This window comes from Carcharhinus amblyrhynchos, chromosome 4, assembly GCF_965287045.1.
Source record: "Carcharhinus amblyrhynchos chromosome 4, sCarAmb.v2.hapA, whole genome shotgun sequence".
Lineage (NCBI taxonomy): Eukaryota > Metazoa > Chordata > Chondrichthyes > Carcharhiniformes > Carcharhinidae > Carcharhinus > Carcharhinus amblyrhynchos.
In genome coordinates this window covers 55,035,473-55,612,188 of record NC_137327.1, presented here as the reverse complement: position 1 = coordinate 55,612,188, position 576,716 = coordinate 55,035,473, and the positions used below count along the sequence as shown (strand labels likewise).

Genomic DNA, 576,716 nt, shown 5'->3' with positions numbered 1-576,716 from the left:
AGAGAAACTGAGTCCACTTGTGAGGGAATCCAAAACCTGAGGATAGAAACATACAACAGATATAAATATATCCAGTCGAGAATTCATGAGAAGCTTCTATCCATAGTAAGTGGTAAGAATATGGAAAACACTAGAAATAGGGATCATTCAGGGGAATGGTGTAGACACATTTAAGAGAGAAGCATGAAACGCAGATGAGGCAGACGGAAATATGTTGGTCGGGATAAATGAAGAGAGGGAGAGATGCATAAATGCCAGCATATATCAATTGGGCCGAATTGTCTGTATTTGCTGTAGACTCAGTGCAATTGTATGTAATGTAAAAGAGGACATATTGGAAATGCTCAATGGGCAAATCATCTTCTGTCAAAAGAAACAATAAGTTAACCCCTCAATTAGAACACTTTGTCATAGAATTTGTACAGTGGGGAAGGTGGTTATTTGGCCCATTGAGCCTGTACTGACACAATCCTACCTATCTCCATAACCCCACATCTTTACTCTGCTAGTCCCCTGACACTAAGGGACAATTTAGCACGGCTAATTAACCTAACCCGCACATTTTTGGAGTGGGGAGGAAACCAGAGCACTCGGAGGAAAGCCATGCCAACACAGGTAGATGAGGACAGTGCAGTTGATGTTGCCTACATGGCCTTTGACAAGGTACCGTATGGTAGGTTGTTGCATAAGGTTAAATCTCATGGGATCCAGGGTAATGTATCCAATTGGATACAAAATTAGTTTGATGACAGAAGACAGACTGTAGCTGTAGAGGGTTGTTTTTCAAATTGGAGGCCTGTGACCAGTGGTGTGCCTTAGGATGAGTGCTGGGTCCACTGTAATTTATCATTTATATTAATGATTTGGATGACAATTTAAGAGGCATGGATAGTGAGTTTGTAGATGACACTAGGATTGGTGGCATAATGGCACAGTGAAGAAGATTATCTAGGATTGCAACAGGATCTTGATCAGTTACACTATTGGGTTGATGTATGGCAGGATGGAGCTTAATTTAGATAAATGTGAGCTGATGCATTTCAGTAGATCAAATCAGGGCATGACTTTCTCAGTTAATGGCAGAGTTATGGAACAAAGAGATCTAGGAGTACAAGTATATAGCTCCTAGAAAGTGGAGTCACAGGTGGACAGGGTGTTGATGTCGGCATTCGGTGTGCTTGCTTTCATTGATCAGAATATTAAATACAGGAGTTGGGACATCTCAGTGAAGTTGTACAAGACATTAGTAAGGCCACACTTGGAATACTGTGTATAGTTCGGATCACCCTATTATAGAAAGGATATTATTAAATTAGAAAGAGTGCAGAAAAGATTTACTAGGATTCTACCAGGACTTGATGGTTTGAGTTATAAGGAGAGGCTGGATAGACTGGGACTTTTTACCCCTAGAGCGCAGGGGGCTCAGAGGTGATCTTATAGACGTCTATAAAATAATGAGGGGGATAGACAGTCAACATATTTTCCAAAATGTAGGGAAGTCTAAAGCTCGAGGGCAAAGGATTATGGTGAAAGGGGAGAGATATGAAAGGGTCCAGAGGGGAAATATTTTCACTCAAATGGTGGTGAGCATCTGGAATAAGCTATTTGAGGTAATAGTAGAGCCAGATACAATTTGGTGTTTTAAAAAGTATTTAGACATTTACATGGGTAAGATAGGTAAGAGAGATATGGGCCAAATGTGGGCAATTGGGACTAGCTTAGTGGTAAAAACTACGTGGCATGGACAAGTTGGCCCAAAGGGCCTGTTTCCATGCTATCAACCTCTGTGAGTAAGTTTGATTGAGGATGTGGCTCTAACAGGTTAGGTGGATTGGTATTGTTAAATAGCCCTTCAGAGTCCCAGGATGTATGGGTAAGCGGGAATAACAGGGTAAAAACATGGGATTATGGGGATAGGGCCTAGGTAAACTGCCCTGTTGAAGAGTCAGTGCAGACTTGATGGACCGGATAGTCTTTTGCACTGTAGGGATTCTATGCCCTGGAAAATAAAGACAATGTTAACGGAACAGAAGAAGTGCAGGAAACAGGTTTAGAAAGAGAATAAGGTCTGGGCAATGAAGATAAGAGGTTAGGTAATGCATTACGTTCCGCAGATAGGGAATGAATAATGGGGTGGGAGGTGGGGGGGTGGTGATTGGCTGGGCGAGTTCCTGAGGTGGGGAAGATCACAGTCAAGACTAAATCTAACTAAATATGAGAATTTTACATTTGAGACATGAGGGTTTGGGGAACAATTGTAGGTCAGCCAGATTAAGAATAAATGTTGTACAAGACTTGGCGCAAGAAATAATATTTATGCAAACTGGAAGTCAGCAGGGTGGAAGAAGTCAGCCAGGAATACCTTGGTGTAATTGTCACTGTATATAGTGGTGCAGCCCATTTCATATCTCTCCAGATTTGTATTTCTGTAATGGAAATACAAATCTGTTCCAGCTCCGAGGATTGGGATGGGGTGACGGCAGACAATATTACAGGAGCAATAGAAGACAGTCTTTGCAATGAAGAGGGTGTGTAGTCATCAGCACAGAGAATTTCATTTGTGAACTTCTCCAGGATCGCTATAGTGGGATGGAAACCTGAACAAGCAAAATATTGTAGACAAAATGCGTATAAAACAGAAGCAATGTGGGAATATAAACATGCTGTTTGAGCAAGGAAGAAGATTGATACATTGTTTTCCATTTAAATGTTTCACAATTTCCCTGCCTGTATATCTGCATGTCTGTTTACATATGGGTGCATGTTTACATATATGAACAAGTTTGTATATGTGTGTGAATGCTTATTGGAGTATCTGTGTGTATATGAGCTTGCGAATATATTCCTAGTCACACACCATTCTGATTTCAAAATATATCGCTGTTCCACTACCGCTGGGTCAAAATCATGGCATTCCCTTCCTAACAGCACTGTGGGAGTACCTACAAATCAGTGACTGTAGCAGTTCAAGAAGGCAGCTCACCAACATCTTCTGAAGGACAACTAGGAATGGGCAATAAATGCTGATCTGGCCAATGATGCAAACACGCTGTAAATGAATAAAAAATTATAGCAGTGGTTACTCTTCATTGGCTGAAAAATGTTTTGGGGCATCCTGAAGTCATCCAAGTTGCTCCAAAAATGTAAGTCTTTCCATTCATAAGCATTGCTGAAAAAGAAATATGCTGTTCAAGCTTTTTGTCTTTAACTTGCCAGGACAGATTCAAAAGAATATCACATCTCAACTTATATCATCAGCAATTCTAAAGTTTTGTACGACAAAGTGACTATTCATGAGTGCGTGTGAATGTTTATTTGTACCTGTGTTTCTGTGCATGCACGTGCTTATTTGTAAATGTGTATTGTGTGTGCTTATATGAATTTGTGTACATGTATATAACCCATCCCACGTCCTGTGAATTCATCACTCCATACTTGCTGATCAACATTGCCTTCTGGTGCTACAGCACCATTCGTTTAAAATTCCCAACCTAGCCTTCAAAAACCTCCAGGAGCTTGAGTCTACTTTAGTTGTAGCCTCTGCTCCATCTCCAATTTTCATCACTCTGCCATTGGCAGACAATATCAACAAAACAGAGGAGATTGTTATCAACTTCAGGAAGCGTACCTGAGAACATGCCCCTGTCTACATCAACGGGGATGGATCAAGAGTTTCAAGTTTTGAGATGTCCAGATCACCAACAACCTGTCCTGGTCCCCCCATGCTGACGCTATAGTTAAGAAAGCCCACCAACGCCTCGACTTCCTCAGAAGACTAAGGAAATTTGGCATGTCTGCTACAAAACTCACCAACTTTTACACATGCACCGTGGAAAGCATTCTTTCTGGTTGTATCACATCTTGCTGGCTCCTGCTCTGCCCAAGATGCACGGAACTACAAAAAGTCATGAATGCAGCCCAATCCATCATGCAAACCGGCCTCCCATCCATTGACTCTGTCTACATTTCCCACTGCCTCGGCAAAGCAACCAGCATAATTAAGGACTCCACACACTCCGGACATTCTCTTTTCCACCTTCTTCCATCGGGAAGAAAATACAAAAGTCTGAAGTCACGTACCAATGTGACTCAAGAAGTTTCTTCCCTGCTGCTTTCAGAATTTTGAATGGACTTACCTTGCATTAAGTTAATCTTTCTCTACACCCTAGCTATGAATGTAACACTACATTCTGCACTCTTTCCTTTCCTTTTCTATGAACAGTATGCTTTGTCTACACAGCGCGCATGAAACAATACTTTTCACTGCATATTAATACATGTGACAATAATAAATCAAATCAAAATCAAAATTGGTGGTCATGCCAGCTGCAAAGGGCCTAAGTTCTGGAATTCCATCCCCAAAGCTTCTCTCTGTTGTCCTTTAAAGTCTTGATGTGGAGATGCTGGCACTGGACTGGGGTAAACACAGTAAGAAGTCTCACAACACCAGGTTAGAGCCCAACCAGGTTATTTGTTAGTAAACCCACAAGCTTTTGGAAACGCTGTTCCTTCACCAGGTGTGTGGAAAGTTCTGATCAGAGAAGGGCATTTAAAGGCACACACAGTTTACAGAATACTGATTAGAATGCAAGACTTTACAGCTAAACTGCTATTCAAGTCTTAAAGGTGCAGGCAATGTGAGTGGAGATAGCATTAAGCATAGGTTAAAGAGATGTGTATTGTCTCCAGACAGGTCAGTGAGATGTTGCAAGTTCAGGCAAGTCATGGGGGTTACAGATAGTGCGACATGAACCCAAGATCCAGTTTGAGGCCATCCTCATGTGTGTGGAACTAGGTCATCAGCCACTGCTCAGCGACTCTGCGCTGTGGTGTGTCGTGAAGGCTGCCTTGGAGAATGCTTACCTGAAGATCAGAAGCCGAATGCTCGTGGCTGTTGAAGTGTTCGCCAACAGGAAGGGAACAGTCTTGTCCGGTGATTGTCGAGCGATGTTCATTCATCCATTGTCGTCGCGTCATCAGGCAAGACTGTTCCCTTCCTGTGGGCGAACACTTCAGCAGTCACGGGCATTCGGCTTCTGATCTTCGGGTAAGCGTTCTCCAAGGCAAACTTCGTGACACAGGACAGTGCAGTCGCTGAGCAGAGACTGATGACCAAGTTCCGTACACATGTGAATGGCCGCAACCCGGATCTTGGATTCATGCCGCACTATCTCTAACCCCCATGACTCGCCTGAACTTGCAAATCTCACTTACTGTCCTGCCTGGATACAGTACACACCTCTTTAACCTATGCTTAATGCTATCTCTATTCACATTGTCTGCATCTTTAAGACTTGAATAGCAGTTTAGCTGTAAAGACCCGCATTCTAATCAGTATTCTGTAAACTGTATGTGCCTTTATACGCCCTTCTCTGATCAGAACTTTCCACACTCCTGACAAAGGAACAGCGTTTCCGAAAGCTTGTGGATTTACTATCAAATAAACTGGTTGGACTTTAACCTGGTGTTGTGAGACTTCTTACTCCCTTTAAAGTCTGCGAGTCACCAACGTTGCTCAGTCTTAAAACGTGTTTGATAATGTTCTTGTGATAATTTACTATGTTGAAGGCACATTATAAATATCACTTGTTCTATGTGTGTGACTGTGTGGGTGGTCTTTATGTGTGAGTTTAACTCCTATTTCCATTTGTTAGACTTTGTAAATTCTTCCTATTTATAATTTGTTCAATTCTGATGAAGACTACAAAGACATAGATTTCGGTTTGTAATGCACGATTGCTGTTGCTCGAGTGAGAATCTTTGCAACTTGTCTCTGTAAAATGTGTCTTCTTATAGCTGATTTCTTCAGTCAGCTCATTAGATACCACAACGTGCACTGGTAGGTAAAGCTAATGGGAAATTGCAAGAACTGCACAGCGATTCTGCTCATGGTATAATGGAAACACTTGTGGTCAGACGCTGCGCCCATCTTGGGACCTGCAAGTTGCACAATGTCTGTGTTACTCACTCAAAGTTGAGATGAAGAATAACTTAAGACATTAATTTGAAACCTTGCATCTCTCAACAAAACATTTGTAAATATGTTTTGCGATCCCCAGCGTGCTGATTCTGAAAACTGAAATGTGAACCAAAAATCTTGAAATCAGCTTGAATGTTAAAATATAGTTAATTTTAGAGAAATGTCGCTGTTTTTCTGAGAATATTCCAGAACTAGCTTTGCGTACAGCCTGCTTTATTTTCAGCTATAATCGATAATAACATTGTGGCAAAGTTTGCAGATGATACAAATTTAGGTGGAGATACAGGTAGTATTCAAGAGACAGAGAGACTGCTGAAAGACTTGGACAGGTTAGGAGAGTAGACAAAGAAATGGCGAACAGAATACAATGTGGGAAAGTGTGAGGTTATGCACCTTGGTAGAAAGAACAGAGGCATAGACTATTTTCTAAATGGGAAAAGCATTCAGGATTCAGAAGCGCAGAGGGACTTGGGAATCCTAGTTCAGGATTCTCATAAGGTTAACTTGCAGGTTGAGTTGATAATTAGGAAGGCAAATGTAATGTTAGCACTCATTTCAAGAGGACTGGAATACAAATGCAGGGACACATTGCTGGGGCTTTATAAGACTCTGGTCAGGTCACGTTTGAAATATTGTGAGCAATTTTGGTCCCTGTATCTAAGGAAGGATGTGTTGACTTTGGAGATGGTCCAGAGGAGGTTCATGAGTTTGATCCTGGGAATGAAAGTCTTGATGTATCAGAAGCATTTGCGCACTCTGGTCTGTACTCAATGAAGTTTAGAAAGGTGAAGGGGAATCTCATTGAAAATAATAGAATACTGAAAGGCCTGGATAGGATGGATGTGGAGAAGATGTTTCCATTAGTAGGAAAAACTAGGGTCCAAAGGCACAGTCTCAGAATAAAGGGACAACCCTTTACAACAAAGATGAGGAGGAATTTCTTCAGTCAGAGGATGGTGAATCCGTGGAATATATTGCCACAGAAAGCTTTGGAGGCCAGCTTATTGAGTTTATTTAAGACAGAGAAGATAAGTTCTTGATTGTTAATGGAATCAAAGTTTGGGGGGAAAGGCGGGAGAATAGGGTTGTGAAACATATCAGTCATGATCAAATGATAGCGCAGACTCGACGGACTGAATGGCCTAATTCTGCTCCCATATCCTGTGGTCTTTATGGTCTACAGGCCATGTTTGCAAAATCTAAACCAAACATCTTCTGTTAGATGTGATTTTGTGACTTGGCAATACTTGCTGAACAATTGTGGCTGTGCTATATATACAAACAACCAAATAAAGTAATTAGTCAAGTTAGTAACATGGCTGTTTTACACATACTACTTATAACCTCCGTTCAAATTCAGGGCCAGGTTCTCTGCAAACAAAATGAACATGCTCTGCATCTTTCTGAATTGCCTGGAAGCTTGCAGCACCTATAGTACCCAGTTGCTTTCTTCATGGCAATATTTTCGCCAGTAAAAAGTCTTTCAACACCAGGTTTTAGTCCAACCAATTTATTTGATAGTAAACGCACAAGCTTTCGGGGTTAGTCCCTTCGTCAGGTGAATGGAGAGTTCTGGCCTCAGACAGAGCATATAAAGCACAGACTGTTTAGAGATTACTGATTAGAATGCGAATCTTTACACCTAACCTGCTGTTCAAGACCTGAAGTGGCTGACAATGTGAGTGGAAGGAGCGCTGATCACAGGTTACAGAGATGTGTATTGTCTCCAGACAGTACAGTAAGTGAGGTTTTGCAAACCCAGGCAAGTTACGGGGGTTACAGATAGTGCGACATGAACCCAAGGTCCCTGTTGAGACCGTCCTCGTGTGTGCGGAACTTGGCTATCAGTCTCTGTTCAGCGACTCTGCGTTGTCGTGTGTCGTGAAGGCCGCCTTGGAGAATGCTTACCCGAAGGTCAGAGGCTGAATGCCCGTGATCACTGAAGTGTTCGCCAACAGGAAGGGAACAGTCTTGCCTGGTGATTGTCGAGCGATGTTCATTCATCCGTTGTCGTAGCGTCTGCATGGTCTCCCCAATGTACCATGCTTCGGGACATCCTTTCTTGCAACGTATCAGGTAGACAATGTTGGCCGAGTTGGCATTCTAATCAGTAATCTCTAAACAGTCTGTGCTTTATATGCTCTGTCTGAGGCCAGAACTCTCCATTCACCTGACGAAGGGACTAACCCCGAAAGCTTGTGCGTTTACTATCAAATAAATCGGTTGGACTAAAACCTGGTGTTGTCAGACTTTTTACTGTGTTTACGCCAGTCCAACGCCGGCATACCCACATCATGAATATTTTGGCCAATCAGAGTTGACTTGTAAAGCAGTCTCCTGTGGCATAATTTTTTCTGTTGGTTTGAAATATGATATTCTTGCATTTTGCCTGATCAGTACAAAAGAAAAAGCTTCAACAACATCTCTTTTTAGTACTATAGATATATCTGATCTAATCCTTCACAGTGCAGCAAAATGCCCAGCCGTTTACTAACAACAATTCTAGTTAAATTGGTGGAGTTTGTTTTCCACATCAAGTCCATTAGAAAAATATGCATCGCGTACAGAGGCTGCGTGATCATAATTTTCCGGCTGTTCTCGCCCTGCGGCAGATAGGAAGGAGAATTTGGCACTGAACCAAATCTTTGATCGCTGCAACGGATCAGGGAATCCGCAGGTGCGACTGGCACCTTCAAGAAAAGAAAGCAAGTCTATACAAGCCTTGTATACAAGCTATACAAATCTCCCAGAGCGTTTTAACTAATGATGTACATTTCAAAATGCAGTCACTGTTTTTGGAAATAGACAACAATTTGAGCAAAGCAGAGTCCCCCAAACAACACAGATAAATAAGAGATATTTTCCGGCATTCATGCCAGCGGGATTCTCTGGTTTTGCTGCAGTTAATGGCGTTTGGCTGAGCGCCACATTTTCCGCCTTCACTTGCAGGAGCAAAGGCCAAAAAAGTCAGGCCAATTACTTTTAAGGGACAAATGGTAAATATTGCATGGAAGTCTGCTCTTATTCCAATTGTCTTTCGGCATTATTTACATGCACCGGTGGAGAATGAGGGACTCTTGTTCTAACGTCTCTTCCAAAATAGTGCATCAGTGCTGCTAGAATTTGTGTTGATCTTATTGGAGTGGGAATAGAGCCCATCACCTTTGGCGCATGGAGAAAGTGTTGAAGTTAAAATTTATTTATTAGTGTCACAAGTAGGCTTACATTAACACTGCAATCAAATTACTGTGAAAATCCCCTTGTCGCCACACTCCGGCGCCTGTTTGGTTACACTGAGAGAGAATTTAGCATGGTCAATGCACCTAACCTGAGCATCTTTGGACTGTGGCAAGAAATGGGAGCACCCGGAGGAAATCCACGCAGACACAGGGAGAACATGGAAACTCCACAGACAGCGATCCAAGCCAAGAATTGAAGTACTACTAATGAACTCAGGTTGACACGTTTGTTTACCATCATCAAATAAATCCAAATGCCATCTCTCTCTAAGAGACTCAGCATTGTTATGTAGAGCTGATTGAAAGATTCTATGCGCTACTTTAAAGCTAGCTGGCAAAAAAATACTCCAACTAACTTGTTAACTCCACATAAATTACTGACCCCATTACCTTTCTCATGCTTGCTGCTTTCTCGAAGCTTCCGCTCACCACCACTCTCATCTCTTATCGCCTTTCCTGACCCATCTGCTCACCACCTCTCTTGAACTTCCCACTTGCTGAAACTCCCACTCGCCACTTCCCTCTCCCAAACTTCCCGCTCGCTGCCCTAACCTTCCCATGAGCTGCTTCCCTCTCACCCCCTCCCATTCACCGCTTCCCTCCTCTGATTCTCCCATTCACTGCCTCTATAGGGGCGAAAGAGCGCGACTCTTGTTCCAGTGTCATTTCACATTACATGGATAAGGCCATATGATTCAATCTGCAGGAGTACATCAGTCTCTCTGTGACTCCTGACTTCTTCCACAGAAGCCGGGACTTCTGAATTCCATTTCGAACATTTGATATTTACTTTCATGTTTCCAACATTCATCAATTTTGTTTTCATGATTCTAGATCTGTTCAATTAAAAATTTTAGTCTGTGACACGTTCTTATGGTTTACTCACCACTGCAGGCGCTTCTAATGGAAAGTGTCATGCAGCATTTTTAGAATCCCTACAATCCGGTAGAAGGCCGTTTTGCCCATCGAATCGGCACCGAATCTCCGACAAAGCATTTTGCCAAACACCCCCGTCCCCATCTCTGTAACACCACACAATCACCCTAAATTTCACACTTGGGGCACTAAGGACCAGTCCACCTAAACTTTGAACTGTGAGAGGAAACTGGAGCACCTGGAGGAAACCCACGCAGACATCGAGAGAATGTGCAAACTTCACACAGTCACCCAAGGCTGAAATCGAGCCCGGGTCCCTGGCGCTGTGAGGCAGAGGTGGATGAGTTAGTAGAAGCGCTGTGCCACCGTGTCGCCGTTTTCTTCCCTTTGAAAAATTCAGGAGCAGTCACGAGAAGGATCACAAACAATTATGACATTCTTGAGCTTGGCGTTCTGGAGTTGTTTCAATGTTGACCATCATGATTCTTTTTTATTAATTTCAGTTATTCCTTGTAAATCCCCGCGGGATAATAGGTTCCTCTATAGGCGTGGAGAGCTGGGCAAATATTGGATTCAGTAAGGGAGGACAGTTGAGGCGGACAATTATTCTTCATTAATCAATCTGTTACAACGAGTTCCCTCTTTCAAAACAGACTGGAGTAAATAGAAATACTATCTATTCCATTTCGCTATCATATGTTTCACGGCAAGATTGAATTTGCATTCACTGTCACCGAATAACAGAAGTAATTGTATGGCTAACCCGCATCTAATTAGCTCAGATGTCAGCTCATTTACATTTATATTTACTAAAGATCTGTCACATTTGCTGCCCTCCGTAAATATAGAACTATGAGGAGAAACTGAGATAATCGCATTTTACTGATTGCAGAGAGAAAGGAGATTTCAATGAAAGTAAAGATCTCGGGGTGAATATGCGATATTTGAAGGTTTCGGAACAAATGAGGAAGCTGCTGAGAACACGGGACTTCTTTAACAGAGAGAAGAATGCAGTAAGGAAGCTATTTTAAACCTTCATAAACCACCAGTTCAGCCTGAGTTGGACAACTCTGCTCAAGCTTGAAGGATGTCGGGGATTTAGAAAGGGCGCAGGTTTGTTGAAAATTTGCCAAAGTTGGGGATTGGGATTAGTTGGAAAAGCCGGAGAAGCTATGGTCGTTTTCCTGAGAGTCCAGAAGGTTAAAACGAGGCTGCATTGCGACCTTTAAGTTATGAACAATTTTGAAAAATAAGTAAGAAGTGTTCCCAGTAACACAAACATCGGGAAATAGAACACAAATTTAAGGTGATTGGCAAAACGACCAGAGGTTTCGGGTGTACAGATGGAAGTTAGTTACAGTCTAGTCACATCCTGTTCTTACCAAGCCTACAGCTGCAATGGGCGGCAGCGAGGAACAGGATTCCTGGTTGAATTTCTCCCCTGATCCAAATCAACGAAATCGACAAAAGAGCGGATTTGAAAACTGCAACCCATCACAAACTCAACGTTGCGAATAATCGGCCTTACTTTTATTGAGATGTCTTTCCCCTTTGCAACCAGCTTGACGAGGGTTGATTTAGTTTTCTTCTCCTGGCAATTCCATCTGCGGAAATCACCCAACACACCGCAAAAATTCCTTCCTTCCGAATAAAGTTATATTCGACTCGAAATTTTAACTGGTTTGCTCCCTCTGCAGGTACTGAGAAGCCTGCTGAGTTGTTTACAGCGCTTTCTGGGTTTCTTTTTCCAGGCTTCTGGTATCCGTGGTATTTTGCTATTGTTATTCCCACGACAGTCACTTGTTGCGCATTAGATCTGCTGCACTGTAAAATGGAAACATGTAGATATAGGGCTAAGATTTCATGTCTGGCTCTATGAGGTTAAACGTGGCCTCAACAACTTTGGAATTGATGTAATAAGTCTCACAATACCAGGCTAACGTCCAGCAGGCTTATTTGGTATCACGAGCTTTCGGAGCGCTGTTCCTTCATCAGGTGAATGGAGTGCAACTAATATAGAGAGATTGTTAATCTGAATGGTTGTTCCAATGATTCTGCTACAAGTCAGATAGCTGGAGGTTGCTTGAGGTCCCGATCGCACTCAGTTCAAAGTACTCAGGTCTAAATATTTGCAGACTTTGTGCTCCTACAGGAAGCAGGATATTTCAGGTGAAGTGCTGGAAGGCCGCCCGCAGCGGGCATCATTATTTTCAGGATTAAGTGAAGAATCAAAGTCTGGTATTAACAAAAAAAATCGGGGACGAAGTGTTCCAAAAGTGGCTGCAAAAAATTGACCTTTAAGTGATAGCCTTCCGGCGGCAGTTACGACGTCAGCTTCTACCGCGACCTCCCGCTCGCCCCCCCCGCCACCCCCCGGCCCCCCAACCCCAATGTAAACGAATACAATACGCTGTTTCATTCATGTGATCTTTCATGTCATGGTCACACGTTTCGTATATTTAACGATGAAGTCTCTTACTTACGCAAACCTTCGTAGATAGCATTGTCATTTGCAGTAAGTAGCCAACGAAACGCAACATGTCGATACATGTTCACTACATGGCTCTTCTGGGCGTGTTTTGGCCAGGTACATTTAGTTATTAGATGCTACCGGTTTCACAATAACAAATCCTAACTTAAAAGACTCTAAAGCTGTTACCCACTGTAAAATTGGACACTGCTTCTCTAATTCGATAACTTGTTTTTATAATTTACTTCTCTCATTTATTGTTCTTTATCTGTTATATCACCGCCTTTATTTCCTGACAGCCGCCAGAGTAACTTGGAACAAAGTGGTTCAGATCCCTGAATACTTGGATGTGAGCAGAGGCGCGAATGCTTCCATGCTCTGCACATTTCCCTTATTTCAAGATGTGCCCGATGTTCGTTGGTGGAGACATGGAGAGCAATCCTTTATCGAACCAGACAGCAGAAAGCGATTTGTTGCGGACAAGGGAAGTAGTTCGCTTGAATTGCTGAATGTGACTTTTGCAGATTCCGGAATGTATTATTGTAAAGTGAAATATCTAGAAAAATCTAATGAAAATGGAACCGGCACCCAGCTTACTGTGTACGGTAAGTGTGATTGTAAACGGGAGGATTTCAGCTCAGCGCCATATGTGCAAATTGATTTTTTTAACACTGGAGGAAAAGCTGGTTTTAACGAATTCTTTTTACAGAGCACTAGACTGTCTTCCACTGACCTCGATGCATAGTGGATATTTTCATTTTGAAATTAAGCAATGCAAATACACGAAATAACCTCAAACAGGTCAGTTCTCTCTGTGGAGGGAAGCAAAGTTAACCTTTCCTGTTGATGATGAAATGATCCGAAACGTTAACTCAGTTTCTCTACACAGATGTTGCCCGAACTCTGAACATTCCCGATATTTTCTGTTTGTATTTCAAATGTCCAGCCTCTGCAGGATTTTGCATTGATGTTGTAATGGAATGTCAGGGTCTGGTTCTTTCTCGCTACAATGGTGTCACAACTGAACAATGTAAGCAATCTTAATACCTCCCAGGTCAAATCATTTACAAAACTTCAAAGATCATTTAATTTACATCAAAGAGAAAGGAATATTGGCGGCGTGCGGAGCGAGAACTGCACGGAGTAACACATCACCCCCGCCTTCCTCCGCAAAGGTGATTGCAAGAAGATTTTGAGGAAAGTAAGAGCGGTTATTCATGGCATTTCAGGTTGTTGAGGGCCGTTTCGAAATGCGCGCTCTGCCGAGTTAGTTGATCTAACCAGGAAGCGAAAATCAATCGGGATCCCTACACTCATTTCTCGCGATTTAAGCTGAACAACATGGTAACAATAACAGGGACTAGACTGTAATCACGTTCCACTCAAAGATCAGAATCCTTGCGTTCTTTTGCCAAACACATTCTGGTTGCCGACCCTTGTGTCACTGAGAACACTTCCTGCTTACTGACTTTATCAAAATTGGCCTCCTCTTAAAACAATCAGATCGAAAGAGAACAACCGTAGCTTCTTCAGTCTCTGTACATAACCTAAGTCCCTTGACTCTGATAAATCTCCAACAAATCTTTTCTGAACCCTTACTCTCAGTGCCTTCATAATAAATGCAGGTGAAAATTCCCCCAGTACTGCAACAAGTATTTCCGAAATCAGATTCCTTTTCCGCCCATTCTCGAAATTGCAGATGTAACACTTTCTTTACGTCATTGCATTAAATTTGCGACGGCACGATTTTTGCTAAGAATGAATTAAGTCGGACAAATGGAGTTAAGCTAGAGATCAGGCAGAATCATAGAATACCTACAGTATTTGGCCCATCGAATCTGCACCGACAACAATCGCACAGAGGCCCCATCCCCCTAACCTTACGTGTTCATCCTGCTAACGTTAAGGAGCAATTTAGCATGGCCAATCCATCGAATCAGCACATGTTTGGACTGTGGGAGGGAACCGGAGGATTGGGAGGAAACCCACGCAGATAAGGGGAGAACGTGCAAACTCCACACCGACCCGAGGCCGGAATTGAACCCGGCTCCCTAGCGTCGTGAGATAGCAGTGCTAATCACTATCACCAAGGTTGCCAGAGCACAATGAGTCGGGCTGAATGGGCCCCTGTTCCTAGGATAAAGATTTATAAGTTGTAGTTGTGTCCATTAGTAACTTGTTTGAAATTCCAAGGTCTTTCCATAATGGAATCCTACAACCCACTGAGAAGGAGGGTTTTGATCTTTCCAACCCCGGGTCGTGGACTTCACAGGACAGTTCAAGTGCCCGATGCCCTTGTTTGAACTTCTGGGGTGCGCCAACTGGACTTTCTATGATGCATTCACAACTGGTAAAGAGGGGAATGGATACCATCGAACATTTCTATAAACCTGGTGTATGTAATTCATTACTTCTGTGTACAGTCCCCATGAACAGAAGGATGTTGAGGTAGAAGACCAACAGAGTGGACAGATAGATAGAGCGGTTCAAATCAGAAAATTGTAACTTTGGACTGTTCGAAGCAGAATCTTCTCCAGACAAAATGCGCTCAGCAGATCGAGTAAAATTGCAGAAGGGCAAACTACCCAGTCAAATAAAAGCAAAATACTGCGGATGCTGGAAATCTGAAATGAAAACTCAGTCAAACCAGCTGAGTTTACCCAACATGGCCTGTTTTTATCTCTGGAATTAATTCCTGGGTGTTGTGATCTGCATAGAGATATATAATCATCAAAAATTATCCTGGCTTGCAAAATATTCCAACATTCGCATCCTGCCCCCAGAAAGATGTTTTGGTGAAAGATGCACGATCTAAAACCTCGACCACCGACATTGAAATGTTGTGTAATCAATGGTAACTCACAGGTTTTAATCTATACATATAACTATATCTTGCCTGGAGCCAATTTAGATATCGGAGGTATTTTGATTTCACGCATCTTAACCTTAATCAGTCAAACAAAATACGTTTGGAAACATTAAATATTGGAAGTGCGTCATTTTTCAAACGAATACACAACGTTTAATACCTCAATGATTCTTACAGAAAAACCCGAGTAGAACCCAATGTTCTTGCCGACTGGTTGGTGCTCCCTGTCTGATATATTCGGACCGGAATCTGAATCGAGGTCACTGCTGCCAAACATAATACCGCGCCAGGATCTGCCGCTTTAATTCCGTAAGAAGTCTCACAACACCACGTTAAAGCCCAACAGGTTTATTTGGCAAATATTTATTTATCTGGCAAATAATCATTTATTTGGCAAATAAACCTGTTGGACTTTAGCCTGGTGTTGTGAGAGTTCTTACTGTTTTTACCCCACTGCAACGCCGGCATCTCCACATCATGGCTTTAATTCCGAGCATTGACACTTTCCTCCCCGATTGTAACCATTTCTGGGAGAATGATCCACTTGCAAAATATCCGGCAATTTTGCTGAGCGTCGTATAACATTATATAAAATAAACGCACGCCCGAAGTTTAAAAAACGCGAAAGCACGATAACTATTATCACAGTATGAGTATAAAAGCGTATCGAGGTTCGGCAATTGAGAATTTACTCTTTTCAATTCAAAAATGATTTTTCTCCCTGTTAAAAGTTCCTCCAACACCACTGAAAATCATTCCGAATGACAAGAATTCAGCGACTTCTCTAAGATTCGAGTGTAAAACGGCTGCATTTTACCCGGAGGATTTAAAAATCTCCTGGCTAAGAGATGGTGTGGACATTCTGGCCGGAATAGAAACTGTGAGAAACGAGACAGTGGATGGTCTTTTTGAGGTCGCCAGTTACTTGGAAGATGGGCAGCCTCTCCGGAATAGAGTCGTTTATACATGTCTGGCATCTCATATCTCCCTTCAGGGGCCCGCCAGTGTCAGTTACATTGTCAATCAAGGTAAGATTCCAAACATTCACAGAAACGAGCGGGGGTAAAGACTCCGATTTATGTTATTTATTATTAATGTAGCTGACAGCTGTTCAAACTCGAATTTACAGGGTTATTGTGGACTTTATTTGATCTCAATGTCACATCAATGGTAACGAATTAAAATGATCAAGACAGTTTGTAGCTGGAGGAGGGAGAACATTTTCCTGAAACGGGAGATTGCCGGGGCTAGAAAAGTGTTGCTATGAAGAGAGTTTGGATAGGCTGAGATTATTTTCCTTGGAAAAAAGTCAGAGAAGTGACTTCATGGAGGTGTACACAATTATGAGGGGAAGAGATAGAATGGACAGGATGAAATCGTTTCCCTTCACGGAGAATTCTAGAAACAGGGGTTATAGATTTAATGTAAGTGGCAGAAGGTGTGGAGAAGACACGAGGAATACCTTTTTTTACACAAAGGGTGGTGGGTGTCTGGAATTCGCTGCCTGAATTGGTGGAGGCAGAGATTCTAAACACTTTTTTTTAAAGTACCTGGATCTGCACCTTAAGGAAGCCACAGGGCTGTGGGCCGGAACGCGGGAAGGTGAGATTAGAAAGGGCACCTGGTTTCCACGAGCTGGTATAGACAAGATGAGCCGAGTGGCCTCCTTCTGTGCTTTAACTTTTCTATGGTTCTATGGTTGATGTGCTTATTTCTCGTCAAATTGTTGCCAAGTGAAATAAACGTACACATAAAAATGATCAGTTTTAGGAGTCACTTCTACATCCTAAATATTAGATATGGATGTATGATAAAATCGTTATCTCCGCACAGTGCCTTCCGCTGTCTGAATCCAACTCCCGCTCTGAGTATCCCCGCCTTTCCAACTCTCTCATTTTCGACGCTCCCTGAATTCTACCTCCAGCTGTCATAATATTATTTACGTAGTTTGATTGTGTTTGATAACGCTGCGTTTGGGCATTTTGGAATGTTAAATGCAAGCTGTTCTTGTTACCTACTAAGAGCTGCAGTAGGTGTTCCCTGGTTGTCAGTGCTGAAGAGTGAAAAACTTTGCTATTCTTTGTAGCCGGTGCGCGTCAGTTTGGTGTGGCACAAATGTAAGTCCCTTTACTCTGACCGAAAAGCCCTCACGCCTAGAGAGGAATTTCCTCCGCCTTTATAGATTAGTTTCCTCCATAAATTGCGTTACTGTTGTTTGGGACAAGTTATAATCCTTATATCGCTCCTGCCTATAAAAGTAAAAGTGTCGGTCCCCGCACAGAGTAAATGGACACGATTTCATGAAAGACAACTTTGTACCGCGCCCTCCCGTGCTAGACCCATAATTGTTTATAAATCTCGCTGTGTTCTATAATTTTTTATTTCAATCATTTGTTTATCTTGTTGATATTTCAGAAATCAACCTTCCGCACATTTTCGGATGTGCAGGTGGCGTATTGGCTTTTGTACTGCTGATAATTATTTTGACGCGACTGAAATTGAAAGCTTCAGCTGGTAAGAAGTTTTCTTATTTCACCGCAAACTTTTATTTTGTTAAACTGTTAAGACATAAATGGCGGGTGAATAGTGCTTCATTATAGGGAATAAAGCGCACCCTGCCGCATCTTTAAAGAACAAAATTGATGCCTCAAGAGCGTTATGTGATTGAGAGTTGAATATGGCAACGCAAATTAATTTTGAAATGCAAATATTCAATTTTCCCATTCGAACTGTTTCTTCAATTTGTACACCTTCTTAACGTTCCACATTTTTTAAAAAACATCAGGACCTTGCAGTGTAAACACTCTTAAGTAATTTCCCGCGACAATGTAAAATGGCTAATATGGAACTGGCAGACTGTTTTACGTCTCCCTCTGGTCGTATTTCAATTGTAATTTAGCGATTCTCTTATCACATGTTTATCATTATCACACTAAAGGCAGTGTGCTCCATTCGGGGTAGATCACAATGGAATGTTCCAATTTTCAAGGCTCCTTCCTTTTGGCAGTAAAAGTGTTCAGAACGGAAAGCATGTTTTTGATTTTGCTTACATTCAGAAAGTTACTCAAGCCCAATTTCTTCTTTTCTCAAGGTGTTAAAAGAAATTCCGTGGAAGCCGGTCAGAGTGATGAGACGGTAAGAAAACAATGTTTTTTATGCTCCAAAAAGAGGGAATAGGGAGGAATGGAAATAAATATTTCAAAAACCCGGTAAGTAGTTCATTCGTTTTTTTAAATCTTACAAAAGAATGAAAGGTTGATATTAATCAAAAGTCATGATGTTGAGATGCCGGCGTTGGACTGGGATTGAACTCGCACACATCTGACGAAGGAACAGCCAGTTCCGAAAGCTAGTGGCGTTTGCTACAAATAAACCTGTTGGACTTTAACCTGGTGTTGTGAGACTTCTTACTGTATTAATCAAAAGGACAGAGGATGTTAGCGCCGGTGGGACATTGTAACTAAAAGAAATGGCAGAAGAACTTAATTAACTAAACCATAATGTCAGTACCAGGGCACAATCATGCACCCGCCAGCCCCCGTGGCGCCCATCGACCTGAAATGTGTCAGCAGACATAGCCTGCTCCCTTTCCAAATCCAGCTTGCTGTGAACGTAGCCGCAGTGAAGGGGCAGACGACCAACTCGACTGCCAGTTGCCTGGATCTCTTAACGGCCAACTTGGCCAGGTCCAAGAGGCAGTCCTCTTCCCTCTCCCTGCCCACCCACCTCTGCATGGGTGAATATTAGAAGCATAGAACTGAAGTGCATCGAAAGAAATAAGGAGCAGCCCCTAAAAGAGGTTATTATCTCTCTGCCACTTAGTTGAGATAATTATTCAATTAGCCCAATTCCCCACTCATTACATATTATCCTTCATTTTTGTTTATTCAAGGGAATCTGCGTCTGTCCCCCCACCCTCATTTTTTTCAGGAAGTGTTTTCCAGACAACAACGCTCATCTACCTCTGATGATTTTGATGATCGGAAGTCTCTGTCTCTTGGACATTGAACCAACCACGATTGAAAACACTCTCTCCTGATTTACTCGTCAAAATCTCTCCCAATTTTGAACACACTTTCTTGTGAGGAGAACAATAATAGGTTCTCTAGTCTCCCCAACGTGAGTTCCTCCCCCCAGTACGATTCTATTAAATCTCCTCGACAACTGCTTCCAAGCCTTGCATCCTTCTGTTACAATCCCAGGTGATGTTGCTACTGGAAGGGAAGGTCCCAGAATAGACCCTCACTCACAAGACCGTAACTTTTATATTTTGTTGTAGAAAACATGGATGAACTGAGTCACAGGACTGTCAATTAGCTTTTAACAACAGGCAATCTTAAGGATAGCACAGGTTACAAAATATATCTTTGGCTAGAATATTCTCAATAAATACACAATCTTTGTAACGCAACAGGCTAACTGTGGTCAGATAACATCCACCCTGAAATCCAGTGGCAGATGCCACCCAATCGAACTTCTATGTTTTTTTCCTAAAATCTCCCAGATGCTTATTATGCTGTGAGCCAACTAACATCGCTGGACTCCAGCATTCACACGAGTGTTTTTAGACTCCACTCTCGGAAAGTAAGTAGCCTCACAACACCAGGCTAAAGCCCAACAGATTTATTTGGTAGCATGAGCTTTCAGAAAGCTGCGCCTTCATCAGTAAAGATTCACCTGAATTGGGGCAGTTCTCCAAAAGCTCTGCAAGCTCATGCTACCCTACCCCAATGCTGGCAATTCCACATCATCACTCTCAAAAAGGCATGCCTCAAAATCTTCTTTCAAACAATGTTTTCCCTCAACTGTTTCCAGAAAAGATTCACTTCCAGGATTTCCAACTATCCTTTCAGTAACTCATTTGTCTTGAATAGCCACGCACTTTCAAGTTTTCCACACAATCTCTCAGGGATCGAACCTCCAATTGCTTCACAATTGTTTCATCTATTGCTTCAAAGGCTGCAACAAGATATCACCAGCCCTATGATTACTTCAGGCCTTTGGTTTCTCACTAAGCAACATTACTCGGTCTGTACTTTTCAGCTCTGTCCTTAACTCCAATTGTTCAGTTTCTTTCAGTCTTGTTCTCAAAACTTCAGTTTCCTGCAACCTCTCTTTTCATTCTCTACTTTCTTGAACTAACTGTTTTTTAGTTTCTGGGGCTTGCATTCTTGCCTATTAATTCACTGTCTTGTTTCTGGCGGAGCTGAGTGAGCTGCTGTCTCTCTCGCTGCTAAGATCTATCTGCCATGGGTTCAGTTAAATTAAAAACCCAAGGGCTTTTTCCCTAAAGATGGCCTAGCTGCTAAACAAAAGCTCAATCTTTCTCCAAGCTCTTACTTACTTTTCATACTGTAAACTCCCGAAGCACAATAGAAACAGATTAAAATGTAACAAACACACCCCCACACCCCATACATGTGTGCACCTTTGTTTAACAAGAACCTAATCGGAGTTTTATTCTTTCTTACACAGAAACATTAAATTAAATTCACATAAATCTTTACCTTATTTCTAATATCCAACAATACAGACTGAGGTCACTTGAACCTACCCCTGCTTTCTAACACTCCCAACAATGTTGTTCCCAGAATGGGGCATGATACACCAATGAGAATGTACTAGTCATTTATGTTTGAGCATCAATTCCTACTTTTTTGCCCACATGCTTTTATTATTAAGGGTGGCACAGTGGTGAGCACTGCTGACTTATAGCATCAGGGACCTGGGATCGATTCCAGCCTTGGATGAATGTGTGGAGCTTTCACATTCTCCCCCTGCCTGTGTGGGTTTCTTCTGGCTGGTCCAGTCACCTCCCACAGCCCAAAGATGTGCTTGTTAGGAAAATTGGCCTTGCTAAATTATCTCTTAGTATCCGAAAACATGTAGGTTAGGGGAAATAGTGAGGTAAATGTGTAGGGTGATGGGGATAGGGTGTGGGATGGGCCTGAGATAGATGCTATGTTGAGAGTCAGTGTACATAGAACATAGAACATAGAACATTACAGCGCAGAACAGGCCCTTCGGCCCACGATGTTGCGCCGACCAGTTTTTTAAAAAAAAAACACTGACCCACTAATCTAAACCAATCCCTTTTCGTCCATAAACCTATCCACAGATCTGTTAAACGCCCCCAAACTAGGCGCATTTACAACTGCAGCAGGCAGGGCATTCCAGTCCCTCACCACCCTCTGGGTAAAGAACCAACCCCTGACATCCGTCCTATAACTACCCCCCCCCTAATTTAAAGCCATGCCCCCTCGTGCTAGCTTTCTCCATCCAAGGAAAAAGGCTATCACTATCCACCCTATCTAAACCTCTAATCATCTTATACGTTTCAATAAGATCCCCTCTTAGCCTCCTTCTTTCCAGCGAAAACAACCCCAAATCCCTCAGTCTCTCCTCATAGGACCTCCCCTCCATACCAGGCAACATCCTGGTAAACCTCCTCTGCACCCTCTCCAAAGCCTCCACGTCCTTCCTATAATGTGGGGACCAGAACTGCACACAGTACTCCAAGTGCGGCCGCACCAGAGTTGTGTACAGTTGCAACATGACGCTGCGACTCCTAAATTCAATCCCCCTACCAATAAACGCCAAGACACCGTATGCCTTCTTAACAACCTTATCTACTTGATTCCCAACTTTCAGGGATCTATGTACACATACACCTAGATCCCTCTGCTCCTCCACACTGTTCAAAGTCCTCCCGTTAGCCCTATACTCAACACATCTGTTACTCCTACCGAAATGAATTACCTCACACTTCTCCGCATTAAACTCCATCCACCACCTCGCGGCCCAGCTCTGCAACCCGTCTAAGTCACCCTGCAAACTATGACACCCTTCCTCACAATCTACCACACCTCCGACTTTGGTGTCATCAGCAAACTTACTAATCCACCCAACTATACCCTCATCCAGATCATTAATAAAAATTACAAACAGCAGTGGCCCCAAAACAGATCCCTGAGGCACACCACTCGTAACCGAACTCCATGACGAATATTTACCATCAACCACCACCCTCTGTCTAGCCAATTCCTGATCCAAGTACCTAGATTACCCCCAATCCCATACATCTGCATTTTCTGCAGAAGCCTACCATGGTGAACCTTATCAAACGCCTTACTAAAATCCATATATACCACGTCAACTGCCTTACCCCTATCCACCTCTTTGGTCACTTTCTCACTTTGTAGACCTGATGGACTGAATGGCCTCTTTCTACACTGTAGGGATGCTATGATTTATAAGGGCAAGATAAATATTAATATTTATTGTGACATATTCTTCCAACTGATAACATTTTCATAATTCAAATTGTTTCAAAAACAGGAGGTTCCTGCAGCAATTCACCAATGATTCTGGACAGTACCTTGCAAACCCACGACCACTTCCATTTGGAAGGACAAAGGCAGTAGATACATGGGAGCAGCACCACCTACAATTTCTCTTCCAAGGCACTTACCGTCTTGACTTGGAAATATATTGCTGCTGTTCCTTCACAGTTGGTTGGTCAAAACCCTGGAATTCCCTCCCTTATGGCATTGTGGGTCAACCCACAGCACATCGACTGCAGTGATTAAAGAACGTGGCTCACCACTGCCTTCTCAAGGGCAATAAATGCTGGCCAGCCAGTGACATCAATATCCCACAAATGAATTTTTAAAATCTACCATTTGCTGACCATCCCTATTTGTCCTTGAGAAATTGCTGATAAGCTGCGTTCTTGAACTGCTGCAGTTCCTGAGGTGCACCCACAGTGCTGTTAGCAAAGGAATCACAAGATTTCAACCCAAGGTTAGTGAAGGACTGGCATGTATTTCTAAGTCAGGATGATAAGTGACTTGGAGGGGAACTTACAGGTGTTGGTGTTTGCAGGTATCAGTCAACGTCATCCTTCTGGACAGTAGTGGCCGTGTGTTAAGAAGGTTCTGCCTTTGGAACCTCAGTGTGCACCTGCAATGCATCTTGCAGATTGATACCCTTTCCCAAACAATCAGTTGGGCTGCTCTGTCCTGAATGGTGTCCAGCTTGTTCAATGTTTTTGGAGCTACATTTATCCAGGCAGATGGAAAGTATTCCATCACACTGCTGACTTTTGCCTTATAGGTGGTGGACAGGATTTGGGTAGTCAGGAAGTGAGTTACTCGCCACAGGATTCTTAACTTTTATCTTGCTGTAATAGTGACAGTATTTTTATAGCTAGTCCACTTCAGTTTCTGGTCAATGGATATTGATAGTTTGGGATTCAGTGACGGTAATGTCATTAAATATCAAGGGGCAATGGACCATCTCTTGTTGGAAATGGTCATTACCTGGCACTTGTGTGTCAAGAATATTACTTGTCACTTGTTTACCAAACCTGGATGCTGTCTGGGTCCTGCTGCATTTGTCCATGGACTGCTTCAGTATGTTCGGAGTTGCAAATAGTGCTGATCATTGTGCAGTCAAACCCATATTTGATTGAATGAGTGTCATTGATGAAGCAGCTGAAGGTGATTGGGCCTAGGCCACTACCTTGAGAAAGTCCTGCAATTATGTACTAGGGCTGAGATGATCAATCTCCATCTTCAGTCATGCCACATAAGGACTCTTGCATGAGGAGAGAATAACTAGGTTAGGATTGTTTTCACTGGAGTTCAGATGAATGGGGGGGGGGGCGGATTTCAGAGACTTATAAAATTCTAGCAGGATTAGACAGGATAGATGCAGGGAGTTGGGAGGGGTGGTGGGAATCCAGAATCAGGGTTCACAGCCTGAGGATTGAGGGTAGACCATTTAGGAGAGAGAAGAGGAGATATTTCTTCACCCGAAGAGTGGTGAGCCTGTGAATTTCATTACCACAAGAATCAGTTGATGCCAAAATACAATGTATTCAAGAGGCGGCTAGATAAAGCACTTGAGGCCAATGAGATTAAAGGTTTAGGAGGAGAAAGCAGGATTAGGCTATTGAGCTGGACAATCAGCTATGATTGTGATGAATGGGGTAGCAGACTCCAAGGGCCAAATGGTCTCCTCCTATCTTCAATGTAGTAATGAACAGTAGAATATCATTTAAACTATTTAAATGGAATGAAACAACAAATGCCACTCCACCACATTTCTCAAAGACAAAAGATGCAGAATTTCTTCTTAGAGAATAAACAGGAAAGTGGAGTTGAGACCCCAATCAAATCAGCCATTAACCTATTGAATGGTGGAACATGCCAATAGGTCAAATGGACTAGTTTTACTCCTATTCCTTACATTGTTATGTGCTTTTATCCCCACCTCAGCTGTCTTAGCCGATTCAGATTGGCTGCAGGTACCCGAATTGTTCTGCACACTACAACTCTGGGTTAGACAGTGGAATCGGAGACTTCTACTGAGGGATGGAATGTGCAGAAATAAATGTCATATTAAGTAAAAGGAGATAATTGAGACAGGGGAAGGAAATGATTTGATTGTATTATTCATAGGATAGTTATTAGTGATGTTCAAGATCATCTCAATTGTAAATACGGGTAAATAATTTGTGAAATATAGGATAAAAGCAGTGGCTAGTGTGTAATGGTACCCTAATGTTATCAGTTGCCATCTACATACTTACATTCTCAGACTCAGTTCCAAATGATAGATGCACCTCTACCAATACTCCATTTTTGTTTCCTCTCTGCAGGTTCAACAAGGACCAAGTAAGGAAACTGTTGCCTATGCCAGTCTAAATTTGAAACATGACAATGGATCCTCCAAACGGAGACATGCGACAGAGCACACTATCTATTCCCAGGTAGGACAGAGAGTCTAGGGTCAATTAATATCCAAACTATGTTCATTCAAGATCAACACTCTTATTATCACAATCATTACTGAAACTGCACAGGGCGGTTTGACTTTAGGACTCATTTTATCCTGTCCAATAAAGCACCAGCATATCTCCAACTGATTTAGTTGGAAAAAGCAATCAGAGGCAATATAAAAAGGGCACTGGACTCTGTTTCCTTATTGGGGCTGGCTATGATGATTGTTCTAAACCACAAAATAAGAAACTCACCTAACAACGTCCCTGTCAAAACCAGCACCTGGAAAATGCAAACCGATACATATAGTGAAGAGCTTTGTATATTTCCAGATATAGCTCAGATCATTAATTGAACCACCCTCATTGGACGTGGGGTTAAGAACAGTTTGGAGATAGGTTTGTGGGCTGCCAGGGATTGAGGGAAACAGAGACCAATAATTTCAAAAGGAAATTGGATGGCCATTTTTCTTTAGCATAAGAGAAAAGGGGACTAAATTGCTCCAAAGAGAATTCTTTAAACTTGATGGGCTGTGTTTTTATCAACTGTGACTTTAAATGAGAGAAAACTTCATGACATTCTTTTTAAAAATCTAGTTGCCTCAAGTAATGAGCTGATGAGTTAACAGGTATCAAATATTGCTTTCACAGACTAAACAAAGCGGAGGTAACAAGCTGACTTACACCACTCTGCAGCTCGCTGACTTCAAGAAAACATCAAAATCAAAACAGCAAGACAAGCATGTAGAGTATGCAGAAGTAAACGTGACAGAGAGAGAGAAGTTGAAAATCTAAAAACAACCCAAAATTGAGTTTTTTATAGATGTAGACCCAGGTATTTGATTCCTCAACTCTGCCTCAAGGCAGATCTAATCTATACCACTCTGACCTCACAGCCAGGAAGCAGGTCTCAATCCATTCCAGTCTGGGGGTTAATGCAACTGTTGGCACCAATCTGATAGACCAGCTATTTCAACCTCCAAGGAGTCAGTTGCTCTAGTAACACACCATTATGTTGTACCCTGAGTGGTTAGTGATGGTAGAGGCTTCAATTAATTTCCATCACATGACTGGCTATGTCATGGAAATTTCTACTGTTCTTACTGTCTACCGTTGTTGTACATTAAGGATTCACAAGTTACTCAACTTATTTAGCAACATTCCTTGACCAACCTTTCTTGACCAGCAACTCCTGGAGTCAGACTTGAACCCAGAGCTTCTGCCTCAGAAGCAGGTACCCACTGTGCCACAAGACCTTCTGATATTTGTTCGTCAACCATACAGTTTCATTTATTGCAATTAAAGTACAGAATAATAGTGAGAATCCACAAAGCCAAGGTGGTAAAACAGGACAATTGGTGACTTATCCAATGGAACACGTCTAATATCAGGTGCTTTTCCATACCAAGAGGCTTTACAAATATTTTATTTCTTTGGGTAGCATGTTATAAATTTGCTCAAGTTTGAAACGATATCAAGCAAGTCATACAGATTTTGTAAGGTCAGTTTATGATAGTTCTTAAAATTGAATTTCCATGGTTTGAGATCAGATTTGGAGATTCCTTATGGAACGTCAGGTGCCAATCAATTCAACTTTAATAAAACAAATGTGTTTACCAGTTTTCTTTTTAAAATTTGTTCTGTTTGAGGCAACAGCAAACGTGTTGTAATCACCAACCATGTGGCATAGGATAACAGGAAATTCAATGCACCACCATTCTGCAAAATTCAAACTGTTTAATAGGACCCAAGAATAAGTTATCCAGTTTCAACAGAGGGACAGATAAGCCTGCGACAACATAATCCTACCTTTTAAAAAAGGAGAAAACATAACTAGTCTAGTCAGAATACTTTATAGGCAGCAACTACTAAAAAATTGCTTCATTTTTGTGCTGCTCCCAGGGAAGTACAGTTCAGTTAATCAATCCCAAAAATCCAGCAGGATCAAGGAAACAATTTAGCTAACAGACACCAACTATGCTGTCATAGAATTCCTACAGTGCAGGAGGTGTCCAATCACAATCCCACCCAAGACCTATCCCATAACCCTACTAACCCCCTGACACTATGGGGCAATTTAGTATGTTCAACCTAACCAGCACATCTTTGGAGTGTGAAAGGAAACCAGAGCATCTGGAAGAAACCCACGTAGATATTGTGAGAATGTGCAAACTCCACACAGTGACCCATGCCAGGAATCACACGTAGTTTCCTGGCACAGACTGCTAACCAATGCAGTTTTCATTGCAGTGATATAAAATGTGCCAGCTGGCTAAACACATTAGTGAACCTTGTGCATAAACATTGTAAATCAACTAATTCCTATGGGTCAGAAGATTCAGGAACCGTGGTCAGGTTCCATAACTAAGAATAGAGGGATTGTATATACAGATTATGAAATTCCACAGAGCTACTTTGCTGAAAATGGAGATCAGTTTTATATTCTTATTTGGTGGTTAGAGGGTGGAAAGGTGATAAGAAACAGGAGCCAAGAAGATGGAGATGGAGTGAAACCACAAAAAGTATAACCAACTGCTTATTTCTTTTAAGTTATCAAAGCTCCAGCAAAACCAGTGATAGTCTTATCAAATGCCAGCAGGACTATATAAAGTCAAGTGCTGCACACTAAAGTAATATTTTTTTGAAATCACTTCCACTGGTGATGTACCCATTCTTACTTTACTATCCTTACAGTTCTCTCCTGGCACCAACCAATTTTAAAGCAAAACATTGTATAAACAGCAACATTTTCAGTGCAGTTTAATTATATAGGATTACATCAATCCGACTAACAGCACTATTAATTGCATCCCGCATCTGCCAAAGGTAATGTTCTGGCATTCCATTCTGCCAGTGTGATGTGCAACACCATGGACACACAGCTTCAAGACAGGCAAGATACTATTTTCAAGTGTGGACAATACAGGCAAGAACTCATTTATCACCAAGGTTACAGTGGGCCTTGAACTACTACAGTCAATAATGATTCTAAAATTCCCATATTCTAACTTCCAGATTCCTTGCTAAGAAGAAATTCAACATCTTTTCCATACAAAATTAGTAATAAATGAACTGTTGTCCCACCAACTGGAAGCACAAAACCCCTAGACCTGCATTTGGTTTATTACCATTCAGAATTACATTTTTTTAAAAACAGCCCAGGCTAACGTCAATACTTTAGTGCAGTTCAAATTGATTTATAGTTTGAAGACTCAATGTGTTTTTTTTTCAGAAAAGTTTAAACAGCCTTATGACTGCCTGCAATCTGGCATTTACTGTACTTCCCACTGATTCTGAGTGTTGCAATTTTCTGAAGATTAAAATACTTCACACAATTTAAATCATACTCAGCAGACACTGGGGCAAATTGGACAGGCCCACAAACCAGCAGCAGTCAGGTCATTTACACACCTTAAATCACATGGAATGAGCAGAAAACATTATTTTGTGTAAAACAGATAAAAGTTAAAATCTCAACCCATGAGTCCCAGATCTGATCATAAACAAGACTAAATATGTATGAGATTTGAGTTGGACAGCAAGAGGAGCAGTGAAACACTTTCTATCACAGAACTCAAAGCCACAAAATCCATTCAGTGAATTGCCAATCCTACTAGATTGAGTGCGACATCCAATTACAAAGTCAAAAGGATCAGGGTGAAATCTCTCTATACAATTAAAACCCTCAGAAAAGTTATTTTTATCCATTTAATAAAGTAGAAAATGCAACAATTACACAAGCAGAAAGAAACATTTTAAAAAAATGTGCAAGTTAGTTCTTTGTCTTCATTTATTGTAGAGTTGAACAGAAGGACCAGCCAAGTCATGGCAGGTGCTACAAAATGCCACTGGTTGGATTTGAAGAACTGATCAAGTCCGTGGCTGATAGAAGCCATTGTCAATGTTCAGGGAAACTGGATTCTGATGGCCAACATGATATTGTCTGAGATATTCATAAACTTCACATAAATAAAATTAAACCTAGAATTCAAAAGAGATACATTGAAAAGTGTAAACATTTACTGTAAAGAAATTGATTTTCTCTTAAATATGAACAATGCAATTAATTACAAGGGCATTAATTAAATCATTTCAAGAAAGTTGCATTAGTTTTCAGGCTACCAAATTGTTTGCACTCGAGCAGCTGATGTAACCCACATTGGAATCCCCCAGAATCAGTTATACTATGCTAATAGGGATGGTTTTAAAGTGTCAACAAATTCTTTGCAGAAAATGAGTCACAGGAACAAAGGATGGTGGGGACAGATGCCCTTTACTAAAAGGGGTCCTCTCCCTCAGCTCATGTAAACATCCCAACTTTTGATAAGGACAGCATTCAGGAGGGAAAAAAATGATTGATACACACTGCTTATGTGAAAATTGGCCACCAACTAGATATTGAAGAGCTATTCCCAAAATTGTGAATTGCCACAGGTTGCTGGACAAAGTACATCACTTCATTTGTGAAAGGTCAAATTCCCATGAGATTTTTATATTAACAATTCATTAACTGACCACAAAATTAAACCTAATAATTTTTGATCACACAAGTACCCCTTTAATGGACTTTTCCCCACAATCTAATCTTTATATCCTGTTCAGATTGGACACAGCCCATCCCCTATTTCTCAATCCTTATTTCTCATAAGATGCACTTTACCTTGTTGTTTGTGAGTCTCAGAAACCCCCTCGTTCTATTAACTACTGGCAGCTGCAGCAATTTACAAAGCCAAAATTTTCACTTGAAGGTCCAATTAACCATTCACACAAGACACAATGGGCTGAATTTGCTAAGGCAGGGTTTCTACTGGAAGATTCTGGATGATCTAAGAAGGGGTTTCCAAATCAGAATGTCTCTTCAGTTTCACACTATTTCAAGGACATGGCCCTTCATAGAAATTTAAACAAATAGCGTGGGGCATGAGAGAGAATGCCCTGTATTCGGAGTACAGTCGTAGGTCTGCCATGACATCACTGAATAGTGGAATAGGTTTACAGGGTTAATTAACCTACTCATTTCCCTAATGTAAGTAGGGCAAAGAAAGAAGAGTTTAATTAGCTGAAATACACAATTAGCTTGTAAATAAGGCAATCATGTTGACAAAAAAGCATGCAACATGTTGTCACAATATTCCGTGTAGATCCCCAGTAGGACCCACTCTCTGCGTCTTACTTTTAAGATGCAAGGATCCAAATACATCAGTATAGATCAGATTCAAAATTGGTACATTTATTGTCTGCAGTTAAGGCAACTGCCATAAAAGCCAGTGCAAAAATAATAAAACAAATTAGTGCTGATCCCCCTCCTGAGCCTTTCCCTCTAAGTTTAAGCAACCTATAGATCTGAATGAAGTAGTGTGCAAGAATTATATTCCTTTATTACCTGCTCAAAAGCTGACGAAGACTGGAGATGATGGGTCCGTAAACTGCAGCATTGTCATAAAGCTCAAATGAGGGTGCAGCAACCAGATTGTAATTCTTTGGCACTGTAAACAGAGCTTTAATCCAACACAGATCATTAGACACAGCAGAAACAAAGCTGTCTCACAAATACAGAAATGGCATCTATTAAAATAGCTATCCTCCTTGTTTAGCTAGTAAACAAAGTAGCCTAAACTTGGTAGGAAAACAGCAAGTTCAGAATCATGGGCAGATCATAGAACACTTACAGCGCAGGAGACCATTTGAGTCTGCATCAACTCACCGAAAGAGCATCTTATTCAGGCCTATTCTCATAACTGTGCCTTTACCATGGCTAATCCACCCCAACCTATTGCAGCACCTGGAGGAAACCCACAGGCGTGGGGAGATTGTGCAAATTCCACAAATAGAACCCAAGGCCAGAATTGAAACTTGTCCCTGGCACTGTGGCAGCAGTGCTGGCCATTGTGCTGTATCATCCAACTCAATCCCACCTTTCCCCATACTCTTTGATCACCTTTGTCCAAGAATTACTCTAACTTCTTGAGAACAAAATGCTTTGGCCTCAATTGCTTTGTGATATTAAATGCCACAGGCCTGCCTCTCTGCATGAAGAAATTACTCCTCATTTCAGTCTTAAAAAAGATTTACCTCACAGCTTTGGACTATGATCCCTGGTTCTGGACTCACCCCTCCATCAGGTCCTGCAAGAATTTTATAGATTTATGAGATTGCCCTCTCATTCTTCTCAACTCCAGCAAATATAATCCTACCCAGCTCAACTGCTCCTCGGACATCAGTCCCACCATCCCAGGAATCAGCCTGGTAAACCTTTGCAGCATTCCCTGTACAGCAAGAATGTCCTTCCTCAGACCAGGAGACCAAAACTGCACACAACATTCCAGTTGTGGCCTCACCAAGGCCCTGTATAATTGCAGCAAGACATTCCAGCTCCTGTACTCAAATCCTCTCACTAAGGCCAGCATACCATTTCCTTTCTTTCAGTGACAGTCTTCGGAGGACATCCAGATCTCATTGCACATTCCTCCTTCTCAATTTACTGCCTGATAATAACCTGCCTTCCCGTTTTTGCTACCAAAGGGGATAACTTCACATTTATTCACAATATACGGCTTCTGCCAAACATTTGCCCACCTCATTCAGCTTATCCAAATAATAATGATGAAGCATTCTACATTTTCAGCTCATCCTCCCATCTAGCTTTGTCTCATTTGTAAATGTGGAGATATTGTATTTGGCTCCATCTAAATTCATTAATATATAATTGTGACTCGTTAGGTCTTGCACTGATCCCTGTGGTACCATATGAGTCACCACCTGCCATTTAGAAAGAGATCTATTTCAACTGTCTGCTAATGAGTTTCCTATCCATCTCAATACACTTAACTGCAATCTCATATAATTAACTATCATAAGCTTTCTGAAAATGGAAATAAACCACATCCACTGGCTCCCCATCATCAACTCTACTAGTTACATGCTCAAAGAATTCCAAGTGTTTTGTCAAGCATCCTTTCCCTCATAAATCCACGCTGTCCAATTCTGTCCCTGTTTTCCAAGTATTCTTATTTTTACCTGGACAATCAGACTCGAATTTTTCCCCTCTACTGACATCAGGCTTTCTCTCATCATGCATGGTGGCAGTACTTAGCATGGCTGCCTCACAGCAGCAGGGACCTGGGTTGGGTCACTGACTGTGCAGAGTCTGCACAGGTTTCCTCCAGGAGTTCCAGTTTCCTCCCATAGTCCAAAAAACTTGTTAGTTTTGTTGGTCATGCTAAGTTCTTCCTCAGTGTAATGTTACAGTATAACGGTATCACACAGATCAGTGCTAGGACACCAACTATTCACAATGTATATTAATGAATTTAGATGAAGCCAAATACAACATCTCCAAATTTGCAGATGAGACGAAGCGGAATGGGAGGATGAGCTGAGAGGGTTGTAGAATGCTTCATCAGTGAACAGGAACCAGTTTGTGGCAACTAGGGGATTTTCACAGTAACTTCACTGTTATTGTAACACTGATAAGCAAACTTAAAAATCTGTCTTTGGGTACCATGCTTTAAGAGGACATTGACGACCACAGATCTCAACATTCATCTGGCTCAAGGGGTGTAGATCATCTTCATTCATCTGATTTGAAAGGCTGTTTAAAAATATAGTTTTGTTTATCTCACTTTTATTACCTGCATTCCCCATTGCAAAGCTTCTCAATCATGCTTTTATTACGTGCCCAGGATATTCCAACAGCCTCTTCCTCATTTTGGGCAGCAGAGTTCTTTTGGTCTCATTTAAACCAGCACCTCTTCATTGTCCAACATAGCCAGAGATCTTCATTATTCATCTGAAAAAAACAACTCTACAGTGCAATACTGATGGTCCAACATGCACTCCTTATGACATTTATGTTATAGTATGCCAGGATTCTCAGCTTTGTTTTCATGGCTAATTTGGAGTTTTGAAATGCATCTTCAATCATTACATCCTTTGTCTTATTTCTTGGTTGCACTGATTTTCTTTTTGGACATTGCTAAACATTTTTACAATTTATGCTTGGCCCTTCTCACTTTCACTGAACTCAATCCAAAATCTTTCAGTTTCTCTTCAGAGCCAGCAGAAGAACAGGATCATTGGTGCATAATAATGTTGTAACTGCCAACTAATTTCAGCAAGTCAAGAATATTTTCACTTTATAAACCAAATAAAAAAAAGGGAAGAAAACATTTTTGCCTGACTCCTCTTTAATCTTTGCAAAAATCACTTGAATTGTTCTCCACTGTTGTGGCTGCAGCTTTTCCCATTAAAGATTTATCACCAAGATCTTTGAGGCTAAGGTCACGAGACTCTAGCATGCTCGTCAATTCTTCACATTTCACCTTAAAAGCATCTTTCTATAATGAAAAAAAAACACGTGAATACACCTTTTTGCATCTCTATGGCTCTTTCAGAAAGTTAACATCTCTGCTTCCTCTATTTTCTACAAAATCACACAAATGCTGAAATTTCGGGCTTTAATCTTGATTTTGGCCCTATGCATCCAATATGAAGTCCTTTGAAAGGCTAGTCATGGCACAAATCAATTCCAGCCTCTCAGATTACCTGGATCCATGATAGTTTGCCTACCACCACAACAGGTCCACAGCAGACACTATCTCCCTGGTGCTGCACTCAACCCTGGGATACCTAAACAACAAGGACACTTATGCCAGACTCCTAGTAATTGGCTACAGCTGAGCCTTCAACATCATTATTCCCACGAAACTCATCTCCAAACTCCAGCCTAGGCTTCAGTATCTCTTTCTGCAACTGGATCCTGAACTTCCTAACTCAGAGACCACAATTAGTAACAATAGGCAACACCAAGTTCTTTGAGGTGCTAACTAAGTGTGTAGATGAAGGTAGAGCAGTTGATGTCGTATACATGGATTTTAGTTAGGCGTTTGGTAATGTTCCCTTTGGAAGGCTCATGAAGAAAGTAAGGGGGTGTGGGATAGAAGGAAATTTGGTCGATTGGATAAGTAACTGACTATCTCATAGAAGACACAGGGTGATGGTAGATGGAAAATTTTCAGACTGGATGCCAGTTACCAGCAGTATACCACAGGGATCAGGACTGGGTCCTCTGCTATTTGTGATTTTTATCAATGACTTGGAAGAGGGGGGTTGAAAGATGGGTCAGTAAATCTGCTGATGATACCAAGATTGGTGGAGTACTGGATGAGGTGGAGGGCTCTTCTAGGCTGCAAGGAGATATTGATAGGATGCAGAACTGGGCTGAAAAGTGGTAGATGGAATTTAACCCTGATAAGTGTGAAGTGATTAATTTTAGTAGGACAAACTTGAATTCGGATTACATGGTCAACGGCAGGGTTCTGAGGAATGTGGATGAACCGAGAATCATGGGGTTCATATCCACAGATCTCGGAAGGTTGCCACTCAAGTGGATAGGGCCGTGAGGGAGGCATATAGTGTGTTATCGCTTATTAACAGGGGGTTTGAGTTTAAGAGCTGTAGGGTTATGCTGCAGCTATAGAAGACCTTGGTGAGACCACATTTGGAATATTGTGTGCAGTTCTAGTCACCTCATTATAAGAAGGATGTGGAAGCATTGGAGAGAGTGCAAAGATTTACCAGGATGCTGTCTGATTTGGAAAGTAGGTCTTATGAGGAAAGATTGAGAGAGCCGGTGCTTTTCTCTTTAGAGCGGAGAAGGATGAGAGGTGACGTAAGAGGTTTATAAGATGAGGGGGCTAGATAGAGTCGACGTTCAGAGACCGTTTCCTCAGGTGGATGTAGATATTACTAGGGGGCATAACTAAGGTTCATGGTGGGAGATAGGAGGGATGTCTGAGATAGGTTCTTTACCCAGTGGTTGGGGTGTGGATTGGTGTGATAGTGGAGTCAGACACTTTAGGAACTTGCAAGTAGTTATTAAACAGGCACATGGAGCACACCAGAATGATAGGGAGTGGAATAGCTTGGTTTTGGACAAAGCTCGACATGACAAATCGAGGGCCAAGGGGCCTGTACTGAACTATGTTTCATGTACCACCTCCTCCATGATCACCCTCACTGGTGCCCCTACCCCTATGACCAGATGGCCAAATTCCCCTCTAATTCGATTTTCAAGTTTGCTGACAACCATCCTACTGGATCAGATCTCTAACAATGGTGAGACAACGTACAAGAATGAGATAGAGAATCTGGTGAACTTGTTCGGCAACAATAATCTCTCCCTAAATGCCAACAAAACAAAGAAGATTGTCATTGACTTCAGGAAGAGTAAAGAACATGCCCATTTACATCAACAAGGACGAAGTAGGAAGTTTAGGTGTCCAGGTCACCAACCTGTCCTGGTACCCCCACACTGACACTGTAGTTACGAAAGCCCAAAGCCTCTACTTCCTCAGGGGACTAAGGAAAGTTCGAATGTCAGCTATGACTCTTACCAACTTTTACAGATGCATTCTGATTGTATCACAGCTTCATAAGGTTCCTGCTCTGCCCAAAACAGCAAGAGACTACAGAAGGTTGTGAATGTAGCCTAGTCCATCCACAAACCAGCTTCCCATCCATTGGCTCTGTCTACACTTCCAGTGCCTCGGAAAGCAGCCAGCATAACCAAGGGCCCTATGACCCCACTGATACTCTCTTCCACCTCCTTCCGTCAGGAAAAAGATGCACAAATCTGAAGTCACCTACCAACCGATTCAAGAACAGCTTCTTCCCTGCTGCTGTCAGAATTTTGAATGGACTTACATTGCACTAAGTTGATCTTTTTCTACATCCTAGTTATGACTATGTATAAGTTGCGCAGCTTCTTATTTCAATCATTTGTTCCTGTAGATAGTGCTGTCAAACTTCCGTTCATTTTCGGATGTGCAGGCGGCGCATTGGCTATTTTACTGTTCATAATTATTTTGACGAGGCTCAAATTAAAGGCATCAGCTGGTAAGTACCTTTAACATTTCGCTGCCTATTTTTATTTTCTCATGCGCGGTTACGCTGTTAAAATACACAGGTTCATTATGGAGGAATAAAGAGCACTTTGCAAAATCATTAAAGAATGAAGTTGATATCACACGAGTGTTATGTGATTGAGACTTGAAAATGGCAACGTAAAGCGGATTTTGAAAACTTGAAATTGTCGAAGTGTTATCGATTCCCTATCACATCCTTCGCGCCATTGTACAAAGACTTCAGTAGACCTTCTGTACCCGCGGGTTACTGCGGGTATTGAGAAGGTAATGCACAGTATACTGCGGTTGATGCTGCTCCACAACTTCAGCATTCAGGTTTCCTTAATTTATACAAATTTGTTTAGCTTTCAGTTGCTCGTGTCTTCTTTCTCTTTTAGACGATAATAGAAATTTAGTGGAAGCAGCTCAGAGAGAAGAACAGGTAGGGTGGCAATGCCTTATTTTACATTACAAAAACGTGGCGTGAGGGGGTGGGGATGAATGGGGGCGGCAGTGAGAAGGAAATTCTATATTCAGCCGGGAAGATACCAATTGGTATTAAAATAATCATAAAATTTTTTGGTATGGAAAGAAAGTAGCTGTGCCGTCTCTTTGAAATCGGTGCCCAGCGAGTTCCACTCCCATGCGCTTTACCTACGACCGACATTTTTTAAACGTTTCTCCAATCACCTTTCTGAAAGTTTCTACTCAATATGCTTCCGCCACTCATTCAGCCAGGGCACTGCAGATTACAACAGCAAGTTGCAGAAAAATCTTTATCTTCCCCAATTATCAAAATCTGAATCCCCTGGTTAGCGAGCAAAACTAACCAGAATAACAGTTTTGCCTGGTTTGTTCGAACTTAACCTCTGAGAATTCTTTCCCTGCTGAAAGGAGAACAATGATAGATTCTTTAGTTTCCCACAGATCACTGAACATTCCAGTAAATCTCCTCTCCAAACCTTGACATCTTTCCCAAATTGCAGGTCCCGGAGTGGCACACGATTTCCAGTTGAGGCCTGGCTACTTTGAAAGTATTGCTTGTTTCTACACTCCATTCCTTTTTGTTAAGAACCAGATAACTATTTACCTTTACAACAACTATATACTGTTGATTTCCTTTTAGAAACTTAAATTTATTTCAAATTAATGAAATTTCCAGATGTCCAGGTGCTTAATGTGGACATTATTCCCACAGGTAGTCAGACAGGGAAGGTCCCAGGTTTTGGTGTATTGGTTAAGCGAGACTGGAACACTGCTACTGGTACCTTAATTGGTCTGAAACTCTCCAGAGTGCATAGCGGCGCATGGAAGTCAATGGGGGGGGGGGGGGGGGGAGGCGGAGGGAGAGGAGTGACGCTAGGAGTATGAGTTTGCAATGGTCTGGGCTGTTGATTTCCACCCTGGGATGGAAGTTTCTGGAAGTGAAAGGAAGACAAGCACAGACATCTTGACTAATAGGTTGCAATAAGAAGACAATGGTTGCTCCAACGAGGTGGCGGGGGGGGGGCGGTTGGAGGTAATTGGGAAATTAAAAATGTGTATTATTAATTATATAATTATTAGTGGTGTTCCAAGTAGTGACAATTTTAAATGCAGATAAATTTATCAGGCGCTCTGGGTTCCATATTGAGAACATTAGCCAGAAACTGAACTAAACCAGCCATATGTCTGCATGGCAGCAAATCCAGTACAAATATAAAACGGAGAGGAAAAGATTCTGTAACTACATAAAAAGGGAGAGAGTAGCTAAAGACAACATTGGTTCCTTAGAGGACGAGCCTGGGGAATTAATAATGGGGAACACGGAACTGGTAGTAGCGCAAAATCAATGTTTTGTCCCTGTTTTCACAGTGGAGGAGGGTAGAGCCATGCTAATATTAACAGGTAATGCGGTGATGGTTCAAAGGGAGGAATTTAAAATAATCACCTTCACTAGAGAAAAAGTACTGAGCAAACTATTGTGATTAAAGGCAGGCAATTCTCCAGGGTATGATGACTTACATCTGAAAGGGAGTGATAGTGGAGGCATTGGTTTGAAATCCCAAAATTCCCTGGATTCTGGAGAAGTTCCAGAAGATTAGGTGGATAGGCCATGCTCCATTGTCCCTAGGTGCCCCAGGATGCATAGTTTAGGGGGATTAGCATGGCTAATACGTGGGATTACAGGAATAGGAATGGGGGTGAACCAGGATAAGATGCTCTGTCAGAAACTTGGTGCAAAATTGATGAATCAAATGGCCTTCTTCTCCAATGTAGGGATAGTGGGAGATTGGGAAAAGGCTAATGTTCTAAAATGTGGAAATATAAACAGTAGAAAACTATAAACAAGTTAGTTTAACGTCTGTCATTGGAAAATTGCTGGAATCCATTATTAAGGAAGTAGTAAAGGGACATTTGGAAAATCAAAACGCAATCCATCAGAGTCAGCCTGTTTTTAAGAAGGGTAAATCATGTTTAACTAACTGTTCGAAGATGTAATAAGTGGAGATTGTTATAGGAGATTCTATAGGTATAGTATATCTGGACTTTCAGAATGAATTTGATAAGATGCCACACAAAAGGTTAACACAGACGGTAAAATGGGGTTGGGGGAATATATTAGTTTGGATAGGGGATTCATTAACCAACAGAAACATAGAGTGAGAACAATGAGTCTTTTTCTGTTTGGCAAGCTGTAACTGGTAGTGTGTCACATGGTTTGCTTCCTCCGATGAATGGTTATGGGGAACGGGTAGGAAGGTGCAGATGAGGCTGAAATGAGATCAACCATGATCGTATTGAATGGCAGAGCAGGCTCGAGTTGCTAACTTCCCTATTCCTACTCCTAATTATTTTCTTATGTTTATTATATTCTCACATAAACATTGTAGCTACAAGAGCAGGTCAGAGGCTAAGAATCTAGCAGCGAATATCTCACCTCCTGATTCCCCAAAGCAGTTGTACAATCTACAAGGCACAAGAGAGGAGTGTGACGGAATACTTTCCACTCGACTGGATGACAGCAGTTCCACAACACTCAAGAAGCTCAACACCATCCAAGACAAAGGGGGCATTTGATTGGCAACCCACCCACAAGAAAACTTCCTCCACCACCGACATACAGTGGCAGCAGTGTATAAAAACAACAAAGAACAAAATCAGCCCGGGAAACAGGCCCTTCGGCACAACGAGCCCGTGCCACCATCTCAACACCACCAGTTCCCCTCTCCACCCACGACCCCTGTCTAATGTTTTATGGCCATCTAGATTGAGGGAATCTGATTTAGGGACAATTTATTCCTGCCAATCAGCCTAACAGCACATCTTTGGGGCATGGGAGGAAACCGGAGCACCCGGAGAAAACCCACGCAAGCACGGGGAGAATGTGCAAACTCCCACAGACACCGGCCCAAATCCATGTGTCTGCACAGCAATCAGCAACAGTCACTGAGCTGTCGTCTTGCCCAGTATCTTGTCCAGTTTAGGCACACACTAATGACATGAAGCACTAGGCCAATCTTGAACAACCAAGAGCAGCCCCAGTACGACCCATCGCGTCTATGCCCCTCATTGGACACGAGATGGACCGACTTAAAACCTGTGAATGAAAAGAGAAAAAACATATACCATCTGCAAGATACATCGCGGGAACTCATTAAGGCTTCTTAATCAGCACCTTCCAAACTCACGACCACTGTCATCTAAAAGGACAAGGCAAGCAGATATAAGGCCCAAAAGTAAAATACTGTGGATGCTGGAATCTGAGACAAAAACAGAAAATGCTGGAAATCTCAGCAGGTCTGACAGCATCAGTGGAAACAGAATAGAGCCAACGGTCTCCTCAGATGCTGTCTGACCTACTGAGATTTTCCAGTGTTTTCTGATTTTGTTTCAGATTCTAGCATTGCAATATTTTGTTTTTATCTTAATGTTTACTTCACTGACACTTATCTTCCAGGAATGCCTATCTGAAGAAGTCCTGCTTTTCTTTCTGACTGATCTCTCTCTCCAGCAGCACCAACTCGCTCTATCTCAAAGCTGCCAGATATATAGCAACACCACATTGAACTTCCACTCTGAACCATTGAAAACCCTGCCTTGGAAAAGTATCGCAGTTCCTTCACTGTCGCTGAGTCAGAATCCTAGAAGTACTTCCCTAAAAACACATAAGAACATAGGAACATAAGAAATAGGAGCAGGAGTAGGCCATCTAGCCCTTCGAGCCTGCCCCGCCATTCAATAAGATCATGGCTGATCTGTCGTGGCTCAGTTCCACTTTCCCGCCCTCTCCCCATAACCCTTAATCCCTTCACTTATCAAAAACCCATCGACCCGCGTCTTAAAAATATTTAGCGAGGTAGCCTCCACCACTTCAACGGGCAGAGAATTCCAGAAATTCACCACCCTTTGAGTGAAGTTCCTCCTCAACTCCGTTCTAAACCGTCCCCCCCCCACTTTATCTTGAGGCTGTGCCCCCTAGTCCTACTGACCTTTCTGAGCGGGAAGAGTCTCTCCACCTCTATCCTATCCATCCCATTCATCATCTTATATGTGTCAATGAGTTCTCCCCTCATTCTTCTAAACTCTAACGAGTACAAGCCCAGTTTATTCAGCCACTCCTCATACCTCAACCCCCTCAACACCAGGGACGCACATACCCCACACCGGTTCAAGGGCAATTATTGACTGTCAATATACGTTAGCTTAGCCAGCGAAGCCAACATCCCTTGAACTGATTAAACAAATACTCTCCACCCTATTGTTTCGACATTGGATACAATAGTCGAAAAGGGAGAGAGTGCACTTGCAACCTAGTTTTATCGTTTACTGTCTGCATGTTTACATTGACAGAATTAATTAGAATTGACGGTAGCTGGTTATAGAGATAGACTCGTCGCTTTCAATATTTTGTGTCTTATTTTTACAGGTTAGACAAAGGCCAAGTGAGAACATTGCCGCCTACGCTACTCTGAGCCTGCGAGAAGAAAAAGGATCCTCCAAACCGAGACACAAGAAAGAGCACACCATCTATTCTCAAGTAGGACTGAGGGATTGAGGTGAAAGATACTCAAACTAGATGGTCAGCACCGCTGCCTCACAGCGCCAGATACCCGGGTTCAGTCGGATAACTATCTCTGTGGAGTTGTACATTCATATTCTCCCCATGTTGGCGTAGGTTTTCTCCGGGTACTCTGGATTCCTCCTACACTCCAGAGATGTGCAAGTTAAGTGAATTACCCCTTAATGTCAGCGGATTAGGTGGATTTAAGGGGATAGAACCTGGGTGGGATTGTGGTGGGTGCAGGCTCTACAGGCCGAATGGCACTGTATGGATTCTATGATATGCCCATACGGAACGGAGTCAATATTGATTAATTGGTCAGAATCTGAGCGGATTGGCGAAAGGTTTGACTTTATGGGACAGATTTCAACAAGTCCTTATTAATCGGCATTTCTCTTATTGACTTGATTGGAAATAGCAATCGGGAGAGATGCAAATCGGGCTGCGGGCTCGTGGTCGGTTTTACACAAAAATCAGAGTCAATATTATCGACGTTTCTTTTTCGGGTCTGCCCGGAATAATGCTTGTCCCAAACTACTAGAAATTCACCAACTACATGTGGAAAATATCTATTTTACAGATAAAACACGGCACTGACATCAGCCTGGCCTATGCCACAATCAGAATTGACACCAGGAAAAAGGCAAACCACAGACAGAGGGAGGAAAGTATTATATATTCCCAGGTAGATCTTTAGTCATCTACTGTAATGGCATCAATATTATGTAATATGAGATGTAGGAAATGGGAAGGTTCTTGCTTAATCTGCTAACTGTGCTCTGTCGGCTGATTTCAAACAAGTTCGTCATTTTTGCCTCATGTCCCAGAGATCGGGAGATTAGTGGGAATGGCGGTAAGGCGATTGAAAAATGTGAGCTACAGCCTTCCCCCGTGGGGTAAGCAGGGCACTGCGGTTGTCGGTGTTCAGACAATTGGGCCTTAAATCAATGTTGTGTAATATCAGCTTTCCCAACAGTTTTAACAGAGCAGCATGGAATTACTTTTCTCTATTTTATTCAAATAATTAATCTGTTTTCTTCAATGAGCTATATTAACAGACGAATTCATTTTAATGAAAGTTCAAATGGAATTTCAGCAAGATTTGGGGGAGGGCTGCAGAGAAGGGAAAGGAAGCCGGTCCAAAATCTGATTACAATCTGAAATTGGAACTAATGAAAGGAAATTCCGTAAGTCTTTCGATAAATTGTCAACTGTCTCAATAATGATTGGACGATGGATTTACGGTGATATTAAATATTACTTTCACAGACTAAACAAAGAGGTGGAGATAACAAGCTAACTTATGCCGCCTTGCAGCTTGCTGATTCCAAGGACCCATCAAAACTTAAACAAAACAAACGCGCATGGTCTGCTGAAGTGAACGTGACAAAGAAAGAAAGAAGTTGAGAATCTAAATTGCAGGTGTGAGATATTTCTGAGTGCAGGATCAGACTGTTCGATTATAATCCTTAAAATGCATCCATTACTGTTCACATTGATTGCAGCCAGGCTAACTAACTATCCAGAACATCACAACTGGCAGAATTGCTCGCTGGACTGTTATAGAACCAATCCAATATCGGGTGCTTTCCGTGACCAAGGCAAGATTTCCAAAACCAGTTTGAGGTTGTCGACAAGTTGAAAATCTTCCGGATTTCAAATGTGCAGGATGATCTTCTTGTGATATTAGCAACTAATTGGCATCGACATTTTGTAATGTCAACTTGTGATCGTTCTTAAAATGCAGCGTGCATGGTTTATATCATACAATTTCACGAGGAGTCGCTTGAACTTCAAGAAAGTGTCAATCGGTTCAACTTTTTAAAAATGAGTATTTCCATTGTGTAACAAATTTAATAGTTGCCTTTCAAAGTCCATTGTCACCGAGTGACTGCCTGAGGTGACAGCAATACTTTGCTGTAAATACGATGTGAATCACGGTCTTTTCGGTCACAGGATAGAGAGGGATGAGGAAGGCATCTGCGCCCGGACCTCCATAAAATGCACTGAAGCTGCTTCCAAAATTATTTTTTAAAGTAGCCCATTTCCATCAGAGAGACAGACAAGCTAATCTGCACATGGACACAGGTTCTACTGTTAGGGAGGAAAGATCACTAGGACACACAGAAACATAGAAGATAGGAGCAAGAGGAAGCCGTTTGGCCCTTCGAGTCTGCTCCGCAATTCATTACGATCATGGCTGATCATCCAACTCAATAGCCTAATCCTGTTTTTTCCCCATAACTTTGTTCCCATTCGTCCTGTGAGTGCCACAGAAATATAGACCAGAGGCTGATCCAATAAATTATTTTCAATTACTTTTAATGTAATGTGGTATTCAGAATTAACTTGGAAAATGAAATATGCGGCCCATATGTTTGTATCAAATCTGTACTAGATGAGATGGAATGAGCTGGAGAGAACAGTATAGGCAGTCCCACTGTAATGCAGAAGGAATTGATTCCTTGCCACTCCAAGGGAACATAGCTCAGACTGAGACAAATCCTGGAGATCCAACAGGAAAAATGAGATAGCACAGGCATTCTGGCTGATGTCCAACTGCCTGTGATTCAGGGCTGTGCAGTTTTCACTGTGGCGTTGTAATATGTGCTAGTTGGTTGAGTCCAAAAAGGTTTAGGCTGCAGAAAGGTAAGATTACTAATACCAATAGACTGAGGGTCTTTCTATAGAGTTCAAGCACAAAGCTATCATGCATTTGTGAGAAATACACAATAAATGGTGGAAAATATTGATTTTGACATTCCAGAAGGCTACAACCATCAATTCCCTGCTACAGATTTAGCAGGCTAGTTATGGGGCAGCAAGTGGCAACAGGAAGAGAACGTGTAAGCAGCCATTTATACATTCTTTCTCGGCTGCCGAAGTTACCAGACACCTACGGTTCGCCCCTGCATATATTCAGTTTCTGATTCCCCTGGCGGGTGGGACGGTAAAATTCCAACCTAACCTCGTCCAGCTAGCGTGAAAATAGGAGAGTTGCAAACCCTTTTTTGGGGCGAGTTTATACTTCCAAAGTTATGCACAATGTGTATGATGGATTGGGCCAGACTGTTTTTAGCCACTACAGGCTATGGACAGGAGTAAACGCGCCAACCAGCCTAATTAGGAAGCAAAGGGTCCGATTGCACATGCACAGATCTCTGTGTCTGCATATATGCAATTCCAACAGCAGAGGCCTGATAGCGCCAGGCATCAACACAGCACCACCCGCCACATCCACCAACACAATCACAGAGGCCCATGGTCAATCACAAGTCCCACACTGTCTGAAAATAAAGCCCCCACCTCGCCGCCTAGACTGATTCCACTCCCGCTGGTCACATGCAGAACAGCAGCGGCCCTCCCATTCCTCCCCCCTCACCAATCACAAAACACTGCCAGTGCGGCCCCCTGTCCCCCAACACCAATCGCATGCAGACTGTGCAGCGGGCCTCCTTCCCACCCCCACTGATTACAGCTTCAGAGCAGCAGTGGGCTTCACCATCATAGCTTTAGAATATACAACAGGGCCCCGCTCTCTGCCTGATATGCCCCCAGTCTGACCCCACCCCTCCAGGCCCCACCCTACTGGCCCCGTCTCCTTCAGGCCCCGCCCCCAGGGCCCTTCAGGACCCATCCCCTTCAGGTGTTGCCACCAAATGCCCTGTCCCACAGTCCCCGCCCACCATGGGGCCAGTCTACTCAGGGTCTACCACAAAGGCCCCACTTCTTCATGTCCGGTTCACCATGGGCTGCGCCCCCTTGGTGCCCAATGGGCATTTCCAATGTCCCAGGCATCAATGTGCAGAGTAAACCGGTAAAATCTCAGCCCCTGTTCTCCACAGAGTGCCGCAGGGAAAGTCATGCTTGTAACTAGGGGACGGGGCCTATTCCCACCTGAGAGTATGGCAGCAAAGTGCTCAGCGGACTACTGCGTATGCACCAATCTGTCAGTGGGGAGGTTAGAGTACGGATATTAGCCTCTCCCAAACACAAGCCTTCCCAATCCCTCCGCCCCAATTGATAGCCAACCAGTCCGGCCCCCGAGGCCAGCCCCGATCCTTCCCCCATGGCCAGCCCAGATCGCTGCCTCATCCCTTCCCCATCAATCCCATTGCACAGTGACACTGTGTTTCCAACCACCACCACCACTCACCCCACCAGTAGTTTCCGCCTTTCCAGTGTTTCCCTTCTCCTGTGGCCCCATCTCCTCGGCATCGCATTGTGCCCAATGGGCAGTGCCAGGGTGCCAAGCCAGCAATGCCCAAGAGGCATCCCCTCCTCTGACCTCCAGGGGGTGCCTGTATGGCTTCATCCCCATCAGCAGGGTGAACATGCCCCTTTCCCATTGGTGGGGAGCAGTTATAAACCCCACTGGTGGGAAACTCTCCCGGCACTGGGGAAGACTCTAGTACGCCCTGAGTCAACCATCCAGGGCCCGCTAATCATACTGAAATTGAAATCAATATGCTCATCAGCCCAACATCTAATTCCAGCATGGAGGAGATTATACCAAAAACGGGTCTGGGAGATTCGTGATGGGCCAGACACGGTGGGTTAGGAGAATCCCGATTTATGTTTTACCACATTGTGCTGGCAAAATGAAGTGCAGTATCGCAAGATGTACAACATCAAAAAGGGTCAGAGTTCTAAATCTCTGAGTGTAGACAGTAGAGCAAGACATTGTTTTTAGTATGTGGATTGAGTGGGCACAGCTATATTTGTCATCAAGAAGATTACAGTGCACATTCTCCTTGAATTGCTGCGTCCATGATGATTCTAGCAGTCCTATTGTCTAACTCATCACAGGGACAATTCTCCCAGACCGTTGCACTGCTTGTGTAGCCCAGGCAGGGAGACATCAGTGGGAAGTCTATAGTGGGACTTCTGGCTGGTGCCTGGCTGATCATAAGTCTCCATGGCAATATCTTTGAAAGTAACCAGCCATGTGTTGCAAATTGGTGTAAGACTGATTACCATGTTGATGTTCCAATTTCAGTCTGATTACCAAACCCAGAACGGTATTTTCCGGGCTCGTTAGTGTCTCCCCCCCACCCCGCCCCGTATCTGGAGACGTTGCCATTGTCTGTGACCATATGCAGCAAGACCTTGAAAATATTCAGGTTTTCGTTGATATGTGGCAAGTAACATTCATATCACAGAACTGCCAGAAAATGAACACATCAAACAAGGGAGAACAAACCATCTCCCCTTCACATTTAGACACATTACCTTGGGGTTACCATTGACTGGTAATTTGATTGGACGAGCCTTTGGTTACAAGGACAGGATAGAAACTGGGAATTTTGCAATGAGCAACTCACATTCAGGCTCCTCAAAGCATTCCTGCCATCATCTAATCACAACTCAGGAGTGAGATGGACTAACCTGGATGAATGTTACTCCAGCAACTCTCAAGGGCTCCACACAATCCAGGACAAAACATCACATTTCATCAATTCTCTATCCACCACTATCTTAGATTTCACTCTCTCCACTCCCAATGTGCAGTGTCATCAGTGCGTGCCATATACCAGATGCAGCAAGACTCCTTCAACAAATTTCAATCACTAGAAGAATAAGGATAGCAAACACATGGGGAACAATCTTACCTTCTTGTCATGCTGATCACAGGGTAGGATGAACTGGTAAGATTGCGCAAGAGATAAAAGATTGGGTTCACTCCCGATTACTCGCCATTTGCGATTTTACCAGGCCCGGATGCCCAGCATGATAAGTCTTGCACCTTAAAGGGGCATGAGGCTACTTTCAATATTTAAATCTATTTAAACAGCATCAACAGAGACGTGACATGATGACCTCACTGGTAGGAGTAAAAGCTATTGAGGCCTCCTGAGAGGTCGAGGGCAGAAGGGGTCAATGCCAAGGAGGCGGGGCCTGAGGGGGTTGGTTATTGAGTCGGAAGAGGGCCATGATGGGGCCAAGGCCGAAGGGGAGTTGGGGAAGGGAAACTGCGCACTCTGCAAAGGGGTTTGGCTGGGAGGTGAAGCTGTGCACTTTGCAAGAGCCAACGGCGGGGGAGGAAGCTGCCCACTCTGCAACGGCGATCAGCCAGACCAGGGCCGAGGTCTCAGAAGGCAATCAGCTTGGCAGGAAGGGTAGACGGTGGTGTTTTGGTCAGCATCATTTGGACAATGGGGGTTGCCGATTGGCCAGGGAGGCCAGCAATATCTGGAGGGGGATTTGCTTGACAGGTCTCTCTTCCACAGAACCGAGAGATCTGTCTATGAACAATTGCACCCTCTGGTGGAAGCAGACGACTTTCAAGTGTGCCCAGGATCTGCTCCCTCCCCAGCTGGCAAGAAAAATATTGTGCATTTTCTTTGTACAAAGTGATGTAAGGTTGCATTTTTAAACTCGCCCAAAAAACGGATCTGGAAGTCTCCCATTTTCTTGATTATTTGGCACTAAAAAATTTTTTCGTAAGGTCGCCCCCATGTTAACATTGCCAGCTACAGGTCTTCCTCCAAGACATACGGCATCCTGATCTGGAACTAAATCACCAGATCCTCACTTCAGCTGGATTAAAATCTTGGTCCTCTCTTCCTTACAGCGCTGTGGGTGCATCTACACCACATGGACTGCAGCAGTTCTCAAGGGCAACCAGACATGTCATCTTGCCAGCGGCCCTCACAGTACAGGAGTTTTCTTTTACTTTTTGTCTTTAACAATTTCCACCCATGATTTTATGAATACATATCAACTGGAATTGAAGATCTGCCGAAAGCTTTATGACTGCCTACAATTTGACATTTACTGTAGTACTCACTAATTCTGAACATTTCAATTCTCTGCAGATTAAAATTGCTCCCATACAATTTAAATTGAACTCAGCAGACATGGCAGCAAATTGGACAGGCCCATAAACCAGCAGTATGTAAGCAACAGCCAGATAATTTGCATGTCTCAATGACATGGCATGAAACATAGAAAGCATTTGTGTTTAGTGCAAGCGAGAAGGAGTTAGCATGTGAACCAATAGCCAAGTGTCAATGTTGAGAGCTGATCGTAAACCATGTCAAAAGTATAGGAGACTAGAGCTGGCCTAGAAAATTACTGTTCCAAAGACCAGAGAAAGATATGTTTCATGTTTCCACCACGCAAATCAAAGCAGCAAAATCCAACAGTTAATTATCCATAAAACTAGGTTTTTACAGCTACAATCAATAACAACTTGGAACTCTAAATAAAAGGGCAAAATACAATGAAATGCACAAATTTCAATCAAAAGCTTCAACAATAATGATGCCTTTCTCCACATAATAAAGCATCAAAAGCAAACAATTAGACACAAACAAGAGGAAACACTTTTTAAAAGAAAATACACTTTTTCTCTTTATATGATGGTGTGGAGTTTATCTGGCCATCAATCAAGTCAGGGAAGGTGCTACAAGATGCCAATGGATTTTGAATGGATTTTGTTTACAAGTTGATTATTGGCTGTGGCTGTCAGTTTGAAGATTTTCAGGGAACCTGGACCTACATGGCCAACATAATGTTGTGTTAGAGATGTCAATAACGTTCAGTTATGTGCAAAATTGCAACTAAGGATTTAAGAAAAACTAGGAAGCCCTAGATACATTGAAAAATGAAAACATTACCTAGAACATTAAATAAATATGATTTTTCATTAATGTGTGAACCATGAGGATGAAGTTGTTTAAAACTGCAATGCATTTTGGACTTGAGGTTAATCATTGTCATAAAATCATAGAAGCCTACAGTGCAGATGTCCTTCTGCCCCATCGAGTCTGCACCGACCACAATCCCACCCAGGCCCTACTCCATATCCCTGCACATTTACCCACTAATCCTTCTAACCTATGCATCCCAGGACACGAAGGGGCAATTTTAGCATGGCCAATCAACCTAATCCGCACATCTTTGGACTGTGGGAGGAACCGGAGCACCCGGAGGAAACCCACGCAGACACGAGGAGAATGGGCAAACTCCACACAGACAGTGTCCGGAGCCGGGAATCAAACCCAGGACCCTGAAGCTGTGAAGCAGCACTATGAAGCACCACTGTGCTACCACGCCGCCCATTGTTTGCAAAGCAGCAAACCTGACCTTAACTGGAATACTCCCCAGGGTCAATTACATCTTCCTTATAGAATTGGTATCAAAGCTCTTGACCAGAAATAAATTGCTAGGCCCAGCAATAAAATCATTAAACAAAATGTGCTTGGGATAGGGATTCTGTGATGGAGGTTCTGCACCAATTAATTACTGTTTTCAGTCCTTTTCCTTGATAAAGCTGTTGCATTTGCAGATTAATTGCTCATTACATTCACAACAGCAAGTTGGGCCTCATAATTGTTCATAGTGCAAGCACACTTTTATTGACAGGGTAATTGGTAATGTTTGAATACCTTCGCCTTGTATATTGCTATAGATATGAACTGCAAACAGAACAAAGGCAATAGTGCTTCTGAGGCTTTGGTCCATAACAGAGCAAAGTGTATGTGAACCAATGACATTTAGAGATCGAGAAATAGATGAAGGGCTGAAAAAGATGGAGAATTAGAATAGGCAAATTAGAAAGGGAAATAGAAATTAGATGAAAAACAATTTAAAATATAACTTGAAAAGCCATGAATTCAATGCCTAAAGAAACGAGACTGCATGTTTTTAATTAATCACTTTAACTGGCTTGAACTTCCGAACTCGAACCTTTCATCTCTGGAATCAACCTAGTGTACCTTCTCCAACCTGCCCAGTGCAAGTATATCCTCCTTAAATAAGGAGGCCAAAACTATATGGTGTCTTCTGGTGTTATCTCGCCAATGTCATTGCAGTTGTAGTCATCCCTGCTTATTACTCCAACCCTTGCAATAAAGGGCAATATTCCAAGCATTCCTAAGCACTCGGTCTAACTGCATATTAATACTTTGTAATTCACATATAATATTACCCAGATCCCTCTGTGCTCTGTAATTTCTGTTCATGTAAATAATATCCTGCTTTCCTATTCCTTCTACTGAAGTGGATAGCCTCATATTTCCTCACATTATGTTATATCTTCCAAATTTTAGCCCACTCATCTAAATATCGTACAATGTTGCAGACTCTTTTCATGCCCTCTTCACAATTGCTTTCCTATCTATCTTTATGTTGCCAGCAAAATTAGCGGCAATACATTCTGTTCTTTTATCCATTTAGTTAACACAGAGAGCAAATATTTGAGGCCCCAGCAACAATCCTTTTGGCATTCAGATAGTTCAGTTTCAGCCTGAATATTTCTGATTTATTCATACTATCTGTTTCCTGTTAGTTAGTCAATCCTCTATCCATGTTAATTAATTAACATCAAGACTTTGAACTCCCATCTTGTACAGTAATTTTTGATGTGTCAACTTATCAAATCCCTTTTGGAATTCCAAATACACTCCATTAATTAGTTCCCATTTATCCAACCTGCTTGTTACACCTCAAAGTTTGTCAAACATTATTTTCTTCTACAAAATAATGTTGTCTCTGCTTGATTGTACCATGAGTTTATGGATGCTCTACTACTATTTCTTTATTGATGCACTCCAGCATTTTACACAAGGATATTTTGGCCTTGGAGGGAGTGCAGAGGAGGTTTACTAGGCTAATGCCAGAGTTGAGGGGGTTGAGCTATGAGGAGAGGCTGAATAAACTAGGCTTGTACTCGTTAGAGTTTAGAAGAATGAGGGGAGATCTCATTGAGACGTATAAGATGATGAATGGGATGGATAGGATAGAGGTGGACAGACTCTTCCCGCTCAGAAAGGACAGTAGGACTAGGGGGCACAGCCTCAAGATAAAGGGGGGGCGGTTTAGAACGGAGTTGAGGAAGAACTTCTTCACTCAAAGGGTGGTGAATCTCTGGAATTCTCTGCCTGTTGAAGTGGTGGCGGCTGCCTCGCTAAATATTTTTAAGAAGAGGGTTGATGGGTTTTTGATAAGAGAGGGGATTAAGGGTTATGGGGAGAGGGCGGGAATGTGGAACTGAGCCACGACAGATCAGCCATGATCTTATTGAATGGCGGGGCAGGCTCGAAGGGGCAGATGGCCTACTCCTGCTCCTATTTCTTATGTTCTTATGTTCTTATGTAAGTGCTCAGCCAATTGGTTCATGTTTTTCTGCTCTCCATCTCTCTCCTTTTTTGAATATCATAGAATCCACACAGTTCGGAAGGAAGCCTTTCAATCCATTATGCCTGCACTGACAACAATCTCACCCATTCCCTATCCCCATAACTCCATATATTTACCCTCTCAATAAGGGTCAATTTAGCATGGCTGATCAAACTAAGCTGCCCATATTTGGACTGTGGGAAGAAACCAGGGCACCGAGAGGAAACCCACGCAGACATAAGGAGAATGCGCTAACTCCACACAGAATCACGTGAGACCAGAATTGAACCTGGGTCCCTAGCACTGTGAGGTAGCAATGCTAACCACTGTGCTACCATGCCATCCCATCCACTTGGGTTTCTGTAGAATCTAATGAATTTTGGAAGGTTCTAAATAATGCTTCAGCTATTGACTACAGCTGCTCCATTTAGAACACTAGCAATGCAAGCAATCAAATAGAGTCTTGGCAACATTTATTATCATTAATTTACCTTGTATTTTTTTCTCTGGTGATAATGATTGCATTGATTTTCTCACTCCTTTCTGCCTCTTGATTTTTATCTATTCTTTGGAAGTTTTTCATGTCAAGTACAAGGTACTTGTTCAAAATTCCTGCCACTTCCTTGTTTCCAATTACTAGTTCTGCAATGTTACCCTGTAAGGGACCAAAATTTACTTTAGCTACTTTTGTCCCTTTCATGTAGAATCTTTTACTGCCTACTCTTATATTTCTTGTTCATTTACCATCATATTTTAATTTCTCCTTTTTAATTTATCCATTACTGTTCTCTACAATTTTCACAAATACCACCACTAATTCTTGCAGAATAGCATGCTTTTTACTTCAATTTAATACCAACATTAACTTAATTTGTCGCACAGGGAATAGTTACACTCCTCTGAGACTCATCATTCCGCAAAGGAATATATATATATGGTGAGAATTATGAAATATCTACTTAAATGTTTGCTTTGCTTGCCCACCAGCTTAACTTTTAAAATAGTTCCCTCGTGACTTCCTCTTCATACCTATATAATTGCTTTTATTTAAGTTTAAGCCACTTGCTTCAGACCAAATTTTCACAATCTAAAGCCAAATTCAAAATTCTTCATGTTCGGATGACTCTTTCCTAGAAAATATTTACAATGAGGCCATCAATAAATTCCATCTCATCACATGTGATCAACTTTAAAATAGTGTGTTCCCTGATTGGTCCAAGAATGTATTGTTCTAAGAAACAATCACAAATGCACTTTATGAACTTGACCATAAAACTGCAATTGTCAATTAAATTTGTTCAAACTATAAGATGATTAAGATCACCCATGATTATTGCAGTACCTTTCCTGCAAACCTCAATTAGTTGTTGATGTATACTCTGTCCTACAGTGTAGCTACTGTCAGGAGGCCTATAATTTATTCACAGTTGACCATGAATAGATTATGACAGATTGCAATTTCTTCACTCCATCCAGACTGGTTCTATATCTTCAGCTTCTGAGCCAACATGATTTCTCACAAAATTTAACTAATGATTTCTCACAACTGTACAAATCCGGAACCATAGGCTGCAATTCTCCCATCGCAGCCCACAACTTTTCTGTTGGGTCGCAGTGAGAGATGCGTGTCATTGTCATTGAACAAGAATTTGTGCCTGCGCCAGGAATGCATGCACATCTCCCACAGCCTCCGAACAGTCGCTGATCAGACCATGCTGGAAACCGGCGGGAAGGCAGGTAAGTAATTTAAATCTTCTTTAATTATGTTTTAAATATGTTTATTAGTTCATTACCAGGACCTTTCAGGCCCCCATTGAATCTCCCATCCCACCAGGAATACTTCATTCCGATGGGGTTCAGACCAGCTCCCACGTTCAGGGAACTAGCGAGAGACCCTGCTGGAATGAAGGGGAAACCTGAGGCCCCTCAGTGGGTCAGACGCCAATGGGATGGCATCACCCCACCTCATTTTCCTTTTTCCCTTTTCTGTAAATATGAAACCTCCTGAATGTTCCTGGCCTGGGTCAACTTGCAACGATGGGGACGAACATAAGAACATAAGAAATAGGTGCAGGAGTAGGCTGTCTAGCCCTTCGAGCCTGCCCCGCCATTCAATAAGATCATGGCTGATCTGAAGTGGATCAGTTCCACTTTCCTGCCTTCTCGCCATAACCTTTAATTCCCTTGTCAATCAAAAACCTATCTACCTGTGACTTAAATATATTCAACGAGGTAGCCTCCACCACTTCAATGGGCAAAGAATTCCAGAGATTCACCACCCTTTGAGTGACAAAGTTCCTCCTCAACTCTGTTCTAAACTGTCCCCTCCCCCCCCCCCCTTATTTTGAGACTGTGCCCTCGAGTTCTGGTTTCCTTTCTAAGCGGAAAGAATCTCTCTACCTCTACCCTATCTAGCCCCTTCATTATCTTGTAAGTCTCTATGAGATCCCCCTTCAGCCTTCTAAACTCCAACGAGTACAGGCCCAGTCTATTTAATCTCTCCTCATAAGCTGACCCCTTCATCTCCGGTATCAGCCTGGTGAACCTTCACTGTACTCCCTCCAAGGCCAATATACCCTTATGCAAATAAGGGGACCAAAACTGCACACACTACTCCAGTTTCAGCCTCACCAGTGCCTTGTACAGTTGCAGGAAGACCTCCCTGCTTTTATATTCTATCCCCCTCACGATAAAGGCCAACATTCCATTTGCCTTCTTGATCACCTGCTGCAGCTGCAAACTGAGTTTTTGCGATTCGGGCACAAGGACCCCCAGGTCCCTCTGCACTGTAGCATGTTGCAACTTTTCACCCTTTAAATAATATTCCTTCCTACTATTATTTCTACCAAAGTGGATAACCTCACATTTGCTAACATTATACTCCATCTCGCCCACTCACTTAGCCTATCCAGATCTCTCTGCAGACATTCCACGTCCTCCACGCAATTCACTTTTCGACTCATCTTCGTGTCATCAGCAAATTTTGTTACCCTACACTCAGCCCCCTCCTCCAGATTGTCAATGTATACAGTAAACAGTTGAGGCCCCAGCACCGATCCCTGAGGCACTCCATTAGGCACCAACTGCCAACCAGAAAAGCACCCATTGATTCCAACTCTCTGCTTCCTGTTAGATAACCAATCCTCAATCCACGCTAACACTTTACCCCCAACTCTGTGTACCCTAACTTTCTGCAGCAACCTTTTCTGAGGCACCTTATCGAACACCTTCTGGAAATCTAAAAACACCACATCCATCGGTTCCCCTCTGTCTACCGCACTAGTCACATCTTCATAAAAATCCAGTAAATTCATCAAACACGACTTCCCCTTCACGAATCTGTGCTGTGTCTGTTTAATCAAACCGTTCTTTTCCAAGTGTCCTGTTATTTCTTCTTTGATGATGGATTCTAGCATTTCTCCAACTACGGATGTTAAGCTAACCGGCCTGTAGTTCCCTGCCTTTTGTCTGCTATCTTTTTTAACAGCGGTGTAACAGTAGCTGTTTTCCAATCCATTGGCACTTCTCCAGAGTCCAGCGAATTTTGAGAAATAATTACTAAGGCATCTGCTATTACTTCTGCCATTTCTTTCAGAACCCTGGGTTGCATTCCATCTGGTCCCAGGGACTTGTCTACCTTCAGTCCCGTTAGTCAATCAAGCACTACCTCTCTAGTTACAGTAATTGTATTAAGGACCTCATCTCCTACCAACCCTCTATCTTTAATATTCAGTCAGCTAATTGTGTCCTCCGTGAAGACCAACACAAAAAATTTATTTAAAGACTCAGCCATTTCCTCGTTTCCCACCATTAAATCCCCCCTCTCGTCCTCCAAGGGTCCAACATTCACTCTAGGCAGTCTCTTCTTCTTTATGTATTTGTAAAAACTTTTACTTTTTTTTATATTTAGAGCTAATTTAGCTTCATACTCTATCTTTCCTTTCTTTATTGCTTTCTTAGTCATTTTTTGTTGTTTTTTAAATCTTTCCCCATCTTCTAATTCCCCACTATTTTTAGCTGCTCTGTACACATCGGTTTTTAATTTAATACTCTCCTTTATTTCCAAAAGTGCTGAATTGCTGGGAAAACTGTTCTAAATCCCGACTGTTTTGTCAGTTCAGCTTCTCACCCGAATCTCCACACTCTGTGCCCTGCAGAAGTTCCAGTCATGAATCTCATTCAAAACCCAGGGGTGGGCGGGGCCTATTCATGCCAGAGTTTGACCATTCTGTAACTCTGCGCATGTGCAGTTGTCCCAATCTGTCAGATTCCCCATTTGCCGGACAGCCCAATCGTTGGCCAGCCCAGTGCTGCCCCTCCTGCTCCCCACAGCCTGATCGTGCTCCCACAACAATTCCTGGGCCACTCCTGACCTCCCCCCCAGACTCCTGAAGTGCGCAGATACAGAGACCACCTCGCTCCCAAACAGTGGTGATCCCCTCAGCCCCCTCACCATGGCAGACCTCATCCCCCAACGCTCACCGAAGGCAGCCCCCCCCCCCCTTGAGGAGACCACTCCCCTCCAGCCCACCCCAATCACCGCCCCCCCCCTCCATCCCAGAGCGATACGGTCTCCAGAGTGGCAGCAGGACACCTACCCCCACTGATCACCCCTCAGCCCTGCCCACAATAAGCCCCTCTCTGTTGGCACTGCCCGATGCTCAATTAGCAGTGCTAAGGTACCCCCTGGGGAACATGCTGGCACTGCCAGTGTGCCCATGCCCAGAAGGCACCATCCACTGCCGTCCAACCCACTGGGGAGCCCCAGGTGCCCACCCCCCTTCATTCCAGCAGGGCATCCCGCTAGTTCCCTGAACGTGGGAACTGGCCTGAACCCTGCCGGAATGAAGTATTCCTGGCGGAATGGGAGATTCAATCGGGAGCTGAAAGGTCCTGATAATGAACTGATAAACATATTTAAACATAATAAAAAAAAGATTTAAATTACTTACCTGACTTCCCGCTGGTTTCCTGCATAGTCTGATCAGTGACTGTTCACCAGCTCTGGGAGATGTGCATGTGTTCCTGGCGCATGCGCAAATCCCTGTTCAATGGCGATGACATGCATCTTAATATAAAAAAGGATAGCAAGAGTTTTTATAAATACATAAAAAGGAAGAGGCTGGCTAGGGTGAACGTTGGGCCCTTAGAGGATGAGAGGGGGGGCATAGTGGTAGGGGATGGGGAAATGGCTGAGGCCCTGAATAACTTCTTTGTTTCGGTCTTCACGGAGGAGGACGTGAATAATTTGCCGGGTGTTAGCGAGGGAAAGATGGTAGGAGTGGAGGGCCTGAATGACATTATTGTTACTAGAGAGGCGGTGTTCGACAGACTGGAGGGGCTGATTGTGGACAAGTCCCCAGGACCGGATGGAATGCATCCAAGAGTTCTGAAGGAAATGGCGGAGGTGACAGTGGATGCCTTGGTGATTATTTTCCAAACGTCGCTGGATTCCGGGGAAGTGCTGAAAGATTGGAAAACAGCTAATGTTACGCCGTTGTTTAAGAAGGGTGGCAGGCAAAAGGCAGGGAATTATAGGCCGGTCAGTTTAACGTCTGTTGTAGGAAAAATGTTAGAATCCGTGATCAAGGAGAAAATAGCTATGCATCTTGAGGAAAATTGTTTGGTAGAGTAGACGCAGCACGGTTTCGTTAAGGGGAAGTCGTGCCTGACAAATTTATTGGAGTTCTATGAGGATGTGTCTAGGGCGGTGGATAGAGGAGAGTCGGTGGATCTGGTCTTTCTTGATTTTCAGAAGGCGTTTGACAAGGTGCCTCACAAGAGGTTATTGCAGAAGGTCAGGGGGCATGGAGTTGGGGGTAGGGTGTTAGCGTGGATAGAGGACTGGCTGTCAAATAGGAGGCAGAGAGTGGGGGTCAATGGGTGCGATTCGGATTGGCGGTTGGTGACTAGTGGAGTGTCCCAGGGGTTGGTGCTGGGGCCTCAGCTAGTCACCGTTTATATAGATGATCTGGAGGAGGGAACCGAGTGTATGGTGTCGAAATTTGCTGATGACACCAAGATTGGTGGAAAGGCAAATTGTGCGGAGGGTGTGGAGAGTCTGCAGAAGGATCTAGATAGGCTGGGCGAATGGGCCAGGAACTGGCAAATGGAATTTAATGTTGGCAAATGTGAGCTTGTCCACTTTGGTAGGAATAATGGTAGGAAGGACTATTACTTACGTGGCGAAAAACTGCAGCATGCGACGGTGCAGAGGGACCTCGGGGTTCTTGTGCATGAGTCGCAAAATCCCAGCCTGCAGGTGCAGCAGGTGGTCAAGAAGGCAAATGGGATGCTGGCCTTCATAGCGAGGGGGATTGAATATAAAAGTAGGGAGGTCTTGCTGCAGCTGTATAGGGCATTGGTGAGGCCGCAGCTGGAGTACTGTGTGCAGTTTTAGTCGCCGCACTTACGCAAGGATATTTTGGCCTTGGAGGGAGTGCAGAGGAGGTTTACTAGGCTGATTCCGGAGTTGAGGGTGTTGAACTATGAGGTTCAATAACTAGGCTTGTACTCGTTAGAGTTTAGAAGAATGAGGGGAGATCTCATTGAGACATATAAGATGTTGAATGGGATGGATAGGATAGAGGTGGGGAGGCTCTTCCTGCTCAGAAAGGACAGTAGGACTAGAGGACACAGCTTCAGGATAAAGGGGGAGCAGTTTAGAATGGAGTTGAGGAGGAACTTCTTCACTCAAAGGTTGGTGAATCTCTGGAATTCTCTGCCCGTTGAAGTGGTGGAGGCTGCCTCGCTCAATATTTTTAAGACGCAGGTTGATAGGTTTTTGATAGGCAAGGGGATTAAGGGTTATGGGGAGAGGGCAGGAATGTGGAACTGAGCCACGACAGATCAGCCATGATCTTATTGAATGGCGGGGCAGGCTCGAAGGGCCAGATGGCCTACTCCTGCTCCTATTTCTTATGTTCTTATCTCTCACTACAACCCAACAGAAAAGTTGTGGGCCACGATGGGAGAATCACAGCCTATGTTTCCATAAAGACAATCATGTAGTATCAATTTGTTTCTACTTGTGCTGTCACTTCATCTACCTTGAAATGAATCTTACATGCATTCAGATAAAATTCACTTAGAGACATATAATAAAATGTTTGAAGCACAAAAAAGGACCTTTTGCCTGTCATGTCCATGCCAGCTGTTTGCAAGAGCAACTCTCCTAGTCCCACTTCATGCATTTTTCCCCGTAGCCCTACATCTTCTCTCGCCAGATGATTGTCCAATTCTCCTTTGGAAACCACAATTGAATCAAATTTTGTTCTTGTACCATGGTTCCTACTCTACTCCCATTTGCTGGTGCACTGTTGTATTGGTACGCTCTGTCCCTTCATGTCACATTTCATGATGGACTGGGAGAGTTTACTGAAAGGAAAGACATTGGACAGATTATGGCAAGCGTTTAAGAAACAAATAGGTGAACCCCAGAAACTGTTTATACCTATCTGGCCAAAAGTGGTAAGGGGACTGTGGCCAAACTATGCCCTACAAGGGAAATTAGAGATTGTATTAGATTCAAGAAAAAAGCATACAAATTGGTAAGAAAAAGAAATAGGCCTGTTGATTAGGCGCAGTTTAAAATTCAGCAAAAGAAGACCGAGGGATTCATTAATGAGGGGAAAATAGAGTGTGGAAGTAAGCTAGTGAGGAACATAAAAACTGACTGTAAAAGTTTCTACAGATATGTAGAGAGAAAAAGATTGTAAAAATGAACGTAGGGCCCTCACAGTCAGAAACAGGAGAATTCATAACAGGAACAAAGAACTGGTCAGGGAATTAATACTTTGCTTCAATCTCCACAAAGGAAAACGTGAATAATGTACCAGAAGTTCGTAGAGAAACAAGTTTCAGTCAGGAATTGAAGGAAATCAGCAATAGTAGAGATGGCTTTGGGGAAATTGATGAGATCGAAGGTGGATAAATCTTCAGGGCCTGATGATCTTCATCCCAGTGTGCTTAAGGAATTATCCATGGAAATAGTAGATCCATTGGTGGTTATTTTCCAAAATTCTTTGGACTCTACACTGGCTCCTACAGATTGGAGGGTAGCTAATATAAGCCCAATATTCAAAAAGGAAGGTAGAGAGAAAACAGTGAACTATAGACAGGGAGCCAAACATTAGTACTGGGGAAATTGCTCGAGTCCTTCATCAAGGATTTAATAACTCAGCATTTGGAAGGTAGTGGTATAATCAGACTAAGTCAGCTTGGATGTATACAGGAGAAATCATGCTTAAAGAGTCTATTAGAATTCTTTTCTCAGAGTTCTCTGAGTAACAGCAATCTAAAAGTACTCATTGGCTCTTTACACAAACAGTGCTTGACACAGGCACCCAAAGCAAGGCCTTTACTTACTTGTGAACAAGGAGAACTCCCTCCACCCAACATGGAATGGCCAGAGCAGTTCTGAGTTCACAAAGGAAAAGCTCAGCAGTTATAGTCAATTACAGCAAATCAGGACCATAGATTTTTCACATCTTTCATTGACATACATATTTGCCAATTAAATCCTGGCTTTTCACCCATTCTCATTTCATGAAACATTGACTTTCGTTAATCATTCATTTGCATAGCATATCCTCATATCTTGCCTTTGGTATTTGTTATGGGAAAAAAATCTGGTCTTGCTCACCTTCTGATGAGGGCCAAACAAGGAAAATGTTATGGGGCCTATGAAAAAATAGCACAGACTGACTCCCTTTGAAGGTCAGCCAGCTGATAAACATTTTCCATTCGTGTACAAAAAAACATAAAACTTTAACTTGAACACTTTAACTTTCATACAATTTAACTTTCAAACCATGAAACTTCAATCTGAACATCTTAACTTCCACACTTTGAAGGTTTAACTAGTAGAGTTGATCGAGGAGAACCAGTGGATGTGGCTTATTTAGACTTTCAGAAGGCTTTTGACAAGGTCTCACACAACAGACTACTATGTAAAGTTAAAGTACATGGGATTGTAGGCAATATCTTGCAATGGATTGAAAGCTGGTTAGCAGACAGGAAGCAAGGAGTTGGAATAAATGTGTCTTTTTCTGCTTGGCATATGGTGACTAGTGGACTACTGCAGGGATCTCTGCTAGGACTCCAGCTGTTCATATTATGTATTAATGATTTGGAAGAGGGAACTAAATGTACTGTCTCCAAACTTGCAGATGACGCAAAGTTGGGTGGGAGGCTGAGCTGTGAGGAGGATGCAGAGATGTTTCCGCGTGATTTGGACAGGTTGAGTTTATGGGTATATGCATGGTAGATGCAGTATAATGTGAATAAATGTGAGATTATCCACTTTGGTAGCAATAATAGGAAGACAGATTAATAGTCAAATGAGTGTAAATTGAGTGAAGTGGATACACGAGACATTGGTGTTCTCATACATCAATAACTGAAAGTATGTGTGCAGGTACAGCAGGCCGTAAAAAAGGCAATGACATGTTGGCCTTCATAGCGAGAGGATTCAGTATTGGAATAGGGATGTTTAACTGCAATTGTACAGGACTTTGGTGAGGCCACACCTGGAGTATTGTGTGCAGTTCTGGTATCCCTATCTAAGGAAGGATGCTCTTGTTATAGAGGGAGTACAATGAAGAGTTAACAGTCTGATTCCTGGGATGGTCGGTCTAATATATCAGGAGAAACTAAGTTGGTTAGGATTACATTCACTGAAGTTTAGAGTGCGAGAGGATATCTTCTAGAAACTTATAAAATTCTAACAGGGTTTGATAGGGTAGATTCAGAAAGAATGTTCACAATAATGGGGAGCCCAGAACCAGGAGGCATCGTTTGAGGAAAAGGGGGGAGGAGAAAATTTTAATGCAGAGAGTGGTGAATGTGTGGAATTCATTATCACAGAAAATAGTTGCGCCCAAAAGTTTGACTCCAAGAAGAAAGTAAATATAGCTCTTGAAGCTGAAGGGATCAAGGGATATGGGGGCAAGGGGGATCAGTATATTGAATTTGATGATTAGCCATGATCATTATGAATGGCAGAACAGGCTCGAAGGGCCAAATGACCTACTTCTGCTTCCAGTTTCTATGTTTTGATGTTTTTATTCTGGTTATCAGACATGCCCCTTCACAAGAGCCAAAACAAATAATCTGATTTTTAAAAACGTTGATGGTTGGATCAAAATATATTTTTAAAAAATTACATTTGCACCTGACTTTGATCCATGTATGGAAACAACCAGGTGGTGAAAGATGACAAAGAGAATTGTTCAAGACATTGGCTGCAGAATTTAATGACTTAATAGTTCACTTGCTTATTGATTAACCATTTATATCATAGTTAGTTCACAGGAGAAATAAGTTTGTAATTAGCAATGTGTCAAGGAGTTGTGATAAAATAAAAGTTAAGGAATCTAATAATTCAAAATATGTTCTGGTGGAGCATGATTAAAAGGGAGCAAAATATATTTAAATGAGAATTGGTTCGGAAGACATGTTGACTGAACTGAAATAACTCAGGTTTTGGATATGAAGATTAGCCAAGTAATACTGTCAACAGATATTTACCGACAGGAAGTGGATAACAATGGGGCATAGAATTTCAAGTGTTAAAATACAAATGATAAAAGATCAAAAAAGAAGATCAGGCTGAATGGCAAACTTTATTTTTAAAAGGGTGTGCATATGTAAGAAGCGTCATTGAGATGGACCTCGAAGACAGGTAATACAAATAAGAAAAGACAAAAGGAAAAAGTGATACATCAATGACAGAGTTTATCCTATTCACAAAACTGATCGAACATCACAGCCACACACAGCAGGAAGTTGTGTTCATCCCCACAACAGAAGTGCCCGAGGAAGCATCTTTCAACAGCCAGTTTGTCTCTATTCTAAGCCAGAAGTAACCCCACAAGAAATATATGTGCTGGATGTGGTAACTATTGCTAGATTTTGCTTACAGTTTCAAAGTTATGGGATGTTACTTAGAGTGGTTTAGCCATAACATTGGGAAAATCGAGAAATTTGAAGGTGGATCAGTTAAAAGGCACTGTGATTGGCTATTAATGTAGCTAAGTGTTTGGTGTTTTTAGTTGTCTTTTTGTTGTGTATGTTACTGTTTAATAAACATTTATTTTGATTGTTACAATAAGACTAATGTATTCTACTCTGATTTTCACACCTTTCCGCGCATTAGAGTAAATTGCAAAAAGCAGTTAGCACCCAGCATTCCAGGATTCCTTTTTGGGATTTGGAATTTCCTAGCAATCTGCAACAACTGGGTCCTTAACAGATGGAATAAATTCTGCTGACTTTAGCTCGAGCCTGAAGGCCCGAGCATTCAATCCAAGGCTGCCGTTGTAACTGCAAAGCCTGCAAGCTGTGCATTCAGAAAAGAAGGTTTAGCTGATTCACCTGGAGTGATTGTTATCTTACAAGCTGCAGTCCAGATAGTTTTTTAAAAAGGGCATTTTCATTCTTGGTCACAAACGATGTTCCAAACATATTGCCCATTTAATAAGCCACTTACAACCAATTTGCCCTTTAAGCACTTTTGCCCTTCAAAATGGTTTTCCATTTCAATAACAATTCCTCCACAAGGGACAACCACTTAGGGAGCACTTTTGAGTTACAATATGATGTGGATACTGGAAATCTGAAAGTAAAACAGGAAATGTTCTCTTGGTTGCATCACATATTTTACTGGTTCAAGGGATATGGCAAAACAGGCATTAATTATCCATCCCTAATTTCCCTTGAGAAGATGATAGTGAGCTGCTTCTTAAATCATTGCAGTCCATATGATGAAGGAACGCCTGAAGAATGTTCCGGGGGTGAAGGTGGGAGGGTGTTCCAGGAGTTTAGCCCAGGGACAGAGACAAAATGGTGATATGGTCTCAGGTCAAGATGTTGTGTCACTCAGAAAGGTACGCACAGGTCTGGAATTCCCATGCATCTGCTGCTCTTGTTCTCCAGGTGGTCAAGATATAGGGTTTGGAATTGATCATGATGTCCATGCAGACTTGGTGAGTTTCCCATTGCATTGTGTAGATGCTTTTGCTCTTAGGGCAAATGGTAGAGGAAGCGAATGTGTGAAGTGATGGACGGGGTGCCAATCAAATGGACAACTTTGTCCTTGACAGTGTCCAGCCTCTGGAACCACATTCATCCAGTCAAGCCCCATCATACAATTAAGTTGTGTATAGTAGATAATACAGAGGATTTGGGATGTCAGGTGGTAAGTTACTTGCCATAGAATTCCCAGCCTCTCATCTGTTCATGTAACCACAGTATTTGCAGGGATGAGTCAATTAGTATTCTTGTCAATAGCAATCCACAATAGTTAGAGTTGGGGTTTGCTTTACTGGTGGTGGCAGGGGGAGGGGGATATTATGCCACGGTATAGCCCTTGAAACTCAGGAATGATGGGTTGATTCTCTTGGTTTGGAAATGATTATTGCCTTGCACGAGGTGTGGCGCAAATGTCACTTGCCCCTTATGAAGCAAAGCCCACAGGTTTTACTGTTCTTGTCTCATATAGACAAGTATTGCTTCAGTGCCTGAGGAGTTGTTAATGATTTTGTACGTAGTGCAATCATCAGCAAAACTCCCCACTCTACACATGATGTCACTGACCTCTGACCTATTCTCGTCTGAACCCACAAAATCCGAACTATTGGATGTCATTTGTTGCCTGCATTCAGTCAACTTGAATTGTCCGGAATGCTTCAGATGTATTCTGATCCTGGGGACTGCACCGCCACAGATGTCTATTTCCGTATTTGTATTGGCTTTCTGATGGTTGTTGGGGGATTTCACAATTAGCCAAATCCTCTCCACTTAAAGTTGCACTCAAGCGAACAAACATCGCCTGGTACTGCATCTCACTGCACTTTCAAGAGGAGTCAATGAAAGACCCAGTAGGATAACGAAGAACTCTTGAACGACTAAGAAGTGAAAGACAAATCTTCCAAACAAAAGATGTGAAGAAGCCCTCTATTTCTTCACTGTGATTTTCAAAGAATTTGACCATAAGGTCAGTATACTGTCGGGAAGGAGAATTGGGAAGGAACCAGCTCAAAGATCCTCGTGCCCCTTGAGTTGCAAGTTCTAGATGTTTCAGGGATCAACTATACAAAACATACTTGGTAAAATATCAATGAGTTAGCGAAGAGTGCATGAATAAGACAACTGCATAGGGCTTTGCATCTCGTATCAGTATCGAGCCAGCCTCTGAGTAAGGTTACCGATTTACAATACATCTATTTAAGTTTACAACTTGTTATTGTAAAAGATTATGCATTTGTTAAAGGTAAATGAATAAATACGTCAATTAGACAGACTGGATTACATCTGCAGAATCAACCTAGTACACTGAGCAAATGGATTCCTACGCTGTATGGTCATCAGATTCTGTAACAGGATAAACTATGATCCAGTAACCAAAGGACCAAATTCAAGAAAATGGTCAAAAGAGCAAGATCAGAAGGGGAAAGAAAGTATTTTCCGAGCTAAAATGCTACGATCCGAAATTCCCTATCTGGAAGAAGCAATAATAATTTTATTATTGGGAATAGGATACACACTTAAAAATTTAGAAATCCAGAGGTTTGGGAAAAGACCAATGGTGAGATCAATTGTGTAAATTCTTTCAAAGAACCAACATAGGCAACATGGGCCAAATGACTTCTCTCTATGCTCTATAGCCCAGTGATTCTGCTATACTTATTTATGTCTGTTACTTCACAGGGAGAATGTGCAAATTCCCGCAGACACTGTGTGCTAAATTATAGGCTACTGAAATAACACAGTAATCAATATTTAAAAATCAAAATCACTTTCCTTCCCTCCCAAATTCGCCCCATTCATCCGAGGATTGACTCGATGGTGTGTAAATTCTGTCCATCCTCCTCAGCGACTTTCCTGGAAAAACAGCATGAAAATTGGACCTGGGGTCCAAACAGTGAAGGACGGTCGGAATGTATGAAGCACCTTAAAAATATACGGCATTAACCCCGTAGAAGTGGCTCCTCTTCCTGTTCAGATCCGAATTTGTAAATTACAAATGTTCACTTCTTTTTCGGAAACTCTTGTTCATTTGTCCTGTTTCATAATCCAGTAACTTTTTTGAGAACCATATTAGCATCTGAAGTTGTTCTTTTATTACATTGATGAAGTATTAGTCCGAATGTGAACTGTTTCAGCAGGCAGTAATTTGATTTTTTTTTAATCAATATTTGTATTAAATGGTCACGACTCTGATAAGTTCTGATCCAGTGTATTCCTGGTATTCTCGCTGGATGTAATGATATTAACGGCCTTATGTCTCTACTGTTCTTGGTTTGCAGGCGCTCCCAATGTCTTTGTCCTCTACTGTCGCTCGGTATTAAGTGAGTCTATTGGTAATAATGGTGCTGATAGTCATCCTTGGGCAGTATTTCAAGCTGTAACAGTGCCAAAGGCAAGACACGCGTTTATCACCAGCGCGCACATCGCTTTTCAATTCATACCTTTACAATAGGCATGCAAATTCACATTAATAGATAGGACATTAAAATGAATGTTCTTTGAAGGTGAACATTTGGACCACAATTGAGAATAATGAGATATTCCGGAGCAATATCCGGTGTACAATTCCGACAATTATTACTCCAGCCCAGCAACAAATTGCGGGAAACAGCGACCTCCTCTGGTCAATCTGGGTTAGCAGTGTTGTGAAGATATTTGGAGGATGCTCCCTGTTCTTGGGGAAAAGAAGTGTTTGTTAAGGTATGTAAGATTTCGCTAGAAAGAGCTGCTAGATATTTTTCTTCAGTTATTAACGAGTAAAATACCAACGGCCTCGATAACTGGGAGGGATTCGTAATTTTTTAAACCGAATTTGGCATAGCCGTTTGCAGACAACTTGTGAAGTGTGGCCATTGCCGTGATAAGGAAACGTGTGCACAACAAACACCCCAAAACTTTATTTTTTGAGATGTTGATTGAGTGATGAAGTTGATCAGGTCACTGGGAGTAACTGTTCTGCTCTTCACCAAACTATGGCATGACGTCTTTAACGGTCGCCCACGAAGAAGGCAGATGGGGCCGAGGTTTAACGTCGCATTGTGGAGACAGCACCTCCGACAATGCAGCACTCGCTCTGCGCTGCACTGGAATGTCAATCTAAATTCTGGGTGGCCAGGTCCCGGAGTACGGCTTGAAAACACACCTTTCTCAGGTGTTACTAAGTGAATAATAACCAACACTCGAATCATTGTAAATAAGTGAAAAAATGGAAGCTGAAGGGAGACCCGATCGAGGTCATTGAAATTATGAACAGCGTTAATAGGTTTGATGTAGAGAAAATGAGTCCACTTATGAGGGAATCCGAAACCTGAGGATAGAAACATACAACAGATATAAATATATCCAATCGAGAATTCATGAGAAGCTTCTGTACATCGTAAATGGTAAGAATATGGAACACACTAGATAGAGGGATCATTCAGTGGAATGGTGTAGATACATTTAAGAGGGAAGCCTGAAACGCAGATGAGGCAGACGGAAATATGTTGGTCGGGATAAATGAAGAGAGGGAGAGATACATAAATGCCAGCATATATCAATTAGGCCGAATCGTCTGTGCTGTAGACTCAGTGCAATTGTATGTAATGTGAAAGAGAACATATTGGAAATGCTCAATGGGCAAATCACCATCTGTCAAAAGAAACAATAAGTTAACCCCTCAATCAGAACACTTTGTCATAGAATGTGTCGAGTGGAAAAGGAGGCTATTTGGCCCATTGAGCCTGCACCGACACAATGCTGCCTATCTCCATAACCCCACATCTTTACTCTGCTCGTCCCCTGAACTAATTAAGGGACAATTTAGCATGGCCAATTAACCTAACCCGCACATCTTTGGAGTTGGGAGGAAACCGGAGCACTCGGAGGAAAGCCACGCAGACACAGGGAAATGTGCAAACTCCGCCCCGACAGCGATCCAAGGCTGGAATTGAACCCAGGGCCCTGGCGCTGTGGGGCAGCAGCGGTAACCACTGTGCCACCATGCCACACCCACAGTATTAGCCAAAATCACAAGAGAGAGTGCAGTGACATCATCACAACACCACCAGACCTGAAAAGTAGAGGAAATCACACCTCTTATATTTATTTACATGCGTTTGAATTAGAAATGTGTACTAATGAATTTCCAAAAGATCTACCCAAAAGGAATAATGCACCCAGGCAAAGGTATATTAGAAGGAGGAAAGCTAGAGAGAGGGCAAAATGTTACCACCTCTTGGGAAATAAGGAAAGGCTGTTGACAGTTAATGAGGGATCACTTTGGTACTAATTATATTCGTTTTAAGATAGCTAAGGAGAATATTAGGTCTGGCCCAAAAGCTAAAATACTAAATTGGAGCAAGATCAATTTCCATAACATTAGATAAGATTAGACAGAAAGTTGATTGGGGGAGTCTGTTGGCAGGCAGAGGGATAGCTGGTAAGTGGAAGGCTTTCAAAACTGCGTTATGCAGGGTTCAGGGTAAGCACGTTCTCTTAGAGTGAAGGGCAAGGCTGATAGAAATAGGGAACCGTGGGTGACTTGGGATATGGAGGCCGTGGTCAACAAGAAGAAGGGGGCACATGACATGCATAGACAGCTGGGACCAAGTGGATCCCTTGAAGAATATAGAGGGTGTAGGGGTAGAATTAAGGGAGAAATCAGGAGGGCAGAAAAGGGGACATGAATTTGCTTAGCAGATAAGGCAAAGGAGAATTGAAAGACCTTCTACAAATAAATATACAAAGGGCAAAAGACTAACTAAGGAGAGAATAGGACCTCTTAAGGATCAAAAAGATCATCTATGTGCTGATCCACAAGAGATGGGTGAGATCCTAAATTAATATTTCTCATTGGTATTTAAAGTTGAGAAAGGCATGGATTTTAAGAAACTTGGGGAAATAGTGATGGCCTGAGGAGTACACATATTTCAGAGAAAGAGGAAGTCTTAAAGCACATCAAGGTAGATAAATCCCCATGACCCGATGAAATGTATCCCAAGGAGGAGGCTAGAGAGGAAGTTGCAGGTCCCTAGCAGAGATATTTGAATCATCGACAGCCATGGGTGAGGTGCCTGAAGATTGGAGGTGGCAAATGTGCCTTTCTTTAAGAAGAGATGCAGGGAAAAGCCTGGGAGCCACAGACAGGTGAGCCGAACAACTGTAATGGGTAAGTTGTTAAAGGGTATTCTGAGGGATAGGGCCTACAGGCATCTCAAGAGGCAAGGACTGATTAGGGACAGCAAGCATAGCTTTGTGAGTGAAAAACCTTCTCATGAATTTGATTGAGTGTTGTGAAGGGATAACCAAGAAGGTAGATGAGGACAGTGCAGCTCATGTTGCCTACATGGACTTTGACAAGGTACCGCTTGGTAGATTGTTGCATAAGGTTAAATCTCACGGGATCCAGGGTAAGGTAGCCAATTGGACACAAAATTAGCTTGATGACAGAAGACAGACGGTGGCTGTAGAGAGTTGTTTTTCAAACTGGAGGCCTGTGATCAGTGGTGTGCCTCAGGGATCACTGCCGGATCCACTGTAATTTATGATTTATATTAATGATTTGGATGAGGATTTAAGAGGCATGGATAGTAAGTTTACGGATGACACTAAGATTGGTGGCATAGTGGCACAGTGAGAAGGATTGCAACAGGATCTTGAACAGTTACACTAGTGAGCCAATGTATGGCAGGATGGAGCTTTATTTAGATAAATGTGAGCTGATGCATTTTGGTAGATCAAATCAGGGCATAACTATCTCAGAGTACAAGTACTCTGTACTCTGTAGAGAGCACAGAGCACAGGAGGCTCAGAGGTGATCTTATAGCTGTCTATAAAATAATGAGGGACATTATTTTAATAGTCAACATATTTTCCGAAATGTAGGGGAGTCTAAACCTGGAGGACATAGGTTTAAGGTGAGAGGGGAGAGATACAAAAGGATCCAGAGGGGAACTCTTTTCACTCAGACGGTGTGAGCATCTGGAATGAGCTATTAGAGGTAATAGTAGAAGCAGATATAATTTTGACTTTTAAAAAGCATTTAGACAGTTACATGGGTAAGATAGGTAAGAGAGATATGGGCCAAATGTGGACAATTGGGACTAGCTTAGTTGTAAAAACTGGATGGCATGGACAAGTTGGCCTGAAGGGCCTGTTTCCATGCTATCAACCTCTGAGACTAAGTTTGATTGAAGATGTGGCTGTAACAGGTTAGGTGGATTGGACATGTTAAATAGCCCTTCAGAGTCCCAGGATGTCTGGGTAAGCAGGAATAGCTGGGTAAAAACATGGGATTATGGAGATAGGGACTAGGTAAACTCCTCTGTTGAAGAGTCAACGCAGACTTGATGGGCCAAATAGTCTTTTGCACTGTAGGGATTCTACACCTTGGAAAATAAAGACAATGTTAAAGGAACAGAAGAAGTGCAGGAAACAGATTTAGAAAGAGAATAAGGTCTGGGCAATGAAGGTAAAAGTTTAGGTAATGCATTACGTTCTGCAGATAGGGAATGAATAATAGGATGGGGGGGTGGTGTGATTGGCTGGGTGAGTTCCTGAGGTGGGGAAGATCACAGTCAAGACTAAATCTAACTAAATATGAGAATTTTACATTTGAGGCACGAGGGTTTGGGGAACAATTATAGGTCAGCCAGAATAAGAATAAAGGTTGTACAAGACGTGGCGCAAGAACTCATATTGGCAGCAGAGTTATGAATGAGCTAAAGTTTATGCAAACTGGAAGTCAGCAGGGTCAAAGAAGTCGGCCAGGAATACACTGGTGTAATTGTCACTGTGTATAGTGGTGCAAGCGGGTGGACAGTCCATTTCATATCTCTCCAGATTTGTATTTCCATAATGTAATTTAACTCGGCATGGCTAACTGTTCCAGCTCGGAGGATTGAGATGGGGTGACGACAGATAATGTTATAGGGGTAATAGAAGACAGTCTTTGCAATGAAGAGGGTGTGTAGTCATCAGCACAGAGAATTTCATTTGTGAACTTGTCCAGGGTCGCTATGGTGAGGTGGAAACCTGAACGAGCAAAATATTGTAGATGAAATGTGTATAAAACAGAAGGAATGTGGAAATATAAACATGCTGTTTGAGCAAGGAAGAAGATTGATCCATTGTTTTCCATTCAAGTGTTTCACAATTTCCCTGCCTGTATATCTGCATGTATGCCTACATATGGGTGTATGTTTGCATATATGAACATGTTTCTATATGTGTGTGAATGCTTATTGGAGTATCTGTGTGTATATGAGGTTGCGAATATATTCCTAGTCACACACCATTCTGATTTCAAAATATATCGCTGTTCCACTACCGCTGGGTCAAAATCATGGAACTCCCTTCCTAACAGCACTGTGGGAGTACCTACAAATCAGTGACTGTAGCAGTTCAAGAAGGCAGCTCACCACCATCTTCTGAAGGACAACTAGGAATGGGCAATAAATGCTGATCTGGTCATTGATGCAAACATGCTGTAAATGATTAAAAAATTATAGCAGTGGCTACTCTTCATTGGCTGAAAAATGTTTTGGGGCATCCTGAAGTGATGCAAGTTGCTCCAGAAATATAAGTCTTTCCATTCATGAGCATTGCTGAAAAAGAAATATGCTGTTCAAGCTTTTTGTCTTTAACTTACCAGGACAGATTGAAAAGAATATTACATCTCAACTTATATCATCAGCAATACTAAAGTTTTGTGCTGCAAAGTGACTATTCATAAGCGTGTGTGAATGTCTATGTGTACCTGTGTTTCTGCACATGCATGTGCTTATATGTGAATGTGTATTGTGTGTGCTTATATGAATTTGTGTACATGTGTATAACTCATCCCACGTCCTGTTAATTCATCACTCCATACTTGCTGATCAACATTGCCTTCTGGTGCTACAGCACCATTAATTTAAAATTTCCATCCTAGCTTTCAAAAACCTCCAGGGGCTTGAGTCTACTTCAGTTGTAGCCTTCGCTCCATCTCCAGTTTCATCAGTCTGCCACTGGCAGACAATATCAACAAAACAAATGAGATTGTTATCGACTTCAGGAAGCGTAAAGGAGAACATGCCCCTGTCTACATCAACAGGGATGAAGTAGAAAGGGTCAAGAGGTTCACATTTTTATGTGTCCAGATGACCAACAATCAGTCCTGGTGCCCCCATGCTGACACTATAGTTAAGAAAGCCCACCAACGCCTCGACTTCTTCAGAAAACTAAGGAAATTTGGCATGTCAGCTACAACTCTCACCAACTTCTACAGATGCACCACAGAAAGCATTCTTTCTGGTTGTATCACATCTTGGCTGCTCCTGCTCTCCCCAAGATGCACAGAACTACAAAAAGTCATGAATGTAGTCCAATCCGTCATGCAAACCAGCCTCGCATCCATCGACTCTGTTGCTGCCTTGGCAAAGCAACCAGCATAATTAAAGAGCCCACACACTCCGGACATTCTCTTTTCCACCTTTTTCCATCGGGAAGAAAATACAAAAGTCTGAGGTCACGTACCAACGTGACTCAAGAACAGTTTCTTCCCTGCTGCTTTCAGACTTTTGAATGGACTTACTTTGCATTAAGTTAATCTTTCTCTACACCCTAGCTATGAATGTAACACTACATTCTGCACTCTTTCATTTCCTTTTCGATGAATGGTATGTTTTGCCTGCATAGTGCACAAGAAACAATAGTTTTCACTGTATGTTAATACATGTGACAATAATAAATCAAATCAAAATCAAAATTGGCGGTCATGCCAGCTGCAAAGGGCCTAAGTTCTGGAATCCCATCCCCAAAGCTTCTCTCTGTCTTCCTTTAAAGTCTTGGTGTGGAGATGCTACTTCATGTCGGTGTGTGTGCTTGATCCTGGACCGGTAGACGGGCGCCGCAACAGCTCAGTGACTAGCACTGCTGGCTGTGCAGACAAATGGATTTGGGCCTGTGTCTGTGGGAGTTTGCGCATTCTCCCTGTGGTTGCGTGGGTTTCCTCCGGGCGCTCCGGTTTCCTCCCACACCCCAAAGATGTGCTCTTAGGCTAATTGGTTTTTACCAAATTGACACTATTTCTTCCCTGAATCTGACTGAGTAGGGTTCCATTCGTAGACATGCAGGGTAGAATAGGTGTAGGGTGATGCGGCGGCGCGGGCTCGTTGGGCCGAAGGGCCTGTTTCCCATGCTGGGTTGTTCTTTGTTCTTTGTTCTTTGTTCTATGCTGGCGTTGGACTGGGGTAAACACAGTAAGAAGTCTCATAACACCAGTTTGAAGTCCAACCAGGTTATTTGATAGTAAACCCACATGCTTTCGGAAACACTGTTCCTTCATCAGGTGTGTGGAAAATTCTGATCAGAGAAGGGCATATAAAGGCAGACACAGTTTAGAGGATACTGAGTAGAATGAAAGTCTTTACAGCTAACCTACTGTTCAAGTCTTAAAGATGCAGACAATGTGAGTGGAGATAGCACTAAGCATAGGTATTGTCTCCAGACAGGACAGTAAGTGAGATGTTGCAAGTTCTAGCAAGTCATGGGGGTTACAGATAGTGTGACATTAACCCAAAATCGGGGTTGAGGCCATCCTCATGTGTGCAGAAATTGGTCTCTGCTCAGTGACTCTGCGCTATCGTGTGTCATGAAGGCCACCTTGGAGAACACATACCCGAAGGTCAGAGGCCGAATGCCCATGACCACTGAAGTGTTTGCCAACAGGAAGGGAGCAGTCTTGCCTGATGACACTACGACAATGGATGAATGAACATCACTCCACAATCACCAGGCAAGGCGGTTCCCTTCCTGTTGGCGTACACTTCAGCGGTCACGGGCATTCGGCCTCTGATCTTCGGGTAAGCATTCCCCAAGGCGGCCTGCGCGACACATGAAAGTGCAGAGTTGCTGAGCAGAAACTGATGACCAAGTTCCGCACACATGAGTTTGGCCTCAACCAGGATCTTGGGTTCATGCCACACTATCTGTAACCCCCATGACATGCCTGAACTTGCAACATCTCACTCACTGTCCTGTCTGGAAACAATACACATCTCTTTAACCTAGGCTTAATGCTATCTTCACTCGTATTATCTGCATCTTTAAGGCTTGAATAGCAGATTAGCTGTAAAGACTTGCATTCTAATCAGTATTCTGTAAACTGTGTCTGCCTTTATATGCCATTCTCTGCTCAGTATTTCCATACACCTGACGAAGGAACAGCATTTCCGAAAGCTTGTGGGTTTGCTATCAAATAAACTGGTTGGACTTTAACCTGGTGTTTTGAGACTTCTTACTTCCTTTAAAGTCTGCCAGTCACCAACATTGCTCAGTATTAAAACGTGTTTGATAATGTTCTTGTGATAATTCACAAGAACTACATTGAAGATACATTATAAATACCACTTGTTCTATGTGTGTGACTGTATGGGTGTTCTTTATGTGTGAGTTTAACTCCTATTTCCATTTCTTATCCTTTATAAGTTCTTCCTATTTGTCATTTGTTCAATTCTGCTTTTAGATTTCAGTTTGTAATGCGCGATTGCTGTTGCTGGAGTGAGAACCTTTGCAACCTGTCTATATAAAATGTCTCTTCTTATAGCTGATATCTTCAGTCAGCTCATTATATACCACAACGTGCACTGATAGCTAGAGCTAATGGGAAATTGCAAGAACTGCACAGCGATTCTGCTCATGGTATAATGGAAACACTTGTGGTTAGATGCAACTCCCATCTTAGGACCTGCAAGTTGCACAATGCCTGTGTTACTCATTCAAAGTTAAGATGAAGAATAATTTAAGACATTAATTTGAAACCTCGCACCTCTCAACAAAACACTTGTAAATATGTTTTGCAATCCCCGGCGTGCGGATTCTGAAAACTGAAATGCGAACCAAAAATCTTGAAATCAGCTTGAATGTTAAAATATCATTAAGTTTAGTGAAATGTCACTGTTTTCCTGAGAACATTCCAGAACTAGCTTTGCATGCAGCCTGCTTTATTTTCAGCTATAATCGATAATAACATTGTGGCAAAGTTTGCAGATGATACAAATTTAGGTGGAGATACAGGTAGTATTGATAAGCCAGAGAGGCTGCAGAAAGACTTGGACAGGTTAGGAGAGTAGACAAAGAAATGGCAAACGGAATACAATGTGGGAACGTGTGAGGTTATGCACCTTGGTAAAAAGAATAGAGGCATAGATTATTTTCTAAATGGGGAAAGCATTCAGGATTCAGAAGTGCAAAGGGACTTGGGAATCGCAGTTCAGGACTCTCACAAGGTTAACTTGCAGGTTGAGTTGATAATTAGGAGGGCAAATGTAATGTTAGCATTCATTTCAAGAGGACTGAAATACAAAATCAAGGATGAACTGCTGAGGCTATATAAGAATCTGGTCAGGCCACATTTGAAATATTGTGACCAATTTTGGACCGTGTATCTGAGGAAGGGTGTGTTCACCTTAGTGATGGTCCAGAGGAGGTTCATGAGGATGATCCTGGGAATGAAAGGCTTGATGTTTGAGGAGCATTTCAGCACTCTGATCTGCGCTCGAAGAAGTTTAGAAGGAATCTTATTGAAACTTATAGAATACTGAAAGGCCTGGATAGGTTGGATGTGGAGGAGATGTTTCCATTAGTAGGAAAGACTAGGATCCAAAGGCACAGCCTCGGAATAAAGGGACAACCCTTTAGAACAAAGATGAGGAGGAATTTCTTCAGTCAGAGGATGGCGAATCTGTGGAATTAATTCTCACAGAAAGCTGTGGAGGCCAGCTTATTGAGTTTAAGACAGAGAAGATAAGTTCTTGATTGTTAATGGGATCAAATGTTGGGGGGAAAGGCGGGAGAATAGGGTTGTGAAACATATCAGCCATGATCAAATGATAGACCAGACTTGACAGACTGAATGGCCTAATTCTGTTCCTATAAACAACAGTCTTTATGGTCTCCAGGCCATGTTTGCAAAATCTAAACCAAACATCTACTGTTAGATGTGATTTTATGACTTGGCAATACTTGCTGAACAATTGTGGCTGTGCTATATATACTAACAACCAATTATAGTAATTAGTCAAGTTAGTAACATGGCTGTTTTACTCATGCTACTTATAACCTCCGTTCAAATTCAGGGGTCGGTTCTCTGCAAACAAAACGAACACGCTCTGCATCATTCTGAATTGCCTGGAAGCATGCAGCACCTCCACTTCCCTATTGCGTTCTTCATGGCAATACTTTGGCCAATCAGAGTTGACTTGTAAAGCAATCTCCTGTGGCATAATTTTTTTTTGTTGGTTTGAAATATGATGTTCTTGCATTTTACCTGATCAGTACAAGAGAAAAAGCTTCAACAACATACCCCTTTTTAGTAGTATAGATATATCTGATCTAATCCTTCACAGTGCAACAAAATGCCCAACTGTTTACTTACAACAACTCCAGTTAAGTTGGTGGCGTTTGTTTTGCACATCAAGACCATTAGAAAAATATGTATCGCATACAGAGGCTGCGTGATCATAATTTTCCGGCTGTTCTCGCCCTGCGGAAGATGGGACGGAGAATTTGGCACTGAGCCAAATCTTTGTTCGCTGCAGCGGACCAGGGAATCTGCAGGTGCGACTGGCATTCAAGAAAATAAAGCAAGTCTATACAAGCCTTGTATACAAGCTATACAAATCTCCCAGAGCGTTTTAACTAATGATGTACATTTCAAAATGCAGTCACTGTTTTTGGAAATAGACAACAATTTGAGCAAAGCAGAGTCCCCCAAACAACACAGATAAATAAGAGATATTTTCCGGCATTCATGCCAGCGGGATTCTCCGGTTTTGCTGCAGGTAATGGCATTTGGCTGAGCGCCACATTTTCCGCATTCACTTGCAGGAGCAAGGGCCGACAAAGTCCTGCCATTTACTTTTAAGCGACAAAAGAAAGTATTGCATGGAAGGAGAACTCATCTGCTCGTATTCCAATTGTCTGTTGGGATTATTTACATTCACCGCTGGAGACTGGGGCAGTCTTGTTCTAACATCTCTTCCAAAATAGAACATCATCTGTCACGCAATTCTTCATCAGTGTTGCTCGAATTTGTGTTGACCTTATTGGAGTGGGAATAGAGCCCATCACCTTTGACACATAGAGAAAGTGTTGAAGTTAAAGTTTATTTATTAGTGTCACAATAGTCTTACATTAACACTTGAATCAAATTACTGTGAAAATCCCCCTGTCACCACACTCCCGCGCCTGTGTGGGTCACTGAGAGAGAATTTAGCATGGCCAATGCACCTAACTGAACAAGTTTGGACTGTGACAGGAAACGGGAGGACCCGGAGGAAACCCACGCAGACACAGGGAGAACGTGAAAACTCCACAGACAGCGATCCAAGCCAGGAATTGAAGTACTACCAATGAGCTAAGATTGACATGTTTGTTTACCATCATCAATTAAATCCGAATGCCATCTCTCTCTAATAGACTCAGCATTGTTATATAGAGCTAATTGAAAGATTCTATGCGTTGCCTTCAACCTAGCTGTCAGAAAAATACTCCAACTAACTTGTTAACTCCACATAACTTACTGACCCCATTACTTTTCTCATGCTTGCTGTTTTCTCAAAGCTTCTGCTCACCGCCACTTTCATCTTTCGTCGCCTTTCCCGACCCATCTGCTCACCACCTCTCTTAAACTTCCCACTTGCTGAAACTCCCACTCGCCACTTCCCTCTCCCAAACTTCCCGCTGGCCGTTTCGCTGTCCTGACCTTCCCATTAGCTGCTTCCATCTCATCCCCTCCCACCCACCACTTCCCTCCTCCGATTCTCCTACTCACTGCCCTTGTCACAGAGCTGAAGAGCGCGACTCTTGTTCCAATGTCATTTCACATTACATGGACAAGGCCATATGATTGAATCTTCAGGATTACATCACTCTCTCTGTGACTCCTGACTTTTTCCATAGAAACCGGGACCTCTTTATTCCATTTCGAATATTTGATATTTAATTTCATGTTTCCAACATTCATCAGTTTTGCTATCATGATTCTAGATCTTCTGTTCAATGAAAGATTATTGGTCTGTGACATATTCTTATAATTTACTCACCAGTGCAGGCGCTTCTAATGGAAAATGTCATGCAGCATTTTTAGAATCCCTACAGTCCGGTAGAAGGCCATTTTGCCCATCAAGTCGGCACCGAATCTCCGTCAGAGCAGTTTACCAAACACCCTCTCTCCCCATCTCTGTTACCCCACAATCACCCTAAATTACACATTTGGGGCACTAAGGGCCAGTCCACCTAAACTTTGAACTGTGAGAGGAAACTGGAGCCCCTGGAGGAAACCCACGCAGACATCGAGAGAATGTGCAAACTTCACACAGTCACCTAAGGCTGAAATCGAACCCGGGTCCCTGGCGCTGTGAGGCAGAGGTGGATGAGTTAGTAGAGGCGCTGTGCCACCGTGTCGCCGTTTTCTTCCCTTTGAAAAATTCAGGAGCAGTCACGAGAAGGATCACAAACAATTATGACATTCTTGAGCTTGGCGTTCTGGAGTTGTTTCAATGTTGACCATCATGATTCTTTTTTATTAATTTCAGTTATTCCTTGTAAATCCCCGCGGGATAATAGGTTCCTCTATAGGGGTGAAGAGCTGGGCAAATATTGGATTCAGTAAGGGAGGACAGTTGAGGCGGACAATTATTCTTCATTAATCAAGCTGTTACAACGAGTTCCCTCTTTCAAAACAGACTGGAGTAAATAGAAATACTATCTATTCCATTTCGCTATCATACGTTTCACGGCAAGATTGAATTTGCATTCACTGTCACCGAATAACAGAAGTAATTGTATGGCTAACCCGCATCTAATTAGCTCAGATGTCAGCTCATTTACATTTATATTTACTAAAGATCTGTCACCTTTGCTGCCCTCCGTAAATATAGAACTATGAGGAGAAACTGAGATAATCGCATTTTACTGATTGCAGAGAGAAAGGAGATTTCAATGAAAGTAAAGACCTCGGGGTGAATATGCGATATTTGAAGGTTTCGGAACAAATGAGGAAGCTGCTGAGAACACGGGACTTCTTTAACAGAGAGAAGAATGCAGTAAGGAAGCTATTTTAAACCTTCATAAACCACAAGTTTAGCCTGAGTTGGACAACTCTGCTCGTCGGGGATTTAGAAATGGCGCAGATTTGTTGAAGATTTGCCAAAGTTGGGGACTGGGATTAGGAGGAGAGACCGGAGAAGCTATGGTCGTTCTCCTTAGAGTCCAGAAGGTTAAAACGAAGCTGCATGGCGACCATAAAGTTTTGAACAATTTTGATAAAATAAGTAAGAAGTGATGTCAGTAACACAAACATCGAGAAATAGAAGACAGGTTTAAGGTGATTGGCAAAATAACCAGAGGTTTCCGATATACAGATGGAAGTTAGTTACAGTCTAGTCTCATCCTGTTCTTACCAAGCCTGCAGCTGCAATGGGCGGCAGCGAGGAACAGGATTCCTGGCTGATTTTCTCCCCGATTCAGATCAAGGAACTCGACAAAAGAGCGGATTTGAAAACTGCAACCCATCACAAACTCAATGTTGCGAATAATCGGCCTTATTTTTATTGAGGTGTCTTTTCCCTTTGCAACCAGCTTGACGAGGATTGATTTAGTTTTCGTCTCCTGGTGATTCCACCTGCGGAAATCACCCAACACACGGCAAAACTTCCTTCCTTCCGAATAAAGTTATATTCGACTCGAAATTTTAACTGGTTTGCTCCCTCTGCAGATACTGAGAAGCCTGCTGAGTTGTTTACAGCGCTTTCTGGGTTTCTTTTTCCAGGTTTCTGGTATCCGTGGTATTTCGCTATTGTTATTCCCACGACAGTCACTTGTTGCGCATCAGATCTGCTGGACTGTAAAATGGAAACATATAGATAAAGGGCTAAAATTTCATGTCTGGCTTCGTGAGGTTAAACTTGGCCTCAACAACTTTGGAATTAATATAAGTCTCACAACATCAGGTTAAAGTCCAGCGGGTTTATTTGGTATCACGAGTTTTCGGAGCGTTGCTCCTTCGTCAGGTGAGTGGAGTGCAACTAATATAGGGAGATTGTTAATCTGAATGGTTGTTCCAATGATTCTGCTACAAGTCAGATAGCTGGAGGTTGCTTGAGGTCCCAATCGCACTCAGTTCAAAGTACTCAGGTCTAAATATTTGCAGGCTTTGTGCTCCTACAGGAAGAAGAATATCTCAGATGAAGTGCTGGAAGGCCGCCCGCAGTGGGCATCATCATTTTCAGGATTAAGTGAAGAATCAAAGTCTGGTATTGACAAAGAAAATTGGGGACGAAGTGTTCCGAAAGTGGCTGCAAAAAATTGATCTTTAAGTGATAGCCTTTCGGCGGCAGTTAGGAGGTCAGCTTCTACTCCCCTCCCCCTCCCCACCCCGTCCCTCCCCCGCAATGTCAACGAATACAATACGCTGTTTCAATCATGTGATCTTTCATGTCATGGTCACACGTTTCGTATATTTAACGATGAAATCTATTACTTAGCAAAGCATCGTAAATAGCATTGTCATTTGCAGTAAGTAGCCAACGAAATGCAACATGTCGATACAAGTTGCAGTTCACTACATGGCTCTTCTGGGCGTGTTTTGGCCAGGTACATTTCGTTATTAGATGCTGCCGGTTTTACAATGGCAGGTCCTAATTTAAAAGACGCTACAGTTGTTACCCACTATAAAATTGGACACTGTACTTCTCCAATTCGATTGCTTGTTTTTATAATTTACTTCTCTCAGTTATTTTTCTTTATCTGTTACATCACCGCCTTTGTTACTTTCCTGACAGACGCCGGAGTAACTTGGAACAAAGTGGTTCAGTCCCCTAAATACTTGAAGGTGAGCAGAGGCGAGGATGCTTCCATACTCTGCACATTTCCCAGAGATCAACATGTGCCCGATGTTCGTTGGTGGAGACGTGGAGAGCAATCCTTTCTCGAACCAGACAGCAGGAAGCAATTTGTTGCGAACAGGGGAAGTAGATCGCTTGAATTGCTGAATGTGACTTTTGCAGATTCCGGAGTGTATTATTGTAAAGTAAAATATCCAGAAAAATCTATTGAAACTGGAACTGGCACCCAGCTTACTGTGTACGGTAAGTGTAATTGTAAACGGGAGGATTTCAGCTCAGCGCCATATATGCAATTTGATCCTTTTTATCACTAGTGGAAAAGCTGGTTTTAACGAATTCTTTTTACAGAACACTAGATTGTCTTCCACTGACCTCGATGCATAGTGGACATTTTCATTTTGAAATTGAGCATTGGAAATACACGAAATAATCTCATCAGGTCAGTTCTCTCTGTGGAGGGAAACAAAGTTAACCTTTCATGTCGATGATGAAATGATCCGAAACGTTAACTCAGTTTCTCCACACAGATGTTGCCCGACCTCTGAACATTCCCGATATTTTCGGTTTGTATTTCAAATGTCCAGCCTCTGCAGGATTTTGCATTGATGTTGTAATGGAATGTCAGGATCTGGTTCTTTCTCGCCACAATGGTGTCACAATCGATCAATGTAAGCAATCTTAACACCTCCCAGGTCAAATCTTTTACAAAACTTCAAAGATCATTTAATTTACATCAAAGAGGAAGGAATATTGGCGGCGTGCGAGGCGGGAACTGCACGGAGTAACACATCAGCCCCCCCTCCCTCGCCCTACCCCCACTTTCCACCGCACCCACCGCCCCCCCGCCCCGCCCTTTCCCCGCAAAGGTGATTGCAAGAAGAAGAGCGGTTATTCACGGCATTTCAGGTTGTTGAGGGCCGTTTCGAAATGCGCTCTCTGCCGAGTTCGTTGATCGAACCAGGAAGCGAAAATCAGTCGGGATCCCTACACTCACTGCTCGCGATTTAAGCTGAACAACATGGTAACAATAACAGGGACTGGACTGTAATCACGTTCCACTCAAAGATCAGAATCCTTACGTTCTTTTGCCAAACACATTCTGGTTGCCGACTGTTGTGTCACTGAGACACTTTTTGCTTACTGACTTTATCAAAATTGGCCTCCTCTTAAAACCATCAGGTCTAAAGAGAACAACCGTAGCTCATTCAGTCTCTGCACATAACCTAAGTCCTTTGACTCTGATAAATCTCCAACAAATCTTTTCTGAACCCTCACTCTCAGTACCTTCATGATAAATGCAGGTGGAAATTCCCCGAGTACGAAATCAGATTCCTTTTCCGCCCGCTGTTCGAAATTGCAGATGTAACACTTTCTTTATGTCATTGCCTTGAATTTGCGACGGCACGATTTTTGCTAAGAATGAATTAAGTCGGACAAATGGAGTTAAGTTAGAGATCAGGCAGAATCATAGAATACCCACAGTATTTGGCCCATCGAACCTGCACCGGCAACAACCGCACCCAGGCCCCGTCCCCCTAACCCTACGCGTTTACCCTGCTAAACCACCTAACGTTAAGGGACGATTTAGCATGGCCAATCCATCTAATCAACACATCTTTGGAGTGTGGGAGGAAATCGGAGCACTGGGAGGAAACCCACGCAGACAAGGGGAGAACGTGCAAACTCCACACCGACCCGAGGCCGGAATTGAACCCGGTTCCCTAGCTTCGTGAGATAGCAGTGCTAATCACTATCACCAAGGTTGGGCAGAGCACAATGAGTCGGGCTGAATGGCCCCCTGTTCCTAGGATAACTGTTTATATGTTTGTAGTTGTGTCCATTAGTAACTTGTTTGAAATTCCAAGGTCTTTCCAAAATGGAATCCTATAATCCACTGAGAAGGGGGGTTTTGATCTTTCCCTCTGTGCTGGATTCCATTCCGGGTCCTGGACTTTACAGGACAGTTAAAGTGCCCGATGCCCTTGCTTGAACCTCTGGGGTACGCTAATTGGGCTTTCTATGACGCACTCACAACTGTTAAAGTGGAGAATGGGTACCACCGAACATTTCTATAAACCTGGTGTATGTAATTCATTACTTCTGTGTACAGTCCCCATGAACAGAAGGAAATTAAGGTAGAAGATTGATAGAGTGGACAGATAGATAGAGGGGTTCACATCAGAAAATTGTAACTTTGGACTGTTCGAAGCAGAATCTTCTCCAGACAAAATGCGTTCAGCAGATCGAGTAAAATTGCAGCAGGGCAAACGATCCCGTCAAATAACATAAGAACATAACAACATAAGAAATAGGAGCAGGAGTAGGCCATCCAGCCCTTCGAGCCTGCCCCGCCATTCAATAAGATCATGGCTGATCTGTTGCTGCCCAGTTCCACTTTCCCGCCCTCTCCCCATAACCCTTAATCCCCTCTCCTATCAAAAACCCATCAACCCGCATCTTAAAAATATTTAGCGAGGCAGCCTCCACCACTTCAACGGGCAGAGAATTCCAGAGATTCACCACCCTTTGAGTGAAGAAGTTCCTCCTCAACTCCGTTCTAAACCGCCCCCCTTTTATCTTGAGGCTGTGCCCCCTAGTCCTACTGTCTTTTTTGAGCGGGAAGAGTCTTTCCACCTCTATCCTATCCATCCCATTCATCATCTTATACGTCTCAATGAGATCTCCCCTCATTCTTCTAAACTCTAACGAGTACAAGCCTAGTTTATTCAGCCTCTCCTCATAGCTCAACCCCCTCAACTCCGGTATCAGCCTAGTAAACCTCCTCTGCACTCCCTCCAAGGCCAAAATATCTTTGTGCAGGTGCGGCGCCCAAAACTGCACACAGTACTCCAGCTGCGGCCTCACCAATGCCCTATACAGCTGCAGCAAGACCTCCCTACTTTTATATTCAATCCCCCTCGCTATGAAGGCCAGCATCCCATTCGCCTTCCTGACCACCTGCTGCACCTGCAAGCTGGGTTTTTGCGACTCATGCACAAGGACCCCGAGGTCCCTCTGCACCGTCGCCTGTTGCAGTTTTTCGCCCCGTAAGTAATAGTCCTTCCTACCATTCTTCCTACCAAAGTGGACCACCTCACACTTGCCAACATTAAATTCCATTTGCCATTTCCTGGCCCATTCGCCCAGCCTATCTAGATCCTTCTGTAGACTCTCCAACCCTCCGCACAATTTGCCGTTCCCCCAATCTTGGTGTCATCAGCAAATTTCGACACTCACACTCGGTTCCCTCCTCCAGATCATCTATATAAATGGTAAAAAGCTGAGGCCCCAGCACCGACCCCTGGGGCACTCCACTAGTCACCATCCGCCAATCCGAATAGCACCCGTTGACCCCCACTCTCTGCCTCCTATTTGACAACCAATCCTCTATCCACGCTAACACCCTACCCCCAACTCCATGTCCCTCGACCTTCTGCAATAACCTCTTGTGAGGCACTTTGTCAAACGCCTTCTGAAAATCTAGAAAGACCACATCCACCGGCTCTCCTCTATCCACCGCCCTAGACACATCCTCATAGAACTCCAGTAAATTTGTCAGACACGACTTCCCTTTAATGAAACCGTGCTGCGTCTGCTCTATCAAGCAATTCCCTTCAAGATGCCTCGCAATTTCCTTCTTAATGACAGATTCTAACATTTTACCTACCACAGACGTTAAACTAACCGGCCTATAATTCCCCGCCTTTTGCCTGGCACCCTTCTTAAACAACGTAAAAGCAAAATACTGCGGATGCTGGAAATCTGAAATGAAAACTCAGTCAAACCAGCTGAGTTTACCCAACATGGCCTGTTTTTATCTCTGGAATTAATTCTTGGGTGTTGTGATCTGCATAGCGATATATAATTATCAAAAATTATCCGGGCTTGCAAAATACTCCATCATTCGCATTCCGCCCCCAGGAAGATGTTTTGGTGAAAGATGCACGGTCCGAAACCTCAACCACGGGCATTGAAATGTTGTGTAATCACTGGTAGCTCACAGATTTTAATCTATACATATAACTGTATCTTGTCTGGAGCCATTTTAAATATCGGAGGTATTTTGATTTCACGCATCTTAACATTAATCAGTAAAACAAAATACGTTTGGAAACATTAAATATTTGAAGTGGGTCATTTTTCAAACGAATACACAACGTTTAGTACCACAATGATTCTTACAGAAAAACCCGAGTAGAACTCAATTTTCGTGCCGACTGCTTGGTGCTCCCTGTCTGATATATTCGGACCGGAATCTGAATCGAGGTCACTGCTGCCAAACACAATCCCGCGCCAGGATCTGCTGCTTTAATTCCGTAAGAAATCTCACAACACCACGTTAAAGCCCAGTAAGTTATTTTGGCAAATATTCATTTATTTGGCAAATAATCATTTATTTGGCAAATAAACCTGTTGGGCTTTAACCTGGTGTTGTGAGACTTCTTACTGTGTTTACCCCAGTCCAACGCTGGCATCTCCACATTATGGCTTTAATTGCGAGCAGTGACACTTCCTTCCCTGATTGTAACCATTTCTGGGAGAATGATCCGCTTGCAAAACATCGGCAATTTTGCTGAGCGTCGTATAACATTATAGAAAATAAATGCATGCCCCAAGTTTAAAAGACGCGACAGCGCCATAAGTATTATCTGAGTATAAAAGCGTATCGAGTTTCGGCAATTGAGAATTTACTCTTTTCAATTCAAAAATGATTTTTCCCCCTGTTAAAAGTTCCTCCAACACCACTGAAAATCGTTCCGATTGACAAGAATTCAACGACTTCTCTAAGATTCGAGTGCAAAACGGCTGCATTTTACCCGGAGGATTTAAAAATCTCCTGGCAAAGAGATGGTGTGGACATTCTGGCCGGAATAGAAACTGTGAGAAACGAGACAGTGGATGGTCTTTTTGAAGTCTCCAGTTATTTGAAAGATGGGCAGCCTCTCCAGAAGACAGTCGTTTATACATGTCTGGCATCTCATATCTCCCTTAAGGTGCCCGCCAATGTCAGCTACACTGTCAATCAAGGTAAGATTCCAAACATTTACAGAAACGAGCGGGGGTAGAGACTCAGATTTGTGTTATTTATTATTAATGTAGCTGGCAGCTGTTCAAACTCGAATTTGCAGGGTTATTGTGGACTTTATTTGATCTCAATGTCACAGCAATGGTAACGAATTAAAATGATTAAGACAGTTTGTAGCTGGAGGAGGGAGAACATTTTCCTGAAACGGGAGATTGCCAGGGCTAGAAAAGTGTTGCTATGAAGAGAGATTGGATAGGCTGAGATTATTTTCCTTGGAAAAAAGAAGTCAGAGAAGTGACTTGATGGAGGTGTACACAATTATGAGGGGAAGAAATAGAATGGACAGGATGAAATCGTTTCCCTTCACGGAGAATTCTAGAAACAGGGGTTATAGGTTTAATGTAAGTGGCAGAAGGTGTAGAGAAGGCACGAGGAACATCACTTTTTTACACAAGGGTGGTGGGTGTCTGGAATTCGCTGCCTGAGTTGGTGGAGGCAAAAACCCTAAACTCTTTTTTTAGAGTACCTGGATCTGCAGCTTAAGAAAGCCACAGGGCTAAGGGCCGGACGCAGGAAGGTGAAATTAGAAAGGCCACCTCGTGTCCACGAGCTGGCATGGACAAGATGAGCCGAGTGGCCTCCTTCTGTGCTTTAAATTTCCTATGGTTCCATGGTTTATGCGCTTATTTCTCGTCAAATTCTTGCCAAGTGAAATAAACGTACACATAAAAATGATCAGTTTTAGTAGTCACTTCTACATCCTGAATATTTGATTTGGATGTATGATAAAATCGTTATCTCCGCACAGTGCCTTCCGCTGTCTGAATCCAACTCCCGCTCTGAGTATCCCCGCCTTTCCAACTCTCATTTTCGACGCTCCCTCAACTCTACCTCCAGCTGTCATAATATTATTTATGTGGTTTGATTCTGTTTGATAACGCTGCGTTTGGGCATTTTGGAATGTTAAGTGCAAGCTGTTCTTGTTACCTACTAAGAGCTGCAGTAGGTATCCTCTGGTTGACAGTGCTGAAGAGTGAAAAACTTTGCTATTCTTTGTAGCCGGTGCGCGTCGGTTTGGTGTGGCACAAATGTAAGTCCCTTTATTTTGACCGAAAAGCCCTCACGCCTCGAGAGGAATTTCCTGCGCCTTTATAGATTAGTTTCCTCTATAAATTGCGTTACTGTCGTTTGGGACACGTCATAATCCTTTTATCGCTACTGCCTATAAAAATAAAAGTGTCGGTCCCCACACAGAGTAAATGGACACAATTTCAGGAAAGACAACTTTGTACCGCGCCCTCCCGTGCTAGACCCAAAATTGTGTATAAATCTCGCTGTGTTCGAAAGTTTCTTCTTTCAATCATTTGTTGACCTTGTAGATATTTCAGAAATCCAATTTCCGCTCATTTTCGGATGTGCAGGCGGCGCATTGGCTGTTGTTCTGTTGATAATTATTTTGACGAGACTCAAATTAAAAGCTTCAGCTGGTAAGAAGTTTTCTTATTTCACCGCAAACTTTTATTTTGTTAAACTGTTAAGATATAAATGGCGGGTGAATAGTGCTTCATTATAGGGAATAAAGAACACCCTGCTGCATCTCTAAAGAATGAAGTTGATGCCTCAAGAGCATTATATGATTGAGAGTTGAATATGGCAACGGAAATCTATTTTGAAATGCAAATATTCAATTATCCCATTCGAACTGTTTATTCAATTTGTACACCTTCTTAACGTTCCGCATTTTTTAAAATATCAGGACCTTGTAGTGTAAACACGCTTAAGTAACTTCCTGCGACAATGTAAAATGGCTGATATGGAACTGGCAGACTGTTTTACGTCTCCCTCCGGTCGTATTTCAATTGTAATTTAGCGATTCTCTTATCACATGTTTATCATTATCACGCTAAAGGCAGTGTGCTCCATTGGGGGTAGATCACAATGGAATGTTCCAATTTTCAAGGCTCCTTCCTTTTGGCAGGAAAAGTGTTCAGAACGGAAAGCATGTTTTTGATTTTGCTTACATTCAGAAAGTTACTCAGGCTCAATTTCTTCTTTTCTCAAGGTGTTAAAAGAAATTTCGTGGAAGCCGGCCAGAGTGATGAGGTGGTAAGAGGACAATGTGTTTTATACTCCAAAAAGAGGGAGTAGGGAGGAATAGAAATAAATATTGCAATCAATCCGATAAGTAGTTAATTCATTTTTGTAATCTTACAAAAGAATGAAAGGTTGATATTAATCAAAAGTCATGACGTGGAGATGCCGGCGTTGGACTGGGATTGAACTCCCACCACCTGATGAAGGAACAGCCAGTTCCGAAAGCTAGTGGTGTTTGCATCAAATAAACCTGGTGTTGTGAGACTTCTTACTGTATTAATCAAAAGGACAGAGGATGATAGCGCCGGTGGGACATTGTAACTAAAACAAATGGCAAAAGAACTCAATTAACTAAACCATAATGTCAGTACCAGGGCACAATCATGCACCCCCAACCCCCATCGCGACCTCAAAGAATGTGTCAGTAGACATTGCCTGCTCCCCTTCCAAATCCAGCTTGCTGTGAACGTAGCCGCAGTGAACAGGCAGACGACCAACTCGACTGCTGGCTGCCTGGACCTCTTAACGGCCAACTTCGCCAGGTCCAAGGGGCAGTCCTCCTCCTTCCCCCTGCCCATCCAACTCTGCATGGGTGAAGATTAGGAGCATAAAACTGAAGTGCATCGAAAGAAAGAAGGAGCAGCTCCTAAAAGAGGCTATTCTCTCTGTGCCACTTAGTTGAGGTAATTATTCAATTAGCCCAATTCCCCACTCATTACATATGATCCTTCATTTTTGTTTATTCAAGGGAATCTGCGCCTGCTCCCCCGTTCCCACCCACCGCACCCCCCCCCCCCCCAACACCGCCCCCACTTTTTCAGGAAGTGTATTCCAGACAACAACGCTCATCTACCTCTGATGATCTTGGTGATCCGAAGTCTGTTTCTTGAACATTGAACCAACCACGACTGAAAACATTCTCTCCTTATTTTCTCGCCAAAATCTCTCCCAATTTTAAACACACTTTCTCTTTCTGAGGAGAACAACAATAGGTTCTCTAGTCTCCCCAACATAAGTCCCTCCCTCCAGGACGATTCTAGTAAATCTCCTCGACAACTGCTCCCAAGCCTTGCATCCTTCTGTTACAATCCCAGTTGATGTTGCTGCTGGAAGTGAAGGTCCCAGAATCGACCCTCATTCAAAAGAACGTAACTTTTACATTTTATTTTAGAAAACGTGGATGAACTGAGTCACAGGACTGTCAATTAGCTTTTAACAACAGAAAATCTTAAGGATGGCACAGGTTACAAAACACATCTTAGGCTAGAATATTCTCAATAAATACACAATCCTTGTTATGCAACAGGCTAACTGTGGTCAGGTAACACCCACTCTGAAATCCAGTGGCAGATGCCACCCAGTCGAACTTCTATGTTTTTTTCCCTCAAATCTCCCAGATGCTTATGACGCTGTGAGCCAACTAACATCGCTGGACACCAGCAGTCACACGAGTCACTCTCAGAAAGTAAATAGTCTCACAACACCAGGTTGAAGTTATTTGGTAGCATGAGCTTTCAGAACGCTGCTCCTTCATCGGGAGAGACTCACCTGATGAAGCAGCAGTGCTCTAAAAGCTCCACAAGCTCCTGCTACCAAGTTAACCTGTTGGACTTTCACCTGGTGTTTTGAGACTACTTACTGTGTCTACCCTTGTCCAATGCTGGCAACTCCACATCATCACTCTAAAAGGCATGCCTTAAAATCTTCTTTCAAACAATGCTTTCCCTCAACTGTTTCCAGAAAGGATTCAATTCCAGGATTTCCAACTATCCTTTCAGTAACTCATTTGTCTTGAATAGCCACGCGCTTTCGAGTTTTCCACACAATCTCTCAGGGATCGAACCACCAATTGCTTCACAATTGTTTCACCTATTGCTTCGCAGGCTGCAACAAGATATCACCAACCCTATGATTACTTCAGACCTTTGGTTTCTCACTCAGCAAAATTACTAGGAATGTACTTTTCAGCTCTGTCCTTAGCTTCAATAAATAGTGCAATTGTTCAGTTTCTTTCAGTCTTATTCTCAAAACTTCAGTTTCCTGCAACCTCTCTTCGTTCTTTGGTTTCTGGAACTAACTGTTTTTTTAGTTTCTGGACACGCATTCTTACCTATTACTTCACTATCTTGTTTCTGGCAAGCTGAGTGAGCTGCTGTCTCTTTTGCTGCTAAGATCTATCTGCCATGGATTCAGTTAAATTAAAAACACAAGGGCTTTTTCCCTAAAGATGGCCGAGTTGCTAAACAAAAACTCTGTCTGGATGGGTACAGCTCCAACAACATTCAAGAAGCTTGACATCCATCACTGCACCACTGACGCTCAGTAGCAGCATTGTGTATTATCTACAAGATGCACTGTAGCAATTCACCAATGATTCTTTTTCACACCTTCCAAACCCAAGACCACTTTCATCTAGAAGGACAAAGGCAGCAGATACATGGGCGCACCACCACCTACAAGTTCTCCTCCAAGGCATTTACTGTCCTGACTTGGAAATATATTGCTGCTGTTCCTTCACAGTTGGTTGGTCAAAACCCTGGAATTCCCTCCCTTATGGCATTGTGGGTCAACCCACAGCACACGGACTGCAGTGAATAAAGAACATGGCTTACTGCTGCCATCTCAAGGGCAACTAGGGATGAGCAATAAATGCTGGCCAGCCAGCGACACCCATGTCCCACAAATGATTTTTTTTAAAACTACCATTTGCTGACCATCACTATTTGTCCTTGAGAAGGTGGTGATAAGCTGCCTTCTTGAACTGCTGCAGTTCCTGAGGTGCACCCACAGTGCTGTTAGCTTAGGAATCACAGGATTTTGACCCAAAGGTCAGTGAAAGACTGGCATGTATTTCTAAGTCAGGATGATAAGTGACTTGGAGTGGAACTTACAGGTAGTGGTGTTTGCAGGTATCAGCTCATCTTATCTTTCTGGACAGTAGCGGCTGTGTGTTTGGAAGATTCTGCCTTTGGAACCTCAGTGTGCACCTGCAATGCATCTTGCAGATTGACACCCTTTCTCAAACAATCAGTTGGGCTGCTTTGTCCTGAATGGTGTCCAGCTTCTTCAGTGTTTTTGGAGCTGCATTTATCCAGGCAAATGGAAAGTATTCCATCACACTCCTGACTTTTGCCTTGTAGATGTGGACGGGATTTGGGTAGTCAGGAAGTGAGTTACCCACCACAGAATTCTTAACTTTTACCTTGCTCTAGTAGTGACAGTATTTTTATGGCTAGTCCAGTTCAGTTTCTGGTCAATGGATATTGATAGTGTGGGATTCAGTGACGGTAATGTCATTAAATATCAAGGAGCAATGGACCTTCTCTTGTTGGAAATGGTCATTACCTGGCACTTGTGCAGCATGAATATTATTTGCCACTTGTTAGCCAAAACCTGGATGCTGTCTGGGTCCTGCTGCATTTGTGCATGGACTGCTTCAGGATGTTAGGAGTTGCAAATAGTGCTGAAATTGTGCAGTCAAACCAATATTTGATTGAGTGAGTGTTATTGATGTAGCAGCTGAAGGTGATTGGGCCTCGGCCACTATCTTGAGAAAGTCCTGCAATGATGTACTCGGGCTGAGATGATTAATCTCCACCTTCATTTGTGCCACATAAGGACTGATGCATGAGGAGAGATTAACTAGGTTAGGATTGTTTTCACTGGAGTTCAGATGAATGGCAGGGAGGTGGAATCTCAGAGATTTATAAAACTCTAGCAGGATTAGACAGGATAGGCGCAGGGAAGATGTTCCTGATGTGGTGGGGGGAGGATAATCCAGAATCACGGGTCACAGTCTGAGGATTCAGGGTAGACCATTTAGGAGAGGGATGAGGAGACATTTCTTCACCCAAAGAGTGGTGAGCCGGTGGAATTCATTACCACAGGAATCAGTTGATGCCAAAACACAATATATTCAAGAGGCGGCTAGATAAAGCACTTGGGGTGAATGAGATTAAAGGTTTAGGAGAAGAAAGCAGAATTAGGCTATTGAGCTGGATCATCAGCTATGATTTTGATGAATGGGGTAGCAGGCTCCATGGGCTAAATGGCCTCCTCCTATCTTCTATGTAGTATTGAACATTAGAATATCATTTAAACTATTTAAATGGAGTGGGACAACAAATGCCACTCCACCACATTTCTCAAAGACAAAGATGAGGAATTCCTTCTTAGAGGATAAACAGGAAAGTGGAGTTGAGACCCCAATCAAATCAGCCATTAACCTATTAAATGGTGAAGCATGTCAAGAGGTCAAATGGACTAGTTTTACTCTTATTCCTTACATTGTTATGTGCTTTTATCCCCAGCTCTGGTATCTTTGCTGATTCAGATTGGCTGCAGGTACCTGAATTGTTCTGCACACTACACCTCTGGGTTAGGCAGTGGAATCGGAGATTTCTACTGAGGGATGGAATGTGCAGAAATAAGAGGTCAAATTTAGTAAAAGGAGATAATTGAGAAAGGGGGAGGAAATGATTTGTTTGTATTATTCATAGGATAGTTATTAGTGATATTCAAGATCTCTCAATTGTAAAGAAGGGTAAATAATTTGTGACATATTGGATAAAAATCAGTGGCTCATGTGTAATGGTACCCTAATGTTATCAGTGGCCATCTACAGATTTTCAGATTCAGTTCCAAATGATAGATGGCTCTCTACAAATATTCCATTTTTTTTCCTCTCTGTAGGTTCAACAAGGACCAAATAAGGAAACTGTTGCCTATGCCAGTCTAAATTTGAAACATGACAATGGATCCTCCAAACGGAAACATGAGACAGGCCACACCATCTATTCCCAGGTAAAGCAGAGGGACTGGGGCCAATTAATATCCAAACTTTTTTCATTCAAGATCAACACTCTTATTATCACAATCATTACTGAAACTGCACAGGGTGGTTTGACTTTAGGATTCATTTTATTCTGTCCAATTAAGCACCAGCATATCTCCAACTGATTTAGTTGGAAAAGGCAATCAGAGGCAATATAAAAAGGGCACTAGACTCTGTTTCCTTTTTGAAGCTGGCTATGATGATTGTTCTAAACCACAAAATAAGAAACTCACCTAACAATGCCCTGTCAAAACCAGCACCAGGAAAAATGCAAACCCATACAGATAGACAAAAGCATTGTATGTTTCCAGATACAGCTCAGATCATTAAATGTAAATATCGCTAAATAATTTGAGAAAATTATTGTTTAGTGGTACTACACTGAGCTGCAGTGATTGGGAATGCCCCACATTTAAATCAACCAACTGACAGTGTTGGCTGATCTCAGCTAGCATTCATATTTGCCTCATGACCCAGAGATTTGGAGGGAGGGGTGGGAAAGAGGGGAGAGGAAGCCAGTGGGTAAATAGGACCTTGGAACCTTGCCCCAGGGGCTAGGTAGATCAGATAGGTTAGGAGGGCACATGCAAAATTCAGTCTTAAGCCCCAGTTGTAACACTAGCATTTCAAATATTCTTTGATGGGTTGCAATAACTGGCGATCAAGTATTAGAACAATAACAGTGTATGGAATACTCTACGCAGCATGGTGTGTCTACCTGCACTCCTGCCACATGACCCCATATGTAGCCATATCACAGCATCCAAGTTACCACCAGTCTGCAAGTATTAAATTCATTTGTCTGCTATTTTAATTGAAGTATGCATCTGCTATCTTAAATTGGTTATAATAGCAGAGGAACGTGATGATTGAAACATAATACCAACACGATTTGGGGGAGGACTTTGAAGAAGAGAGAGACCCAAAATAAAACCAATACAAACAATTGTCAATGATACCAAACTTTGAGGAGCTAACAAAGGATGAGTTTTAATGGGCTGCATCAAGACACAAACTAGCAGAATAGGCAGATAAGTGGCAAAATGCAATCTAAAAACACAGGGTGCTGGACTTTGGCAGAAGGGATAGGGATAAACATCATAGATGTACTGGCACTGTTCTAAAGAGTGTGCAGAACTGGGAGCTGGGAGTCGATGTGTATCAATCTTTGAAGGTTGTAGTGCAGGACCTCGTAAGAGAGTAGTTAGTAAAACATGAAAAGTAGTTTGTGTAGGTTAGGTTTACTAAAGACACAGGATTATAGGATAGAGGTAGTGGGCCTAGATAATCAGTGCACACTTAGATGGATTCCATGGTTCTAATATTAAAGCTTTATAAAGTTTTGGTTAGGCCACAGATTTTGCAGCCTGCTCAGGTCAGCACACATTAGTATGAGTGGGCCCTACAGAGGAAATGTAAAATGGTTCTAGGCATGGAAAAGCTAGTGTTTCTTTCCTGGAAGAAAAGATTCATTGAGGTGTTCCCATTAGCTGATGGTACAAGAATGAGGTTTTTGGGCAAGGGATGTGGGGGAGGGGTGGTTGTTAAGAACAGGTTGGAGATTGGTTTGTGGGCTGCCAGGGATAAAGGGAAACAGAGACCAATAATTTCAAAAGGAAATTGGATGGCCACTTTTATTTCGGATAAGAGAAAAGGGGACTAAATTGCTCTAAAGAGAGCTCGTTAAACTTGATGGGCTGTGTGTTCTTGTTAACTGAGACTTGAAATGAAAGAAAACTTCATTGCAGCCTTTTTAAAAACCTAGTTGCGTCAAGTAATGAGCTGATGAGTTAACAGGTATTAAATATTGTTTTCACAGACTAAACAAAGTGGAGATAACAAGCTGACTTACGCCACTCTGCAGCTCACTGACTTCAAGAAAACATCAAAATGTAAACAACAAGACAAACATGTAGAGTATGCAGAAGTAAACATGACAAAGAGAGAGAAGTTGAAAATCTAAAAGTAACTCAAAATTGAGCTTTTTATCGATGTAGACCCAGGTATTTGATTCCTCAATTCTGCCTGAAGGCAGATCTAACCTATAGCACTCTGATCTCACAGCAAGCAAGCAGGTCCCAATCCACTCCAGCCGGGGGATTAATCCAACTGTTGGTACCAGTCTGATAGACACCAGCTATTTCAACCTCCAAGGAGTCAGTTGCTCTAGTAACACACCATTATGTTGTACCCTGAGTGGGTAGTGATGGGAGAGGCTTCAATTAATTTCCATCACATGGCTGACCATTTGGATGGAAATTTCTCCTGTTCTTACTGTCTACCATTGTTGTTCATTAAGGATTCACAAGTTACTCAACTTATTTAGCAACATTCCTTGACCAACCTTTCTTGACCAGCAACTCCTGGAATCAGACTTGAACCCAGAGCTTCTGCCTCATAAGCAGGTACCCACTGTGCCATAAGACCTTCTGATATTTGTCCATTAACCATACAGTTTCATTTATTGCAATTAAATTACATAATAATGGTGAGAATCCACATACCCAAGATGGTAAAACAGGACAATTGATCACTTATCCAATGGAACAAGTCTAATATCAGGTGCTTTTCCATACCAAGAAGGCTTTGCAAATATTTTATTTCTTTGGGTAGCATGTTATAAATTTGCTCAAGTTTGAAACGATATCAAGCAAGTCATTCAGATTTTGTAATGTCAGTTTATGATGGTTCTTAAAATTGAATTTCCATGGTTTGAGATCAGATTTGGAGATTCCTTATGGAGCATTAGGTGCCAATCAATTCAACTTTAATAAAACAAGTATTTGTGTTTAACAGTTTTCTTTTTAAAATTTGTTCTGTTTGAGACAACAGCAAACGTGTTGTAATCACCAACCATGTGGCATAGGATAATGGGAACTTCAATGCACCACCATTCCGCAAAATTCAAACTGTTTAGTAGAACTGTTTAATTGTTACGAGAGAGGCAGTGCTCGACAGACTGGAGGGACTGATTGTGGACAAGTCCCCAGGACCGGATGGAATGCATCCAAGGGTACTGAAAGAAATGGCGGAGGTGATAGTGGATGCCTTGGTGATTATTTTCCAAACATTGCTGGATTCCGGGGAAGTGCCGGAAGATTGGAAAACGGCTAATGTTACGCCGTTGTTTAAGAAGGATGGCAGGCAAAAGGCAAGGAATTATAAGAACATAAGAAATAAGAACATAAGAAATAGGAGCAGGAGTAGGCCATCTAGCCCTTCGAGCCTGCCCCACATTAGGCCGGTTAGTTTAACGTCTGTTGTAGGTAAAATGTTAGAATCCGTGATCAAGGAGAAAATAGCGAGGCACCTTGAGCAGAATTGTTTGATAGAGCAGACGCAGCATGGTTTCGTTAAGGGGAAGTCGTGTCTGACGAATTTATTGGAGTTCTATGAGGATGTGTCTAGGGCGGTGGATAGAGGAGAGCCGGTGGATGTGGTGTTTCTTGATTTTCAGAAGGCGTTTGATAAGGTGCCTCACAAGAGATTATTACAGAAGGTCAGGGGGCATGGAGTTGGGGGTAGGGTGTTAGCGTGGATAGAGGATTGGCTGTCAAATAGGAGGCAGAGAGTGGGTGTCAATGGGTGCTATTCGGATTGGTGGTTGGTGACTAGTGGAGTGCCCCAGGGGTCGGTTCTGGGGCCTCAGCTATTTACCATTTATATAGATGATCTGGAGGAGGGAACCGAATGTATGGTGTCGAAATTTGCTGATGACACCAAGATTGGTGGAGCAGCAAATTGTGCGGAGGGTGTGGACAGTCTGCAGAAGGATCTAGATAGGCTGGGTGAATGGGCCAGGAACTGGCAAATGGAATTTAATGTTGGCAAATGTGAGGTTGTCCACTTTGGTAGGAATAATGGTAGGAAGGACTATTACTTACATGGCGAAAAACTGCAGCATGCGATGGTGCAGAGGGACCTCAGGGTCCTTGTGCATGAGTCGCAAAAACCCAGCCTACAGGTGCAGCAGGTGGTCAGGAAGGCAAATTGGATGCTGGCCTTCATAGTAAGGGGGATTGAATATAAAAGTAGGGAGGCCTTGTTGCAACTGTATAGGCCACTGGTGAGGCCGCAGCTGGAGTACTGTGTGCAGTTTTGGTCGCCGCACTTATGCAAGGATATTTTGGCCTTGGAGGGAGTGCAGACGAGGTTTACTAGGCTGATACCGGAGTTGAGGGGGTTGAACTATGAGGAGAGGCTGAATAAACTAGGCTTGTACTCGTTAGAGTTTAGAAGAATGAGGGGAGATCTCATTGAGACCTATAAGATGATGAATGGGATGGATAGGATAGAGGTGGAGAGGCTCTTTCCGCTCAGAAAGGACAGTAGGACTAGAGGGCACAGCCTCAAGATAAAGGGGGGGTGGTTTAGAACGGAGTTGAGGAGGAACTTCTTCACTCAAAGGGTGGTGAATCTCTGGAATTCTCTGCCCATTGAAGTGGTGGAGGCTGCCTCGCTAAATATATTTAAGATGCGGGTTGATAGGTTTTTGATAGGCAAGGGGATTAAGGTTTATGGGGAGAGGGCGGGAATGTGGAACTGAGACACGACAGATCACCCATGGTCTTATTGAATGGTGGGGCAGGCTCAGGGGCTAGATGGCCTACTCCTGCTCCTATTTCTTATGTTCTTATGTAACCCAAGAATAATTTATCCAGTTTCAAGAGAGGGACAGATAAGCCTATTGCCTGCAACAACATAATCCTACCTTTTAAAAAAGGAGAAAACATAACTAGTCTAGTCAGAATACTTTATAGACAGCAACTACTAAAAAATTGCTTCATTTTTGTGCTGCTCCCAGGGAAGTACAGTTCAGTTAGTCAACCCCAAAGATCCAACAGGATCAAGGAAACAATTTAGCTAACAGACACCAACTGTGCTGTCATAGAATTCCTGCAGAACATTAGCCAAAAACTGAACTAGACCAGCCATATGTCTGCATCGCAGCAAATCCAGTGCAAATATAACATGGAGATGAAATGATTCTGTAACTACATAAAAAGGAAGAGAGTAGCTAAAGACAATGTTGATTCCTTAGAGGACAAGACTGAGGGATTAATAATGGAGAATACGGAAATGGTAGTAACACTAAATCAATATTTTGTTTCGGTTTTCACAGTGCAGGAGGCTAGAGCCACATCATTATTAACAGGTAATGCGGAGATGGTTCAAAAGAAGGAATTTAAAATAATCACCTTCACTAGAGAAAACGTACTGAGTGAACTATTGTGATTAAAGGCAGACAATTCTCCAGGGCATGATGACTTACATCTTAAAGGGAGTGACAGCAGAGATAGTGGAAGCATTGGTTTGAAGTTCCAAAATTCCCTGGATTCTGGAAAAGTTCCAGTGGATTAGGTGAATAGGGCATGCTACATTTTCCCTAGGTGTCCCAGGATGTGTAGTTTAGGGGGATTAGCATGGTAAATACATGGGGTTACGGGAATAGGAATGGGGGTGGGCCAGGATAAGATGCTCTGTCAGAAACTTGGTGCAAAATCGATGGACCAAATGGCCTTCTTCTCCAATATAGGGATTGTAGGAGATTGGGAAAAGGCTAATGTAACACCTCTGTACAAAAATGTAGAAATATAAACAGTAGAAAACTATAAACCAGTTAGTTTAACGTCTGTCATTGGAAAATTATTGAAATCCATTATTAAGAAAGTAGTTAGGGGACATTTGGGAAATCGAAACTCAATCCATCAGAGTCAGCATGTTTTTAAGAAGACTAAATCATGTTTAACTAACTCTTGAAAGATGAGATTGCTAAGGGAGGTTCTGTAAATATAGTATATCTGGACTTTCAGAATGCATTTGATAAGATGCCACACAAAAGATTAATACAGTTGGTAAAATGGGGTTAGGGGTAATATATTAGTTTGGATCGAGGATTCACTAAACAACAGAAAAACAGAGAGTGAGAACAATGGGCCTTTTTCTGTTTGGCAAGCTGTAACTGGTAGTGTGTCACATGGTTTGCTCCCTCTGATAAATGGTTATGGGGAATGGGTAGGAAGGTGCAGATGAGTGCAGAGGAGGTTTACTAGGCTGATGCCGGAGTTGAGGGGGTTGAGCTATGCGGAGAGGCTGAATAAACTAGGCTTGTACTCGTTAGAGTTTAGAAGAATGAGGGGCGATCTCATTGAGACGTATAAGATGATGAATGGGATGGGTAGGATAGAGGTGGAGAGACTCTTCCCGCTCAGAAAGGACAGTAGGACTAGGGGGCACAGCCTCAAGATAAAGGGGGTGCGGTTTAGAATGGAGTTGAGGAAGAACTTCTTCACTCAAAGGGTGGTGAATCTCTGGAATTCTCTGCCCGTTGAAGTGGTGGAGGCTACCTCGCTAAATATTTTTAAGACGCGGGTTGATGGGTTTTTGATAAGAGAGGGAATTAAGGGTTATGGGGAGAGGGCGGGAATGTGGAACTGAGCCACGACAGATCAGCCATGATCTTATTGAATGGCGGGGCAGGCTTGAAGGGCCAGATGGCCTACTCCTGCTCCTATTTCTTATGTTCTTATGTTCTTATGAGGCTGAAATGAGATCAGCCATGATCACATTGAATGTCAGAGTTGCTAAATTGACTATTCCTGTTCCTCGTTGTTACATTCTTATGTTTATTACATTTTTACATAAACATTGCAGCTACAAGAGCAGGTTAGCGGCTAAGAATCTAGCAGCAAGTATCTCACCTCCTGACTCCCCAAAGCAGGTGCACAATCTACAAGGCACAAGTGAGGAGTGTGATGGAATACTTTTCACTTGCCTGAATGAGAGCATTTCAACAACACTCAAGAAGCTCAACACCATCCAGGACAAAGCGGGCGTTTGATTGGCAACCCACCCAGAAAGAAAACTTCCTCCACCACTGACACACAGTGGCAGCAGTGTATACCATCTGCAAGATACAATGCGGGAACTCATTAAGGCTTCATAGACAGCACCTTCCAAACTCACGACCACTGTCATCTAAAAGGACAAGGGCAGCGGATATTCGGCCCAAAAGCTAAAAGTAAAATACTGTGGCTGCTGGAATCTGAGACAAAAACAGAAAATGCTGGAAATCTCAGCAGGTCTGACAGCATCAGTGGAAACAGAATAGAGCCAACGTTCTATTCACTCTTCTCAGATGCTGTCAGACCTACTGAGATTTTCCAGTCTTTTCTGATTTTGTTTCAGATTCCAACATTGCAATATTTTGTTTTTATCTTAATGTTTACTTCACTGACACTTATCTTCCAGGAATGCCTATCTGAAGAAGTTCTGCTTTTCTTTCCGACTGATCTCGCTTTCCAGCAGCACCAACTCGCCTTATCTCAAAGCTGCCAGATATATAGGAACACCACGTTGAAGTTCTCCTCTAAACCATTGAAAACCCTGGCTTGGAGAAATTTCGCAGTTCCTTCACTGTCATTGAGTCAGAATCCTAGAAGTACTTCCCTAAAAACACCAGGGACGCACTACCCCACACCGACTGGAGCGGTTCAAAGGCAATTATCGACTGTCAATATATGTTAGCTTAGCCAGCGAAGCCAACATCCCTTGCACTGATTACACAAATACTCTCCACCCTATTGGTTCGACATTGGATACAACAGTCGAGAAGGGAGAGAGTGCACTTCCAAGCTAGTTTTATCTTTTACTGTCTGCATATTTACATTGACAGAATTAATTAGAATTGACAGTAGCTGGCTATAGAGACAGACTCGCCGCTTTCAATATTTTGTGTCTTATTTTTACAGGTTAGACAAAGGCCAGGTGAGAACATTGCCGCCTGCGCTACTCTGAGCCTGTGAGAAGAAAAGGGCCCCTCCAAACCGAGACACAAGAAAGAGCACACCATCTATTCCGAGGTAGGACTGACGGATTGAGGTGAAAGATACTCAAACTGGATGGTCAGCACCGCTGCCTCACAGCGCCAAGTACCCGGGTTCAATCGGGTAACTGTCTATGTGGAGTTTGTACGTTCATGTTCTCCCCACGTTGGCGTAGGTTTCCTCCGGGTACTCTGGTTTTCTCCTACAATCCAGAGATGTGCAGGTTAAGTGAATTACCGGGGATTAGGTGGATTTAAGAGGATAGAACCTGGGTGGGATTGTGGTGGGTGCAGACTCTATAGGCCGAATGGCACTGTATGGATTCTATGATATGACCATACATGACAATATATTGATTAATTGTTCAAAATCTGAGGGGATTGGGGAAAGTTTTGTCCTTATGGGACAGATTTCAACAAGTCCTTATCAATTGACATTTCTCCTACTGACTTGGTTGGAAATAGCAATCTGGAGAGATGCAAATCGGGATGCGGGTTTAACACAAAAATCAGTCAATATTATCCACTTTTCTTTTTCGGGTCTGCCTGGAATAGTACTTGTCCCAAACTACGAAACAAGAAATTCATCAACTACATGTGGAAAATATCTATTTTACAGATAAAACACGACACTGACAATAGCCTGGCCTATGCCACAGTCAAAATTGACACCAGGAAAAAGGAAAACCCCAGGCAGAGGGAGGAAAGTATTATATATTCCCAGGTAGATCTTTAGTCATTTACTGTAATGGCATCAATATTATGTGATACGACACTGAGATGTAGGAAATGGGAACGTTCTTGCTTAATCTGCCAACTGTGCTCTGTCGGCTGATGGCAAACAATTTCGTCATTTTTGCCTCATGTCCCAGAGATCGGGAGATTAGTGGGAATGGCGTTAAGGCGCGGCTGTCGGTGTTCAGACAATTGGGCCTTAAATTAATCTTGTGTACTGTCAGCTTTCCTAACAGCTTTAACAGAGCAGCATGGAATTACTTTTTCTATTTTAGTCAAATAATTAATCTGCTTTCTTCAATGAGCTATATTAACAGGCGAACTCATTTTACGTGGAAGTTCAAATGGAATTTCAACAAGATTTGGAGGAGGGCTGCAGAGAAGGGAAAGGAAGCCGGTCCAAAATCCGATTACAATCTGAAATTGGAACTAATGAAAGGAAATTCCACAAGTCTTTCGTTAAAATGTCAACTGTCTCAATAATGATTGGACGATGGATTTACGGTGATATTAAATATTACTTTCACAGACTAAACAAAGAGGTGGAGATAACAAGCTAACTTATGCCGCCTTGCAGCTTGCTGATTCCAAGGACCCATCAAAACTTAAACAAAACAAACGCGCATTGTATGCTGAAGTGAACGTGACAAAGAAAGAAAGAAGTTGAGAATCTAAATTGCAGGTGTGAGATATTTATGAGTGCAGGATCAGACTGTTCGATTATAAACCTTAAAATGCATCCATTACTGTTTACATTGATTGTAGCCAGGCTAACTAACTATCCAGAACATCACAACTGGCAGAATTGCTCGCTGAACTATTATAGAACCAATCCAATATCAGGTGCTTTCCGTGACCAGGGCAAGATTTCCAAAACCAGTTTGAGATTGTCGACAAGTTGAAAATCTTCCAGATTTCAAATGTGCAGGATGATCTTCTTGTGATATTAGCAACTAATTGGCATCGACATTTTGTAATGTCAACTTGTGATCATTCTTAAAATGGAGCGTGCACGGTTTGTATCATACAATTTCACGAGGGGTCGCTTGAACTTCAAGAAAGTGTCAACTTTTTAAAAATGAGTATTAATTTCCATTGTGTAACAAAATTAACAGTTGCCTTTCAAAGTCCCTTGTCACCGAGTGACTGCTTGAGGTGACAGTAATCATTCGCAATAAATACTATCTGAATCACGGTCTTTTCGGTCACAGGATAGAGAGGGATGAGGAAAGCCTCTGCACCCGAAACTCCATAAAATGCACTGAAGCTGCTTCCAAAATTATTCTTTAAAGTAGCCCATTTCTATCAGAGAGACAGACAAGCTAATCTGCACAGGGACACAGGTTCTACTGTTAGGGAGGAAACATAAGAACATAAGAACATAAGAACATAAGAAATAGGAGCAGGAGTAGGCCATCTGGCCCTTCGAGCCTGCCCCGCCATTCAATAAGATCATGGCTGATCTGTCGTGGCTCAGTTCCACTTTCCCGCCCTCTCCCCATAACCCTTAATCCCCTCTCTTATCAAAAACCCATCAACCCGCTTCTTAAAAATATTTAGCGAGGCAGCCTCCACCACTTCAACGGGCAGAGAATTCCAGAGATTCACCACCCTTTGAGTGAAAAAGTTCCTCCTCAACTCCGTTCTGAACCGCCCCCCCTTTATCTTGAGGCTGTGCCCCCTAGTCCTACTGTCTTTTTTGAGCGGGAAGAGTCTTTCCACCTCTATCCTATCCATCCCATTCATCATCTTATACTCAGAAACATAGAAGATAGGAGCAAGAGGAAGCCATTTGGCCCTTCCAGTCTGCTCCGCCATTCACTACGATCATGGCTGATCATCCAACTCAATAGCCTAATCCTGTTTTTCCCCATAACTTTATTCCCATTTGCCCTGAGTGCCACAGAAATATAGACCAGAGGCTGATCCAATAAATTATGTTCAATTACATTTAATTTATTATGGTATTCAAAATTAACTTGGAAAATGAAATATGCGGCCCACATGTTTGTATCAAATCTGTACTAGATGAGATGGAATGAGCTGGAGAGAACAGTACAGGCAGTCCCACTGTAATGTAGAAGAAATTGATTCCTTGCCACTCCAAGGGAACATAGCTCAGACAGAGACAAATCCTGGAGATCCAACAGGAAAAATGAGATAGCACAGGTATTGTGGCTGATGTCAATCTGATTCAGGATTGTGCAGTCTTCACTGTTGTGCTGTAATATGTGCCAGTTGGCTGAGTCCAGTAAGGTTTAGGCTGCAGAAAGGTAAGATTACTAATACCAATAGACTGAGGGTCTTTCTATAGAGTTCAAGCACAAAACTATCATGCATTTGTGAGAAATGCACAATAAATGGTGGAAAATATTGATTTTCAAATTCCAGTAGGCTACAACCATCAATTCCCTGCTACGAATTTAGCAGGCTAGTTATGGAGCAGCAAGTGGCAACAGGAAGAGAAGGTGTAAGCAGCCATTTATACATTCTTTTTCAGTTGCTGAAGTTGCCAGACACCAATGGTTCGCCCCTGCATGTACTCAGTTTCTGATTCCCCTGGCAGGTGGGACGGTAAAATTCCAACCTAACCCCATCCAGCTGGTGTGAAAATAGAAGAGTTGCAAATCCCTTTTTGGGGCGAGTTTTTACTCCCAATGTTATGCACAATGTGCATGATAAAATGGGCCAGACTGTTTCTAGCGACTACAGGCTATGGGCAGGAATAAATTTGCCAACCAGCCTAATCAGGAAGCCAAGGGAGCTATTGCACATGCACAGACCTCTGTGTCTACATATACGCAATTCCAACAGCAGAGGCCTAACAGCCACAGAACTGCCAGGCATCAACACAGCACTACCTGTCACACCCACCAACACAATCACAGAGGCCCATGGTCAACCACAAGTCCCACACTGCCTGAAAATACAGACCCCGCCTCACTGCCTAGACCAATTCCACTCCTGCTGGTCGCATGTAGAATGGCAGCGGCCCTCCCATTCCTCCCCCTGCATCAATTACAAAACACTGCCAGTGCGGCCCCCTGTCCCCCATCACCAATCGCATGCAGACTGTGCAGAAGCCCTCCTTCCCGCCCCCACTGATTACAGCTTCAGACCAGCAGTGGGCTTCACCATCATAACTTCAGAATACACAGCAGGGCCCCACTCTCTCCCTGATATGCCCCCAGGTTGACCCCACCCCTCCAGGCCCCACCCTACTGGCATCATCTCCTTCAGGCCCTACCTCCTTCAGGTGTTGGCACCAAATGAACCGCCCCGCAGTCTCCGCACACCATGGGGCCAGTCCACTCAGGGCCTACCACAAAGGTCTCACCTCTTCATGTCCCGGTCACCATGGGCTGTGCTCCCTTGGTGCCCAATGGGAATTGCCAATGTCCCAGGCATCAATGTGCAGACCAAACCGGTAAAATCTCAGCCCCTGTTCTCCACAGAGTGCCGCAGGGAAATTCATGCTTGTAACTAGGGGCCGGGGCCGATTCCCACCTGAGAGTATGGCAGCAAAGTGTTCGGCGGACTATTGCGTATGCACCAATATGTCAGAGGGGAGATTAGTGCATGGGCACCGGCCGCTCCCAATCACAGGTCTTCCCGATCCCCTCACACCAATTGCTAGCCTACCAGTCCGGCCCCCTAGACCATCCCCGATACTTCCCACATGACCAGCCTTGATCGCTGCCTCATCTCTCCCCCATTAATCCCATTGCAGAGTGGCACCATCACCCCTCACCCCACCAGTAAGTTCCGCCTTTCCAGTGTGTCCCTCCTCCTCTGGCCACACCTCTTTGGCATCGCATCATGCCCAATGGGCACTGCCAGAATGCCAAGCCAGCAATACCCAAGGGGCATCTCCTCCCCTGACCTCCAGGGGGTGCCTCTATGGCTTCATCCCCATCAGCAGGGTGAGCACGCCTCTTTCCCAATGGTGGGGAGCATTATAAACCCCGCTGGTGGGAAACTCTCCCAACACTGGGGAAGAATCTAATACGCCCTGTGTCAACCATTCTGGGTCCGCCAATCATACTGAAATTGAAATCAATATGCTCATCAGCCCCATATCTATTTCCATCATGGAGGAGATTATACCTAAAAAGGGCCTGGGAGGTTCGTGATGGGCCAGACACAGTCGGCTAGGAGAATTCCGATTTATTTTCTATCACATTGTACTGGCAAAATGAAGTGCAGCACCACAAGATGTACAACATCAAAAAGGGTCAGAGTTCTAAATCTCTGAGTGTACAGAGTAGAGCAAAACATTCTTTTTAGTATGTGGATTGAATGGGCAAAGCTATATTTGTCATCAAGAAGATTACTGTGCACATTCTCCTTGAATTGCTGTGTACATGATGATTCTAGCAGTCCTATTGTCTAACTCTTTACAGGGGCAATTCTCCCAGACCGTTGCACTGCTTGAGTAGCCCAGGCAGGGAGACATCAGTGGGAAGCCTCTCGTGGGACTTCTGACTGGTGCCTGGCTGATCATAAGTCTCCAAGGCAATATTTTTGAATGTAACCAGCCATATGCTGGAAATTGATGCAAGGCTGATTACCATGTTGAAGTTCCAATTTCAATATGATTACCAAACCCAGAACGGTATTTTCTGGGCTCGTTAGTGTCTCCCCCCCATACCTGGAGAGGTTGTCATTGTCTGTGTCCATATGCAGCAAGACCTGGAAAATATTCAGGTTTGTGTTGATATGTGGCAAGTAACATTCATATCACAGAAGTGCCAGAAAATGAACGCATCAAACAAGGGATAACACACCACTTTTCCTTACCATTTAGAGATATTACCTAGGGGTTATCATTGACCGGAAACTTAATTGGACGAGCCATATAACAATGTGGTTACAAGATCAGGATAGAAACTGGGAATTTTGCAATAAGCAACTCTCTTTCAAGCTCCCCAAAGCCTTCCTACCATCATCTCATCACAATGCAGGAGTGAGATGGACTAACCTGGATGAATGTTACTCCAACAAAGGGGTCCACACAATTCAAGGCAAAACATTACACTTCTTCAATTCTCTATCCACCGCTATCTTAGATTTCATTCTCTCCACTACCAATAATACAGTGTCATCAGTGTGTGCCATATACCAGATGCAGTAAGACTCCTTCAACAAATTTCAATCACTAGACAGATAAGGATAGAAAACACATGGGGAACAATCTTACCTTCTTGTCATGCTGATCACAGGGTAGGATGAACTGGTAAGATTATGTTAGTAATGAAAGATTGGGTCTCCCAATTTCTCACCATTCGCGATTTTACCAGGCCCAGATGTCCAGCATAATCAGCCTTGCACCTTAAAGGGGTATGAGGCTAATTTCAATATTTATGTCTATTTTAAATGGCATCAACAGGGACTTGACATGATGGTCTCACTGGTGGGGCCCCCTGGGAGGTCCAGTGCAGACGGGGTCAATGCCAAAGAGGCAGGGCCTGAGGGGGTGGGGCATAGAGAAGGAAGAGGGCCATGATGAGGCCAAGGCAGAAGGGGAGTTGGGGGGGTGGAATTTGCGCATTCTGCAATAGGGATTGTCTGGGGAGGAAGCTGCTCACTCTGCAACGGCGATCAGCCAGACCAGGACCAAGGTCTCAGGAGGTAATCAGCTGGGCAGGAAGGGTAGGCAGTGGTGTTTTGGTCAACATCATTTGCGCAATGGGGTCGCTGATTGGCCAGGGAGGCCAGCAATATCTGAAGGGGGAGTTGCTTGACAGATCTCTCTTCCACAGAACCAAGAGGTCTGTCCATGCACAATTGCAGCCTCTGGGGGAAGCAGACGGCTTTCATGTGAGCCTAGAATCCAACCCCTCTCCTACTGGCAAGAAACAGATTGTGCATTTTCTCTGCACAAAGTGATGTAAGGTTACATTTTTAAACTCGCCCAAAAAACAGATCTAAAAGTCTCCCTTTTCTTGATCAATTGGCACTAAAACTTTTTTGGTAAGGTCGCTCCCATGTTAACATTGCCAGCTGCAGGTCTTCCTCCAAGACATACGGCATCCTGATCTGGAACTAAATCACCAGTCCCTCACTTTAGCTGGATTAAAATCTTGGCCCTCTCTTCCTAACACCACTGTGGGTGCAACTACACCACATGGATTGCAGCAGTTCTCAATGGCAACCAGACATGTCATCTTGCCAGCGGCCCTCACAGTACAGGAGTTTTCTTTTACTTTTTATCTTTAACAATTTCCACCCATGGTTTTATGAATACATATCAACTGGAATTGAAGATCTGCCTAAAGCCTTATGACTGCCTACAATCTGACATTTACTGTAGTACTCACTAATTCTGAACATTTCAATTCCCTGCAGCTTAAAATTGCTCCCATACAATTTAAATTGAACTCAGCAGACATTGCAGCAAATTGGACAGGCCCATAAACCAGCAGTATCTAAGCAAAAGCCAGGTAATTTGCATGTCTCAATGACATGATATGAAGCATAGAAAGCATTCGTGTTTAGTGTCAGCAGGAAAGAGCATGTGAACCAATAGCCAAGTGTCAATGTTGAGTGTTGATCGTAAACCATGTCAAAAGTATAGGAGACTAGAGCTGGCCTAGAAAATTAGTGTTCCAAAGACCAGAAAAAGATATATTTCATGTTTCCACCACACAAATCAAAGCAGCAAAATCCAGCAGTTAATTATCCATAAATCTAGGGTTTTACAGCTACAACCAATAACAACTTGGAACTCAAAATAAACAGGGCAAAATACAATGAAATGCACAAATTTCAATTAAAACCTTCAAAAATAATGATGCTTTTTTCCACATGATAAAGCAGAAAAAACAAACAATTATACACGAACAAGGAGAAGTTTCTTCTTTAAAGAAAATACACTTTTTGTCTTTATATGATGGTGTGGAGTTTAACTAGGCACCAATCAAGTCAGGGCAGGTGCTATAAAATGCCAATGGATTTTGTTTACGAATTGATTTTGGGCTGTGACTGATTGATGTCGGTTTGAAGATTTTCAGGGAACCTGGACCTACATGGCCAATGTAATGTTGTGTCAGAGATGTCAAAAATGTTCAGTTATTAACAAAGTTGAAACTAAGGATTTAAGAAGAAATAGGAAGCCCAAGATACATTGAAAAATGAGAACATTGCTCAGAACATTAAATAAATATGATTTTTCATTAAAGTGTGAACCATGCATTTGAACACAAATGTGTTAAAGGATGAAGTTGTTTAAAACTGCAATGTATTTTGGACTTGAGGTTAATCATTGTATGCAAAGCAGCAAACCTGACCTGAACAGGAATACCCCACAGAGTCAGTTACACCTTCCTTTTCGAATTGGTATTAAAGTACTTGACCAGAAATAAATTGGCTCAGCAATAAAATCATTAAACAAAATGTCCTTGGGATAGGGATCCTGTGATGGAGGATTTGCACCAATTAGTCACTAATTTCAGTCCTTTTCCTTGATAAAGCTGTTGCATTTGCAGATTAATTGCTCATTAAACTCACAACAGTAAGTTGGGCCTCATAATTGCTCATAGTGCAAGCATACTTTTATTGACATGATAATTGGTAATAGCTGAATAGTTTTGCCTTGTATATCGTTATAGATATGAATTGAAAACAGAACAAAGACAATAGGGTTTCTGAGGCTTTGGTTCATAACACAGCAAAGTGTATGTGAACCAATGACATTTAGAAATTGAGAAATAAGTGAAGGGTTGAAAAAGATGGAGAATTAGAATTGGCAAATTAGAAAGGGAAATAGAAATTAGATGCAAAAAAAATTTAAAATATAACTTTAACAATCATGAATTCAATGCCTAAAGAAATGAGACTTCATGTTTTTAATTAATCACTTTAACTGGCTCAATCTTTCTAAGTTGAACCTTTCACCCCTGGAATCAACCTAGTGTACCTTCTCCAACCTGCCCAGTGCAAGAATATCCTCCTTAGATAAGAAGGCCAAAACTATGTGGTGTCTTCTAGTGTTATCTCGCCAATGTCATTGTCATTGTAGTCATCCCTACTTATTATTCCAATCCTTGCAATAAAGGGCAATATTCCAAGCATTCCTAGGCACTTGGTCTAACTGCATATAAGTCCTTTGTAATTCACATATAATATGACCCAGATCCCTCTGTGCTCTGTAATTTCTGTCCATGTAAATAATATCCTGTTTTTCTATTCTTTCTACCAAAGTGGATAGCCTCATATTTCCTCACATATTATATCTGCCAATTTTTAGCCTACTCATCTAAACTATCATACAATTTTGCAGACTCTTTTCATGTCCTCTTCACAATTGCTTTCTTATATATCTTTATGATACCAGTAAAATTAGCAGCAATATATTCTGTTCTTTCATCCATTTAGTTAACACAGAGAGCAAATATTTGAGGCCCCAGCAACAATCTTTTTGGCATTCAGTTAGTTCACTTCCAGCCTGAATATTTCTGATTTATTCATAATTTCTGTTTCCTGTTAGTCAATCCTCCATCCGTGTTAATTAATTAACATCAGGACTTTGGGCTCTCAACTTGTACAGTAATTTTTGATGTGTCAACTTATCAAATCCTTTTTGGAATTCCAAATACACTCCATCAATTAGTTCCCATTTATCCGACCTGGTTGTTACACCTCAAAGTTTGTCAAACATTATTTTCTTCTATGAAATAATGTTGTCTCTGCTTGGTTGTACCATGAGTTATGAATGCTTTACTACTACTTCTTTATTGATGCATTCCAGCATTATTCCAATGCAAAGTGCTCAGCCAATTGGTTCATGTTTTTCTGCTCTCCATCTCTCTCCTTTTTTGAATATCATACAATCCCCAAAGCTCAGAAGGAAGCCTTTCAATCCATTATGTCTGCACTGACAACAGTCTCACCCATGCCCTATCCCCATAACTCCATTTATTTACCCTCTCAATAAGGGTCAATTTAACATGGTTGATCAAACTAAGCTGCCTATATTTGGACTGTGGGAAGAAACCAGGGCACCCAGAGGGGACCCCACAGACGTAGGGAGAATGTGTTAACTCCACAGTCACCCGAGACCAGAATTGAACTGGGTCCCTGGTGCTGTGAGGCAACAATGCTAACCACTGTGCTACTGTGCTGTCCCATTCACTTGGGTTTCTGTAGAATCTAATGAATTTTGGAAGGTTCTAAATAATGCTTCAGCTATTCACTACAGCTGCTCCATTTAGAACACTAGCAATGCAAGCAATCAAATCGAGTCTTGGCAACATTTATTCTCATTAGTTTACCTTGTATTTTTTTCTCTGGTGATAATGATTGCATTGATTTTTTTCCTTCCTTTCTGCCTCTTGATTTTTATATAGTCTTCGGAAGTTTTTCATATCATCTACTATGAAGACAGATACAAGGTACTTCTTCAAAGTTGCTGCCACTTCCTTTTTCCAATTACTAGTTCTGCCATGTTACCCTGTAAGGGACCAAAATTTACTTTAGCTACTCTTTTCCCTTTCATGTATAATCTTTTACTGCGTATTCTTATATTTCTTGTTCATTTACAAGAACAATGTTTTAATTTCTCCTTTTTTAATTTATCCATTGCTGTTCTCTACAATTTTCACAAATATCACTACTAATTCTTGCTGAATGGCATGCTTTTTGCTTCAATTTAATACCATCATTAACTTACTTTGTTGCACAGGGAATGGTTACACTTCTCTGAGACTCATCATTCCACAAAGGAATATGTATGTACGTGATGAGAATTATGAAATATCTACTAAAATGTCTCCTTTGCTGTCCCACTAGCTTAACTTTTAAAATAGTTCCCTTGTGACTTATCTTCATACCTATATAATTGCTTTTATTTAAGTTTAAGCCACCAGCTTCAGACCAAATTTTCACAATCTAAAGCCAAATTCAAAATTCTACATGTTAGGATAACTCTTTCCAAGAAAATATTTACCACAAGGCCATCAATAAATTCCATCTCATCAGCTTTAAAAATGTATTGTTCTTAGAAACAACCACAAATGCACTTTATGAACTTGACCATAAAACTACAATTGTCAATTTAATTTGCCCAAACTATAAGATGATTAAGGTCACCCATGATCATTGCAGTACCTTTCTTGCAAACCTAAATTATTTGTTGATGTATACTCTGTCCTACAGTGTAGGTACTGTCAGGAGGCATATAATTTATTCACAGTTGACAGTATATAGATTATGACAGATTGCAATTTCTTTGCTCCATCCAGACTGGTTCTATATCTTCAGCTTCTGTGCCAAAATGACTTCTCACAACATTTAACGAATGATTTCTCACAACTGTACTAATCCTGAAACATAGGCTGCAATTCTCCTATCGCGGCCTGCAACTTTTCTGTTGGGTCGCAGTGAGAGATGCGTGTCATCGTCATTGAACAGGCATTTGTGCATGCGCCAGGAACACATGCACATCTCCCAGAGCCTTCAAACAGTCGCTGATCAGACCATGCTGAAAACCGACAGGAAGGCAAGTAGATAGTTTAAATCTTTTGTTATTATGTTTTAAATATGTTTATTAGTTCATTATCAGGACTTTTCACATCCCAATTGAATCTCCCATCCCACCAGGAATACTTCACTCCGGTGGGGTTCAGACCAGCTCCCACATTCAGGGAACTAGCGGGTGACCCTGCTGGAATGAAGGGGGCATCTGGGGCTACCCAGTGGGTCGGACAGCAGTGACCTGGGTCAACTTGCAACTATGGGGACGATTCTCCAAAACTGCTGAATTGGTGGGAAAACTGTCCTAAATCCCAACTGTTTTGTCAGTTCAGTTTCTCACCCAAATCTCCGCACTCTGTGCACTGTGGAAGTTCCAGTCGTGAATCTCATTAAAAACCCGGGGGTGGGCGGGGCCTATTCATGCCAGAGTTTGACCATTCTGGAACTCTGCACATGCACAGTTGTCCCAATCTGCCAGACTCCCCATTTGCTGGGCAGCCCAATCACTGGCCAGCCCTGTGCTGCCCCTCCTGCCCCCCACAGCCTGATCATGGTCCCCACAACAATTCCCAGGCTAGCCCTGACTGCCCACCCCCCATCCTGGAGTGCGCCAATACACAGACCACCCCCTCTCAAACAGTGGTGATCCCCTCAGCCCCCTCACCATGGCAGACCCCACCCCCCCAATCCTCACCAAAGGCAGGCCCTCCCCAAGGAGATCACCCCCCTCCAGACCACCCAAATCACTGCACTCCCTCCATCCCAGACCTATACTGTCAGCAGAGTGGCAGCAGGACACCTTCCCCCACCGATCACCCCTGAGCCCTGCCCACAATAAGCTCCTCTCCATTGGCACTGGCTGATGCCCAATTAGCAGTGCCAAGGTGCTCCCTGGGGAACACGCTGGCACTGCCAGTGTGCCCATGCCCAGGGAGCACCACCTCACTGCCGTCCAACCCACTGGGGAGCCCCAGGTGCCCCCTTCATTCCAGCAGGGTCTCCTGCTAATTCCCCAAATGTGGGAGCTAGTCTGAACCCTGCTGGAATGAAATATTTCTGGCAGAATGGGAGATTCAATCGGGATCTGAAAGGTCCTGATTATGAACTAATAAACATATTTAAAACATAACAAAAAAAAATTTTAATTACTTACCTGCCTTCCCGCCAATTTCCAGCATGGTCTGACCGGCGGCTGTTCGCCGGCTCTGTGAGATGTGCATGTGTTCCTAGCGCATTCGCAAATCCCTGTTCAATGACGACGACACGCATCTCTCACTGCAACCCAACAGAAAAGTTGTGGGCCGCAATGGGAGAATCACAGCCTATGCTTCCATAAAGACAACCATGAAATATCAATTTGTTTCTACTTGTGCTGTCACTTCATCTACCTTGAAATGAATTTTGCATGCATTCAGATAACATTCACTTAGAGTCATATAATAAAATGTTTGCAGCACAAAAAAAGGCCTTTTGCCTGTCATGTCCATGCCAAACGTTTGCAAGGGCAACTCTCCTAGTCCCACTTCATGCACTTTTCCCCGTAGCCCTACATTTTCTCTCACCAGATAATTGTCCAATTCTCCTTTGGAAACCACAATTATATCAAATTTTGTCCTTGTACCATGTTTCCTACTCTGCTCCCATTTGCTGGTGCTGTGTTATATTGATACGCTCTGTCCCTTCATGTCACATTCCATGATGGACATTACTGAAAGGAAAGAAACATTACTGGAAGAAAAGACAGTTAACAGACAATGGCAGGCATTAAAGAAATGAATAGGTGAACCCCAGAAGCTGATTATTCCTATGTGGCGCAAGAGTGGTAAGGGGACTGTGGCTAAACCACGGCTTTCAAGGGAAATTAGAGATAGTATTAGATTCAAGGAAGAAGCATACAAATTGACAAGAAAAAACAATAGGCCTGTTGATTGGGCGCAATTTAAAATTCAGCAAAAGAGGACCAAGGGGTTGATTAATGAGGGGAAAATAGAGTATAGAAGTAAGCTAGTGTGGAACATAAAAACTGACTGTAAAAGTTTCTACAGATATGTAGAGAGAAAATGATTGGTAAAAATGAATGTAGGCCCCTTACAGTCAGAAACAGGGGAATTCATAACGGGATTAAAGAAGTGGTCAAGGAATTAATACTTTGCTTCAATCTCCACAAAGGAAAACGTGAATAATGTACCGGAAGTTCTGAGAGAAACAAGTTTTGGTCAGGAATTGAAGGAAATCAGCAATAGTAGAGAAATGGCTTTGGAGAAATTGATGAGATCGAAGGTGGATAAATCTTCAGGGCCTGATGATCTTCATCTCAGTGTGCTTTAGGAATTATCCATGGAAATAGTAGATCCATTGGTGGTTATTTTCCAAAATTCTTTGAACTCTACACTGTTCCTACAGATTGGAGGGTAGCTAATATAAGCCCAATATTCAAAAAGGAAGGTAGAGAGAAAACAGTGAACTATAGATAGTGAGCCAAACATTAGTACTGGGGAAATTGCTCGAGTCCTTCATCAAGGATTTAACAACTCAGCATTTGGAAGGTAGTGGTATAATCAGATTAAGTCAGCTTGGATGTACACAGGAGAAATCATGCTTAAAGAGTCTATTAGAATTCTTTTCTCAGAGCTCTCTGAGTAACAGCAATCTAAAGGTACTCAATTGGCTCTTTACACAAACAGTGCTGGACAAATGCACCCAGTGTAAGGTCTTTAATTACTTGTGCACAAGGAGAACTCCCTCCACCCAGAGCAGTTCTGAGTTCACAAAGAAACAGCTCTGCAGTTATAGTCAATTACAGCAAATCAGGACCAGAGATTTTTCACATCTTTCATTACAGGCATATTTGCCAATTAAATCCTGGCTTTTCACCCTTTCTCATTTGATGAAACATTGACTTTTGTTAACCATTCATCTGCATAGCATATCCTCATGCTTTTGGTATTTGTTATGGAAAAAAATTTGGTCTTGCTCACCTTCTGGTGAGGGCCAAAAAAGGAAAATGTTCTGGGGCCTATGAAAAAATAGCACAGACTGACTCCCTTTGAAGGTCAGTCAGCTGATAAACATTTTCCACTACTGTACAGAGAAAGCATAAAACTTTAATTTGAACACTTTAACTTTCATACAATTTAACTTTCAAACTATGAAACTTCAATCTGAACATTTTAACTTCCACACTTTGAGGGTTTAACTAGTAGAGATGACCGAGGAGAACCAGTGGGTGTGGTTTATTTAGACTTTCAGTAGGCTTTCGACAAGGTCTCACACAACAGATTACTATGTAAAGTTAAAGTACACGGGATTGTAGGCAATGTCTTGCGATGGATCGAAAGCTGGTTAGCAGATAGGAAGCAAGGAGTTGGAATAAATGTGTCTTTTTCTGATTGGCATAAGGTGACTAGTGGACTACTGCAGGGATCTCTGCTAGGACTCCAGCTGTTCATGTTATATATTAATAATTTGGAAGAGGGAACTAAATGCACTGTCTCCAAATTTGCAGATGACCCAAAGTTGTATAGGAAGGTGAGCTGTGAGAAGGATGCAGAGATGTTTCTGCTTGATTTGGACAGGTTGAGTTTATGGGTATATACATGGTAGATGCAGTATAATGTGAATAAATGTGAGGTTATCCACTTTGGTAGCAATAATAGGAAGACAGGTGACGAATGAAATGGTGTAAATTGACTGAAGTGGATACTTGAGAGCTTGGTGTTCTCAAACATCAATCACTGAAAGTATGTGTGCAGGTACAGCAGGCCGTAAAAAAGGCAATGGCATGTTGGCCTTCATAGCGAGAGGATTGAGTACTGGAATAGGGATGTTTAACTGCAATTGTACAGGACTTTGGTGAGGCCACACCTGGAGTGTTGTATGCAGCTCTGGTAACCCTATCTAAAGAACGATGCTCTTGTTATAGAGGGAGTAAAACAGAAGTTCACCAGGCTGATTCCTGGGATGGCAGGTCTAATGTATCAGGAGAAATTAAGTTGGTTAGGATTACATTCATTGAAGTTTAGAAGAGTGAGATGTTATCTTCTAGAAACTTATAAAATTCTAACAGGGTTTGACAGGATAGATTCAGAAAGAATGTTCACAATAATGGGGGAGCCCAGAACCAGGAGGCATAGTTTGAGGAAAAGGGTAAACCTTTCAGAACAGGGGTGAGGAGAAAATTCTTAGCCAGAGAATGGTGAATGTGTGGAATTCATTCTCACAGAAAGTAGTTGAGGCCAAAACTTTGACTTCAAGAAGAAATTAGATATAGCTCTTGGGGCTAAAGGAATCAAGGGATATGGGGGCAAGGGGGATCAGTGTATTGAATTTGATGATTAGCCATGATCATTATGAATGGTAGAACAGGCTCTAAGGGCCAAATGGCCTACTCCTGATGCTCCACATCAACTTTATCCATGCCTTTTATCACCTTGTATACCTCAATTTGATCTCCCCTCATTCTTCTAAATGCCAGATAGTATAGGCCTAAACTGTTCAATCTCTCTTCATACAGCAAACCTCTCATCTCTGGAATCAATCTAGTGAACCTCTTAATGTCAATTAAACAAAACTCTTTGCTTTTAAACCAACCACTGCATTAAGGTCAGTTGTAGTTAAATAATTTGGGGTTCACTACATCTATATATTAAAAATACATGTAAGAAGGATAAAGCAAAACCTCCTTGTGATTTGTAACATTTGAAGACTTCAAAGCAACTGATTGATTCTTTCTTTCCAAACATGGGCATGAATCCAGCCAGACGGCTGAGAAGAAAATCTTTTCATTTTTGACTTAGTTAAATGCAAGCAACAGAGACAAAAGATCCATTCATTTAACATTATGATTTTACCTCTATCTCTTCTTCCTAAAGCAGTTTGTTTTAATCAAATTGACTGAGCAACTTTTTAAAAAACAGAAACTTTCAAACAATTCCTTGAATCTTGCTGACAGCTGTATTTTAACTTTTGTTAGGATGCAGTGTTTCACCATCTAAACTTTTGAGTGTTTGTGCTCTTGCTTATTTTTTTGTTGCTTTGTTCAATTCAATGCTCCCTTAATGGCCAATGCCTGGCACTTATATAGCCACTTGCCAAAAGCCGAAGTCTTGTTCAAGTCTTCCCAATTGCAGACACAAATTTCTCCAGTACCGGAGGAGTTGTGGAGAGGGAAAAATAGTGTTAATGGTGATTTGATGGCTTTCATTGCTGCTGGAAGATGTAACAAATGAATAGCATTTAAGGTAATATAGAGCCAGGCAAAGTAGACAAAACTTGAAACTGTGAAATTAATTAATGTTTGCATGACTGGATAGCCACAGTGAAAGATTCTGATTCAGTGGGCAGAATTATACGATCTCATCTGGCCCGTTTTGCAGAGGGGAAAATGTTAAAAAACTGGGAATGGTGCCTGTTTCCCTGCCCATTCCAATTTTCCAAGAAGAAAAAATTGGCATGATTAGAACCCCGCCCAAAACAGTTGAAATCCCAATTTGCTTTTTTTTTGTATTCCCAATAATACACCTAGTGAGCTTCATGCCCAATCCTCCCTGCTCACCTGCCTTTACAACCTCATTCACTGCAGCTGGATCGGACAGGCAAATACCAAGTATAAAAGTCACACGCTGGTGCTTGAGCAGAGGGTGAGTCTCTGCTTTTAAACTGCTTGGTGGTGCTTTGGGGAGTTGTTTCACGGCAGCAGCCATGTTGCATTTTGGGTTGGAGGGCCCACAATGGTGTGGGGGCTCCAACTTCGGCTTCTCAGGATGGACCTTGGGTCTTGGCGCAGACTCTAGGTCCTAATGGTAACAGCAGCAAACACTTGCTGGTGGGGGATGGGCTGGAAACTCTCTGAAGTGGCACTGCTGCAACCTCAGGACTTGTCAAGCAGCACTGTCTGTGGCCACGACTGCATGGGTTCTGGGAGTGTGTTTGTGATTGGTGGGGGGGGGTGAGATTTGTTGCTTTCCTGAGGGGCTGCGGAGCCTGTGTTACTTGGGGTCTGTGGGGGGTATGGGGAGTACTTGTTGCTGGGCTGACACAAGCAGAGTTCTTCAACCTCTCCATCTGTCTCTCCCCTTCCCCAAATCCCAGTCCCCGCTCTACTCTTCAGATCGAGATGGTTTTTGCAGCGCAACCCATTGATCTTTCTGTTCTTTTGGTTGCTGCAGGAGCTGAGAAGGAGCACGAGGCTAAATTACAGGCACAGGAGGCCCAGGCCTTGCCACTTGCAGTAGTGGGAGATAGCTGCAGGAGGTGACCGCCATTCATCCTGGGGAGGGGGCAGGGGCAAGAGAAGGAGGGAATGGAGATCATGGCAGTTCCACCTTAGGTGCCCTTTGAGCAAGTATTGGACATCATGTGCCGCTGAGGCTTTGAGATAGTGCAACACCTGTGCTATTTGTCACTCCTGGTGGCTGTGAATGGCCTTAAACTTTTACACCGCCAGTGGAGACCTTTGTGGCATTTCCCAATCATCCACCCACAAGTGAGTGAAGGTGGTTATGGATGCCCTATATACCCGGGCTGGCCAGTATATTAAATTTTACCAGGTCCTGCAGAGTCTGTGGCCATCGTGAGGATGCCAAATGTGCAGGGGGATGACTGCACCCACATTGCCCTCAAAGCCCTGGTGAGAAATCCAGGAAGATTCATGAATGGAATTATTGAAATGTACAGTTGGTGTGTGACAATCAAGTGAACATCATGCTCATCTGTGCCAGACACCCTGACAGTTTTATGTCATGATTTATATTGTCTATATATGATTTATATTGAGAAGTTCTGATGTCCCAGAGGTCTTTGAGGAGAAACCCACGATGCAGGAATGGCTCATGGGGTTCATGGATACCTGCTTGGATCTTGGCTGATGCCAATGCAGAGTCCTGAGACTGATGAGCAGCTGTATAGGGCATTGGTGAGGCCGCAGCTGGAGTACTGTGTGCAGTTTTGGGCGCCGCACCTGCGCAAGGATATTTTGGCCCTGGAGGGAGTGCAGAGGAGGTTTACTAGGCTGATACCGGAGTTGAGGGGGTTGAGCTATGAGGAGAGGCTGAATAAACTAGGCTTGTACTCGTTAAAGTTTAGAAGAATGAGGGGAGATCTCATTGAGACGTATAAGATGATGAATGGGATGGATAGGATAGAGGTGGAGAGACTCTTCCCGCTCAAAAAAGACAGTAGGACTAGGGGGCACAGCCTCAAGATAAAGGGGAGGCGGTTTAGAACGGAGTTGAGGAGGAACTTCTTCACTCAAAGGGTGGTGAATCTCTGGAATTCTCTGCCCGTTGAAGTGGTGGAGGCTGCCTCGCTAAATATTTTTAAGAAGCGGGTTGATGGGTTCTTGATAAGAGAGGGGATTAAGGGTTATGGGGAGAGGGCGGGAAAGTGGAACTGAGCCACAACAGATCAGCCATGATCTTATTGAATGGCGGGGCAGGCTCGAAGGGCTAGATGGCCTACTCCTGCTCCTATTTCTTATGTTCTTATGTTCTTATGAGAAAACTCAATATAATAAGGCCCACATTCTCACCTATTCAATAGTGGAGCAGTGCATAGGGCTCCTTAAAATACAGTTCATGTGTATGGACTGCTCTTGTGGGGCCCTCCAATACAGCCCACCTAATATCATCCTGCATTGTGGTCATTGCTGTGCCCTACATAGCAACAAGGAGACCTTTTGGAGGTGGAAGGTGTGAAAGCCGACCAGCTGGGCATCATTGGGCAGGAGGCCACGCAGCAAGAGGAGGATGACGACACTACCCAGGTGCTAAAGGGCTGGTAGCAGCAAGGGTCATTAATGGCCCGCATCCCCTCCTTTCCCATAAGCTCTAGTGCCTGTTTCTCAAAGGGTGTGAGGACTGAATCTTGGGCACATCACCCTCTCCTGGCGATTATGGGCATTCTTCTCCTGGGAGGACAGAAGGAGACATGTAAAATCTGATGGCATGAGTATCAGGATATCAGGGGATGGCATTCAGAGGACAAGGGTTGTGAAACTCTTGGGAGGGAGGAGGAATGTGCTTGGGGGCAATCAGGGGCTGGAAGTAAGCTGGGTGTGAGTGGTCTTGGGACATTTTTGAGGGGAATATGTTGGATGAGTTAAACACCCACCCTTTCTGCCTGGATTAGGTCATTCAGCTTTTTGTGGAATTGCTTCCCAGTTCTCCAGGCCAGTGCCCTCGCACTAACGCAGGCTGCCATCACTTCCCAGACTGCATTTCCACTCCCTTCCTTTGGAACAGTATCGTGCTGGGGAGAAAGAGAGTATGCCACCTTGCCTCCACTGCCTCCAGCAACCTGACCAGATTTGCTTCAGAAAAATGGGGAGCTGTTGTCCTGGAGGCCATTTCTTCTTGCACTGTCTGCTCATTCTTGGGGGATTTTTAATGGAGCTTTCTCTTTTTAGGGCAGATCAGCTACAGGCAATTTGGGAAAGTCTTGCACCAGTTGGAGCACTCCAGTGAGTTTAATACAGTTTGCCTTGTTACCATGGAAGGAAAACCAAGTGCTCTGTGAGCACTTACAAATGTGCTCACAGAGGTTGGGCGGGGGGGGGTGAGGGGGGGGGCGGGGGCTGGTGGCGGGGAGGGGAGCGGTGGCAAATGTGCGATTTGTGGCTCTGATGATCGCAGTAAGGGAGAGAGAGGGTCGTGACAGTCAGCCGTTGGGGCTGAGTGGGGTGATGAGGAATCATGTGCAAGGAGGTCCAACAGGGATTGGAGGGGTAAGGGTGTCAGTAACATTGGGGCCGTGGTCCCTGACGTCCATAATGGGGAGAAAGAGGTTGTATCTGGCCTGGGGATGTTCTGCCAGGTGAGCTGCATTTTTTTTTGCTTTTTCTGTGCATGCACAGTTTGTGGCTCCAACCTGAGCGCAGGCTGTCTGGTGAAATAAGCCCTGTCCACTGCCTCTAGTGGCTAGATACAGTCTAGCCTACTTTTTCAAAGACCCAGTGCATAAGAATGCGCGTGATAATCACTCAAAAAATGGTTCAGGAATGCTCCAATTTTCAAGCTAGCTGGACACTTAGAAATATTCTCATAAAACTCTGCCCAGCATTATGAATGTTTGGTTATACTTCCTGTGGTACAAATTATATGCCTGTCCATCTTTCAAGTTCACTTCAGCAAGGTGTTCGATAAGATCCCCCATGCAAGATTTATTGAGAAAGTGAAGGGGCATGGGATCCAAGGGGACGTTGCTTTGTGGATCCAGAACTGGCTTGCTCACAGAAGGCAGAGAGTGGTTGTAGATGGGTCTTTTTCTGCATGGAGGTCGGTCACCAGTGGAGTGCCCCAGGGATCTGTCCTGGGACCCTTGCTGTTTGTGATTTTTATAAATGGTATGGATAAGGAAGTGGAGGGATGGGTTGGTCAGTTTGCCAATGACACAAAGTTTGGAGGTGTTGTGGATAGTTTGGAGGGATGTCAGAAGTTGCAGCATGACATAGATAGGATGCAAGATTGGGCAGAGAAGTGGCAGATGGACTTCAACCTGGATAAACGTGTGGTGGTACATTTTGGCAGGTCAAATGGGATGAAGGAATATAATATTAAGGGTAAGACTCTTAGCAGTGTGGAAGGTCAGAAGGATCTTGGGGTCTGGGTTCATAGGACTCTCAAATCAGCTTCGCAGGTAGAGGATGTGGTTAAGAAGGCATATGGTGTACTGGCCTGCAACAATCAAGGAATTGAGTTTAGGAGTCGGGAGATAATGCTGCAGCTTTATAAAGCCCTGGTCAGACCCCACTTGGACTATTGTGCTCAGTTCTAGTCATCTCATTACAGGAAGGATGTGGAAGCCATTGAAAGGGTGCAGAGGAGATTTGCAAGGATGTTGCCTGGATTGGGTGGTATGCTTTATGAGGATAGGTTGAGGGAGCTCAGTCTTTTCTCCTTGGAGAGACAAAGGATGAGAGATGACCTGATAGAGGTGTATAAGATGTTGAGGGGTATAAATCGGGTGGATTCTCAGAGGCTTTTTCCCAAGGCTGAAATGGCTGCCACAAGAGAACACAGGTTTCGGGTGCTGGGGAGTAGGTATAGAAGGGATGTCAGGGGTAAGTTTTTCACTCACAGGATGGTGGATGAGTGGAATCTGCTGCCATTGGTGCTGGTGTAGGCAAATTCAATAGGGTCTTTTAAGAGACTTCTGGATGAATACATGGGATTTAATAGGATTGAGGGTTATAGATAAGCCTAGTAGGTAGAGATATGATTGGTGCAACTTGTGGACCGAAGGGCCTGTTGTGCTCTAGTTTTTCTATGCTCTATGTTCTAAAAGCTGTCTGTGCCTCTTTCACTCAATTTGCTCCGGGGGGTTGAAGGCTGGTGTGATGCTTAATCCAGAAAGACCTACTTGAGACAAAGGTAGACATGTAGTGAAGTTGTCTGACAGTCAGTCACTGCACCGTGCACTGCTCCTCACTTCCAACATGAAGGACAAAAAAAAAGAAGGCTGAAATATCTTTTATGAAGGCTGTCATTCCTAATTTCATCTATTGCAGCCAATTGTATTTATGTCATGGCATCTGTGCCAATGAATACTCAATTCTGTAAATGAGTTAACCATGGAAAACCGCAAACTTCTCCTGACAACTGTTTCACTGGCTTGAGGAAGTTTGCAGGTTATTTTGAAACTTACTGAACTTGCTTGTCCACTATTCTACAACAATTAAGTTTAACAAAATTTAAAAGCCATCACAATAATTGACACAACTTGAATCAAGAATGAAATCTCAACTATAAAACTAAAAACTGATCACTATTGTAAATACCCATCTGATTCACGAGTGGTCTTTAGGGGAAGAAATCTGCCACGCTTACCCAGGGTGTCACGGTGTTTAATATTTCTACCTCAGGGACCCAGGGTTTCAGATTCAATTCTGGCCTCTGGTGACTGTCTGTGTGGAGTTTGTAAGTTCTCCCTATGTCTGCGTGGATTTCCTCTCACACTCCAAAGATGTGCAGGGTAGGTTTATTGGCCATGCTAAATTACCCATTGTCAGGGGATTAACTGGGTAAATATTAAGTAACTGGTGAGATTATAGGGATAGGGTGTGAGTGGGATTGTTGTCGCTGCAGGCTCAATGGGCCAAATGGCCTCCCTTTGTACTGGAGGGATTCTATGATTCTGTGAACTGGCCTACATGTGACCCCAAACCCACAGCGCTGTGGTTGATTCTTAGAAAGAATCATAGAAACTTTACAGTACAGAAAGAGACTATTTGGCCCATCAAGTCGGCACCAACTACAATCCCACACAGGCCCTACCCCCATATCCACCCATTAATCCCTCTAACCTATGCATCTCACGACACTAAGGACAATTTTTTTAGCATGGCCAATCAACCTAACAGGCACATCTTTGGACTGTGGAAGGAAACCGGAGCACCCGGAGGAAACCCAAGCAGACACAAGGAGAATATACAAACTCCATACAGGCAGTGACCCAAACCGGGAATTGAACCCAGGTCCCTGGACCTGTGAAGCAGCAGTGCTAACCACTGTGCTACCATGCCACCTTGCAAGCCACTAAGCCTAAGGGCAATTAGGGATGGGCAAGAAATGCTGGCCTAGCCAACAATGCCCACATCCCATGAAAACATTAAAAAAGCAAATATAAACTTAGAAATCTTATCTTTCTTATCTGTATTTTCCATTCCTCCTTCCCATGTAACATGCTGCCTATGGGTGCCAGCAATAACTCTTGAGATGTAAACATAGTCAAGGAGTGTCTGTCCCATTAATGGTGAAGCCTCAGCTGATTCAAATCTGAACTCAACTACCTAAAGCCTCTGAGCTGCAGCAAACTCCACTTCAGGTAGAAAAGCAGCACTCCCAATCTGGATAATCAAGATCAACTTAACCTCAACTTGAGGTGATGTTGTGCTCCTTACTGTTTGGTCTTTGGGCACTGCCTTTCCTAATGTCACTGGAACAACCCATTAAAAGGAAGAACTCACTCAGGGTCAGCAATAAAACTGATTATTGTAAAGACTATCAAATATTTGTTTATGTTCAGGATGCAAATTACTTTAAAAATAGTACTCCGACTAAGTTTTACCACAATTTAGCTATAGGGGAAGTTGACTGATGCTGCTCCTAGCAGAAATCATACTCAAAGGGAAAATGAACAGAGTAATCTTGCTGTTGAACTATATCCATCATGAACTCCACTCGAGAGCTATATACTAGGAGCGCAGGATTACTGAACATATCTGTATGTATCTGAAGACAGATTAATCAGAACAATATTTAATGATGTCATGGTGCCCTCAATTATGTCATAATACTGAGAAAATAATCTTGCTTGGTGGCCTCACCAATATGGTAGGCATGCCAATCATGTGATTTCTTTCCATACTAATTAAAACATTGGCCAAGTAATGTAAGGAAAGAAAGCATCAGCACCATTCAATTTATATGTTTCAGTTTGCTTTTCATGTGATTGATAAATCAGATCCTGTTTGAGTGTCTTTTTCTGTACAAGATTATAACACCATCATATCAGCTCAGGCACTAGATGGAAATGGAGATACAATTTTTCATCTTTTGAATTCTCTACCCCAGAAGCTTCAGTCATTCAAAACTAAGCTTGATGGATTCCTTCAGTGCTTAAAAAAATGTAAGGATATGATCAGTGTCAGATTTAGACTTGGTGAGGCCCTAAGCTATATAAAGCTTGGAGGCCCCTTGTTAAAAAGTTACACCAAAAAGTCTTACAAAGGCGCGTACCAAAACAGGACCTTGGGTCACCACAAAAATTTGAAAACATAATTATGCATTTTAATTATTTAATAGCAAGGTATTTAAAGTGAAAAATACAAATTATTTTCAAATGAATGCACCCAATGATTACATATTTATCATTTGGCTGGCTTGATCTGTGTCATAGATTATAGTATAGTATATTCTGGAAACGAGGCCAGATTTAATTTTTTCACTTGGTCTTCAAGCTGGTGCTTTCTTTTTCTTTTCTGGTATCCACTTTTAAATGTTGTCTTCATTGTAAACCTTCTGAAATTTTGTGAGGCCCCTGTGGATTGGGAGGCCCTAAACTGTAGCTTGTTCAGTTTATGCCTAAATCTGGCACTGCATGAGTGTGGAGCTGAATGTAGAGTGATAACCATCATATTCTTGAGTGATAAAGCAGATTTGAAGGATCTTAGGGCCTACTCTTGCTCCTATATCTAGTATTCTTATTATGTTGACCAAGGGTAAAGACTTTTAAGTAGATTTGTGTACTACTTCCAAGTACACAATAGTGACTTCCAACTTTCTGACAAGTATTAAAATATGTAGAGGATCCACCATGCGCTGGTTATGTATTAAAATGACAATAGCGAAAGAAAGACACAAAATGGATGAAAGTCATCTTTAACTAGGTGTAAAAGAGGTGGCAGCTGAATGTCTACCAACATTATATCCCATCCGATTTATCAGCGGGTGTGTGGCAAGCAGTTGATACTATCGCACGTTTTACACGCGCCACAAAGTTGAATATCAAGCCAGAATTGCAGGAGCACAGAGGCCTCAAGGCTTGTGGGTGGGAAGATAGAGTTGAATGAGGACTGGCAAGATGAAAAATTTTAATCCAAGGCATTCCCAGAGCAGTGACTCATATCCAGCAGCACAGTGGTTAGAACTGCTACCTCACATCACCAGTGACCTTCATTCGATTCCAGCCTTGGGTTGCATTAGTACATTCTCCCTGTGTCTCTGTGGGCTTTCTCCGGGCGCTCGTTTCCTCCCCCACACCAAAGATGTGCAAGTTAAGTGGATTAACCATGCTAAATGATCAGTGAAAAATATCAAGCTCCAAAATAATTGTTTTCCCCCCAACCATTCACCACCCCCAATCCTAGAAGTGCACCCGATATTATACTAGATATTTTCCCAACCCGAATACTCAACCCCATACGCTCTCAAATAAGATACAAAAATTAAGCAAAGAAACTCTCTCTAAAAGGATTCACATATTCCCCATATCCACACTATCCGGCCTTCCAGTATTCTGTGAGTTACAGTGTGAGCTCCCATCGTCCTTCTAAATTCCATCGAATACAGAGGTAGAGCCCTCAAACGCTCGTCATTCGTCAAGCTTTTCATTCTCGTAAACCTCCTTTGGACCCTCTCCAGGCCAGCGCATCCTTCCTTAGATACGGGCTGAAAATTGCTCCCAAATAATGCTCCAAATGTGATATGACCAAAGCCTTACAAAGCCTCAACAGTACATCCATGCTTTTGTATTAATTTTGTATGAAACAAGTGGAGCAAGAAGATTTCTAGTACTTCTATAAGACCTGAACAGCAACAGGGAGCCAACAGTACTGTTTTGTCGTAGTCACTAGCCAGTAATCCACATGAGAGAATACGCATTACTAGATTTTAAAATATAAACAATATCCATCTAGTTTTTCTTCTAGCATGTTGGTTTAGCAGGGTTAGTAGCGTTTTAAGATGACGCGTTAGTTTGATAGAATTTGTGTCCGTGTCTTAACGTTCGCGATTAGTATTAGGGGTTGGGCGAGTGGTTGGAGTTAGGGTTAGAGTTTCGGGTTAGACTCCGCGATTTTCACGGCCATTGTCACAAGAAGCGTCTTTATAAATCTGATCTGAAGAAATGCATGGGTTTACTCAAACCACATCACTGCACGTGATGTCACCAGCCTCTGACATATTTCTCCTCTGGCCTTTTATAAAATCACTCAGTCCGAACGACCTGTTGTCCTTTGCTTGATTGCATTCATTCATTCACCTTCCGTTGTCTGACATGCTTCCATGTATACTGACCCTGGGGATTGCTTACATAGGTACCTTAATATTTAGTAGATAGAACAAATATTTGGATAGTGACATTTGATCAATTGATTTATCTCCATTTATGGTTTTTTATTGGTCTTTTTAATTTCGTTTCTATATTAGTTTATCTGTGCAATGAGATGTTTATTTTTTGTGTTTATATTGGCTTTCTGACAGTTGTTGGGAATTCCACAATCGCCCAAAACCCGCCACTCAAAATTGCTCTCAGCGGAACAAACATTACTTTCTATTGCACACTCCCACTCTTCCAAGAGGAATCAGACGTCATGGTTCACTGGTGGCGACATGATGAGGACGAGTTTTCGGACGATGGAGAATCGAGCAACAGACAATATAAGCTTTTGAAAAGAGGGAGAGCCGTCCTCCTTGTGAATGTGAGCTTCAAAGATTCTGGCCGCTATTACTGCCCCGTGTACTGTGGGGGAAGAATGATTGGGAATGGAACCGGCTCGGAGCTCCATGTGTTGGGTGAGTTCCTGAGGCTGATGGTGCCGGTGTCCGTTGTGCGGTGGATATTTGCTAAAATACCAAAGAGGTGGGGAAGGGTGTGGGAATGGAATACCTGTCCACTTTTGTGTTTCGAGCGTCAACCTCAAGATACTCGAAGGGTGAGATCGTCGATTTACAGAGAGGCGTTTCTACATGTGTTCTGTGCATTGTGGCCAATTATACTACTTCCCTGCAGAATACAGAGGAGAAGATATTCTTCTCTCAGTGGCAATGTGTAGAACCTGACTTTGTGGGGTGGTGCAGAACAGTTGACAGCAACTTGGCGATTACAACTTCAGTGAAAGATTAAGTCAGAGCTCTGACGAAGGGTTATCCTGACTCGAAACGTTGGCTCTATTCTCTCTCTACAGATAATGTCAGACCTGCTGAGATTTTCCAGCATTTTCTGTTCGTGTTGATGCACACAAAGTCGATGCGTGCTAGATATGGCCTGATATTTGGATGAAATATTTCCTCTCGTTGTTTCTGTTCAAATATTTGTTGACCAAGTTCCCACAATTTTGTAGGAAGCATCAACCGTAGCGAATTTCCGCTGCGGAAGAGCATTAGACGGGTCACTCCAATTCAGTCAGAATTGGCGTGAAAGTTTGTTCTCGAGATAGTAAAGTCTTTCTCTTGGAGCAACGTTATGATTTCAGAAGCACAATGACTTTTACAAATAGACTTACAATATCACCGTTTATTACGGTTCCTCTCAACACTTACACGGGGGAATTCTCTCGCTCAACTCCTCTAACCTCGGCCTCGAGGTTTCTCTTGTGCCCATGCGGCTCTTCTAGCGAAAGTTCTGGCGTGTCCAGGAAGACAACGATGATTGGAAAAGAATAGAGTATATGAAAGTATTGCAATTAACTATTAGAACTAAAATAAGCCTCATCTGTTCTGACCGGAATGTCTAAATAGCTGAAGGGGGGGCAGAATTGGTACGACGTTGGGCGTATTTTCAGAAACACTGATGCGAACAGAATATATTGGCTGATTTAAAGAGGACTGGATAAATATGCCAGTGTTACTAACTGGATTATTGTGGCAGAACAGAAACCAGAATATTGAGCTAGATGCATTCCTCCATCGTTGTAAAGTGGCTTGACCCGAAAGCCAGACAAACATAATTCGCTAACCTGAATTCGCAGATTTAAGCCAATTGCCAAAAGGATAAGGGGGAGAAGAGAAATTGTATTGCGCGGCAGATTCTATGGTTTCAAAGTCATTAGCTGGAAGCAAGGTGAGTACATAATAATTCTCAAGGGGAAGTTGGATATAGACTTAAAGTGGAAGCTTTGGTCAGATGAAGGTTCACTGGAGTGGGCCTAACTGTTTCATGGAGCTCACACAGATACGATGGCCAGAATAGCTTCTTTCTGCATTTCTTGGCTCTCTGACCATATACATTACCACTTTTTTAAATGTTCCCATTAAGGACGCCAGGTAATTTCTAGCTTCACGTTTAATATTTTAAAACATTCCAATGAAATATGAAAGCCCCGTCTTAAATTCGTGTTCTGAATAGAAATATTGTAAAAATTAACATTTCAATCAATAAAGAATGTTCTTTTTCCTCCCAAGTTCAGCCCACTCTTCTGACAATCAGCTTGGTTGAGTTCAAAATCCGTCCATCTACTCCCCCGATTCTACTGTGTAAAACAACTAAGTTTTACCCCAGAGATCTCAATGTGACTTGGTATAAGGACGACGCAAAAATTGAAATTGGGATCAATACTACCAAAGAGCGAAGCAAGGTGGGAACGTATGAAGTTTTCAGCACTCTTAAAGTTATGGGGCCAACCCGCAGCAGAGAGAATTACAGCTGCCAAGTGTCTCATGTTTCTCTTCAAACTCCAGCTAAAGTAAATTATAACTTGGAAGGTACCGTTCATTCATTCAATTCAGGAAAGTTATCCCGTTTGTCGTTTTGCCTAAGATACAAACACGTTGATAAACACTTTAACATTTGACCAATTCATCTTTTACGATGAGGGTTCATTGTTCAGATTGTGGATTGTTTCATGTTGGCATTTTATTTTGAATATTTAAAAAAAGAGATTTACATGATTATATGATCCCATCAGTCTCTGGGTTTTCTTGCTGGTTGAATTGAACTTAACACCCCTGGATCTTACATTTTCGGTAGTCTTTTGCAGGTGCTGCTGAAGTCACAATTTTCTTGTTGCTGTTTCGACATTTAGCGGTTTTATTGATAATAATGGCGCTCGTGGTCATCGTTGGGAATTATTTTAAACTGAGGTACTGTCAAAGGTGAGATACACCATTAGTACCAGAAGTCATTGTCGTTTTGCAAAGAAAACACTGATGTAAGCCAGCAAATAACTCTGCATCAATCCAAAGGCAGTGAACGTTAATCTTCTTTGAAGGTGAATATTTGGGCCACGGTTTGCAAACTGGAAGTAATAGAATATTATCCCGGGACAATAGCCGGTATAGAGTTCCCTCGAATATATCTCCAAGCTAACGATGCCTCGCAAAGGCAACGAACTCCTCAGATTAGCCTTGGTTAGCGTAGATGTATTTGGAAGATATCTATGTTCTGGAGAAATAGGGGAAACAGTTTAAAAAGTATCTTGTTTGAGGCGGAAATAAGGAGGAATTTCATACTTTAGGGACTTTGGTCTTTGTAACTCTTCTACAGAAACCAGCGGAGGTTGGGTCATTGAATATGTTCAAGGCTGAATTAAACACATTTTTGATGAAAAGGGAGTCAAAAGTTATGACGGGTTGGAGTGGTTGGGAGATGGGTGGGTGGCAGGAAAGTGGAGCTAAGGCCACAATCAAATCACCTTTATCTTAATAAAGGTGGAGCAACTCGATGAACCGAATAGCCTACGCCTGCTTCAATTTTCAAATAATTCTATAGGTGCTTTAAAATAAACCATTTAAGATTTTATCAGATACAACAGAGGTAAATTATCCCAGTAATTAAAGGAAAGTTCGTTTTGGAGTTAATTACTTGTTTCAAAACAAATTCAAAATGAAAAAAATGCATCTATGCACCGACTTTAATGATCACTTAAAATCTGAAAACCAATGAAGTAGTTTTGAAGAGTAGTCTCTGTTGCAGTTTAGGAAACACGGCAGCCAACTTGCCCAGAGCGAATCCCCACAAACAACAACATGATCATAGCCAGGGGATCTGTTTTCCTGGTTTAGACGGAGGGTTAAATATTAGCCAGGACACCAGAGATTGATGTCCTGCTCTTCTAAATTGTGCTCTTTTAAACAATTTTTTCCATCTCGGCTTAATATGTCATCTTTAAAGACATCAGCTCCGACTGCAGAGTACACACTCAGCGATCAGTTTTGATTTTGGTTCTCAAGGTGTTTGTGTTTCTTGTTTTAAAAAACACAATAACTGATAGCCTTGTTGTCAAATGTATGTGGAAAGTGGCGAGATCTTACATTCCATACTTGGGCTACGCTAAAAGATCAGCGGGTAGGGCAGTAGGATCCCATTATTTTTTCTTATCCAGTTAGGATGAAATCAGCCGCGTCAAACACCTTGCTTAAATAGTTGGTGACTCCTCTTCATGTGTGGAGCTCAGGCGAGTGTGAGGCAGTGATGTTTCTTCCACCTGAGAGCAAACCCTGTCCACACTCAGAGATAGAAATTAGTTTTGCACAGTATCAAGTTTCGGGATATAAACAAATCGGTGGCTCGTTTTAAATTCGGTCGGATTGACTCTTTTTCATTGAAAGAAAGTGGGAAAGCAAATCAAGCGAAATTCAAAAACAATTCACTATCGCGAGCGTTGCACCATCGCCCAGGATGAATTCATATCTCTTACAGTTTAGACTTATCATTCAAAATTGCTCTGTTAGGTGAGATATCAGAGTGCGGACTTGGAAGGGAAACTTATCAGCACATTTGGAAGCGGATGGGTAAATTGGCGGGGGTTAGGAGTTTACAATAATCAATGGAACTAATCGATATTTCAATCCACTGCTAGTATCAAATGTTATGCTTCTTTAGCAGGTCACACAGGAAACAACTGTCCGGAACATGACAAACTGTGATGAAAATTACCACAAGAAAATTGCGAAATCGGTTTTCTCTGCGGGGTATGGCTCTGAAACCTTGCTTTGTGATGGGGGTCGATCTGGACGTTGTGCGGTAGCGTGATAGACAACTCGCAGCACCTTTTACATCTCTCCGAAGTTTTATTTCAATGGGATTGGGATTATAGTTTAATGGGAATAAAAATTGAGGAGGAATATAAAACGTGTTGTTAATCACTGTCATTCACCTTACACTATCTCATGAAGTCAGATCTAAACATTGTTTTCAGTATTACCAGGTATCCAGATAGAATAATTGTAATGCTTCACTGACTGTATCACAACTATTATCATTTTGATTTTTATCGAGATACGATCGTTCCTTTGTGCAGGAGTTTGTAGCCGAACTTCAAAATATTCCTTTAGTAAAATGTCCATCGTACTTGAATTGATTTTTTTAAAGCTAACGTGTGATGCCTGTCCACTCTTATATCCCGTCTCATTGCTGCAGATCCGGTGCGCTATCTTATAGACCTTTTGTAATGTCACAAGGCCAATATCTACTTCCTTTTTCTCCTGAAAGGAAAACGGTAAAATCAGTTTATTGTGAATATTATTTTATAAATGAACTTCTAATGATACAGTTGGAGGTACGAGAAATTTGGAGTCCAGCTATGTTTAAATCAGGATCTATGGTGCTCAATATATCTGTAAGGGCATTGCTAGCTAAAAATGATGCGAGGTTGCATCATTTTCTGATAGTTATATTGAAATTTTTCCATCCTTTTGTTTCGTGTAATATAGTTTATTTTCCTGTTTTAATAAACGTATCATTCGTTGTTTTAATTCGAATTATAGAGTCCCCACAGTGCCAAAGGAGGCCATTTGGCCCATCGAGTCTGCACCGACCACAATTCCAGGCAGGCCCTATTCCCGTAACTCCACCCTTTTACCCTACTAATTCTCCTGACACTGAATTGACCCTGACACGGGTTAATTTAGCATGGCCAATCTACCTAACCTGCACATCTTTGGACTGTGAAAGGAAACCGGAGCACCCAGTGGAAACCCACGCAGACACGGGGAGAATGTGCAGACTCCACACAGACAGTGACTGGGGGCAGCAGTCCTCATCACTGTGCCACCATGACGCCCAAAAATCAAGCCACCTACGGTGCCAGCATTCGAACCCGGATCTCCGGAACATTAGCTGAGTTTCAGGACTAATAGTGCAGCGATAACACCACTAGGCCATTGCCTTCCCTTAATCTTGTGAATGTGTTCAACATCTGACCTCCACATTTTAATGAAAAGAAAACGAAGTTAGGATGCATCAAGCAGGTTCCATTCTGGGATCTGACGTGTCAAGCATTAACAGCAGTTGGGATCGTAGTAAAATATCGAATATTCGATATGGAACAGCAACCCCACGTCCTCACGTACTCATTTTCACATCCTAGATTGCAAACTCCACAATGAAGGCATTGAGAGATGCCTTCTTGGTTTTGCGATTCATTGTGCACATGCGCCACCACGTCAAAATAAATGTAGGGAGTTTCCCCCAACTGTGTGACGGAAGTTGTCCAGTACACTTTCAGAATTCAATAATCTAAAGTTACTTGACCATTAAGGATACACTTTGATATGAAGTCCAATATACGTGTAGACATGTCCAATGAATAAGATTGATAGCGGTGTATACATTGTAGTTCATGCAATGTGATCAATGGTGATCAATGTTGCCATTTGACTATTGGATTCTTACACATTTCTATGTTGAAAAATGTTCTGTCTCACTTCTGAAAGTCTGGCATGGATGTTGAAATGATATTCTTTTCTTTTGGATTTTAACTCGGTTAAGAAGAAAAAAATGTAACGTTAACTTGGTATTTAAGGAATCTGTAGCATTGCCGAGCTGACTGGCGACAGCAGAATTGGGATTGTGGTTAATACTAAGGAAGAAAATTCCAGTAAAATTGCAGAATGCCTGTGTAATCGGTAACTGTAGTTCAATATAGTTAAATGTGAGGTCATGTATTTCGATAGGAAGATTAAACTGACCACATCTCACTCTCAACCGTTCCCGACCGTGAGGATGTCTGTTTCTGTAGTTAATTATTCCTGGAACAGATCCATAATCTGTCGCCAGGGGCTCATAACTTGAAGGGTATTACACCACATCAAGTATAGCGACAGTTATGCAAACTAGGGAGCAATTTAGCATAGCAGGTCTACCTAAACCCGCATGTCTGGGACTGTTGAAGGAAACGAAGCACCCAGCTAAAACCCAGGCCAAGCGTGCAAACTCCACATAGACAGACCCCAGATTAGAATCGAATCCGGGTCCTTAATGCTGGGAGGCAGTAGTGCTGACCACTGCACCACCATGCTGCAACCGGGCCAACTATTGCGCGAGTGGCAAGTCTAAATGGGGGTAAAATGCAAAATAATCTCACGCTATAAATCACAGATCAGTAAAAGTATTAATGCAGGCTAACACATGCATTGGAGATAGTGCCTCAGTGAATACAAATAAAAAGAGAGGTAGTATTAAATATTTATGAAATAAAAACAGGTAGTGTTGGGGGGAAAGTCAACAAGAATGATAGCGTCTGTGGAGAGAGAAACAGGAATAACGATTCAAGTCCAAAATTATATTTCCCAAGCAGACTTCATTAAACTTGCATGAACCAGAACAATAATTATTGTGACTACAACAGCATGTCACAGTTAATGGAAAGTAACTCAGGACCTGACTTTCCAAAGCCAGCCCACCATCTACAAGGCACAAGTCAGGAGTATGATTTGCCTGAATGAATGCAACTCCAATAACATTCAAGAAACTTGACAGCTTGAAGGACAATGCAGCCCATTTGATTGGTACCCCATCCAACACCTTCAGCATTTATTCTCTCCACCAATGATCATGACCACAGTGTATATCACCTACCAGATGCACTGCAGCAACTCACCAAAGCTCTTTCAACAGCATCTTCCAAATTCTTGGTCTCTCCCATCTTGAAAGACAAGAGCAGCAGATGTGTGGGAAAATCATGAGCTGTAGGTCATCCTCAAAACCACACATCATCCTGACTTTGAAAGATAACTGTGCTCCTTCACCATCACTGGATCAAAATCCTGTAGTTTCCACGTTAACAGTACTGTGGGTGCACATACACCACATAGACTGCAGCGGTTCAAGAAGGCAATTCTACTCACCACCACCTTCTCAAGGGAAATTAGACATGGACAATAAAAATGCTGGCCTAACCAGCAATACCGTGAATTTCTATTTTAAAAACCTTGCTTAGATCATACTTGAAGTGATGTGTGAGAGTTTCAGGTATCCATATTACAAAAGAGATACAGAAAAAAATGTGCAAAGCACTCAAAAAGGACAACACCAGAAGCGAAAATGTAAACATATCAGGAACAATTGAACACTCTAAGACTCACAAAGGTCTGATTGAGATTTTAGAAATTAGTAAAGGGCGGACTGAGATAAAATGTTCCTAATTGTGAAGGAGAGCAAAACTAGAGGATAAAAGATAAGCAAGTTATTAAAAACATACAAAAGCGAATTCAAGAATTTAAACCAATTAATTACAAGAATGTGGTGAGTGCAAAAAAGGAGTAGTGGAGATGAATTGCATTGAAAGGGAAACTTTGAGTGAAACAAATAAAAAGCTTACTGATATAGCTAATGAAAAGTTGCAGAATGGGGCTCAGCAGAGTATTGTAGGTACTGTATTGTAGGTAAAAGATACCTCTGAGACCAATTGAGAGTCAAAGTACAGGAAGTTTATTCAAAAGCTTTTGGGAGATACACCTGATACCTAACAGCAGTTTCCCAGGCTTCGCTCCAAGCACAAATTAAAAGCACATATTTATACAACCCTCCCCCCCCCCCATCACGTACGCATCTTCTCGTTCTCAGCAGGTTCCCATGCTGTGGGTTGTCCTCCATCGTGGAAACATGGCTGCCTCGGTGTTTCTTAATTCAAGGCCGCAATTGTCAGTGGTGTGATTAGCCCTTAGCTAACATACAGGCCGGCAAAACAAGTTAAGATTAACAGGGCCGGTGTAACAATTTTATGTTCATAAGTTGTACAACATGTAATATGTTGGTACGTGACACATTAGCAGTACATAACGAATATACATGAATATATATATGAATATATATTTATGGCATGCAAACTTCACTATGTTAGGCAAAAGTTCACAATATTAAAGACACAAACATAGATACGAGCTGGGTCAGCTACATTTCTGAACAGGCTGTCATGAACTTGTGTACAACAGCAAGGACAGCTGCAGTCTTACTGCCTGGAACATATGAAAACAAGTCTTGCATCTGTCTGGGATACATGAAAACAAGTCGAAAACAAGTCTTACAATACTTTTTTACCAATCTCCAAGTATTACAAAGTTCATTAACCCATTCCCTACTGCACTTCCCCATGTTGGTCACAGGCCATTCAGTCATGGCCCCATGACCAATTTAGAACCAACATATTACCGGCATATGGGCCTAACTCCTTTGTCAGGAGGTCTGCCCCCTCGGCCTGTACATTTGCACCCAGTATGACTCGGGATGTTACTGTTTTACAACAGGTGTTCAATAATGTCAGACAAACACAAAAGCAATAATAATTACAATTAATACAATTAATACATGCATCAGGTAAGAAGCCCACAACCCAAACCATCGCCTCAGCCAGTCCAGGGGGTTATAATCATGATATTGGTTCCCTTCATCTTGTATTGTCTTGGCTACTTGTTTGATATGATCTGCCAAGCGAGTTATATTCTCCGAAGCATCTGGAATATACATACAACATTCGGAGCCAACTATAGCACACGTTCCTCCTTGGGAGGCTAGCACATAATCAAGAGCCAATCGGTCCTGTAAGGCAATGGTCCAGAGAGCTACAACCTCTGCTGATATCTCAGAGATGGCTACGCTTACCTCCTTGAACCCATCTTTAGTCTGTTTTGCAATTCTTTCTGTGGTTGAGGCTGTATGTATAAGTTCCTGCTCTGCCTTTGCTTTCCTGTAAAATGGGTATGCTAGCATGAGGAATTGCTCTGTCCCACTAATGGCTTGCTTGGTCTTGAGTAAGTGTATCTCAGGGTGGTTCCATAAGTCGGCATAATGGTATGACATGTGTTAGATAACATGAACCCAACCAGTCCCACGAAAGCCAAGGGTAGGCATTGTTTCCACAGACAAAATAGATGTCCTTATAGGCAGTCATGCTGCTCACATAAGCAGAGGAGAAACTAACTGAGACATTGGCTGTGGGGCAGTTGATTGTGACCTGTTGCACCAGAGCCTGGGCACTACTGGTTACATTAATCTGCTAAATACAGTGGCTGTGACCAACAGGTATGGAACCATTTCTTACCAGGCAGATAGAACCTCTGTTGATTTTTCACAACAAAGTGGGGTGGAGAGTCTGATCTATTATAGCTAGGCTGGTAACAGGTCCAAGGTCATGAGAAACAGCAGGAGAATCATTGTATTACTTAATTATAACCCGTGCGACCGTTGTACAATGGTCCAAAGGTCTGCGCATAACCTCTCACGATCCCGGTCGCCTGTGCTCGTGCGCAACGTCGCATGAACCCGATCGTTCGCACGCAACTTCCTGCGAGCCTGATCAGCTTGCTTGGAAGTCAGCCGTCTCTGTGAATTGAGCACATTACATATTTTCAATTGATGCCAGCATACTCTTTCAATTGAGTCCAGTGTTTCCAGACACCTCTGCCTTGCATATCTATGCAGGCATAGGTGTCACCACTGATGATAACCTCCTATAGGCATTCCATTTGGGGGCAAACCCAGGTTTTCTGGGTAATGTCTTTACCATTACCTTGCTGCCCGCCGGGGGTACATCAGGGGTCTGTTCTAGTTCAATTTGCTCATCACTGGTTAATTGGTTTTCCATTACTGTCTTTTGCATACCCTTCAGTTGGGCACTTAACTCTAAAACATATCCTCTAATTCTATCTTGTAGAGGGCCTACATCTGTCCCCCCGGTAATAATGGATTTGGGCAGTTGCATACCCCTTCCAGCCATTAACTCATAAGAGATTAATCCAGTTTGTGGTAGCTCTTAGCCTCACTAGTATAGTGGGCAATATCTCTGTTCACACTTTTTTCCCATGTCTGTATGGCTTTAGCCAATGCATTATACATTTGATTACATATCCCCCTTCCAAAGCCAGCTTAATGTGAATCAAATAACACTTTGCACTGGCTTTTTGACTGCAGCTGGACATCCATTCATTTGTAAGTAATCCCATCAAAAGACATCGCTTTCCCCATTAAAATCACATGCCATACAGCATCTTTACATGATATACTCTTACATTATATCTAATTTGATCATTTGTTTGACCACATTTGAAAGTGTGATGTTTAAACAGAAATGATCCTTCTATAGAAGATTTTCTCATGAGGTAAATAGTAGTGTTTTGTGGTCACAGATGTCAATTGTTTATGCAGTCAGATGCAGTTTGTACCCAGCCCTTCAAAAACACAGATAACTAAAAAGTTGTAATGAGCTATCTGTTGTGTCCAGCCAAATGCTGCAAGATTTTTGAGTCTAGCTGCATAGTCAGCCTCCAAGTCTTTCTCTATCTCTCCCTCCTAAGTAATCCGATTTCACTTCCTGTCACGTTAATGAAATTGGTTAAGGCTTTTCAGGATTTGATTTTATTCTCGGACCTATATGGCAGTGCGATACTCTGTAATAAAAATAATCATGCAACAGTTGTATCATACCACTTTACATGTCAAAACCGTGATATCCAAACCCTTTCAATTTAAGTTGTTTCTATTTTTAAACTGAGTTAAGTTTGCAGTTCAAGGCAAACCTTGAACAAGAGATGGCACATGAAATTCCAATGGCTGTACATAATTATCAGACATTCGTAGATCACAGTATGCTGCAGACTTCACTGACTTGATATACTTTAAACTGAGTCATAGGCAGTATATTTATTATTCCATTATTATTATTATTTATTATTACAAAATCATTCCTTTGTTCCTACTTTTCTACCTTTCCACAAAGTTACTTATTAAAGTTACTCTTCTCTTAACTTCTCAATTAATTCTCGCATAATTTCTACTTCAAGACAAAGGAAAAAGCGCATGGTTGCATCTAAGGTCTGCATCCTTATTTAAACTTCCTGTGGCAGGGTTCTCTTTTCTAACCCTCTAATCTGTGATTCCAATGTTTTAATTCTCTCCTTGTCATCAGCCCATTTTTTACCTGAGACTGAGATCTATTCAATTAATCCAGTCAACTGTTGAAATAAGAGAATTCCAATTTTCTTAGTTCTGTCCTTTTTTCCCCTTTCCAACTATTTCCATTGCTGGTCTAGTGGGTGAGATGTATCCCATCCCCCTTTCCTCATCTGTTTAATTAATTTGTCCGTCTCCATCATATATTCAATTATCAGCGATCCCGGGGTCCCCACTGTCCTTGTCCCGCCATACACTGATAAGTTTATACTCACCACCTGGAGTCTTCTGTTCTCCTTTCTCGCTCTCTCACTCATAAGTCACTCTTATCAGAGTCTGGTGATACCTGTCAGGGGTGATCAGTGCCCTCTGTACCATCACTTACACTCGTGAGCTTACACCCTTAAGCTCACACTATTAAGCTGGCTTTTCCTTCTACTCTGGCGGACACTCAGACAGTCTCTTTCTTACATCTGAACATCACACCCCAGGTATCTTTGTCCAACCTCCACACCCATTTCAATATCCTGACCTTCGCGTGGGCGGGGTGGGGGGGGGTGGTGGCAAATACCCCTCTTAACAACTAGTCCAAGGCTGGGTGTAAAGATAGATGCCTCCTTGTCCATATGTGTTCAGTTCAGACTTCTCACACACTCTCACACTCTTTCATCACAGATAAGCACCTACTGCACCTACTGTACTTTGACCAACTCCCTTGAGTTTGGTGATCTATTCCAGAATTCCAGTTGTGGCCATTCAATCAGACCCATACACAGATCCCGGGTTTCAGCACCATTTGTTGTAGGTAAAAGATACCTCTGAGACCATTTGTGAATCAAAGTACGGCAAGTTTATTCAAAAGCTTTTGGAAGATACACCTGATACCTAACAGCTGTTCCCCAGGCTTCTCTCCAAACACAAATTAAGAGCACATATTTACACTCCTCCCACCTCCCCCCCCCCCCAGTCACGTACGCATCTTCTCATTCTCAGCAGGTTCCCATGCTACGGGTTGTCCTCCATCGTGGGAACATGGCTGCCTCGGCATTCTTTCATGGCTATCTCAAGGCTGCAATTGTCGGTGGTGTGATTAGCCCTTAGCTAACATACAGGCCAGCAAAACAAGTTAAAATTAACAGGGCCGGCGTAACAATTTTATGTTCATAAGTTGTATAACATATACTATGTTGGTACATGACACATTAGCAGTACATAATGAATATATATGAATATATATATGAATATGCATTTATGGCATGCCAGCTTCACGAGCTGGGTCAACTACATTTCTGAACGGGCTGACATGAACTTGTGTACAACAGCAAGGACAGCTGCAGTCTTATTGTCTGGGACACACGAAAACAAGTCTTGCATCTGTCTGGGATACATGAAAACAAGTTGAAACAAGTCTTACAACACTTTTTTACCAATCTCCAAGTATTACAATGTTCATTAACCCATTCCCTGCTGCAAGACCAAAAATGTCAATAAACATAGAAACAAAAAAAATTGAAGCAGAAGTAGGCCAAAGCCACTTTGAGCCTGCTCCGCCATTCATTTTGATCATGGCTGATCATCGAATTCAATATCCTGATCCCCATTCCTCCCATATCCCTTGATGCCTTCAGCCCCAAGAGCTGTATCTAATCTCTTCTTGAAATCAGGTAATGTTTTGGCCTCAAAACATTTTGTGGTAATGAATTCCATACATTCACCACACTCTGGATGAAAATATTTCTGCTGACCTTAGTTCTAAATGGTTTACTCCTGATCCTCAAACTATGACCCCGAGCTCTAGATTCCCCTAACACTGGGGACATTCTTTCTGAATCTACCCTGTCTAAACCCATTACAATTTTACAAGTTTCTATGTGATCCCTTCTCACTCTTCTAAACCCCAATGAATATAATCCTAATCAAATAAGTTTCTCATATGTTAGACGTGCCATCCCCGAAATCAGCCTGGTAACTCTTCATGTACTCCCTTTATAGCAAAGACTTCCTTCTTCAGGTAAGGACACCAAAACTGCACACAATACTCCACATGTGGTCTCACCAATGCCCTATACAATTGCAGCAAAACATCCCTACTCATCGTTGTTGCAGAGCGCGTAGTATTTGTCTCTTTGCTAGCCCATCCCAAGTTATTCCTGCAATACTTTACAAGCACATGTTCAGGCACCTTTCGCTATGAAGGCCAACATACCATTTGCCTTCCTGCCTGCTGCACCTGCATGCTTACTTTCAGTGACTGATGCACAAGGGCTCCAAGATACAATTGAGTATCTACCTCTCTCAATTTACATCCATTCAAATAATAATCTGTCTTCCTATTATACTACCTCATATTTATCCACATTATACTGCATCTGCCATGCAGTTGCCTACACACTCGCCCTCTCCAAATTACACTGAAGCATCCTCTTCACAGCTCACCCTCCCATCTAACTTTGTATCATCTGCAAATTTGGAGATAATTTGACTCTCCCAATCTACATGCAGATTAAAGTCAGTAGAGACCACTTGGGCCAAATGGTCCACCCTCTGAGTTGTACTCTATATGTGATTTTATGTAATGTGAAACAGAACACACAGGAAATATTCAGGCCATAATCTTACTATTGCACCTCACCAGTCAATGAATGAGACAACGTGTCAGATCAAAGAGAGCTGAGACATCAGGTTCACATCCAGTTCCTCACACCTCGCGATCTTATCTGTTGTGGATATTGCACAAGATCAGCCTTGTGCCTGAAAAGGCAAGAGGCTGATTGTAATATCTAAATTTAATGCAACATAGAATTGTCTGGCTCATTTACCTCTGTGATCTTGCAGGGATCACATATGGTCCCCATCAATGGAGGGCCTCGCCTGTAGGACCGAAGACCATTGATATCTCACTGGGGGGCTGCCCCTTGGTCACAGTCAGCCTTGCACAGTTAGCCTAGCACACTGGCACTGCCCACTAGGCATGTCGCACTGCCAGACTGGCACACTGGCATAACCCATCGGGTTCCAGCAGTACCAAGGGGCCTGAGGGGACAGGACCTATGGGAGGGGGAGGCCTGGGGAGGAGGGATGTTCATCGGCGGACATTCCCCCTGCCCCCGGCATTCCAGTCTCTAATGTGGAGTTCTAGCTTTCCCACCCTCGACCTCCCCTCTGCCTTCCCCTTCTGCCTTTTTTTTAAATTGGTGGTATCGATGGGCCTTTTATTTGGATTTTTTAAGGTGCCTGGACATGTGCGTTTAAAGTATTGCAGGAATAACTCGGGATAGGCTGGCAAAGAGATAAATACTACGCGCTCTGCAACAAGGATCGAGGGAAACACGCTGGAACTGTGCAACAACGATCAGACGGGAGACACTTTGAAACAACGATCGATGGGAGAGACACGCTACAGCTCTGCAGCTGCAACTGGGGTAGGAAGGACACGCTGCCGCTTTTCAGCAGCAATCGGTTGTAGAGACGTGCTCCTGCGACGCAACAGCGATCATGGGGGACACGCTGTTACTTTCCAGCCGGCGATTGGCCGGTTCGTGTGTGGGGGGACGGGGGGAGAGCCGGCCGTGGAGCTCTACGATAGGCCCACGCAGGGAGGATTAGACGGTTAATGTTGGGGCTGCTGACGATTGGTCCGGACTGAGGGCAATCAGTTCGCGCAGGAGGGGAATTGGCCAATCAGCCTCTCTATAACGGGGGTGGGGGTTGGGTGGCGGGTGTGGAATGAGCCATGTAGGCCAGCAATGCTCGGGGAGGCAGTGAACGAGATCTGAACATACTCAATTGCGCCCTCTGCTGCTCTCTACCGCCTTCGACGAGTGTAGGCTCCACTCTCACCCTCTGATGAGGAAGAACAGGTTTGGCTTCATTATTTTTGATAGCGCGAGGTAAGATTACAAATTTAATTTGCCCAAAAAATGACGTAAATTTCTCTTGTTCTTACGCTCATCTTCCACTTAGATTTTTTTCGGTAAGATCACCTACGCCCTCCCCCCCCCACCCCCACGCACGTGTCTCCATCAACATCAGTCAAATGAAAAGATAGGTTAATGGTTCAGTCCTAAGACTGTTCGCAGACTGAAAAGTAAAGTTGAAGTTACAGATGAAAACTTACATTTGCATAATGGGCAGCACGGTGGCACAGTGGCTGGCACTGCTGCCTCACAGCTTGGATCACTGCCTGAGTGGAGTTTGCATGTTCTCCCCATGTCTGCGTGGGTTTCCTCCGCGTGCTCTGTTTTCCTCCTACAGTCTGAGAGACCTGCTGGTTAGGTGCATTGGCCAGAACAAATGTCGTAATGTGGCGACTAGGGGAATTTCACAGTAATTTCATTGCAGTGTTAATGTAAGCCTTACTTGTGACTAATAAACTTTAGTTTACTCTTACTTTATAACTCCTTTCAAGCAGACGGAAGTGTTTTCCAAAAGTCTAACTGAAAAGAAAAATGCACTCAGTCAAAGAAAGATGTATTTTCTTTTATTCTTTCAGAAGAGATGAGCATTGCTGTTTAGACCAGTAATTATTGTCCATGGCTAATTGTTCTTGAAAAGATAATGGCTAGTAGATTTCTTGAACTTCGGTAGCCCATGTGGAAAATGCACGTTTGATCAAAGGGGTGGCTATCAAGGACAATCATAATTGAGGAGAGGGGATGGCAAAGCAGTGAGGTTAAGAGAGAATTTTGGAGCATGTTGGCTAAGCAATAGTGGACTCAGCTGCATAATGTATTATATTTCACAGATAAGAAAATGAAGAAATTTGTGAGCAGTTAGCTGGGCACGTTGCCAAGAGAGGGAAGGACAAGGTATTTATTGCACGAATTTAAATTATGATGAGAATTAAAAATTCCAGGCACTGAGGTTCAATGTAGGTCAGCCAGGTTTGGGATGAAGGCAGATCGGAGTTTGGTTTGTGATAAGATATGGGCAGCAGAGTTTTGGATGAGCAGAAGCAGTTTGTAAGTTCAAGTTTGGTAGGATGGGGGAGATAGCAAGGAACACCTTGGTTTAATTCATTAGGTCACTATGAGATGCAGAGGTGTAAATGGGTTGGCAATCTCTTTTACATTTTTCTGTATTTTTCACATACATTAACTCCCATTGATCAATGATGCGCCAACATTAGTAGGCTTAACTGTCTTAGTTGCAAGGGGTTAAGATGGGATGAGGATGGGGTGGTTAGCACTGCTGCCTCACAGCGCCAGGGACCCGGGTTCATTTCTGACTTGGGTGATGCTGTGTGTGGCACCTCTATGTCCTTTTTGTCTACATGGGATTTCTCTCAGTGCTCAGGTTTCCTCATAGTCAAAAGATGTGCAAGTTAAGTTGATTAGCCATGCTAAATTGCTTCAAGATGTGTGGATTATAGGGATTAATCAGGTAAGTATATGGGTTACAGTGATAGGGCCTACATATGATACCCTGTCAGAGTTGATGCTGACTCAATGGGCCGAGTGTCCTCCTTTCACACTGTTGAATTCTGTGATATTCCAAAGGTAGAAGTGGGCAGGTAGGCAGTCTGTGTAATGATGGGGGCCAGGGTTACCTTCACCTTGTGAAACTGTATTCCATAGATCAAAGGGAGGAGAGAGGATAAAATAGGTGTGTGTGTGTGTGTGTGTGTGTTTCCTGCATTCCAACAGTGGCTACACTTCATTAGCTGTAAATATTATGGGGATGTTAGAGATTGTGAAAATATAAATGGAAGCCTTCCCTTACTTGTGAATGTGTGTGAATGCCAAACCTGGCGTATCCCCCTACTTTATCTCTATAAGGTGTACGAACTTCCTTCCTCCAAGAATACACCCAATCTCCTTTTGAAATTATTGTTCATTTTCATTTCCAGCACTTTTGTGTATAGCAAGTTGCAGGCAATTACCATTCACTGTACAATAAAGCTCTTCCTTAGATGCTCCAGCATCTCTTTCCCAAAATCTTCATCTATGCCCTCAGTCTTTGTTCTGTCAACTAATCAACACAACTTTGTTTAATCTATTTGATCTATACCTATCATACCTTGTATACCTGTATCCAATCTCCCTTCCATTTCCAATTCTCCAAGAAAAACAATTGCAGCTTATCTAGCCTAACATTGTAGCTAAAATTCTGCATCCTTGGGATCATTCTAATCAATGTCCTCTGCATCCTCACAAGGATTAGAGATCCTTCTAAGTGTATGGTGACAGGAACTGAATGCAATACTCTAATTCTCACCCAACCAGACTGTTAAAACCTTCCAGAATGGCCTCTTTGCTTTTGTAATCAAAAGCTCTATTTATGAAACCCAAAATCCCATATACTCTGCATACTATTCTCTAAATATGTCCTGCATAGGAAACTCCAAGTATTTCTGTCACTGCTTAATCTTCAGAACTTAATCATAAAGTCAATGTTGGCTTTTTCTATCTTTTTCTGGCATCACCTCACACCTCGGCATTAAATTCTTTCTGCCTCTAGTTGGCCCACTCATCTTGACCATCTATGCCCTGTTGTATGAGTTTTGTATTATTCCCATAGTCTACCAAGCCTACAATGTTGAAACTTAATTTTACGTTTCAATATCCTAGTATACATACAAATATAAACAATGTATTATTTTTCCTTAAGGCAGCTTTCTAGCTAGGCTAATTAATGATCCTCATATTCCATAAACATAAATCTCCGAAGCCAACCTTTCACATGGTAATTTGTCACATACTTTCTTAAATTCTACACAAGAAATTGTCATCACATTCCCTTCATGAACCAGCTCTGTTATTCATCAGAAATTTTCAATTAGGTTAGTCAAGCATGATCTGCCTTTTACATATCCATTTGGATCTCTTAACTGCGCCAAGTGCCTGTTAAATTTTCATTGATTATTATTTCTAACACGTTATCCACTTCTAATGTTAACTGGCCAGCCATCAGTTCCTAGTCAGACCCTTATTCACTTTCTTGAATAAGGATGTCATGTCTTCTACTCAGCAATTTTTTGGCTTCTTCCCTGTGTCTGGGAAAGTTTCAAGATTGGCAAGGCCTTCTGCTATCTTTATTTCTACTTCCTTCAGCAATGTGGAGGACAAGTTATCTAGACTAAGCAACCTTAGCGTCAACAGCATTTGCAGTACATTCTACCAATGAGTTTTCACACCCTTAATTCCCTCTACCATCTTCACTTCTATTGAGGTTTTGTCAATATTTTGTTCTTTTTAAACATGGGGCAAAATATTCATTAAGTATAGCACCACAGTTCTAAGCACACATCACTCTAATAGGCCTTGAATAGGCCCCATACGGTCTCTTACTATCTGCTTGCTCTTTACCGGCCAATATAAGACCTTTGAGGGCTGTTTCCTGATAGCTAACATTCAATGTTTATACTCTCGCTGTGTCAGTCTTATTTTCCTTTTCACTTGCCCTCTCAATTTATTGACGTGTTTTGTGTATACGGAACTCTTTCGTGGCTGTTGATAATCGCCTGGGATTGAGCATTTCAGCTATAAGGGGAGACTCGATAGGCTTAGTTTTCCTAAGAGCAGAAAAGACTGAAGGAGGTTATCATTGAGGTGTGTAAGATTATGATGGGTATGTGCAGGGTGAATAGGAAGCAGCTTTCCCCCTTGGTTGATGGGTCAATCATGAGGGGACACAGTTTTAGTGTAAGCAGCAGGAAATTCAGATTGGATTTGAGAAAAAAAAATCGTGCCGAGGGTAGTGGAATGCAGGGAGATAATCTAACCCTAACTTTACAACCTTTAAAAAGCATTTGGATGAGTACTTGAAACATAATATTCTGGTATATGGGACAAGGGCTGAAAAATAGGATTCGCGCAACTTCAGTGGTAACTTTTGTCGGCGCAGACTTGATGGGCCGAACGGCCTTTTTGCGCTGTGTCTGTGTATTTGTGTCTGTATGTGCTTAAGTATACCTATGTGTATGCCTGTTTGTGTACGTGCAGATCAGGTGCTGATACCCATTGAACTATCGCCTGATGACCGTTGATCTGATCCGCCAATGCATTTATTTTAACATTTTCATCCGTGTTTTCAAATGCCGCCAGGATCTTGCTCCTCCTCCGATTTTGGCCCTTTATCTATCTCCAATTTTGATCGCTCGGTCTTGCCTTAGCTGCGTGATTTACAAACTATGACTCTAGAATTCCATCCCAAAACTATCCAACTCTTTCTCCTCCTTTAAATCTGACCTCTTTGACCAAGCTATTGGCTGCCTGTATCTCACATTGCTTAGTGTTAGAATGTGTTCGGTAATGTTCCCTGTAAAGCGCCCATGTACGCCTTACTTGTTTGAAGGGTATGTGGTTGTGTGTTATTGTTGAGGGTGTGTGTATTTGTCTTTTATGCATGCGTTTGCCTCCCCTTCCACGTGTTCTGTTCCTTTTTAAATACTTATTTGTAACGTGTTGCATTCTGATGAAGGCCTTTCGCCACAGAAACCCCTATTTTAAATGTTGGTTCTGACGTGCGATTGCTGTTTTTCAAGCGTAAACGTTTGCAACTTCTATAAAAATACATTTAATCTTGTAGTTGATTTCCTTATTTAGCTATGCATTGCACTCACGGAGAGAATAGAACTGCACGGCGATTCTACCACTGGCATAATGGAAACACTTGCGGTTAGAGGTTGCGCTAATCTCAGGCCATGCAAGTCTCACAGTACCTGCTGTTTTCCGTTTGGTGGTCTGAATTTGAGAAATTTTGCTTAAATGTCGTATCTGTCATCCAAACATTTCCATAGACGTTCTGCGAATTCTATGTTTAGCAACTTCGCGCATGCTGATTCTGAAGAATTAAGCAATCACCCCGATATCATTAGTGTCAGTGTTCTGTCCGAAGGCAGATCCTTGACTCATTAATCGCTGGTTTTGCCATTGTAACAGAATATGGAAAGTGAGTCGCTTGCCATCTCTTCCCACTTTCAATGGCGAAGACTCAGCCGTTTCGACCAAGAATCACAATATTGGGCTCAACACTTCGACTCATTGTTGCTCGCTGCGCAGATGCAATCGAGCCTGCTGAGTTTTTTCAGCCCTTCTGGTCTTAAAGTATCAAGTTTATTTCAGCCAGAAACCTAATCGAGCCCACGCTGTTGGTGTTATTTTGAACTACACACTAGCTCGCTGGCCAACTGAGTTAACGAGCCTCATCAGCTAATAGAGTGCAGTATGAAATTAACTAGAAATGTGCATTTTTTTTTCTGAACACGCTGTACAATCAATCATTTGACTTGTTTTCACAGCAATCACTGTAAAAATGACAAGGTCCGAAGAAATATCTCGCTCTGTGCAGTCCTCCCAACGTGAAATAGATTGAATTAAGTGAGGGTTTGTTTTGGGGAAACGGACGAGTATACCCAGCTGTTCTCGAGTTATCATTCAGAAAGCTCACATTGTGCATATTGTGGTCCAATGTTTTGGATTATATTTCTCAAAAGAAGGATGGTCTTGTTATGGCAGAATTTAGTATAGTGAATTCATAAAAGAAACAAACGTTTTTTTAACCGCATTTCGCGACCCCTTGAGGCCTCAAAGCGCTTTACAGCCAATTTTCGACATGTCATCATTGTAATATATGAAACGTATTAACAATGCCGCACACAACAAAGACCCACAAACAGAAACATTATAAAAAATAGATGATCTATTGTAGTGACAAATTATTTTTTTCCCTCTCAAATTCTTCACCACCTGGATTTTTCTCCTCTTTTCTTCAGGTTTTTCTTTAAATGTCGTTTTTTTTGAGTCACACATTTTTTTAAAAAAACAAACAATAATAAAATGTCTCCTCACCGGGACTCTTGATGTTGTTTGAAGGACACAAGCAACATGTTTATATTCAGGTTCATTGAGCTTCTTAAAACCACGTTGTTATTGTAAGCACATTCCCACACGCGTGGTAGGCAGGACACAAATAATATGATGCAGAGTCGTATGATGAGGAACCCGTCTCTCCTTTTCATGCACACAGTTATCTTCTGTAAAATAAGGCAGACAACGGGTAATTATCAATGCCCTCATGTACCTCATGCATACGAAATGGAGCAGGCCGTTCAGCCAATCGATCCTGTTCCGCCATTCGACAAGTTGACCAGATTGTGTTTCGAATTCCACATTCTCATCTATATTTGATTCCCTTGCCTAACAAGAATATATCTATCTCTACCTTAAAAATATCCGAATGGCCCACAAATATATTCAATGACCCGCACACTACTTCCTCTTTATTGATTGGGACTCACTTTGTGCTAGGAGCGAGAATGAGGCAAAGTTTGTAAGGAGTATCCAGGAGGGCTTCTTGAAACAACATGTAGTTTGTCCATCTAGGGAAGGAGCTGTACGAGACCTAGTATTGGGGAATGAGCCCGGCCAACTGGTCGATATTTTGATAGGGAAGCAGTTCGGGAACAGTGCCCACAATTCAGTAAGCTTTAAGTACTGATGGATAAAGATAAATGCAGTCTTTGAGTGAATGAGCTAAATTGGAGGAAGGCTAATTGCAACAATATTAGGCAGGAACTAAAGAATGTAGATTAGGGGCAGATGTTTGAGGGCAAATCAACAGCTTGTAAGTGGCAGGCTTTCAAGTGTAAGTTGATAGGAATTCAGGGCCAACACATTTGGACAAGTTTGGCAAGTTTTGGGATATATTGTGAGCCTAGTCAAAGGGAAAAAGCAAGCATTTGTCAAGGCTAGAAGGTTGGGAACACATGAAGCAAATGGGGAATACAAGGAAAGTAGAAGGAGTAAGAAGTAAGGAGAGTTAAAGGGGGTCACAAAAAATTATTTGCCAGCAAGATTAAGGAGAATCCCAAGGCTTTTTATCATATATATATATAGAGAGAGAGAGAGCAAGAGGGTAGCCAGGAAGAGGTTTGGCCCACTCAAGGATAGCCGAGGGAATCTATGCGTGGAGCCAGAGGAAATGGGTGAGATACAAATTAGTACTTTGCATCAGTATTAAACAAAGGATAGTTTGGATCATGTTGAGATCAAAAAGTAGGAAGTATTGGGGTTCTTCAGAAACGTTAAAGTAGGCAAGTCCCCAGGGTCTGAAGGGATATATCGCAGAATACTGAGAGAGGCAAGGGAGGAAATTGCTGGGGCCTTGAGAGAAATCTTTATACCCTCACTGACTGCAGGGGAGATCATGATGTGAAGATGCCAGCATTGGACTGGGGTAACACAATAAGAACTCTCACCACACCAGGTTAAAGTCCAACAGGTTTAGTTGGTAGCACAAGCTTTTGGAGCACTGCCCTTTCAACAGGTGAGTGCCGTGAGTCCTGATGAAGGGGCAATGCTCCAAAAGCTTGTGGCTTGTGCTACCTAATAAACTGTTGGACTTTAACCTGGTATTGGAAGACTTCTTGCTGTACAGGCGAGGTCCCAGAGGATTACAGAATAAGCAATGTTTTTCCTTTGTTTAAGAAGGGTAGCAAGGATAATACAGTAATGACAGGCCAGTGAGCCTTACATCAGTCACAGGGAAATTATTGGAGAGGATTCTTTGATACAGGATTTACTGCCGCTGGATATAAGTGGATGTATTAGTGAGCGACAACGTGGCTTTGTGAAGGGGAGGTTGTGTCTCACGAATTTGATCGAGTTTTTTGAGGAAGTGATGAAGATGATTGATGAGAGTAGGGCAGTGGGTGTTGTCTACATGGACTTCAGTAAGGCTTTTGACAAGGTCCCTCATGGTAGAGTGGTGAAGAGGATCAGAGGTGAGCTGGCAAGGCGAATGCAGAACTGGCTTGGTCATAGAAGTCGTGATGTGGAGATGCCAGCGTTGGACTGGGGTAAACACAGTAAGAAGTCTGACAACACCAGGTTTAAGTCCAACCAATTTATTTGATAGTAAACTCACAAGCTTTCGAGGTTTGCCTCTTCATCAGGTGAATGGAGAGTTCTGACCTCAGACAGAGCATATTACAGCATAGACAGTTTACAGATTACTGATTAGAATGCAAGTCTTTACAACTGACCTGCTATTCAAGTCTTAAAGAGGCTAACAATGTGAGTGGAAAGAGCATTGAGCACAGGTTAAAGAGATGTGAATCGTCTCCAGACAGTACAGAAAGTGAGGTTTTGCAAACCCAGGCAAGTCATGGGGGTTACAGATAGTGTGACATGAACCCAAGATCCCTGTTGAGACCGTCCTCATATGTGTGGAACTTGGCTATCAGTCTCTGCTCAGCGATTCTGTGCTGTCGTGTGTTGTGAAGGCCGCCTTGGAGAACGCTTACCCAAAGGTCAGAGGCCAAATGCCCACGACCACTGAAGTGTTCACCAACAGGAAGGGAACAGTCTTGCCTGGTGATTGTCGAGCGATGTTCATTCATCCATTGTCATAGCGTCTGCATGGTCTCCCCAATGTACCATGCTTCGGGACATCCTTTCTTGCAGCTTATCAGGTAGACACCTTTGGCTGAATTGCAAGAGTATGTACCGTGTACCTGGTGGATGGTATTCTCACAGATGATGATATCATCCATGTCAATGATTCGGCACGTCTTGCAGAGGTTGCTGAGGCAGGGCTGTGTGGTATTGTGGTCACTGTTCTCCTGAAGGCTGGGCGATTTGCTGCGAACAATGGTCCGTTTGAGGTTGTGCAGTTGTCTGAAGGCAAGAAGTGGGGGTGTGGGGATGGCCCTGATGAGATGTTCATCTTCATCAATGATATGTTGAAGACTCCGGAGAAGATGTCATAGCTTCTCCGCTCCGGGGAAGTACTGGATGACGAAGGGTACTCTGTCCACCATGTCCCGTGTTTGTCTTCTGAGGAGGTTGGTGCGGTTTTTCGCTGTGGTGCATCGGAACTGTTGATCGATGAGTCGAGTGCCATATCCTGTTCTTATGAGGGCATCTTTCAGTGTCTGGAGGTGTCTGTCACAATCCTCCTCATCTGAGCAAATCCTGTGTATACGGAGGGCTTGTCCGCAGGGGATGGCTTCTTTAACATGTTTAGGGTGGAAGCTGGAGAAGTGGAGCATTGTGAGGTTGTCTGGGGGCTTGCAGTACAGTGAGGTGCTGAGGTGACTGTCCTTGATGGAGATGCGTGTGTCCAAGAATGCAACACATTCTGGAGAATAGTACATGGTGAGTCTGATGGTGGGGTGGAACTTGTTGACATCATCATATAGTTGTTTCAGTGATTGTTCACCATGAGGCTAAAGGAAGAAAATGTCATCGATGTATCTAGTGTATACCATCAGTTGAAGATCCTGTGCAGAGAAGAGGTCTTGTTCGAACCTGTGCATGAAGATGTTGGCATATTGAGGTGCCAATTTGGTCCCCATGGCTGTTCTGTGTGTCTGGGTGAAAAACTGGTTGTTGAAGGTGAAGACATTGTGGTCCAGGATAAAGCGGATGAGTTGTAAAATTGCATCTGGAAACTGGCAGTTGTAGGCATTGGGTACTGAGGCAGTTGCAGCAATGCGATCATCATGGGGGATGTTGGTATGGAGCACCGAGACATCCATTGTGATGAGGAGTGTCCCTGGTTCGACTGCTCCATGTGTGCTGAGTTTCCATAGGAAGTCCATAGTGTCACAACAAAAGCTGGGGGTTCTTTGTACGATGGGTTTCAGGATGCTCTCGACATAGCCAGAGAGGTTCTCCGGAGTCTTCAACATATCATTGATGAAGACGAACATCTCGCCAGGGCCATCCCCACACCCCCACTTCTTGCCTTCAGACAACCAAGCAACCTCAAACCGACCATTGTTCACAGCAAACTACCCAACCTTCAGGAGAACAGTGACCACAATACCACACAACCCTGCCACAGCAACCTCTGCAAGACATGCCAAATCATCGACATGGATGCCATCATCACACATGAGAATACCATCCACCAGGTACACGGTACATACTCTTGCAATTCGGCCAACATTGTCTACCTAAGACACTGCAAGGAAGGATGTCCCGAAGCATAGTACATTGGGGAGACCATGCAGACGCTATGACAACAGATGAGTGAACATCGCTCGTCAATCACCAGGCAAGACTGTTCCCTTCCTGTTGGCAAACTCTTCAGCAGTCACGGGCATTCGGCCTCTGACCTTCGGGTAAGCATTCTCCAAGGAGTCTTTCACGACACACGACAATGCAGAGTCGCTGAGCAGAGACTGATAGCCAAGTTCTGCACACTTGAGGACAGTCTCAACAGGAATCATGGGTTCATGTCGCACTATCTGTAACCCCCATGACTTGCCTGGTTTTGCAAAACCTCACTTGCTGTACTGTCTGGAGACAATACACATCTGTTTAACTTGTGCTCAATGCTCCTTCCACTCACATTGTTAGCCTCTTTAAGACTTGAATAGCAGGTCAGTTGTAAAGATTCGCATTCTAATCAGTAATCTGTGAGCTGTCTGTGCTGTAATATGCTCTGTCTGAGGTCAGAACTCTCCATTCACCTGACGAAGAGGCAAATCTCGAAAGCTTGTGAGTTTACTATCAAATAAATTGGTTGGACTTCAACCTGGTTTTGTCAGACTTCTTACTTGGTCATAGAAGATAGAGGGTAGCAGTGGAAGGGTGTTTCTGAATGGAGGGCTCTGAGAAGTGGCATTCCTCAGGGATCAGTGCTGGGACCTTTGCTGGTTGTAATATATATATAAATGATTTGGAGGAAAACGTAACTGCTTTGATTAGTAAGTTTGCAGATGACACAAAAGGTTGTTGGATTGTGGAAAGCAATGAGGACCATCAGAGGATACAGCAGGATATAGATCGGTTGGACATTTGGGCAGTGAGGTTTCACAAGGTACCTCACAAGAGGTTATTGCAGAAGGTAAGGGGGCATGGAGTTGGGCGTGGGGTGTTAGCGTGGATAGATTGGTTGTCAAATAGGAGGCAGAGAGTGGGGGTTAATGGGTGCTATTCGGATTGGCGGTTGGTGACTAGTGGAGTGCCCCAGGGGTCGGTGCTGGGGCCTCAGCTATTTACCATTTATATAGATGATCTGGAGGAGGGAACCGAGTGTATGGTGTCGAAATTTGCTGATGACACCAAGATTGGTGGAACGTCAAATTACGCGGAGGGTGTGGAGAGTCTGCAGAAGGATCTAGATAGGCTGGGCGAATGGGCCAGGAACTGGCAAATGGAATTTAATGTTGGCAAGTGCGAGGTGGTCCACTTTGGCGGGAATAATGGTAGGAAGGACTATTACTTACGGGGCGAAAAACTGCAGCAGGCGACGGTGCAGAGGGACCTCGGGGTCCTTGTGCATGAGTCGCAAAAACCCAGCCTGCAGGTGCAGCAGGTGGTCAGGAAGGCGAATGGGATGCTGGCCTTCATAGCGAGGGGGATTGAATATAAAAGTAGGGAGGTCTTGCTGCAGCTGTATAGGGCATTGGTGAGGCCGCAGCTGGAGTACTGTGTGCAGTTTTGGTCGCCGTACTTACGCAAGGATATTTTGGCCTTGGAGGGAGTGCAGAGGAGGTTTACTAGGCTGATACCGGAGTTGAGGGGGTTGAGCTATGAGGAGAGGCTGAATAGACTAGGCTTGTACTCATTAGAGTTTAGAAGAATGAGGGGAGATCTCATTGAGACGTATAAGATGATGAATGGGATGGATAGGATAGAGGTGGAGAGGCTCTTCCTGCTCAGAAAGGACAGTAGGACTAGGGGGCACAGCCTCAAGATAAAAGCGGGGCGGTTTAGAATGGAGTTGAGGAGGAACTTCTTCACTCAAAGGGTGGTGAATCTCTGGAATTCTCTGCCCGTTGAGGTGGTGGAGGCTGCCTCGCTAAATATATTTAAGACGCGGGTCGATAGGTTTTTAATAAGCGAGGGGATTAAGGGTTATGGGGAGAGGGCGGGAATGTGGAACTGAGACACGACAGATCAGCCATGATCTTATTGAATGGCGGGGCAGGCTCGAAGGGCTGGATGGCCTACTCCTGCTCCTAATTCTTATGTTCTTATGTAGGTGGCAGGTGGAGTTCAATCCAGACAATTGTGAGGTAATGTATTTTGGAAAGTCTAATACAGATGGGAAACACACAATAAATGGCAGAACCCTGAAGAGTATTGATAGGCAGAGGGATCTGGATATACGGTACATAGGTCATTGAAAGTGGCATTGCAGGTGGATAAGGTAGTCAAGAAGGCAAATGGCAAGCTTGGCTCCATAGGCCAGGGCATTGAGTTTAAAAATTGGCAAGTCACGTTGCAGCTTCATAGAACCTCAGTTAGGCCGCACTTGGAATATAGTGTTCAATTCTGGTCGCCACACTACCAGAAGGATGTGTAGGCTTTGGAGACGGTACAGAAACGATTTACCAGAATGTTACGTGGTATGGAGGGCATTAATTATGAGGTAAGATTGGAGAAATTTGGTTTGATCTCACTGGAACCACAGAGGTTGAGGGGGCAACCTGATGGAAGTCTACAAGATTATGAATAGCGTGGACAGAGTTGATAGAAGCTTTTTCCCAGGTGGAAGAGTCAATTACTAGAGGGCATAGGTTTAACGTGTCTGGGGCAGAGTTTAAAGGAGATGTACAAGGCAAGTTTTTTACACCGAGGGTGGTGGGTGCCTGGAACTCACTCCCGGGGAGGTATTGGAAGCAGATACGAGAGTGACTTTTAAGAGGATCTTGACAAATTCATGAATAGGGTAGAAATAGAGGGATATGATCCCCGGTATACAAGTGGGTTTTATTTCAGTTGAGCATGTGTGGTCCTTGCAGGCTTGGAGGCCCAAAGGGCCTGTTCCTATGTTGTAATTTTCTTTGTTCTTTGTTTTTGATCCCACTACCACCTCCTTCTCAGGCAGGGAGTTCCAAAGTTGCACAACTCTCTGAGAGAGAAAAAAAACTAATCACTGACCTGAAAGGGCGACCCCTAATTTCAAAACAGTGCCCCCTAGTCCTGAACTCGTCCAAATGAGAAAGCAATCTCTAATCCCAGCAGTGGAACGTCCATCCATTTTTTGGAATCCAGTGGAGCCTGGGCTCTGGGTTTACATTAGAAGTGTGAGTTTTATTTTCATTGTGAGAAAAGCTTATTGCTGACTGCTGTGGTATCAACCACGAGCCTTTGACTGAACCATCATAATGTGTTTAACAAACATTTGATTCACTAACTTCCCAGAATGCTTGAAAATTCCAAATTCTCATCATTTTTTTCTTTTTTTTTCAGCTATGCCTCCGTGATGAAAGAAAGAACGACCTGCATTCATATGAAACACTACACTGTATCGTTTCTGAAATGTCCCGATGTGCTTCACATTAATTGCTTTTGAAATAGACCAACTTGGAAACACATTTTCTAATCGCAAGATCCCATTAATAGCACTAGAAAAATAAGAAACAACTCGTATAACAACTCCTCAGAGCCTTCACAACCATAAAGCACTTTTGAAGAGTTTTCAGCTGTTGTAATCTAGAGGAAGATGACAGACAATTAGCAGAACGAAAGGTCACATAAAAAGCAATGTGATAATCAGCAATTAGTAATGCTGGTTGGGAGGAATAATGCTAGCCAGGACAATGGGAGAACTCTATGGCAATCCACCTGACGGGATGCAAAGATCCGTGGTTTGTTGGGCCTTTGTAAAAAGAACACCTGCAGCAATACAGGGCTTGAACAGTACATGGGGAATAAGGCTTTTCAGGAGTGGCAGTAACGCTGCAAAATGAACTCTAAAGTATCAAAATAGTCACTTAAATGAAAATGAAATATAAAACTTTTTATCGATGATTGTTGTGATCCATTTCCATATCCTATTACTACTTTGAACATCTAATATTAAATTAGCCTCTCAAGTTGTATCTGAGCCGAGTTACACACTGTGGAAGACTTAAGGACATAACAATGCAGCGGAAAGAAAGATAACATTGAGTTTATTCCAAGGGTTCAAACACACCTCCATCAGTTATAGCTACTATCACACACTGTCTTCAATAAACAATTCAGTGCTTCTTATAGATAGGTTTCAAGCTACAGCGAGGATGGTAAGATGTGTTGCACATCAAATTTATTGAAAAATACCCATTACACATGTAAGATTTGAAGAAAAGAACATTTATATCGCACCTTTCTTCACCATGGGACCTCACAAAGTGTTTTACAGCCAGTGAAGTAAATGTTGAAGTATAGATACTGTTGTAGGAAATGATCCACAGCTTGTGCACAGCAGAGTCCTGCAAAGTACTGATATTCACCAGGTTTATTTCAGTGATGTTGGGTGGGGTTTAAATATTAGCTGTGAAATCAAGAACTTCCTACTCTTCCTCCAGATACCCTAGGAACATAGCAAAAACAGCTTTTAAATAAACGTTACTCAACATTCACTTTTGAATTAATTGACATCTTCACTATGAAACAAACATTTTATTCTGGGCTAGGTGATTGAAAGAAGCACAGCTCATGGAAATGCAATGATATTTGCAAACATGCCCCCAAACTACTGATAGAAGTAATTTTAATTCTCCACCTTGCTCACAAGTTGACCTGTAGGTGAGCAACCTGCTGCATATGTTCCATTGAAAATTCAATGTAAGCTGCAGGAACAGAGTCTCATTTATAGATTAGGAACTTTATGACCTTCCGGGCTTAACATTCATCAGTTTTGGTAGGAATAACAGACAAATGGACTATTATTTAAATGGTAAAAAAATTGCAGCATGCTGCTGTGCAGAGGGATCTGGGTGTCCTTGTGCAGGAATCACAAGGAGTTGGTTTGCAGCTGCAGCAGGTAACTAAGAAGGCAAATGGAACTTTGTCCTCCATTGCTAGAGGGATGGAGTTTTAAAAACAGCAAGGTTATGTTGCAGCTGGTGAGGTCACACCTGGAGTACTGTGTACAGTTTTGGTCTCCTTACTTGAGAAAGGATATAGTGGCAATGGAGGGGCTGCACAGGAGATTCATTTGATTGATTCCAGAGTTGAGAGGGTTGGCTTATGAGGAGAGACTGAGTAGACTGGGGCTATACTCATTGGAATTCAGAAGAACGAGGGGAGATCCTTTAGAAACATGTAAGATTATAAAGGAAATAGATAAGCCAGAAGCAGGAAAGTTGTTTCCACTGGTGGGTGAAACTAGAATGAGGAGGCATAGTCTCAAAATAAGGGGAAGCAGATTTAGGACTGAGTTGAGGAGGAATTTCTTCACACAAAAGGTTGTGAATCTGTGTAATTCCCTGCCATGTGAAGCAGTTGAGGCTATCTCATGGAATGTTTTTAAGACAAGACTAGATACATTTTTGAACAGTAAAGGAATTAAGGGTTATGGTGAGCGGGCAGGTAAGTGGAGCTGAGTCCACAAAAAGATCAGCCATGATCTTATTGAATGGCAGAGCAGGCTCAAGGGGCCAGATGGCCTACTCCTGCTCCTAGTTCTTAAGTCGTTATGTTCTTTATTTAATGGTGAAGAAGGCACCAATATTCCTCGACGAGGTTAACAAGCTAAATTTGCCACTAAGCCACGTTGAATAGTCGGGCATTAGCGACAGTTACAGAAAAAGGAGATCTAGGGGTACATGTTCATAGCTCCTTGAAAGTGGAGTCACAGGTGACGAAAGCATTTGGCATGCTTGGTTTCACTGGTCAGAACATGGAATACAGGAGTTAGGACGTCTTGTAGAAGTTGTACAACACATTGGTAAGGCCACACTTGGAATACTATCTGCAATTCTGGTCATCCTATTATAGAAAGGATATTATTGAACTAGAAAGAATGCAGAAAAGATTTACTAGGTTGCTACTGGGACTTGATGGTTTGAGTTATAAGGAAAGACTGGATAGACTGGGACTTTTTTTCTGGAGTGTAGGAGGCTGAGGGGTGACCTTATAGAGGTCTATAAAATAATGAGAGGCACAGATCAGCTAAGTAGTCGATATCTTTTCCCAAAAGTAGGGGAGTCTTAAACTGAAGGGCATAGGTTTAAGGTGAGAAGGGAGAGATACAAAAGGGTCCAGAGGGGTAATTATTTCACACAGAGGGTGGTGAGTGTCTGGAACAAGCTGCCAGAGGCAGTAGTAGAGGCGGGTACAATTTTGTCTTTTAAAAAACATTTAGAGTTATGTGGGTATGATGGGTATAGAAGGATGTGGACCAAATGCGGGCATTGGGACAAGCTTTGGGGCTTTAAAAAAAAGGGCGGCATGGGCAAGGTGGGCCGAAGGGCCTGTTTCCATGCTGTAAACCTCTATGACCCTATGACCCTATGAACAATTTCAAATACTGATCTCCCATTTTGTTCCTTTTCTTTGCATATTTCGGAGTTTCCTGTTTTCGGACAGCACCTTCAGGCACATCATCCGTCTTATTGTTTATTTTTCTTGTCCCCTATGGCACTATGCGATTAACTCGCCCGTCTTTCAGTCTCTCCTGAGATCCACTCCACACTCCCTTTGCTCAAAGCATATTACATTGTAACCGTTTTCCAAGTTCTGTTGAAAGATCACAGTCATGAAACGTTACTGATTCTCTCTCCAGAGATGCTTCCTGACCTGCAGAGCATTTCCAGCCTTTCCTGTCTTTATTTCAGATTGTCAGCACCCGCATGTTTTGCTCTTGTAACATTTGCGAGCAGTCGGCAAATGTCACATGGTGGAATGTCAGGTATGAGATGTTAGGTTAGCTATAGTCTTACTGAATGGCAGAACATGCTGAAAGAGCTAAATGGCCGAATTTGTTCTGATGTTATTAAGCATCACACGAGTGACGTCGCAAGATCAAGTCAGCATGAACCCACCAAAATAGACCCGCCAACTGTAATGTGATGCATTTTTTCTACCGACATTATAAGGTCAATATTTTATATTTAATTTGATGTTCCCAACATTTAATCTCATCAGCCCCAAAGCACTATTGCATGGGAAATCATTGAAGTCTAGTCTGTTATTGTTACTTTCACTGCTGTCGAACCTGCTGGAAAATTTCCTAATGGAAACTGTTATGCAGTTTTGTTCTTCCCCCGACGAATTTCAGTAGCAGTGGCGGGAAACATCACAAACAACTGTGACGTTCATTTGCGCCTGTGCGGGGAGATTGGCCCATGCCCCAGTGATGTCCATCGTGAACTCCTTCAGAAATTGTTCACTGTAAGTCGCTGCGTAAATAGGACTTTCGTACTTAGTGATAAAGAGCTAGTCAATTACTAGGAGTCAATAAGAGAGGACAGTTCAGATGGGCATTATTCTTCATCAATCAATGTCACCATAGCATTGTGAGGACGTTTTAGTCGTATAATTGTCACCAATGTATCCCTAATTAGTTCTTGTGTTAGATCACTTAATTTTATGCCCACGACCAATATTTGCCACTTTTCCTAACCGAGCTAAAGATGGAACTCTGAGGCTTGCCATAATCTTCTGAAGAGGACAATTAGGGATGGGCAACACTCTTGGCCTTGCAAGCGATCCTCACAACCCATGAAAAAACGAAAGGGAGAGAAGAACTCACATTTTATTGATCTCCAAGATGATGGCGATGTCAGTGAAAGTAGTGGTCTGGGGCGCATGGACAATATCTTGAAAGTGATAGGACAAACAAGGCATGTAGCATACAGCAAGCAAGTTGTACTAAAACTTTAAAAATCGCTAGCTCAACCTCAGTCTGGAGTGTTCCGTTCAGATCTGAAGGTTGTAAAGAACTTCAACAGATACAGCACAGATTTACTGGAATGATATAAGGACTGAGGAGCGTTAGCTAATCCTCAGATAAGTTGTTGGAGGACAGGCCGCGCCTGCGTCTGGGTGTTGAAAAATGCGTTACCCTCCGAGTTGCAGAAACAGCATTGCTCTCCGGATGGAAATCTTTCGGCCGGCAGTTAGGAAGGGACCTCCTACTTCCCAGACTCTATTACACAATTACAACGGGGACCAATGCGTCGTTTTGGTCATGTGATACCCCATGTAATGATTTCTCCGTTTCATATATTTATCTAATTTCCTGCCCAAACCATTCAGGATATCTCCTCCTGAACAGAAATTATCCGTATAATTTTTTGTTCACTTGACAACGTGTCGATGAGAGTTACAATTCAGTACATGGCTCTTCTGAGCCTGGTTTGGCTAGGTAGCCTGAGTTCTTACTTTCGTTACTAGCCGTTTTAGAACAGCTTAAATTGTATTTTACGTCTACAACTGTATGCATTGTAAAAATAGATGCTGTCCTTCTCCAATGTGACTGCTGATGACTTTTTTTTATTTTCCTCTGTTAAGTTATTTTTCTTTCTAGTTATCACCGTTCTTTACTGTTCGTTTTATAGCCGCTAAAGTAACTTGGAGCAAAGTGGATCAGTTCCCTAAACACTTGACGGTTGCCAGGGGTGACAATGTTTCCATGTTCTGCACATTTCCCATGCTTGAAAGCGATCCTGAAGTTTCTTGGTGGAAACGGGGTGAGGAATCTGTTCTGGAACCAGACAACAGAAAGAAAATTTATCTAAAGAAAGGCAGTAGTTCATTTGAAGTTCTGAATGCGAGTGTTGCAGACTCCGGAATGTATCACTGTTCAGTAAAACATCAACATAACAAGATTGGGGATGGAAGTGGTTCCCGGCTCACTGTGTGCGGTAAGTGTCAAACTACCGGGGAAAGGGTACTTTTTAGCTATGTGTGATAATAACGGCGCCAAAGTGCGGCACTGGGGACAATTTTGTACAAAAGCAAAATGTTTCATATGCTTGGAACCTGAAATAAAAACAGAAAACAAGTCATTGAACATCTGTGGACAGAGTCAAGGCTTCAGATCTACGACCTTTGATTGAAACAATTTTAACACCGCGTAAATTAACTAATTTCTGCAACATTATTGACCATCTTATTCGTCCCAAAAGGTGCCTCTTGTATCCATTCAGGCGAAAACTTGCCTACTTACAGTCATGAGTATTCCATACATAAAGTAACTTGTCAGCCCCTGCTCAAAATTGCAATCGAATAATCGAGTTGTACTAAATTTGCAATGCACATCAAGGGAAATAAATCGTGGGTTTCAAGAGAATCGAACTAAGTCGGACAAATGGACCAGACATGATTTAAAGGAGTGGCAGAGTAAGCTAGTGGGGCCGAATGGGCCCCTGTTTCTATATCCGCAGTTTGTATTTTGCACCTGTGTCCATTAATTATTTGATTGAAATTCCGAACTCTTTCCACAATGGGATTCTACAAACCAGTAAGAGGGGATATGTTGATCTTGCTCTCAATGCTGGATTCCACCCTAGACCCTGCAGGACAGTTAAGGTGCCCAAGGCCCTTGTTTGTACCTCTGGGGTACACCAAAAGGACTTTCTCTGATTCACTCACAACCGGTAAAGTGGATATCATCGAACATTTCTATGAACGTCTGAGGTCCCGTATTTGTAATTTCCATGCACACTCGACATGTGCAGAAGGAAGTTGAGGCAGGAGTCCGAGAGAACACTGACTTCTTTCTGGCCAGAGGGAATTCTGTAGCGTTTCGTATGTACCTAAAGCAGATCAAATTGGGAAAATAATGGAGGAATTCTGAGGCTTTGTTGGGAATCAAGACTAACATAATTCTAAAAGTTAATAATGCGTGTGAATTACGAATTGCTGTTACTACAATGTCGGCAAAGTAGAATTCTAAACAAAATATATTAAGGAGATTGATTATAACATGCAAATCTGTGTAAACCTAATGAGGGAATTTACTTCCAGTTAAACAGTGACTGTAGAACGAGCGGACACAATTTCACAGCAGTAAATATTAAATGTAGGATTGATATGAGAGGAAATTCTCCAAGCAAAGCGTGTTCAATAGACCAAATGAAATTATAGAAGGGCAAATACCGTGGAATTGTATAAAACATGCATTCTGAGTAAAGATTTTTTTATTTGTCTTCACTCTGCATGGATGTTGTGATCTACACACCCATGAAGAGTTAACAATGAAGCCCTTTCCTGATTAAAAATTTGCTTTCGCCGTCGAACGCCCCCATGGGAACAGTTTCTTTTGTGGATGCTAGAAGATCGGAAACACCTTCCATAGAAATGTTTAATAAAAGCATGGATTTTTATATATAAATAAAGTAATATGTTGCCTGGAATCTTTACAGACATTGGGCATACTTTTTCAAAATTAATTTGCGGAAAATTGACTGGACTAGCACTTATTGCCCATCCTCGTTACCCTTAAGAAGGCAGTGGTGAACTGCCTTTTTGAACTGGTGCAGTCCTTGGTGTACATATATTTACAAGTCAGGATGGTGAGTGACTTGGAGGGGAACCTCCTTGGCTCTTGTCCTCCTAGACGGTGGTCGTTATGGCTTGGAAGGCGCTGGTTAAGAAAGTTAAGGCTCATGGGATACAAGGAGAGGTGGCTAAATGGGTAGAGAACTGGCTTGGCCACAGGAGACAGAGGGTAGCAGTCAAAGGGTCTTTTTCCGGCTGCAGATCTGTGACCAGTGGTGTTCCGCAAGGCGCTGTTCTGGGACCCCTGCTATTTGTGATATATATAAATGATTTGGAAGAAGGTGTAACTGGTGTTATCAGCAAGTTTGCAGATGACACGAAGATGGCTGGACTTGCTGATAGCTATGAACATGGTGAAACAATACAGCAGGATATAGATAGGCTGGGAAATTGGGCGGAGAAATGGCAGATGGAATTTAATGCAGATAAATGTGAGGTGATGCATTTTGGAAGAACTAATGTAGGGGGGTGCTATACAATAAATGGCAGGACCATCAAGAGTATAGAAACACAGAGGGACCTAGTTGTGCCAGTCCACAAATCCCTGAAGGTGGCAGCACAGGTGGAGAAGGTGGTGAAGAAGGCATACGGTATGCTTGCCTTTATAGGACGGCGTATAGAGTATAAAAGCTGGAGTCTGATGTTGCAGCTGTATAGAACGCTGGTTAGGCCACATTTGAAGTACTGCATCCAATTCTGGTCGCCGCACTACCCGAAGGACGTGGAGGCTTTAGAGAAGGTTCAGCAGGATGTTGCCTGGTATGGAGGGTCTTAGCTATGAGAAGATATTGGGTAGACTGGGGTTGTTCTCCCTGGAAAGGTGGAGAATGACGAGAGACCTAATAGAGGTGTACAAAATTATGAAGGGTATAGATAGGGTGAATAGTGGGAAGCTTTTTCCCAGGTCTGTGGTAACGGTCACGAGGGGTCACAGGCTCAAGGTGAGAGGGGCGAGGTATAACTCCGATATCAGAGGGATGGTTTTTAGGCAGAGGGTCGCGGGGGCCTGGAATGCGCTGCCAAGAAGGGTGGTGGAGGCAGACGCGCTGGCATCGTTTAAGAATTACCCGGATTGTCACATGAACAGCCTGGGAATGGAGGGATACAAACGAGTGGTCTAGTTGGACCAGTGCGCGGCACTGGCTTTGAGGGCCGAAGGGCTTGTTTCCCGTGCTGTACTGTTCTTTGTTCTCTGCTGCCTAAGGAACCTTAAGTTCCTGCAGTGCCTCTTATACATTTCAGTTACGCATATGTTCTCAATATCGATTGTTAAAATAAAATATGTTTCACAATACATGAAATATTCGGACAATTGATTTTTAATAAGATTATTACGTTTATTACGACCACGACTCTTGCAGAAAAATGTGAGAGAATTCCGTGGATCGTGCCTGGTTCACCATAGATTCGAACAAGGAATCTCATTCAGGGTCTCTGCTGCAAAAACTAGTCTCATCCCAGGAGCTGCGTTTCCATTCAGAACAGTGACAGGTGCTTTATCAATTGTCACCAAGTCTGGGCGATTCATCCTCACAGATTGCAATACATCCGAACAATTTGCTGAGCGCGGCGAAAAAATTTTTGAAATAAATGCAGACAGGAGTTCATTTTTAAAAAAAACGATAGCACGGACAATTATTCTGACGTTAGGAATGTAACATCATAATGGAAGTTGATGAATTAGAATGTGCTCAATTAATTGTCCTTATATTTCTCTATTAAAGTTCCCCCAACTCCCCTGAAACTCATTCAGGTCGAAGGGATTTCAGCGACTTCTCTGAGATTGGAGTGTAAAACGGCTGCTTTTTACCCGGAGGATTTAAAAATCTCCTGGCGAAGAGATGGTGTGGAAATTCTGGCCGGAATAGAAACTGTGAGAAACAAGACAGTGGATGGTCTTTTTGAGGTCACCAGTTCTTTGGAAGAGGAACAGCCTGTCCCGAGCCGAATAGTTTATACATGTCTGGCATCTCATATCTCCCTTAAGGTGCCCGCCAGTGTCAGCTATATCGCCATTCAAGGTAAGATTTAAAACATTTACAGCAGTGAACGGGGGAAATGCTCCAACCTGTAGTTATTTATTGGACATGTAGCTGGGCAGCTGTTCAAACTTGAAACTATAGGGTGAATGTGGACCTTATTCAATCTCAATGTCACATCAACGGGAATTAATTTAAATAATCAAGTTGGTTTGGAACCAGAGGAAGGAGAATATTTGCTTGAAAAGATCTGGGTCGGCAGGTTGATGTGAGAACTGTTTAAGACTGAAAGCTCATTCCGCGCCAAATTCTTGCCAAATGACACAGATAAATAGATCGGTTCTTAAAGATTAAATTTTATATCATGCAATTATAGCATTTCAATTCAATATATGTGAGTCATTGTTATCATCACGGTGACACAATAGTTAGCACTGCTGCCTTAAAGCGCCAGAACCCATGTTCAATTCCAGCCTTTGGTGACTGTGTGGAGTTTGAACATTCTCCCAGTGTCTGCTTTGGTTTCCTCCGGGTGCTCCGGTTTCCACCCAAAAAGATGTGCGGGTTAGGTTGATTGGCCAAGTTAAATTGATCCTTAGTGTCAAGTGGATTAGCAGGGTAAATATGTGTGACTGCGGGGATAGGGCCTGGATGTCATTGTTGTCGGTGCAAACACGATGAGCCAAATGGCCTCCTTCTGCTTGGGATTTAAAATATAAAATAAAATAATTTGTTCTCAGCAGTCTACATCCTACACTCGGAGACCTCCCTCCTCTCCAGCTCTGGCTCCTTTAAGACTGTTCTTGAACCCCATCGCCACCTCTCCTGCTCTCACTTGATGTGAGTCGGTATTTAGTTCTGTTTGATAATGCTCCGTGAAATATCTTTCGAAGTCTTACTTCGTTGAAGACTCTGTATAAATGCAAATTTCATCTGGAGTACACATCTGGAGTTTTGTCTTCTTACTTAAGAAAGGATCAGAAGCAATTTCATTGCACTGATTCCTGGAACAAACATGTTATCTTATGAGGGAAGATGGGGGAGGTTGGGCATATATCTATGGAGTTTAGAAGAATGGGGGTGATCTATCCAGAACATAATCCTGAGGAAACCTGACAGGATGGTTGCTGAGAAAATGGTTCTTCTTGTAAGAGCTAATGTTAGGGGACACTCTTTAACATTAAGAGACCTCCCATTTAAAATGGGGAGAATTTTTTCTCTCTCTCAAGACGTGGTCAGTCTATGGCATTCTCTTCCCCAGAAAGTTGTGTTGCGAGGTCATTGAATATTTTTAAGTTTGAGTTAGATAGATTTTTGATTGACAAGGGAGTTAAAAGTTATAGGAGATAAAGAGGAAATTAGAGTTGAGGCCACAATCGGATCAGCCAAATAGAGAAACTGGGTCGCAGGGCAGAATGGTCTCCTCCTGCTCCTGATTTGTATGGAAGTTGCTTTTGCTATCTCCCAAAAACAACGTGCTCTGGTAAGGCTGGGGATGGTTGCTTGAAGAATGAAAGCCTTTGCCACTTTTTGTGACATTGCGCAGCAGTCTGGTGTAGCGCGTCAAGGTGAAAGAAATGTACATTCCCTCACTCTTACCAATGAGAAGCTTACTGCGCTGTTATGGAATGAAACGAGTTTCCTCCATAAATTGCATTACTAATGTGCAGTTTATGTAATTTCGTAAATGTTGTGGTCCTTGTTCAGCTACAACACACAAGTGAAAGCGGTTGAGATCCACTGACAGTAGGAGCGATTATTCTCAGTGACACATTTGCCCGTGTATATGAGTTGCGCAGTTTCTCATTTCAATCATTTGTTCCTGTAGATGGTAGCAACCTTCCGCTCATTTTCGGATGTGCAGGCGGCGCATTGGCTATTTTACTGTTGATAATTATTTTGACGAGGATCAAATTAAAGGCATCAGCTGGTAAGTACCTTTAACATTTCGCTGCATATTTTTACTTTTTCATGCGGGGTTACGCTGTTAAAAACATAGATTCATTATAGAGGAATAAAGAGCACTTTGCAAAATCGTTAAAGAATGAAGGTGATATCACACGAGTGTTATGTGATTGAGATTTGAAAATGGCAACGTAAAGCGGATTTTGAAAACTTGAAATTGTCGAAGTGTTATCGATTCCCTATCACATCCTTCGCACCATTGTACAAAGACTTGAGTAGACCTTGTGTACCGCGGGTTACTGCGGGTGATGAGATGGTAATGCACAGTATACTGCGGTTGATGCTGCTCAACAACTTCAGCATTCAGGTTTCCTTAATTTATACAAATTTGTTTAGCGTCAAAAGCATGATACTGGTTTCGCTTATGCACTGATTCAGTTGCTCATGTCTACTTTCTCTTTTAGACGACAGTAGAAATTCAGTGGAAGCAGCTTAGAGAGAAGAACAGGTAGGGTGGGAATGCCTTATTTTATATTACAAAAACGTGGCGTGAGGGGATGGGAATGAATGCGGGGGGCGGCAGTGGGAAGGAAATTCTATATTCAGCCGGGAAGTTACCAATTAGTTTTAAAACAACCATAAAATTTTGTAGTATGGAAAGAAAGTAGCTGTGCCTCCTCTTTGAAATAAGTGAAATAAGTGCCCAGCGAGTTCCACTCCCATGCGCTTTATCTACAACGGACATTTTTTTACACGTTTCTCCAATCCCCTTTCTGGAAGTTTCTATTCAATACGCTTCCGCTATTCAGTCAGGCAGGGCATTGCAGATTACAACAGCAAGTTGCAGAAAAATCCTTATCTTCCCCAATTATCAAAATCCGAATCCCCTGGTTAGCGAGCAAACCACCCAGAGTAACAGTTTTGCCTCGTTTGCTCGAACGAAACTTCTGAGAATTCTTTCCCTGCTGCAAGGAGAACAATGATAGATTCTTTAGTTTCCCACACATCACTGAAGTCCCTCAGCCCTGGTAACATTCCAGTAAATCTCTCCAAATCTTGACATCCTTCCCAAATTGTAGGTCCCGGAGTGGCACACGATTTCCAGTTGAGGCCTGGCTGGTTTGAAAGTATTGTTTGTTTCTACACTCTATTCCTTTATGTTAAGAACCAGGTAACTATTTACCTTTACAACAATTATATCCCGTTGATTCCCCCTTAAAAACTTAAACTTATTTCAAAATAAGGAAATTTCCAGATGTCCAGGTGCTTAATGCAGACATTATTCGCACTGGTAGACAGACCAGGCAGGTACAAGGTTTTGGTGTATTAGCTAAGCCAGACTGGAACACTGCTACTGGTACCTTAATTGGCCTGAAACCTCTCCAGAGTGCATAGTGGTGCATGGAAGTTGAGTAAGGGAGGCAGAGAGAGAGGAGTGACACTAGGAGTGAGGGTTTGCCAGGGTTCAGGCTGTTGATTTCCACCCTGGGATAGAAGTTTCTGGAAGTGAAAGGAAGACAAACTCAGGCATCACAGTCAATTCTTCTGATAGGTTGCAATAAGAAGACAATGGTTGCTCCAATGAGGTGGCGGGGAGGGTGCAGTTGGAGGTAACTGGGAAATTAAAAATGTGTATTATTAATTATATCATTATTAGTGGTGTTCCAAATAGTGACAATTTTAAATGCAGATAAATTTATCTAGCGCTCTGGGTTCCATATTTAGAACATTAGCTAGAAACTGAACTAGACCAGCCATTTGCATGGCAGCAAATCCACTGCAAATATAAAACAGAGAGGAAAAGATTCTGTAACCACATAAAAAGGAAGAGAGTAGCTAAAGACAATGTTGATTCCTTAGAGGAAGAGACTGGGGAATTAATAATGGGGAACCTGGAAATGGTAGTGGCATTAAATCAATATTTTATCCCGGTTTTCACAGTGAAGGAGGCTAGAGCTATATTAATATTAACAGGTAATGTGGTGATGGTTCAAAAGGAAGAATTTAAAATAATTGCCTTCACTAGAGAAAAAGTACTGAGCGAACTATTGGGATTAAAGGCAGACAATTCTCCAGGCCTTGATGACTTACATCTTAAAGGGAGTGACAGCAGAGATAGTGGAGGCATTGGTTTGAAATCCCAAAATTCTCTGGATTCTGGAAAAGTTCCAGTAGATTAGGTGGATGGGCCATGCTACATTGTCCCCGGGTGTCCCAAGATATGTAGTTTAGGAGGATTAGCATGGTAAATAAATGGGGTTACGGGAGTAGGAATGGGGGTGGGCCAGGATAAGATGTTCTATCAGAGACTTGGTGCAAAATCGATGGACCAAAGGCCTTCTTCTCCAATATAGGGATTGTAGGAGATTGGGAAATGGCTAATGTGACACCTCTGTTCAAAAATGTAGAAATATAAATAGTAGAAAACTATAAACCAGTTAGTTTAACGTCTGTCATTGGAAAATTGCTGGAATTCATTATTAAGAAAGTAGTAAAGGGACATTTGGAAAATCAAAACGCAATCCATCAGAGTCAGCATGTTTCTTAAGAAGGATAAATCATGTTTAACTAACTGTTCGAAGATGTAACAAGTGGATGAGAGAGATTCTATAGCTATAGTGTATCTGGACTTTCAGAATGCATTTGATAAGATGCCACACCAAAGGTTAATATAGAGGGTAAAATGGGGTTAAGGGTAATATATTAGCATGGATAGAGGATTCACTAACTAACAGAAAACAGAGAATGAGAACAATGGGTCTTTTTCTGTTTGGCAAGCTGTAACTAGTAGTGTGTCACATGGTTTGCTCCCTCTGATGAATGGTTATGGGGAATGGGTAGAAAGGTGCAGATGAGGCTGAAATGAGATCAGCCATGATCGTATTGAATGGCAGAGCAGGCTAGAGATGCTAAATTGCCTATTCCTGCTCCTAGTTGTTATGTTCTTATGTTTATTATATTCTTACATAAACATTGCAATTGCAAGAGCAGGTTAGAAGCTAAGAATCTAGCAATGAGTATCTCACTTACTAACTCCCCAAAGCAGGTGCACAACCTACAAGGCACAAGTGAGGAGTGTGATGGAATACTTTTCACTTGCGTGGATGAGAGCAGTTCCACAACACTCAAGAAGCTCGACAACATCCAAGGCAAAGGGGGCATTTCATTGGCAACCCATGAACAAAGAAAACTTCCTCCACCACCGACACACAGTGGCAGCAGCGTATACCATTTGCAAGATACATTGCGGGAACTCATTAAGGCTTCGTAGACAGCACCTTCCAAACTCACGACCAGTGTCATCTAGAAGGACAAGGGCAACAGATATACGGCCCTAAAGCTAAAAGTATAATACTGCAGATGCTGGAATCTGAAACAAAAACAGGAAATGCTGGAAATCTCAGCAGGTCTGACAGCATCAGTGGAAACAGAATAGAGCCAACGTTCTATTCACTCTCCACAGATGCTATCAGACCTACTGAGATTTTCCAGTGTTTTCTGATTTTGTTTCAGATTCCAACATTGCAATATTTTGTTTTTATCTTAATGTTTACTTCACTGACACTTATCTTCCGGGAATGCCTATCTGAAGAAGGTCTGCTTTTCTTTCCGACTGATCTTTCTTTCCAGCAGCACCAACTCGCCCTATCTCAAAGCTGCCAGATACATAGGAACACCACGTTGAAGTTCTCCTCTGAGCCATTGAAAACCCTGGCTTGGAAAAATATCGCAGTTCCTTCACTGTCGCTGAGTCAGAATCCTAGAAGTACTTCCCTAAAAACACCAGGGACGCACGTACCCTACACCGACTGGAGCGGTTCAAGGGTAATTATCGACTGTCAATATATGTTAGCTCAGCCAGCGAAGCCAATACCCCTTGAACTGATTAAACAAATACTCTCCACCCTATTGGTTCGATATTGGATACAACAGTCGAGAAGGGAGAGAGTGCACTTGCAACCTAGTTTTATCGTTTACTGTCTGCATATTTACATTGGCAGAATGAATTAGAATTGACAGCAGCTGGCTATAGGGGCAGACACACCGCTTTCAAATTTTATGTCTTGTTTTTACAGGTTAAACAAAGGCCAGGTGAGAATATTGCTGCCTACGCTACTCTGAACCTGAGAGAAGAAAAAGGATCCAGCGTGCATGGTTTATATCATACAATTTCACGACGAGTCGCTTGAATTTCAAGAAAGTGTCAATCGGTTCAACTTTTTAAATATGAGTATTAATTTCCATCGTGTAATAAATTTAACAGTTGCCTTTCAAAGTCTGTTGTCACCAAGTGACTGCCTGAGGTGACAGTAATCATTCGCTGTAAACACTATCTGAATCACGGTCTTTTCGGTCACAGGATAGAGAGGGATGAGGAAAGCCTCTGCGCCCGAAACTTCATAAAATGCACTGAAACTGCTTCCAAAATTATTCTTTAAAGTAGCCCATTTCCATCAGAGAGACAGACAAGCTAATCTGCACAGGGACACAGGTTCTACTGTTAGGGAGGAAAGATCACTAGAATACACAGAAACAAAGAAGATAGGAGCAAGAGGAAGCCACTTGGCCCTTCGAGTTTGCTCCGCCGTTCACTACGATCATGACTGATCATCCAACTCAATAGCCTAATCCTGTTTTTCCCCATAACTTTGTTCCCATTCTCCCCGAGTACTACAGAAATATAAACCAGAGGCTGATCCAATAAATTATTTTCAATTACATTTAATTTATTATGGTATTCAAAATTAACTTGGAAAATGAAATATGCGGCCCATATGTTTGTATCAAATCTGTACTAGATGAGATGGAATGAGCTGGAGAGAACAGTAGAGACAGTCTCACTGTAATATAGAAGAAATTGATTCCTTGCCACTCCAAGGGAACATAGCTCAGACAGAGACAAATCCTGGAGATCCAAAAGGAAAAATGGGATAGCACAGTTATTCTGGCTGATGTCCATCTGCCTGTGATTCAGGGTTGTGCAGTTTTCACTGTGGTGTTGTAATATGTGCCAGTTGGCTGAGTCCAGTAAGATTTAGGCTGCAGACAGGTAAGATCACTAATACCAATAGAGTGAGGGTCTTTCTGTAGAGTTCAAGCACAAAACTATCATGCATTTGTGAGACATCCACAATAAGTGGTGGAAAATATTGATTTTGGCATTCCAGAAAGCTACAACCATTAATTCCCTGCTACAAATTTAGCAGGCTAGTTATGAGGCAGCAAGTGGCAACAGGAAGAGAAGGTGTAAGCAGCCATTTATACATTCTTTTTGGGTTGCCGAAGTTGCCAGACACCAATGGTTCACCCCTGCATATATTCCCCTGGCGAGTGGGAGGGTAAAATTCCAACCTAACCCCGTCCAGCTAGTGTGAAAATAGGAGAGTTGCAAATTCCTTTTTGGGGCGAGTTTTTACTCCCAATGTTATGCACAGCATGTATGATAAAATGGGCCAGACTGTTTCTAGGTACTACAGGCTATGGGCAGGACTAAACACGCCAACCAGCCTAATCAGGAAGCTGAGGGAGCTATTGCACATGCACAGATCTCTGTCTGCATATACACAATTCCAACAGCAGAGGCCTGACAGCCACAGAGGATGGCCAGGCATCAACACAGCACCACATGCCACACCTTCCCAACACAATCACAGAGGCCCATGGTCAATCACAAGTCCCACACTGTCTGAAAATAAAGCCCCCCATCTTGCCGCCTGGACCAATTCCACTCCCGCTGGTCGTATGTAGAATGGCAGCGGCCCTCCCATTCCTCCCCCCCTCACCAATCACAAAACACTTCCAGTGCGGCCCCCTGTCCCCCATCACCAGTCGCGTGCATACTGTGCAGCGGCCCTCCTTCCCACCCCCACTGATCACAGCTTCAGAGCAGCAGTGGGCTTCACCATCATAGCTTTAGAGTACACAGCAGGGCCCCGCTCTCTCCCTGATATGCCCCCAGTCTGACCCCACCCCTCTAGCCCCCACCCTACTGGCCCTGTTGCCTTCAGACCCCACCCCCAGGGCCCTTCAGGACCCATCCCCTTCAGGTGTTGCCACCAAATGCCCCACCCTGCAGTCCCTGCCCACTCAGGACCTACCACAAAGGTCCCACCTCTTCATGTCTCACTAACCGTGGGCTGCACCCCTTTGGTGCCCCGTGGGCATTGCCAATGTCCCAGGCATCAATGTGCAGAGCAAACCGGTAAAATCTTAGCCCCTGTTCTCCACAGAGTGCCGCAGGGAAATTCATGCTTGTAACTAGGGGACGGGGCCTATTCCCGCCTGAGAGTATGGCAGCAAAGTGCTCAGCGGACCACTGCATATGCACCAATCTGTCAGTGGGGAGATTAGTGCATGGGCCAGTCCAGCCCCCTAGGCCATCCCCGATCCTTTCCCCATGGCCAGCCCCGTTCACTGCGTCATCCCTCCCCCATTAATCCCATTGCAGAGCGGCACCATCACCACTCACCCCACCAGTAGGTTCCACCTTTCCAGTGTATCCCTCCTCCTCTGGCCCCACCTCCTTGGCATCGCATCATGCCCAATGGGCAGTGGCAGAGTGCCAGGCTGGCAATGCTCAAGGGGCATCCCGTCCCTTGACCTCCCGGGGGGGTCATCTATGGCTTCATACTCACCAGCAGGATGAGCACGCCTCTTTCCCATTGGTGGGGAGCATTATAAACCCCACTGGTGGGAAACTCTCCCAGCACTGGGGAAGACTCTAGTACGCCCTGCGTCAAACATCCTGGGCCCACTAATCATACTGAAATTGAAATCAATATGCTCATCAGCCCCATATCTATTTCCATCATGGAGGAGATTATACCAAAAAAGGGCCTGGGAGATTCGTGATGGGCCAGACACAGTGGGTTAGGAGAATCCCGATTTATGTTTTACCGCATTGTGCTGGCAAAATGAAGTGCAGTATCACAAGATGTACAACATCAAAAAGGGTCAGAGTTCTAAATCTCTGAGTGTAGAGAGTAGAGCAAGACATTCTTTTTAGTATGTGGATTGAGTGGGCAAAGCGATATTTGTCATCAAGAAGATTACAGTGCACATTCTCCTTGAATTGCTGTGCCCATGATGATTCTAGCACTCCTATTGTCTAACTCATCACAGGGGCAATTCTCCCAGACCGTTGCACTGCTTGAGTAGCCCAGGCAGGGAGACATCAGTGGGAAGCCTATAGTGAGACTTCTGACTCATGCCTGGCTGATCATAAGTCTCCAAGGCAATATTTTTGAACGTAATCAGCCATGTGCAGGAAATTGGTGCAAAACTGATTACAATGTTGAAGTTCCAACTTCAGTATGATTACCAAACCCAGAACGGTATTTTCTGGGCTTGTTAGTGTCTCCCCGCCATACCTGGAGAGGTTGTCATTGTCTGTGTCCATATGCAGCAAGACCTGGAAAATATTCAGGTTTGTGTTGAAATGTGGCAAGTAACATTCATATCACAGAAGTGCCAGAAAATGAACACGTCAAACGAGGGATAACACACCACCTCCCCTTGACATTTAGAGATGTTACCTAGGGGTTATCATTGACTGGAAACTTAACTGCATGAGCAATAAAATACTGTGATTTCAAGAACATGATATTAACTGGGAATTTTGCAATGAGCAACTCACTTTCAGGCTTCTCAAAGCCTTCCTGCCATCATCTCATCACAACTCAGGAGTGAGATGGACTAACCTGGATGAATATTACTCCAGCAACTCTCAAGGGGTCCACACAATCCAGGAAAAAACATCACATTTCATTAATTCTCTATTCACCGCTATTTTAGATTTCATTCTCTCCACTACCAATGTACAGTGTCATCAGTGTGTGCCTTTTTTTTGGTTTACTTTATTCCAATCCAGTCAAATCAAAGCCAATCCAGAGTCCCAACAAGTTGGGACATTCCCAATCCAAGCTGACAAGAGAGGGCTCTCACCTCCTGCCTTGAGCTTGATCTACATGATCCAAGCTGATTGGAGTAGGTGTAGCTTCTCCTCCAAGGCTTGATCTAATTTGCATCTTAGCCAAAAGGCCGAGATACCACTTTAGAAAATTGCTTCAAATGAAGCTGAAATGCAACCCAATGACTTCAACCAAGCGTAGTATGTAGGATACTACGCTTGATCTTAGCCAAAAGGCCAAGAAGAAGAACAGATACTACACTTAATTTAGCCAAAAGACCAAGACACAATGCAGTAACTCTCCTTCAACAAATTTCAATCACTGGAAGAATAAGGATAGCAAACACATGGGGAACAATCTTACCTTCTTGTCATGCTGATCACAGGGTAGGATGAACAGGTAAGATTCCGCAAGAGATAAAAGATTGGGTTCACTCCTGATTTCTCTCCATTTGCGATTTTACCAGGCCCGGATCCCCAGCATGATCAGCCTTGCACCTTAGAGGGGCATGAGGCTAATTTCAATATTTAAACCTATTTTAAATAGCATCAATAGGGACTTGATATGATGGCCTCACTGGTGGGACCAAAAGCTATTGAGGCCCCCTGGGAGGTCGAGAGCAGAGGGAGTCAATGCCAAGGAGGCGGGGCCTAAGGGGGTGGGGCATAGAGTAGGAAGAGGGCCATGATGGCGCCCAGGCCGAAAGAGAGTTGGGGGAGGGAAACTGCACACTCTTTAATGGGGGTTGGCTGTGAGGGGAAGCTGAACACTCTGGAAGAGCAAGCAGCTGGGGAGGAAGCTGCCCACTCTGCAACGGCGATCAGCCAGACCAGGGCCGAGGTCTCAGAAGGCAATCAGCTTGGCTGGGAGGGTAGGCGGTGGTGTTTTGGTCAGCATCATTTGGACAATGGGGGTTGCCAATTGGCCAGGGAGGCCAGCAATATCTGGAGGGGGAGTTGCTTGACAGATCTCTCTCCCACAGAACCGAGAGATCTGTCCATGCACAATTTCACCCTCTGGTGGAAGCAGACGACTTTCAAGTGAGCCTGGAACCCACCCCTCCCCTACTGGCAAGAAACAGATTGTGCATTTTCTTTTCACAAGGTGATGTAAGTTTGCATTTTTAAACTCGCCCAAAAAATGGATCTGAAAGTCTCCCATTTTCTTTATCATTTGACATTAAAAAAATTTTTGGTAAGGTCGCTCCCATGTTAACATTACCAGCTGCAGGTCTCCCTCCAAGACATACGGCATCCTGATCTGGAACTAAATCACCAGTCCCTCATTTCAGCTGGATTAAAATCTCAGTGCTCTCTTCCGAACAGTGCTGTGGGTGCAAATGCACCACATGGATTGCAGCAGTTCTCAAGGGCAACCCAACATGTTATCTTGCCAGCGGCACTCACAGTACAGGAGTTTTCTTTTACTTTTTATCTTTAACAATTTCCACCCATCGTTTTATGAATACATATCAACTGGAATTGAAGATCTGCCTAAAGCCTTATGACTGCCTAAATTTGACATTTACTGTAGTACTCAGTAATTCTGAACATTTCAATTCTCTGCAGATTATAATTGTTCCCACACAAATTAACTCAGCAGACATGACAGCAAATTGGACAGGCCCATAAACCAACAATATATAAGCAACAGCCAGATAATTTGCATGCCTCAATGACATGGTGTGAAGCATAGAAAGCATTTGTGTTTAGTGTAAGCAGGAAAGAGTTAGCATGTGAACCAGTAGCCAAGTGTCAATGTTGAGAGCTGATCATAAACCATGTCAAAAGTATAGGAGACCAGAATTGGCCTAGAAAATTAGTGTTCCAAAGACCAGAAAAAGATATATTTCATGTTTCCACCACACAAATCAAAGCAGCAAAATCCAGCAGTCAATTATCCATAAAACTAGGTTTTTACAGCTAAAACCAATAACAACTTGGAACTCAAAATAAACAGGGCAAAATACAATGAAATGCACAAATTTCAATCAAAACCTTCAAAAATAATGATACTTTTCTCCACATAATAAAACAGAAAAAGCAAACAATCATACACGAACAAGAAGAAACTTTTTTTTAAAGAAAATACACTTTTTGTCTTTATATGATGGTGTGGAATTTAACTGGGCACCAATCAAGTCAGGGAAGGTGCTATAAGATGCCAATGGATTTTGTTTACGAATTGATTATTGGCTGTGGCTGTCAGTTTGAAGATTTTCAGGGAATCTGGACCTACATGGCCAACATAATGTTGTGTCAGAGATGTCAATAATGTTCACTTATAAACAAAATTGAAACTAAGTTTTTCAGAAGGACTAGGAAGCCCTAGATACATTGAAAAATGAGAACGTTGCTCAGAACATTAAATAAATATGATTTTTCATTAAAGCGCATGCATTTGAACACAAATGCATTAAAGGATAAAGCTGTTTAAAACTTCAATGCATATTTAGGACTTGAGGCTAATCATTGTACGCAAGGCAGCAAACCTGACCTGAACTGGAGTACCCCCCCAAAGTCAGTTACACCTTCCATATAGAATTGGTATTAAAGTTCTTGACCAGAAATAAATTGCTAGGCCCAGCAATAAAATCATTAAACAAAATGTACTTGGGATAGGGATTCTGTGATGGAGGTTTTGCACCAATTAGTCACTACTTTCAGTCCTTTTCCTTATAAAACTGTTGCATTTGCAGATTAATTGCTCATTAAACTCACAACAGCAAGTTGGGCCTCATAATTGTTCATAGTGCAAGCACACTTTTATTGACATGGTAATTGGTAATGGCTGAATGCCTTTGCCTTCTATATTGCTATAGATATGAACTGGAAACAAACAAAGGCAATAGGGCTTCTGAGGCTTTGGTTCATAACAGGGCAAAGTGTATGTGAACCAATGACATTTAGAGATTGAGAAATAGATGAAGGGCTGAAAAAGATGGAGAATTAGAATTGGCAAATTAAGAAGGGAAATAGAAATTAAATGAAAAACAATTTAAAATATAACTTTAACAATCATTAATTCAATGCCGAAAGAAAGGAGAATGCATGTTTTTAATTAATCACTTTAACTGGCTCGAACTTCCTAAGTCGCACCTTTCACACCTGGAATCAACCTAGTGTACCTTCTCCAACCTGCCCAGTGCAAGGATATCTTCCTTAAATAGGGAGGCCAAAACTGTATGGTGTCTTCTAGTGTTAACTCGCCAATGTCCTTGCAGTTGTAGCCATTCCTGCTTATTACTCCAACCCTTGCAATAAAGGGCAATATTCCAAGCATTCCTAAGCACTTGGTCTAACTGCATATTAATACTTTGTAATTCACGTATAGTATTACCCAGATCCCTCTGTGCTCTGTAATTTCTGTCCATGTAAATAATATGCTATTTTTCTATCTACCGAAGTGGATAGCCTCATATTTTCTCACGTTATATTATATCTTCCAAATTTTAGCCCACTCATCTAAACTATCGTACTATTTTACGACTCTGTTCATGTCTTCTTCACGATTGCTTTCCTATCTATCTTTATGTTATCAGCAAAATTAGCAGCAATATATTCTGTTTTTCATCCATTTAGTTAACACAGAGAGCAAATATTTGAGGTCCCAGCAACAATCCTTATGGCATTCGGTTAGTTCGTTTCCAGCCTGAATATTTCTGATTTATTCATAATTTATGTTTCCTGTTAGTCAATCCTTTGTCCATGTTAATGAATTAACATCAAGACTTTGAGCTCTTGTGCAGTAACTTTTGATGTGCCAACTTATCAAAACCCTTTTGGAATTCCAAATATACTCCATCAATTAGTTCCCATTTATCTGACCTGCTTGTTACACCTCAAAGTTTGTCAAAAAGTTTCTTTTACAAAATAATGTTGTCTCTGCTTAATTGTACCATGAATTTATGAATACTCTATTACTACTTCTTTATTGATGCATTCCAGCATTATTCCAATGGCAAGTGCTCAGCCAATTGGTTCATGTTTTTCTGCTCTCCATCTCTCTCCTTTTTTGAATATCACAGAATCCACACAGTACACATGGAATTCTTTCAACCCATTCTGCCTGCACTGACAACAGTCTCACCATGCCCTATCCCCATAACTCCATGTATTTACCCTGTCAATGAAGGGGAATTTAGCATGGCTGATCAAACTAAGCTGACCATATTTGGACTGTGGGAAGAAACCAGGGCACCTAGAGGAAACCCACGCAGACAAAGGGAGAATGTGCTAACTCTACACAGAGTTACCCAAAGCCGGAACTGAACCTGGGTCCCTGGTGCTGTGAAGCAGCAATGCTAACCACTGTGCTACTGTGCCATCCCATTCACTTGGGCGTCTGTAGAATCTAATGAATTTTGGAAGGTTCTAAATAATGCTTCAGCTATTGACTACAGCTGCTCCATTTAGAACACTAGCAATGCAGGCAATCAAATAGAGTCTTGGCAAGACTTATTCTCATTATTCTACCTTGTATTTTTTTTCTCTGGTGATAATGATTGCATTGATTTTCTCCCTCCTTTCTGCCTCTTGATTTTTATCTATTCTTTGGAAGTTTTTCATGTCATGTACTATGAAGACACATACAAGGTAGTTGTTCAAAGTTACTGCCACTTCCTTGTTTCCAATTATTAGTTTGGCCATGTTACCCTGTAAGGGACCAGAATTTACTTTAGCTATTCTTTTCCCTTTCATGTAAAATCTTTTCCTCCCTATTCTCATATTCCTTGTTCATTTACCATCATATTTTAATTTCTCCTTTTTAATTTATCCATTACCGTTCTCTACAATTTTCACAAATATCACCACTAATTCTTGCAGAATAGCATACGTTTTGCTTCAATTTAATACCATCATTAACTTATTTTGTTGCACAGGAATGGTTACACTTGTCTGAGACTCATCATTCCGCAAAGGAATATGTATATATGTGATGAGAATTATGAAATATCTACTAAAATGTCTCCTTTGCTGTCCCACCAGCTTAACTCTTAAAATAGTTCCCTTGTGGCTGCATCTTCATACCTATTTAATTGCTTTTACTTAAGTTTAAACCACTAGCTTCAGACCAAATTTTCAGAATCTAAAGCCAAATTCGAAATTCTACATGTTAGGATAACTCATTCCTAGAAAATATTTACAACGAGGCCATCAATATATTCCATCTCATCACATATCATCAGCTTTCAAATAGTGCGTTCCCTGATTGGTGCAAGAATGTATTGTTCTAAGAAACACTCACAAATGCACTGTATCAACTTGACCATAAAACTACAGTTGTCAATTTAATTTGTTCAAACTATAAGATGATTAAGATCACAGATGATCATTGCAGTACCTTTCTTGCAAACCTCAAATATTTGTTGATGTATACTCTGTCCTACAGTGTAGGTACTGTCAGGAGGCCTATAATCTATTCACACCAGTGACAGATTGCAATTTCTTCACTCCATCCAGACTGGTTCTATATGTTCATCTTCTGAGCCAACATGATTTCTCACAAAATTTAACTAATGATTTCTCACAACTGTCCTAATCCGGAAACAAAGGCTGTGATTCTCCCATTGTGGCCCACAACTTTTCTGTTGGGTCACAGTGAGAGATGCGTGTCATTGTCATTGAACAGGGATTTGTGCATGCGCCACGAACACATGCACATCTCCCAGAACCGATGAACAGTCACTGATCAGACCATGCTGGAAACCGACAGGAAGGCAGGTAAGTAACTTTTGTTATTATGTTGTAAATATGTTTATTAGTTCATTATCCGGACCTTTCAGGTCCCGATTGAATCTCCCATCCCACCAGGTATACTTCATTCTGGTGGGTTCAGACCAGCTCCCACATTCGGGGAACTAGCGGAAAACCCTGCTGGAATGAAAGGGGGCAGCTGTAGCTCCACAGTGGGTTGGACAGCAGTGCGGTGGCATCACCCCACCTCATTTTCCTTTTTTCCTTTTCTGTCACAATATGAAATCTCCTGAATGTTCCAGGCCTGGGTCAACTTGCAACTATGGGGCCAATTCTCCCAAAAGTGCTGAATTGGTGGGAAAACTGTCCTAAATCCCAACTGTTTTGTCAGTTCAGTTTCTCACCCGAATCTCCGCACTCTGTGCACTGCAGAAGTTCCAGTTGTGAATCTCATTAAAAACCTGGGGGTGGGCGGGGCCTATTCATGCCAGAGTTTGACCATTCTGGAACTCTGCGCATGCACAGTTGTCCCAATCCATCAGACTCCCCATTTGCTGGACAGTCCGATCGCTGGCCAGCCCAGTGCTGCCCCGCCTGCCCCCCACAGCCTGATCATGCTCCCACAACAATTCCCGGGCAAGCCTTGACCTGCGCCCTCCCCCCCATCATCCCCACTGGATCCTGGAGTAGGCTGATTCACCAACCATCCCCCTCCCAAACAGTGGTGATCCCTTCAGCTGCCTCACCTTGGCATACCCCACACCCCATCCCCCACCAGAGACAGCCCCCCCCCCCCCCCCCCCCCCCCCCCAGGAGACCTCCCTCCAGCCCATTGGCATCCCCCTCCAGCACACCCCAATCATTGCCCTCCCTCCATCCCAGACTGATACTGTCTGCAGAGTGGCAGCTGGACACTTACTCCCACTGATCACCTCGAGCCCTGCCCACAATAAGCGCCTCCCCATTGGCACTGCCTGGTGCCCCATTAGCAGTGCCAATACACCCCCGGGGAACATGCTGGCACTGCCAGTGTGCCCATGCCCAGGGGGCACCACCCCACTGCCGTCCAACCCATTGGGGAGCCCCAGGTGCCCCCCCCCACCCTTCATTCCAGCAGGGTCTCCCACTAGATCCCTAAACGTGGGAGCTGGCCTGAACCCCACTGGAATGAAGTATTCCTGGCGGGATGGGAGATTCAATCGGGAGCTGAAAGGTCCTGATAATGAACTAACAAACATATTTAAACATAATAAAAAAAAGATTTAAATTACTTACCTGCCTTCCCGCTGGTTTCCAGCATGGTCTGATCAGTGACTTTTTGCCAGCTCTGGGAGATGTGCATGTGTTCCTGGCGCATGCGCAAATCCCTGTTCAATGGCGATGACACACATCTCTCAATGCAACCCAACAGAAAAGTTGTGGGCCACGATGGGAGAATCACAGCCTATGTTTCCATAAAGACAACCATGTAATATTTATTTGTTTCTACTTGTGCTGTCACTTCATCGACCTTGAAATGAATCTTGCATGCATTCAGATAACATCCACTTAGAGTCATATAATAAAATGTTTGAAGCACAAGAAAGGGCCTTTTGCTTGTCATGTCCATGCCAGTTGTTTGCAAGGGCAAAGTCTCCTAGTCCCACTTCATGCACTTTTCTCCGTAGCCCTACGTTTTCTCTCGCCAGATAATTGTCCAATTCTCCTTTGGAAACCACAATTGTATCAAATTTTGTCCTTGTACCATGTTTCCTACTTTGCTCCCATTTGCTGGTGCAGTGTTATATTGATACGCTCTGAACCTTCATGTCACATTCCATGATAGACTGGGAAACATTACTGAAGGGAAAGACAGTGAACAGATTATGGCAGGCATTTAAGAAACGAGTAGGTGAAAGTGTTTATTCCTATCTGATGCAAGAGTGGTAAGGGAACTGTGGCCAAACCATGCTTACAAGGGAAATTAGAGATAGTATTAGATTCAAGAAAAAAGCATACAAATTGGCAAGAAAAAGCAATAGACCTGTCGATAGGGCACAGTTTAAAATTCAGCAAAAGAGGACCAAGGATTGATTAACGAGTGGAAAATAGAGTATGGAAGTAAGCTAGTGAGGAACATAAAAATTGATTGTAAAAGTTTCTACAGATATGTAGAGAGAAAAAGGTTGTAAAAACGAATGTAGTCCCCTTACAGTCAGAAACAGCAGAACTCATAAGGGAACAAAGAAGTGGTCAAGGAATTAATACTTTGCTTCAATCTTCATGTTGGCCTTCATAGCGAGAGGATTCAATATTGGAATAGGGATGTTTAACTACAATTCTACAGGACTTTGGTGAGGCCACACCTGGAGTAATGTGTACAGTTCTGGTATCCCTATCTAAGGAAGGATGCTCTTGTTGTAGAGGGAGTACAACAAAGGTTTATCAGGCTGATTCCTGGGATGGCAGGTCTAACGTATGAGGAGAAACTAAGTTGGTTAGGATTACATTCACTGAAGTTTAGAAGTGCGAGAGAATATCTTCTAGAAACTTATAAAATTCTAACACGGTTTGACAGGGTAGATTCAGAAAGAGTGTTCACAGTAATTAGGGAGCCCAGAACTAGTAGGCATAGTTTGAGGAAAAGGGTAAACCTTTCAGAACAGGGGTGAGGAGAAAATTCTGATCCAGAGAGTGGTGAATGTGTGGAATTCATTCTCACAGAAAATAGTTGAGGCCAAAACTTTGACTTCAAGAAGAAATTAGATATAGCTCTTGGGGCTAAAGGGATCAAGGGAAACGGGGGCAAGAGGGATCAGTAAATGGAATTTGATGATTAACAATGATCATATGAGTGGCAGAACAGACTCTAAGGGCCAAATGGCCTACACCTGCTTCCAGTTTCTATGTTTTGATGTTTCTATTCTGGTTATCAGACATGCCCCTTCACAAGAGCCAAAACAAATAATTTGATTTTAAAAAACGTTAATGGTTGGATCAAAATATAGTTTAAAAAATCACATTTGCACCTGGCTTTGATCCATGTATGGGAACAACCAGGTGATGAAAAATGACAAAGAGAATTGTTCAAGACATTAGCTGCAGAATTTAATGACTTAATAGTTCACTTGCTTATTGTTTAACCATTTATATCATAGTTAGTTCACAGGAGAAATAAGCTTGTAGTCAGTAATGTGTCAAGGAGTTGTGATAAAATAAAATTAAGGAATCTAATAATTCAAAACATGTTCTGGTGGAGCACGATTATAAGCGAGCAAATTATATTTAAATGAGAATTGGTTAGGAAGACATGTTGACTGAGCTAAGTAACAGAGGTTTTGGATATGAAGATTAGCCAAGTAATACTGTCAACAGATATTTACCAACAGGAGGTGGATAACAATGGTGCATAGAATTTCAAGTGTTAAAACAAAAATGGCAAAAGATCAAAAAAGAAGAGGGCGAATGGCAAACTTTATTTTTAAAAGGGTGAGCACATGTAAGAAGTGTCATTGAGACGGACCTCGAAGACAGGTAATACAAATAAGAAAAGATTAAAAAGAAAAAGTGATACATCAGTGACAGAGTTTATCCTCTTCAGAAAACTGGTTGAACATCACAGCCGCACACAGCAGGAAGTTGTGTTCATCCCCAAAGCAGAAGTGCCCGAGGAAGCATCTTTCAATGGCCAGTTTGTCTCTATTCTAAGCCAGAAGTAACCCCACAAGAAATATATGTGCTGGATGTAGTAACTATTGCTAGATTTTGCTTATAGTTTAAAAGTTATGCAATGTTATTCAGAGTGGTTTAGCCGTAACATAAGGAAAATAGAGAAATTTGAAGATAGATCAGTTAAAAGGCACTGTGATTGGCTATTAATGTAGCTAAGTGTTTGGTGTTTTCAGTTGTCTTTTTGTTGTGTATATTACTGTTTAATAAACAATTATTTTGATTGTTACAATAAGACTGATGTATTCTACTCTGATTTTCACACTCTTCCGCACATTAGAGTAATTTGCAAAAAACAGTTAGCAGCCAGCATTCCAGGTTTGCCTTCTGGGATTTGGAATATCTTAGCAATTTCTATCAACTGGGTTCTTAACAGATGGAATAAATTATGCTGACATTAGCTAACAGCCTGGAAGCCCAAGCATTCATTCCAAGGCTGCCATTGTAAATGCAAAGCCTGCAAGCTGTGCATTCAGAGAAGAAAGTTTAGCTGATTCACCTGGAGTGATTGTTATCTTACAAGCTGCAGTACAGATAGTTTTTTAAGAAAGGGCATTTTCATTCTTGGTCACAAATGATGTTCCAAACATATTGCCCATTTAATAAGCCACTTACAACCAATTTGCCCTTTAAGCACTTTTGCCCCTCAAACTTAGTGTTTTCCATTCCAATAACAATTCCTCCACAAGGGACAACCACTCAGGAAGCACTTTTGAGTTATAATATGATGTGGATACTGGAAATCTGAAAGTAAAACAGGAAATGTTCTATTGGTTGCATCACATATTTTACTGGTTCAAGAGATATGGCAAAACAGGCAATAATTATCCATCCCTAATTTCCCTTGAGAAGATGATAGTGAGCTGTTTCTTAAATCATTGCAATCCATATGATGAAGGAACATCTGAAGTGTGTTCTGGGGGTGATGATGGGAGGGTGTTCCAGGAGTTTAGCCCAGGGACAGAGACAGAATGGTGAGATGGTCTCAGGTCAAGATGTTGTGTCACTCAGAAAGGGACATACGGGTCTGGAATTCCCATGCATCTGCTGCTCTTGTTCTCCAGGTGGTCAAGGTATAGGGTTTGGAATTGATCGTGACGTTCGTGCAGACTTGGCGAGTTGTCCCATTGCATTGTGTAGATGCTTTTGTTTTTAGGACAAATGGTAGAGGAAGCAAATGTGTGAAGTGATGGATGGGGTGCCAATCAAACGGACAACTTTGTCCTTGATAGTGTCCAGCCTCTGGAACCACATTCATCCAGCCAACCTCCATCATACAATTAAGTTGTGTATAGTAGATAATACAGAAGGTTTGGGATGTCAGGTGGTGAGGTACTTGCCACAGAATTCCCAGCCTCTCATCTGTTCATGTAACCACGGTATTTGCAGGGATGAGTCAATTAGTATTCTTGTCAATAGCAATCCACAATAGTTAGAGTTGGGGTTGCTTTACTGGTAGTGGCAGGGGGAGGGGGATATTAGGCCACGGTATAGCCCTTGAAACTCAGGAATGATGGGTTGATTCTCTCGGTTTGGAAATGATTATTGCCTTGCACGAGATTGGCGCAAATGTCACTTGCCTCTTATTAAGCAAAGCCCAAAGGTTTTACTGTTCTTGTCTCATATAGACAAGTATTGCTTCAGTGCCTGAGGAGTTGTTAATGACTTTGTACGTAGTGCAATCATCAGCAAAACTCCCCACTCTACACATGATGTCACTGATCTCTGACCTATTCTCGTCTGAACCCACAAAATCCGAACTATTGGATGTCATTTGTTACTTGCATTCAGTCAACTTGAATTGTCCGGAATGCTTCAAATGTATTCTGATTCTGGGGATTGCACTGCCACAGATGTCTATTTCCGTATTTATATTGGCTTTCTGATGGTTGTTGGGGGATTTCACAATTAGCCAAATCCTCTCCACTTAAAGTTGCACTCAAGCGAACAAACATCGCCTGGTACTGCATCTTCCTGCACTTTCAAGAGGAATCAATGAAAGACCCAGTAGAATAACGAAGAACTCTTGGACGACTAAGAAGCGAAAGACAAATCTTGCAAACAAGAAGTCTGGAGAAGCCTTCTATTTTTTCACTGTGATTTTCAAAGAATCTGACCATAAGGTCAGTATACTGTCGGGAAGGAGAATTGGGAAGGAACCAGCTCAAGGATCCTCGGGCCCCTTGAGTTGCAAGTTCTGGATGTTTCAGGGATCAACTATACAAAACATACTTGGTAAAATATCAACGAGTTAGTGAAGAGTGCGGGAATGAGACAACTGCATAGGGTTTTGCGTCTATTATCAGTATACAGCCAGCCTTGGAGTCAGATTACCGACTTACAAACATCTATTTAAGTTTACAACTTGTTATTGCAAAAGATTACCCATATTTCTTAAAGGTGAATGAATAAATAGGTCAATTAGACAAACTGGATTACATCTGCAGAATCAACCTAGCACACTGAGCAAATGGATTCCTACGCTGTATGGTTATCAGATTCTCTGACGGGATAACCTATGATTCAGTAACCAAAGGACCAAATTCAAGAAAATAGTCAGAAGAGCAAGATCGGAAGGGGAAAAAATGTTTTCCGAGCTAAAATGCTACGATCCGGAATTCCCTATCTGGAAGAAGCAATAATAATTTTATTATTGGGAATAGGATACATACTTAAAAATTTAGAAATCCAGAGCTTTGGAGAAGGACCAATGATGAATCCAATTATATAATTCTTTCAAAGAACCAACACAGGCAACGTGGGCCGAATGACTTCTCTCAATTCTCTATAGCCCAGTGATTCTACTATACATATTTATGTCTGTTACGTCTCTTTCTCTGCTCAAGGGCCCATATAATTTCTAACTCCATGATAAATAATGTTTGAAAACGAAGAAATTTAAAAAGATCCAATGAAGCACAATGTTAAATGCTCTGTCCTAAACATGTGTGCTAAATTATAGGCTACTGAAATAAAATAATAATCAATATTTAAAAAACAAAATCATTTCCCTTCTCTCCCAAATTCGCCCCATTCATCCGAGGATTGACTCGATGGTGTGTAAATTCTGTCCATTCTCCGCAGCGACTTTCCTGGAAAAACAGCATGAAAATTGGACCTGGGGTCAATACTACTGAATAGTGAAGGACGGTCGGAATGTATGAAGGACCTTAAAAAGCTACGGCATTAACCCCGCAGAAGTGGCTCCTCTTCTTGCTCCGATCCGAATTTGTAAATTACAAATGTTCACTTCTTTTTCAGAAACTCCTGTTCATTTGTCCTGTTTCATAACCCAGTAACATTTTTTAGAACTTTATTAGCAATTGAAGTTGTTGTATTCTTTTATTACATTGATGAAGTATTAGTCCGAATGTGAACTGTTTCAGCAGGCAGTAATTTGAATTTTTTAAAATCAGTATTTGTATTAAATGGTCACTCTACTGATAAGGTCGGATCCAGTGTATTCCTGGTACTCTCGCTGGATGCAATGATATTAACGGCCTTATGCCTCTACTGTTCTTGGTTTGCAGGCGCTCCCAATGTCGCCCTCTAATAGCGCTCGGTATTAAGTGAGTCTATTGGTAATGATGGTGCTGATAGTCATCCTTGGGCAGTATTTCAAGCTGTAACAGTGCCAAAGGCAAGACACACGTCGATCACCAGCGCGCACATCGCTTTTCAATTCATACCTTTACAATAGGCGTGCAAATTCACATTAACAGATGGGAGATTAAAATGAATGTTCTTTGAAGGTGAACATTTGGACCACAATTGAGAGTAATGAGATATTCCGGAGCAATATCCCGTGCACAATTCCGACAATTATTACTCCAGCCCAGCAACAATTTGCAGGAAACAGCGACCTCCTCTGGTCAATCTGGGTTAGCAGTGTTGTGAAGATATTTGGAGGATGCTCCCTGTTCTTGGGGGAGAGAAGTGTTTGTTAAGGTATGTAAGATTTCGCTAGAAAGAGCTGCTAGATATTTTTTCAGTTATTAACAAGTACCAACGATCTCGATTACTGGGAGGGATTCGTAAGGTTTTAAACCGAATTTGGCATAGCCGTTTGCAGACAACTTGTGAAGTGTGGCCATTGCCGTGATAAGGAAACGTGTGCACAACAAACACCCCAAAACTTTATTTTTTGAGATGTTGATTGAGTGATGAAGTTGATCAGGTGACTGGGAGTAACTGTTCTGCTCTTCACCAAACTATGGCATGACGTCTTTAACGGTCACCCACGAAGAAGGCAGATGGGGCCGAGGTTTAACGTCGCATTGTGGAGACAGCACCTCCGACAATGCAGCACTCGCTCTGCGCTGCACTGGAATGTCAATCTAGATTCTTGGTGGCCAGGTCCCGGAGTACGGCTTGAAAGCACAACTTTCTCAGGCAGGAGTGAGTGTTACTAAGTGAATAATAACCAACACTCGAATCATTGTAAATGAGTGAAGAAATGGAAGCTGAAGGGAGACCCGATCGAGGTCATTGAAATTATGAACAGCGTTAATAGGTTTGATGTAGGCAAACTGAGTCCACTTGTGAGGGAATCCGAAACCTGAGGATAGAAACATACAACAGATGTAAATATATCTCGAGAATTCATGAGAAGCTTCTATACGTTGTAAATGGTAAGAATATGGAACACACTAGATATAAGGATCATTCAGTGGAATGGTGTAGACACATTTAAGAGAGAAGCCTGAAACGCAGATGAGGCAGACGGAAATATGTTGGTCGGGATAAATGAAGAGAGGGAGAGATGCATAAATGCCAGCATATATCAACTCGGCCGAATAGTCTGTATCTGCTGTAGACTCAGTGCAATTGTATGTAATGTAAAAGACAACATACTGGAGATGCTCAATGGGCAAATCACCATCCGTCAAACGAAACAATAAATTAACCTCTCAATCAGAACACTTTGTCATAGAATCTGTACAGTGGAGAAGGTGGCTATTTGGCCCATTGAGCCTGCACCAACACAATCCTACCTATCTCCATAACCCCACATCTTTACTCTGCTGGTCCCCTGACATTAAGGGGCAATTTAGCATGGCCAATTAACCTAACCCGCACATCTTTGGAGTGAGGAGGAAACCGGAGCACTCGGAGGAAAGCTACGCAGACACAGGGAAATGGACAAACTCCACACTGATAGTGATCCAAGGCTGGAATTGAACCCACGTCCCTGGCGCTGTGGGGCAGCAGTGCTAATTACTGTGCCACCATGCCACCCCCATAGTATTGGCCAAGATGACAATAGAGCATACAGTGACACCATCACAACACCACCAGATCTGGAAAAGTAGAGGAAATCTTATATTTATATGCAAGCATTTAAATTAGAAATATGTACTAAAGAGTTTCCTAAAGATCTAACCAAAAAGAATAATGCACCCAGTCAAAGGAAGGGAAGATAGAGAGGGGGCAAAATATGACCTCCTCTTGGGAAATAAGGAAAGTCTGGTGACAGAAATGTTAATGAGAGATCACTTTGGTCCTAATTATATTAGTTTTAAGATAACTAAGGAGAATAATAGGCTTGGCACAAAAGTTAAAATTCTGAATTGGGGGAAGGCCAATTTCCATGACATTAGACAGGAACTTTGAAAAGTTGATTGGAGGAGTCTGTTGGTAGGTAAAGGGATAGCTGGTAAGTGGAAGGCTTTCAAAAATGTGTTAACCAGGGTTCAGGGTAAGCACATTCTCTTAGAGTGAAGGGCAAGGCTGGTAGAAGTAGGGAACTCTGGGTGACTTGGGATATGGAAGTCCCTGGTCAACAAGAAGAAGGAGGCACATGACATGCATAGACAGCTGGGACCAAGTGGATCCCTTGAAGAGTATAGAGGGTATAGGGGTAGAATTAAGAGAGAAATCAGGAGAGCAAAAAGGGGACATGAGGTTGCTTTGCAGATAAGGCAAAGGAGAGTCCAAAGATCTTCTACAAATAAACACACAAAGGGCAAAAGACTAACTAAAGAGAGAGTAGGATCTCTTAAGGATCAAAAAGGTCATCTATGTACGGATCCACAAGAGATGGGTGAGATCCTAAATTACTATTTCTCATTGGTATTTACTGTTGAGAAAGGCATGGATTTTAAGAAACTTGGGGAATAGTGATGGCCTGAGGAGTATACATATTTCAGAGAAAGAGGTGCTGGAAGTCTTAAAGAACATCAAGGCAGATAAATCCCCATGACCCGATGAAATGTATCCCAGGGAGGAGGCTAGAGAGAAAGTTGCAGGTCCCTAGCAGAGATATTTGAATCATCAACAGCCATGGGTGAGGTGCCTGAAGATTGGAGGTGGCAAATGTTGTGCCTTTGTTTAAGAAGAGGTGCAGGGAAAAGCCTGGGAGCCACAGACAGGTGAGCCGACCAGCTGTAATGGGTAAGTTGTTAAAAGGTATTCTGAGGGGTAGGATCTACAGGCATTTAGAGAGGAAAGGACTAATTAGGGACAGCAAGCAAGGCTTTGTGAGTGGGAAATCATGTCTCATGAATTTGATTGAGTGTTGTGAAGGGATAACCAAGAAGGTAGATGAGGACAGTGCAGTTGATGTTGCCTACATGGACTTTTACAAGGTACCACTTGGTAGATTGTTGCATAAGGTTAAATCTCATGTGATCCAGGGTAAGGTAGCCAATTGGATACAAAATTAGCTTGATGACAGAAGACAGGCAGTGACTGTAGAGGGTTTTCAAACTGGAGGCCTGTGACCAGTGGTGTGCCTCAGGGATCAGTGCTGGGTCCACTGTAATTTATCATTTATATTAATGTCTGGAACTTAAGAGGCATAGATAGTAAGTTTGTAGATGACACTACAATTGGTGACATAATGGCACAGTGAAGAAGATTATCTAGGATTGCAACAGGACCTTGATCAGTTACACTAGTGGGCCGATGTGTGGCAGGATGGAGCTTAATTTAGATAAATGTGAGCTGATGCATTTCGGTAGATCAAGTTAGGGCATGACTTCCTCAGTTAATGGTGGGGCACTGGGGAGAGTTATGGAAGGAACAAGGAAATCTAGGAGTACAGGTATATAGCTCCTAGAAAGTGGAGTCACAGGTTGACAGGGTGCTGATGTAGGCATTCGACGTGCTTGGTTTCATTGGTCAGAACATTAAATATAGGAGTTGGGACATCTCATTGATGTTGTCCAAGACATTGGTAAGGCCACACTTGGAATACTGTGTATAGTTCTGGTCACCCTATTATAGAAAGGATATTATTAGACTGGAAAAAGTGCAGAAAAGATTTACTAAGATGCTATGGGGACTTGATGGTTTGAGTTATAAGGAGAGGTTGGATAGACTGGGACTTTTTACCCCTAGAGCGCAAGGGGCTCAGGGATGATCTCATAGATGTCTATAAAATAACGAGGAGCACAGATAGTCAACATATTTTCCAAGATGTAGGGGAGTCTAAAGCTAGAGGACATAGGTTTAAAGTGAGAGGGGAGAGATACAAAAGGGTCCAGAGGGGAAATCTTTTCGCTCAGAGGGTGGTGAGCATCTGGAATGAGCTATTAGAGGTAATAGTAGAGGCGGATACAAATTTGTATTTTGAAAAGCATTTAGACAGTTACATGGGTAAGATAGATAAGAGAGATATGGGCCAAATGTGGGCAATTGGGACTAGCTAAGTGGTAAAAAAAAACTGCACGGCATGGACACGTTGGCCCAAAGGGCCTGTTTCCATGCTATCAAGCTCTGTGAGTAAGTTTGATTGAAGATGTGGCTCTAACAGGTTAGGTGGATTGGCCATGTTAAATAGCCCTTCAGAGCCCCAGGATGTGTGGGTAAGTGGGAATAGCAGGGTAAAAACATGGGATTATGGGACTAGGAATGGGCAATAAATGCTGATCTGGCCAATGATGCAAATACCGTGTAAATGAATAAAACATAACAGTGGCTACTCTTCATTGGCTGAAAAATGTTTTGGGGCAATCTGAACTCATCCTGCCTTGGAGAACGCTTACCCAAAGATCAGAGGCCGAATCAGAGGCTGAAGTGTTCGCCAAGAGGAAGGGAACAGTCTTACCTGATGATGCTACAACAACGGATGAATGAACATCGCTCGACAATCACCAGGCAAGATTGTTCCCTTCCTGTTGGAGAACACTTCAGTGGTCATGGGCATTCGGCCTCTGATAAGGCCTTGGGTAAGCATTCTCCAAGGCGGCCTTCAAGACATACAACAGTGCAGAGTCGCTGAGCAGAGACTGATGGCCAAGTTCTGCACACATGAGGATGGCCTCAACATGGATCTTGGGTTCATGTCACACTATCTGTAACCCCCATGACTTGCCTGAACTTGCAACATCTCACATACTGTCCTGTCTGGAGACAGTACACATCTCTTTAACCTATGCTTAGTGCTATCTCCACTCACATTGTCTGCATCTTTAAGACTTGAATAACAGGTTAGCTGTAGACTCGCATTCTAATCAGTATTCTGTAAACTGTATGTGCCTTTATATGCCCTTCTCTGATCAGAACTTTCTACCCATCTGACGAAGGAACAGCGTTTCCAAAAGCTTGTGGGTTTACTATCAAATAACTGGTTGGACTTTAACCTGGTGTTTTGAGACTTCTAACTTCCTCTAAAGTCTGCCAGTCACCAACATTGCTCAGTATTAAAACGTGTTTGATAATGTTCTTGTGTTAATTTACTACCTTGAAGGTGCATTATAAATATCACTTGTTCTACGTGTGTGACTGTGTGGGTGGTCTTTATGTGTGAGTTTAACTCCTATTTCCATTTGCTATCCTTTGTAAGTTCTTCCTATTTATAATTTGTTTAATTCTGATGGTGACTACAAAGACATCAATTTTAGATTTTGGCTTGTAATGCGCAATTGCTGTTGCTCAAGTGAGAATTTTTGTAACTTGTCTGTATAACATGTCTTTTCTTATAGCTGATTTCTTCAGTCAGGTAATTATATACCACAACATGCACTGGTAGGTAAAGCTAATAGGAAATTGCAAGAACTGCACAGCAATTCTGCTCATGGTATAATGGAAACACTTGTGGTTAGACACTGCGCCCATTTTAGGACCTGCAAGTTGCACAATGCCTGTGTTACTCATTCAAAGTTGAGATGAAGAATGATTTGAGACATTGATTTGAAACGTCGCGTCTCTCAACAAAACATTTGTAAATATGTTTTGCAATCCCCGGTGTGCTGATTCTGAAAACTGAAATATGAACCAAAAATCTTGAAATCAGCTTATATGTTAAAATATGGTTAATTTTAGAGAAATGTTGTTTTTCTGAGAACATTCCAGAACTAGCCTTGCGTACTGCCTGCTTTATTTTCAACTATAAGGGATAATAAAATTGTGGTAAAGCTTGCAGATGATACAAATTTAGATGAAGATACAGGTAGTATTGAGGAGACAGAGAGGCTGTAGAAAGACTTGGACAGGTTAGGAGAATAAACAAAGAAATAGCAAACGGAATACAATGTGGGAAAGTGTGAGGTTATGCACCTTGGTAGAAAGAATAGAGTCATAGACTATTTTCTAAATGGGGAAAGTATTCAGGAATCAGAAGCACAAGGGACTTGGGAATCGTAGTTCAGGATTCTCATAAGGTTAACTTGCAGGTTGAGTTAATAATTGGGAAGGCAAGTGTAATGTTAGCATTCATTTCAAGAGGACTGGAATACAAAAGCAGGGGTGCACTGCTGGGGCTTTCTAAGACTCTAGTCAGACCACATTTGAAATATTGTGAGTAACTCTGGGCCCTGTATCTAAGGAAGGATGTGTTGATCTTGGAGATGGTCCAGAGGAGGTTCATGAGGATGATCCTGGGAATGAAAGGCTTGATGTATGAGGAGCATTTGAGCACTCTGGTCTGTACTCAATGAAGTTTAGAAGGATGAAGGGGAATCCCATTGAAACTTATAGAAAACTGATAGGCCTGGATAGGATGGATGTGGAAAAGATGTTTCCATTAGTAGGAAAGACTGGGATCCAAAGGCACAGCCTCAGAATAAAGGAACAAAGATGAGGAGGCATTTCTTCAGTCAGAGGATGGTGAATCTGTGGAATATATTGCCACAGAAAGCTGTGGAGGCCAGCTCATTGAGTTTATTTAAGACAGAGAAGATAAGCTCTTGATTGTAAGTGGGACCAAAAGTTGGGGGGAAAGGCGGGAGAATGGGGTTGTGAAACATATCAGCCATGATCAAATGATAGACCAGACTTGACGGACTGAATGGCCTAATTCTGCTCCATATCCTGTGGTCTTTATGGTCTACAGGCCATGTTTGCAAAATCTAAACCAAACATCTACTGTTAGATGTGACTTTTTGACTTGGCAATACTTGCTGAACAATTGTGGCTGTGCTATATATACTAACAACCAAAAAAAGTAATTAGCCAAGTTAGTAACATGGCTGTTTTACACATGCTACTTATAATCTCCGTTCAAATTCAGGGACCGGTTCTCTGCAAACAAAATGAACACGCTCTGCATCTTTCTGAATTTCCTGGAAGCTTGCAGCACCTATAGTTCCCAGTTGTTTTCTTTATGACAATACTTTGGCCAATCAGAGATGACTTCTAAAGCAATCTCCTGTGGCATAATTTTTTCTGCTGGTTTGAAATAGGATATTCTTGCATTTTGCCTGATCAGTACAAGAGAAAAAGCTTCAACAACATATCCCTTTTTAGTAGTATAGATATATCTGATCTAATCCTTCACAGTGCAGTAAAATGCCCAACCGGTTACTTACAACAACTCCAGTTAAATTGGTGGAGTTTGTTTTGCATATCAAGACCAATGGAAAAATATGCATCGCATACAGAGGCTGCGTGATCATAATTTTCCGGCTGTTCGCGTCCTGTGGATGATAGGACGAAGAATTTGGCACTGAGCCAAATCTTTGTTCGCTGCAGCGGATCAGGGAATCCACAGGCGCGACTGGCATTAAAGAAAAGAAAGCAAGTCTGTACAAGCCTTGTATACAAGCTATACAAATCTCCCAGAGCGTTTTAACTAATGATGTACATTTCAAAATGCAGTCACTGTTTTTGGACATAGACAACAATTTGTGCAAAGCAGGGGTCCCCCAAACAACACAGATAAATAAGAGATATTTTCCGGCATTCATGCCAGCGGAATTCTCTGGTTTTGCTGCAATTAATGGCTGAGCGCCACATTTTCCGCCTTCACTTGCAGGAGCAAGGGCCGAAAAAGTCTGGCCATTTACTTTTAAGGGATAAATGATAAATATTGTATGGAAGTCTGCTCTTATTCCAATTGTCTGTTGGGATTATTTACATTCACCGCTGGAGAATGAGGGAGTCTTGTTCTAACATCTCTTCCAAAATAGAACATCATCTGTCACGCAGTTCTTCATCAGTGCTGCTAGAATTTGTGTTGATCTTATTGGAGTGGGAATAGAGCCCATCACCTTTGGCACATGGAGAAAGTGTTAAAGTTAAAGTTTATTTATTAGTGTCACAAGGAGGCTTACATTAACACTGCAAACAAATTACTGTGAAAATCCCCTTGTCACCACTTCGGCGCCTGTTTGGTTACACTGAGAGAGAATTTAGCATGGTCAATGCACCTAATCTGAACATCTCTGGACTGTGGCAGGAAACGGGAGCACCCGGAGGAAACCCACGCAGACACAGAGAGAACGTGGAAACTCCACAGACCGTGACCCAAGCCAGGAATCGAAGTACTACTAATGAGCTCAGGTTGACACATTTGTTTACCATTATCAATTAAATCTAAATGCCATCTCTCTCTAAGAGACTCAGCATTGTTATATGGAGCTGATTGAAAGATTCTATGTGCTGCTTTAAACCTAGCTGGCAGAAAAATACTCCAACTAACTTGTTAACGCCACATAACTTACTGACCCCATTATTTTTCTCATGCTTGCTGCTTTCTCAAAGCTTCTGCTCACCGCCACTTTCATCTTTTGTCGCCTTTCCCGACCCATCTGCGCACCACCTCTTAAACTTCCCACTTGCTGAAACTCCCACTCGCCAAGTCCCTCTCCCAAACTTCCCGCTCGCCGTTTCGCTGTCCTGACCTTCCCATTAGCTGCTTCCCTCTCACCCCCTCCCATTCACCACTTCCCTCCTCCGATTCTCCTACTCACTGCCCTTCTCACAGAGCGAACGAGAGCGATTCTTGCTCCAATGTCATTTCACGTTACATGGACAAGGCCATGTGATTGAATCTTTAGGAGTACATCAGTCTCTCAGTGACTCCTAACTTTTTCCACAGAAGCAGGGACCTCTTTATTTCACTTCGAATATTTGATATTTAATTTCATGCTTCCAACATTCATCAGTTTTGTTTTCATGATTCTAGATCTTCTGTTCAATGAGAAATTATTGGTCTGTGACATAATCTTAAGGTTTACTCACCACTGCAGGCGCTTCTAATGGAAAATGTCATGCAGCATTTTTAGAATCCCTACAGTCCGGTAGAAGGCCATTTTGCCCATCAAGTCAGCACCGAATCTCCGACAGAGCAGTTTACCAAACACCCTCCCTCCCCATCTCTGTAACCCCGCACAATCCCCCTGAATTACACACTTGGGGCACTAAGGGCCAGTCCATCTAAACTTTGAACTGTGAGAGGAAACTGGAGCCCCTGGAGGAAACCCACGCAGACATCGAGAGAATGTGCAAACTTCACACAGTCACCCAAGGCTGAAATTGAACCCGGGTCCCTGGCGCTGTGAGGCAGAGGTGGATGAGTTAGTAGAGGCGCTGTGTCACCGTGCCGCCGCTTTCTTCCCTTTGAAAAATTCAGGAGCAGTCACGAGAAGGATCACAAACAATTATGACATTCTTAAGCATGGCGTTCTGGAGCTGTTTCAATGTTGACCATCATGATTTTTTTTTATTTTAGTTGTTCCTTGTAAATCCCCGCGGGATAGCAGGTTCCTCTATAGGGGCGAAGCGTTGGGCAAATATTGGATTCAGTAAGGGAGGACAGTTGGGGCGGACAATTATTCTTCACTAATCAAGCTGCTATCAAGAGTTCCCTCCTTCAGAACACACCGGAGTAATTAGAAATACTATCTATTCCATTTCGCTATCATTTGTCTCACGGCAAGATTGAATTTGCATTCACTGTTACCAAATAACAGAAGTAATTGTATGGCTAACCCACATCTAATTAGCTCAGATGTCAGCTCACTTACATTTATATTTACTGAAGATCTGTCACCTTTGCTATCCTCTGTAAATATAGAACTATGAGGAGAAACTGAGATAATCGCATTTCACTGATTGCAGAGAGAAAGGAGATTTCAATGAAAGTAAAGATCTCGGGGTGAATATGCGATATTTGAAGGTTTCGGAACAAATGAGGAAGCTGCTGAGAACACGGGACTTCTCTAACAGAGAGAAGAATGCAGTAAGGAAGCTATCCTAAACCTTCATAAAACACCAGTTCAGCCTGAGCTGGACAACTCTGCTCAAGTTTGAAGGATGTCGGGGATTTAGAAAGGGCGCAGATTTGTTGAAGATTTGCCAAAGTTGGGGACTGGGATTAGGAGGAGAGACCAGAGAAGCTATGGTCGTTTTCCTTAGAGTCCAGAAGGTTAAAACGAGGCTGCATAGCGACCTTAAAGTTATGAACAATTTTGATAAAGTAAGAAGTGTTCCCTGTAACACAAACATCGGGAAATAGAAAACAGATTTATGGTGATTGGCAAAAGAACCAGAGGTTTCGGGTATACAGATGGAAGTTAGTTACAGTCTAGTCTCATCCTGTTCGTACCAAGCCTGCAGATGCAATGGGCGGCAGCGAGGAACAGGATTCCTGGTTGAATTCCTCCCCTGATTCAGATCAACTAAGTCGACAAAAGAGCGGATTTGAAAACTGCAACCCATCACAAACTGAATGTCGCAAATAATCGGCCTTACTTTTATTGAGATGTCCTTTCCCTTTGCAACCAGCTTGACGAGGGTCGATTTAGTTTTCGTCTCCTGGCAATTCCATCTGCGGAAATCACCCGACACACGGCAAAAATTCCTTCCTTCGAATAAAGTTATATTCGACTCGAAATTTTAACTGGTTTGCTCCCTCTGCAGATACTGAGAAGCCTGCTGAGTTGTTTACAGCGCTTTCTGGGTTTCTTTTTCCAGGTTTCTGGTATCCGTGGTATTTTGCTATTGTTATTCCCACGACAGTCACTTGTTGCGCATCAGATCTGCGGGACTGTAAAATGGAAACATGTAGATATAGGGCTAAGATTTCATGTCTGGCTCTATGAGGTTAAACTTGGCCTCAACAACTTTGGAATTAATATATTAAGTCTCATAACACCAGATTTAAGTCCAGCAAGTTTATTTGGTATCACGAGCTTTCGGAGCGCTGCTCCTTCATCGGGTGAGTGGAGTGCAACTAATATAGAGAGATTGTTAATCTGAATGGTTATTCCAGTGATTCTGCTACAAGTCAGATAGCTGGAGGTTGCTTGAGGTCCCGATCGCACTCAGTTCAAAGTACTCAGGTTTAAATATTTGCAGACTTTGTGCTCCTGCAGGAAGAAGAATATCTCAGATGAAGTGCTGGAAGGCCGCCCGCGACGGGCATCATTATTTTCAGGATTAAGCGAAGAATCAAAGTCTGGTATTGACAAAGAAAATCGGGAACGAAGTGCTCCGAAAGAGGCAGCAAAAAATTGATCTTTAAGTGATAGCCTTCCGGCGGCAGTTAAGAGGTTAGCTTCTACGGCGACCTTCCTCCCCCGTCCCCCCTCCTCCCAATGTAAACGAACACAATACGCTGTTTCAATCATGTGATCTTTCATGTCATGGTCACACGTTTCGTATATTTAACGATGAGATCTATTACCCACGCAATCATCGTAGATAGTATTGTCATTTGCAGTAAGTAGCCAAGGAAATGCAACATGTCGATACAAGTTGCAGTTCACTACATGGCTCTTCTGGGCGTGTTTTGGCCAGGTACATTTCGTTATTAGATGCTGCCGATTTTACAATGGCAGGTCCTAATTTAAAAGACCATACAGCTGTTACCCACTGTAAAATTGGATACTGTGCTTCTCAAATTCGATTACTTGTTTTTGTAATTTACTTCTCTCGGTTATTTTTCTTTATCTGTTATATCACCGCCTTTGTTATTTCCTGACAGCCGCCGGAGTAACTTGGAACAAAGTGGTTCAGATCCCTAAATACTTGAAGGTGAGCAGAGGCGCGAATGCTTCCATACTCTGCACATTTCCCTTATTTCCAGGTGTGCCTGATGTTCGTTGGTGGAGACGTGGAGAGCAATCCTTTCTCGAACCAGACAGCAGAAAGCGATTTGATGTGAACAAGGGAAGTAGTTCGCTTGAATTGCTGAATGTGACTTTTGCAGATTCCGGAGTGTATTATTGTAAAGTAAAATATCTAGAAAAATCGAATCAAACTGGAACTGGCACCCAGCTTACTGTGTACGGTAAGTGTAATTGTAAACGGGAGGATTTCAGCTCAGCGCCATATATGCAATTTGATCCTTTCTATCACTAGTGGAAAAGCTGGTTTTAACGAATTCTTTTTACAGAATACTAGATTGTCTTCCACTGACCTCGATGCATAGTGGATATTTTCATTTTGAAATTAAGCATTGGAAATACACGAAATAATCTCATCAGGTCAGTTCTCTCTGTGGAGGGAAACAAAGTTAACCTTTCATGTCGATGATGAAATGATCCGAAACGTTAACTCAGTTTCTCTACACAGACGTTGCCTGAACTCTGAACATTCCCGATATTTTCGGTTTGTATTTCAAATGTCCAGCCTCTGCAGGATTTTGCATTGATGTTGTAATGGAATGTCAGGGTCTGGTTCTTTCTCGCTACAATGGTGTCACAATTGAACAATGTAAGCAATCTTAACACCTCCCAGGTCAAATATTTTACAAAACTTCAAAGATCATTCAATTTACATCAAAGAGGAAGGGATATTGGCGGCGTGCGAGGCGAGAACTGCACGGAGTAACACAGCACACCTCCCCCCCCCCCCCGCCCTACCCCCCAACCCCACCTTCCCGCCCCCCCCTTTTCCCGCAAAGGTGATTGCAAGAAGATTTCGAGGAAAGTAAGAGCGGTTATTCACGGCATTTCAGTTTGTTGAGGGCCGTTTCGAAATGCGCTCGCTGCCGAATTAGTTGATCTCACCAGGAAGCGAAAATCAATCGGGATTTTCACTGCTCGCGATTTAAGCTGAAAAACATGGTAATAATAACAGGGACTAGACTGTAATTACGTTCCACTCAAAGATCAGAATCCTTACGTTCTTTTGCCAAACACATTCTGGTTGCCGACCCTTGGGTCACTGAGAACACTTCCTGCTTACTGACTTTATCAAAATTGGCCTCCTCTTAAAACAATCAGATCTAAAGAGAACAACCGTAGCTTCTTCAGTCTCTGCACATAACCTAAGTCCCTTGACTCTGATAAATCTCCAACAAATCTTTTCTGAACCCTCACTCTCAGTACCTTCATGATAAATACAGATGAAAATTCCCCGAGTACAGCAACAAGTATTTCCAAAATCAGATTCCTTTTCCGCCCATTCTCGAAATTGCCGATGTAACACTTTCTTTACGTCATTGTCTTAATCAGGCAGAATCATAGAATGCCTACAGTATTTGGCCCATCGAACCTGCACCGACAACAACCGCACCCAGGCCCCGTCCCCCTAACCCTACGCGTTTACCCTGCTAAACCACCTAACGTTAAGGAACGATTTAGCATGGCCAATCCATCTAATCAGCACATCTTTGGAGTGTGGGAGGAAATCGGAGCACTGGGAGGAAACCCACGCAGACAAGGGGAGAACGTGCAAACTCCACACCGACCCGAGGCCGGAATTGAACCCGGCTCCCTAGCTTCGTGAGATAGCAGTGCTAATCACTATCACCAAGGTTGGCAGAGCACAATGAGTCGGGCTGAATGGAGCCCTGTTCCTAGGATAACAGTTTATATGTTTGTAGTTGTGTCCATTAGTAACTTGTTTGAAATTCCAAGGTATTTCCACAATGGAATCCTACAATCCACTGAGAAGGAGGGTTTTGATCTTTTCCTCAATGCTGAATTCCACCCCGGATCCCGGACTTTACAGGACAGTTAAAGTGCCCGATGCCTTTGCTTGAACCTCTGGGGTACGCTAACTGGGCTTTCTATGATGCACTCACAACTGTTAAAGTGGAGAATGGATACCACCGAACATTTCTATAAACCTGGTGTATGTAATTCATTACTTCTGTGTACAGTCCCCATGAACAGAAGGATGTTGAGGTAGAAGACCGATAGAGTGGACAGATAGATAGAGCGGTTCACATCAGAAAATTGTAACTTTGGACTGTTCGAAGCAGAATCTTCTCCAGACAAAATGTGTTCAGCAGATCGAGTAAAATTGCAGAAGGGCAAACGATCCCGTCAAATAAAAACAAAATACTGCGGATGCTGGAAATCTGAAATGAAAACTCAGTCAAACCAGCTGAGTTTACCCAACATGGCCTGTTTTTATCTCTGGAATTAATTCCTGGGTGTTGTGATCTGCATAGCGATATATAATTATCAAAAATTATCCTGGCTTGCAAAATACTCCATCATTCGCATCCCGCCCCCAGAAAGATGTTTTGGTGAAAGATGCACGGTCTGAAACCTCAACCACGGGCATTGAAATGTTGTGTAATCAATGGTAACTCACAGGTTTTAATCTATACATGTAACTATATCTTGTCTGGAGCCAGTTTAGATGTCGGAGGTATTTTGATTTCACTCATCTTAACGTTAATCAGTAAAACAAAATACGTTTGGAAACATTAAATATTTGAAGTGGGTCATTTTTCAAACGAATACACAACGTTTAATACCTCAATGATTCTTACAGAAAAACCCGAGTAGAACCCAATGTTCTTGCCGACTGGTTGGTGCTCCCTGTCTGATATATTCGGTAAAAAGTCTGACAACACCAGGTTTCAGTTCAACCGATTTATTTGATAATAGACTCACAAGCTTTCGGGTTAGCCCCTTCGTCAGGTGAATGGAGAGTTCTGGCCTCAGACAGAACATATAAAGCACAGACAGTTTACAGATTACTGATTAGAATGCGAATCCTTACACCTAACCTGCTGTTCAAGACCTGAAGTGGCTGACAATGTGAGTGGAAGGAGCACTGATCACAGGTTACAGAGATGTGTATTGTCTCCAGACAGTACAGTAAGTGAGGTTTTGCAAACCCAGGCAAGTCACGGGGGTTACAGATAGTGCGACATGAACCCAAGATCCCTGTTGAGACCGTCCTCATGTGTGCGGTTAGGTGTAAGGATTCGCATTCTAATCAGTAATCTCTAAACTGTCTGCGCTTTATATGCTTTGTCTGAGGCCAGAACTCTCCATTCGCCTGACGAAGGGACTAACCCGAAAGCTTGTGAGTCTATTATCAAATAAATCGGTTGGAGTAAAACCTAGTGTTGTCAGACTTTTTACTGTGTTTACGCCAGTCCAACACCGGCATACCCACATCATGATATATTCGGACCAGAATCTGAATGGAGGTCACTGCTGCCAAACACAATCCCGCGCCAGGATCTGCGGCTTTAATTCCGTAAGAAATCTCACAACACCACGTTAAAGCCCAACAGGTTTATTTGGCAAATATTCATTTATTTGGCAAATATTCATTTATTTGGCAAATAAACCTGTTGGACCTTAACCTGGTGTTGTGAGACTTCTTACTGTGTTTACCCCAGTCCAACGCCGGCATCTCCACATCATGGCTGTAATTGCGAGCAGTAACACTTCCTTCCCTGATTGTAACCATGTCTGGGAGAATGATCCGCTTGCAAAACATCGGCAATTTTGCTGAGCGTCGTATAACATTATATAAAATAAATGCACGCCCGAAGTTTAAAAGACGCGACAGCACGGCAAGTATTATCACGGTATGAGTATAAAAGCGTATCGAGTTTCGGCAATTGAGAATTTACTCTTTTCAATTCAAAAATGATTTTTCCCCCTGTTAAAAGTTCCTCCAACACCACTGAAAATCGTTCCGATTGACAAGAATTCAACGACTTCTCTAAGATTCGAGTGCAAAACGGCTGCATTTTACCCGGAGGATTTAAAAATCTCCTGGCAAAGAGATGGTGTGGACATTCTGGCCGGAATAGAAACTGTGAGAAACGAGACAGTGGATGGTCTTTTTGAGGTCTCCAGTTATTTGGAAGATGCGCAGCCTCTCCAAAAGAGAGTCGTTTATACATGTCTGGCATCTCATATCTCCCTTAAGGAGCCCGCCAGTGTCAGGTACACTGTCAATCAAGGTAAGATTCCAAACATTCACAGGAACGAGCGGGGGTAAAGACTCAGATTTGTGTTATTTATTATTAATGTAGCTGGCAGCTGTTCAAACTCGAATTTACAGGGTTATTGTGGACTTTATTTAATCTCAATGTCATATCAATGGTAACGAATTAAAATGATTAAGACAGTTTGTAGCTGGAGGAGGGAGAACATTTTCCTGAAACGGGAGATTGCCAGGGCTAGAAAAGTGTTGCTGTGAAGAGAGATTGGATAGGCTGAGATTATTTTCCTTGGAAAAAAAAAGTCAGAGAAGTGACTTGATAGAGGTGTACACAATTATGAGGGGAAGAGATGGAATGGACAGGATGAAATCGTTTCCCTTCACGAAGAATTCTAGAAACAGGGGTCATAGATTTAATGTAAGTGGCAGAAGGTGTAGAGAAGACACGAGGAATATCTTTTTTTACACAAAGGGTGGTGGCTGTCTGGAATTCGCTGCCTGAGTTGGTGGAGGCAGAGACCCTAAACATTTTTTTTAAAAAAAGTACCTGGATCTGCACCTTAAGGAAGCCACAGGGCTATGGGCCGGAACGCAGGAAGGTGAGATTAGAAAGGGCACCTCGTGTCCACGAGCTGGCATGGACAAGATGAGCCGAGTGGCCTCCTTTTGTGCTTTAACTTTCCTATCGTTCTATGGTTTATGCGCTTATTTCTCGTCAAATTCTTACCAAGTGAAATAAACGTACACATAAAAATGATCAGTTTCAGTAGTCCCTTTTATATCCTGAATATTTGATTTGGATGTATGGTAAAATCGTTATCTCCGCCCAGCGCCTTCCGCTGTCTAAATCCAACTCCCGCTCTGAGTATCCCCGCCTTTCCAACTCTCATTTTCGACGCTCCCTGAACTCTACCTCCAGCTGTCATAATATTATTTATGTGGTTTGATTGTGTTTGATAACGCTGCGTTTGGGAATTTTGGAATGTTAAGTGCAAGCTGTTCTTGTTACCTACTAAGAGCTGCAGTAGGTGTTCCCTGGTTGTCAGTGCTGAAGAGTGAAAAACTTTGCTATCCTTTGTAGCCGGTGCGCGTCGGTTTGGTGTGGCACAAATGTAAGTCCCTTTACTCTGACCGAAAAGCCCTCACGCCTCGAGAGGAATTTCCTGCGCCTTTATGGGTTAGTTTCCTCTATAAATCGCGTTACTGTTGTTTGGGACACGTTATAATCCTTTTATCGCTACTGCTTATAAAAGTAAAAGTGTCGGTCCCCACACAGAGTAAATGGACACAATTTCAGGAAAGACAACTTTGTACCGCGCCCTCCCGTGCTAGACCCAAAATTGTGTATAAATCTCGCTGTGTTCGAAAGTTTCTTCTTTCAATCATTTGTTGATCTTGTAGATATTTCAGGAATCCAATTTCCGCTCATTTTCGGATGTGCAGGCGGCGCATTGGCTGCTGTACTGTTGATAATTATTTTGACGAGACTCAAATTAAAAGCTTCAGCTGGTAAGAAGTTTTCTTATTTCACCGCAAACTTTTATTTTGTTATGCCCAGTTAAACTGTTAAGATATAAATGGCAGGTGAATAGTGCTTCATTATGGGGAATAAAGCGCACCCTGCTGCATCTTTAAAGAACGAAGTTGATGCCTCAAGAGCGTTATATGATTGAGAGTTGAATATGGCAACGCAAATCAATTTTGAAATGCACATATTTAATTTTCTCATCCAAACAGTTTATTTAATTTATGCACCTTCTTAACCTTCCACATTTTTTAAAATATCAGGACTTTGTAGTGTAAACACTCTTAAGTAATTTCCCGCGACAATGTAAAATGGCTGATATGGAACTGGCAGACTGTTTTACGTCTCCCTCTGGTCGTATTTCAATTGTAATTTAGCGATTCTCTTATCACATGTTTATCATTATCACACTAAAGGCAGTGTGCTCCATTGGGAGTAGATCACAATGGAATGTTCCAATTTTCAAGGCTCCTTCCTTTTGGCAGTAAAAGTGTTCAGAATGGAAAGCATGTTTTTGATTTTGCTTACATTCAGAAAGTTACTCAAGCTCAATTTCTTCTTTTCTCAAGGTGTTAAAAGAAATTCCGTGGAAGCCGGTCAGAGTGATGAGACGGTAAGAAGACAATGTTTTTATACTCCAAAAAGAGGGAATAAGGAGGAATAGAAATAAATATTGCAATCAATCCGATAAGTAGTTAGTTCATTTTTTTAATCTTACAAAAGAATGAAAGGTTGATATTAATCAAAAGTCATGATGTGCAGATACCGGCATTGGACAGGGGTTGAACTCTCACCTACCTGATGAAGGAACAGCCAGTTCCGAAGCTAGTGAATTTTGCTACAAATAAACCTGTTGGACTTTAACCTGGTGTTGTGAGACTTCTTACTGTATTATCAAAAGGACAGAGGATGATAGCGCCAGTGGGACATTGTAACTAAAACAAATGGCAAAAGAGCTTAATTAACTAAACCATAATGTCAGTACCAGGGCACAATCATGCATCCCCCAGCCCCTGTGGCGCCCATCGACCTGAAATGGGTCAGTAGACGCAGCCTGCTGGGGCCTCAGCTTTTTACCATTTATATAGATGATCTGGAGGAGGGAACCGAGTGTAGAGTGTCGAAATTTGCTGATGACACCAAGATTGGGGGAACGGCAAATTGTGCAGAGGGTGTGGAGAGTCTACAGAAGGATCTAGATAGGATGGGCGAATGGGCCAGGAAATGGCAAATGGAATTTAATGTTGGCAAGTGTGAGGTGGTCCACTTTGGTAGGAATAATGGTAGGAAGGACTATTACTTACGGGGCGAAAAACTGCAGCAGGCGACGGTGCAGAGGGACCTCGGGGTCCTTGTGCATGAGTCGCAAAAACCCAGCTTGCAGGTGCAGCAGGTGGTCAGGAAGGCGGATGGGATGTTGGCCTTCATAGCGAGGGGGATTGAATATAAAAGTAGGGAGGTCTTGCTGCAGCTGTATAGGGCATTGGTGAGGCCGCAGCTGGAGTACTGTGTGCAGTTTTGGGCGCCGCACCTGCGCAAAGATGTTTTGGCCTTGGAGGGAGTGCAGAGGAGGTTTACTAGGCTGATACCAGAGTTGAGGGGGTTGAGCTATGAGGAGAGGCTGAATAAACTGGGCTTGTACTCGTTAGAGTTTAGAAGAATGAGGGGAGATCTCATTGAGACGTATAAGATGATGAATGGGATGGATAGGATAGAGGTGGAAAGACTCTTCCCGCTCAAAAAAGACAGTAGGACTAGGGGGCACAGCCTCAAGATAAAAGGGGGGCGGTTTAGAACGGAGTTGAGGAGGAACTTCTTCACTCAAAGGGTGGTGAATCTCTGGAATTCTCTGCCCGTTGAAGTGGTGGAGGCTACCTCGCTAAATATTTTTAAGACGCGGGTTGATGGGTTTTTGATAAGAGAGGGGATTAAGGGTTATGGGGAGAGGGCGGGAAAGTGGAACTGAGCAGCGACAGATCAGCCATGATCTTATTGAATGGCGGGGCAGGCTCGAAGGGCTGGATGGCCTACTCCTGCTCCTATTTCTTATGTTCTTATGTTCTTCCAAATCCACCTTGCTCTTAACGTAGCCGCAGTGAATGGGCAGATGACTAACTCAACTGCAGGCTGCCTGGACCTCTTAACGGCAAATTTGCCACGTCCAAGAGGCAGTCCTCCTTCTTCCCCCTGCCCACCCACCTCTGCACGGGTGAAGATTAGGAGCATTGAACTGAAGTGCATCAAAAGAAATAAGGAGCAGTCCCTAAAGGAGGCTATTCTCTCCGTGCCACTTAGTTGAGATAATTATTCAATTAGCCCAATTCCCCACTCATTACATATTATCCTTCATTTTTGTTTGTTCAAAGGAATCTGTGCCTGCCCCCCTCCCCCGTCACTCCTCCAGGAAGTGTATTCCAGACAACAATGCTCATCTACCTCTGATGATTTTGATGCTCCGGAGTCACTGTCTGTTGGACATTGAACCAACACAATTGAAAACACTGACTCCTTATTTACTCGTCAAAATCTCTCCCAATTTTGAACACACTTTCTCTCTTTCTGTGTTACGAGGAGAACAATAATAGGTTCTCTAGTCTCTCCAACATGAGTCCCGCCCTCCAGTATGATTCTAGTAAATCTCCTCGACAACTGCTCCCAAGCCTTGCATCCTTCTGTTACAATCCCAGTTGATATTGCTACTGGAAGGGAAGGTCCCAGAATAGACCCTCACTCAAAAGACAATAATTTTTACATTTTATTTTAGAAAACGTGGATGAACTGAGTCACAGGACTGTCGATTAGCTTTTAACAACAGAAAATCTTAAGGATGACACAGGTTACAAAATACATCTTAGGCTAGAATATTCTCAATAAATACACAATCCTTGTAACGCAACAGGCTAACTGTGGTCAGATAACACCCACTCTGAAATCCAGTGGCAGATGCCACCCAATCAAACTTCTATGTTTTTTTCCTAAAATCTCCCAGACGCTTATTACGCTGTGAGCCAACTAACATCGCTGGACTCCAGCATTCACACGAGTGTTTTTAGAATCCACTCTTGGAAAGTAAATAGTCTCTCAACAATAGGTTAAAGTTTGGTAGCATGAGCTTTCAGAACACTGCTCCTTCATCAGGACAGACTCACCTGATGAAGGGGCAGTGCTCCAAAAGCTCCACAAGCTCTGCTACCAAGTAAACCGATTGGACTTTAACCTGGTGTTGTGAGACTACTTACTGTGTCTACCCTTGTCAAATGCCGGCAACTCCACATCATCACTCTCAAAAAGGCATGCCTTAAAATCTTCTTTCAAACAATGCTTTCCCTCAACTGCTTCCAGAAAGGATTCAATTCCAGGATTTCCAACTATCCTTTCAGTAACTCATTTGTCTTGAACAGCCACGCACTTTCGAGTTTTCCATACAATTTCTCAGGGATCGAACCACCAATTGCTTCACAATTGTTTCATCTATTGCTTCAAAGGCTGCAACAAGATATCACCAATCCTATGATTACTTCAGACATTTGATTTCCCACTAAGCAACATTACTCGGTCTGTACTTTTCAGCTCTGTCCTTAACTTCAATAAATAGTACAGTTTCTTTCAGTCTTGTTCTCAAAACTTCAGTTTCCTGCAACCTCTCTTTCATTCTCTGGTTTCTAGAACTAACTGTTTTTTAGTTTCTGGGACTTGCATTCTTGCTTATCACTTCACTGTTTTGTTTCTGGCAGAGCTGAGTGAGCTGCTGTCTCTCTCGCTGCTAAGATCTATCTGCCATGTGTTCAGTTAAATTAAAAACCCAAGGGCTTTTTCTCCAAAGATGGCCTAGCTGCTAAACAAAAGCTCAATCTCTCTCCAAGCTCTTGCTTACTTTTCATACTGTAAACTCTCTAAGCACAATAGAAACAGTTTAAAATGAAACCAACACCTCCCCCCCCACCCTATACATGTATGAACCTTGTTTAACAAGAATCTAATCAGAGTTTTATGCTTTCTTACACAGAAACATTAAATTAAACTCACATAAATCCATACCTTATTTCTAATATCCAACAATACAGACTGAGATCACTTGAACCTACCCCTGCTTTCTAACGCTCCCAACAATGTTGTTCCCAGAATGGGGCATGATACACCAATGAGAACTTACTAGTCATTCATGTTTTAGCATCAATTCCTTCTTTTTTGTCCCCATGTTTTTATTATTAAGGGTGGCACAGTGGCGAGCACTGTTGTCTTATAGCACTAAGGACCTGGAATCAATTCCAGCCTTGGGTGAATGCGTGGAGCTTGCACATTCTCCCCTTGTCTGTGTGGATTTCTTCTGGGTGGTCCAGTTACCTCCTCCAGTCCAAAGATGTGCTGGTTAGGTGAATTGGCCATGCTAACTTATCTCTTCGTATCCCAAAACATGTAGGTTAGGGGGATTAGTGAGGTAAATGTGTAGGGTTATGGGGATAGGGTTTGCGATGGGCTTGAGAAAGATGCTATGTTGAGATTCAGTGTAGACTTGATGGGCTGAATGGCCTCTTTGTACACTGTAGGGATTCTAAAATTTTTAAGGACAAGATAAATATTAGTATTTATTGCGACATATTCTTCCAACTGATAACATTTTCATAACTCAAATTGTTCCAAAAATAGGAGGTTCCTATATGCCCAGGTGCTTGGTTAACACATTTTGTATCATTTTCAGAGGTATTAGGAAGGTGCCTGGTGCTGAGAGTTGAAAAAAAGAACAAGGCAATAGGGCAGGTTAAAGATATGAGTAATGATAGCCACAATTTGACAGGAGCAGAGCACACAAACATAAAAGTGCAGGAACAAATATGGTCAGAGTAGAGAAATGTAGTAAAAAGAAATGATTGTGTTTGCTTGCAGCCAACATGCTAAATTAATTGATGGTACTAAGAAGTGGGTTGCAAAGCAAGTTCTGAGCAGGACACAAAATCTGCAAAGGGACATTAATGGGTTAAGTGAGTGGTTCAAAATTTGGTATAATGTGGGAAAATGTGAGGTTATCCTCTTTTAATTCATCACCAATAAAAAACACTGCCTCTTGATATTCACTGGTGTTACCATCACTGAATTCCCCACTCTCAACATCCTTGGAATGATCATTGACCAGAAACTCAAGTGGACCCACCATATAAACACCGTGGCTACAAGAGCAGGTCAAAGGCTAGGAATACTGTGGCAAGTAACTCATCTCCTGACTTCCCAAAAACTATTCACCATCTACAAGGCATAAGTCAGTAATGTGATGGAATACTGATTTTTTTCAATTGCATTGCTGGTTCGCGGGTTTTTTTTTGCATTTTGAGCTTTCCGTAGCGGGTCCTAGGTGCAAGGGCAGTTCAGAAGGGAGCGCGGGAGTACAAAACAGGTACTCACCCGAGGATCAGTCTCATTGTTCTCCAGAGCAGTGTACTGGTGGCTGGTGAGTCTAAACTGTGAGTATACTGATTTTTTTCAATTGCATTGCTGGTTCGCGGGTTTTTTTGCATTTTGAGCTTTCCATAGCGGGTCCTAGGCGCAAGGGCAGTTGGGAAGGGAGCGCGGGAGTACAAAAAGAAGGCCGCAGTAGACAGCGGGCAGCAGAGTGAGGCGGGTGCTGAGTGGGTACTGCAAGGGCTTTGGCTCACAGGGCTTAGGCGAGAGCAGGCTTAGGCAAGGTGAGATACTGGTCAAATTTTTCTAACTGTGTCCATAAGTTTAAGGGTGGTCAAATAAATGGCAGGGTCCGTGGGGAGGCATGTCAGCTGTGTAAGGTGCAATATGTGGGAGTTCCTGGATACACAGCATCTCCAGAGAGTCCACATCTGCACCAAATGTCTGGAGTTGCAGCGTTTGAGGGCCTGGGTTAGGCAACTGGGATTGAGGCTGGAGGATTTATTTTTAGTTAGGGAGAATGAGGCGCTAATGAATAGGAACCACGTTCAAGAGGGGATCCCAGAGCCTAGGAGGGGGGATGGGTGGGTTACAGTTAGGAAGGGGAAAAAGAAGAGGACTGATTTTCCAAAGGCTACCCCAGGGGTAATCTCTCTCGATATCAGGGGTAAGGCACCAACTGAGGTGGAAAGGGCACGAGGGGAAGACCAGAATGCCTCAGAGGGAAGGAAGGGGGCTGGATGTGAGATGGTGGTGGGGGATGGGAGGGTTAGAGGAATTGATAGGCGTTACTGTGGGCAAAAGCGGGACTCCAGGATGGTAGTCTGCCTCCCTGGAGCAGGGGTACAGGATGTGTCGGAGAGAGTAGAGGGAATCTCGAAGGGCCAAGGGACCCAGGCGGATGTAGTTATACATGTAGGTGAGAAGGACGTAGGAAGGAAGAGTAGGGGGAAATACGTAGGCAGTTCAGGGAGTTGGGAGCCAGGCTGAAGTGTAGGGCCTCCAGGGTGGCGATCTCTGGGCTGCTGCCAGTGCCCAGTAATAGCAGGGATAAAAATAATGAGATCCTGCAGCTGAATGCGTGGCTGAGGGATTGGTGCAGGACAGAGGGTTTTAGTTTTGTAGACCATTGGGAAGTCTTTGCAAAGGAAGGGCACTTGTATAAGAGGGATAGGGAACATTTAAATGGAAAGGGTACACATATTTTAGCTGGGAGGTTGGCTGGAGTGTTTCGGCAGGGTTTAAACTAATATGGAGGGGGGGTGGGGAGGAGAGAGACAGCTCAGGCACTGGGAGTGGGAGTGAGTTGGAGGTCAGGGTAAGTCTAGATGATAGGAAAATCTCCCAGGAGAAGGAGGATCTGAGTGGGCCTGAAGGTCTTCAGTGCATCTGTTTTAATGCAAGGAGTGTGACGGGTAAGATGGATGGACTTAGGGCCTTGATGTTTGCGAGGAATTTAGATGTGGTGGCAGTGACAGAGAGGTAGTTAAAGGAGGGGCAGGACTGGCAGCTAAATATTCCAGGGTATAAGTGTTTTAGGCGTGATAGGGGAGGGTTGAAAAGAGGAGGGGGAGTGGCGCTCTTAGTTAGGGAGCAGATCACAGCGGTGCAGAGGGAGGATAACATGGGGGGGTTGGGAATTGAGTCTCTGTGGGTGGAGTTGAGGAATAGGAAGGGGGCCATTACTATGCTAGGAGTGTACTATAGGCCGCCTGACAGCCTGCGGGCAGTGGAAGAGGGTATATGTAGGGACATTTTGGACAAGTGTAGGAAGAACAGGGTTGTTGTAGTGGGAGATTTTAATCTCCCTAGGGTGGATTGGAAGGTGCCTAGAGCTGGGGGGTCAGACGAGGAGGAAATCGTAAGATGTGTATTGGAAGGGTCCTTGCAACAGTATGTAGATAGCCCAACTAGAGAGGGGGCTATATTGGATTTAGTTCTGGGCAATGAGCTGGGTCAGGCGGTAGGCGAACATGTGGCTAATAGTGACCACAACTCCGTCTACTTTAGGATATGAATGGAAAAAGATGAGAACTGTCCTAAGGGGAGGGTGCTAAATTGGGGGAAGTCTAGATACAGCCGGATTAGGCAGGAGCTTAGGGGTACAGACTGGGATAGGCTGTTGGAAGGCAAGACCACGTTAGGCATGTGGGAGTCTTTCAAAGGAAAACTGCAATGGGTGCAGGAAAGGCATGTGCTGGTTAGGAGAAAGGATGGGAAAGGTAGGATTAGGGAACCGTGGATTACTAGAGATATAGAAGACCTGGTAAGGAAGAAACGAGAGACGTATGTCAGGTCTAAGCAGCTGGGAACGGAGAGAGCGTTGGAGGAATACAGAGAGTGTAGGAGGGATCTCAAAAGGGGAGTTAGGAGAGCAAAGAGGGGGCATGAGATGGCTTTGGCAGGTAGGGTTAAGGAGAATCCAAAGGCGTTTTACTCCTATCTTAGGAGCAAAAGGGTGGCTAGGGATAAAATCGGTCCTCTCAGGGACAGACATGGGGAATTGTGCTTAGAAGCAGAGGGAATGGGGGAGATCCTGAATGAATACTTTGCGTCGGTATTCACGAAGCAGAGGGGCTTGATGTCTGGTACGGTCATCAAGGGAGCGGTAGACCAATTGAAAGACCTATCGATTACGAGGGAAGAAGTGTTAGGGCTTTTCGGTTGCATTAAAACCGATAAATCTCCGGGGCCCGATGGCATTTATCCTAGGTTGCTCAGGGAGGCGAGGGATGAGATTGCTGGGCCTCTGATGCAAATCTTTGTCTCCTCTTTGGACACAGGTGAGGTCCCAGAGGACTGGAGGATAGTGAACGTGGTACCGTTGTTTAAAAAGGGTAGGAGGGATAGCCCAGGTAACTATAAGCCGATGAATTTAACGTCAGTGGTAGGCAAGTTGATGGAGAGGATTCTTAGGGATAGGATGTATGAGCACTTAGAGCGTTCCAATCTGATTAAGGATACGCAGCATGGCTTTGTAAAGGGAAAGTCTTGCCTTACGAGTCTGGTAGAATTCTTTGGGGAGGTGACAAAAACAGTCGACGAAGGACGAACTGTTGATGTCGTCTGTATGGATTTCAGTAAGGCGTTTGATAAAGTCCCTCATGGTAGGTTGGTAGAGAAGATTAAAGCTCATGGGATATGTGGCCAGGTATCTAGATGGGTAGAGAACTGGCTTGCAAAGAGGAGTCAGAGAGTAGAAGTGGAGGGGTCCTTTTCTAGCTGGAGGTCTGTCATTAGTGGTGTGCTGCAGGGCTCAGTACTGGGACCTCTTCTCTTTGTAGTGTATATAAATGATTTGGAAGAGGGAGTAGGTGGTGTGATCAGCAAATTTGCTGATGACACCAAGATGGCTGGATTGGCGGGCAGTGAGGAGCAGTGTCTGGCAATACAGCGGGATATTGATAGGCTGGTGGATTGGGCAGATACATGGCAAATGGAGTTTAATCCGGATAAATGTGAGGTGATGCATTTTGGCTGGAATAATGTAGGGGGGAGTTATATGATAAAGGGTAAGCCCATAAGGACTATAGAATCGCAGCGAGACCTGGGGGTGCAAGTGCACAAGTCTTTGAAGGTGGCAGTGCAAGTGGAGAGTGTGGTGAAGAAAGTCTATGGTATGTTAGCCTTTATAGGAAGGGGTATAGAATATAAGAGCTGGAGCCTAATGTTGCAGTTGTACAAAATGTTGGTTAGGCCGCTCTTAGAGTACTGCGTCCAGTTCTGGTTGCCTTACTACTGGAAGGACATGGAGACTCTGGAGAGAGTGCAGAGGAGGTTTACCAGGATGTTGCCTGGTATGGAAGGACTGGGGTATGAGGAAAGATTGAAGAAATTGGGGCTCTTTTCCCTTGAAAGACGGTGACTGAGGGGGGATCTAATAGAGGTATATAAGATTATGAAGGGTATAGATGGAGTAAACAGAGGTAAGCTATTTCCTATGATAGAGACACATAGCACAAGGGGCCATGGACTTAAGGTGAGGTGAGGTATAACACAGATATTAGAGGGAGGTTTTTCATACAGAGGGTAGTGGGGGTATGGAATGCTCTGCCTAGTAAGGTGGTGGAGGCAAACACGCTAGAGTCATTTAAAAGTAACTTAGACAGGCACATGACTGGGTTGGAGATGGGTGGATATTGGAGATTGTTTTAAATAAGGGTCATTAGCATTGGGGTGTCCCTGGTAAGGTAAATGGATATGGTACAATAATAATGTTTTTTTCCTTTTCATTCACAGGTTTTAAGTCGGTCCGCCTTGTATCCAATGAGGGGCATACACGCGATGGGTCGTACTTGGGCTGCTCTTGGTTGTTCCAGATTGGCCTAGTGCTTCATATCATTAGTGTGTGCCTAAACTGGACCAGATACTGGGCAAGATGACAGCTCAGTGACTATCACTGATTGCTGTGCAGACACATGGATTTGGGCCGGTGTCTGTGGGAGTTTGCGCAGTGCTTGCGTGGGTTTTCTCTGGGTGCTCCGGTTTCCTCCCACACCCCAAAGATGTGCTGTTAGGCTGATTGGCAGTAATAAATTGTCCCTAAATCAGTTTCCCTCAATGTGGATGGCCATAAAATATTAGACAAGGATCGTAGGTGGAGGGGGGACTGGTGGTGTTGAGATGGCGGCGCGGGCTCGTTGGGCCGAAGGGCCTGTTTCCCAGGCTGTTTTTGTTCTTTGTACTTCCCACTGTCTGGATGGGTACAGCTCCAACAACATTCAAGAAGCTTGACATCCATTCACTGCACCACTGACGCTCAGTAGCAGCATGGTGTTCTATCTACAAGATGGACAGCACCTTCCAAACCCATGACCACTTCTATCTAGAAGGACAAAGGCAGCAGATACACAGGAGCACCACCACCTACAAGTTCTCCTCCAAGGCACTTACCGTCTTGACTTGGAAATATATTGCTGCTGTTCCTTCACAGTTGATTGGTCAAAACCCTGGAATTCCCTCCCTTATGGCATTGTGGGTCAACCCACAGCACACGGACTGCAGTGATTAAAGAAGGTGGCTCACCGCTGCCTTCTCAAGGGCAACTAGGGATGGGTAATAAATGATGGCCAGCCAGCAATATCCATATTCCACAAATGAATTTTTAAAAAAAAACACCATTTGCTGACCATCCCTATTTGTCCTTGAGAAAATGGTGATAAGCTGCCTTCTTGAACTGCTGCAGTTCCTGAGCTGCACCTACAGTGCTGTTAGCAAAGGAATCACAGGATTTTGACCCAAGGTCAGTAAAAGACTGGCATGTATTTCTAAGTCAGGATGATAAGTGACTTGGAGTGGAACTTACAGGTAGTGATATTTGGACAGTAGTGGCCATGTGTTAAGAAGGTTCTGCCTTTGGAACCTGTGTGCACCTGCAATGCATCTTGCAGATTGACACCCTTTCTCAAACAATCAGTTGGGCTGCTTTGTCCTGAGTGGTGTCCAGCTTCTTCAGTCTTTTTGGAGCTGCATTTATCCAAGCAAATGGAAAGTATTCCATCACACTCTTGACTTTTGCCTTATAGATGTGGACGGGAGTTGGTAGTCAGGAAGTGAGTTACTCACCACAGAATTCTTAACTTTTATCTTGCTCTAATAGTGACAGTATTTTTATGGCTAGTCCAGTTCAGTTTCTGGTCAATGGATATTGATAGTGTGGGATTCAGTGATGGTCATATCATTAAACATCAAGGAGCAATGGACCATCTCTTGTTGGAAATGGTCATTACCTGGCACTTGTGTGGCTTGAATATTACTTACCACTTGTTTGTGAAAACCTGGATGCTGTCTGGGTCCTGCTGCATTTGTGCATGGACTGCTTCAGTACATTAGGAATTGCAAATAGTGCTGAACATTGTGCAGTCAAACCCATATTTGATTAAGTGAGTGTCATTGATGAAGCAGCTGAAGGTGATTGGGCCTAGGACATTACCCTGAGAAAGTCCTGAAATGCTGTGCTAGGGCTGAGATGATTAATCGCCATCTTCATTTGTGCCACATAAGGACTGATGCATGAGGAGAGATTAACTAGGTTAGGATTGTTTTCAGGCAAGTGGGGGGATCTTAGAGACTTATAAAATTCTAGCAGGACGATACAGGATAGCTGCAAGGAGGATGTTACTAATAGTGGTGGTGGAATCCAGAATCAGGGGTGATAGTCTGAGGATTCAGGGTAGACTATTTAGGAGAGAGGAGACATTTCTTCACCCAAAGAGTGGTGAGCTTGTGGAATTCATTAGCACGGGAATCAGTTGATGCCAAAACACAACGTATTCAAGAAGTGGCTAGATGAGATTAAAGGTTTGAGGAGAAAGCAGGATTAGGCTATTGAGCTGGATGATCAGCTATGATTGTGATGAATTGGGTAGCAGACTCCAAAGGGCCAAATGGCCTCCTCCTATCTTCAATGTAGTATTGAACATTAGAATATCATCTAAACTATTTAAATGGAGGGAGACAACAAATGCCACTCCAGCACATTTCTCAAAGACAAAAGATGCAGACTTTCTTCTTAGAGGATAAACAGGAAAGTGGAGTTGAGACCCCAATCAAATCAGCCATTAATTTATTGAATGGTGGAGCATGTCAATAGGTCAAGTGGCCTAGTTTTACTCCTATTCCTTACATTGTTATGTGCTTTTATCCCCACTTCTACTGTCTTAGCTGAGTCAGATTGACTGCAGGTACCTGAATTGTTCTGCACACCACACCTCTGGGTTCGACAGTGGAATTGGATATTTCTACTGGGGGAGGGAATGTGTGGAAATAAAAAGGTCAAATTAAGTAAAAGGAGATAATTGAGAAAGGGGAAGGAAATGATTTGATTGTATTATTCATAGGATTGTTATTAGTGATGTTCAAGATCATCTCAGTTGTAAATACAGGGAAATAATGTAAAATATTGGATTAAAAATTAGTGGCTAGTGTATAATGGTACCCTAATGTTATCAGTTGCCATCTACATATTTACATTCTCAGTTCCAAATGATACTTGACTCTCTACCAATATTCCATTTTTTTTCCTCCTCTCTGCAGGTTCAAGAAGGACCAAATAAGGAAATTGTTGCCTACGCCCACCTAAATTTGAAACATGACAATGGATCCTCCAAACGGAGACATGAGACAGAACACACTATCTATTCCCAGGTTAGACAGAGGGACTAGGGCCAATTAATATCCAAACTATTTTCATTCAAGGTCAACACACATATCACAATCATTACTGAAACTACACAGGGTGGTTTGACTTTAGGACTCATTTTATTCTGTCCAATAAAGCACCAGCATATCTTCAACTGATTTAGTTGGAAAAAGCAGAGGCAGTATAAAGAGGGCATTGGACTCTGTTCTAATCCACAAAATGAGAAACTCACCTAACAACGTCCCTGTCAAAACCAGCACCAGGGAAAATGCAAACCCATCCAGATAGAGAAGAGCACTGTATATTTCCAGATACAGCTCAGATCATTAATTGAAAGACCCTCATTCTTAAGTGGTACTACACTAAGCTGCAGTGATTGAGAAGACCCCACATTGAAATCAACCAACTGATGGTGTTGACTGATCTCAGCTAGCATTCACATTTGCCTCAACAGTTTATGGAATACTCTGCACAGCATGGTGTGTCTACCTGCACTCCTGCCACATGACCCCATATGTAGCCATATCACAGCATCCAAGTAACCACCAGTTTGCAAGCATGAAATTGATTTGTCTGCTATTTTAATTGAAGTATGCATCTGCTATCTTAAATTGGTTATAATAGCAGGGGAATACAAAGATTGAAACAATACCAACACGATTTGGGGGAGGACTTTGAAGGAGACCCAAAGTAAAACCAATACAAACAATTGTCAATGATACCAAACTTGGAGGAGCTAAACAAAGGATGAGTTTTAATGGGCTGCTTCAGGACAGAAACTAGCAGAATAGGCAGATAAGTGGCAAAATGCAATCTAAAAAACACAAGATGCTGGACTTTGGCAGAAGGAATAAGGATAAACATCATAGATGTACTGGCACAGTTCTAAAGAGTGTGCAGACCTGGGAGCCAGGAGTCTATGTGTATCAACCTTTGATGGTGGAGTGCAGGACATTGTAAGAGAGTGGTTAGTAAAACATGAAAAGTAGATTATGTCTTCAGTATATCTAACCTACACAGAGTTATAGGATAGAGGGGGGTAGTGGGCCTGGATAATCAGTGCACACTTACATGGATTTCATGGTTCTAATATTAAAGCTTCATGAAGTTTTGGTTAGGCCACAGATTTTGCAGCCTGCTCAGGTCAGCACACATTAGTATGTGTGGGCCCTACAGAGAAAAAGGAAAATGGTTCTAGGCATGGAAAAGCTAGTGTTTCTCTCCTTGGAGCAGAGATTCATTGTACCATCAGCTAATGGGAACACCACAGCAATGATGTTTTTGGGCAGGGGACGTGGAAGAGGGGTTGGGGGTTAAGAACCAGTTGGACATAGGTTTGTGGGCTGCCATGGATAGGAGGCAAGCAGAGACCAATTTCAAAAGGAAATTGAATGGCCATTTTTCTTTAGCATGAGAAAAGGGGACTAAATTGCTCCAGATAACTCTTTAAAACTTGATGGGCTGTGTTCTTATTAACTGTGACTTTAAATTAGAGAAAACTTCATTACAGCCTTTTTAAAAACCTGATTGCCTCAAGTAATGAGCTGATGAGTTAACAGGTATTAAATATTGCTTTCACAGACTAAACAAAGCAGAGATAACAAGCTGACGTATGCCACTCTGCAGCTTGCTGACTTCAAGAAAACATCAAAATCCGAACAGCAAGACAAACACGTAGAGTATGCAGAAGTGAACGTGACAGAGAGAAGTTGAAAATCTAAAAACAACCCAAAAAAAAGAGCTTTTTAATAGGTGTAGACCCAGGTATTTGATTCCTCAACTCTGCCTGAAGGCAGATCTAACCTATAGCACTCTATTCTCACAGCAAGGAAGCAGGTCCCAATCCACTCCAGTCTGGGGGTTAATCCAACTATTGGAACCAGTCTGATAAGACACCAGCTATTTAACCCTCCAAGGAGTCAGTTGCTATAGTAACACACCATTATGTCGTACCCTGAGTGGGTAGTGATGGTTGAGGCTTCAATTAACTTCCAATCACATGGCTGACCATGTGACAAGAAATTTCTCCTATTCTTACTGTCTACCATTGGTGTAGATTAAGGATTCACAAGTTACTCAACTCATTTAGCAACATTCCTTGACCAACCTTTGACCAAAAACTCCTGGAATCAGACTTGAACCCAGAGCTTCTGCCTCAGAAGCAGGTACCTACTGTGCCACAAGGCCTTCTGATAGTTGTTCATTAACCATAGTTTCATTTATTGCAATTAAAGCACAGAATAATGGTGAGAATCCACAAAGCCAAGATGGTAAAACAGGACAATTGGTCACTTATCCAATAGAACAAGTCTAATATCAGGTGCTTTTCCATACCAAGAAGGCTTTGCAAATATTTTATTTCTTTGGATAGCATGTTATAAATTTGCTCAAGTTTGAAACAATATCAATCAAGTTGTACAGATTTTGTAATGTCAGTTTATGATAGTTCTTAAAATTGAATTTCCATGGTTTGAGATTAAATTTGAAGATTCCTTGGAGCATTAGGTGCCAATCAATTCAACTTTAAATAAAACAAAATGTGTTTAACAGTTTACTTTTTAACATTTGTTCTGTTTGAGGCAACAGCAAATGTGTTGTAAACACTAACCATGTGGCATAGGATAATGGGAAATTCAATGCATCACCATTCTGCAAAATTCAGACTGTTTAATAGAACCCAAAAATAAGTTATCCAGTTTCAAGAGAGGGACAGATAAGCCTATTGCCTGCAACAACATAATCCTACCTTTTAAAAAAAAAATGAGAAAACACAACTAGGCTAGTCAGAATACTTTATAGACAGCAACTACTAAAAAACTGCTTCATTTTTGTGCTGCTCCCAGGGAAGTACAGTGCAGTTAGTCAACCCCAAAAGATCCAACATGATCAAGGAAACAATTTAGCTAACTGAAACCAACTATGCTGTTGCAGAATTCCTACAGTGCAGGAGGTGGCCAGTCACAATCCCACCTAGGACCTATCCCATAACCCTACTAACCCCCTGACACTACAGGGCAATTTAGTATGTTCAACCTAACCAGCACATCTTTGGAGTGTGAAAGAAAACTGGAGCATCTGGAAGAAACCCACAGACACTGACAATGTGCAAATGCCACACAGTGACCCATGCCAGGAATCACATAGGTCCCTGGCACAGACAGCAGTGCTAACCACTGCAGCTTTCTTTGCAGTGATGTAAAATGTTCCAGCTAGCTAAACACATCAGTGAACCTTGTGCATAAATATTGTAAATCAACTAATTCCTATGGGTCAGAAGATACAGGAACTGTGGTCAGGTTCCATAACTAAGAATAGAGGGATTGTATACACAGATTATGAAATTCCACAGAGCTACTTTGCTGAAAATGGAGTTCAGTTTTAAATTTTTATTTGGTGGTGTTGGGGGAGGGGGGGGGGTGGTGGTGGAAAGGTATTAAGAAACAGGGGCCAAGAAGATGGAGATGAAGATGGAGTGAAACCACAAAAAGTATAACCAACTCTATTTCTTTTAGGTTGTCAAAGCTATAGCAAAACCAGTGATAGTCTCATCAAATGCCAGCAGGACTATATAAAGTCAAGTGCTGCACACTAAAGCAATATTTGTTTGAAAGTCACTCCCACTAGTGATGGGCCCATTCTTGCTTTACTATCCTTACAGTTCTTTCCTGGCACCAACCAATTTTAAGGCAAAACACTGTATAAAACTGCAACATTCAGTGCAGCTTAATTATATAGGATCACAGCAATCCTACTGACAGCACAATTAATTGCATCCTGCATCTGCCAAAGGTGATGTTCTAGTATTCCATTCTGCCAGTGTGATGTGCAACACCATAGACATACAGCTTCAAGACAGGAGAGATACTATTTTCAAGTGTGGATAATACAGGCAAGAACTCGTTTATCACCAAGGTTATAGTGGGCCTTGAACTACTACAGTCAATAATGATTCTAAAATTCCCATATTCTAACTTCCAGATTTCTTGCTAAGAAGGAATTCAACATCTTTCCCATGCAAAATTAGTAAGTTAACTGTTGTCCCACCAACTGGAAGCACAAAACCCCTAGACCTGCACTTGGTTCATTACCATTCAGAATTACAAATTTTTTTTTTTTAAACACCCAGGCTAACCTCTACTTTAGTGCAGTTCAAATTGCTTTACAGTTTTAAGACTCTTTTTTTAAAAACTTAAGATCTGCAAACAGCCTTATGACTGCCTGCAATCTGGCATTTACTGTAGTTCCCACTGATTCTGAGCATTGCAATTTTCTGAAGATTAAAATACTTCACACAATTTAAATCATACTCAGCAGACACTGGACAAATTGGACAGACCCACAAACCAGCAGCAGTCAGGTCATTTACACACCTTAAATCACATGGAATGAGCAGAAAACATTAATTTGTTTAAAACAGATAAAAGTTAAAATCTCAACCCACGAGTCCCAGCTCTGATCATAGAGAAGACGAAATACGTATGAGATTTGAGTTGGACAGCAACTTTCTATCATAGAACTCAAAGCCACAAAATCCATTCAGTGAATTGCCAATCCTACTAGATTGAGTGCTACATCCAATTACAAAGTCAAAAATGATCAGGGTGAACTCTCTATACAATTAAAACCCTCAGAAAAGTTATTTTTATCCATTTAATAAAGTAGAAAATGCAACAGTTACACAAGCAGAAAGAAACACGTCTTCTTTAAAAAATGTGCCACTTAGTTCTTTGTCTTCATTTATTGTAGAGTTGAACAGAAGTACCAGCCAAGTCAGGGCAGGTGCTACAAAATGCCACTGCTTAGATTTGAAGAACCGATCAAGTCCGTGGCTGATAGAAGCCATGTTCAAGGTTCAGGGAAACTGGACTTTGATGGCCACCATGATATTGTCTGAGATATTCATAAACTTCAGTTATAAATAAAATTAAACCTAAAATTCAAGAGATACATTGAAAAGTGTAAACATTTACTGCAAAGAAATGGATTTTCTCTTAAATATGAACAAAGCAATTAATTACAAGGGCATTAAATAAATCATTTCAAGAAAGCTGCATTAGTTGTTTTCAGGCTGCCCAATTGTATGCACTAGAGCAGCTGATATAACCCACACTGGAATCCCTCAGAATCTGTTATACTATGCTAACAGGGAGGTTTTAAAAGTGTCAAATTCTTCGCAGACAGATGCCCTTTACTAAAATGGGTGTTCTCCCTCAGCTCATGTAAACATCCCAAATTTTGATTAGGGGTAACATTCAGGGGGAGAAAAAACAATTGATACACACTGCTCATGCGAAAGTTGGACACCAACTTGATATTGAAATATTCCCAAAATTGTGAATTGCCACAGGTTGCTGGACAATGTACATCACTTTATTTGTGAAAGGTCAACTTCCCATGAGATTTTTATATTAACAGTTCATTAACTGACCACAAAACTAAACCTAAATTTTTGATCACACTAGTACCCCTTTAAATGGATTTTTCCCCACCATGTTCAGATTGGAAACAACCCACCCCATTTCTCAATCCTTATTTTTCATAAGGTGCACTTTACCTTTTGTTTGAGAGTCTCAGAAGCCCTCTCGTTCTATTAACTATTGGCAGTTGCAGCAATTTAAAGCAAAAATTTTCATCTGAAGGTCCAATTAACCATACACACAAGACACAATGGGCTGAATTTGCTAAGACAGGGTTTCTACTGGAAGATTCTGGATTTAAGAAGGATGTCCAAATCAGAATGTCTCTTCAGTTTCACACTATTTCAAGGACAGGGCCCTTCATAGAAATTTAAACAAACAGCATGGGACATAAGAGAGAATGCCCTGTATTCAGAGTTCAGTTGTAGGTCTGCCATGACATCACTGAATAGTGGAAAAGGTTTGCAGGGTTAAATGGCCTACTCATTTCCCTAATGTAAGTAGGGCAAAGAGTTTAATTTGCTCAAATACACAGTTAACTTGTAAATAAAGCAATCGTGTTGACAAAAAAAAACATGCAACAGGTTGTCACAATATTCCATGTAGATCCCCAGTAGGACCCACTCTCTTATTTTTAAGATGCAAGGATCTAAATGCATCAGTATAGATCAGATTCAAAATTGGTACATTTATCATCTGCAGTTAAGGCAACTGCCATAAACAGCCAATGCAAAAAAAAAGAACTATTTAGTGCTGATCCCCCTCTTGTGCCTTTCCCTTTAAGTTTTAAGCAATCTGTAGATCTGAATGAAGTAGTGTGCAAGAATTACATTCCTTTATTACCTGCTCAAAAGCTGAGGAAGACTGGAGATGATGGGTCCATAACCTGGAGCATTGTCATAAAGCTCAAATAAGGGTGCAGCAACCAGCTTGTAATTCTTTGGCACTGCAAACAGGGCTGTAATCAAACACAGATCATTAGGCACCACCAGAAACAAAGCAGTCTCAAATACAGAAATGGCATCTATTAAAATAGCTATCCTAGTTGTTTAGCTAGTAAACAAATTAGCCTAAACTTGGCAGGAGAACAGCAAGTTCAGGACACACCATTCAGTATCATGGGCAGATCATAGAACATTTACAGCGCAGGAGGCCATTTGAGTCTACACAAGAACATAAGAAATAGGAGCAGGAGTAGGCCAACTAGCCCTTCGAGCCTGCCCCGCCATTCAATAAGATCATGGCTGATCTGTCGTGGCTCAGTTCCACATTCCCACCCTCTCCCCATAACCCTTAATCCCCTCGCTTATCAAAAACCCATCAACCCGCGTCTTAAAAATATTTAGCGAGGTAGCCTCCACCACTTCAATGGGCAGAGAATGCCAGAGATTCACCACTCTGAGTGAAGAAGTTCCTCCTCAACTCCGTTCTAAACCGCCCCCCCCCCTTTATCTTGAGGCTGTGCCCCCTAGTCCTACTGTCCTTTGAGCGGGAAGAGTCTCTCCACCTCTATCCTATCCATCCCATTCATCATCTTATAGGTCTCAATGAGATCTCCCCTCATTCTTCTAAACTCTAACGAGTAAAAGCCTAATTTATTCAGCCTCTCCTCATAGCTCAACCCCCTCAACTCCGGCATCAGCCTAGTAAACCTCCTCTGCATCCCTCCAAGGCCAAAATATCCTTGCGCAAGGGCGACGACCAAAACTGCACACAGTACTCCAGCTGCGGCCTCACCAATGCCCTATACAGCCGCAGCAAGACCTCCCTACTTTTATATTCAATCCCCCTCGCTATGAAGGCCAGCATCCCATTCGCCTTCCTGACCACCTGCAGGCTGGGTTTTTGCGACTCATGCACAAGGACCCCGAGGTCCTTCTGCACTGTCGCCTGCTGCAGTTTTTCGCCATGTAAGTAATAGTCCTTCCTACCATTATTCCTACCAAAGTGGACCACCTCACACTTGCCAACATTAAATTCCATTTGCCAGATCCTGGCCCATTCGCCCAGCCTATCTAGATCCTTCTGCAGACTCTCGCCACCCTCCGCGCAATTTGCCGTTCCACCAATCTTGGTGTCATCAGCAAATTTTGACACCATACACTCGGTTCCCTCCTCCAGATCATCCATATAAATGGTAAATAGCTGAGGCCCCAGCACTGACCCCTGGGGCACTCCACTAGTCACCAACCGCCAATCCGAATAGCACCCATTAACCCCCACTCTCTGCCTCCTATTTGACAACCAATCCTCTATCCACGCTAACACCCTACCCCCAACTCCATACCCCCTTACCTTCTGCAATAACCTCTTGAGGTACCTTGTCAAACGCCTTCTGAAAATCAAGAAAGGCCACATCCACCGGCTCTCCTCTATCCACCGCCCTAGACACATCCTCATAGAACTCCAATAAATATGGCTACAGCTTGTTCCCATTAAAGATTTATCACCAAGATTTTTGAGGCTAAGGTCAAGAGACTCTAGCATGCTCATCAATTCTTCACATTTCACCTTAACAGCATCTTTCTGTAACGAAAAACATATGAATACACCTTTTTGCATCTCAGAAAGCTAACATTTCTTTTTCCTCTATCTTCTACCCAAAAAAAATCACAAGTGCTGAAATTTCTGGCCTTAATCTTGCTTCTGGCCCTATGCATCCAGTGTGAAGTTCTTTGAAAGGCTAGTTACAGCATAAGTCAATTCCAGCTTCCTGGGTCCACTAATAGTTCGCCTACTGCCACAACAGGTTCACAGCAGATACCATCTCCCTGGCGCTGCACTCAACCCTGGAACACCTAAACAACAATGATACCTATGCCAGACTCCTATTTATTAGCTATAGCTCAGCCTTCAACACCATTATTCCCACAAAACTCATCTCCAAACTCTGGCCTGGGCAGCTCTCTCTGCAACTGGAGCCTGAACTTCCTAACTCAGAGACCACAATTAGTAACGATAGGCAACACCAAGTTCTTTGAGGTGCTAACTAAGTGTGTAGATGAAGGTAGAGCAGTTGATGTCGTATACATGGATCTTAGTAAGGTTCCCTTTGGTAGGCTCATGAAGAAAGTAAGGTGGTGCGGGATAGAAGGAAATTTGGCCAATTGGTTAAGTAACTGGCTATCGAAGACACGGTGATGGCAAATGGAAGTTTCAGATTGGAGGCCAGTTACCAGCAGTGTACCACAGATCAGTGCTGGGTTCTCTACTATTTGTGACTTTTATTAATGACTTGGAAGAGGGGGCTGAAGGATGGGTCAGTAAATTTGCTGATGATACCAAGATTAGTGGAGTACTGATGAGGTGGAGGGCTCTTGTAGGCTGCCAAGAGACATTGATAGGATGCAGAACAGGGCCGAAAAGTGGTAGATGGAGTTTAACCCTGAGAAGTGCGAAGTGATTCATTTTAGTAGGACAAACTTGAATGCAGATTACAGGGTCAACAGCAGGGTTCTGAAGAATGTGGAGGAATCAGAGAGACCTTGGGGTTCATATCCCCAGATCTCTGAAGGTTGCCACTCAATTGGACAGCACAGTGAGGAAGTGTGTTCATGTTTATTAATGGGGATATGAGTTTAAGAACCGTAGGGTTATGCTGCAGCTATAGAAGACCTTGGTGAGACCACATTTGGAATATTGTGTGCAATTCTGGTCACCTCATTACAAGGAGGATGTGGAAGCATTGGAGAGAGTGCAGCGATTTACCAGGATGCTGCCTGATCTGGAGAGCAAGTCTTATGAGGAAAGATTGAGAGTGCTGGGGTTTTTCTCTTTAGAGCAGAGCAGGATGAGAGGTGACAGGAGGTTTATAAGGTGAGGAGGATAGATAGAGAGTGGATGTTCAGAGACTATTTCCTCAGGTGGATGTAGATATTACTAGGGGACGTAACTATAAGGTTTATGGTGGGAGATAGGAGGGGTGTTCAAGGTAGGTTCTTTAGTCAGTGATTGGGGTGTGGAATGGTGTGATAGTAGAGTCAGACACTTTAGGGACTTAAGCAGTTGTTGAATAACTGAAGCACACCAGAATGATAGGGAGTGGGATAGCTTGATCTTGGTTTCCAAAGCTCGACACAACAAAAATCGAGGGCAGAAGAACCTGTACTGTGCTATGTTTCATGTACCACCTCCTCCACGAGGATCCTCATTGGTGCCCCTACCTATATGACCATGTGGCCAAATTCCCCCCTCATTCGATTTTCATGTTTGCTGGCAACCACGATACTGGGTATGATCTCAAACAATGGTGAGACAACATACAAGAATGAGATAGGCAATCTCGTGAATGTGACTGTCTGAATGCCCAGGGACATAAACAGATATGATGTTTGACACCTGGAGAGAGAACTAGGAGAAAATGTGTTTGACTACTTAGCTTTGAACTTTGTGGGGTTTGATCTTGAATTGGAATATGAACAAGGACTGGTATGAACCCAATCCTGATAAGGCATTGACATGCTGAAGATGGATTAAAGGACATGTCCATTTTGATTTGAATGCAATGAAATAGCTTAGCAGCTTTCCAGTCAAATATACAGAAAAGATAAGCAATATAAAAGATAGTACCCAAACATCTAGGTTCTTTTTTGCTGCATTTCTTCAGTATTTCAAAGCAGCTCACACGTGGAACAGTCTTCACAATAAATATGCAGTAACTGCACCATTTACCTCAACACTCATTGTGCGCTTAAACTCTCCACCTACAAAGATTACAGCACCACACAACACTTTTTTTTAAGGGAACACAATGTATTGATTTATTGAAGTCTTCTGGGATTTCCCCATGTCAAATTTTATTAAAAGATAGTTAATCTGTCTATTCCACATCTTCTAAACTTTATTTGCTGGGTGACACTTCATCTGAGCCTTCAATTTTACTGTTTTTCATCTTAATGTTCTTTCCTCTTATGATCTTTGTACCATTTTGTTCTTGTTAGTTGTATTCTGTTAATTGTAGTCTTGTATTCATTCAGTCCATCGTACAAGCATACTTATGGAAGTTATGGAAAAGGGACCATGTTTCTCTTTGATGAATCTGCAAGATACACACCCAAAATGTCCTGCAAGCTCCCGAATGTCTTTAGAAGCACAGGCTGAAAAATAATGCCTACATTTTCCAACTGGAGGGGTTAATTGATCATGGTACTGTGGGGACAAAAGAAAAGGGAATAGCAGTGTAGGGGATAGTAGTCAGAGGGATTGATAACATTCTCTGCAGAGAAGTGTATGAACCCAGATGGCCATTTTGCCTGCCTTGTACCAGGGGTCAGGACTGGTGACAAACTTGCAGTGAGATGGGGAGAACCCAGCTGTCATGGTCAACAAGTACCAATATAGGCAGGATCAAGGATGACATTCTTCATGGGTACATGAGAATTTAAGTAACAAATTAAGAAGCAGAACCTCAATGTTTGTAATCCCTGGATAATTACCTCAGCTGTTTGCTAATTGCCATAGGATGAATGAATCGATTAGTGGTTCAAAGACAGGTCTGGGAGAAGTGGGTTCCAGTTCTAGGGGTATTGGTACTAGCACTGGGGAAAGAGATTTGTATTGTTGGGATGGCCTACATCTGAAATATGCTGTGGTTGGTGTTCTTGTAAGCCATGTAATTAAGTTGAGGATTTTAACCTAAATATTGGGGGCAAGGGATTAAATTTGGGAAGATGTGCTAAGTCTAAGAAACAGGGCAAAACAAAACACTTATGGGAAATAAACGAAACAGATTGGAGACAGGAAAGGGCAGAGTACAATCTGACAGATTTTAGGTTATAAAAAGAACCAAAGAATAAAACAAAAAGCTCCATATTGGAATGGAGCATTCTGAACGCACGCAGAAATAACTAAGGACAATTTGACACTATAAACAGACATGGCTGGGGATCTGAATGTTGAAAGTTCAGGGTATTTAGAAAACACAGGAAGCTAACAAAAAAAATGGAAGGATGGCTCTGTTGATTAAATGTTAGAGGGAGGACCCAAGTTCAGGAAACCAGAATGTGGAAACCATTTGGGTCAAGATGAGAAACAAAGGCAAGAAACCACTTGTGGAAGTGTACAAGGCTCAACAGTAACATGGAGCATAAAAGAAATAATGGTAATTTTTAAGAAAGGTATGGCAATCATGGGAGACTTAAAAATATACAAATTGAAGAAGTAGCCTAGTTGAGTTCACTGAATATTTTTCAGTTAGTTTCTCAGAACAGTATGTTCTGGAACCAGAGAATAAGCTCTATTAGACATAGTATTGTTATAGACTATTAGAGATGGGAGTAATTAATGATCCCATAGTTAAAGTGACTCTTGGTAGCAGTAACCATGATATTCAGTTTGAGAGGAGTTGGTTGAATACTTAAGTAAGGGCAATTACGATGCCATGAAAGCTCAGTTAACTAAAGTGAATTGGTAAATTCAATTAAGGATCAGTCACTGGAAATCCAGTGGCAAACATTTAAGGGAATGTTCCAGAATAGGTACATTCCTACAAGAAATTCCAATGGCCAGACCCACCATCCATGGTTAATTAGAAAGATTAAAAATAGTATCAAATTGATAAGGAAAACAAGATGGCAGATGGATTGAAGACATATTTTGCATCATTCTTCATTGGAGGGTATAAAGAATATACAAGAAACTCAGGAAATGGAAGGGGGAAACTCAGGAAAATTAGAGCCACCACGGAAGTAGTATTGAGTAAATTGTTGGGTGTTCTCAGCTGAAAACAGCCAAGGTTCTGATGGATTTTATCCTAGGATCTTAAGAGGCATCAAGTGAAATAATTAATGGATTGGTTTTAACTTTTCAAAACTCCTTAGAGTCACAACAGGTTCCATTAGAATGAAAGGCAACAAATGCAACTTCATTGCTCAAAAAGAGGAAGGGACACAAAGCAGGAAATTGCATGCCAGTTCACCCAACATCTGTTGTGGAGAAAATATTTGAAGCTATTATTAATGACTTAAAAGCAGGGCACTTTGATACATTTGAGGTAAATCAGGCAGAGTTAAATTGATTGTGAAATGGAAATCAGGTTTAACCAACTTGTGGAGCTCCAAGGAAGTAACCTGTGTTGTGGATAAAGGGGAGCCAATGGATGTACTGTACTTAGGCATTTAAGAGTGCCATATCAAAAGGTTAACTTTTATTTTTCACATTAATGTTTAAGGAAGTAACATATTAGCATAGATGATTACTGATTAACAGAAAAAGGCATAGGCTGGCAAAATGCAAGAAATGGTGTGTCACAGGGATCAATGCAGAGTTGTCAACTATTTATACAAAGGACTTGAGTGAGAAAAGATAGACAGGAAAGCAAGCTGTCAAGAGGACACATGGCGTCTACAAAAATACACAGGTAGGTTGAGTGGCAAATGCAGTATAATGTAGGAAAATGTGAAATTGTCCATGTTGGCAGGAAGAATCATGTAAAATAGCAAGATTGTAGAAGGAGCTGGGTGACGTACTGCATCAATCATAAAAGGCTAGTATGCAAGTCAGCAAGTAACTAGGAAAGCTAAAGTACTTATTGCAAGGACAGTCAGATACAAAAGTAGGGGGGCTTTTCTTCAGTTGAACCAAGCACTAGTGACACTACATTTGGAGCACTGTGTACAGTATTAGTTAAGGAAATGTATAAATGCATTGGAAGCAATTCAGATAATGTTTACCAGACTAATGCCTCTAATGGGTGGGTTGCATTCAGATGCTTTTAGGACAGGTTTGTATCTACTGCAATTATAATTAGAGGCCACTTGATGGAAATAGAAGATTGAGAGATCTTGACAAGGGGAAAAGGATGTTTCCACTGAGACAATCCAGAATTAGGGATCACTGTTTTAAAAAAGGTTACCTATTGCATTTCCTTTTAAGGGACAATCACCACACCTGTTTAAAATTAAGGTGAAGCAAAGTGTTTTTCAGCACAGAATCTTTGGAACTGTCTTCTTGACAGCATTGGAGAAGCAGAATCCTAGATTTAAGATTACCATCAAATGAGGCATGATCTAAATGGCAAAGCAGCCTCAAGGGCCAAATGGCTTACCCCTACCCCTTATTCAAATGTTCACAGAACCTAGTTGTTCAAAAATTAAAAAGCAATCAGCACAACAGCCAAATTATTAATTTGCTATGAAATGCTTGCAGGAAGTGAATGCTACTACATTCATGAGCTTATTTTGAAATTGCAAATCAATATTTTTATCTCAACATCTTTAGGCAACTACCAGATCACATGAAAGCAATTGCATACCCAGACACATCGTACACAGTTTCATCACATACCTTTCTCTTGAAGTTGCACTAAGAATAGCTTCTTATGTTCTTTGGGCTTGGTAATGTGAGCTGGAATGTAGGGATACTGGAGGAAATGAAAAATGTTAAGAGCAGTTTGGGCTACAGATCTTAGTAAAAAATGTTCATGACAGACAATTAAACTGAGGCATATGCTGCTACATGTATCCCTTTCCATAATACATGGATAATGAACTAATACCCTCTTTCAATGGCGGATAAAAACCTCATCAGCACAAGTGGTTTTACCAATCATGCCTCCTCAGCCTGGTTTGTACTAAAAAACTTACCATTTTAAGTATGTAAATAGCAGGAATAGTTGTAACAATTGCTCTCAAAAATGCTTCTGCTCAACATATGATGCCATATTAACTTAACACCAAGACTTAAAATAATAGCCACAGAACAAGTTCTATGAACATGCTGCTATCACATGGGTGAATGGCATTGCAGAAACATTCATGATTCAGCTGAATGTTTTAAAAAATCTTAGCTGTGCAGAAAATAGATCAAGTCACCAAAAGAGGAGACTAAGAAAACAGCTGAAGTATATCTATTTAGTCAGTCAACCCTAACAGAACAAGGCAAAACTGGGTTTTAATGCCTGGCCTTTACGAAGTGCCACATGAAGGGTAGCAGAGATAGGTAATTATCTGAAAGATTTCAGTCCAAATTGCTTACAAAAATTTGTCTGTGTAGTAAAGAGAAAGGAGGGAATAATGAATCTATTTTCATGACAATGTCAGTCACATGCTGAAATGTGAATGAAGAGAAACCATCACTGACAGTGTATAGTACTGGAGTCAAGACAGATCTTAATTTGCATTAAACATACACACCACTGAACTGTGAAGGAACCCACGTGTAGACTCAAACATCAGCCAGGAGGGAAATGCCAAGGAGAGAAGTGCATGAAGGCAACCACCCATGACAAGGGATAGAATAAATGCAATATAGCCTTTAAAAAAATCAATACTAAGGAGTCAAAGATATGCAGGTTAGATGGATTGGCTATGCTAAATTGCCCCTTCGTGTCTCAAGATGCACAGGTTAGATGAATCAACCATGGAAAATGTTAGGGTTACAGTGATAGGGTGGGGAGGGGGCCTGGGTAAGAAACACTGTCAGAGTTGGTGCAAATGATGGACTGATTGGCCTCTTCTGCACTATAGGGAATTCTATGAATCAGATGATTAAGTAGAAGTAAACACCATTAAAAATGCAAGTAATTTAGAATATTTTAGAACAATTATTATTAAAAGGGGAATTAGTCAGATTTACTCCTTGCTTCAACTAGATCCAATTATCTGAACTGAGAAAGACTTATGCAGTTAACTGGAAGAACAGATGACACAAACATCAGAAGTTCTTTTCAAAAAGAAGGCTTGAGGATCTCAAAGTGCAGTATAAGAGACTAAACATCAATGCAGTACCTGCAGCTAAACAAGTTCAGATCCATTGCATTTATGATTGTGTACTACGCAGTTAAACTCAAGTCTAGCTGCAGAGCTCCAGCAAGGCCAAGTAGAAAAACATTAACTTGAGCTCTAATTGCTTCAATATCTTCACGATACCAGAAGCCAACAAGCCTATATTCCCAAAGCTTCACATTTTACCATGACAATGCATCACTATTCATTTTATATGAGCAAGTCATCTCCAAAATCTGCACTCAACCCACCTGAGGGGGTTCAAAGTTCGGTCGCCACCAGTTCCCAATGCAATCATCAATGACCCAGTCTTGCTGCACACCATCCTGGCGGCCTAAGATCTGTGGAAATGACAGTTGAACATGTTTTTCCTCCTCAAAACCTCAACAGGTGAGTTACATTGGAACATCACACCTAAGCCAGAAAGATGCTACGTTTATTTGATTTGTTCACCTTCACCTCTTTCCCAGAAAATGTTAATAGTTGTACAAACCCCACATTCAATATTAATTTAGCCTCTGAACAACAAAAAACAAACAACTGTTGAAGATTCTTTTGTACTTCCATTCTCTGCCTCTTATTCACAAGATGGTTAATACAAGTGGAAGGACCCTTTTAAACAAACAGCATACATTAGGTTGCAAATAACTGCTCACAGAAACAGATGATTTTAGAGCAGACAGCAATTTTCCATAAGCTATCTGCAATACAGCCAGAGCTATGCAAAGCAATACACAAGTGAACAATGAAGCACTAATCAAGTTCAATTTAATCTTGTGATTTGAGGACAGTACCAAAGACTAAATCTAGTCAGACTTTAACCAGTGGATCCTTTCGCACATACTTCACAAGAACTGAATGCACAGTTTCCATACCTCTGTCATTAGACGTTTCAGACCCTCTACTTCATCTTCACCAGGATTTAGCTCTCCACCAGGCCTAAACTCAAAATAAAAAGCAGAGAAAGATTGTTACAAGGAAAAAGATCGAAAACTAGGAAGCAGGTTAAAAAAGATGGGTAAGCAGTTTACCAATCTTGAAAACTGAAGGCAGATATTAGTCATTCTGCAAACTGGGGAAACAGAATTAACTCTTATAACCACTACATTAATTTTGATTCAATGACAGTTTCATTGTAAACCTTCTTAAAGCCAATCTCCTTCAATAGTTTACCAATGCTAAAGTTATCCAACTATCTCCACTTTCTGCTGAGCTAGATAATTGGCCTTAGCATACTGGTTAGGGAGAATAAGATAAAAAGGGTTCAATTTCCTGCTCAGTGGCTGATGTTATAGCTTGGTACACTAAGTTTGACAAGGACTAGATTCAGCTGTGCTACTGTTGTGGAAAAACTAATTGTTCCTGCTGAGAATGATCATGTCATGTACATAACTTCTCTAACAGGAAGTTAATGCCTGCAGGAAAGATACATGTGTCCTTCCTAGTGTATTTACCATGTAGCCAAAGCCTCCATCAAGTTGAAACATGCAGGGAGCATTTTCCTTACTTTGAAAAACTGGTAGCCACGTGAAACATTCCAATCAAGTTTATGCACCTTAATCCTAGACTACAGCGATCTTTGTGACACAGTAGGGGCATCCCTACCTCTGTGCTAGAAGGTGCAGATTCAAGTCCCACTTCAGGGTCTGATGAGCATGGAGGTACATTCATAACATGATCAAACCAGTCAACCAAATGATGGAAGGTAGTAAAGACCAGGAATATTTCTGGTCAGCCACAGCACAAAATGAAATAGCAAACTACTGCAGTATCTCACCAAGTATAATCATGGACCAAACTAATCCAAGTCCACTGCTGTTTGTTAGAGGGATTCAAAATACCCAGGAACTAAAACACAAAGACTATTAAGAGTGGATTCACTTCGGATAAGAATCTCAGACAGGGGTCAAAATGCATACATCTTGGCTAATGGCACAGATTGCTCAGGCATCATGGGAAGTACTCAAGTAAAGTGAACCACGTTCTTTATAATAATGCACTCAGAAGCATAGCTCTTATCGGCATGGGCTCTAGACTGTCCTCATGAATAAGTACTCATCAGCCAAGGATGAAGCTAGTAATCCCAGACAGCATAATGAATAGTGTAAATGGAAAAACCCTGATAGGGTGGTAAGATTTTTAAATTGTTAGACATTAAGACACTGACACTACTAGCATTAAATGATTTTAAAACAGGTTTTTAAGTGCTAACAAAGCAGTTTACATGCATGTGAAATGCAATAAGATTTAAACAAGTGATTATGATTTAAAAACTCATGCTGATATTTTATTAGTGTATTAAGAAACATTCACTTTAACCAAAGGCAATTTGCTGCAAAGCATCATGATGAAAGGGCATTAGGGCAAAGCCATATTTTAAGAGACTATTAAAGCTTTGAGAACATTAGTTTTACCAGTAGATTTTCTGATAGAGAACATTCAGAACACTTCATAAAATTTGATTAATAGGGTTTATTCACTGCCCAGTTAAGATAGATGCATGCACAGATGTGGAATCATGTTAATCTGGTTTAGCAGTGAACTGTAGAAAACTTGACAGAACATAACCATTGAACTTTGGGGCTGGCACCTGGATATTAAGGGATACAGGAAATTGTGTTAGCCAAGACAGGAGTTAGCTTCTGGATTCTATAGACTAATGAAATGCGATTATGTCAGAGGGTAAAATGCAATTGCTAAAGGTTAAAACAAGTATTATGATTTATGTACACTGAAGAGGAGTGAATTGGAAATGTCTTGCAGCTCTATTTTGGAGCTGCCTGACCCTTTGATTTCTCCCAGCAGCTGTTGTTCAAAATAAAAGATTACGTCTTTAGTCAGACACTGAATTCATGAGTCTTGTATTGTCTGAGATTTCAAATGGTACCCAGTCACCTCAAAAACGCCACTAAACAGACAAAGCATTAAACCAGATAAGGTGGTCTGAAGGTATTAATAATTGGCCATGGGATAATCACTGTTCGCACACTGTCAGGTATTAAATGTAATTGGCCAAGTAAATGGACATTCACTATTAATCATGATAGATTCATATCTGGCCTGGGAGCTGACTTTTGGAAAATGATATTGCCAATACAATGCAATTTCAAATAAATGTTGGAATGTCCAGAGCTTTTCTCACAGCATACATTGGCTAATACATAGACTTGCGACAACAGTATTCTGGTGAAAGACATTCCTTATTGACCAAGGTTGAGCTCAATACATAGCCTCTGAAAAAACCTCAACATGTCCTCTGAGATGAAAGGGAGGACAAATCTTAATATAAATAGTACATTTCCTCCTACACCACAAAATCTACATTCTCATGCAAGAAATCAAGTTGAGAACAGATTACATCCAAAACTATTAGAATAGGGTAATACTAACTGGACAGGTTGAATTCAAAAAAACATTAGTAGCTTGCTCACTACACCTTGTTGCAGTGCACAGCACCCTTGCAAGAGAAATGAAGGAACATACTATTCAAGATTACAGTTAAAATTAATTCCATCTATACCATTTGGAAAAACTTTACACAATGCAAAGTGATAATATTGCTAACATGTCATACACAGCCAGCATGTGAAAACATGTTTTCTGGCATTAACCCCCATCTGGTTACAGGTTACATGTCAAAATCCATCACCTCTTCATGAATGACTGACCCACTATTTTCAGTACAGTACTGGGAAAATAAATTGCTGCCTTCAGCCCCCTGCTCTCCTTTCTCTCCCACACCATTGGTAGGTTATGAAATGTTCCGTGCTGCTCACCAACCTTCATTAAATTTGGTGGTGGATTGGGTGAGAAGTTTCAAATTCTCAATTGCATGTTCAAATCCATCCATGGTTCATCCTTCCATTTTTAAATCTCCTTTCCACAACTGTGGAATCCTATGCAAAATCCTTGACTACTTCCACCACCCAACCATTTCCTTAGTTGACTATTGTTTATGTGCCTAGACCTTGAGCTTCCTCCTGAAAGTTCACAACGCCTTTTAAGAGCTTCCTTAAAAATTTAACCTCACAAAGCTTTAGTCACCTGCCCCAATGTTTCTTCCTATAGCACTATGGCAAATTTTGTCTCAGCAGTCTCTTGAGACTCATCATTGGATGTTCTTTCCCACTAAAAAAGGAAAGAGTAATCATAAAAGTTGTTCTGTTAATTTCTAGTCAAAGGAATACAAAAAAGGCTCCCCTACAGCACAATGCAACCAACAACATCCATCAAGTGCACATCTGTGAAAGTTAAACCAAGTTGGAAATCTTTTCCAGGGTATTGTGGTTCATACTCACAGCTTAAAAAAGGTGGTCCCCAGCTGCAGCAGCAATACATGAGGCAGTCTATGCTCATGCACAATCAGAACACCTTCCACTGTGCGCCTCATGCCAATCTTCTCAAATTCCTCCCGCATCCGCTCAAATCGAGCAGCAACAGAACAGTCCTTCTCATACAATGGTTCCTTGGTACCGAAAGTATAGTTAGTCAGGGGATATCTGAAAAGAGATTTGCCATAGAATAGTTATACATTATCATGAAAATATAAAGACTATCCAGAGACAAATAAAGGAGTAAACAAAAACATTTTTTGAAGCAGGGATGGAGTCAAATTCAACACTGGCCTAGATAATCCTTGGCAGAAATGGATGGACATGTCACCTCCATGAAGGCTAAAGGATCTGGATCATTACATTCACCATGCAAAAGGAATTTCAATATGATCACAAATCAGTATTATAAAATCTTTGATTTCACAAAAAACTGAGCTCCAAATACTTAATTTGTCAGCCAGGTTTAATTGCAAAAACTAAGTACTAAATGTACTGCACAAATAAAATTTAACAATTTCCATTTGCTCAAAATCAATAAGGAGCCCATAAAGTTGAAGGAGTGACTTCCCTGTTCCTGGTGGAATTGTTTGACAGAGGAATACAGATCAGGATCAAGAGAATTAAAACCCCTCACCAGATGCAGGCACCACTTCATTTTTTCCTCCAATGCCTTAGTTAAAGGATGGAACTTCTGACAATGCAATGTGCCCCCAAAGTGTTACCCTAAATTTTACACTCAAGTGAGGCTTGATGTCTGAGCTAATGCTGTCAAACAAACCAAGCTGATAATAGGAAATCGTTCAGAAGCTTGAGCCCAAAAGTAATATATAAAACAATACAACACTCCAGCTGTAGCCTCACTAATGCCTTGTACAGTTCAGCAACACTTACACTTTCATACTCTATTCCTTCAGCAATGAATGCTGAGCAGACTCAGAGGACTGAATTTGCCTGCTTCTGCTCCTAATTCCCATGTTCCTAAAACCCCATTTGCCTTTCTTATAACTGCTGGACCTACATACTAGTTTTCTGCACTGAAGCTTCTCTCCATAAATTGGCTTCCTATTTTTCCTCCGAACCAAATGGATAACCTCATGCTTATTCACACTAAATTCTATCTGCCAAATATTGGCCCATTCAACAAAGTTATCCATATCATTTACTATCCCACCTATTGTAGTGTCATCCACAAATTTGGCTTTGGTACGTTCTGTTCCTGTATCCAAGTCATTATTATAGATTATAAATAGTTGGGGCATTCTAGTAGTTACATCTTGACAACCAGTAAAAGACTCATTTATCCCAACTTTTTTCTGGTGATTAGCCAGTTCTCTATCCAAAATAATGTATTATCTCTAAACCCATGATCTGATCTCATGTGTTAATCTTTAGTGTAGCACCTTAATGCAAGTCCAGATATACTACATCCATAGGATCCCCCATGATCCACTTGCTTATTACATCTTCAAATAACTCCAGCAAATTAGTCAAATATGACTTAACCATCTGCCATAAAACAATGCTGACTGATGGATTGCATTTTGACTTTCCAAATGTCCTTTTATTACTTCCTTAATAATGGATCGCAACAACTTTCCAACAACAGTGGTTTAAGCTGACTGGTGTGTAGTTACCTACTTTCTGCCTCCCTTCCTTTTACTGAATCTGTATAGTGCAGGAGGAGGCCATTCTGCCCAATGAGTCTGCACCAACCACAATCCCACCTTGGCCTAACCCCATAACTCCATGCATTTACCCTGGCTAATCCCCTTGACACAAGGGGTAATTTAGCATGACCAATCCATCAAACCCACAAATCTTTGGACTGCAGGAGGAAACTGGAGCATCCAGAGGACCATGCCGACAGGGAGATTGCGCAAACTCCACACAGTGATCCAAGCTGAAATAATTTTTGAAGGGTGTTATATTACAATTTTTCCAATCCACTGGGACCATTCCCACATTCAGGGAATTTGGGAATATTGTAACCAATGGATCCATTATCTCCAATGCTACTAGATCCTAGAATGTAGATCATCAAACCCTGGGCTTGTGCAGGTCTTCAAATCCCATTAGTTTGCTCAGTATCCCATCCCCATTGATTATGATTGCTTTTTTTATTACCTCTGTATTGAGATGGTAATGGTGTCTGCCATTGCAAAAACAGAGGCAAAATACTAATTTGGGGTCTCTGCCACTTGTGTTCCCAACCACCAACTCCCCAGTCCCATCCTCCAAGGGACCGACATTCACTTGAGCTACTCTGTTCCTTTTCACATACTTACAGAATCTTTTGCTACCTTTTTATATTTTGAGAGAGTTTGCTTTCATAATTTACCTTTGTTGTTATTAATTCAGTAATGCTTTGTTGATTTTTAAAAGTTGCCCAATTGTCCAGCCTGCCACTGGCCTTTGCAACATGCTATGCCTTAGTTTTTGCCTTCAGGTTATCATTAACTTGTTTGTTTTCCCATGTTATCATTAACTTTTACTTATCCATGAATGTTTCTTCTCCCACTTATATTCCAGAGAGAAAGAAAAGCTGTATTTCAGTTGGGAGGAATTGAATATCATCTTCATTTCTGCCACTGTTCATCAACTGTCCTGCCTTAGCCTTCCTGCCCAGTTCACTAGAGCCAAATAATTGCCTCCAACTGCAGGATGCTGTGGAATTCCAGCTTCACACCCTCAAACTGAATTTGAAATTCTAGCATGCTATGATCACTCTTCCCCAGAGGGTCCTTAACTATGGGATTACTAATGAACCCCTTCTCATTACATAACACCAAATCTAGAATAGCCCAACCTCTGGATGGTCCCATATTGCTCCAAAAAAAACAATTCCTAATACATTCAATGAATGCTCCCACAAGGCTGCCCTTGCCTATTTGATTAAACCAGTCTATATGTTAAAATCCCCCACAATTGTTGCTGTATCTTCTTTATAATTCCCCCAATATTTCCTCATTTATGTGCTCCACAGCAGAATTGTTTGGAGGCCTAAGTATTACTCAAGTACTTTTTTCACTTTACTATTTCTTATATAGAACTAGACTTAGCCTACATCTGGAACTTGTAGTGTTATCATTTCTCACTACAGCACCAAAGCAAGACCACCCCCTTTTCCTTTGTGTCTATCCTTCCAAAACACTGACCACCCTTTGATATTTAAATCCAAACCTGGTTTCCCTGCAACCAGTCTCAGTAACTGGCACTAAATCATAACTATGTATCTCTATTTGTGCTGTTAAAGCATGCATTTTGTTCCAAATCCTTTATCCATTCAGATACAAAATCTTTAAAGTTTGTTCTATTATCAAATTTCCCCACCTTTGCACAATTCCTTAGTACAATATAGTATCCTACCCTTTCCTTTTATTTTCTCCTAACATTAAGTCTCATCACCATCCTACACTCCTACCTTCCTTTTTTTCCGCCCCCCCCCCCATTTTCTACTCTCCTCCCCATTATTACCTTAAAGCCCTAGTTTCGCAATTCACCAGGATTACTCCATTCGCTCCCCACAGATGTTATCAGACAAACAAAGATTTTCCAGCATACGCAGTATTTTGCTTTTTAACTCGAACTTGCGGTGCCCTGAACCCAACATCCACTTATTAGCAGGAAATATTAGTCGGAGGAAGGGATGTTCCACACTATAGTCAGCACTAGGAACCTGTCTGCTATTTCTTGTATTTTTCCAAGCAATGATTCTACTTGCAGCTGGTTTACTCACAAGTTGATGGTCCTCTCCAGAGTCAGTGGCTTGGCCTGCAGGTACTTGTTCCCATACTGAGAAACACTGCGGGGCCAGCCGGCCTGTGAGCGGCTCGGTGGAACCACCGACATAGCAACAAAACCCGGGCTGAAAACACACACGAGGACACAGGCCTCAGCAGCAGGACCAGCCTCACACACAAGCCTTTAACAAGGCCACCTTCGCGCTTTAACCCGTTAACTGTACTTCCGAGTCAAAGATCGTTTCCGGGTCAGACATGAGCGCCACGCGCGGCAGGTCCATGTGACATGAGGTCCAGCCAATCAGGGGAGGGCCTGCATGTTGTTACTGTTTGAGGTCTGGGCGCTAAGTGAATCAATCCTCAGGAGTGACCGTCAGGTTTCATTTTAGTTACACACCATTCTTATAAACAGGCTTTATTCAGTGGGGTTTGGCAAACACAGTAGTCGCAACATTTTCGTCTAGGCTGATCTTTCCTTTTAGTGAAGTTCTGATAGAAAGGCTGCATTAGAACAAGTGACATGCATCTTTGGGATTACTTTGGAACGAGATCCTGTGACTAAACAATCTCACGGTTTAAACTCAATGGGCATGTTTGTATTGGGTAAACAAACGTTCCAAGTATTCTTCAAAAATCATTATTTTTAAAAAATAAATGCTGAGCTAAAGAACTTTTTAACAGTTTGTTTGGTCATTTGTCTGATTTGCTATTTGTGGTGCCTTTACTGAATATCGACAACTATGTTTGTATACCTCTCGGTTCACACAGACTACTCGCTGAACGTCTAGACTCTTAAAACATGTCCAGTAATGGTACCAAGGTATGCCGGATGCAAATGTAATCCTTCAAAATCTCTTATCCAATGTAGTGGGTAAGTGGGAATGTGTCCTTGTGGTAACACACTTACCTATCAAATTTTATCCTAAAGATTTACAGTTATTGCTTCTCTTCCAACTCCATACCATGACCTCCAAACTGCCTGAATAATATGCCTAGATCCCACTTATAGAGGTCATAGAGTCGTTATGCCACAGGGAGGTCTTTTGCCAACTGGGTCTATGCCTGCTGAATGTACAGCAATCCAGTGAGTTCCATTTCCCAAGTATTATATTTTGATACGAAACATAAGGAAATTGTGTCATAGAGTCAGAGTTTTACAGCATGGAAACAGACCCTTCGGCCCAACTTGTCCATGCCACCCTTTTTTTAAAACCTCTAAGCTAATCCCAATTGCCCGAATTTGGCCCATATCCCTCTATACCCATCATATCCATGTAACTAAATGCTTTTTGAAAGACAAAATTGTTCCTGCCTCTACTACTTCCTCTGGCAGCTTGTTCCAGACATTCACCACCCTCTGTGTGCCCCTCTGGACACTTTTATATCTCTCCCCTCTCACTTTAGTTTTAGACTCCCCTACTTTTGAGAAAATATATTGACTAGCTGATCTGTCCCCCTCATTATTTTATAGGCCTCTACAAGATCACCCCTCAGCATCCTACGCTCCAGAGAAAAAAGTCCCAGTCTATCCAGCCTCTCCTTATAACTCAATCCATCAAGTCCTGGTAGCATCCTAGTAAATCTTTCCTGCACTCTTTCTAGTTTAATAATATCCTTTCTATAACAGGGTGACCAAAATTGCACACAGTATTCCAAGTGTGGCCTTACCAATGTCTTGTACAACTTCAACAAGACAGTCCAACTCCTGTATTCAGTGTTCTGGCCAATGAAACTAAGCATGCCAAATGCCTTCTTCAACACTCTGTTCACCTGTGACTCCACTTTCAAGGAGCTATGAACATGTACCCCCAGATCCCTTTGTTCTGTAACTCTCCCCAGTGCCCCACCATTAACTGAGTAAGTCCTGCCCTGGTTCAGTCTACCAAAATGCATCACCTCGCATTTATCTAAATTAAACGCCATCTGCCATTCATCTGCCCACTGGCCCAATTGATCAAGATCCCATTGCAATTGGAGATAACTTTCTTCACTGTCCACTATGCCCCAATCTTAGTGTCATCTGCAAACTTACTAACCCATGCCTCCTATATTCTCATCTAAATCATTAATATAAATGACAAATAACAGTGGATCCAGACTGATCCCTGATGCACACTGCTGGTCACAGGCCTCCAGTTTGAAAAACAACCATCTACAACCACCTTCTGCCACAAAGCCAATTTTGTATCCATTTAGGTACCATTTAGTATTACTAAAAAAATTAAGAAACTTAATCGGACAGGGAGCTGAGTGTACAAATACACGAATTACTAAATGTTGGACTAAAGGTCAATTAGACTATTTAAAAAATAAAACTACGATTTAATTCTCCAAGCAATCTAGAGAGAATAGAAAAGTAGAGCTCATAATAAACTTATATTGAACCTTGATTAGATCACATTTGGAGTCCTGGAACATGTATCAGTGATTAAGATGAAGAAGTAAAAGGTTGCATATCCAAATTCACAGATGAAACTATGTGGAGTTGGACTATGCAAGGGAGAGTGGAGTGTGTGACTATCCTGCATGCTAAGGCCTGAGACTGAAATACAGAAAAACTATTTCCTCAAATGGGGAAATTTGGATCTAAGTGACATAATCTTAAAATTGGAGCTAGGCAATTTGAGAGTGAAATCAGGAAGTCCTTTCTCATATAGAGAGTAGTGAAAATCTGTTATCCTTTGTCCAAAAACATTTCCGTTTTATCCAGTTGTCAGCCATACTTTCATCTGCAGACATAGGATCAACATGTTGCCTCCTGAAACTGAGCTCCATCGCTTCAGCTGTCTCAACCCCTCAACTACTTTTGTGATACCATCCTGTTTGTCAGATCTTTAGTCTCAGACGAGCCTCAATTTTCTCCAGTTAAACTTGGGAACACTGGAGCCATTATGTCTTATCCCCTGCCACAAATGCCATCTCCCAATCCTGGCCATTGTCAGTTCAGACATAAAAGCTTCCATTGATTCTTTTCAAATAAGAGCAGCAGATCTTCCACTGTGTAGCTAACATTTAGTGCTCAACAACACCACCAATAATTGCTAACTGGTTGATCATTTGTGGAATACCACCTTGTGCATATCAACCATTGTATTTGCCTAAATAACCGGTGACTACTCTTCAAATCTAATTTGTTACTTTCATAACATTTGGGATGTTCTTTGAATGTGAAAGGTGTTCTTTATTTCTTTTCCAATGGAAGTATCACTTCAAAGAAGGCAGATTGTTGAACAAGTATCACCAATGAATATCATTAACAGTACTTGTGAGTTCAGGTTTTGGACTGTCCTCCACAATGGTCTGCAGCCTTTCTGCGATAACCTCACCACAGCTAGTTGACTCCTTAAAGGTTGTTTTAGATCTTGCAGAGTGCTTTGGACCATCTAGGTTGACTCCAACAAAAGGCTCAGATTTCAATCTCCCTTATAGACATTTTGCAATGCAAATTTTCACTTCTCCAACCTAGGAATGACACAGTGACTGCCTATTTTTGCTTCTTCTGTTTGCTTGTGATGGCATCACAAAATAACATCTATATTCCATCAGCATTTACAAATGTGGCTAACAATGCCACAAATATTGTTTTGTGACATTGATTGAAGGATAGATATTGGTCAGGATACAGAAAATAGCTCTCCTGCTCTTTTTCAAAATGGTGTCATGGTATCTTTTGCATCCACTTGAACAAACAGATGGGATGTCAGTTTAACATCTTATCTGGAAGACAGCACCACAGTATAATGTTCCCTCAGTACTGCACTGGAGTGTTAGCCTTGATTTTTACAGATTCAAGTTTCTGGAGTGGGATGAGCCCAAAACATTGTGATTATGAGGTGAGAGTGGTATGAACTGAATAAGTTTACGAGTTGATGCTTGCAACATGTCATAATGCAGAGTGCTGTGAAGTACAAGATTTGAGATCTTTTACTTGTTCCTGTGGAATGATTATAAAAACATAAGGATTTGCTGCATGACTGACACTAATGTAGTAATGTACCGTGTATTGGTATTAAATTTCAGTGGATGTCTTTGTGAGAGTGGAGAATTGAAAAAGGAAATACGGGAACATGTTGGTACTAGCTCTGACACGGTGACATGTAGGTATTCTGATTTCACCTCCCCCTCTGTGCTCACAGTAACTTTAATTTTTGTTGAATGTTGGTTCTTCAAAGATACTCAAGAGCCTGAAATTTCAACGTCCAGTCGGATGTGGATATACTTACTACTGTGACAATATTCTGGAAGAAAAAATTAATTTTGATTAGTGGCAGATGTATAGACAGTACTTCCCTGAGTTTGTGTATTATATCATATGATTTATTGAATGAATTGTTTGTGTGCATACCTTTAAAATATAACGATGATTCGTATTCCTGTAGTAAGTTGCAGCTGGAAGTTATGTTCTTCAGTTGTGTGGCCATGTAAGTTAGATATTGAAAGAGCTATAAGTTGCCTATGTACTTTTAATGGACAGCTTAAAGATTTAAGAACATAAGAACATAAGAAATAGGAGCAGGAGTAGGCCATCTAGCCCCTCGAGCCTGCCCCGCCATTCAATAAGATCATGGCTGATCTGTCGTGGCTCAGCTCCACATTCCCGCCCTCTCCCCATAACCCTTAATCCCCTCTCTCATCAAAAACCCATCAACCCGCGTCTTAAAAATATTTAGCGAGGCAGCCTCCACCACTTCAACGGGCAGAGAATTCCAGAGATTCACCACCCTTTGAGTGAAGAAGTTCCTCCTCAACTCTGTTCTAAACCGCCCCCCCTTTATCTTGAGGCTATGCCCCCTAGTCCTACTATCCTTTCTGAGCGGGAAGAGTCTCTCCACCTCTATCCTATCCATTCCATTCATCATCTTATACGTCTCAATGAGATCTCCCCTCATTCTTCTAAACTCTAACGAGTACAAGCCTAATCTATTCAGCCTCTCCTCATAGCTCAACCCCCTCAACTCCGGCATCAGCCTAGTAAACCTCCTCTGCACTCCCTCCAAGGCTAAAATATCCTTGCGTAAGTACGGTGCCCAAAACTGCACACAGTACTCCAGCTGCGGCCTCACCAATGCCCTATGTCAATTGTGGAAAATCCATTCCTCCATCTCTCTGCTTGTCTGATTCTTTTTCTCTATTGTTCTCACTTAGTCTTTCTGTAGCTCAACCATTCCTACTACCTTATCTCTCTTGCATTTCCTTCTACTTGAAAAAGAGAGAAACACAAGCGTGGGGCTGGGAGGCAGCAGAAGTCTCAGTGTCTTTCAGGGTCTTTCAGGTCGGTCTTTTGGGTCGGTCTTTTGGGTGGGTCGGTCTTTTGGGTGGGTCAAACCAAGTAAACTAACTTAAATTACGTTCGGACAAAGAAAAAGGGGGCAGCTCCCCAAAAGGAGGGGGAACGGCCCGAACAAAAACAAAAATACAAAGGAAACTTAAGACTCATCAAATAGCAGAGGTCTCAGGCCAACGAGGAAATGGGCGACATGACCAAGGTAGAAAAAAAATCTCGAGCCATGAGCAGGGATTGGAAAGAAACTCAGGCTCGAGGCTGGGAGGTCAGGGAACATACCATGTGTAACCACGTTCTGACTTGCTCTTCAAACAAGCAATGCAAGTCGCACATAGGTGATGGATTGTCAGACCTCGGGGCAAGCGGACAGCTCAATTTTGGATAAATTCACTATTATAGAGGGTGGTAGATGTGAAACCAGCCGGGGGACCATTGGAATAGTCAATACTTGGGTCTCAGCAGCAGATGGGCTGGGATGATATTAGCGATCAGCAATGATAAATTAAAACTTTAATAACTGCTTTAGCATATCATGGATCATTTTTGTAGCTCCCTGCTCAGTGTATTACCAAATATTGTCAGTATTTTTGCCATTAGCCTCTTCAACGCGTTTTATTGATGACCCCCATGACGACCTGACTCGGTAACCATGGAGACCGTCTCCATGACAGCGCCGTCCGTGCCTTCAGGATGTTCCCTGACCAGTGATGACGTTCATGCAATCACTTCCGGTTATTTCCAGACAGCCCCTGCCCCTCCTCCCCCCCCACCGACGACGTCACTGGTATTGCTAGAGAATCGGCAGCTTGAGCGAGAACGGGAAAAGGCCGGGTGGGGGGCCGGCAAGAGTTAACGGGAATCTCGTGGCGGTGCGAACCCCCAGTCACCGGGGTAACGGCAGCGTAGTTCTGAACCCGCTCGGTGCTGTCATGCCGCTACTTTTTCTTGAGCGCTTCCCCTGGCCCAGCCTGCGGACCTACACGGCCTTGAGCGTAGCGCTGTTGGCCGCCAGCCTTTTCAGCGCATATTCCCATCTCAGCCTACCGCCGGGCCAAGAGCCTAACCCCGCCGTCCATCAGCCGCCCGACCTTAGCGCTTCCACCCCCAGCGACGCCAGAAGTGGCGAGCGGCCAACCGAGGGCAGCAACGGCTTGGAGGATGGATCAAATGCCGCCCAGCACGGGCCCCTGGATCATGGTGAAGACGACTTGGGATCAGCAAACCGACCCGTGTGGGCCGAAGGCCACGGTTTGGCACTGGAGATGGCCTGGTACTTGGTGTCAGACGGTTGGTGTGTTTGGGTAAGTGTTTATCAAGTGTCTTGCTTTACTCGGGAAAACCTGTGTAACGAGAGAACTTTTTGCCCAGGCCCGTGTTTTTAAGGGAGGGTATTATTTACTTTCCTTAAGGAAAAGGAGGAGTTTCCTTTGAATCGCTGATTAAAATGATAACAAAAACTTTTCATCGAAGAAGATTTTTAAATGTGGAAGTAGATAACGGAATAAACGTACTGCTTCCATTGTCACTGGTTTGAGTTTACTGAACGTTCGGGTCATAATTCGCTGAACCACCGTGTTTTTATAACGAGCCATCTTTGGAATGGGAACAAATGCTTTGATTACCTACCCCTGGAGCATTTGTTTGTGTTCTGTTGTTCTGTGGATGACATCAAGACTGAATTTTCTCCGAAAACAACCCGTATGTCAACTTCTTCAGTTGCCTAAATGAATAATGCAAGAGTCACTTAATGTATAACCTTTTGAAGCACATACAAATCGACTTGCTGTGTACAAGATTTGATTCAACGAAAACTGACAATAAAACCATTTTGTCACTAAAACCTTGATAGATATGTGTCTGTGTAAGTTTCATGTGTTGCCTTATTGTGAAGTGTGACTAAAATTTCGTATTTGAATTATGTTAAATGTTTTCGAATGTTCAAGAAATTAGGTGAAGCTTATGATTTATGATTAGGAGATGAAGAATTTCTGTTAGGTTGTGAATCTTTGAATTCTCTGACCTGGAGAAGCTGAGTCATTGAATGTATCCTGAGCTGAGGTAGATACGTTCTTGAGGCAATTGAGGTATCAAGGATAATGTGAACAGGCAGGTAGAGCTGAGGTCAGGATCAGATCAACTGTGATCTTATTGAATGTCAGAGCAGGCTTGAGGGGCCATACGGTCTACTCCTGTGCCTGCTTATTTTGGCTTTGTGATGAACAAACTAATGAAATACTCATCTGAAATAATATTTATCATTGAAAGAGAGAATGAAGTAAATTTGTTTGAACTCTTGACCCATTTAAGATGTATAATCGTTAAAGGTTAGTGCTAGTACCATTGCTTTAGTGTATATAAATTACTTCATGTTGGAATGCAGCATAACATTATCAAAATCGGCTAGTGATCAGAGCATGTGCCAAACAGAGAGAATGATACAATCGACTGTAAGAGGACATGGCAGAATTAGCAGGTAAATTGCAGATGGAACTTGTACAGGGAATTATGAGGTGATATATTTCAACAGAAGGGATAGGAAAAAGCATTATAGACCACAGTAATGTGTTCTTTTCTGGTTACCGCACCAGAATATGAAGGTCCTTGAAGTGAGTGGATGTAGCAGAGATTTACTAGAATAGGTCCAGGGCAGATGAATATAGCCTCAAGGTTAGGTTGGAGACGCTGATCTCCTTGCAACAAAGGAGATTGAGGGGAGGCTTGGTAGAGATGTACAAGGTTATGATCTATCTGGGTAAGGCAAAGAATGTCTGTTCTTAAGAGATTGATGGTTCAAGGAGCAGGAAACATAGATTTGAGGTTTTGGATGAGAGACTTGGGCAAATGTGAGGAAGAACTTGTTTATTTGGAAAATAGTAATGACTTAGAACTTGCTGCCTTTGAGGTTGGTGCAATTGGAGGTGGTCAGTGATTTCAAAAGGGAAATTGGATCAGCACTTAAGGGGAACCTAAAGGGCTCTAGGGATAGAACAGGCAAAGGAACTGGATTGCTCTGCATAAAGCTGGTATAGACTTGATTGACCAAATACAGCTCCTGTGTAGTCATGCTTCTGAGCTTTAATGTTAAAGCAATTCTTGGTTGCAGCCACGATTTGCAGTTTGTGACAAGGGGCAGCAAAATAAATATTTTGGCTCCATTAGTTTAAGGATGGTTTTCAGACAAAGCTTGACCCAAAAATGTTAAGTTGAGTATTGTTACTATGCATACACAATAAATTTGAATATTAGTATTCTCATTCCACATCTGAGGGTGATGATTTTTTTTTAAGGTATTCAACTCCTGCCTGGCTATAGTTACTCATACCTAAGCAAAATGAGTGATCAAATAGCTACCACAGCTAAGCTTGACTCCATCATACCTCATGCTCAATCAAGCATCAACTCAGTAGGGATGTGTTTGATTTGAAGAAAAATGATTAGCACTGACAATTTTGAAGGGTTTCTGAACATATGAAGGTTGGTTTATTTTTCACTTCTAAAAGCACAGACCTGGACACTAGACTGCATGGAAAATAGGTGAACAACATTTAAAGTGTTTATATCAATTAAATGGAAGGTTTGAAGATAGCTAATGACTTGATGCCAGCATATAGTGGAAGGAATTGAAATTGGAATAATGTATACTTAAAAGAATGTCTAGCAGGTTATTAATTGCTCACTGTAAGTTTCCAATCTGAAGATGTAATCAACTAATCGAAACAAACACTTGGAATTTGATGAGAACACAAACAGGTTATTTAGATGTCATACAGATCTTTTGTTAAGAAAGGCTTTGGCATCCAACTTTGAAAACATAACTAGCATCAGAAGGGGGTCAAAGGAAGGAAAGGATGATTCTAATGTTCAGGTAATTCTTGGACCCAAGATTGGTGGGCGTAACATCATGTAGTTCTCTTAAAATATTGAGAAACATAGTTGCTAATGTATCTGACGTGAAGGTTGTTCAGCTAACTTGGATTGAGATTTTTCTCTTTATTCCTTAAAAATAAATCTCAACAAATTTGTGGTTCATCTTGAAGAATTGGAGCATGTTGTGTATATGGAATAGAGAGCATTTCATAAGTTGCTATTTTAGGCTTAAAATTAACTTACACAACATGACAGTAAAATAACAGTAAGAAGTTATCTAAAAGGAAATATTGAGTTTTGGTGCGGCAGGATCTATAAAAAATGAAGCTGGGGTCAATGTTGGGACAGTAAAAAGTCTGACAACACCAGGTTTTAGTCCAACCTATTTATTTGATAATATTCTCACAAGCTTTCGAGGGGTTACCCTCTTCGTCAGGTGAATGGAGAGTTCTGGCCTCAGACAGAGCATATAAAGCACAGACAGTTTAGAGATTACTGATTAAACTCTAAACTGTCTGTGCTTTATATGCTCTGTCTGAGGCCAGAACTCTCCATTCACCTGATGAAGAGGGTAACCCCTCGAAAGCTTGTGAGAATATTATCAAATAAATAGGTTGGACTAAAACCTGGTGTTGTCAGACTTTTTACTGTGTTTACGCCAGTCCAACGCCGGCATACCCACGTCAATGTTGGGACCATGGCTGTTTTCGAGACACATGAATGGTGTGTGCATTGTGCCTGATACCAATGTTGAAATATTAGATGGAATGAATAAGTGGAAGGCATGATGGTGAACTAAGTGACTTCAGGGAGATGTTGGATAAGTTACTGAATTGGGCCTTATGAAATTTAAACAGGGTGGGAAGAAGGATGAGGAGAAATCAATTACACTAAATGGTAACACTTCAGAGAAGCAGACAGATAATGATCTGGGTACTTAATCTTTAACAGTGGTGGAACAAGTTGAATCTGCTTTGGGAAACAAAGCTCCTGAGATTCTAGATTTGATATAAAAAGCAGTTTTCAAAAAGGGCTGGAGAATTGAAATATATGGTTCTCTCAGATATGGGTGAAATGGATCAAATGACCACTTTTTGTGCCGTATACTATGATTTAGAGGACAGAATTGAAAGTTTACAGTTAATTATAAAGTCATACAATTAAATAGCGTATAGACAGTGGTTTTTGTGGTGTTGAGGGAAGCATGTTAGTTGTGAAGAACAATTGTCTTAAGATTGAATGTTAGAGTTTATTAAGACGTTTCAATTACCATTGGTAATTGAAATTGGATTAGGGACTATCTAACCAGAAGATTAAATAAATAAGAAAGTCAGTGATTGTTAGGGTGGTAAGTGTGCAGAAAAAACAAATTTGAAGGACTAATTGGTCTTTCCCTACTCATTGCTATTTTAGGTATCATAAGCTATTCCAGGAAAATGCACAGGCAGTTCAGCCTGTCAGGTTTTATATGGCCTGCGTATTGCTGTGCTAAATTGAGCACTGCAATCCTGATCGTAAATGGAGGAAGTAATTGAGGTGTGAAAATTAATCTTTGGATGGGTTGATCATTTTTAGTTTTTGTTGTGGAGCTGGTTTAATGATTAGATTAAACTGATTTCAAATACTATGTTTGGAGCTCCAAGATCAGTTTTGTTTGGATTTTGTTGTTCAAGAATGCCAATATGTCACTGTTTACGCCTGTGATCCGCACATGGCAGAATAACTGTCCCATTAAAAGACATTATCATTGTGTTATAACAGTTCAGATAGTTTTGAATTATGAAAAATGTTGCATATCAGAGAGAACAACCCCTCAAAATGTCACAGTAAAGTCTCACAACACCAGGTTAAAGTCCACCAGATTTATTTGGAATCATGAGCTTTCGAAGTGCTGCTCCTTCATTATAAAAGCTAGTGATTCCAAATAAATCTGATGGACTTTAACCTGGTGTTGTGAGACTTCTTACTATGCCCACTCCAGTCCAATGTCGACACCTCTACATCACGGCTACCCTCAACATGGCAGTAGCTTTTGAGAATAAAAGATAGTTGACCTGCAGCTTTGCTTTTTGATATATTATAATCATTGTAAAACAATAACACTAGCTGCTTCTGCATTGTTCTGGATGATGTGCCAATACCATGTCACATTGCTTTTGTAATACAATTCAAAGGCATTAACTAATGCTTATAACAGTTGTATGCCTGTTGCTGCTATTGGAGGGTTTTTCTTTTTGATCAGCTGGTCATCTGAAATGGCTAGACATCTATCTTTCAATTTCTAAACTGAGAAATCTGCATGAAGTGTTTCTGCTCAGTCAATCACTTGCGCACGCTCCGTCCTAATTGGGAAATGCCTATTAACTGAGTCTGTATAGAATTTTGCTACTGATTAGCAAGAATCCTGGCTTTAGCCGAGTGTTGTTAGGTGTGCTTGTTCTTTCAATGGCTAGGGAGTGGTATGAAATCAGTAATAAGGATATAGAATTTGTGATGGGCATCAAAGGTACCGGCATCAGACCCTAGTGTTCAATTGGACAAAATGACCAGACGTCCAAGACTGGTTATTTTATTTTGAGTTGGAAATTTCAGGGGAAGAAATTCGACTAATTTTTGACTCTTTTTTTCCTTGCAACAAATGCTGCTCAACTAACTTATGTTCGGTTTGTGCTGTCACACGTCCCATTCAAGCAACAGTTTGACTGTAGAGCAGTGGTGGGCAACCAGTCCAGGGGCTGCGTGTGACCTACCGGCGTTCTGCATTCAACCCAGAAGACATTTTGTTGACCATTGACCACGTGCAGAGTTGCCACATTCCGCTGGTCTCATTCCACATAGCTTTTTCCTACCAGTATGACTTGTGATGCACGTGTAAAGCAAAGACAAGTGAAGTGAGGTAGATGCTAACAGCACACAACATTGACTGAGATCCATGCACCCCCTTTGCATTGTCGTAAATAAGATTAAATATATTTAATGCAGACCAAATATTTCATAAGCTACAAAATTGCTTAATCATTCATATATTGATAACAACTTTCAGCAGTAAAACTAATTTAAATAATATTTATTTAAATGTAAATAAATATTGATTGGAAGCAGGAGTGCTTGGTGCTCTCAGTCAATCTGCGGCCCACTGAGATGAAGGTGGGCCACTCGGGTCCACTTGCTAGCCTTGGTTGCTCTTCACTGTCATAACAAAATATATCTGCTCTGGATTCCTGGCCCAATGTAGAACATTTGTGGCTTCCCTGCATTGAAATTTGACCCCAAAAGGTTTGATACATAACCAAACATTTTCCAGGTGTAATATGAACATAAACATAGAAATAGGAGCAGGAGTCGGCCATTCAGTCTTTTGATCGGCTCTGGTGTTTATGGTTGATCTTCTACTTCACTGTTTTCCTGTTCAATCCCATATCCCTTGATGTTTTTAATGTGTAGAAATATTTTCAATCTGTTAAACATTCTCAACAACTGAGCCTCTACAGCCCTCTGAGTGGAGAGTTCCAAAGATTCACCATCCTTTGAGTGAAGAAATTCCTCCTCATCCCAGTGCTTAATGGACTGTCCTTTAATCTGAGACTGTCTCTCCTGGCTCTAGACTTCCCATTCAATGGAAACATCTTTTTTGTATTTACCCTGTCGTGCCCTGTGAGAATTGTGTGTTGGAATGAAACCACTTCTCATTCTTCTCAACTCCAAAGAATGAAGGGACTCTATCTATTTTTTTCTGTGTAGGACAATCTCTCTATCATCCTGTAATGAAATCCAACATACCATTTCCCACCTTAATTGCTTGTTGTACCTGCATATTCACTTTCAATGATCATGAACAGGGACACCCAAGTTCCTTTTGTTAGGAGGCTTGCTATTCTCTTGTGTTGGGCCTTAGCAAAATCTTTCTGAAAATTTGAATCTACTATATTAACCAGTTATCCCCTATCTATTCTGCTGGTTACCCCTATCTATTCTGCTGGTTATATCATCAAAAAAACCCCAACAGGACTGTTCAACATGATTTCTCTTTCATTAATCCATGTTCATTCTGCACTAACCTACCATTATTTCGGCGTCCTGTTATCACATCCTTCATTATAGGTTCCCGTGTTTTCCTTGCTAATGACAAGCTGTCAAGTTTGTAGTTTTTTTCTCTCTTCCCCCCTTTTTAAATGGTGGAGTTCCATTTACCATTCTCAAATCTGCAAGAACTGTTCTAGAATCAGTAGAACTTTCAAAGGTGACCATCAATACGCCTATCTCTGCAGCCACCTCTTTCAGTGCTCTGCGATGTAGGTCATTAGGTGAAGGGGATTTATCTCTTTTAAGTCGCACTAATTTCTCGAGTACTATTTTTTCTTACTATCTTGCAGCTCGACTCTTTACGCTAGTTATAGTAGTCCCTTGATGCTCTATTATTTCTGAGCATATTTAGCATTTCCTTACATGAAAACAGGCACAGAAGCTGGGATTCTCTCAAAACAAAACTAGATGCCCGAAAGATGAGACAACTCCATGCCCATTCTTTGGGTGCACTTACCTGAACGAATCTCCAACACTGTGAATCAAAGTGCCTCGTAAAGATTCACACTAGAAAGTGTGGAGTGGGGCCTCATCTTGCCCTCTGGGGCTGGCAGCATAGTGTTAAGTGGGCCACTGCATGTGCGCAAATCAGTCAGTGGGGAGATTGGCAACCTCCAACACAACAACGACTCCTCTCACTGCCATCCTGATCACCAGCCTCCTCTTGAATCTCGAACACTCACTCTGATCACTGTTCTCCCCCTTCTGAACTTTGGTCTCCCAAGATCACCCACACGCACCATCGCTGGGCTTCCCGACCTTCCCAAACCTTCCTCTGAACCGCCCCATTGCCAACGCCAATCTCTCACCCTCCTACTGATTTTTTTTGTTGCAGAGTGGCAATGCGTTCCAGTTTGTCCCCACTCCTTGGTGTTGCTTGGTGGGCTGTGCAGGGGCACTCTCCCCTTTGACCCCATCACCCTGGGAGGAGGGGGGTGGTGGGGGGAGCTTCAATTGCCTGTTCCCCGCTGGTGGGGGGAGCTTCAATTGCCTGTTCCCCGCTGGTGGGGTGAGGGCGCCTGTTCCCCGCTGGTGGGGTGAGGTTGTAACCCTGCTGGTTGGAACCCTTCTCAACATGATTCCAATATGCTAGTTACCTCCACACCGATTTCCGGCATGAAGTTCATTACTCTGGAAAAAAATGGGCCAGCGAGACTTGCAACCGGTTGGACATAGTCGTGAAAAACACTGAAAGATCCTCGCTGTTGTCTCCCGGCCTGCCACACTACTCGAGCAGTGCAGCAGGCTGGGAGAATTCCAGCCCAAGTTTTTTTAACATTTCTTTATTCCCCATTATAAATATTCATATGTCTGCTTGCAAAGGATCTATATTATTTTGGCTAATTTTTTTTCCTTTTTACCTATGGAAGCTTTTACTGTCCGTTTCAATGTTTCTTTCCTTTTCTATTTACCCTTCTTAATCTTTTCCTTGGTCCTTTGCAGATTTCTGAAATGCTTCCAATTCTTAGGCTTACCTTTTGTTTGGCAACTTTATGCATCTCTTCATTTAATATAATGCAATGCTTGACTACTTTATTTAACATGCTCGGAACACTTCAAATTCTGAATTTGAAAATTAATTCTGTGATAAATTAAAATGTCTGTGGCCCAATGAACCCATTGCTCAGTGAAATTTTTACTGTACATCTTTCTTAAGAAAAACCAACTCAATGGTTTGTTGGTAATGAGTTACAAGATTGAAATCAGCACCAGAACAATATACTGTGGATACTGGAAATCTGAAAGGTCACTGAATTTTCATCAGCTGTGAAATGTTAACTCTGTTTCTCTTGCCACAGATGCTACCAGATCTTCTGAATATTTCTAGCAGTTTCTGTTTTTGTTGTCATCAGTAAAAGTTTTTTATAAACTAACTTTGATTGAATTTCAACCCTACCGTGACAGTTATTTCAGTATGAATTTTTACAATACACATTTATTACCAGCATAAGCTACTGGTTTATTAACACTTTAGTTCCTGAAAGTAAGTCCTTGCAATGATAATTTTTATTGCTTTGTTTTTTTGAACAACTTTAGGCTGTGAGATTTGAATCATCACCTTGTTATCACCTCTTATGCTTGAATCTGAGTTGGGTGCCTTCAGGATGATTCAATCAATTATTTTATTGTGAATAGATGCATGTTTTGGGTGGCCCTATGTTAAGGTTTGAGCAGTTACAAATGGAGTTTAGCCATACAGGCCAGGAAGACCTTGGGTTTGTTTTCCAAATTCTGCTGCATTAACTAGTCTTAGTTATTTGGTAACATGGGCTTTATAATTGTCCTTCGATTTAGAAGGAGAAAACTAGGCAGGCTTTCCATTCCTTGATCATGATGCCCCCATTGGCACTGGATAATTTTTTTTAAAAACTGCCGGTCAAGAGGGTGTCTACAATCTAAGGAAATACGATCAGGCAATTCTTAGCACTGGTGAGAGAAGAGCAGAAAATCTCAATTTCAAAAAAGTAAGTTTTTTTTGAATTAATTGTGATCACTAAATGCACACCAGGGAGCATTTTGCATAAAATAAACTGAGGTGGTGGTGCTTAGTGCATGGTTCAGGTGTTGCATGCTTGAGTTATTTCTGATGTGACACTGCAGTTTTGTTTTACATAATATTCCAGTCCCTAATGTATGTTCTACATAAACTGAGTTGTTTATTTCTGCAAAGCATAGAGCAGGTGTGTTGAGTGCACTTGTGCTTAGATGTGGTGAAAGGGTTTGTTGGCACATGAGCTGTAGTTATTTTCTTTCTCAAAGCAGTTATTTTGCTGTTTGACTCTTGGTGAAAGTAGGCTCCAAAACAGAAGCCAGAATTGGAACCTGGAGGATTAGCCTGTTAAGGTGTGTCTGTGCTGCATGGTGCTGGGAAACCTCTTCAAATTATAGCAGGCCCACTCCAAAAATTAAGCCTAAAATGGGTTATCTGGTGTACAGAAACATGGACCTGTCTCTGGAAAGCATCTTGTGCCCCAAGTTCATATTCAACTTGTTCTTACTTTGCATTTGATCAGTTCATAGATTTAATCGTTTTCTTCATTACCATTCTGATTCTGGAACTATTTTTTGATTGAAATTTCTCCTAAATACCAGTATTCACCAGGAGCTGTTCAAACTCGTGTGGAAGGTGCTCAAGTATGCTGTTACCTAGAACTTTGGAATATTTAATGCCCATATCTCCCCATATTTGTGGAAGGCTCGGGGTTTTCTTCAAACAAAATGGGATTCTGAATGGACTTCTGGGAGGAAATCTGAAACAGATTTACCATGACTTAACGTTAGCTTTGTGAGAACAATTCAGTGGCAGCAAATTACATTTGCAAACTGTTCAACTAAGCATAGAAATAAAGCTAGGATTGCGTTTTAGAGTTAGTGATCTAAAACTATTTAGAATAATGCAAAACTCATAGGAATTTGTCCATTACAACGGCACTCAGCATATGCTTTCATCTACAATGTTTACCACTTTCTTCCTTTCCTGATCCACTTTCATGCCCTCGGCTTCATATTTGCAAATACTATCAACTTCCCCTCTTCTGATAGATATATTTACCTCTTCCAAAACTACCATATTATTCTCTCCTTAAAACCACTATTATCACACTAATTCTCAAAAAAGCCATACCAATGTCTCCATAAAATCCATTAACGTTCCAGTTTTCAACTTTCCTTTTCTCTTCAGAATACTGGAATGTTTATAACAAGTGAACTAAGTAGCTGCATTTGAAACAGTTCCTAAGTTTTTCACGGACCTCTTATTCCTTGCAAATGCAAGCTATTTTATATATGCATGTTACTCTTCGCAAAACAGTTAAGCAGCATTGACCAATTTTTGTGCAGGGTTAGCTTCCACATTATGTCAGAGAAAAATTATACAGCTATATCTCAGGTATTGTTGTTCACTCCATATGCCTGACTAATATCAGAAGACCAGCACTTAAGGAGGTGGTGGCAAAGTGGTATTGTCACTGGACTAGTAAGACCAAGAATAATGCTCTGGGGACGTAGGTTTGAATCCCACCAGGTGACGAAATTTAAATTCAATAAAAATCTGGAATTGAAAGTCTAATGATGACTGCGAAACTATTGTCGATTGTTGTAAAAACCCATTTGGTTCACTAATTCCTTTACAGAAGGAATTCTCCCTTGATGTGGCCTATATGTGACTCCAGGCACGCAGCAATGTGGTTGACCTTTAATTACCCCCTGAAATGCCTGAGCAAGCCACTCAGTTTAAATGTAATTAGGGACCGACAATAACTGATGGCCCACATGCCCTGAATGAATAAAACACTTGCATGTCTCTGGCCTTTACGGCATCAATTTTATCTGTTGCCACCTCAGGCTAAGGAAGGAGCTATGGAATTTTAATGCAATGCCTGACTTTTGAGCTTGTTTTCCTCCCCTATGTCTGGATTGTTAACAAGAATGCTTTCTTCTACTTTCAAAGTACTGCCTAACTCTGCTCTTTTCCCACTTTGCCAGACTATTCAACCTTTTCATTCTAACACTCCCAACTAGCCTTGATAATCTTCCAGTTGCAAATAATTCAATGCCACCATCCACATCTTCATCCATAGATTCCCATGTTCTATTATTTGCATTCTTTCCAAGGTCCAGTTTCTGCTAATTTCTCAGTAATTTGACTTAAAAATTTTTGTTCCTGGTTTTGAATTTCTTTGTGACCTCATTGTAAACTACCTTAATCCCTGCGCTCATCTTTTTCTCTTAACACCTGGTTACTCTTTGACTCCTCTCTGCTCGCCTTAAGTTCCATTAATGATGATCCCTCATTTAACTACTTGGTTGACGCGAGAACTCCCTGCCCAAATCTTTTCACTTTCCCAACCCTCTTATGTTCTTAAAAGCTCCTTTTTCCTTCATGTCCTTCCTCCAATTTTACTTTCTTAATGGAAACAATTATGTCCCTGCATGTGAGGGAAGAAAATAGAAACTAAATTTGCTGATTGTCTTGTCTGCAGCTGTTTTTAACTTCTGGCTCCATGATAGCTATGTTTGAATGTAGCCTGATGCTTGTACTTCTGTTTGTCTTTTTTGGTAGGCTCGCAACAGAAAGATGGAGTCTTGACATCTATGCCCCAATTAACGTTAAATTTGTTTTTAATCTGTAGTTATTTTTTTCAATGGTCTGTTTTGCATGTTCTTTGCTCCCTTGGAGAATAGTGTAGTGTTGGTGATTTTCCAGATTGATTAACAACCTGTTTTGAGCCACATGATGCTCTTTCATGGCCAACAAGCCCTGAAGTGGGACTAGAAACCAGGAGACTTCCAGCTCAAAAGCAGGCAAGCTACCAATTCATCCACTCTTAGTGGTAGCAGTGACAAAGTCCATAGGCTGTAAGCTGATATCTGCACTCACTGCAATTTCAGAGCCAATGTTTATTTGGGACAGTTTCTACTTCAGTTATGGACTTGAATTTAACTTTCTGGGAAGGGTCTGGTTAATTGAAATTCACGGCTCTGACATCCTATCATTGAGAAATAGGGAAATGTTAGAAAGTTGGGAGGGGGGGTGCATACAAACAATATGCAGGGGTAAAATTCATTTTGGCAAGACAAACTTGAATGCGGATTACAGGGCAGGGTTCTGAGGAATGTGGACAGAGAGATCTCGGGATTCATATCCACAGATCTCTGAAGATTACTACTCAAGTGGATAGAGCACTGAAGAAGGCTTATAGTATGTTAGTGTTTAATAACAGGGGGTTTGAGTCGTGGGGTTACGCTGCAACTTTTCAGGACCTTGGTGAGACCACATTTGAAATAGTGTGTACAGTTCTGGTCACCTCACTATAAGTGGAAGCATTGGAGAAAGTGCAGAGGAGATTTACTAGGATGCTGCCTGGTTTGGAGGGTAGGTCTTATCAGGAAAGGTTGAGGGGGCCGGGGCTTTTCTCTTGAGAGCGGAGGAGGATGAGAGGTGACTTATTAGAGGTTTATAAGATGATGAGGGGGACAGATAGTCTCTGCACGTCCACTGTATTTCCTTGGGTGGATGTACCTGTTACTAGGAGGCATGACTATAAGGTTCATGGTGGGAGATATCTAAGATAGGTTCTTCACTGAGTGGTTGGGGTTGTGGAATGCACTGCCTGCTGTGATAGTGGAGTCAGACACTTTAGGAACTTTCAAGTGGTTATTGGATAGGCACATTAAGCACACCAGAATGATAGAGAGTGGGATAGCTTGATCTGGGGTTCGGACATAGCTTGGCACAACATCGAGAGTCGAAGGGCATGTACTGTGCTGTACTGTTCTATGTTTTAAAATTTCAGTCACTGGTCCAAACAAACATAAGTTAAAGTGTACCTTTTGGTGGATGTTGCACTCTTGGAACTCTGGGATGTTAAAGCTGCTGTTGGATGAAACTTTGGATGCAACTTCCCTGAATTAAGGAACTGAAACTCTATGCTGGAAGAAGTGTTTTGTTGGAGTTCATGGTTAAGAATAATGCCACACATATTGAAGGGACTACCTGAAAGTTCTGTGAAACTTTTATACTTCAAACAGGCAATATGAAGAATATTTTATAGTTTCTACAAATATAATTTGCCTGTTAATAATGTTGAATGTGATTTGATTCTTGCAGTAAAAGTTTTGGAAAACTTAACTGTTGGATTCTTCCGTTGGCCTTGTTTGGGAAGTTTGGTTCCTCATTTTTGTTACTGGTCTCTGCGGGGATCATGTATTCACTTGGAGGAATAATTAACGCTGACGTGAAGATATTCTATTGTTTCACCACATTTTAGAACTTTGCTTTGTCCAATTCCCAGGAGAACCGAGGTGCTCCCTTGCAATGACTGAAAATCTTAGAGAAGCTACATTGAGTTACTCATAGACACTCCCTCTAAGCTGTGCAAGTTTGCATTGGCACAGCATACACATTGCACCACATCTACTGGAATGCTTTAGGAACTATGGAATTACAACATAGCAAGATTTTGCGTGTCTGCGAGAGGAGGGAAGAAACCTTTGCTAAGGATGGTGGAGTACAAAAATTTGAGACTGTCTTAGAAGATTGCCAGTTTGATCTCTTTCCTGTCCATCTTTTTTTCCTTGCTTTCACCGTTGATTTGCCGTTGTGAATCATAAGAATGAGGATTGAATGTTTTGGGCAACTTAATAGTTTCGCTTTCATAAATTTATTTCTGAATCTTAAGACAATTTTGTAAATAGTTTATTTACCTTTTGAAGTAATGGCCATAAATGTGTTGGTGGTTATAATAAAAAGTTAATTGCTTGAGTGATCAGCAAAGTATTACATGGTTGTAAATGCTAGTGAAATGAATACAACAGTTTCAATGTTGAATTTGTGCGTTATCAGCTTAAAATGTCAGTTCTTCTACTTATTGCTTCGTAACTCATTGACGTTTGCGTGTAAAGTGGACTGCCATAGAAATATGGAGTTTTGAACAGGTGTTGCTGCTAGAGTAGCCAGAACAACTTCATTTAGTTAGTTGGTTTTGTTTTTTCTTTGTTTAGTTTAGTTTTGCCTTAACCAACTACAAAGGCTCTGACGAGGGGTCGTTCTGACTTGAAATGTTGGTTCTGTCTTCTTTCCACGGATACTGTCAGTCCTGCTGAGATTTTTGAGCATTTTCTGTTTTTGTTCCAAAGGTAATGGGTGCTGCCTGGGCCCCAATAATTGCACCAAACTTCTGATATCAGTTTCATTGCAAGTAAAATAACTATTAAGCAGACTAAGTAGCTCTGCTCTCGGAACTTGAAGTGTACAATGCTCTATGTTGCGAATTTCCAATTTATACGACCATTTTCTGCCCATCGTAACGAGATACGATCAAGAAGAAAATAAGTTCTTGCTGCTCTTATATTTCCAAGTAGCGAGATCAAAAAATCATTTGTAGTTAGGAAATAGGACAGTTTAAATTTGGGGCTAATTAAAAGAGAGAAAGCTGCTCAGTGTAAATAGGACAAACACCCTTAATATGAGACTAGCCTAGAAACAACATCTATTTACCATGTTCCTATTTTGTTAGTCGTTTTCATTTTAAATTTTAGATCTCGTGTTAAAATAATTGGCAAATGATAGTTACCTGTTGAAGATGTTGATATAAATGATGGCAACAACACAATGTGGTGCAGTGAATATGTTAAAGACATCTACAAAGCACCTTCAACCATAAAAGCTGCATTGACAGTAGCAGTACTGCATTTCTGATGATTTGTTTTGCTTAAATTCCCTAGATTTCAGGGTGCTGTCCTTTTCAGATTTGTATTTGGGCTCATTCCAATAACTTAGTTGATGCAGCTATTCATGATGCAGTGGTGAAATGAGGCAACAGAATAAAGAGCTGTAAGTTGCTTACAGGTTGGCCAACCATTCCATGAATGTTGTTCAAGTCCGATTGCCAGATCTACAAATTATGTAAATATTATTTGCAACATGAAGAATTCATTGATCAGATAAAGCCAGAGTTACTCCAGTGACTTCTTTAAAACTATAACTTCGTGGAGTGAGAGATAAGTAAGCCTGGAATGAAGTAACTTCAGACCCAATAATTAGTATCCTAGGAAACGCAATACTGTGATTTTCATGTGTTTTTTTTCCAAATTACCCAGAAATTACAGTACTTCAAAACTTCATGTGTGATTTTTTTTTTGTGTGCAGTGCTGCTGGATTTTAAAATATTGTTTTAGACTTAAATTTTGTGGTGAATGGAAATGTTAAACCCAACTCTGAGGAGTAATTGATGTTCATGCTTTTTTCTACATTTTCTCCTTTTCCACCACCCCTCCTATCTTCCCAGCTCTCCCTTTGACATATCACCCCTGCCTGAAAGGGTGTAATGCATGTTAATTCTCAGTGGATCTGTTGATGACTGCTGTGAATACCTGCCTGGATGTGTGCTTGTGTGCCCAGATTTGGCGAGGCTTGATTCTTATAACAGATCTCAGTAGTACTTCAGAGAAGAGCAGGGGTGTTATCCTTGGTGCTCTGGACAATATTCATCCTGAAAAAAATTCATAAAAAACAAATTATCCAGTCATTATCACATTGCTTTGTGTGAAAGTTTGCTGCATGCAAGTTTCTTGCATTGCGATAGTGACTACATTTCAAAGTATTTAATTGGCTGGTAAGGCACTTTGAGCTGTCTGGTGATCTTAAAAAGACTATGTAAATACAAGTCTTTGTGTTACTGCTGAGATAAGTTATAGTTAGGTGGGTTTCAGGACATTACTTTATAGTGTTATTGTTCCATTTTAATCCTTGACACTGAAAGAACAGCAATGGGGTGAAAGAAAATCTAATTTGAATAATAGATTAATATACAAATTACTTACAGGAAGGATGAGCCTGAAATTTTTTTTAACCGTTGTGCACCCTGGAGTTTATTGAAGCCTGTGCCGCAGAACCATTCAATTATTCTGTGCAAGGTGTTGTCTGATCTGGGAAGAGCGCATTTTCTCCATCCATTGCTCAAATCTGAGATTAAATGCCATTGCATTGATTCATGTGCTGAATGGAATGAGATGGCCTGGAAAGGAAGCTTTCTGGAAAGCAAATCTTCAATAACCCCTTATTTTGCAAGACCTTTGCTGCCATTAGGTGTTGCACATTAGGGGCAGCACAGTGGTTAGCACTGCTGCTTCACAGTGCCAGGTTCGATTCCTGGCTTGGGTCACTGTCTGTTTGGAGCTTGCATGTTCTCCCTGTCTGCATGTTCTGCCTGTGTCTGCAAGGGTTTCCTCCAGGTGCTCCTGTTTCCTCCCACAATCCAAAGATGCATGGGTTAGATGGATTGGCCGTGCTAACTCATTAAGTGCCCCTTAGTTTGGGGGACTAGCTAGGGTAAATGTGCATGGAGTATGGGAATAAGGCCTGAGTGAGATTGTGGTTGGTGCAGACTCAATGGGCTGAGTGGCCTCCTTCTGCACTGTAGGACTTTATAATTCCATTACCCAATTTGGAAGCCTGTTACAACTAATAATCACACTGGTATGAGGTTGTACTTTTCAAAATCAGTTCTAAATATGGTTGCCATTGCTAGTTTGTGTGCCCTTGTCTCACTGTCACTTAGTTGAAGCAGTTTTCTAAATTATTTTCATTGTTATCTATTATCTGCCATCTGATTCTGAAACTTACAAGTTTCTGCCCTGTAATACTTGTAATTAAACACTTGGTTCTTTCCTATACCACTCCAGAGTTTGAAGATTATTATGATGTTTGAGTTAAGTTTGTTCTTTTCCACCACAAATACTAGCCAGGGTTTGAATGTAAACTACTATCTCAGTTCTCTTTCTGAATTTGTTGTAAAATGATGTAGCCGGTCTGGAATATTGCTGGTTCGAGTAAAATCCCCCTTTATAACATTGTGATGGGGTTTAATCTTCCAGGTGTTGGTAAACACAGCCTGTTGTTTTCTCATGTTGATTGGCAAGCTGATCCAGTACATGGTCTTCGGGACACTGCGGGTCAGTGAAAGACAGGTAAGGCTTGTCTTTTAAGATTGGAGGAAGAAATTGATCTTTCATTGCTTCCTTATCCTACTTGTTGAGAGTTTTTTATTCTTTCATGTGATGTGGGTGATCACTGACAAGGCTAGCATTTGTTGCCCATCATAATTGCCCTTGAACTTAGTGGCTTGTTAGGCCATTTCAGAGGGCAGTTAAGAACCAACCACGTTGCTGTGGATCTGGAATCACATGTAGGTCTGACCGGGTAAGGGCCGCACATTTATTTCACTACACTAAAGAACTTCGGGTGTTTAAAAAGGTTGGTAGTTTGCATGTTCATACTAGTGAGACTAGCTTTCTATTCCAGATTTGATTAATTCTCCCAGCTGCCGTAATGGCATTTGAACATGCACTTGTGCTCCAGATGCTCTGAGAAAGTATTACTGTGGATGAATTGACGGCAGGCATCTTTCAGTTGTGAAGAGCAAGTAACATTTGGGATGATCATCATTAGCCTGTCTTAATCAGTTATTCTTCATCCTTCAACATCAGAAGTATTTTCACTGGCCAGTAATTATTTAATGTCACTTTTATAAGTGATGCCATGCTCTAAATGTCAGTGGCAATGCACAGCCTGACTTAATTTGCAGTAATAGAAAACAGCCAGTTCAGATCAGCAGCTGTTTTGCATGTGGACACCAATGCAAGCATCTGGCATTTCTTCCTAGTGGAAGAAGGATAAAAATGCTCCAATGGAACCTTTAGTATACCAAGGTTTAAGTGTGTGATTTTTGGAGTTGAATTAATTCTACGCACTGGATAAACTTGATTTTAAAAAAACTGTAGGCCCTATTTTACCATTTTGATTCAAAATGTTGGGTGGACTTGAGACTGGAACTATTTCAGATGTGACTTTGAGACCCGTTCTTAGGGGCCCCTTTATGCATTCTGCCTGCAAAAAATCAGCAATTCCAAATTGTGCAGCACAAGCCAGTAGGCGGGGCTTAACAAGTCCAAAATCCTGCAGCTCTGAATGGCGTCTCCAACTGCATGTGTGCAGAAAAATAATTATAGCATGCCACATTGTTCCCAGGCAGAGTAATACCTCCCTCTGGCCACCACAGACATTGCTCCACTCCCTAACTTTACAGACCTTCCTATCTCCCCACCCCTTCCACCATCCAGACTGATCTCAGGAACAGTGGCAGTGGACCCCCGGCCCCCACCCCCACCCCACCATCTCAGGCAGAGTAGTGAGCCTTAGGAAGCTCAGCACTTACCTCCTCACTAACTGGAACGTCTGAATCGGATTTTTGTGAGGATGTCTGTTGCGCGCTGATTCCGGATGGGTGAACACGGTAGTAATGGAGGCAAGTTGCTGGTAAGATTGGGTGTGCAGCCCGTTAAGTTAATTTAAATACATGCAAATGCATTTAAATAGCTGTTGGGCCCGTTTCAGGCATGGACTTGATCACGGCCATTTTCGGGCCTTGTTAAAGGGGGAACTGGTGCAGAGGCAGGTGTGGATCCCACTATTTGCCCCCTACCTCACTTTATCAAGTTTTCACACCTGAAAATAGGTGCAACTTGATGGTAAAATTTGGGCCTTGTTTAAACAAAGGTTTATAAAAATATTCAGATTCTTAAAGAAGTTATATCCACTGTTCTTCACTTTGATTTGTACATTAGAACTGTTGTATCCATTATGTGGCCTAGACAGAACTCCAGCACTCTGTTGCTTTCTGTCAACTTTTCTGGTGCGTTGAACATTGTAACTTTGATTGAATCTGGAACCTGTGGAATTTTCCATTCTTCATGTGCTTCTTGTACTATGTGGAGCAGTTGATTAATCATGATGAGATAATGTGTGTATTCTCTCTTTCTCTCCCTTTCTCTGAAGCACCTGAAGGATAAGTTTTGGAACTTCATCTTCTACAAGTTTATCTTCATATTTGGTGTCCTGAATGTTCAAACAGTTGAAGAAGTAGTGATGTGGTGCCTGTGGTTTGCTGTTCTTGTCTTCCTTCACCTCATGGTCCAGCTATGCAAAGATCGCTTTGAATATGTGAGTTGACACTTAAGCCTGCTGAAACAACATGAACAATGCAACTGTGAGAGAGTACCCTACTGTTTATTGTAAAGGCTGCTCAATTTAAAATACAAGCCCATAGCAGCTTAAATTGGAATGATTAACACAAGTCCTCTGTCAGAAGCAATAACCTAAGTAAATTGGTGGATAATTGCATTAACACAGTGACCTGAGGTTGTGCGAGGTGCCAATCACCAATAGTATCTGTTGTCATCCCTAGTGTGGTAGTGGTGGATGCAGTTTCCTTCTTTTAAAGTGAAAAGTAAACTGCCCTTTTAGGGCAGGAAGGTGAAGGGAAATGTAACAATGCGTATTTCTTTTTCTGCTTTGGAGCTGTTGCTCAGCACCACTCATAAGATTACGTTTTATTTTTTTCATGTGGATTGGGAATCTCGAGCAAAATTCCATCATAATTATGTATAAATCTTGCACTTTCTGAGTAAATATTCTCAACTAACTTTGGGATGGCAAAAAACCAAAACTTAAATTGGGCGGCACAGTGGTTAGCACTGCTGTCTCACAGCATTGGGGACCCAGGTTCAATTCCTGGCTTGGGTGATGCTCTGTCTGGAGTTTGCACATTCTCCCTGTGTCTGTGTGGGTTTCTTCCGTGTGCCCCAGTTTCCTCCCATAGTCCAAAGATGTGTGGGTTAGGTGGATTGGCCATGCTAAATTAGTGTCAGGGGAACTAGCTAGGGTAAATGCGAGGGATAAGACCTGGGTGGGATTGTGGTCAGCTTGTTCTCGTTGGGCTGAATGGCCTCCTTCTGCACTGTAGGATTCTAACTATAAATTAAGTGTTGAATAAATTCTTTGAAATGTTTGCTGAGCCTGTTTGTGTAAGTCATGAAATTTTATACATTGAAAATTAAGTTTCTTTTCATTATTGAGCTGCAGTTTATATTGCAATGTTTCAAAATGCTGAGTATGAAGTGTCTCTCATGCACTAAAATTCCATATTTTAAAATATTGAGATAATATTATTGATTCACCTGGTGCTCTGTTCACAAGTAACATCTATGATATTTGCTCTGGGGGCTGAACTATTTTTCCTTTGAGAACTTTTGAAGTAGATTCAAACAGAATTGGCTGGAGTTGAGTTTACCTGCCAAATGCAGTGTTAATGAGAGTGTTGGTGTGGAGGGCGGGTGCTGTACCAGTCTCCAAAAAGCCCCAATGGGGCGTTGAGATTTCTACTGCTTTCCGATTGATATTTTATCTGTGAGACAAGGATTCTAAAATTTATAATGCCTCTTAGAGTAATTTGCCTCTACTGACATTACACTAGAGAAATTTGATTTTTCTTTTCTGATTCAGTTTTCTTACCACATTGCAACACTCTCTCTCCTCTGATCCAGTTGTCCTTTTCTCCAACTACTCCAATGAGTAGCCACATCCGTGTCTTGGCTCTGCTGGTTTCCATGTTGCTGTCCTGTTGCAGTCTGGCTGTGGTTTGTGCACTGGTTGGATATTCGCACGGAATGCATACACTGTCTTTCATGGCAGCTGAGGTAAGATGATAATTACTTTGTGCAATAATCACAATGTGGTGATACAGTAGTGACATCTGAAGCCATAACAGTTTTTTCCAAATCTTTTATTTTACTTGATACAATTTTTCACATTAAAAAAACTCTAATAGATAAGCAGTGAATGTATTTTGATGTCCTTTCCTGTTTCGTCTGCCCCCAGTTTTTCTGTACAGTGCGCTATTGTAAGATCTCTAACCTCTTCTTTTTGTTCCAGTGCCTGGTTGTTACTGTTCGGACAGCACATGTTATTCTGAGGTAGGTAGAAGGTTATTTGGTGGGTACGCCCTGTTAGAAAACTACAACGTAGAGTGCTTGCTATGTAGCTGAATTGTAACGCTTTTGTTGGATGCAGGGTGTTTGAATGCTATTCTTCCTTGAGGTGGCGTAGAGATACATGAGTTTTACAGCAGAGCATTTCTTTCTTGTGCTGATCCAATCGAATTGGAATTGTTCCATTCCCTTTGATCACTGTTGGTTAAGGCCTTGAATCAGAAAATTGGCAAGTGACGCTATTGCTCTGTGTTGAATTAGCTTGTCTCAGCTGTGTTGTTGGAAGAAATAGCGCATTTGGCCTCAGTGCCCCAAACCTCAGACAATTACCCAAGATTGCTACTCCTAATAGTCACACTTTATTTTTAGAAATTTTGCTTGGTGTAGGTGCATGGTGATTGGGTTGGGCTCAATTTCCATAGTTGAAGGGTATGCCAGTACTCACTGTTCAGGTTCATACTTGAAGGATAATTGTCTGAAGTGTCGTAGGGCTTCCATTGCTGGTTTAGAAGATTAGGGAACAAAAAACGTTATAGGCATTTTTTTGCTGTTCTCCATTCAAGTGCAAATAAGAACCTATCATTGACGCATAAACTGCTCCAAAAATATCTAAATAGTAAAAACTGAGACTGCAAAATAGTTTAGCCACTGTATTAATTTAAGGTGTATTTATTACTTGTTAGCAGTGTACTCTGTGGAGATTAAATTTGATTCACTGTGTCAGACCAGTGGATTTTTGCTGTATGATGTATGTTACTATGGACTGGCTGATGCTTGATTGGGAAGTGCATGATGTTATCACTGAGCATGAAATGAAAACGTTCAGTTCCTTCGCACTAACCTGAGGTGATTCTGGGGGCAGGTACCTTCCACGTGCGTTTTGAGAGTTTGTTAATTAAGTAAACTACTTGGAATGTACGTACAGGAATGGCAGTATAGTGGGTGTGATACTGAGCTGGTAATTCGGAGATCTATATTAATGAATGATCTACCAGTGTGAATTCACAACCTCCCATGAGAGGTGGGAAATTTAAATTCAATTAAATTAATCTGGAATAGAAAGGCAGTATGAGCCCATGAAAAGACAGGTTTACTGCAAAAATGCATCTGGTTCAATAAAACCTTTTAGGGATTTAGACTATTTGGCCTACATGTGAGTCCAAATCCACATATTGTGGTTGATTCTTAACTAAGTTATGAAATAGCCTAGCCAGCCACTCAATTGCTACTACCACCTTCTTGAGGGCAATCCAAGCTCGGCAATAATAAATGCTGGCTTCGCCAGAGATGTCCATATCCCACGAATGAATTTAAAAAGTCACTGAAATGGTGGAGTGTTTTGAATATTTGTTATTCTTTCTTTATGCTGTGGTGAACTCTTGCTGTATTTTACAGGTACTCCATCCATCTCTGGGATCTGAACCATGAGGGAACTTGGGAAAGTAAAGGCACCTATGTTTATTATACTGATTTTGTCATGGAATTGAACCTGCTCTCAGTGGACCTGATGCATCACATTCACATGTTGGTGGGTAGAACTTAGCTCTGCTTGGACCCTAAAGATAAGTGTGCAGACCCTGTTTTGTGTTAAGTACAGTCTCTCGTGCAGCTGATCATGATTATGGCTTAGCAGTGGGATAGCTATCATCATGAAAATCTGCTACAGCAGAACTAATACAATACCACAACATAACCTCATCAAGAACTGAATTGTTGAGTATATCAGCCAGCAGCAGCTATCAATTGCAATTAAAAAAAATGTTGAGCAATTTGAATTGCACAGTGGCAGTTTGAGGCAGTGTAGGTTGCATTTGCACAGCGCTTTATGCTGACCAAGTCAGCATCTTGGGTTAAACCTGATTGTTTTCCCTTTTATCAGTCACCTGTGCAGCTGGCTAGTTTTCATCTTGCTACTCAGGATCTTGGAGGTAACCAGTAGCACCCCTCTATCACCCTGGCTAACAAGTGTTATTTCTGCAAAAATCAGTGATTAGATCAGAGATTATCTGATCTAATCCGATTAATATTAAGAGGCGGGACTGTCTTATTTAGATTAATTTAATGCAAGAGAGAAATTGCACACATTTGAGATAGAAGAATGGCCTACACCAATCAACCTCCCATAGGAAGTTTCTTGTACCTTAGACAAGCATGCAAGTAGATTTGACAGTCAGTCCTCATAATGGACATACAGGAAAGTACATAATCTGGAGGCTCAAGCTGTATTTCTCTGGGCGTGTGTGCTGTTTACAAATGCTTTAAAAAGAGGACCTATATTTGCATGAGTGGCCTCTCCAGTAGTGATTACGTTATAAAGTATTAAGCAAAAGTACTCAAGGGAGAGATGGGTCCTCCCTAAAAGTGTATAGATAATTTATCTGAAGTAACGTTTTGGCAATTGAGAAGTAGATTTCCATTTAATAACATTGTTATCTAACACTAGACCTGCTGATTCCAAATGTTAAGATTTTGAAAGGAACTGAGAGGGTAGATACATTTTCTTTCCACTCGTGGAAAGTTTTTTCCTACTCGTGAAGATGCCCGAAACAAAAGGGCATAAACTTAAATTCAGGAGCTGGGCCATTCAGGAGAGCAGTTAGAACACATTTCTTCATGCAAAAGGTGATTGAAGAATGAAACTCTTTTTTAAAAAAAATGGAGATTTGAGCACAATTAGTAATATTCAATCTGAAATCTGTAGATTTTTGCTGGCCAAGGATATTGTAGGTTGTGGAGCTAATGTGGCTTCATAGAATTAGAATACAGATCAGCCATTATCGAGTAGTGTCAGAATGGATTTCTTTTGTTGTCCAGCCTCATTATAATAGTAATCAGTTGGTCTTAATTCAAAAGTAATGCAATGGTTAGAAGCTCCGCTAGCCAAACTTGCATTATTTCAGGACAATGCATCGTTACCTCACACTTGAGGGAAGAGATTTTCTAACACTTAAATGAAAGGCCATCCCAGGAAAGTGTCTCAATTTTACTTCAGTGTTTTCCAAAGCACTTGTGTAAGAATTTGTTGACACTTTTTGTCATAATAGTTTGCTTCGTGTCTGTGCTGGAAGCACCTTGTTTTAAGTTATTTCAAATGATGATTTGACCATCAGCATTTTAGTATTTTTCTTGTATCCCTGGGAAAAACTGTGCAGCCTTGGACTGTTGGGGACAATATTATAATGACAGCTTTATATCCCCCTCCAGTTGTTTGGAAACATATGGTTGTCGATGGCAAGCCTGGTGATATTCATGCAGCTTCGCTACCTTTTCCATGAAGTGCAACGCAGGCTGAAACGCCACAAGAACTACTTGCGTGTGGTGGGCAACATGGAAGCAAGGTAAATATTTTAACTAGGCATTGTTAGATCACAGAATCAGAATCCCTGCACTACAGAAGGAGACCATTTGGCCCATCAAGTCTGCACCAACCACAATCCCTCCCAGGCCATATCCCCATATCCCCCTCATATTTTATCCTGCTAATGCTTCTAACACGAGGGTTAATTTAACATGGCCAATCAACTTAACCTGCACATCTTTGGACTGTGGGAGGAAATAGGAGCACCTGGAGGAAACCCACACTGACACAGGGAGAATGTGCAACTCCACGCAGTCACCCAAGGCTGGAATTGAACCTGGGTCCTGGCACTGAGGCAGCAGTGTGCCACCCTTGTTGAGTAGATGTGCTGAAATTAACAGTGGGGCAAATCTTCAGGATTGTCTAATGGACCATATTGATTTCAGTGTGCACACGCACACACCCGACTCCTGTACCGAGGTCCTAGCTGGCTTCCTTCCATTGTCCTCACATCAGAACGCACCAAATGTCCTCAACCTTCCATCATCCCCATTCTATCCAAGTGCCAATTGTTATCAGTGTCCCAGTAGGTTAACTTCAATATTCTGTGTCAAATAGTTCCATTCCTGCGTAGTTGCCCTCTAAATCCACCTGCCTTGTTTCCTTTGTCTTGTTCACCCCTTCCCAGGTTTAATAAATCCCTTGAAATCTGCACCCTTCAACCATGCCATTGATTTCACACAATCTCCTCTGCCATCATCTCAAACATTTTCAATTTTACCTCTATTGCATGTGCACTGTTTTGTAATGTGCCTTGAAATATCTTGCTGCCTGAGAGAAAACTACAGGAATGCTCATTGTTCCACTGCAGTATGAAAAGAAGTGGAAAATTGATGAGCACAAAAAGGGTAAGGGAGAGCAAAGGCAAGGAAATATTACTAAGAGTGTGGCCTTTTTATTCTTTCAAGGGGATGTTGGTGTCATTGGTGACTATATATTATCGATCATACATCTTAGCAATAAATCGCAGCTCTGCGTGCTTTCTTGATATTTATTCATACAGCAGGTTCAGTTTTTAAGTACAATGTGACCTGTCCTATCACGTGCAGCACAATTTCTGACGCAATAGTTGAGAATGCAGAATAAATCCAAATAAATTTGTCAAAAGATTCAATTTAACTCAAACACATTCACCAAATTTTGAATGTTTTCCAATAGTTAATGTGCTTGTTATGTTCATATTTGCAACATGTATGTCAATTAGGATTTCACGTCATCTGCATGATCTTTGATCACGTTTCTGAGTTTGGAATTAGACATCCAGCTTTCATTGACAAGGTTGACATGGTTCAAGAACATGTCATATCTAGCAATCCAGTATGCTCTTCTCAGTTAGTCAATTTGTGTACTTGGAACTGGTAGCAGGGCAGTTGGTACATTTTTTTGAACAAAAATCCATTTTAATAATGCATGGTGGTAAGGTGCAGGGAGGATGTGGATCAGGAGCTGTATTATTATTGTGGTTTTCTTTAAAAGCACAACATTTGCCCAGAATTATGTAGGACATTGTTTGCACAGATCAATCAGGGTTTACAACGCTGATGCCATGAATTAACTCTTTGTTTGACAGGTTTGCAGCTGCTTCTCCTGAAGAATTAGCTTCCAACAATGATGATTGTGCCATCTGCTGGGACTCAATGCAGTCTGCACGCAAACTCCCTTGTGGCCATCTTTTTCATAAGTATGTTATCCACCATTTATAGTTGTCAATGGATTGGGCTGGGCAGATTTTTATGTCATTTTTATGGATAAGATTTTCCAAGATGTAATGTTTTTATTTTTCCTCATACATTGATTTATTTCTCATATGTTTCAAATCGGCCACCTCCCTCTTGTTTTGTGCCTACACCATGAATTTGGGCATTGTTGCTGCTCGGTTTCTGCTCATGTTGCTTGGATGTATTTAAGGATGCAGTTGGCTTCTCGTTTTAAAACCTCTCCTCATTCTTTTCCTATATGAAAGGACCTCGCCACCACTACAGTTTCCTTAGGCTGCATTATGAACACTCTGTGGCCAACCATTTATGGGTGTCATATCTATTGCGCATTAATTCTAATCACTGCAGGTTATCATTGTCCCTGATGGCTCTGGTTAGATGGACTCTTGTGTAACACTGAGCAAGGGTAGCAGTGGATTTGCTAAAGCTGTGCAGATTGCTGTTGGGGGAGAGGAGTCGGTAAAAGTCATTGTTCAGTGAGCTCCAACTGTATGCGTATAATCTCATGGATTGGATTGCAGTGTTCCCATGATGAAATAGCTTGGATTTTAATGGCTGAGCTTGCAATGATGATTTGTGATTTACCAGTAGTTTGGTGCCTTTGGGACCATAATCCACCTGGGATCATCACCCTGAGGAGATAATAGGGAAGAAGCAAGGGTGGGAGAATTATTTTGATTTGTGGATTTTGCTGTACTTTGTAACTTACCTAAAAAAGCTGTAAAGGGACATTTTTCTCTCTAGAACTGGTAAATTAATTTCTGGACTCAATTGGGTTTCACAGCTGCGTAACCTCCCACATATGTTACAATTGCAGTCTAAATTTGCAGAATGTGTATATGTATGTATGTAGTATATAATTTATGCATATAAATATATAACTGCTTCAACATATAAAGGTGTGATTGTCACAGACCGTGTTAGGTTTAGGTTCCAGGGTCTTAGATTACCAAAAAAAGAATGAGCTGATCTGTAATTTTGAAGTAATTTCTTAAGTAGTTTATTAAGAGGACGGTTTAAATATAACATATAAGCTAAATAGAAAAGTACAGCATAAAATCTGTGACAATTGAGGATGGTTTAAAAATCTGGAGTGTGAATGAATAGATGGTCATTTTCTGCAGCTGGGGGCTACAGTCTCTTGTCTGTTCTGTATGTAGCTGCCTTCTCTTTTGTTCTGTTTCCTCTAGAGATAAGAGGTGCTACAAAACTCTTCCCCTTGGTCTTCCTCTGAAGAAGCAAGGCCAGCATGGATTGCAAAACTCTTTTCTGTCTGAAATGATTTTTTTCCCCCTGCTCGAGAAAGCCAATTTTTATTCTTAGGTAGTTGTTTTATGTATGGGTCTTGAGATTCAATCTTACCAGGAATGTCTGTGCGAAAAACATCCTTCGCAGAGATAGGAGGCCTCTGTTTTTCAGACAGCAAGCTGCTATGGAAGCTTATAATGTTTAGTACATTTGAGGATTTTATAAGGTTAGATAACAATTTATTGCAACCATTATTTATGTGTACTTACCTACACTCAATGGTGCTATGCAAACTTGTTATTATAAGTAAGATTACAAAGAGCTAGGAGGCTAAGGACAAAATTGCCATATGATTTATATTATGCAGGACGTGTAAAAGAGGATGCAACAATTTTATACACAGGAATAAAATTTCAAAGATACTGTAGGTAATGAAGTAGTAATGGGTGATGCCAGCCAACTCCACGCAGTATCTTAATCAAAGTGTGATGAGCTGAGTCAAATTTAGTAGATATGATACAAGGCTGCATCTTTGGTTACTGCAGAATCTTGTTTTGACTTGGGTCTTGAAATAAAACATGATGGAATTTTTTAAAATATGTAATACTGTAACAGTTGAGATTGGCAGAATAATTAAAGATTAAATTAAAATAGAATCATTTAACTAAGGATGAAATTGTTGGCTTGTAATCCTGTTATTCTAGTGTGTGGAATATCTAAAAAATCAATGTAATTGAGGTACTTGATTGGCTAACAAAGTGTTTAAATTGACTATCATAGATTTCTACTGCTATTGGGCTATTATGTCGAAATGATTGCCACTTTCTTCCATATATCAAAGGCTCTCTTTTAAAGTCATCAATTGCATGTTAAGCACTGGGGCATCTGAAATTGCTATATAAGCACAAGTTATGTTCCTTTCCCTGAGACAGAGGAACACAAGTGATCATTAATTTAAAGAAAATGAATTTTGACAGAAGATTACCGAAACTTAAACTCTGCAGGCCAGAGAAAAGGTTAACATAAGAACATAAGAACATAAGAAATAGGAGCAGGAGTAGGCCATCTGGCCCTTCGAGCCTGCCCCGCCATTCAATAAGATCATGGCTGATCTGTCGTGGCTCAGTTCCACTTTCCCGCCCTCTCCCCATAACCCTTAATCCCCTCTCTTATCAAAAACCCATCAACCCGCTTCTTAAAAATATTTAGCGAGGCAGCCTCCACCACTTCAACGGGCAGAGAATTCCAGATATTCACCACCCTTTGAGTGAAGAAGCTCCTCCTCAACTCCGTTCTAAACCGCCCCCCCTTTATCTTGAGGCTGTGCCCCCTAGTCCTACTGTCTTTTTTGAGCGGGAAGAGTCTCTCCACCTCTATCCTATCCATCCCATTCATCATCTTATACGTCTCAATGAGGTCTCCCCTCATTCTTCTAAACTCTAACGAGTACAAGCCTAGTTTATTCAGCCTCTCCTCATAGCTCAACCCCCTCAACTCCGGTATCAGCCTAGTAAACCTCCTCTGCACTCCCTCCAAGGCCAAAATATCCTTGCGCAGGTGCGGCGCCCAAAACTGCACACAGTACTCCAGCTGCGGCCTCACCAATGCCCTATACAGCTGCAGCAAGACCTCCCTACTTTTATATTCAATCCCCCTCGCTATGAAGGCCAGCATCCCATTCGCCTTCCTGACCACCTGCTGCACCTGCAGGCTGGGTTTTTGCGACTCATGCACAAGGACCCCGAGGTCCCTCTGCACCGTCGCCTGCTGCAGTTTTTCGCCACGTAAGTAATAGTCCTTCCTACCATTCTTCCTACCAAAGTGGACCACCTCACACTTGCCAACATTAAATTCCATTTGCCATTTCCTGGCCCATTCGCCCAGCCTATCTAGATCCTTCTGCAGACTCTCCACACCCTCCGCACAATTTGCCTTTCCCCCAATCTTGGTGTCATCAGCAAATTTCGACACCCTACACTCGGTTCCCTCCTCCAGATCATCTATATAAATGGTAAATAGCTGAGGCCCCAGCACCGACCCCTGGGGCACCCCACTAGTCACCAACCGCCAATCTGAATAGCACCCATTGACCCCCACTCTCTGCCTCCTATTTGACAACCAATCCTCTATCCACGCTAACACCCTACCCCCAACTCCATGTCCTCTGACCTTCTGCAGTAACCTCTTGTGAGGTACCTTATCAAACGCCTTCTGAAAATCCAGAAAGACCACATCCACCGGCTCTCCTCTATCCACCGCCCTAGACACATCCTCATAGAACTCCAGTAAATTTGTCAGACACGACGTAATGCCTTTATTAATTACATACAATATGGACACAGTGAACCCCAAATGTGTTTTTGGGACAATTAAGGATTCTAGAGGGCATAAATCTCAACTTTTAGCGCAAAAAAATGCTTCTAGAGTATTAGAGTTTTCCAATAACTTTAGAACAATGGAAATCGACAATGATAAGGGGTTCAGAACACAGATGGATGTCAGATTAACAAGAAAGTAAAGGAATGAATCTTGTGAATCATATGCCTTTTTTACCTTAATCTTTTCTTCTGTTTTTTAACAGAATACCTATTTTGCTATTTATAAATGCGCAAGTACACAAGATCATTTATCATTATGCATTAATGCAGTCTACACTGATTATGTTGCATCTTTTTAAGTTTGATATTAATATCTCATGATCCAGTAAGTGACTTTGTATCTAAGATGGATTGGTTGTATATTCTTTGTAGGGTTTTTTAAGTACCAATTGACTGTTTATCTGTTGTTATATTACCAGCTCCTGTCTGCGTTCCTGGCTTGAGCAGGATACCTCTTGTCCCACCTGCAGAATGTCGCTCAACATCAATGAAGACAACCATGCTGGTGAACCACGACAGCGAGATAACCTTGATGAAAATATAGGGCCTGTACCAGTTGTGGAGGGCAGGCCACATCTTAACCATCATAACCATTTCTTCCATTTTGATGGTGAGCTGTTCGTGCTTAATAGGTTTCGGATAGACAAGGGAATTAAGGGTTATGGGGAGAAAGCGGGAAAGTGGAACTGATCCACTTCAGATCAGCCACGATCTTATTGAATGGCGGAGCAGGCTCGAAGGGCTAGATGGCCTACTCCTGCTCCTATTTCTTATGTTCTTAACGAGCATTTACAATAAACTTGTATGTATACTTGTTTAACTGTTTAGTAGTTGCAAACTTATTAGTTACCATATAGTATTTTAGAGATTGGAGTTATAGTAGTGACATTTCATTCTCAAAAATAACAATTTAAGTGCAGGAAATGAATCCTAAAGGAAATTGACTTTTTTCTGTTACGTGTTGATGGATGCGACATTGACCATATTCAAGAAAAAGGACTGGAACAGGCTTCAAAGTATTTTTGGAGCATTAGAAATTAAAGGTGTGAAGGGAAAGCTGGATGCTGTTTTAAGGTAATTGGTGGATGGGACTACCTATGTTATTGGAATTGCCAACTATCCTGAAATGTTGACAGAGCCCTGAGGAGCAGGTGACTGCCCCAATCTTCTCCTCCTTCCTGGGCAAGAACATGATCTGTAGATAGTTAAGGGATTTCGTCTTGCAAGAATATTCACAATTGCAATTGAGCACTGTAGTTCCCATTTATGTTTCTTGCATAGGACACAAGATTATATGTGGTATTGTATCTGTGTAACTTGACGTGGGAGCTGTATCTAAATTATGCAGGGAATTGTGATTGGGTCAAGTGTTTTTAGGGGGTTCACAATTGGCAGTAGTAAAAGATTGGTACCCTGTGACTCAAGGTAACCACATACCAACACCAACAGTTGAAAAGTAGCTATTACACCTGAGTTCATAAGTGCAATGGAAGTATGCCTCCTTCAGCACCTTGCATATTTTTCATACATATTGAAAAGTTAACTAGACCAGCCAGATAAATAATGACCAAATGTGCAGGTCAGAGGCTGGGAATTCTGCATTGCGTAACTATCCTCCTGACACCCCAAAGCTTCATCTATTAGGTCCAACTCAGGAGTGCAACGGAATACTCTCCACTTGCCCAAATGAGTGCAGCTCGGCAAACATTCCAGAAGTTTGATGCAATCGAGACAAAATAGCTCACATGATTGGCATCCCATCCACCATATTCACTCCCTCCACCAGTGTATAATGGCAACAGTGTGTACCATCTACAGAATTTACCACAGTGATTCATTAAGACTCCATTGACAGCACCTTCCAAATCCATGACCTCCACCACCTAGAAGAACAGTGGTGTGGGTTACAGATCACCCTTTGATTTGCAACCATATCACCATTACTTCACTCCCTGGGACAAATTCCTGCCCCAAAAGCCTTGAATGTATGTAGACCATGTGAACTGCAGTGGTTCAAGGAGGAAGGTGACTATTATTTTGACAGCAATTAGGGTCAGCAATAAATGCTAGCCTTCCCAGCGATGCTCTTGTCCCATGAACGTTTTTTTAAAAATCACCATGCATCCATAATGGAAACTTTAAGCTTAAAAATATAAGTGCTGTTACCCCTTCAGTCACTTTCAGGATCCCAGCTTGTTTCTTGTATCACAGTAACTTGTATATTACTTCCTGCCTATTTCTTGTGTGTAATACAAATATTCTACACTTTTATAAAAATAACGTTAGCATAAAACTGAGTAAGATAACTAGAAATACGAGCAGGAGTAGACCAATTGTTGCTATTCGAGAAGATCATGGCTGCTAATCTAAATATGGCCTTAACTCCACTTTCTTGCATGCTCCCTGATAACCTTCAGCTGCCTTGGGGATCAAAGATGTATCTAACTTGCGCTTGAATATATTCAATGATGTCATCTTGACAGCTCTCTACCTTGGAGAATTCAAAGACTAATGGCCCTTTGAGAGAAGATTATTCCTCCTAGTCTCTTAGATAGGAGATCCTTTATTTTTAAACTGTCCCCTAGTTTTAGATACCCACCACGAGGGAACATCCTCCCAGCATTTACCCTATCAAACCCACTCAACATCTTGTGTTTAAATAAGATTGTTTCTCATTCTTCTAATCTCTAATGAGAAAAGGTCCAATCTACACAACCGTTCAACATTAAACAGCCCCTTCTTGCCAAAAATTGGTCTAGTGATCCTTCTCTGAACTGCTTACAATGCAAGTATATCTATGCTTAAGTAAGGGGACCAAAACACTTCACAGTACACCATATGAGGTCTCACCAATGTCCTGTACAGTTATAGCAAGACTTCCCTACTTTTAAACTTCATCCACCTTGCAATAAAGGCCAGCATTCTACTTGCCTTCTGAATTACGTGCTGCACCTACATGCTAAATTTTAGTACAAGGGCACGTAGATCTCTCACTGCTGCAGCATTCTGCAGTCTCTCTATTTAAATCTGCTTTTCTATTCCTTCTGCTAAAGTGGACTGTCTCCCCATTATCCCATGTGATACTCCTTTTGCACTCTTACTTAACCTATCCATATTGCTTTGCAGACTTTATACCCTCCTCATGACTTGCTTTGCTATGTATCTTTGTACGATCAGCAAATGTGGCTATAATACAGTTTCTACCTTTGTCCGAGTCATGGTTGAGGTCTCAAAATTGATCTCTGGCAGTCCACTTGCTGCATTTTGCCAAGCTAAAAATGACTCTCTCCTGTTTGTTAGCCAATCCTCCCTCCCTCTCTGCTAATAATGGATCATCACAATACCACGAGCTCTCTTGCAGTAACTTTGTGACACCTTACTGGATGTCTTTTGGGAACCCAAATTCACTACATCTACCAGTTCTCCTTCATCCATCCTGCTTGTTACATCCTCAGAGTTCTGATTTAATTTGATACCCTGATTATTGCTGTTGATACATTCCAGGATCTCGAATTGCCAGTTGGTTGCCCAGTTTCTCAGTGGAAGTAATGCATACAACAAACATCCTTGGTATTGCACAGGTGAACAATTCTCAGCTCAATGCTATGGTAAGTCAAATTGGAGAATACACACTAATATTCATTTGGTGGTACAAAAGTGATATTTTGTTGAAGACATTTTGTCAAAGCGTAATGGTCTTTTACTTATCAGGACAATCGCAAGAATGCCATTGTCTGGAGAAACAACAACTTACACTGTATTCTCACACTCTTGTAATAAAGGGTAAAGTTGTTGTTTCCATTGATAATGGTATTCTTGCAATTTTCCTGATGAGCACAAGACAGAAAATTGTGTATTTTTTTTCAGTAATACGCAGTGTATTCTGTTAAAATGTCACTTATTTCCTCATGCAGCAGTCAGTAACATGCCCAGAGTCTCAGTGGTGTCTTAGTGATATAGAGTAGATTGCTGTATGAATAGCTTACAATGTAGAGTCAGGTTTGTTGCTGCTGCTATTTCTGTCATGATGAATTCCTGATCCTGTTTCAAGGAGGTCTTCCACGTTCATCTCCCATCTTAGCAGACAGCAATATAAAACTAGAACTGAACTAGTGACAAAAAAATAAAAAGAAAAGGCCTGGAAGCAGGTGCTCTCTCTGCCTTTTGGTGTTCCCAATCTTAGCTAAGCAGTGTGTTATGGTGTGGAGGCGTTTTTTTTTGTCTTTTCCATTTTCACATCAACTAGATTCCATAAGATTATAATTATTCCATAGAGTTGTGATTTTAATTACAATATTATAAAAGATGTTAAAGGGGAAGAATTGTGCACACAGAATTGGCCTATTATCCAAAATATTAAGCCAAGATATCAGTACACATAACGGTATCTTCCAGTCAACCTTTTGCTCAGTTTAAGCTTTGCGTTGCTGTTTAAATCAATCTGGGATACATATTTTGCATTGAACTCCTGCTGTTGGGACATCAAGGTACATATTTGTTTTCTTTAATATTTGTGTGTTGTTTTAAATTATGGATCTGACTGACTCTTTGCTGTGGTATGCTGTTGAGCAGCTTCACCTTGAGCAAACCTGTGATATGACCACTGAGATGGAGAAGAATTTATCCTAATATTGTCAAAAATGGCCTGTTTATTTCTTATCTTTAAGCCTCCTGTGATCAAGCTTTACTTGTTCAAGGAAATACTATTCAATTATTATCCTCCATTTGTATTAATTTGTTGCAGTAGATTTATTTCTCAGTGGTGAGGGATTAGGCAGAGCTACAACAACATGTTTCCTTTCTTGATTGTGATTATTGCATTTCTACCTACAGGCTCATCAAATCCAAGAGATGTTTCCCCAGGTTCCATATCATCTTGTCCTCCAGGATCTACAGCTAACTCGTTCCATAGAAATCACCACTGATAATATACTGGAAGGAAGAATTCAGGTTCCCTTTCCTCAACAAGTTGGTGTTCTTTTTGTTTTATATATATTTATTTAAAATATTAATTTGAATTTCTGTTGTTCATTGCTCATCTCACTGTTCCCTTCAATGCATTTCAAAAGCGTCAAGAAAGTAGACCAGCACTGAATGGTCCAGCTGTGGAAGAGAATGATGGTCATTCAGGCAATTCAAACAGTGAACAGCAGGTAAATCGCATTTTGTAGTACATCTTGGTTATGAGATTTGGAATATTGCTCCTCTGGAGGAGGAAACTCTTCGAGCATCTTATGACAACTGGAGGATATAATGAAAGTCTGTTTTTGACGCATGAGGCCATGGTCTCTTTAATTCTCCTCTAATGGTCAGTGTTTCTTCAAAATTTCAGAAATGCCACCTCGTACAATGTTGTTCTTCCCTCATTCTATATCCTGGATCCCACTATGTTTCATATATTCTTTTACAAGACTTGCCCTTGCTGACTGGCTTTTCACAATATTAGTAATGGAATTACCTTTTGAAACTCCTGGATTTTCATCAAATAACTTTGTCATGTGAAAGAAAAAGACTGTCAAAACTGGACATCAAATACTCCCATTCTTGTCTTGTCTCTGACATGCAATTCTCAGGCCTCTAAAAGCTAAGCTTGATGTTACCCAGAACTAGCTAAATTACCTTTTTGTTGTAATTTTCAGCCTTGGTGGCACCTGCATTGTGCAATCTTAATCTTCTATCTTAGTATTCCAATATTTTTAAAAAATCCACTTTATTTTTGCAATTGCAAGTAGTTGTGATCAGGCATCCTTAGCGTATGATTGAACCTTAAACTGTTCAATGTCTACAAAGATTCCTGTTTACTAGTTGCAAAGCTTCAGCAGCCCATTAGCCTCAAACAATCTATTGTGAAACAGTGTCTCAACTTCTTCCAATCACGTTTTTAATCTCAGACATTTCTCTCCTTTAGTTGATGTTCTGTTGGTATTCTAAAGTTAGGATAATCCAGTTATATGTTTACAAGACGTCTCCACAGTCTTGCTGCTATTTTCCTGCCCTTGCATAATTTGTGTTGTATTAAGCGCTATCCAAACAACATGAAGTTGATCAGAGTTTAACGTGTCAAAAGATATTAAAATTAGTGTCTGTATGGGGAGTTTACATCAACTAACTACAGCTTGCAGGATATTTCGCATCACCTGAAAGTGACATTACTTTGATTTTGATTTGATTTATTATTGTCACACGTATTAGTATACGGTGAAAAGTATTGCTTCTTGCACGCTATACAAACAAAGCATACCATTCATAGAGAAGAAAACAAGAGTGTAGAATGTAGTGATACAGTGATAGCTAAGATGTAGAGAAAGATAACTTAATGCAAGGTAGTTCCATTTAAATGTCTGACAGCAGCAGGGAAGAAGCTGTTCTTGAGTTGGTTGGTATGTGATCTCAGACTTTTGTATCTTTTTCCCAATGGGAGAAGGTGGAAGAGAGAATGTCTGGGGTGTGTGTGTGGTCCTTAATTATGTTAGCTCCTTTGCTGAGGCAGCAGGAAGTGTAGACAGAGTCACTGGATGGGAGGTCAGTTTGTGTGACGAATTGGGCTACATTAACGACCTTTTGTAGTTTCTTGTGGTCTTGGGCAGAGCAAGTGCCAAACCAAGCTGTGATATAACCAGAAAGAATGCTTCCTATGGTGCATCTGTAAAGGTTGGTGAGAGTCATGGCTGACATGCCAAATTTCATTACCCTTGTACAGGAAGTCGAACCATAAGCTTTTAGCTGCTGCGTACATAGCTAGACCAATCCACAACTAGTTAGAACAAATTGTTTTAGAGCACATTGGCTAAGTGCACCCAAGAACAAATCTGCAACAGATTTAAAATATGGAGCTCTCTAACAGTCCGAAGGATGTGCTGGTTAGGTGAATTGCTGTGCTAAATTCTCCCTCTGTGTACCCGAACAGGCACTGGAGTCTGGCAGCTAGGGGATTTTCAGAGTAACTTTGCAGTGTTAATGTCAGCCTACCTGTGACACTATTAAACAAACTTAAACATGTAATAGGCTGACGTAACGTAGAATCATTTTTTGAAATTGCCGCTCTGAGTCTTTATTGGCACAGGCATGGTCTGTTTAACCCAAGCTGTAAATAAGTAATTAAAAATTTAGTTCCCTTGGGTTTTATTAATTTTACCTTTTGAAACGTAACATGGCAGTTGTCAATAGAAGATATCCCCTCTTGCAAATCTTATGCTTATCAGCTGTCTAAGGCCCTCCAAAAATAAATCCTGAATTTCTAAAGTGCTTTAGCAATTCTTTTCAAAGCACCCTGCTTTAATTTGTAGTGTAAAGCTCAGCACAACCGTGAGTTCAGATGAATGTTATTTTGTATAGAATGTTAAATATTTACTTCCTATTAAATGTTGTTTTACAAATCATTAATTCAGATTTACATGATTTCACTACCAAAAAGTACAATCTTGTTCAAAAAGCCACCTTGCAGAAGTTCCACCCTGCTTCTATTTCTTATTTCTAATATACTCTTTCATTGAGTTGGAAATGCTTCCACTCATTCATATTGAACTTATCCTACTTGATGTGAGCAGAACAGACATGGGCAATTTTCCACATTCCCAGTAAATGGCAGTATTGGAGCTATACTGGAACAGCTTGCCTAGGGGCATGGCAAGTTCTAGAGAACAAGTTTTCAGTACTATTGCCAGGATGTTGTCAAGTTCCATAGCCTTTGTAGTATCCAGAACTTCAGCCGTTTATTGATTTCACATAGACTCGTTCAAATTGACTGAAAACTATGATGCAGGAGACTTTAGGAGGACGTTTAGATGGATCATCCACTCAGTATTTCTGGCTGAAGATGGTGAAGCCTTAGCCTCGTTTTTTGCACTGTGGTATTCTCCCATCATTTGAGGGCAGGGAAATTGGTGGAGCCATCTCCTCTGATTTGTTTAATTGTCCTCTGTCATTCATGACTGGATGTGGAGGACTGCAGAACTTGCACCTGATCCATGGGTTGTGGGATCGCTTGACTTTGTCTATTGCATGCAAGTAGTCCTGTGTTGTGGCTTCACTATACTGACATCTTTTTTAAGGAATACCTGGTGCTACTCCTGACATGCCATCCTGCACTGTTCTTTGAATCACAGTTGGTCCCCCAGCTTGATGGTAATGAGAGGCACAGTGGCGAAGAGGTTAGTACTGCTGCCTCACTGCGCTAGGGACCCAGGTTTGATCCCTGGCTTGGGTGACTGTGTGGAGTTTGCACATTCTCCCCGTGTTTGTGTGGGTTTCCTGTGGGTGCTCTGGTTTCCTCCCACAGTCCAAGATTTGCGGGTTAGGTGATTGGCCATGCTAAATTGCCCCTTAATGTTAGGGGGACTAGCTAGGGTAAATGTATCGGGTTACGGGGATAGGGCCTGGGCGGGACTGTGGTCGGTGTGGACCCGATGAGCCGAATGGCCTCCTTTTGCACTGTAGGATTCTATGATAGTCTGGGATCAGTGCTTAGAACTCCCAGAGTGACTCCCCCCTGACTGTATATTGCTGTCATTCCCACCAGAGGCAGGACCTATTGGTGCAACAGCACATAACCAGGGAAGACGGTAGTGGTGGGACTTTGCTTGTAAAGTATGATTCTGAGAGTATGACTGTCAGGCTGTTGCTTGACTAACGTGGGACAAGGTCTCCCAATTTTCTCTCAAGCCCCAAGGTTGTTAGTAAGGAGGACTTTGCACTGTCGAAAGGGCTGGGTGTGCCATTGTTGCCTCGCAGATACCAAATGCTCTGTCTGGTTTCATTTATTTTTGACTTTGCAGTGAGTTGATACAATTGAGTAGCTTGAACATAAAATTCGGAGCAGAATAGGCCATTTGGCCTCTCAAGCCTCCTCCGCCTTTCAATACGATCATGGCTGATATTTTTGTGGACTCAGCTCTACTTACCCACCTGCTCACCATTACCCTTAATTGCTTTACTGATCAAAAATCTGTCTATCTTTGCCTTAAAAACATTCAGCAGGGTAGCTTCATTTGTTCACTGGGCAGGGAATTCCACAGATTCATAATCCTTTGGGTGAAGAAGTTTCTCCTCAAGTCAGTCCTAAATCTGCTCTCCCTTATTTTGAGGCTATACCTCCTAGTTCTGGTGTTAGCTGCCAGTGGAAACAACCTCCCTGCTTCTATCTTATCTATTCCCTTCATAATCTTATATGTTTCTATAAGGTCTGCCCCCCCCCCCCCCCCCCCCCCCCCCCCCCTCACTTTTCTAAATTCTCATGAATGTAGTCTCCTCACAAGCCAACCCTTTCAACTCTGGAATCAACCTAGTGAAACTCCTCAGTGAATCTCCTCTGAAACCTCTCCAGTGCCAGTGTATCTTTTCTCAAGGATACCAAAACTGTGCACAGTACTCAAGGTGTGGCTTCACCAGCACCTTTATACAGCTGCAACATAACCTCGCTGTTTTTAAACTCCATCCATCTAGCAGTGAAGGACAAAATTCCATTTGCTCCCTTAATTACCTGCTACACCTGCAAACCAACTTTTTGTGATTCGTGCACAAGGACACCCAGGCCCCTCTGCACAGTAGCAGGCTGCAATTTTTTTACCATTTCAATAATAGTCTATTTTGCAGTTAGGTAACTTCTTCACCACTGTGCCACTCATTACCATCAAGCTGGGGGACCAACTGTGGTTCAGAGAATGGTGCAGGACAGCATGTCAGGAGTAGCACCAGGTATCCCTTAAAGATTTTGGCATACAGGCGTTTTTGCGGACACAGACGGGAGTCGTGGGTGGTGGTTTGCCTCCCTGGTGCTGGGATCCGGGATGTCTCTGGACGCGTCCCAGACATCCTGAAAGGGGAGGGTGAGGAGCCGGAGGTCGTGGTACATATAGGTACCGCTGACATAGGAGGAAGACGGAAGGGGTCATGAAAAGGGATTATAAGGAATTAGGTAGACAGCTGAGAAAGAGGAACATGAAGCTAGTAATCTTGGGATTGCTGCCTGCACTGTGGGAGAGAGCAGGAATGGAATGAGGTGGTGGGTGAATGCATGGCTGAGGGATTGAGGCAGGGATTCCGGTTCCTGGATCATTGTGACCTCTTTAGGGGCAGGTGTGACCTGTACAATAAAGATGGGTGGCACTTGAATCCGAGGGGGACCAATATCTTGGCGGGAAGGTTGGCTAGGGCTACTGGGGGGACTTTAAACTAGAGAGGTTGGGGGGAGGGAATTGAGATGAGATGACAGAGCGAGGAGGTTAGCTCCCAAGTAGTGAAGGACTGTAGACAGTATGAGAGGGAGGTTGGACGGGCGATGGAGAAGGGAGGCGCCCAGACCAAGGGTCTGAGGTGTGTCTATTTTAACGCCAGGAGTGTAGTGAATAAAGTGGATGAGCTTAAGGTGTGGATTGCTGTTTGGGAATGTGATGTGGTGGCCATTACAGAGACTTGGATGTCTCAGGGACGGGACTGGGTACTTCAGGTGCTGGGATTCAGATGTTTCAGGAAGGACAGGGATGGAGGCAAAAGAGGTGGCGGAGTGGCACTGTTGATCAGGGCCAGTGTCACGGCTGTAGAGAAGGATGCCGTGGAGGGACTGTCTACGGAGTCTCTGTGGGTGGAAGTTAGGAACAGCAAGGGATCAATAACTTTGCTGGGTGTTTTCTGTAGGCCGCCCAATAGTGACAGGGAAGTTGAGGTGCAGATAAGCAACAGATCCTAGAGAGGTGTAGTAATAACAGAGTTGTCGTGATGGGAGACTTCAATTTCCCAAACATCGACTGGAATATCCCTAGGGTAAGGGGTTTGGATGGGAAGGAGTTTGTTAGCTGTGTTCAGGAGGGTTTCCTGACACAGTACGTGGATAAGCCTACAAGAGGAGAGGCTGTACTTGACCTGGTGCTGGCTAATGAACCAGGACAGGTGTCGGATCTCTTGGTGGGAGAGCATCTTGGGGTGATGATCATAATTCTATCTCCTTCATGATAGCATTGGGAAGAGATAGGATCAGGCAGACTAGGAAGGTGTTTATCTGGAGTAAGGGGAAATATGAAGACATCAGGCAGAAAATTGGACGAGTAAACTGGAAGGTGTTCTTGGGGAAAAGTACTGAAGGAATGTGGTGGATTTTCAAGGCATGTTTGTCTGGAGCTCTGTGCGACAACGTTCCGATGAGACAGGGAGGTTTTGATAGGTCGTGGGAACCGTGGTGCACTAAGTTTGTGATGAACCTAGTCAGGAAGAAACGAAAGGCGTACAAAAGGTTCAGAGAGTTAGGAAATGCTAAGGATTTAGAGGAATATACGGTTTGTAGAAAGGAGCTTAAAAAGGAAATTAGGAGAGCCAGAAGGGGTCATGAGAAGGCCTTGGCGGGTAAGATTAAGGAGAATCCCAAGGTGTTCTACAAATATGTGAAGAGTAAAAGGATGAGAAGTGAAGGGATAGGACCTATAAAAGGCGAAGGGGGAAAAGTTCTGTGTGGAACCGGAAGAAATGGCAGAGGTGCTTAATGAGTACTTCGCCTTGGTATTCACGGTGGAAAGTGATCTGGGAGGTTATACTGCAGGTTTGCGGTGGACTGAAAAGATTGAGTATGTGGACGTTAAGAAAGAGGATGTATTGGAACTCCTAAATTCTATCGAGATAAGTCGCCGGGACCGGATAGGATGTACCCAGGTAACTGTGGGAGGTGAGGGAAGTGATTGCAGAGCCCCTGACAATGATCTTTGCATCGTCGATGGAGACGGGAGAGGTTTTGGAGTATTGCAGATGTGGTTCCAATTTTCAAGAAAGGGAACAGGGATAGCCCGGGAAATTACCGACCGGTGAGTCTGACCTCAGTGGTTGGTAAATTGATGGAGGGGATTCTAAGGGACAGGATTTATGAGCATTTGGAGAAGTTTAGAATTATCAGAAATAGTCAGCACGGCTTTATCAAGGGCAGGTCATGCCTTACGAGCCTAGTTGAGTTCTTTGAAAATGTGACTGAACACATTGACGAAGGAAGAGCGGTGGATGTGGTTTACATGTACTTCAGCAAGGCGTTTGACAAGGTTCCCCATGCAAGACTACTTGAAGCTAAGAGGGCATGGGATCCAAGAGGCTTTGGCCTTGTGGATCCAGAACTGGCTTGCCTGCAGAAGGCAGAGAGTGGTTGTGGATGGGTCCTTTTCTGCATGGCGGTCAGTCACCAGTGGAGTGCCCCAGGGACCTGTTCTGGGACCCTGGCTGTTTGTCATTTTCATAAATGACCTGGATGAGGAAGTAGAGGGATGGGTTAGTAAGTTTGCCGATGACACAAAGGTTGGTGGTGTTGTGGCTAGTGTGGAGGGATGTCAGAAGTTGCAGCGTGACATAGATAGGATGCAAGACTGGGTGGAGAAGTGGCAGATGGACTTCAATGCGGATAAATGTGTAGTGGTCCATTTTGGCAGGTCCAATGGGATGAAGGAGTACAATGTCAAGGGTAGGAGTTGAGGGGCAGAAGGACCTTGGGGTCCGGGTCCATAGGGCTCTTAAATTGGCCTCGCAGGTGGAGGATGTGGTCAAGAAGGCGTATGGTGTACTGGCCTTCATTAATCAAGGGATTTAGTTTAGGAGTCAGGAGGAAATGCTGCAACTTTGAGACCCTTGTCAGACCCCATTGGAGTACTGTGCGCAGTTCTGGTCGCCTCACTACAGGAAGGATGTGGAAGCTATTGAGAGGGTGCAGAGGAGATTTACAAGGATGTTGCCTGGATTGGGAGGCATGCCTTAGGTTGAGGGAGCTAGGTTTCTTCTCCCTGGAAAGACAAAGGTTGAGAGGTGACCTGATAGAGGTTTATAAAATGTTGAGAGGTATAGATAGGGTGGATTCTCGGAGGCTATTTCCCAGGGCTGAAATGGTCGCTACAAGAGGACACAGGTTTAAGGTGCTGGGAACCAGGTACAGAGGAGATGTCAGGGGTAAGTTTTTCACTCGGAGGGTGGTGAGTGAGTGGAATTGGCTGCTGTTGGTGGTGGTAGAGGCAAACTTGCTGGGGTCTTTTAAAAGACTTCTGGATGAGTACATGGGATTTAATGGGATTGAGGGTTATAGATAGTTCTATGGCCTGGTAGGTATGGATATGATCGGCGCAACTTGTGGGCCGAAGGCCCTGTTTGTGCTGTAGTGTTCTGTGTTCTATAGTGAAGCCACAACACAGGATTACTTGCTTGCAGTAGACACATTCAAGCGATCCCACAACCCATGGATCAGGTGCAAGCTCTGTAGTCCTCCACATCCAGTCGTGAATGATAGTTATCTAGAGAGTGAACATTGCTGGATCTGGTTATGAGAAATGAACCATAACTGATCAGTGAACTTATTGTCGAAGAACACCTGGCAGTAGCAATCACACACTTTATTGGGTTTAAGTTAAAGATCCAAAATTACATGACAAAGACCAAAATAATAAATTGAGGAGGTGGGGGGAGCTGATTTTCAGGGATGAGAATAGAACTAGAAAGAATTTACTGACACACAGGAGTAATAGAACATAGAACATTACAGTGCAGTACAGGCCCTCGATGTTGCGCCGACCTATGAAACCAATCTAAAACCCATCTAACCTACACTATTCTAATATCATCCATATGTTTATCCAATGACCATTTAAATGCCCTTAATGTTGGCGAGTCAACTGCTGTTGCAGGCAGGGCATTCCACGCTCTTACTACTGAGTAAAAAACCTACCTGTGACATCGGTCCTATATCTATCACCCCTCAATTTAAAGCTATGTCCCCTCTTGCTAGCCATCTCCATCCAAGGCTGTCACTGTCCACCCTATCTAATCCTCTGATCACCTTATATGCCTGTAAGTCACCTCTTAACCACCTTCTCTCTAATGAAAACAGCATCATGTCTCTCAGCCTTTCCTCAAGACAGTCCCACCATACCAGGCAACATCCTGGTAAATCTCCTCTGCACCCTTTCTAATGCTTCCACATTCTTCATATAATGCGGTGACCAGAACTGTTCCAAAGTGAATCACTTCACACTTTTCCGCATTAAGCTCCACTTGCCACCTCTCAGCCCAGCTCTGCAGCTTATCTATGTCCCTCTGTAACCTGCAACATCCTTCCAAACTGTTCACAACTCCACCGACTTTACTGTCATCTGCAAATTTACTAACCCACTCTTCTACATCTCTCATCCAGGTCATTTATAAAAATGACAAACAGCAGTGGCCCCAAAACAGATCCTTGCGGTACACCACTAGTAACTGAACTCCAGGATGAATATTTCCCATCAATCACCACCCTCTGCCTTCTTACAGCTAGCCAATTTCTGATCCAAACCGCTAAATCACCCTCAATCCCATGCCTCCATATCTTCTGCAATAGCTTACCATGGGGAACCTTATCAAATGCTTTACTGAAATAATACTGGAATAAACAGTTTGAAATATTTGAAGTATTGATCAATGCATTTTAAAAAGTGCAAACCATGTTAAAAAAATTAAGGCTAAATTAATTAAGGAGAGTAACATGGTGAACTCGACATTAGAAAAAATACAATTAAGATGGGAAGGGCATAATTGATAAACTAGTCAAACTAAGTCAAAATAAAATCCCACTCTGAATGGATTGTATCTGCACATTTAAAGGAATTAAGAAATAGCAGATGTATATATGAATTATTTGAAATAACACTACTTAATAGATGTAACCTGTTTGGATTTCCAAAACATTTGTGGAGATATAGTTAATCCAGTGGAGTGTTGTAACAAAATGCAGGGGGACTTTAATAAGCATGCAGAATGGATGTGTAATTGCTATTCGCAATAAATGAGCATGACTTACTACATTTTGGTCGGAAGATGACATCATGCACCCCTTGAAAAATAAATGTCTAAATTGGGTAATTAAAAGCAAAGTACTGGAAGTCTGAAATTAAAACCAGAAAATGCTGTATAAACTCAGCAGGTCTGACAATATCTGTGGAGAGAGGTAGAGTTAACATCTCAAGTCTGACTCTTCAGAGTCTAAGTGGGTTGAATAAAGTTTAAAGTTTATTTATTATTGCCACAAGTAGGCTTGTGGCAATAATAAATAATGATGTTTACTGTGAAAATCCCGAGTCACCACATTCCAGTATCTGTTCGGGTACACTGAGGGAGAATTTAGCATGCTAATGCACCTAACCAACACATCTTTCAGACTGTGGGAGGAAACCAGAGCACCCAGAGGAAACCCACGTATACATGGAGAATGTGCAGACTCCACACAGACAGTGACCGAAGTTAGGAATCGAACCTGGGTCCATGGCACTGAGGCAGCAGTGCTAACCAGTGTGGCAAACAGGAATCTGGGGAACACACAATAGTAAAGTAGCAACACATTTCAATAAGGCCATTTTAAAAACAAAAGCTTCATGGTTAATTTCTGGAACAAAAGAAGTAGAGAATTGCTAAACCTGTATAGAACCTTGGTTAGACCACACTTGAAGTACAAACGGTTTTAGTCATAAAAAGCACAGAGACACTGCAGAAGAGATTAACTAGAATCATACCAGAACTGAGAGGTTATACTATCAGCAAAGATTTAAACAGGCTTGGGCTGCCAACCTTTTCTAGAAAAGAAGACTTTGATAAATTGATGGAGCACTTTGGGATAATTGATAAGTTGAAATCAAGATAATTTCCTTTATTCAGAGTGCAGCTAGAATCTGGAAATTGTGACCACAAGGAATAATTGAACCATGTAGCATAAAGCAGGTGTGACCAACTGGTGGCCTATGGGCCAGATTGCGTCCCCCAAATGTTATCCCTGGAGCCACTGTTCAAAATGCTGATAAGTGAAGTTGAAAATTCTGGAAGGGGAGGCTCCTCCAATCACAGGCTATTCTTCTCTGTTGCTGTCAGGCTTACAAATAAAAGGTGAGAAACACTGATGGAGCCTATGCTGGGGAGAGTTCTAGCAACTAGCTCAGAGCACGGTGGGGATGGAAGGTAGGGGGAGGTGATTAGTTGAGCATTTTAGGATTAGCAGAATTGGATGCTAGAAACTATTTGAGGGACCCTAGAGGAGAGTGCTAGCTAATGGTTGGGGGCCTGACTGGGTGAGTGAAGAGACTTGGTACCCAGTGGTGGGTGGGTAGATGGGAGTGTCTGACTCCCTTCCAGTATCAGGATCCTCATTTGTCCTCCCCACCACACCAACACAAACCCTCACTCAGAGTGAGAGTATGTGAATGTTCACCCGGAACTTGGGAATGTCACCTTCTTGCACTTTAATGGATCCTCTTTTATTAATCAGTCTTTTTTAATTATCAGTTTATTTATTTCACATTTCTTTAAATTTTGCTCAGCATGTTTGTTTTGTTCATATCTTCATTATTTAAAAAAAACTTGTTCTACATTGTGCCGAACTTTGTGAAATTTGCTCATAAGCTCCTAGAGTGAGGGGAAAAATGGAAATGCGCTTTCCCTACACATAAGCCTGGCAAAATGTATTTGAGGAAGTTAGATAAACATATGAGGGCAAAAGGATTAGAAAGGCATATTAATGAGATTAACTGAAGGGTGGAAGGAGGCTTGTAATTAACATAAATACTAGAATTAATCTGGTGTGCAATTTGGCCTTATTTTGTGCTGTAAATATTTTGTGACCTGACCACGTCATGTTCACATGTGATTGTGTTACATTTTTAAACTGAAGAGTAGAGACTAATCAATAATTTTACAATACCTTTATTGATTATACCCATATCAAACATCTTACTTTCCACTTTCTTTGGAATACTTCATATAAGGACCTGAGCCTTATCAGCTACCTGAGGTATTGAGCCAGTTTTCTCACTAATGAGCTCTTTTTGTTGAGCTAATGTGATCTCATTTAGCTATCAACAAAGACCACTTTTGTATATAATTGCTAATTGACCAAGTGAAATTTTTAATTATCAATGTGCCTTTGCTGTGTTACTGTTCAGCACAGGCTAATATCTTCCATTCTACAGAAACCTTATTATAAAAAATGACATTTAAACAAGCGTTTTACTGTTACAGGACTAACTTTTCTGGTCTTGCATGTATGTAATTGATTGCAGATCACTAAAATTTAGACATAATGTTCTGGTGTGTTTTAATTACATTCTCATTAAGTTTGCAGTTACTTCAGATTGAAACCAGTAGGGTCAGTGTTAATTCAAAAGTTAAATCATCACTACTTTAAAATTGTATCATATTTCCTTGCTTAACAGGCTAACAATATGAAGGTAGATAATTAACACTTGGGTCAGTCTGCTGAACTCATTCTTTGTTTATTTCAATTGAATTTTCTTAATCGGGCCTCCATTAGAGAGGAAGATCCCCTGTTCTGCATCTAGCATCATAATTGATCAAATTTGGGAAGTTGCCATGTAGTGTAAGGCACTGATTGTCTCTCACCTATCCAACTCATTGACAATGCATTCAAACAAAACAACAGTGTAAACTGCAGTTACTCTAACACTTGTGTATTAATGTTTTCTGCAAATTTAACCATTGCAACAACTTGATCGTCTCTCCTTTGCACTTTTCATGGTTATAGTTTTACTATAAATCAGTTTGAATGCCAGTGTATATGATTGTAACAGCATCTTCTTTACATCTTCAGATTGAGCGTTCAGCCCTTGAACTTAGTCAAAGTGTGGAAGAGACATTTGAAGCTGGTGGTGAATTTCCACAAACTGATGTTCCGACTGAAGATTTTGAAGCACGTGGAAGTCGCTTCTCAAAGTCGGCAGATGAGAGACAGCGAATGTTAATTCAACGCAAAGAAGAACTACTTCTGCAAGCTCGGAGGTAAGGGGCTACTACGCAGTGGGAGAAATTTGTGTTTAGGACCCGATTGATAAGTAGGATATTCACTCACTACGGGAATGTCTAGGGCTTGTACAACATGTAAAGGGTTGTGCAATTTTGGGGGAAAAGAACCTAATTTGAAAATGTTAATATTAATTTGGGTTCTAACCTCATGTTTAATTGATATGATTACATCAATGCCTTACGAAAAGATAAGATGGTCATTGGAGACCTTGAATATTTTCAGCTGTTTTGAGCACCAGCTTGGATTTGTAAAGAGTAGGTCATGTCTGACAAACCTGATTTAATATCTTGAACAAGAGACTAAAGCAGTGGAGAGGAGAATGTCGAAGGATGTTACTTCTATGGACCTGCAGAAAGTGTTTGCTATGGTCTGTCATAATAGACTGTTAGCTAAGCTTAAAGCTCATGATGTTGAAAGTAAATTATTGACCTGGTTATGAAATTGATTGAATTTTCTGGATAAAACTGTCCTCCAGGGATCTGTTCAACTAGTCATCCTATTTGTTGATGACTTAGATGATAGTGGGATAAGTTTTTTTTTCTATTCTACCAAACAGCTGAAAGCACTGGATACTGCAAAGGCTGTAGGCTTAAACAATATTCCATCAATAGTACTGGAGACTTGTGCTCCAGATCTAACCATGCCCCTAGCCAAGCTGTTCCAGTACAGTGTACAATGTGAAAAATTGACCAGGTATGTCCTATATACCAGAAACATCCAACCTGGCCAATTACTGCCCTATGAGTCTATTCTTGATCATCAATGAAATGATGGAACGGGTTGTCAAAAGCACTATCACGTGACACTTGCTCTCAGATGTTCAGGGCCACTCAGCTCTTGACCTCATTACAGCTTTAGTTCAGATCTGGACAAAGGAGACGAACTCCAGAGGTGAGGTGAGAGTGACTGCCCTTGATCAAGTATGGCGTCAAAGAGTCCTAATAGGAGCAAAACCGTCCACTAGTTGGAGTCATATCTGACACAAAGGAAGATAGTTGTGGTTGGAGGTCAACCATCTAAGTTCCAGGACATCACTGCAGGAGTTCCTCAGTGTAGTGTCATAGGTCCAACCATCTTCAGCTGATTTGTCAATGATCTCCTTCCAATATAAGGTCAGAAGTGGGGATGTTTGCAGATGATAGTATAATGTTCAGCATTTGTGACTCCTCAGATACTGAGACAGTCCCATGTTCAAATGCAGCAAGGTCTAGATAATATCCAGTCTTGGGCTGACAAGTGGCAAAAAACATTTGTGCCACACAAGTGCTAGGCAATGACTGTCTCTAACAAGAGAGGATCTAACCGGCACCCCATGACATTCAATGGCATTACCACTGCTGAATCCACCATTACCAACATCCTGGAGGTTACCATTGGCTACAAACTGACCTGGATTAGCTTATAAATAATGTGGCTACGAGAGCAGGTCAGAAGCTAAGAATCTTGCGGCGGGTAACTCACCTCCTGACACCTCAGTGTGGCACACCATCTACAAGGCATAAGTCGAGAGTGTGACAGGACAAAGCAGCCTGCTTGATTGGTATCCCTTCCACAAATGTTCAGTCCCTCCATCATCGACAAACTGGCTGTGGTGTGTACTATCTACAAGATGCGCATTGCTGGTAGCAGGATTAGACATCCATTCTGCTTATCTGATACTGGATGCCAGATAAGGAGTCTGATAATTTAGCTAGAGTGGACAAATTTCAAGAGATGGTGGTGAGATGCATGTGAATAAGGTGGGACTGAAGGTCAGTGTATAGGTGAGAAATAATGGGTGGTAAAGTATAAATCCTTGGGGGCTACTGGAGTGTTGGGGCAGGAAGAGAAGCCATTGCAAGTGATTTTGGTGATTCCAGTTGAGTAGGTAAGAATAAAACCAACTGAGAGCAGTCTCACCAAACTGGACAACAGTGGAGAGATGCGATAGAAGAAGATAGTATGGTTGACCATGCCAACGGCTGCAGACAGATCAAGAAGAATAAGAATGGAAATGTACCTCAAGAAGGAGATATTGGCCTTGGAGGCAATGCAGCGTAGATTTATCAAACTGATACTGAGCTCCAAGGACTAAACTACAAGGAGAGATTTCATAAAATGACATGGCAGATTTTTGTCAAAATTTTCAAGGTAAAGCCTTGCTACAAGCTATAAAAGAACAATTGGCTGTAAAAGTAACAAACTAAACAGCCCTAAATTGTACCAATGCTCTGTTGAACAGTAACCATGCAAAAAGGACATCTAATCCTGCTATTTGTCACATCATAAATTAACAAGTGTTTTTTTTAAATGAAGCTCAATCTTTATGTTCAGCAATTGCATAACATGTGCACCATGGACTTGAGTCAGTTTGACTGTATTCCAGTTTAATGCAACAAGCAACTTTCTGACCTGTTTTCTATGTGTCGTCTTTTTGCATTCAAAAATTGGACAAAGTTGTTCACAAGCAGAAATAAAGCTATTACTTCACCAGTTAAAGATGAAATCACAAAGCGGGCTGAAGTTCTGGGCTGTTGAGCAAAACTTAATTCATACCTAGGCAGTCTCTGTAACATTAATGAATGGTATGCTAATGAATTAACAAAAAGAATTGATAAACATCTTGTATTTATATAGTGCCTTTAATATAGTAAATTGTCTCAAAACTTCACGAGCATTATCAAATAGTTTTACACTGAGTCAGGAAATATTAGGGCTAATGACCAAAAATCTTGGTTAAAGGGGTAGGTTTTAAGGAATGTCTTAGAGTCTAGTATAGATTCATATGAAATAATTGCATAAAATTAACAGTAAAGGTATCAAATAATTAATCTCTTAATGTTACATAACAACTTTCATGATCTTGGGACTTGCCAAACTGTGTTACAACTCATAAGTAATCATGAAGTGTAGTCACTGTTGTAGGAAAAATAGCAAGTAATTTGTACATGTTACTGATTCTAGATTTCATAACCTGTTGTCAATGAAAATTATTAGCTTTGAGAAGAATGATTTGCATAGGATAACTCTAAAATAAGCCTCATCATGCCATTGTTAACATAGGTTAGTAATATATTGTACTTACAGGTGAGAGTGGAGAAAGTGGGGAGAATGTACCTCAATAGCATTGATTTGTTTACAGATTTGAAATAAAAGGTATAAATGCACATAAGTATTACAACAGTTCCTTGATGCCAAAGTAAATAGATGGACCTGGTTAGGACGAGAAGCTCACTATCATGTGATTTCCTGTGACCTTTAGCATGGACAATATTATAATTTTTATTAAAGAATTAGTTCTCACATGCTATTGAAGGTGAATTGGAAATAAAATGGTGTTCTTATTTCATTGGCTCAATGGAGTGCTGTCATACTCCCTGGCAGTGCCTAGTGATCCAGCTCTATACTGCCTTGATCATATATATGAGCACGTCAAATTTAGAAATCAGACCAGCTGCGTATCTGGAAAGGGGTACTAGTGTACAAGTATCCACAGTAGGAGGGAGATTATAGAAATGTTTGCTTATTATAACAGTCTGTAAATTTATTCTCTCACAGACGGTACGTAAATAAGAACCAGAACGAAGCAGACAATTTATCTAATGGGGGCGTATCCTCTGGGCCACCTCTCAACGCAGACTCTATTACTTTGCGGCGTCGAACCTTGGCAGCTGCAGCTGAAAGACGTCTCCAGCAACGACAGGACTCCTAGTTCTGATGAAGCAACACCAGGAACCTAGAATTTTGATACTTTCTGAACCACGTGTCTAACTCTTTTCTTGCAGCTGCGAGAGCAGCATCCCAGAACCACTCTGCAAAGTCATGCTGTTGAGCTGGGGAGTTGAACTTTCACATGTACTGTGGCTGCACCAATGGAGCTGAATCTCAACAGTATTTTGGGTGGGAAATGGCATGGATGGTTATTTTTTATACAGCCTTTGTGAAAACAATAAACAGCTTTTTACCTGCAAAAAAAATAGTAGCTGCAAGTGTCTGGAGGCTGCTTTTAAACTTTTCAACTGCAAAGTATATGCAGTCTGCTGGTTTGTCCATGATGGATTGTGAAAGGCACTACAGCATAGTGCCCAATCAGCAAAATTGTGCTGATAGTGATGTTGTGCGCCATGGTGTTCTGCAGTTAGATTAGTTTCTTCTTGGTTTTCCCAATGTACAAGAAGCATGGAACAATTTTATACCTACAGTATACCCTTGGTCCGTTTTCCTTCTGTGGAAATTATATGCAATAATGTTTCTTCCCTACACAAAACTTCCATGCCTTTTTGGAACAAGGTGGTTTTGAGCTGTTTCTGATTTTAGTTTGAATTTTCTGTTTTAAATGACTCCATATTATCCGAACTGCAGTTCTGATATTACTAAATTTGATGCATCCCAGCAGTTCATGTCAGTACATGTCAGAAGCTGGTTGTCTCTGGCAGTTTCAAGTCACTTGTCATAGTCGTGGATTGATTAGCTTTTGCTATCTACTGAGTTATTACTCAGTTGGCTGGTTAAAAATGAAGTGTGATGGATTGGGGCACTGTGAAAGGTTACAAAATATTTAATTTTCAGCATTCCCACTAAGAAATTAAGCCTAGCGTTTTTGAATGGGTTTGAACAACTTCAACCTGTCTTTCACAGAACTTGCTACCTTTAAAAAGCATGCTGCTCCCTCTACAGCCACATGCAATCTCATAACGTGTCATGTAAATTAAACTATCTAATATATAAGAGGCAGATGAAAAACAAAAGCCAGCGTCCTGTCCATTAGGACTCTTTCTTTGGAAAGTTGTTGTGTTTTGCCAGAAATGCCTTTATAGTTCTGAATCTTTGGGGATGGTTGGATGTGGTTTATCCAGCTGTATGGTGTTATATGTAGGAACCATGGTACTGATCATGTAACAACTTGGTGACTTGAGAGTTAATTTTAAATAAAGTATTGCACATTTGCTATGGCACTCAGCTTGATCTCTCTAATCAAATATGAAAATTAGAATTTGCTCTCTTATTCCCCCTTTCTTAGCCAGTATATTTTGACTATGCTCTTTGATTTTCACTCGAATGCATTATCTTAAATAATGTGTACTTACCATTAAACCCTACTGAATATTTCAGTACGTAGACATTCAGATGAAATGACTGCTGACTATATACTAAAATACTTGAGTGTACTTGTGGTCCCTGCTTCATTTGACTAATGCGTTTGGGTGCTTACCACAAAATAATCACTGCTACAGTTATAAGTAAGTTGTGGCATAGCATCTTTACAAAAATATTGCTTTTTGAAACCAATAAATAAAATTTCAAATTGTCTTCAATTAACTATGGCCAACTTTTAGAAAATAAGTTCAACCAAAATTATATGGAATTTGAGATTAATTTAATCAATTTTATTTTCATGAATACTCATGACTCTGACCTGTTTCCAGACACTGCACATGACTCAATCAGCAGGGATGGCAACTGCTTGATGCTGATTCCGCCTTTACAGTAGCTTTGTAGATCTTGCGGGGGGAGGGGGTGGGGTGGGGAGAGATCTTTCAAATATCAGTGCAATGTGAATATGTTTTTACTTATATTTTTGACTTTTTTATGGAAATCTAACTTGATGTAAATTGTAGTAGGAACACTTGTGCACTTGTTAAAGAGCAGTCTCTTAGAACCTTTCATATTGTGCTAAATTCTCCTGGGGATGGGTGAAAGTATAAGATTTTGCAAAAGGTCTTGCCATGATGCTTTTACTTTGAGAGTTTCAACTATATAGTTCATTTTACATTTTTAAGCACTATTACCATATTTTTTGTTTTTATGAAATTATTTAAATAAAATGCATTTTCTGGTTTGTTCAAAATGAATATTGTTAACTTTTTTCAAGCTGCTTCTCCATAAGGAGTTTATTTGTATCAAATGTTTAATTGATCAGGTGTTTGTACCTCACTCCACTCTTAGTACTCTCTGCAAACATATTTATCTTATATAGCTCAACACGTGCTGCAATAGGGTTTTCACAGGGTCGTTAATATTCCAGCGCTGGAAAACATAGTTTGCACAAAAGCTTGGCAATGATTGATTCTGCTGTTACTTTGTGCGAAAAATAAGGATATTGATGCTGTGGAATACTTAAACTATTTTGGACACTTGAGGGAATGTTTTATGGAAAATGCTGGGCCATACAGGTCTGTTTTTGTTAATGTCTGTGATCTCAGGGTGGCAGTAGAGGTGCAAAACTCGACAAAAGCCTAGAACACAAAAGGGGAAAGCTGCCATTGTGCTTGGTATTTCTAATTATGTAGAAGACTTCGCTGAAATTGCATGGATATATTTTGTGGACAAACTTGCACTTGGTTAAAGTGTATCCTGCTGTGAAATAACTTTCTGGTGCTTAATTAGACTGGCTCAAACACAATCACTTAGACAAAATATTGAGGGGCACTGTAGAACAAGACCTTTTGAGAAGGGAGGGATGAATGGGGATTTAGGACAAAATTTGCAAGCAACAATAGCAATTCTGATTAAAGTTCTGTCCCTTAGTGTGCTTATTGGTACTAATCTCAACACATTAGCACACAATTGAAACACTAATTCATTGTCCACACCAACTTTCCCATAGCCTGATGAAGATTGAGTATGTCAAGTTAGGGAACTAACAATGTTAATGTCACTGTTTACAATTTTTCTCTTGGATCTTTATAGTTTTTTCCAGTTTTCTTTGTCTTCACTGGTATACTCACTGTTGTATCTTCCATCTTAAAAAAAACACTGAGGTAGCTTTATCCTGTTAATCCTTCTGGCCTGTTTCCTTTCCTGAGCCTCAGTCTTAAAGATTGTGTTCAAGTTGTGGAATCTTGACAATGTTCACCACAGTATAATGGGGTATAGCTCCTTCTGTCCAACAATGTGCTTTAGAATAACATCTCAGAATTGTTTTGGTGTAGAAGGCAGTCATTCAGACCATTGTGTCTCCAAACACACTCTGATTTTGCCATTCTACTAGCTTTTTCCATAATGTTGCACGTTGTTTCTATTCAAACAATCATCTAATGCCATCTTGAATGTCTTGATTGAAGCTGCCTCCACCTCTCTTCCAGGCAGTGCAATCCAGACCTGAACCATTCGCTGTGTGAAAGTTTTTTTCTCAAATCACATTTGCTTTTCCAAATCACCTGAGTCTCTGCCACCTCCATTATCAATTTTTACAGATGAGAACAGTTTCTCCCTATCTGCGCTCCAACCCCCTCATGATTTTGAACACTGAGAATAGTTCCAACTTTTCTGATCTATCTTCATAACTGAACTAGAGGGCACAGCCTCAAAATATGGGGGGGTGGGGAGGCAGTTTAGAATGGAGTTGAAGAGGAACTTCTTCACTCAAAGGGTGGTGAATCTCTGGAATTCTCTGCCCATTGAAGTGGTGGAGGCTACCTCGTTGAATATATTTAAGTCACGGATAGATAGATTTCTGATAGACAAGGGAATTAAGGGTTATGGGGAGAAAGCAAGAAAGTGGAACTGATCCGCTTCAGATCTGCCATGATCTTATTGAAAGGTGGGGCAGGCTTGAAGGGCTAGATGGCCTACTCCTCCTATTTCTTATGTTCTTATGATTCCGGGATGAAAAACATAAGAACATTTTTGGTAATTTTTTTCTGCACACCTTCCTAAAGTGTAGTGCCCAGAACTGTACACAAAAACCAGCTAAGGTCTAACTAATGTCTTATACAATTTGAGTTCCTCCATTGAACGTGTGGTATGTTCCTATTTCCATTCCTGCTATAGTCTTTTTAGGGGGGAGTGCAGTGCAGATTTTAAGAATTCCATGGGTTAAGGCTAAACTACAAGGAGCGATAACACAAACTGGGATTGTATTTCTTGGAACTTATGTTAATAGCTAATTTTATTAAAGTTTTCAACAAGTTAAGGGATCAAATAGGACACAACTTTCTGCCAATAGGAGATTTGAGGCTTAGGGACATGGTCTAAAGTAAAATTGAGTAAAACTAAGAAACATTCGCACGAATTTTGGCTGATAGAAGTTTGCAATTCTCCAGCAAATGGTATTTTGAATTCTTCTAGATGATTTTTTTGCAAATCTGAGACTTATAGTTCTTAAATGAGTGAATTAAGCGAGATGGAGCGAAGTACATCAGAAAAATGATCTGATTGCACAGGATGGAGAAATTAAATGGTCTATTTCTCTTCCAGGGTTCTTTTTGTAGCATATTTGCAGGAGAACGAGTTGGTTTTATGCTGCTAATGCAATAAATGCTGGCCTCTGCTTTAGAACCTGGCGAAGGTGTTACTGCAAGCTCGGAATCTGGCAGCTGTTGCTATAGGCTCCGCCCCTGGGGTCACGGTTTGACGTCATTGGTTAGCAACAGAGGGACGCTGAGAGAGAAATCCAGGGCGGGGAGAACGGGGCCGAGAGAGAAATCTAGGCCCGACAGAGAGAAATCCAGGCCGGGGAGAGCGGCGCCGAGAGAGAGAGAAATCCAGGCCGCCGAGTAAAGGTAAACAGATGGGGTGAGGGGGATGAAGGCGATAAACCTGGGTTTACTGACCGGGCGAGGGCTGTTGATGCTGTGGGTGCCAGTGTTCAGGGGGCACTCGAATTGCTGGAAATAGAGCGATTCGTGGAGAGATCCCCTGCTGGGATAATCCATCGGGATAGATCTAAGAACATATGAAATAGGAGCAGGAGTAGGCCATGTAGCCCCTCGAGCCTGCTCCGCCATTCAATAAGATCATGGCTGATCTGTTAGTGGTTCAGTTCCACTTATCTGACTGGTCCCCATAACCCTTATTTTCCTTATTGATCAGAAATCTATCTATCTGTGACTTAAACATATTTAATGAGGTGGCTTCCACCGCTTCAATGGGCAGAGAATTCCAAAGATTCACCACCCTCAGACAAGTTCCTCCTCAACTCTGTTTTAAATTGACTCCCCCTTATTTTGAGGCTGTGCCCTGTAGTTCTTGTTTCCATTCTGAGTGGAAATAATCTCTCTGCCTCTATCCTGTCTAGCTCCTTCATTATCATATACGTCTCTATAAGATCTTCCCTCAGCCTTTTAAACTCCCACGAGTACAGGCCCAATCTACTCAATCTCTCCTCATAAGCTAATCCCCTCATCTCCGGTATCAAACTGGTGAACCTTCTCTGCACTCCCTCCAAGGCCAATATATCCTTTCACAAATAAGGGGACCAAAATTGCACACAATACTCTAATTGTGGCCTCACCAGTACCTTGTACAATTGCAGCAAGCCCTCCCTGCTTTTATACCCCGTCCCCCTCGCGATAAAGGCCAACATTCCATTTGCCTTCTTGATCACCTGCTGCATCTGCAAACTGAGTTTTTGCGATGCATGCACAAGGACCCCCGGGTCCCTCTGCGCAGTAGCATGTTGTAATTTTTCACCATTTAAATAATAGTCCATTTTACTATTATTCCTTCCAAAGTGGATAACCTCACACCTGCCAACATTATACTCCATCTGCCAGGTCCTCGCCCACTCACTTAGCCTATCCAAATCTCTCTGCAGACTTTCCGTGTTCTCCACGCAATTCACTTTCCAAGATCTTGTGCCAGCATTAAGAAGAGGAGGCTGGCTAGAGTGAATGTCGGACCCTTGGAAGATGAGAGGGGGGATTTAGCGGTGGGCGATGAGGAAATGGCTGAGGCTTTAAATAAGTTTTTTGCCTCGGTCTTCACAGAGGACACGAATGGTTTGCCGGATATTAAAGATAGAAGGATAGTAGGAGTTGAGGGCCTGAATGCGATTACTATCACTAGAGAGGTAGCGCTGGATAGACTAAAGGGATTGAAGGTGGACAAGTCTCCAGGACCGGATGGAATGCATCCCAGGGCTCTGAAAGAAATGGCAGAGGTGATAGTGGATGCCTTTATCAAAATTCGCTGGACTCCGGGGAAGTGCCGGAAGATTGGAAAACGGCTAATGTTACGCCGCTGTTTAAAAAAGGTGGCAGACAAAAGGCAGGGAATTATAGGCTGGTTAGTTTAACGTCTGTAGTTGGAAAAATGCTTGAATCCATCATCAAAGAAGAAATAGTGAGGCACCTAGAAAAGAATGGTTTGATCAAGCAGACGCAGCATGGATTCATTAAGGGGAAGTAATGTTTGATGAATTTATTGGATTTCTGTGAGCATGTGACTAGTGCGGTAGACAGAGGGGAACCGGTGGATGTGGTGTTTTTAGATTTCCAAAAGGCGTTTGATAAGGTGCCTCACAAAAGGTTGCTACAGAAGGTTAGGGTGCACTGAGTTGGGGGTAAGTTGTTAGCGTGTTTTGAGGATTGGCTGTCTAATAGGAAGCAGACAGTTGGTATCAATGTGTGCTTTTCTGGTTGGCGATTGGTGACTAGTGGAGTGCCGCAGGGATCGGTGCTGGGGCCTCAACTATTTACCATTTATATAGATGATCTGGAGGAGGGGGCTGAGTGTAGGATGACGAAATTTGCTGATGACACGAAGGTGAGTGGAAAAGCAAATTGCGTGGAGGGTGTGGTGGGTCTGCAGAGAGACCTGGATAGGCTGAGCGAGTGGGCAAGGACCTCGCGAAAAGCTGCAGCATGCTACGGTGCAGAGGGACCTGGGGGTCCTTGTGCACGAGTCACAAAAACCCAGTCTGCAGGTGCAGCAGGTGATCAAGAAGGCGAATGGAATGTTGGCCTTTATAGCAAGGGGGATAGAATATAAAAGCAGGGAGGTCTTGCTGCAACTGTACAGGGTACTGATGAGGCCGCAGCTGGAGTACTGTGTGCAGTTTTGGTCGCCGCACTTGCGGAAGGATATATTGGCCTTGGAGGGAGCGCAGAGAAGGTTCACTAGGCTGATACCGGAGATGAGGGGGCTGACCTATGAAGAGACACTAAGTAGACTGGGTCTATACTCGTTGGAGTTTAGAAGGATTAGGGGGGATCTTAGAGAGACATATAAGATAACGAAGGGGATGGATAGGGTAGAGGTAGAGAGATTCTTCCTGCTTAGAAAGGCTAGCAGGACTAGAGGACACAGCCTCAAGATAAGGGGGGGGCAGTTTAGATCAGAGTTGAGGAGGAACTTCTTCACTCAAAGGGTGGTGAATCTCTGGAATTCTCTGCCCGTTGAAGTGGCTCGCTGAATATATTTAAGTCACGGGTAGATAGGTTTCTGATGGACAGGGGAATTAAGGGCTATGGGGAGAGAGCGAGAAAGTGGAACTGATCCACTTCAGATCAGCCATGATCTTATTGAATGGCGGGGCAGGCTTGAAGGGCTCGATGGCCTACTCCTGCTCCTATTTCTTATGTTCTTATTACTCGACTGACTGTTCTTTCAGACTTTGGTCACATTCCTAAAACGGTTGGTCGTGGTGGATATCGCAGTCACACAAATGTAGGAAAATATTTAAACTTGATAAGTAGTGTCAATAATATTTGCATACATGGAAATTGTGTTTCCCAGGGCAACCAGTAACAAAATACCTGAACCTATAAGCAATTAGAATCCTCCCCACGTTCTGCATTCAATATCAATGAGCAAATGTTCATTTGATTCTTTAAAATATCTCTTGTTAGACCCTAATTAAGAACATAAGAACATAAGAAATAGGAGCAGGAGTAGGCCATCTAGCCCCTCGAGCCTGCCCCGCCATTCAATAAGATCATGGCTGATCTGTCGTGGTTCAGTTCCACATACCCGCCCTTTCCCCATAACCCTTAATCCCCTTGCCTATCAAAAACCTATCAACCCGCGTCTTAAAAATATTGAGCGAGGCAGCCTCCACCATTTCAACAGGCAGAGAATTCCAGAGATTCACCACCCTTTGAGTGAAGAAGTTCCTCCTCAACTCCGTTCTAAACCGCCCCCCTTTATCCTGAGGCTGTGCCCTCTAGTCCTACTGTCTTTTCTGAGCGGGAAGAGCCACCCATCACCTTAACCCGTAATATTCTATACTAGTCTATGTACTAGTTCTTTTTCACAGCACAGAAAGAGGTCCTTCAGCTCATCATGGCTGTGCAAGCCATCAAACACCAATCTATTCTAATCCTGTTTCCCAGCACTTGGTTTGTAGCCTTGTGTGCCATGGCATTTCAGGTGCTCATCTAAATGCTTATTAAATGTTGTGAGGGTTCCTGTCTCTACCACTCTTTCAGATAATGAGTTCTAGATTCTAAGTCCCTTTAAATCTCCTGCTCCTTTCCTTGAATCTATGCTTTCTGGTCATTGACAGCACTGTGGCACCGTGGTTAGCTCTGCTGCCTCACAGCGCCAGGGACCCAGGTTCAATTCCCTGCTTGGGTGACTGTGAAGTCTGCATGCTCTCCTCGTGTTTGTGTGGCTTTCCTCCGGGTGCTCCAGTTTCCTCCCACAGTCTGAAAGACATGCTGGTTAGGTGCACTGACCACGCTAAATTCTCCCTCAGTGTACCCGAACAGGCACCGAAGTTTGGTGACTAGGGGTTTTCACAGTAACTTCATTGCAGGAAGCCTACTTGTGACACTAATAAATACATTTTAAAAACTTAGAAATAAACTTTTCCTGTTTAAAGTTTATGTTTCATATCTATATCCCACATAATTCTGTACATCTCCATGAGGATCCCATTCAGTCTTCTTCGCTCTAAAGAAAACAATCCCAGCCTTTCTTTATAGCTGAAGTACTCCAGCCCAGGCAGCCCCTGCTGAATCTCCTCTGCACTCTTTCTGACGCAAACGCTTCCTTCCTACGTGGCAAGCAGAATTGCATGTAATACTCTAGCTGCATCTTATATTTATGCCTCAGCTAATAAAGACAAACATCCCATGTGCTTTTTTAACCACCTTATCTGCTGCTTTGACGGATCTTTGAATTTGCATTCCAAGGTTCCTCTATGCTTCCTAGAGTCCTTGATGGGCCGAGTGCATTCATTGTGCATTGCCTTGCCTTGCCTTGTTAAATATCTCAAAATGCATCTTTTTTTTGTGTTAGATACCATTTGCCACTATTCTGTCCATCGGACTAGCCCATCTATACGATTGTGTAATTTGATTTTTCCCCTATTTACTACACCACCAATTTTTGTCATCTGCAAATTTACTGATCATACCTCACATTCACTTCTAAATCATTAATGTACACTACAAACAATAAGGGGCCCAATACCAATCCTTGCTGTACATAATTGGACACAGGCTTCCATGCACAAAATAACCTTCAACCATTACTCTCTACTTCCTGCCACTAAGCCAATTTTAGATCCAATTTGCCAAATAGCTCTGGATCCCATGAGCTTTTTTGATTGGTCTCCCATCTGGGATCTTGTCAAAAGTCATACTGAAATAGACTACATCAACTGAATTGCTCTCATCTACACATCTAATTACCCCCTCAAAAAATTAAGTCCAATTTGTCAATCATCTCTCTATGACAAAACCATACTGACTACGCTTGATTAATCATTGCCTTTTCAAGTGGAGACTAATTCTGCCCCTCAGAATTGTTTCCAATAATTTCCCTACCACGGTAGATTCACTGATCTGTAATTAACTGGTGTTTCCCTGCTTCTCTTGAATAATGATACCACATTAGCTGTCCTCGAGTCCTTTGGCTCCTCTCCTGTGACCAGAGGGGGTTTGAAAACTAACCTTGGAGCCTGTGCAATCTCCTCCCTTGCCTCACACAGCAGCCTAGTATACATATCATCTGGGCCTGGGGATTTATCCACTCTTAAATCTGTTAACACTTCCTCCCTCATAATACTAATCTGTTCAATTATATCACACTCCCCCTCGCTGCTTTCTGTACCTACCTTTCTATTTTGTCCTTCTCCATAGTGAACACAGGTGCAAAATACATACTTCAACTGTGTCTTTTAGCTTCACCCATAGATTGCCACTTTTGTCTCCAAATGGACCCTACTCTTTCCCTGGTTACCTTGTTGCCCTTAATATCCTTTTAAAAAATACCTTGGTATTTTTCTTTATTTTCTAGACTCCTCTGTTTTGAGCCCCCTTAATCTGCCATGACCTTCTTTTCTTTTCCCTTATCCAATGATATCTATTCCTTGACATCCAGGAATCTCTGGGTTTACTGCTCTTATCCTTTACAAGAACATGTTAACATTGTATTCGCTATTTGCGTTCATTTTTGAATGACTCCCACTGCTCTAATATAGATCTTCCTACAAGTAGCTTGTCCCAGTTAATTACCAATTAAAATTGGCCTTCATCCAATTCAGAAACGATATTTTTCCATCATTACCTTAAATCTTACCAAGTTACAGTTGCTATAATTGAAATGCTCCCCCCGACACCTCTAGAATTCATAGAATCCCTACAATGCAGAATGGGGCCGCTTGGCCCACAAGGCTGCACCAACTCTCCAAACAGGTCCTTTCCCAGACTCATCACTACTACACACACACACACACACACACACACACACACACACACACACACACACACCACCACCACCACCACACCCCCCCCCCCCCCCCCCGGTTTCCCGGTCCTATTCCCATAATCCCATGCATTTAACCTCCACACCTTTGTATACTAAGGGGCACTTTAGCACAACCAATCCACCTAACCTTCACATGGACTATGGGAGGAAACCAGAGCACCCAGAGGAAACCCATGCAGACATGGGGAGAATGTGTAAACTCCACAGTCACCCAAGGCTGGAATTGAATCTGGATCCCTGGCACTGAGAGGCAGCAATGCTCACCATTATATTACCATGCCACAGGTTGACCACCTGCCCAGCTTCATTCACAAAAATTGTGAAGTACTGCCCTTCACTTATAGGACTTTCCAAGTGCTGGGTCAAAAAGTTCTCCTGGATGCACTTCATCATAAGAATCATAAGAACTAAGAGTAGACAATTTAGCCCCTTGAGCCTGCTCCGCCATTTAATATGATCGTGGCTGATCTCATCTTGACCTCAACTCCATTTTCCTGCCCTTTCAGCAAAGCTCTCCACATCCTTACTAATTCAAAATCTATCCACCTCTTCCAATGGGATGGCACTGCCTCACAGCTCCAGGGACTTGCGTTTGATTCCCGGCTTGGGTGACTGTCTGTGCAGAGTCTGCATGTTTTCCTCGTGTCTGTGTGGGTTTCCTCCCACAATCCAAAAATCATGCTGGTTAGGTGCATTGGCTATGCTAAATTCTCCCTCAGTGTACCTGAACAGGTGCTGGAGTGTGGCAAGTAGGAGATTTTCGCAGCATATTCATTGCAGTGTTAATGCAAGCCCTACTTGTGACAGTAGTGAATAAACTTAAATATACTCAAAATCCTGACATCCACCACACGCTAGCATAGTAAATTCCACAGACTCATGACTCTTTGAGAGAAGTAATTTCTCCTCATCTTTGTTTTAAATCTGCCACCCCTTATCCTAAAACTATGACCTCCTGTTATAGATTGCCTTACAAAATCCTGGAGTTCCCTCCCTAATGACATTGTCGGTCAACTTATAGCATATGCACTGCAGCAATTCAGGAAAACCTGCTCATCACCACTTTCTCAAAGGCAACTAGGGATGAGCAATAAATGCCACCCATGACCCACAAATGAATAAAAAAAAGAGAAAACATCCTCCCTGTGTCTACTTGTCAATCCCCCCGATCATTTTACACACCCCAATGGGATTTTTCTCCTTCTAAACTCCAGGAAATGTAGATCTAAGCTGTCCAACCTCTCTTCGTAAGACAAATCCCTCCTCTTTGGGGTCAGTCTAGTGAACCTCTGAACCACCTCCAATGCAATCCCGTTTTCCCCCTCAAGTAAAGGGACCAAAACTATAGATAACATTCTACATGCAGTCTCACTAATGGTTTGTACGTGACAGCAAGAATTCAATACTTTTATATCCTATTACTTTAGCAATAAATGCCAAGATTCCATTTGCCTTCCTCATTACCTGCTGTTTCTCTCCATTTAGATAATTTGCCTTTGTATTTTTCCGACCGGAAAATAACCTCACACTTATTCACTTTAAACTCCATCTGCCAAATTTTCCCTATTCGTTTAACCTATCTATATCCATTTGTAAATTTCTTATTTCATTATTGCAACTTATCCCACCTATTTTAGTGTCATCTGCAAATTTGGCTATGACCTGCTATCCCTGCATCCAAATCATGATTATCGCTTTTAAATAGTTAGGGCCCAAACTCTGTGGTATCCCAGTCACATCTTATCAACCTGAAAAAGATCCATTTATCCCCACTCTTTGCTGGTTAGTCAATCCTCTATGCAAACAGATAAATTATCCTTAATCCCATGCAAATCTTTTGTGTGGCACCTTATCAAGTGCCTTCTTGAAGTCCAAATATACTACTACAGAATCCCCGTTATTCACCTTGCTTGTTTCATCTCAAAAAACTCAGGCAAATTATCAAACGTGATTTACGTTTCATAAAACCATGCTGACTCTGATGGATTACATTTTGACTTTCTAAATGTCCTGTTATTACATCCTTTATAATGGATTGTAACAATTTCCGAATGACAATGTTAAACTAATTTTTTAAATGAAAATTTTCCAACATTTTGCCTCCTTCCCTTTTTGAATAAGGATGTTATATTAGCATTGTTTCAATTCACTGGAACCATTCCCTCATCCAGAGAATTTTGAAATATTGTAACCAATGGATCCACTAACTCCAACGCCACTTCCTTTAAAACCCAAGGATAAAGGTCATTAGGCCCGGGGACTTGTCGGCCTTCAGACCCAGCAGTTTGCTCAGTTAGTAATGATGATAGTTCTGAGTTTTTATAACCTCTGCATTTTCTGTTACAATTGGGATGGTACTCATGTCTTTCACAATGAAAACTGAGGCAAAATATTGATTTAGTGTATCATCCATTTCTGCATTCCCTACTATTTAAGTCCCCAGCCTCATCTTCTGAGGGACCAACATTTACTTTAGCCACTCTCTTCCTCTTTACGTACTAATAAAAGCTTTTGCTGTCTGCTTTTATATTTTGTGCGAGTTTTCTTTCATAATTTACCTTTGCTCTTTTTAATTATACTTATAGAAGCTTTTGCTGTCCAACTTTATAAAATCCCTACAGTGCAGAAGAGGCCATTCAGCCCATCAAATCTGCACTGACTCTTTTGCAGAGTATCTTACCCAAGTCTTCGTCCACACCCTATCTCTAATCCCAAGGCTAATTCTATCTTTCACACCTTTAGACACCAAGGGGCAGTTTTTGCATGTCCAATCCACCTAACCTGCACATTGTTTGTTCTATTTTACCCGCATAATTTACCCTTGCTCTATTATTGCTTTTTTAGTGATCCTTTGTTGATCTTTAAAAGCTTCCCAATTTTCCAGTGTGCCACTGGCTTTTGCAATGCAATATGCTTGAGTTTTTGTTTTTATGTTATTCTTAATTTCCTTGCTTAGCCATGGAAGTCTTTCCCCTCACTTTTACCAACTTTCCTCCTCTCTGGAATATATTTTAGTTCAGAGGACTTGAATATCTCCTTAAATATCTGCCACTGTTCATCAGTTGTCCTACCTTTTAGTCTTCCTGCCCAGTCCACTAGGGCCAAAACTGTCCTCAAAGATGATGAATGGGATGGATAGGATAGAGGTGGAGAGACTCTTCCCACTCAGAAAGGGTAGTAGGACTAGGGGGCACAGCCTCAAGATAAAGGGGGGGCGGTTTAGAACGGAGTTGAGGAGGAACTTCTTCACTCAAAGGGTGGTGAATCTCTGGAATTCTCTGCCTGTTGAAGTGGTGGAGGCTACCTCGCTAAATATTTTTAAGACGCGGGTTGATGGGTTTTTGATAAGAGAGGGGATTAAGGGTTATGGGGAGAGGGCGGGAATGTGGAACTGAGCCACGACAGATCAGCCATGATCTTATTGAATGGCAGGGCAGGCTCAAAGGGCTAGATGGCCTACTCCTGCTCCTATTTCTTATGTTCTTATGTATTTTCCTTTGCTTAACTCCAGAATGCTGGTGTTGGACTCCAGTTTCTTGCCCTGAAATTGAATTTGAAATTCTAGCTTGCTAATGATCACTCTTCCCTAGAGGATCCTTAACTGTGAAATCATTTAGTAACCCTAATTCATTATATAATACCAGATCTAGAATAGTCTGCTCTCTAGCTGTTCCACAATATATTGCTCCAAAAAACAATCTCTATTACATTCAATAAACTCTCCCTCAAGGCTACCACTGCCAATTTGATTATTCCAGTCAATATGCATGTTAAAATCACCCATGATTATTGCTGTACTTTTTTTACAAGTCCTCAATATTTCTTGGTTTATGACCTAGTGTGGACTACCATTTGGGGACCTATAGAAAGGGACTTCTTTCCCTTGCTATTTATTATTTCTACTCAGTTAAATTCTACATCTTAGACTCCAGTACCTATATAATTTCTCATTACAGGACTGATCTCTTCCTAAACTAACAAAGTTACACCACCTCCTTTTTCTTCCTTCCCATCCTTCCAAAGTACTGAGTACCCTTGAACCTTCAATTCCCAAACCTGGTTTCCCTGCAACCACATTTCAGTAATCGCCACTAAATCATACCCACTTCAAAATCATGTTAAGCTTCCTGCCCCCACTAAGCTTTTCACATGCTGTCCATCCCAGTTAATATTGGGGAAGTGGAAATCTCATACTATTATTACCCTATTATTTTTACATTTCTCAGATTTATCTACATATCTGCTGTTCTATCTCTCCCTGCAATGTGATTGTCCCCTTTTTTTTCAGTTCCACCCAAATGGCCTCAATTGAAGAGCCTGTTAAGATATCATCCCTCCTCACTGCAGTAAAACATAGAACACTGCAGCACAAACAGGCCCTTTGGTCCACAAGTTGTGCTGATCATATCCTGACCTACCAGACCTATCTATAACCCTCAATCCCATTAAATCCCATGTAGTCGTCCAGAAGTCTCTTAAAAGACCCCAACGAGTTTGCCTCCACCACCACCACCGATGGCAGCTGATTCCACTCACTCACCACTCAGTAGTTGACTCCTTGATCAATATTGGAACACCACCACCTCTTTTACTGCCCCTTGTCTCACCTGAAGGTTCTATACCCTGAAATATTGAGCTGCCAGTCCTGCCCCTCTCTCAACCATGTTTCTATCATAGCAATAATATAATTTGTGTTCATCCCATGTGGTAATCAACACCCTCAGTTCATCAGCCTTACCTGTAGGACTCCTTGCATTAAAATAAATGCCATTCAGCTGTACCATATTCCCTTTTGCCTTAACATATCTTTCTTTGCACTGCCTTCCAGACTGACTTGTTTTTTTCCTTCTCTATTTAGTTGTGCATCACCCCTAACTGTACCTTCATACAGTGACCTATCCCCCTACCAAATTAGTTCAAAACTCCTGCCCTCAACAGCACTAACAAACTTCCCTGCAAGGATGTTGGTTCCATTCCAGTACTAAACTATATACGAGTTCCTGTTATATTCCTTCAGCTCAACCACTTGTCTTTCTTTGCATTTAACCAGTGGTGATATAAACTGAAAATATAATGAGAATCTATTGAATAGAGTAATTAATAAATAAATGGATCAATAGTGTAAAGCCTAAGTTTTGGTTCTACATCTTCTGGTATGATCAATAGGCCCCTGACTTGTTCCCCACATTTTTGATGTTATTAGGTAATGATTTTGCTATTCTCTGGCAAAAATGTATCTTGCTTCCCTAAACACCTAATTTGCAAATGTATTTTATGATTTAATTATTTTGTTTGTTATTATCATTGCTTTATCTAATTTGTATCTGCAGGCGGCAGCCATGCTTGTCCCGGTTTTCACTCTCAAGTTAAACCACAGAATTAACCCCCGAATGGTGACTGTGGGGAAATACGATGGCACACACCCCTGTCTAACTGCTGCTACCCAGGCTGGAAAGGTATGGCAGTACAGTCAAAGTATTGTTACTGTGAGGCTGTAATTATCAAATGGGACACAGAATCTATAACAGTCAACTGTAGTTGAATTACATGTCTTAGCTTCGAATGAAGACATATGGTGCTGTAACTACCAGCTAGGGCATTATTTTGCAAATAAGACAGCACACAACCTTGTTTAATCATTGCTGCTGTAATGCAACATCTCGAGCTATCAGGGTTGGTAACTGTTCACTTGGGGCTATAACTATTGATACGAGCACTAAATGAGGGCCTGTAACTACAAGTAGGGACACCAACTAAAGAGTTGTAGGTTTCAGCATAGGTATTAGCAATGCCATAAAAAAGAGAGGGAGCTATCAACAATCACAGCTTGCATTCATATTTGATTCTTCAATGTAGAATTTCCCAGGCACGTTGCAGAAGCATTAGAAAAATAACACAAATGACAAGCCAATGAAGGAGAAATTGGGAGGGTGATCAGTTGAAGAAGTGAGTTTTAAGGAAGTCTAAAAGGAGCAGAAGGATTTAAAGAAGTATTTACAGTGTGGGGCCTAGAGAGTCAAAGACATAGATATCAGTTACAAAGCGTTTGGGGTGCAAAGGGAACAGAGATGCACAAGGGAACAGTGGCAGAGGAATAAGTGGGGAGTTGATTATGGGGCTGACGGAGGTTTTTCAAAATAAAATTTATTTATTAGTCACGAGTAGGCTTACATTAACACTGCAACTAAAATCCCCTAGTTGCCACACTCTGGAGCCTATTCGGTTAAACAGAGGGGGAATTTAGCATGGCCAGTACACCTCACCAGCATGTCTTTTGGACTGTGGGAGGAAACTGGAACACCCATGCAGACATGGGGAAAACATGCAGACTCCACAGACAGTGATCCAAGCCAGGAAAAGAACCTAAGTCCCTGGAGCTGTGAGGCAGCAGTGCTAACCACTGTGCCACCATGCCACAGAAATAGAGAAAAGATGAGGCGATATTAAGAATTTAAACACAAAAATTAGATTTTTATATTTTGAGACATTTGGAGACAGGTAGTCAGCAAGCAAGGGATGAACATTAAGTGGAACCTGTTGTGGAGTGTAAGTTTATAGAGTATGTAGGATGGGACACTGGCCAGTAGAGCTTTGGAATACTCAGGTCTGCAGATGTCAAAAGCATGGATAAAGCATCAGATGGACTAAATCAAGAGCCAAAGTAGAGATGAAAGTTGGTAGTCTTTATGATGGAAAGGATATTAAATCAGAACCTCAACTCAGCATTAAAAATATAGTAGATGTAAAAATAGAATCAGATTTGGTACAACACAGAAGGAGGCCATGTGGCCCTGTGTCTGCCAGATGCTACTTCCACTCATTTGCCTTTTCCCCATAACCCTGCATTTTATTTCCCATTTAGTTAATTGTCCAATTCTCATGTTAAAGCATGCTTGAATATACCTGCACCACACTTGCAGGCAGTGCATTCCAGATTCTAACCACTCAGTACGTAAAACGTATTTTTCCTCGTGTCACCATTGCTTCTTTTGCTAATCATCTCAAATTGTGCCCTCTGGTTCTTGATCCTTCTACCTATGGGAACAGAATCTCCCTTTCTACTCTGTCCAGACTTCTTGTGATTTTGAACATCTCTATCAAATCTCCTGTTAATCTCTTTTCTGAGAAGAACCACCCAAGCTTCTCTTACCTGCCCACGTTACTGAAACCATTCTTATGAACCTTTACTGCTTTCCTCGCTAATGTCTTCACATCCTTTCACTCAGCCAGAGATATTGACCACAATAGGAATAGAATTGCTGGCAAAGGTGCAGGATTTGTTACAGGGACCAGAAATAATGGCAGCAATCTTATCAATGGCTATCTGGGAGGAAATTGTTGTTCAACCTCGACTGGATGTTGGGTAAGCATTTTGACTCGGGCTGTGGAGGGTTCAAGAGAACAGAGGAAATACTGTTGAGGTATGTACAGAAACTGACTTCCTGTCTATGCATGGCGTTTTCAAGGGGAAGCATGTACATTAGGGAACCAAACCAAAGATGGGTCTTTAAAGGACTCCAGAATGAATACTGCAAAGGCTAAAAGAGGAACCATTGCTATAGTTACTCTAGCTGTGATCAGGTTGGAGTCAAGCAAGGGCAATTCAAAGAAGCTTGTAAGGTGTTCAGACCTAACGGATTGAAATTCCACTGAGTTGGTCAATGGCGGAGACATTGGAAAAATATGGTACAGTCATTTGAGTTAAAGCTGCAGAGGTTAAGGAACTCTAAACGCCATGATCACGGTGACAGAGAATGTAATTTGTGACTTTCATTTGAACTATTTTAGTCTGTCAGCAGGGAAGGACGCCTGATTAAAGACATTAAAATTGATTTGCAGGGAAGATGGACCTGGATTTTGGAGATGACAACACATTCAGCTACTTGAAGAAAGGGAGATTAGAGATGTGACAGTACTAAGAAATACTTACAATGTCATCCAGCACACTGACTAAGAGAGGAAGGTCAGCATTTTAGTTCAGAATCCACGGCCTGGCCCACTTTTACCACCCCCAACTCTGAACCCTCCCATTCTGACTTCTCGAACATCCCTGATTTTATCACTTCGCTCTTTGGGGACTGTGCCTTCAGTTTTAATTTCTAGAATTTCCTCCCTATATCTCTCCATCTCATTTCCCTACTTTCAGATACTCCTTAAAACCTACCCTTTTGACCAAGCTTTTGGTCATTAGTTCTGGTATCTCACTATGCAGGTTGATATTGTGTTTAGTTTTAAAATGCCTCTATGAAGTGCCCTGCATTGTTTCAATAAGTTAAAGGTGCTATACAAATATAAGTTGTTTAGTTGAAGCATGTCAGGGGTTCACAAAGTGGGCTTGGAGAGCTCTTGTAAAGAAATCAGAGAAAGTTTAGAGAAATACGTAGATAAGAAAAAGAACAGGATGTCGGGGTGGTATTCTGTTTGTTGAATTACTGGTAAACGTGAGGCAGTTGAATGGATACTCACAATTTTATTGTCAAAAAGTCAGAAGAAAAGCTATAAAGAAAAATATGATGGATTATGAGAGTAAACTGTCTCAGAATATAACAACAGATAGAAAAAGTTTCTACAAATATATAAAACGAAAAAGAGTGGCTGAAGTAAATAGTGATTCCTTAGAAGGGGAATCTAATAACTGGAAATGAGGAAATGGCTGAGGCATTTAACAAGTATTTTGTGTTGGTCTTCACAGTGGAAGACACACATAACATGCCAAAAATTGATGATAAGAAAGCTATGGCAGGTGAGGACCTAGAAACTATCATTATCACGAAAGAGGTAGTGTTGGGCAAGTTAATGGGGCTAAAGGTCAACAGGTCTCCTCGCCCTGATGGACTGCATTCCAGGGTACTAAGAGAGATGGCAGGAGAAATAATAAATGCAGTAGTGATAATTTACCAAAATTTGCTGGACAGTGGACTGGTTCCTGCAGATTGGAAAACAGCAAATGTGATGCCACTGTTTAAAAAAAGCAGGTTGACAAAAGGCGGGTAACTGTAGGCCAGTTAGCTTAACTTCTGTAGTAGGGAAATGCTTGAATGTATCATCAAGGAAGAAATAATGAGACATCTGGATATAAATTGTCCCATTGGTAAGACGCAGCATGGGTTCATGAAGGGCAGATCATGTTTGACTAATTTGGTGGCGTTCTTTGAGAAGATTACATGTGCCGTGGACATTGGGGAGCCTGTGGATGTGGTGCATCTGGATTTCCAGAAGGCATTTGACAAGGTGCCGCACTAAAGGCTGCTGCATAAGATAAAGGTGCACAGTGTTACGGGTAATGTATTAGCATGGATAGAAGATTGGTTAAGAAACAGAAAGCAAAGACTGGGGGTAAATAGGTGTTTTTCAGGTTCGTGATCAGTGACTAGTGGTGTGCTTCAGGGATCAGTGTTGGGACCACAATTGTTTACGATTTACGTAGAAGATTTGGAGTTGGGGACCAAGAATAGTGTGTCAAAATTCTCCAGGTGATACACAAATGCTTGGCAGAGCAAAGTGTGCAGAAGATGTTGAAAGTCTGCAAAGGGATATAGATAGACTAAGTGAGTGGGTGAGGGTCTGGTAGATGGAGTACAATATTTGTAAATGTGAGGTGATCCATTTTGGTAGGAATAACAACAAAATGGACTATTATTTAATGGTAAAAAATTACAGCATGCTGCTGTGCAGAGAAACCTGGGTGTCCTTGTGCAGGAATCACAAAAAGTTGGTTTGCGTATGCAACAGATAATTAAGTCGATAAATGGAATTTTGTCCTTCATTGCTAGAGGGCTGGAGTTTGAAAACAGCAAGGTTATGTTGCAATTGCATAAGGCCACACATGCAGTGCTGTGTATAGTTTTGGTCTTCTCACTTGAGGAAGGATATACTGGCACTGGAGGTGGTGCAGTGGAGATTCACTAGGTTGATTCTGGAGTTGAGAGGCTTATGAAGAGAGTCTGAATAGACTGGGGATATACCCATTGGAATTCAGAAGAATGAGAGGCGATCTTATAGAAACACACAAGATTAGGAAGGGAATAGATAAGATAGAAGCAGGGAAGTTGTTTCCACTGGCAGGTGAAACTAGAACTAGGGGGCACTGCCTCAAAATAAGGGGGAGCAGATTTAGAATTGAGTTGAGGAGGAACTTCTTCACACAGAGTTGTGAACCTATGGAATTCACTGCCCAGTGAAGCAATTGAGGCTACGTCATTGAAAGTTTTTACTGCAAGGATAGGTAAAGTTTTGAACACCAAAGGAATTAAGGGATATAGAGAGCAGGTGGAAGTGGAGCTAATCCACAAAAAAATCAGCCATGATCTTATTGAGTGGCAGAGCAGGCTCGAGGGGCCAGATGGCCTATTCTTGCTCCTAGTTCTAATGTTCTTACATTTAGAAGTTTGAAAGGTGTTCAGACCTGTCTGAGGTGAGGATAGATAGGTGGGGAAGATGGGTTTAAGGGGATGGCTGGTAGGATTATCCTGCACGCGCTGCCCTCCCCCCCCACCCCCCAAATTTGGAGGACATTACAGAGATGGTTACTGACAGAGTCCAAAGGAGTGAATGGGATGGGATGAAATAGAAATTAGTAAGGTAACCCCTCGTGGGTGTGATAGTTGGAAGGGCTGATGACAGAGAAGGATGGAATTGCTACTTATAAAGAGGCAGAAGTTGATACCTTGATGAAATCCATTAGAGAATGCCAAAGGAGGCAGACAGCATTGTCACGGACCTCATTATGGCAGATTCAAGCCTGTAAGCGTTGAAAACCAGAGGAGTAGCGATGGGTGAAGTAGAGATTGTGAAGACAGAATTATCCAAGAGGGGAGAAATGAAAGATGGCAGTCAAGACAGGATGATAAGTAGGGAAAAACAGGAAACAGGCCCAAGAACAAGAAAAATAAGATAAAAGTAATCTTCTCATATCCAGAGTAAGCTCTCGTTTGCAATATATGGGCGTAACAGAAGATAAGAATGACATACCTTGGTCATAAGTAATCTTTACTCTTACTCCTGGTACTTTGCATCAGTGACAACATTGAATGACAGGCTCTGACTATCGCAGAAAACACCAAATGAGAAGCAGGTACCAATCAGGGAGGACACTGGGGTGAAGAGTGGTAACTATTGGGAAAGACACTGGATGAAAAGAAATTGCTATCTGAGGAGACGTGACTATCCGGAAAGGCTGAGTAGCTGTAACTATAGAGGAAGAGGGTGGAGTTTACAAAGAGAGGAGCTGTAACTGTCAGGAAGAGACTGAGTCGCTGGGCATTGGCTCGTGCAGTATAACTACCAATGCAGATATTGAACGCTGTTGGGTAAATATTTCTCCCTGTAACATGTGGATGTTAAAAACTGAGTGCCTCATTTTATTGCTGTTAAAACACAAACTTGTTTTATTTTCAGCAACAGGGTATAATTTCCACCAGTCACAATTTAATCAACAAATTAATTCTGATCAAAAGCATAGGATTTTATAATTATTCTTGTTGGCCATCATCATGTATGTTGTATTGAAATTCTGCAGTATGGATGTGCTGTATGTGTGTGAGAAGGGGAAGTGAATGAGTGCAGAAATATAGAGTTTAGTAATGAAAAGCAAAATACCCACCATGACCTTAAAGAGGCTTCCAACTTGGTCATTCTGCATCCACACTCTTGCTTCTCTAATGTTGATAGTCCTCTCCCCATCAGGAATGAATGGTTATTACTTCTGAGTCTTTTACTGACCTGGCGGGGATGAAACCATGATCAGACAGCGGAAGAAGTTAGCCCATTCAACTTGGGATGTGGTGATGTACGTGATCATAGTTTGCCAAGCTAGTGTAGAGTAAAGGATCAGGGTAGTCGATGAGGTTAAATCGAGGCTTTACCTGATGCAATTTTTCAAAGCCACCTCGATCTTTTGGCTAAAATGAAACATTAGATCAAGCCCGGGAAGGGATGCCATATCCTGTCAGCTTGGATCTTGTTTGTCCCTCATGTGGGGACCATGATTGGACTTGATTTAAATTGGCTTTTTTGATTAGGATTAAAGCACCAAAAAAAGAAAATCACTTCCTGGTCTTTTGGCTAAGATCAAGCTTTGGATCAAGCCCAAAATCAGGTGCATAGCCTTATCAGCTTGGATCTGGTATGCCTCTCTTGTGGGGACCATGAATCAGAATCAATTTGAATTTTTTTTTGAGAAATCAAGGAGATGGCTTGCTTAGTCCAATTTGTTCATTGGCTTGGTAACTTTAAGAATGGAATAAAAAAAATTATGTTAGCAGCTTTAGTGACTTCCCTTCTATAAAATTGCCTGTTGTTGTGAGTGGCCATCTGCTGGTGGAAAGAGAATTGTAAGAAAATATGAGTACTTGCCAAGTGCTTAGGATGCAAGCCACCTTTGATTGATATGTAACATATGGCATTTTGGAAATTTGTTCTAATTTAGTACTTTGTACTTGTTACCTGCTAGATTTACTGGGCAGCACAAACAATACTTGATTATAAGCAGATTACATAATACCATAGTGCCTATTGACTTAGAAAAATTAACATTTGGCAAGCTTCATTATATTCTCCTTCAACAGTGCTGAATTTGCCATGAACCAAGTAAATTATCTTCACAAGATATATTACAAAAGATCTTCCTTATCAGAACCAGTCTACGCAAGGAAGAGGATCATTGTGCTTGTGCCAGCTCTTTGGTTTCTGTTCACTAGTCTGCTTTCTGCCAGTTAGCTAACTTTGAATCCATAGTTCCTTTTAATCCTTTCAGTTTTAATTTTGCTAACAAATTTGACATGTTACTTTGCAAATCCTTTTTGAAAGTCCACATGCACAACATCAATCTGAGTTGACTCCTTTTATTCAAAACGCATGATTAAGTTGGTCAAACACAATTTACTTCTAATAGCCTGTGCAGTCTTTCACTTATTAACACATATGTGGCACAGTGGTTAGCACTGCTATCTTACAGCACCAGGGACCCAGGTTCGATTCCCGACTTGGTCACTGTCTATATGGAGTTTGCATGTTTTCCCCATATGTGTATGGGTTTCTCCAGGTGCTCAGGTTTCCCCCCACAGTCTGAAAGACATGCTGGTTAGTTACATTAGTCATGCTAAGTTCTCCCTCACTGTACTTGAACAGGCACTGGAGTGTGGCGACTAAGGGATTTTCACAGTAACTTCATTGCAGTGTAGGTGTAAGGCCTACTTGTAATAGTAATAATATATTTTTAAAAAATTGCTCATTCATTTTGTCCTGAATAAATTCATTATCAATTATTATTTCTAAGAATTCTCCATCATCAACGTTAGGCTGACTAGTCTGTAGTTGTTGCATTTATTTTTCCCCCCTTCTAAAATGAGGATGTAATAAGAGACTTTGCAATTTCCTTTAGTAGCCTGGGATGCATCCCATCCTGATCTGGTGATGTTCCTATGCTTCAAAGACTGCCAGACTTTTAAATGCATATTTATATCCTTTGCAATATCATTGCTACCTTCTCTTTTACTGCTATGTTATCAGCACCCATTTCCCTAACAAAGAAATACATGCAAAATATTAATTCAGCTCCTCGACTGAAACTAAATCTTGACTTTGCAGTGTCTCTTTAAGACATTTAATAGGATCGTGTCTACAATGCATTAAGAATGCACCTAGGTGAAGCTTTTATCTGAGTGCTGATTAACTATATTCACTACCTTTCATTAGGTTAGTCACAAATGATTGAATAAATCAAATAAGTAATCAGATCACAGGTCAAGCATGATCTTGATGAATGGTGAAACAGGATCAAGGAGCTAAATCCCAAGACAGACTTATAGAGTCATAGAGGTTTACAGCATGGAAACAGGCCCTTCGGCCCAACTTTCTATGCCACCCAGTTTTTACCATTAAGCTAGTCCCAATTGCCTGCTTTTGGCTCGTATCCCCCCATACCAATCTTACTCATCTAACTATCTAAATGCTTTTTAAAGGATTAAATTGTACCCGTCTCTACCATTACCTCTGGCAGCTCGTTCCAGACACACTCAACCCTCTGGACACTTTTGTATCTCTCCCCTCTCACCTTAAACCTATGCCCTCTAATTTTAGACTCCCCGACCATTGGGAAAAGATGTTGACTATCTACCTAATCTATGCCCCTCATTATTTTATAGACATCAGTAAGATAATCCCTAAGTCTCCTATGCACCAGGGGAAAAAGTCCTAGTCTATCCAGCCTCCTCTTGTAACTCAAACCATTAAGTGCCTGTAGCATCCTAGTAAATCTTTTCTGCACTCTTTCTAATTTAATAATATCCTTTCTATAATAGGGTGACCAGAACTAAACAGTGTTCCAAGTGTGACCTTACCAATGTCTTGTACAATTTCTACAAGATGTCCCAACTCTTGCATTCAGTGTTCTGACCAATGAAACCAAGCATGCCAAATGCCTTCTTCACCACCTTGTCCACCTGTGACTCCACTTTTTAAAAGCTGTGAACAGTGAATCTGTACCATATTATTCCATAATTATTTATTCCATATACCTGCCTTTGTCTCATATTCCTTAATGGTTATTGGAAATGTGTTAATTTAAAATTAACAGTTGACCCAGCATGAACTGCTGTTTATAGAATAGAAAAGCTTAAATTGGATGATAACCAAAAAAGATATCAGATGGTCATGGATAGCACCCCATTTGACTTTTTCAGCCTATTGTAATGCATTTTATATTTCTTGTCACACTTGTACTGGCAGATTGAAAGCTTTGTTTCCTTGTTCCTCCCTCTTCCCCAATCCTGACATTTTAATGTAGCAATCCACTCCTTGCTAAGGAAGAAAGGCATTTCCCAATAGACAGAAAGTTCTGTAATCTAATTTCTCCTCTTTGGTTATGATGCCATTGCTCAATATTTTAAGTCTTGGACATAGCTGCCCTTGGTGATACATTGTTTAATCGTATTGCTACCACATTTTATCCAAACCCTTTGTATTGGTTTTTAATTGGAATTATTTAAAACAAATCACAATTGAATTATGATTTTGGTGCTAATGGTAACTGCTCCAGTTATCAATGAGATATGTTAGAAATGCAGATCACCTATAGTCAGTTGTGGAGAGGACTTCAAGAATAAATGTGAATAATATTTCACACATTCATATTTCTGTTATGCTGCAGAAATCCTAACATTAAACAGAATTGGAAATTGGTATTAATTTTATTCTAATATTTTTACACTTCAAATGCTTCAGCTACATTATTCCACAATGATATTGGAAAAATCTTAGATATTTGTATTTACAATTGTATTTAATCTGAAAACATAATTTTTTGTGCTATAAGCAGCATTGTTCACTGTGAATGGTAACTATTGATATGTTTGATTTAGGTTTTTATCCACAATCCCCATACCCGCAGGCAGCGCTTTGCCCCTAACCAGTTATTACAAGGTGGCCTGGATTCTGATACCTCCCTCCTGAACATAAACCAAAGTGTCAGCTGTCTAACTGCAGGAATACTAAATTCCAGAGATGGCCATGACACGTTGCTTGTAGGCACTCAGACTAACCTGCTGGCATATGATGTACATAACAACTCCGATGTCTTCTACAAAGAGGTAAGGTTTTAACTAATCACATTAAGTCATAGGGAGTATATTCAACATGCTTTAGGCAAAGCCTTATTTAAAGTTCCTGGATTTTTTGAACATTAGATAATGTTGAGCTCATTTTTGCCACTGGATGGTGCTGTAATATTGTGTTCAAAAGAAAATCTTTGCCCTGCCATATTGCCTAATCAGTCACTGTTCCTGATAACTTGAAAACTGACTACAACTCTGCCAACAAAGGTATCAGCATTACTTTTAAGCTCATCAATTTCTCAATGCCATATTTTTCCCATATTTGTTGGCTTTTTTTTGGATTCCTTTAAAGTATCTAAGCCACCAATAAGAATGCTACCTTGATCTGTGGTGGATATCAGATTCATTTGCATTTAAGATAGCCTCAACCTAGTGACAGCTTCAAACTGCTTTCTTAAACTCAACTTTTTCTCTTTCTTGACCTCTTTGATTACTTAATTATTCGTCAAGTTTCTTCCTGAGTTCTTTATCTGCCTCTGTTTCACCACTGCTAGAGATATGAAGAAGGAAACATAGTCAAATGCAACTCCTGAGGCATGACTACATGACTGCAGGGGTCTGAACTCACTTTAACATTTTAGTAAGCTTCCTAACTGTAGATTAAGATTCCAGCACGAATACACTTTTTTCATGACTGGATGTTGGTTTCAATATTCAGTGGTGAACAAAATTTACAATTAGGCTGACTATTTGCTAAGTCACAGAATTTTCTTCATTGCCATCATGGAAAATATGCAGATACAAATCAAGATTCACAATGTATTATAACCTCTGAGACCCAAAACAAGACATATTGTGTTCATATGTCTTCTCACTTTAACCTGCTTTTCTGCAATCTTTGCTGCAAGCCCTCAAATCCTATTATTGGCCATTTTCATCACTCCTTCGTTGTTTAGTTCTGTCTGACAAATTGACTGTTTAAAAAAAATTTGTTGGATCCTCTATCTCTAGACTCCAATAATACGATGATACCTATTCTAACATCCTAAAGGCATATGCCTCCACATATCATATATAACCTATCACATCTCTGAAAACTATCTTACTGCTAGCTTACTTTTCCTTTAGATTGGAAGTTTAAAAAAATGATAATCTGACACTTTTCAAAGTAATATTAGCTCTAACTCAAATCTATCAATCATCTTGGAAGTTCTGACATTAACTACAGTAACAGTATGACCATTCCACTCGTAAACTTATGTCTGTGTAATTTAGCTCTGCAACTCTGCTGTTAATATGTTTTCATTCTATTTTTGCCAGATGTCATCTTTAAAGCATTTGACTAAAACTGGCACCATGCATTTGCAATAAGTTATTCTCATATGGCTTACCAGCAATCCATTTTCATAGCTATATGATTTCCTATGAAGAAACTTCATTTGTGGATCAGTGGTAGCACTCTTATCCCTGAATCAAAAGGTTGCGGGTTCCAGTCCCACTCTAGAAACTTGGGTACAAAAATTTGAGGGAGTGCTGCACTGACAGAGTGCTATCTTTCAGATGAGATGAGATGTTAAACAGAGGTCCCATCCACCCTTTTGGGTGAATGTAGGAGATTCCTTCACAGGAAGGGAGTTCATTCTCGCGTCATGGCCAATACTTATCTCCTGATTAACTTCACTTAAAAGAAAAATCTCGTCATTTCACATTGCTTTTTGTGTGACCTTGCTGTGCATAAATTGTTTGTCAACTTATTACATTATAACATTGACGACACATCAGAAAGTACTTCATTGGCTACAAAGCATTTTGGGACATCCTAAAGTTGTGAAAGGTGCAATATAAATGCAGTTTTTCTTTTATCTGTTTGGTAGTTGTGATTTAATTTTTGGCTCTCCTCCTTTTCCTTAATTTGGAGTTCCTGACTCCTATTTTGTTCTTCAAATTTTGGTGACTACCTGCGTTTGTGATTCAATCCCATTCACTCTTGTGCTAATGATTCTATTTTACCTTTATCAACCTCTTTCAGATCATGGCCTTCTGTGCTCACAATCTCCAGATGAATCTTGTTCCTTTGCGTCAGTCAGTGGGAAAATGAAAATACTGTCACTTCAGTTTTTTTCCCAAAGACAGATGCTTCATAACCTCTTAAGAGCCTAACAAAAGCTACCACAATTAATTTTGATGACTTAATTCTATCATTTACCTTATATTAACTTTTATTCCTTTTAATCTCTGAATGAAATTTTCATATAGTAGCCCATAGTGGCCCATGCTGATCTGGCTTCAACTGTTGGGAACTCATTTTTGGCTGAAGCATTTTTCTAGTTAGAGAAAGGAGAATTTCATCCTCTCTGTGCTAGATTGGAACTCTGCCTTTTGGTGAAAGAAATGTGCTCGCCCATTAAACTATTTCACCTTTCCACAATATAGTGCATTTCAACAGCAGAGTCTTTGGTCCAGTCATTTAAGGAATCCTGATTTCTTGAAAAGAGAAGGCTGAGGGATAACTTAATAAAGGCCTTCTTGATAGGCCGGATAGAGAGAGAATGTTTCTATTTGCGGGAAAGGGCATAACTAGACACCATCAATATAAACTAGTCACCAAGAAATCCAATAGGAAGTTCAGAAGAAACTTTTTAAAATGCATTTTAAGTGATGAGAATGCAGAACTCGATACTACATGGAGCGGTTGAAGTGAATAGTATAGATGCATTTGAGGGGAAACAGGTCTACAGCATGTGAAGGTGAAGGGAATAGAGGGTTATGATGATAGACTTTAAGTGGAACGGGGCTCAAGTGGAGCATGAACATCAGCATAGACTGGATGGCCTGTTTGTGTATTTTATATCCTATGTAATCCTATATAAGCAGAATACGAATGCACAATCTTGATCCTAGTTTACAATGCCGTCCGATTATTATGCTTAGTGCTCTAAATATAGACAATTGGAGACAGAAATAAAGTGTAATTAATTTTACATGACATATTTTCAGGCTATTACAATTGTTGAATAATTAATTTTCGCTGGCTTGTCACATAATTCCTCTGTGCTTTAGAGGGAATGAAATATCTTTACATTTACTGATTTTTGTAATTGAACTTGCTATTTTGTTTAAATCAAGAACTGACAATTAAAATCAGGTTTTCGAGAGACATTTTGTGAAAGAACGTTTCCCCCAATGTAACGTTATGAACCCTGCTCTGATAACAGCATATTTTGACTAATCTGGGCAGCACTTTTGGCTAAGTTATCAAATCAACATGTTCAGAAACTCTGTAACTCACCGTCTCTCTCTTTGTAGGTGGCAGATGGAGCCAACGCAATAGTGCTGGGTCAGCTTGGGGAGATAACCTCTCCACTGGCAATTATTGGAGGGAACTGTACACTCCAAGGTTTTGATCAGGAAGGAAATGACCTTTTCTGGACGGTATGGAAACAAAACTGCTCTCAGACTGAACCCCAAAATTTGGTAGGGAGGCAGGTAGGCCAGGGTGGCACTGCACAGTGTAATACATATCCCTTTTCCACCACTCAGCAACACTGGGCACCAGGAATGCACTGGCATTCCTTTCATCTGTAGTTACAAAGGTAAAAATGATGGGAAATACATTGTTCTCTGTATTTCTGTATTTTATTTTAATTTACTTGCCATTTTTACTGGGGCAAGTGGGACCAGCTCCCAAAGAATTTTCTGCTGTGTTCCACTTTGGGAAGCTGGCATGTGCTAAGGAGATAATCCATCACATTGTGCATTGTTCTACAATCAAATCCATAAATTAGCTGGCAGATTTACTTTTTAAATAAAGGCAATATTAAGAAATTAATTTAGCAACCCCAGTCTCATGCCTGCTTTAATTATGTTTTCAAAGGCAAAGTAGGTGTACAATCTAAATCAAAATGGGCCTTTTTAATAGTCTCTGTAGGTTGGCTGCCTACTGTTGAAGAAGAGTAATGCAAATAATATTGCATATTACAACAAACAGTATAACAAATTCTAAATATGTGGTCTGGTCTTCTGCATGAGTGCCATAGTTTTCAATAAAATCTCAAAGACAGTAAATCTATCAGTTACTGAGCAGTAGTAAATTACTTGCTCTAGAGATGGACTTGAAAATTTTCATTATTTTCGCTGTCAAGTGGAATCATTACAGATGCCCTTGTGTTTGTTTCACTTTGGAATATTTTGTTTATCATAGGGGTGCTTTCATAAAGGATTCTGCAGTAGTATGTTTGCAATTTTTTATTTATTGCAGAAATACTAAGACTGGCCCAATATCAGATCTGACTGGACTTTATCAAACATGGTCAAATTTCTCTGTCTTCTGTTGAAACTGCCAAGATCATACTGCAAACATAGAAAACCCCCCTCCTTCTTTACATCACTACCAACCATTTCTACCCAGGCCTTCTGCACTCTTGTCTCCAGCAGCAATTATTTGTTTTTGGACTTCTTTGGCACTAATGTTGAGATCATCCATTTAGTTGCCTCTGTTGCTTCCTGATACCCACTTTTCGTCATCCATCTGACCAGCTCATTCTCTGGGCTGGTCTCTGCCCGTGCCTCATTCTATTAGCTCTCTTCATCATCTCTCTGAATTTATTGTGTTCATGAGTCCACCCTGCTCCTTCCATGCCAATCCCAATAAACTGCTAACCATCCTCCCTTTCTGATACCTATACAAGCTGATATTGTTAACAGTGTTCTCTCCTCAAATACAGTCCAGCTCAGCCAAGACATCATCCTCTCACACTTCCTCACAAAACCCACCCCTCACTCCTATCTCCAACCTCCCTTACCTTTCCAAAATTTGTCAATGTTATTGCCTCTGAAATAGGTGTCCCTGATCCTCACAACTCCATGTTTGAATCTCTCCACTAACATTCCATATCTGCTGTACTCACCAAAACAGCCCTAATCAAAGTTAGAAAGTGACTTAATTTGAGACTGACTGTGTTGCATTATGCTATGGCTGGTTGACCATGTCCTTCTCTTACAAAGCTGCTGTTATCCTATCATGCAGTATTTCCCACTCAACTATCACCTGACCTCTTTGACCTCCATTGCCTCCCACTACCTCTGATCCTTAAGTTAACAGTTCCCATTGGCATAGTTATAACCTCTCAGGTCCTTGACCCTCCCTGTCCAGGTAACCTCCCCCAGTGTCTTTGTTGACATTGGCCTTAAATGTAGTTCTTTAATCCCACTATTAGCAATCTTGCTATCAGCCACCTAAATTCCACATTCAGATATTTCCTTCCTTCCAAAGCCTCACTGTTTTTTAAGACTCACTTCAAAACCCACTTCTTTGACTAAGTTTTCAGTCACCCATGCTAACATTTTTTTGGCGTTGTTTCTATTTTTGTCTGATAATGCATCGGTGAAACAGTTTATGAAGTTATTTTACATTAAAGGTGCGATATGCATGTGCAAGGTTACTAATGCACATGTAAATATTCTTACAAACTTCCACAATACTATCCTAACTTAGAACTACATCCTGATTTGGAGTTATACAGCTATTCCTTCACTGTTCCTCAGTCAAAATCCTGGAACTCCCTTCCTAAAACAGCACTGTGGGTGTACCTCCACCACAAGGACTACAGCAGTTCAAGAAGGCGCAAATCACCACCACCTTCTCAAGGGCAATTAGGGATGGGCAACAAATGGCGCCCTAGCCAGCATCCACATCCCATGAAAGAATAATTTTAAAAAGCAGCACTCATTCTTTTAAAGAGAAGCCAGTGATTTGTGACATGTCTACATATTTTCAGTATCAATTACATTATAAATAAGCAAAAATGCTTGAAAAGATTCTAGTTGGAAATGCTTATGCTTTTCACTCAGGTCACTGGGGATAATGTTCGATCGCTGGCACTCTGTGACTTTGATGGGGATGGGAAGAAGGAGGTGAGTCTGTGTCATTCAATAAAAAGTCATTCGACGCAGAATGAAACGTCAGTACATCAGTTAAAAATGTTCTGTATCTTAATGGTGGATTATTGATTTTTTGGGTAGGGATGTTTGAATATTATAATCACATTGTTTTTATAGATGTCAATGCATTCGTACTTTTTAACTATCTTGTTCATGAATATCCAAACTCTTAAGTCACTTCTCTGATATAATAGTTTTTCAGCTCAATGAAGGAAACTGCTTCCAATGTGTTGTGAAGTATGATGCATTACAATTGACATGCTGAATGCTTTCCACAGCTTCTGGCTGGCTCAGAGGACTTTGACATCAGGGTCTTCAAAGAGGATGAAATTATAGCAGAAATAGCAGAGACAGAGGTAAGAAGGATTCTTTCCCCATGCATCAAGACATTATTGGACAAATGAGCATGCACTAATGAAAACTTAAAATCGTTTTCATAGTGAATTTATGCAATGCTTTTCCTATAAGACCATAAGAGAAAGCAACAGGAGTAGGCTGTTCAGCGCCTCAAGCCTTCTCTGCCATTCAATAGGATCTTGGCTGATCTGACACTCCTCTTGTTCACTTTCTTGCCCTTTCCCTGTAACCCTGATTCCCTTCCTGATTAAAATCCTTTTTATCACAGTCTTAAATGTACACAGAACTCTGTAGCAATGAGTTCCAAAGACTCACAACCATCTGAGAGAAGAAACTTCTCCTCATCACAGTCTTAAATTAATACCCTCTTATTCTGAGACCATGCTGTCTGGACCTAGACTCTCCTAAGAGGGGAAACAGCCTCTTGGAATTTACTTTGTCAAGCCCCATAAAAATACTATATGTTTCAATGAGTTCATCTCTCATTCTTCTAAATTCCAATGTTCAACCTTTCCTCATAAGATAATCCCTCCATACCAGAGATCATCCTCATGAATCATCTCTAAACTGCCTTCAATTAGATAATGGGGCCAATTCTCCCATCCCTTTGTGCTGCTTTTGTAGCACAGCAAGCCAGGAGATTCAAGTGGAGGCAGTTTTGTGGGCTTCCCACAGGATCCACAGCCTCCATGAGTCTCCGGCAGCTGGATGTCCAGGTCATCAGCCCCATGCCAGAAATTGGTGTGAGCTGCGTAATTTATATAATGCTCACTTGACTGTATTTTAAATCTCATTTAAATCTGGGACTGAAGTCTCCAGGCCTGCTAACGTCTCTCCCCACCATTGCAGTGTTTCACTCCAGCGGGATTTGCAATAGCTCCCCACTTATGGGGAGCTAGTAGACCAACCCCACTGGACTGAATGGGGCAAACGAGGCCCATAAGACGGTCAGGGTAAGTGGGAGGGGTGCCTGGCACTGCCCTAGGGGCAAAGTGAAAAGGCTCTTCACAGAGGAGGACACGAATAGTTTGCCGGATATTAAAGATAGAAGGATGGTAGGAAATGAGGGCCTTAATGCGATAACTGTCACTAGGGAGGTCGTGCTCAATAGGCTAACAGGACTGAAGGTAGACAAGTCCCCTGGACCGGATGGAATGCATCCCAGGGTTCTGAAAGAAATGGCAGAGGTAATAGCAGATGCCTTAGTAATTATTTATCAAAATTTGCTGGACTCTGGGGAAGTGCCAGAAGATTGGAAAATGGGCTAATGTTACACCACTGTTTAAAAAAGGTGGCAGACAAAAGGCAGGGAATGATAGGCCAGTTAGTTTAACGTCTGTAGTTGGAAAAATGCTAGAATCCGTCATCAAAGAAGAAATCGTGAGGCACCTTGAAAAGAATGGCTTGATCGAGCAGACACAGCATGGATTCATTAAGGGGAAGTCGTGTTTGATGAATTTATTGGATTTCTATGAGGATGTGACTAGTGCGGTAGACAGAGGGGAACCAGTGGAAGTGGTGTTTTTAGATTTCCAAAAGGCGTTTGGTAAGGTGCCTCACAAAAGGTTGCTGCAGAAGGTTAGGGTGCACGGAGTTGGGGGTAAGGTGTTAGTGTGGAAAGAGGATTGGCTATCTAATAGGACACAGAGAGTTGGAATCAATGGGTGCTATTCTGGTTGACAGTTGGTGACCAGTGGAGTGCCGCAGGGATCGGTACTGGGGCCTCAACTGTTTACCATTTACATAGATGATCTGGAGGAGGGGGCTGAGTGTAGGGTGACGAAATTTGCTGATGACACGAAGATGAGTGGAAAAGCAAATTGCGTGGAGGGTGTGGAGAGTCTGCAGAGAGATCTGGATAGGCTGACCGAGTGGGCGAGGACCTGGCAGATGGAGTATAATGTTAGCAAGTGCGAGGTTATCCACTTTGGTAGAAATAATAGTAGGAGGGATTATTATTTAAAAGGCGAAAAGCTGCAGCATGCTATGGTACAGAGGGACCTGGGGGTCCTTGTGCACGAATCGCAAAAACCCAGTCTGCAGGTGCAGCAGGTGATCAAGAAGGCGAATGGAATGTTGGCCTTTATAGCGAGGGGGATAGAATATAAAAGCAGGGAGGTCTTGCTACAACTGTACAGGGTACTGGTAAGGCCACAGCTGGAGTACTGTGCGCAGTTTTGGCCGCCGCACTTGCAGAAGGATATATTGGCCTTGGAGGGAGTGCAGAGAAGGTTCACTAGGCTGATACCGGAGATGAGGGGGTTAGCCTATGAAGAGAGACTGAATAGACTGGGTCTCTACTGTTTAAAGTTTAGAAGGCTGAGGGGGGATCTTATAGAGACGTATAAGATAATGAAGGGGATAGATAGGGTAGAGGTAAAGAGATTCTTCCCGCTTAGAAAGGACAGCAGGACAGCCTCAAGATAAGTGGGGGGGGGGAATCGCAGTTTAGATCGAAGTTGAGGAAGACCGTCTTCACTCAAAGGGTGGTGAATCTCTGGAATTCTCTGCCCGTTGAAGTGGTGCAGGCTACCTCGCTGAATATATTTAAGTCACAGGTAGATAGGTTTCTGATAGACAGGGGAATTAAGGATTATGGGGAGAAAGCAGGAAAGTGGAGCTGATCCACTTCAGATCAGCCATGATTGTATTGAAAGGCAGGGCAGGCTCGAGGGGCTAGATGGCCTACTCCTGCTCCTATTTCTTATGTTCTTATGAAAAAAGCAAAAAACGGGGGCATGGTGGCACAGTGGTTAGCACTGCTGCTTCACAGTGCCAGGGACCCAGGTTTGATTCCCGGCTTGGGCCACTGTCTGTGGAGTTTGCATGTTCTCCCCATGTCTGCGTGGGTTTCCTGCCACAGTCTGAAAGATGTGCTGGTTAGGTGCATTGACTCGAACAGTGCTGGACTGTGGCGACCAGGGGAATTTCACAGTAACTTCATTGCAGTGTTACTGTAAGCCAAACTTGTGACTAATAAATAAACATTAAAAATACCTTAAATTGCAATGCCATAGGGGCACTTGGCACGGCCCACTGGGCATCAGGACAGTGCCAAGGAGGGCCTAAGGGAGTGGGGCAGGGCCTCTGGGGGAAAGATTGGGGGATGTGGGGTCTTGCTGCCACTCTGCATAGGGATCGTGAGCAGAGAAAGAGATGCCAGCGATTGGGGCTGACCATGTACAGTTGGATGGAGTGGAGGTGGGGTAATGGGCTCAGGCTGGCCCGAACATGTTTGCAGGGCCAGCTGTCGGGCCATGGGAGGATCAGAGGAGCAATAATGCAGGGTCACGGGGATGGCCAGTGATCAGGAGGCCGGCAATGTGGGGCGATTGCACGTGCACTGATCTCTGTTCTGACAGATCAGCAGATGTGCAGTGGCCCGCTCAGCACTGTGCTGCTGGCCTCTCTAGTGGGAATAGACGCCGCCCACCAATTTTGCGTGTGATTCACGTTAGTGCACTCTGCAGTGCGCAGAGGTTGGGAGATTCATTTTGAAAATCAGGCTGAAAAACCAGCAGGATTTACTTCAGTTTTTATGCGAATTCAACATTTCGAATTGCCCCAATATCTTTCCTCAGATAAGTGACCAAAACTGCTCACAGTATTCCAGATGGTCCCACCACCAGTATCTTGTGCAGCTGCAGCAAGACTTCCCTACTCTTGTACTCCAACCTCCTTGAAATAAGGGCCAACATTCCATTACCTGATTATCTGCTGCACCTGTGTGCTAGCTTTCTGTGTTTCGTGCACAAGTGCTCAAGTCCCTTTATGTTGCAGCTTTCTGCAGTTTCTCTCCATTTAAATGAGAATCAGATCTTTTATTCTCCCTTCCAAAATGAACAACTTCACATTTTCCCACATTGTACTTATTTTGCCAACTTTTTGCACACTTGCTTAGCCTATCAAATAACTCTTTGTAAACTCTTTGGCTCCCTGTCCCAACTTGCCTTTCCACCTATTTTTTGTGTCATCTGCAAATTTGCCAAAGTACATTCACTTCCTTCCTGTTAACAGCTGCGGTCCCAGCATTGCTCTCTGTGGAATCCCATTGGTTACAGGTTGCCACCTGAAAAAGAACCCCTTATTCCCAATCACTGTTTCCTGCCCATTATCCAATTCTCTATCCATACTAATACAATACCTCCAACACCATGGGCTTTTATCTTATGACTTAACCTTTTGTAAGATACCTTGTTGAATGCTTTCTGGAAGTCCAAATAAAACACATCTGGTTCCCCTCTATCCACTCTGGTGAGACTTCCTTGAAAAGCTCTAATAAATTTGTCAGAGACACAATTCCCCTTTCATGAAACCATGCCAATTCTGCTTGATTAGATTATGATTTTCCCAAAGGTGCTGCAATTGCTTCCTTAATAATTGATTTCAACATTTTTCCAACAATAGATATTAGATTAATCGGTCTTCAGTGGCATAATCACACAGTGGTTAGCACTACTGCCTCACAGTGCCAGGGACCCAAGTTCGATTCCCAGTTTCGGTCACTGTCTGTGCAGAGTCTGTATGTTCTCCCCATGTCTGCATGGGTTTCCTTTGGGTGCTCTGGTTTCCTCCCACAGTCCACAGATGTGCTGGTTAGGCGCATTGGCTATGCTAAATTCTCCCTCAATGTACCTGAACAGGCACTGGAGTATGACAACTAGGGGATTTTCACAGTAATTTCATTGTAGTGTTCATGTAAGCATACTTGTGATACTAACAAATAAACTTTAAGCTATTTGCCCCCTCCCTTTTTGAATAAGGGTGTCACATTGGCAGTTTTTCAATCCTTCGGTGCTTCTCCAACCAATGTATTATCCACGATCTCTGTAACCTACTTTTATGATCCTAGGATACAAGCCATCAGGGCCAGGGAACTTACCTACCTTTAGCCTTATTAGCTTGTCTAATGTTACTTCTCAAGCGAATTCCCTGTATTCTTAGTATTGATGGGCTGTTCAAAGTGTCTTCCACCGTAAAGACTGATGCACAATATCTGTGTAACTCCTCTGCCATTTCCTTATTCCCTATAACTGTCTCCCCAGATTTGTTTTCTAAGGAGCCTATGTTCATTTTGACTTCTTCCATCCTTTTCATATGTTTAAAAAAGCTCTTATTGTCAGTTTTTATGTTCGTCTTTAGTTTGCCCTCATAGTTTATTTCCTCTTTTTATTATCTTTTTAGTTCTCCTTTGCTGGATTCTGAATTTATCTCAGTCTTCAGGGCTATCAGTGACTTTTGCCTTTTATGTGCTTTTTCTTTCAATTTAATACTCACCTTAACTTCCTTGGTTAGCCATGACTGGTTGATCTTTCTCTTAGAGTCTTTCTTCCTTACTCAAGTATATTTTTGCTGTGAGTTATGAATTATCTCTAAGTGTCTACCACTGGTCTTTATTATCTTTCCTGCTGACCTATCCACCAAGTTCACTTTAGCTAACTTTATCCTCATTTCATTGTAATTCCCTTTATTTAAATTAAACACAGTTGTTGCTGACCTAAGTTTCTCACAATCAAACCGAATGTTATCTTTTATCATGTTATGATCACTACTTCCTAGGAGATCTTTTACTGCCTCTATGTTGAGGATGCCTTGACTTTATCATCTAAACTAATGGTTTTATTTCTGCCCCTCAAATACCGCATTAAGTAAGTATTTTGCATGTGCAATTATTCATATGTAAGCATTTGAGTTTTCTCTTTACAGACTATCACAGCACTATGCCACATGCATGGGAGTCGATTTGGATATGCTCTGGCAAACGGCACTGTTGGAGTCTATGATCGGGCTACACGCTACTGGAGAATCAAGGTATATCCAAAAATAGTCAGACTTCTGCTTACAGATCTGTACATGGTGAACAAATGCATTGGCATGTCAAAAAAAAGTCAGTAAAACATTAGACAAATTGACTGGGCAGCTAGATGCTTTTTCCCAAATGTGGTCTTGGATTCTCAGCAATGTGTTGTGTTGTTTCCTCTCTAGGAACGGAATTGTTGGAATGAGTTTCCTATCTTCTAACTGTATTGAATAGGTTTGAGCTGTCACATCTCAGCTCCTCAGCATAAGAATGGTACTTTATAGCTGGTTGCTACTTTATAGTTGATTGGTATTTTATAGCTAATTGCCACTGAGATATTAATATTTCTTAAGCAAGATACTTCGAACGTTCCATTAATACTAAGAATACATGGGAGGAATTAAGTACCATCGCTACAGAAGTAGCATTAGACAAACTAATAGGGCTGAAGAAATGACTGGTATAGGTGGTAAAGAAAGCATCACATGGTTGTAGTCAGTCCATTATCTGAGATTGGGTTTGAGGAACTTTATTGGGACAAATTAGAGAAACTTTCTTCTGCAACTACCTGACCTCAGCTTGGTTAATGGTAAAAGTAGATGCTTGCGATTGAAAGTGTTCCATTCTTCAGGAGAAATGAGCATAACATTTATAAACATATGTTTCTTTAATAAATTTGTACTGATCTATGAATGAATTGTCTTTTTGTACAGCAATTTCATTCATAGAATCACAGAATCCCTGAACTGCAGAAGGAGACCAATCAGCCCATCGAGTCTCCACTGACTCTCCGACAGAGCTTTTTACACAGGCTCTCTCTCCTTAACCCTACATATTTACTATGCTACATCCCCTAATTTATACATCTTTGGACATTAAGGGACAATTTGCTGTGACCAATGCACCTAACCTGTACATCTTTGGACTGTGGGAGGAAACCCATGCAGACACTGGGAGAATGTGCAAACTCCACAAAGACACCCAAGGCCAAATCAAACCTGGGTTCCTAGTGCTGTGAGGCAGCAGTACTAATTGCTGTGCCACTCCAATGTATATTACTTTCTCCTTCCTCATTGATATCCTTGGGTACAGAATGAGAGTTATTTGATTTCGGTATACCACTCGTATTTCTTTGAACCAGATATTTGGAAGAGCATGAATATAGAGTGAAATGACTTCCTGCTGAATTTTTTATTTGTCAATACTATATAATGGCACAACAAATTGACTCTCCTTTAAGATCACTTTCCATTGCAACATGTCCAGAGTTGGATTTGGTCTCAAGACAAAAGGAGAGATTGTCTGTCCTTGACTGACTTACAACTATTGGGTGCAGCAAGTGATTGTTATAAATAATGTTACACAGAATGGACAGAAACAGACTATTCAGCCAAATGGTCAATGCTGATGATTTTACAATTCACATGAGCCTTATCCCACTCTATTTCGTTGAACTGTATCTTATTCCTCTCTTTATGGGCTTACCTAGCTTCCCTTTAAATGCACCTAGACTATTCCCTTCAATTATGCTACTTCGTTCCAAGTTCCACAATGGTGGTGACATCTAGTAACAGAAAATTAAACCTCCATTTATCTAGTGAGGTATCAGAGACAAAGTGGAGACATTAGCAACCATTTGTTGTTCAAGGCAGAAGAAAGAAAAGTGACTTGAAGTGACCTATGATTGAAATTACAGTTGTTAACATTTTGGATTTCTTGACAATGCTGTTGCACCTATAAATGACCTTGTTTTGTGTTTTTCATTTCTTGCAGTCTAAAAATCATGCCATGAGTATTCATGCTTTTGACTTGAACTCAGATGGTGTTTGTGAGTTAATCACTGGCTGGTCAAATGGGAAGGTTAGTCATCATTGTATATTTGTCACAAGTAATGGGAGAGATTTAATGGGGAATGTTGAATGGATAGAATGTGATTTTAAGTTAGTGATTCAAGTTCAGATAATATTGTAAACCATAAGGGATAACTTTGAGAGACTTCTGTGGCTTGAGTCCAAGATTGAATGTAAATGAAAGGTGTCTGATATTTACTACTGTAAGAAGTCTCACAATACCAGATTAAAGTCCAACAGATTTATTTGGAATCACGAGCTTTCGAGTCTCTGCTCCTTCATTAGGTGGATGGAGAGGTAGGTTTCTCAAATGTGGCATATATAGATCAAGACACAATTGCAAGATAATGGTTGAAATGCGAGTGTTTTCAGATAATCAAGTTTTTACAGGTACAGACAGCACAAGTGGAGAGAGGGATAATCACGTTAAAGAGATATGAATTGTCTCAAGCCAGGGCAGTTAGTAGGATTTTGCATGCCCAGACCAAATGGTGGGGGTTACATGTAGTGTGACATGAACCCAAGATCCCGGCTGAGGCTATCGTCATGCGTGCAGATCTTGGCTATCAGTTTCTGCTCGTCAATTTTGTGTTGTCATGTGTTTTGAAGGCCGCCTGGGAGGATGCTTACCAACGATCGGAGCCTGACTGCCCTTGATTGCTGAAGTGTTCCCCGACTGGAAGGGAACACTCCTCCCTGGTGATTGTCATGCGGTGTCTGTTCATCTGTTGTCGTAGTGTCTGCATGGTCTTGCTGATGTACCATGCCTCAGGACATCCTTTCCTACAGCGTATGAAGTATGGTACATCAGCAAGACCATGAAGATGCTATGACAATGGATGAATAGACATCGCACAGCAATCACCAGGGAGGAATGTTACCTTCCAGCCAGGGAGCACTTCAGCAGTTAAGGGCATTCAGGCTCCGATCTTCAGTAAGCATCCTCCAAGGTGGCTTTCAAGGCTCACAACAACATAGAATTGCCAAAGGAAACTGATAGTCAAGTTCCACACACATGAGGACAGCCTCAACCGGGATCTTGGGTTCATGTCACACTAATGTAACCCCCACCATTTGGCCTAGGCTTGCAAAATCCTATTAATTTGTCCTGGCTTGAGACAATTCACTCCCTGCATTCGCACTGCTTGTACCTGTAAAGACTTGATAACCTGAAAAGACTCGCATTCCAACCATTATCTAGCAATTGTGTCTTTGTTTATATATGACTGTGTTTATGAAACCTACCTCTCCTCTCACCTGATGAAGCAGCAGTGCTTTGAAAGCTTGTGATTCCAAATGAACCTGTTGGACTTTAACCTGGTCTTGTGAGACTTCTTACTGTGCCCACCCCAGTCCAACACTGGCATGTCCACATCATGAAATTTATTATGTAGAGTTTTAATTTTGATTTTTCTTCCCTCCATCCAAGGTTAGGGCTAAATGACATGGATCTGTAGGCTATGGCCCAGAGTACCTAGAATTGTGGGATAGTGATTAAAGGCCTTATAATAAAATAGGCTGTGACTTGACCTTGTGATTCAGAACCTCTTGATATAATTGGACAGTGAGACAGGGGATCTGGTACAATACTGATAAAGGGTTGTATGTGATATAATTAGACTGTGACATGCAACCTGATATGGTGTAATTGAATTAGCACAAGACTGTTTATAGTTTGTGACCCAGGGTTTTATTGGCTGTAATTGTTATAATTCAGACTTACGGTATTCTGTTCTTGGGCTGTCCAAGGCAAAAATGTCAAATGGCAATTGTTGCAATATCACTTGGAAACCATTTTCATATTCTGTCAATGTGTCACCATGGAACCAGGATCTAAAGCTGCATGTGACCAGCAGGCTATGTTGCTGGTATTGTTGTTGGTCACTGTGTGTGTTGAATCCCTAGAGTTTGTTGAACTCTCCTGTAACATGTATGTACATATATTAAGTTTTGATCCACAAGTAAGTAGAACCTGCTTATAGTTAATCAATCTTACATGTGATTTGTCACAGAAATTGGCACAGTGCCATAGCGATTAGAAGTGCTGTTTCACAGCGCCAGGGATCAGGGTTCGATTCCTGGTTTGGGTCACTGTCTGTGTGGAGTCTGCACGTTCTCCCTGTGTCTGCGTGGGTATCCTCCGAGTGCTTCAGTTTCCTCTCACAGTCCGAAAGACATGCTGGTTAGGTGCATTGGCCATGCTAAATGTACCCGAACAAGTGCCATAATGTGTCGACTAGGGGATTCTCATAGTAACTTCATTGCGGTGTTAATGTAAACCTACTTCTGGCAAATAAATTAAATAAAGTAATATTAGAATCATAGAATCTCTACAGTGCAGAAGGAGGCCACTTGGCTTATCGTGTCTGCACCAATGCTCCAACCACAGCATCCCACTCAGGCCCCATCCCCATTATCCCATGCATTTCCCCACTAAGCCTACACGTCTTCGGACACTAAGGGACAAATTAACATAGCCAGTCCATTCACCCGGTACATCTCTGGACTGTTGGAGGAAACTAGAACACGTAAAGGAAATCGACAGAGGCACAGAAGAATGTGCAAACTCCACGCAAACAGTCACCCAAGGCTGAAATTGAACTCAGATCCCAGACGCTGTGAGGCAGCAGTGTTAACCGCTGTGCCACCATGCCTCCCCATATTGGACAAATTGACTAAGCAACTAGATGCTTTTTCCAAACATGCTCCCAGATTCTCGATGGTGAGTTTGTGGAAAGAAGCTAGAAACACAAAATGGTGATAGCAATGTAAGTTTTAAGAACACAAGAGGAGCCACAGTCAAGATTTGCTGCAATATAGCCTATCTCCAGCAGAAACCAAAAGAGAAAATGTTGGAAAATCTCAGCAGGTCTGGCAGCATTTGTTAGGAGAGAAAAGAGCTGACGTCTCAAATCCAGATGACCCTTTGTCAGCTCTTTTCTCTCCTTACAGATGCTGCCAGACCTGCTAAGATTTTCCAGCATTTTTCTCTTTTGGTTTCAGATTCCAGTATCCTCAGTAATTTTATTTTACTTCTAGCAGAAGGTGTACATGCATTGAAACCCTGAAGACAGAGTACCTAGTTTCTGGAAAAAGCGGATTGTTGATGAGTGGGAACAATGAGTCAGTTTGGGTTTGCGCTGTGCAGTCAGTTTTAAGTTAGCAGAAAAGCTACTGGGCCATAAGGCAGCCTCAGGTGCCATTCCTCTGCAAAGAATGAAAAGCGTGCATAATTAGAAGACAGCCCCACCATGATGTAGTGTGAACTGCAATCAAAAAGAGGGGCAAGAATGAAAAAAAGCAACTGCATTACTGAATATCTCTGTGGAGAGGAAACAAATTCCCTGTAAGTTTTGATGTCTGTAAAAGACAGAGGACTTTAGAAAGGTGACTACCAAATTCTCCAACAGTAATCAGAAGATAACAGATGTCCCATCTGAATTTAAGCTTTTTAAACAGAGGGTGAAATTACACTTTTTAGATTTGTCTATCACAGAACCAGATAAACAAGTGGTGAAAATTAAATATGAGGGCTTGCTGCAACGAGTCAATGCTTCAGACCTGTCTGAGGAGGATCATAAGGACCTTGTTAAGCTGTGAAATATGCTGGAAGATCAGCTTTGTGTAAAGGTGAACTTCAGAATATACTGATTGGAGCTGATGGCTTACAGTCAACAATTAGAAGAGTCAATTGATTAGTTCAACAGCAGATTTCATGATAAGGGCAGGAACTGAGATTTTTTCAGAAGCAGAATTATCTGAATGAATAATGGTGCTAAAGATAGCAGGGGTAATTGAAGCCTTCCAAAAACAGCTTTTGGTGAAAAAGAATGGTCAATATATTGACACACTGCTAAAAGTCAGCAGAAAATATGAAACCATTGTGGCTAGAGACAATGTCTGCAAGTATTGAGTCAACTACCAGTATTGCGAAAAGCAAGCAAGCTGTGTAGGAAGTGCATTCGTTGCAAACCGTCCTGTATTTCAAGATCTTTGCAAGGCAGGTGGTGTAGGAGGACATTGGCCTGGCTAATGCAGAAGATTTGGTTCCAGAGGTGCTACCAAAGATATGACCAAACAAAAAGCATGTTAGGAGTGTGCTATGCAAGTCAGAAACCAATTGCACTTGATGTTATTAAAGTTATGATTGTGTTCCTGAAAATTGCAAATTCAGTGAAATTACTTAGGTTCGCATGGTGAATCATAGGTTCTCATAGGCTCTCCAGCCTCATATCCTGCTTCTTTTCTTGATGTGGAGTTGTCAGCGTTGTACTGAGGTAGGCACAGTAAGTAGTCTCACAGTACCAGGTTAAAGCCCAACAGGTTTATTTGGTAGCACAAGCTTTTGGAGCACTGCTCCTTCATCAGGTAAGAGCAGGATTTATTTCACAAACAGGGTGTATATAGACACAAACTCAATTACAAGATAATGTTGGAGTGCGAGTCTTAACAGGTAATCAAGTCTTTACAGGTGCAGACAATGTAAGTGGAGAGAGGGTTAAGCACAGGTTAAAGACATATGAATTGTCTCAAGCCAGGACAGTTAGTGTGGTTTTACAAGCCCAGGCAGGTCTTGGGGGTTACAGGAAGTGTGACATGAACCCAAGATCCCAGTTGAGGCCGTCCTCGTGTATGGAGCTTGGCTATCAGTTTCTGCTCGGCAATTCTGCATTGTCGAGTGTCTCGAAGGTCGCCTTAGAGAACACTTACCCGAAGATTAGAGGCTGAATGCCCTTGACTGCTGAAGTGTTCCCCAACAGGAAGGGAACATTCCTGCTTGGTGATTGTTGGACGTGTCCATTCAGCCGTTGCCGTAACGTTTGCGTGGTCTTGCCAATGTACCATGGCCTTGGGACATCCTTTCCTGCAGCAGTTGTTTGAAGGCAAGCAGTGGGGCTGTGAGGATGCTGGATTGGAGACGCTATGACATCCTCTCCGGAGCCTTCAACATGTCACCAATGAAGACGAACATCTTGCCAAGGCCATCCCCACATCCTCAGTACTTGCCTTCAAACAACCGCACAACCTCAATCAGACCATTGTTCACAGCAAACTACCCAGCCTTCAGGAGAACAGTGAGCACGATACCACACAATCCTGCCACAGCAACCTCTGCAAGACATGCTGGATCATGGACATGGATGCCATCATCTCACGTGAGAACACCATCCACCAGGTGCACGATACATACTCTTTCGATTCGGCCGTCATTGTCTACCTGATACGCTGCAGGAAAAGATCTTGGGTTCATGTCACAGTATCTGTAACCCCCACAACTTGCTTAGGCTTGCAAAATCTCACTAATTGTCCTGGCTTGAGACAGTTCATATCTCTTTAACCTGTGCTTAACCCTCTCTCCACTCACATTGTCTGCACCTGTAAAGACTTGATTACCTGTTAAGGCTTGTATTCCATTAACTTGTAATTGAGTTTGTGTCTATATATGCCCTGTTTGTGAAACAAATCCTGCATTCACTTGACAAAGGAGCAACATTCCAAAAGCTCGTGCTACCAAATAAACCTGTTGGACTTTAACCTGATGTCATGAGACTGCTTCTTTTCTAGTGCTGTTCTTTAACTGGCTGCTCACCCCACAGCTGCCTCTGTTCCTAGCTTCACAGGTGGTCAACTCCCACTGAGGTCCTGTGCTCTATTTGGTGCCTTAGTTGGTCAGTGCAGGGAACTTTAGGACTTCAACAGATAAAAGCACCAACCGTCTTCTGTCACTAGATAGAACTTGGTCAGTCTGAAAGTACTTTACAGTACTGGCACCTGTACAGTGAGAGTATTTTTTAATTGCATGCTATATTTTATTTCATTTATGTTTAGTGATGTATGTTATTTTGCAAGTTGTTTCAGTTAGGACTGCACATTTATGGTACAGTATTTCAACGTGGACATTGTCTTTTCAGGGTGGGGAATGTCTGAAGGAATCTAACTCTGGTTTTATCATTGATTCCTATGGGGACCTGTATTTCACTTAAAGTTTTCAGGAATGTATGCATTGTTGCTGCTCAGTACTTTAATTTAGATTCACCAGGCTCCATCTAGTAGCAGAAGTTGGCTGTTGTGGTTATTAGCTGAAGTTCCAGAACTTGCTGCACTGACCAACTTCTGCCTAGATGGAGTCCAGGATTTCAGTGGGAGTCCAGCAACAGTGAAACCAGGAGCGGAGACAGCAGTGTAGCGAGCAGCCAGGAGAAGCACAACAGACCCCCAAGTCCTAAGGCAACAACAGTAGCAGGAGGCAAGGCCAAGAAGCAAGGGTGGGATGCAAGGTCTGGGGCAAGGATGGAAAGTGAGGCCCGGGAGCAAGGACAGCAGTGAGGTAAGAGGCACTGAGAGCAAGATCAGAAAGCATGGGATAAAGGTTGTATGAGCAGTCGAGCATAGGATCAGAAGTCTTTGGCAAATAATGTTAAAGTGAAACTGACAACATTAAATGGATGAACTGACCCCACTTTCATTAACTACATTAAAACAAAAGAACATTAAGCGAGGCACTATTAAGGGAGGGCTTACTGTATTTGAATATTGAGCATGAGACATTTGAGAAAGAGTTCACTGTGGAAAATGACTCCAAATCATTAGAAATGATTTAATGTAAGGCACTGACAAGGATACCACTTAGACTGCAGCAACTTCTAAAAGAAATAGGGATATGACTCCAAAGTCTGTTACAAACCAAATATGGTTATTTCAGATGCACTGAACAGAATAACCAACCCAAAATTAATTTCAGATGTTTTGCTAGACCTGCAAGTAAGCGGAATAGACATCAAAGTAGAAGCCACACTCAATGTTGATCTGATGAGTTTTGGTCAACACACATGCAACCAACTTCAGAAGAGCCATGGCAAATGATCTACAACAGGTAGAGGCTCAGCAGTAGCTCTCTCATTGGCATCAGGACTTGGAAAAGTGAAAGGAACTCACAGCAGGGGATTCTTCACTCATCAACTGTGTTGTTGATATTACTGCTGATGATAACCATTCATGAACTGTCTTTGAAATATCCGGCAGATTGACGCCCGTAGTGACCGCACCGGTGAGGTCATCTTCAAGGACAACTTTACTAACTCTGTTGCTGGAATTGTGGAGGAAGACTACAGGATGGATGGACAGACGCAGCTCATCTGCTGCTCGATCGAAGGAGAAGGTAAATCTAACTTTCTTTTCCCTGACAAATGAATTCTAATCAGATGGTCCCCATTTATTCCAATGTTTTGTGTTGTGTGAGGGTTTATAACACTAAGACTACTCATGGTACGGTGACAGTCCTGAAAGAGTGGTATAATGATTTCAAAACATAAGGTTTGGGCAGTAGGGGGAAGGCATTGGGCAGCCTGCTTTCCTATGTGGCCAATTAAAGGCCTTTTTCTACTGCTGCTGTGGCAGGGGAGGCTGGTGCCATGTCTTACCTGACTGACTGGTGGCTTGGCAAAAGGTGGGGGTGCCTCCTTTAAGAATTCCAATGCCCTTTGAACACACACTCTTCTCCTTCACCCACCCCCTTGAACTACCCACAAGTTGTTGTTCCTCCCAACCTCATTTCCCTGCCCCCTGCCATCTCCACCCCAGCACTCCCAACCCTTTGGAGCCTACTGGCCTAAAACCCAAAAGACCGACCCAGATGAGATCCCAGACTTGCTTTCATCAGGGCTCCATCACAGCATGCTTCATATGGGGTAGATTGTGATCTTAGCAATGACCACTACACCCAGTGGCACTCCTGGCCCCCTGATTGGCTGGCAGCTCTCAGGTGGGAGTGGATTTCCAACTCAAGCCAATTAATGGGCAAATAACTATTAAATGGCTGCAGATGAGTTGTCCAATTAGAGACAGGCTTGCCCCCTGACTTTTATACTGGGGGTCAAGGTCACTGCTCCCAGTCTAAAATTCAACCCATACTTTTCATTGTCATTTATGAAGGATACCTGCTTTGGTGAGGTCATAATCAGTGACTTCAGAAGAAAAAGAGCGAAAGTGATATTCCAAATTACTTCTCTGCCACTCTGTAGTTCGGGGTTATCTTCCTGCCAGTCGAGAGATGAAAGGGAATTTGATGGACACAAATGCAGAACAAGACTTAATCCGTGAGCTGAGCCAACGGAAACAGAACCTGTTGCTCGAACTACGTAACTATGAGGAAAATTCAAAGGTAGGTCAGTGGTTAAATCACATAGCTATTTTCATCTACACCAATTATCGTTAGCTGGAAGCATTCTGTTAATTGCTATAAACAATGAGAATCAGCACACTTACGTCAAACTGCTACTTTTCTGGCTTGGCCATTCAAGTTGTTTGCTACAATAAAATTTTTTTTCTCAGAATTATTTTCTCCCTACAATGTACAATGCATTTAATCCATGATTTACCTGACTTAGATGTGCTACATGAGACAGTGAGAAGTGAAATTTAAACCCTATTGTACCTGGCCAGGGGGTGCTTGAGAGGGTCATGACAGGGAGCAATACCTGTGTTGTGCTTGACTTGAGAGTTTCAGTAATTGGCGACGTGGTCATACTGCATAACTGGCAGAGAATTTTGTGAACGGATGACTGGTGAGCATGAAATGTGGTTACACAGCTAACCAAATATGTACATGTTGCATTGTGTCAGGTTGCCTTGAGTGCCCTGGGTGGAGAAGGGGATGGACAGATAGGCATTATTCCAGCCAATACGCAGTTACAGACAGGCTTATCTGTCAACATTGGCACCGCCAACCAAAGTCCGCATGTGGAGCTGAACATTTCTACATCCAATGGTGAGTTTACCTTGAGACACTTAAGTACAGATAACAGGAAAAATATTATTCAGAAAGATGCCCTACTGTTTTTTATTCAGGGTCACAAGTGATTTTTTTGATTGCTAACTTTAGTAATTTTAAAATTAATTTCTGACTATTTAATATTGCAGAAGTCCATCTTCTTTGCACAATTTTGCTATCAAAACCTTTGAATCTGAATGATGCTGTGTACTCGAGCAAACTCATTTGCAACCCTCACCTCTAGCAAACACACCATTTGGAACAGTAGTTGTGTTATTATGATTATTTTAAAGAAGCGCAGAGGCTTTCTTGTCAGTATCTTGGCCAACATTTTTCCATCAACCAGCCCCACTTAAAAACAGATAATCTAGTTATTGGATGACATGTGTGATTTCACCTTCATTGTACCATGGAGTGTCACTTTATAAGTGAGTTTTCAAAAGCTACCTGTGCAAATTGGTCAAATGTTAATGAACTCCTTTGTGTGGAGAAATATCTCCTGTACAGTTTTAGTAGTTATTCACTAACCTATTTTCTGCATTTGTACCGACTGAGCTATTATTTCGAACTCTAACTAGCTAAATAGGGAGAGGTGACGGCCTAGTGTTATTCTTGCTAGACTATTAATCCAGAGATTTAGCTAATGTACTGGGGACCTGGATTCAAATCCTGCCATGATAGACGGTAGAATTTGAATTCAATAAAAAAAAACCTGGAAATAAGAATCTACTGATGACCATGAAACTATTGTTAATTGTCGGGAAAAACTTATCTAATTCTCTAATGTCCTTTAGGGAAGGAAATCTGCTATTCATACCTGTCTGGCCCACATGTGACTCCAGAGCCACAGCAATGTGGTTGGCTCTCAACTCGCATCTTAAATGGTCCAGCAAGCCATTCAGTAAGAGCAACTAGGGATGGGCAATAAATTCTGGCCAGGCAGTGACGCCCATGTTCCACAAATGAATTTTAAAAAATGGACAATCGTCTTTAGATCTGATTGCTGCTGTTTCATATTATAGAGTGTGTGTGTGTGTTTTAAATGTAGATACCATCATTCGGGCTGTGCTTATCTTTGCTGAGGGTATATTTGATGGTGAGTCCCATGTGGTTCACCCCAGTGCACACAGTCTCTCCGGACAGATCCTTGTCCCCATCATTCCACCCAAAGATATTCCAGTGGATCTGCATATCAAGGCTTTCGTGGGCTATAGAAACAGGTGAGAATGTGAGAGGATACTTTGCGCACTCCATAATAGCACAATGTGTAAATTACAAATATTGAGCCAAACATCATAGTGGTACAAACAGATGCCAATACCTACTGATGTGAATTAAGCAGTGCAATGGGATAACACAGAGAATCTACCTAGTGTACTGAGCATATGGAGTCTTTGTTTCTGTGCTTTTTGTTTTTGGAGAGAAACACTTGGTGTCCAGCGCACTCTAAAGTGACTGCATGAATATTCATTGTCTCCAGCCTGTTTGCAAGGAAAATGTGAAGTATGTCACACCAACATAACTGTCCCATGTTTAAGAGGAAGGCTAGGCTCATCCCACATTAGAGGGAGACTCGGCAAATGTGTTGTAACTTGATAGTACATACATACATTTTATTGAGACAGTGTGTTAGTTTGGCTGACTTCCACTGGAGTCACAAGGATGGAGTTTCAAGCTGTGGTTTAGGATTTGATCACCTAGTCCATACTGATATTCCTGTATGCAGTTTGAGAGTTGTGCACTGTGGGAAGTTCCTTTTTTTTGGACAACACATTAAACCAAGGTCCTGTCTATCTGTTCAAGTTCTTAAGAAAGAGCCCATGGCATTGCTTGAAAATACATCATAATCAAATCATCTCTTCTATGTTCCTTTTAAAAAGGAGTTTGATGCTTATTTGGAGGTAAAGTTGCTGAGATACATGGGGAAAGAGTAGTGAATTGGAATAGAGCTGCTGTGTCCAAAATGGCAAGCTCAGTGAGTTGTATGGCCTGGTGTATAACCATACAAATGGTTGTATGGTATGTTGCAAATTAATTTGCATTTTTTGGAATCTTATGTGTGAAAGGTGATTAGACAAGATGACTGATGCAGCATTGTATGTGAACGTTGGAAGTTGCTGAGATGTTTGAATAGGCACATACTTTCTCTATTTTCATTTGAAGTCATATATCTATTCTTATGTCACTATTCCTGAAACTGCAATGGAATGCATTACTGCTTCGCCCAAAGCAGGATGGTCGGTCATGTTCAAATAGTAAACTGGAAAACTGTTCGACATTTCTGTAAAGATGTAAAACATCAAACATGATAGAAGTGATCACTGTACTGTGAGCAGCAGCTCTGAGAGCTCAAGTCAGTGTGCCATTATCTATATGATCTCTAGAATTATACAGAAATTCAGCTGAGTAAATGTGTTTGTAAAACTATTTTGTTGAACTGGATGAACGTAAAAAACATGAAGATGTCTGAATTAAAGTGGATGTACCGTGATATTTCTAAGCAGCATGCAGTTCCACGTGTTCGAGCTGACAAGGCAGTTGCCTCGATTCTCAATGTATGCCCAACGCACTCCAGGGACTGCTTCTGAGCTTCAGAGTTATGTCACCTTCACAGTCAGTGAGCGTGTACAGAGGGTGAGTCAGAATGCATCTTGATCCTATGGTTATTTTGTTATTATTGATCTTGAACCTTGGGTGAAAGGCCAGAGGCCATAGTGCAGGGCATCACTAAAGCTGAATGACTTTGAGGTAATTCAGGACAAAGTAATTAAATGTTGCACAGTGACTTTTGAATGCTGTAGAGATGGCTAAAACTGGTGAAGTTTTGCAAAGGTTTTAATTCCTCCCAAAGAATGGGTTGAAGATCTATCAGAAAGAAAGGGGGGGAGAGATTAATGAACAAAAAGCTAAAGTTGAAGAGCACAATCATAATACTGAGATGGGGCAAGGGTGAGAGTGAAAAAATGTGTATGGCAAGTGCCCATATCACTGAAACAGTCTGATAAGGCTTAGGGGGTGGAATTTAAACACCCCCAGCATGGACAGGGCAGTCTCCTGGTCAACATATGATCTCCACTGTGACCTGAATCTACCTCTGTTCCTCCCCACCACCAATCCCACCTGTCCCACCTTTCTTCTTTTCCACTTCTTGGTTGAAGCACCCCAGTGCAGGCCTTCCCACTCAGACAGACTTTCAATCTGACCAGCTGGCAAGCAGAAAACAGAGAAAGAAGATTAAAATGAGGTCCATTTCTAGCTTTTCAGGATGGAGTATGAGTGGTTATAATCCAAATGATCTGAGATAACCAGCGAATGTAATAATCTTAATCACTGAGGGTGTGAACTGTCCCAATCCATATGGAGCCCGGTTTCATGTTAATATACTGTTATAAGAATTAGATTGGCTTAATAAGATGTCTATTAGAGCACGACTTCTTTAGATTTGCTCTATGTTTGCAAAGGTCTAAGAACTACCGTGTTTAATTACGAAGTATTATCATTAAATCATTTAAAAATGGACATAAGTGTTCTGTGTGCTCTTTAGCAGAGGCACCAGGCGTAACATCATCTATGAAATAAACTTCTTGCTTAGAACGTCCTCTTCTATAATACTTCGATAACTGTAGGTGCCTCGGTGAGACAAGTACTGTACCACAACCGCTGTGCCTTCACCATCAGTCTATAACAATGACCACACTTCAAAAAGTACTTCATTGGCTATAAAGCACTTTAGGACATCCAGTGATCATAAAAAGTGCAACATAAATGCAAGTCTTTCTATCTCTAGTATGATGTGACCTTCCTTACAACAACTTCTGAGGTGAACTTTTCACTATAGCCATTGTGCATACCTGGAATCTTCTCCTCTAGCTTCCTGCCTTGGGTGACTGTGTGGAGTTTGCATGTTCTCCCCGTGTCTGCGTGGGTTTTGTCCAGGTGCTCCAGTTTCCTCCCACACTCTGGTTAGGTTGATTGGGCCATGTTAAATTGACCCTTAGCGTGAGGGGGATTAGCAAGGTAAATACATTGGGTTATGGGGATATGGTCTGGTTGGAATTGTTGGTGCTGGCTTGTTGGGCCAAATAGCCTCCTTCTGCACTGTAGGGATTCTATGATTCTAATTTACTCACTATAATCAAATGAAATGTGCTCCACATCGTAATAGTCTCTGAGACACACCCCTCATTATAGCGGGCTGCTTGTAACTTATATTTTCAGTAACGTTACGTCTCTAAAACATTTGTTTACTGTGATTTATTTTTAAAGGTACTAGGCAATAGCAATCATAACCTAATAAGGCTTAAAATAATAACTGAGAGACTTAAGTAAGACGGTACAGTGATTAGCACTGCTGCCTCACAGGGCCAGGGACCTGGGTTCGATTCCCAGCTTGGATCACTGTCTATGCGGAGTCTACACATTCTCCTCGTGTCTGCATGGGTTTCTTCTGGTGATCCGATTTTCTCCCGCAGTCCGAAAGTGCTGGTTAAGTGCATTGGCCATGCTAAATTCTCCCTCAGTGTACCCGAAAATGCACCGGCGTATGGCGACTAGGGGATTTTCACATTAACTTCATTGCAGTGTTAATGCAAGCCTACTTGTGACACTAATAAATAAACTTTAAAGCTATTGTAGTACATTGGGGGGGGGGGGGCAAAGCTAATTTTGAGGGGGATAAGAATGGACCATGGGAAAGTAAATCGATTTGTTAGAACACCAATGGGAGATATTTAAAATAGTGATTAGAAAGAGGGTGTGTTGGGATTGCATGGGAAATGCCTGGACGGAGGAGGGAGAACCGTGGGGTTTGGGGCAAGGGCAGGCGTTTGTGGTGTGGCATGACCAGGATAGAGGCTAACGCACCAGGCATACCACCCATCCTTGTGCTCTTCCTACTGATCTCAAAATTGAAGGTGGACTAGAAGTGGTCTTTAAATAACCGATAATTGGTCACTTAAAGGCCTCAAATGGGGCTGCCTGAGGGCCTAGCATGCTCCTCCTCTCCCAGTTAAATTTCTGGCTCAGTGGTAGGTGGAAAAGCTACTCAGTGAATTTTATGGGCCCCAACATGTGCAAACTGTCTGGTGGGGTTTGTAAAATTCTACCTAATGAAACTATGGGTTCTTTTAGTTTTATTCTTCAAAACAGAGCTGTGATGAAGCAGATGGGCACATGAAGGAGGAAAGTTGGTCTGTTTCAGTGATGGTTTTACAGGTATTATATGTTAAGAGCTGGTTGAGATTTACAAGTTAATACTTCCTCTATAGTGTATATGAAATGGGCTAATTGTGGTTGCAGGAGCTGGTAGTCATGTCACTGGACCCAGAGTCATGTCATTGGACCTAGAGGTCCCAGGTTCAAATCCTACCATGGCAGATGGTGAAATTTGAGTTCAATAATAATCTAGAATTTAAAGTCTAATGATGACCATGAAGCCATTGTTGATTGTTAGAAACACCATCCAGTTCACTAATCCCCTTTAAAAAAGGAAATCTGCCTTCCTTACCTAGTCTGACCTATGTGTGACTCCAGACCCACTGCAATGTGGTTGACCTTAATTGCATCTTGAAATGATCTTGCAAGCCACGCAGTTCAAGGGCAATTAGGAATTGCCAACAAATGCTGGCTCAGCCAGCAATTGCTTATATCTCATGAAAGAATAAAAAAAAAGTTTCCTCTGATGTATTGAGAGCTGTCTGAATGTGGTTACTGAGGTTACCCCTCTGTGTTTCATTTGCCGTCCTCTTTACAGGTTGTGATGTGGATGAATCAGAACTTCCTTGTACCTGAAGACATTGACTGTCCCAGTATGCCGTTGGAAGTCTGCTTCACATCTCTGAGAGATGGTGGACGGCTGAGTATTAAAATGGAAACAAATGGAGAGGTAAAATTAATTCACTAAACTGACTTTTCAAAAAATTGGTGATTTTGCAAACAGTGCAACAGACCTACAGAAGTTCACAGCACAGAAGGAGGCCATTTGACCCATCATGTTTGTGTACTTTCTTTGCTAGAGTTTCCAAACTAACTTCACTGCCTTGCTGTCTTCTCTATAGTTTTATATCTTCCTGTACTTCAAATGTTTATCTGTTAAAAGATGCAATGACCTCATCTTCACTTTTACCCCATGGGCAAAGCAATCTGTGTTCCAACAGTCATCATGTAGAGAAATTTCTTTTAACTTCATTCTTTTTGTGGCAGTTGTACATTGATGGTCTCTTCATTGACTTCCCCGTCAGAAGAAATAATCTTTCCCTACTCACTGTTGAAACCTTCATAATTCTAAGAACCTCCATTGAATTTTCTCTTAGCCCTCACACACCATTTGAAAATAATCCAAACATCTCAAATCTCACTTTATAATTGTAATTCCTCATCTCTAGTATTGTTTCAATTAACATGTGCTCTTTATGGCTGATATGTCCTTTTTATAATAGACTATGGAAAACTGCACCCAAAACTCTACTCTGGCCAAACCATTGCTTCATAAGACAACATCATTATCTCATTGTGTTTGTGTTCTCAATGGTATTATATTTTCTGTTGACAGGAGCAGAAACGTCTTCTGAAATATTAACAGTTTATTCCATTGACAACTGAACTTAAACTATACGCCCATTAATGTAAATCCCCAATGACCAGCACCAAGGATCTGATGGAATGACTAACCCCCAGGCATTCCCATATGTCTTCATCTTATACAAACATACTTGTCTTTATTTTGGCCAAGTAGTAACAATAGAAAGATTGTAGATTTCCAAGTTCCCTGTTAAGTCACATGACGTGCAGACAACAAGATGCATCAAAATTCAGTATGAATACCAGGGAATCATCATAGCTAAGGTTTCTTTATTTTTGATTCCAATACTTATGTTTGCCACTTTCCACTGGAATAGATTGTGTTGGAACAGGTGAGTATTCAATATGTGACCATGATACAATCATAGAAAAAAGAAAACAAATGCAATTGTCAGAAATCCTGCTAACTTCCTCTCCCTTTCCACATTATTAAAAGCCTTGATATTATAAAATGCTACGTGCCCCTTTCTCCTGTTCCCTAGACTTCAATATTCTAACATAATGATGATCCTCCATCCAATTTCTTGGTACTTTCAAAGTCTACTATTCTTTGTTGTTAAATGTGCCTTGTATGGTAAAACTGCAAGCCTTCCCTTGTTTGTTGTTGATTGTCAGTGATGAGATGATGGTAGATTTAGATGAGAAAAGAGGGGCTCGAGTGCGCAGAGCTGCTGGCGTGGGCTGATTGGGCCAAATAGCCTGTTCTGTGCCATGTATCCAATGTCATGCTGTGAAACTTTTATGTAAATCATCACAAACTGGGCTAGTGGGGCAAATGTATCCAAGTTATCCAGCTTCCCTGATCAGGGTAATACAACATGGCATTCTTCCAGTCTTTTGATTGGATAAGAATGGTGTACGCCATGGCACTGCATCAATTTTCTAGTTTACAGTTCACAAGACTGTCCCTTTGAATTTACTCAAGGCCTGCCTCAAAAAATTTAGGAAAAAAAAACTACATAGTAAAAAGAATCCAATTTTCTCACCCTTTCTTGACCTGTGTTGTTTAAATACAAAGTACATTGCATATAGAAATGGGAAGTTATCCTGGAAAGGGGCAGCTGAGGTTACAAGTATAAATATTAATGTCAGTAATCCACTTACAAACCATAGGTGTTCAGGGTAATGATTTATTCCAAATCGAGCTCGAAGTAATCTTCTTCAATTACTGTTGAAATATTTCTATTTCTGAGGATCTTTCAACACATTGAAACTGCACAATGTGCTTATAGGTCCACTACACTGTCACTTTGTTCAGCTTCCAAACGTTTGCTGTTACTGACCAGATGCTTATTCACAGTGACTGATGGAGCAAGGGTGGGGGATAAAAGAATAATCATTCAGGAAACCAACATTGGTACCAAGGCAGCAGATACATTCCAATATTCAGTTCATAATGGGTGTCATTTATTTGCGAGTCCTTTCTTCTTGTGGCACTCTTGCAGCTTTTAAATAATTTTCACAAACTTTTTGCTCTTCACTGTGTGTGGTCATCCAGACTTGGAACTGTTAGCTCTATCCTCTCTCTATCTGCTGTCAGGCCTGCTGAGATTTTCTGCTTTTGTTTCAGACTCCAGTATCTGCAGTAATTTGCTTTTATGCAATTAATAAAGCTATCATAAGAACATAAGAAATAGGAAGGTCACTCAAGTTGGGATGTATTTCAGAGGCAAAGACAAAGCCATTGTGCACTTGCCTGAATTAATCAGACTTACTGCAGTAGGCATTAATCTGTAACTTACCAACTATCCCTGTCTGTACTAGCTCTTCAAATATATGCTTCTAGGAACAAACATGTTCAGGTTTGTAAATCTGATGTTTTTATTTTAGCTAAAATAAAAGCAAAATACTGTGGATGCTGAAGATCTGATACAAAAGCAGAAAGAGCTAGACAAACTCAACAGGTCGGGCAGCATCAATGGAGCAAGAAACCAAGTTTATATTTTAATCCACTCAGTTCCGAAGAAGAGTTATATTGGACTTGAAACATAAACTCTATTTCTCCTTCTGCAGATGCCTACCACGACTGCTCAATTTTCCCAGCACTTTATTTGTTATTAGAGCGGTGGCCAGCAATGACCTTCTCTTCTACCACCTGACTGCCAAGAAACGTTATTTGATAACAAAAATAATTAAACTATTGTATAGCTCAATAGTGAGGCCACATTTGGAACTTTGTAGGCAAATTTGGCACATCATCTTTAATTGGAGATTGATGCATTGGAAAAATCAACAAGGCTGATTCTAGGAATCAAAATGTTCAATTACAAGAATAGGTTTACAGAATTGACTTGTTGAAGAAAAATAGCTTAGCTGGGACCAAGAGCCTAGTCCAACTTTCATAGAATCCTTACAATGCAGGAGCAGGTTATTTGGCCCATTGAGCCTTCACCGACAACAATCCCACCCAGGCCCTATCTCTCTAACCCCGTATTTACCCTGCTAATCCCCTTGACATGAAGGGGCAACTTAGTATGGCCAGTCAACTAACCTGAGCATCTTTAGACCGTGGGAGGAAACCCACACAAACACAGGGAAAATATTTTTTTTTGATTTGATTTATTATTTTCACATGTATTAGCATACAATGAAAAGTATTGTTTCTTGCCCACCATACAGACAGAGCATACCGTTCATAGAGAAGGAAACGAGAGAGTACAGAATGTAGTGTTACAGTCATAGCTGGGGTGTAAGGAAAGATCAACTTAATGCAAGATAGGTTCAGAAGACTGAAAGCAGTAGGAAAGAAGCTGTTCTTGAGTCAGTTGATACGTGACCTCAGATTTTTGTATCTTTTTCCTGACAGAAAGTGGAAGAGAGAATGTCCGGGTGCGTGAGGTCCTTAGTTATGCTGGCTGCTTTGCCAAGGCAATGGGAAGTATAGACAGAGTCATTGGATGGAAGGCCGGTTTGCATGATGGATTGGGCTACATTCATGACCTTTTGTAATTTCTTGCAGTCTTGGGCAGAGCAGGAGTCGTATCAAGCTGTGATACAACCAGAAAGAATGCTTTCTATGGTGCATCTGTAAAAGTTGGTGAGAGTCATAGCTCTCATGCCAAGTTTCCGTAGTTTTCCGAGAAAGGAGAGGCGTTGGTGGGCTTTCTTAATGATAGTATCAGCATGGGGGAACCAGGACAGCTTGTTGGTGATCTGGACGCCTAAAAGCTTGAAGCTCTTGAGCCTTTTCACTTTGTCCCTGTTGATGCAGACAGGGCATGATCTCCTTTACACTTCCTGAAGTTGATGGCCATCTCCTTAATTTTGTTGACATCAAGGGAGAGATTATTGTTGCCGCACCAGTTCACCAGATTCTCTATCTCATTCCTGTACTCTGTCTCATAATTGTTTGAGATCCGACCCACTACACAGCACACAGTCACCTGAGGCCAGAATTGAGCCTGGGTCTCTGGCGCTAAGAGTGCTTGTCACTTGCCACCATTTTAAAAACTCCTTCCTGATTTTATTGCTATTTTTCTCCCCTTTTCCTCTCTTGAAGGCATCTGCAAATGATTAATGCTTTCTGGGACCTTGCCCAAGTGATAATTAGTTGTATGTGAACTAAGCTTTGACAGGTTGTGCCGCTTCATTGGGCACGACAGTGAGTATGAGTTTGATCCTACCTGCAAAAACGAATACCTCAAAATAAAGGTTAGGAGTACATATCCCAGCCAATTTTATCTTGCCAATCCGAAGGAATTAAGATCAATTATATTGCCAATTGGATCTGCCATGGTGAGTTATCTGAACTTTTATGCTGTACTATTCTGTGATTCTATAATGCTAATAGGTTTCTTTTGGAAGTCTTCCTGTTTGAGTGTCTCAGTTATGTGTGGCTTTTAACCAATTGAGATATCAGATCAACAAATGCTCAGAGCTATGGAAGGTCTGAATAGTCAATATTCTTAAATGGTGATCATGGAGTTGAGGGAACAAGATCAAAATTGGTTAAAAATCTTGAACAACGTTGAAAATCAGCATAATTTATTTTGCTGTACGTATATGGGCAAATTATGTAGAAAGAATGTCTTTCAAAAGGCAATTGGATACATACTTAAAGGAAGAAAATTACAGGGATATGGGGAAAGAGTTAGAGAGTAAGCCAATTCAAATTTTCTTCGACACAACAGCTACAGAGTCAATGGGCTGAATATCCACTTTTATGCTATATTATTCTATGATTCTATGTAGAATAAATTCCATGCAATGTCCAAGTTGTTTAAAAACAATTGGATGGTTGTGGGCTAGTTTGAAGGCAAATAGAATAAATATAGTTGTAGTGCAGCATTGCTGTTTTCATCCTGTTGGCATCTCAAGGATGGCATCAGTGAATGTACTGAAGGCTGGACATTATCATGACAGGAGTTCCTCGGGGAGTGTCCAACAACAACTACTTCATCAGTGACCTTACTTCCATCATAAAGTCAGGGTATGTTCACTAATGATTTCAGCACCATTTACAACTCCTAAGATGCTGAAGCAATCCATGCCCAAACGCAGCAAGACATGGACCTGAGCTGACAAGTGGCAAGTCGTTTCTGTGCTGCACAAGTGCCAGACAGTAACCTTTTCCACCAACAGAGAATCTAACTATTATTCCTTGACATTTGATGACATTGCCATAGATGAATCCCCCACTATCAACATTTTGGGGGTTACCATTGGGGCAGCATGGTGGCGCAATAGTTAGCACTGCTGCCTCACAGTGCTAGAGACTAGGTTCAATTCTGGCCTCAGGTGACTGTGTGGAGTTTGCACATTCTCCCCGTGTCTACATGGGTTTCCTCCAGGTGCTCCAGGATCCTCCCACATCCAAAGAAGGTGGGTTGGGTTGATTGGCTATGCTAAATTGCCCCTTCGTGTCCCAAGATGTGTAGGTTAAGGGAATTAGCAAGGTAAATAGGTGAGGTTACGGGCATAGGGGCTGGGTGGGATTGTTGTCGGTGCAGGCTCAATGGGCTGGATGGCCTCGTTCTGCACTGTGGGGATTCTGTGAATCCAAGAAACTGAAATGGACAAATTGTGGCTATAAAAGAAAGTCAGAGGCTAGGAATTGTGCGGCGAGTAACTTATCTCTTAACTCCCCAGAGCTTGTACACCATCTATAAGGCATAAGTCAGGAATGTGCTGGATTACTCTCCACTTGCCTGGGTGAGTGCAGTTCCTACAACATTCCATCCAAAATAAAGGAGCCCACTTTATTGGCATCCCACCAACAAACATTCACTCCCTCCAAAACCAACAAACTGTAGCAACAACATGTACCATCTCCAAGATGTATTGCAGAAACCCCTAATGCTCCTTCGACATCAACCTCCAAACCCACAACCACCATTATCTAGAAGGACAAGTGCTGCAGATAAATGGGAACACCACCACTTGGATGTTCCTCTCCAAGTTACCATCATCTTGACTTAAAAATATATTGCCATTCCTTCACAGTCACTCGGTCAAAATCCTGGAAAACCTGCACCCCTCCCCTCCCCTCCCCTCCCCCCCTCCCTCCCCTCCCCCCCTCCCTCCCCTCCCAAATCAGCACCATGGGTGTAGCTACACCACTTGGATTGTAATGCTTCAAGAAAGTAGCTCACCACCACTTCCTGGAAGGAGCATACTGTGGACTGACTTCTGTTTTCTCATTCTGAACTTATAGCTATTATAATTGTTATTTAAGCAACAGTTGAAATTGCTGCTTGTCTTTTTTCTCCTTCTGGAACATGGACTCAGATCTAACCCAGTATGAGAAGGTGAAGACCTCCCCTTTCCGCACAGGGTTGGAAAAGTACTGCCTTTGAATGTTGAATTGCGTAAATGACAAGTGCTTGTTCCTTTTAACTTTATTTCATAGAACATAAGAACATAAGAACATAAGAAATAGGAGCAGGAGTAGGCCATCTAGCCCTTCGAGCCTGCCCCGCCATTCAATAAGATCATGGCTGATCTGTCGTGGCTCAGTTCCACTTTCCCGCCCTCTCCCCATAACCCTTAATCCCTTCTCTTATCAAAAACCCATCAACCCGCTTCTTAAAAATATTTAGCGAGGCAGCCTCCACCACTTCAACGGGCAGAGAATTCCAGAGATTCACCACCCTTTGAGTGAAGAAGTTCCTCCTCAACTCCGTTCTAAACCGCCTCCCCTTTATCTTGAGGCTGTGCCCCCTAGTCCTACTGTCTTTTTTGAGCGGGAAGAGTCTCTCCACCTCCATCCTATCCTATCATTTCAGAAGAGACTGGTTTTTAATGATGATTTCCATTGGCATTTGTTCCCAACATACAGGTCACTGTCAGAACAGAGGATATTGATCTTGCTGGTGAACTCATCCAGTCCATGGCATCTTTCTTGGCCATTGAAGATCTGCAGGTGGAAGCAGACTTCCCAGCTTATTTTGAGGAGCTGCGTCAAATACTTGTTCAGGTAGGTGTGTGACTCATCCAATAACTCTCATGTGGAGACCTGTCAACTATCAGTATCTGAAGCTGATAGGGTTTGGGCCTATGGACCATTTTGTTAATAGTTCACTAGAAACAAATACTTTTTCCTTCATTACATTGAAGGTTCTTGGAATTAATCAAACAAGTCAGCTGAATCAATAATTGGGTAGACCCATAAATCAGATGTTACATTCTTCAGCTTTTCATGACTGAAATTTGAGAGATGAATTGGCTGTCTTTGTAAACAAAACAGTAGATTTCAAAGAAGAGTGCAACAGATGACACCTCAGGCTAGAATACTCCTCACCTATTTCTATGAATTATATTTTAATCTCTTCCTTTTTTTTGCCTCTCCACATAACTGAGAGCGACACAGTTGCACAGTGTTAGTACTGCTGCCTTACAGCGCCAAAGACCCAGGTTCAATTCCCAGCTTGGGTCACTGTGTGTGTGGAGTTTGCACATCCTCCCCATGTCTACGTGAGTTTCTTCTGGGTGCTCGGTTTCCTTCCACAATTTGAAAAATGAGTTGGGCATGCTAAATTCTCTCTCATTGTACCTGAACAGACACTGGAGTGTGCAGATTAGGGAATTTTCACATTAGCTTCATTGCAGTCTTAATGTAAGCCTATTTGTGACACTAATAAATAAATTTAAATGTACTCAAAGTTCCTCATTCCATTCTAGTAAATCTCTTCGGCCTCACTCTCCAAGGCCTTGACATCCTCTCTAAAGTGATGAAGTCTTGAGAGTCCTGTTCATGGAGGTTGGATTGAAATATTCCAGTGATGGCTGAATAAAGCAACTGTCTGGATTCCTGCTTCATTAAGATAGTAAACTGGTGACTAGTTTCAGAGCAGGCTCGAGGGGGTGAATGGCCTACTCCTGTCCCTAACTCGTATGTATGTATGATTGATTATGACCTGTAATGACTTTGTTTCCAATACATGAAAAGAAAGCTTTATGAAAGGGACTTTAAAGAAAAAAATGAGTTTGCGAGAGGAATATCATACACTGAAGTCACACCTTCACCCAGTATTGCTATCAACAATAATTTCTAATCTTTTTCTATGAAATGCACTTCTGGAAATGGAATAAAATAACCCTGTAAATGTCAGAAGTTTCAGTCAACATAAAGTTGCAGTGTATTTCCAGCAGGCTGTTCTTCCTCTTCTATAAGGAAAAGATGGTTTGAAGTACCAATATGACCTTGCACCAGAACTTGGTTCCAAGTTTGTTTTCATGACAATGGCTAATCATTAGCGGCACGGTAGCACAGTGGTTAGCACTGCTGCTTCACAGCTCCAGGGACCTGAGTTCGACTCCTGGCTTTGATCACTGTCTGTGTGGAGTTTGCACATTCTCCTTGTGTCCGCATGGGTTTCCTCCTGGTGCTCCGGTTTCTTCCCACAGTCCAAAGATGTGTGGGTTAGGTTGATTGGCCATGCTAAAGAAATTGCCTCTTAGTGTCCTAGGATGCTTAGGTTAGAGGGATTAGCAGGTCAAATACGTAGGGATATGGGGGTAGGGCCTGGGTGGGATTGTGGTCAGTGCAGACGTGATGGGCCAAAGGGCGTCTTTCTGCACTGTAGGGTTCTATGATTATTCTCCACCCTCAAAGCTGCATTGAAAAGTTCCTTTTTGTGAAAAAAATTAAATCTTCATGCCCTTAATCCAGCTAATCCTCAGATAGTCTCTGCAGTCTGGGACAAAACCTGAGATGATTGTGAGATAGATTTATCTTGTAAGTGTAGATATGTGTTGATGAATGTTTGGGCTCATAACGTTTAAATGATGGAATCATAAAATTATACAAATTGAGGCCACTTGGCTGTCTGAAAGAGTTGTCCACTTTTCCTGATCTTTCCTCAAACTTTTACTTTGTTCCCTTCCATTTAAAAGCCACTATGAATTCTGCTTCTATTGTTTCTGGTTGGACATTACATTTCTTGGCAACCCACTGAGTAAAACAAATAATTCTGTTAATATTAGGAGTTTGGGATTATGTTCCCAATGAGTGGACCTGAATTCAGTACTGTTTTACTGACGTTTACACAATTACTTTTGTTTTTATATGTCTGGTCCTACCAAAGGAAACCATTTTCACAGGAAAGACAAACTACAGTGTTTTAAAATTCTCGTAAATAGACCAAAATAAAACTTTTAAAAATCTAAACCTTCAGCAGGCATTTATTCAGATCCAGCTTGAAAACACACGTAATACCATCAAAAGTCAAATGTCCTATCAGTAATTTCTAATTCCCAACACTGCTACAAACTGAAGACGATGAAGGAAAAATGAAGATGGGCTGAGGTGAATGTGGTGTAAATAAAGATGAGGGGAAACGATGGGGAGAGCAAAAGGTATAGAGGGAAAGTTCATGGTGTGAGGGTGATGAGGTCAACATTTTTCATGTGCAGAGGGGAGAGGTGTTCCAAAATTGCTTTGGGGATATTGTGATAATGGGTAATCATTCAGTGGCAGATTGAATTAGGGAAGTGATTTCTCTCTGTGTTTGGGCTGTGTGTTTCTGGACTTGAGCACTGTCTCAAGTGGGGGAGTCATGTTACTAGCAAGCGAGTTGTGCATCATTGGAGACAGATGAAAGATTGGGTGGGAAAGCTGGTAGGAATATTGTTCCAAGTTTTAACTTGTTCTGTCAGAAAAGGGGGAGTTATGAGCATTATCTGTAGGCCTCATAGATGCATCTGGCTGCAGGTGACTTCCAACTCAATCTTAATCTGGCATTTTTAAAAGTTCAAGAGGGATCTTGCAGAATTTTTAAAGCTGTGCACGGTGATACAGAGATTAGCACTGATGCCTCACAGCGCCAGGGACCTGGGTTTGATTCCGGTCTTGGGTGACTGTCTGTGTGGAGTTTGCACATTCTCCCTGTTTCTGCATGAGTTTCCTGTGGGTGCATCGGTTTCCTCCCACACTCCCAAAATGTGCAGGTTAGGTGGAATGGTCATGGTAAATTGCCCCTTAGTGTCCAAAGATGTATAGGTTAGAAGATTAGTGGGGTAAATGCGTGGGGTTACGGGAATAGGGCAGGGGGTGGGCCTGGGTAAGATGCACTGTCATAGAGTCAGTGCAGACTCAGTGGGCTGACATGGCCTGCTTCTGCACAGAACATCACAGCACAGAAACAGGCCTTTTGGCCCTTTTTGGCTGTGCCAAACTACTTTTCTGCCTAGTCCCGCTGACCTGCACCTGGACCATCCCTCCACAGCCCTCTCATCCATGTACCTGTCCAAGTTTTTCTTAAATGTTAAAAGTGAGCTCGCTTTCACCACTTCATCTGGCAGCTCATTACACATTCCCACCACTCTCTGTGTGAAGAAGCCCCCCCAATATTCCCTTTAAACTTTTCCCCCTTCACCCTTAACCAGCTGCTGTCGGTGGTGATAGAGGCGAACTCGCCTGGGTCTTTTAAGAGACTTCTGAATGAGTACGTGGGATTTAATGGGATTGAGAGTTATAGATAGGCCTGGTAGGTATGGATATGATCGGCGCAACTTGTGGGCCAAAGGGCCTGTTTGTGCTGTAGTGTTCTGTGTTCTATGTCCTCTAGTTTTTTTTTCTCCCCCCTAGCCTCAGTGGAAAAAGCCTGCTTGCATTCACTCTATCGATACCCATCATAATTTTATACACATCTTTCAAATCTCCCCTCATTCTTCTACGCTCCAGGGAATAAAGTCCTAACCTATTCAACCTTTCTCTGTAACTCAGTTTCTTAAGTCCCGGCAACATCTGCACTCTTTCAACCTTATTAATATCCTTCCTGTAATTAGGTACCAAAACTGCACACAATACTATAAATTTGGCCTCACCAATGTCTTATACAACCTCACCATAACATTCCAACTCTTATACTCAGTACTTTGATTTATAAAGGCCAATGTACCAAAAGCACTCTTTACAACCCTATCTACCTGTGACGCCACTTTTAGGGAATTATGTATCTGTATTCCCAGATCCCTCTGTTTTACTGCACTCTTCAGTGTCCTACCATTTACCTTGTATGTTCTACCTCGGTTTGTCCTTCCAAAGTACAATAATTCACACTTGTCTGCATTAAACTCCATCTGCCATTTTTCAGCCCATTTTTCTAGTTGGTCCAAATCCCTCTGCAAGCTTTGAAAACCTTCCTCACTGTCCACTACACCTCCAATCTTTGTATCATCAGCAATTTTGCTGATCCAATTTACCACATTATCATCCAGATCATTGATATAGATGACAAACAACAATGGACCCAGCACTGATCCCTGTGGCACACCACTAGTCATAGGCCTCCACACTTAGGTATTCTATGATTCTATTCTCTACTTTTTCCAAACAGATTTTTAGTTGTTTTCTCCTCTGATTCCAAAGTTTCTTTTGTAGGGTTTGACTGGCTCTCTCATGTTATGTATGTAACACTATGCTTGCAACAATTCCTTCGGTATGTTGTGACTAAGCATTATTTATAATATAGAATAGATTTATAGCTTAAAACGTTTTAATCTAAGGTTTATACCTTTTTCAGCCTTCAGTATCTGGTGAATGGTCTTTTTTAATCTCCAATCTAGGGGACTTGCTATTATTTTAGCTGTGGAAACAAATGACTAATTGATTAACTAAATAAGAAAGATTAGGCAGACATGGCAGGGATGCTGTGACTGCAACATGTGGGAATTTGTGGAATGCATTACCTGGACAATCATGTAAGTGTCTGTGGCTTGAGTAATTTCAGCTCAGAGTTGCTGAATTGCAGGCATTATGGAGTAACAGGGAGGGTGAGAGTTACCTGGATGCTTTGTCTAGGAGACAGTAATACACCTTAGAAAAAGTAGAATTTTAGAGTTGGTAAATAATAAGGGACAGTAGGTTGTGATTATGAGTTGGGCAGGTATGGGGCTCCATCAGGTAGTGATGGAGGAGCTTCAGTCCTTGACTTTGACCAACAGATGCGAGGTGCTAGCTACCTATGTGAATAAGGGGAAAGATTGCAGCAGTCGGGATAAGCAAACTGACTATGGCACCATTGCGCAAGATGCCATTCAACTGGGGGAGCGAAAAGGAATGTAGAAGCGATAGAGGACAGTATAGTCAGGGCGACAAATGCTGTCCTCTGCAGCTATGAACGGGAGCTCTGAAGGTTATGTAGTTTGCTTAAAGCCAGGGATAAGAGATAATCTCCTCATGGCTGGAGGCAAACTTAGATTGGCAGCAAAAGGATTCAGTTGTTGTGGTTCATGTAGGACCAAAGACATATGTGGAATTAGGAATGATGTTCTACTGTGAGAGTTTGACGTGTTGGATCAAAATTAAAATGCAAAACATTAGAGGTAAACCTGTAGATGATATCCATTTGCCTATTAGCAAAGGATCAGATTAGAGAATTGAATGCATGGCTCAAGGAGTGTTATGGAAAGGGATTTTGATTAATGAGGCACTGGACTCAGGAAAGTGAGAGCTGTACGGTTGGGATGGATTCCACTTCAACCAGGCTGATACCATTGTCCCAGTGAATTATATAACTAGGACTGTGGATAGGATTTTAAACTAATGAAAGGAAGGATGGGGGAAGGGTTTGGTTGAAGGGAGACTGAAAAATCCAGAGAGAAAAGTCAGGGTAACAGAGCAATGTAAAATGGGTAACGACAAACAAGGTGGGAAAACAAGGGATGGCGAGGTTAACAGTAATTATGGACCAGCAAGTAAAGTTCATCAAAGGAATAGTAGTAAAAAGATAAATTAAAAGTCCTGTCTAAATGCACAAAAACATCTGCAGTAAGTTTGGTGAGCTAGTGGCACAATAGCAATAAGTGGTTTAGATCTAATTGCCTATTATAGAGGCATAGTTACATGGTGACAATGTTTGGGAAATAAATACCCCAGGGTACACCATACTGCAAAAAGTCAGACATAATGACAACTGAAGAAGGGTTACAATGATAGTAAATGGTGACATAATGACATTAGTGAGGAAGGAACTTGGTTCAGAAGATCATGGAGTATAATTAATACTTTTAGGAATAGCAAGAGTCAGAATTCAAGGGAGTAATTTGTAGGACCCTTAACAGTACTTATATTTTTGGACAGAGCAAGAAATTATTGGAACATATAACAAAGACAGTGTAATAACTGGACAACTCTCATCTTCACGTGAACTAGACCAACTGCAAGGCTGACTTAGAGAATGAATTTGTAAAATGTTTTCTTGACAGTTTCCTGGAGTAAGTCATTGTGGAATTAACTAGGGATAAAGGTATTTTAGGTTGAGTGTTGTGTTATGGGGCAGCATTAATTTGCGTTTTCACAGTTAAAGATCCACTGGCAACTAGTGTTCATAATACAATTGAATTCTATATTAAGTTTGAAAGCAACATACTTAGATCACAAACATGAATCTAAAACAAAGCCAATTACATAGGCTAAGTTTGGATAAATAAACTATAGGGTGTGGGGGTTAATAAACAATGGGAAGCTTAAATTCAAAGTTTGAGTCTGAGTGTTGGCACCACTGAGTTTAACAATTACAATGGGGCTGGAGCAAATAGAGCTTTGTACTTAGAGATTAATGCTGTGTTCTGAATAAATGTTTAACTTTGTAATGATATTTGCGTTATAGAAGCTACTTTCCTAACTGAATTGTGCTATTTTAATACTTTACCCTTTTTGGATGACTTATTCATCTGTTTGTTACTTTCTCTCCCTGCACTATCTCTACAATGCAAAGCAGCATTCCCCAGAGGACAACTGACCTTTTCTTAGGGCTCTGATGGGCTGTTAACTATACCATGTTCAAACACTGCTTTCATTTCTGAAGACTTTAATTTCTATCCGTTGTGACACAGACCTTCTACTTCTGCTGGGCTTTGGCATTTTATTAAAACACAAGATTTTCATCTCTTGGTTTACAATCAGTTCAGACTTAGGTTATGAAGATTCCTTCCTCTGATAGCAAATTATATATATTACACAACACAAAGACTCATATTCAACACATGTAGTGTTGCTCTGCATCACAAATGACCCATTTGAGAGATTAAAAAGCCACATTAAGAGGTATAAGAGTAATTCAGTTGTTGGTACAGTTCTAATTTATTCTTGCATATTTTTTGTCCCTGAAGAACAATTGCTTGAACAAACCATTGGAATTGCTGATTTGTAATACTTTGCCCTAATAGGTGGATGACTACCATTCTGTACATCAAAAACTGACTGCTGAAATGGCCGATCACTCCAACCTGGTCCGTAGCTTGATGATCCGGGCAGAGGATGCACGATTAATGGGTGACATGTGAGTAACTGATGTGGCAATGGCAAATGATGATCAAATGTGTTACAGAGGGGTAAAAATAAACTATTTGCTGAACAAATTGTCTACAACTTACATTCTCATATGCTGATACAATTTTACATATTGATATGGTCCTTATATCAGCATATTCTTGATATCTCAGTGACATCAAATTTGACATTAATTGAGCTAGCATCTACTGCTTTTTGTGGAGAGAGTTCCATACTTTGCATGAAGAAGTATTTTGTACCTTTTCCCTAGAACAGCCCTCCTCTGATTTTAAGATTACAACCCCTTATCCTAGTGCAAAATGTGTCTCTATCTGTCCTATCAGTTCCTTTCAAAATCCTAAAAACCTCTATCAGGTTATTCCTGAGCTGCCTTTATTCCAGAAAATAAATATTTTTATTTAATCTCTCTGCATAATTTAATCCTGGGAACCCTGGTAATGTTCTGGTAAATCTACATGGCACTACAAATACTCAAGTCTATTTTTTTTTGGTCCAAAATGAATGATTTCACCTTACCTGTATTGAAATCTATCACCACAGTTCTACTTATTTAACCTATCACTATCTCTTTGTAACTTCATGCTTCTATCTAGGCTACTTAACCTTTTTGTCACAGAAAACTTGGATATATGGCTGAATGTTATCTAAATTATTAATAAATGTTGTATAGTTCACAAGTATGTGGAGTCACTACTTACTTGTCACTTTCTTCTAGTTTGAATACAAATCTGTTGTCCTTACTTTCTGCTTTCTACTGCCTAGCCAGGTGAATAATTTACTATCAATTTCATTTGTTTAATTTGTTTGGGAGTCTCTTATGCAGATCCTTCCAGAATGCCATATATTAGTTTTACGAAACTAATAGACATTCCCTGACTACTACTTTAATGACTTCCTCAAAAATCTTTTGTTAGGTTTGTGAGACATGACTTACCTGTTACAAATCCATGTTGGCTCTCTAATCTGCTCAAATTTCTCTAAATGCCCTGCAACATCATTAATTATAGATTTTAATAACCTATTCACAACAGATATTAGATTGGCAAGTCTATAATTTCCTGGCTTCTCCCATATTTTTTAAAATCAAAGGTGCATTTGTTATTCTTCAACCTAAAGGGAGAATTCCTGAATTTCCGAATACTTAGGAAGACTAAACTAAAGCATCTACAATTTCCTGACCTACCTCTCCTTACGGTGGAAGCCATCAATTTCTTAGGATTTGTCTGTCTTTAGTGTCATTGGTTTTCTTAATACTGTTATCTTGTTTATTTTTCCCAAGGATAGCTTTGTCAATTGGCAGAGGACATAGGTTTAAGATAAAGGGGGGAAAGTTTAAAGGAGATGTGAGAGACAAGTTTTTTACACAGAGGGTAGTAAGTGCCTGAAATGCAGTGCCAGAAGAGATGAAAGCAGATGCAATAGCAACGTTTAAGAGAGATCTTGACAGATACATAAATAGACAGGGAATAGAAGGATACAGACTATGTAGAAGCAAAACATCTTAAGTTTAGAAAGATGTCATGTTAGTGCAGGCTTAGTGGGCTGAAGGGCTGTTCTTGTGCTGTACTTTTCTTTGTTAGCTTTAGTGACTTACCTTGATTCACTGGAATGTGAAGTAGATTATCCTCTTAATCTACTGTAAAGACTGAGACAAAGTGATTTTTAAATGAGTTTCCCATTTCCTCATTTTCATTTGTAATGTTACACTGCTTTAAAAGGGCCCCAGCCCCAAAGACTACCATTTTGCTTCTAGTGCAATTTCGCTTCACATCCCTCACCAATTTCTTTTCATGTTCTTTTTTTTTATCTGCCTTTGCTATATACATATCTCTCTCACATGCCTGGATTTACATTGGCCTTTGTGTATTTGCTTGCTCTCTCATTTACTTTTATTTCAACTCACCTCTTTTGTCTACCATTGCTGTTTTATGCAGAAAGTTAAACTGTTATCCAATAGGGTTATATACAGATCCTAAAGCTAAATCAGTTTCTGAATATCTCCCGCTGTTACTCTATCATTTTACCCAATAGCTAGTTTGCTATTACCAGTCTCTATATGATCCTGTTAAAGTTAGCCCTACCAAGCTCCAGGAGCTTAGTAATCATGTTGCATTCTCCTTTTCAAATGTATCGTTAAATTTGATTATCAACTAACAACAATCAAAATATAATGTAATGATAATACTTAACTGAAGTCTGATAAAAGCAAAGTACTGCGGATGCTGGAAATCCAAAATCAAAACAGAAAATGCTCTGCAGAAGAGTCATAGGGATTAGAAATATTAACTCTGTTTCTCTCGCTGCTGAGTTAAACCATCATTTTCTGTTTCTATTTTATCTAAATCTGAGTCATTATTAAATCTATTATGACTTGCCCTTTTATTGGTTATATGCTTAAGTAAGGGGCAAGGCACATAGGGCAGAGAAATATCAAGGGTGAAAAATATTGAAGAAAACAATAGATGTTAGCCATGAAGCAATGTTTAAGTGACTTGGTTTCAAATGACAATGGATTGTGGAAGACCTGAGGGTTCCAGAGTTTTGAGATCCTCAGAAGGACTGAACTAAAGTTGGAGATGCTGCAGTGAGTCTCAACAGCTGACCGTGCCGGATAGGACAGTATCTATTGCACCATTTTTGATCCTGTAGTGCATTATGTATCTATTGAAATATTAGATCCAGTCTTAAATGAATGCTTGATGTTTGAGTAATTGTAGCAGTTTGTGGAGAGGAGTTCAGTATATCTTATTGGTTTGCAGTAACCCACTGTAAATCATTGGTTGTGTTGAATATCTTATAAATATGCTACTGAAACTCAGGGTGTGGATTACCAAGAACATTTTTATGGGAACTGACATCCTTGAGATGAGGCATTTTAGTAGCAGAGCAAAGCAAGCAATAGCAAATCACTAGCTTGTTTTAAAATAATAAAGTTTATTTATTAATCACAAGAAAGGCTTACATTAACACCAATGAAGTTACAGTGAAATTCCCGTAGTTGTCACACTCCGGCACCAGTTCAGGTCAATGCACCTAGCTAGCACGTCTTTCAGACTGTGGGAAGGAACTGGAGCACCCGGAGGGAACCCACGCAGACACAGGGAGAATGTGAAAACTCCACACAGACAGTGACCCAAGCTGGGAATCGAACTTGGGTCTCTGGCGCTGTAAGGCAGTAGTGCTAACTACTGTGCCACCGAGGAAATTGATTTACAAGGAAATCAAGAAGGGTGTAATACAGGTTTTGCACTAATGATCAAAACAAATTTCACCTTTTACATTCCTTCCTTTAATTAGTCTTTGGTTACAGTTACACAAGGACAATGTTGTCAGTAGGATTATGTGAAGCATAATAGTGAGAATTATCATTACAGCGCTACACTTTCTGCATTCTTTCATCCTAGTAAATATAAAGTCATCATTGTCCCAGATGACTATAGGCTGCTCCCCTTTGAGGTAGAGAGCTGACTGGTCGTGGTTAGACCTGAAGATCACCACACGTTAGGCAAAGAACAAGGTTGAGAAGGTGAGGCTTTCATGATTAACCTCAGCTGGTATGGTCCTAATAAAGCATGATGTTAGGTATTTTCATGTGATGGCCATATGAACTGTGGGAAAAGATTGAATTCTTTGAGGAGGTAACCAAGTGTGTGGACAAAGGTAGAGCAGTTGATGTCATATCCATGGATTTTAGTTTGATAAGGTTTCCCATGGTAGGCTCATGAAGAAGAGAAGAAGGTGTGGGATAGAAGGAAATTTGGCCAATTGAATAAGTAACTGGCTGTATCATAGAAGACAAAGAATGCTGGTGGAGGGAAAATTTTCAGGCTGGAGGCCAGTTACCAGTGGTGTACCACAGGGGTCTGTGCTGGATCCTCTGCTTTTTGTGATTTTTATCAATGACTTGGAAGAAGAGGCTGAAGGGTGGGTTAGTAAATTTGCTGACGACACCAAGATTGGTGGAGTAGTGGATGAGGTGGAGGACTCTTGCAGGCTGCAAAGAGACATTGATAGGATGCAGAGCTGGGCAGAAAAGTGGCAGATGGAGTTTAACCCTGATAAGTGCGAGGTGATTCATTTTGGTAGGACAAACTTGAATGCAGATTACAAGGTCAACAGCAGGGTCCTAAGGAACGTGGAGGAGCAGAGAGATCTTCAGGTTCATATCCTCAGATCTGAGGGTTGCCACTCAGGTGGATAGAGCCGTAAAGAAGGCTTGTAGTGTGTTAGCGTTTAATAACGGGGTTTGAGTTTAAGAGCCATGGGGTTATGCTGCAACTATACCGGACGTTAGTGAGGCCACATTTGGAATACCATGTTCAGTTCTGGTCACCTCATTATAAGAAGGATGTGGAAACATTGGAGAGAGTGCAGAGGAGATTTACCAGGATGTTGCCTGGTTTAGAGGGTAGGTCTTGTGTGGAAAGGTTGAGGGAGCTGGAGCTTTTCTCTTTGGAGCGGAGGAGGATGAGAGGCGACTTAATAGAGGTTTATAAAATGATGAGAGGGATTGATAGAGTGGACATGCAGAGACTGTTTCCTCGGATGGATGTAGCTGTTACTAGGGGGCATAACTATAAGGTTCATGGTGGGAGATATAGGAGCGATGTTCAGGTAGATTCTTTACTCAGAGTGGCTGGGGAGTGGAATAGACTGTCTGCTGTGATAGTGGAATCAGACACTTTAGGAACTTTCAAGCAGTTATTGGATAGGCACATGGAGGGGATAGTTTGATCTTGGGATTGGACATATCTTGGCACAACATTCAGGGCCAAAGAGCTTGTGTTGTGCTGTACTGTTCTATGTTCTATTCAACAATACCATGAGGATTTTCTGCCTTAAAACTTGGGAATGTGTCTATCGAGTGAAAAGGTTGAGTTGGACAACCCTGGATTGTAGTGCAAGGTGCAGGTTGCAGAAATGATTGAACTTCTGAATTGAGAAACAAACATTTCATATCATTGTCTATTGATCCAAATATGTATTTTTGGCACTATAGCAGATAACTACTGCTATTTTAAATACAGCCAGTAAAAGTACCACTGCATTTTTCTCCAACCATATTTGATGTCCTGTCCACTGATGTGTGGAACTGCGTTTAGTTTCAACTGAGGGTTTGTCAGCTACCATAAAGTATCTGAAGGGAACACATACTACATGCTTTTTAATATCTTTTTGCATAAGTAGAGATCTAGTATGGTGAGCCACCAAAAGGTAAACCTTTTGGAGAATTAGAGTTACTCTGCTGAATAATGAAGATTTTCTTTACTATCTCTGAGCTGTGATTTTATTTTGTTTAGGAGGAGTATGAAGAAGGGCTACATGGAACTTTATGACTTAAATCGAGATTTGATAAATGGTTACAAGATTCGCAGTAACAACCATACTGAGCTTTTGAGCTGTCTGCGAGCAGTGAATCAGGCAATACAGAGGGCAGGGCGCCTACGAGGTGAGTTAAAGGGTAGTATAATGACCTTTGTAGTAGATACGAATGATTGGAAAGGCAACCACTAGAATGCAAAGAAGATGCAAACAGGGCAAATGCTTGGTGGTGTGATTTTTTTTCCAATCCTTTTAGCCTAGCTCTTGGTAGACTGGTGCACACAGAAGATTAGGAAAGGAAAATCTGTCTTGCTAGTTCCTCCTGAAGTGTTCGAAATGAGCTGGGTTAATATGTGATTCAGCAAGCTGAATCCCTATTTCTATTGTCAAATTCAGTTCAATGAATAATACAAAAAAAAATCACTGGTTATGTGTACAAATGTCTGTTACTAAAGGTGAAAAATGCAAAGAATTGGATGTGAATGTTAACACTCCAGGCCCTCATAGCATCAGGCCAAACATGGGCAAGGAAATCTCCTACTGATTACAAACTACCCCCACCTTTTTCTGATGAGTCTGTGCTTCCCCATATTGAAGACTACTTAGAGTCATAGAGGTTTACAGCATGGAAATAGGCCCTTCGGCCCAACTTGTCTATGCTGCCCTTTTTTTTTAAAATCCCTAAGCTAGGCCCATTTGCCCACATTTGGTCCATATCGCTCTATACCCATCATACCCACGTAACTGTCTATTTGGAGGAAGCACTGAGGTCACAGAATGTACTCAGGATGGGGACTTCAGTGTTGAATGGCACTACCACTGTGCGAAATGAGATGGGTTTCGAGCAAATTTAGCAACTACCCAACAGTAGCAGAATTGTATTCAACCACAATCTGTAACCTCTATCATTATTATCAATCTGGGGGAATCAACCCTGATTCGATGAAGAACGCAGGAGAGCATGTCAGGATCCAGGAATGGTAATAGAGAATTAAACAATTAACTGGAGGAACTATTCATTATAGAGTACAAGCTTGTACTACTGGATCACAAGGCCCTGAATGCTGTTATGTCTGAATGAGTTAAACTGACTTGGATATTATTTAACTGATGGTGTCCTTGATGCATTGAAACCATTTAATTGTCTAATACCTTTTGTATCATTATCATCCAGTTGGGAAGCCCAAGACTCAGGTGATCGCCGCATGCCGAGATGCTATCAAAAATAGCAATGTCAATGCACTTTTCAAAATTATTCGTGCTGGCAGCACCTTGTCTTGAAAAAGTCATTGGTCATGGAACTAGAGTTGGTTCATAAACAACAATGAGACAGAGAGACAGCGTAAGTGCACCAAGTTGATTTTGTCAACTCCAAACCATCATAGGCAAGTCCAGCTGGATGACCAGGACTGTCTCGAGCGTCTTATGTTTTAGATATCACTGGATCCATGAGTAAGGCACCAGAAAATCTCAAGCTACAGAAAAGGAACTTAGAATTTAAAATGTAGCACAAAATAGCAAGAAATTGAATAGATGTGGTTTGCTTGAACATCCATGCACCATCTCAATCCCTTGTCCGCAATTCCCTCCAATCCAAATACATCCATCTCACAATAAACTGTCTTGCAGCGACTATCTCCTATTCACCCTTATTTAATTAAAATTATATATCTTCAGACACCAGAGATAAACTACTATTTTATCTTTATTAGTTGTGATACAAGGTATGAGCAAGTCTGCATACATACAAGTAGGATATCCAGAGGTAACTTCAAACTACTTTCAATCCCAGTTGGTTCTCAGTGTGGAAGTCAAATAACTAATTGAAATAGTGCATATTTATATAGCTAGATGGATAATGTCAGATGATGTGCATTGAACTCAATCCACATGTTTAGGGTGGCACAATGCCAGAGACCAGGGTTCAATTTCTGGCTTAGGTCACCATCCATGTGGAATTTGCACATTCTCCTGATGTCTGCGTGTGTTTCCTCCGGGTGCTCTGGTTTCCTCCCACCTTCCAAAGATGTGTGGGTTACGTCGATTTGCCATGCTAAATTGCTGCTTAGTGTCAGGGGGACTAGCTAGGGTAAGTACGTGGGATTATGGGGATAGGACCTGGGTGGGATTGTGGTCAGTGCAGATTTGACAGGGCAAATGTAGGATTCTCTGTAAGACCAGTATATGGCAATATTGTGTCATGTACTTCATTGTCACAAGAAATGCGGTTCTCATCAATTAAGGGTAAGAAAGTTTTGCGTGGTTAGGAACACTGCACTGTTCTAAAATAATAACAAGCTGAAGTTATGTCTCCAGTCTACCCAACCACTCTCAGTCTTCATGTTCCGTCTCAAACATTACTATCCCTAACCATTCCAGTCCACTCTGTTCTTTGTCAGTTTCTAACCACTCGAAGTATTATTATGCTCTTTTAAATAAGTTCAGAATCCTGTACCTGCTACAACACCATAGTCCTCCTACTACCCTTTACACACTGCAATTCTCACACTGTGTATTGTTAATACCAGCAAACCACTATCCCTTACCATTCACTCCCAGTAGCCACTATTCAACGTCAACCTATCACATCGCCCAACCTCTGCTATCCTCTACATAACATCAACCATTCTTGCTATTTGCTGTTCTGTATCCCTGTGCAGTTCTGTCAATATTGCTAATGAATTCTTCCCAAGCAATTGTCAGCAGTGGTTCAGTTGGTAGCATGCTTGTCTCTACGGCAAAAAGTTGTAGGTTCAAGTCTCACTCCAGAGAACCTGAGACCACAATCTAGGCAAACATTCCAGTTCACTGGCGAGGGAGTATTACACCAAGTGAGACATGGTGTATTCGGATAAGATCTCATTGGTTGCCAGGGGGATGTAAGAGATCCCATGTCACTACTTTAGAGAGGGACAGAAGAGTTCTTTCTGGTGTCCTGGCTGACTTTTACCTGTCAACCAACGTCACAAAAATAGGCCATCTGGACATATCACTTTACTATTTACAGAACTTCCTGAGCACAACTGGCTTTTGTGTTTTCTACATTACTTTGTAATTAATTGGATGTAAAGTGCTTTGGGACCTCCTGAGGTTATGAAAAATGCTATATAAATGCAAATATTTATTCCTGAAAGAAAGCAATTTGCACCCTATTTTACTGGTGTTTTTACTGGTGTTTGTACATTCTTTTAGTAAATTGTAATAAAAAGAAATGGCTATTTGCTGTGTGATTTGAATTGAAATTCATGGTATGTTAGTTTGATCTTCTGTCCCTTATCACTTAGCAAATTGAGAAATCTGTCAAATATTGGTCGGGGTGGTGGTTAAGGGAGGAATGATTTGGGATTGTTGGAGAATTACCCAATGCGCAGCTTTAGAAGGAGTTGGAAGAAGAATTGGACATGACAATGTGATATGGCAGAGTGCATGCAACCCAGTTTAAGACTGTTCCTCCAGTTGAAATTCTCCTCTACTTGTTTTGAGGGTGCTATATGTAGTTATTCGGCCAATCAACTTTACATTTGTTTTTTTTTCCCTCCACGATTACTGATCAAGTATAAAATACAATAGGAGGATCCCCATTGGTGCAAGAAAGTGGGAAATATTTGCCCTCAACATTAATACCCCCACACTGCAATTAATATAATTCACAAAAGAAGTTCAAAGAGCACATATGATGCATTTGTTCTCTCAAGTGAGTTGGCCAGATCAGGTAGGCAGCACAGTGGTTAGCACTGCTGCCACACAGTACCAGGGACCTGAGTTCGATTCCTGGCTTGGTCACTGTTTGTGTGGAGTTTACGTGTTCTCCCCATGTCTGTGTGTGTTTCCTCCAGATAGTGCAGTTTTGAAAGACATGCTGTCGTAGGTGCATTGGCCATGCTAAATTCTCCCTCAGTGTACTCGAACAGGTGCCATTGTGTGACGACTTGGGGATTTTCACAGTAACTTCATTGCAGTGTTAATGTAAGCATACTGGTGACTAATAAACTAAAACTTTAATTACAGGTTCAATTCTCAATCTATTAACTAATTGCAGTTGGAAAAGTACAGTCTTAACACCCAGAACAGCAGAAGATTTGGCTAGAACTTGCACTGTCAGATAAAACAGTATTCATCAAAGGCTACCTGCATGAAATACCAGAGGGTCACCGCCCCCTCTAGAATGACACCCAGAGAGGCAACATCACTGGAGGGGTGGAGATAAAACACGAGTCAGTAACAAGTGTTCCCCCTGTATGAAAGAGAAGACCAAGACAGAACTGATTTTCATTGCCCATATTGATTTTATTATTTTCATAAACATAATTAGGTACATTGACAGTGAATTAACTATCAGTAATGGCATCCACAGCCGTGGTTAAGGTATTAGATTAACAGCAACCACAACAACGGATCATTTTTGTACAAAAAATTATCTCAACATCACTACAATTATCACAAAGATCAGAACACAAAACTCACAACAACCTTTGACCTTTTCATTTTATAGCTTTCCAAACTGAAGTTGAGGGGGAGCGGGAATAGAAGTATCTACAAAACAGTTAAATAATGGAGCCAAATTCACTATATCTGCTGTGATCTGAGCAGCTTATTGCAACCTGCGTCACAGAAAGCAGAAAGAACACCTAGAGCAGTTATTAACACACCAATGCTAGGAAATGCGTCCATATTTAAACGGCTCAAATTGTGATGCTTTCCATTGCACAAGTTAAAATAATTGAATACAAGTTTACTATTACATTGGCACGGTCCCTGTTATGTACCATGGCACCGATTGACTAGAGAAATACAGGACTAACGTGGGGCTGCTAAAAGAGGTTCAGGCACCTATAGTTATCAAAATAAGATTCACAATGATTGTAACCCATGCAGGAAAAAATGCTGTAGACAGCCTTTTAATTGTTAGGCTAGAAAATCACAGACTGCTACACTGCAATGAAGCAATCTCTACTCTTTATATTTTAACTACTTCTATACCAAGGATAATATGGAACAGAAGACCTTTCAGGTTCATCCACATTCTCTTTTCAATTTTCCATCACCTTTTAGCATGATACCTCCATGGTGTGAGCGATGTTCTGAGCCACCTGGCCCACACTATCGCTGCTATTGGTTTGAGTACAGATTCTTGGACGGTGTCCATCTATTGAGCTTGCACTGGTCAATGAGGCTGTGCGTGAACGAGCCAGTCGAGTCATACTGGCAGATGCCACTGAAAGAGATGCACAATTCACCTTATAATTTGGTAAATCCAACATTTCACTCAAAGGCTTGTTAACAAAATGAGCAGCAATCTAAGGGACCTCGCATTGAAATTCAGGCAATGAGGGCAGCCAAAGTGGGTTTGTTCAATGGGTCTTAGGAAACCAGACAATATGTGTCCCTTTTAGGCACCCATACCATATTTTACATAGATTGTCTCGGACAAAACACAGTTGTGACATGCCATTTGCAGCAGTAATCATGCATTTAATTTCTGATGAAGCTCCATAGGTCAGTCATGCGAGTGATATTACTGTTTCACAACCTTCACGTGCAGGTTTAGGCTCAGAGTCAGGCCCAGATCCAGGGCAGTATCTACATTCCTAAGTAGAGAACGGCCAGAATCTAGGATTGTAATGTGCATTTATTAGCAAACATGCAGTGATACATACCTTTGCCCAAGGCATTCATGTTTCAATCAGAGTTTCAATCATGTTTCAATCTCTGACATCCTTTCCTATCTCTCATTACTGCAGAGAAGCATTTTGTTTCATTTACTACACTCTCCCAATTTTTACATTGTCATGTTACCAATTTAGAGTAAAGCAGGTTACCTACTCTCAGGTTCTGCCTCTCCTATGATCAAGTCACAATGAAGGACAATCATGATGACATCCTGGATCAAAGTCCCTCTCGCTGCGCATGTGCTGTACCTCTCTGCATTTCACACTGATGTCCTATCTGCCTGAAATTTGGGACTGTGAAGGTAGAACTTGTGATTCTTGGTGTACACTTACGACTGTCATCAGGGCAATTTAGCAACATTGTGCCCCCCCTCCCCCCCCCCCCCGAATTAGATGGGAAGTTGACCCAAGTCATGTTTGGACAATCAGAAATTGGAACCTGCTGGACTATTTTCCATAGCTATTCAGTACACAGAGCTCAGTCTCAGATATTTGATTCACCTTGCCTACAACTCCACTATCATTCTGAGTAAAGACATTTTTCTGTGATCTATTAAGTTTATATCCTTGGTTCTAGTGTCCCAACTTATTTTGAAGATAATATATTTTGTTTTAATTTGACCAGTTAATACATATATCATAGAATCTGTACAGTGCAGAAGGAGGCCATTCGGCCCATCATGTCTGCGCCACTCTCTGTTAGAGTATTTTAGCCAGGCTCTCTCCCCTGTGTTATTGCCGTAATTCCACACATTTACCATGGTTAATCCATCTAACCTGCACATCTTGGGACCATAAGGGAAAATTTACAATAGTCAATACACCTAACCCACACATCTTTGGACTGTGGAAAGAAGCCAGAGCACCCTGAGGAAACCCATACACAATCAGGGGAGAATGTGTAAACTCCACACAGACTATTACCCGAGGCCAGAATTGAACCCAGGTCTCTGGCGTTGTGAGGTAGCAGTGCTAACTACTCTGCTCCTGTGCCACTCTACGTACACAGGCACCCTTCACATTATGTCTCTAAATGGTGACACGCAAGTCATCTTAATCTGCTTTCATAGTTTGTCATCTTTAAACTACACTTTCCAATGACATAAAAAGAAAGATACTGCAAATCTAGTTTCCAATATATTTAATAATTTGAGTGTTTGGAAAAAGTGACATATCAAAGCTTTTCATCTTGCACACATCCGGACACCTTAAGTATTCTCTTCCCATACAATATAAATTTAACTGATTTTCTTGCAAAGTGTCGTGATGAATATAAGATGAAAAGTTTCAAAAGGTTTTTTTTTCCAGCAATACTCAGATTTCATACTACCAAACAAATATTTATTTAATAATTATTTCAAAATATATTTTTAGTAACATGTTAACTATTGGAGACTGCCTGATAAGCTTCTCCCTTTCTATTCAGATCCTTATAGCAGGTTGCTAAAATGAACACTTGCTGTGGAGCACCCAAACCAAATTGTTCAAATTACAGTTGCCTGCAGTGAGACACAACCCGACATGTGGTGGGATCACTTTATCTAAGTGGCTAAGTTCTCTCATTAACTTATGCTTCCATAAATACTTGAACTTTGGGTGGCACGGTAGCACAGTGGTTAGCACTGCTGCTTCACAGTTCCGGGGACTTGGGTTCAATTCCTGGCTTGGGTCACTGTCTGTGTGGAGTTTGCACATTCTCCCCATGTTTGTGTGGGTTTCCTCTGGGTGCTGTGGTTTCCTCCCACAGTCCAAAGATGTGTGGGTTAGGTTGATTGGTCGTGCTAAAAGTTGCCCCTTAGAGTCATGAGCTGCATAGGTTAGAGGGATTAGCAGGTAAACATATAGGGATGCAGAGGTAGTGCCTGGGTGGGATTGTGGTTGGTACAGACTCAATGGGCCGAATGGCCTCCTGCACTGTAGCGTTTCTATGATTTCTATCTTCAACAACAGATTCAATCCAACAGGTTATTTGCCTGCTGCTTTTTGTCAAAGTTAGTGTTATTTTAATTCTAAACTTCTAAGGCAAATGGAGAAAAGGGCAATCAAGTGTTTAAACACTGCAATCAGACAGTAGGAAGGACATTCCTAATTAAACCAGTTTCAGTTGCACCTTCTGTCATTATAATGGTGATGGAGGTTAAAGCCTGTTTTTATATCTACAAATGTTGAAAATTATCACCCAAAAAAGTAGAAGGGAATATAAAGTGCATTTGTCAGCATTTGGCCAAGCATAAACATGTTGCTGTTTGAAAATTAGATTTCACCTAAGGTCTCGTCTGAAACATTAATCTGTCCTTTCTATTTTCAGTTGCAGTTGGACCTGATGTGTTGTTATTTAAGTAACTGGCATTATTTTTACAAATGACTACCTTCTGTAATGAAAACAGGGATTTGAATGCTTGCTGATCATCACTGCTACAACATTGGCTTTATGGTTAGCTTTTTGCCAATTTAAGCAGATGAGACAGCAGATGGAAGTGAGGCAGGGCACAGTAGTCATGACTTGACAGGTTTTAAAATCCTAACGTCTGACATTTGAAAATTTTGATTCACAAAAGGAAAATGGAAAAAAAAATCAGTTTTGCAAATAAAATGTTGGTTCTGACGGTCATCTTAGGAATGTTCAAACACACCGCTCAAAAACTGTGCATTGCATTCAACAAAACACAAGGGAGGAAAATTAGTCATAATGATGAGAATTTGCTCCCTGATGCCTCTGACAAACCTAAGTATGATTGGATGAGATGTTTTCTATCTGACAATACTATATTACATTCATTGTATAAGCAATTGGTTTATTTCCTTTAATACACAAGATCTACATGGAATATATAGCTTGATCTAACATCTCTATCTATTTAAAGAAATAAAATGCACACAGAAATATATATTTTTGTACAACCAAACCTCATTGGAACTTAAAGCTCAAATATTCACAACTCACAGTGGTCAGCTGTGAGTGAGTTTGAGTTAGAAGTCAATAAACAGCAACATACAAATGTTGGGAAAGATGCACACTGGCTTTTGCAAGCTGCAGCATGGTGATGAGAAAGGGAAAAGTTAGGGACAAAGTGAAGGGTTCAGATGGACAAGCATAGCTCATGCAGAGGCAAGAGCAAGGAACTATGCAGTGAAAAATAGGCTCTAACGCAAGCAACGTAGCAGCTCATGAAGAAACAGGAAACAGGTACCTGCTCCACTACTCAGCCGTCTATCCACTAAATATGCAACTGAGCGTGAAATAAGGAGGTAGGAAACACAAATCATTACAGTCTACACCAGGAATAAACATGGACTCACATCCAATCCATACAGGAACACACAAAAGCATATTAATTTTCATATAACTGGCATATCTATGTGGAATGCCTGGTCTGACTGAAGCTTTGATAGACATCTAGTGCTTTGAGTTGATCCAGAGATGCAGTGAGCTGCACTGATCAGTCCCAGCCAGGGCCTCATTAACATATTCTACATTTCACTCCCCCACCACTCTAAGTATGACAGCTGTCCAGTTCATATGACCTGTACAAACTCAGGAGAGGGAGTTCAGGTCATAAATCCAGGGTTATCTAAGCAGCAGGAAGTTCCAAGCCTAATGAGTTTGTCACTCTTTCACTGTCATTGGGTCAAAATCCTCCAACACTGGAACTCCCCAACAGTGTTGTGAGTGTACATACACCAGATGGATTGCAGCACTCCAAGAGGGCAGCTCACGACTTCCTTCCCAAGGATAATTAGGGATGGATGATAAATACCAGCCTAGCATGCAACACCCACATGCTATGAAATAATTTGTTTAAAAACCTTATTGTTTCTAAAAGGAATTTGATATGATGTAGCATCAAATATTACTACACAAAGTAAGAGCTCATGGTGTATTGGATAGCATATAGCTTGGATAGATGGTCAGTTAGCTAACAAGTTGGCAAGCTGCAACCAGTGAAGTGCTATAGGGATCAGTGCTGGAGCTTACAATCTAGAGAAATGACTTTGATGAAGGGACTAAATATATGTTTGCTACATTTGCTGATGACACAAAGATTGGTAGGAGTGTAAGATGTGAGGGGGACATAAGGGGTAGGATTTTACAGCCTTGCTTGACTGAAACCATAAGATTCTGCAGCAAGTCAACGGATCTTTCCATGGTCCGCCCCTCACCCGCTCCGATTCCCTAGGTGGGCAAGAAGGTAAAATTCCAACCAAGGTGTCTGCAAAGGGATATAGGTTCAGTGAGTTAGCAAAAAAATGGCAGATGGAATATATGTGTGAAAATGTGAACTTGTCTGCTTTGGTAAGAAGAATAGAAAGTGACATTGTATTTAAATGGGGAGATATTGTAGGACTTCGGGATATAATAATAAGTTTTGCTACAGTTGTGTGTGCCACCATGTACAGTATTGGTCTCCTGATTTAAAGCAAAAATGTAAATGCATTGGAAGTAGCTCAGAGGAGGTTTACTAGATTAATACCTGGAATGGGCAGGTTCTCTAATGAGCAAAGGCCTGACAGGTTAGCCTTTCATCCTCTCAAGTTTAGAAGAGTAAGAGGCAACATGATTGAAACACAAGATCCTGAAAGGTCTTAACAGGGTGGATATGGAAAGGATGTTTCTTGTGTAGGAGAATCTAGAACTAGGGGTCACTGTTTAAAATTAGGGGGTTGCCCAATTAAGACAGAGGAAAAACAATTCTCTCAAAGGGTTGTGAGACTTTGGCATTCTCTTCCTTATAAGATGGTTGAGATAAAATCTTTGAATATTTTTAAGTCAAAAGTAATTAAATTCTTGATATGCAAGAGATGAAAGGTTATTGGGAGTGGGCAGAAATGTGAAGTTGAGGTTAAAATCAGATCAGTCATGAGCCTATTTGGAGCGTCAGAGGCTGAGGCGTGATCTTACAGAGGTCTATAAAATAATGTGGGGCATAGATCAGCTAGATAGCCAATATCTTTTCCCAATGGTAGGGGAGTCTAAAACTAGAGAGCATAGGTTTAAGGTGAGAGGGGAAGGATACAAAAAAAACCCAGAGGGGCATTTTCTTCACACAGAAGGTGGCAAGTGTCTGGAACAAGTTGGCAGAGATAGTAGTAGAGGCGGGTACAATGTTGTCTTTTTAAAAAGCATTTAGATAGTTACATAGGTAAGATGGGTCTTGAGGGATATGGACCAAATGCAGGCAACTGGCGCTAGCCTAGGGGCTTAAAATAAGGGCAGCATGGACAAGTTGGGCCAAAGGGTCTGTTTCCATGCTTTAAACCTTTATGACTCTATTGAGCAGCAAAGCTCACTCGAGGGGCCGAGTAGCCTGCTCCTGCGGCAAATTTGTATGCTGTACCAAGTGTTTGTGAGATCACATCTGGAGTACTATGTACAACTTTGGTCTTCTTAGGAAAGAAACAGTTCAGAGAAGGGTCACAGCTGATTTCTAGGGTGAAGAGGTTATCTTATCAAGAAAAGTTGCAAGTTTGGGTTTAGAAGCAGGTAGATGCTGAGAGGATGTTTCTACTAATGGGAGAGACTAGAACTAGGGAACATAGTTTAACAATAAAGGAGCTCCCATTTAAGATGGAGATTAGGATTCCTCCGCGCCCCCCAAGAGTCCTTCATCTCATGCCCAAAGAGCAGTGGAGGCTAGGTCATCGGATATTTTTAAGACTGCGTTAGATAGATTCTTAATTGACAAATGAGTCAAAGGATATGGGGATAGTCAGGAAAGTAGAGTTAAGGCCACAATCAGACCAGCTATAATTTTATCAAATAATGGAGCATGGGGCCGAATGGTCTACTCCTGCTCTTAATTTCTACATGTTTTTATTTAAGTGTCTTTGAAGAGGAATGTTTGCCTTACTAGACACTGAATCCAATGAAAACAGAACAGATTTCTTGTATCAGTTTGAAATTAGAATATCATTGTAACATTCACTCTTAACAAATTGTTCCCAGAACGATACTCCAGCTTTTACAGGAAGTTGTCTGTTTACTGAATTATCTTGCTGAACAAAACACAATAATTTTGACACTTTTATATTGTCCCATTTTGTTTTACTCTTCCTGTCTAACTGGTCCAAATGAAGGTACCTGTATCATTAAATTCCACTTGCCCTTTCACTTGTATCCTACCCCACATTCTGCAGCTCTCTATCCGTGACTTCCTGCACATCTACACCGCTTGTTTCAGCTGCCTCATCCCTACTCCTTTCAATCTGCTGGATTTCTTCAACTTTTAAAGTTTTACATTTTTAGATCAAACTTTCAGTTACTCCCTCCTAAACACTCACTTTTTGTTCTATTTTTGTTGCTTTCTACTCTTAAAATATCTTGGGAATACACCCTGTATGTTGGCACTATATAAATTTGTTGGATTTACAGGACTCACCTGGATTTAGCCTTGGTTTAAAGAAATTCAGCGTGGAGCTTAATAAGTTCACACACATGTACGACCTGATCAAAATGTATCCAGACATTCACTAACAAATTATTTTCAGGAGCATTTTGTGACATCTTTCGAACATATGCTATACTTTTATCAGAATGAACTTAACACATTTCTCATAGTGCTCACAAGTACAAATATATAATGCTCATAATCAGAACATGTAGTAAATCGCTGGGCTAGATTTCCAACTTTACTGCCTGGGTGTTAAATATTCCCCGAGCAGAGCAGAGAACCGAACAGAACATATGGTGAAGAGAAACAGATGAGGAAAGATTTCTTCACTCAAAGGGTAGTGAATCTGTGAAATGCGTTACCGCAGAAGGCTTTGGAGGCCAAACTACTGAATGTATTCAAGAAAAAGATTTTTTTTAGATTTTAATGGCATCAAGAGATATGGGGAGAAAGTGGGAATATAGCACTGATATCAAGGATCAGCCATGATCATACTGAATGGTGGGTCAGCCTTGAAGGGCTAAATGGCCCACTCCTGTTTCAATGTTTCTATATTGATAACACAACCCAGCTGGTACTCCTGCCATTGAAATTAACAGAAGGATGAACCAATAGGTTCTGCTAAGGATGTGGGATTCTATTTCCCCCATTTTTCTTCCTGCCCTCTGCACAAGTATAGTGACAAAATTAACCCCCTGAACCAGGCAAGGTTTTACTAAATGAATTAAGGGGAAAAATTGAGAATTGGATTGATGGAGTTAAAGTACAGCCAATTTTCTGGAAACGCCTCTAAAAAAGTTGAAAGGGGGAGGGAGCAGGTGTTGGATATTATATGGAAAAATTAGTTTAAAAATCTAGTATGTGTTTTATCATCTCCACTATTTATCTTCAGTTTGTTCAGTGAGAGGCAAGCTGTTGGCTGCAAGGAGGCACCCCAAGGGCACAATCAGCCAGGGACTAATTCCCAGGCAGGATTTCACAGATGTTAGATCTCAAGGTCTGTAACAACAATGTGGGATTGCTCTATCATTTGCTTTGACACAAAAAATGGCTTAAAGATAACATTGGGAAACAATACTATCTATACCTCAAACATAAGAGTTTGTTTGTCTATTGAACCTCTAGTGTGGGAGAATTCATTAAGCACCACTAACCCTGGACAAGGGAGTGTAATTGACATCTACGAGTCAGACTTGAGTTATGTTAAGAATCAACTGCAGCCAATAGTAAATCAAACTATATAGCATGCATCAGGCTTTACACTGATGGGATATTATAATCAAGTAGACATGCACATGTTGTAATTGGTCAGTTGTACTCATGCCTAAGGCATGATATAAACCTAATCGATAGTTGTGAATGGATATAGATAACCTCTGTGTAAATATACATCTTTGATTGGTATATGCTAATTTCTTCTAATTGGATCTTAACTATAATTGTCTATAGAATCCTTGAATTGGGGGTGTCCCTGGTGAGCCACTCGTTGGAACAGTGGGGCCAGTGTGTACATAATAGATGCCGCGTTTGAAATTCTAAGGGAAAATTATCCCTTTCCGCCCGCCATGGGAATTGTAGCGGATGCAAGGGTCTGTTGACTGAGTGCAGGATTTGCCAGTTTTAGGGCAAGTGCGGCCTGGAATATCCCATCCTAAGAGTCTTTGGGTCCTATTTTACCATTCTGATTTTAAGTGCTGGGCGGACTTGAAACTGGGAGTGTTTCAGATCTGACTTTAAGACCCGTTCTCAGGTGCCAGAAAAAATATCAGCAATTCCAAATCGCACAGCAGACACCTGTGGACGGGACTTAACACGCCCAAAATCTTGGTGCTCCGATTGCTGCCTCCAACTGCACATGCACAGAAAAAAAAAGATAGAATGCAACTCCCTTGCCACATACCTTCTGGCCTGGTTAATGTCTCCCCCGGCTCCCGACAGACATTGCCCCACGCCCCCAACATTATTGATTCCCTTATTCCCCCCCACCCCCTGCCACCCAGACCAATCACGGGCCCCTACTGATCTCAGGCAGAAAGGCAGCAGATTCATCCCTCCCCACCTCCCCCATTATTGATTTCAGGCAGAGTGGCAGCGGATCCCCCCCACCCCACCGATCTCAGGCAAAGTGGCAGCAAACACCTCTCCCTTGCATCCCCCCTCCCCCCATGACCAATTTCAAACAGACAGCTGTCAGACGTTAGGCACTTACCTCCTCACCAACTGGAGTGCCTGAATTGAACATTTATGGAGCATGTCTGTTTCATGCAGATTCTGGATAGACGAACGCAATGGTAAAGGGGGAAGTGCCAGTAAAACTGAGTATGCAGCCTATTAAGTCAATTTAAATGAATGCAAGTGCATTTAAATGGCCGTCGCGCCTGTTTCGGGTGCAGTCCCAATCGTGGCCATTTTCAGGCGTTGATAAAGGGGGAACTACTTGCCTCACACCTGACTTCAAGTTTTCGTGCCCGAAAATGGGTGCAACGCGATGATAAAATCAGACCCTTTGTCTTGTTTTCTTTAGAGTGAGAAAGTGATGTACATTATAATCAAATAGCTGTACTTTTCTCCCTTACAAAAGTGATTGTAGTTCAGTTCATTCCACCCTTTTGTGATCATCGATCATCAAGATGTGGAAGAAACACTATTCACCAGGAACACTGACAACATCTCAATGTGCATATGTCCTATACAAACTGTAAAAAAGTCACATGAGCAACATGAACTCACTGCAAGGGCCAGATTTAACAAGCAAAATGCCACAGATCTTTTCTAGATGTTATAAAGGGACATTTTACATTGACTCGAGGCTTTCAATTTCTGCTTTGTGGCAGACTCATTGGTGTAGATCTGATCCCAATAGCAGTGAATGCTGAAACATTTGCTCCAATGAGTGCTGCAATGGCATTGTAAGTTCCCGGAAGCCGCTTTACATCAGAACCAGAAACTTCTGATACCTCAAATGATACCGTGGGAACCTTCACTGATTCTCTCAGGATCTATCAAGACAAAAACTTGGGCAGTTTGCTTATACTTAACAGGTGTAACGACTATTCAGGACCATTGAGATTGCACTGTGTAAATCAGGTGGTATGTGAAATCATTTCACAACAGCAACCCTGACACAGCTCAACCCCCAGAAACCCCCTGCAGTTCACTCCAAACACAGCTCATCCCCCAGAAACCCCCTGCAGTTCACTCCAAACACAGCTCACCTCCCACACTGCTCAACCATCTCCTCAACACTGTTCACCCTTCCTGCCCTTTTGACACTGCTTACTCCTCAACACTATTCACCCCCCTGCACACCTGATGCTGTCCATGCCCTCCACATAACTCATCCCCACCCTCAGAGCTTGCTATGTTCCCCTACTACATCACCACACTGGCTGGACAGAAATCTGGGATTTTGGAAGTGGGGGATACAGAGGTTTACGGTAACCTTGCCAAGATGTGCGAAGGACCAGGGGGTGGGGTGGGGTGAGCATTTTTCAAAATGTGTGAAAGGTAGGGCATTAAATTTTTAAACCCCCAGTAACTCTTCACCCAACCACCACTCCCCTCAGCAACTGAAGCCTTTCCCTCGCCCTCTCCTGTCCTGGTAACTGAAGCTTCCCCCACCCTCAGCCACTAAAACTCACCTCCTGCTTAATATCCGTTACCCCCCAAATCTTCAGTTCATGAGGAAAAGATGGGTGGTACGGCTTCTCTTCAATTATCCTTTGTCATAAGGCCTCTGCACTCAGCTGATTGCTGGATCTGAACTGGAGCCGAGACAGGAAGGTGCTAAGGCTCCAGTGTTAAAAGGAAAGGGGACTGTTTTAAAAATGGTCAGAGGCATGTACCTCTGCTCTGTTACTGACAAGAAGATCTGAGCCATTGCCCTCTGTTCCACTCCTTCAGGAGAAACTTTATGTTTCAACACTAATGTATTGAATGAGCCAGAAGCAGGTGTTTTGTAATAGAGGGCCCAGTCACAACAACTGGCCAGTGAAATACACTTTGAGGATAGTGGGCAGTGCTGGATTTTGACAGCGGAAACCACCTCATCCCCTAGTTTAGGAAACCTCTGCAGCAGAAATAATTTTAATGATAAAGAGGAAAAAAATGCAATTGCTGCAAAACAAAGTAAACCAAAATAATCCAGAAATTGACAAGAGTTTGGTAACGAGGACAGGGACTTAAGATAGTTTCAAAAGAACCAGAGGGGATCTGGAAGTTATTCTATGCAATGAGTCGCTATCTGGAATGCATTGCTCGAAAAAGAGTTTTGGAAGCAGATGCAACAACCAACAAAAACTCAAAACTTACTAAAGAAAATTGGATTTATTTGGAAACAAAAATTTTGGTGAGCTATAGGGCAAGACTTAAAGAACCAGCACAATCATGATGGGCTGAATGGCCCTCTTCTCTGATTCTATTGTAATTGCTTAAAAGGTCAGTCAGGATCTGTAGAGTATATGAATTTCCCCAAAATAACTAAATTTACCAAACGAACCCCAAATGAAGAAATTACCAATAAGATTCCATATATATTCATATATTTTCTGCAATATGAATCAGAACAAATGTACATTAAACATGAATTAGGGATGACCTTATTGAGGTATATAAAATCATGAGAGGCTTAGGTGGGATGAACACACAAGCTGGGATTCTCCCAAAAATTCTAAATGCTGAATTCGCATAAAAACTGGAGTAACTCCTGCAGGTTTTTTTAGTGGGATTTTCAAAATGAATCTCCCACACTCAGCATTGCAGAGTGCCTCAGGGAGATTCATGCTGAAAAGCAAGAGGCGGAGCCTATTCCTATTCAACAGGCTGGTAGCATAGCATTGAGCGGGGCCACTGCGCATGTGCCGATCTGTCATAGCGGAGGTTGGCACATGAGCCCTGCACTGCAGGCTCCCCAATCGCTGGCTCAACCCGTGACCTCACATTGCTGGCTGTGCAACCACCACCCCCCCTCCTCCAAGCCCCCTCACTAACCTCCCAGATGTCTTCCGATACGTCCCCCCCCACCACCCCATTCCCAGTCCTGATCTCCCCAACCGTCCCCCCGGCAACCCCCCCACCCCCACCTTGATGGCCAGCCCCAATCACCCTCTTCCTTCCCCATCCCATCAGTCCTGATTGCAGACTGGCAGCAGGACAGCCCCACCCCCACCAATCTCCCTGCCCATAACCCCTAACACCGCCTGATGGGCAGTACCAAGGTGCCACTTGGGCATTGCCACTTTGCCCCTTGGGCAGTGCCAAAGGGCACATCCCCCTTACCCCTGACCATCTAGGGGGGCCTTCAATAGCCTCCCTTCACTCCAGCAGGATTAGGGTCACCAGCTCCCTGTGCATGGGAAGTTGTTGTAAACCACGCTAAAGTGAACCACTCCTGGCCAGGGGAAGGTACTAGCAGGCCCGGAGACTTCAGTTCCAGGCCAGCTAATGAGAAGCAAAAGGTAATTTTAATATTCAAGTCAGCTCCACACCGATAAGCTGGTGATGCCAGAAATCCTGGCCCTGGAGAATTTTATCTTTTAAAAAGCATTTAGATAGTTACATGGGTACAATGGGATAGAGGATATGGGCCAAATGTGGCAATTGGGATTAGCTTAGGAGTTTTTTTTAAAAAAAGGGTGGCATGGACAAATTGGGCCAAAGGACCTGTTTCCATGCTGTAAACGTCTATGACTCTGAGTCACAGAGAGGCCATGGTGCCCTGTGGGGACCCTGCTAAACAGCATCCGTTGATGTTTCCTGGCCCACCGTGCTGCTAGAGCATCACAGCATGCTGAGAGAATCATCCCCATAGTCTATTTCCCAGAGTAGGGGAATTGAAAATTAGAGGGCATAGGTTTAAGATGAGAGGGGTAAGATTTAAAAGGGACCTGAGGGACAAATTTTTCATGTAGAAGCTGGTGCATATATGGAATGAGCTGCCAGAGAGTGTTTGAGGCAAGTTCAATAGCAACATTTAAAAAGCATTTGGATAAGTAAATGGATTGGAAAGGTTAGAAGGTTGTGGGCTAAACACAGGCAATTGGGGCTAGCTGTGAGGGCATCATGGTCGACATGGACAAGTTGGGCCAACGGGCCTGTTTCTGTGCTGTAATGCTCCATGCCTTATAGGGAAATGATATCTCAAATAGAAAGGTAATTTCTGTTTTAAATAGGCAATACATCAAAGATATGCCTTAGGCAACAACAAGCATTCACATCCCTACATGAATGTGGCACTTTGTGGCAATGCCGTCCCACAGTATGCTCTTCTGTATTCACACAGGGTAGGTCAGGAGCCCCATCAAACAACAGCTTTCATCTTCAAGTTTCAAGGATATGATTATCATCAGCAAGTCACTCCTGTACAAACTCTCTCTCCTTCAAATCACAACAGTCCTAGTGATTAGCTTTCCAGGGTTCCTTTACAATCAACCAAACTATAATATTCCAGTTCACAGTTAACTACTTGTGGACTTTCTCCAAACTATTAACACAGCTTTTGAGGTTTTAGACCGTTTTAGCCAGTTTATACAGTACCTACAAGAGCTCCCATCTCCTATTCTGCCACACAGAACAGAAGTCCCTCTCCCCGTGAGTAATTTTCTTCTCCTCCTTTCAAGAATTATCTATGTTCCTCTTTCTCTGTCCAGTTATTTGTGTCTGGATCTGTGCACCTTCACCTTCCAGCTCCTCTGCTTGTAGCTTTCCTTTGCTTTTGCAGCTCTGCTAATCTCTGGCAGTCACATGGCTCCGACGTTAATGTATTTTGTTTGATACTGCTTCCAGGTCAAAGATTGCCAAGTCACATCTCTTATTATCCAAAAAGAGTACAAACAATCCCTTTACGATTGAGGCAAACTCCTTAAAGCATTTTTCAAACAAACATTTTTAAAAACATTTAGTTCCACACTTTAAAGAAATTGAACTTTTTTTTACTGCGCTGCTTCCAGATCAAAGGTCATCACAAGACTAGGTAGTTAGTATTTCACATATAGAGCTGCTGTCAGCTGTGATACCTGAGATATTGACTTGTCTGTTTTTAATTTCCTGATTATAATCTAGTATAAGCATTTTTATATTCAGCAAATTGAAATATTACATATCAGTTTGAGTACATAATTGGCAGATATCTCCTTAATCAATGTCTGATGTTGCAATTAGTAATCGCTTCATGGCAGACTGTGCATGCAGAACCCTAAGGCTGAATGTCTGGAAGCAGAAATAGAGCCATTCAAAGCTACCCTATTAATTTGTTTAAAAAATGTTCTTTCCATTCAAACTTGGATTTTAAAACCTAAAACAAGTTCAAGGTAAGTGTTAATTACTGACAAGTGGCTATCAAATGAAGATAAAGGGACAGCAAAAGGTTCAGCAAAAGCAGGAGGGTCCCATTCAGTAATAATAAGAGTCTCAAGATGCAAAGTGAAGACACATCTGAAGAGTACTGCATGCAGTGTTGGTCACTAAATTACAGAAATGATTTGATCATACCAGAGAGGGTACCAAGTGTTTTATAAGGATGTTGTCAGGATCAAGAAAAAGTATATATATGTTCTCTACTCTTAAGAAAAACAGATGGGAGTCAGTGGACTTGACTTCAGAAGGTTTTCAATAAAATCCCTCAAAGGAGGATGGTTACCAAAATTAAAGCACATGGGATTGGCAACAAAATATTGGCATTGATTAATGATTGGTTAACAGGCAGAAAACAGGGAGTAGGAATAAACGGATCACTCTCACATTGGCAGGTTACAAGAATCAGTACTTGTCAGAGCCTTTCACAATTATATGTCAGTGATTTGGATGCGGGGGCCAAATATAATATTTCCAAGTTCACGGATGACAAAGCTAGGTGGGAATTTGCATTGTCACGAAGATGGAAAAGGTGCCAAGGGATTTGGACGAGCTTAGTTATTGGGTAAAATAAAGATGGAATGTAATGTCGAAAAATGTGAGATTATTCACTTTAGTAGGGGGAACAGATGTGCAGAGTATTTCTTAAATGATGAAAGATCAGGACGTGCAGATATACAAAGAGATTTGGTGCTCTTGTCAAAAAGTCACTGAAAGCTAACATGCAAGTAATTAGGGTGGCAAACTGTCAATTAGTCTTTATCACAAGAAGATTTGAGTACAGAGATAGCAAAATTTTGCTTCAATTGTATATAGGAGTTTGATTAGACTGCACCTGGGTTACTGCTTGCAGTTTTGGTCCCCTTATCTTAAGGAGGATATTATTGCTACTGAGGGGGTGCAGTGAAGGTTTCCCAGACTTGTTCCCAGAATAGTGGGACGGTACTATGGGAGAGATTGGGCCAATATTCTCAGGAGTTTTGAAGAATGAGAGGTGATATCATTGAAATCTACAAAATACTTAAAGAGATAGACAGAGTAGATGCGGGTAGGATGTTTTCCCTGGTTGGGGAGTCCAGAATCAGGAGACACAATTTCAAAATAAGGGGGAAGCTACATAAACTCGAGGTGAGGAGGTGGTGAATTTTTTGAATTCTCTGCCTCATATGACTGTGGAAACTCAGTCATTAAGTATGTTTAAAGCAGAGATTGCTAGATTTCTAAATACCAATGACATAAAGTGGTATGGGATAGTATGAAAAAGGCATTGAAGTGGATTATCAGCCATGATCACGTTGAATGGCGGAGCAGGCACGAAGGGCTGAATGGTCTACTCCTATTCCTAACTTAAAAACCACAACAGAGCACCTCGCCATATTTTTCAAGAAAAAGATCTGATCAATCATCATGAGGTAAAGACACACCATTGGCACGAGTAGTCCAATTAGAACACTGGATGATCCTTCAGCTGTATTGTACACCTTCTAGATACAGACATATAACATATAACCAGAAAGTTATAATAACTTCACATGTACACGAGCATAAGAGTAAACAGACACAAAGGGCAATACAGAGCCAAAAGCGCTAATGCACACTTTTTTTGCTGAGAGAACAAGTAATTATGTGTCATGAATACTGTCAGTTTCAGTATCACATGACAAACTAAAATGATATATTACAGTCACAGTTATCACCTATTTCCCATTTATCAACTTTACATTTTTTCTATTGCTTCCATATTCCCTGTTAATCGTTTACACCACAAAAGCTAACACTTCCCAGGCTACAGTCTCAGTGTAAATTAACCCCGAAACCTCACTGTGAGTAAACCCCGAAATCTCACTGAGTAAACCCCGAAATCTTACCGTGAGTAAACCCCAAGAATCTCATTCTGAGTAAATCAATGGTGACTACAATCGCACTGTGAGTGGACATCAAATTATATAAACTTCAGAACCAGTACGCACTCAGGTTGAATTTAGCTTTATTCTTTGTAAGTAAAACTGAAGAGAAGGTGAAACACATTCATATCCAAGCATGTACAATGAGCCTGAATATGTGCTCTGGCTTTTTTGATACTTACTGTAGCCCATGCCCTGCAGAAAATACTTGAATGCCTCAGTCAGTTTTCCAGGCTGTTTGAAGAAAACATAAAAACTGAAAAATTATTACCATCCTCAGAACATTAAATAATAAATGATAAATAAAGTACAGTATCAAATCATATCACTACTCCTACAAATGAGTTTCACACAATGATGTATCATGAATGACATTTGCTGTTAGGATAATTGCATAATACACCATGAACCAAATAACCAATCTTTTTTATTCATTCGTGGTACATGGGCATTGTTGGCTGGCCAGCATTTATTGCCCTTGAGGAGGTGGTGGTGAGCTGCCTTCTTGAAATAAGAACATAAGAAATAGGAGCAGGAGTAGGCCATCTAGCCCTTCGAGCCTGCCCCGCCATTCAATAAGATCATGGCTGATCTGTCGTGGCTCAGTTTCACTTTCCCGCCCTCTCTCCATAACCCTTAATCCCCTCTCTTATCAAAAACCCATCAACCTGCGTCTTAAAAATATTTAGCGAGGCAGCCTCCACCACTTCAACAGGCAGAGAATTCCAGAGATTCACCACCCTTTGAGTGAAGAAGTTCCTCCTCAACTCCGTTCTAAACTGCCCTCCCCTTTATCTTGAGGCTGTGCCCCCTAGTCCTACTGTCTTTTTTGAGCGGGAAGTGTCTCTCCACCTCTATCCTATCCATCCCATTCATCATCTTATACGTCTCAATGAGATCTCCCCTCATTCTTCTAAACTCTAACGAGTACAAGCCTAGTTTATTCAGCCTCTCCTCATAGCTCAACCCCCTCAACTCCGGTATTAGCCTAGTAAACCTCCTCTGCACTCCCTCCAAGGCCAAAATATCTTTGCGCAGGTGCGGCACCCAAAACTGCACACAGTACTCCAGCTGCGGCCTCACCAATGCCCTATACAGCTGCAGCAAGACCTCCCTACTTTTATATTCAATCCCCCTCGCTATGAAGGCCAGCATCCCATTCGCCTTCCTGACCACCTGCTGCACCTGCAAGCTGGGTTTTTGCGACTCATGCACAAGGACCCTGAGGTCCCTCTGCACCGTCACCTGCTGCAGTTTTTCGCCACGTAAGTAATAGTCCTTCCTACCATTATTCCTGCCAAAGTGGACCACCTCACACTTGCCAACATTAAATTCCATTTGCCATTTCCTGGCCCATTCGCCCAGCCTATCTAGATCCTTCTGCAGACTCTCCACACCCTCTGCACAATTTGCCGTTCCCCCAATCTTGGTGTCATCAGCAAATTTCGACACCCTACACTCAGTTCCCTCCTCCAGATCATCTATATAAATGGTAAATAGCTGAGGCCCCAGCACCGACCCCTGGGGCACTCCACTAGTCACCATCCGCCAATCCGAATAGCACCCATTAACCCCCACTCTCTGCCTCCTATTTGACAACCAATCCTCTATCCACGCTAACACCCTACCCCCAACTCCATGCCCCCTTACCTTCTGCAATAACCTCTTGTGAGGTACTTTGTCAAACGCCTTCTGTAAATCCAGAAAGACCACATCCACCGGCTCTCCTCTATCCAACGCCCTAGACACATCCTCATAGAACTCCAGTAAATTTGTCAGACACGACTTCCCTTTAATGAAACCGTGCTGCGTCTGCTCTATCAAGCAATTCCCTTCAAGATGCCTCGCAATTTCCTCCTTAATGACAGATTCTAACATTTTACCTACCACAGACGTTAAACTAACCGGCCTATAATTCCCCGCCTTTTGCCTGGCATCCTTCTTAAACAATGGCGTAACATTAGCCGCAGTGCTGCAGTCCAAATGGGTTGACCCACAGCACATGGACAGCAGCTTTTTTGCTTTTTTCTGGTGGACAGAGGAATGTTGATCAGGACTTTGGGAGAAGTTCCTGATGCTTTACAAATATTGCCATTTTGAACACCTGCCTGAATTATTGAAATATGCAGACAGACAGGACCTTGACAATTTTGCATCATGATTTAGTACTTCCCTGGGTTATGGGCAGGATTTCCTCTTAACTTTCCTTAGTCTGTCGCTGCACAGTTTATGTGTTGTGTTTTTAATTCTTGGAGCTTTGCTTCCACCTAATTCAAGCTGGGTAGTTGGATAAGAAAAAAGCCCAGGATTGGATTTTCTGGCCATGCTTGCCCCATGCCGGAAAATCCCATCCACGGTCAACAGAACTTTGCATGATCCATGTCCTGCCTGTTACAATTCCTGTGGTGGGGGGGTGGAATGGGAAAATTCTGGTATGCGAATCCAGACAGAGTTTGTGAACTACTAACCTGTGTGATCTGGGGTAGGCCACCAGAATCAGCCATCTGTAAAACAAAACACAATTAGTCACCACCACTGATGGAGAGATTACAACAGCCTTCATTATCATTATCTACAGCTACCCATAACTCAAGAGACATTCAAGTACTCACCTTAGCATTTGGACAGAACCTCTACGATTTAATGTTCTAGGAGTTCTGATCAGCATATTGTGTCTACTTCATTTGTGACACTGACATTCAGAACAATGATACAACAGTTTAGGTCAAGTAAACAAGGTGGTTTATTGATTCTTCCAATTTACATGGCTTTGTTGGGTGAGTGTCCCCTTACTGTCTGACTGGATTGATGAATGCCCATGAATATACAGGTCTTTTAGAATGCGGCACATTACAATTTGGATCCATTGGCTCAAGGCTCATTTTGAGGCTGACTGAGTGTCTCAAACATCATGGAGTGGTTTTGAGAATAATAGGGTGAATGTCTAATGGCAGTTGAGATCTGTTGGATAATTGTCCAATGGCAACTTGTTGTGCAAGTGACCCAAACCAGGATTTGCTAACTGTCTATCATGAGGTTTGTAAACTTGTTATAAGAATATCCCATATTCAGTGTGAGAATCTAACAAGATGATCTGGCTCTGTTTAATGAATGATATCCATAATTGCCTGGTTCTGCTGAACAAATGATGCCCATCATTGTGTTGCTCACAAAGCCTGTGAACGTCCTCTTCTGGTGAATGAATGAAGCACATATTTTCTGGGTCTTTTGGATGAATAAGGCCCACGATTGTCTGATTCTATTTAATTAACAAGGTATTTGATTACTAACTTCTGTTTGATTAAATGAGGTCCATGAAAGTCTGGTTCTGTTGGCTGGAACTGTTGCCTTCTCAGAGGGAGGCACTTCTCCCTCACCTTAAATCAACCAAATCAAAACAAGTCATACTTGATAAACAGTAGATGTTCCTAAAAATCAGCAAGGTTGAAGGTACTTGGCTAGAAGTACTTATTTAAGAAAATATAACACGACTGAATTAACTGCCTAAGTTATTTGGCACAGAAGAGGTTTCTCATCTGAGTACACAAGGAACCAATGGACTCGATGACTATAGTATCAAACAAATGAATATGAAAAATGAGTTGCTGAAACATATGTTCAATAATCTGCAAGAGATTAAAGTGAAAAATATTCAATGTGTATGTGAAACCAGAAATTATAGCATTAACACAGCCCTAAACTACTTATCCTCTCATGAGTGATAATATTAAGACATTATTTGGTACAAACATAGATTTACCCGAGCCTCTTGGCGAGTCTATGGGTGAGATTCTCCAGCTGCACTAGCCCCAAAACTGGAAAAGCCCACCCGAGGTCAACAGACCTTTTTGCATGGTCCGTGCCCTACCTGCTACGATTCCTGTGGCGGGCGGGAAGAGAAAACTCCCCCCTTTATGTTTTCCAGAGATGAGCGATTTTAGATGCAAGACTAGGCTGGAGAAACTGGATTGTTCTTCTTTACGCAAAAGAGATTGAGAGAAGGTCTCACAGAGGTCATAGAGGTTTACAGCATGGAAACAGGTTCTTCGGCTCAACTTGTCCATGCCGCCCTTTTTCTTTAAAACCCCAAAGCTAATCACAGTTGCCCACATTTGGCTCATATCCCTCTATACCCATCGTATCGATGTAACTATCTAAATGCTTTTTAAAAGACAAAATTGTACCCGCCTCCACTACTACGTCTGGCAGCTTGTTCCAGACACTCACCACCGTCTATGTGAAAAAATTGCCCCTCTGGACACTTTTGTGTACAAAGAACAAAGAACAAAACAGCCTGGGAAACAGGCCCTTCAGCCCAACGAACCCACGCCACCATTTTAACATTACGAGTCCCCCCTCCACCCATGACCCTTGTCTATGCTTATGGCATTCCACATTGAGGGAAGACTAATTTAGGGACAATTTATTACACCAATCAGCCTAATAGCACATCTTTGGGGTGTGGGAGGAAACCGGTGCACCCGGAGGAAACCCACACAAGCACGGGGAGAATGCGCAAACTCCCACAGACACTGGCCCAAATCCATGTGTCTGCACAGCAAGCAGTGAGTCACTGAGCTGTTGTGTTGCCCAGCATCTGGTCCAGTTTAAGCGTACACTAACGACATGAAGTACTAGGCTATTCTCAAAACAACCAAGAGCAGCCCTCGTACGACCCATCGTGTGTATGCCCCTCGTTGGACAACAAGGCGGACCGAAGCACCTGTGAATTAAAAGAGAAAAACATCAGTATCATCCACATCCTTATACATTACCAGGGATGTCCCAAGGCTCCTGAACCTTATTTAAAACAACCTCCTATATCCTTCCATCTCCAACCCACTCATGTGCTTGTCTAAGTAGCTTTTAAACAACTCCAGCATGCCTGCCTCCACCACCTTGCTTGGAAGAGCATTCCATACCCCCACTACCCTCTGTGTGAAAAACCTCCCTCTAACATCTGAATTATACCTCGCACCCCCCCCCCCACAACTCTAAGCCCGTGGCCCCTCGTAATGTGCGTTTCCAACATAGAGTAAACAGCGGTAAGCTTTTTCCTATCTATACCCTTCATAATCTTATATACCTCTATTAGATCTCTCCTCAGTCGTCGTCTTTCAAGGGAAAATGACCCCAATTTGTGCAATCTTTCCTCATAACCCAGTCCTTCCATACCAGGCAGCATCCTGGTAAACCCCCTCTGCACTCTCTCCAGGGTCTCCACGTCTTTCCGGTAGTAAGGCGATCAGAACTGGACGCAGTACTCCAAATGCAGCCTAACCAACGTACTATACAACTGCAACATTAGACTCCAGCTCTTATACTCTCTACCCCTTCCTATAAAGGCTAACATACCACAAGCTTTCTTTACAACCTTCTCCACTTGTACTGCCACCTTCAAAGACTTGTGCACTTGCACCTTTAGAACATAGAACATAGAACATTACAGCGCAGAACAGGCCCTTCGGCCCACGATGTTGCGCCGACCAGTTACAAAAACAATGACCCACTAGCCTATACCAATCCCTTTTCGTCCATAAACCTATCCAGAGATCTCTTAAACGCCCCCAAACTAGACGCATTTACAACTGCAGCAGGCAGGGCATTCCAATCCCTCACCACCCGCTGGGTAAAGAACCTACCCCTGACATCCGTCCTGTAGCTACCCCCCCTTAATTTAAAGCCATGCCCCCTCGTGCTAGCTTTCTCCATCCGAGGAAAAAGGCTATCACTATCCGCCCTATCTAAACCTCTAATCATCTTATATGTTTCAATAAGATCCCCTCTTAGCCGCCTTCTTTCCAACGAAAACAACCCTAAATCCCTCAGTCTCTCCTCATAGGACCTCCCCACCATACCAGGCAACATCCTAGTAAACCTCCTCTGCACCCTCTCCAACGCCTCCACATCCTTCTTGTAATGCGGGGACCAGAACTGCACACAGTACTCCAAGTGCCGCTGCATTTCTATACTCATTTCTATACTGCATTTAGGTCCCGCTGCATTTCTATACTCTTTATAGATCTACCCTTTATCATAACTCCCCCCTACATTATTTCTGCCAAAATGCATCACCTCACATTTATCAGGATTAAACTCCATTTGCCATTTATCTGCCCAATATACCAGCCTATATCCCGTTGTATTGCCTGACATTGCTCCTCACTGCCCGCCAATCCAGCCATCTTAGTGTCATCTGCAAATTTGCTGATCACACCACTTACTCCCTCTTCCAAGTCATTTATGTATATTACAAATAGAAGAGGTCCCAGTACTGAGCCCTGAAGCACACCACTAGTGACAGACCTCCAGCCAGAAAAGGACCCTTCCACTACTACTCTGTCTCCTTTTCCCAAGCCAGTTCTCAATCCATCTAGATACCTGTCCTTGTATCCCATGAGCCTTAACCTTTTCAACCAACCTACCATGAGGGACTTTGTCAAACGCCTTACTTAAATCCATATAGACAACATCAACAGCTTATCCTTCGTCGACCGTTTTTGTCACCTCCTTAAAAAGATTCTACCAGATGCGTAATGGAAGACTTCCCCTTAACAAAGCCATGCTGCGTATCTCTAATCAGATTGCAATGCTCTAAATGCTCATACATCCTATCCCTAAGAATCCTCTCCATCAACTTGCCTACCACTGACATCAAACTCACCGGCCTATAGTTACCAGGGTTATCCCTCCTACCCTTTTTAAACAACGGTACCATGTTCGCAATCCTCCAGTCCTCTGGGATCTCACCTGTGTCCAAGGAAGAGACAAAGATTTGCGTCAGAGGCCCAGCAATTTCATCTCTCGCCTCTCTAAGCAGCCTAGGATAAATGCCATCAGGCCCCAGAGATTTATCAGTTTTAATGCTACCTAAAAGCCCTAACACTTCCTCCCTCGTAATGGATAGTTCCTTCAGTTGGTCTACAGCTCCCTCCATGACAGTAGCAGACATCAAGCCCGTCTCCTTTGTGAATACCGACGCAAAGTATTCATTCAGGATCTCCCCCATTCCCTTGGACTCTAAGCACAGTTCCCCTCCTCTATCCCTGAGAGGACCGATTTTTCCTCTAACCACCCTTTTGATCCTGACATAGAAGTAAAACGCCTTTGGATTTTCCTTAATCCTGTCTGCGAAAGCCATTTCATGCCCCCTTTTTGCCCTTCTAACTCCCCGTTTGAGCTCCCTCCTACTCTCTGTATTCCTCCAATGCTCTCTCCGTTCCCAGTTGCTTAGACCTAACATATGCCTCTCGTTTCTTCCTGACCAAGTCCTCAATATCCCTAGTAATCCACGGCTCTCTAATCCTACCTTTCCCATCCTTCCTCTTAGCCGGCACATGTCTTTTCTGCAACCATTTGTTTTCCCTTGAAAGACTCCCACATGCCAAACGTGGACTTGCCCTCAAACAGCCTATCCCACTTTGTATCCCTAAGTTCCTGCCTAATCCGGCTGTAGCTAGCCTTCCCCCAATTTAGCACCCTCCCCTTAGGGCAGCACTCATCTTTTTCCATTAATATCCTAAAGTAGACAGAGTTGTGGTCACTGTTAGCCACATGTGCACCTACTGCAACCTCAACCACCTGACCCAGCTCATTACCCAGAACTAAATCCAGTATAGCCCCCTCTCTAGTGGGCTATCTACATACTGCTCCAAGGACCCCTCCAGTACACATCTTACAAATTCCTCCCCGTCCGAACGCCCAGCTCTAGGCACCTTCCAATCCACCCCAGGGAGATTAAAATCTCCCACTACAACAACCCTATTCTTCCTACACCTATCCAAAATGTCTCTACATATACCTTCTTCCACTGCCCACAGGCGGTTGGGTGGTCTGTAGTACACCCCTAGCATAGTAATCGCTCCCTTCCTATTCCTCAACTCCACCCACAGTGACTCAATTCCTAACTCCTCTATATTATCTTCCCTCTGCACCGCTGTGATGTGCTCCCAAACAGTGCCACTCCCCCTCCTCTTTTCGCCCCTCCTCTGTCGTGCCTAAAACACTTATACCCAGGAATATTTACCTGCCAGTGCTGCCCTTCCTTTAACCACATCTCCATCACTCCCACCACATCTAAATTCCTCATGAACATTAAGGCCTTAAGCTCATCTGTTTTACCCGTCACACTCCTCACATTAAAACAGATGCACTCCAGACCTACAGGCCCACTTGGATCCTCCTTCTCCCGGGGAATTTTCCTTTTGTCCAAACTTACCCTGTCACCCAACTCGCTCCCAATCCCAGTGCCTACTGAGCTGTCTGTCTCCTCCCCACCCCCCCTCCATTTTCGTTTAAACCTTGCCAAAACACTCCAGCTAACCTCCCAGCTAAAATATTTGTGCCCTTCCCATTTAAATGTTCCCCATCCCACTTGTACAGGTGCCCTTCCCTCACAAAGACTTCCCAATGGTCTACAAAACTAAAACCCTCTGTCCTGCACCAATCCTTCAGCCACGCATTCAGCTGTAGGATCTCATTATTCCTTGCCCCGCTATTACTAGGCACTGGCAGCAGCCTAGAGATTGACACCCTGGAAGCCCTGCTCTTCAGCCTTGCCCCCAACTCCCTGAACTGCTTACGTATATCCCCCCTGCTCTTCCTTCCTCCGTCCTTCTCTCCTATGTGTATAATTACATCAGCCTGGGTCCCTTGGCCCTTCAAAATTCCCTCTACCCGCTCCGAAACATCCTGTATCCCTGCTCCAGGGAGGCAGACTACCATCCTGGAGTCCCGCTTTTGCCCACAGAACCGCCTATCAATTCCTTTAACCCTCCCATCCCCCACCACTATCTCACATCCAGCCCCCTTCCTTCCCTCTGAGGCATTCTGGTCCTCCTCTCTTGCCCTTTCTACCCCAGTTGTCGCCTTACCCTTGATATTTTGGGGGACTACCACTGGGGTGGTCTTAGTACCATGACTCCTCTTCTTTTTCCCCTTCCTAACAGTAACCCACCCATCCCCCTCTCTAGACTCTGGGATCTCCACTTAACTGTGGTTCCTATTCATTATCGCCTCGTTCTCCCTGACTAAAAATAAATATTCAAGACGCAGCTCTAATTGTCAGACCTGGACCCTCAGAAGCTGCAACTCCAAACACTTGGTGCAGATGTGGACTTCCAGGAGACACACTGTCTCCAGGAACTCCCACATATTACACCTAACGCCGCTGAAGTGTCTCCCCATGGACCCTGCCATTTACCTGACCAACCTTAGAGTTATGGACACAGAACAGGAAAAATGGAACCAGTAACTCACCTTGCCTAAGCCTGTTCTCACCTAAGTCCAGTGAGCCAAAGCCCTTACAGCTCTCACTCTGCTTCCAACTCACTCCGCTGCCCGCTCCCGACGCTGCCCGCTGTCTACTGCGGCCTTCTTTTTATACTCCCGTGCTCCCTTCCCGACTGCCCCCACGCCTAGCTCCCGCTACGGAAAGAAAAAACAAACAAAAACCCCGTGAACCGGCAGCAGAGAGAAAAAAAACTAAATCGAAAATTGGACACTCACCACAGCCACCAGCACTCTCCAAGTACACTGCCTTGGAGAGTATCTCTCCCCTCTCATCTTAAACCTATGCCCTCTAGTTTTAAACTCCCCTACCTTTGGGAAAAGATATTGACTATCTAGCTAATCTGTGCCCTTCATTATTTTATAGATCTCTACAAGATCACTCGTCAGCCTCCTAAGCTCCAGAGAAAAAAGTCCCAGTCTATCCAACCTCTCCTTAAAACTCAATCCATCAAGTCCCAGTAGCATCCTAGTAAATCTTTTCCGCACTCTTTCTAGTTTAATAATATCCTTTCTATGATAGGGTGACCAGAATTGCACACAGTGTTCCAAGTGTGGCCTTACCAATGTCTTGTTCATTGACATTCCAACAAAACAGACCGATGAAACCAAGCATGCTGAATGGCTTCTTCACCACTCTGTCCACTTTCAAGGAGCTATGAACATGTACCCCTAGATCTCTTCGCTCTAACTCTCCCCAGTGCCCTACCATTAACTGAGTAAGTGCTGCCCTGGTTCAGTCTACCAAAATGCATAATCTCGCATTTATCTAAATTAAAATCCATCTGCCATTCGTCAGCCTGCTGGCCCAATTGATCAAGATCCTGTTGCAATTGGAGATAACTTTCTTCACTGTCCATTATGCCACCAATCTTAGTGTCATCTGCAAATTTACTAACCATGTCTCCTATATTCTCATCCAAATTATTAATATAAATGACAAATAGCAGTGGACCCAGCACTGATCTCTGAGGCACATTGTTGGTCACAGGCCTCCAGTTTGAAAAACAACCCTTTACAACCACACTCTGGTTCTTGACAGAAGCCAATTTTATATCCATTTAGATACCTCACCCTGGATCCCGTGAGATTTAACTTTACCTACCATGCGGTATCTTGTCAAAAGCCTTGCTAAAGTTCATGTAGACAACATCAACTGCACTGCCCTCATCTACATTCTTGGTTACCCCCTTCAAAAAACTCAGTCAAATTTATGAGACATGATTTTCCAGTCACAGAGCCATGCTGACTGTCCCTAATGAGTCCTTGCATCTCTAAATGCCTGTAGATCCTATCTCTCAAAATACTTTCCAACAGTTTACCCACCACAGATGTGAGGCTCACTGGCCTGTAGTTCCCAGGCTTTTCCCTACAGCCCTTTTTAAACAAAGGCACAATATTTGCCACTCTCCAATCTTCAGGCACCTCACCTGTGACTATCATGATTCAAATATCTTGGCTAGGGGACCAACAATTTCCTCCCTAACATCCCAGAGTGTCCTGGGATACACTTCATCAGGTCCCAGGGATTTAACTATCTTGATGTGCTTTAAGACTTCCAGCATTTCCTTCTCTGTAATATGTACACTCCTCAAGACCTCACTATTTATTTCCCCAAGTTCCCAAATATCCATGCTTTTCTCAACAGTAAATACTGATGAGAAATATTCATTTAGGATCTCACCCTTCTCTTGTGGATCTGCACATAGATGACCTTGTTGATCCTTAAGAGGCCCTACTCTCTCCCTTGTAACTCTTTTGCCCTTTATATATTTGTAGTAAAGGTATACAGGTTTATGACACAGGCTAAAGAAAGTAGACAAAGGAAAGCTGTTCGCATTAGCAGAAATTACAGGGATGAGGGGACCCAGGTTTAAGTTTTTAGGCAAAAGATACAAGGAATAAGAAACAAATATTTTTACACAGCGATTGGTAATGACTTGGAACATTGGCTCCACCTCCACCATCGCGGTAGGCAATCTGTGAATTCAAAAGGAAGTTGAGGATAAAATACTCGCAGGGCTATGGGAATAGAATGGGAAAATGGAACTGATGGAATGTTCTACTGAAAGCTGGCAAGGGCTGAATGGCTCCTTTCTGTGCCATTATAATTCTTTGACTGTAACTGGATCCAATGTTCTGCCCCTTTCCTTAAGTTGTTGTTTTCATGCTGAGATACAGTTCTGTGGGTACTGAATGCCCTCCATTCTCTCATTCAATTAGCTATTCTTCACCAGGCTGTTCAACTGAGGGTGGTTTCACAGCCAAATCCAATTTCATTCTCAGCATTATATGCAGTTCTGGGAGATCTCAATGGATAGTGATTGGCTGATGTTGCCTCTCCTTAACCCAGGAAATTGTTGTTCTTCTCCCACCACCTAAAAACCAAGCAACTTAGCACAGACAGAAGCTAGGTTCCTTACTGTCCATCGGCCCAGAAAAATTAGGAACTGCAACCACCAAATGAGCCACTAGAAGCATGCTCTTTACACAATACTATCTCCCTTAACAAGTAGAATGAATATTTAGGGGCTCCTTGTGGTGTTGAATCCTACCATGTTAAGTTATGACAATGAATTAAACAAATCTGGTATTCATGGGCTAGCAGCAGAAAAGGTGGCCATAAAAGCTGTTAGTTCTCATTAAAAAACAGAAAAAATATTTCTAACAGAAAATGAAAGGAATCACTCCTTCCTGGCCTTGCTAACAAATGCTTGAATTCTAAAACTTATAGCACATTAAAGTTTAGGCAGTAATCACTGCTTTGCCAATTGAGACAACACTGTGCCTTTAAGAAATGTATTTGAGTCATGTTTCTGTGATGTTTCTAGCAGTTCCCTCCATTTTACGGATGCCGATCTCTCTACAACAGGCATCCTGTATTGTCACTGCAGCAGTATAATTGCTAGAATATTTGTTTAAATCTGAACTAATGCTGTTCTTGATGTTCACCTGGGATTTGGGATGAGGCTTGATTGGGATAATTGACAGATATGGTCATGTGACGTGGTGGTGAGGTTTACACAGAATATTCAAGATCTGTTTTTGAGTTGAGAGAGAGAGAAATGCCCATTTTCCCCTCTCTGAAGTCTGGAGACTGGGAGCTATCAGAGACTATGTTTACCTCTGAGGTTTTCCTGTTTTGAGGATATCTCCTTTTCTGGAAACTGCTGTGTCCAGAGATGTTAAAAAGCTAGAAATCTGGCATCACATAAGCATCTTTAGTTTCTGTGCTAACTAGCTCTACAGAAGGGATTTATGTCTATGGAGGATTGAATTGCTGAATTGGAACAATAAAGATAGCTATCTGTTAAGTATTATATTTTATCATTTTTATGTCTTTTAAGAGATTTGAGGTTTGAGGTCCTTGCTTCCAGTCTGGACGAGAATGAGGGAGGTGAGGTTGGTGAGCAAACTGCACACGGTACAGTGATGCAGCAGGACATAGGCAAAGAGAAGGTGAAAAGGAACGTAGTAGTAATTGGGGATAGTGGGGTTAAGGGTATTGACACTGTCCTTTGTCACAGTGACAAAGTGCACAGAAGGGTGTGTTGTCTGCCTGGTGCTCAGGTCCGGGATGTCACATCTGGGCTGCAGAGGAACCTGGAGTGGGAGAGTGAGAATCCGGTCATTGTGGTACATGTGGGTGCCAACGACGTAGGCAAAATGCGAACTGAGGATCTGGGGAGGGAGTATGAAAAGCTGGGAATGGAATTAAAAAGTAGAACCGACAAGGTGGTTATCTCTGGGCTACTGCCTGAACCGAGTGCAGACGGGCGTAAGGTTGATAAGATTAAGGAAGTGAATGGGTGGCTCAGGGATTGGTGTGGGAGGAATGGGTTTGAATTTATGGGGCATTGGCACCAGTATTGGGGTAGGTGGGACCTGTTCGGGCTGGATGGGGTTGGTCTGAATCATGCTGGGACCAGAGTCCTGGCGAATCGTGTAAATAGGGCTGTAGACAGGGCTTTAAACTAATTAGGTGGGGGGGGGGGGGGGGGGGGGGAGGAGAGGTGTGCGAGGGTAGGTGACATTACGGGGTCTACAGTTAAGGAGACGGTACAGGTAAGGGAAGAGGCCGAGGATGTCCCAATAATAAAGGGAGTAGGGGGCATGAGTATGGTTGGTGGTGTTCTGGCAAATAGGGTCCAGGTGAAGGCTGGGATGAAGGCACTTTATCTGAATGCACGAAGCATTCGGAATAAAGTGGATGAGCTGATGAGCAGATCAGCACAAATGGATATGATCTGGTGGCCATTACAGAGACGTGGCTGCAAGGTGACGGGGACTGGGAACTGAATGTCCAGGGGTATCAAGTGTTTAGGAAGGATAGGCAGGAGGGAAAAGGGGGGGGGGTGGCGTAGCTCTGCTGATTAAGGATAGCATCAGGGTGGTAGCAAGGGATGATATAGGAACCAAAGAGCAGAACGTGGAATCGTTGTGGGTGGAGATTAGGAACAGCAAAGGAAGGAAGACGCTGATGGGTGTCGTCTATAGGCCCCCGAATAATGATCTGGAGGTGGGGCGGGCTGTTAACGCGCAAATAAGTGCGGCGTGCAGGAATGGGACGGCCGTAGTTATGGGGGATTTCAATCTGCGTATTGATTGGTCGACCCATGTTGGACGCGGCGGGCTCGAGGGGGAGTTCTTGGAATGCTGCCGGGATAGTTTCCTTGAACAGTGTGTGTTGGAGCCGACGAGGGAGCGAGCTATCTTGGATCTGGTGCTATGTAATGAGGCGGGTAGAATTAGGGACCTTGCGGTGAAGGATCCTCTTGGGGAGAGTGATCATTGTATGATGGAGTTTCTGGTGCAGATGGAGGAGGAGAAAGTGGGTTCCCGGACACACGTCCTTTGTTTGAACAGAGGGGAGTACGGTAGGATGAGAGAAGAATTGGCGAATGTTGACTGGGGGAGCGCGTTGGAAGGTAGGTCTGCTGAGGAGCAGCGGAGGATCTTTAAGGAGATCTTTCTTGGTGCTCAGCAGAAATTTATTCCGATGGTTAAAAAGGACCGTAGGAGGAGAGGTAATAAGCCATGGATAACGAAGGGGGTGAAGGAAAGTGTTAAATTAAAAGCGGAGGCGTTTAGAGTAGCTAAGAGTAGTGGGCGAGAAGAGGATTGGGAGAGGTTTAAATGTCAACAAAGGTTGACAAAGAAGTTGATAAAGAAGGGTAGGATAAACTATGAAGCTGGGCTAGCGCTTAATATAAAAAAGGGTAGCAAGAGTTTTTATAAATATATAAAAAGGAAGAGGCTGGCTAGGGTGAACATTGGACCCTTAGAGGATGACAGGGGGGACTTAGTGGTAGGGGATGGGGAAATGGCTGAGGTCTTGAATAACTTTTTTGTTTCGGTCTTCACGGAGGAAGACGTGAGTAATTGGCCGGGTGTTAGCGATGGAAAGGTGGTAGGACTGGAGGGTCTCGATGACATTATTGTTACTAGAGAGGCGGTGCTCGACGGACTGGAGGGACTGATTGTGGACAAGTCCCCAGGACCGGATGGAATGCATCCGAGGGTTCTGAAAGAAATGGCGGAGGTGATAGTGGATACCTTGGTGGTTATTTTCCAGATGTCGCTGGACTCCGGGGAAGTGCCAGAAGATTGGAAAGCGGCTAATGTTACGCCGTTGTTTAAGAAGGGTGCCAGGCAAAAGGCGGGGAATTATAGGCCGGTTAGTTTAACGTCTGTTGTGGGTAAAATGTTAGAATCCGTCATCAAGGAGGAAATAGCGAGGCATCTTGAGGGGAATTGCTTGATAGAGCAGACGCAGCACGGTTTCGTTAAGGGGAAGTCGTGTCTGACAAATTTATTGGAGTTCTATGAGGATGTGTCTAGGGCGGTGGATAGAGGAGAGCCGGTGGATGTGGTCTTTCTTGATTTTCAGAAGGCGTTTGACAAGGTACCTCACAAGAGGTTATTGCAGAAGGTAAGGGGGCATGGAGTTGGGGGTAGGGTGTTAGCGTGGATAGAGGATTGGTTGTCAAATAGGAGACAGAGAGTGGGGGTTAATGGGTGCTATTCGGATTGGCGGTTGGTGACTAGTGGAGTGCCCCAGGGGTCGGTGCTGGGGCCTCAGCTATTTACCATTTATATAGATGATCTGGAGGAGGGAACCGAGTGTATGGTGTCGAAATTTGCTGATGACACCAAGATTGGTGGAATGGCAAATTGCGCGGAGGGTGTGGAGAGTCTGCAGAAGGATCTAGATAGGCTGGGTGAATGGGCCAGGAACTGGCAAATGGAATTTAATGTTGGCAAGTGTGAGGTGGTCCACTTTGGCAGGAATAATGGTAGGAAGGACTATTACTTACGGGGCGAAAAACTGCAGCAGACGACGGTGCAGAGGGACCTCGGGGTCCTTGTGCATGAGTCGCAAAAACCCAGCCTGCAGGTGCAGCAGGTGGTCAGGAAGGCGAATGGGATGCTGGCCTTCATAGCGAGGGGGATTGAATATAAAAGTAGGGAGGTCTTGCTGCAGCTGTATAGGGCATTGGTGAGGCCGCAGCTGGTGTACTGTGTGCAGTTTTGGTCGCCGTACTTACACAAGGATATTTTGGCCTTGGAGGCAGTGCAGAGGAGGTTTACTAGGCTGATACCGGAGTTGAGGGGGTTGAGCTATGAGGAGAGGCTGAATAAACTAGGCTTGTACTCGTTAGAGTTTAGAAGAATGAGGGGAGATCTCATTGAGACGTATAAGATGATGAATGGGATGGATAGGATAGAGGTGGAGAGGCTCATCCCGCTCAGAAAGGACAGTAGGACTAGGGGGCACAGCCTCAAGATAAAGGGGGGGCGGTTTAGAACGGAGTTGAGCAGGAACTTCTTCACTCAAAGGGTGGTGAATCTCTGGAATTCTCTGCCCGTTGAGGTGGTGGAGGCTGCCTCGCTAAATATTTTTAAGACGCAGGTTGATGGGTTTTTGATAAGCGAGGGGATTAAGGGTTATGGGGCGAGGGCGGGAATGTGGAACTGAGACACGACAGATCAGCCATGATCTTATTGAATGGCGGGGCAGGCTCGAAGGGCTGGATGGCCTACTCCTGCTCCTATTTCTTATGTTCTTAAGAGATAAAAGTTATGCTAATTCTTTTTGTTGTATTCTCACTGTGTTCTTAAATAAAGATTGTTTTGATAAAAGCTTCATAGTGGGTCACTTGAATCATACCTGGAATGAAATATGTTATGCTCACCTTAATGTAAATATAAAAGTGAGGGTCTTGGCTAACTTCATAAAATACATTGGTGCTTCTGATCTGGTCCTCTACACAATGTCTCCCAAAACAAAAAAGGCAATGAATATGAAGTACAAGAAATAAAAAGGTCACCCAATTATCTTGCATCTTTATATCTGCAAGTAACCACACTTAAGTAAATTGCAAAGAGATTGTTGCTCTCTGCCATTTTTAGATGGAAATAACTCTCATGTTTCAAGTTATTGCTAGTTCAGGACATTCGGTACCTTAAGGAAAGTCGTCTGAGTTGGGTCCAGTTTGGAGTTGCATTCCACCTGAGATTGAGAAGACAGAATTAGCATAAAACTGTGATGAGTGATAAAATGTGGGAACTAAGTATGAGCACTAATTCCACCTCCCAAAATAGAGTAAGGATCTCTCTAGTCAATATATGCACCAACATTGTATATGAATTCATCAAATTTTTCTCTGGTCAGTATAAGTATTTGCAATTTTGCTGGAAATGCTAACTGAAGCACATATATGATACTCACATCAACCAGGACACTTTTCCCATGACTATCAGTCGTCTTCCATTTATTTTCTACTTGTTGTGGGTTAATTTGCAGCCACATGCAGGTTAATAGATTAAAAACATTGCAAGTCACAGAGTTCCTATAAGTATCACCAGCCAGTATTTCCCCATCCCTTTATTGATAATATATCTATTATTACAAAATAATATTCTCTCCATCTCGTAGTGAGTAACGCCCTGGGAGAGATTTACATGTCAATCTATGCATATTACACAATAAGAATAATACTTAACTGGTTGTTTTGGTCATGCTCTAAACCTTTGTCCAGTTGGACTGAGAATTATTGCAATATTACTTGGGAGCTTCGATCTAATTTGGCAACACGAGCAGGCAAACTAGTAGCACTATTTTGGTGGAAACTTAATCCATTTAAAATCAAACAGGTTGAGACAGGTATTCCTCCTCCATCATATACCATACCCTTGGAGGCATTGGCAAGCATGGATGTCCATTCTGATTGTGCTTGGCAAAGTACTGCAAAGTTTGTTGTTGGCTTCTGCAGTGTGGCTAACCAGGAAACTCTCTCATCCTTCTCCCCTGAAAGGATCGCAGGCTGATAATCAACCTGTTTGGCCACAGAATGCATGCACCTTCCCAGGTCACCCATGACCTGGTCTGGCCATCAGGTCATGAGTGAGATTTGAACCAGAGACCAAAATCTTGCCAAAAATTGTAGCGTGTTGTTTCTGGCGAGAAAACTAGCATGTTTCTCTCCAGATTCCATCACACTATCCAAAACAAAAATCAAGGAGGTATGATTCACGCTGTCATTGATGGGACGGGGCTGAACACACTAGGTTTTGCTTGGCTGCTCAGAGATTGTAGTTCCACCTGTAAAGGGCATCCTGATCAGAACAAGAATAAACTCACCTCACCCCATGACTTAGGCCTCAGGATCTCCCCTTCCCATCCTTGATTGGAGTGAATATTCACTCCAACCTCCTCCGTTGCCACAATCATCAGCCCCTTCTCTCCCCCTCCACCCCGCCCCACCCCAGCAATCATTGACTTTTTTTACCCCAGTCAGGCTGGCACCCCCTTCCCACCACAGCAGCCATCCCCGGCATCAGGTATACCCCATTCATCAAACAGATCCCAGCTCACAAATACAGTTGCAATAACTACCCATCCATGAGGCTGCCACTGGGAGCCCATCCCTAGGTAGAGATTGTCACTGTCAGGGTGGCATGGTAACAGTGCCTACACGTGTCAAGGAGCAGTGCCAGAGACAAGGCCAGAGCACTGCTTAGCCATGTCCCTCTTCCTCAGGGGCTGCACTTAACTTTGAGACCACGGAGAGATCCCCACAACTCATGCGTGTTTGTGTGAACCTGTTGAAAACCTTACTGATGTGACGCCACATCTACGTGGTTTGAAGACATGGTGGGATGGGGGTCAAGATGCAGTGGGGAGGGGGAAACAGGTTGATAATATTGAAATGCATGCAAGTCAGGTTCTTGCCAGCAAGAACTGTGACTTCTGGATCCTGAGACCCCGCCAGCAACAGGGAAAAGGGATCAAGATTTCACCCAAAGTTTCTGGCCTAGAGATAGGGACAAGACCTCAAAACCTTAATTAACCTAGTAAAATTATGTTATAGATAACCCAGCCAAGTATGAAGTACTAAGGGAAAGTAGCAATGCTCAGATTTGTAGTAGGGATGATGAAGAGAGGGCATGGAACCCACATTGGAAAAATGAGGACTATTCATTTATTGCAGTGTCTGGCGATTCCAGCTTTTCACAATTAGCAAACACGATGAGCAATGCTTTCTCTTTCTTCAAGGAGATGAATGTTGGAGAAAATGTAGTTGGTCCCTATCACTGAGTGAGATGCAGAGTCGCTTTCCATACTCACCACACCTTCCTCTGCTGGAGAATTGTCCCCCACCACCAGCATCACCGGACATCTGAAATACAACACACCATCAACTGACATTCTTGAACATAGGAATTAGGAGCAGACGTAAGCAAATTCAGCCCTTCAAACCTGCTCTGCCATTCAATCAGATCATGGCTGATCTCTCCCTGGTCTCAAATCCACCTCCACACATTTCCCATATCCCCTTATTCCTTCTTTTAAAATCAGAAATATGTCTATCTCCTTCTTGAAGCCATTTAACAATTCAGACTCCACCGCACTATGGGTCATCAAGTTCCAAAAATTCATCACCCTCTGCAAGAAGTAGTTCTTCCTCATTTCAGTTTTAAATTTACCACCTTTCAACCTATATCTGTGACCTCTTGTTCTAGATTGCCCAATAAGAAGAAACATTGGGTCTAAATTTACTTTATCAATCCCTTTTAAAATTTTATACGCCTCAAATCAGATCTCCTTCTAAACTCCAATGTATATAAGCCCAAATTGTTTAATCTCTCCTCATACATCAGTCTTTTCATCCCCAGAATCAATTTAATGAACTTCCTCTGAACTGCCTCCAATGTCACCACACCCTTCCTCAAATAAGGAGGCCAAAACTGGACACAATACTCCAGATGTGCTCTCACCAACACCCTATACAATTACAACAAACACTTCTCTACTTTCATACCTCAGTCCCTTTGCAATAAATCTCAACATCCCATTTACCTTTTTTTATTACATGCTGCACTTGCATACCGTCTTTCTGCGATTCATAAATATAGACCCTTTGCCCGGTCGCATTTTGAATCTACTTTCCATTTAGGTAATAATTTGCCTATTTTTTCTGCCAAAATGGATAACTTCACACTTACCCACATCAAATTCCATCTGCCAAATTTTGGCCCATTTTCCTAGCCAATCTATATCAACCTGTAAAATCTTCATATCCTCTTCACTGTCTGATTTGCCACCTATTTTAGTATCATGCACAAATTTTGTGATGTAACACTCTGTCCCTTCTTGTGGATCATTTGTATAGATTACAGACAATTCATACACAGCCTGGTATTAGTTCACACCTCATTTCTTATCATGAGGATATCCTATCTATACTGTAGTTTCCTTTGTTTGGAAGCTGACTTCATGTCTGGCTGATGTCACCAGGTACAACTTACAGTCGAGGAAGAGGAGTGAGGAAGGACACCAGCAATAACAATGGAGAAGGTGAGGGGCTCAGAAAGAGAAGTCACTGCTAGAGATGCTCTGATTATGATTGATGGGCAGAAGTGGAATTTCATCTGTGCTGTCTCACTGAGCTAATCTAGGGAGGAAAAGCATTGAAAGGGAATGGTATGATTAAACCTGATAAAAAATGTAAGCAATGTTAGGGTGAGCTTTTTGAGAATGTTGCTTCACATGTACTTCAATGTCTTGGGCTGCTTGTGAGATCAGCACACAATTGGTTAAATCAGCTTTCAACCTTGCTGAACAGGGATGATTTGTGAATCAGGCCTGGTACCAGGATAAGGAAATGAATGGATAAATGAAGGTCATTCATCTATATCTTGAGGGTCTGGAGAGAAGTTGGTCTGGTCAATGTGTTAACTGTAATAGTCTAATTGAAGAGCTTAAGTGGACTGTAAAACCATGGTTAAGAATGATTAAGAAGTTGAAATGATTAATGTATCTTCCTGATGCCATATTGTTAATCTGATGTCACTTTTGTGTTTCTTTTGATTGTGATTTAATGATAGTCTGGATGAAATGTTGAGAACGAAGATCGAATTGGTATGAGAGTTTTGAGTAAGCTACTGTATATTATAGTTACATTGGATTATAGAGTGCGATGTACCTGAGTTCCTACAGGTAAACTCAATATAGAATCATGTAATTATTATTGGAATCACATGGCATAATTTGCTGAGTACTCATGTTGGATCATGTAAAATGAGTTTGTTAAGACTTGATTCTGTGCTTGTTACAACTAATGCCTGTGCACTCTTGTGTTTAAATGAACAAAACAAATTGGAACAAGAAAGCTGTCCCAACAGATGTCATAATCACAGTCATGGACGATGTAATGGCAATAGATCCAAAGAATTTAGAGAATAGGTTGGTGGGAAATGGAGCAGTAGTTTACAAGGATGGAGGGGTTCAAATTTTCTTCAAGGGTCAATAATGAGAGTTCTGAAGGGGAGGTTCTGATCCCAGTCTGGAGGGAGCAGAAACAGTTTACAATGCCACTCACAGTGAACTGGGTGCTCAACAGCTTAGTGGGAATGTGAGGGATGGGGATGGGAGAGGAAGGGGGACACCAAGAGACCAAGATGTAGATCCTGGGAACCAAATGAGCTCAGATAGGGCATTGGAGAGAAAGGAGAAACTCCAGAAAAACATATTCATTCAATGCCAAGGCAAGGTGAGGAGAAATCAACAGAGGAACAAATGGTCTTGATTAAAGTTCACGATCTCACCACATTCGTGGTAATAGGCCAGTGTGAAGGGTTAGAGGAGACAGGTTTAAAGGAGATGAATAGTGGTGGTGGAAAGAAGTTGAGGGTTATATTTGCATGTCAGGATGGTCCAAAATGTGCACAATTTTGCCAGAAGAGAATGCGGTGTAACACCATTCTGTATGGTGCAAATAAAGCTAACAATGGATGGCTCAACTAAATATAACAGACAATAATGTCTATACCTCTTGGATTTAAGGGAGAAAAAATGAGTCCATACCAGAGGGATCAGTCAAGATGGCAGAGAGTAAATATTTTACTGGAGACAAAGTGAAGGTGTCTAAGTGGTTCAGCAGCACTATTGCTGCGCAAGTGTCATTACAAATGAAAGTCCATTAAAGGCTACCCAGCTGGCAACTTAAAAGTGCAATTGAACTTGGGGAGAGATTTTTTTTCCCCAGAGGCACATGCAGAAGGAATTGAGCTTGAGGAGTGGTGAGGGACTTAAGTGACCACAGGTGTTCTTATCTGTAATGGACACTATTAACTCAGAAACCACAGGAGCATGCAAGCTTGTAGGTATAGCAATGAGTATGGATAGGTAATTTAGATGGAGGTGAGGTTTAAAGGAACACCAAAGGACACTAAATTCAGATAAGTGAGGACATGGAGAACTGAGACAAAATTGAAACCATTGAGGATGAGATGTTCAGTTCAGTGGCTTGGGAGGGCCGTTGAAAATGCGGATTATAAGACAAAGTTGACAGGGTTAAAGGAAGAGAGGTGCTCAAAGGAAAAAGTACCAGATCAGTAGGGGAAGAGATCAATATGTGATTTGGTGACAAATGCAAGGTTGCCAGCAAGTTATTGTATAAACCATGTGTTGGAAACTATAGCCAAATAGGGAGTCTTCATTAAGGGGAGAGACCCAGAATAAGGTCAGGAAGGGGTGGCCCATGTCTGCAAGTAAATAGACTTTCTAGGGCAAGATGTGGAGGAGCAGTCATTATTATTCTGCTGGAAGAGATTGAGGGAATAGTGATATATTGGGTGAATGGAGACAAAGAGGACATTCATGAGGTTAACCTCCAGTGGGTGCACTGTTCAGAAAAAGGTGGAGAGATAGGAGAATGGGACAGTTTGATGCTGCTATTCAGGAGGCAGCAAGATAGCCCAAACGGATGCACTGCAAACTGCTGGACATATACAGATGATTATCAGAGAAAGATCCACGCCAGGGACAAAAACAGATGAAGTGATGGTTTGTGGTAGAGGAAAATATCCAAGGAGAGAAATAAAAGGTGATGTAATCAGAGGGATCAAAGAAAGCTGGTTAAAGTAATGGGCACACATCTGGAAAGCCAAAATGTGCACATGATGAATGTGCATATGAAGCACAAATGCATGGTCATAAACAGGGAAGGGAGCAGAAAATAATATTAAAGACTAAATTTTCCCTTCAGAGCAAATGGGGTTAGTACCAGTGATACTCCTTCTTACATTAAGATCAGAAATTTTACTGCTCACCTCATACTTGTTCCAGTGACAGGGTATTCCCCTCAGACTGAGGGCAGTGCTGGGAATACTTATCCTCCGAATGGTCCATGACAGAGAGAGGCTGCTCCCCTCACGCTGGGCTCAGTCACAGGGTTGCTCCCCTCACGCTGGGCTCAGTCACAGGGATGCTCCCCTCACGCTGGGCTCAGTCACAGGGATGCTCCCCTCACGCTGGGCTCAGTCACAGGGATGCTCCCCTCACGCTGGGCTCAGTCACAGGGATGCTCCCCTCACGCTGGGCTCAGTCACAGGGATGCTCCCCTCACGCTGGGCTCAGTCACAGGGATGCTCCCCTCACGCTGGGCTCAGTCACAGGGATGCTCCCCTCACGCTGGGCTCAGTCACAGGGATGCTCCCCTCACGCTGGGCTCAGTCACAGGGATGCTCCCCTCACGCTGGGGTCATTAGTAGAGATGTTCACACCAGGACAGAAATGGATTAGAATGTAAGAATAAGGAATGATTCAGTATTTTGGAATTTCCAGTAATAAATGCAGTCCAAAACAATGTGGCTGTCAACAGACAATTTTGGAATGGATGATAATCTAAAGCTAGAGCTTACTTACTGCAGAGTCTTGGCATTGGCCACAGTTCCAGGTCTGTTCATTTCCAAATCCCTGCGACTATGGAAAAGAAGGAAGTGTTATTATTTTTAACTCTGAGTCATGGTTTGATCCATTTTGATTTCTTCAAAAGTGAACATGGGGATGCCCTGAGACATGGACTTTGCTCTGGATGTGGGCTGATGCAAAAGGGGATTCGCTTTTGCTGCGCTCTCCTCCCCTCTCCAGGGACAAAGGATCTGTTGAAAACTGCCCCCTGTAAATAATGTCAGCTTGGAGATGGTTAAACTCAACTGATGCCAGGGACTTTGAGACAAAGGTTCGAAATCACACATGCTTGGAGCAGCTGAGTGATAATCTGCAATTACACCATACAGAAATTTACAAGGACAGCATGAAACCAAACAGGAAACTGGAGGGAACTGCTCCAGTCAAAGGACCAGCACAATAGGCTGAGTTGCCTCATTACACACTGTTATTTCTGAAGATTCAACTTGAGAACAAGGGGTGCGATTCATAAATGTAAACAAAGCCACAAGCTCATTTGATAAAATATAATGGCTCTAAATGCCCATGGACCAATAACATTTCCAAGAACAGATCAAAACTTTTCCATTTTTACTATATTTTTCACTCTGGTGAAATTTGTACTCGACGGGGGTGTGAATCCTCACTGCTCAACCCTAACTTTAGGGCAATATTGCCTGAATGATTGTGTCTGTAGAAATATTTCCTGTAATGAATGATATCTGTCACAACATTAGCCTTATTGTAGCCGTATAACTTGTACTGAGGACTGTGACAGCGTTATCTGCATCAAGGAGTGACTGTGATAGCACTGCCTGTATTGAGATGAGCCTGTTAAACACTGCCTGTACTGAGTGTGACCATGCTGCCTATATTGAGGAGTGTTTGTGACAACATTGCCTGTACTGATGGTCTGTGACAGTATTACCTATATTGAGGTATGTTCATGGCAACATTGTCCATACAGAGGAGTGTCAGTGTCTCCTGTATTGAGGAGTGACAGCGACAGTGTTGCCTCTATTGAAGAGTGTTTGTGATAGCATTGCCTGTACTAAGGAATGATTGTGGCAGTGTTACTTGTATCGAGGAGCATCTGTGACAATATCGTACTGTACTGAGGAGGAGTGTCTGTGATAGTGTTACCTGTATTGGGGAGTATTTATGACAGCATTACCTGTACTGAGGAGTGTCTGTGTACAGAGTGTCTGTGACAATGTCTATTTCTCAGAAGACTAAGGAAATTTGGCATGTCAACTACAACTCAATTTTTACAGATGCACCATAGAAAGCATTCTTTCTGATTATATCATAGCTTGGTATGGCTCCTGCTCTAAACTAGACCACAAGAAATGACAAAGGATCGTGAGTGTAGCCCAGTCCATCACTCAAACCAGCCTCCAACCCTTTGTCACTGTCTACACTTCCTGCTGCCTCAGAAAAGCAGCCAGCAGAATTAAGGACCCCACAGACTCCAGACATACTCTCTTCCATCTTCTTTCATTGGGAAAAAGATACAAAAGTCTGAAGACACGTATTAAATGACACAAGAGCAGCTTCTTCCCTGCTGTCTTTTGAATGGACTTTTGAAAATGGACCTAACTGGCATTAAGTTGATCTTTCTCTACACTCTAGCTATGACTGTAACACTACATTCTGCGCTCTCTCCTTTCCTTCTCTATGAACGGTATGCTTTGTCTGTATAGTGTGCAAAAAACAATACTTTTCACTGTATAGCAATAAATATGACAATAATAAATCAAAACAAATTATATATCAAGGAGCATTGTGACAGCATTGCTTGTACTAAGGAATAGTGATGGCAGTGTTACCTGTATTGAGGTGTGTCTGTGACAGTGTTACCTGCACTGAGAAGTGTTTGGAACAGCACTGCCTGTACTGAGGAGTGTCTGTGACAATGTTATCTGTATTAAAGGAGCATTTGAGACAGCATTGCCTGTCCTAACGAATGTGTGCGGCAGTGTTACCTGTACTGAGGGTGTGTCTGTGACAATGTCACCTGTATTGAGGAATGTTTGTGACAGCATTGCCTGGATTGAAGAATGGCTTTATATTGAGGAATACATGTGACAGCATTGCCTGTACCAAAGAATGCTTGTGGCAGTTTTATCTGTATTCAGAAGTGTTTGTGACAGCATTGGCTGTACTGAGGAGTGACTGTGACAATGGTATCTGTACTGAGGAGTGTCTGTGACTACATTGTACTGAACTGAGGAGTGTCTGTGACAGTGTTACCTGTTGTACATGTTCCAGAAGAGCTGCAGATTGCTCTGGTTGACGTTAGCTGATATCTGCTGTCGCAGGCTCTGCACCAGCTCCGTATTGTTCATCAGTTCCTCCTGAGACAGGAGGTAGAAATATTGTTACACACTACTCTTCTAACCGCCATCTCTACCTCCTGCTTTCTTCAGTAAAGATCTCTTTCCTTCCCTCTTCTCTTGAATTCTCTGCTGGGTACCACTGCATGGGCACAGGATGCCCTGTGGTCTCTCACTGAAGTGGGCATGCTTAGAGTATGGGACCAGTCAGCAATCAGAATCAAGTGTTTTAACTTCATTCCCCAAAGCCCTCTTCATTCTCCCAACACCAGGTCCTGGATGCTAATTGTAGCCCTTATTTGGCCATTGCGGCTCATTTGTCATTGATCTGTTTTTAGTGATGTTGACCAGGATGTTACCACACACCAGGAAATTTGCAAACATAGCATGTTTATTGTTTCCAGAACTTCATCACCCAAGCCATTCAAGTGAGCAATTTCAGAATTTCTGTTCAATGGAAACATGTGTGGGCGATACAGTGGCACAGTGGTTAGCATTGCTGTGTCATAGCACCAGGTTCAGTTCCAGCCTTGGGTCACTGTTTATGTGGAGTCTGCACATTCTCCTCGTGTCTATGTGGGTTTCCTCTGGGTGCTCCGGTTTCCTCCCACAGTCCAAAGATGTGCGGGTTAGGTTGATTGGCCATGCTAAAATGACCCTAAAGTCAGCGGGATTAGCAGTGTAAATGTGGGTCACGGGATTAGGGTCTGGGTGGGATTGTGGTTGGTACAGACTCGATGGGCCAAAATGGCCTTTTTTGTACTGGAAAGATTACATTATATTCTATTCCACCTATTGAACATTGGGACGTGGATGAGTTCCAAATGCAGAGCCGTAGATATAGAGTAACAGCAGAATGAATATAATAGCTTTGGGGTACACTGGGGACTGGGAGTGGGATGGAATGGGAACATTAGATTTCTGTCCTCATCAGGAGTATTTTAATCCACTTAAATCTTGCTGCACTTAAATCTTGTATTCTGCTCAGTGAAGGCTGAATGCTTAAACTGAAGACAGGTGTCACGATTCGGGATATTTGTTGAGGGCTGGAGAAGAACTTACAGTGGGAGGGGGAAGATGCAGTGGCTATAGTCACGTAGGCACCAACAACATAGGTAAGACTAGGAAAGAGGTTCTGCATTGATAGTATAAAAAGCTAGAGATTAAATTAAAAAGTAGAATCTCAAAAGTAATAATCTCTGGATTATTATCTGAGCCATGTGCAAATTGGCATAAATGAAATTGGAGAGATGAATTCATGGCACAAAGATTGGTGTGACAGAAATGAGTTTTGACTCATTGTCTCTGGCACTTGTACTGGGGAAAGTGGGACCTGTACTGTTGGGACAGTCTACATTTGGTTTGTGCTGGAGAGAATGTTTGAGCCAGCCATATAACTAGAGAAGTACATTAAACTAACTGGAGGGGAGAGGGAAGAGACTTCATAGGGGAAGATTTGAGTAAATTCAAGGTATATATAAAGTATTGGTCAAGGTATCAATAAAGGTTATGATAATCAGGAGTATGACAGGGAGGGACAGGAATTGCAAATTTAAGTCTATGCCAACAGATAGGGTGATGTCAGCATCGGACTGGGGTAAACACAGTAAAAAGTCTCACAACACCAAGTTAAAGTCCAACAGTTTATTTGGTTGCAAAAGCCACCAGCTTTTGGAGCGTTGCTCCTTCGTCAGGTAAGTGGGAGTGCTCCCATGTATTCCCACTCACCTGATGGAAGAGCAGCACTCGGAAAGCTAGTGGCTTTTGGTATCAAATAAACCTGTTGGACTTTAACCTGGTGTTGTGAGACTTCCAACAGATAGGGCCAGAGTTTACAAAAACAGTAAAAAAATAATGAATTAAGGGCTCAGTATCTGAATGCCCGCAGCACTCATAGTAAAACAGATGAGTGTCAGATCAAATAGCAATTCACATATATGATCTGAAAGCCATTAGAGAGACATGGCTACCAAGAAAGCCAAAGCTGGGGCCTAAATATCCAAGGTAATGTGATTTTTCAGGAAGGACAGAAAGCTGAGAGAAGGTGGTGGGGTAGCTCTGTTAATTAAAAAGGGCATTAGTACTATAATAAGAGATTCCCTTAGTTCTAAAGATCAAGACGTAGAATCAGTTTGGTGGAGCAAAGAAATATTACGGGACAGAAAACATTGGAAGTTGTTTTATAGGCCACCAAACAGCAGTGCTAATGTAAATCAGAGTATAAATCAGGAAATCAGACGTGTGGTTAACAAGGGTAATACAATATTTATGTGGGATTTCAATGTACCTATAGATTGGTAAATTTAATTAGTACTAATGTTGTTGAGGATGAGTTCTCGGAATGTATGCAAGGTGGTTTTCTAGAGCAGTATGTTAAGCAGCCAGCTAGGGAATGGCCTACTTTGGATCTAGTATTGTAGAATAAAAAAGGGACTAATTTGTAATCTTATGGTAAAGGAGCTTTTAGAAAAGAGTGACCATAATATAGCTGAATTTTACAATGTTTGAAAGTAATGTAGTTCAATTCTAAAACAGTACAAGGAGCAAATTGGCTATGGTAGTCTAGGGAACTAAGCAAAAAAGGTATGATGGTAGACAAGGAATGCTAACGTTTAAGGAACTAATACAAGTTTTACAACAAAAATACTTTCCTTTAATGCACAAAAACCCAGCAAACAAAGTATTCCAACTGTGACCAACAAAGGAATCAAAGATTGCATCATATCAAAGAAAGAGTTATGTAAAGATAAGCCTGAGAATTGGGAACAATTTAGAATTCTGCAAAGGAGGACCAAAAAAAAATTAAGGGCTAATAAAACATGAGAATAAACTAGCAAGAAACACAAGAATGGACTGTAAAAGCTTCTATGGTTATGTAAAAAGGCAAAGATTTGCAAAAACAAATGTGGGTACAAAACAGCAAAGTAAGGAGAATTTATGATGGGAAATAAAGAAATAGCAGAGAAACTATCAGAGGGAGATACTAAAAACCTCTCAAAAATTATGGAAAATCAAGGGACGAGTGTAAATGACGAACTGGAAGATATTGATGTTGGTTAAAAAAAAAGCTAGAGAAATTAATCGAACTTAAAATGATAAATCCTCTGGACCTAATAATGATTTCCATCTCAGAGTGTTGAAAGAGGTGGCTGTAGATATAGTATAGCATTTGTAGTCATCTTTCAAAATTCTATAGACTCTGGGATGGTTCCTACTGATTGAAAAATAGCAAATGTAAGTCCATTATTTAAGAAACGAGGGAGAGAGAAAATGGGAACTACATCTGTTAGTATGACAACAGTAGTAGGGAAAATGCTAGAAGCTATAATAAAGCGTGTGACAATAAGATGTTCAAAATAATGGTAGGATTGAGCAGAGTTAACATGGATCTATGAAAGGAAAATCATATGAAATAAATCTACTCAGGTGGAACCTAAATGGCTTTCTCTGCCCATCAATTATGTTCGATTTCTCAGCTCTCGCGATTTTATGAAAACCAGATCTCCAGCGAGGTCAACCACTCGCCGGGAATGGGAGAGAGGCTCAATCATTTATTTAAATATTTTATAATATTCATTTGCATGTCTTTAGTGAGCCCATGCTTAATTGTCCAGGCCCACTTGCCTTTATGGCCTTGCGGGGAGAGATTCTCTCCAGCAAGGGAAACACCCGCTCCCCATGAACAGGAAACAGTCGTGTTGCCCCCTAAAACTCCCTCACCATAATTTACCAATCCGCTGGCAAACCTGCCTTTGGTGCCTCCCTCCCTGACTTCCACCACTTTAAATCAGGCATCAGACCTGTAGTATGATGAGATCTGAAAGTTAAAATTACCTGGGTCTTAAACCTAGGCCAGCCATTGCATTTTCCACTTGCTCTCTGCATACCCCCATTCCCCATTGTAGTTCTTGTTTTCCCACAGTGAAATATATCAACATTTAAAACAATTGATTTTAACCAAAATCAGTAACTCTCACTCCAAAAGAGCAAAAGCTGACAAACCTGTGTCTGGACCAACGCCTTTCAAACTGTTCCATTTTTATTGTATTAGGATGATGAAGCTTTTCTATTAGGTTATCAGTAGACACTGCAGAGCACTAAGCCACTGTTCTCCATGAAATATCTGCTTACCTGGTTGCAGAGATGCGACAGGACGGTGTCAGGGAGTGAACTGGTCAGACCCGAAAGCTGTCAGCAAACAAACAGAAGAGAAATGAACTACACCCCACTTTTTCCAGTCTCCTTAAGGAAGATATTCCCCACTCACACAACTAAACAAGCTAAAATTGCAGACAGGCCTCAAATCTGAATTCCTTACTCCTCTATATTGACCACTGAAAAAAACTCATTCAGACTAGCTGAGTGCGAAGGGCCTCAAAATTTACCGTTACATATATAAAATCATCAGAATCGTGGGTGTAACATCTTTGGGTATCCATTATTGAACATGTTAACTGTTGAACTTTTCATTAGATTCAAGATTGCAACTCACTCCCAAGTATATTTATATCCATATACATAAACTATCTGAATCCTTGCTTAGGTTCCAATTATTGAGACAAATTCAGAATTCCTCAACCCCTTCTTTCCAGCCTAACTTGGTCAATGACCATGTTGATGATTAGCAACAATACTAGTTGGTTGTAAGCACTTACTTTTGTTGCCGCCCAGTCAATCCAGCCCTTTCCACAGGGGTCAATATTGATGAGGACCATCCCTTCCACCATATCCGGGAAAATCAGCTGAAAAAGCAGACAGTTTAGTGAATCCAGCATGTCAGAGAGAGGCTAGCGCAAGAGGGAGAGGCCAACATGAGAGGGAGATACGAGTTTGACTGAATTAGTCATGCATGAACTAAGAACAAAATTAGCAACAGTACAAATGAGTGAATGAATCTATTTACCTGAAATTCTTTTGTCTGTTGTTTAATAAAGGGGACAAGCCACTTAAAATGAACAACATTTTATACAAAAACATCTGTTACCAGTACCATGTAGCATGATTTCAACTGGTATATTGCAGGGTAGAAGGGTAGCTATATAATTCAGTAGGCTGACCTGCCATTGTCTTATTGAGATAGAAAAGATCATTTAAAAAGCAGAATGTGATAAAATTGCCAGTGAACTAGTTAGTATCTTAGAGAGAAAGCTTAATGGCTCAGGTGATGAGATGGATTCACATAAGAAATCTAACCCATAACCAAAGGAAAGAAGAATGTTTCCAGCTCCATAAAGTCAATATGTGTTAAACACTGACGAGAACAATTGATAATGTGTTACTACAGGATAAACAGAGTGAATAGTGACTATCCTTTTCAAACAGGGTATTAGCCCTCCCCTTGATGAGTCCATTGGTGAATATAGTTTCCTATACTCAGCAGTATAGAACAGAAAAGACACAGGTTCAATCCTCAATTTCTGCCAAACTCATTAATCTCAGTCAGACTGAGTGGTACTTGGTCTTTAACTAGCTGTGGGAAGGGATGGAACAAATAAAACAACAATAATTTAACTTTAACTGAATTTTGCAATTCCCTGGAGCCTGAAATTCCATCTACAAAGCAATGGTTAGACACTCACAGCAAACTTGGCGAGGATATAGGCTCCTGCTCCCACTCCGATCCCAACAACACTTTTAAATCTACATTGAGATAAGACAACACGTTAAAGTTCAAATAAATCCTGGATAACTTAATCTGCCCTACCTGTGTACATCCAAGATTTAATGTTGGATGACCAGGCCAATGCCCAGCAGACATCCATACATCTGGGCTGCATACCATTGCTACATGCAACCCATGCACCATGTATGTTTGAACTCAATCCAGCATAGCCATGGTACGGAGAGGAACCAAACTAGAACTGTCCATCTCACCAACCTCAACAAATATCTTTGACAAGTAAAAATATTATACCCTTTTCCTTTTGCTTCCCCACCCCTCTCACTTTATTCCATCCAATTTTACTCTAGCAACTTTCTCTTTTGTGCTTCTCCTACCCAAGGAAATGATTCAAGTCACTGTGGATGGAAATTCTTATTCTGATCGCAATTTCCATCACAATATGCAGATCCAGAAGCACCAGCATTAGCAACAGAACTACAGTTGGAGGAATGCTGAAGGGAGACAACCTGGACCATGTTGGCACTGTGTAGGTCATTAGTTAGGCCACAACTTGAATGCTGTGTGCAGCTCTGGTCAGTTCATTACAAAAAGGATGTAACTGCACAGGAAAGGGTACATAGGAGATTTACAAGGATGTTGCCAGGAATGGAAAATTGCAGCTACGAGGAAAGACTGGATCGACTAGGGTTGTTCATCTTGAATCAGAGGAGGCTGAGGAGAGATTTGATTGATGTTTGTAAAATTGAGAGAGACCTGGGTAAAGAGATGATTGAAACTGTCAAGACAGTTAGCTTTCCCCTCCAGAACATTCATTCACTTGTGAATTTGCTCTGCCCACTTAATCCACTGGTATTTTCTCCTAGCTTTGAGCATCTCACCTTGTCCATCTTCCTGCTTCTCAGTTAAATCCTTGTTCTCTATCAGCCACCCAAGTATCATAAAATTATTCTCACCAATATATCTTCACTGCTGTCCTCCCTAGGCTTTGACAATGGACAACTTTTCACTGTTGTCATTTCAACCTCCATTTCAATTTATCATGCTCTATCTCTTCTCAGTTCACTGCCATCCTATTATTACTTAACCTTGCTCTCCATAAAAATTCCCTAATCAATATTCTCATCTGCTCCCTTGACCTTGTGATGACCTTGCTATTTCTATCGTATTCATTAAATATAAGACCATTTTTGATCACTTTCTAGTATCATCCTCCACTGTCAATCCTCCTTTGTCTCCCAAACCTGCTTTCTTCTGTGTCCACTCCTGGAAATAACTCTCTCCCAATTCACTTCTAACAGTAATTTCAAGATCTCAGTTGTTTAGTCTTTGGTCTTCTGATCACCACTACATTTCTGCAAATACCAATCTACTCAACTAATCTAGACCTCTATCTTTGATGCTCTGTCACTATTAAACCGCTGCTATCTCTCATGGTGGTCATTTCTCTTGCGGCCATTTCCCCTGTTTACATCCCTTACATCCAGTTCCTTAACATTAAGGAACACAGACCTGAACAAATATGGTAGACAACTAACATGGAAACATAGAAGATAGGAGCAGGAGGAGGCCATTTCAAGCCTGCTGCACCATTCATTACAATCAAGGCTGATCATCCAAGTCAATAGCCTAAACCTGCTTTTTCCCCATAATCTTTGATCCCTTTCGCCCCAAGTGCTATATCCAGCCGTCTCTTGAATACATTCAATCTTTTGGCATCAACTACTTTCTGTGGTAATGAATTCCATAGGCTCACCACTCCTTGGGTGAAGGAATATTTCTTCAGCTCCTTCCTAAATGGCCTACCATGAATCCTCAGACAGTCCTAAATGGTCTATCCTGAATCCTCAGACTGACCCCTGGTAGATCACCAGTAGTTCTAGCTGGACAACATAAATCAACTACTGGGTCCTGCTCTGCTCTGTTAAAACTCCTCACTATTCCAAGATCATTCTGGAATGTAAAACTAACTGTAAGATTCTTTTCTTTATTGCAGTCTGCCTTATTAATCTCTTTTGCTCTATCCTATCCACCTTTGCTTCCAACAACATGCAAGTAGCTCCTGGATTTCTTTGTCACTAAAATTGAGCTGATCAGCTACCTCTGCTGTTTTCCATAGTTGACCAGGCCAAAGAGAGATTCTTCAAATCTCTAGCCGGAACTAGCATCTAGTTCCTCTCCTATCTCTCCTCATGACCTCACTAATTTCACTTGTTGCTGAGACCCACCTTTTGCTCCCTCAATCTTATTCTCACAAAAATGCTAACCATGCGATTTCCATTCCTGCCTTCCACAAACAGTTGTCTGTCCTCACATACTCTCCCATTCTCCAAATCTGCCATCGTCACTCTTTTCCTAAAAAAAACCCTTTCACCCTTTTGACCTCACAAATTACTGTTCAAAATCCAATCTCCTTTTGTTCTTAAAAATCCAACATCAATGTTGTCTCCCAAATCCATGCCCAACTTTCCTGATTTCATTTTTAGCTATCCAGTCACACTTAGAGAATCACCTGCAATGCTTTATCTTCCCACTCCCAAACAGTTACTTCTGATATCCCCTAAGAATCTATCCTCGATCCTCACATCCATTTGTTATCTACATGCTTCCCTTCAATTATATTATCAGAAAACACAGCATTAGTTTCCATGAGTACACTGCGACACTCAGCTCTACCTCACTATCACCTCTCTTGCCTCCTCTAAACTTTGACTGATTGTCCAACATCCAGTACTGATAAGCTATAGCTTTCAGTGCTCAACCTAAACTCCATTCTCTAGCTACTGACTCCGTACTTCATCCAGAACTGCTTCAGGCTTTGAGACATTTGTACAGTGGATGTCAAATTTGACCCAAGATGAGCTTCTGACAACATATCTATATCATCTACTTTCATCTTGGTTACATTGTCTAACATCCCCATATCAGCTCATCTTTTGTGGAAGCTTTCTGGCCTAGCACATTCCCTCTTTCTAATTTCCTCCACCCTTACAGCAATCTGAGATAACTGCCTTTCTCTAATCCTGATCTTTTGTGCATTCCCAATCCATCACGGGCAGCTGTACCTTCAGATACTAAGGCCTCAGGCTCTGGAATTCCCAACAAAAACTTCTCTGCCTTCTTTACTTGTTTAATGTGCTTCTTAAAATGTTGACGATGCTTTTGATCATCTGCCCTAATATTTCCTATGTGAATCAGTGCTAAATTATGTTTGATAACATTGCTGGCTAACTGTCTTGTGATGTCTTACTACATTCAAGTTACTTCTTAAGTTTCCAAAATGGCAGGGAGGGCATTCACAAACATACTTGAGTGAAATCAGAGGCTTCCCATTTCAAACTCTCCTAAATTTGATGTTACTCCCCTGTTGGGGCGGTGATGCTGGTGAGATCATAGATTTAATCATCAAGATAATTCTAGTTTTATAATGCTTTAGTTTTCAAGAGGATGTCATAAAGGCGGTGCCATAAGAACTGTATTTAACTATTTTATTTACTTCAGAAAAGTCAAGGGGCAGGATTTTTCAGCCACGCATGCCACAAAACTGGAAATTCTTGGCTGAGGTCGATGGACCTTTACATGGTCTGCCGAATTTTCTGTCCCACCTGCTACAATTCCTGAAACAGAGTGTGGTGTGGAAAATCTTCGGCCAAGGTATATGTAGCAAGATAAGTAATTGAAATGAAGGTATAAGTCAGCCTTGATTAAACAGAACAACAAAACCAGTTCAAACAGCTGAATTATCTATTCCTGATACTATTTTCTATGAGACGGTCCTATGTGAAATACCTACCATAAAACTTTGAAAATGAGCCACATAACAAGTTATTAATTTTTCATTTAACCCAGTTCCTAGTGAAAAATGATTCAATCTAAAAGGGCCATTATGGAAATTATCACAGCAGGAATTACTGAAGGATGGAGGATCCCTGTGTTTAGTTCCTAACCTGTACAAATCAAGTGGGTCAGGAGTTGGGAAAAGGGGAGGAACAACAAATATGTAGAGTTTCAACTGGGAAGCCTGGCACCTCTAATTCCAGTTGAATGCATTTGTGCATGCCCTCCCTGCCATTTTGGAGACATAAGAAGCTGCTTAAGACCTGAAAAAGGTGTACTTACTTGGTTCTTTTTCTGAGTTATACTGTTTTTTTTCAAGGGTGCTTAACAACATTTAGAGGTATTTGTAACCCCTAAAAACAGGCAGATGCAGGTTGGGTTGGAAGTCAAAGTGTCAAAAACTGAATCCAAACCTCAATCCAGCCACTTCCAGTTAGAAATGTTATGAGGGTGAACAACTAACATGCTCACATAAGGTAGGGTTGGCAATTTAAGTATTATAATCAGAAGTATGACTCATACATATCTACCATTTTAAAGTTTAGTTCCAGTTGGCTGAATTTTATGGGCCTTTGGAATCCCAGCAGCAAAAAGAAAGTGAAAACTGCTGCATCCAGGAGGTTATAGTCTTTCAGTTTACCTGCTAGATCCAGTTTACTTCTTCACCAACACCCCGTAATACTTCCCATCCCCTGCACACCAATCCAAGCTTGCTGTCTCCAGCCTCCTATCTGCCGCTAATGTTTGATCTCCCCCATTTAGAACCTCTTGATCTCCTCTGACACTGGCTTTCCTGATGTTGCTTGGTGGCTCCATACTCAACAATGTACAATGTTCATTAGCGATATCAGATGTATAGCATATAGCTAGTGTTTATTAGGAGACAATTAATATAGGACAACTCACCCAAAGTGCTGAATGACACTTGGCAACATGGCAGCCAGCTGGTCCATGGTAGGGAACTGGTACCTGAGTAAAGGGCCCCGCACACAAAAGAAATTAATGAAGGAGAGAATCTTCCATATATCAAATGGCATTAGAGAGTGGAGGCAACATAATAAACAACAATGTATCACAAAGATAATAATTGAAGGGAGCATTAATAATTATAAGCATAGGAGTGTGGGTAGGGATGGAATTTCTGCAAAACATTCCCCTGAACTCCTGCCATAACCGGCAGAAACAGCTTAAACAACCATCACTGCTTTTTACTTACTGTGAGACATTGGGATAACCTCACCCTACAAAAATCTTACCACATGGTGCAGGGCAGCACACATTTCCAACTGCACATTGCAAGATTCAAAAGCTGTAGTTCACTAACCCCTGTGATCCCTTGTGTGCTTAGAAACAGACTGCCCAGCAATGGCAAATGGGACAGTGTGCCAATTACAGAGGTAATGCTTGACCAGGAGATAGAGCAACCATTTATATGGGCACTCAGTTTACAATCTATTGGGTATAAAAAGTGGCAGTCATTGAATAATTACAAATTTGTAATCTAATATACATATTTTACATAGAAAGATGGGGACCATTTTTATATTAATCGACAGCAACCTAATCAAAGGATTCAAACTGTTTACATATGTAAAACAATGTTAGTAGATGGCAACACCACCATTTCTGAGTTTCTCTCCAACTTACACATCACTCTGATGTGCTCATATATCCTCATTCCTTCATCAGTGCTGGGTCAAAATCCTGGAACTTCCAATCTAACAGATGCAGGAGGGCTTTCACTCCAGGAACTGTTCAAGAAGCTCACCAACACCTTCTCAAGTGTATTTATATTGGGTAATAAATGTCAGGTCTTGCCCATGACACTCCCATTCCAAAAATTAATATAAATAAAGGATTCTGGCATGGGTTACAAGCAGGTATCAAATTAAGGGGTTCAGGGCAGCCATACAAAATAATGGAGACCCTAGAGGAAGTTTGCTGTCTGGAATCTGAGTGGAATGTATGATACAAAAACTAGGCACAGAGAGAGAGAGACACACACACTCAGGCTATTTTGAACTGTGACCAGACTCCAACTATTATTTACTGCGGGACTCAGCAGACAATTCTAAGCTGATGCAAATTGATATGATAAGCCAGTGGGACTCACCCTGAAGGGAACTGTGAGGCGTTCATCTGCTGGCCTGGAGCATCCACATGGCACACAACAAAGTGCTTGGTGATTTCCTGCATGTCCTCAAAGTTGAAGAATGTATTGAAGCATAGTTTATCTGAAAAAAAAGGAAGTCAATGATGGTTTATCATTGGCAGTTCCAGAGAGTACCAGGAGATTGAAAGCAGCACCTGTCAGTAATGTGGACCAGAAATAGCACGACCAGTACAATCAGTAACTCCATACTTGTTTTCATACAACTGCAGTTCTTGCTGTACCACAACAGCAGGTTGAGCCCCAAGAATTCTTCCCTCCCACAACTGCATTTAATCCCAAAGTTTTCCCGTATCTTTTTTAATGTTTATTTACTAGACACAAGTAGGCTTACATGAACACTGCAATGATGTTACTGAGAAAATCCCCTAGGTGCTACATTCTGGCACCTGTTCAGGTACACTGAGGTGCCAATGCACCTAACCAGCACATCTTTCGGTCTGTGGAAGGAAACTGGAGCAACTGGAGGAAATCCATGCAGACACATGGAGAACGTGCAGATTCCACACAGACAGTGACCCAAGCTGGAAATCAAACTTGGGTCCCTCCCTGAGACAGTGTTGCTAACCAGTGTGCCATCGTGCCATCCTATCTCATTGGCAAATCAAACTCTAGATGTATTGTAGTGCAGTGGTAGCGTCTCTCCCTTTGAGCCAAAAGCTCTGGGTTCAGGTCACAAGAACACAACATGAAACAGGAGCAGGAGGAGACCATTTGGTCCTACAAACTTGATCCATCATTCAATAATATTATGGCTGATCTTGGGCTTCAACTCCCTGTTCCCCATATCTTTTGATTTATCGAGCCAAAAATCTGTCTATCTCAGTCTTAAATGTATTCAATAATAGAGCATCCCATGAATGACAAAAAAACCCTCAGGCAGAGAATTCCAAAGATTCACAATGCTTTGAGTGAAGTAGTTTCTTCTCATCTCAGTCCTAAATGATCGGCTTTTTATCCTCACTGTGTTCCCTGTGCTAAGCAACTTTTCAAGTCTCCAAAATGGCAGGTAGCCAGGACACAAACACATATAACCAGACTCAAGAGGTGCCAGGCTTCCCAATTATATGTATATATGCAAGAATTAATATTTCTTTATGTGGCTCATTTTCAAAGATCTTATAATATGGTAGGCAAGTTATAGCCTTCTGGTCTCAACAAATTCAACAACTTCAGATGACTAGCTTTATCCCACCTCGATCGCTTTGTTTTCATGTTATTTAATTTTTAAACTGTTCTCTACCTTTTCTTTGTTTATTGTTTTTATTTTTCTTTTCCACCCATTTTATGTCTCCTTTCTTTACCTTCCTCACCCTTTGTTTCCCTTTTTTCTCCATTTCACCTCTCTCTCGTCCATCTGCCCCTTCTCTCACATCTTCATCTGTCACAGCTTACCCTCTGATTTCAGCTTCTCTGCTGTTTGGCCATTCACACCTTCTATTCCCTCTATGGAATGTCGTTAGCAGCCTTTCCCCTGGTTTCTGTGGCTATGACTCATCCTTCATTCCCTCACCCTACAGTATAAATATCTTCCACTTGCTATGCTTTTTAATTTTGACAAAGGGTCACCTGGACTCAAAACGTCAGCTCTTTTCTCTACTTCCAAATGCTGCCAGACTTGCTGAGATTTTCCAGCATCTTTTCTTCTGGTTTCAGATTCTAGCATCCGCAGTAATTTGCTTTTATCTTATAATGTGGTAATTCACATAGGACCATCTCATAGAAAATAAAATCAGAATCAGTAATTCAATTCCTTCAGTTTGTTTCATTGTTCTATTTAACCTTGGGTGGCTGATTTGTACCTTAACTCGATTTACTTTCTTTGCCCTGTATACCTTGAGTATTCTAAAGTAAAATAAAATAGTTAAATACAGTTATTATAGCACTATCTTTATCACATCCTCTTGAACATTTATGACAAAGCTAAAATTATTTTGATTAAATCTTTGATCTCACCAGCACCACCTGCAACAACAACCTTTAACATAGTGAAAAAACCAAGACATCTGATGTCAATATTGTCAAACAAAATTTAGCACTGATGCTCACAGAAAATACTAGGACATATGACCCAAAGCTTACTCAATGAATTAGCTTTTAAAGCGCATACTAAAGGGCAAAAAGAGAGGTGGAGAAGTTTGTAATGGAATTCCAGAGCTTGGGACCTTAGTATCTGAAGGTACAGCTGCCAGTGATGGATTGAATAAAATTGGGAATGCACAAGAGATCAAAATTAAAGAAATACAGCTATCTCAGAGGGTTCTAAGGGTGGAAGAGCGAGTCTTACGAAATTAAATGTAGAAGGGAAACAGTCTCCGCTCGGTGAGCAGCCAACAGTTTGCTATAGTCAGCAATTGTGTAACAATTTGCTACTTTAGTCTGAAGCCTGAATACGATTAGTGACAGCATTGAGTTTAGGAAATGTGAGGTTTTCAGGGAAGCGGGGAGGGGACAGAGAGGGTTGCTGTCTGCTGGGCGGGAGGGAGACTGGCTCCCGGGTAGGAGAGGGCCTGAAATTGGGAGAGGGACTGGTGGGGGGGGGGGAAGTGTGGGGAAGCCAGAAGGGATGGGGGGTTTTCTGCTCCCATTTTTGGGGGCCAGATACAGCAGCAGGAGCAGGAAATCCCACGAGAGTCCCAAAGTGCAGTATATACTGGCAGGATATCCTATTTCCATTGTCAATGGTATAAGAGGAATCTTGACTTTTATTATCAAGATCCCCATTTGATTGGGTTTAAATCCAATTATCAGGTCTTTATGCCTGATAGTTCCTGCACCCAATAGACGGTCCATTAATCTTGGCATGAGGTCATGGCAACACGAATCTCAACAGATCCTGCACCTGGTAAGTCCAAGCCGGCGGAGGTATGCAGGTGAGTACAACACTGAGTGGGGAGAGAGTTGTGCCCTGGCACCACCCCGCAGTGGTGCATTGCCCTTTAGATGCATGGGATGCTCTGTGGGTGTTGGTTGTTCTGGGGGAAGGGGGGATTCCATGTGGGGATTATCCATGCTGGAGGTTCCGTGGGGTGGCTATTCTGGGGATGGGGGATTTATTTTTATTTTTTGTAAAAAGGGGATACTATTCTTTTAAAAACTTAGTTGCTCCTTAACGTCCCTAATAATGCAGTAGAGGAGCCCGGCCTTGGGGCTTGGAGCTACCACAATGTTTTTCCCAGCCATTGCCCCACTGTGCCTAAAAATGAGAAAACCCAGCCCAGAGATTCTGCCAGGAAGTGGGGAGTGGGCAGAGAAACTGCTGAGCATTGTGCTGGGGGAAGGAACTGACTGCCACTGGGGGGTGAGAGTGTGAGTGAGCGAATGTGTGTTTGAGAGGACTTAACGAATGTACTCGTAAGCAAATATCAATGATATCCCACTACCATTGGACCGGCCTTGTGTGTATGAGTGAGTGAGAGGTTTTTGAAATAAATGGGTTCAGACAGGAAACTCAGTTAACCTTCATTAAGTGTTCATGCACTGTTATTTCACAACATAACTTCAAGAGAAGGTCCTTGCAGATTTTCTGATACAAAGTCTACATACCACACAATGAATGACTGGCTACATAGATATCAGATGAATGGCTAATGTCAGTTGTTATCCTTGCAGCATGTCCAATCACTCCAAATACAGATAGAAGCAGAACAGAAATTCAGAGCATATATTTCAATAACTTGTCCTTTTTTCAAGGAAGGGCTAGCCAAGTATTTTCCTCCACAAGTAATGTATGAGTCTAAAAGTGTCAGTCATGCTTCACTTGGCAGCACTCTTGCCTCTGAGACTCTAAATTCAGAGCTTGAGTATAAAAACCAAGGCTGACCTTCCAGTGCAGCACTGAGGGAGGTGGCACTCAGATTAAATCTTCAAATTAAACCTTAAACTGAGTGCCCTTTCCGTGTTTGGGTTGAAGCAAAAGATCCCTTGGCTCTAGTTTGAAAAATGGCAGAGGAGTTATCCTTATTCTTCTGGTCAATATTTATCTCGGAATTAAAATCACAAAAAAAACACTGCTGTTTGGGGTGGGGTGAGGGGTGTTGCCATGTGCACATTGGCTGCTGATTTTCCTACATTACAACAGTGACTACACTTCAAAAGTACTTTGTTGCCTTTATAATACTTAGAGAACTCTGGTGCTTGAGAAAAGCACTATATAAATGCGAAAGTATGTTTTACTCCTCTGCAAACGGACTACATTCTCTACATCAGACACATCTATAGCAGACAAAGTGATTGCTCAGCTGTGCCAGGAACCAATATCACTTATACTAGACGTCAAGACCGCATACAGAAGACATGGTCCAGACACATTTCGAAGATAGTCTGGTATACAGCCTGTGCCTCTTTCAGTATACAGTCTGACTGTGATTTTCCCATCCCGCTGCACTAACTTTTTAGCTTAGTGGGCCAGGAGAATCCCAGGGCGACCAATTCTTGGCATTTGCTCGAGTGTTCGCACCCCACTTGCGTCTCCCAGAGCCAGATTTCTGGCAATGTCTGCGCTGTGCCGGAAATCGGCGGGGAGATGCACAGACCATTTAAATGACTATTTTAAAATTACATGAATATGATTAGCGGACCCAGAACTAAAGTCTCCCACCCTGCCAGAATATTTTATTCCAGCAGGGATTACACTAGCTCCCCACTTGTGGGGAACTAACGGTCCGAAACTGCTGCAGTGAAGAAGGGGCAACCAGGGGCCCCAGGGGGTCAGGTGGCAGGGCTGGTGATGCTCCCTGGGCATTGGTACCCTGGCAGTGAGAATATGTGTCCCCTGGCACTGTCAAAGGGGCAAACTGCCACTGCCCAGAGGGCACCTTGGCACTGCCCATCAGCATAGGACATTGCCATAGGGGAGGGGCATAAGGGGGTAGAGCCTAGGGGACAGCAGGGTGATGAGGTGGGGTCTATGGAGTGATCGGTGGGAGTGGGGTGTCCTGCTACCACTCTGCACTGGGATCGGTGGGGAAAGGACGGAGGTCAGCGATCGGGGCTGGAGGGGAGGGTGATCAGCCTGCTGGAAGGATCAGCACTGCCGTGGGTATGGAGGGGAGGGTAACTGTTGGGGGTGGAGTTGGAGATCGCGGCAGGCTGGGAGGTGATGGGGGTTGGGCCCAGTAGTGGTCAGGGGGCCAGTATTTGGGCTGCGGGAGGGGCGAAGAGCCAGCATTGCGGGGTTCGTGGGGCTAGCCAGCGATTGAGCAGGCCAGCAATCGGGAGGCCATCTGTGTGGGGCTACTGCACATGTGCCGATCTCAGCACTGACAGATCGGCCCACGCGCAGTAGCCCATTCAATGCATTGATTTCAGCCTTTCCAGTGGGGATAGGCCCTGTCCCTGAAACTTAATGATATTCATGCTAGTGGCTTCTGCAGTACGGGAGATTATTGTTTGAAGTCCATCTGAAAAAAAACGAACATGAATCACTCCAATTTTCATATGAATTCGACACTTAAATTTTTTTTGGGTGAATTCTGCCCTCTGACTGTGCCAGTACATAGTCTCTATCTGTGGTTGCTTCTTTGACAGCACCTTCCAAACATGTGATATCTATCACATCAAAGGACAAAGATAACAAGGGTGCATGTGAACACCACCACCTGCAATGTCCCAGTCAAGTCACACACCATCCTGACTTGGAAATGTATCATTGCCCAAAACCATGGAACTCACTGACTAACAGCACAGTAGATGTATCTTCAGTAATCTGAGTGCAGCAGTTCATGAAGGGGCAGCACATCACTGTCGGCTTGAGGGAAATTAGGAATGGACAACAATGACTGCATCCCTTGAATGAAGAGCAAGATCACCTGTTGCAGAAAGATATAAGCCTCTGATTGCTGTTGTCAGACTGATCCTTTTCACTATACCTTGTTAAATGAACCCAGCACCCTGCTGACTGATATATCTTAAGTAAATTAATTTTGTACTTGAATTTCCTACTTAAGACTTGGCTTTGACTGCAATCCTGATCTTCCAACCTATTTATAGACATTTCAAGGTGACCTCTACTGGCTCCACCAATACCAGTTCAGCCGCATTAAAAAATAAAATGCAGACTTAGTATCTGTAGAAGCAGCAATTAAGGACAACTCCCATTGGTTTCATGACCTTCGTCCATCATTTCCAAATCCTTTAATGAGTTACATTCCCACAACAGCAACCAGTCTCAAACAGCAGCAGCTCTTCGTGCTCTGCATCTTAATAAACCTCTGCACCAAAACAGTTTAAAGCAACATTTTCGGACTTGCAAAACTGGAGTTGTGCTTTCTAAAATACACAAACATATATACGCTACAGGAAGCTAGGAACAGACTGAGAGACCAGTTGAGACTGTCATGGTTCAGTCCCACAGACACTGGCAGTCCCTCCACAATTCACCATGTGTAGCCATTGTTGGGAGGTTGTTCCATGCAGAACCCAATCTTTCCAGTCCCTCATTTGACATCCAGACCTGTGCACCTCACAGCAGGAATTTACTAAACAACGAACCAATGCAACAATCCAGACTTGATTGTCCTCTCCCTCAACCTGAGATACGAAGCCATCCCATCAGCTGGAGTGGATTGCACCATTTTTAAAATTTATTCACATGATTTGGGCAATACTAGCAAGGCCATTATTTACTGCCATCCCTAATTGCCTTTTAATTGGTACAACTGAGTGACTTGCTGGACCATTTCGGAGGGTAGTTAAGAGGGAAGATTTGGATGTAAAATGGCCTATCAGCTAGATTGGGTAAGAAAGGCAGACTTCAATCCCTTTGTTTGTTACTGCATCCTCTTTCCATGTCTCAATAAAGGCTTGCACTTATATTGCAGCTTTAATCTAATAAAACGTCCCAAAGCACCTCACAGCGACACTGTAAAACAAATAATGACACCAAACTGCGTAGGGACATATTTGGGCAGATGGTCAAAGATGTGGTCAAGGATGTAGATTTTGAGCAGCATCTTGAAAGTCAGCCACATTGCTGTGGATCTGGAGTCCCATGTAGGCCAGACTGGGAAGAACAGCAGATTTCCTTCCCATTAGTGAACCAGATGGGTTTTTATGACAAATGGACAACTAAACTTTTAATTCCAGATTTTTATTAAATTCAAATTTCAACATCTTCCAGGGTGGGTTTTGAAACTGAGTTCCCAGAGAATTACCATGGATCCCTGAATTACTAGTCCAGTGACAAAACCACTGTGCTATGCCTCTGTTGGTGGATTGCAATGACCTAGTGGTACTATTGGTAGGCTATTAATCTAGAAGCTCAGCCAATGTTCTGGGGACCCAAATTCAAATCCCACCACGGCAAATGATAGAATTTGAATTCAATAAAAATTTGGAATTAAGAATCTATTGATAATCATGAAACTGTTGTTGATTGTTGTAAAATCTCATCTGGTTCACTAATGTCCTTTAGGGAAGGAAATCTGCTATCCTTACCTGATCTGGCTTACATATGACTCCAGAGACACATGCCAGCAATAGGGACCAGATGTGATGGCCTTTACCAGAGGGACTGGAGGATAGGTGGTCAGCAGCATGGGCAGTGATGGGCTGAAGGATTAAAGGGGAGTTGAAGGGAAATTCATTTAACTGGGGTGGCAGGGAGGGTGCAATAATATATGCGATAAGGATGCAGAATTTGTCCATTTGAACATCAGCTCATTTGGTATTTCCTTAGCTCTTAGCAGTTTCACAAATCTGCCTTCTGTTATGACTTCTTTGGATTTGAACTCGACCTTACAATTATGTCAGATCCTGCATTTGAGAACTGTTAATTAAAGTACCAGACTCTATCTACACGATTTTGCTACTTGATTCTCCTTCCCTGCGCAGGAAGTGTTCACCTTCCAATAATAAGCTGAGATTGGTAACATTGTATGTGCTAATCTATATCTCTCTGCTTTATTGTACACAAACTCCAAACCCTATTGGGCTGTTCCATACATCTGCTCCTATACTAGGCACAATTTTAAAAATAGACCTCATTCTATTATCATGGATATGTGTGAAAGATGGAATCATTGAGATGCAATTCTAATGAGTTTGATTCAGTGATATCACATATTTTAAATGTACATTGTGTGCAATATCCACTTAGTCTTATAATGATCTCAATATTTGGGGAGCAATTCAGTCACAGGTTTCAACGAGCTTTTCTTGATCTTACTGCAGTTGAGACAGTTAGAAGTAATTCCATAGTTATAAATACAAAGATTGGTTTCATAAAAGGTGCAAGATCAAGTGCTTGCTCCATTAACGTGAGACTGTCATTCTTCCTTCAGTTATTCTCAAAGAGAAAAGAGATGGAACTGTTCTTGAATGTCAGCTACTTAGCTGATTGCTGATTCAGGAGCCTCATACATCTGCTGAGTTCAACTGACATGATTCACATAGGGCAGTTTTTTCACTTTTAAGGTCATTGATTTCCACCTCAGTGCCATTGTCAGCGCCCACAGCAAATGCACCAATTTTCCCTCTAGTGGCAGCACTTAGATTTCATTTAGGAGAACGTCTTAGAAAATGAAGCTAGGCAAGTGGTTGAAGTAGCATGGGGCAATCGGGGATTGGGGGGCGGGGGGGAGCGGAGAGAATCATTTGGGAGATAATGAGTATAATTAGATTTAGTACATAATAGAAATGGATAAAGACAGAAGCAGAGTAAAAGTTCTAAGTTAGGGGAAGATAAATTTTACAAAGCTGAGAAGTGAGCTGGGAAATGTAGACTGGATATAGCTATTAGAAAGAAAACAGTATCAAATCAGTAGAAGGCATTCAAAGGTGAAATTCTACTGTAGACATGTCCCCACAAAGAAAAAAGGTTGTGTTACCAATTCTATAACCCCCTACTTACGAGGATTCATATAGGCCAAGCTAAAGAAAGCTCATGACAGTCGCAAAAGACTTAATACATTAGAGAGCCTACAGAAGTATAAAAACTGCAGAAGTGAAGTAAAAGTTAAAAATAGGAAAGCAAAGAGAGGATACAAGAAACATTGGCAGGTAAAAATCAAAGAAAAGGCCAAGATGTTTTACCAATACATTAAGAGCAAGAGAATAACTAAGGAAAAGGTACGGCCTATCAGAAATGTGCATGGTAACTTGTGGGTTAATTATGAAGATGTGGGCAGAGTTCTCAAATACTCATTCTTCACTAGGGAGAGAGATGATATAGACATAGTTGAAGAAATGTATGAAATATTATGTACAATTATATACAAGGTTAATGAGAGGGAATATTGAGGGACTGGCATCCTTGAAGATGGATAAATCACCAGAGCCAGATGGAGGCTGTTGAAGGAAGCCATGGAGGAAATAATGGATGCTCTTATGACCATTTTATAATCCTCACTCGATATCATTGAGGTCCCAGAGGATTGGAAGTCTGTGAGCATTGTACCATTATTTAAAAATAGCACCCATGAGAGGCCAGAAAGCCATAGGCTGATCAGTCTGACTGCGGTTGTGGGCAAATTATTGAAATTAATTCTGAGAGACAGATAGTGGCGGAGCAAAGTGTGCTGAGGATGCTGGAAGTCTGTGAAGGGATATAGATAATCTAAGTGAATGAGCAAGGATCTGGCAGAAGGAGTACAATGTTGGTAAATGTGAGGTCATCCATTTTGGTAGGAAGAACAGCAAAATGAACTATTTAAATGGTAAAAGATTGCAGCTTGCTGCTGTGCAGAGGGACTTGGGTGTCCTTGTGCAGGAATCTCAAGAAGTTGGTTTGCAGGTGCAGCAGATAATTAAGAAGGCAAATAGAGTTTTGTCCTTCATTGCTGGAGGGATGGCGTTTAAAAACAGCAAGGTTATATTACAGCTGTATAAAGTGCTGGTGAGGCCACACTTAAAGTACTGTGTATAGTTCTGGTCTCCTTACTTGAGAAAGGATATACTGGCACTGGAGAGGGTGCAGAGGAGATTCACTAGATTGATTCTGGAGTTGAGAGGGTTGGTTTATGAGAAGATACTGAGTAGACTGGGGTTATATTCATTGAAATTCAGAAGAATGAGGGCAGATTCTATAGAAACATATAAGATTATGAAAGGAATAGATAAGATAAAAACAGGGAAGTTGTTTCCACTGGCGGGTGAAACTAGAACTAGGGGGCATAGCCTCAAAATAAGGGGAAGCAGATTTAGGACTGAGTTGAGGAAGAACTTCTTCACACAAAGGGTAGTGAATCTGTGGAATTCCCTGCCAGTGAAGTAGTTGAAGCTACCTCACTGAATGTTTTTAAGGCAAGAATAGATACCTTTTTGAATAGTAAAGGAATTATGGGTTATGGTGAGCGGGTGAGTAAGTGAAGCTGGATTCATGAAAACATTACCTTATTGAATAGCGGAGCAGGCTCGAGGGGCCAGATGACCTACTCCTACTCCTAGTTCTTATAAACTATCACTTACAAAGTACAAATTGATCAGGGATAATCAGCATGGTTTTTTTTAGGAGAAGGTTGTGCCTTACTAACTTAGAATTTTTTGAGGAAGTAACGAAGAGGATTGATGAGGGGATTGCAATGGATGTTGTCTACATGGCTCTCAGCTCATCGCTGTAAAACCTTATTATCGTGGATATGTGTATTACCCCAGATTTGAATATTTTAACACACTCCTTGCCAGCCTACATTCTACCCTCTTTAAACATGAGATCATCTACAACTCTGCTACCCTAAAAAACTTATACTCTAGACCAAGCTTCTGATCATTTATGCTAATACCTCCCTATGTTTTATTTATTCTTTCGTAGGATGTGGGCATTACTGGCAAGGCCAACATTTGTTACCCATCACTAATTATCTTGTATGTATAGTGTGCAAGAAACAATACTTTTCATTGTATACTAAGTAATAATGTGACAATAATAAATCAAATTAAATCAATTGCCTTTGACGTGAGTGGCTTGGTAGGCCATTTTAGAGGTCAGTTAAAAGTCAACCAAATTACAGGATCTGGAGTCACATGTGGACCAGACTAAATGTGGACTTGACAGATTTCCATCTCAAAAGGACATTAGTAAGTCAGATGGGATTTTTTGAAAGCAATAATTTTATGATCACCATTATTGAGACGAGCTTCAATTCCAGATTTTATTAAATTTAAATTCTCCGAGCTGCTATGCTATGGATTTGAGCCCATATCCCCTGGATTACTAACTTGTCCAGTGATCTTACCACTAAGCCACCATCGCTCTGTGGCTAAGTGTCATGTCTTGGGGTGCCTCTGTGCAGTGCTTGGGACATTTTGCTACATTAAAAGTGCTTTATAAATACAAATTGTTGTTGAGATAAAGCTGGGGTAATCCACAGTAAGATATTCTTTATTCTCCCAGTTTTTTTCTCTCAGTGCATTTCTGGTTCTTGCTGAGATTGTCATTAGTCCAGCACTTCTCACATTCGAGTCTCCAATGACCAGAACCTGAACATACTCAGATTACTTGTGACACATGCCATTGGCAGGCTGACACACAGACTCTGATGAACAAGGTGGATGGGTAAACATTTCACTCAGTCTCCAGTGCAAATATCAGGACATACCCTACCCCACCCTGCCAGAACCCATAGAAAATTGTATCCCAAGTAACATCAACTTTTTAATTTTTTTTTAAATTCATTTGTGGGATGAGGGTGTCACTGGCATTTATTGCCCATCCCTAGTTGCCCTTGAGAAGCTGCCTTCTTAAACCACTGCAGTCCCCAAGGTAGAGAGACAACAACAGTGCTGTTAGGGAGGAAGTTCCAAGATCTTAACCAATGACAGTGAAGGAACAGTGATATATTTCCAAGTCAAGATGGTGACTGACTTGGAGGGGAACATCAAGGTGGTGCTGTTCTCAGGTATCTGGTCCCTTTGTCCTTCTAGATGGTAGTGGTTATGGGTTTGGAAGGTGCTGCCTAAGGAACCTTGGTTAGATCCTGCAGCGCACCTTGTAGATAGTACACATGACTGCCACAGTTCATCAGTGGTGGAGAGATGAAAAATTTGTGGAAGGAATAGCAATCAAGTGGGCTGCTTTGTCCTGGATGTTGTCAAGCTTCTGGAGTGATTTGGAGCTGAACTCATCCAGGCAAGTGGACAGTATTTCATTATACACGATTAGAGCCCTGTAGATGGTGAACAGGCTTGGGGAATCAAGAGGTGAGTTACATGCTGCAGAATTCCAAGCCTTTGACCTGCACTTGTAGCCACAGTATTTTTATACGGCTAGTCCAGTTCAGTTTCTGGTCAATGGTAAACCCCCGCCTGATGATGTTGATAGAAGATTCAGTGATGGTAATGCCACTGAATGTCAAGGGGCAATGGTTAGATCCTCTGTTGTTGGAGATGGTCATAGAGTGGCACTTTTGTGATGTGACTGTTACTTGCCACTTGTCAGTCCAAGCCTGGATATTGCCCAGTTCTTGCTGTATTTGGACATGGACTGCTTCAATATCTGAAGAGTCACAAATTATACGGACCACTGTACAATTATCAGTGAATATCCCCACTTCTGACCTTATGATGGAAGGAAGATCATGATGATGCAGCTGAAGATAATTGGGCCTAAGACATTACCCTGAGGAAAGCCTCAGTAATGTCCTCCTCGAGCTGAGATGATTGACCTTGAACCACCACAACCATCTTCATTTGTGCCAGATATGATTCCAACCAGCAGAGGGTTTTCCTTCCTGATTCCTATTGACTTGAGTTTTGTTAGGGCTCCTTGATGCTGCACTCTGTCAAATGCTGCCTTGATGTCAAGCTGATTAACACTATGTTAATAAGCCACACATTTTGTAGAAACATTGAAAGTAGGAGCAGAAGTAGGTATTCAGCCCTTCAAGTCTGCTCCAACAATTCAGTGTGATAATGGCTGATCATCCAACTCAATAGCTTAATCCTATCTTCACTCCATATACTTTGATCTCTTCCGCTCAAGTGCTACAACTAAGTCCTGCTTGAAAATGTTTTGGCCTCAACTGATTTCTGTGGTAGAGAATTCTCCAGGCTTACCACTCTTTGGTGAAGAAATTTCTCCCCATCTCAGTCTAAAAGGTTTACACCTTATCCTTAGATTGGTTCTAGACACTCCCACTATCAGGAAGATCCTCCTGGCATCTACCCTGTCCAGTCCTGTTAGAATTTAATAGGTTTTTATGAGATCCCCCCTCTTCTGAACTACAGCAAACATAATCCTAACCGACTCAATCTCTCCTCGAATGTCAGTTCTGCCATCCCAGGAATTAGCCTGGTAAACATTTGTTGCACTCCCTCTATAGTAAGAAAATCCTTCCTCAGATAAGGAGACCAAAACTGCACACAATATTCCAGGTATAGCCTCACCAAGGCACTGTATATTTGGAGCAAGACATTTCTGTGCCTGTACTCGAATCCTCTCGCTATGAAGGCCAACATACCATTTGTCTTCTTTACCACCTGCTGCACCAGCAGGTATGCTTCAGCAACTGTATACGGACACACAGGTCTCATTGCACATTCCTCCCTCTAAATTTATAGTCATTTAGATAATACTCCGCCTTCCTGTTTTTGTTAGCAAAGTGGATAACGTCACATTTATCCACATTATACTGCATCTGCCACACATGTGCCCACTCACTTAGTTTGTCCAAATCACACTGAAGCATTTGATTTGATTTATTATTGTCACATGTATTGGTATGCAGTGAAGAGTATTGTTTCTTGCATGCTATACAGACAAAGCATACCATAGATAGAGAAGGAAAGGAGCGAGTGCAGAATGTGGTGTTATAGTCATAGCTAGGGTGTAGCTATGATCAACTTTATGAGGTAGGTCAATTTATAATTCCCTATTTTCTCTCTATCTCCCATTTTAAATTGTGGGTTACATTCGCTACCCTCCAATCTGCAGGGACTTTTCCCGAGTCTGTAGAATCCTGGAAGATGACCACCTAGGCATTCACTATTTCTAGGGTCACTCCTTCACATGGGGTGTAGATTGTCAGGCCCTGGAGATCTATTATCCTTCAATCCCAATTTCCTCAACATAATTTCTCTACTAATAGAGATTTCGTTCCGATCTCCCTCTCGCTAAACCCTGTGTTCTCCAACATTTCTGGTACATTATTGTTCCTCTTTTGTGAAGACAGAACCAAGGTAGGTATTTAGTTGGTCAGCCATTTGTTTGTTCCCCATTATAAATTCCCCTGTTTCTGACTGTAAGGGGTCTACATTTATTTTCACCAACCTTTTTCTCTTCATATACCTATAGAAATTTTTAGAGTCAGTTTTATATTACGTACAAGCTTATTCTCACACTCTATTTTCCCATTGTTAATTAATCCCATGGCCCGCCTTTGCTGAATTCTAAACTGCTCCAAGTCTTCAGGTCTGTTGATTTGCTGGACATTTTGTATGCCTTTTCCTTGGATCTAATACTATCTCTAATTTCCCTTATAAGCCATGGTTTGGCCATCTTTCGCATTTTACTTTTGCACTAGGCTAAATTACAAAGAGAAGTATTTTTAAAAGACATAAATCTGTAGAAAATGATGATCAGGGAAAGCACATTATGGTACTTAATTTCAATATTACTTGAACATGTTATCTGAGTCCAAATGACAAAGGCTTTGGAATTTCAAAGTTGAATGATTGTAGTAATCTATCAGGTTTGGGAAGCACCAAAAATAGAGCCTCTCTTATAAGAGAATATCTTGGGGGCAATTCCAAATCATTTCTCACGTAAGTGGATGAAAAGCGGAGAGTCCTTGAATCAGGTTCAATATCAAACTGACTGGAAATTTCAGTTCTGTTGGATAACTACAGTTTCCTCCCTCCATCTTTGTGTGATCAGGCTATTAATGCAGAATTGCTCTGTAACACTGACATGTAATGCTGACAGATAGAAATGTGCCTTTACTCCATATATAAGCTTCCAAGAAAAAATAAGAAAGGGAATCAAGTTAGAAATGAGCTCAAATTTTCATGCGGACTGGGAAAACTTTTTTGCACCTTGCAAAATGCACAACTGACCCATTTTTGGCTTTGCACATCAGCATTGTGTTTCTGGTGCACTTTGAAAGCTGTGAAGTAGTAAGAAAAAAGTGTGGTTGTGGAGATGGGCCAGGTAGAAGGCCTGCCATAGTTTCTAACACAGCAGCTCAGCTCCCAACATTATTTAAAGGCCCCTAAACCTCACCTCCTTCACCCCACCTCCATCACAGAATCACAGAATACTACAATGCAGAAGAGGCCCTTTGGCCCATTGAGTCTGCACTGATGCATGAAAGGCTCTAACCTGCCTACCTAATAATAAACTTCTTGGACTTTAAGCTGGTGTTGTGGGATTTCTTTCTACCTAATCCCACTTGCCAGCACTTGGCCCATGGTCTTGAATGTTATGGTGTTCCAAGTACTCATCCAGGTACTTTAAAGGATGTGAGGCATCTCGCGTCCAAGACCCTCCTAGGCAGTGTATTCTATACCATCACTACCCTCTGGGTAAAAAAGTTTTTCCTCAAATCTCCCCTACATGCTTTTAACTTATGTCCACTCGTAACTGACCCTTCAGCTAAGGGGAATAGCAACTCCCTATCTACCCTGTCCATGCCTCTCATAATCTTAAACACCTCAATCAGGTCACCCCTCAGTCTTCTCTGCTGCAGAGAAAACAACCCAAGTCTATCTAAGCTCTCTTTAGAGCTTAGTGGAGCTTAAATATGCCATCCCAGGCAACATCCTGGTGAATCTCCTCTGTACCCTTTCCAATGCATTCACGTCCTTCCTATAATGTGGCAATCAGAACTGCACACAGTATTCCAGCCATGGCCTCAGCAAAGCTCTATACAACTCCATGATCTCTCTGCTTTTGTAACCTATACCCCGGTTAATAAAGGCGAGCGTGCCTTTTTCGCCAAGTCACCCCTTATTGCCTCATTCCCCCTAAAATCTCTCATGCCGCCTCCATACCCCCTCTTTGCCCACCCCCCATGCCACTCCATTCCCCTTAGATCAAGTATGCCAAGTTCATGATCTGTGAGATCTACCATGCCACCCTAGGTTCCCTCAGAAGTTCCATACGCCACCTTCCATGTTTTCTCCAAAGCCAGTCACCTGGTATGCATTGCCATCCTCGGGAGCCATGTAATAGCAATGGGATTTATTTAAAAATCATTGGGAAAAAAAAATTAAACCTCTTAGTAATCTATTCAAACCCAATATCACTGAACTGAGAAAAAACTGCTTCAGTGCATTAAAAATAAATGTTTTAGAAGTCATTTAGGTTTGTAAATAAACAAAAAACAGTGGCATAGTGGTACTGTCACTAGACTAATAATCCAGAGACCCAGCAGAGAATAGATTCAAGCCATTTCTGAAGATCCAGTGTGGGAAGTATATCTTTTAGGACTCAAAACACAAACACATAAAAAGATTCTGGAGGAGATACAGTTCTCCTGTGGTCCTCAATGGGAATCCCGAGCTCTGATGAGTTGTGTGTGTTTTGCACCCAAGGCCTTCCTAACTCGCCAAAAGGCCATGTTAAAATGGTGTGGAGTTGGGAAGGCACAGGAAAATTGTTTCTCCACCAGAAAAGTTAAGTTCACCATTTTGTGACCTGATTCCCACCTCCTAGCATTCTATTTAATAAAATAAATATTCTGTCCAAATTAAATTCATCAATACAAATTTAATATGGATTTATTTTGTAACATAGCCAGGCAAAGCTCAAGTCCTTCATGCAGCTTGCTGTTTAACAGGGATCCCATGACTGACTGTCATTCTTCAATCCTTTCATTAAAGACTGTTCTTTCAATAGAAGTGTACACTTCAGAGTGAAGCCATAAATAACAAGGTATAGGAAGCCGCAGTTTACATGGGAAACGAAAGACAGCTATTTTCTGAAGTATCCTCTTTTGAAGCTACTTGCCAATATCTTGTCTGGAATGGTCAATCTCCATGAATGAGGGATAGAGGTTATATGGAACTATTGTGTAAATGGACAGTTACTCACTGGAAAAGAGGAGGTTGAGACGTGATATGATTGTTGATTTTAAAATACTGAAGGGATAAAAAATGAAAAGCATGACAAATGTGACCTTGACACTGAATCAAAGAATATTCCTTCTGCTTAACAGCAGTGCGATGGCACAATGCCAGGGACCCGGATTCAATTCCAGCCTTGGGTAACTCTTTATGTTGAGTTTGCCACGCATGTCTGCGTGGGTTTCCTCTGGGTGCTCCGGTTTCCTCCCACAGTCCAAAGGTGTGCAAGTTAGGTGGATTTGCCATAAATTGTCCTTTAGTGTCAGGGGGATTAGCAGGGTAAATAGGTGGGGTTACAGAGATAGGACCTGGATGGGATCATTGCAAGCTTGATGGGCCAAATGGACTATAGGGATTCTATGATCCTATGCTTGAGGGGAGGAGAGGTAAATTTAATCTGCAAAAATATTATTTCAATGAATCTATGGAACAAACTTCTTAGGAAGCTGGTACAAGCAATAAGCATTGCTTTATTCAAATTTAATTTATTTCAGAAAGTAACATTTTGGTGATGTGGTAAGTGGCTTGTGCCGAAAATATGACATTAGACCTATGGATTCGCAAAACTCAGCGGTTTTCTTCTCTCCCTGGGTCTCTTGTAGACTAAATGATAGAGATTGTTTGCTGTACTTAGCCAACAATTCTATTATTGTATCATGATGGTGGAAGGCAAACTAGGTACAGCTTGGTCTTTTACTACGCAGCAATTTCGATGTTCCTGTCAGCCGGATGAGTGATTACCAGCAGGTTAGCAGACTGAGAGCAAAGGCAGGGGGTTACATTAGAATTGTATCTGATTCTGTCCTTAAAGCTATCTATATATGTACCACTAAGAAACTGTCAATGAACACTGTGACCCATGGCTGTTTTCCCTTCCATCTCCTTAATCCAGAAGTAGTTGGCCAATCGTATCACCAATATGGTTTGCTTAGTTAACATCAGCTAGCACAGCACAGACCAAAATTCAAACATGTCATTTGATCTGGATGATTTGGTTCATCATTAAACTTTGCCTCCATTTAGTAGGCTAGTGGGAAACCCACAGCACACGTAATTTTCATTCAAATGTAAATCTTTTCATCAGCCAAATTTCTTGCCATTTAATCCTATTGGATTATTGAATTCAAAAAGAGCAAACACTTTCCCATTCAGTCTGTTATATAAAACTCCAATAGCCTAAATCCCTTCCCATAAGAACGTAAGAAATAGGAGCAGGAGTAGGCCATCTAGCCCTTCAAGCCTGCCCCACCAGTCAATAAGTTCATGGCTGATCACTGTTTCCCATTCAATCACAATCTATAGAACTCCAGTAGCCCAAATACTTTCCCATTCAATCATAGCCCATAGAACTCCAATAGTCCAAACTCCTTCCCATTCACTCACAACCTATAGAATTCCAATAGTTCAAACCCCTTCCCATCCAAACACAACTCTATAGAATTACAATAGCCAAGACCTCCTTCTCATCCAATCACAGCCCATAGAATTTCAATAGTTGAGGCCCCCTTCTCGTCCAATCACATCTTATAGAATTCCAATTGCACAAATCTTTCCCATTCACTCACAACATATAGAACTCTAATAACCCAAACCCTTCCCATTCAATTCTATTAAGTACAATTCCAATGGACCAAACATTCAATCCACCATATAGAATTCTAACAAATGAAACCCCTTCCTATTCAATTCATTACATAAAATTGAAGTAGACCGAACCGTTTCCCATTCACCTGCCTCCAATATGTGTAATTCAGTGGGCAAAACCATTTCCTATTCAACCCGTCGTATAGAATTCCAATTGAATATACCACTTTCCATTCACTCCTGTTGTAAATTATCCATTGTATCACTTCCCTTCCCTTTTACTCATTTACCATGCAATAAGTCTGAACCATGTGTTTTCACCAAGGTGAGCAGTGTAAATAGTTGTACTTACGGTTCATCCCAACATCATGGTAGGTCAGAATCGCCGGGCGGTTTCCTTTTGGTGCACCACGGATCACCACATGTAATATTCCATAGGGAGTTTCAATGTCATGCTCCTGTTGAGGATTAATAAAAGTGGCAATCAGTGACTGGAAACACCTCTTTTCACCCACCACTCAAAATTGATGATAATGCAGACCCACATTCTGTAACAAATCCATTGTAAAAATAATCAGCAATTAGTCATTTGATGGCAAAGAACTTGAGTATTGTTGAAAAAAAAAGACATGCTGTTGAAGTTTTTTGTTCTGAAGAGTCTCAGATGAAAACTTTGGTAGTATGTCTCTTTCCTCAGCAATAATCAATGATTGTTTACAGACTTCTTATTCATTCAGTGATTATACAGATCTTCCATCATATACCTCATGAAATCATAAGTGATTATACAGGCTCGCCTCCTTAAAATTAATGATGACACTGATCCATCTCCTGCAATGCACCACCATATAATTACTGAACCACACCCTTCCTAATTTTTAATGTACCAGTTACTGTAAAGTCTCTCCTCTGTAATACATCCATTATAAATCCACTGAAATTACATTCACTATCGTAAACATATACAAATAATTCGTGATAACCATAGTCACTATTACAAATGCAGTTATTTTATCAAACAAAGGCACTTACATTAAGATAAACACATGTAAATTTATTAGACGCAGAAGAAGGAATAAATATCCTCATATTCTCACAAGCAAACAAAGTCATAAACTCATATTCATTCATAATGGGCAGCAAAATTTGCTGATGGTGAGTGCATTTAATCAGGTGAGAGATGAGATTCTGTTGCTTTCTCACCAATGATCTGATTAATTCCATAGTGGGAAGGCCCATAAACAGCTTTCCTGTTCCACTGCCAATTGAGGCCCTTAATTGTTAATTAATGCACACTTATGGATCTCATCTTTCTGTTGTTAGTATTCCTTGCTCAAATACACTCAGTATCTGATCTAGACAGTTAAGAAGGCACAGTATACTTTCTTTTATTAGCCAAGGTTGATGGAGCTCTGGAACTCACTGCCAGAAAGGGTCAGAAGTAGAAACCCTCAACACACTTTAAAAAAATTGAACATGCATTTGAAGTGTCACTGTCTGCAGAGTTACACAATGCAAGAGTTGGTATGTGGGATTAGGCTGGATAGCACTTTGTGGCTGGCACAGACATGATGGAACAAATGGCTGCCTTCTATTCTATAAATTTTCTATGTTTCAACTTACACCTGGACAAATAAGCCCTAAATCTTTCTGGCGTGTTTAGTGGCTTAAGTATTGCAATTTCATGCTGTTTAATGGATTACAATGTTGATTCTCTCAGTGAGATGCTATTGCAGCAGCGTTTATGGAGGACAGTACCTCAAACAGGAAGTTACTAATTTCCAATGATGGTGCACTGCTGAATACTCAGTTACTTCAACTGCAAATTCCTGGCCAATGTGATAAACAGATTCATGATGACAAGTGTATAACATTTTAAAATTTAAAAAGTGCCCTACTGGAACCAGACATTCTATAAACTGAGAGTGAAAACAATGGTTTCAAATGATTCTCCTGAACTCTCATTGATGTTCTATTAAGAGATCAGGTAAAATCCTCCAGAACTAGTGTTGGCAGATTCTGCAAACATCTCAAATGGTCTCCATTTCAAGGGGAAGCGTACACTAAGTGGGAGGTAACTTAGTTTGTCCTGATACCCATCAAGCACATCAGTGGTCTATTTTAAAGGAGATTTTCCTTGTTTATGTATCTGTTCAGCAAACCCTTCAACATGCTTGCTTCCAACTCTACAATATTTCCCATCTCTGCTAAAACCTGTCTACTGCTGAAATCCTCAGTCATACCTTTATTACCTACAGAACTGACTATCCCAACGAAGATCTGGTCAGTTCCCCATTTTCCACTCACCATAAATTTGTGTTCATTGTTCATCCAACTCTGTTCTCCAACATAACTGGCAACAAATCCCATTCACACATCATTCTTATGTTTCCTGACCTATATCTCCACCTACGTCTGAAGTCTCCAGGTCCATTATTATTTCCCCCCCTCCCCACCCACGAGAGTGGTTCACTCCAGCAGGATTACAATAACTCCCCACCACTGGGAAACTAACAGCCTGACCCTGCTGGAGTGAAGGAAAGGGCAATTGGGACCCCAGAGGCAGGGCAGCAGGCCTCCTGGGCACTGGCACCTTGGCAATGCCAGTCTGTGCCCCCTATGCCCTCAAGGGGTAAAGTGCCAGTGCCCAAGGGCCTATCGGGGGTGGAACTAAGAGGTGCAGGGCCTGGTGGAACAATCGGTTGGGGTGGGGGGGTCCCACTGTCACTCTGCAGACAGGATCAGCGGGAGAAGGAGGGAGACCAGTGATCAGGATGGGCTGTGGTGGTCAGCCTGCAGGTCTGAAGAATCATTTGAAACCATTGTTTTCACTCTCAGTGGAGGAGGTCGGTGGGTGGGTGGGGGGGTTGGGGGGGGGGGGTGTTGGGTTGGGACTGCAGGCTGTTGGGGGGAGCTGGAGATCGGGGCAGACCAGGAGAGGGGTATTCGGGACTGGCTGGAGAATGGTCAGGGGGCCAGCAATCAGGTCATATGTTGTGGGGGGGGACTCAGGGGAAACCAGCATTACAAGGATCATGAGGCTGGCCAACAATCGGGAGGACAGCAGTGCAGAGCTACTGCGCATGCGCTGCTCTTGGTGCTGACAAAATCAATGCATGCATAGTGGCCTGCTCAGAGTTATGCTAGTGGCCTCTAAAATGGGGATAGGCTCTGCCCACTGATTTGTAATGATATACGTGCTAGTGATCTCTGCAGTTCGAAAAATGTGGGAGATTCTTCTCTGAATTCCCACTGAAAAAAACAATGTGAATTACTCCAGTTTTCAGGCAAACTTAACACTTAAAATTTTTTGGGGAGGATTCTGGCCATGGTCTTCTTCTTTACCCCCTTCCCCAGCAGGAGGTTGAACCTGGTACAAAAAAATGCAGGTGATTCAGCCAAATTTCCTTCTGCTGTTCTTTATCCTGTGCATTTCATTACGTCACAATATATCTACATACCACTCACTTCTTTATACACGACAAACTCTCATTAGTTTAGTAATACAAATTAACAGAAAGATACATAAGAAAGCAAATTGTGAGGAAGACCTATTGAGTGTGAAACAGGATATATATGTAAAGTAATAAAATTTGGCTGATGGAATATCATTTGATCATCTACTTTGGCAGTAAGAATAGAAAAGCAGAATATTATTTAAATAAGGAGCGATCCCAGAGTGCTGTAATAGAGGGATGTTGATGTCCCTGTGCATGAGTCACAAAATGTTAGCGTGCAATAGGAAGGTAAATTGAATGCTGGGCCTTTATTGCAAGGGGATGTAATGACGGTTATCAAGGAAGAGGTCTTGTCTGTGAAGTATATAAATAGGAACAAGTCTCCCTACAACTGTACATAAGGTTGGTGAGATCAAACCTAGAATACTGTGCATGGTTTTGGTCTCCGAATTTAAGGATGGCTATACTTGTATTGGAAGCAGATTAGAGAATATTCACTAGTTTAATGCCTAGGATGAAGAGATTGTCTTATGAGGAATGGCTGAGCATGTTGGCCCTATAATTATTGGAGCTTAAAAGAATGAGAGGTGATCTTTTTGAAACAAATGGGATTCTGAGGAGGGTTGTCAGGGTAAATTGAGAAAATGTTTCTCTTCATGGGCGAACTTAGAATTAGAGAGCACACTTTCAGAATAAGAGACCTTATTTATTTAGGCTTACATGAAGTTGTTGTGAAAATCTCCTAGTCCCCACACTCCAGCGCCTGTTTGGCTACACTGAGGGAAAATTTAGCATGGCCGATGCACCTAACCAACACTTTCTTCAGACTATTGGAAGAAATTGAATTTAAGACAGATAAGGAGAAATTTCTTCTGAGGCATATTAATCTTGGAATTTTTTTGTCTGAAAGAGAAGTAGAGGCCAGATCAAAGAATATATTCAAGGCTGAGTTGGACAGAACCATGATCTACAAAAAAATCAAGGGTTAGGGGGCAGACAGGAAAGTGGAGTTAAGGCCACAGTCATTCTAGTCCTGATTTTATTGAATGGTGGAGAAGGCTGAAGGAGGAGAATGGCCTACTCCTATTTCTTGTGCTCTGAGTGGGCAGAACAGCTTTGGTTTATCAAAGGTGGCACCTCCAACTGTACTGTCCTCCCTAAGTTCTGGGCTGGAGAGTCAAGCCAGATTTTATGTTCAAAGTTTTAGAACAGAGTCTGAAACAATGACCCATTGAGCCACAGCTGAATAATACACAGGCACACATATTGACAAGCACACACATACACACAAAAATCCACATGCACATATACATGCAAATGCATGTAGACACAACTATAAACACACACAAAACAGACATCCAAATATATCTATATTCTACACATGTCTGATTAATGATGTCCATTCTTATGTATACACACACTTACTAAGATACCATGGGGGTGATCTTGCTGTTGTGTCCCACTGGCTGATGGGTGGGTGAGCTGGTATGATCACACAAGAACTGAGAAATCAGGTTTGCGCCCGATTTCTCGCCTCTCATGATTTTACTGCAATTGATATTCTGACTCTTGGCACAAAGCTGAATAATTTATCCAAATTAAATTTGAATATGTTTTGCATTGATATGATGAGTCTGGGACATTATTGTCCATGGTCAATTCCCTCTGTGGCCTCGCCTGGAGGGGTTCTCTCTGGCGAGGATCACAGTTGGTTCCCAACAACGGGGACCAGTTGTGATGGCCTCTCCATAAGAACTGGAGGCCATTGACGAAGGTCAGGTGCAAGGGGAGTGGTGTTCCTTGTGCAGTGCCAAGGGCAACCTGGCACTGTCCACTGGCCACCAACCGAGTAGTGCCAAGGGGGCAGAGTCTACTGCCGCGGGGCCAGACCAAAGGCAGCTAGTCAGTGGTGGGGGGGCCTGCTACCATTTTGCATTAGGGATCACTGGGATGATCATGGCTGGCTATTGCAGAGAGTTTAGTCCAGTGATCGGGGCGGAGGGATGGGAAAAAAAAAATCAGTCAGGGCATGGGGGTGCGGGGTCAATTGATCAGGTGGATGGGGGCGTAGGCTGTGAGCCAATGTGGTGACTGGGGTGATGCTTTGTTTAGACTGGCTGAGAGCAGCAAAGGCTGAGTGACAGGCCTCTGCTACTAGAGACCTGCACATGTGCAATTGCATCCTCTGCTGCTCTCAGCCGGCGTTCAGGCAATTTAAGCCCCCCTTACAGTCAAGAAATAGATTGCAGATTTGAGCTCTTCCAAAAAGCAGGTTTGAAGCTGTTCCATTTTCATGCTCATTCTGGACTTAAATCTTTTTTGTGTGATCACCCTCATATCTATACTCAACATACAGCGTCACATTCCTATAAATGTACATTCACATATGGCTATATTCACATATGGCTATATTCACATATATACACAGAATTGAACACATCCACTGGCAGACCCAGTGAGGGAGGAGTCATGATCCTTATTCACTTTGAGGTCAACCCGTGCGACTAAGTTAGACCACCTCCATTTCATGTCCTGGGTCCTCCACCAGCCATATATCATTTCAAAGTTCACCATGAGGGTCTGGCATTCCAGGCTCAGCCTTTGGACTAGGTAGGTCGACAATCCCCAGTGTCCAATTCTCCCTTCATGTCAAATCAGTCATGTTGGAAACATATCCTAAATAAGGCTCAGGAGGAAGAATTCTAATTTAAGATGCATCTATTGCTGGCTATATCCTTGACCTTTCTTCTTAGGGGTAAAAGCAGAGCATTCCCTGTAACATAGAAAGTTAAGGGGTGATTCAGATAAATAAAAGATTTGACAGGATAGATCAAGAATAATTATTTTCTCTAATGGGAGAGTCCAGCCCAATAGAAAAAAACAGTTTGAACCAATATTTTTATTTCCCAGTTTTTAATTGTGTTCCATTTTAATGTGCACAAGAAGAGCTCAGACTAGCATTCTCGTTTCTCCAATTTTACTGTTTTTTTACCTACTGGGAGTGCACAGTGGGGAGCCCTCTACCCAAGTCAGAAGTTCAGGGTTTGAGTTGTACTTCAGAATTTAATAGCCACAGAAGGTGCATTCATAATGCAGCCAAATAGGTTGATTGCCAGCCTGCAAATCCATCTATATCAGGTAGTAAGAGTGCGCCAGATGCCTGGTTAGCCATACTTGATGGAGAGTGATGCCCTTCAAGCTATAGTCTCTGGTTTTAGGCTAGAGACCTGTTCCAGGAAAAACAAGCTACAGAAAAGAAAGGTAAGTTTGTGCTTTACTTGCCTCATGTGTTTCTAGACACAAGAAGTCTTTTAAGTCTAAATGAGTCCAGATACAAGGATGATGTCTTCACATGAAGTATATAGGAAATCTGGAACTCTGTCTCCCCAAAAAAGTTAATGAGGCTGGGAGTCAATTGAAAGCTTCAGAGTCAAGACTTTCATAATCATTGTTAAATCTGAGTATTAAATGATATGGAACGAAGATGAGTAAGTAGAGTTGAGAGGCAGATCAGCCATGATCTAATTGAATGGTAGAGGTAGACTAGGCAAAAGGGGCTGAATAGCCTATGCTCCTTCCTAGGTTCCATTGCCTGCAGTTGAAAGGCAACCAGAAAATTCCCAGAGACAGCAGAGAACAGGTTCCAACCACTTGAGGCGTTCTCAGAATCATTAAATGTACTTACATACATACACTCACCTATTCATTCATGTACACACACATACAAATTTAAACACATTCTCAGAAATAACACTAAAAGATTGTTCTTGTCACATTTATATCTTCCATACAAACATGATGTGCACATACTTTCATCCAATACTTGTATTCACAATCACAATAATAAACTCGCAAAAACTTACATTCATGCATACTCCTGCATAAATATGCAGATATGTTCATATAGGTCTAGAAATATTTGCACACTGATGCACGTGTCCTTTGAACTTGCATACACATGGTTACGTACATGTTCCCCAAATAATATAAATGCACTTCTACATAATATACACACACATAACTATACTTAAGTGTTTACATTTACACTTGCGTTCATGACCATAGACACATCCACAGATATACACAGATGTACACTCACATACATGCCTACAATACCTACATACTCATGCAGTCATACTTCTATGTGTGCATAAACAAACAAGTATGCATAATACACCAAACCACATATAGGCAAAGCAGCCCCATGCACAATGCACAGTCACTTGCTAACATATATAAACACACAAATACATTTGTATCTTAATATAAACTGCACACATTCCAAAACATCAACCTGTCACATGACATAGCACTCACTCCCATAGGACACATTCTCCGCAACACGCACTCACTCATGCGCTCATCGGACAAAAGGCAAAGTCATTTGTAGAATGCCCTTGTTCAGACGGCACAGTGGCTGCTGCTCTGTTACAGTATACAAATGTCGCAGTAAGCTGACTCCTGGCTTTCCACTTAATGATTGAAATGCCACATCCACCCATACAGCAGCAAACCTCTTTCACCTCAAACTAAATTGGTTTGATTTCACCCCTTTCCCCCACCAAAATGATGGGAATCGAACAACATGCAACTTGGCACCATGTGTTCTACATAGATGCCTTCAGATTCCTCCAGATCTTTGTTTTCCATTTCATATAAGGTGTCAATGCAGCAACTATGTTCTTTCAATACACTGCTAAAGACCATATTACCCCAATAACACATCCAATCTCACACACACATACCCCTGAACCACCATTCCTTACCAGAGTATACAAGGCTCATAGCTGATGCCAGCAACAAACACTGTGTACTTGCGCAACCTGACCAGCTCTGAATACCAACAACAAGAACATTTAACATTGAGCAGAGGGCAACTGGTAGAGAGTTGGAAAAATGTACAGGTACACAGTGGGTGGGAGGGGGACAGACAGACACACATTGCCTCACTGCCTGTATTCACTTACCCCATCCCAGCACTCAGGCATCTTGAGAACAAATTAAGGGGACAGCTTAGCAGACACAAAAATTCCTGAATTCAGTGTCTGAAAGGCTCAGGCACATCGGTCTCTAACACAGCTCTGCAGCCTGTCACTCAGAAGCTGTGCCTTTTATAGGAGCCCAGCATCCTGCAGTTACGGGCAGTGTGCAAAGCTGATCCATTGGCTGTTCCAGAAATGATTTGTGCTCTGATTGGCTTGAAAGCTGCTCATCTCCTAGGTGTTTCAGTTTGTGTGTGTCTTTGTGTCTTTCTTGCCTCTGTCACATTAGCTCAAAGATGCTGCTGTCTTGCGATCTCAGTCATTTGCATTTTCACAATTTCTGCATCTGATGTGAATTTCTATGACTTGTATTGAGACATACAATGTCACTGTAATATCTTCCTTTCGTTGCTTGTGGTGTCTCAGTGCTGCCGTCCTCCTGACTGCACTGTTCGAATATTTGCTTCACACTGCCCAGCACAGAAAATACTAGTCACAACCATCCACCAGTGTGATCCCCATCCCCCATACAATTTACCATCTCCTACTGCAACAATCCTAATCATTATGCATGAGCAGTGCTTTTCCGGAGAAAGATGGCACTGCATCAATATCAAATCAGACAGAGAGGAAAAAGAGACTAGGAGAGAAAATGAGAGCAAGAGACAATGAAAATGGGACAAATGAGAGGCAAGATGAATGAGAGGCAAGGGGAGAGGAATAAAGCAGAAGAGGGAATGTGGCAAAGGAGAGGGAAGGGTGGAGAAAGAGAGGGGGAAGGGAAAGAGGAATGAGTGTAGAAAGGGAGGAGAGGCAGAAGGTTACATAGGGCAGGAAGAGAGAGAGAGCTAAACTGATATATTTACCGGCACTAACCATTGACAATACAAAATGTTAAGAACATCCCAAATAACTGATGAGATTTTAATTCAGTAAAGCATGGTTTAAATACAACAAAGACAACACTGATAGGTTCAAATGACACCAAGAGCTGGATTTCTCCTTGCACTGTAACTCCACTCTGACCCTGGCCCATTATCTGGGTTAGGAGTCATATGAAGTATATTTGATGGGCTTCTGGAGAAATTCCGACTAGAAAGTGAAAACTTGCCAATGGCCCTGAGAAAAACTGGAGAAACAATAGGGCATGTGGACGAATACATTTGTGCTGGCTTCAACCACTGAGCAATGTGGGTGACACTTAAAGGAGCACTTCTTACTGTGTTTACCTCAGTCCAACGCGGGCATCTCCACATCATGATCCCAGCAGCGGCAGGAAAGGGGAAGTCTAAACGGGGTGGTGAACAGGTAGTAAGCTTCCCTGTCCAAATTTGTTCTGCATGCTGCATTCTACCACAAACCCTGTGCACAAACTGAATTATGCACTGGGGAGGGCAGCATGGTGGCACAATGATTAGCATTGCTCCTTATAGCGCAAGGGACCTGGGTTCGAATCCCAACTTGGCTCACTGTGTGGAATTTGCACATTCTCTCCGTGTCTGTGTAGTCTTCCTCCAGGTGCTCTGGTTTCTTCCCACAGTCCGAAAGACATGTTGGTTAAGTGTATTGGCTATGCTAAATCCTCCCTCAGTGTACTCAAACAGCCCTGCAGTGTGGTGCCGATGGTAATTTAGTTGCAGTGTTAATGTAAGCTTACTTGTGACATTAATAAATAAATTTTAAAAACTATAAAAACATTGCTTACGAGCTATCATAGAGATCAGAGGCTAATAGAGAGAGAAATATGTGCATAGAGATAGAGCCTTTTACAGCCTTGGAACACTAAAAACATCTTACAAGTTAATGAATTATTTTCTTAAGTGCAGACACTACTGAAATGTAAGTAACGTGATAGACAATTTATGGAAAGCACCAAGATACCTGTAACAACAATGTAATGATGATGAGATAATCTATTTTAATCATGTAGCTAAAGGATAAATATTGAGTAGGGTACTGAGGAGAACTGCTGTTCTTCAAAACGGTGCCACGAAATACTTTATGTATACCTTCAGGTACAACATTCAGGCTTGGGCTGATAAGTGGCAAATAACATTTGCACGGGACAAGTCCCAGGCAATGACAACTGGAGAGAATCTAATCATCTCTCTTTGACATCCCATGGTGTAACCATTGCTGAATATCCACCTAGGGACCCTGGTTCAACTCCCAGCTTCTGAGTGAAGTTTGCACGCTCTCCCCATGTCTGCTCCGGTTTCTTCTGGTTTCCTCACACAGTCGCAAAGATGTGCTGTTTGGTGCATTGACTAAGCTAAATTCTCTGTGTACCCAAACAAGTGCCAGAGTGTAGCAACTAAGGGATTTTCACAGTAACTTATTGCACTGTTAATGTGAGCCTACGTGTGACACTAATAAATAAACTTAAACTTTAACATATTTCTGTTTCACTTACTTTCATTCTTCACAGTACGGCTCCCCCATAACACTATATAGCCCAGCTTCCAACGGGTGCATCATGGCAGAAAGTGAAGGAACTCACTCATGTTGTGTTCACACAATCAAAATGACTGCCACACCCTAGAAAATAGTTTATGATATTCCAGCTAACCTTTTTGCTGTGCAGAAACTCGCAGACTAGTGAGTTCAGAAACACCAAAGCTCGCTATTAATTACAGTGCACAGAGGAAATTTGCTTCAAGGAGCAGAAACAGGGTCGGTTGGGCCAAGTGTATTTCTCGGTTTGGAGCTCAGTTGACTTGGCAAGACCTTGGTTTGAATGTGGTCTCTCTGGATTAAAAGCATGATTACAAACAGGTGATGCCTTGAACTGCTGGAAACCTTTGAGTGACATAGTTGCAAACTACATGGAAACATCCTGCAATTTAAGGGACTTAAAACTCAAATTCAACCTCAATACAACTTCTTGATTTCCATTGTGGGAATTTTTATCAGTTAACCTGGTGTTAATGACCACTCATGATAGAAAATCACCAGCATTTTATTTTCGTTATAAAGTAGGTCACGTTGAGATGATGTTGTTTGCAGAACATGTTTGTTAAAGAAGCTTTCAAAAAAGTACTTTGTATGTTAACTGTAAGTCTTTATTAACTACTTGTAACTATATACAAATATACAATAAAGAGTATAGGCATGGAGCTATATCCATCATTATTGGTCTTGTTAGGATAGACCATGGGGTGCCACAGTGGTTAGCACTGCTGCCTTACAGCGCCAGGGATTCAGGTTCAATTCTGGCTTTGGGTGTTTGCACAGTCTCCCCATGTCTGAGTGGGTTTCCTCCAGGTGCTTCAGGTTTCCTCCCACACTCCAGAGATATGCAGGTTAGGTGGATTAGCTATTCTAAATAGCAGGGTAAATACGTGGGGTTACGGGGATAGGGCCTGGATGGGATTCTGGTCAGTGCAGACTTGATGGGCCAAATGGCTTCCTTCTGCACTCTAGGGATTCTAAGTTTCTAAGAAATAGAGATAGTTTAAGTCATTTATATTTGTTTTACGGGGGTCAGAAATAGGTAATGTGATTTTCCTCCCCCCCATGGTGTGTTTCACAGACGCAGGGATCTTATGGTCCCCGCCATTGTTAATGGAGTTTCCCGTTGAACGCACTCCTTGCTGCCTGGAAATCCAGCGTGGGGGTACGTCATCAGCAAGACCATAACATTCTGCCAGCATAAATGCCAGCGAGATTTTTGCGAGAGTATGGTTTACGTTTAAGCTTATTTTTTGTTTCTGTATTTGTATGGTAAGTAAGTGTTAACTTCAATTTAGCTTCATGTTATAAGAATGTGTTTATATGTTTAGTTTCACTATAAACTGTGCCAGTATTGCAATGGAGGTTTCATAATGTAAAAGCAATTGCAGGGTTTAGGAAATAACTAAGCTGTTGTTTAGCAATCAGAGGTCCACACTGAAAGATAGAAACATTTGAGTTTCAGTTTGAACCAGGCAACTTGAAGGCAAGAAACATTCCACAAAAAATGCTACAATAGGCTAGACAACAGAGAGGGATAGAAAGCTAGTTCCAAACTAAAGAACAGAAAGTTCCAGAGACTAGGGAATGGGACAGAGGGAAGTTCCAGGAAGACTGTGAAGTCAAAGGAAGTTAAACTAAGGAACAGAGAGAGACCCCCAGTTAAAGACAAGACTATAAGATACAGACCTGGAGATGTAGGTGATCCTGAGGTTGGTGACACCTTAACATTGCATGTGAAATAGTTTTGTTCTGTTGACATGGCTGGATACCTGAGAGATCATGTGGAAGCTTAAATACACATGGTTTTCCAGGGTAGGGAAATATTGAAAGAAGTTGAAACCCTGGATGTGGATCCTTGGTGTAGGCAGCCAAAGGAAAGCCTTGCATGGGAGAAGGTTCCAATGTCTGTTCTTTGAGAGTGAAGTTTAGAAACCTTTGTGTGAAAGTCAGGGCTCCAGTTGCTCACCATGTGACATACATCTAGGAGGATTCATTGAGAAATCCAAGAAGTTCTATCTGGTGGTATTTGTCCTTTGTTTTCAGTGTATAGGTTGTCTGGCCACATTTCACTTATTGGTTTACATGCACTGTACTTACAGTGAATATTAGAGTATAAGATAATGTTGTAACTTGTATAATCCTGATGAATCTGTATTTGTTTGTAAAGATAAAGCTGGGATGAAGGAGAAATGTATTATGATTAAATATTTTCTTGTTTAATAAATAATTTGTTCTTTTGTTAAACGTTCATCAGCACTCCTGTGACTCTGTTCATCCGTCTCTGAACGAAGAAAGAAAGTTAGTATCTATGAAGTCTGGTTCCAGCCCTGGGATCTGATTTGTCTGGTAGTAACACCAGCTAGCATCGTAACAGTTTTAACGTGTCTTTGACCAACACCATACCGACCATAGATCCAGGTCGCGTGCTTTCTTAGATCCCAGTTTGGCAGCACTGTACTCAGTCTCACATTAACCATTTGTAACCCAAACCCTTCCTTATACTACCTGTACCCCCAGTCTTCATCCCATTGATTTAGAGTTTCTTAAATTTACATTGTTTTATATTTTATAAGTCTTGTGCATTTACCTTGTTGATACATCCATAATGGTATTTCAACATTTTTGCTATTACAGTATAAGCAATAACAACATTCCCAATACTCCATCTTCCTCCATTCAAACCCTTAAAGTTGGAGATTCAGATGATCTGAAGGCCTTATAACACTTTCACATTTTGTTCACCTTTCTGTTGAGATTCCATTTGGCTCTGTTGGTTCTGGTTCTTGTTACTGGCTGGGAGATTGGACAGGCATTTGGATATGCTTTGATTCTTTTCTTCCCTTGCTTTAAGTTGAACAATGCCTGGTCATTCAGTTGTTGTGTCGATGCACGGTTGCTGTTACTCTCGACTGTTTCTTACAAGATAGATAATGATGGTTTCTGTGTCCTTGGCACTGCCATTTCTTCTTTTTCTATGTGTGTCCTCTGGAAGCCCTCTGAGGATGAGGAAGCATGTTCCTGTGGTGAGAGGAAGATTGGGTGGTATATTTACCTCTGCTTTTTGTTGTCAATGGCAATAGATGGCTACCTAGTTGGAGCATCCAATGTTGTTGCATCTTGCTGGCTCGAAGTTCCGTGTGTGGACATTGGTTGATGTGTCGACCAGTTGTATTATCACCATGGTTAGAGGTAGTGGTTTCTCAACTGCCGATCAGTCTACGTTACTATGTTCGCTGGAAGTATCATGGTAATCTTGTGAGTGGTAGGTTGGTCTGACCATTTCCAGGACATAAAATGATAATTGACAGACCTGCTCCACAAAGAAAGGAGAGACTGAAAGTAAAATTTAAGTCATAATCTTCTGTGTTTGGGCACTCAGGACCGTACCGTTCTGGCCGGCTAACGACAGTGGTAGTATTTATATCCTCTTTATAGCTCATGGGAAGAGACCCCCAGGGCTATGCCGATATCCCTGCTCAGAAGAGAGAAAGGTGGGTTACAGATGACATATATCAGCTCAAGGATTTGTTTGCTGCCATACCTCAGCATTCCAGGGTTATGCCAATAACTGAGAATCAGATTCCCCCTACTCTAGAAAGTGAAGTGTTAGTTGTTCAGAGACCTTTGAGCCATGGTTCTTCGCCTGACGGTACTGTAACACTGGCCCTTGACTTTAATTTAAAATTTGTTAGATGACCATTTAGCAGATGTCAGCTTTACAAAATGGAGAACCACAATTTTTGATATCACCCAAAAAGAATGGCTGTGTGTCTTCTGGGTTCCATTAACCTAATGGATTACCTTTGATGTATTCGTGCAGTGCTGGGATTTTGACTCGCACAGTTTGCTAAAATGTCCTGTCTGCTGTAGTGGAAATACTGGGCTATACCTGCAGGACATTGACACCTCCTGTGAGGATGCTTCGAACCACAGAGCTGGCAAGGCCGCTCTGCTGGGTGGTTCAGGACTTCTGTTCCCTGGTTTGGATTGTCCTTTGTGATGTGATGAGCTGAACTGAACTGAGAGTTGGCTTCTGCCCCATGTTATATTCTCTCCCCATATGATTGTCCTGTATTGTACACATAGCTCATTATACATGTAGCATTGCAATCAAGCTTGCTGCTTAAGGACCTGGACAGTCACAAGGCTCCTGGGAATTAAGTGAGTTCATTATTAATTTGGTCTTTTCTCTATTCAAATTGGAGGCCATGCATTGAGGCTTGGATTCAGGATATCAGGATTAGCAACAGGTATTGTTGAAAAGATTGAATTGACTGACTGAATTGGTAAAAGAGCTGCTCAGGACTGACTGCAACCTGGAGGTGAAAAGGACCGTTACAGGCTAAGCACAACCACCTGCAAGTTCCCCTCCAAGTCAATCATCAGTCTGACTTGGAATTCTATCATCATTCCTTCACTTTTGCAGGATTAAGATCTTGGAGCTCCCTCCCTAACAGCACTGTGGCTGTATCTACATCACAGGGACTGCAGTAGTTCAAGAAGGCAGCTCACCACCCCTTCTCAAGCATAATTAGTAATGGGCTATAAAAGGCTCACTAGATTATTAATCCAGGAGCTCAGCCAATGTTCCGGGGACAGGTTCGAATCCCGCCATGGTGGATGGTGGAATTTGAATTCAATAAAAGAAAATCTGGAAATAAAAATCTGCTGATGATCATGAAACAACTCTTGATTGTCGGAAAAACCCATCTGGCTGACTAATGTCCTTTAGGGAAGGAAATCTGCCATCCTTACCTGATCTGGTCTACTATAGAGTCACAGAGGTTTACAGCATGGAAACAGGCCCTTCGGCCCAACTTGTCCATACCACACTTTTTTTAAAGCCCCTAAGGTAATGCTAATTGCCCACGTTTGGCTCATATCCCTCTATACCCATTGTACCCATGTAACTATCTAAATGCTTTTTAAAAAATACCTCTGATACTACCTCTGGCAGCTTGTTCCAGACACTCACCACCCTCTGTGTGAAAAAATTGTCCCTCAGGACACTTCTGTATCTCTCTCCTCTCACCTTAAACCTATGCCCACTAGCTTTAGACTCTCCTAACTTTGGGAAAAGATACTGACTATCTAACTTGTCTATGTCCCTCATTATTTTATAGACCCTGATAAGGTCACCCCTCAGTCTCCTAAGCTCCAGAGAAAAAAGTCCCAGTCCATTCAGCCTCTCCTTATAACTCAATCTATCAAGTCTCGGTAGCATCCTGGTAAATCTTTTCTGCATTCTTTTTAGTTTAATAATATCCTTTCTATAATAGGGTGACCAGAATTGCACACAGTATTCCAAGTGTGGCCTTCCTAATGTCTTGTACAACTTCAACAAGACGTTTCAACTCCTGTATTCAATGCTCTGACCGATGAAAACAAGCATGCCGAATGCCTTCTTTAGCACTCTGTCCACCTGTGACCCCCCGCTTTCAAGGAGCTATGAATATGTACCCCTAGATCTCTTTGTTCTGTAACTCTCCCCAAACGCCCTACCATTAATTCAGTAAGTCCTGCCCTGATTCAATCTGCCAAAATGCATCACCTCGCATTTGTCTAAATTAAACTCCATCTGCCATTCATCAGCTCACTGGCCCAATTGAGCAAGATCCCATTGCAATTGGAGATAATTTCTTAATTTTCATAACTTGTGACTCCAGAGCCATAGCAATCTGGTTGACTCTCAACTGCCCTCAAGCAGCTAGGGATGGGCAATAAATGCTGGCCGGCCAGCGATGCCCATGTCCTACGAATGAATGAATTTTAAAAAATCCCATGAATGAATGGAAAAAAAAGTTGTGAAGACTTTATGCTGAAGCTGGACTTCCTTGGGAAATTGTGTAGAGACTTCTGCCGCAGCAAAATTTCTGTCCTTAGTTTTCAAGCTCTTCACTCTGGTGCTTTTTTAGTGCATTTTCTCAGCGTCTGTAGCTTAAGTTGGGAGCTTCTTTCAGTTCATAATCCATTGAAGATGTCCTTTTTCTTAATCTCTCAGCATTTCTGTAGCTGCCACCATGATGGGATAATGTTGGTTACGGAACATGTCTATTAAAGAAGTCCTTGTCTTTTTCTGTATGTTAACAGTAAATCTTTATTAACCACTTGAAATGATATATAAATTATATAGTAAAAAACTTAGTGCATTGAGTTATTTGTATCATTGGTCTGAGCGCGTTTCTAGCCAATGCCACACTGAGCCTAGGTTTAATTCATGCGTAGTCTTACATCAGAGTGTGGGCAGTACTGTACTCAATCCCACATTAACCTGGGTATACCAGACTCTCCTGTAGGCCATAACAGGCGGCTGATCCAGAACTCCAGCTTTATACCCAGGTGGCAGGTGGAATACTTACCCCTCATCTTCTCTCTCACATTTCTTCATTTAAAATGACAAACAAAGAAACAATAAGGGACCTGGGATCAGCCTTTGCAGTAATAGATTGTCTGAACCTTATTACTTCTACATAGATGACCACTGGTGATGGATTGCTGCTGGGAAACAAACACCAAGAAGAGAGGCCTCCAGATTAACAGCAGATTTTTAGAGCTGTAAATGCTCCTATAATTGGGGTTGGAGGATTGGCAGTGATGGGAATAATGTTGTTTCTCTTTGGAAATATACTGGTTAGCTCCTTTGTGCAAAATTTCTTTGCACTGTGTTCTAACACTCACAATTATCTGTTTAATTTAAAGCATTTGGTGACAATGTTCAAATAGTGGCAAAATGAATTTTATGTGGTGTGCTACCGGAGTGAATTAACTTCCATAGAGGCAATGATTCATTTTCATTGGCTCTGCTCAGCTCTCATACTGCTTTGTAATCACTGGATCATTAACTGACCCTTTGAGAAATCTCAGAGCTTATGAGAATGGAAGGACTATACAATGTAGTGTACTGCATCGCTTTTTTTTCCTATTTGTTCATGGGATGTTGCGTGCTGGGCCAGCATTTGTTGCCCGTGAACTGAGGTGTTTCCTAGGCCTTTTCAGAGGTTCAGAGGGGCAGTTAAAATTGCTGTGGATCTGGAGTTACATATATGGCAAATTTTCTCCCTAAATGACGAGTTTTTTTTACAACAATTGACAATGGTTTCATGATCATCATTAGACTTTTAATTCCAGATTTTTATTGAATTCTAATTGCACCATTTGCCATGGTGGGATTTGAACCTGAGTCCATGGGGATTACTAGACCAGTGACAATACCACTATGTCACTGTCTCCCCTAACTCCCTTACTGCCCCATATCCAGCAAAATCCCACTGGTCCCATGAATCATTGAAAATAGTGATGCTATTATGTCAGTGGGATTCTGAAGACATTGTGACTGTTCCATGAGCAGGGAGGTTCCAGCATTTTCTCACTAGATGAAGAAGGATCAACTGATGAGAAGAACAAAGAGGTCTCAAGGTAGCAAAATTCCAGAAGACCTCACAAAAGAAAGTGACAGCCTTTACTACCTCAGGATTCCCTCAGTTCTTTCCCTCCTGTGAGACCCTTCTAAAACATTATCCTTATGACTTGCTTGCCCACTGATGATCCCTCCTTTATCTCCAAGAACATGAGAAACAGGAGTAACAAGACAAGGGTGTACTCAATGAATGGCAGGACACTAGGAAGCTCAGAGGAACAGTGGGATCTTGGGGTGCTTGTCCATTGATCCCTGAAGGCAGAAGGACAGTTTAATAGAGTAGTCAAGAAGGCATACATTTGACTTTATCAGTCGAGCCATAGATTATAAAGATAGGGAGGTTATGTTGGAGCTGTACAAAACTTTGATTAGGCCACAACTGGAGTACTGTGTGCAGTTCTGGTCACTTCAGTATAAAAAGGATGTGATTGCACTGGAGAGAGTGCAGAGGAGAATCACCATGGTGTTGCCTAGGATGGAGCATTTGAGCTAAGAAGAGAGGCTAGATAGGCTGAGGTTGTTTTCTTTAGAGCAGAGAAGGCTGAGGGGGGACTGATTGAGGTGTATACAATTACGAGGGGTGCAGACAGGGTAGGTAGGAAGTAGCTGTTCCCTTAGTTGAAGAATCAATAATGAGGGGACATAATTTTTAAGTGAGAGGCAGGAGGTGTAGAGGGGATCTGAGGAAAGTTTTTTTCATTTAGAGGGTGGTGGGAGTTTAAAATGCACTGCCTGGGAGAGTAGTAAAGATGGGAAAACTCACAATATTTAAAGAGAACATTGATGAGCACTTGAAATGTCATAACATTCAAAGCTATGGGCCAAGTGCTGGATTTAGGGCCCGATTTTACCATTGCATTGTGCCCATTTTTGGGCGTGAAAACTTGGTAAAGTCGGGTGTGAGACAATTCACATGATCCTTGCCCGCACAGATGCCCGCTTTATCAAGGCCCAAAATGGCCACAATCTGAACCGCATGCATTTAAATTGAATTAATTGGCTGCCTGCCCAACTTTACCAGCATTTCCCCCTTACCGTCACATTCGCGCTTCCAGATTCGGCATGAAACAGACATGCTCAGCAAAGGTCTGTTTCGGGCACTCCAGCTTCTGAAGAGGCAAGTTCAGAGCTTCCAATGGCTCTCTGACTCAGATTGGTGGTGGGGGGGGAAGAGAGAGAGAGAGAGAGACCAGATGGATCTCTGTTAGGGGAGCAGAGGTGCAGGGGAAGGACCATTGCCACTCTGTGGGTGATCAGTGGGGGTGCAGGTGGGTCCACTGCCAATGGAGAGAAGGGGGAGACCGCTGCCACTCAATGGGAATCAGTGGGGGGAAGGGGGGGCAGAGGGTCGCAATTGGTCTGGGTAGTGGCAGTGGGAGTGAATAAGGGGGACAGTTATTTTGTGGGGATGCTGCGATGTCTGTGGGGGCTATTGTTCCTGCTTTCCACTCCTGGGCTGCTTTATCTGCTTTTTGCAGCCCAGGAGAAATGTGACAGGGGTGCATTTTTCAAATTTATTTTCACTGAGCATATGCATGGAGCTGCAGCTTTTCAGGTGTGATAAGCCCTGCCCACAGCACCGTTCAGACCCATGATTTTTTTCAGGCTAAGTGCGTATGGGAGCGCCTGAGAGCAGTTTTCCAAGTTGGATCTGAATTGTGCCCAGATTCAGCATTTAGAATCAAAATGATAAAATTGGTGTAGTTTTGTCAGTGCCACCTTGTTCAGCTGAAGGGCCTTTTCTGTAACTTATGGCCACAATGTTACTGGCTTACGAAGCTCATTGCATGCCTGTAAAATCGTGCGAGAGCTGAGGAAGCAGGTTCACACCCGATTTCTCGGCTCTCACAGTCTTACTTGTATCGATATCCAGTGCATGCAATTAGCGAGCTTGGGATGCAGTCATCCTGGCTGACTTGCCTTTGTGGCCTCACCGGGAGAGACTCTCTCTGCAAGGAAAACACCTGTTCCCTATCAACAAGCAATAGATACGTTGTCCTTGACAGTAGATCTGGAAGCCATTGAGGCCCTCCAGGGAGGCCGAGGGCAAGGGAGGGGATGCCCCTTGGGCTGGCACTGCCAGCCTGGCACCATAGCAATGCCCACGGGGCAGTGCCAAGAGGCAGAGCCTGGTGGGCGGTGCCTATGGGTGTGGGGATGAAAGTATGGGGCCAGGCCAGGATGGCCTGACTGTGGAGGGGGCCCCACTGCACACTCTGCAGGTGATCGGTGAGGGAGGGAGGGAGGCCCGTTTCCACTTTGCCTGCAATTGTTGAGGGAGGAACGGAAGGTGGGGCTGCTGCTAATCTGCATGTGACTTGATAGACGGTTGGGGGGGGGGGGGGGGGGGGTGCAATAGGGGGGTGGTCACAGCTTCTCTGCCACTCTGCAGGTGATCAGTAGGGAGTTGGGGATAGGGATGTGATCAGTCTGGCTGGCAAAGGGGGGCCTTATTTCTGGGCCTCACACGCTCCTGGGATAGCAGGGGAGGGTTGAGTTGAGGCCAGCTGCAGCAGCAGAGGACTGACAGATCTCTCTTTCTCTCTCTCTGTAAGGTCTCTGCAGTTGCAGTTGCGCGTGTGCAGCCACAGAAGTCTGAACATGCGCAATAGCACTGTCTGCTGCTACAGCAAGCTGGTTGGTAATTTAAGTCCCGTTCACTGCTGCTAGTGGCTGGAAAGAATCTAGCGCATTTTTTCATGCATTAAGTGCATAAGATTGGGAGTGAAGTCTCGTCCAAAAAAATGAATCTGAAACTCTCCAGTTTTTGCGCTAGCTGGACATTTATAATTTTTCTCATAAAATTCTGCCCAATGACTCTATAACGAGGCTATTTAACTGCTCAAACCTGCTTTGCCAATCAATGCAAATGGATAATCTGGTTGTGGGAATAACTCCACTTTCATGCTTGCCTTCCAAAATCTTTACTACCTTGGAGATCAAAAATTAATCTAACTTAGTATTGAACATATTCAATGATCCAGCTTCCGCTGCTCTGTAAGAAAGAGAGTTCCAAAAAGCAATGATCTTATGAGAGAAGTATTACTCATATTTGTCATAAAGACCCCTATTTAGAAAGAGTGCCTTCCATTCATAGATTCCCTCACGAAGGAAAACATCCTCTCAGCACATACCCTGTTAAGCCCCCACTGAATCTTATATGTTTCAATAATATGTTGGAGAAGTCCAGAAAATCCTCCTACAGTAGGATATTCGATTGGTTAGTATAAAGAGGTTATGAAGGGAGCGTTCATGTCACAGCCTATTGGACAATTAATCAGCCTGCAAACCCTTCCACCACTTCACACAGTCCAACTACCCTGAAGTAGCCGATCAGCTGTCCCGGTCCCTGCATGTCTTCTACATGCCTTTAGACTGTCTTCTGCCTTAGGTGGGACTCCACTCTCTGGGGTGATTACCTACTGTCAGGCCCTATTTTACTATTTCAATTCTAAGTGTTGGGCAGACTTGAAACTGGAAGTGCTTCAGACCCAGCTTTTAGACCTGTTCTCAGGTCTAAAAGTCACACTCTGCTTGAAGAAATATCAGTAATTCTGAATTATGCTGCACAAGCCTGTGGACAGGGCTTACGTGCCAAAAACCCTGCAGCTCTGATCGGTGCCTCCAACTGCGCACGCACAGAAAAAAAAAGATAGAATACAGCTCCCCTGCCACATCACTCCCAGGATGAGTAATGCCTCCTCCTGTCCCCATAGACATTGTAAAAAGTCTGACAACACCAGGTTTAAGTCCAACCGATTTATTTGATAGTACACTCACTAGTTTTCAGGTTAGCCCCTTCGTCAGGTGAATGGAGAGTTCTGGCCTCAGACAGAGCATATAAAGCACCGACAGTTTACAGATTACTGATTAGAATGCGAATCTTTACACCTAACCTGCTGTTCAAGTCTTAAAGTGGCTGACAATGTGAGTGGAAGGAGCACTGATCACAGGTTACAGAGATGTGTATTGTCTCCAGACAGTACAGTAAGTGAGGTTTTGCAAACCCAGGCAAGTCATGGGGGTTACAGATAGTGCGACATGAACCCAAGATCCTTGTTGAGACTGTCCTCACGTGTGCGGAACTTGGCTATTAGTCTCTGCTCAGTGACTCTGCGCTGTCGTGTGTCGTGAAGGCCGCCTTGGAGAATGCTTACCCGAAGGTCAGAGGCTGAATGCCCGTGACCACTGAAGTGTTCGCCAACAGGAAGGGAACAGTCTTGCCTGGTGATTGTCGAGCGATGTTCATTCATCCGTTGTCGTAGCGTCTGCATGGTCTCCCCAGTGTACCATGCTTCGGGACATCCTTTCTTGCAACGTATCAGGTAGACAACGTTGGCCGAGTTGCAAGAGTATGTACCGCGTACCTGGTGGATGGTATTCTCACGTGTGATGATGTCATCCGTGTCGATGATCCGGCATGTCTTGCAGAGGTTGCTGTGGCAGGGTTATGTGGTATTGTGGTCACTGTGGTCACCACAATACCACTCAACCCTGCCACAGCAACCTCTGCAAGACATGCCGGATCATCGACACGGATGACATCATCACACGTGAGAATACCATCCACCAGGTATGCGGTAAATACTCTTGCAACTCGGCCAACGTTGTCTACCTGATACGTTGCAAGAAAGGATGTCCCGAAGCATGGTACACTGGGGAGACCATGCAGACGCTACGACAACGGATGAATGAACATCGCTCGACAATCACCAGGCAAGACTGTTCCCTTCCTGTTGGCGAACACTTCAGTGGTCACGGGCATTCAGCCTCTGACCTTCGGGTAAGCATTCTCCAAGGCGGCCTTCACGACACACGACAGCGCAGAGTCACTGAGCAGAGACTAATAGCCAAGTTCCGCACACGTGAGGACGGTCTCAACAAGGATCTTGGGTTCATGTCGCACTATCTGTAACCCCCATGACTTGCCTGGGTTTGCAAAACCTCACTTACTGTACTGTCTGGAGACAATACACATCTCTGTAACCTGTGATCAGTGCTCCTTCCACTCACATTGTCAGCCACTTTAAGACTTGAACAGCAGGTTAGGTGTAAAGATTCGCATTCTAATCAGTAATCTGTAAACTGTCTGTGCTTTATATGCTCTGTCTGAGGCCAGAACTCTCCATTCACCTGACGAAGGGGCTAACCTGAAAGCTAGTGAGTGTACTATCAAATAAATCGGTTGGACTTAAACCTGGTGTTGTCAGACTTTTTACTGTGTTTACCCCAGTCCAACGCCGGTACATCCACCCCATAGACATTGCCCGACCCCCACAAATTAGTGACCCCCTAATCCCCGCCACCCAGACCGATCGTGGGCCCTTCTCCCCATCCCTCCCTCTGATCTTAGGCAGAATAGCAGTGGACCTCCTTTTCCCCCTCACTGAACACAGACAGAGTTCCCCTTCACTGATCTCAGGCAGCGTGACAGTGGACCCTCCTTCACACCCCCCCCCAAACTGATCTCAACTAGACAGCCGTCAGACACTCGGCATTTACCTCCTCACTAACTGGAGTGCCCGAATTGGACTTTTATGGAGCATGTATGTTTCATGCCAATTCTGGATAGGCGAATTCAGTGGCAAAGGGGGAAGTGCCAGTAAAGTTGGGTGTGCAGCCCAATAAGTCAATTTAAATGCATGCAAATGTATTTAAATGCCTGTTGCGCCCTTTTCAGGCACGGTCCCCATCGCAGCCATTTTCAGGCCTTGGTAAAGGGGGAACCGGTGTAGAGGTGGGCACGGATCGTGCTAACTCACGCCTGACATTACCAAGTTTTCACACCAGAAAACAGGCACAACTTGATGGTAAAATCAGGCCCTCAGTCTCAATTGGTCCCTCAAGCCAGGTGACCCTCGTCTGCTGTGTCGCTCTTAAAAGGGCAATCACCACTGCAGTGAAATCATGAGTTAAATTCAGATGACACAACATTCTGTTCATGTCAAAGTCTTCAACCACTCCCACTGGAAGAATAGAAAATCCCAAATTAGCCCATGATAAGCTGAAATTCTGCACTGGTAACTTTGGATTAGCCAAGCTTGCCAAAGCTTGTCATTTGACTGTGCCGACCAATCAGGATGGTGTTGAACCACCCAAGAGTGCAAACACATGTAGCAGTGGGCAAACCGCTATTTGATATCATGACTGAATCTGTGAGAAAGTTAAACGTGTTGATGATTGGAGAGAAAGGTGAAGTTGAAGTGAAAAAACATAGTGCAAAGCAGAAAGCAGACTTCAAAAAAAGAGTGGAAGATTCCACCATCGATTTTGTCCAACATTATGAAACACAAGGCAAACATCTTGGAAGAATTTGACAAACAGTCATTCTTTCCAACAAGCAAGAGGATGGGAATGGGTACCTATCCTGATATTGAAGAAACTCTGCTAACATGATTCAAGGCAGCCTGAGCAGAGAATATTCTCATCTCATGTTCAATCCTGCAGGAAAAGGGTACCACCCTGCCAAAGAAGCTGGTCCACATGCAGTTTGGCTGCAACAATGAGATGGTCGGACTGATGCAAGACAAGGCATGGCATTGTCTTTCGTTCAGTAAGTGGTGAGGGTGCAGCTGTTATGGCAGCAATGACAGATGATTGTCTCCAAAATAGTCTCACCCATGTCTTGGAACAAGTATGCACCATAAGACATTGTAAGTGCAAATGAAACTGGACTATTTTACAGTCTTTTGCCAGATTGCTCTTTGATGTGTAAAGTTGAATATATCTGTCTCCTTGAAGGTTTCAAGAAGGTGATAGATATATTTCTAATAAAAAAACGGGATAAAGGACTATTGGGCACAGGTGGGGAAGTGGATTTGAGTCCAGGGAGAGGTCAGCCATGATCTGATTAAATGGCGCAGCAGGCTTGAAAGGCTGAATTTGCCTACTTCTGTCCCTATGTTCCTTTTCCCTATGTTGAAACTTGCAATGGTGGAAAGTGGAGCAAAGAATGTATCACTGCTATGCTCTGTGCCAACAAGGATGGCATTTAAAAAAATGTCACTTCTTCTGAGAAAAGTTCAAGTAGTCATGTTGCTTTGCAAATGTCAAGACACTACCCACGCAGAGCAAGGCTAATAAAACTGCCGAGGTGACCTCCAGCATTTTTGCGGCATGGATCAAAAATGTGAGCAAAAAAGAAAACAAAGATTGTGATCATTTCAGACAATGGCTTCTTGCACCTCGAGATAGCTGGCCTCAAGAGTATCAAAGCTAATAAAAGGCCAAGCTCCAGCCAATGGATCATGGGTGATTAGAAATCTGAAAATGCACTAACAGCAGCAGCTAATTTCTCAGGTGAGAGCACCAATAAGAAGCAGAGGTACAAACTAACTGAATCATATGCCATTTTATGATGAAGAAGGCGTGGAAGATCGAGCTGCAAGCCACAGTTACCAACTGCTTCCACCAAACTGGGTTCAAACAGCTTATAGCGACACAAGGCGTTGAGAACAAAGAGGAGCAGGGTGAGGCCAACCAACCTGATGACAAGGCATTTTTTGCTTGCCTGTGGCAGACTGGGATGGAAATTCCAGCAGAGACAACCATGGATGATGCCATATGTTCCATGATGGAACTAATTGATGATGCAATCACAATTGCAGTTCACATAACAGAAATACCTCATCCCTCGTATTTCCCTGTCAAATCTGTTCTGCACCCTCTCAAAGGCCTTAACATCATTCCTAAAGTGGAATTATATAGAATATTCCAACTGCAACCTAGCCAGTGAACTGTAACAATTAAGCTGGGCTGTTGAATCAAAAGCAAAGTCCAACATCCCATTTGTTTACTTAACTGCCTTTATTACCAACTTACCTGCCACCTTCAGAAATTTGTGGATATGCAATCCCACCCTCAAAATAGAAGCATTCAGATTATAATGCCTCTCCATTTGATCATCCCAAAATGCATCATTTCACACTTATCTCTGCCAGACATGCCCATTTTTCGGTCTATCATTGTCTTGTTTATGTCGCTACCAAGTTCCTCACTATGTACAACATTGCTAAGTTTTATATAATCCCTAAATTTTAAAATTGTACTCTTCATGTCCAAGCTCTGGTCCTCTAGGTTCAGGGATCTGCCAGATCAACATTTTTCAAGATTAAAACTCAATTTCAAGATCCAATTCTGCACGCAGGGTATATTTAAAGATAAAGGGATTGAGCTGTTCCAGTACAGATCCAACACTGGCATCTATCGAGAATATGGAAAATTTCCTATATCTATCCTGTCCACAAAAAGCATTTTGTGGATTTTTTTTTAGCTCTGGAGGGTGGCCTCAGAAGCTAAAAGATTGAAAACCCCGATCTTAGCCAATTACATACAAGTTACCACTTCCCTTTTTATCCTACATACATTGATTTTACAAGTTAGTCTGTTTTGTGGCAATCAAATATCTTTTGAAGGTTTTTTTGCTTTTTAGTAAAATTGAGCAAACGTATCAATCACTCTCAGCTAACTAATACTTTCAAATACACATGTAGTGAGGGCGGAATTGGTCTTGGCCACAATGCTCACAATTAAATGGATTGAAACTTTGCTCTATCTAGTTTGATGCATGACTTGGGGGAGGGAAGCGAAAAAGGAATCAAGGGAAATTGGAACAAGAAGTATTAAAAAGATTAAATAACTAACAATAAACTGACTGCAAAAGATGCCTGATTTTCCCAACAGCTTAATCTTTCATTTACCAACAGTGGTGGGTTTGCTTGGTGCTGACTCACGATGGCTCAGTACATCTGGCTCTGTATAAATGTTATTGTTTCACTACTGTGATTAATAGTTGCGCTCTGGGTTAACTATGCAATTCGAAAATTCTTGCATTAATTTAGCTAGTTGGCCAGCAGACTAACTGTAGTAATTAAATAGAAAATCAACAGAGACCATGGATGTCAATTTTTTCATGTGAATGTCACTGCATATACCGTAAATCTTCAACATAAGATCAATTATAAAACCAGTTTGCAGATAAGCCACTACCAAAATCTTTGGAAGGAAACCGAGTGATCTGCACAAATGTTTTCAGGTCAGTGGGGAGTTACTGTATTCTTTTGTTTCTGGGTGTGCTTGTGCATCATGCAGTGTGTAAATATCTGTGTGTGGTCATTTTTTGTCAACATATGCTCATAGTATTATATATAAAATGTAGAGTATAGAAGAGAAACAGGCCAAATGTCCAATCTGCTGTTTATAGCCCACGAGTCTCCATCATTCAATCTACCTCCTTTCTGCATATTTTTCTATTCTTCCTTATGTACTTGTGTAAAATGTGGAAGTATCAAAGCCACTTGCTTCAATACTTCCTGTGATAGTAAGTTCCACATTCTTGCCTCTGGGTAAAGCAATTTCTCCTTATTACCTCTACCACAGGAGACTGGCGGAGGTAATGTTTTTACCCCGTTAGATTGTTTGTCTGGAAATAAAACTAATGGATGGATTCCAATGAAACTTGGTACAGAAGTGGGGAAAGGCCCACAAAAGATCTGATTAGTGAAGATGGATTTTTTAAAAAGAATCCATTAATATTACGAGAAAGGATGAATTGACTTTTTTTAAAGAATAATATTGATTGCTTTGGACGTTACGGATTATTTCAGCTGATGTGATAGAATTTGTCAAAGCAGTCAAAACGTGAGCAGAGTTTTCAGAGCAGGTTGTTGAATGTGGATTATCCTGAATCCTCAGTGAAATGGAAGATAGTAAAAAAAACTTTTTTTTTCGGTTTTATTGATATGGGCAAGAAAATTTCTCAAAGAATCAAGTAATTGTAATAATGCTGGGTTAACACAGTATGGTGGAGGTATGCGCTCTACTGAGTGCCCTCTTCACTGCTTTCCCTATTAGATTAGAAACTATCTTATATGTATAATCCCTAATTTTGGATATTTCCATAAGTGGAATCCCCCTTTCCACATCCACCTTGTCCAACCATTCATATTTTTAAAGACCTCTATCTGTTCACGTCTAAGACTTCTATTTTCTCAAGAAAAATTTCTAACATCTTCAATTTTTTTCAACAGCTGTAATCTCTCAGTCTTGGCACCATCCTTGTAAATCTTTATTTGCCTTTTCTTTAGTTTCCTGACTTTTTATAGTATGGAAATCAGAAGTGCTCAGGGTCCTATATAAGTTAAACATAACTTCATTACTTTGAATTTTATGCCCCTAGATATAAATCCCAATGCGTTGATAATATTTATAATTGCTTTGCTGACCTGCAATGCTGATTTTAATGAATTTTGACCTGATTCCCTACATCTCTTTGCTCTTCTCCCCATTGAGTTGTTTTATTCTCTGAGGTGTAGGTGATTTTTTTTCCTACCTAAGTGAGTCACCTCACATTTATCTATGTCATAGTTCATTTGGCACTTTAGCTATCTAATCTGCAAGTTCTTAATGTGTTCTTGTTGCATTTTTCCTCACTGTTAGCTACACCCACCAGTTTGGTAACATTGGCAATTTTTGTTTAAAGAGTTATTTATTCTAAGGTCCAAATCATTAATGTAAAGTCTGAACAAGTGTTCTCCTCTTTCCATGGCAACTTGAGGGGCAAGGTCAGTTATGCTGGGGCAACATTGGAACACTTTGAAATCTGCAGAAGGGTTAAAACGAGGTTGTGTTTTGGTGCTGATACCCTCTAGCATATTTTTCCCTTTATTATTGTCATATGCCTTCAGTTCATCTACCGAGGATGTCTTCCTTCGCACGAGAACCAAGTGAAAGCTGTTCTGCCTTGCCTGCAATAAGATCAAAGTTCTCATCAGAGAATTGCGCTCTGCAGATGATGCCACACTAACATTGCATGCTGAAGAATACCTCTAGCTGAAAATTGACAGACTCACTCATGCCTGTTAAGGTTTTGTTTTGACCATCAACATTACAAATATAAATGTCATGGTCCACTGTGTTGCCATTCCAACATCAATCAGCATTGGTAATATGATGTTGAATGTTGCAAGTGAGCTCTGTGCAAGTGAGATAGGAAGATAGTGGACATCGACATAAACAACCAGCCGACAATCACCACTGGCTAAAACCACTAGCAGCTGCTTGTTGGGAGAGGCATCAGAAGAATCAAGGAAAAATAGAAAGTTTAGCTGGCTGAGATGAGAGCCCCAGAGAAAACAGAGAATCCTGCACTGTTTCAGTCCACTGCTTCATTTGCAGCAAGCTTGGCAGAGACTATCATATCAGAGTGTGGTTCTTGAATCATACCAGGTGAACCGTCTAAAACGGTTCACTGCTAAGACACAATGAGAAAGAAGGTTGCTAGGCAATCCAGTGCTTATCCTGGCATTTTTCTCCAATCTGGTTCATCCCACTATATCCTTACTCTGTGCTTTAAAAACAAATTCCTTCTATCCTTTCAGCTATTTGTCCTAATTCCAAGTGCCTTAACTTTTATCATAAAAATGCCATTTAATTCATTATCAGTCTGTCTAAGTGTACCAGTGTACAATGTATTTGTCATTGTGTGTGAAAGTTAATGTTTTTGGCTGTGCATGTGCAGTTGTTTGTTAGTATATTCATGTGGATAACCATGTATAAATGTCTATGCAATATTATGTGTGATGTCAGAATGTATGTGTATGCCAGTAAATGCCTGAATGCTCATTTGTACGCTAGTGTACATGTTTGCACTTGCCCACATACGTTCTGTGTGAACATAACTAATGCAGCCAAATACACAAAAGGTGAGGACAGTATTAGTCTTGGTTGTGTTATGGACTCACAATTAAGTTGTTTGTTGGCATGTGTGTGTAACATTGCATATGCAATCATTGAGCAGGGGCATCTCAACATGCATGTTCTAAACTGCTACATATGTCAAAAGGCCAGTTTTTACATGTATATGTCAAAGTGCTCTAATGTGTGTATACACGAGTGGTTTTCAACCAGTGTACTGCAGCATAGGCGTGCAGATGTGCTGCATCCGTGTCTGTGGGACAAGCTCCGAGCCCCTGCTTGGAAGATTTGGTCACAGCAGGGCCTTAATGTTCGGATTTCCTTGCTTGAGGATTGGCAGTGGTTGTTTAGAGGGTTCTGGAGAAGTTGCAGGCTGTTTGAGGTGCTGGTTCGCTATGCTTGCTGTAGCATGCAATCCTCCATGTGAGGTAGGAGCGGTGAAATGGGCCCAGTTTCTTAAGCAGTGGGACTGGAGTCAGCATTGTGCCTGTGCCAACAACGAGGCATCAGTGGGAAACACTGAAAATGTAGGTGCCGAAAGACTTAAAAATTGTTGGTTTGTTCAAGGTTTATTCTCCCTTTCCCGGGCTGCTCAACTACCTCCACCACTGTAGAAATAAAAACACATCTGCCTGACACCAAAGAGGCTGGAGTGTCTGGCCACTGAGGGTCACAATACCTCTCAACAATGTGACTATGTAGGTGCAGGTCCCCCCTGTCTAAATCATTTCACCTTCAAAAATACATTTTGACTCTGAGACCTTCAGTCCAAACTTACAATCTGATAAAAGCAAATTACTGCAGATGCTGGAATCAGAAACAAAAACCAAAAATGCTGGAAAATCTCAGCAGGTCTGACAGCATCTGTGGAAAGTGAACAGAGCTATTGTTTTGAGTCTGGATGATTCTGCTTTCTCTCTACAGATGCAGTCAGACCTGAGATTTTCTAGCATTTCCTGTTTTTCTTACAATCTGTTCCTTATTAATGCTATCAAAAAGGAGTCAGATTTTTGGCATTTTCTTTCTGCTGGCTATGAAACCCAAGCCACGTGCACTGTGAAGTTCTTTGATAGATTATTTGTGCTGATTGCTGCTGCCCTCCTTTCCCCTCTCAACATTGGCTTGCCATTCAATGGCACCCTCCCACAGGCCAAATATAGGTCTTCTGGTGGGTCATGGATTTGTCCCCTTCTTTCCTGGGATTGAACCCCTTTCCACCCCACCTTCCCCCCCATTATTGTACATTGGATCTACAATAAATTGGATCTAAAACTCTATAGCAAATAGGGAAAGCCAGACTTCCAGATTTTCTGTTCAAAACTAGTTCCTGCAGACGTGCATATCCAGCACCTGTATTTATTCAGACTGTTGTTTCCGGTATCTGGGAAAGGCCTCTCATCAATTCATTCCCTGATCAAAAGATTCTGTGCCTACCCACTAACCCGTTGTTATTTCTTACTCAACTTTATATTTTGATCTGATCCATTGAATTTTAATTGTATGCTACAAACTTTTCTTGTAAGAATGTAACTACAGTAAATGTAAGTAAACGTGACATTGATGAGCAATCAATTCAGCTGAAAAAAGTGGGTGTGCTGTAGAATTGTTTGTCTCATTGAGGTGTGCAGTGTTACTTAAGAGGTTGGGAACCAATTATGTACACCAATATGTGTACAACTATATTCATTTCAATTCATGGGTGTCAGTGCACGTGTTTACATTATTGTAAGTGTACACCAGTGTGTGTGCATAAATCAACATTTGCTTTGTATATCTGCTTGGTGTGTCTATGATGAACATTGGAACGTGTTGCCTCTCTGTTGACAGTATTATCTGGAGTGAAATTAGTTTATGCAGCCTGCGTAGGTCAAGAATCACATTTAGTTCTCCTATGGTCCTGGCCAACATTTCTCACTCAATCAGTTCCACAGAAAAAAAATCTGATTAACTGGAAAAAATCTGATTAACAGGAATCTCATTACTGTTGGATAATGGTTGCTTAATTTATCTAAGTAACAGTAATTGAACTTTAAAACCACATAATTGGCAGAAGCGTTTTGGATGCCTAAGGATGTTGAGTAAAACATGTTGTATAAATGTATGTTCATTCTATCTGTACAGGAGACCCTTTGACAGAAGGTCAGACAGGCTTCAAACAGGAAAATTATTGTATTTAAACTTTAAATACACAGGGCCGTGTGATTTAAAAATCGGTTTCATCTTGTTATGGTTTTAAGAGGTCCTTCATCCAAAAGCCTGAGTAGCCAAAGTGATTTTACAGAGGTTGTCCATAATTCTGGGAAACAGGCTGTGGATATTGCAGTGGTTACGCATTCAGCTAGTATACACTCACTCTGTTCAAAGGGGGGAAGAAAATCACTGAATTATTGATCCTATGAAGGATAACAGGTACCGTATTTGGATTTCAAGCTCCAACTACATACTCTTTGCCAGGCAGTGGTTTCACAGAAGCAAAATATCCAAATGGCAAGAAGATCACATCTTACTTTATTTTTTATTTTCAACATTGCAAATTATTCCCTATTTCTAATCTTGTGTTATGACTGTACATTTTAGATGTTTAAACTAAATCAAACAACAGCACTGAAGAAAAATACATGAAGAAAAATACCCTGATCTCAACTGGAGCATGGTACATCAGTACAACCAGTCTTAGCTTCTTGGATTAGGAAAGATACAAGTAGCCAAAGTCTCAGCTCTTGGTTGCTATCGAATGGAAACTGTGTGCATGGGATTACCAGATAGGGGCAGTATTGGGCATCTCCGTGGTGGCCCTCTCAATGTTTAAATACTCTTCCAGCATGCAAGAACAACAATCTGGGTGAAGTACCTCAGAGATACCAGGACTTGTTAAACTGTGCCCTGGTGTGCATCAGCATGCAGGACAGGAAAATAATTTAATATAGCCAAAACAGAAAGCAAAGAATCTCAACATAGAACTCAACCCAGAACATGAAGAAATGCTTTCATGAACCTCATGGCTCAATACTTTGTTGTGGCAGTTCAGCCCATGTGCTGCTGAAATTCACTATCATGTCTTTATTTACCTCCAGATCTAACTATTCCAATACTCACCGGTTAGCCTCCCACCCAAAACTCTGCTGTCCATATGCTAACTCACACCCAAAATCTCTGCACTCAATATTCTATTGTGGCTTCTGGTTCGAGAAACCTTCCCTTGAAAAATGTTGATTGTTGCATTTAAATCATGGCCCATGCCCCATCTTATCCCTGTAACATCCTCCTACCACTGCAACTCATTGAGGTCGCTGTACTCCTCTGTGAGGGGACTAAAACTTCATGCTATACATTGTTGGTGTCCTCAAAAATTTTCTACATTTTTAAGACTGGACAAAGATCTTTTAAAATGAATCTATGTCTGCCTGGAACAAACAAAAAACACTTGGCAGAATCAAAGAAACTTGCCCACTGTTATTTCCAAAGAGACACTAATCATGTGAGCTGCATAGATCAATTTCAAAGAAAGCTATACAATAGCCAGGTTGGGCAACTGAAATCTTCTAGTCTGCTAGGACAAAGGACCTCACAATCATCCTTTTAATTCTTAATGGTTGAGACATTTAACCACCTTGGGGATCCTGAGGAGAGATATACACCCTTTGTCATAGACTGTGAAAAGGTGGAAGACATGTGGCATGGACCACTAGTTGGTGGAACCAGTTATGTTGCTTGCCATACTGCAAGGTCAGTCTGCCATTTTACCATCTAACTAGCAGCACCACAGAAAAGAAGCTGTGCTCAGATTGAATACCAAGCCCCATATACACTGCTTCTGCTGGAACCTCTATATCATTGCCAATAAGACTCATTCATCTCTGGGCGCATATCTCATTGTGTGAAGTCAACTCTACTGGAAAGTGAATTATAAGAACATAAGAAACAGGAGCAGGAGTAGGCCATCTAGCCCTTCGAGCCTGCCCCGCCATTCAATAAGATCATGGCTGATCTGAAGTGTATCAGTTCCACTTTTCCGCTTTCTCCCCATAACCCTTAATTCCCTTGTCTATCAAAAACCTATCTACCCGTGACTTAAATATACTCAGCGAGGTAGCCTCCACCACTTCAACGGGCAGAGAATTCCAGAGATTCACCACCCTTTGAGTGAAGAAGTTCCTCCTCAACTCCGAATTATCCAGCAATGGTTTGCAGCCTGCCAAACTCTGTGAAGGAATACCTCATTGGACTTTGATTCTGGACCCTTGTGAAACAATATTTACTTTCTTTATGGTCTCTGCACTGGAAATATTTTTCTATATCCCTCTTTTACTATCTAAATGAAGAGGCGGCAGTATTGCAACCTTCCTCCTCTCATGGTTTCAGTATGTGCAAAGTTCATCTTATCTAGAGTTTGCTGAAGAATTATTCACAGAATATTGAATCAGACCAAAACCGAGGGGTTGGGAAATGTGCTATTGCTTACAAAAGGAGAAGCAAATCAAAAATACCTTCCTGCTTACAGGCAAGGGGTGAGAGGAGAATTTAATGTTGTTTAATTTAATCCTCCTCCTGTTTACAACATCCTCCTACACTGGCCTCTTGTCCATTTCCCACTTCCTTCATCCTCCCATCAGCATTTGCACTTTTAGCTGCTAAGGCCTTAAGTTTTAGAATGCCCTCCTTAAGGCTCTCTGTCACCATTTTTCTGGTCCTTCAAGACCCTCCTGAAACCTATCTTATTAACCTAGCTTTTGCTTACCTGCCTAAATGCCTACTTCTTTGGCTCAAAGTTCATTTGTTTGAATATGCTCCTATGTAGCACCTTTGGAGGTTTTACTAAGTTAAAGGAACCATCTAAATTTAAGTTGTTGTTATTGTAAGCATTCAATACAGCACCTTTTTGATTTCAGCAGTCAAGGAATCAGCCAGCGCTTAATTGCATTTTGTCATGTCCACAAATTCATTCTAGCAGTTTTCCTTTTATCTTGGTCTGCAACTTCAGCTTCGAGAAGGATCATACTAGGATTATATACCTCTCTGGAAGCTTTGTGAATTTTTATCCTTTGCTTCAGATACTTTCACTTAATTGTCCTGTCTGTTCAAATTTGACAGACATGTTATTGCCTACTCCTATTAATGGCACAATCTTGACCAACCTGAGTGGGTCACATTTATGCAAATTAGGTTAGAGCAGAAAATTAAGTGCGATTATGGATTTATGATTCATGGGGATTTTAAAACAAATAATGACCAACTCAAACCTGCATAGAAAAATCAGCTTATACAATTTTACAGCGCAGAGGTAGTAAGCTTTTCAGCCCATTGAACCTGTGCTGGCTCTCTGAACAAGTGATCCACTTAGCTCATCCCCCACACCATTTTAAAGACTTGCCTTGTTCCAAACCAATGCACTCCCCATTTAAAAGCAATTATGGATTTAGCTTCTACTGCTGTGCCTGACAGGGTATTTTCATGCCTTAGTAGCCTCTCTTGGCTTCTTGCAGAGTAGCATCTCTCGTTTGTCTGTTTCTTGCACAGGTTTTCTGGTCATTATCCCATTACTGTTTGTGGGAGCTTGCTGTTTGCAAATTGACAGCTAATTTTTCCCTACATTATAATACTTCAAAGTAATTCATTGGCCGATAGTGCCTTGCGATGTACTTAAGTGGTAAAAGACGTTACATAAAGAGCGTTAAAGAAATAAACGAGTCATTTCTTTCTTTCTCAGAAACTGCTGATTGCTTTCTAAACATATTTGTTATTTCTATTTGTTTGAAGCCAGTGAATCATCCAAAACCAAAAAGAAAATCTGATTAGCGCCTGGAAGCTGTGACCAAATCACACTGGCATCCGAGGTGAGTGTTAATTGAGATGGTGACGTTTGAACAAAATTGAAATTTAAAATCTGTGTTTGCTTTCTTAACAGAAACTGAATTCCCATCAATTAGAGTTACTGAAAGAGTAACAGACTGAATGTTCACAGAATTCTTATGTCTATTAAGTTTTGGTTCATAATTTGACAGTGGATCATTATTAACTTATTATGTAAATTGGGTGGCCAACATCTTGACTAAATATAGCAAATACGCTTGGTTACCAATGTGACAAATGTCTAAATGTTATGCTGTAAGCAGAGAAAGCTTTCATAAACCTCAAGAACAGGGATCTGTAATTTAGCACAGCTGGACTTGTCATAACGGAGTGTATCACTCTTATGCTCTTACTTTTATGGTCCAAGAGCTTGTTACTATAGGACAATAAGGAGGCTGCAAAGAGAAAAGTTTACCTCGCTGATTCCACCATTCAGGAACATGCTCAGGAGCTTTCCAGCTATTTTCACTTTATGCCATAAAAAGACTGGATTTTCCCACAAGGGGCAGAAGACAGAAGTCTGGACTGTTCCTGGTCCCAAATCCATGCCTTGGGGAAAACAATCATGATGTGGAGATGCTGGCGTTGGACTGGGGTAAACACAGTATGAAGTCTCACAACATCAGGTTAAAGTCCAACAGGTTTATTTGGTAGCAAAATCCACTAGCTTTCAGAGCGCTGCTCCTTCGTTAGGTAAGTGGGAGTTCTGTTCACAAACAGAGCACATAAAGACACAAACTCAATTTACAGAATAATGGTTGGATAACGAGTCTTTATAGGTAATCAAGTCTTAAAGGTACAGATAATGTGAATGGAGGGAACGTTAAGAATGGGTTAAAGAGATGTGTATTGTCTCCAGACAATGGGCCGCACGGTAGCACAGTGGTTAGCACTGCTGCTTCACAGTTCCAGGGTCCTCGGTTTGATTCCCGACTCGGGTCACTGTCTGTGTGGAGTTTGCACCTTCTCTTCGTGTCTGCGTGGGTTTCCTCCGGGTACTCCGGTTTTCTCTCACAGTCCAAAGATGTGCAGGTTAGGTTGATTGGCCATGCTAAGAAATTGCCCCTTAGTGTCTAGGGATGCGTAGGTTAGAGGGATTAGTGGGTATAATATATAGGGATATGGGGGTAGGGTCTGGATAGGATTGTGTTCAGTGCAGACTCGATGGGCCAAAGGGCCATTTTCTGCACTGTAGGATTCTATGTTTCTACGAGAACAGTTAATGAGATTTTGCAACCCCAGGCAAGTTGTGGGGGTTACAGATAATGTGATATGAACCCAAGATCCTGGTTGAGGCCTTCCTCATGTGTGTGGAACTTGGCTATCAGTCTCTGCTGAGCGACTCTGCGTTGTGTGTTGTGAAGGCCACCTTGGAGAACGCTTACCCAAAGTATTCTCCAAGGCGGCCTCCAAGGCGGTTCTCCACTCACATTGTCTGTACCTTTACGACAAGGATATATTAGCCTTGGAGAGAGTACAAAGAAGGTTCACCAGGCTGTTACTGGCAATGATGGGGCTAGCTTATGAGGAGAGATTGAATAGACTTGGGCCTGTACTCGTTGGAGTTTAGAAGGCTGAGGGGGGATGAGACTTACAAAATAATGAAGGGGCTAGATAGAGTAGAGGTAGAGAGATTCTTTCCACTTAGAAATGAAACCAGAACTAGAGGGCACAGCCTCAAAATAAGAGGGGGACAGTTTAGAACAGATCTGAGGAGGAACTTCTTCTCTCAGAGGGTGTGAATCTCTGGAATTCTCTGCCCATTGAAGTGGTGGAGGCTACCTTGTTGAATATGTTTAAGTCATGAGTAGATAGATTTCTGGTAGATAAGGGAATTATGGGTTATGGGGACCAGGCGGGAAAGTGGAACTGATCCACTTCAGATCAGCCAAAATCTTATTGAATGGCGGGGCAGGCTCGAAGGGCTAGATGGCCTACTCCTACTCCTATTTCTTATGTTCTTATGTTCTATAAAGACTCGCATTCTAACCATTAATTTGTAAATTGAGTTTGTGTCTTTATATGCCCTGTTTGTGAACAGAACTCTCACTTACCTGACGAAGGAGCTGCGCTCTGAAAGCTAGTGGATTTTGCTACCAAATAAACCTGTTGAACTTCAACCTGGTGTTGTGAGACTTCTTACTGGGAAAACAATCACTCATTGCAATTTTTGCAGTATGCCCCTTTAATTAACATTGAGGCAGGATCACCATCCAATTCAGGACAGTAAAATCTTGAAACTGGTGCCCAAGTAGAGTTTTTCCAGCTGGAGAGGAGCAGCTGGTTAGACGATAGAGGATAACTGTAAGGGAGTGACGATACTTCAACATGGAGATGTCCTCTCTGTAATCATCTTTAAAATCTTACATTAAAAATGGTTATTGCAGCCAGGTGGCTGCTGTGGCAGCATATGGGAACTCTCATGCCCAGACAGGCTGGGAAGGCCTCCAGGCCTGTCTGGGGCACTACAGCTCCCCACCCTGCCCCCAGGTGCCCTCTTCCAGGTACCTAACCTGACCCCCACCAACTTGGGAAATTCCAGTCAGCCTCTTTTAATTGGACTTAAGGCTCTTAACCAGTCTAATTAACTACCTGTTGTGAGGCAGAATGTGCCAGGAACCAGCATGTTGTTTCCAATTACAGCTTTGGTGGTGGCCAAAAATCTAACCCAAGGTCTTCAGTTTAATCATGGTGGAGGAAGGTTAGTAGGTTAAAAATATTGATCTAGACTATGGGAAAGGGTGGTGAGTGTAAGAATGGGAAAATCTGACAAAAGAGGGAGAGAAAAAGGAGACAGACGCTATGTCTCCACTATGGAGTCAGTGTGATTTCAGATAAAACAGATGGAAAATAATTTAAACTGTCTGGTCAAAGGAACAGGTTACATTTTCCTCTTCAAGATTATTCTGGTGAATCATGGAATCGTTACAACACAGGAGACCATTCAACTCAAGTCTATGCAGGCTCTCTCCAAGAGCAATCCAGCTAGTCTTGCCTCCCGCTCTTTCTCTGCGGCCCGACAAATTTTCTCACTTCAAGTACTTACTAATTGTCCTTTGAAAGCTACAACTGAACCTGCTCTCATTATCCTTTCATTGAATTGTATTTCATTACCACTTGCTGCATAAAATCTTTTGTCATGATGCCTTTCTTTCGCTAATCACATTAAATCTGTGTCCTCTGGTTACAGGCCCTTCCACCAATGGGAACAGTTTTTTTTCTATCTACCCTGTCAAAACTTTTGTGATTTTGAACACTTCTGTCAAATCTCCTCTCAATGAATGTCATCCAGCTTCTACAATCAATCTGCATAACTGAAGTTTTTCATCTCTGCATTCTTGTGAATTCTTTTCCTCAAAGGCCTTTACATCCTTTTAATCGTAGCGCCTAGAGTTGGACAAAATATTCCGGCTGAGGTTGAACCAGTGTTTTATGAACTTTCATCAGAACCTTCTTATTTTTGTTTAGCTAGAGGGGAAGATCATGACCAACTCAGGATCCAAAATGCCTTCTGAACCATTTTCTTAACTGCCCTGCCATTTCATTGATTTATACTTAAAGCATCAGGTCTCTGTGTTCCTATGCCCTCTTTGAAATTGTACGCTTTAGTTTCTATCATCTCTCCTCTTTCTTCTTACTAAAATGTATCACTTCACGCTTATCCACATTAAATTTAATTTGCCACACATCTGTCCATTCAACCAACCTGTTTCGTCTTGAAGTCTCATGCCACTCTCATCAACGTTTACTGCACTTGCAAGTTTTGTATTATGCAAATTTTGTCATTGCGCCATACACATCCAAGTCCAACTCATTAGTATGTATTTGATAAAGCAGTGGTCCCAGTACCATCTCCTGTGAACCCCACTAAACACATTCTTCCAATCCAAAAAAAACAAGCATTCACCATTACTTTCTGCTTTTTATTTGATGGGCTGCAAATTTGCACTTTATCAAAAACTTCTTGGAGGGCAATATACATTACATCAATCGCATTGCATTAATCAACCCTCTCTGTTACTTCATGAGGGTGTGTGGTAATGAGGGGAATGAGCGAGCGAGTGAGTGGGGTGACGATGAAGTGAAAGAATGAGTAAGTGGCGAATGGCTGGATGGGTGAGTCAGTGTATGTGTGACTGAGTATATGAGTGATTATGAGTGTGAGATTGGGAGGGAACCGGGTTGGGTGGTGGGGACTAGTCAGGTTAAATCAGAAGGGGTGTTCAACTTGGCTGTTGGAGATGGTCAGGTTGTGGGGTGGAGAGAGTAACCAGCCAGGTAAGAAAGTTGGAACTGGCTGAAATCTCCAACTCTAACTCAGGTTCGAAGACTTTTCCGGAGTTTGACAGGGAACAGGAGAATTGCCCATTGGAAGTACAAATTTTGAAGGCACTTCCCATTGAGTCAGTGCATTCTGACTTCCATAGGATCCCGAAGTGCATCTTGGGGGGTACATCCAGTCTCCAATGATCCAGAGACCTGAAAACATGGGCCTTTATTTCTAAAACTTTCCCTATTACCAAGGCTAAAACTGTTGCGTGAAGATGCTGTTGTTATCCTTACTTATTTTTCTGAACAAAGGTGTAATATTTGCAATTTTCCAGCCCATTAGTACCACCCTCCCCATATCCAAAGAGAATTGGAAGATTATAATGATTTCCAGTCTTCCCTGCAACCTTGGATGCATCCCACCCAGACCTGTTAACGTATCTACTTTAAATACATCCAATCTTTCCGGTACCTCCCCTTTATCCATGTTCAGACCATCCAATATGTCAACTGTGTCCTCTTTCACTGTGATTTTGGTGCATCTTCTTCCTTAATAAGGATAATTGCAAAGTACTCATTTAATACCTCATCAATGTCCTATGCATCCAAGCATAAATCTCCTTTTTGTTCTCTTATCAACCCCATCCCTCCTCCTACCATCTGTCAACTATTCATATAATGAAAAAATACATTTGAATTACATTTGATGTTAGCTATCAATCAATTCTTGTATTCGTTCTTTGCCTTTCATTTTACTTTTCACTTCCCCTCAATGTTGTATATTAAACCTGATTCTGACTTGTATCATCAGCCTGACATCTGTCATTCTCTTTTCTCTGCTCATCTTACTCGCTATCTCTTTCAACATCCAAGGAGCTCTGACGTTGGTTATCCTACCTTTTCCTTAATTGGAGTATATCAAACCAGCTCCTCTTCAAAGACGGCCCAGTGTCCAAATACATTTTTGCCTGCAAGTCTTTGATTCCAGTTTGTTCCAGTTACATTCATTTTCAACCCCATGAAACTGGACATCTCCAATTAAGTATTTCTAGTCTAGCTTGCTGCTCGTCCTTTTCCAGAACTAATTCAAACCTAATGACCACTGTAAAGGCAAATGCTTTTTGCTCCCGAAGGACCACTTTGTATTGTATTCTTGTCCCTGCACTGCTAAGTGTGAGGAGTTTATGGATTTTTTTTTCAATGATCACAACTAACTGCACAGCTATGTTATGTGCTATTGGCTCCACATCTTCCCCTACACTAATCTCAACCCTATACTATTCACAACTTCCAGCTCCCCAGTCTCATAAGGCTCATTTCCTCCAAGGGACTCACATCTGATCAATTGATCTCATTTGCACTCAACTCCTTGCCACTCAACTAACTTTCACTGGGGACCCTAAAGTCTTTTTTCCCATCCTTTGAAGTACAACAACTTTTGGAAGCAGAGCACTGTGGCATGGCATGCTGCAATTAAGGTTTTGTCTACAATTTCCTCCTGGCCTGTTTTGTTCTTGAACAAAAAATCAGCAAGCAGAGGGTGTAATTCGCTGTGATAAGAGAATCATGAAGCGCGGTTACCTCAGTATGGATCTGCGAATTTCCCAGATACATAGTGGCATTAGCAACTAGTTTTCTTATCATTACAGTGGTGTAACGCACTTCTTCACCTGAGGTGTGCTGCTGGCAACAGTCAGCATAACCATGGGGAGAAAATATATTTTGAATGTAGGCTTAAATCTATGCTTTAAGTTAAGGCACCAGGAAGACCATAAAGAATTCCCAAGATGGCTCACACAGCTTCAGACATCAATTCTGTCCCCAGAAATCACTCTGATCCAAGCAGAACTCAAGACTATTGTTCTACAATGTCAAAAAGAATTGGTGTACAGTACCTGCCAATTTGAATCCAGGGGTGGCAGGAACACATCACAACTGTCCTACAAAAAGAGAAAAAGAACGAACTTCATATGGAACAACAATGCAAGATCTTCATTAGCTGTGCTGTGATGTTTATTATCACTATTAAAGATTGCTATTGAACATTGCAACTGAACTTGCACCCACAACCCTTCCTGAATAACTATGAAAAATCGTCTATTCTTTGGTTGTGATGTAAAATGTGCAATATTCTGGATGATTTTGAATGTCTTCACTAATCATTCAGAAAGAAAAACCGTGATATTATATGTTGGTAATAGTAAACAGGAAGAAAATACAGATGCAGTCTAACTATACATTTGGGGTATCAGTTTAATTAACTAGTCAGGGATCAGCTCATCAAACTGCCTGGGTGGGTTCTCGAGAGTTTTATTCCACATTTCTTAATCACCAATAGCAACCAAGCAACCATTTTAGTAGAGCTAAGCAGCCTTAAAGGGTTGAAATGTTCGCTATCTTCTATATAGATTTTCTGCTGCTTTCCTTGATAGGGCACAATATCAATTCAAATTTCAAATGGTTATGACTTTAAATATTTATTAATTTGAGTGGATAATTTGTGACATGGCTCAGTGAGTTATGGTAGAACAGGAAATAAGCAGAAAGCAGGAACTTTTTTTTGATTGGTTCAAATTATCTTACCACCAATTAGAATAAATGGATAATGGAGGTTTGGGGGGATTTAATTGGCAGGATTTTCTGGCCCCTCCCATGGTAGGCATCATGGCAGACGGAAGCAGAAAATCTCACTGGAATCATCCCCCCATGCTGAATCACAAGGGCACATCTATGTCCAGTTGGAACAGCATGTTTCACAACAGTAGCTATGCGATGTATACCTCGTGGCCTGCATTTCAACAGGCTTTCAAGGTTTGTTCACCTACCTTGCATTGTGCAATGTTGGCAGGAACTCAGACATGTGCGTGCATGTGTGTGTGTGTGCAACCTCTGTCATGCCCAGGATGTTGTGTGTGCAGGGGATTTCTGACATTATGCCAGGTTGCATATGGCACATTGAGTCAGAGGATGCATCTGCAGCCTTAGATATATTGTAGTATTCAAGGATGTAGTAAGAGGGTGGGTGATATATGTCCTCATAATGGGAGGGGTGACGTCCACATAGGGTATAGGCACATCTTCATGTTCAGAGGGTACAAAACAGATATCCACCTCAATCACAATGGGATGAAGGAATACAAGCGGAGGATTGACAGGTTCTTAGAGGGAGGGAATTCTGAACATTAAGGCCTGCAGGACAATGGGACAATGCAGGACAATTGTCACACTCATACAGGGAGGGACCAAGCTGATCTGGTAGTGAGAACACAGCAGCACTATCTTCCAACCTGCCGTGATAGTGCAGTACAAAAATAAAATCAGGAGATACTGTGCTGGTGAGGGTTCTGAGGATGGATTGGAGGGCAGGTGCATGAACTGGCACTGATTAAAAGAGACGCTCAACTGAACTGTGCATTCCTAAATGAGGAAATATGCACAGCGGAGATATGTTAGGAACTTTCAATGACAATGCAAGGAATCAGGAAAATGAAACTAGGATGTGCTTTCATGCAAGACTAATCCCACAAAGGGGTATTAATCGATCTCTTTGAATTAACCCCTTGTTCACAGTGTGGAGACTCCCCAGAGTGGTAATATATTCTAGAGCAATTGGGCAACTGACCAAGCTTCAGGTGCATGTTACAATCATGGTACTGGCAGCTTCACAGAAGAAATAATCTCAGTTCCTGGCTAAGCTTTTTGCTCATTTGTATTCTAAAGGCTGTAGCATTTGAGTAAAGTGAATGAGGAGCAAAGCACCTGGGTTGAAAGCAGAAGATCGAAGAGCTTGGCCAAAGCAATCTCATAGCAGGCAGTCATGTAAACAGGTGGTGGGAGTGGGTTAGAGGATTAGAGGGAGACACACCTTGAAATAAAATCTGCATTGGCCTAGATTTTTAGGGAAATTTATTTTCAACACTAACAAAGCACTTGAACCCAAATTTACTGACGAGTCATTGCCAGAAATAGGACTTTTTCAGGCTGATACTGACTCACATCTCTTTCTCATTGATGCTGAAGAAAGGAGACCATCAGGAAGATGGAGCCTGAATAATCACAGGCAGGAGAGAAGGAGGGGAAGATTACAATGAAGGCATCAGATTCACCAAAGGGAGGAGCTGAACCCTCAAGGAAAAGAGGCAGCAGAATCCCCTCTGGATACAGAGATGAGGCTCACAGAGATGCTGTGCACGGGTTCCTGGCAAGGCCAAGGATGTAAAGAACGAACATCCTTTATCTGCAGCTGAGCACTACATCCACATGTCCTAGGATCTGGTAACTCAAATTCGCCACATTCTCCAGGAATTGGCAATTTGGAGACTGGGACAGCATCTATTGTCATTGGCTGTGAAACAATCCGCCACAGTGGACCTCTAGGTGAGTGGCTCCTTCTAGGACTCTACTGGGGCTTCTGTCAGATCTCTCAAGTGTCCATTCACAAATACGCACATAAGATGACAAACACTCTTTTTACCCATTTATATCAACTCAATTGAAATCAAGCTAGCCAGGATGACATAGTAGTGGGCTTTGCAGCAGTTTCCAGATTTCCACAGTTACAGAGTGCTATCAACTGCACTCATAGCAATTGGCAACAGGCACTTCAATGCATAAAAGGAAAAGCTTCCATTCAATCAATGTGCAGCTGGTTTGTACAATAATACATTATCATGCAATTTTGCATCATGTATCTAGGAAGCGTTTACGATTCATACATCTTGAGTTGATCACAGTTCCTGGACATCTTTGAGGGACTACATAAAGTCCAGGGTTGCTTCCTTAGGGACAAATGGTACTCACAAAGGGCATGACTGAACACACCCATGCAGCAGCCACAGAGTCCTGCAGAGAAATAGTACAATGATGCTCATGCTGCTACTCGAGCATTGATGGAACAGACCATTGGCATCTTAAAAATGCGTGCTGATGCCTGAACAGATCTGATGTAGTGCTTCAGTAAAGTCCTCAGAAGGTCTCATGGATCATTGTGGCTTGCAGCATGCTGCACAACTTGGTGCTGCAAAGGAGGGGAGGGACTTGACAGATGCTGATATAGAAAAACTGCATATTTCCTCTAATGAGGAGGATATCGAAGGGGATAAGGACATCGAGATTGAGAAAGCCGAGACTGCAGGGGAAGAGGGCATAGCACAGGCCAGACAAGGCAGGTATGCATATGAGGCCTTCAGTCACCAAATTCCACAAGAGATGATAGCAACATCTGCAGATAAGTGAGGGAAGGCACCATAGTATTAAACCTGATTGACAGCAACACTGCTCATTATAAAACAGAGGCATACACAAGTGCTGTGAAATGGGTTACATCTGTGAATATTATGGGGGCTACTGATGACCATGAAACCATTGTCAATTATCTGAAAAACTTACTGGTTCACTAATGTCCTTCAGGGAAGGAAATCTGCTGACTTCACCTGCTCTGGCCTACATGTGACTCCAGAGCCACAACAATGTGGTTGACTTTCAACTGCCCTCGAGCAACTGGTGGTGAGCAATAAATGCTGGTGAGCAATAAATGCTGGTGCACTCAGCAATGCCCACTTCCCAAAGAACAAATCCCCTAAAAAAAATTAAGTGCCCAACAGGCAAGAATATGGGAGATTTTCCAACCCATTTTTTGGGTGAGCTGAATAGAATAAATCTCTGGGACTCTGCATCATAGACTCCCTAACATGATTCACCCTGGTTGTGGGAGGAGGGGTGCTGAACCCATGAGAGAGGGTCACTGTGCACGTGCTGATCTGTCATCCCCCATCGCTGGCTTCCCGATTGTTTCCCCAAAACCCTTGATCTGCGATCTCCCCCGACATGGCCAGCCCAAATCCCCGTTGTCCCCATCTCCAGCCTGATTTCACCCTCCCCGCCCTCACCTTGGCCAGCCCCCTCCCTCCCAACTCCATCGATCCCTAATGCAGAATGCATAGCAGATTCTGCCCCACCCAACTACTACTGATTGGCCCTGCCTCTTTGCCACTCAGATTTCAATATGATAATCAGCTTCACATTGATTTCCAGCATGATCCTGATAACTTTAAAAAAAGGCCTGGGAGAGTCACAATTGGCCAGACACCAGGCTCAAATCTTGCCACAGGCTGATATCCAGTGAGCCAGGAGAATCTCCCCTATATATATGTTGTAAACACCCACGTTGCTATTGTACCCCTAACCCTACTGCTAGGTCCGGATGCATCCCCAATATCCACATTAGGGTGGAGACAGCTTGCTGGCTGCTACCTTGTCTGTGGCGACTTTGGGCAGCCAACCTGGAGGATCCCAGCCTGCTGAGTATCCTACTGTGGATCAGGTGGACCCTCCTCAGTCTATGGAACTAGAGATGATGGGGTCACAGGAACAGGGGATTGGTGTCGATGAATGGCCCTGGGCTAGCTATCTGCTGGTCCTCCTCTCTCACAGTGCTCAAGCGCTCCCGCCTGACTCCTTGAAGAGAAGGAGAAGCTGGAGTGAGATACAGGTGCCCATCTGTGAACATGCATGTTCACAGATGGATGCCATGAAGGGCTACAGTGATGGGGTGCATCTCCTGCATCAGTGCAGGTCTGACGTCATGAACCAAAGTCTCCATGGGGCTGCCATGCTGCCAATGTTGACCACAGCACGTTGGCTGTGCTATCACCTCAGACTGGATGTGGACAGACTCCATCGTCCACTGCAATCTAAAGAATGCAGCTATCATTCCTTCCTCATGTTCCCATGATTGTTGCGACAGATTTTAGAACCAAATCCAGAGGCTCGTCATCTGACTTGGACTCAGCAGAACCCTGGCCTCCACCAGCTCTTCCAGTGCTGGCAATTTCAGATGTCCCTGTCTCTGATTGTTGTGGACCAGATTGTGCGCTGTGCTCACAAAAACACCCCAAGCCTGCCCTAGAACTGGGTTGCACTGAGGGGTATCTCTGCACTGGCAGAGGATGTGTGTGTCACATCTTCTTCTGTGATGTCCTCAGGACCTCATCCGAGCTGTCTGTCATCAGGGTTCAAGCTAGGGACTTGGCTGGCTGAAGCACCTATGAAAGAGAAAAAATTAGTGCAAGTGACTCTGAACTAGGACAACGCGGTAGTTTGAGGGATGAGCTGGTGCAGGATTCTCATACAGGTTTTTGCTGCCGACCTCATCATCACCATAAGCATGGTCAAAGTCCTCTCAGACCAGCTTAATGGCTCAGTTTTCAAATTGAAAGAGGGCCTTCAGCTCCAGCGCTCCAGCACTCAACCCACCCCAGTCCAGGACCTTTCCCTGCAATTGTTGGCGATATTGTCCTGCATAAATGACAGAGTGTGAGCAAGACACATGCCAGAGCAAAAATGAATACTTGGCATAGAACAAAGAACAAAGAACAACCCAGCACGGGAAACAGGCCCTTCGGCCCATGTATAGTGGTGAGTGGAAGCATGGAAAGGAAGAGGATGTGATCTCCAGAGGAGATGAATCCAAATGGAGATTTGAGGGTATTTGTAAAAGTGGTGACATCCATTGAGCCGACAGTGAACGTGTGGGCTTGAGTGTGAGTTGAGAGTAATGAGATGCTTGACATATCCCTGATCGTATGGATGAGATCATTCATCCTCTTTCTGCACTGGGTGCCTGACTCCTTATGTGCAGCGTCGGCTATGAACACTGCTGCCACTACCTCCCAAGCCAGATCGGTGAGCTTTCTGGACCTTCTGTGGCCAAAGTGGTGGCAGAGGACGTCACATGCAGTCCTCAGAAATGCCCAGCTGGCAGCACAGAGAGGTGTCACTGAATTTGGAGGATGACGGTTTCTTGGTTTCCTTTCTTCAGTGGAGCAGTCATGGACTGCAGACATTGAGAGCACTGTGCGTGGCTGCACTTTAAAAATGGTGCCGGGAGTAAGAAATGGTGAAGTTATGGTGGAGCAGGCGAATCAGAGACCGCCGCTGGTGATACGACATGTTCCCTGTGCGTGTGCATTTAATGAGGCTGGAAGCAGTCGATAAGGCATGCAAATCCACCATTGCAGCCAGCGGTAAAACATCAATTTTCATGCCTGCCACTGCACTTAATGCACGGAGCAAAAAATTCTGCTTGATAGTGATGTTCAAATATATGAAGGATCTGATAGTGTAATAAAGACTTAACTGTTTTCAGCAGCTGGAGAGTTGGTAATTGAAGGTCACTAAAGATATTTGAGATGATGAAGATAATATTTTAATGCAGCCGGTTGTGGTCTTGATTCACTGTCTGAAAGGTTGGTGGAACCAAATTCAATAGTGACTTTCAAGAGGGCATTGGGTTTATAGATGAGCTGGAAAGAAAACTGCAGAGCTATAAGGAAAGGGCAGTGCAGTGGGACTAATTGGATAGCTCTCACAAAGAGTTAGCACAGGCAAGATTGAATGGTTTCTTTCTATGTGGTATGATTCTGTGCTTCTAATTAGAAAATCGTGACAGACTTTTTTTTCTGTATCATTGATGGTGCATTTAAGTTTTGATGTACATTATACGCAAGACTTAATAATAGACTTGAATGATGTAAAATTATTACATCGTCACTGGGCCACTGCAAATAAATAAAAGCTTTAAAGGCTCTATGTAATTTTCTGTCAGTTTTCTCACAGGCGCCTCGGTTTCATGTATCTTCTAGCCGCAGATGCTTGACTATTCATACAGAAAACCAGGATTACAGTAATCTCCTTTGCTCAATAAATGGTTTGACAGTTTTATTCTTTATTATCCTTGTCCATTGTCAAATAGTAAATATCACCAGAGAAACTTCATGTTTTAATTCTGCCTGTGAATCTTCCTGAACATAATGTCATTGCAGTAAATCATATTCCTGTACACAAAATGAAGGGTAACTTCTAGAACCCAAGGCAAAACTGGTCAGACCATGGTAAGCAAAAGGAAGGAAGGCATTTTATAGAAGGAACTAGTAACAGCTTCTTAACATAACATTGAAGCAAATCATTTAAACCCCAAAAACACTTGTGTTGGGGTTAGGTCAGACAATTTTGGAAACTTTTTGGGAAAATCCCTCCCAAGGAGAAATTTTATGATAATAATCTAAGGAGGCGATCTTATCAAAAAAATTGGAAGTGTTGAATGAGCCAGAAAAGGGAGAGTTTCAGACCTATTTTATCAGCAAGTGAAAATATCTAATCTAATGACACTTTTTTGAAAAAGGAGCCACAATATGATTCTTGCCAGCAGGGGTAGTGGGTGGGGCCTAATCTCATAAGGAGTTCTCCTTCCTTACCCTCTTCCCCAATCATCACCCCTATCATCCCTGCCCACTTCCCATTCTCATCAGCACTCCAGCAAATTTCCCCTTGCCTCCCCCACTATCTCCCCCCCCCACCTTATTACAACAAAGCAATCTCCAGTGAATCTCATTGGAATCAACTGAATAGACACATGACTCACCCACACTGCCTGCAGCTGAACTCCCTTAACAAGTGACAGCTCTGCATAAGCTCTAATGATGGACACACAGGCAGTTACGCTAGGAAAATGGCACCAACGAGAACTGCTCCAAAGTTCACTGATAAAGAGCTGGGTGTATGCTACACATAGTGGAGGAGAGAAGGGATGCTTTCTTCCCCCAGACAAGCATTGAACCAGAGGTCGGAAGGCAACACAGCCTGGGAGGTGGGAGCAGTGGCAGATAGTGTCCATATACTGGCACATATGACCAGCCATCAGTGCGATATATAGTTGTGTCAAGCAAGTGACCGATGCCAACTTCAGATATGCCAGCATTTGCATCAACTATCAGACAACCGGGTCAGCCAGATGGAGAGAGCACAAGGGTTGCAGCAATGGCCAGGCTCCTCCACATCCAGACTGCATGCATACGTCCAGAAGGATGACAGCATGACAGCTGGAAGTTATTACCAACCAAAAAGGTTGCTGAAACACTCAATGCATGTGCAGATTCTGTGACCAAAGAATTCAGATTCTGAAGGTATGTGCCCATTAACCAGGAACCTCATACAATTCATACATCTTGTGGCACTCCAAGGTACCAAGGCTGTTCATGACTCTGCAAGATTGAATGGATGGCTCCTGGTTGACAAAGGTTATTGAGGATCTGACTGATTACCCCACTCTGACACCCAAAAACTGAGGCACTGGTGAGATACAACAGGTATCATGCATAGAGGTGAAGTTGACTGCTGAAGATGCATTTCTGATGCTTCAAGGCAACTGTCACTATGGGATACCTCATCCTCCAATGCACAGATGTCAAGTGGTCAGACAACCCAGTCTTGGCATCACATGCTGAAGCAGTGCCAGTTGTCACACACCATCTTACATCTCACCCAATCCAGGGAACAGGTATCCGACTACACTTCTCCACAGTTCCAAGCCATCTCTGCCCTTACCCTTGCCAGGTACAGCAGATGATTGAACCTCTTGCAGCACTGCACCCACCTTCGTGCTCACTGACTACAGTGGCCACAGATGGGGTGACCTTCTCCTGCCTTTCTTGGCCATTAGTGTGTCCTCATTGACTGTTACTTCCTGAACAAGGTGTTGAGGCTATCAACATACAACTGTTTGGTTGCTGCACTCAACTGTAAAACTTTCCTCAGCCTCTCAGACACATCCTGGCTATGTTCATGGAGTTGCACCAACACTTTTAAAATGTACCTGCTGGGTTTCCATTGGTCGCAGCACTCAATCCATTCCTGCCTGTAAAGGGATCCAAATAGGAATACATTTCATACTAAGTAGGTCATTAATTGGCTACCTAGTGTAGCATCATATTGAAGACATCGGGGGAAATTTTCCTGTCCTGCCCGCCACAGAAATCGTAGTGAGCAGATTGTGGAAAGATCTGTTGAACTCGGACAGGACTTTCTGGTTTTGGGCCGACTGTAGCTGGAAAATCCCGCCCACTATCTCAAGCAGGAATGGATTTTACCTCTGCTTCCGCCATGCTGGCCTATGGCACATGCTGAAAGGAAAGTTCAGGTCTATATCTTAAATGGTTACAACGAAGACCTTAAAATTGCAATGAAAACTGTTATATATGTTGGGGCAGAGCTCCTTTAAGGGAATGAGTCATGCGACTTCAGGTTTGGGCTAAGCTGTTGGGATCATTGATTCCAGAGTCAATGGGTGGGAATTTATGGCCTCGTTCGTCCTGAAATTCCACCCAAGGTCAAAGGAACTTTCCATGTTCCACCCCTCGTCTGTTCTGATTGCACTGGCAGGCAGGTTGGTAAAATTCCAACCAATACGTGAAGCATCATCCTTTGAAACCCATGAACCTTATACTGAGAATATATATGGAGCAGTTGGTTCCTCTGAAAGGTTATGTCTCAGCCCAGGAGAAGCTGAGGGACCAGTGTGCGCTGCTGCTTTTGTTTGAGGTAAAAGGTGATTACTCTGCATTGATTGGTCAATCTTGGCTAAAAAAGTTAAAATTAAATTGGGAAGCAGTGGATCGCCTAATTGAGTCTCATTCAAGTCTGAATGACATCTTGGAAAAATATAAGAACATGTTTAACGGAGCCTTGGAACAGGTGAAAGAAGTTAAAGTGAGTTTACAATTGAAACCAGATACATGCCCGAACAACATTAAGGCACGCCCTCTATCTTATGCAATTAGACCCAAAGTGGAGGCCGAACTTGAGTGATTAGTAGGTTTGGGGTATTGGAACCAGTGGCCATGAATGAGTGGGCCGCGCCCATTGTTCCTGTAAAGACGACTGATGGTTCAGTGAGTCTATGTTTAAGTTTATTTATTCATGTCACAAGTACGCTTACATTAATAATGCAACGAAGTCACTGTGAAAATCCCCAAGTCGCCACACGTTCGGGTACACTGAGGGAGAGTTTAGCATGGCCAATGTACCTAACCAGTATGTCTTTTGGACTGAGAGAAAACTGAAGCACTGGGAGGAAACCCACACAGACATGGGAAGGCCATGCAAACTCCAATTGAGCCTAATGAGACTCAATTAGGTGAGGTCACATGACTCATTCCCTTAAAGGGGCTCTGCCCCCAACAGTGACACAGATAGCCAGGAATTGAACCCAGGTCCCTAGTGCTGTGAGGCACAATGCTAACCACTGTGCCATTGTGCTGGAGACTTTAAAGTCTAAAGTCTGAAGTCTAAATTTAAAGTGTGGAGATTTTAAAGTCACAGTGAACCTCGACCTATGTGTGGTAAATATCCATTGTCTTTGATTGAAGGACTGTTTAGTGGCCTTGCTGGCGGCCACAAGTTTACCAAGATGAATCTTTCTCAGGCAAGTGGCAATGGCTGAAGAGTCTCAGCCACCATTAACCATTACTTCCCAAAAGGGATTATTTCATTGTAAACACCTGTCTTTTGGGATCATGTGGGCCCAACTGTTTTTCAAAGAGCAACAGATCAGATATTGAATGGCCTTCCAGGAGTCCAATGTTACTTGGATGACATCCTGATGACGGGTTCCACAAATGAAGAACATATGTGGATTTTAGAAGCCATGATGAAGAAGCTGCCGATTTTACCATTTTCATTCTAAGTGCTGAATCTGGGTGCAATTCCGATCCGACTTGGAAACCTGTTCTCAGGCCCCTTCTTACGCATTCAGCTTGAAAAAAAACACAAGTCTGAATTGCAATGTGGGCAGGGCTTAGCGCACCCAAAACAATCGGAGCTCTGAACTGCGCGTGCGCAGTGAGGGAAAAAAATTTGAAAATTGTACCGCTGTCACATGGCTTCCGGGCTGCAAAAAGTGGATAAAGTGGCCTGGGAGTGATGGGCCCCACTGACATCACCCCCATCCCTACAACATAACTTTCCCCCTTATCCACCCTCCCCTCCCTCGCTACCAAGACCAATCGCAATCCTCTGCGTTCCCCCCCCCGCCCCACCCCAGTGATTGCCTGCAGAGTGGCAGAAGTCCCTCCTGCCCTCTACCAGAGATCCATCTGGCCTCCCTCCCCCCACCAGAGAATGATTGGGCCCGCCACCCCTCCCCTCTCCACCAGACAATAATCTGGCCACCCTCCTCCACCCCTCAGAGATACATCTGACCTGCCTCCTCCCCCGCAGCAGAAAATGATCTGGCCTCCCTTCACCTCCCCCACCCCCCCCCCCCCCACCGATCTGAGTCAGAGAGCTGTTGGAAGCTCTGACCTTATCTCTTCAGAAGCTGGAGCGTCCGAAACAGATCTTTGCCAAGCATGTCTGTTTCGCGCCCAATCTGGAAGCACGAACATGACGGTAAACGGAGAAACGCTGATAAAGTTGGGCGGGCAGTTCATTAATTCAATTTAAATGCATGCAAATGCATTTAAATCGCCCTTGCGTACGTTTCAGGCATAAATTATTTCACAGTCATTTTCAGGCCTCGGTAAAGTGGGCGCAGATCGCATTAATAGCCTCATGCCTGACTTCACCATGTTTTTGTGCCCGATTAGGAAAGACACTGCAAGTTTCTAAAAGACTCGGTTGAGTACTTAGGTCATGTAATTAATGGTGAAGGGTTGCATAAAACACCAAAGAAGCATGGAGCCATAACGAAGACTTCAAGGCCAAAAAACATGTCCCAGCTTGAAGTCCTTCCTGGTAGTCATAAATTACTACGACAAGTTTGTGCCTCATTTGGTGACAGTTTTGAAACCACTGCTTGACGAAGGGCCAGATATGACAGTGAGCGTCAGAGCACGAGAATGTATACCAAGCAGCAAAGAAAGCATTGAAGGAGCCTGGAGTCTTAGTCCATTTTAACCCCTTTGTAGCTGGCCTGTAATGCATCGCCATATGGCGTAGGAGCGGTGATATCCCATGTGATGCCCAACAGAGGAGAAGCCTATTGCATCAAGATCTCTCTCGCAAGTGGAAGAGAACGTTGCACAGGTAGAAAAGGAAGTACTGGGTAACATTTTCGGCACTTCCAAGATTCACCACAACCTGTATGGCAGGGTTTGTTTTGCTGACGATGAACCATGCAATGCTGATTTTGGGATCTCTCTCATGGATTCCATCTATGGCTGGAGATCAAGTGCAGAGGTGGGTGCTGATATTGTCAGGCCAGTCCTTTAAAATCTGCTATTGGAACAGCATGCAAATATGGCTGCGTTTTCCAGACTACCATTGTCATGAGCCCCCAGGTAAGGTTATACCAATCATATATTTCTCTCAAGAGGATAACATACCATTGACAGCTGCTAAGATGAAACAAGCTACAACAATGGATCCCATAATGAGTCAAGTACTCGATCTGGTCAACAAGGGGCAAGCAAGCTAACTGAAGGATCCAGAACTGACAGTATATGTAAGTCGACAATGGGAGCTGTAGGTGCAAGATGGTTGTTTGTTGTGGGGCATGCAGGCCGTCATTTCCCAGTCGTTGAGATGCAAAGTATTAGAGCAATTGCACCATGGGCATCCAGGGGTTGTGTGAATGCAAGGGGTGGCCCGCAACTATGCATGGTGGTCGAAGATGGGCGCCTGCATTGAGGAGGAAGCAGGTACATGTGACTTGTGTCATGATTAGACAGGCACCACCTGCATCGCCATTACACCCATGTTTGTTAAGTTTGGTTACCCCAAGCAAATTATAAGTGACAATGGACAAGAGTTTGTGTCAACAGACTTTGAAGAGTACATGGAGCTGCATGGTGTCTGCCATGTAAAGTCTGCGCCATACAACCCAGAGACAAATGGGCTAGCGAAGCATTTTGTACAGTCTGTTAAACACTCCTTGTAGGCTTCACAGGGGGAGGGATCATTAATGTGAAAATTGAATCAGTTCTTGAGCATGTATAGGAACACATATAATGCAACAGCAAAATACTCTCCTACAGTATTGATGTTATACGCAACTGCCACTGAACATTTGATCTTTTGAGGCCTGATAAGACAAGGTAAGTGGTGGAGATGAACCAAGAGGCACAGATGGATCATTGAGCTGAACATGCCGAGCTAAAGGCATTTCACTCGACATTGGTGACTGATGACATGCAGGAAGAGGAACCACTGTTGGCGGGTTTATTGAAACTACACTCGCCAGAGAGGGTCATAAAACCAGTTCCAGTCCCCAGGAAACAACCCCCAAAGGAATGTCAACCCCCAGAGATGTTGATCATGTCTATGTAAGATGGATGCCAGCATGGGGAGCTATGTGTATAATACTGTAAATATGTTGTGGGTTCTGCATTAATCACCTGTATGATGTATAAGAGAAAAGTGTACAATCGTATGTAAATAATTAATATGCTGTTGCTGTCTTGGGGAGGTATGTTGTTTAAAGGGAAGAAGTGTTATATATGTTGGGTCATAGCCTCTTTAAGGGAAAGGGCCATGTGACCTTGGGTGTGGAATGAGCTGTTGGGACCTGCCCAGAATGGGCAGTCAACCTTTGGAGTATGGACCAAGTAGACTGACTAAAGAACTATGTCCCCTGACACCTGGCTGTGGAGTAGTTATTGAGGAGAAGCCTCAGTGCAATGTTCCTCTAGCAATGAAATTCCATTTGCCTTCTTAATTACCTGCTGCACCTGCAAACCGACTCCTTGTGATTCTTGCACAAGGACACCCAGGGTCCCTCTGCACAGCAGCATGCTGCGATTTTTTACCCATCACCTCACGTTTACCAACATTGTACTCCATCTTCCAGACATTCGCCCACTCACTTAGACTATCTATATCCCGTTGCCGACTTTCAGCATCCTCTCCACACTTTGATCTGCCACTCACCTTAGTGTCATCTACAAATTGTGACACACTACACTTGGTCCCCAACTCCAAATCATCTACGTAAACAACTGTAGTCCCAACACTGATCCCTGAGGCACATCACTAGTCACTGATTGCCAACCAGAAAAACACCCATTTACCCCCACTCTTTGCTTTCTGTTAGTTAACCAATTCTCTATCCGTGTTAATGCATTACCTGCAAGACCGTGGACCTTTATCTTATGCAGCAGTCTTTGGTGTAGCACCTCGTCAATACCTTCTGGAAATCCAGATACACCACATCCACAGCTTTCCCCATTATATACTGTGCATGTAATGTTCTCAAAGAATTCCACCAAATTAGTCAACATGACCTCCCTCCATGAACCCATGCCGCGTCTACCCATTGGGATAATTGGGAAGGAACCGGACAATTACAAACCATTTGGAATCAGGCACAAAGCCAATTTTTTGGCTATCACGCTATTTTCCAAGATTGGCGCAATCTATGTCAAGCGTGGCAAGGTTGGAAAATTCCCCTACCGTGTTATCAGTCAGTGACTAGGTAGCAGTCATGGGAAAATGACAAGCAAAACAAGACAATACATTGTATTGGAGACAGAAAGACAAGTATTTCCAGAACCAACAGTGCAATAAGAGTGGAGGTTGAGCAAGGAGAGTTTCAAGCTTCACCTGTTTGATGACATAATGCAGTAGACTGGAACAGGGTCAAACCACTGACTACAATTTACTCACACAAAGACATACTGACAAAGCAAGGGTCCTGAGATGATTTTAAACTAATGCAAGGGCCAGCCCCAAATGTAAAAGCTGTTGGAATGCTTGTAGGTTGCACTGCATAAATTGCAATATATATGCTCATTATATCAGAAGTGCCCTTGACAGAATCACATGGATGGGTGGTGTGGGAAATGGAAATGTTACACTTAGATAAGTAGTTGGTGTTATTCAGGAATTAGTATTAATATAATTTTGACCAAGCAAAATTGGATTGAATTACAATTAACCAATACTATACCCAAACAAATTGTGGAGAGAACTCTACTGTGCATGGAACCCAGGGAGAATTCAGCAAGACAATGTAGAGCTTTACAGCATATATTAACCTGAGGCACATTGATGGTAAGAGAAGATACAGAAAATGTTTCATTTCTCATCAACCTTTGCCATCTTTAAGAAATGTTTTTATATTCTCAAACTTCTCTTGATACATGCAAAATATTTGAGAGTTTTTTTCTATTTTGACAAGATCCCTAAGGAAACATTAACAATTCAAGAGGTGTGAATGATGCTCAGCGGAGGAGCTGGAACACTTTGTGACTGGCTGTGAGAACGGAGACAACCATTAAAACTGAATAATAGCTAGCCCGGTAAAACATTAAATTCAGGTTGTTGATTTCACACTAGTCAAGAGGTTTGTCCTAATCTACCTCCAGTAACCCCTTGCACTTGAAAAGGGAATGAAGTGTCACATAGGTGGAAGCTGGATGGACTCGCACACAATGTAACCATAAAGGTAGATTAGTTGTTTAAATTTGAACATCAGTGCAACTCCTGATAGGCCCACAGCACAAATAGGCACCTAATTGATGACTAAATTGGCAATCTCAGTCACCAGCACTTAATTGACCACCTCAGTCATGGGCATCAACTGGTAGGTCAGATAGGAAATAGAAAATACCAAATTGGTTCAATGGAACATCCTATTGGGATTGGGATTGAATGTTATTAGAGTACTAGTAAGAGCTTAGTAGTAAGAATTTTACACTGCACCAGAACCTAGAGTACCTGAAATAAAAACAGAAAATGATGAAAAGACTCAACAGATCTGGCAGCAAGTGTGGAGGGGAGAGAGAAATAAAGTTAACATTTCAAGCCATACCAGAAGTGGAGGAGCAGAAATGTGATGGATGATATATATTTGGAGAGGATGGTGGAGAAGACAGCACAGTGGCTAGCACTGCTGCCTCACAGCCCCAGGGATCTGGGTTCAATTCCCCGCTTGGGTCAGTGTCTGTGTAGTTTGCACATTCTACTTGTGTCTGCGTGGGTTTCCTCCGTGGTTAGGGGATTGGCTGTCAATTAGGAGGCAGAGAGTGGGTGTCAATGGGTGCTATTCGGATTGGCGGTTGGTGACTAGTGGAGTGCCCCAGGGATCGGTGCTGGGCCTCAGCTATTTACCATTTATACAGATGATCTGGAGGAGGGAGCCGAGTGTAAGGTGTCAAAATTTGCCAATGACACAAAGATAAGTGGAATGGCAAATTGTGCGGAGGGTGTGGAAAGTCTGCAGAGGGATCTAGATAGGCTGAGCGAGTGGGCGAGGACCTGGCAGATGGAATACAATGTTGGCAAGTGTGAGGTTATCCACTTTGGCAGGAATAATAGTAGGAAGGACTACTACTTACAGGGCGAAAAGCTGCAGCATGCTACGGTGCAGAGGGACCTGGGGGTCCTTGTGCATGAGTCGCAAAAACCCAGCTTACAGGTGCAGCAGGTGGTCAGGAAGGCAAATGGGATGCTGGCCTTCATAGCGAGGGGGATTGAATATAAATGTAGGGAGGTCATGCAGCAACCGTACAGGGCACTGGTGAGGCCACAGCTGGAGTAGCGTGTGCAGTTTTGGTCGCTGCACTTGCGCAAGGATATTTTGGCCTTGGAGGGAGTGCAGAGGAGGTTCACTAGGTTGATACCGGAGTTGAGGGGGTTGAGCTATGAGGACCGGCTGAATAGACTGGGCTTGTACTCGTTAGAGTTTAGAAGGATGAGGGGGGGATCTCATTGAGACGTATAAGATGATGAAAGGGATGGATAGGGTAAAGGTGGAGAAGTTCTTCCCGCTCAGTAAGGACAGCAGGACTAGAGGGCACAGCCTCAAGATAGGTGGGGGGGGTGCAGTTTAGAACAGAGTTGAAGAGGAACTTCTTCACTCAAAGGGTGGTGAATCTCTGGAATTCTCTGCCCGTTGAAGTGGTGGAGGCTACCTCGCTAAATATATTTAAGACGCAGGTAGATAGGTTTTTGGTAGGCAAGGGGATTAAGGGTTATGGGGAGAAAGCGGGAAAGTGGAACTGAGCCACTTCAGATCAGCCATGATCTTATTGAATGGTGGGGCTCAAAGGGCTAGATGGCCTACTCATGCTCCTATTTCTTATGTTCTTATGTTCTCCGGGTGCTCCAGTTTCCTCCCACAGTCCAAAGATATGCAGGGTAGGTTGATTGGCCATGCTAAATTGCCCCTTAGTGTCCTGGGTGTATAAATTAGAGGGATTAGTGGGGTAAATGTGTGGAATTGTGGGGATAGGGCCTGGTGTCTGATTTTTTCAGTACAGATGCAGTGAGCCAAATGGCCTCCTTCTGCATTGTAGGGTTTCTATAATTCTATGATTTCTAAAGTGGAGCAGAATAAAAGATCAAGGATTGCAGATAGCTATGGAGAGATTGACAAAGATGTCATGGACACAAGACAAAGGGAGTGTTAAAAACTGATAACGGCATGGAGGCAAGCTGGCAGAATGTGTTATTAGGCTGATATAAAAGAGAAACAGAAAGTATGTGATGCAGGCTGAAGGGTACCCCAAAAAGGAAAATGGAAAAACGTCTTCTCCCATTCATCACCTCCACTAGCACACAACTCCGCACCATCCGAGATTGGAAACCTAATACAGAATGCGGCTTCTGGCATGCGCTGTTTGAGTCTGAAAGAGGTCTAATCAATTTTCATCTTCAGTGTGTGGTGTGGAAGGCTGGTATGTGCACACATCACAATGCACCATTCTATTGCTGGCAACTGACAAGTATGCACCCATTATGCACATTTTTATATTAGGTTATTGCTTACATGCCTTTTCATACATTATGTCCAGTGGAAACATTACTTATAAAGGCATAAAACAAGGAAATAAATTATTCCTTCCCGATACAGTGCCCAATTTACCTTCATAGACTCTACTTATTTCATATCCCAAGGGAAAATGCTTCATTAACGGGGATAAGTAGGACTATATTGCAGTTTTGCTGGAATAACTATGATGGTGAAGGGATAATTATGAAGTATTTTATCAACTTGGTCTATACTTATTCCTATAATCTTTGATTTCAGCCCCGACCACATTTATCAAGTTTCTTTCTGATATTAAATACTGCAGCATCCAAGAGTTTGCTTCACATATCAATTGTTCTATTGCAGTGATGTGTTACCATCCTGATGGAACTGTTAAAATTTAACACAAACCTGAATACCCAACAATTAACCAACAAAACTATGCCATAAGATTTTCATGATTTTTAACTAAACAAACGAGAGAGAGAGAGGGAGACATAGAAATTGAACAGAGAAAGCACTATTAATTTAATACAAAAGCTTAGAAAGATCTTTGCTATAAACTCCATTCATTTACTTTCCTCCAAGAATTCCTTATTCTTAAAGGTTCATTCATTTCTCCTGGAACCAACCCAAAAGGTATACTACAGCATATCAGGATTCACTTTAATACCCTGCAGAGACCCAAATATTCTCTGAAGAAAGATTCATTGAGGGTCTTTCCATTATGCTTTTAGTTACATGACTCTCTACCTTTTCTTTACATACCTTATGACTGTGGAAGCCCAGGACTTCATTAGGGTTGCTATCAGATATTTCCCACAGTTTGCTAAGCTGACTGCTTTCTGAAACAAAGCTCTGTAAGGACCACCGTAGATTTTGTCCAGTAATTGTGAGCTATAGCAAATATTCCAGCTGCATTTCACTTATGAAACCTCAATTAAACTATCTGCTTCTGACAACAAATATACATAAGTGTAGTAAATTAAAAATAGGAACAATCCATCTTCACAGCCCATTTCTATGACAACGTGGCATGCTTTGGGATGGGCTCAAACAGAAATGTAAATTTAGTTTACCTTCAACATAACTCTTTGATTCTGTAACTCATGAGTAATCCGGTGCTCCATTACAAGCTGAGGGACAGATCATCCATTGTTCAAGATTTTTCACCATCAATCTGATCTTGCAAGACAAATGCAGGCTATCTTTTATGTGCAGTAAACCCAGGCTTGCTTTTTTAGCATTTATTTGTTTTTACCAGTTTCTGAACCAGATACCCTGGTTTGTACAGTTAAAACTTGAATTCCTAAGACTGGAAGTTACATTCTAAAACATATGGATCATGACTTAGATGTTCACAACATATACTTATGGCTCACTTCTGAAAAAGTCACATTGGATTCAAAACATTAACACTGTTTTTCTCTTTACAGAGGCTGCCAGAACTCAGGAATTTTTCCAGCATTTTCTGTTTTTAGTTCAGCATATTTTGCTTTTATTACATGCTTGAGGCTGGTTTCAATCTTTCCTCCTCCACATTTTTACAGTGACAGTCCAAGTTTAAGGACCTGTCGACAAATATAATTTTCAGCATTTTAAAAGTCTGGATAATATTTGCCCCAACCTCTCATTTTATGCCAAGGTGTTCTCCCCATTATCCTAGCAAACACTTACCTCTATCACCAACTGTATTGAAACATGTCAGCTCTTGGCATGACTGTGGGAGTTTGCTGCATATGAATTGGTTAATGGATTTCAAACATTGCAGCAGTTACCACACTTCAAAAGCTTTTCATTGCTTACAAAACAGTTTGGGGTGCCCCGAGGTCTTGAAAAGCATTATATAAATGCAAGTCTTTCTTTACTAAAGAAAGCTGGTGTTATGAATTTAGTGATTGCACGATTTCTTTAGGAACCAGAGGCATGATTTAATGGTGATGTCTTTGGGGTGTTTCACAGGCTTCTGTCTTTCTTTCAGTTTCTACTTTGTACAAGCAATAGCTTTGGATTCAAAATAACAAGAGCAGCTTTATTCTATGTGTGCAAATAACATCTTTTTATTTTTGTTTAAAACCCACAACCCCTATCATAGATAAGACATTATGAAAAGAACACCGGTGATGAGTTTTGTTTCATCCAGAACATTGAAAAAGATCCCACTTAGAGAAAAAAAATTGTCTTCCTCACACTTCAAATATTAGCAGGCTGGAGAAAATCAACAATAGGATTAAAGATTTAAGTGTAGGAAGACCAAGTAAGGAAAAAAAGAAAACAATTGCCAACTGGGAAGAAAAAAAAACAGGCCTCACTAAACTGCAAAGTCTACACATGCATTTCAGTGTGTAGCAGCAGACTGGGAGACTCACTACACAGTTGAAAAAGGGTTTACCATTCAATTAAGGACAATGAGTGAGCTCTTGAAAATGGAAGGCCAATCAGTGACCTTCCAAATTGAAAGAGACAACAGGCTATAATGGAAATGAGAAAGTGGTACTTCAAGATGGACATGTCCTCTCCCCCTTTTCAAAAAAATAAAGAATGTACTTTTGAAGCTAGACCATCACAGGTCTGTATCAGTCCTGCATCCATGGCCTCCAAGCTTGTGACACTCCCCTACCTGTCATCCTGCCCTTTTAGGCAGTTAAACTGTCCAGCCATCAAATTCTAGTCCACTCCTTAACTGGCCTCAATTGTCTCTTAATGAGCTGTGATAGCTTCTTGCTGCATGCAGGCAGTTAGATCCGCCATCCCTCATTCTAGGAGGCAGGACAGTGGCACAGTGGTTAACACTGCTGTCTCACAGCTCCAGGGACCTGGATTCAATTCCAGCCTTGGGTGATTGTCTGTGTTGAGTTTGCATATTCGCCACTTGTCTGCATGGGTTTCCTCTGGGTGCTCTGGTTTCCTCCCACAATCCAAAGATATGCAAGTTACATGGATTGGCCATGCAAAATTGTCCTTAGTGTCCCAAGATGTCAAGATTAGATGGATCAACCACGGTAAATATGCAGGGTTACAGGGATAGGCGACAGCACCTGGGTAAGATACTCTGTCAGAGAGTTGGTGCAGATTCAATGGGCTGGATGGCCATTTCTGCACTGTAGGGATTCTATGACAGAGCTGGCAACTAAAACTCTTGTTGAAGTTGACATTGGTAAGGCCACACTTGGAGTATTGTGTACAGTCCTGGTCACACTATTACAGAAAGGATACTATTAAACTAAAAAGAGTGCAGAAAAGATTTACTAGGATGCTACTGAGACTTGGTGGTTTGAGTTAAAGGGGAAGCTTGATAGACTGGGAATCTTTTCCGTGGAGAGTAGCAGACTTAGGGGTGATCTTATGGAGAGAGGTCTATAAAATAATGAGAGCATAGATCAGTTAGATAGTCAACATATTTTCCCAAAGACAGGGGAGTCTAAAACTAGAGGGCATAGGTTTAAGGTGAGAGGTGAAAGATACAAAAGAGTTTAGAGGGGCAATTTTTTTTTTTTTTTACACAGAGGATGGTAGGTGTCTGGAACAAACCAACAGAGTTAGTACTGGAGGGGGGTTTTGTCTTTTAAAAAACATTTAGACAGTTACATGGGTAGGATGGACATAAAAGGATATGGGCCAAACACAGGCTACTGGGACTAGCTTAGTGGTTAAAAAAAGGGTGGCATGGACAAGTTGGGCTGAATAGCCTGTTTCCATGTGGTAAACCTCTATGACGCTATGGCTCTTGCTATTTTTATCTTGCCAACTCGAATCTTTGTATTCAAAGCCACTTTAAAATCAATGTATGTTATTTTATTCAGTTCATGACATAAAAAGAAAATCCTCCAATCAACACAAAAGATACGCTCGTCAAAATATACACAGTAACCTAAAACATTACTTAGAGGTACCCTATGGGAACAGGATAATTTGACATTAATGGGATGAAAGTACTTATAAAGAACAAAGAACAGCACAGCACAGGAAACAGGTCCTTCAGCCCTACAAGCCCACGCCGCCCATTTTAACACTCAGTGAGTGCCTTATTCAAGTCTTTCCTCTACCTACGACTTTTGTCTACCTCTAGTGGACTCCACAATAAAGGGGTGCAAATTTAGGGAATTACATGTGCACCAGATTAAGGGAGATCCAATTTAGGGACAATTTACTGACACCAATCAGCCTAAAAGCACGTTTTTGGGGTGTGGGAGGAAACCGGAGCACTCGGAGAAAACCCATGCAAGCACGGGAGAATGTGCAAACTCCCACAGACATTGACCCAAGCCGGAGATCTGACCCGGGTCCCTGTAACTGCAGAGCAAATAATGATAGTCACTGAGCTGTCGTGTTGCCCGTCAATTGGTCCAGTTTAAGCATACAATAACGGACGTGAAGCACTAGGCAACTCTCGAAGCAACATCCAAGAGCAGCCCTCGCACAACCCACCGCGTGTATGCCCCTTGTTGGCCAAGAAGGCGGACCGAATCACCTATGGATGTAAAAAGGAGACATCAATAAACATACAACAGACTACACAGACATTAATGGAAGATCCCCAATAGCTTCCACATAAGAGACAGGTGAGCCTTAAAATTTGTTGGACGTTCGATGATTAATTCCCAGGAACGACCCGAGGCTCTTGATCTTCAATTAGAACATTCCTTTGTATCCCTCCATCTCCAGTCTGTTCATGTGCCTATCTAGGTAAGTCATAAACAACCCTAACGTGTCTGCCTCCACCACCCTACTTGACATATTTAAAGTAATTGAAAAGTTCCTCAAATGAATAATTGTCCATTTTTTGTAGGCTTTCTCCTGGAATACTCCTTGTGTTGCTTCCAAAGAATCACAGCGCTCGCTATCTTTAACAGGCTAAAAAATTAACCAGATTTATTTAGAAAGATATTTACACAAGTATTAAAAGGTGCATACACAGAAAATCCTTTGAAAACTTCCTTGCAGAATTTGAAATAATGTATTTTGCAGCAGGAAGTGCATTGTATTGTTACTCAGGGAATACAGAATATTGACATTCTGGAATTATGTCAAGTATGTGTTTATGTAATCATATCCCACTAGCACGTTTCTGGGCAAGCGACAACCAAATTGAGCACAAGCTGTAATGTTCAAGTGCAGATGTCCCCCTTGATCTAAAAATTGTTTCCTTTCAGCCAATTCTCAATAGTCCATCTGGTTTGATTTAGAGAGGGGATCCAATACTTAAAATCAACCCAAGGAGGCAAATGAGCTATGCCAGGATATTGAATTAATTGGAGTGTTCTGATGAAAAACATTCTTAATAAACTTGGAATCAAATTATCAGCCTGTCAACTAATTTATCAACTACAAAGGCTGTATGGAAATTTGATTGATTTGTTTTGAAGTATTGACCAGCAGCTGAGAAAAACATTGAATGATTTGACAATCAGTCTTTTGCTGGTTAGTCATTCCTTATTTACAATTATATTCACACATTTTCTTTAATGCTCGATTGATATCTCAACAGGTAAGCAATTATTTTTGCTTTGCCCCAACAATGCGTGATGTCCTGAAGTACAACACTCCTGGACTATATTTTCATAGTGTGATGCTACAAATGCACTCTTGACACAAGACTTTTAATTGAATTGATGCAAGAAGACTTATCATGGTGTTGCTCCAAGGCAATCAAGGCCGGGGCCATGGAGTGCAACAAGCAGGACTGAAATAGAACTGGAGCCTTCTGGTGCAAAATGTTGCATAGGAGTACTTGAATGGTGTGAGAGCTGGAGGAAGACACTAGGGGCGCAATCTTAAGATCTCATCTCACCTGTATATCGGCAAGGTTGTAAGACTGCATGAGAAGAAAAATGAATATTGCGCCCTTTCTCCCATTGGTTCCCATCATAACAAACATTTAGGGCGAGATGAGGAACACACCCAAAATAGGTCAAAATGTCGATGATCCGGCACATCTTGCAGAGGTTGCCGTGGCAGGGTTGTGTAATGTCATGGATGGCCCAAGACATGGTACTCTGGCGAGACAATCACCAAGTTCCACACACGAGGACTGCCTGAACCGGGGTCTTAGGTTCATGTCACACTATCTGTAACCCCCACGACTTGCCTGGGCTTGCAAAATTTCACTAACTGTCTTGGCTGGAGACAACTCACACCTCTTTAACCTGTGCTTAACCCTCTCTCCATCACATTGTCTGTACTGTAAAGACTTGCATTCCAATCATTATCTTGTAAATTGAGTTTGTGTCTCTGTATGCCCTGTTTGTGAACACAACTCTTCACTCACCTGAAGAAGCAGCAATGCTCTGAAAGCCTGTGCTACCAAATAAACCTGTTGGACTTTAACCTGGTATTGAGAGACTTCTTACTGTGCTTACCCCAGTCCAGCACCAGCATCTCCACATCATGTATTATTGATCCTTTTAATCAAACTTTGGTCTCATGTATTAAGTTTCCTTTACGAATTGTCTTTTGGTTTGGGCGGTTCCCTTCTTTTTGGGGACTACCTTCTTGCTTTATCCCTGAGTTTGATTGATTTAGTTTATTTTATCTGCATGAAAAGAAATACCCTCTTGGTGATAATCAAGTCCAGGCAACAGGCGACCAAGGGAGTCGCCGGAGCCAACTGTCTGCTCCTCTACCATGGCTGCATTCGTGGCCGAGTATCCCTGGGAAGGGAGCATGGAGAGTCCCTGATTTTGATTGATTTAGTTTATTTGTTTGGCACAATAAAAAATGCCCTCTTGGTGACATTGCAACTTCTTAATCTTATGTGACCTATCATTACATCAACTTGTCCCCTCGCCCCAGGATGTACATCAGAGGTGGAGGCGGTCAGCTGCATTCCAAGCACCATGGTCTATGATGCCCTTGATAGGCATCCTTGGGTGGGCCCTGGCCAACTTTCTGGTGGCGTGGACGTATCCATGCCACCCTGTTCTTTTCTCTGCCCTCAAGATGCACAGATATCAGGAAGGGGGGAGTTGGAAGGCTTTGTGACGGCCGGAGTATCCAAGATGGAAGGCCCTGGCATGGGCTCCAGACCTTCCTCCTCCTTCAAAGTACCAATGGACCCCTGGGCCACTCAATGGGAGGGCAGGGCAGCTGGACTGAGCTCCAGAAGACCCACCATCATCTGGCCCTGCCCATCCTGGAGGCTCAGTTGCATTTGCCTCACAGTGTAAGAGCCCATGGCAATGGCCCTCTGAAGGCCAAGCTCTTGATGCCCACAGTGTGCCCTTTCAAGCTCTGCAGCCCTTCAGCCATGGGCCACTATGACTGGGCCACACTCGAGACTTTCAGCCATGAGTCACTGTGTCTCGGCCATGGCCATTGTATCTCCAGGATGCTCCGAAACCCCTCAGCAATGGATCATAGTGGCAGAAAAGGGTCCCACGGTCCTCAGCCGGCACACACTTTGACTCTGCCATGGTCCACAGGCACTTGGCCATCCCTTGGACTCTGCCACCCATGATGACCATTTCCTGCTCCATGCTTTCCACTGCTGATGCCACCCTTGCAGTGTTGACTTGAGTACATGCCATGCCAGCACCATCTCCTGCACCTGTGGGACTCCTCCCAATGGCGTCACAATTGCTGAAGTGCTGCTAACACCTCCTCCTGCATTCCCCAGCAGCTTAGGGAGAATTAAATGCAACGGCTTGGCATCTGGCTTGACACCAGCTGAATCAATGCTTTTGGCAGAGCTCCGCGTGCTAGAGGCCTCGGAATTTCCCACCACTACCCAATATACATCAATGGCTGTGTTGTGCACACCAGAGAGTTACGCCAACGCCTCACCAGTAAACTATCCCACATTAATGATATCTGTGCTGGTGGGTTATGTGGTGGAAGCGTGTGTCGACTGACTGGTGCTGGCCTTGGAGGTATCCTTGGGCCCTTCCTCCAGGTTTCCTCCAAGCTGTTGTGGGACGTCTCAGCGGGAGGATCAAGGGGGTGGTGATGCCAGACAGACCAGGTGCTTTGGGGTCATTTCCTGAAACAAAAGACACAAAGTTGAGTGCAAGGGAGGGACAGGTATCTGGGCAGCGCGTCACTTACTTGAGACACGTCAGATGAATGAAGGATTGACAGATGCTCACTTCCATGTCACAGGCCAACCTGGCTGTAACTCACAGTGCTGTCCTCCTCCTCCCCCATCAGATCCAGGGTTCTCTCCTCAAAGGAAGTGAGGATTCTCAGGTCGGGTTCTCCATCCCCCTGTCTTCTCCCACTCCCAGCGGCTATCAGTCATCTTCTGCTGTGGGGACAGAAGGGGATTGAAAGTCTGATGGCCAGAAGAACACAGGGTGTAGGGGATGGTGTTGCTTGGGTGGGGTCTATCGGAACTGTGTCTTGGCTGGCAGCGGTTGTGACGAGGGGTGCAAGAGGACATTGTAGGTGTGACATATAGGACTGATGTCAGGACAGGATGCATACTCACCCTTGCTGCCCAAATGAAGTCATTAATTTTCTTCTGACACTAGTGGCTGGTTCCACGTGCCAGTGTACGGGCACTGGCTGCCACCACCTCGCAGGCAGTGTTGCTGTCCCAAACACTGGCTCATCACCCATACCACGAAAATAATGTATCTTTCCTCTCCTCCACTGCAAGACATGCCAGATCATCGACACAGATGCCAACAGGTAAATGGTACATACCTCTTGTGACTCAGCTGACATCGTCTACCTGATACACTGCAGGAAAGGATGTCCTGAGGCATAGTACATTGGCGAAACCATGCAGACACTACGACAATGGATGAATGGACACAACTTAACAATTGCCAGGCAGGAATGTTCCCTTCCTGTCGGGAAACACTTCAGCAGTCAAGCGCATTCAGCCTCTGATCTTCGGGTAAACATTCTCCAAGGCAGCCTTCACAACACATGACAATGCAGAATCGCTGAACAGAAACTGATAGCCAAATTCCACACACAACCGGGATCTTGGGTTCATGTCACACTATCTGTAACTCCCACAACTTGCTGGGCTTGCAAAATGTCACTAACTGTCCTGGTTGGAGACAATTCACATCTCTTTAATCTGTGCTTAACCCTCTATCCACTCATACTGTCTGCATCTTTAAAGACTTGATTAGCTGTTAAGACTCACATTCTAACGATTATCTTGTAATTGAGTTTCTGTCTATATATGTCCTGTTTGTGAACTGAACTTTTCACTCACCTAATGAAGGGGCAATGCTCCAAAAGCTCGTGTTACCAAATAAACCTGTTGGACTTTAATCTGGTGTTGTGGGACTACTTACTGTGTCCACTGCATCTAGCAGACAGCCAAGCTCTTCCTTGGTAAACCTTGCCATCCTCCTGGCATGACTGCCTGTGCATCCATCACTCTGCAGGGGTGCTGATTGGGAGGGGGGTGAAGGGGAGCTCTGTAGTCGTGGTGTTCAGAGAGGGGAGTGATTGGGGTGAATTCTGCAGGGTTGCTGATGAAAGGGTGGGGTGTGGTGATTGGAGAGAGCTCTGTAGAGGTGGTGTTGGAGCGAGAGGTTGATCGGGGGGATTCTCTGCAAGGTTGATGATCAGGATGGGGGTGATTGGCAGCTCTAAAGGGGTGATGATCAGGGAAGGGGCTAAGAAGGGGGGCCTCTACAAGGAGTGATTGTGGAGGGGGATGATCGGAGAAACTCTGCAGGGGTGCTGATCAGGGAAGGGGTGGTGATTGGGAAGGGTGGGAGGAACTCAGCAAGGATACTGATCAGGGAGGTGGAAACTCTGCCGAGTGGGATGATTGGCAGGGGCGGGGCAATGCCCATGTGGGGAGGGCAATGTCCATGGGTAGGAAGGAGAGGGGGCAATGTTCTTGAGGTGGGTGATGTCCATTGGGGGAAGAGGGGGGCAATGTCCATTGGGCTAGATGGTGGGGTGGCAGATTTTCCTGGGAGATCAGAATGCATGCGAAATGGCACCCCCCCCAAACTCAGCAGCTGACTTCCCAGGGTGAGGTCAGGCTCTGTCCCCTCTCCACAGTGGTGAGAATCATGGCTCTTTATTTTGACTAAGTACCATAAGATTGATTTTATTAACTTGCCCAACAAATAAGTCTGAAACTCTCCCATTTTCTTGCTTGTTCTGCACTTTGAATTTTTTTCATAAAGTTCTGCCCTAGGTGTTAATTGCATAATTTAAGTTACATTTGTTGTCAACACTGTGTATATATAGTTCTAGTGTTTAACATCATTGCGAGCAGAGTAGACAGAAGCCAGGGGCAGGGATATTTATCGAACAGTTATTACATACAGTTGTAGAGCAGTATTTTAAAACTTCTGCTTATTAACTAAGTCTTCTTCATCCCCCGGATCTACTCTCTAAAATCCTGAAAACTGGATTGGTAGCAGCGCAATAAAATCAAGTTCTGCTGGGTCAGAATCAGCTCTACAATTAAGGGATATGCAAATAAAAATGATACCCTAGATTCAGGGGATTAAGTGAATAATGCCCTGTCACTGTTTCTCCGAGGACCTGATTGTTAACAATATGCATAAAATCACTGACTTACTATGGCTAGATAAATCAAATCAGTACACTCTTCAAGCAACAAAATCTTCAAGGGTCAAACAATCACACCTAATCCAGACGATCCAAATGCACAGAGACCTAGACAATATCCAGGCTTGGTCTAACAAGTGGCAAGAAACATCCACACCACATAGGTACCAAGCAAAGACCATCTCCAACAAGACAGAATCTAACTATCGCCCCTTGATATTTAATGGTGTATCGTCACTGAATTCTGACTATTAACATCCTGGGGGTTACCATTGACCAGGAGCTGAATTGGACCAGCCATATAAATACTGCGGCCACTACAGCAGATCAGAGACTAGGAATCCTGCAGTGAGTAACTCATCTCCTGACTCCTCAAAGTCTCTCCACTATCTACAAGGCACAAGTCAGCAGTGTGGTGGAACATTGTCCACTTGCCTGGATGAGTACAACTCTGACAACATTCAAGAGGCTCACTGTCCTGGGCAAAAGTAGCCTGCTTGATTGACACCCCTTCCACAAACATTCACTCCCACCATCACTGATACAAAATGATCATTTAAACTGGGAGTCTAAAACTAGAGGGCATAGGTTTAAGGTGAGAGGGGAGAGATACAGAAGTGTCCAGAGGGGCAATTTTTTCACAAAGATGGTGGTGAGTGTCTGAAACAAGCTGCCTGAGGAAGTAGTAGAGGCAGGTACAATTTTATCTTTTAAAAAGCATTTAGATAGTTGCATGGGTACAATGGGTATAGAGGGATATGGGCCAAATGCGGGCAATTGGGATTACCTTAGGGGTTTCAAAAAAAAAGGATGGCATGGACAAGTTGGGCCAAAGGGCCTCTATGACTCTATGGTAGCAGTGTGTGCCATCTACAAGATGAACTGTAGGAATTCACCAAGGCTCCTTAGACAGCACCTTCCTACCACCTAGAAGGACAACGGCAGCAGGTACATTGGAACATCATCACTTGTAAGTTCCCCTCCAAGTCACTCACCATCCTGACTGGGAAATATATCACTTTTCCTTCACTGTCACTGGGTCAAAATCCTGGAACTCCTCCCTAACATTACAATGAGAGTATCCAGACCACAAGGACTGCAGCAGTTCACCATCTTCTCAAGGGCAATTAGGATGCACAATAAATACTGGCCTAGACTGTGATGCCCACATCCCATAAATTAATCTTTAAAAATTAGACTCATACAGAAGTAGGCATTATGGAAAATGTTATAAGTATGAACACCAAGACAGAACCATACAAAATAGGAGCAGAAGTAAGGCTGTAGTTTCTGGTTGGGTACCATCAGGGAAGTCTCACTTGCTGAATACTGTCAGCTAAGCATTCCTCCTCTACATAGAGATTCTTACAGGGAAGGCATCCTGCTACTTTTCCAGTAAGTTAGATAAAAATGAAGTTTTTGCTCTCTTTCTCCCTCATTGTCCAATGTCCAAAAATAGGCAACATGAAGGCTGTCAGCAGCTCTCAATGAAGAAAATCCAAAAGTGAAGCAGAAAAATAACAATTTATCAGATATAATTTAGCAAGATTGTCTCTTTAGATTCTGCCTGCAAGTTTATCAATTGATATTAGCTAGCAAATAATCCAGTTTGTTGCATCACCCTGAACCTCCATCATTTACTTAAACTCATTTAATTTTCTTAAACAAACACAATCACAAAAGGAAAACAAAGTCTATGAACCCCATCCCTTCAGAAACAGCGGTGCAGGGAAGAAATGGTAGAGATCGGCATTGCAGATTCCTAGCCCATATTGCACACTCACCAACTCAGATTATACTGCATTCTTGGCAGTGACACAAGATTTTCAGGGCCAAGACTTGGATAGACAGACAGCAGCATTATTGTTCCAATGGATTAATTTTACAATGAGTATATCACAAATGTTATCTGACAGCGAGGGCATCACACATTGACTGAACATAACACACTGGCCTTTGATTTTGGCATCATAACTGCTGATGGAAAGATTCCTTCCACATAACAAGGAACATTTATGATTAGAAAGGAGATGGTATTTATATTATAGAAAGGAGTGTGTGGGAGAGTATAATAAAGACCTAGGCTATAGGACAACAAACAGCTTGAGCTTAACTGCTGAATGTTTGCTGTTTCAACTCAGTCCTTCAATTAGATTATTTTCTTAGAGTCAGTGATACTTACCCATCATTCTTTGCAATATTGCTAATGTTCCTGTTAAAAACAGGTCTATTGTTAAGCTTACCATGCAGTGAAAATTGAAATGTAGTCCATCATTCTAATTCCCTGGCCGTGGGGATGAATTGCTCAGAAAATCTCATCTAAACACACAAGAACACAAGACATAACAACAGGAGGAGGCCACCAGGAACTTCAAGCCTCCCTTACTGTTCAATACGATCATGGCTGATCTATGTCGGCCTCAACTCCTTTTCTGTGCCATTTCTCTATAGCCCTTTATTCCTCTATCAAATATTTATCTACCACTTTAAATATTCCTAATGATTGAGCCCCCACCATGCTTTGCAACAGAGAATTCCAGAGATTCACTACCCCCTGCAAGGAGAAATTTCTATACATCTCAGTTTTAAGTGACCGACCCTTTATCTTGTAGCTATGTCTCCTTCTTTAAGATTCTCCAACTAGTAAAAACATCTCACCATCTACCATGTCAAGCCCCCTGAGGATCTCATGTGTTTGAACAAGATCACCTCTCACACTTCTGAACTCCAAGAAAACAGACCAGGCTATTTAGTCTCTCTTGATAGGACAACCCTCTCAACCCAGGAATTAGTCTGGTGAATCTCCTTTGGACTCCTTTGAATCTCCTGGTGAATCTCCTTTGGACTGCTTTGCATCAATATTTTCCGCCTTCTTTAGGTCTCATTCTAAAAGTGTTCTGCCACTCATTTTCCTTCACTGGGGAGGCAACTTGATCCAAGGCACTTGCCATGCTGAATCAGCATGAGATCATCAGTAGCTATAGACTAGACACTGCAATTACAGATGAAAAGCAGCTATTTAGTTCATTTAACCTGGGCTGGCTCGTTAGCAGTTAATATTCAGTCTAATGTCAAATATTTATAGCCTTGGTCTAGACCTGGACACAAGTTAAATGTAAGAAGAGAGGGAAAACAGCCATCCTTGACATTGAGGCAGCAATTGACTGGATCTGGTAGCAAGGTGTGCCAGCAAAATAGAAATCAAGGGTCTGGATTTTAACTACTGAGTGGGTAAGCTCAAAATCAGGAAACTTTTCAACTCACTGGACCTGCCTTAATAAAAGATACCCTGAAATGTGTGTTGTTTGCTATGAGTGAAATAGGTATGGGATAGAGTCAGGCCCGCCGAAGCCACAGGCAGAGCATAGATCTGGGGTGACACAGTGGCACAGCGACTAGCACTGCTGCCTCTCAGTGCCAGGGACCCGGGTTTGATTCCTGGCTTGGTTGCTGTCTGTGTGGAGTTTGCATGTTCTCCTGTCTCCTGTGTCAGCATGGGTTCCCTCCAGTGCCCTTCCACAGTCTGAAAGATGTGCTGGTTAGATTGATCCAAACAGCCACCAGAACATTGCAACTAGGGGAATTTCACAGTAATTTCATTGCAATGTTAATATAAGCCTTACTTGTGACTAATAAATAAACATTAACTTTAAATAGCCACTGGGGCAGGAGAGTGCAGAGGTGGATTGGTTAGAAGGCCTCCTTTGGCTCTCTGGAACTTCACAGTTGTTTTAGATTTTAAGCCCTCATCTTCCCACTGCCACCCACATCACTCCTCCACCCCCCAATTTCATCCCCCCACAACCTCCTCAAACCCTCCAGGTCAACTTAATGCCAGTTCATGCCCCACCCACCCCATAGCATTTCATATACTCCATTCCAACTTACTGCCACCCATTAACCACAATTAGTCTTCATATACTTAACTCATTCTTTCACCCATCTCCCATTGCTCCTTACAGGATCCATGCCAATTCCAGAATCATTCGCTCAGTATCCACCACCGGCAGACCTCAGCCAGACTACACGGAGATGAAAAAAATAAACTAACAATCTAATACAATTCTCACTCAATAGTGAAAAACTCCCATTCATAAAGCCCATTCAAAGCTTTTAAATCTCATGTAGTTAATTTCTTATAAAATCAAAAACTTCTATTCAGACCAGAAGAGAGACAATTAATCCTTTAATATCTCTTTAAAATGCCAAAACTGTGAACTCAGAATCCCCTGCTGAGATAACTGGTAGTTTTTGAAACTTCAAGTATTTATGATGACATAATGATAGTCCTTGGGGGAAATGGGAAAAAAGATTTTTCTATTGAAAATGCATGATCAGATGTTAAATTTATTTCTAACTTATGCCTATCTATGGAGCCAGTCCAATAGAGGGTTTTTTAAACTCTCAGTGACAGTTGCAGCTTTTTTTAAAGTTTAAAGAGCATGTGATTTAAAATCCTTCAGATCATGACAGTTATACAGACATTTATCATTTACATCTACTCCAATAATTTATGACTCTTACACTAAAAGTTAAGGCCTGTAAGATAGCCAAAATGGGATTCATTTAAACTCAACACTGAGTTCAAATGGTCCTGCTTTGTTCGGATTTCCCTTCTGTGTTACAGTCAGGCCCAGCTCCATGTCCACTACCAGCAAAAACTAGAACTTTTGGAACTGTGGATGGGACTTTGACTTCCAGGTCTCACCCACCATTTTTAAAGGGCCATGGAGTCAATAAAACTTCACAAAAATCCAGCCCAAGAAGTTCAAAGGAAAAACCCCCAAAAGCTGGAGGCATATAACTGATGCAAAGAAATATGCTTTTGAGAGATCAGTCATCACAGCCCCAGATTATATCACAGTAGTTCCTCATAGAAGTGTCCTAGGTCTAATCATTTCCATTTTTTGTTAACGGCCCACCTCAAGTTCAAGTGTGGACTATCCATGGCTGATTCTAAAGTTTTTAGCTTCAATCACAACTCCACTGGTGATTCGAGAGTTTTCTTCAGCTTCAGTCACAACTTCACTAAAAATAAAGCAGTCCATACCAGCCTTCAACAAGGCCTAGGTAATGTTCACTGACAACGGACAGGGATCATATGTGCCATGTAACAACAAGACCAGGATTTAATGCCAATCCCTATTTACCCTGTGAATGTACTTGGTCACTTTAGAGAACAACTAAGAATTAACTACACTGATGAGGGATTGGAGTTACACATGAACCAGACTGGGTAGGACAATAGTTCCTTTCCCGAGAAGACATTAGTGAGCCAGATAGGTTTTTACAACAATCCAACAGCTTCAATCATTTTTTTGTTTTCAAACTGATACCAGTCTTTCATTTCCAGACTTTTCTTTAAAAAAAGAATTTAAATCCTCAAGCAGAGAAGATAGAGAGTGTTCAAATCCTTTCTTCAATTGTTAATCAATGGTTCTGGATTACTGGCCCAGTAACAGGAAGGCTGCCCTGTCACATTATATGATAATGAAAGAGCCCATCACAGCTGAGTCCAAACCAGACATTCATATACATAAATCAGGATCACCAGACAGCAATGAGAAGAAGCAATACATACTTTTTCTGTCTTCACCCTCTCCTTAATTCACAGGCCTCAAGCCAATGTTACCGCCCCTATTGTACCTTTGCTGAGCTCAGTGAAATCAGTACAGACCTGATTTATTTTAATTCCCCTACTTATTCACATGTTGGGGGGAGGCAAGTGACGCTGAGTTCGTCAGTATAGCACATAGAAGCTGCATTAAAAGAAATTAGGGCAAGATTAAAGCAAGCACTCTTAAAACAACCAGAGGGACTGATGTGGAATTGCATTAATTAGGATGCAAAGGAACTATAATTAAGTAACAGGCAAGCACTGTAAAGCACTGGGGAAAGGATTTCAAGATCATAAATCAGATATTGATAGAGGAAGTGCCGGTGGCTCTCAATAAGCTGACCCATCGAAGTGTCTCTGAGACATTTGTTTTTAATCAAATCTTACAGTGACTCACCATTGACATCTGCTCCCGCAGCAGAGGCTTCTCTTCTGTCATTCGTAACTCCTGCAGTCCAGCCATATCCAATCTGTGCCAGTCAAATCCTGAAACATCCACAACATAGAGCAATGTTATCAGACAACAACTGAGACCACTTACTGATCATTTTAGCAAAGCAGCTTTCTTTTTTGAAATCTCATACAGTATTTAGATCTCTGGAGACTGACCCTTTAATATGTGATGCTTGCCCATACTTCCCACCTAGGTGTGCGCTGCAGAAGCCTGCTGTTTTCTCAAGGAGAAAGGGGAAGCTAGTGAATGTTTCCTCCACCGCTCCAACTCCAGAGAGGCTGCCCCAGTTAGCCAGTAGGTGGAACCTGCAGTGTGTTACAGTGACAGAGGCAGCTTGAATGATGCACTGTCCATGTCTTAAAGGGGAAATCATCCTGATGTGCAGTGACTTCATTTAAAGGGAAGGTCAACTGATGCTCTGTCTGTTGCATTTAAAGAGAAATCCACTGTTATACCATTACTCAATTTGAAAGGAAGCATAAGAACATGCAGCACTGGGTTTCCAAAACTGCGACTACAAGGGTCCCTCAGAGGATTGACAAACTCTTTCTACAATCAGAGTTGTGTTTGCACTGTTTTTCCAACATTGACACGATGGATGGGATTTTCCACACAATCCGCCACAGGCAGCCCACCATTCGGCCATGGTGGGGTCTTCTAGCCTCGACGTTGTCAACAGGATTACCCATTGAACCTTGCCGATATGAAACCTACAACGGGGGGTGTGCTGTCGATGGGACTGGAAGATGCCACTAGCATTAACAGCTGAAAAGTTCCAGCTATTGTTTCTGTTACAATACGAATAACACACATTATGGATTCTAAGTCAAAGGGCATCCAGGAGGGCAACAATATTTGCAGTTCTTACAGTTTGAAGAATGTTGATGTGTAATCTGTGCGTTTTAAAACAGGAAGTATACAGACATAAAGATTGTTCCATTTAAAAGCTCTAAAACCATTTAAAGGGAGCATTATATCTAAATAAATTATTCTTTAAACTGGAACCAAGGTCACATTCAGTTTCCTCCATTTAAAAGGAGAAACAGAGTTAATGTTTCAAGTCCAAAATGACTTCTTTGGAAAATTCTGCCAAGTAATGTTAACTCTTCTCTCTCTACAGATGCTGCCAGGCAGGCTGAGTATTTCCAGCATTTATTATTTGTTTCATTTGGGCAATGTCTTTCACGAATTCAGGAAATTCCAAACTTTTCATAGTCAAAGAAGTACTTTTGAAGGGGAGACCCTGCCACAACATTGTGGTCAAATTTTACGTAGCAAGTTTCATAACCATCATTGAAATAAATGGCCACAGTGATGTTGTTTGAGGGAGAAATGTTGATCAGGTCATAGGGAGAACTTCCCCGCTTTTCTTTGAACAATGTCATGGGATCTTTTACATGCGCCTGATGAACCAGACAAGATCTTAGTTCAAACTCCCATCCAAAAGATGGCACCTCTGGAAGTGCATAACTTCCTCCGTAATGCATTAAAATATCAGCTGAAAAAATGTCTTCAAATCCTGGGAAGGAGTTTGAATTCACAACCTGCTGAATCAGGTAACAGTGCACCTAACTACTCAATTCTCCAAGGTTCTCCTGCAACGGAGTTTGCTCAACTCTGCACAAGGCAAGAAATAGATTATCTGATCATTGTCACATTGCTGTTACTGGAGGTGACAGTTTGCAAATTGATTGCTGCATTTCCTAACTTACAACACTGACGACAATTCATAAGTATTTAACTGGCTGCAAACCGGCTTAGTAACACCAGAGATTGGGAAAGGCATGAAATAAACCAAGGTTTTTCAAAGTGGGGATGTTGAAAATGGGCCACCAGGTTCCTGTTTAAAAATACAAGGGATATTTGTGGTTCTTTCCAAAACATGGCAAGATGTTCTATGGTCCTGTTCAAAACATTATGAGATGTGCACAAAACATTGCAACATGTTGTGTGATTCAAAACTGGGATGTTCTGTTTATAGCTCGCATTTTGTAGAAGGCGGTACGACAACGAGGATCTCAAGACTCAGACAATGACATAAACAGCATGAAGAGGAAAAGCTTGGTACTGTCCGATACAATTCAAGTTATGTGTACTTTATGAAAGGAAAAATAAGTAATTTTTAAATGTACTGCATATCCTATTTAGATTGTGACTGCAGCAGCAGCACTACAGCTTGCCTGGTCAGTGGGTCATAAGTGATGCCCGTTTTATAAAAGTGCGTTCCAGGAAAGAAGTTCTAAAACCACTGCTATAAACGCAACAAAAACAGATAATACTGGAAAGTCTCAGCAGGCCTGACAGCATCAGTGGAGACAGCAGAAATAATGGGGGCAATTCTCTCAGAAGTGCTGAATTGGCAGGAAAACTGTTCTAAACCCTGACTGTGCTGTCAGTTCAACTTCTCACCTGAATCTCCGCATTGAAGCGGTTCCATTTGTGAATATCATTAAAAATCCAGACGGGGTGAGGCCTATTCGCACCAGAGTCTGACAGTTCTGGAACTCTGCGCATGTGCAGTGGCCCCAAACTATCAACCCCCTCTTTGCTAGCCAGCCCGGCACCCCCGTAGTGCTGCCCCTTCAGCACCCACAACAATTCCCAAGCTAGTCCCTAACAGCATCAGCGGAGACAGCAGAAATAATGGGGGCAATTCTCCAGATAGTGCCCCGGTGAGCCCCACACCTGAACAGTGAACTGAACAGTGGCGATCCCCCCACCCCCCTCACTTCAGCAGATCTCCCTCTGGGTCAGACCCTCCCGCTGCAGGCCACCCCTCCATAGCCCGCCCCAATCGTTGTTCTCCCTCCATCCCATCACAATGCAGAGAGGCAGCAGGGCACCCCACTCCACCCTCACCAATCACACCTAGGCCCCACCTCATAATAGGCCCTGCCCCCTTGGTACAGCCTGATGCCTGCTGGGCAAAGGTGCCCCTGGGCATGGGCACTTTGCCCTTTGGTCAGTGCCAGGGCACAGGCTGACACTGCCAGGATGCCCATGCCCAGGGGGCACCACCCTCTCAGCACCTGACCCCCTGAAGGGCCCCGATTGCTCCCCCTTCATTCTGGCAGGATCTTCTGCTAGTTCCCCAAATGAGGGGAACGCGTCTGAACCCCGCTGGAATTAAGTACTCCTGGCAGGGTGGGGGATTCAATCGGGTTCTGAAAGGTCCCGAAAATGAACAAATATACATATTTAAAATACATGCAGAAAAGATTTAAATGACTTACCTGCCTTCCTGTCAGTTTCCACCACAGTCTGACCGTTGACTATTTGCCGGATCCGGGAGATGCGCGTGCATTCCCGACACATGCGCAAACCCCTGTTCAAGGCCGCAGACACACGTCTCCCACTGCGACCCAACAGAAAAGTTGCGGGTCGCAATGGGGGAATCTTGGCCAATGTTTCAAGTCTGGATGACTCTTCATCAGAACCCTCTTTCAGACTTGAAAATTTGGGCACGATCTTATGAAAACAATTCTATGTGCAGAAAGAGCAAGGAAACAGGCGCAATTGGTGCAGGTTTTGTCAGCGAGCCGCGAGTCACAATCTTACTAATTTGGTGGAATTCTTTGAGAACATTACATGTGCAGTGGACAATGGGGAACCTAAGGATGTGGTGTATCTGGATTTCCAGAAGGCATTTGACAAGGTGCTCACCAAAGACTGCTATATAAGATAAAGTACACGGTGTTACGAGTAATGTATTAGCATGGACAGAGGACTGATTAACTAACAGAAAGCAAAGAGTGGGGGTGTTTTTCTGGTTGGCAATCAGTGACTAGTGGTGTGCCTCAGGGATCATTGATGGCACCGCAATTGTTTGCAATTTACATAGATGATTTGGAGTTGGGAACCAAGTGTAGTGTGTCAAAATTCGCAGATGACACTAAGATGAGTGGCAGAGTAATGTGTGCAGAGGATGCTAAAAGTCTGCAAAGCGATATAGCTAGTCTAAGTGAGTGGGCGAAGGTCTGGCAGATGGAGTACAATGTTGGTAAATGCGAGGTCATCCATTTTGGTAGGAAGGGCAACAAAATGGACTATTATTTAAATGGTAAAAAATTGCAGCATGCTGCTGTGCAGAGGGACCTGGGAGTCCTTGTGCAGGAATCTCAAGGAATTGGATGCAGGTACGGCAGGTAATTAAGGTGGCAAATGGAATTTTGTCCTTCATTGCTAGAGGGATGGAGTTTAAAAACAGTGAGGTTATGTTGCAACTGTATAAGGTGAGGCCACACCTGCAGCGCAGTGTACTGTTTTGGTCTCCTTACTTGAAAGGATACACTGGCACTGGAGAGGGTGCAGAGGAGATTTACTAGATTGAGAAGGTTGGCTTATGAGGAGAGACTGAGTAGACTGGGGCTATCCTCATTGGAATTCAGAAGAATGAGGGGAGATCTTTTAGAAGCATACAAGATTACGAAGGAAATAATGAGATAGAAGCAGGGAAGTTGTTTCCACTGGCGAATGAAACTAGAATTAGGGGGCATAGCTGCCTCAAAATAAAGGGAAGCAGATTTAGGACTGAGTTGAGGAGGAACTTTTTCACAAAGGGTTGTGAACCTGTGGAATTCCCTGCCCAGTGAAGCAGTTGAGGCTACGTCTTTGAATATTTTTAAGGCAAGGATAGATACATTTTTGAACAGTAAAGGAATTAAGGTGAGCAGGCGGGTAAGTGGAGCTGAGTCCACAAAAAGATCAGCCATGGCCTCATTGAATGGCAGAGTAGGCTCAAGGGGCCAGATGGCCTATTCCTGCTCCTAGTTCTTATGTTATGTCCTTACGTCATTCAGTGCAAAAAACTTATATGCGATTCTCACCAGAAAGAGGGGGCCAAGCCGAAGCTCACCAAGGACACTGGCTGCAAAGTGCTAGGGTCACCCTTGCACAGGGCACTGATCTCCTGCAACCTCCCTGCTGTGGACAGCACCCTCTCTGCCCCCACCCCCCCCCCCCCCCCCACCGTCGCTCCCCCCCACTCAGGCGATCGCTTCCTGTGCCATTCCCTTCTCCCCACCTACCAATCACTCCATGGGAAATCAGTACACCTGTGCAATGGCTGAGATTTTCCAGAATTTTCTGTTTTTGTTTCAGATTCCAGCATTTGCAGTAATTTGCTTTTATTTTATGATATGAATGCACATTCTTTATTCAATGCATGCAAGGCTATATGTTCCCTGATAGTGTAAACATGTTTTAAGCATAAAATCAATTTTTACTATTCGTAAACCAGGAAATATTTAATTGCACAGTTCTGTTAGAAGCAAGTAATACTATCAAAAACTGAGTTCAAACAAATACTGAATTTGTTCCAATTCCAGTTCATCACGTGAGTTTTTGATGGCATTAGCCGTATCTGAAACATTGTGATTAGGAGAATCATAACAATTAAGTCCAGGACAATATTATTTCCAGGCCCTTTCCTTTCAGTGAATTGAGATGATTTAGTTTGCATGGGTTGTGAATGATGCAAGTAATTCACATCGAGAAGCCAAAGCAGTGGTGCTTATTGTGTCACCAAGCTTATATAGGGTCAAACTAAGGACTATTTTTGTACTCAAACATTTCCTTCAATGTGCTGTTGATAACCTGAATGATGTGCAAACCATCGACATAACAACAACTAATTATCACTGGCCTGCAAGTGGCCATAGAAAATGATCTTGCCCTTTAATTTATTTCACTGCTTTAAGCTCTGGAACTCATCTGACATCCTGCTGCTCAGTTTTCAATGTTGAAGTCAAAATCATACGTCTTAACTTCAGTTCCACCCCTGGCCTACTTAGAAGACAAGATTAGATAAGACTTTGATTTATGCCAATATTTTGCAACTTTCAGCATTTAGGATCCAAAATCTCTGAAACAGAGCTGAGCACACGCCAACACAACACTTGGGTTTGGTTTCCTGTGTGCCAGGCCACATGGCAGTAGGATGTGGATTTAACAACTCATGACAACAGACAAGGCAACACAACACTCAAAGGCAATGCAGCACAAAACGAGACAAGAGATTTCAACTGCAGAAATGCTTTAGCTAGATACGAATCTAAAGGTTGGAAAGTGTGTTGGGACATGAGCAAAGTAGGAGGCTACTCAGATTGATCACTTTGAGTGCCTATTGCCTGGCACGACTAGGTGGAATGAGGGTGTTTTACCAGAAGGGGACTCTGAAGTAGATTACTCGCAGTCTCCTGCTCAGAATATCCTCTTCATGGACCAGCATTCATTTGCTCTGTAGGATGCTATCTATGGTCAGAGAGCATACTTAAAGGGAGTGCAACTTTCAGAGGTACTGTTTTTCAGATAAGATATTGGACAGAGACAATTTTTCCTCACAGATGGACATAAAATATATGGCAACATTATCATGAAGAAAAGCAGCAGAGTTTTCTCCAATGTTTTGTTGAACATACATTCCAAGATCAACATCTAAAACAGATTTAACAAAAGCAAAGCACAATGGATGCTGGTAATCTAAAATGAAAACACAAAATACCGCAAGTGCTCAGCAGGCCAGATGACATCTGTGGAAAATAAAACAGAGTTAATGGTTCACGTCTGTCACTGCTTCTCATGTACCTAAATCTCTACACAAGTACTTCAGCATAAGAATGAAACACTATACACTAGTGTGATTTCAAGCTGCCCTCTCATCAGAGAGATGAAAGGTCACTGAAATGTTAACTATTTCTCTCTCCACAGATGTTGCCAGAAATGGCGGAGTATTTCTGGCATTTTCTGTTTTTATCCAAGGCAGGTTATCTGATCATTATTACATTGCTGCTTATGAAACATTATTATTCACAAAATTGGCTGCCATATTCCTATATTAGTGACAACACTTTAAAGTGTATTTCATTGGTTGTAAAGTGCTTTGGAACATCTTGGTCTAAATGCAACTTCTTTCTTGTTCCAGGATGTATTTACACACTTAAGGTTTCTCTTGTCCCAAGAACAAAAGGTCCACTAGTGTGAGTTCAACTTGCCCTCTCCGTCAGCAGCAACATTTTGCCAGGACATGTAGTAATCTAGGTTTTGTTGTCCCCAGCTTGGGCTACAGGTGAAGGCGCCGAAAGTATGCCATGTATTTTCAGGACAAGGAGGAAGAGAAAAGCAAATAGAAAGTCACTTAGACAATGCTGTCACAGCGCCCAGTGACCAGTTTCAGAACAGTGGCAGTGGTGACATGAGGCAATGGATCAGTGAGGAGTGACAAAGCTAGTGGTTGAATAGCTCACTGACCATCCCCAAAGTGGTGGTATATTGAGATGATGTCCTGATTGTCATTTGTGACAATCTTTGGGAATTCTCCGTAACAACTTTTCCAGTGTATTGAAAACTAGCACAGATTGACAAGACAGCAAATGACAAAAGTGTGCACAGCAAGATCCCACAAATCAGTTTCAATGGTATCAGCTAAAGGATAAATGTTACTTTAGAGATGAATGTAAGCTACAACCTTAGGAGAACTCACTGTGTCCTCCAAATGTATCCTGAAATGTTTTACACCCATATAACTAGGTATGATGTGGAGATGTTGGCGATGGGCTGGGGTGAGCATATTAAGAAGCCTCACAACACCAGTTTAAAGTCTAACAGGTTTATTTGGAATCAAGGGCTTCTGGCCAAACAATGTAAGCCACACATCTTTGGACAGTAGGAGCAAACTGGAGCACCCAAAGGAAACCCATGCAGAACACAGGGAGAACATACAAACTCCACACAGACAGTGACCCAAGGCCAGATTTGAACGCAGGACCCTGGCACAGTGAGGCAGTAGTGCTAACCACTGTGCCATACAATTCCTATGTTTCTGTGCCTAATAATTCCTATGTTCTTAAGAATGACTTCAGTTCTGTCACATTCCTGGATGCAGGCACTCCCTTAATAACTTTCATTTTATCTGCGAGCGGCTGCAACCTCTTTGCATTCACTTTGAAATTGAGGTATGTAACTTCATCAGTTTGAAAAGTACATTTCTCATGTTTCAAATATATGCCAACTTCCTTAAGCCTCTTAAGGACCTCTTCCATGTTTGCACCATATTCTTAAGAACATGCATCACATGGATCATTACCCCATTCCGAGCAAGGATAGAGGACCTCTTGCTAAGTTAGTAGTGGGTCTCAATTATAGAACTAAGTCATGCTTATCAGCAGCTGTGACAGGAAGAAGGCTCCAGAAAGTTAGTCACAATAATTAGCTATAAGGGGTTATATTAGTACACCTGATTGTCATTTGATGTCTCATTTTCCTCTTTGATTCTTCGTTCTGCGTATTTGGCTGTCTGCATCTCTCAGATTCCATTACTTTAGAAATAGGCATGTGTTTATCTACACTGATCTCCCAGTCATCTAAGTAAGCTGTTTCTCACTAATAGGGCAATTTAAGTCTAGTTCTGTCTAGATGTCTGCTAATCACATTACTCAGAAAGTCACATCTTTCGAATGTTGGGTACTGCTGTGGCTTGGCAGATTTCTACCTTTGTTAAACTGGTCACATCATATCACACCTTGTTAATTTCTTATTGCTGCTGTTACTAGGCAGATCCATGGCACATCTACCTTTTTTAAGAATGAAATGTCTTTACAAACTCACTGGTTATATTGTCTGCTTCCAGATAAGATCAAGTCTGATCAAGAGACATTTTCTTTGCAGCCTTATTGCTTTCAATAACACATTCTCCCTTAATTTCACATGGCCCTCACTCTAGTTGTGTTTAAAATGTCAAAATTCCCTACACTCTAGGAATTAAGCTTTTTAGGATCCCAAATGAGCTCCCAATTTTCTGTCATGAACCTCAGTGATTTTACCTGCAACTTGAAACACCGGTTAATGGTGGTGTATAGTTTTGCTTTTGGGGCAGCACAGTAGTTAGCACTGCTGCTTCACAGCACCAGGGACCTGGGTTTGATTGGTCATATTCTCCGTGTCTGCATGGGTTTCCTTTGGGTGCTCCGTTTTTCTCCCACAGTCCAAAGATGTGCAGGTTAGGTTGATTGGCCATGCTAAATTGCTCCTTACTGTCCTGAGATATTTATGTTAAAAGGGATTAGAAGGATAAATATGTGGGGTTTCAAGGATAGGGCCTAGGTGGGATTGTTGTCGGTTCAAACTCGATGAGCCAAATGGCCTCCTTCTGCACTGTAGGGTTTCTATGATTGTATGAATGGCGTGAGAAGTCACATGAAGCCCCAGTGGAAAAAAAATCCAGTCATTGTATTTAGTAAATTAAGGAAAAGACAAATACACACAAACATAACTGCAATACTCAAAGACAATTAAGCATATGACTCTAGAAATGAGCATGTATATATTTCTGCTAATCAGTCAGTCATCTAGGTAAGCTGTTTCCTACTAAATGAACAAGATGCTGGCTGAAACAAGGGGTAATTTCTGCAGAAACTGTGTGCCTGATTCTCCCAAAATGACCTGCAACTTTTCTGGTTGGTAGAATTGTGTTGTCAGCCTTTCTCCTGGATTTACATCTCCCAGAGTCGGAGGACAGTTGGAATCCAGACCATGCTGGAAACCAGCAGGAAGACAGATAAGCGATTTGAATCTTTTTTTAAAATATGTTTTACATATCATTATTGGGAATTGCTGGGCCCGATTGAATCTCTCACCCTACCAGGTGTATCTCATTCTGGTGGGGTTTAGAGTAGCTCCCCACTTCGGGGAACAAGCGGGAAACAGCGCCAGAATGAAGGGGAGGCAATTGTGGCCCACCCAGCAGGACCAGGCAGCGGGGGGGAAGAGGGGCGGTGCCCCCTGGGCATTGACACCCTGGCAGTGGCAGCCAGCACCCCTGGCACTGACCAGCAGGCATCAGGCAGTGCCAAGAGGGTGAGGCGTTTTGTAGGTAGGGCCTAGGGGTAATTGGTGGGGTTGGGAGGGTCCCGCTGCCACTGCATGGGGATAGATCTAGGCTGGATGGAGGCCAGCGATCGGGGCGGGCTGAGGGGGATGGTCTGCCGGGGGAAGGGGGTGTCTTGCCTCCCGTGAGGGAGTTGATGGGGGGAGGGGGGAGGGTGTCAGCAGGAAAGGGTGGTGATCCGCTGGAGTGAAAGTGTTGGGGGATCGCCACTGTTTTGGGGGAATGGGGAAGATGGGCTGGACATCAGGGTGCTCCAGGGCAGGGGGTAGCGGGGGAGGGTCAGGGCTGGCCCGGGAATTGTTGTGCGGGGGTCACGATTGGGCTGTGGGAGGGGAGCACTGCAAGGGTCCCAGGCTGGCCAGCAAACAGAGAGACTGACAGATTGGAGCCACTGAACAGGCGCAAGAGTTCCGGAGCTGTCAGACTCCACCCCCACTCCCCCGGGCTTTTAATGATATTCCCGATTGTAACCTCTACATTGCACAGAGTGGGGAAATTCAGGTCTGAAGCTGCACTGAAAAAACAAACAAACAAACAAACAAACAAACAAACAGTCGTGATCTACAACAGTTTTCTCACCAACTCAGCACTTGTGGGAGAATCGGCCTTGTGTGTGTTTTGTGATTTGCTTTATACAACCTTAGTTAGGCCGCACTTGGAATATGGTGTTCAATTCTGGTCACCACATTACCAGGAGGATGTGGAGGCTTTGGAGAGGGTACAGAAAAGATTTACCATAGTGTTGCCTGTATGGAGGGCATTAGCTATGAGGAGAGGTTGGAGAAACTTGGTTTGTTCTCACTGGAGTGACGAAGTTTGAGGGGAGACCAGATAGAAGTCTACAAGAAAATGAGAGGCATGGATAGAGTGGATAGTCAGAAGCTTTTTCTCAGGGTGTAGGGTGCACAGGTTTAAAGGTGCAAGGAGCAAGGTTTAAAGGAGATATACGAGGCAGACTTTTTTTTTTACACGGAAAGTGATGGGTGCCTGGAACTCATTGCCAGGGCAGGTAGTGGAAGTGGATACAGTAGTGACTTTTAAGGGGTATCTTAACAAGTGCATGTATGAGATGGGAATAGAGGGATATGGTCCCGGGAGGGTAGGGGGTTTTAGTTAAGTTGGGCAGCATGGTCGGTGGAGGCTTGAAGGGCTGAAGGGCCTGTACCTGTGCTGTAATTTTCTTTGCTCTTTTAATTGTTTTTAAACATTGTAGTCCTAGTCATCTGCATTTGTCTTTTCTTTAATTAATAAATAGTCTTTAACATGTTATATGATGACTGAACTGATTCTTCTCACTGGGCTTTCACATGATTGCTCACAACATTCCTAAAGCATAACTATATACCACCACGAACTGATATTTCAAGTTGGAACGCCCTAGCAGGTAACATTAGCATGGTTTGTGACAAGATACACAATAAAAATTTATTATCCTGCTGAATAAACAGTAATGCCACGAAGTTAAAGGAAAGCTTCTAAATGGAATAAAGAACTCCATTCAATTACACAATGAATAAATCTTACCCTTCTGAGTAAATAGGAGCAAAACACTAGTGCAAAACCTATCCTCTGTTTAATGAATTGTCTATGAGAGAGTAACATTGCTCTTCTTAATAATTCAATGATCAATCTTCATATGACTGAACAAACTACTCTACAATTAATTGGTAACTTTTATCCAGCTGAATAAACAGCAATCTAGTAAAGTTATATCATACATAACCTTTAACCTGTAAAATAAACAGAAACCTCAGTTTAGTGAGGAATTCCTATCCTAAATAACTACTTTACAGAGTGACACAATCAGTAATTTTACCCTGCCAAATGAAACCTATGGTATGATTTCATTCAACAATTCTCTGACCTTTTCGTGCTAGCAGGGTTGTGAAGAAAGGAAGGGGAGTGGAAATAATCATATAGTTTACCTGGTGAGTATTTAGAACATGGAACATATTACTGCTAGGAGTAGTTGAGATGTGTAACAATGTATTTTAGGGAAATTTGTTAAGCATATGATGGAGAAAAGAATAGAAATGTATGTTAATGAAGTAAGCAAAGGTTCATGTTGAAAATAAATACTGATGTAGACCTGTTTGGCCAAGTGCCCTATTTCTTTACTATAAATTCTATGTAACTTTTACAAGCTGTGAATTGTACAATGGAGTGACAGCTGTATGTTGAATACCACGATCCTCCACTTAGACAGTTACTGATATGAACAGGAATAGGCCATTCAGACCATGAGTTGTTCCGCCATTTAATTACATTATGACTGATCTGCATTGTAACAAAATATCCTACCTTGGTCTGTAATCCTGAATACCTTTAACATAAAGCAATCAACATCACTTTTGAAATGTTCTAATTCCTACTGTGGATGTTTTTATACTGTGGATTTGTGCCAAAATATGCAACAGTTTAAGGCCATTTAAACTAATTTTAGGCAGTACCCTTACACAGGCAGAGTCAGAGGAATCCTATATAATACCAGTCACTACTCCAAAAGTTAATTGTGGGATGCATTGAGATGCTTCAGCACGATAAGGTCCAATTTAGTAGTTGTAGTATTTTATTCATCTCGCTGTCAGGGCTGCATTTGTACCCTTAATCCCATAGCCTGAAGACCAACACTGCATCCATTTGACAAGAATTAGTCCAAATCAGATTGCAGGTTTAGTCAAAACCATTACATTCGCTCTAAATCATAGTAGACAGAGTACAGTGGCCTGCCACCAGAGTAGGATTATAGATGCACTAATCTATCAAGCTCAGCCATGTGTTGTGAGAAATTAAGGACCTGAATGAGCTCCCACCACCCCCCACACTCCAGACATGAAGAAATTATACCTAAACTGTACTTACAAGTCTCTTAGCTGCCAAACTTAATGCAAGAAGCTTGAACAGAGGGTTGGTAGTCAGTAATTAACCCTCCAGCTTAGCTGCATATGTTTGCTCCAGAGGAAGTCAAGAAAGGGGAATAAATTATTTAAAACCAAGGAACCGCAAACTCAGCAAAAAATTTGGTACAGTGGTCTAACCCTCAACTTATCCTGCACAGTAAAGCTAATCAATATTCACATTAATATCACAACACATTAATACTCCATGAACACCATTGTATTGACAACAAGACTTGGTACAACCTAGAACTGGGACAAAAGCCAACAGAAAATGAAACAAAACTCAGAAACAACTCATACTAAGTATCTCTTCCAAGAACAGATACTAGAGGGATTATTCAAAGCAACAGTCTAAAAATCAGAATTGGCCAGGGTGGCATTCGGGGACAGTGACAATGAGGACATTTGGGGTGTTGATGGGGTGATGGCAATTGGGGCCATGGGGGGTAGGGGCGAATGACCAGGGTGGCAAACAGGGGAAGGGATGTGGGGGAGTGACAGATCTTCCAGTACACAGCATACACACTATACACAATGCACTGGCGAATTGGGGCTTCTGCGCAATGGTGCTCCTACAGCTCAGCATGCAGCTTCCCAGGATGAATAGGCTCCACCCCATGCTGCTGAGAATCACACTTGGACTCTTTTTCTAAGTGCTGTACGATTGTGTTTGGGGCTCACTCATAAAATGGGCCCGATTCTCTCCCGTTTTCACGCTCATTTGCCACTTCAAATTTATTTGGCAAGATCATTTTCATAATTTTCTCTACTCTTATTCTGGCTGGTGTCCAACATTCATGGTCTTGACCTTGTAATTAGGTTGCACAGCTTTTAAAAATTTGATCAATTCTGATTATACACTAGTCTGTTCCTAAACAAATGAAAACATTCAAACAGACCATTCCACATGGCATTTACTCAAACCCTCCCCTCCCCACCCCCACCTCAAACAAATAATTCTTCTCTTTCCCCCCTTTCGCTTCACTTACTTCTCCAAATTAATCATGAATATTGATAGCTTCTGTCTTAGCCACTATCCCTGGAAGTGAATTCCACAGCTTCATCGAAGAAATTTATCCAGCTCTACATTTAATTTTGTCTCAAAGACCTTTCATTCTTGATTCCTTAAGCACTGACAGTGGTCTATGTCCCATGTTTATAACCATAAACATTTATTTCATAGTATTGTCAAATCTGCATTGTGCTAATAAAAAAGAACGCATATTTTTAACTTTTGTCATTTATATCCTCATAAAACACAGCATTCTACTGCACCTACTTTATAGCATTTTTAAAGATTAACTGTACTTTCTCTAGGATGGAGCCCCAACATTCTCAATGCTCTAATAAAGTTTTGAACTGAGGTAAATTCTTCCCATTTGGCTTTTACTTTTAAATGCCAAGACAAATTTACTTATTTTTAAGCCTCATCAACCTCAGGTTCTGCTGTTAATGTCTTCTTTCCTATTTATCTTGTTTCCATTCTTTGTGGTCTTTGTTTAAATTCTTGCCATGACATAAATTTGCAAGATCTGAAATATAGCAGTGGAAATTCTTTGCTTTTCTGCATTCTCTTGTTTCTAATTGGTGAGGCCGCAGCTGGAGTAGTGTGTGCAGTTTTGGGCGCCGTACTTACGCAAGGATATTTTGGCCTTGGAGGGAGTGCAGAGGAGGTTTACTAGGCTGATGCCGGAGCTGAGGGGGTTGAGCTATGAGGAGAGGCTGAATAAATTAGGCTTGTACTCATTAGAGTTTAGAAGAATGAGGGGTGATCTCATTGAGACGTATAAGATGATGAATGGGATGGATAGGATAGAGGTGGAGAGACTCTTCCCGCTCAGAAAGGATAGTAGGACTAGGGGGCACAGCCTCAAGATAAAGGGGGGGCGGTTTAGAACGGAGTCGAGGAGGAACTTCTTCACTCAAAGGGTGGTGAATCTCTGGAATTCTCTGCCCGTTGAAGTGGTGGAGGCTACCTCGCTAAATATTTTTAAGACGCGGGTTGATGGGTTTTTGATAAGAGAGGGGATTGAGGGTTATGGGGAGAGGGCAGGAGTGTGGAGCTGAGCCAAGACAGATCAGCCATGATCTTATTGAATGGCGGGGCAGGCTCGAAGGGCTAGTTGGCCTACTCCTGCTCCTATTTCTTATGTTCTTATGTTCTAATACATCTTCTATCTCTTCTTTCCAGAACAATTATTTGCTATGCATATTTTCATGCTGTATGATCTGCAGTGCCTCATTCACTTCTGCAGATGGTTTCTTGTTGAGGCCATCAATTCCATTTTCCCTTCTGGCTGCATTCCTCACTTCAGCATTTGTCATCAGTCTTTAATGGAAACCTTTTCCATGTCTGTTCCCATTTTTGTTTCGGATGTGTCAACATTTCTATCCAATCACAGACTTCTCAGACTATACTCGACATAGAGCACTCATGGAGAAGAACCTTTAGCCAAAATATTCTGCTTTTCCTCCATTCACTCCTCCTCATGTCCATGTTGTTTTAAAATGATTCATTAGGATGACCCATATTTTGCTTCAGTATCAAGATCAAAAGGATAGTAAAATAAAGCAGACTGTTCAACAAAAAGGAAGTTATAGCACATTTTGATAACAATGTTGCCTGCCTATAAAGGCTACTAATTTCTGAATTCCAACTTTACCTCCCTGAAAATTTGCAATCAGAATAGAAGGTTAAATGTCTCATATTTGTCCACTTGATGCATTTCTGCTGTCCCATTTTTAGCCTTGATTACAAGATTCTATGACATCCCACATGTATCTTAATGTCAGCTATACTATATGTGTGCACACACATCAGGTCAAAGATACAGTGTGGCAGTGTGAGGAATGTCTGCATTTCTGTTCTCACTTCTACATGCATAATTTACCCTCATCTGCTGCAGTAACATTTACAATGTGAATTCAGTTACCAGCCCCTAATGATGCATGCTGTAAATGGAAGGTAATCCAGCACAACAGAGGAGTTACTATCAAACAGCAGGGCAAACTATATCCAAAATAACTACAACAAATGAAACTTCAGAGCTCTAAAGTAATTCTAGAAACAATTTAAAATGACAAGGACAATAGCAATACATAGTCTTAATAATAAAATGTTTCAGAAACAATTGTTAACATCATTACCCTTATCCCCTTTCTTCCACCCACTCCTTAAGTTGCTTAACTGCTTGCTGGGACAGGGACTAGCTGTCTCCTGTTCATTGCACAAGTGGGAAATTTTAATTAGCCTTTTAGCTAAGATCAACCGTTCGATCAAGCACAAGATGGGATGCAACGCCTTATATTGGGTCAGCTTGGATCTTGTTTGTTTCTCTTAAGGGGACCATGAATTGGATTCAATTGGAATTTGAATTTTTTCTGGAGCAAGGAATGGATTTGGGTTTGCTTGGTCCATTCTGAGCATTGATTTTGTAACTTTAAGAATGGAGTAAAATATGTTAAAAAAATTCCTTTTGGCTCTCAAACAAACGCAAAGATCTACATTGGCTAAAGTCTCTGCACCACTACACACTTCAGTTGAAGCAGTTGCAGGGGTGAAAAAATGTTCACAAACCTCCTTGTGGAATGTGCCTTTACAAATAAGTCTGCGGAGAGATATTTGTCAAGGTTCATCCCGAACAACTCAATGAAGCAGGACTTTGTGCTCTACAGGCTGTTCCCCGGGATGCAAACTGAAACAAACACCAAATGCTGCTGGGAGCTCGTCAACTCAGTGAAAGACACTCTTTGGTCTGCCCGAAACTTGTTGACCTTCCAGTACAAAGAACTGTCCTCAACTGTGTGTTGCAGACTGGCATATTCAAGGACTATGTGATGCACTCAATCTTGGGGCAGCAATTACCAAGGTGCAATGGGGAAAGGCCACGCTGTAAGGCCTTTCAATCAATTGACTTTGAAGGTGGTAACTTTGCAAAACCCCTCAGATTGTGTGCTTAATCCTAACTGTATCAGCTCAGAGTGCAACATGACTAATGTCCATAAATTGAAGATAATTGTACTTTCTGAAATGAAAATATTGAAATGCCTGTAATGTTCTCATTACTGAATTGAAACGCCTCAGAGTGCATCTTGATGTCTGGAGAAAATGTGAATATCATTGCACTTTCCTGTTTTGACAATTTGAAATGTTTTGTTACATATCTTTCAGCTATTTTATGAATAAAGTATATTTTCGCAAAAGAAATCCTGTTCTTGCCTAACCACCACAATTTAGTGGTTAATGTCCCCCCAGACTGTGGAAGCAAAATCATAGCCAGTCCCAAGCTTTTATTGAACACCTCCCGGAGACTGAAGTTATTATACTACACTCACATTTCAGGTAATACAATTAAAAGTCTTCTAAATACACACAAACTAATGTGTGTCCTAACTCGAACTTCTTAAATTCTATTCATTCTTAGAAAATTGATCCAAAACAATCAAAAATAGACGTTAGGACTTAGAGGCTAGAGGTCACCTCCAGCGTGGAACACTTCTAACCCGAAGCTAAGAGGAATATGAAGTTGAATACTAAAATCTGCCTGCTCTTCAACTCAGCTGATTAGAAAGAAAAACGAGGCGGCAGCAATAAGCAGATCACTGGAATTGGTGCACGGACCCCAACTCTGCTGCAAATAAATACCTTAGTTCCGCAGGAATTTCCGCCCACTTCGACCCGATTTGTCCCGGGTTGGGATCCCGGTTCCAGACTACCTGTGTGGGAATGGAAACTGTCCCCACTCTATTCAGCGCTGTCAGTCTCTCTGCAGAAAGAGGCTTCCAGTTGCTGGCCACTCACTCGCTAGAGTGACAGCCCTGTTTCACTGACCCGGGACACAGCGGGAAAAACAAGGAGACACCCACTCCTACAACATCGCTGCCAGACTCCGGCGATGCTCAGATCCAGCCTCCAATAGTCACCCAGCATCCCCACTTATGGCAGAACATTCACTGCCACTCGATTCAGCAGCACTCAGATACACCAATGACTGACAGTCATTCTGGGGAACAAATGGACCGTGGGGCGGGGAAAGCATTAGGAGATTTGAAATGAGTTAACACGTTGCTTGTACTCAGAAATCGATGACAAAACAGACAGAAGCAAATACAGACCCATCAGTCCAACTCAATATAAAGTAATAACATTGATTGTCTAGTGTGAGCCTACGCTGCGATGACCCAGTTAATGGCTTGTTCTCTGATCAGTAAAATGTGATCCGTGCCAATATGTCACTAAGTGGATTGGCTTCGAATGTGAAAGCCTTATCCTACATATTATTCCGCCACGTATCTCTTCTGGGGCTTCACCTTTTTACCATATGCATAAATGAATTGAATGAAAGAATAAGGTTGTATATTCAATCTGTGCATGTGATGTTAATCTTGAATGCACAGTTAACAGCAGGTAGCATAAATTCAGAAGGGGAGATGTAATAGATTTAATATAAATTTTGAAAAATAGTAATGGAGAAAATAATGGGACTTGAGATGATTGTGTGGCCAAATTCCCCTCCAATTCAATTTTCAAGTATGCTGAGGACACCACTGTATTGGGTCAAATCTCAAACAATGATGAGACAGAGCTGAGGAATGAGATAGAGAATCTGGTGCAGCAACAATAATTTTCCCCTCAATGTCAATAAAACAAGGAGCTTGTCATCGACTTCAGGATGCATAAAGAAGAACATGCACCTGTCTACATCAATGGGGATGAAGTAGAAAGGGTCAAGAGTTTCAAGATTTTAGATGTCCAGATCAACAACAAACTATGCGGTCCCTCATGCCGATACTATAGTTAAGAAAGCCCACCAACTTTCTCTACTTTCTCAGAAGGCTAAGGAAATTTGGCAAGTGAACTACGACTTTCACCAACTTTTACAGATGCACCATAGAAAGCATTCTTTCTGGTTGTATCACAGTTTGATATGGCTCCTGCTCTGCCCAAGACTGCAATGAACTGAAAAAGGTTGTGAATGTGGCCCAATCCATCACGCAAACCAGCTCCTCATCCATTGACTCTGTTACACTTCCTGCTGCCTCAACAAAGCAGCAAACATAATGAAGGACCTCACACACCCCAGACAGACATTCTCTCTTCCACCTTTTTCTGTCAGGAAAAAAATATAAAAGTCTGAGGTCATGTACCAACCGACTCAAGAACAGCTTCTTGCCTGCTGCTGTCAGACTTTTGAATGGACCTACCTTGAATTAAGCTGATTTTTCTTACACAATAGCTATGACTGTAACACTATATTCTGCATGTTTTGTTTCCTTCTCTATGAACGGTATGCTTTGTCTGTATAGCGTGCAAGAAACAATACTGTTCACTGTATGTTAATACATATGAAAATAATAAATCAAATCAAATAATCAAATCTCTAGGACACCACTGATTTGAAGTTGTATTTTCAAAGGGCCGCAGGCTAAAATTTCAACGTAAGTAGAATTTAAAAATTGTGGTCCCAAAGGTTTTGATTCCAATACCTCGGGGACAGTTTCATATTTTCAAATGGGGATGGGAACAGTAGGAGGGAGTGGGACATACTTAATCTCCTTAAGGGAACCATCCAGTTCAGAATGCAATTTTCAATGTTCAATTTATTTGGCAAACTAACAGTCTGCTGCTGCTGGCAGGTTCACTGGCAGGCCAATCACTCTCCCCATTAATTTACAACTTAATTTTACTAGGTTTTCTGTATCAGTTCCAATGGTGCTTCATTATCTACACTCTACGGACCATTAATTGATTTACCATAGACACTGTCAACCCTTTAAGGAGTTTCCTGCTCTCTTCAATCTCCAACATAGCTGCTGCCTGCCTTTGCCACTGGCACCAATTAGGCAACCCCCACCTCATGGAGGTGCTTGGTGTCTTTCATTAGGCATTGCCCGTTGGCCAATTAGGCAAATTGAATTTAAAAATGTCACAAGAGCACTGCAGATCAGGCACAGGGACAGGGGCCCCAAATTCATTGGGATACCATGTTCTCAACCCTGCATTAAAAGTCAAAGCCTGAGTGTCTACACAGGAAATTTTAACAAGCAGGTGAAGAAATTATATTAGTCAAAAATGTTCAAACATTATATTGCAAAGTTGAGTAGAATGTTAGAATTTGGGGTCTGTAAAAATTATTTAAAAATTGTAAAATGCTAAGAGGTGAAAGTATTGCATGGTCCCTTTAAAAGATGCTTTAGATGCAGGTGCATGGAGAGTCAGACTGAAACATTGTATCAAAGGGCCAGACAGCAAGATTGCCTTGGTATCAGGCTTCAGGCATTTGAATGTTTGAATTTTGCCCAGTTTAAACTAGTCACTCAGATAACAGCAGCCTATTAGATTTAAATTTGATGTTTTGGTAACCTGAGAACCAATCCTATTATGGGGGTGTTGGTATGTCATCCGAGGTATAAGAGACAGCTCTCAGCTCAAGAGAGGGGCAGCAATTGCTCCCTGCCACAGCTAATACCAAAAGAGAACAGGCAGCACGGTGGTGGCACAGTGGTTAGCACATCTGCCTCACAGCTTCAGGGATCTGGGTTCGATTCCCGGCTTGGGTCACTCTCTGTGAGGAGTTTGCATGGTCTCTCCCTGTCTGCATGGGTTTCCTCCGGGTGTTCTGGTTTGCTCCCACAGTCCAAAGACATGCTGGTTAGGTGCATTGGCCATGGTAAATTGCCCTTATTGTTCTGGAATGTGTAGATGAGTGGGGTAAATATGTTAGTTACAGGGATAGACCTGGGTGGGATTGTTGTTGTGGCAGATTCGATGGGTTGAATTACCTTCTTCTGCACTGTAGGGTTTCTGTTTCTAATACAGAGATTCCAGACAGAAGAAAGAAGATTCTGGATGATGATAAACCTGGTTGAAATTTTGAGTGTGACTAAAAAAATTCTGTTTTTTTGTTAATAAGTGGGAATTGTATTTAGAATCCATTATTCCATTAGAATAGTGTTTTATTCGGTTTGTTAATAATTAGTTAACCTGTTCACTGTTAGTTAGATAAATAAAGTGTTACTTGTTGATTTTACAGAGGCAGTCTTGGATAGTTATTTTGATTTAATCACTAAAAGTTGCTGAAAAACAGATCGTACTATTCTCACACACTTTTAACAGATTATGAGGTGGGTAGTTCTGAGAGAAAGGATCAACCTCTTTGCCTTTGTAACAATTATTAGATTCAAAAACTGTGCCTTTGGATTGAAAAATTGCCAATGATACTATTATTTAAGAATGGGAGATTAAAAACTAGGTAACCTGTATACTAACAATAGTTGTGGGGAAATTACTGGAATCTACCATTCGAGAAGAGTTTGAGGTAAATGGCAAATATTTGGGTTGTTTAGACTGGAATAAAAATGAAGTGTAGTGGTAAAAGAGAACAGAGTCCATTCGCCAATCGATCAGCACTCTTTTCTCATGCAGTATAAAGTGTTGCTCTCTTTAGAGCTGGTATTCTTGTAAATCTGTCCCAACAAATGCAATGTGCAAAGCTTTGACAGCATGGGCCCTGTTTTTATCATTTTGATTCTAAGTGCTGGGTGGATTTGAAAGTGGTACTGCTTCAGATCTGACTTTTAGACCCATTCTCAGGCGTCCCATGTGCACTCTGCAGAAGCCTGAGGGCAGTGCTTAATATGCCTGAAATCCTGAAGCTCTAATCGGCACCTCTAACTACGCACGCACAAGAAAAAGATAGAATGTGGCTCCCATGCCACATTGTTCCCTAGCCGGATAATGCCTCCCCTGGCCCGCACAGACATTGCCCCATCCCCACAACATTACTGACCCCTTTATCCCCCCAGACCTTTGTGCCACCCAGACCGATCATAGCCACCTTCCCCTCTCTCCCTCATCAACCTCAGGCAGAATGGCCGCAGACCCTCCCTTTCCCCTCACTGATTTCAGCCAGAGTGGCAGCGGATCCTTTCCCCCTCACTGATCTCAGGCAAAGTGGCAATGGATCCCCTTCCCCCTCACTGATCTCAGGCAGAGTGGCAGAGGAGCCCCCCTTTCCCCTCACTGATCTCAGGCAGAATGACAGTGGACCTTCCCTCCCCCCTCACTGATATCAGGCAGAATGGCAGCATACTCCCTTCCCCTCACTGATCTCATGCTGAGTGGCAGATCTGCCACTCCCCCCCAACCCCAATCTCAAGTAGAGAGTCATCAGGTGCTGAGCACTTGTCTCCTCACTAACTGGAGCGCCTGAATTGAACTTTTGTAGAGCATTTCTGTTTCGCACCAATTCTGGATGGACAAAGCAGTGGTAAAGGAGGAAGTGCAGGTGAGGTTGGGCATACAGCCCATTGAGTCAATATAAATGCACGCAAATGCACTTAAATGGCTGTTGTGCCCATTCGGGCATGGTCCAGATTGCGGCCTTTTTCAGACCTTGGTAAAGGGGAAACCAATGTGGAGGCATGCGTGGATTGCGTTACTTACCTCATGCCCAACTTTACTAAGTTTTCATGCCCAAAAACAATTGCAACTTGATGAAAATATTGGGCCCATGTCTCTGTTTTCAGCAACGTATAAGATTGTTAAGGGTACATTAAATTAAATAGACAAAGTGGAACTGGGGACACAGATTTAAACTAGCAAATAATATCAGAAAATTCTCCGTCATAAGAAAGGGTGATTAATAGATGGCAAAAACCTTCAATAATAGTTACGATGGCAATAAAAGTGTTGAATCCTTCGAGAAGCAATTGAATGTTGCAAAAGGAAAATATTAGGGTATGTGTACTGTTGGCCTTCTTCAGTTAGCTTTGATTTTCTGAGTATTCACTCAGAATAAATACCAAATAGGCCTATGAGACAATATTCACAGAAAAAGGATGCAAAAATATTCAGGTATCATTATCTCCTTAATGGGGCATTTTATATAATGGCCCTAAATTTCTGCTGGGCTCCACTGATCTCCCATCACAACTTAAATGGGAAATCAGTGGATATCTCAGAGAGACTGTGTTAGAAGTGCTTGAGCCATTTCCCTGGGATTTCTGTCAGTCTCCTGCAGAAGTTATGAAGGAAGATCAGGAGAACTCCAGCAATACCAAATTTTACTTTCTCCCTGTACCACTGAAGTGGGTAGATAAATGCTAGCAGGCATAAATGGTCTCAGAGCTGATTGCATTGGATCTGAAGTGAAATACCAGCATCACCCAATATCATCAGTAAGAACATCTCTAATAGATAACAAGAGAATAGGCATGAGGGGTTCACACCCCAAACTGCAAATCCACCACAGGATTAAGGCAAGTGGGAAACTTTACAAGCATGGGAAATGTAATCAAGTTAAAACATTGTTTTGCTTGGGTATAATGAATTAAGTATTTTTCATAGCTGGAAAATGTGGAGTGATATCACGTACATGGAATACATCAACAAATTTCAGAATAATGTGAAAGTCAGAAAGCACAAAACAAGTGTTGATAGGCCAACATGAACTGACTTTCAAAACTCAGAACTGAGTAATGGGAAAATAGGAATTGCCAGGTATAAAAAGATCAAGGTCCCCTTTCACCACCCTGATAGTCGCAAGATTCAATAAAAATGGAATTGTTGACCAATCATTACATCAATTTCTGTCAATTAGGCTATGGTAGTCCAAGAAATGACAGTCCCACTGCTGGTGAAGCTTGGGAACTATAGGGAAGTCTTTGACCCTCCCAAGAAAACAAGAATTACCATGTCTCAAATTATTCAGGCTTCATTCCAAAATATTAATTTCTGAAAAAAATTAATCTGATTTGTTTGTTCAGTTCATTATCTGCAATATAACTGCACAAGGAAAATAAATTGCTAATTACTTCTGGGGCAGTTTTTTGAATAATAATAAACCAGTGATTATTGCAAATCAGAGTGTCAATTTTTAGTTACCTCTCTGACAAAGTAATCAACTAACTAATTTGTAATTGTTAATGATAATAATCTCATTGGCTATTAGTAAGCCTGGCTATTCTAAACATTCCATTATTAATTGATGGTTGTGGATAATATACAAAAATACAAACATAGGGGCAGGGATGGGGATATTAATTGGTCAGGTTTCAGTTGCACTCATACATGATCAGTTGATTCCTTACAATAAGGTGAATCTTTCAATGGTAACCAAAACTTATTGGTACAGGGGGCTGTGATTGATCGGGAAGAATAATATGACAGAAAAAAATATCAGTCTTCATTGATCCATGGTAACCAACTGACAGTAACAACTGAATAGCAACAGAATGAAAATATCAGTTTGGGTTGATAAATTTCCTTCAAAACTATTACTAGCGGGACTGGTAGATATACATTAGGAGGGGAAATAGCATTTTTTTCTCATTTATCAAAAAATTAATACACTCATAAGATTTAGCGTAGTTCATACCACAAAAGGACAGCAGATTTTGTTCCCTAAAGGACATTAGTGAACCATATGGGTTTTTCTGACAATCGGCAGAAAGAACGAACTGAGTTGCAAAGAAGCAGTACTGTTACAGGAAGCCAAGGTGGTTGCTTCCGTCCCTGCTTGAGAAATATAAGAATTGCACTGTGCACATCCCAGTATCGTGACAATGAAAACGTTAGCCCGGAGTTATGTGGTGACGGCCTGGGATCGATAAAGATGTTGAAGATCTCCTCAGACAATGCAACCAATGTCGATGCAACAGCAAAGTTTACAGCCTTGGCTCTTCTGCACCCTGGAAATAGCAAGTCAGCCATAGGCATGATTCCATGTTGATTTTGTGGGCCTTTTCGTGGGCAGCATATTTCTCCTTATTATTGATGCTCATTCAAAATGGAGATTCATGAGATGAAAACCACAACATGCTTAGCCAATTTGATAAATGAAGGCAGACATCTGCCACACAAGTTGCCTGAAGTGCTGGTCTCTGAGAATGGGACTGCACTTACGAGCACAGAATCCAACATTTAATGCAAACCAATGCATTAAATTTGGTATGCAAGAATAGCCCCCTACCACTTGGACTTAAACAAGTTAGTTGAAAAAGACATCCAAATGTTTAAATCTACTATTTAAAAAAGTCCTCTGCCCCTTTACAACTTTGAATAGCCCATTTTCTACTAATGTACGGAACAACACCTCACGTCACTACAAGAGTTAGCTCTGTCAGATTGCTCATGGGACACATCTTCAGATAAGATTCAATCCAATATTTCCAAATTTGGAGGGGGAGGGTAGAGGGAAAACATGGTGCAAAGAAGAGACAACATGACTCCATCAAAATTGAGAGGGCTTGTCAGGTAAACAACTTAGGTCATGTAAGAAATTTCAACACTGGTCCAAACTGGGTCCCTGGGATGATCGTGACTAAAACAATTCCAGTGCCATAAATGGTTGGCATACAAAAGGAAGAGAATGAAGAAGACATGGACCACCTGAGGAGAAGAGAACTACATACAGTGCCAATTGAGCAGTCTTTCTCTGCTACACCTGGACAATGTGGCTTGAGCAATTGCAAGTGGAACTGAATCTAGTAACCCTGAGGAGCGGGCTGAGTAATATTCCAGTAGGAATATGTTCAGTGATGCCCAGTTTGAGTTTCACCCAGGTCAGTTCTTGACCTCATTACAGCTTCGGTTCAAACATGAACAAAAGAGTTGAATTCCAGAGGTGAGGTGAGAGTGACAGCCCTTGACATCAAGGCTGCATTTGACTTAGTATATGCCATCAAGGAGCCCTAGCAAAACTGGAATCAATGGGCGCAAACTCTCCGCTGGTTAAAGTCATACCTGGCACATTGGAAGGTGGTTGTGGAGGGTCAGTCATCTCAGCTGCAGCTCATCTCTGCAAGAGGCCGTCCGAGTAGAGTCCTAGGCCCAGCCATCTTCAGCTGCTTTATCAATGCCCTCCTTCATAAGGTCAGAAATGGAACGGTCGCCGATGATTGCACAATATTCAGCACCATTCATGAATCCTCAGATACTGACATAATCCAGGTTCAAATGCAACAAGATCTGGACAATATAAAGGCTTGGGCTGATAGATGGCAAGTAATATTTGTGCCACACAAATGCCAAGAGATACTCTAACCACCACCCCTTGACATTCAATGGTGTTATCATCCCTGAATCTCCTACTGTCAACACCCTTGGGATTACATTTGACCAGAAGCTCAACTGAACTCACTACACAAACACAGTTTGAGGCTAGGAATACTGTGGCGAATAACTCATCTGACCCCCCAAGGCCTGTCCAACAAAGCATAAGTCAGGAATGTGATAGAATACTCCCCACTTATTTGGATGGTTGTAGCTCCAACAAGACTCAAGAAGCTTGACACCATCCAGGACAAAACATTGATTGGCACCAAATCTATAAACACCTTATTCTCTCCGTAGCAGCAGTGTGTACTATCTACAAGATGCCCTATAGCAATTCATCAAAGATCCTTAGACAGCACCTTCCAAACCTATGACCTCTTCATCTAGAAGGACAAGGGCAGCATATACTTGGGAACACCAACACCTGCAAGTTCCCCTCCAAGCTACTCACCATACTGACTTGGAAATATATCGCCGTTCCTTCACAGTCGCTGGGCCAAAATCCTGGAATTCCCTCCCTAATGGGTCAACCCAATTGTGGGTCAACCCACAGCACACGGACTGCAGTGATTCAAGCAGCTCATTTCACCTTCCCAAGACCAACTAGGATAGACAATAAATGCCGGCTGTCTAGCGACACCCATATCCCATGAAATAATTAAATAAAATTGGAGAGATTATGGCATTAGAGCGACTGTGCAAATTGGAAGCTTTCCTGCTGTCATTTTGATTGATGAAGCACCTATTAAAGAACTGCAATGCTCTCAATGGATTAAAAAAGCTCCAGAGAGACTTATTTCCTGCCAGACTGTAAGTTTCCCTCCTTTTTGCTGCATAATATTGTAAATAGTTTGACTGTTATTATAAAATATTAATTGAAGGGGAGGGTTGTGATGGTGTGCCTGTTTGTGTGAGGTGGGGGGGAAAGAGGTGGGAGCAATGGGGTTGACAGTTGGAGTTGATACTTGAGTTTGGGATTGGTTGAGTGTACAAGCTTTCTTATGCATATAGCTGTTTATACCAAATAAACTTCTGTTTATTTATCTGCCTTGTTGTTTATTCTTTGCTCACAGTTACTACAATGCCAAATTAAAGCCCTTACTCAGAAATCATTGAGTTAAAATAATACAAACTCCTAGCCTCAACCAATAGAAACAACAGGAGTTATTTTGTTGACTGTGACGATAGGATAGTTGTAACAACCAAAAGAAACATGAGCAACAAAAAGTTGCCTTGACTTTCAGAAGATAACTTATTTATTTTGCCAAGAAATCCACTGAATATCAAGATACCTTAAAATCAGCAAAAAATAAACATTAGTTCATCTACAGAGGAGATGTTGGGGTAAGTTTTTCACTCGGGGGTGGTGGGTGAGTGGAATTGGCTGCCTTCGGTGGTGGTGGTGGAGGCAAATTTGATAGGGTCTTTTAAGAGACTTCTGGATGAGTACATGGGACTCAATAGGATTGAGGGTTATAGGTAGGCATAGTAGGGAGGGTATGATCAGCACAACTTGTGGGCCGAAAGGCCTGTTTGTGCTGTAGTTTTTCAATGTTCTAACCACTGAAGTGCACCCTGAAAATTGGATTATGACAACACGAAATGTCACTAATTTTGCGACAGTTCACAACGTGTATAGCAATTCCATGAATAAATCCACAGCTTCAAACAAAGTGTGGTGGAGATGAATTCTGATGAAATGTCAGCCATATGGCATGGTTGTCCATGACTCAGAAGTTTGAAAGTTTGAGTGCCACTCTTGGGAATGTCAGGAAACAGAGGTAATTTTAAGTAATCTATAATTGTATTTGTGGGTATTAGAAATAAAGTATAGCTTTAAGTAAGTTTAATTTTGTGTTGAAGTGGTGCCCGTTGAAGTGGTGGAGGCTACCTCGCTAAATATATTTAAGACACGGGTAAATAGGTTTTTGGTAGGCAAGGGGATTAAGGATTATGGAGAGAAAGCAGGAAAGTGGAACTGAGCCACTTCAGATCAGCCATGATCTTATTGAATGGCGGGGCAGGCTCGAGGAGCTAGATGGCCTACTCCTGCTCCTATTTCTTATGTTCTTACGTTCTTATGTTTATCACTGAAAGGGTTAATGACTTCAGTTTGGGTTCAAATGCATATATGGTAATGAGGGTTTACAATGTGAATGCAAGTAGAGTATTAAGGAAAACTAAGTTGTTGCTTAGCAACCAGATGCCACCCTAGGACAGAACAAACTTTTGACTTAGTTTTAAGCTAGGCCCAGAAGAAACTGGAAAGGATAAGGGAACTGCAGGGAGCAGACTTCCCAAAACAAATAAAGAAAGTCCTGAAATCAGAGAGTTGGAACAAAAGTGTGCATCAGGAAGACAGTTAAGTTAAAGGAAAAAAGAACAAGAAATTGAAGAAGCTCCTGTTCTAGAGAATTAAGTAAAAAACAGAGAAAGTGCTTTGAGTTAAAGAGAAAGCCGTAAGAACCAGGCATAAAGTCAGCTAAGTAAGATGAACATTTGAGGTAAATCAAAAAAGTTTGATGACAACTTAATACAGCCTTTAGCTAATATAGCAGTAGAGTTCTGTTGAAGTGGCTTGGTACCTAAAAGATTGAGTGGAAGCTTGAATACATGTAGCAATCTAAGGCAGAGGAATACAAAGAGTTTGAGATCCTGGAAGTGAATCCTTGATGAAGACACCGTACAGAAAACATTGTTTTGGAGATTCATTTGGAAATATTCATCTGGAAGTCAAGGTTCCAGTGAGACCAGTTGGCTCATAGGGTGACAAGGACCTGGGAGGTGGGATTTGACCAGAAATCCACAAAATTTGGTGGCATAGTCCACTTGATTTCAGAGTGTTGTACATTTGATCCCAGTTGGCCTATTGGGCAGTACATTTACTGAGAACATTCAAGTAAGATCTATTTTAGTAACTTGTGTAATCCTGTGTTCATCTGCAAAACTGTAGGTGGGATAGAGGAGTAGTGTATTTTAATTAATCATTTGTTGTTGAATAGAATAATAAAACATTTATTAAAAGTTCATTGGCAGGCTTGTGACTCTGTTCATTCACATTTCTAAAAAAAAGTTATGATCTGTCGAGTCAGGGTTCCATTCTGGGACCCAACTGTCCAGTAGTATCAGCTCGGATCGTAACAGGAACATAGGAAATAGAAGCACTCCAATACATTACTGAAGGAATGCTGCATCAGCAGATGTATATTCATCTCTGGCCTGACCTGCAGCTTGAGATGAACATGACAAATTGCACAATATTTTGAAATGGAGCAGATCTGTTCTCCTTGCCAAATATATACCCCCTCAACTAACATCTAAAAGCAGATTATCTTATCACTTCATTCCTGTTTATGGATGTTGGCTGCATACAAATTGGTTGCTGTGTTTTCTACTTAACAAGAATACTTCAAAATACTTTACTGGTGATGAAAGGCTTTGGATGCCCTGAGGTCATGAAAGGTGCAATAGAAATTTAAGCTTTTTTTTTATATAAACTAAGGCATTTAGGGAAACAAAGATATCCAAAAGCCAGAATGCAGACTGAACCAGAATCTTCGTCATGCCAACTCATCCAGTCAGAAGGCTAAGCCAGGAACTGCACAGACTTTCTGGCTGAACATGGAGGCCAATTACAGGCAATAGACATTCCTGGAAGTGAAATAGAGATGATACTTCAAAGCACCATACTGATCTGAAAATAAGTCATCATTCCTTCATCATTGCTGGGTTAAAATCCTGCAGTTTGCTCCTTAATATTGTAGGTATACCTGCATCACCTAGTACAACAAGCAGCTCGCCACCTTATTGAGGACAATTAGGGATGGTTGAAAATGCTGGCCTTGTCAGCAATGCCCAAACCCAGAAATGAATAAAAAAAGTGATAAACACGGAAGCTAGAGAACGGTCCATACATTAGCAAGTGTAAGATGATGATTTCGATTATTACATCATAGGACAATAGAACACAGTAGCAGGAGTAAGACATTTCACCCTTCAGCATGTTCTGCTATGCATACCCAAGCAGCTTCTTTTTGGGGAACTTCTGCGGGCAGACGCTCGCATGGAGAGCAGAAGAAATGTTACAAAGATGCACTCAAGGCCTCCCTGAAGTCGCTTGACATAGACACGACCACCTGGAAAATGCTGGCACAAAACCGCCCTACCTGGCGCTGCCTCATCCACAAGGGCTGACGAGCTTACGAACCAAGATGCATTGCTGAAGCACAACTTAAGCGCGAGCTGCGCAAATCCAGAGCCACCAGCGCAATAACTACAGTGCCTACACAAGTCTGTCCAATATGCGCCAAGACATTCCGTGCCTGAATTGACCTGATCAATCATCTTCGGACAGACCGCATCCAGCCTCAAAATGACTAATGGTGTCGAGGTCCTCATTGATGACGATGGACGAACAACATGTTCTGCTATTCAGTAAGATCATGGCTGATCTGGTTGTGGTCTCAATTCTACTTTTCTGTATGCTCACTCTGTCACCACCCCCCTCTCCTTTTGATCCTGTCTATCAAAAATCTGTCTAACTTTGCCTTGAATAAATGTAATGATCCAGCTCTGATGCTCTCCAGGCAAGAAAATTCCATAGACTAAACAACCCCCAAGAGAAACATTCTCTTGAGCTCAAACCAAAAAGGAGATTATTTTTTTAAACTGTGCCCCCTAGTTCTCATCTTGCCAATGAGTGGAAACATCCTTCTGGCATCTACCCTATCAAGTAACCTCAGGATATATGTTTCAATAAGATCACTTCAAACTCTTCTAAATTTCAATGGGTGTAGGCCTAACCTATGCCCATTAGAGTTTAAAAAAGTTTGAAGCATGGTGGCACAGTGGTTAGCATATCCCAGGGACCCGAGTTTGATTCCTGGCTCGGGTTACAGTCTGTGCAGAGTCTGCACATTCTCCCCGCATCTGCGTCAGTTTTCTCCGGGTGCTCCAGTTTCCTCCCACAATCCAAAAGACGTGCTGGTTAGATGCATTGGCCATGCTAAATTCTCCCTCAGTGTAACTGAACAGGCAGCAGAGTGTGCCAATTAGGGGATTTTCACAGTTCATTGTGGTATCAATGAAAGCCTTCTAGTGACAATAAAATAAGCTTAAAAAAAAAACTTTAAAAACTTGTTCAATCTTTCTTCATCAGATATGCCCTTGATCCCAGGAATAAATCAAATAAACCTTCTCTGTACCACTATTAACGTGAACATTATTTCTCAAATAAGACAAAAATAGTACAGTATTCCAGATGTAGTATCACCAATGCACTGTGCAGCTGCAGTAAAACGTCCCTACTTTTTAATTCCATTGCTCTTGCAATAACAACCAGCATTCCATTTGCCTAGTTTATGTTAATAATTGGGTAAAATTAAGATTAAAAAATTAAAAGCAGGGAGTTGATAGCAGGCAGATTGTTGGAACTCCACAAAAGGAACAAAGTAGTATAACTGTAGAAGCCTGACCAAGGGGAAAAAAGAAAAAAAAAGGATGAGAGGCAGTTACCATCAGAACTGAAGTAGGTTGCAGCTAGTCTCCTGAGAGAAACAACCCTTTTCTGCCTTTGCTGAACCAAAGGCTTATTTTCCAGATGGACCCACCTTAACTTGGTTGTGATAATTATTTGCTAGATTTAGCTCATAGAGTCACTGAATATTGTTGTTTGGGAAAAAAGGTACCTTAGAGGTCAGGTAAAATGTGGGTAGTTTTGGGGACCAAGGGGTAATCTCACTTAAAATTATGTGTGTATAGCCTTAGCTGTCGTAGAGTGTTATAGTCCTTTTTGGCATGTGTGCTTTTTTTCTTTTAAGAAATATTCTTCATTAATTGTCCATACAATGACTGAACTACTTCCACACAGGGTTGTACATCGCTCCTCACAAAATACCAAATAAACACATACACCACTTTGAACTGTTGTTCCAAGCTACCCTTCTGGGTTTTAGGATACCCTTGCATTTAACATCAGCCCAGTTCATAGCATTTAAGCAACCTTTCGTCATAATGTAATCCTTTTAGTCTAAATATCATTTTGGTGAATCTGTGCTGCCTATTCCAAGGCCAATATATTCTTCCTGGAGTGTGCTGCCAGAACTATAAAAACAGATTCAAATCCTTCTACAGTCATCATGTTGGAGGGTCAGTGAAGAAACACAAATTAGAAAAGCAATAGACCTTTCAACCCTTGTGAACTATTTCCTCAGTCAGTTAGAACAAAGCCAATCTGTAGTTCAAATTTATCTATATATTTTTTCGTCATATTCTTTCATACGTTCAGATGCCGGCACATCAAAACTTACAACTTTCCACAGCCTGCAGAGTATGATTTGCTTCATTAGGCTACTGAGGTCAGATACCTCTGCACAATCAAATTCACCCATTGCAGAAATCACTGAAGAACACCAAAGAACAATCCTAATTCTCATTGATACAATTGTCACTGACAGGTTTTATGGGCTTTCTTACTGCCCATAATTCATGTGTTTTCTAAGTAAGGAGTGTTTTTCTTGGCCTCAGAGTAATTTTCTCCATTTCAAAAATTCCAGCAGCAAGCTTTTCGTGAATTTAAAATTAAGGAAGGATATATATTATCCTTTCCCTGGAGATATAAAAACACAATGTTGCACTCGCTTGACTCATCCACACCATTATTCACAAAAAGATTAGACACAGACGTGGAACAAGAAATGAAAACGTATGATTGTCTCAGTCTCTTTCGTGACAAGCCAAAATTTCTTAAATTAAATGAGACTTCGGTTGAAGGTCTTGTAAGGTGAAGATTTTTGTCAGCTGCAAGGTTTCTTGTGGTTGAATTTCTAGAAGATTGAGTTCACAAGTGAACTCAAAGCTGGAATAGGTTGAGGGAAGTTCTTCTCTTTATTAGGAATCTTCCACTTTCTAGGCATTGCTGTTTATTACCATGCTTCTTAGATGTCTCACCAGGTGACTCATTCCAAGTGAAAAATCCTTTTCTAAAGAAGGTGGATGGCAAGTCACCCTGTTTGATGATTTTCACACCTTGAGACTTTAAGACAGCCTTTATATGTCAATGACATATTCAGCTCAAAGTACTCTTTTGAATTAGTTTTTGGGAAAGGAATTGAGTCATCAGTCTGGAAAATTCCTTTTCTTCCCTCTTGAGACAGGATAGTGATTCAATCCACAAGAGAAGTTAGGTGATCTTTAGGAAGACATATTTTTGCAGCTCTGTGTGATTTTTAACAATATAAAATATTGACAAAGTCCATTAAATACTGGAATATGTCACAATAAAGTATTCTAAGATGCTTCACAGACAAAGAAAATCAAAATAAATTTCAACACAGTATACAAATAAAGATATTAGGACATGAGACGTGATCTTATTGAGACATATATGATTCCCAGAGTGCATGACAGGGTAGATGCTGAGAGGTTGTTTCCTCTCATGGGAGAATTGAGGGACAGAGAGCATCATCTCAGAGTTAGGGGTCACCCATTTAAGACAAAGGAGGAATCTATTCTCACAGAGGGTAGTGAATCTATGGAATTCTTTACACAGAGGGCTGTAAAGGCTGGGTCATTATGTTCAAAGCTGAGATAGATAGATTTTAAATCAGTAAGGGAATCAAGGGTGAGGGGATAAGACAGGAAAATAGAGTTGAAGATGATTTCAGATCAGTCATAATCTCATTGAGTTGTAGAGCTGACAATGGGTTGAATGGCCTTCTTCTGCTCCTATGTCTTATGCTCTTATGTGATTAAAAGGTTGCTCAAAAGAGTAGGCTAAAAGAAGGGTCTTAAAGGGCAGTGAAGTAGAGAAGTGGAGAGGGTTAGGAAACCAATTCAGCTGAAGGCAGGGTTGCCAATTGCACACTGATAAAAATCAAGTACGTGCAATAAATAAGAATGGAATAAGCATAAATGTGTCTTAGGGATCTGAGGCTGAGGCTGGGGGGGGGGGGGTGTTATAGAGGTGGAGAGAGACAAAGCCAAAAAGGGATTTGAAAACAAGAACACTATATTAGGGGACAATATAGGTCAGCAAGCACAGGGGTTATAGCAAATGGAAACATTTTTTAAATGTTTTATTTTACCCCCAGAGCCCTTGGGTGACACTGTGGTGAACGACCTGTGAAAATCTCTCGCCCACCCCAACAGATCAATTGCACCAGCTATCAATATTTAAATTGGCTTACGTCTTGAATTATAGTGCAATTGTGGAATATCAATAGGTACATGGAAGTTCTGCTCCATTGCATCTCTACTTTCACCCTAACCCATCTCCCTACCCAAATAAAAGTGTCCCTGGAGATTTCATGATCTCCAATCTTTAACCTTTGTGAATCACAGTTGCCATGACTGTGTATGTGTGTCAATTTTGTTTCCTAAGTGGTTTGTTTACACACACACACTTGTATTATGGCCTTTTAAATGCATGGAGGAACATCAGGCTTCATACAGATATGCCAAAGATGGTTTTTCTCCTACATAATTATCAATTAGTGAATTTATTTGCATTTGAAAATGCATTTTCAAGGTTAAAGGTTTTCTCTATTTTTAAGTGCCAATTACTATAGAATGTAAGGGCATTCACAGCCAGTGGACGTTGAGCTTACACTAGGCAAAATTCTGTGCTATAGCAGCAGCCATCTAAAAATAGGAAGAAAAATTCTATTCTATACCTTCTACCTCTTGAGTACTTCACAGTTTCAATAAGCAAACAACGTCTATATACTTCTCTCCTCAACCAAGCTCCCAAAAAGAAAAAGGCCAGTCAATGATAAAATCTGCTTCAGGCACTCATTTTAAAAAATTCATGGAGAAATCAGAGTGAAGAGATAAATCCCACAGATCAGGAAATCATCATGGTTGAATAGAATAAAAGAGAAGACAAATCCAAAAGCAATGACAAGATGGCACTTAAGTTTGTGGTGAAAAGACTGAAGGCTGCATGAGAAATAACAGACTTCAAGAGTTCATGGTTCATAGTCCTAGGATGAAATGAATGTGGTGTGCGCAATACAGTGAGGATGGAGAGAAGAAGTGCATTGAGGTTGAGGTATGAGAATCCTAGATTAAGAGAGACAAGCTCTAAAGGAATGTGGGATGAGAAGGGGAAGAAAGGAAACAGGTTGAGTGAAAACCAAAGAACAGACATTGATCTGAAGGATGATTTTGAAAAGGAAGGAAGGAGGTAGCTTGACAGAAATGTTGAAAGAGTTCTAGAGGGTAGAGATACTGTGATTGAAGAAGCAGCCACGGCTGGCAGAAAAAACAGAGACAGGAAATATGAAGTAGGTCACAGGACTGGAAGATGCAGTCCAAGACAAATGGCTGAAAAAAAAAATCATGTAGATCCATGCGTGCAAATCAAAGTTGACTCTTTCTGCGTTATGAGAAATCAGTGGAGTTTGGATGATGGGAATAGGAGTTGTGGTGCAAGAGATAACATTCATGTAAACATTGCAGTTTATGAGTGGTAGAAGTGAGAGAGGTGGCAAGGAAAGCATTGGAGATGTCTGCAGATAAGAGTTTTGGGGCTGGGAGAGCTACTGGGGGAAGGCAAGTGATAATAAAATCATTCAGAACTGAACTAGGCCATTTAGTCTCTCATACCTATGCTGGTTGATTGAAACAGCTGTCCAAGGGAAATAATGTAATAGTCCGTCCCCCCCCCCATTGCATCTAGCAGATGGTCCAGCTCTCCCGCAGTAAACCTTGGAGCAGTTCTTCAAAGTGCCATCTTCCTGGAATGGCTGTCTGTATGTCCATCATTAGAGCTTATATGGAGCTCTCCCTTGTTAAGTGAGTACAGCTGTAGGCAGTTTGGGCGGGTCACAAGCTGGAGGCTCCATTCCAGCGAGAATTGCTGGAGTCTGCTTTGTTGCAATAAGGGAGGGAGGCAAGGGCAACGCTGCAGAGGTGCTGATGGCGGGTAGTGGGGAACACTCCAGGGTGGTGATCAGGGGACGGAGGGAGGAAACTGTAGTGTTGGTGAATAGGGGGAGCTCTGCTGATTTTAATATTAATGACATCATTTAAACGTCATTAGTGAGTCTCGGATGCTGTCATCCAGACTCAACGCACATACCTGCTCATCAATCGAGGTCCTCACCAGCGAGAATCACAGCCGGTCTCCATCGGCAGAATCCAGACATAATGACTTTGCCCGTGAGACCAGGGCCAGTGTAGTCCCCAGGTGATTGAGAACAGGGCTGGGTAGTGCCTCCTGGGCAGTGCCAAGGCAGGGGCCTGAGGTTATTGGGGAGATAGCAGGGGGCGAGGAAGCAGTGGGAGGAGGGGAGGAACTTTGCAGTGGTGGTGATCAGGGAGGGTGGGAGGAATTCTGCATAGGATGATCGGAAAAGGGGGTGGGGGAGCAATCGACAGGATGAGGGATGCGATGTCCATGGTGGAGGGGTGGGGGAGCAAAAGATCTTCCAGTGCTCTCGGAAGACCAGGGTGTCTAGTCAGTGGTGCCCCAAGAGCTGAGCAGCCAGCTTCACCGGTGAGTTTAGGCTCCGCCCCCTCCCACTACTTGCGAGGCGCGACTCGTATCCTGGCTCTTTTTTTTGCAGGAAAAGCCATAAGGATGTGACTTGCAACTCATCAAAAAAACTAGCGTGATTCTCTTCCATTTTTCTGCTCATTGAACACTTCATTTTTTTTCATAAAACTTCACCCTTAGAACTTTTTTTGTAAGATTGCACCCTTAGAAGTGTTTGGGAGAATTCCACCCTGTATGTTAAAGTTCCACTCAAGGCAAAATCCAGGCTGATTCTCCAGTGCAGTACTGAGGGAGTGCTGCACCATGGGCAGTGCTGCCATGTCTACCTTCTCAGATGGACTGAAAAGATCCTGTCGCATTGTTTTGAAACATAGCAAGGAAGTCCTGCCCATTTTTAGCTAACAATCAACGTTACTGAAAACGTAGATTATTTGGTCATAATCATATTATTACCTGTAGGAGTCTGACGTGCACAAAATGACTTTACTTCAAAATAAACTTCACTACATCGTGCATATACCTGCAGCGAGCCAGTAAAATCGTGCCCACAATCTTCTGACTGCACAGGCAAGAATACTACTGACTCACCCACAGCTAACACCATAAGGCTCCATGGGGATGGAAGTTCCGGACATGTTGGCACAGTTGGGGAAAATGCTGCATAAATGCAGGTTCTTATTTAATTACTTACTTTGGAAAATTTCCCTTTCATCATTGCTATGCCTAAGCAACCTCGGCTCATAAACAGAAGTCTGAGTGCAAATGCCAGATAAAATGAGCAAGCTCTCCTTAAGCGTAGACTTGAGTGAGAAGCCAATAGCCTTGGCACAAGTTTGAGTGCAAGTGCTATCTGACATTGGCAAACATGTGACACAGCATGTGTTTCTAAGAATGTGAATTATGTCAAGTAGGTTTTTATGTTTGAATGTCTAAACAATGCAAAGTAACTAAGACCACAGTATTAGAAATGTAACTTTTATGGAGCCAATCTAGAGACTATCAGGCTGAGCAAGTGCTCCCCAGGGTTATGCTTCCTGTCAGCCAAAACTAGCAAGCAAGCACTGTAACAGTAGTCTAAGTTTGAATGTTGTTGAGACAGCAAACATGCTCTCGACTGTGAAACCCTATTTGGACTGGATTCCAAACAAGAGGTAATTAGGAAATGGCAAAGGTCTGTTCTATTATTAAAGTTATTACCCAAACAGATTGGTTTAACTGGGTATATCTGAACTCTGGTTTGCTCTCAATAGGAAATGTATTTCTCTAAACTGATTTGTAATTATGCCTAAGCCATTGCAATGTAGAATTAGGACTAAAAGCAATTCTCTTTGCATTTTGACAACAATCACATTATAATGACACCCCTAAGGCATTTTCACCTCCGACAGCTGCAGTTAGTGCTATTAGTGTCAGAATATGAATACATAAAAAGCTGACCTAGAAAAAGATAAATAATAGCGCTGGCAAATGAAACCAGCTGTGAGATCATTTTCATAATCCCTTTCTCTCGGTGTATCCTAAATTTCTCTTCCCCCAATTTTTTCCCCTTCTGTTGCTTTTCTCTTCCTCTCCCTAAAGGGCAAGACTCCTACTGAAGCAAGTTTCATAGAGACTGGCAGTATTTCCATATCTCAATTACACCCAATTTTTCCAAGTACTGGTAGGGTATTTGCCTATAAATGACAACAATCCAGAATGATCTTTAGGAACTTTCAGACGGTTATTGGATAGCCACATGGAGCACTCCAGAATTATAGGGAGAGGATAGCTTGATCTTGGGATTGGACATAGCTCAGCACAACATTGAGGACTGAAGGACCTGTTCTGTGCTGTAATGTTCTATGTTCTATGATCCTCACTTGATGTCCGCACACTTGCATTTCCAGCAATCTAGCTCAAGCCCCTCATCAGTGAACATGAGCTAGGAACCTTAACCCACTTTCTCCATCAAAAACAAGCTGCTGCAACCCCACACTCCAGCCCCTCTGAATAACACCAATGGCCTGATTGGATAGGAATGGAGGTAGGATATAGAATAAGATGGCCTCAAGCTGCAAGGCCAAGAATCTAATGCCTATTTTTCCCCCTCCTATTTTCCTGAGGGTGGGGCAGGGAGCAGCCCGAGCAGTTCCATTCACATTAAGGGCTCATTGAGAGCTTATCTCTAGTAATAATCTTAATTTTCAGAGAGAAGTTGGAGTAAAGCTGTCTGATATCAGACCAGCTGCCTGGAAATAAGGATCATAAAATGGAGGTGGGAAGAGTTGTAAAGATACTAAAACTGTTTTGCCTCTGAAAATTTAACAGGGGATACAGTGATGTTGTCATAATGTCACTAGTAATCCAGAGATTCAGGCGAATATCCTGGTGACACAGATTCAAATCGCACCACAGCAGTTGGTGGAATTTAAATTAAATTAGTAGGTCATGTTTGACCAATCTATTAGAGTTTTTCGAGGAGGTTACCAGAAAAGTGGATGAAGGGAAGACAGTGGATGTTGTCTACCTGGATTTCAGCAAGGCCTTTGATAAGGTCCTTCATGGGAGGTTAGTTAGGAAGGTTCAGTTGCTAGGTATACATGGGGAGGTAGTAAATTGGATTAGACACTGGCTCAATGGAAGAAGCCAGAGAGTGGTTGTGGAGGATTGCTTCTCTAAGTGGAGGCCTGTGACGAGTGGTGTGCCGCAGGGATCGGTGTGGGTCCATTGTTATTTGTCACCTATATCAATGATCTGGATGATAATGTGGTAAATTGGATCAGCAAATTGCTGATGATACAAAGATTGGAGGTGTAGTGGACAGCGAGGAAGGTTTTCAAAGCTTGCAGAGGGACTTGGACCAACTAGAAAAATGGGCTGAAAAATAGCAAATGGAATCTAACGCAGACACGTGTGAGGTATTGCACTTTGGAAGGACAAACCAAAGTAGAACGTACAGGGTAAATGGTAGGACTCTGAAGAGTGCAGCTGAACAGAGGGATCTGGGAATACAGGTACAGAATTCCTTAAAAGTGGCGTCACAGGTGGATAGGGTCGTAAAGAGTGCTTTTGGTACATTGGCCTTTAAAAATCGGAGTATCGAGTACAAAAGTTGGAATGTTATGGTAAGGTTATCTAAGGCATTGGTGAGGCCGAATTTAGAGTATTGTGTACAGTTTTGGTCACCTAGTTACAGGAAGGATGTAAATAAGGTTGAAAGAGTGCAGAGAAGGTTCACAAGGATGTTGTCAGGACTTGAGAAGCTGATTTAGAGAGAGAGATTGAATAGGCTAGGACTTTATTTCCTGAAGAGTAGGAGAATGAGGGGAGATTTGATAGCAGTGTGTAAGATTTTGATGGGTATAGATAGAGTGAATGCAAGCAGGCTTTTTCCGCTGAGGCTAGAGAAGGAAAAAAGCCAGAGGGCATGGGTTAAGGGTGAAAGGAGAAAAGTTTAAAGGGAATATTAGGAGGGGCTTCTTCACGCAGAGAGTGGTGGGAGTGTGGAATGAGCTGCCGGATAAAGTGGTAAATGCAGGGTCACTTTTAACATTTAAGAAAAACTTGGGCGGGCTTATGGATGAGATAGGTGTGGAAGGATATGGTCCAAGTGCAGGTCAGTGGGACTAGGCAAAAAAATGGCTCGTCACAGACAAGAAGAGCCAAAAGACCTGTTTCTGAGCTATAATTTTTTATGATTTCTACAGTTAATAAAAATCTGTAATGGAAATAGCCAAATCGACCCACAACTCCTAGCAGCCTAGGAGTCTAACACACCTGCTTTAAATAGGAAGCATGAGGCTCCCTGATTTAACCATCAATTAGAACTTAATCAGGTAGTTCTTTTCATGGGCCAAACGAGTAGTTCTTACGAGCTAAACGAGTAAAACCAACTCAAATTAACTTAGGGACAAATTAAGAGGGGCAGCCCCCCAAAAAGGAAGGGGGGGGGGGGGGGGAAGAACGGCCCGAACAGAAACCAAAGTCCAAAGGAAACTTAAAACATTAAATCAAAATGTGGTTGTAAGGGTCTAAACACACACCAGCCCCTGCGGTGCCCAGTGGACACGAAAGGCATCAAATGCACCCGTGAATACCACATGCTCCTTCTCCAGGGAACCTGGTCGCGAATATAGCAGTGGTAGAAGGGCAGACAGTCAGGATGGCAGGGAGGACTCATCAAGTAGTTCATACTTGAGCAAGCTGACCTCATTAGCCTGGCTTAAGTCATCACAGTCTCCTCCACATTGAAACCCACTTGAAGGAAATACTGAGGATGACAAGGCACAGAATGCACTCTGGGTGGCTTAGTAGCACCACTACTGATCAAACTGAGCTCGGTGGCTCAGTAGCACCACTGCTGATCAAGCCTTAAAGGATGCAACTGCTATGTTGGGCCTGTGAAAGGTAGTGAGAAAACCAACAAGAGGGAAAAACCTATTAGGTCTTGTCCTCACAATCTACTTGTCGCAGAAGCATCTGTCCAAGAGAGTATTGAAAGGGATTTTTTTTTTATTCATGTGGAACATGGGCATCACTGGCTGGTCAGCATTTATTGCCCTTTCCTAGCTGCCCAAGGGCAGTTGAAAGTCAACCACATTGCGGTGGCTCTGGAGTCACATGTAGGCCAGACCAGGTAACAATGGGAGATTTCCTTCCCTAAAAGGACACTAATGAACCAGGTGGGTTTTTACAACAATCAACAATGGTTTCATGGTCAACAGTAGATTCTTAATTCCTGATTTTTTTTAATTCAAATTCCACCATCTGCTGTAATAGGATTTGAACCCAGGTCCCCTGACCATGAGCTGAGTTTCTGAATTAGTAGTCTAGCGATAATACCACTGGGCCAATGCTTCCCACAGCCACCATACAGACCTGGTGAAGACAAAGTCCCATCTTCACACTGAGCATACCCTGCATTATACTATGTGGCTAAGATTCACAACAGATCTAGAAGCTCAAAATTGAGCATCCATAAGGCACAGTGGGCAATCAGCATCAGCAGGATTGTATACAGACATAATCTGCAATCTCATGGCATATTCCCCCATTCGACCATTACCACCAAACCAGAGGGTCAACCCTGCTTCACTAATATACTTTGCTGTCCTTACCTGGCTTCACCTACATGTAACTCCAGATCCATAGCAATGTGGTGGGCTCTGAAATGGTCTAGCAAACCAGTCAGTTGTACTCAATCTCTACAGCTAAAACAAAAAGAAATGAAACCAGGTGGACCACTAGGCATCAGCCAAGGCACTGAAAATAATAAGGATAAACCCTGTCTTGTTGAGCTTGCAAAAGTCCTCCTTACTGACATCTGAGAGCTGCTGCCAAAATTGAGAAAGCTGTCCCACAGATTAGTCAAGCAACAGCCTGACATAGTTACACTAATGGAATCATACCTTTCAGATAGTATTCCAAACATCATCGTTCCTGGATATGTTCTTTTCCACGGGCACAGCAGTCCCATCAGAGGGTACAGTGGGAAGTCTCAACACCAAGTTAAACTCCATCAGGTTTATTTGTAATCATGAGCTTTCGAAGCGCTGCTCCTTCCTCAGGTGAACCACTCAAGAGGACTTTGCAAGCCCAACAAGATTGGGTTTATCATTGCTGTTTTCAGTGCCTAGGCTGATGCCTAGTGGTCCACCTAGTTTCATTTCTTTTTGTTTTTTTTGTAGCAGTTGGGTACAACTGACTGTTTTGCTAGGTCATTTCAGAATACACCACATCACTGTGGATCTGGACATGTAAGCGAGGCCAGGTAAGGACAGCAAAACATATTAGTGAACCAGTTGGAACAAAAAATAGAAAATGTTGGAAAATCTCAGCAGGTCTGACAGCATCCGTGGAGAGAGAATGGAGCCAACCTTTTGAGTCTGGATGACCCTCCATCAGAGCTAAGAGCAAAAAAAAACTAGTTGGGTTGGAGATGCCAGACATGTAGGGCTTATGGTTAACATCTGTTCTGAAAGGTAGTATCTCTAATAATAAACCAAGCTGTAAGTATGGCACCAAAATGTCAGCCTAGATTCTGTGTTCAGAATCCACAAAGATTTGGGTCAGGCAAAACTGCCACCACTGTGCCAAGCCTGACACTCACTAACAATCCTGCAAGCTTAACATTAACAGTAACAATGGAAAGGTTTTTTTTAAAATAAATAAACAAGTGCCAAAAAAAAGATGGTTCCAGCTACAAGAATTCTAACAATTGACAAGTATACTCTGGCTGTGAAACACAGAAATGCATTTATTTACAGGGGCAATACCTCAGAATCTTTTATTTGTTTGCACTTATTTTAATTCTGATACAAGCATCATTTTTGGATGTGTGCCATTCTAATCCACCAAAATATCATTCAAAAGGACTGACTACTACAGAAAAGTCACATATAGAACATGCAGTACAGCACAGGCCCTTTGGCCCTCGATGTTGTGCCAAGCTTTGTCCGAAACCAAGATCAAGCTATCCCACTCTCTATCATTCTGGTGTGCTCCACTGCCTATCCAATAACTGCTTGAAAGTTCCTAAAGTGTCCGACTCCACTATCACAGCAGGCAGTGCATTCCACACCCCAACCACCCTGAGTAAAGAGCCTACCTTGGACATCCCTCCTACATCTCTCACCATGAACCTTATAGTTATGCCCCCTAGTAACAGCTACATCCACCTGAGGAAATAGTCTCTGAATGTCCACTCTATCCCCCTCATCATTTTATAAAACTCTTAAGTACTACCGGAAGGACGTGGAGACCCTGGAGAGAGTGCAGAGGAGGTTTACCAGGATGCTGCCTGGTATGGAAGGACTTAGCTATGAGGAGAGATTGGGCAAATTGGGGCTATTCTCCTTAGAAAGCTGGAGAATGAGGGGAGACCTAATAGAGGTGTATAAGATTATGAAGGGTATAGATAGAGTGAACAGTGGTAAGCTTTTTCCCAGGGGGTTGGATACGAAAATCACGAGGGGCCACGGGCTTAGGGTGAGAGGGGCGAGGTATAATTCAGATGTTAGAGAGAGGTTTTTCACGCAGAGGGTTGTGGGGGCCTGGAATGCACTACCAAGTAGGGTGGTGGAGGCAGCCATGCTAGAGTTGTTTAAGGCTTACCTAATAGGCACATGAGCAGACTAGAGATGGAGGGATACAAAAGATTGTTCTAGTTAAGGATCAAGAGCCTCAGGACATTCCTGGGGACCAATAGATTTCTATGGGCCGTCCAACATATTTTATAGCTCGCCTGTCTTGCGTTTGAGCTTCTGGGGATCTTCCGTGAATGTCTGTATAAGTTGTGTATGTTTATTCATGTCTTTTTTTTTAACGTTCACAGGTGATTCGGTCTGCCTTGTTGCCCAACAAGGGGCATACACACGTTGGGTCGTGCAAGGGCTGCTCTTCGATGTTGCTTCGAGAGTTGCCTAGTACTTCACGTCGTTAGTGTACACTTAAACTGGATCAGCTGACAGGCAACATGACAGCTCAGTGACTATCACTGTTTGCTGTGCAGATACATGGATTTGGGCGAGTGTCTGTGGGAGTTTGCACATTCTCCCCATGCTTGCGTGGGTTTTCTTTGGGTGCTCCGGTTTCCTCCCACACCCCAAAAACGTGCTCTTAGGCTGATTGGTGTTAACAAATTGTCCCTGAATTAGGCGTCCCTCAATCTGGTTATAATTCTCTAAATTTGTGGAGTCCAATAGGTGTAGACAAAGGTCATAGGTAGAAGAGGGCCCTCACTGAATGTTAAAATGGCGGCATGGGCTTGTAGGGCCAAAGGGCCTGTTTCCTGTGCTGTGTTGTTCTTTGTACCTCTCATCCTCCTCTGCTCTCAAGAGAAAAGCCCCAGCTTCCTCAACCTTTCCTCATGAGATCTACCCTCCAAACCAGGCAGCATCCTGATAAATCTCCTCTGCACTCTCTCCAATGCTTCCACATCCTTCTTATAGTGAGGTGACCAGAACTGCACACAATATTCCAAATGTGGTCTCACCAAGGCCCTGCATAGTTACAGCATAACCCCACAGCTCTTAAACTCAAACCTCCTGCTAACAAACGCTAACACACTATAAGTCTTCTTCACAAATCTATCCACTTGAGTGGCAACCTTCAGACATCCATGGATATGAACCCCAATATCTCTCTGTTCCTCCACATTCCTCAGAACCCTGTGTTGACCCTGTAATCTGCATTCAAATTTGTCCTACCAAAATGAATCACCTCACACTTATCAGGGTTAAACTCCATCTGCCACTTTCGGCCCAGCTCTGTATCCAATCAATGTCTTTTGCAGCCTACAACAGCCCTCCACCTCATCCACTACTCCACCAATCTTGGTGTCATCAGCAAATTTACTGACCCATCCTTCAGCCCCCTCCTCCAAGTCATTAATAACAATCACAAATAGCACAGGACCCAGCACTGATCCCTGTGGTACACTACTGGTAACTGGCCTCCAGTCTGAAAATGTTCCATCCACCACCACCCTCTGTCTTCTATGATACAGCCAGTTACTTATCCAATCGGTCAAATTTCCCTCTATCCCACACCTCCTTACTTTCTTCATGAGCCTACCCTGGGGAACCTTATCAAACACCTTACTAAAATCCATGTGTATGACATCAACCGCTCTACCTTCATCTACACACTTAGTTACCTCCTCAAAGAATTCAATCAAATTTGTGAGGCAAGACTTACCCTTCACGAATCTGTGCTATCTTGGATTAAGCTGCATCTTTCCAAATGGTCATAAATTCTATCCCTCAGCACCTTTTCCATTAACTTACTGACAACCAAAGTAAGACTGACCAGCCTATAATTACCAGGGTCATTCTCATTTCCTTTCTTGAACAGAGGAACAACATTCGCCACTCTCCAATCCTCTGGCACTATCCCTGTGGACAATGAGGACCCAAAGATCAAAGCCAAAGGCTCTGCAATCTCATCCCTTGACCTGGAAAGAAGCTTAGGAAATATCCCAACTGGCCCAGGGAACTTATCGACCCTCAGGTTTTTCAAAATTGCTAATACATCTTCCCTCAGAACATCCACCTCCTCCAGCCTATCAGCCTGTATCACACTCTTATCCTCAAAAACATGGCCCCTCTCCTTGGTAAACACTGACGAAAATGATTCATTCATTGTCTCTCCTATCTCTTCTGACTCCATGCACAAATTCCCACTACTTTCCTTGACTGGCTGTAACCTCACCCTGGTCATTCTTTTATTTCTCACATAAGAGTGAAAAGCCTTGGGATTTTCCTCTATCTGACCCACCAAGGACTCCTCATGCCCCCTTCTAGCTCTACGCCCTTGTTTTAGCTCATTCTTTGCTACCTTGTAACCCTCAAGTGACCCAACTGAATCTCGTTTTCTCATCCTTATATACACATCCTTTTTCCTCTTGACAAGACATTCAACCTCTTTTGTGAGCCATGACTCCCAACACTCAGCCATTTCCCCCCTGCCTGACAGGGACATAACTATCAAGGACATGCAGTATTTGTTCCTTGAACAAGCTCCACATTTCATTTGTGCCTTGTCCTGACAGTTTCTGTTCCCATCTTACGCTCCCTAATTCTTACCTAATCGTGTCATAATTCCCCTCCCCCAATTATAAACCTTGCCCTGTTGTATGGCCCTATCCCACGCCATTACAATAATGAAAGACACCAAATTGCGGTCACGATCTCCAAAATGCCCTCCCACAAACTAATCTAACACTTGGCCTGGTTCATTAACCAGTACCAAGTCCAATGTGGCCCCACCTCTTGTCGGCCTGTCCACATATTGTGTCAGGAAACCCTCCTGCACACACTGTACAAAAATTGCCCCATCCGAGCTATTCAACTTATAAATGTTCCAATCAATATTTGGAAAGTTAAAGTCACCCATGATAACTACCCTGTGACCTCCACATCTATCCATAATCTGCTTTGCAATTTCCTCCTCCACATCTCTATTACTATTTGGGAGCCTGTAGAAAACTTCTAACATCGTGACCGGTCCTTTCCTATTTCTAACTTCATATTACCTCAGTAGGCAGATCCTCCTCGAACTGCCTTTCAGCAGCCATTAAATGATCCTTGATTAACAATGCTACTCCTCCACCTCTTTTACCAACTTCCCTACTCTTACTGAAACATCTATACCCCGGAACTTCCAACAATCATTCCTGTCCCTATTCTAACTATGTCTCCATAACGGCCACAACATCGTAATCCCAAATACCAATCCACACTCCAAGTTCACCTACCTTATTCCAGATGGTCCTTGCATTGAAGTAGACACACTTCAACCCACCTTCCTTCTGCCGTTATACTCCTATGACCTTGATACCTTCCTCAGTACTTCACTACACTCGACACTGGCTTCTGGACTACAGCTCGTTTTCCCATCCCCCTTACAAATTAGTTTAAATCCTCCCAAAGAGCCGTAGCAAATTTCCCCCCAAGGATATTGGTGCTCTTTTGGTTCAGGTGCAAACCGTCCTGTTTGTACAGGTCCCATCTTCCCCAGAGTGTGCTCCAATTATGCATGTAACTGAAACTCTCCCTCCTACACCATCCCTGCAGCCACATGTTTATCTGCACTCTCTCCCTGTTCTTCAGCTCGCTAGCACTCTTTATCGGGTAAAGAGCTGCTCAGAAAAATGCAAAATGAACGTGAAAACAAAGCACCATATGAACAGAATCCCAATTCAGCAGATTTCATGAATGTTAAAAAGATCTTAGCTGTACATCGAAATTTCATCGTAGTACACTTTTGTTTCCTAACCCTGACAGGACAGCTTTTAGAAAAATACTGTGAAAGACAACTAGCTCAAGGGCAAACAGGACAAAACAATATCATGACTGCTGTAGGAATGTACACTCAGTTCCACATAAACAAATATTTGATAAGGGAATACTTCTCTTAACAGTCATTCATGTTGTCATTGAGACATTGTTATATGCATGAACAATATCACTGACATTGAGAGGTCAAACATTTACTCCCATAGTGTATCACCGCAAACAATGTCATTGAGACATCGCTGCACAGTCATTGGGATGTCATAATGTACAATTTTACTAGGATATTAACTCAAGATGTCAGTGAATCTATTCATTGGGGCGTTTTACGCATCAACAGTGAATTATCATTATACGTGGGCAGACTTTCCTGTTTTCACTTCTCACTGTAGCCACCTTCTGGACACAGCACATAGAGGAAAGTTGGTTGGGGATGGGTGGGAATGAGACAGAAGAGGAAGAGTGCACCCATAAAAAAACCCAACTGATTTATCAGCCATTTATATTAATAAACAGAAGATCAGGTGCTTCAACGTAAAGGTTTTTCTAGTCTGATTTTCCTAGATGGGTGACCTATTGCAGGGCCTAGGTAAAGGAACAAGAAAATCAGACCCAAATATTAATTCTGATAGCAATCCGTACCATCACTATGATATTGATGAATGCAGTGGCAGTATCACTAGACAATGGCACTAAGATTTTACTACATATTTTTCCATTTCCACTTGAGTCACCTTTGGGGTTTTCTGAGTGAGATTGCCAATTAACATCAAATCGTTGTAGCATCTTTATGATGTCCACCTTTGACAACTGATAACTAAGCTGAGAATACCCACATTAATTGCTTAGAAACAGTCATTCAAGAGACAAGATTTGTGACCATAATTTGCTCTAAATTTGATTTTAGATCCGAACAGATTTCTACTTCAGTACAATAACTAAATTGTTTTCTTCATCAATCAAACCTTTATGCTTCAATAGTTTTTTTGTCAATAATTTCCCAACATTTATTTAATGGCATAATAGCTAAAGTTATCCATCTACTATGATGTACAGATTTAATTGCAGGTGAAATAAGGATGATCACCAAACAGAGAAGATAATAAGTACCAATTAAAATGAGCAATCCTGAACACATCCAATAAAAATATATGCAGAGTAGCCAGATTTGAAAAGAAAACATTAGTGTTGGGACTGAATGACGCAGATTTTGCAGTCAGTGACAAATGAACAACACTGGCCATTTATTACACTTCCAATAATTAGAGAGTCAAAACCATGCAATGCTTTCTACGATGGATCTGGGACCTGTGTGAGCAGGACAAAATATCTTTGAGATTGAGGAATTTGTACTGAGGCATGAACGTCATAATAATTAATTAAATAACAAATCCTTCAAATAGTGGCCAAGCTGAGCGACCATTCATGATAGTAGCACATGCATGTTACCCACCAGGCCCTCTGATGTACATGTAGGAGAACGAAAGTAGGGTTACCAGAGGCGCATGCAGCCGCTTAAATTTCAGATCTTAGTAAGTGTGCACTAAGAGCACCTCAAAACTAAGAGACTGCCATTCAGTTTGCACTTGGAAGTGGTACAAAACATAAAGCTGGAGTCCTATCCTTCCCAGTGAAAAATGGAACTGAGTCGACATAGAAAAAAAATGGCTGCTGACTGGTGGTTAACAGACTGCAGGCAGGACTTCCGTCTATCAGAAACAGGAAGTCCTGCCCAGAGAGCAGGCGAGTGATCAGAGTTCGGCAGTGCCACTGGGATCAATGGCCACCACCAGTACTGCACTTGGGTGATAAGATGGCACGCTGTGCTATTTTCTTGAGAGCTGAGTGTTAGGGGAGGGGGGTGGAAATAGGGGAGCAAGATGCCCCTTCCTGATGTCCGTCTTTGGATCTTAACACTGATCTTGAGTCTTACTGCTGCCAGCAGTAGCAATGGTGGGGGTATTGGGGGAGGTGCAATTGGGTAGGGAAGCAGCAGCATAGCAGCAACACTGCTCACCTTGGGGGGGGGGGGGGGCGGCGGGGGCCTGTGTGGCAGCAGTAGCCGAGGACAGTACTTCTGAAATCTATGAGAGATGGGGTGAGGTGGAGGTGGGTAGCTGGTTGGAGACCCTAGTGATCTAAACTCTCTATTTCTCCTCCCCACCCCCACCTTCCCCAAACCAAACCCACACCTCACCTTCCAGATTATCAAAGGCATTTGAATTGGAGCCTATTGATTTTGCATCCTTCTTGTGGCTTCTGGTGCTGTGGAAAAGGAAGAGGAGGAATTGCAGGCATGGCAAAGGCAGCCCAGACCATAGGCTGCAGCAAGAGGGGAGGGAGGTGGCCACAGAGACAGGCCACCAATAGTGAGGGATTGGGGCGGTGCAAGCAGATGACAATTCAAAGATACCGACAGTTCAGAATACGCATGGCCTTTGAACAACTGTTGGACAGCGTGCGCCGCCACAGGCTCAGGCTCTGTAAGAAGATGGTACAGCACCTGTGCCATCCATGTCCTGCAGGACTTAGCACCACAGGGCACAGGAGAACACCCACTCCTGGCAGTGAAGGTCACTGCACCCTCAACCTCTATGCCACCGAGTCTTTCCAGCCTGCCAACAGGGACTTCTGTGGGATCTCTCAATCCTCCATCTACAAGTGTGTATAAGAGGTGATGGAGACCCTGTATGCCCAGGCTGGATAGTACATCAGTTTTGAACTTGGCCAGGCCCAGCAGGAAGCTGGTGCTGCAGAATTTGCCACCATTGCAGAAATGTGCAGGAAGCCATTGACTGCACCTATGCCGCCCTGAGATCCACTGACCAGAACTCAGTGGTTTGTTAATAGGAAGAGGTTCCACTTGCTGAATGTGCAGTTAGTGTGTGACCGCCCAATACAGAATATGCATGTGTCCAACACCTTGGCAGTGTGCATGACAGATTTATACTGAGGAACTCAGACATGACCAAAATATTCAAGGAACAGTGCAGGCTGCAGGGATGGCTTATGGACAGACATGGGATACCCACTTAGGACTTGGCTGATGATACCAGTGTGGAGGCCAATGACCGAGTCTTTACAGGTTTATTACAAATAAGAGATTACAAATAACATTATACTTATACATAGTCATCAAAATAAAGGCAGGTAATGAATACACAAAAATACTTAATAGAAAAGATGATCTGTTGGGCATCTATTCCGCAATGGTTGCCTGCACACTTAGGGGATTTGGTTGTTCTTGAACTTAGAGATACTCTCCGGGTCTTCAGTCAATGTCTCCACCTTGGTAGGCATTTCAGTCTCTTTTGCAGGAAGGAAGCCTAGTAATGACAAGGGATTCTTTGGCAATCTTTGTTTCTGCTGTTAGTATTTCATCCTGAAGTAGTTTTGGCATACATGGTACTGGCACATTGAATTGTGTGTAGCTAACAGCTAATCTGCATGTCATCACCACACTAGCTCATCTTCAGTTTAAACTGTATAGGAGATCAGGCCAGTTTGAGCAGGAACTCATTTTTTACTAGTGGTATAGCTGCATGCCAAAACTTGCTGTCCTCATCGAAACAAGCATCTTTTGGAATTACCTCCTCTTAAGATTTTTTGCTACTGGCTGCATTCTACTACCTTGGGTATCTCTTGTGGTGAAAGTAGATCAAATATAATTCTCAGCTTTCTCATCAGTAAAACTGGGAAAATCTGAATAGTCGTATGTGGTGTTACAATACGTAACAAAGAAACTGACACTGAACCTGAGCTGCAGTTATTTTACTGTGAAAATAGAAGATATTAATGCTTGATTAGCAAGCAAAGGCAAGTATGACAATGCATCAGCATCGGCATGTCTCTCTGACAGTACTTGATCACATTGATGTGCTCATAATATTAAA

At 42.2% G+C, this 576,716-nt stretch overlaps 4 protein-coding genes and 1 long non-coding RNA gene across 13 annotated transcripts; 3 read left to right on the top strand and 2 right to left on the bottom strand.

The window, feature by feature from the left end:
• The first annotated feature begins 203,895 nt into the window (after positions 1 to 203,895).
• LOC145342598 (uncharacterized) lies at positions 203,896 to 216,524 on the top strand. Its single transcript, XR_013886577.1, has 3 exons — positions 203,896 to 203,974; positions 204,560 to 204,603; positions 216,420 to 216,524. It is a non-coding gene; the product is annotated as an uncharacterized LOC145342598 (long non-coding RNA).
• Positions 216,525 to 221,161: 4,637 nt separating this feature from the next.
• On the bottom strand, positions 221,162 to 239,971 carry nudt21 (nudix hydrolase 21). The gene is made up of 7 exons (XM_080187202.1): positions 239,735 to 239,971; positions 235,963 to 236,163; positions 232,540 to 232,603; positions 231,916 to 232,005; positions 230,226 to 230,301; positions 222,786 to 222,900; positions 221,162 to 221,455 (listed from the first exon to the last, which is right to left on the bottom strand). Exons 1-7 carry the CDS (start codon positions 239,845 to 239,847, stop codon positions 221,434 to 221,436), a joined length of 681 nt encoding a protein of 226 aa, XP_080043328.1. The 5' UTR covers positions 239,848 to 239,971; the 3' UTR covers positions 221,162 to 221,433.
• A 5,808-nt stretch (positions 239,972 to 245,779) lies between these two features.
• On the top strand, positions 245,780 to 298,720 carry amfra (autocrine motility factor receptor a). Its single transcript, XM_080187201.1, has 14 exons — positions 245,780 to 246,323; positions 263,350 to 263,442; positions 265,310 to 265,474; positions 266,857 to 267,009; positions 267,245 to 267,285; positions 268,696 to 268,828; positions 270,505 to 270,638; positions 272,229 to 272,339; positions 276,422 to 276,612; positions 279,507 to 279,610; positions 280,836 to 280,970; positions 281,072 to 281,155; positions 293,581 to 293,768; positions 297,331 to 298,720. Exons 1-14 carry the CDS (start codon positions 245,952 to 245,954, stop codon positions 297,482 to 297,484), a joined length of 2,058 nt encoding a protein of 685 aa, XP_080043327.1. The 5' UTR covers positions 245,780 to 245,951; the 3' UTR covers positions 297,485 to 298,720.
• Positions 298,721 to 302,111: 3,391 nt separating this feature from the next.
• On the top strand, positions 302,112 to 375,345 carry bbs2 (Bardet-Biedl syndrome 2). 4 transcript variants are annotated; one of them, XM_080187197.1, is made up of 18 exons: positions 302,112 to 302,276; positions 313,542 to 313,667; positions 323,571 to 323,798; positions 327,069 to 327,194; positions 329,613 to 329,675; positions 329,981 to 330,058; positions 335,766 to 335,870; positions 337,633 to 337,719; positions 344,733 to 344,868; positions 345,731 to 345,870; positions 346,332 to 346,476; positions 347,528 to 347,699; positions 348,981 to 349,113; positions 352,232 to 352,363; positions 359,336 to 359,473; positions 366,670 to 366,782; positions 372,094 to 372,242; positions 373,290 to 375,345. In XM_080187197.1, exons 2-18 carry the CDS (start codon positions 313,551 to 313,553, stop codon positions 373,394 to 373,396), a joined length of 2,169 nt encoding a protein of 722 aa, XP_080043323.1. In that variant the 5' UTR covers positions 302,112 to 302,276; positions 313,542 to 313,550; the 3' UTR covers positions 373,397 to 375,345. The 4 variants fall into 4 exon arrangements, with proteins under 4 accessions (XP_080043323.1, XP_080043326.1, XP_080043325.1 ...); XM_080187199.1 differs by having other exon boundaries at positions 302,113 to 302,276; positions 348,984 to 349,113; XM_080187198.1 differs by lacking the exon at positions 302,112 to 302,276 and adding an exon at positions 305,126 to 305,163.
• Positions 375,346 to 376,378: 1,033 nt separating this feature from the next.
• ndrg4 (NDRG family member 4) lies at positions 376,379 to 543,445 on the bottom strand. 6 transcript variants are annotated; one of them, XM_080187193.1, is made up of 17 exons: positions 543,142 to 543,445; positions 525,657 to 525,745; positions 491,519 to 491,563; positions 449,852 to 449,957; positions 430,858 to 430,978; positions 429,651 to 429,713; positions 424,867 to 424,927; positions 423,943 to 424,029; positions 423,419 to 423,475; positions 419,205 to 419,308; positions 416,928 to 416,984; positions 412,347 to 412,398; positions 410,181 to 410,228; positions 395,896 to 395,931; positions 393,610 to 393,661; positions 380,976 to 381,014; positions 376,379 to 377,330 (listed from the first exon to the last, which is right to left on the bottom strand). In XM_080187193.1, exons 2-17 carry the CDS (start codon positions 525,720 to 525,722, stop codon positions 377,164 to 377,166), a joined length of 1,161 nt encoding a protein of 386 aa, XP_080043319.1. In that variant the 5' UTR covers positions 525,723 to 525,745; positions 543,142 to 543,445; the 3' UTR covers positions 376,379 to 377,163. The 6 variants fall into 6 exon arrangements, with proteins under 6 accessions (XP_080043319.1, XP_080043316.1, XP_080043317.1 ...); XM_080187190.1 differs by lacking the exon at positions 543,142 to 543,445 and adding an exon at positions 525,869 to 525,973; XM_080187191.1 differs by lacking the exons at positions 380,976 to 381,014; positions 543,142 to 543,445 and adding an exon at positions 525,869 to 525,972.
• Positions 543,446 to 576,716: the final 33,271 nt, after the last annotated feature.

Coding starts and splice junctions, on each gene's coding strand:
- nudt21 (XM_080187202.1), bottom strand. CDS start 239,847: ATGTCGGTGGTTCCACCGAGCCGCTCACAGGCCGGCTGGCCCCGCAGT. Junction 236,164..239,734: donor CTGGAGAGGACCATCAACTT/GTGAGTAAACCA, acceptor ATCTCTTTTCAG/ATATCCCCTGACTAACTATA. Junction 230,302..231,915: donor CGAACTTTGAACCCCCTCAG/GTGGGTTGAGTG, acceptor CATTTCCTCCAG/TATCCCTACATTCCAGCTCA.
- amfra (XM_080187201.1), top strand. CDS start 245,952: ATGCCGCTACTTTTTCTTGAGCGCTTCCCCTGGCCCAGCCTGCGGACC. Junction 268,829..270,504: donor TGCATCACATTCACATGTTG/GTGGGTAGAACT, acceptor ATCCCCCTCCAG/TTGTTTGGAAACATATGGTT. Junction 276,613..279,506: donor CCATTTCTTCCATTTTGATG/GTGAGCTGTTCG, acceptor GATACATTCCAG/GATCTCGAATTGCCAGTTGG.
- bbs2 (XM_080187197.1), top strand. CDS start 313,551: ATGCTTGTCCCGGTTTTCACTCTCAAGTTAAACCACAGAATTAACCCC. Junction 347,700..348,980: donor TTCGTGGGCTATAGAAACAG/GTGAGAATGTGA, acceptor GATATTTCTAAG/CAGCATGCAGTTCCACGTGT. Junction 352,364..359,335: donor AAATGGAAACAAATGGAGAG/GTAAAATTAATT, acceptor CCCAACATACAG/GTCACTGTCAGAACAGAGGA.
- ndrg4 (XM_080187190.1), bottom strand. CDS start 525,893: ATGGGCAAGCATCACATATTAAAGG. Junction 525,746..525,868: donor CAAGCATCACATATTAAAGG/GTCAGTCTCCAG, acceptor TGGATGTTTCAG/GATTTGACTGGCACAGATTG. Junction 424,030..424,866: donor ATATCCTCGCCAAGTTTGCT/GTGAGTGTCTAA, acceptor CTGCTTTTTCAG/CTGATTTTCCCGGATATGGT.